Source organism: Danio rerio, chromosome 9 (genome assembly GCF_052040795.2).
Source record: "Danio rerio strain M-AB ecotype USA chromosome 9, GRCz13ab, whole genome shotgun sequence".
Lineage (NCBI taxonomy): Eukaryota > Metazoa > Chordata > Actinopteri > Cypriniformes > Danionidae > Danio > Danio rerio.
The window spans coordinates 36,962,061-37,450,000 of NC_141029.1; the positions used below are offsets into that span (position 1 = coordinate 36,962,061).

At 35.5% G+C, this 487,940-nt stretch overlaps 3 protein-coding genes and 3 long non-coding RNA genes across 11 annotated transcripts; 2 read left to right on the plus strand and 4 right to left on the minus strand.

Moving 5' to 3' along the window:
- Nucleotides 1-76,014: 76,014 nt before the first annotated feature.
- LOC141376167 (uncharacterized) lies at nucleotides 76,015-82,959 on the minus strand. Its single transcript, XR_015499700.1, has 3 exons — nucleotides 82,889-82,959; nucleotides 77,310-77,430; nucleotides 76,015-77,045 (listed from the first exon to the last, which is right to left on the minus strand). It is a non-coding gene; the product is annotated as an uncharacterized LOC141376167 (long non-coding RNA).
- On the plus strand, nucleotides 82,692-92,810 carry LOC141376169 (uncharacterized). The gene is made up of 3 exons (XR_015499701.1): nucleotides 82,692-82,864; nucleotides 85,240-85,421; nucleotides 90,313-92,810. It is a non-coding gene; the product is annotated as an uncharacterized LOC141376169 (long non-coding RNA).
- ncam2b (neural cell adhesion molecule 2b) lies at nucleotides 92,184-485,063 on the minus strand. 6 transcript variants are annotated; one of them, XM_087265877.1, is made up of 17 exons: nucleotides 484,891-485,063; nucleotides 230,428-230,502; nucleotides 221,832-222,038; nucleotides 209,804-209,947; nucleotides 209,256-209,390; nucleotides 192,936-193,053; nucleotides 184,302-184,462; nucleotides 172,738-172,883; nucleotides 157,559-157,709; nucleotides 154,946-155,133; nucleotides 152,346-152,442; nucleotides 145,218-145,391; nucleotides 141,026-141,145; nucleotides 140,794-140,915; nucleotides 132,840-133,014; nucleotides 97,937-98,141; nucleotides 92,184-93,831 (listed from the first exon to the last, which is right to left on the minus strand). In XM_087265877.1, exons 1-17 carry the CDS (start codon nucleotides 484,940-484,942, stop codon nucleotides 93,717-93,719), a joined length of 2,385 nt encoding a protein of 794 aa, XP_087122003.1. In that variant the 5' UTR covers nucleotides 484,943-485,063; the 3' UTR covers nucleotides 92,184-93,716.
- On the minus strand, nucleotides 118,355-122,921 carry LOC141376165 (uncharacterized). Its single transcript, XM_087268158.1, has 2 exons — nucleotides 119,025-122,921; nucleotides 118,355-118,702 (listed from the first exon to the last, which is right to left on the minus strand). The coding sequence occupies exon 1, from the start codon at nucleotides 122,546-122,548 to the stop codon at nucleotides 122,096-122,098; it is 453 nt and encodes a 150-aa protein (XP_087124284.1). The 5' UTR covers nucleotides 122,549-122,921; the 3' UTR covers nucleotides 118,355-118,702; nucleotides 119,025-122,095.
- Nucleotides 259,662-263,386, plus strand: LOC147842405 (uncharacterized). The gene is made up of 8 exons (XM_087267182.1): nucleotides 259,662-259,687; nucleotides 260,577-260,741; nucleotides 261,133-261,283; nucleotides 261,381-261,518; nucleotides 261,637-261,730; nucleotides 262,127-262,295; nucleotides 262,425-262,542; nucleotides 262,912-263,386. Exons 2-8 carry the CDS (start codon nucleotides 260,669-260,671, stop codon nucleotides 262,970-262,972), a joined length of 804 nt encoding a protein of 267 aa, XP_087123308.1. The 5' UTR covers nucleotides 259,662-259,687; nucleotides 260,577-260,668; the 3' UTR covers nucleotides 262,973-263,386.
- On the minus strand, nucleotides 303,092-308,107 carry LOC147835349 (uncharacterized). The gene is made up of 2 exons (XR_015499702.1): nucleotides 305,090-308,107; nucleotides 303,092-304,849 (listed from the first exon to the last, which is right to left on the minus strand). It is a non-coding gene; the product is annotated as an uncharacterized LOC147835349 (long non-coding RNA).
- Nucleotides 485,064-487,940: the final 2,877 nt, after the last annotated feature.

The window sequence follows — 487,940 nt, forward strand, 5'->3', positions numbered from 1 at the left end:
TAGTACTGGGAAACACCCACACCCACACATACACTACAGCCAATTTAGTTTATTTAATTCACATACACGTCAATAAACCTATATAACTATATGTCTTTACACTGTGGAGGAAATCAGAGCACCCAGAGGAAACCCACGTGATCACGGGGAGAACATGCAAACTCCGCACAGAAATGCCAATTGACTCAGCCAGGACTAGAACCAGCAACCTTCTTGCTGTGAGGCGACAGTGCTAACCACTGAGCCACCGTGTCACCTATATATGAGGATGTCCAACACTAGAGGCTTTATGTCAGGAGTGTCCAAGTGTCAGCTTTCCTCCATACACCTGTCTGGAATTTCTAATATGTGTATAAGAGCTTGATTATCTGGTTCAGGTGTGTTTAATTACAGGAGGAGATAACAATGCAGGACGGCGGCCCTCCAGGAACAGATATGGACAATCCTTACTTTCTGTAAATTGGTTGCCTGCTGTGTCCAATCAATGACACTGATAATGAAAATATGCAAACAAGGATGTCTGCTCAGAGCTCAGGCATGTAATGTGAGAAACGGCAGTTTATGAGTAACTTGGATTACATGTTAAGCTGCAGTCACACTAGAGTTTGAGCTTGCAAAATTCTGTCATACGGCACTGCAAAAAGAGACGGGATTTGATCCTCTATTAGTCTCATGCAATCACGTGATTCACGTGTTCACCAGGTTTGTAATGCAGCAACATGCAAAACTTGGTGCACAAGCTTGCATTTCTGGTCTGTTGCATTCGCATGTGTATGATTGAAAGTCTATGGGGCGAAATGTGCAGTGTAACCATGAGCAAGTATTTTTGGAATTTCCTCCTAAAACCCCCTTAAAAAAAATAAAAAAATAAAAAAATAAATAAATATAACAACTACATGGTTTGTTCAAGTAGTGTTACAATATAGATACATTTAAAAGAGAGAGTTTTTAGCATCTTTAAACTTACTTACAAATAAATAGGAGGCAGGTTTAGATGAACCAATTTAGATTAAGATTGGCACAAAACAATACAAGGAATTTTCTCATCCATATGCCTCAGTCATGCTGTAATACAATTTGAAATTGTTAATCGTTTGCACTGGTCTAAAGTCAGACTTTCTAAGATCAATGCTGACATATGCAATCGGTGAAGGCAGGCTCCAGCTACTCTGCTGCACATGTTCTGGTCATGTCCAAAGTTTTGCAGTTGTACTGGACTAGTATATTTGAGACCTTTCTGAGGCATTTAGGGTGGTAGTAGATCAGTCACCATTTCTCGCATTGTTCGGGGCGGCCCCTAAGAACGCTACTCTCAACATGAGATAAATTAAAATGTTAGCCCTTGGTTCTCCTCTGGCTAGAAGACTGATATTGTTGAAATGGAAAGACCCTATTCTACCAACACATAATCCCTGCGCAAGAGACGTGATGTTTCATCTTAAGTTGAAGAAAACAAGGAATACTATCAAACCTTAGTCTGTTGAGACATTTTAAAAGGTTTGGCAACCTTTTTTTTAACCCGATAGAGTTAAATGGACACACAACATGACAATATGAGAAAAAGGAACTTTTTAATGCCATGTTTTCATCTTTTACTTTTTCCCATGGACATTTGATCATATATTGTTCCTAAATGTAGTGTGGAAAGGGGTGTTTTGTTTTTGTTTGTTTTTTTTGCTCTGTATAACATGAAAAACAAATAAAAAACCTTTAACAACAAGTTAAGAGCACTGAACTTTAAGATTTCGTTAAGAGCATTGAACTTTTCGGTCAGACCCCTTGATTGTCATTTATTAGCGAGCTGTCTATTAGTAATGAAACCAACTATTTTGATTACTGTAAATGTTATTTTAACAAACTTACACTGATAAGATTCATTCCAATCAGAGATGCGGGAATTAATTCGGCATTCCCACACAAAGAACCTTTGTTACAGTGGTGCCGAAATCCGAAAAAGAAGACAGGGTCGGCGTTGAGGTAAGTAACAGATTTTTTATTTTAAGTAACAACTGTAAAGGACAGCTCCCACTATGTGGCCGTCGTTCAGCTCTCTCTCCCGACTGTTCCTCCCGTTCTCCTTAAGACGGGTGTCTCTCCGGTCCAATCACTAGAATAAACAGGTGTTGCTTATTTCGGATTGGCCTGCTGATTAGCCGCCGGACTCTGAGCATGCTCTCCCCCTTTATTGGGTATTCAATCATGCTTACCTCTCCACAATCTGTTCCCTTAGACTGAACCATTTCTGCACAAATATAAACAAATATAATAGAATATAATGATCTTCCAATTGAGCAACATTATTAAATAATTGCATACCTGTGCTCAAAGGAGTAGGAAAGAAGTCAACAATAACTGCCAAAGAACTGAACAAATGAAGGGATTTAAATGTATGACTAGCTCAAATCTTAACAGTCAAAGGTTAATTGATGAACTGTCATAGCAACTAACAAGTGACGGGAAACTAAGAACAAAGAGGTCAACTAAGAACTAGGTCAAACTACAGATGATAACACAAAGACTCTTTGTCTTCCCTTCTTTTTGAGCCTTTTAAACAACATAGTTTAAAACTGTATAACATTTTTACATTTGACAATTTAATATTGTTATGTTAATGTTATATTGTCTATCTAAAAGTGCTAGATCTTTTATTTATCAGTGTTGCTGTTGCTATTATGAATAAAAATTGCAACATAATTGTAATCTGATGATACAATTTTACATTAAAGTCAACTCTTTAACAGCTTAAATAAGCTGACTGAAATAACTGTTCATTTACAGCATTAAGAAAGCACTATATATAGAATGGTACGTTTGGTTCAGCACTGTCGTCATGATTGAGTCAACTGAATACATATTGCTTCTGCATATCGGTGATTAAGCACTTACACACATGCAAATAATTTGTATCCATATCCGTTCTGTAAAGAGTGTATCAGTAGTAAAAAAGTCCTTTATAGGATTTTACGACCTTTTGTGATCAATTCAAAACATTCAGATATCTTCCTCAGTCATAAAATTTGGATTGTTCAAAGCAATCTTTTATTACTAACATGCAGGAAGGCCTTGCATCCTGTTGGTTACTACGCATGTTATGCAGGATTGTTTTTGCTCCAGTTCACTGGACATCATTGGCCTCTTTCTGCTTATAATGAGGTCAGGAATTTACTCTGTTTTGACTGTATCATTAACGTAGATTAGTACTTCCTTAATGTTTCCAGCAAAATATGATGATGCCTTCTCTCATTAATTAATTATCACATTATGGTCATACAGCCAGAAGCCTAGCCTACACATTAAAGTAACGGCTGTTTTTTGAATCAAAGGCAGCAAATGCAGGTGTTTGAAGATTTGTGCCAAACTTGTAAAGCTCAGGTAACATATTGCAGTCTCAAGTTTCTCATTAAAAAGCATGTCCTCCCATGTTGGTGAAAGGAAGATTGAGGTGATAGTTCAACTGAATTCTTTTATTTACTTGTCTACATGCCAATTCAAGCCTGTGTAATTGTCTTTTATATTCAGTTACTGCAGAATGGTGGCTAAAAGGTTACTCAAAACACCATAAAATATTGTAGCAATAGTACAAATGACTTGTGGGCTTATTTAGATGTTTCAAAATCATTACATGTACACTCACCGGCCACTTTATTAGGTACATCTTACTAGTACCAGGTTGAACCCTCTTTTGCCTTCAAAAACTGCCTTAATCCTTCGTGGCATAGATTCAACAAGGTACTGGAAATATTCCTTCAATATTTTGGTCCATATTGACATGATAGCATTAGGCAGTTGCAGAAGATTTGTTGGCTGCACATCCATGATGCAGATTTCTCGTTCCACCACATTCCAAAGGAGCTCTATTGGATTGAGATCTGGTAACTGTGGGGGTCATTTGAGTACAATGAACTTGAACAATGTCATATTCAAGAAACCAGTCTGAGATGATTCACGCTTTATGACATGGCACGTTATTCTTCTGGCCATATCCCCCACACCATTACACCACCACCACCAGCCTGAACCGTTGATACAAGGAAGGATGGCTCCTTGCTTTCATGTTGTCGATACCAAATTCTGACCCTATAGCATCCAAATGTTGCAGCAGGAATTGAGACTCCTCAGACCAAGCAACGTTTTTCCAATCTTCTATCGTCCAATTTTGATGAGCCTCTGCGAATTGTTGCCTCAGTTTCCTGTTCTTAGCTGACAGAAGTGACACCCGGTGTGGTCTCCTGCTGCTGTAGCCCATCTGCCTCAAGGTTTGACATGTTGTGCATTTAGACATGCTCTTTTACATTGGTTGTAACGAGTGGGTATTCAAGTTACTGTTGCCTTTCTATTAATTTAGGCATTTGCGCCCACAGAATTGCTGCTCACTGGGTTTTTTCTTTTTTTCAGACCATTCTCTGTAAATCCTAGAGATAGTTGTTTCTGCAAGACTCAGACCAGCTTGTCTGGCATCCACAACCATGCCACGTTCAAAGTCACTTAAATTACCTTTTTTAATGCTAATGCTCAGTTTGAACTGCAGCAAACTGTCTTGACCATGTCTACATGCCTAAATGCATTTAGATGCTGCCATGTGAATGGCTGTTTAGAAATTTGCGTTAACAAGCATTTGGACAAGTGTATCTAATAAAGTGGCCGGTAAGTGTAAATAGCATAATATATAGAATATTATGTGAGAAACAGATTGAACTGCATTTTGAAATGCCACAAAGGTGAGTAAATGAAGTAAGTGAGGCTTTTATATACTGTAGATTTACTGGTTACACATAAGGAAACAGCTTTTATGCGTGTGTAATTTTTAGGAATGACAAACTGAAATGGGATGAAATGTGGAAACAATAAAAAGCTACAAACATGATAATAATAAAAATTAAACAAAAAACAAGCCATTAGTAGCCTCCAATCTTATACTTTCTCATAAGCCATATAAAAACAAAGGCATTGACCTTTTGGATCACTTTTATGAAACTATAGTTAATATTTGACAACAGTAAACCTGAGTGTGTACAATGATTGTACTATTAAATATTAACACTCAATCTCTGTCTGGGAAATATCTGGCAGCAATATCTTTTCTTTATATGAGGAAAAAAACAGGGATTATCGTCTAATAAGATCAATATTTGCACAGTTCTTTTAGTTTCACTTTTGTGAAATTAAACTTTCCGTCAAGCTATTTGAACACCCTTCCCTAGTAAAGTTTGTAAATACTCTTTCTCAAGATAACAGTAATAGACTTAACACATGTTCACCCGGCAAATGAAAGCACACAACTTTGCAGCTGCACTGAGGTCAGACAGTCCTCAAGGAAAAGGAAATGCACACTCTCTCTCCACTGTGTTGTCATGGAAAGTCCCATCCTGATGTCAGCAGAGTGGAACATTGTCATGTGATGATGTAATTACAAGTGAAATGCAGTTTTAAATGTGCGTAAATCAGTTTTGAATTATTTATATTTGTTTTTAAATTTGTTATATTGAATTTTTGGTGAATTTAGTTAAACTCTGGAAAGCAAAGATTTCATTTACATGGTTTGTTGTATTGTACTGTAGTGTTGCATTAGGAATATCCTATTGTTTGATTGTTTGATCAGTCTTTGTTATTTGCTACCACAATTTGAAAGTTATTGGCCATTCAGAAATTCTACTGGCCAAAACACTAATGTATGTAATTACCAAATTGCCAATGTCACCACTTTAATTATATATAAATAATTATTATTAACTATGTTTGCATGGGTTCGCGTGGGTGCTCCGGTTTCCCCCACAAGTCCAATGACATGCGCTATAGGTGAATTGGGTAAGCTAAATATGTCCTTAGTGTATGTGTGTGTGTAAATGAGTGTGTATGGGTGTTTCCCAGTGATGGGTTGCAGCTGGAAGGGCATCCACTGCGTGAAACATATGCTGGATAAGCTGGTGATTCATTCCGCTGTGGCGACCCCAGATTAATAAAGGGACTAATTCAGATTCTCAACCTCTGAATTATTCTTAGATTTATAAACAATCAATAAATGTTTGCAGACACAATCCACATTTGCGACTGCTCTTAAAGGGGTATATATATATGTGTGTGTGTGTGTGTGTGTGTGTGTATTAAATCACATTATTGTTTAATATATCTTACTTTAATTACATACAGCTCCACAGCTAACATGAAAACTTAATTATTATTATTATTATTATTATTATTATTATTATTATTATTGGTATTAGCTGTTTGCTCACTGAACTCTTTTTTTTCTCCACTTACATTCATTCATTCAACACTGCTTGATTCCAACTCCTTCAAGATGTTCCAACACAAGTCTATTAAGTTAACTAAATAGTTAAAAAAATCAAGTGGATTGAACAAAAAACAAGTAGTCCCCCCCAAAACTCAAGAATTGTATTGTTTCAGCTCATTTTAAATAAGTAGTTTAAACAAGCAGTGAGAATCTTTTTTGAACACGTCCAAATATTGACAACAACCACTCAAAGAATAAACAGTGGTGTCACTGAGTTTAGATTAAGGTATTTGAAATATGTGCAAAAGGAAAGGGCTATTTATATGTTTGGGTTGGAAAGTTGTGACATTTCAACCCATTTTACATGTTGTTTTGCCAATGTTTAATGCTCCCTTTAGAGGAAAGGCTCTAATAGTGATTACATGCAAACATCATTTATGAATCATAACCTGCCAAATCGGCTGGCGTGTGGAATTGTGTTACCCACCATCACACAGTCCATTTTCACCAGCATTTGGCAGGTGTTCATTTCAAACCCTGGAGATGAACAATGAGTCTCAGCTTACACAAACTTACATAAGACTCAAGTATCCAGGAAGTTAGCCGAACAAGAAAATGCGCCTGGCAGGAAAGGCAAAAAGGCACGCTCTTGAAATACCCACAACCTGTTTTATATTTGGTAAACCTTTGTGTGTGTGTGGGAGAGTGATTGAGATCTCGGAAGTTTCTGTAAAACAAGCTGCGTAACATTTTATAACTGCAATGCTTATTGGTACCAAGTAATTGCTGTGCATTTTACTTTAAGTAATCTCAGATAAAGTAGTTTCGTGTACTGGTCAAATATACAAAAGTCAAAAACTTCCTTCTCTGTTTAAAGTCAAAATCCACTGAAACGGAACTGCAGAAACTAATCTTTAACCCATTCTACCCCCCCCCCCCCCCCCCCAAAAAAAATAGTTGCAGGCATGTATCCTATGTATCCTTGTTAATAGTGCTTTGCATTTATTTTCTCCAGGTTTTTTATTATTTTCAAGAAAATTGACAGGATGTGCATTATTTGAATATGCATATTTTCAGTAAATCTCACTAAAGACGTTTGTAGACATCTGACACAAATAGTCAAACAGCTTAGTAAAAAGTAAAGCTGCTGATTCTGTTTGTGAAGTTGTTTAATGACTCTGATTAGCTAAAATTTTGAGAAATTTATTGAGTTCCTAAGGCCATGTCCACACGTACACAGGTATTTTTGTAAACCTTTGTGACCTGAGACAGTGAAACTTTTTTGTAGAAAAAAGGCTGCAATTTAGACAATACCTGTGTACAGCAGGGCGTAAGGTTGTAACTGGATTTGGTTGTAGTTTTGTGTTTTTTTTAGTGATTCTGCTTTTTACCAGCAGGAGTTCATTATTTTCTGTTCAATCAGCACTTTAATTCTGCTCCAGTATTGTTTCAGTTCTACCAGTGGAAGATGTTCATTTTACTCTAAGAAGTTTGCTGGGCATCAAATTGTGTATCAAAAAATAAATCTACTTTAAATAAATTGCCTTTACTTAGAAGAGTTTGCCCCCATTTTGCTTCCTGAAATAAGGGGTATGAAGTTGAAAGTCTCATGTGACAGGAAGTAAATCAATTCCTTTTTTTTCATTCTTGAAATCTTTCATTTGGTTGTTTGCTTGCATTTCATCGATAAATTAAACATGGATAACGTAGAAAATTACTTATAAAAGGAAAACAGTAAACTTCAGCAACTAGAGATGCTGGTGGGCTTAAATGGGTTACAGTTCACCTAAAAATAATAAGTGTTGTTAAATTGCTCACCCACAGCCCACCCAAGATCTAAATGACTTTTGTTGTGCAGTCAAATGTTAAATAATACTTTTAGCTGCCAAAGCCTAAAAAAACATCATTATAAAGCCTGAAAAAATGCAAACACTTCATTTCAAAGCCAAAAACTGAAGGCATTCAATTTTATGTCCAAAGTTTCAGCTAAAAAATATATTATATAATGTTCTTCTAAAGAAAACAGTCATCACCATCTTGGGTGGCCTAAGGGTGAGCAGATTAAAAGCAAATCATTTTGACAAACTGTGAACTGCCCCTTTAAGAACTGTGTGATGTTAGATCTACATTTATTCATTTGCCTCATAATGTAATTAAAAGAAAGAACTTGATCATCCACATTTCATGGTAGGCACTTGCATTAATTACATTTTAAAGAAGATATGAAACAGATTCTACTATTTTTCAACTACTTGTTAACGCTCAGCAACCAAATATTCAGAATGAAACCAATAAGCAACATTTTAGGAACTGCTGATTTAGAAGTGTGAGGAAACAAAATGACACCTTCAGCATCTTTCTGTTTTTAAACTGTGGACATTATCCAGCTTAAAAAACACTGTATATTGTGGTTAGTGTACACTGAAAGGCCAGATTATACAAATTTAACAAAGTTTTTGTAAAGCCTTGTTGGAAAAAAAATAAACAGCAAATTCTGGTTAGTTATCTTTTTAAACATGCAGCGAGCGGGTCCTGAGCAGGAGTCGCTTGCTCAGTACCAGCTGAACGCTAGCTCAACCCAGCCATGTTTAAAAATAAGTAACCAGTATGGGATTTTTTTGTAAAAACAAGGAATATGTTCATTCAACAAAAAAAAAAAATCTAAATATCAATAAGCACCTTTCATTTTTTTTTTAACAAAAACTAAACATTATATCTTGTAATGCATTGCAGAAATGAACTAGTCCGCATGTTTGTCAGGTCCTGCTAATAAAGTAGTATATCAGTATATCATACTGTTAAATCAACACTAATAAAAAGCATATTTCTGTTTCTACACTGTCAACATTATCCAGCTTTAAAAACACTGTATATTGTGGTCAGGGTACCCTAAAGGCCAGATTTACACATATTTATACTCATTTAACCAATGGTTATGGCTTGCTGTGAACATAGGCCCTGTTTAAATATTCATCAGAAAGATAAAAATGTTCCCACTTCATAATTTGTGCCCTGCATACATATATTTTCTGTATCTAAAGTTCAGTAGCACACTATTGATAGGTGTGTGAGGCGAGCTGTTCATCCTCCTCTTCCTCAATCCGCCTCTAAGGGTCTCTCTAAGACCTTGAAATCCTCCACCTGAACCCACCACTCAAAGAACGATCAGTGGGAAATCAAGTTACTCTTTTTGGATTTAAAAAATACATAATAGTAATGATGTTTTTTTTAATATGCTGACACATACATTCAAAGAAAGCATATGTGATTGAACATGTGATAAGAGCATGTGTGATTGAAAAGTAAAAATAGTTTGAAAATCAAAGGTTCATCAAAAATATTGCCCTTTTTTTCAACTGATCTTCACACTCATCCATCTGTAACCCATTGTGCTAGACCCATTTTAATTTAACTACCTCATACATCATTTTTGACAAGCTAGGGTGAAGTACAATTTTTGAATATGACTCATATTTCTTCAACAGACACTTGTGGAAAGCGCATGATGAAATGCAGGACTGTTGAAGCATTTAAAACACCAATCAACTCATTTTCTTGCAGTGACATTCTAAGTCATGTGATTTCAATTATGTCTATATAATATTTATCAATTATATATATTGATATCTGCATTTGTATATTTTAAATAAAACAAATAAAAAACAGAAAATGAATATGCATTTAAGACTGCGAAACACATGTGATTTATTACTTCTGTAATCGTTCAGTGTGTGTTTATGTCATATCCATGAATAAGGAAAGTACAGTGGAAGGTGTTGTAGTAGCATGAAGCCACAACAAAAGAACCTCAAACCAAAAGTAGTTTGCAAGCACAGAGGGAAAGTACCAGTAATAAATCATGGATCAACATAGTTTACATAATGTCTTTTTTGCTGTGCATATATGCTAAACATAACGTGAACAAACAGGAAAACTGCTCTTCTTGCATCCGCTTGTCAGAGGATGTGTTTACAGCAGTGTGAATTAGTGTGGTAATAGCTACAGTGCTCAGTATATTTGAGTACACCCCATTTGGAAAATGAATATTTTTATGAATATAGGCAATGTATTTTATAGGCAATGTGTGTGTGTATATATATATATATATATATATATATATATATATATATATATATATATATATATATATATATATATAGAAATTGAAAGATAGTATAATTAAATTCAAACAAAACATTGCTATTTTTTTTTTTAAATACAACCTACAAAATTTCAACAAAATTTTTGCTTCTCTTGATTTTTCCCCTTTTTAAAAAAGGTATTAATATTTTTCTATAACATATCAATTTCGGTGTACTAGTTTTTGGCCCATATCGTAATTTATTTTGTTAGATAAGCTCCAGATTTGGCTTCTGTATTGACTAATTTAATGTATATGCACAAATATAATATCGTATAGCTTCCTATTTAAAATAGGAATTTAAAAGATAGCTTTGTGAGGGCTGTCCTTATATATGCTGGGTTCTGTATAAGATTTCACAGTAGCCACTTAAACTAAAGCCAGTTCTTTGTGTGTTGCTTTTTTATTTTATTTTATTATCCATGTTTTAGTGAGAAGAAGATAAATAAACATTTTTGATACACTGAAAAAAGTGAAAGTATTGTACCTTTCATTCAAAATACATTTTTATATTTACTGTAAAAATGCTGGGTTCCACACAATCGATTAGTGTTGGGACAACATGAAAGAATTAAGTTACGTTATTAGTTTTTAGAAATTTAAGTGGACTCAACATAAAACAATCAAGTTGTCCAATGAAATCTCAATAATTGTCTTGTTTCAGCTCATTTTAAATAAGTAATTTAAACAAGCAACAAAAAAACATTTTTTAAGTGTTGGATTAAGTGAAATAATATGATTTCTGATTTTATCAAATTTTTCAATTCATTTCAATTCAATTCAATTATTCAGTTTTATTCTATTAGCCTTAAAGTAAAAAACTAATTCTCCAGGTAAAAGTAAAAGCATTGGTTATTTCCAAAGTAAATTTTTTTCTATAATACAGAAGTTTTCATGGCATGTGACCACATGAAAAAAGGTATTGTTTATGCGTTTACAGTTTTTATGTATTTCTAATGTGAGCTTTATAACCGTCTTGCATGGAATGTATATCCATACTGAAAGCACCAGCAGATTGACCTCATTACTGTTGTGAAAATAAATAAACTAGCTCTGGCATAGACTAACATAACATGTAATTATTATAGTTTAGTCCAAAGTACAATTTTACTTGGAATTAGATTTTAAGTCAAACCAAAGTAATTAAATTAACTCATTTTCTACAAAAACAATATTTTACCTCTGAGTCAAAAGTGTTTTTATTTTTTTTCTTGGGCAAAATAAATAATTTAATTGACTTTAAAATTAATGTTTTAACCTAATTAATCCTATAATGTGAAGGTAATTTATAAATTTAGCTGTAACAAATTACAGTAATTATTTAGGTTGATCCAAAGCAAGATTATACTTTGAACTAAGGTTTAAAAAGATAGTTTCTACTTTAAAGTGGAAAAAAGTAATATAAAGAAAAATATTTAGTGTCTCTTTATTAATAATATTGAACTTTTTTATAATTATTTTTAGGGGTTTTCACTTTTATCATGATATACTGTAGGACAGTGGAGATTGCAGACAGGAAAGCATTGGGAGCAGAGAGAGGAGAAGGATTGGCAAAGGACCTCAAGCAGGAAATCGAACTCGGGTCGACTTTTGTGCTATATACAGAGTTCATATTCATTTTATTCCAGGACTTTTCCAGGACTTTCAAGTCAATTTTCATGACCTAATGTTTAATGTAATGTTTACATATACATGGTAAATCATAAGAAAATCAATGTTTAAATTTATTACAGCATATCATAAAACATGCAACAATCTCTTAAGTTTTCATTTCTTTTTATACTTATGTAGAACAGATGATGCTATAAAGGAAGTAAAAACATCTATCCTCTATTCCAGCATACAGATATTTGTTAAACTAATTTTAGAAAATCTTAATAGTTTGTTAAACTACTATAAGTAGGTAAAACTACTTCTATTGTAAGGCCGTGATCACACTGCTCTGTAGACTTTTATTCAAAGGCATATAAATGCGGCAGACCTGAAATGCAAGCACATGCACAAGTTTCACATTTCACTGCATTCGAAAGTTCAAATTTTTACTTGCGACATTGCATCATGTGATTGCATGAGACCAATAAAAGATAATTTAAGATAAGAAATGTCAAATATGGAGCAATCGCTCACTTTTATTAACGTCTAATCATATTGTTACACTTCTTTTCACAGCACCATACAACAGAATTTCGCAAGTTTAAGCTCTAGTGTGATCACAGCTTAAGTCGCTTAGGACAAAAATATCTGCTAAATTACTAAATGTAATTCCAATTACTTTTTTCATAACCTTGTCAGGGTTCAACACTAAGGATTTTTTCTAATGGCCCAATTGGACCAGTGGTTCAGATTTTTACTTGCCCTGCCAATATTTTCACTGGCCCCACCAAAAAAAAGTTAATAGCTATTTCTGAGCCACAAATAAAAAAAAAACTAAACAAAAAACGTGTCAAAATTTTTGTAAAGTTTTTTTCAAAAGTTTTTTCAAAAGTTTGTAAATATAGAATTTAAATATTTAAAAAGTTTTAATAAATGTGCAATGAGCAAAATTCAAAGTGTTTTGAAACAAAAGAGGGCTAAAGACCTGTCAAACTGACAGCAAACTGTACAAAAGATGACTTGTACCCTCGTATATGTCTGCTTCCAAGACGTTAGAAACAAATGTTTTCCTTTAGCATCATCATTTGATGTTACCGCCATGTTGCTGTCTCTACGCTGTACTAATAATGTGCTCACAACATCCAATCAGATAAGAAGAACCGAGAAGGTAGCATTTGAAGGCTTGAAAATAAAAACTGTTTCTCAATTCTAAAACTGTATTTGCACGCAATTGACAAATAGTCACAGGCAAATTAAACGTTAGTAACAAGGCAGCAGTGGCCCGATCGGGCCAGTAAGGATCCTGTCTACTGTCCCGAGCATCTCACACGCTGGCCCCTGGCCATCGGGCAGTCCTTATTGTTGAGCCCTGCTTGTGGGTTTTTCTGTTTTTCCAAAACTTTTCCAGGTCTGGAACGTGCTATATTAAAATTCCATTACTTTTCCAGGTTTTCCATGACCGTATGATATACCCTGTATATACTGTATGTTGGCACACAGTGGGCTATTGGCACCGACACATGATATTTTACTTTGTGTGAATGTCATTTCTTTTTTTGACCACAGTAAAAATTTTAATTTAGATTGAATAAAATTGTATAGTCTAAACTAAACTTACATTTTATACTTAACAACCCCCTCCACACACACACACACACACACACACACACACACACACACACACACACACACACACACACACACACACACACACACACACACACACACACACACACACACTAACAAGGAAACAATAGCAGTAACAAATTACTTGATTGACTATTTAAATATATAAGTGTTTCTATAAGTGTTTAAGTATATGGGCTCTATCATACACCCGGCGCAATGTGGCGCAAGGCGCGGCGCAAATGTTATTTGCTAGTTTCAGCTTGACGCGAGTGTCGTTTTGCTCTTTTGCTCCACGTTATTTAAAGAGCAAATGCATTTGCGCTCATATGTGCGCCCATAGGCGTTCTGGTCTAAAAAGGAAGGCGTTCTGAGGCGTTCTGAGGCGCACTGCTGGCGCGTTGCTATTTTGAGAAACAATAATAGATTTTTCATTAGACCAAAACAAACCCGGTCTAAACTCTAGTGCAGAGTTGCGCCTCACTTACACACTGCTTAAAAGCCTACATACAAGATGTAGAGCAATACGCAAATATCTTTACATATGAAAAAATTTCAATATTAAGGATAGGCCTATACATAGGATATAATAAGAATATAGGATATAAATATAAAGGAATAAAAGATTACAAAACATTATTTTCTAGCCTACATAAATGTCAAAAAATCACTGTTTTTATGCCTTCTTCATCTCGGCAGGCTTTTTCAGTTCATTCATAACAATTTGCTTTTGTATAATGTTATCATTATTAGCAGTATTATTTATTATATCTGTTACAACCCCTGGGCAGTCTAGGGAAGTGGGGTTGCACACTTGATCAAGGATTTTGTTCAAACAAACACTCAAAGAAAATTGAACTCAAAGTAATGACCACATAAAAGAATTGCTGTGCAAATAAAGTGATTTATTACAAGTGGTGATAAGTGAAGCAGTAAGTGAGCTATTTACAATATTTACAATTCACAACCAAAACAAAAACCTAAATTAGAAAGACTGGCTATGGGTGGCGCTAAAGCAAAGAAACAATCAAAACCAAACAGTCTTACTAATATCAACTCCCCGCTAATCTAGTCTAATAAACAATAATGTGAAAAATAAATCTTCAACGTCCAAGACGTCTTACCTAAACTACACTAACTATCCACTTAACCAAAAATACACGGGTTGGCGCTCACCCCCTTCCCTAGTGTATCTCTAGACAGTTGAACTCCTATGTGTTGAAATGTATGTCACGTGACCTACTTACCTACCAGTCTTTCTACCAAACCTCTGTAGGGAAACATGAGGAAAGGGAATGAATGATTACACAGGTAAGATTAGACAGTGACTAAACCAAAATAACAACACAGTGTAAATAAAGGATAAGACGGACAATATATCACAACAATACTTAACAAAATGGGGATATAAACACAGTTTCAATCAAGCGAGCAAACAAGCACAAAAACCAGTGACAAGGTGAGCCAACAAAGACTGTCAAACTGCTGGCAGACAAAAAAATATATAGTGAGCTGGAGTAATCTGATTGGCTGAAACTGGAACCGAGTTGTCACAGAGGAACTAATCAGCATAAAGCAGTGTCAGGATTGGTTGCATCAAGTGGATGTGAACCAGCCAATCAGGAACAGCAGTAGGCAAAAACAAGGAAGTGAACTAGAGTGATAAAAAGAAAAACGCAATAAGACACATAATACAAACATAAATAACCAATACGTGCTGGCACGTAACACCTCCCCACTAAAGAACAAACATATAATGTTTGTAAAAGAAATATTTTTAACAACGAACATTCAAACATAAAAAAATAAATCCACAATAACTGAATTGTCAAATTTAAAACTTACGTGTCAGGTCGAGACAGGGTATCAGCCACAATATTCTCTTTCCCCTTCTTGTGTCAGACCTCAAGGTTATAGCTTTGTATAATCAGTGACCAGCGCATCAGTCTCTGGTTTTGATTATACATGCGTGACAGAAAGACAAGTGGGTTATGGTCTGTGTAAATCACTACTGGAGTTGAGCTGGAAGCCACATACACTTCAAAATACTGTAGAGCCAACAATAGAGCAAGAGCTTCCTTCTCAATCGTTGAATAATTCAACTGGTGTTTGTTGAACTTACGGGAGAAGTAGCAAATCGGATGGTCAATTCCTTCCTTATCTTCCTGCAGCAGGACAGCGCCAGCTCCTACAGCACTTGCATCTACCTCCATTTTAAAAGGCTTTTCGAAATTTGGAGCCATTAACACTGGAGCTTCACACAGAAGTGCTTTAATACTTTCAAAGGCATGCTGGCATTCTGATGACCACTTAAATTGCCTAGAAGGGCTCAGTAAATTTGTAAGAGGCGTTACCACACTTGAAAAGTTCTTGCAGAAGCCACGGTAGTATCCCGCCATTCCTAAAAACCTCCGCAATTGACGACGAGTATTTGGGATAGGAAATTCTGCAATGGCTGTTACTTTTGCTTCTAATGGGCGGACCTGTCCTTGACCAACCTGTTTACCAAGATAGGTGATGGTTGCCTGAGCAAACTCACATTTTGCCAAATTCAGGGTTAGATTAGCATTGGCTAGTCGTTGGAACACAGTTTTCAACTGAGACATGTGCTCTGGCCATTCAGAATAATAGATCACTACGTCATCCAAATATGCATTACATCCTGCAACTCCTGCCAGTACAGTAGTTATCAAACGTTGAAACGTAGCAGGTGCATTGCGAAGTCCGAAAGCCATAACCTTGTACTGCATAAAGTGATCAGGGGTAACAAAGGCCGATATGTCAGATGCACGAGGTGTTAATGGCACTTGCCAGTAACCCTTTAACAAGTCTAGTTTAGTCACAAAACGAGCAGAACCCAAGTTATCAACACAGTCCTCCATGCGCGGCAATGGATAGCAATCAGGAACTGTCACTGCATTGACCTTGCGGTAATCAGTGCAAAAACGATTTGACCCATCAGATTTGGGAACGAGAATGCAAGGGGAGCTCCATGGACTACAACTTGGAGCTGCTAGTCCATTTTCACATAGATATTCCACTTCCTGCTTCATAATTTGTCTCTTTCGGGGATTAACACGGTAAGGATGCTGTTTGATTGGATTGGAGTTATGAATAACAATATCGTGTTGTATAACAGAGGTTTGCGTCGGGGTGTCATGAAACAGTTCTGGGAATTGCTCAATCAGATTTTTAACATCCTTCTTTTGGGTTTCTGTCAAATGAGTCAAGTGTGAGGACAAGTTTTTCAGAATCTTAGAGTTCTGTAACAAAGCACATTGCTGTGGAGCATTGCGCAGCACTAATCCATCCTCATCTACCTCTGTGGAAATGTCAAAATCCATGTTCAGTAGTGCAATGGGTTTTGTCACTTCCTTTTTCTCAATTTGATTTTGTCGTACCGAATACGCTTTGAGCATGTTAACATGACAAACACGGGTTTTTCGTCTCCGGTCAGGTGTGCGCAGGACATAATCAGTATTACTGATTTTGTGGTCAATCACATATGGCCCTGAAAATCGTGCAGACAATGCAGAACCAACAATTGGCAAAAGGACCATTACTTGGTCTCCTGGTTTAAATTCACGAGCCACAGTTTTAACGTCAAATCTTTTTTTCATTTGACCTTGCACAGATTTGAGCGTCTGTTGTGCCATGGAACAAGCATTACGTAATCGCTCCCCAAATCTACTCACGTATTGGGTCACATTCGTTTTGCTACTAGATTCCGAATCTAAAAGTTGTTCTTTCAACACTTTAAGTGGTCCACGGACAGTGTGTCCAAACACAAGTTCAGCTGGGCTGAATCCGAGGGACTCCTGTACTGTTTCACGTACCGCAAACAGCATCAGGGCCACTCCTTCATCCCAGTCATTGCCAGTGTCTAGACAGTACGTTCGCAACATGGATTTCAGTGTCTGGTGGAACCGCTCTAGTGCTCCTTGACTCTCTGGATGGTAAGCACTGGAAACACAATGTTGAATAGAAAGTGACCTTAACACCTCGTTAAACACATTTGACATAAAATTTGTCCCTTGATCACTCTGTACGACTTTGGGTAGGCCAAATGTAGCAAAGAATTTGGTGAGAGCTTTAATGATTACGGGTGCAGTGATTTTACGTAATGGTATGGCTTCAGGAAAACGTGTAGCAGCACACATTATTGTCAACAAAAATTGGTTACCGGCTTTCGTCTTTGGCAACGGACCTACACAATCAACAATTACCCTTTCAAAAGATTCCATCAGGATTGGTATAGGATTAAGAGGAGCAGGTGGGATTACCTGATTAGGTTTACCACTGAACTGGCAGGACTGACAGGTGCGGCAGTATCTGGCGACATCTTGCTTCAACCCTGGCCAGAAGAAATGCTTCAGGATCCTGTGATAGGTTTTCGTGATTCCTAGATGACCAGACAAAACATGATCATGGGCAAGAACTAATACTTGCTGTCGGAAAACAGAAGGAACAACCACCTGATATACAGTACTCCATTCATCATCTTGCTCCATTGCAGAACTCCACTTACGCATCAGTAGTGCATTCTCAACAAAATAACCCACCTGTTTCTGTTTCAACTGTTCTCGAGGAACGACTAATTTGAAACATTTGGATAAAGTTTGATCTTTTTGTTGGGCAAGGATGATTTGCTCGCGAGTCAAATTTAAGTTAAGATTGACCTGATTATCAAATGCACACTTTTCAGTCAGAGGTTGTTTTTCAACATTTGTCACTTTGTTATTCACAGTTGCATCATCTACAGTCATAAATGAATCAGATAAAGTAATCTCATTGTCCGTTTGCTTCTGCTGAGCTCGGGTCACGACGCATGCGAGAAAAGTCTCAGGGAATGCATCTGACAACTTGTCACAAAATGAAGGCATGGGAGATTTATCAAGAACCTCGCAAACAGGCATTACCTTACCCCCAGCTATATCGTTTCCAAGGATAAGTGATATGCCTTTTACGGGTAATGCAGGTCGAACTGCCACATGCACAAAATCATTGACCAGTTCGCACTGTAAGTGGATTTTGTGCACAGGTGCTCTCACAATTCCCATCTGGATACCTTGCATAAGGATGCTGGATCCAGCTGAGGCTTGTTCGTCAAACGGTAGCGCATCAGCAGCTATAATGGAATGACTGGCACCAGTATCACGAAGAATGTTTATTATGTGCTGGTCTTCAGGTTTACCAGTTATCGAAATTGATCCTTTAGTTACGAATGGCTTGTAACTTTCATCAAATGTATTCTCAAGTTGTTCCTTATTCTCAGGTGCAGATTGGACAAAACCAACACTTTTAGGTTTTTGATTTTTGTTTTTCAAAGCACGACAATCGTTTATCAAATGTCCAATTTTTCGGCAATAGAAACAGACTCTAGTCTCTTTTGGAATTTCGGACTTTGCCAGTGTACGAGAACTAGAGGAACAAGCAGGCGGAGTGACAGTCACAGACTCAGGACGAGCAGAGGGAAACACGGGTTTGTGTATAAGAACAAATTCGTCAGCATGAACAGCAGCTTCGGACAGAGACGTTACTTTCTGTTCATTTAAGTAGAGAACCACACGCTCAGGGAGACAATTTTTAAATTCTTCAAGCAGAATTAACTCTCGTAAAGTACTATAATCGGCTGTTTTAGAAGCACTACACCATTTGTCAAATAAAATGCTTTTTTCCCGCGCAAATTCTACATATGTTTGCTGTGGAGTTTTCTTGTGTTTGCGGAATCTTTGTCGATATGCTTCTGGTACTAGCTCGTAAGCGCGTAAAATTGATGAATTTACAATATCATATTTCAAACTCTCTTCTACAGAAAGTGTTGCACAGACTTCTTGGGCTTTGCCACTCAGCTTACACTGCAGAAGCACAGTCCAGATGTCTTTAGGCAAATTAAGTGTAGTTGCAATACGTTCGAACGCAGTAAAGTAAGAGTCAACCTCATCTTCACGGAAATTAGGAACAAGTGAAATTTGTTTACTTACGTCAATTTGGTTGAAAGAACATTTAACATCTGGCTTGATCACCTGACCAGGCATGAGTACATCAGTACTGACCATAGGAGAAGTCATAGCAGCCTTAGCAGCAGCGTCCAGCTCCAACTGGCGCAACCTAACTTGCTTGTCAGCTTCAATCTCGAGACGCCATATCTCAAGCTTAAGATCCAGTTCAGCCTTATGTGTCCGTGCTTTCTCCTGAGTCTCATACTGGAGTTTGGCCAGACGTAGCCTAAGTCTGCCATCTGTCTTTGAATCAGTAGAGACAGGGGTTGATGGATCAAAGGGCGGCAACGCAACTTTAGCCTCAACCTTCGCTTCAACGTCACTTACATTACTACCATGCCCTGCACTTTCAGGACTGCACGGCCTTTCAGCTGAATAGTTAGGATCAAGTTCAGTGACATTCTCACTAGTGGTCTGAAATACTCCTATTTCAACCAAATGATCGTAAAGTATTTTCTTAATAGTTTTTTTTCAGAAATTGGCGACTGATCGAAATTTGAAAATGCTCTGCAATTTTGAAAAGTTCGTCCTTGCGGCATTTATCAAACTGCTCGAGTGAAGGATTATTAAGAAAAGCTTCCACATTAGACAATGCCATTTTTTAATCACAAGCTAGTCAGAAGCAAATAGACAAATTCAGTAACTCACTCCTCTAATACTACCTCTAGTATAATCCACAAAATTACTTTGGGTACAAAAAGAATTGAGTATCTGTAGAACCAAAATCCTCAGAAATAAATGTTGGGACGTTAATTATCCCGGACGAGCCCCCAAAAATGTTACAACCCCTGGGCAGTCTAGGGAAGTGGGGTTGCACACTTGATCAAGGATTTTGTTCAAACAAACACTCAAAGAAAATTTAACTCAAAGTAATGACCACATACAAGAATTGCTGTGCAAATAAAGTGATTTATTACAAGTGGTGATAAGTGAAGCAGTAAGTGAGCTATTTACAATATTTACAATTCACAACCAAAACAAAAACCTAAATTAGAAAGACTGGCTATGGGTGGCGCTAAAGCAAAGAAACAATCAAAACCAAACAGTCTTACTAATATCAACTCCCCGCTAATCTAGTCTAATAAACAATAATGTGAAAAATAAATCTTCAACGTCCAAGACGTCTTACCTAAACTACACTAACTATCCACTTAACCAAAAATACACGGGTTGGCGCTCACCCCCTTCCCTAGTGTATCTCTAGACAGTTGAACTCCTATGTGTTGAAATGTATGTCACGTGACCTACTCACCTACCAGTCTTTCTACCAAACCTCTGTAGGGAAACATGAGGAAAGGGAATGAATGATTACACAGGTAAGATTAGACAGTGACTAAACCAAAATAACAACACAGTGTAAATAAAGGATAAGACGGACAATATATCACAACAATACTTAACAAAATGGGGATATAAACACAGTTTCAATCAAGCGAGCAAACAAGCACAAAAACCAGTGACAAGGTGAGCCAACAAAGACTGTCAAACTGCTGGCAGACAAAAAAATATATAGTGAACTGGAGTAATCTGATTGGCTGAAACTGGAACCGAGTTGTCACAGAGGAACTAATCAGCATAAAGCAGTGTCAGGATTGGTTGCATCAAGTGGATGTGAACCAGCCAATCAGGAACAGCAGTAGGCAAAAACAAGGAAGTGAACTAGAGTGATAAAAAGAAAAACGCAATAAGACACATAATACAAACATAAATAACCAATACGTGCTGGCATGTAACAATATCCATATTTATATTTGTTTTATTAAAAACAAGCTTAGATTTGCCCACCTGTAGGTTTTAGACCATATATGGAGCACAGCATGTGTTTTAGGATATAACTCAGGTTTTTGAACACGCTTCGTTATTATTGTTCATTTATTCGTTTGCAGGAAATTAGAACTGAATTTAGACATAGTTTTAAAACAAATGTTTGCACTTAACAAACAAAATTAATTATTTATAGGCTAATTGATGTCTGTGCAAAAAAGGTTTCCCTATCCACGAGAGCGAAAGTGAAAGTAGATAATTTCTCTCTCATTATTGCGCGGTAGATGCTCTGTTTAACTGTTTTCTGTTAAAAAACTGTTAACTGTTTGCTTGTGAAATGCTCAGTTTTTCCACTTACACTTACTTTACATCATGTAAATAGCAAATGCGCTTATGGCGCGACGTAGCTGGCTCTGAAAGGGAATAGTAGATGAGACTCTTATTGATTTATTCTCAAAACACAGCTATAACTCATTATAAAAAAAAAACTCAACCGTTTTAGACCATGCGCCACAGCGCAAAGCGGATTTTCCCGTCCTTAAATTAGCAAAAATGAATTCTGACACGCCCTGAAAGCGTTTGCACCCTGCGCATGGACCGTCAAAATAGAGCCCTATAAGTGTGTTTTTTTCAGTGTATGTGATGGACTACTTGTCCTCTGAAGCTCCTCTACATGAATTTTTAACAGAACACAAAAAAGACTAGAACTTGATGCAGGATGTTTGCAGGATGTTTGTTGCACATATTGACTAAAGGTTTTCAAAACAATCTTTTTGTTTTGGAAATGAAATTAAAACCAGTTTTTGCTGGTTTGACAATAAATAGCATACTTTCACAAACAATAATTTTACTTCAGGAACATTTTACGAAGTATAACTAAGTAGTTGCACTTTAGCATACAGTACAGATACTTAATGTGTACTTACAATGTGCTAAGAAAGTACTGGGATATAAAGCAGAATGAAGGTAGGTTCAGGGGCATGTTTATGGATTGTATCTAGTTATTACCCAGTTTATGTAATAGTATTTACATGCAAAACAGAACTGTAAAATAAAGCGCTCCCTACTTGGTGCTTATCAGTAGCACATTAAGTAGTTTAATGAGTTACTAATTTAATGATCTTTTAGATATATCCATAAATAATCCATTTTAAAGCACATAAACTAAAAACTGATTATGAAAGAACTTTTTAAACGTACTCTCAGTTTTGGTTGGAGTAGTTACTTTGGTAAGATTTAACTAACTTTGCTTTTCATTTGACCTTATCTTGATTAATAAAATGTTTGACAGTTCAATTTACAAAAATACAACTCTCTAAAAATTGAAAGTGCTTTGTGCTTAGCTTTGTTTATTTTTTTAAAGAAATACTCATTCTGTCTAGTCCCCTAGAGCAAAACAGTTGAGTTTATTGAAGTATGTATGTGTGACCGGAACAAGAGTATAGTCCTTAGCTATATCCCCATAGCAACTTTTAATTTTCCATTGGTCATAGTCAGAGATGGCAAAAGTACACACATGCTTTACTCAAGTAGAAGTACAGATTATCATGTTTAAAAGGACTCTGGTAGAAGTTGAAGTACTGACTATACTTTTCTACTCAAGTAAAAAAAAAAAAAAAAAAAAGATTGCCAGTTTTTTTTATTGTTAAAAAAATGGCAAAACCCGTAAAAGCAATTTCTCATTTTTACAGTAAACTACTGTATTTCATTAATTTATAGATGTAATATGTCTGTATTTTGAAATACTAACATTTACACTTATTTGTTACACAGATAGTCACGTTAACACAGCCACATGCAGGTGGTGATGGGAAAGTTACATAATGAACCAATGCTCATCTCAAGCAACTTAACCCACAATTAGAAAAGGGAATCAGTGTAAAGAAGGCGCTTAGTCTTATTCAAACAGCTTCTAAACACCAGTATGGTAACACGCATAAAATTAAAATAACAGAAATAGACATTGTTTATCAACATTAGATGTAACATAAATCTCTAATGTACATAACTGATGGGGAAACAACTTAAAAGATCCATAGTGATGTCAAAAAAAGTTTAAAAAATGATATGCCATGCATGGAACTCTGGGAAAGTCAATTTACGGTTATTTGCCGTGAATACTTAGGAAACATACTGTTAACCAGGTTACAGATTTTTACTGTAGCATTTTTTCAGTTTTTTACCGTTGAAATCACCAACATATTTTTACATAAAATATAATAAAAAAGCAAAAAAAAAAAAAAAAAGATTGATGGTAGCAGAAGAGGACAAAAAAAGCTAAAGACACACAGTACAAATAAGTGACAAGAATACAGTACTAATGTTGACAATGCTGATTTGTCAATAACCAATATTAAACATGAAACTGAAAAGAATGAAAAGTAAGTGATCTTCTAATTGTTGGTGGGATGGAGTTCCATTCCCTGGCAGCTTTCAGTGAAAATACTGACTGACTGAACGTTCTTTTTTTGAGAGAAATAATACAATCCCCTCTTTCACCACCTCTAGTAGTTCGGTGAGCAGTTGTTTTCTTTCACATACTGATTTAGTGCTGAAGTTGGGCTATTTAGAACAACAGTGAAATTGAACTGATTTCTTATCAAGGGTTTTTAAGGATTGTTTGTACAATGATTCAAGTGGCTTCAGAGTAGTAATGCTATTGGGACCAAGTGGTTAAACAATAAGTGATATGAGAAATAATCATGGAGCGATAATAGATTTAAAACTGAATACAATTCATGGGAATGCAGAAATTATCAAAACACCATCAGATTAATCTGTAACTTGTACTGTTTTGCTTCAGTTGATATAGAAATGACATTGTGTGTCTTTAAAAGTTAAATATTTTTAAATATTTAACTAGACATTGTCTCTTAGAAATGTGCACTCATTCGCAAGACAAAGTGCAAAACCAGACACACAAATCGCTCTCTTTAGTGTCTCGTACTTGAAGCAAATGAAATGAACCGATTAGCAGAACTGGCAGATAGATGTACGAACGTGCCATCATTTGGCACAGAGGGCACCCACTTGCCCTTGTGTCGCACTCAACACATCAGGCTCTGTACTGTGTGTGCCCTGTGCCACGCTACTCAAGTGCTTAACTTACACATCAAGCACCTGTATTATCTTTCTCATTCTCAATTGCTTTGTCATCCTGATGGGAATTTTACTAATGTAAACTAGTTCAGTCAGTGGGGAGTACACAGAATTTTCATGTCACCAATCACTTTCACCTGTGCATGCTCTCAGCTAATACTTGTGATAAGTGCACGATATACACAGTGAAGATAAAGATATTTCAAACAGTGGGATTCAACAAAGATTGGCATTTGCTTCAAAGACAAATCTGCAAATCGCCTAAGTCTAAATGGATTTAAGTAGGGTGTAAGATTTATAGTTGATATACCAAAAATTATTTCATCTTCTAAGGCCTGTTTAGAACAAGAAACATTAAAATATTCTATTCAAGGATCACAGTACAGACTCAAAATTCATTTTTTAAAAAACTTTTTATTTTGCCACTATTCTTAAAACTAAAACAAATGCTGCTTCTTTAAACTACTTATTTAAAATGAGCTGAATCAACACAAATATTGAGGTTTTCGGCACAGTGGCTCAGTGGGTAGCACTGTTGCCTCACAGCAAGAAGGTTGCTGGTTCGAGTCCCGGCTGGGTCAGTTGGCATTTCTGTGTAGAGTTTGCATGTTCTCCCCATGTTTGCATGGGTTTTCCACCAGGTACTCTGCTTTCCCCCACAATCCAAAGACATACAGTATAGGTAGATTGGGTAAACTAAATTGGCAGTAGGGCATGAGTGTGAATGTGAGTGTGTATGGGTGTTTCCCAGTACTGGATGAGGCTGGAAGGGCGTTCATTGATTAAAACACAATATTTGGTGGTTTATTCCTCTGTGGCGACCCGTGATAAATAAGGGACTAAGCCGAAAAGAAAATGAATGAATGATTTGTGTTGGGACAACACGAAGGAAGAGTGTAGAATCCAACAATATTTACAGTGTAGATTCAACCTATTTATCAGTTGTAACGTTTTTAACAATTTAAATATAATATAATTCACTGTAATGACTAATTTAAAAAAAATGTATTAGTTTTACATAAATCTATCTGTTACACTAAATGATGATGAAAGATTATCAGTAATATTTAGGGATTTCCAGATCCGATCACGTGATCGGAAATTGGGCCCAATCACGCAGTTTCAGATTCGATTGGAATCGCACAGTAATCTTGTGGTCTTTTAACTACAGCGGGTAAAACTGTAGTTTATATATATATATATATATATATATATATATATATATATATATATACATACACACACACACACACACACATATATATACAGTATATATATATATATATATATATATATATATATATATATATATATATATATATATATATATATATATATAAACTACAGTTTGACCCGCTGTAGTTAAAAGACCACTTTTACAATTGCAATGTCAAAATTCTCAAAATACTTACATAAAAGCTTACAAAGTTCATAGACAATGCATTAGAGCTGGGAATAACTTGGCATCTTTCTTGAGAAATACTTTTTTCAACCGTAAAATGTTTTTTTTGAAATTGATAACATCATAAAGATAACAAAGCTGATAACAATCGGAAAGCCCACTCTATTTGTGAAAGGCTTTGAGAAATGCAGCTTCACTTTACTTCACTTGTGTATACTGGGACAGATTGTACAGAATTTGTCAGTTGGAATGGCTTGGAATCACACAGATTTCTCTAGGTGTTGGCAAGCAGCTGTGATTTACATGGAAGGCATTAATAGTAAGGTATGACTTCAGGATCATGAATTTGGCAAACACCACGTTGAAGGCATTAGGTTTCATTTAGTTTTGGGGGTGAAACTAAATATCTGTTAAACAACCTGTTTTTGGATCCTCATTGAAACACTGAGACATTGTCTGAGTAAGGAGAAATCCAAAGCAGTTTGGTTTAGGTAAGAAAACAATTGATCAACAAAGCAACAAAATAAAGAATGGTAAATATGTTACATTAAGAGCATCATGGTATGATTTTGTCAGAGAGGGCATTATTTAATAGTTAAAACGTTATCCTTAAATGTGTATTTTGCAAGAATGCTGTTACAATGAAGCATGGAATTTATTTAAAATAAAATAAACCAATTAAAAATACGAAAACACTATGAAATTAACAAGCTATATTCTATATTTTGGAAATTTGTTGTTTCGATTGTGCAAGTAATTAATTTGAAATAAAATTTAAATAACAAATTTAAAAACGCCCTTTAACAACAAAATACACACAACGGCCAATTTATAAGGTACACCTGTCTAACTGCTTGTTAATGCACTTTTCTAATCAGCCAATCACATGGCAGGAAATCAGTGCATTTATGCATGTAGACATGGTCAAGACGATCTGCTGCAGTTCAAATTAAGGATCAGAATAGGAAAGAAAAGTGACTTTGAACATGGCATGGTTGTTGGTGCCAAACAGACTGGTCTGAGAATTTCAGACACTTTTGATCGACTTGGATTTTCACGCACAACCATCTCTAGGGTTTACAGAGAATGGTCCGAAAGGGAAAATATCCAGTGAGTGGCAGTTCTGTGGGTGTAAATGCCTTATTGATGTCAGAGGTCAGAGGAGAATGGCTGGTTTGAGCTGATAGAAAGTAAACTGTAACTCAAATAACCACTCATTACAACCAAGGTATGCAGAAGAGCATCTCTAAACATACAACACGTCCAACCTTGTCAATCACCAATCATCTGCGACTGGTTTCTTGTACACCACAATGAGTTCACTGTACTCAAATGGCCTCCAGTCACCAGATCTCAATCCAACAGAGTACCTTTGGGATGTGGTAAAACTGTTATCATGTCAACATGGACCAAAATCTCTGAGGAATATTTCCAGTACCTTGTTGATTCTATGCCATGAAGGATTAAGGCAGTTCTGAGGGCAAAAGGGCGTCCAACCCGGTAGGTGTACCTAATAAAGTGACCGGTGAGTGAATATGTAGAATAGAGTTATATAAAGGTATAAATACACGCACAAACATACTTTTGAGCTTATATATATGGGTCAAAAGTATTGTAATAACTATCAGCAACTCTCAAACACTATATACCATATCAAGGGTTAAAATAGTGACCCGTTTATGATTTTGAGAGATATGTGATGCCCCCATGGTCTATTATTACAAATGTACTTAAGATTTTTATCAGAGGTTACAGTTGCCCTTATTTTTTAATCAGTATATCAGTATTGTGTAACTACAGTATGTTGATTCTGGGTGCAATATTTTGCTCTGTTCCTATGTATGCATTGTAATAAAACAATTTTTTATGCTACATTATCTTTGTCCCTTTATTACAACGTAATTGTGTTGATTCTGGGTCATTACATTTTACAAAAATACTGATTTCTGTATAATATACTGTTAGCATTTCAATGTTTATATTGTAATAAATCGGTTTAGTAAATTCAGTTTATTTTCTGATCTTATTTGATGTTTATAACAAAGAAAATTGCACAACATGCAGTTAGTGTGTGTAGGTGTATTTTTGGTATCGGTTCTAATTGAAACGTTAAATCGGAGAGGATTTGATACCTGCCGTTTAGTTGTTCCTCATATATGTTTGTTGTGTAATCCTGATATCTTGTAAACACTTGAAACTTTGTTAACTAGTCCATTAGTTTATAAAGCAGAAGCCAATTCAGAAAGCAACTGCCAATGCTTGGACCGAGTCTGCCAGTTCTGTGTGCATTAGAGAGCCTGTGGCCTGCCATCTGAAGCTGAGACATAAAACTGGACAAAATGCAAGGCTAGCGAGGCTTCATATTAAATTTATTTCGTATTTTATTAGGTTAGGCCTCTGCTATTTCATCCCTAGGACATAAAAGTCTAGGTTTGACATAAACTCCACTGAAAAAGTGGAAAAAGAACGACTTTTCTCATTAAGAAAACAAATAAAACTTAATTGAAAGGGAATTAATTCCCCTTTAAAAGTTAATTTCTCTTTCACAGCTCACTCTAGCAGGTTTTATATGAATGCAAAAGACTATGTATGAGGGTAACACATCTCTTTTTGTTGAGCCGTCTCGTTCTGTCTAGATCTGGAGAGATTTATATTCTGCTCCTCTGGAAGTTATTTGCATGAAAATGCAGGAGCCCGCTTTTGTAGATGTAGATGAAGAACAAGTCTTAAATTATGTCCGTTTCTATTAACAGAACATCATGTCACCATTCCACATAATTTCGATATGTCCTATCAGGTTTTGATTGTATCTCTCAATCCTGCATGATTTATTTCTTGTTATTTTCATGCAAATCTACAATTATTATTATTACTATAATTAGCTGAGGGGTAAAATTGGGGCTTCATGGTGTTTCAGCTTCTCCTTTTTACATTACTGACTGATTTTAAACCCAGAGGTGCAAAGAATACCACATCTCCAAATACACAGTGACCTCAGGATGATCTGTTTAACCAGATACTATTTCCATTGATGTCAGCCCTTTTGTTAAATGAACACTCCACTTTTTTTCAGAAAACATGCTCATTTTACAACTCCCCTATAGTAAAAAATTTGAGTGTTATCATCTTTTAATCCATTCAGAACATATTGACTTTGATGCAGATCCTGAACCATATCTATTTGAACCAGAATACACGAAAGTCAGTTGATTTTCAGATGTTGCATAGTATCATTGTGCCTGCTGCAGCCATGGTACAGCAGCAAAATTAATTGAATATTACATCAAAATTAAAATATAGTTCCTAGCCATATGAGCCTACACTGTTAACCCTAATAAGTTGAGACTACTCAATCGATTTGAATAAAGTGATTCCCTCAGTTTGTTTGAGTAATGTGAAATCAACAACTCAATTAAATGAGTTGACAAAATGTGGTCTCTTCATTCAATTAACTTAAATGTTTAAGTACAGATAACTTCAAATGGCTAATAGACAAAACTTCCAGTTTTTTAGCTTTTATATTCTTTACTTACACTGTAAAAAGTGATTACTTAAAGAGAGTAAAACAATTCCCTTAAAAGCAACTTTACAAAAAATCATGTAAGTAAACCCATTGTAACTTGGAACTGTTAAGTTGACTTCATTTGTATAATTATGCTTGTTGTACTACACACACTTTTCAAACCTGGATTGAATTCTCTCTGGATCTGGAATTTGAGAACCCCTGGTGGATATGCAAGAAGGTCACTGGTTCGAGCCTCAACTTGGTTAGTTGGCATTTCTTTGTGGAGTTTGCATGTTCTCCCCATGATCGTGTGGGTTTCCTCCGGGTGCTCTGGTTTCCTCTACAGTCCAAAGACATGCGGTACAGGTAAATTTGGGTAGGCTAAATTGTCCATAGTGTATGTGTGTGAATGAGTGTGTATGGATGTCTCCCAGTGATGGGTTGCAGCTGGAAGGACATCCGCTGCTTAAAACATATGCTGGATAGGTTGGTGGTTAATTCTGCTGTGGTGATCTCAGATTATTATAAAGACTAACTTGAAAAGAAAATGAATGAATGAATGAACATGTCTTTAGACTGTGGGGGAAACCGGCGCACCGGTAACCCACACGAACACGGGGAGAACATGCAAACTCTACAAACTCCATATATTGGTGCCAATTGGCCCAGTCTAGATTCAAACTAGTGACCTTCTTGTTGTGAGGTCACAGTGCTAACCACTGGGCCACTGTGTTGCCCATGGTAAAACTCATAGGTTTAAAAAAGTGGTGTGTTCCTTTAAGACATCAAAAAGCAACTTGGGAGACTTGATTTATATGACTTTTCTTTTTTATGCATTGATGAAACCAGAGCATCCCTTTCAGCCTTTTGTTTTGTTTGATTATTTTAGCTTAAGTCATCTGTTTGGCCTTATGACAACCTTATGTAACTTTCATATTCGTTTACAGAAACTAAAACAACTTCAGTCAGATTGTCAGAGGTTTAGCGTCAAATTTCTCAGACATTTCCCTAAAGACACCATTCTATTATGTTAACCACTGTGTATTGTTAAAACTCAGGATGGAAAATCAGCTGAAATGCACATGGTTTGGCCTCTAATTGTCTGCGTTAGAGTTGCTCACAAGACCTATACTGCAGTGAAAATCAAATTAGGAAGTGCGACTAGGTTTAGGAACTACACACATGGTCTGGTCGCTTCACAGGAAAGTCCTGGTTGTAAATGAAACATAGAGAAAATATGCGATTAAAAAAGCAACAAACTTAATTTGTTTACTGCAAATGGACAGCATGACATATTGTTACAGTTTATTGCTGTATTACAGGTTATGCCATTACTTGCCTTTCACATCAGCCTTCTCATGTTTCATCTTGTTTTGTGAGAATGTCAGTAGGTCTAGCAATGAATGTGGAGGCGTGTCTGGAGAATCTATCAATGGGAAATGATGCAAACCTTCATAGAAATTGGCTTTAATTACATGTTGCTTTTAAAAATAAATTCAGGACTTTGGATTATGTAACATTTATTTCAAAAGGTTTTTGCCAGAGGATACAGCAGTATAAAAGCTCCAACCAAGGAACTGCAGGCAACTGATTTAATTAAAATTGGGTAATGCAATGCAATTCTTGTACATTTTATCACAATTTTAAATGGCACACAATCCATTCACAATTGTGATAGATGTTCACTTAATCCATTTGTACTGGTTCCAAATGAATCATTCCTGCTAGCATTAGTATTGCACTGGTAAAACCGGGCATGCAATTGCTAGTCCCACGAAAAGCATGAGAAAGGAAAAGAGAGAAACTCTTTGGTGTTTTGATAAGATTTAAAAAAGATTTGTTGGTGACTTTTGTGAAACCACTATGAAGTTAATAGTAAATGGAGGTATTAGTAAAAAATGTTGATTGTACTTTAAGAAGAAAAGAAAATAAGTGGGGAAACAAAAAAAGACGTTAGTCAAAACCTGTACTAACAAATTGTATGGTCACACTTTACAATAAGGTTCATTAGTTAATGTTAATTAATGCATTTACTAACATGAACAAACCATGAACAATACATTTAGTACTGTATTTGTTCATGTTAGTTAATGTTAGTTATTGTAAATACAGTTGTTTATAGTTAGTTCATGTTAACTCATGGTGCATTAACTAATGTTAACAAGCATGGACTTGGATGTTAATAATGCATTAGTAAATGTTTAATTATGATTAATAAATGCTGTACATGTGTTGTTCATGATTAGTTCATGTTAGTAAATGCATTAACTAATGGACCTTATTGGAAAGTGTTACCTAATATAATATAATATAATGTAATATAATATAATATAATATAATATAATATAATATAATATAATATAATATAATATAATATAATATAATATAATATAACATAATATAATATAAGGTAGGTGATGCAGTGGCGCAATAGGAAGTGCTGTCGCCTCACTGCAAGAAGGTCGCTGGGTTGCTGGTTCGAGCCTCGGCTGGCTCAGTCGGCATTTCTGTCTGGAGTTTCCATGTTCTCCCTGCGTTCGTGTGGGTTTCCTCCTCGTTCTCCTGTTTCCCTCACAGTCCAAAGACATGCGGTACATATGAATTGGGTAGGCTAAATTGTCCATAGTGTATGAGTGTGTGTGAATGACTGTGGGTGGATGTTTCCCAGAGACGGGTTGCGGCTGGAAGGTAAAACGTACTGGATAAGTTTGCAGTTCATTCCGCTGCGGCGACCATAGATTAATAAAGGGACTAAGCCGACAAGAAAATTAATGAATAATATAATACAGGGTTTTTCAAAGTCTAAGACAGTGGGCCTCTCTTTTGACACAACTTATCCATTGGCGCACCCCTCCTCCCAAACACGCACGCACACACACACAAAAAAATTCTGGAGGTTTTTCTGCTACCTCATCATGCTTGGTTTCAAGGTGTCGCCGAAGTTTAGCGGGTCTCATGCTGTCATTAGCCAAAATATCTTGACAAACCACACATAAAGGTTGTGGTTCATCAGCTGGTCCTGTCCACGTAAATCCTAAACTCAAATACTGACCATCATATCGTCGTCTTTTGGGTTTAAGCCCTGAACTTGAAGGCTTTGAATCGGGGGGTCTCAGAAACCGATCCATTGTATTAGCAGCATGATTAGCAGGCATATACCTGTATTGGCGGGCTTGCCAAACAGAAGCGAATTCACAGCTATGGCCTTCTGGGTAAAAAAGTTTTTCTTATTTTTGACGTATTATTTTTTTTAGCTTTGTTTAATCAAAACATTTAAAAATAATAAAAAATACATATAATAATTAAACTTAATAATGATATTTTTATTATATAATATTTTTTCCCGCGCCTCCCCTGACATGCTCTGGCGCCCCCCTTGGAAGGCGTGCCTCACACTTTGAAAACCCCTGATATAATATAATATAATATAATATAATATAATATAATATAATATAATATAATATAATATAATATAATATAATATAATATAATAATTTCCAAATTTTTTTATATTGAACAACTATCTGATAGTTAGCAACCCATCACTGGGAATTATGTCTGATATCCTTATTATATTAAATATTAAACAATATTCTAAGAGCGAGATAAACATTTGAACAATTTTAACAGAAAATCATATTACAGAATGTAGAGTCACTGCCCACAAGCTTGTCATAAATTAATTACTCTTCTTGGTGTAGTTGCAACCCCCTAAGACTTCTTAATTGAATGAAGTTACGAAAAATAACAATAACTCTGTTTTCAACAGTTTTTTCTCTTCAGTGTCAGATCAAAGTGTGCGTTCTTGTACAGTTGAGGTCTGAATTATTTGCCCGCTTGTTTACTTTTCTCTCAATTTCTGTTTTACGGAGAGAAGATTTTTTTTCAACACATTACAAAACATAATAGTTTTAATAACTCATTTCGAATATAATAATTTCTAAATTCTAGGTGGATTTATTTTATCTTTGCCATGATGACAGTAAATAATTTTACAAGATATTTTTCAAGACACTCTTGTATAGCTTAAAGTGACATTTAAATGCTTAACTAGGTTAATTAGGTTAACTAGGCAGGTTAGGCTAATTAGGCAGTGTCCTAATGATGGTTTGTTCTGTAGACTTTTGAAAAAAAAATAAAAAAAAAACCTTAAAAAGGTTAATAAAAATTAAAAACTGCTTTTATTCTAGTCGTTGCTGTTTCTGTGTGAAGTCAAGGAAGTGGTCTAACTCTGTGCCACAGCATAACTATAGAAGTGTTAAAAATAATGAGAACGTAATACACATATATTTTCGAGTCCTGATGGGGAGGTAACATCTAATTCTGATTCAGTCTAAAACTGCGTGATCGGCCCCAATTTCTGATCATGTGATCGGATCTGGACATCCCTATTTAGAAGTACAGCTCACCCAAAAATGAAAACGCATTTACTCTCCCACAAGTTTCTACAAACCTTTCTGAACAAAAACATTTTTGCTAACCATCATTATTGACAACAGAAGACAATGTCAACCATTTTTCTCAGTTAATGGCCTCTATTTTCACCAGAATACAATAAAAAAAATGGCCGTTTACTCTAGTGCCATCCACAGCACAATGTGACTTTGACAACATTTTCAGCCACAGAGTGAAATTTAGCACAGCATGGACTGCTTTGAACTGTCAATGCATTGACTTTACAAATTACAATCACTCAGGTTTTTCAAATGACAGCCATTGTTCAGATCAAAACTATCAGCAGGGAGTCATTGTCTTTGTCCATATAGCTCTCGCTTGAGTTTGGCAAAACACAAGGTAATTACAGGCCTTCTGACGGTTGCTCAGCAGGGGCATTGGCCTCATAGTCGGCTCATATCCCTGATGCAAGCAAGGATCATCCTTTCACTGAAGATAAGAAGCTCCATTTCCTGATGACCAACCCCTTGAGTAGGAAAAAAAAATCACCAGTAGTGATTCCAGTCCAACAGGACAAAGAGGAAAAAAACAGCAAGTTTTGAGAGATTAACCCTGTCAAACACAGTTAGAGAGCGGGGCTGCTCACATCTCTCTCCTTCTGTCCAATTACACAAGCATGCTCGTAATGCAGTGGGAACTAATGAAATTGTTGCGATGATGATGAATGGTGGATGGCGAGGAAGGACAGATGGGAATGTAATTACTAGTGTTTGGGGATCAACCAAAAAGGCAGGTTCAAGGAACCATGGCAACATCATCCGTCATACGCCAGACAACCAATAGAAATCACATCGCTTTTCATTTCAATCCGTGGCCTGGTGTTCTCTCATTTTACAGTTAAACATATGAATTATGATCGCCCCAGAAATCGCATGATAGCGTTTCATTTAAAACTTTCAGATCTCTTTGAATCTAAACTTGGCTATATAAAAAAAATTAAAATAAAAAAAATATAAAAAAATACATAAATACAAATAAATAAATAAAATAAAAGAAAGAAGGAAATGAATGAGTGAATGACTGAATAAATAAAAATAAATAATTAAAAATAAAAATAAATAAATCAATAATAAATAATATAAGTAAAAATAAATAAATAAAATTTATATATATATATATATATATATATATATATATATATATATATATATATATATATATATATATATATATATATATATATATATATATATATATCAACTGCATTTTAGACACAGTAATTAAAGTATGCAAATATGTTTATTGGGGGTTTTTACATAAAATATCATATACAGAGTGGCTTTTTCATGACAAATTTATTTGAATATATATGTTGACTATGGCATCACTTAAACATTATAAATATAATGAATATACAGTGTAATATATAGTGCAAATATTCAGAGAACAGGTCTTGTCTGCAATTTATTTCTCAGGTGAAGTAGATTCCTGTAGACACCAAATAGCTTGCCTGAGGTAAAATGTTATATGACTTACTGGTTATATGCTTTTTTATTGATGTTTTTTTTAGTTGAAACACTGAATGAGCAATTACATTAGATGTGAGATGTTCATGCATGTTCATAGCTAGTAGTTATAGTTGTAAAAGAAAGTAATAAAAAAGTGCTTTTTGAAATGCAGCACAGAAATGCACCATCACACTGTAAAAAACGAAATCCGTTATTTATATAGATATATTGCAATATATTTATGCCATTAAATTTAGTAGCAACATTGTGGTTTTTATGGCTTTAAGGTAAATTTAAAATAAAAATGTTTTCATGAACTCATGCAATGTTTCACAATCTACACAGCAAATACTAATAAATACTTATATATCACTGCAAAAAATGACTCAAAGATGATTTATTGGATTTAACAAATTTTCTAAGGTTAAATGGTTGTAAACAACTTTGAGGTTGAATTTGAACAAACAAATTCTGTTATATTACTACATTTTTATTAGTTTGTTTAAATTCAGCTCATATAAATTGTTTGCAAAAAATTTGCAGAAATATCTTTTTTCAGTGTAGATAGTGCACAGCATCATGCACGTAACTACTAAACATCACGTAACCCGTAACACTTTTTAAAGGACTAACTTCTCAATATTACCACTGTGGCTTTTTATCTGCTTATACATAAGCAGGTAAGCCTGCAATAAACATTATTTTAAATTTCCCCTATATGGGTTTTCGTAAATGACCTTCCATGCATTATGTGACATACTGTAGCTCTAGGTGTATGAAAACAGCTGAGGTTTAAATCTGAAAGTGCTGAAATCTATAGTCATTTTGTGTTGATATCGTGATGAAACATGTATGAGGCACCGGACCTCTGAAAACCCGCCCCTTTTCTTCAAACATTAGTGGAGTGTAGTTTAGTCTTTTGCTGACTAGTGTTCAAAACACTGAGTTTGCTTACATAGACACCAATAATCTGATTTTATAAGGCAATACTCTGATTGAGCGTCTACCATGTAAAAAGCAATTTTTGATTATCTTAATTTGACTAAAGTCATAATCAAACAGAAATGGAATTAAGACATGTGTAGTATGGCGATTTTAGTCGCATTATTGAAGTGCAGTACAGACATGTAAACACAGCAAACAAACTATTACCATCATGTAATGTTTTCGCCGCATTTTGCAACAGGATAGTCTATATACACAAAGCTGTTTTACACTTTTCTCTGCACCTACTAAGTCAGTGAAGGACCACAGACACTTGCATCGCGAAATGTGGATTTTTTTTTTCCTACACGTCATGTGGTATCAAATTCCAACAAAACAACCCTTCTCCCGCAGTTCATACTCGCACCCAATATCTCGTTTGTCACGGGGCAATGCATTAAAATGTTCATGAATAAAAATGAAAGTGCCAAACTGCAGTTAAAGTCAACAAATTGAAAATGAAACACCCAAAATTAAATGAAACTCTAGGAAAATTAGATAGCGTGGTGAAGTAATGACGTTAATCGAACTATGTGCTATTTAAAACAAGATCATGAAAGGAACATTCAAAAAGTAACTTATGTAAACACCTTAATTATATTATTTTCTTATTCAGATTAAGTGAGAAAAAAAGAGAGAAATGAGAGTAATTCCCCTTTAAAGTATTCAGAAAATACTATGTTTCTAAATTAAACAAATTCAATTCTTCTTGCCATTATTGATAGCGAGGTGCAGCACAAAAATATTAGTTACATATCGCAGAGTTAGTAACACATATCTAAAAGAAACCTTTCTTATTTAATATTATCAGAATATTTACAAAACTTGGCTAATTTAAATGCTTGTTTCATGTTTTCTTCATTTTAACCACTTATTTGACATTAGAGTAAATTTTCAATGCTGAATTTTAATCTAAACATCTTGTGTCAGCAATAAAATAATTGCAGGAACTTTAATGATTCACTATTAACTACAACTTTAGGAGTCAACGTGAGCGTTATAAAATTGTTACCAAGCATTAATGTTATACAAAATAAAAAATACAAAATAAAAAAACACAAATGTTAAGTTTAATTTGTGCATTAGGTTTTGAAAGTAAACTGTCTAAGAATTCAGTGATCAGCAGGCATCGTGTTTTCAATAGACTAGACAGTAAGAACTGATTTAATGGCTTTAAAAGTGAGCTCAAGGTTTTGGAAGAGAGCTAATATGTGCGATATTTCTTCAAAGCGTGATAAGGCTTGAACCTTGCTTTAGAAATACAACGAAATTACTGAGATGACCTCTTGATAATCTCTTGAGACTAGATTTATGATTTTGAGACTATTTTCTCTCTGGCTGGTATTTGCACCCAGACACTTTTCTTCTTATTTAACTGAAATTCAGTGATGGTCAACTTTCAAAGTATACAACGATAAATCAGTTGGTAATTATTTAAAAAAAAACTGCTCTGTTTTTGCCATAGGGTGCCGACGTTATAAATGCTGACTGGATATTATTAAAGAAAATTATTTATGCCTTAGGGTTGACAGATGGGTTTAAAACTCACAAAGATGTGCTTTTTGGGGCTTAAATACACATTTGTTTGTAAATTAGACACTATGTGCTCAAGTGCTGACAGGATAATTAGTCAGAATGACAAACAGGTTGAAGGATGAGAAGTGTGCTACACCTATCATTGATAATAAGCCTTTTTTAAAGTGAAATTGTAATAAACAGACCCCATAGTTTTTCATTTTTTTTTAAAATTGGTAAAGTGGTAATTCCCAGAAATCTGTGGATCTTATTAGGCAGCTTGTTAGGTGTGCAATCTGACACAATGACACGAATCATAAAAATAATGCTTCTTTATTTTGGTCTCTTGTCAAGACAAGAACGCAAACATAAATATATGATAGGGATTAGGCCAAAGGGTAAGGATTAGGCCAAAGGAAGGTTGTGTGATTCTTATTCCACAATCTTATATTTTCTCTCTCATATTTCACTGACCCGATGATCTGATATCATGTACCTCACTCAGGACATGCATTAGGGCTTCCTCTACAGTAATTAACCGTAAAACTCGTCAATGGCAGGGAAGCGTTTTCTCTCGCCAACAGCAGTGAAAGATTTAAGCGAAATCATTTATCAATTTGATGAGCATCATAATACCAATCATACATGTAAGCAAAATTAATGTCAAATAAACATCAAGGTTTTGACATCAAATCAGTTGACATATTTTTTGGATGTCGTTTTGACATCAATGTGCTAATCAGCTGAAGCGTTTGCAAAAATGTGAGCCAAATGCATCAGATGTTCAACCACAGGTATGTGAGCAGTGCTTAGCACGACATCTGAGGCTTAAACTAGGCTGGCCTTGACTACTCTCTATCTACTCTCTCTACTCTCAGTTTACTCTCTGTTCCACGTATGAGGTTTTCTTACAAGTCCAATCCCTTGATGTTAATGTACAAACTGAATGGTTTGTTTGTCAGCCAAAATAGTGGATAATGCAAATGGGAGCATTTAATATCAGCACTATGATTGGCAGTCAATTGAACTCCTTAATAAGTAATATCTCATTCTATATGAAAGTTTACATGTTTATCAAAAGATGCTCTCTTTAGTTTTATATTGTTGTCCAATAGCTTCATTTACATGCACAATTAATGACACTGGAGGTTGCGCTTTAATATAAGTAAAGTTTATTTATAAACTAATTTCGAGAGGATCGCGTGCTTATGATTGCTAGCAGCCGGTCCCATAATAAGTTCCATATAACAGCCATCTTCCTTTTGAAGAATCCCCCCTTCCACCCCTACTCCTCCTCCTTTTTTAGATTGGTGGCATGGTGGCCCAGTTTTTAGCACTGTTGCCTCACAGCAAGAACTTCACTGGTTCTAGTCCTTACCAAGACAGTCGACATTTCTTTGCAGAGTTAACAAGTTCTCTCTTTGCTCACGTGGGTTTCCCCGGATTCCCCGGTTCAAAAACTTGTAACTTAAGTTAATTCACTAATCCAAATCAGCACCACAGAAATGCTCCTAGTAAGTAGTTATTTCTTAAGAGCAATCACTATCTGTTCATTAGACAGCAGGGGAGCTCTCCAGATCTACCTGAGCTCAAACTCCCCTCTCGCCTTACAAATGGGAGGGAGCCCTGGGCTTGAGGATCTTATGAGCTCGGGGCTCTCTCCCAGGACAGCATGACAAACAAGCTTTATAATCAATCATCAGCTAAGTGTGAACTCTTAAAATGCCCATACATGTTTTTCACATATTCATAACCAGTCACCTATCACATATTTCAGATTTTATATGATACAAAGCTGCAGTGTGATACCTTGACATGTAGCAACATGATTATGACTTTTTTCACAGCGTGATTAGGGAATATTCTTTTACATCAAGAATAGTTTCAGGGTTTTTTAGGGATTTTTCCATCTCATGTAAGACATAACTGACAAAATTAGAATGACCAGGTCTCTTAAAATGCTTACACCAGAGTGACTATTGATAAAAATGTACTTCCTTTAATGCATACTGTTCTAAAAACTCTGCTTAGAACTAATTTAATCTATGTTTATATTATCAATGCATAACTAGATCCAGTCTACCATCATCACACAATGCATTATAATAAACTAATAAAGTATACAGGTGCAGCATGCTATAAAGGGGTTACCTGAAATTCTCCACAACAATCCTGCTGATAACATGGTGCATGGCACATTTTAGATTTAACAGCATCTTGAATCCACAATGACGCGTATACCAGATAAGAAAGCAATTTAGCCTGTTGTGAGCCCAAAGTGGGAAGCCAGCAAGATAACTACAGTTGCATATAACAGAAGGATGCAATGTGGCTGCATACTGCTTTATAATGTTGCTTTAATGGGAAAGGAAACACACCGACAATCTTTGATCTTTCTTCCTGAATTGCCTTTATCTTGAGCACTTTCCAGTATAGGAGTTAGATTTAGAAAATTTCCTGCCACAAGCACCGGGAAAGACAGTTAAAGTCAGTTTAAGGCGTATCTATTACATTGTCTTGTTCAAAATGTGTTACACTTATATTTGCTTAAACAATATCTACAAAATAACATTAACAATTTAACAGGCATCGATACTGCCTTGTTTATTTTTTATTAATAGATAGTCATTCAAAACAAAACAAAACAAAACAAAACAAAAAACAAAACAAAACAAAACAAAACAAAACAAAACAAAACAAAACAAAACAAAACAAAACAAAACAGTAATGTTCATTTGAAATAAAAAGGTACAATGTTTGTTTTGGTAACCTTCAATCGATGTGAAATAAAAATATTTAATGTTTGATAGTGCACATTGTTATTCCTTAGTTTAACAATTAATCCATGAAAATTAATCCACTGGAAAAAAATATGTTTGTTTTTAATAAGTTTTATTCAGTCTGTCCATTTGCTTCCGGGTTTCGAGTGGTGGAGCTTCTAATCAATTTGACAGCTTTGGCCACAATATTCATAAACATGCCCCTTTTACCATAAGTTTTGCTAATAGGGAATGATGTGCAAAATTACTCAATTACCCAACTCAATTTTGCGTGAAAACTGAATTAAAAGTCTACTTTCAATTTATGCAGATTCAGGCCCAATACAATTCTGTTTTCTTTTTTTTTTACTTCTACCCTATCCCCTAGCCCTTTCCCCCTGAAACAGAATGTGAAGAGAAAGGGCTTCAAATTTACCCCTAAGAAATGGGACACCACTACAACACCTGCATGCATCATCATATGTACAGTTGAAGTCAGAAATATTAGACTCCCTGAATTATTAGCTGTCCTGTTTATTTTTTTCTCTAATTTCTGTTTAACGGAGAGAAGATTTTTTTTAAACCCATATCTAAACATAATAGTTTTAATAATTCATTTCTAATAACTGATTTCATTTATCTTGCTATGATGATAGTAAATAATATTTTACTAGATATTTTTCAATACAATTCTATACAGCTTAAAGTGACATTTATAGGCCTAACTAGGTTAATTAAGTTAAATAGTCAGGTTAGGGTAATTAGACAAGTTATTGTAATGATAGTTTGTTAGACTATCGAAAAAAATATATAGCTTAAAAGGGCTAATAATTTTGACCTTATAATGTTTTTTTTATTTTTTTTTATAAAAACTGCTTTTATTCTAGCCGAAATAAAACAAATAAGACTTTCTCCAGAATAAAAAATATTATCAGACATACTGTGAAGTTTCATGCTCTGTTAAACATCATTTGGGAAATATTTAAAAAAGAAAGAATAATTAAATGCGGGGCTAATAATTCTGACTTCAACTGTTGTTAGCTGTTATGTCATATGAGATCGATGATGGTGCCTACTGTAGTTTTTCCAGTTGCATGGCTTACAGTTATTTTTTGGTATTTATCTTCAGGAAATTGGCAAAGGCAACAAGATCGTTTTATCATAATGATATAATGTGGCAATAAGCATGTAACTGTATTGTGTATTCACACAGTGGCCATAATCATGTTGTCACAAGAAAGCAACATTAACATAATACCAGACACTGTAAAAAGGTCATTTTCAGTTCCTAGACTTTTCTGACAGGGTATTCAAGTGTCATTAAGTGACAGATTTGAAAATATGTTGTGGGACTATTATTGGGTAGTTATTATTATGGATTATAGAATGTTGAATGTTTTAAGCATGACCGTAAAACACAAAGACTGTTATGAATGTATTAAAACACATTCTTTTTGTTGTACAAATTCATAATAATGAAAAAATTTGGGCATCTCCTTACTTGCGTGTGCAGCCATGCTGTTGTTGAATTTTTGTCTCCCTTGGTTTCAAGTGTTGTCCAGGGAAATCTCAGTTTGAAGGTCTATCTAGCCCTTCCCCTTAGCCCTATGCCTTTAAGCTAAAGAGAATTGGGACAGCCCTGCTTCAAATGAACGCACAAAACAAGGGGTAGGGGTTAGGTGAAGGACTATGGGGTGGAATTGGAATTGGGCCTTAGAGTTAATAAAGAATTAGCTGTGTAATGTCAGGAACTTAATTTAACCAAATAAATTTGTAATTTTGGTCAATTCTTCAATCAATATATAACATATATAAACAGCAATACACATAAAATGTATAATACAGAAATATTCATAAGTAAACAACAAAATAGGGCAACTCTACACTACCTGACCAAAGTCTTGTGGTCAGTCCTAGTTGTAAATTATAACAACATATAATAACTTGACTTCTAGTTGATCATTTGAAAAAGTGGCAGATCACAGATTTTTTTGCTGAATCATCTGTTGAACTGCATCCCAATCTTTACAAATACTGCAGAAGGCCTATTGGAAACCTCATGGAGCTAAGATTTTCACAGAAATCAGTCAAGTTTGGAGAAGGAAAAATCATGGTTTGGGGTAACATTCAGTATGGGGGCGTGCGCGAGATCTGTAGAGCGGATTGCAACATCAACAGCCTGAGGTATCAGACATTTGTGCTGCCCATTACATTAAAAACCACAAAAGAGGGCAAATTCTTCAGCAGGATAGCGCTCCTTCTCATACTTCAGCCTCCACATCAAAGTTCCTGAACGCAAAGAAGGTCAAGGTGCTCCAGGATTGGCCATCCTAGTCACCAGACATGAACTTTATTGAGCATGTCTGGAGTAAGGTGATGGAGGAGGTATTGAAGATGAATCCAAATAATTTTGATGAACTCTGGGAGTCCTGCAAGAACGCTTTCTTTGCCATTCCAGATGACTTTATTAATAAGTTATTTGAGTCATTGGAGAGATGTATGGATGCAGTGCTCCAAGCTGACCAGAGTCATACATGATATTAATTCATTTTCTACTGCACCATGACTTTATATTCTATACTGTACATTATTTCTGTTAAGTGACAAGACTTTTGTCTAAGTAAAGTCAGACCTTACTGTCCTAATTAAATAATTAAAAATCAAGGCATGATCATATTTATTTTTGGTAAAATAATCAAAATCTAGAGGCCTTTGCCTTTCATATAAGCCAATTCGAATACCAAATGATCCACTAGAAGTCAAGTTATTATTTGTTGTTTCTAAAACTTGGATAGGCGACAATACTTTAGTCAGGTAGTGTAGTTGTAGAAAACATACACAAAACTAAAAAAATATGTTAAGAAAAAAAATAAGTGTTTAAACACATCAACTATTAAAACAAAGCACTTTAGTCAATTCCGTGTTTGCTTTTAGCTGCAATGACAATTTCATCAGTATTTCAGCCGATACTGGCAACCTTTATAAATGACACATTAGGTTTTGTTTGCCTGTTATCTTTTTTTCCTAAACATATTTCCAAACCCATAACTTGCATCAGACAGCAGAGACAAAAAGACAGATTTATCCACAGAATGCACCAGCACAAATCCCTTTTTTTGGCATTTAAAAAACTGTCAGGGTTTACTAAAGAAATACAGTGAAACACTGGTGAAACTGTGAAGTGAAACTCAACCCAAACAAACCTAAATACATTTTATCCCTCAAAACATGTGGAGAGAAAATGCGTGCAAATGTGTTGGGCATATGTGTCTACTATGAAAGCCTGGAATTCAACTGTAGACATAGTCTGGCTCTTGGCTTCAGATATGCCAGTCAGTTTAGGGGTGCTTTTCCTGAAGCAGAGGTTGATGGGATTGTTCCCCTGCTTTGCACTGACCCTGAGGCTGAGGACGTTAGCACTGCAGTGCAGCCACATCCATCTCTGTCACTCCACTACTGAGCGCGCTCAGGGCACGAGGACTCACCGCTGTCAGGTTATAACTCCATACCTCAATCCTTAAATACGTCTCTATCTCATACAACCTCTCCCCATCTAAATAACTCTCACCTCTCCTAACCTAGAAAGCCTCCTGGAATGCTGATGCTGATTTCGAGCAAGAACACTTTCTAACACGTCTTTCTCAAATCAGTCATCTTTAGGGGAAACCAGTTGTCCAATTAATTGCTCAAGAGAATTGTTGAAAATGTATGCATAAACACTGAAAAGTGAAGAGTTGTTTATGTTTATTATTACAGCTTTTTTATTAGAAGAGCAAGTGGAAATATTTAAAGGCAACACTTGAAAGTTTTTTTTTTTGCATGGAAGAAAGGAGAACTTTCTAGATTGTTTATAAAAAATAAAATTTTAAGGGAAAATTCCAAAATGATCACAACAACAAGATATGTATCGTCTGTAACTAACTAAAATCCAGTGGAGTTAACTGACGCAAAAATATTTCATACATGCTGTACTGTTGTACAAAGTTTTGAAAACAATGTCTTAAACATCATATATATATATATATATATATATATATACGAGACGATCTGCTAGAGTTCAAACTGAGCATCAGAATGGTAAAGAAAGGTGATTTAAATGACTTCGAATGTGGCATGGTTGTTGGTGCCAGACGGGCTGGTCTGAGTATTTTAAAAACTGCTGATCTACTGGGATTTTCACGCACAATTGTCTCTAGGGTTTACAGAGAATGGTCTGAAAAAGAGGAAATATCCAGTGAATAGCAGTTATAGCAGTTTTGTGGATGCAAATGCCCTATTGATGCCAGAGGTCAGAGGAGAATGACCAGACTGGTTCGAGTTGATAGAAAGGCAACAGTAACTCAAATAACCACTCGTTACAACTGAGGTATGCAGAGGAGCATCTCTGAATGCACAACATGTCCAACCTTGAGGCGGATGAGCTATAGCAGCAGAAGACCACACCTGGTACCACTCCTGTCAGCTAAGAGCAGGAAATTGAGGCTATAATTTGCACAGGCTCACCAAAATTGGACAATAGAAGATTGGAAAAGCATTGCCTGGTCTGATGAGTCTCAGGGGTCCCTGATGGGATGGTAGGGACATATTTTGGCATCAACAACATGAAAGTATAGATCCATCCTGCCTTGTATTAATGGTACAGGCTGACGATAGTGGTATAATGGTGTGGGGGATATTTTATTAGCACACTTTGGGCCCATTAGTACCAATTGAGCATCGTGTAAATGCCACAGCCTACCCGAGTATTGTTGCTGACCATGTCTATCCTTTTATGACCACAGTGTATCCATCTTCCTTCTTTCAGCAGGATTACACTCCATGTTATAAAGCTCAAATCATCTCAGACTGGTTTTTTGAACATGGCAATGAGTTCACTGTACTCAAATGGCCTCCACAGTCACCAGATCTCAATCCAATAGAGCACCTTTGGGATGTGGTGAAATGGGAGATTTGCATCATGGATGTGCAGCTGACAAATCTGCAGCAACTGTGTAATGCTATCATGTCAATATGTACCAAAATCTTTGAGGAATATTTTCAGTACCTTGTTGAATCTATGCCACAAAGGATGAAGGCAGTTCTGAAGGCAACAGGGTGTGCAACTTAGTACTAGTAAGGTGTACCTAATAAAGTGGCCGGTAAGTGTATACTTGTTTGTTTACGTATTATATAATTTTTGCCCCTTATTCAATAGACAATGCTTGGCTTTTCGGCAAGTTATGCTAATAAAGAATATATATATATATGGGTCAGTGACAAAACAGGTTTGGCAAGATGGGAAATTTAAAAATCTTTTACAAAGTTGATTTAAAAGCATCCGTCAGATATTTTAAAATGTACAGATTGTATTCATGTTGATTTTATGTAATTAAAAATAACATTTACACCATTTTTTACAGACATTAAGACTGAATGCAACTGAAAATGTCAAATGGTGTAACTGCCAAAAATTGTGAAATATTAAATAATTTACTCCTCCTAGATGATATGCAAGTGTACACACTGAAATAAATACTTCATTTTAAAATACCACAATAACATTTATTGTATTTGCATTATCTCTAAATGTACATTTTAATGAGTTTTTGCAATATTCGGCCAGACACATGCTAAAAACACTTCTGGTTTCTAAATAATCTTTGACAAATTATGTAAAAAATGTTAAAAACTATTTTATTACACTAAACTAAGTGTTTTAATTTTAATTTCACATTATTTCCATGTACATAATTATATTTTTATGTAAAATACTGGTTACACCAATTGACAAAAACCAGTTACACCACCTGACAGTGTTGCTTCTACAACCAAAGATTTTGAAATTGACAATTAAAATCAATTCAAATTAAGAATGAAAGTCAACAATTTCAGTGGGATTGTCATTGACAAATGTGTTTAGAACAATGAAACCAGGTTGCTGAACTTTAATACACCAAGTAATAACATCCTTTACATTAAATGTGTGGCCCTCATCAATAGAATATTAACAAACTAAAGAAACATGTTTAACATTTAACACCTTTTCCATCACTGTTTCTTTTCAGTTGGCTTAATTAAAATAAAAATAAGTAGATGATATTAGAAAAAAATCCACTATTTTACTTTTAAGCTATTTAGAAACAATTTGCCAAACACTGTACGTAAATCACTAGTACGTAAGAACTGCTGCTTACTCGTTGTTGCCTTGGTGCTGGGATTAAAGGCCAATTTTTGTAAGCATACACGACTGACTGACAACAAATAATTTCATGAGTGTATCCACAACTTATCCACAAACTATTTATTTTATACAGTTAACTTCAGAATTATGCAGAATTATTATTAGTCCCCCTGAGCTATTAGCTCCCCTGTTATTTTTCCCCAATTTCGGTATAACAGAGAGAAGGTTTTTTCAACACATTTTCAACACATAATAGTTTTAATAACTCATCTCTAATAACTGATTTATTTTCTCTTTGCCATGATGACAGTAAATAATATTAGACTAGATATTCTTCAAGACACTTCTATACAGCTTAAAGTAGCATTTAAAGGCTTAATTAGGTTAACTAGGCAGGTTAGAGTAATTAGATAAGTTATTGTATATCCATGGTTTGTTCTGTAGACTATCGCGGGGAAAAAGCTTAAAAGGGCCAATAATTTTTACCTCAAAATGGCTTTTAAATATTGCTTTTATTCTAGCCTAAATAAAACAAATAAGACTTTCTCCAGAAGAAAATTTTTTATCAGACATGCTGTAAAAAAACCCAAACAAAACTGATTTCAACTGCAATTCATTTGTTTAGCAACTTCTGACTTGTTCTTCACAACTTTTCATCATTAAAGTTCCTCCGAGTCACCTCCAGTTGTTAATAATATAAGTACAACAGCAAGCGCATCAAGTATGAAAACCTCCAAAACTTAAGGCTGTGTGCACTCAGTCTATAGAGGCTTGTCAACCTTGTTTCATTTCCCATGTTAATTTTTTCTTTTATTTAAAAAAGAAATTCCCAAGTGCTCTTTAACAGAGAGAATATTATTGTCAACACATTTCTAAACAAAATAGTTTAAATGACTAAATTCTAATAACTGATTTCTTCCGTAATCTTTGCCATGATGACAGCACATAATATTTGACTAGATAATTTGTAAGACATTAGTATTCAGCCTAAAGTGACATTTAAAAATGTAATTAGGTTAATTAGGCAAGTAAGATCTATTGGCCAAGTCATTGGGTAACTGTGGTTTGTTCTGTATTTAAGAAGGCTAACAATATTGACCTTAAAAACTGCTTAAACATTTTAAAAACTGCTTTTATTCTATCCAAACTAAAAGAAATAAGACTTTCTCAAAAAGAAAAAATACTTACAACATTTCAAAGGAGGGTGATACAGTGGCTAATGTGGTTAGCACAGTTGTCTCACAGCAAGAAAGTTGCTGGTTTGAGTCCAAGATGGACCAGGATGGCTTACTGTGTGGAGTTGACATGGGTTTCCTCTGGGAGCTCCAGTTTCCCCCACAGTCCAAAGACTTGCGGTATAGGTGAATTAGAAAAACTAAATTGACTGTAGTGTATGAATGTGTGTGTGAATGAGAGAGTGTATACATTATATTGTGTGAATATAAACATGGATTAACATAAACAAAAAAAAAAAAACATTCATGTTGTGCAGTAAAATAATTTTATCCTATGTTTACAGAGCTTTAATAGTAAGGTTGTGGATTAAGCACCTATTTCTCAAACAAAAATAAATAAATAATCTACACTATGAACACAAATAGTAGTTTAATTTATGTCGCATTTTTGATCAGCATCATGAACTAATGATATTTGACTAAATTGACCCCTGACAGAAAGACTCCTGCTATATGAGTCAAATGGTGTAACCAGTTACACCCCTTGACATTTTAACTTAAAATGAAATTTGACAGGCATTATCAATAACATCTATGTAAGCACATGGGCTTGGTGGGAATATTTCAAATTTAACTTTTAAATATAATACTTATTTTTATAATTATGAACAATTATCAGTGCATTTCTGGGGTCTTACCATTTGACATGCATATCTAAGAATAGCTGACCATACCTTAAAAAGGTCAAAGTATCTCACATTTTAAAAAGAGTTACTAACCTTTGCATGCAGCAATTAGTCTTATCAAGAGTTCTTCTCTGTGATTCAATTTCCTGTCTAACTGTCTTGTGCACAATATTAAAAAAATGGCTCAATAAATGGTGGTTACACCATCTTGACATTTCAGAAATTTGAGAAGACAGAAAAAATTCCCCAAATGAATTATAATATTTAAAACAATTGTGCTATATTTACCTTTATTTACTATTAAATATGTCTAATGTAAAATTATGCCAGACTAGCCGATACAATGTTTCATTGAGGCTTTCACATTTTTTAAACAAGGTAAACTATTTGGTACCAATTTTTTTTGGTTACACCACATTGACATTCTTGCAATAATCCCCTAAAAATTTTCTTAAAATGGATTAAAACCAAAAAATTAAACTTGGTCCTCAAAATAGAGAATGTATGCAAGTAATTTGCTTATTTATTTTGAAACTGTAACCTACTTGAATTTATTTAAAAGACATGGACACAAAAAAATGAGCGTCACGTCATTGACCCATATATATATATTTATTATTGAAATATGGCATTTATTATTGATTTAATCAAATTGTAAACGTTTTGGCGCATGTGTACAAACAGTAAGTTCAAATGTCTGTAGTTTGTACAAAAACTAATTGCATGCAGCTTGTTGATCAAAAAAGATGAGTCAAGTCTCATTTAAACTGTCAAACTCTTCACAACTTCTAAATCCTTTTTCAACTTGTAAGCCATCACACAAAACAATCTATTCAATTATCAAACATTTTATAAATAAAATATCTGATATTGACATTGTTTGTCTAAAAAAATAATAAATGATTGCAATACAATTTGCATCAATAAAAAAACAATCAAGTCTGGAGGCATATGTTGATTGCCCACAGCACAATTTCTTCTTATTATTATTTTTTTGAGAATGGAGAACTTCCACAACCGTAAACTTCAGCAACATGCTTGTGGAGGATCAAATGTAAGACTTGTAATCTCTGGCAAAGCAACAAGAGTGACAGGAAAACTAACAAGCATATTTTTTTTCATGGATCCTATTTTGAAGTGTTTTTTGTTTATTTGGTAACACAAGAAATATAAAATATACAATACAGTAATTGGACTTTACATGTAATATTTTAGTACAAAAATGAATGTACGGTACAAAATACAAATGTACATATATCTATTTTTTCTATGTACTATTTACATTTCTCAACAACTCTTTTAATACTTAATTTCCATAGTTGACTATCATGGTGAAAAAACAACTAATCATTTTGAACATTGTGGCTCACACGATGACAAATACACTTTGTTTTGGCCTTGGCCAATTACTGACATGATAACTAGATTTTGAAGCATAAATTAAATGTTTTGGGTGAGTCACTACATTATGCAGACATGCAATAAAGTTCTAAAATTCCGGCAAACCATTTTGACATTTGCACTCAGAGTTCAGAGAATATTGAAATGTGTCAAAGCAATTAAGAAAAACTGTAATAAAACACAATGAATGCCAAGTTTTTATAGTTACTTAAGACTAACCACTCTCCAAAACTGAAAGATGAGACTAAAATGTCAAATACAGTATGAATCAAAATTAAAATCTATCTGTTTGTTGAAGAAAAGAAAATATTATATAACAAGACATTCCCTTTAAGAGTCAGTTGCGTCGCAAAGTGCATTTGCTGTTTACATGGTGGACGTTGTGAGTGGAAAAACCGAACACTTTACTAGCGAGGAAACAGTTGTTGAGAATGAGCCTCCTCCAATCGGCCTCTTTTTTTACTTTCATGGATAAAGAAAACAGTGTTGCACACACTCTGCTAAAGACATCCATTAGCCTGCATATTTAATTTCATTTGTTAAACGCAAAGATTTGTTTAAAAACTATTTCTAAATTCAGTTTTAATTTCCAGCAAATAAATAAATAAACAATAATAACGATGTGTAGTGAAAAAACACAGAGGTATATCCAAACACATGACTTATTCTTATGCCCCATATGGTGATGCATACGTCTCCAAAACTAGAAAGGTGGACAAATCGAAACTTGTTTTTATTAAAACAAATATGAATATGCATGTAATAAATAATACTGCTGATAATATTATTATAAAAATTGTTATTATTATGTCTGTCATGTCATGACAGTCATGACTGTCATGAATAAACTGAAACAAGCCCCCTGACACGAAGAAGGCATGGAGAATAATCTTAAATCTTAAATTCATATGTAAAGATATTTTGTATTGCTGTACATGTATTAAGCAATGTGTAAGTGTTTGTACCCTCATAGGTGACAAAATTAAAAATGGTCACAAAACTACCACTAATGACCAAACATGATCATAATGGTACACTATTCTTTTATTACAAGTTGTGCTGGAGTTTCCTACTTTTACTATATTTGTATTTGGTCCGAGCACCTTGTGTGGTGATTGAGTGCTCCAGAATTTCCTTACCAGGTGGAAAAACAGGCTAAGGATTAATAAATATGATTAACAATTTACAAAATTACCACAAAATTACGACTAATGACCAGACATGATTGTTATGGTACATTCTGTAAAAAAGTGCAACAAAAAATATACATTTATTTTGTCCAAAAAATATTTTACAGGTATCTGTTAAAACACACTATCTACAACATTGCAATATTGAAATATGTGTTATATATATATATATATATATATATATATATATATATATATATATATATATATATATATATATATATATATATATATATATATATATATATGAAGGAGACTATGCATTAACTATGAAAAAGTGAAATATTGTGACATATCCACTGTCATCACACTTTCTTGTATACAATTTACCTGAAACGGTTCTACTAAAACAAGGGTCATTCCTAACAAAAAATGGGCAGGGACCTGAGGATGTGTCTTGTCAGCTGGTGTGGAGGTAAACTGTTAAAGTAGATTCATCCATCCCGCATACTCCCAATGAAAGGGAGGACCACTATAGCTAAAGTGGTCTCATCCATCTCCCATGCCACTACTGGATAAAAGCAGCACATATGATGAATGGGAAAGGCGCCCTTGTTGAAAATAAGCAGCAGACAGTGCAAAGAGTGATGGGAAAGGAGGTTACGTGCCACCGCTTAGGTGATGCATCAGAAAAAAGAACGTACAGTAAGGGTGTAGCTTCCAGATCTTTGTGCAATCTGACACTTTTAGGACGATGTAGTCAAAGTGTGTGGCAGGTGTTAAACATCATCACAACCTAATTGACTAGAGGGGCTGAATGTTAACTTTCAAAGCTGATATTTTGACATGAACTAACTACACCTTCATGGCTGAGTGCAAAGGGAAATACCCATTTATGTCTAAATATGACTTAGACTTCACACGTGGCTGTTATCAGCTTTCACACTTCTCATTTCAGTTTCTGAAGGGAAACTTCAATGTCATGACATGTAAACAAGTCTGCCCTTTAAGCTGTTTTTCCCCCAGTTTAAACATCTTTTCAAAACAGTGCACATTAAAATATAACCTTTCTCAATGTATCTCTTTACTCGGAAGTAAATTGAAGTTGACGTTTACTGTACGATGTAGTTTAGAAAATTTAAATACATTTCAATGTCGTTTTTTTTTCTATAGCTGCTTAATAATGTCTGCTAACTTCATTATCCTAACTTTTTAGCAAAAGCAGCCTTTTTCTCCGCTTCTGGATTCACTACAGAAGAAGCGGACTCAAGTTTCACATTTCTCACCTTTCTCACATTTCACAGGGGGATTACCTTCTCCCTAACTGGGATGAGATGGGGTGGGATGGGGGGCTGGGAACACAAGTAGGCATGGGCCGGTATAAGATTCTGAGGGAATGATGACCTTGGATAAAAATATCACAGTTTCACGGTATTGTGATTACTGCTGTGAAATATATTCTTTTTAAATGTTTGAGTAAAAAACAACACATTTTTTTCCCCTTTGAGCAAAACATATTTAATTTTGAGAAATATTTAAAATATATTGGAGCAGTAAACATGTCAGACTAAATAATTCGAAACTCAATAATTGACTTCAGCTGTCAATTTAAAACGGCATCTTTCGATATATTTTCTGCCTTAGAGACAGTAATACACAAAATTTTGGCGGTTTTAAAACCTTAATAACCAATAAGCGTATACCTTTAAAACAATTATCGTCCCATGCTAATTCACGAGTACATCACCATTTTACACATAAAATATTGCTCAGCCATCCATATTACTTAAATGCATTTTTTAAACATCCCTGTCTATTTCAAAGCTTCCATCTACATATTGTTATTATTAATTGTTGGAATTCATTGCCTTTTGCTCTCCCTTTTTTTGTCATAATTCTGAACACATAGGGCTCTATTTTAACAATCTAGGCGCAGAGTCTAAAGTGCATTGCGCAAAAGCATTAAAAGCATGTCCAAATCCACTTTTGCTATCTTAAGAATGAAAAAATATGTCTTGCACCTCGGCGCATGGTCTAACAAGGTTGTGCTTATTCTCTTAATAAGTTATGGCTGTGATTTGAACATAATGTGCATTAAACCAATCAAGAGTCTCATTTCCCATTCCCTTTTAAAATGAGTTGCATCGCGCCATGGGAAATTGCTATTTACATGGCGGACTTTGTAAGTGGAAAAACTGAACACTACACTAGCGAGAAAAACAGTTAAACAGAGCATCTGCAGCACGAGGATAAAGAACGAGCCTCCTCCACTCTAGCTCTTTACTTTCTCTTTCTCTTTACTTTTACTCCTTTACTTTGTGGATAAGGAAACAGTGTTGTATGCACTCTACTGAAGACATCCATTAGCTGGAATATTTAATTTAGTTGGTGAACACACAGATTTGTATCAAACTACTTCTAAATTCAGTTCTAATTTCCAGCAAATGAATAAATGAACAATAATAACAAAGTGTGGTTGAAGTGTCTGCATTTTTCTCCAAAACCCATCAGGGGGTCAAATTCATTCATTTATTAATTTTCTTTACGGCTTAGTCCCTTTTTTATTCAGGGGTCATCACAGCGGAATGAACCGCAAACTTATCAAGCATATGTTTTACGCACATTTTAATCCGTTAAGTGTTTTCATATGTAAAGATATTTGTGTATTGCTGTACATCCTGTGTGTATGTGTAAGTGTTTGGACCCGCATAGGCACATAAATAACGCGATCTGCGTTAAACTTAAGACCAGCTTTTAGTTGGTCAGTGGCGCAGTCTATGCATAATAGAAACACGCCTTAACACACCTCCTTTTTAGACCAGCACAGAATCAGGGGTTGCGCTGGTCTGAATATAACAAAAAATCATGTCAAAAATGTCTTGCGCCTTACTGTGCTGGGTGTATGATAGGGGCCATAGAGTGAGAAATATTTGATTCAGAAAGTTTTGATTGGTTAGGTGTTTCTTAATCATTTAATTGTTCATGTAATATGACAATCTCGGAAAAGTATTTTGCTTTGCAGCAAGGTGTGACTAGAAAATGTCTAATCTAATTAATTATAGTACGACATCAAAGAGCTTTACGAGAATGCCAAAGATGTTTCCAAGATTGTTTTTTAAGATCAGGCAACTGGTTCACCAACACCACAATATATAGTTCTAGACTAGAGTGTTTAAAAAGAATAGCATTTAGCAATTAGATGTGATAGAGTATTATCGACGTTTTATGAGTCTGAGAAAAACAAAACGGAATTGTTTGTGGTGCTTGAACATGTTTGGGCTTCAGATGGATGTCAGATGTCTCAGGCATGAATCATCTTCTGTTGATGATTTCATATTAACAGTTAAAAAAGATAAGGGGGAAGAAAAATCTAGAGTAATCTTGTAGTTTCCATTACAAGCATGAGTGTTTGCTAAAACAGGAATTCTGGAGTAACTATCAAAGTCTAAACTGCTCAAATCTGAATCAAATCTAAAATTGCTTTATGCTCCGCTGCTAGAGTTTTGTCCCACTTACATCAAGACCAAAAATCAATGCAACAAACACAATTATCTAACCAAATCTAAAAACAAAACAAGTTGACAACACACAAGTCAAGAGGTCTAAATAAAAGTGAAAGTAGATGAAATGCTTACTCTTGTCAAATTTCTAGCCAAGTGTTCAGTGTAATAAAACATCCTTTAGGCAGATGTGCAAAAGATCTCACAGAGCAGAGGACTCAAGGTCTGTCAGGACATACGACCACACATACTGATAACAGAGCAACAGATGCATGGTGAACGTTAAGCACTTGGCCATGACTTAGCTGTAACTAATCCCTATGAATATTTGTCACAGCACTGATGGCAAAGAGCCACTGATCACTCAAACAGTGTGTTCCTGTCCCAAGATACGCATCTCAATAATACAGTGTTTATTAATGCATTTAACAAATGAATGTGCTACACTGCCAAAGAAATCAGTGGGATTTTGTAACCTTGGCTGCATGAAGATTAGACAAGAACAAACAACGGCAGGAAGTCTAGTCTTTCCTGTTAGAGAAGAAACAAAGTTTTATGAAAAAAAGTCATCGTGTTTGACTATTTTGGGAGAATTTTCTTTCATTTTCCTTTTTTGGTAAAGTTTGATGGTGGCAAGTATTTTCGTTTCATCCCAACCAACACTACAAATCCCTGTGACCAAATATGATTAGATATATACTATATTAAGAAAAAAGCTGTGAGCTGAGTGGTATGTCATTGTATTCATAAAACAGTAAGTGAAATGTACTGTACATACCATCAACCGTTTTCTTAGAGGATGACAAGCTGACAAAACTTTGCTGTAACTCTGATTTAAGTTTTATTTATGGAGAAATTTATAAAGCACTGCAGTGTTTGGGTGTTTTGTGTTTGTCTGGGATAATTAGTCTTACCAAAATGTACATACAAGCTGAAGCTGATCGCTTAATTATTGTCACATGACTCACGGTGTGCTCACGGGATTCATTCAACTATGTACGTCTGGAAGGCAGGAACGCATCACCTCGCTTGTGCACACAAGCTGCGCACCTCCACTGAATACAACGAACTGGTGCAAACTCTAGAAAAGACGCAATATGCAAACAGCGCCTAAAAAGCTGCCGTCATTTGCGATCTTCATCAGTTGATCTACTTGCATAGCTATGATGGATACACCTGATTTGTTGACAAATGGTTTGCGGATCCATTTCTTGGCAGTTAGCGTGTCCTTTACTGGGCCTTTTCCCCTTAGCAAAGAAACTTACCAAAGACGTCTGTTTCTTACTCCTTTTGCTGCTTGTGGGTTAAATTTGGGCGCTTAAGTGATCGAGATGTAACAGAGAGAATACGGTTATTTTTCAAAATAAAAGACTTTCCAAAATAAACGATCATTTAGACTCAAATAATAAACAAAACAGAAATAATTAATGATTTCTTGTGCGGCTCAGTACCATTGATCCACAGACCAGTACGGGTCCCCGGCCCGGTGGTTGAGAACAACTGCTTTAGATGATTGATTACTTCTGGATAATAAATAAAGTGCACATACTATGCAATGAGGCTACAGGAGAGGATTTGTGTGACTATAAAGTGATGCAACTATGTAAATTATAGTCCCAGACACAGGGTGGCATGGTGGCTCAGTGTTAGCACGGTCGCAAGAAGGTTGCTGGTTCAAGTCGCAGCAGGGCCAGTTTACGTTTCTGTGTGGAGTATGCATGTCCCCCCCATGTTCTTGTGGGTTTCCTCCGGGTGCTCTAGTTTTCCCCACAGTCCAAAGACATGCTAAAGATGAATTGGATGAACTAATTGGCCTTAATGGATGAGTAAGCTGGAAGTGCATCCACTGCATAAAACATATGCTGGCTTAGTTGACGGTTCATTCCGCTGTGGCGACCTCTAAAATAAAGACTAAGCAGAAGAAAGATGAATGAATGAATTAATGAATGAGTTCCAGACACAGTCAGCTTGTTCATGAGCATTCATAGACTAGATTTTGCCAATACTTGGTTTTACAGCAAGACCTGGCAACCTAAAACTTGTGAATTTTAGAATAATCTCACAAAGCCACACTGATGACAGAAGGTTTAGACACCTATGTAGCTTCCAAAGTCCACCCAGAGACTGCCTGACTGACAGGTAAAGCTACCAATCACTGTTTCTTTTGTTTGTGTGTTTGGGTTATAAAGCGGATGCCTTACAATTACAGACTAGTGTGTAAAATTGTTGTATGTATCATGCTGTTAACTGAATATATGTTTAACACTAAAGTGCACATTTAATCTATGCTTTACTATCCCATGAGTCTACAGAAAGGTATTTGTGAATCAACCCAACTGATACCTTAGGTCACTTGACAGTTGCATTACAGTGGATGCGTTACACACATCTAAGATTCATTCACTCTACAAACATTCACATGACACAAAATCTACTTCTTAATGGTCACAAAATAAGTTTAAAATCAAATGTAGTAGCTACTGTACAATTTGCATGTTGGTGATTTCAGAACAATGCTGATAAAACAGAAGGGACTGTGGGTAAACTTATTTAAATTAACCCATCTGCCATAAAATAAACAAATTACGAATAAAAAAAATGAACTAAGCCTTGGAAAAAGAGAGTGAACATCAAAATGCTGATATCAAAGTTCAGAATCTATTTTACAAATGCAACGGTTCACCCTCTCAGGTCCTCATCAGGTATTCATCATTTTTCCAGATGATGATCTGAGAGGTCAAAACGTTGCATTTGTAACATAAAAACTGAAAGCCATTATAATAGTGTGCCGACACTGACTTTTTTCCTTATGAATGTTCAATCCATTTCTACAAACGATGCACAAACTTTGCATCTGTAACTGGGATATTGTTACAATAAATCACCATCATAAGATATTTAACAAATGTCTTTTCCAAACCAAAGTGTCCTGGGTGGATATATGCATAATTGTATATAAAAATAATAAAACTAAATTAGTTTTAAAACCCCCCTAAAATAACATTTTAACATCACAAACCAATTAAACTACTTGAATTACAGCAATTGCATGATATTCATGATGTTATATTTTTAATGAGGCAGACTATTCAACAGGACATTTACGGTGCCTTCCCACTTGTGAATCAATTTTTTTTTGTGGATCACGTGCTTATGATTTATCACGGCCTCATATGATTCCAATCATACGAGCCCTAAGCTACAATAAATAACCACAGTTTTCAGTCCATTTTATCTTCGTTTGGAAGAAACCACCCTTCCTTTCCTATTCTCCTCCTTTACGTCTGATTGGGTGGCACGGCGGCCCAGTGGTTAGAACTGTGAGCCCCACAGCCAGAACACTTGCGGCCCTGGTCCTGCCAGGCCGGTGGGAGTTTCTGTTAGGAGTTTGTATGTTCTCCCCGTGTCCGCGTAGGTTTCCTTGAGTTCTCCCGTTTCCTTCCACCATCCAAAGACATACAACATGCATAACGATTAAGCATTTGTCCAACCCCTACTGGTCAGAATGCTGTTATCATCCATCCACATGGTTTATCAGCATTACTAATAGAGAAGACATTTACATTACTGTGACAGTTGGGTTTAGGGTTGGGGTAGGGGTAGACGTTAATAAAATACAACTTATGAGAAATTTAATAAGTAATATAAATAATTCTTGTTAAATTCTGGCCACAGCTGTATGTGATCTTTAGGTGTTTATTCATGTGGATGCATGATAACAGCCTCCAAGCCAACCTAAACCTTCTTAGCCCCTACCTGCCCATATCCATCAGCTGATAACCACTGATAATGCCTATTCAATCGATTGACAACATTAGAATTGGCTGGTTTATTACATATATTAATTTTTAAAAGCAAAATCACAGATTAAACAATAATTGGCACAATGCAGTGCAAATGGTTTCATACTCTCAGGATTTAAAAACTATATATGCACACACCCGTAATTCTCACAAAGGCCCCCAGTGAATCACGTGGCCTAGAATAAAATATCTGCATGTCTGACCAAATATTAGAACATGATGCATTATCTAAGTGAAAGTGACCACCTGGTCTAACAAATCCTGAGTTCTGTAACATGCAGATGGTTGGGTCAGAATTTGGCATAAACAGTTTGAGTCCTTGAATTCATGCTGCTTTTATAAACAGTGCAGTCTGGTGGCGGCGATGAATAACTGTTACCGGGTGTCTTTTCTTGGCCAGCAGACCCCTCGATACTGTTTGAATCATTAATGGACCATACAGAAGCAATTCTTGCTTTATGTTTGGCACAATTATGAACCACAGTTGTTGGAATGGGCTTGATGTGGTATTCTTTGGGCACAGATTCTTTGCCAACTTATCCATGTGCATTCCTTTTCTGCCACATTCTGTTCAGACCCAATGCAACTGAACACCTTGGTGACAAGATGAAATAAAACGTGCGTCAAAAAATCAATAACTGGGTAATTCTACTGGAACAATGCCTTGTTTAATCATTGCAACCAAGAATGATATGGCTGATATGAAGAACAAGTGAGTGAAATGGTCTTCAAACCCAAATGTATTTTTTTTTAATGTTCTGGAATGGATTTTGATATCTATTTTATGGGTAACTTCACACAGACACACACAGCTATATTTACGGGCACTTTATTATACCGACTATACCAGGACTTTAAGAGATAATGCCAACCCCAAGGACTTCGAAGACAACTCAAAATCTTAAGCAATACACAAATGCACTTCATCGAAAACTAATTATACACAGACATCACCTTTTTGGAAAGGACATTATACACTGTATAAGAGCAGGTTAACTGTGTTCATATGCTGTCCACCCTATAACTTAACTTTTCTGATTTTGGCATTGTCTGATGTAATATTGTGAACCTTTTGTTTGCTGCTTTGAATTGTAAGTAAACATAAATTGCATTGACTTCCTACAGATGTAATTGTTATACAGTGTGTACTGTACATTCTATCCCAACCCTACCTCTAAACATAATCCTCACAAAAAACAATATGTATTTATTCTGGAAGATTTATGAGATATTTTCTTCATAGGCATTAAATAATTGTCCACAAGGTCAAAATTTACTGTTATTGCCATAACTGCTATGATATCTGGTTCTCACAATGTTAGATATACAAGGCATGCACACACACAATAAGGCCACATAGACCGTTTCAATGTGGTGATGTAATTGGCCCATGAATCCTGCTTGTTTTCAAACTATTTCATAACTGTAACAAGAGGCAATTCAATCACAACTTAATGTTAAAACAGCTATCATAACATTACTTATCAATATTTTGTTCTTTTTGGATTCTCAGAAGCTATAGAAAAAATGTAAAACAGGAAATACGTTGGAACCATTGTTTTTGTTTACATCCCTCAAAATGGTCTAAGAATATAGTGACTTATAATATCAAGGTGAGTCTATTGACCATCAATTGACTATGTCTCAATTGATAAGACTTTTGGATTGCTCCTGGTCAGCAGTATTGAGAATTTACCAACAGTGGTCCAAAGAGGAACAAAGTAAATTGCAGACCGGGTGTTACGTGCCCTAGGTTTATTGATGCACAAGGGCAACAAAGGCTATTCTGTGTGGTCCAAGTCAACAATAGATCTACAGTGACAAAAGTCACGCAAAATTGTAATGCTGGTAATTGGAGGAATGCGTCCTTTGTTGAATGTGGCTTCAATGGGCACAAAAGCATCATAACTGCATCACAGTTCTTGATGACACTTGACACCGGCCACATGACACTAAATAGAAATAATTTCATGTTTTTCAGTGCAAGTATTTGGACTAAACTTATTTAAAATTTAAACATGCAATAAAATGTTCTTTTACACTTCATGTTGTTGACAAAAATAACATAATGGAATGTATTCTCATTCTCATTGAATTTTTAATCTTAACATTAACATTTATAGATAATATGAAATACATATTAGCTCATGTAACCTGGCTATGTTATAACAAAGACATGTCACTCATATAGTTTTCAATTGGAAAAAGTGTAATGTTCAATATGGTGAATAAAGCCGCTATAGACTGACGATTTTCTAGGGGAGAAGCTCAGACCAGACATGTGTTTTATTCACAGACATAAGAAGTATATCCACATAAAGCCTGAAATCTGTCCTTTTAAATGAACCGACTACACTTGAGAACAAAAGTTTCAGGTTTTGTAATCAGTATGAAATAAAAGTGAAATACAGTCCATCCTGTCAAACACACATCACATGACAGAAACAACTCCTCAAATGCCCACAAACAAGTAAACAAGTCGCTGTCATATATGGAGGAGATTCGCCGTCACGACCAAGTTGTGAATTACTAAGACCAGCGAGATCAGACAATCGTAATCCAGAGGATGATAATGTGTAGAACAGCCATAAATGAGGTTAGTGTCCTTATCTTGTTCCTTTTGAGTGCACACACACATTAGCTTGGGCAACCTAAAAAAATGCCAATTTTGATCAATTAGAACGTTTAGAAACAAAATGTATGAGATTGTTGTTGTTTAATTTTATTTCCAAATAGGTAAAGCAATTGTAAGCTTGGCAAACAGTTTTGGATAATTTGATGTTTACCCATTCAGACAGCACTCCTGAGCATACTGCCCGACAGGCATATCAAAGATGGCAACTGAGTGAGGGGACTTTCATTATAATGTGCATAAATGTGCAATTTAGATTTACACTAACCATCTTTCTTTTTACATACACTGGGTTCCACACAATCGATTTGTGTTGGGATAACATGAAATGAAGCTAACTTATTAGTTTTTACAAATTTAAGTGGATTGAACATAAAACAATTAAGATTACCCCCCCAAAAAAACTCAAGAATTGTGTTATTGCCACTCATTTCAAGTAAGTAGTCTGAACTAACAGCATGTAATTTGTAATGACCTAGAATTTTTAAGTAATTTACTCATTACTATATGAAGTATAATTCCAGGCGAATGATCATTTTAGACTTTACCTATAGTAACCAGCTGTCACTCTTATACCATGTCATCACCGAAACCAAGCTCATCCATAAACCTGGTCACTGTGGTAACAGTGGTTGACAGTGGTAGATTGTGCTTAAGCACAAACCTCTTATAGAAACACTTATAGAAACACAGAAGCAAGATATCAGAGGGGTTTGTCCTTTAAAGAGTTCATCAGACTCCTGCAGAGAACAAAGCTGATTTATTTGTGACACCCGAGTGAAGAATCTCAAGTCACACACATTTACAAGACTCATAATTATTTCCCCAAGAAAACCAATTTTGGATTGTTGGATTAAAAGCTTAAACGTCTTTTGCTGTTACGCCTCTCAAATTTATTGCTAACATTCTTATTAAAGGTGAAACAGGTGAAACTGCTGTGCTACAACTTAATTCACCTTTGTCGGTTTCTTACCAATTTGCGAGGGTTAAACTAAACACACTGGATCTTTTACAGGTCAAGCCAACAACCGACACGGTGGGGAAAAAAAGGGAAAGATTTTTTTTTTATTTTATAGCATTGGTTTGGCACTCCATTGAAACAGTCATGACGGGGGAAAAAAGGGAACTTTCCAGAGAGTGGTGAGAGACATGACATTTTACTGTGTTCCTTTTAATATGACTCCCTTCCTTTTTCTTAAGCACTACCTAAATAACCTAAATAATCCAAAATAAATGTTCCTTAGATTTCCCTAGATTTTCAAGGCCATCTCCCCCCAAAAAAGCATGTACAGAAAGTGTCCAGTTTGATTAAACACAATGCACATGCAGCACAAGATGGTCATTAGCTTAAACCAACAGCCTCTGTTTGCTTGTGAAAAATGTGCAGCAAGGTTATTCATCACTACAGGAGAACAAATCGATGTCATGAATCAAAATTCTTCAAAGTCACCCCAGACTTCAAGTCCCAACAAATGTCTACAGCCAACTCAGGTTGTTTAAAATAAAAAAGACAATCCTCCATGACAAAAAAGCTGACTTTTCTGACAAGTACACATGTTTCATTCAGCTTCAGACCTGCCACAACTTACAAAAACTAAAATTAGAGCATATAGTCATGCATACAGCACTGTTATACCTGGTGTTAAGATTTATGAGAATCAGATGACCACAGGAAGATGCAAAATACACGTGTGAAATGTTTGATTGTTTACTTTCTCCAACTTACAGTATGTATAACTCAATGGAAAAAAAGAGTGTGAAACCCTAGTGGTCATAAGAAACACATCTAAACAATAATTTCCAAGTGGAAATGCTTATCCGTCTTGGATGCATGGATGGAGGGATGGATGGATGGCTAGATAGATAGATAGATAGATAGATAGATAGATAGATAGATAGATAGATAATAAGCATGTTAAGATGTAGTTTTGCTCTTCAAGGTTTTAAGATAATAAGGTATAACTAAGTGGTAACAGCTTCATACTACCTGATGATCTACTGCACAGTTGCCATTTATGTTGTGGTTATTGCCAGTTTAGACATGATCTAAAAATTGCCTCCAGTTAGAATAAATTTAAACAGCGAGAGCAACACTGTTCTCCTTTTCTTTCTCATAGCTCTGTGTAAATGAGGATTTCGACATCAAACTCCTTTGTGAATACTTGTATGAACCCACTCCAGGACAGGAAATCATTTATGAGTATAAAGGGCAGCATATTAGTTAGCTTCTTACAGCACGCCCAGTCTTTTAAAGGAGAACTGAACCAAATCACATTCGTCCATGTGTATATCAGATGAATAGGCCTATCCCAGCTGCTGAAATTGTAGTTGTGCCAATTTACAGCCTCATTCTAGACATTAAAATACATTTGAGTGGAGCCATAGGGAAATATGCTATGATTTAAATGTAAATGGAAAAGATAAAAAAATCTATTAAGCTAAAAGGCCTTAATAACAATTAGCACTCAGATAAGATTTGTTTTAAAGATTGGATTTGTTTTAAAGATTGGATGCTAATATCAGCAAGCAGCAGTCTGTCCCAGTATTGATTGACTGTTTCAGATTTCAGCAAGAGAGAGAGAAGAGAGAAGTAAATGTTGTTTCAAGTCCTTAGATTTGAGGGAAAACTCATTTCCTGTTGGTATGAAATAAAAGCTGCTTCCAAAATGAAAATACAGAGTTCCTTACCCCTGTTTCACACATACTCTGTCGGCAGTGTGTTTAAGGTTTAGATGCATGTGTGCAGAGGCAGGAATTGGCTATTGTGCTTTAACACGGCAAGTGTTTGCAGTGTGTTTACTGTCACCTAATTAATTCACATGGTTCACACGGAGTTTACATCTTTATAGACAATCTTCAGGCCATAAGGAAATCTGGGGTTTTTTTTCCTAACATAAGTATCATCCATACTGTATCATCTAGTTTTTGAGGAAGTTAGTTTTCTGTCATGTGAATGCTTGCTGAGATGCGAGGGTCTCTCAACTAAAATGTGTATAAAGGGGTGGTTCAGACTGTATTTTTAAGTCTTGTTTGTGTTTATAAGATGCAAAGCAATGCAAAAATTCTGTTATTTTTAAATATATCTTACTTTGTATATATATAGTACAGCTACTCAGCTAACATGAAAATGACTACCTTGATTCCAAGTTTCTTCAAAGGCCCACCCTCAAGAGGCTTTGATTGGTCAGCTAATACAATGTGCTGTGATTTGCGGATTAGCTCCACGTCACCAGGAAAAGCATCACGCCCCTACAAACACATGCTTTCGTGCTGTGTAAACACTCTAAGTCAAAGAAGCTGTAAGCTGTATCAGTTTGAGCCTGACAAAAAAAGACACAGAGGACACAGCCGAACCTCATGCCTATATCATGCCAGCAATACTCTGACCATGTCCAGGCTGTGGTGTTGACCAAATTAATACTAATGGGTCCAAGTGTGCCAAGAAAATATCCCACACATAGCCATCACCACCAGCCTGAACCATTGATACAAGTCAGGATGGATCCATGTCTTCATGTCATTGATGCCAAATTTAGAGCCTACCATCCGAATGTCGCAGCAGAAATTAAGACTCATCAGACCAGACAATGCAATCTTCTATTGTCCAATTTTGGTGAGCCTGTGTGAATTGTAGCCTCAGTTTCCTGTTCTTAGCTGACAGGAGTGGCACCCGGTGTGGTCTTCTGCTGCTGTGGCCCATCTGCCTCAAGGTTTGACATGTTGTGTGTTCAGAAATGCTCTTCTGCATACCTCTGTTGTAACAGTTATTTGAGTTACTATTACATTTCTATCAGCTCGAACAAGTCTGGCCATTCTCCTCTGATCTCTGGCATCAACAAGTCATTTGCACCCACAAAACTGCAGCTCATTGGATATTTTCTCTTTTTGGACCATTCTCTGTAAACCCTAGAGATGGTTGTGTGTGAAAATCCCAGTAGATTAGTAATTTCTGATACCCAGACCAGCCAGTCTGGCACCAACGACCAATCATCTTTCTTCCCCATTCTGAAGCTCGGTGTGAACTGCAGCAAATCCTCTTAACCATGTCTACATGCCTTGAGTTGCTGCCATGTGATAAGCTGATTAATAATTTGCGTTAACAAGCAGTTGGACAGGTGTACCTAATACAGTGGCGGTGAGTGTATAAATCTAATTATTAAAATCATCATATAATACTATGAATAGTGATACACAATTTCTGGCCATAAAAGGCAATGTTTGTGAAAAAAAGAGAAACTAGGTTAGATTTGATTATGCAATTATGACTCTTAACATTTTTTAATGATCCAGGTCAGGGTGACCACAAGTGAAGCACAGCCCTTTGTTTCTCCCTACCTCATATGCAACCCCTTGTTTCCTCTTCTCCTCTCTTTTAGTAGGTGTGTGTAATTGCAGAATGTCAATGTGAACGGCTGGAGCTGTGCTCTGGGTTTTCATTGAGGCAGCTGCCCAGACTTGCTACATTCAGAAACAGCTGGTGCTGTCCATCCAGCCCAGGCAAGAGCAGGTGGGCCTGTCACAACTGACCGCCCCATCCCTGACCCGGCCTCCACCATACGGCCCACAGCAGCCAGAGTGGAGGCTGTGCCAAAACTGTGTCACTCACAAAGACGGAAATAAAATGGAAGATTTGGTACCCGAAGGCATCTCTGCCCACTGTGGAGGTAGAGCAGATGTTTCTTGTTGCATTTGATGAGCAGGACGGTGTCTAAACCTGTGACATCTAAAAAGGTTGGCAACTGGTATACATGATGCACTTTAGAATGCAAAGAGGTAATGGTATTAATTTTCGCTGCAGAATACAAAAAAACCTGTAAAATGTATTGTGAAGCTGTATTCTTATTTGTACTATACTTACTTTTATCAGAAAATGTACTAGTAAATTACTGCCAGGATAACATTTGTAGGTTTTTTTGTGGGGGAAAATACTGTGCATTGGGAAATTCAGAAAACATTTTTTGGAATGACGTTCTGCTACTATTTTATTGTTTTTAAAACTAGGGAAAAAAAAAACATTTTCTATTCCCAAAATACTTCTGTATTGTCAAAAAAATTTTTTTTTGTCTTAAAGACACTTAGAACCCTATAAACTTAATAACTAAATAGGAAATCAACTTTTTGAAATTAATATAAAAAACTAATAAAAGAGTAATGATAACCTTCAACTTGGAAATCACCAAACTGTAATGCTTACAAAATATATAGATTCATTTTTGCCCCTCCATGTCCTCCCCACTCCATTTTCTTCGGTTTAGTCCCTGGAATGAACCGCCAATTACTCTGGCATATGTTTTGTCTAGCATAACCCAACACCCACACATACTCCCATTCACTCACTCGCACGCACACACACACTACAGCCAATTTACTTTATCCATACTGCATGTCTTTAGACTATGGGGGAAACCGGAGCACCCAGTGGAAATCCATGCAGACACCGGGAAATCATGCAAACTCCACACAGTATTGCCTCCTGGCTTAGCCAGGCTCCTCCATTTATAGTTAACCAAATAGTTTCCAGCAAGAAATAGTGAAAGTTATTAACAAACACATCTTTGATTACTTTAATCACAAAAGTAAAGTTTATTAAAAAATTGGAGAAGAAATGCTCATTCATTTTCTCAGTTTCTTTAGAATTTGTTAACTTATGTTAACTTTTTAACTACTTTTTAAGAAGGTTTCTCTGAATCAGGCCATGCTCAAGCCATTTGAGATCTAATCTAACAATGACTGAATTAGTAGAGTTCAAATGCTGTCATCACAGATCATACATTCAGACTTGAAAGCAAAGACTAAGGGTTTTTAAATGAAAATGAAAAATGAAGCTAAAATTCCTTTGAACTCTTTAATCAAATTTTAAAGAGAGGTGTACTCCAGCAAGTTTTTTTTTATGTGATAGTAATTTAGATGAGATAATCTGAGTGCTTCATTACTGCACAAAAAGAAAGATTATAAAATGCATGCTGCATCTTGTCCAATAAAATGTTATTTTAAGTAGGCTTAAAAAAAGAAAATAAAACAAGCCTTACAACTGTCCATTATATTCTCAGCAAGGTCCTTGAGAAAGTATCAGTAATATTCTCTAAATCTGTACACCATCCCTTAAGAGTGTCCCAGATTTCTATTTGAAATTCTCACAAGTGTCCCTGAACACATTGCCTAAGGTGAGTGTCCACTTCTGGAGAGCGCATTTCACAAATGGAGTAGAAGCTATGATTACCACGTGTGTTGAGAGATCAAGGAATGTCCATGAACTTTCAGGCTAGCCATGGGAAGACATTCAAAGCAATGATTTGGATTGAGAGTATATGATTGCGCTTGAAAGCATAATTGATGGAGGCGGACAGAGAAAGTCTGAAATAGTCCAGTGCACCATCATGTGAAGGGACCTCTGTTATTGCACTGGAATAACAGTGATAACCTCTGACAGGATCATAAGCACCTTTCAGATGTCAGTAGTGACCTGTGTGCGGTTAGGCTTGTTCTAATGCAACATACTGTGACTGTTGACAAAAACACCCACAGGGAGAGAAGGAAAAAAAAGAAAAAGCAATTTAGCAAATGTACTAAAGGTGTCTGATTCTCAAAAAATCAGTGTCTCTTTTGATGAACAAAGCTTTGCTATTTAATAAACCTGCCAGTCAAGGAACTTTAACAGTTCTAATCTGAATCCTGTGGGATATCATATGTGATTCATCTGAACAATCTACACTGTCAACACTTCAATACGGTTTATTAATCAATAAGCAGTTTTCAGGCAAAGTGCCAAGGACCCAAATCAGTTTTTCATTAGCATTTTGCTGAGCAAACAGCATAATAATTTTATAAAGACACAAAATAAAAAAAGTTTATCTTTATATACCTTATATACATTATATGTAGTTTTCAGTTTGAGAATGAGTTTGTATTAGGGTTGGGCCGATAGACGACGCCATCATCCATCGCCGATGGCCAATAGACTACACGATGCTGAGCCGGCATCGCGATCCATCGCCCCGCCCCCGTCGCAAACCCGCTAGTGAAAAATACACACTCAGGCCCTGTTTACACTAATACATCTTGATGTTAAAATGGCATTTTGGAACGAAAATGATCCACATCCACACCGTTTTACCTAGCATCTCTGAACAGCCCTCCGTCCGCTGAAAGCGCACATCATGTGACCACACACACAAAGACACAGCCACACACACACACAGCCACACGCCATCATGCGCTCTTCTGAGCTCCAGGCAGAGAGCAGTGCACGTCGGAGAGTTTTTGAAGGATGATTCGCTGGATCTCGACTCACTATAGTTGGTAAACGTAATATTCAGACATCCTAGGTCTCCCGGAAGTTCCTGGAGTTGCAGAACTCATAATGCCCCGAAACGAGTGATAATCACCCAGAAATCGTGTGTCTCCCTCCCGGTCTTTAAATAAGTCGCGCACCCTTCAGACCCCTAGACCTCCCCCTCCCCTGCTTTTCACATTACACATCGTACGATGCCAAATTGGTCGTCATCGCCCAACCCAAGTTTGTAAAATACTTGAAATTACTTTACTTGCTTTATTCAATATGCTGTACACCTGTCTTAAAATGTGGACTACAGAATATTAAGCTAAAGTACACCTAAAAAACACATATGATTATAGCTGAACACACACTTTTAATGTGTAAAAATTAATTTAGAAAATTTGTTGACAATATTACCATCCATTGTGCCTTTTTGACCATTTGAATTTGTTGGTAGTATAAGTTGCTTTTCTTCAACAGTTAAGATTAAATATATGACAATGAAACTGAAATACTGGCCAATTAATTCAGAGTAATAGCACAGATTTGCTTAAAATATTGCAATGCACACAATATTGGTGACATATCAGAGCTCAAAAGAGGACAAATTGTTGGTGCACATCTCACTTGTGCATCTGTGACTAAGACAGCAAGTCTTTGTGATATATTAAGAGCCACAGTGTTCAGGGTAATGTCAGCATACCACCAAGAAGGACAAACCACATCCAACAGGAGTAACTGTGGACGCAAGAGGAAGCCGAGGAACATAAAACCACAGCTGCTTAACTCACTGCAGAATTAAATGTGCCTCAACTGTTTCCACCAAAAACTGTTTTTAGGGAGCTCCACAGGGTCAATATACTTGGCCAGGCTGTAATAGCCAAACCTTTGGTCAATCGTGCCAATGCCAAATAATGGTTTCAATGGTGCTAGTAGCGAAAATCTTGGGCTGTGGACAACGTGAAACATGCATATTTCTCTGATGAGTTACCTTCACTATTTTTCTTACATCTGGGAGAGTTACGATGTGGAGAAGCCCCAAAAAAGCACACCACCCAGACTGAAGCATGGGGGTGGATCAGCAATTCATGGCATCCCCTAGGCCCAATAGTTGTGCTGGATGAGCGCTTCTGCTACCAAAGAACTACCGAACCATTTTGGAGGACCATGTGCACCCAATGGTTCAACCATTGTATCCTGAAGGCGATGCCGTGTATTAGGATGATAATGCACAAATACAAACAGCAATACAGGTGACAGAGTGGTTTGATGAACATGAAAGTAAAGTTGAACATCTCCCATGGCCTGTACACCCCCTAGATCTAAATATTATTAAGCCACTTTGAGGTGTTTTGGAGGAGCTAGTCAGGAAACGTTTTACTCCACCAGCATCACATACTGACCTGGCCACTATTTTGCAGGAAGAATGGCTCAAAATTCCTCTGGCCACTGTGCAGGACTTCTAACTGTCGTTCCCAAGATAAATTGATACTGTATTGGCTGCAAAAGGAGGCCCTACACCATACTAATGAATTATTGGGGTCTAAAACCAGATGTTTCAGTTTCATAGTCCAACCCCTGTATGTCTCAGTTATCTTTAATCAAGCTCTTAAAACTTGATTCTGCTCTGGAAAGGCATTAGGCTGATCACCAGCTTTTGGAATGGAGCCATAATGAAGTACATGCCACTTCTACAAATTTCCGCCAATTATCTGCCAGTGGTCTTGTAACACAGTTTGACCAATTAAACTGGTCTACCGCCAAAATTCTTGTGAAATAAATGTAGTAAAAAAAAAAGTAGTCAAACTAATAATAATTCTGAGTCACTGAGAAAGAAAATGATGTATAAAATAGTTCATTAGCTCTAGTTTTCAAGATATGTTATCCAACAGTTGACTCAACTGTTGTATAACAGCTTTTATCCATTTATTAATAATAATTTTGCCATCATTTTCAACAATTTAACAGCAAATTCTGCATATTCATAAGATCATTTCCACAGAGAGCATTTCTAAACTCCAAGTTAAGATCTGATATTTTATATTGAACACATGTGATCATGCTTTCATAATGTTCATCCTTACAGTATGTTAATGTTTTTTTTTTTTTTAATGGACTTTTATAGACTACAAAAGTAAGAACATAATAGAATATTCTTGTCTTATCTTCAATTATTATTACTGTTCAACTTCTTTCAAAGCCCAAATTGACAGTACATTCACACAGTACAATGTGTACTGTTTCCCTGATTGTCTAAAGCCTCACAATACAAACACATAAAATGTTAAACCAAAATATCTTGGAAACAGCAGCCAGGCAGTTGTTTTAATTGTCACATTTAAATTCAGCGCAAAGTACATAATCTCTCAAGCATCAAATGCTGACGCAGATCTCATATTTGATTCATAATCACATACACAATAAAGCAAAATGCATCCTCATAGAATAGGAAACAAAGATCTGATTTTCTCTCTGTCATGATTGGCACTTTACAGAGATTAGACTGTGCTGGTGAATGGCAGATCAGAGTAATGAAGCAGCAATCAGACTGTCCTGAGGCTGAGGGCTTCAGGGATGGAAATCATGGAAATTGCTGCAGACACTTGGCAGCAATAATTACACATCTTATGTATATATGTAATTTACTTAATCTGAAAAACTCTAAACGGTCCCGATCTAATGCCTCTGATATAACATTAATATGTTTATTAATATTTCATTATATCATCTTAAATCACTAATTCACTAAGATATTTGTATTGGTTGAGTCAGCATTATTATATTGACTTAATATTTAAATTGATAAAAAATAAAATTATAAAAAAGATTTAATATTAAATATAAAAAATGACAACAACAACAAAACATAAAAGTAAAATAATCTTTGTAAAGAGAAACAAAATTAAACATGGGTTTGGAAACAAAAAACAAACTCTATAAACAAATATCTATAATTTTCAGTTTGATGGACATTGCAGTAAAATAACAAAAGAGAAATAATGCATTGGCAACTCAACAAAGTTTAGTGTATTATTTCATTCATTCATTCATTTTCTTTTGGGCTCAGTCTCTTTACTAATCCGGGGTCGCCACAGCGGAATGAACCACCAACTTATCCTACATATGTTTTAGGTAGCGGATGCCCTTCCAGCTGCAACCCATCTCTGGGAAACATCCATTCACACTCATACAATTCAGCCTACCCAATTCCCATGTACTGGATGTCTTTGACATATGGGGGAAACCGGAGCACCCGGAGGAAACCCACACGAAAGTAGGAAGAACATGCAAACTCCACACAGAAACGCCAACTGACCCAGCTCGAACCTGCAACTTTCTTGCTGCTAGGCAACAGCACTACCTACTGCGCCACTGCGTTGCCCGTGTATTACTTCAATTTGATGTAAAATCGAGATCTTCTCAAATGTTTTTTGCAACTTTTACATCAAACTAACTTGTCATCTTATCATTTTCCATGCCTCATAAATGTCCATTTTGATGTAATGTAGTGGAATAAATGGACAAAACTCTTCTTAAACTCAGAACTCTCTTTTAATCAGCTGGATCTTTTCCTAGAATAGCTTTATCTCACTTGTGTGCTGTAACCAACCATCAGAAAATGCATCAACTCTCCCAAAACAACTTTTAGTCGCAGTGCACTTACTGTAAAGAAACAAAGGAAAATGATTTTTCTTATACTTTTCTGCACAGTATGAACACAACTACTACTCCCCCCTTTCTCAGTTATTGATGTACTGTGAAAAGATCAATGGCGGGGTGTTTGTTAGAAATCTTAGACAATAGAAAAGGCTGAACTCTGCACTGTGCAACACATCTAACCCAGCCAAAGGCCTCATTTATTTGATTTATCGACTGTGTCGCTTTGAAAAAGGAAATGACAGAGTCGGCCAAGCAATTACCAGTCGCAGGAGAGGCCCGTCTCCCACACTCATAAACTGAACCAGCAACCCCTTACGCCAGGTTACCATTCCAATGCAGATCCAACTTTATCTCATACATGTATCTCATAGACATTTGATGCGCAAGAGCGAAAGTAATAACTTGCATATGGCAGTCATGAGCAAATGCAATTTCATCAGACCTTATGGATATTAAAATGCAATCGGTGTAGTCGCCAACACTGACCGGAATAAGAATCACCTGCCAGCGAATTACAAACCGACGCGACCACAGTTACAATGCACTGCTGGTATCTGGCCTTGTGGAGGAGACGACATGTGTTTCATAATCATAAACATGATTGCGAGTCAGACAGCCTATATTACAGGCAATTTCCCCGTACCATCAGTCAGCCTGCGACTGCACCACATAGAGACAATCAGATCTAATTAACGTATGCAGATTTCTTCATTAAAAGCAGGCAGACGCTAATGAGCTGTTGTATTCCTGATAGCGGGGGGTGACTGGATGCCCGTGAATGAGGACAACCTCTGGAAAAACCTGAGGGAAATGGCTGAATGCTTCCATTAGCCTCTGTATGGACCCTGGACCTGAAGGACTGACTGTCCAGAGCGGCTGGACATGCTGAGATTGAGAGCCTCCTGCAACTAATGACCCAGTGAATTATTATTGCCGTGTGATAGAAGCCTTGGGTCTAGAATGTGAAACGACCATTTAACACTTCAATAAGGAGAAATCAAATGGTAAATGTCATTTTAAAATGGGTTGAAATACACTAAAACTGCACTGAAAATGTCTTGCATATTCTTCTTGTTATATCTCGTTCTTTTTTCTTGTTATATCTCGTTTTAACACTTGGATTCCAACCAAAAAAAAAATGTAAAACACTAACTAGTGTTAGATTTCATTCATTCATTCATTTTCTTGTCGGCTTATTAATGCGGGCTGATTAATCCGGGGTCGCCACAGCAGAATGAACTGCCAACTTATCCAGCAAGTTTTTTACTCAGCGATTGCCCTTCCAGCCACAACCAATCTCTGGGAAAACACACACATTCACACACACACACTCATACGCTACGGACAATTTAACCTACCCAATTCACCTGTACCGCATGTCTTTGGACTGTGGGGGAAACCAGAGCACCCGGAGGAAATCCACGCAAACGCAGGGAGAACATGCAAACTCCACACAGAAACACCAACTGAGGCGAGCCTCGAACCAGCAACCCAGCGACCTTCTTGCTGTGAGGCGACAGCACTACCTACTGCACCACTGAGTTAGATTTTTGAATTGAAATGAATGTAAATGCCAGTTGGGTAAAAAATGTAACTCTACGTTAAATTCACAAAAAATAAGTCAAAATGAAAGTCAGTTTAGGATATTTGCAGTCACTGGTTTTATATTCCCACAGAACATGCCTTTGCATTATATTGCCAATGTTTTACTGTGGAAACATGCATCTTTTTTAAAGGGGTGGTCCAGAGTATTTTAAAGGCTTGGTTGTGTTTATGGGGTGCAAAGCAATGTGTGCTCATGCTTTATTAGTAAAAGAAATGACATAATTTTTAATATATCTTACTTTGATCATATGAGCTACTCAGCTAACGTGAAAATGACTGTCGAATTTCCCAGTTCCTCTGAAAGCTCGCCCTCAAGGAGCTCTGATTGGTCTGCTAACATAATGTGCTGTGATTTGCAGATAGACTCAACATGACAGAAAGCGTCATGTCCAGTCACTAGCACAAGCTGTGGCTCAACTGTGTAAATACTGTCAGTCGTGTAGCAGCCATGTCAGTGTGATCCTGAATTAGACAGAAAATGAAGTGGACACAGCTGAAACCTCACGCCTGCTCTCTAAACTAAAGTCTGAAATTGGCGTAGCGGACGGGCCCGCAGGGCACGCACCGTGGGGGGGCCCCGCGTGATTAGGGGGCCCCACGTCGTAGCGATTTTCAATAATTGAAAATCTAGGAACCACAATAATCAAACTCTTGGGAACAACTGTGGTCGGAACCAAAGTTCACAGGTCTGTGTTCTCTGAACTCCTCTCAAGCGGTGGACTACTTCATTCTGATTGCTTGCCGCCGAACCGCGTCATAGCCAATGAAGCCGGGCTGCTGTTTCTCGCCGCCGGTTCTTGTTAAAAAATGAATGACTTCTGGCTACTTTGACGCTCTCGCCGCTTTCGGTTTGTGATCGCTCCTTAGTTTGTGAAGGATTCCCCGCGTTGTCGCTCCACCCCGCCTACTTTCCCCACTCCTCAATTTGTGACATGGATATATACACTAGATATCGCATGGGGACCCTGAGCATGCGTCAATAGCGCCGCCACATTGGTACAGTGCTCCCAGGACATATGTCATTCAACCGCACTAGTCAAGACAGTGTTATTACGTGAAGATGCGGGACTTTAGCGCAAAGCACAAAGGCAGAACATTTCATAGGTAAGATTAAGTTTTTTACGTTTTTGTATGTTCTGAAATTTGTGCTAAACAGGTAACGTTATTGATGATAATACAGTCTCTTACTGCATTCATCATTAGGCAAAGTAGCTCCAACTCGCACTAAATCAGCAAACAATGCAAAAGAAATATGACAACGAGATGCTGCGCTGCCAAAAACTTGTAGCCTATTATTGTCGGCTAGTGAACGAGTCGTTCATAACAAGATTCATTCACAAACAAATAGCTCACTCTGTCAGTATGAGCAGTGAAAGCAGGAGAGGTGTGTTTCAGGACACGGATTAGATCAAATTTAACAGGTAGGGTGAATGGTACATTTCTGTACACACTAACATAAGCTTTTTGTCAGCAATGCCCATACAATCACTGATCCATCAATGTCGAAGAGTGATGTATAATTATACATTTCATAATTAAAAAAAAAAAAATTGCATACTAACATCCAGAAAAACTCCCGATCTTAGATATATGTGTGTATGTGTATATCTCTGGCTCTGCCCCCGTCGGTGATCCCTGCAGGGGGGTCTCCGCATTTTGCGCTACGCCACTGAAGTCTGATCAGTGTCTTTCATAGATATTTGGGTTATAAGCATGTGTAAGTAATATGACATGTTCACATATCTTTTGCGAACTGGTTATTTGAGATGTAGAAAGCAGGGAAAGCGGCCACATAGAGACACATTGCAGTGCTGGTGAAGATTTTGGGTGTTTACGGTGCCAAACAGCATTTCCCATTGTTTACATCCTTGTTTACCCCCCTTCTTTGAGGAGTATTTAGCCGAATCCAGTATTGAACTGGAAGAGATTCTGAAAGCTGTCCTTTATCATATGCAAGCTATACGTTATTTATAATTCTCTGGAACATAATTAAAATTAAATTGTAAGCTATTTTCTATTGTGTCATGTCCTTTGGAAGCCCAAATACAGAAACAGAAGAAGCTCTGTGGAAAAGCAGCATTTGGACAGCATTTTAGCTTACTTTGCTATAACATTACAGCGCCTCTGGCCACGCCCATTCGCTGTGCAGAGTGTATGCACGTGATGAATGCACATAACTTGAAGCGTTTGTGATCTCACTAGCCCGTATGTATTTTTATAGCCCCCAAACTTTGTTGGCTGTAAAAACCAATGTCTCCCTTTGCATTGAACTTTGAGCACACTGAGCATTCAGATAAGTTTTTTTTGTGTTCTCACAGCTACATTACAAATGATTTAAAGTTTGAAATATGATATCGTAGCGGACCACCCCTTTAAAAGTGCAAAAATCACTTTATAAAGGATTTAAGCATAGTTATGTGGCAACAGTGTGTGAATATAGGCAGCCTCTAATGGTAAAAATGAATTAATTATATTTTTATAATCACACTTCATAAAAACAGTCTGGAGAAACGCTTTAACTGATATTCTCCCAACATGTCATCGAAGGGGGAAAGTCCCACCCATTAGTGACAATCACACTGAGACAAAGGCGTTTGTAGCTCTGCCCTCCTGGATGGGAGCATAATCTCATTTGTATTAAAAGCAACTGTCACCAATATGGCATAATTTGGATGAAAACCTAAAAGGGTCAGTACAGGTATAGAGGTATAAAAATTATCTGTGGGGTATTTCGAGCTGAAACCTTACATACACATTCTAAGTACATCAGAGACTTCTTTGACCTAAACTTTAAAATGTTTTGAAGCACTGAAGTAAAAAAAAAAAAACCTTTTAAACACTTTACTCTTTTAGGTTCCTTGTGCTACCAAATAAACAAATTTACAAACAAATAAGAACTACTTACTATATAACCTTATCTTAATCTACTACAATGTGCAGTTGGCCTAAACAAGATGAATGGCCTGATTTTGTGTAAAATTAATAGCAAATATTTGCTTCATTAAACTACCCTTTAAAAGTTTTTCCTTTTCATATCCTTTATCCCTTAAACAGACATTCTACTTATAAGTGACTTTACAGTAAGTACTGTACAGGCAAACTTATTCTACAAATCCTAAACTAAAGGTCTACTCTACTAATACTGCAATGAGAGTAAGTTCAGATGTACTGTAGGTGCAAAGTTACTTATGTTTAAAAAAATGTCAACAGGATGTACAAAATAATGTACAGTAATTTACAATAAAACTAATAATAGCAGTAATACAGCCATTTTTACCTATCGATAGCTGAGATGTTGTAAATGTCCGAAAGCAAGAAAATACTACCTTTGAAGGATGCATTCCAAGGTACATAAACAGACATGTTTAAATCTTAATCCAGCTTCACTTCTGTCTGCTGACAGACCTTTATCGGATTGATTTTTGAAGGATTGATGCATCCTTTGCTGTCTTTGATGTTCCACAATCCTGTGTCCAAATCCTGACAGTTCAACTAAAAAATAAAGATGGTGTGTGAAACCTACGCTTAGTGTAAATGTATATTTCTGACCAACTTCTAATATCATTTGTTGCTATTGTTGCTAATAATTTTACTCTTAGTTATCACCAAAGCCCTCTCTATTTTGTTGTAGAAAGTAAGTTTTTGAAAGTAGCAATTATTTTATGGGAGATGGCAGCTATTTTGTTTGTATAAAATAAACAAAAAGTGAGCGGCACAAAACCCATGACATTGTTGGACAATGTTGGATTTAATTACCTGATAGGACAGCTGTTGCCAAGGAAGCCAGCAAAACCTCCACCCACTGAATGACTCTGTTGACAGGTAAGAATCGTGCATTCTAGAGTGCATTTTAATAGCTGCTGTTTAGATACTTTCCCTGTAAAGCAAGAACAAAAACACTCAATAATTAGCAAAAGGATGTTTTGCAGCGCAATCTGGTCTTGGTTCAGTGTGAAGAGCTAATTTGTGTTGCACACTTGACACTGCTCATAGTGCCCAGCAGGTTATTAAGCTGATGTATATATTTGTGTTCTTTCATTTGATCTAGCAGTCTGGCGGTGCTCTTCATGTACATGCACCCATGTATATTCATAAAGTCTGATATGCACCATAAGGTTATTATCCATAAATGTCAGCAGATAATTAATTAGTTCTGTCTTCTGGCTGCTCCCTGTGTCTCATTAGCAAAGCATGGACGACTAACTCCATTCATATTCATACCAAAAATATACAGACCTACTCCTTCTCTGTCAGAGTACAACCATACTTCTGTGTTGACATTGATACAAGGTCTAACCTTTCGTGTGCTTGTGTTTTTTCTTAATTTATTTCGTAAAAAAAAAATACATTTCTACATTCATGACCCAAAAAGTGTTACTATTTGCAAGTCAAATGGTGTTTAGAGGTTTCAATGTGTGAAGCGCTCTCAATAACTGAACATTTACTTTAATAATCTACAGTTCTGAAAGAAATTAGAGAAACCATCACCAAATTTTTCAAAATGTTCATGTTCAGCTAGATCAAGCGCAAACTACAATACTCATTGTCAATGTTTTTGAAGCTGCTACAAAATCTTAAAGGGTTGCCCCTTTTTGTGTGTATGTCTCTTTAAATGCAAATAAGCTGATGCTTCCCACATTGTTTTGAGAAGAGGTATTTACAGCTTGAGTTTCAGATACTCTGCTAATCCAAGACAACTTTTTGTCTGATTAAAATCTCTACTGCAGTCATATGAAACTTGTGAATAGTTATGTAGTCATAATGGAGGTTTATTGCATGCATTTTAATCCCATATTAGTTTTAACTTGTGAATAGGGCTGTGCAATTAATCGAAAATCCGTTTTCGGCTTCAAACGATTATGAAAAAGCATTAATCGAGATAAACGATTATTGCATCATATACCGCCTCTTTTCCAGCGGTGCACATGTGTTGCTCTATAAAACGTGAAAGACCGCGTGCTTATGCGTGTGTGTATACGGCACGCAGACACAGTCAGAATCATGCAGCCGGTCAGCATTCGGTCTCATTCGCACACTCAGACGAGCAGAGAAGCGCAGACATCTAAAGTCATCTTAACGTGAGCGCTTTAATGGTCAAATAGATGTCAAAACGCGGTGTTTAGTGATTATTCAAATTAACCTTCATTTGTGTAATAAACAAACGAGTTGAGGATCAAAATACATGTGAAAGAGAAACCATTAAAGAGACAGCGCGCAATTCATACTGCAGCCTGTTTTTATCATTGATCAAACAACACGAGAAATCCCTCTCTGCTCTTGACTGAAGGACTTTTGTAGCAAAAGTGTTTTTCTTACAGTAAAGATGCTTAAAGCACAGCTTGTTTCATATTTTAATTCTATTTATTTCTCTTTCCTTTACAGGGTGGAAAATAACTGCACATATACAGTTCAAGTCAGAATTATTAGCCCTCCTGAATATTATCAACCTTTTTCCTGCCCAATTTCTGTTTATTGGAAAGAAGTTTTTTTTTACTTATTTCTGAACATAATAGTTTTGATATCTCATGTCTAATTACTGATTTCTTTTATCTTTGCTATGATGACAGTACATACTATTTTTCTAGATATTTTTCAAAATACAAGCATTCAGATTAAAGTGCAATTCAAAGGCTTAATTAGAGTAATTAGGCAAGTCATTGTATAACAGTAGTTTCTTCTGCAGTCAATCAAAAAATATATTGCTTAAGGGGGCTAATAATCTTGACCTTAAAATGTGTTTCAAAATATTTAATGTTGCTTTTATTCTAGCTAAAATAAAACAAATAAACCTAGAAGAAAAAAATATTATAGGACATACTGTTAAAATTAATTTGGGAAATATTTATTTTAAAAAAATTCTCAGGAGCGCTAATAATTTTGACTTCAACTGACAATTGTTTTAAATAATTGTGATTACAATTATGACCAAAATAATCATGATTATGATTTTTCCCAAAATCGAGCAGCCCTACTTCTGAAATACGTAAAATGGTCTAATGAGGAATTAAACATGTTGGACAGGTTTTATTGTATTTAGCGGAGGCACTGGAGTAATGTCTATCTGCAAACTGCAAGCCAAGGGCATAACATGAAGGGGCGTAACTTGTAGTAGAGGCATAACTTGAAGTTATGTAGACCCACATGTCAAAACTGTTGTCGGCAAGACGGCACTGTACCAATAAGTTATTAAGAGCTACATCTACTTCACATCTAAAACCAACCATCACAATTGTTAACATCTAGACCTTCCCCAACCCTAAACCCAACCATCACCATTATTAATGTCTACACCTTCCCCAACGCTAAACCCAGCCATCATTGTTATTAAAGTATACAACGTGAGTCTCAAACTGGAGGGCCGCAGCTCTGCATAGTTTTGCACCAACCATAATCAAACAAAGCATTTTTAAAACAATAGAGCGATTGTGTTCACACTTTAGCTGAGTATTGCATAATAGGTTCCCAATAATAAGACATTATTATGTGTCTCATTTCCTTTTGTGCTTGCATCGTGCAAATAAAAACAAGATGTTAGAAATTGCTTTGTAAGATGCTTCAATTGTTCAATAAAATAAATTGTAAAATGATAATTGTTAAGGTATAGTATTATTATTGCTATAAAATGTATATTTAACTCTTGTGCACTGTTCAAATATTGTTATGTTAGGGATGAAATCATCCACTTAATTAAACTGCTGGTTAAATGCATAAATCTCTTAAAACTACTAAATTCTTTAGAAAATTACAGGATTAACCCTTTAATTGTCATATTCATAAATTATGTGACTGATTTATAAAAAAACACAAAAAATGTATTTTTAGTGTAAAATGTAATTGTGGACTGGATTTGTTTAACTTTTATCACAGTCATGAACAGGTGAACAATTAGTAACAATATCGATTTTGATGCATTCTTAGATTTTCTCCCTAATTTACTGTTGGTGGCTCTTTTTGCCTCATTTACTTCTATTACAACCACATAAGATGGAGCATAAACAAATAGTCTTTGTTTTTATTTACTCCATGCAGCTCTGAGATGCTTATTTTGATTTTCTCAGACACATCAAGATAAGTGTGCAAAGGTCACACTCTCACACTCACAGACACACATACACACATTCAATTTGCTGTTAGACTCCATATAAAATCCAAAAATTAAACTTTTTTTTTTTTTTGCACAGGCCTATCTAAAATTACAAATTTAACCTCTTTCCAACATGGAAAAACACCAACAATCAAAAATGCATGATTATGGTGTCATGATTTTGTGGTAAAAAAGTGGTTATAATAAAAGTCAATGGGGCAAAAACAGCCATCAACTGTAAATTAGGAACAAAAAAATTTAAATCAACCGAACAAAATGCATCAAAGGCAATGTTGTTGCAAATCTTTCACATGTCCAAGAATAAAAAAAAAAAGGTTTAAAAAATATGTCATTTTGTCTGTTTTTTTCACCAAATTAGTGGCATCATTTATGATTTTGGCAATTAAAATCCTGTAAGAAATTTAGTTTTGATCAGGACTGAGGTTGGTTAACAGATTTATGCAAAAGAAATTGAAAAAAATATTTATTTGATGCATTTTTACAGCACTTTAATTCTGTGGATTTTTTTTACCCTAAAATAACAAAAGGTTAGTAAATATGGCCAGAGTTTATCGTTAAGTTTTTAAAAAAAAATAAATCAAAGCATTTTATCAAAATAAGATTTGTCACCAAAAATCATTCTGCTAGCTGAAACAGAAAAAGTTACGGCCAAATTAAGACTCAAAATCACCCCAGAGTGGATGAAAACATTCCCAAAAGCACATAGGGGATAATTCTATAAGAGAGTTTGACTTGTCTGAATGTATTCTGGGAGTCTGTGATTGGCTCTGTAACAGTAGCATCAACAAAAAAAAGTGAGTTTGGTACCCAGGACATCAATCTTGAGGCTATTATATAGTGCCTGTGGCTTAAATTGATTGATTTAAGCAACCCTTGAGGCTTTTTCCGCCAGGCCCTCTTTTGTCTTCATTTCCTTAAATGCCATTATTAAAAATCCATTCATTATTTTTTGCATATTAGACCTTCTCATTCAACCAAAGCAGTCCTGGTGCAAGTAAATTTGGCCAATAATTGCATAAATAAACAGGTGGACATGTGTTGACATAAATCTGATTGCCTGTTCTGATTAAGCGGCAGAGGTTTTCATTATGGCTTCATTATTCCCTGCCCTTCATGTTGATGACATCACACTGAGCTTCTGAATGCATTAGCTCCTGACGGACAGCTAACTTCAATCATACACTCCATTACTGATAACCCCAGGGCTTATGATTAACCGACACTTACTGACATTTAGAGGGTACCTACAGGTCTCAGTGAAAGGATAATAGTGATTTAGGTTATTTTAGATGAAATACATTCTCTTTGAGGTTTAACCTTTAGCATAAGGAGAACGTAACTGTGCTGTAAAGGCCACCGGGCTCACTTCTCTCATGCCAATAGACCTGAATGATTCCTTTCTTTAATACAATTTATGGAATACTTTTTAAAATAAGGATACATTAAATTGATCAAAACAGAGTTAAGACATTTATAATAAGACATATATATATATATATATATATATATATATATATATATATATATATATATATATATATATATATAGTTGCAAAAAACCTACTTACGAATGCTACTACATTGCTACCTTCTACACACAAACACACACAAAAATTAAACAGCACAACTGGTTTCATTTGTGTGTGTTAATAATTGTGATTATGTGTGTTAATAGTGTGATTTATTTCATTACAGAATCCTAAATCAGCATATTAGAATAATCTACTGTCTTTAATTTAACCTAAAGTTAATGAAAAACACAAAAATTACTTTTATCTTAAAAACTGAAACCATAAAAATCTACTATAATTATATAACAATTTGTTAGTAATTGTCCTATTAAAATATAATTAGTATGTTGAACTTGATCACTTGTTCAGCTCAATTTCTTGCAGTAACAGGTGTTAAACGAGTATAAACAGGTTAACGTTGTTCTCCACCTACTTTTAATCCCGGGTAAAGAAATGTTTGAAAGTTAAGCCAGGTTAGTTCTTTCTCTCCGGGTTATGAATCCAAGCTAATATGGCGTTATAGCGCCTCACTGCGATGCCATATGTCACTGTGTAGAATAGTATGAAGCTGCAGCCAACAATAAACGCGTGGTTCATATTTACGTGCTTTAGACAATATAACTTTTGAAAAGACCACGTAGAAACATTGTTTCAGCGTTCAAGATGAAAAATATCAAATGGTGAGGTAAAATAAAGTGAGTACACCGTTTAATTCTTACCTTTATATTTGTGACAACTTTCACAGGATGTTGTAATTCACGTGCAAACGGGTCACGTGTTGCGTTAGTCCAAGTGACTGGTAGGCCTGCAAAAAACATTCTGTTTAAAATATGGCAGCAAGAACTTTTAAATAATTGAAAAAAAGTACAATTGTTTTTTTTTTATTCTTGATAGTTCACCTTAGTAATCTTTTATTAACGTATTTCAGGACACTATTAAGAGGCTTTCAATGGCCCATGAAAATTTCCTGCTCGTTTCTATTACTTGATTAAGACCATCATGCCCCCCTTTTTATTTTATTTATTATGTATTTATTTATTTATTTGTTTGTTTGTTTGTTTATTTATTTTTTTATTTTTTGTTTTGTTGCTGTGTACTTTATATATTATATGTATTGGATTGTTAAATATGCCGTAATGGTTTGTACTTGAACTTATGGTTAATAATAATATATATATATAAACATTCATTCATTCATTCATTCATTCATTCATTCATTCATTCATTCATTTTCTTTATGGCTTAGTCCCTTTGTTTATCTGGGATTGCCACTGCATAATGAACCGCCAACTTATCCAGCATATGTTTTACTTCCAGCTGCAGCCCATCACTGGGAAACACCCATACACTTACATTTACACACACACACTACTGCCAATTTAGCTTACCCTGTTCACTTACTGTATACCGCATGTCTTTGGACTTGTGGGGAAATTTCCTGCTTGTTTTCAAACTATTTCTAATTTAAATATTTTTAAAATGTGTCTATAAAACATATATTTCTGTATTTTTCTGATAATGAACATGCTCTCGATGTTATTGTTAGTTTTTTGTTACACTGTAATTTTTTTTCCTCACAAAAATAAGTTCCTAAAGCTGCAATACCTAGATTTAATACTTTTCTTCCTGAAATTTTGTTTAATATTGAATCTCTTAAGCTTATTAATAATAATAGTTTCTTAAAGCTTATGATAATCTATTTTCTTAATGATTGAGGAAGATTTTTCTTTCTTTATCTTTTGTTATTGTATTTTCTCTTCAGTGCAGTGGTGTTGTTTGTATTTTTGTATTTTGTATTCAAAAAGAAAGAATTTTGTCAAAACTATTTGCAACAAGAGGCAATTTAATCATATCTTAACGTTAAAACAGCGGTCATAACAATATTTACCAATATGTGGACCTTTCTGGATTCTTGGAAGCTATGGAAATTAAAAATGTCATCCGGTAAATAAATTAGGACCATTGCTATTGTTTACATCCCTCAAAATGGTCTATAATAAATTTATTACATCACTCGAGACAACTTAGTCATTCCATTATGTTAAACATTAGGGTGTCACGGTGGTGCAGTGGGTTGCACAATTGCCTCACAGCAAGAAGGTTGCTGGTTCGAGCCTCGGCTGTGTCAGTTGGCATTTCTGTGTGGAGTTCGCATGTTCTCCCCATGTTCATGTAGGTTTCCTCTGGGTGCACTGATTTCTAAAGACATGCGGTATAGTGAATTGAATAAACTAAATTAGCCCTACATGTGTGTGTATGGGTGTTTCCCAGTGTTGGGTTGCAGCTGGAAGGGCTTCCGCTGCATAACAAACATATGCTGGATAGGTTGGCCATTCATTCCGCTGTGGTGACCCCTGATTAATAAGACGAAATGAAAATGAATGAATGAATGAATAAATGAATGAAGGTTAAAAATTACTGTATGGAATCCAAATAGCTCACATCTTGTGTGCTAAAATACCATATTTTGAAATGAATAAAATTTAAAAGGAAATTACCTATCTTTTCCACTATATTTTATTTGTCACTATCTCATCATTTTAGTTCTTTTGAGTGGAAGTTCTCCAAACTGGAAGTGCAAACGAGCACATAATCAAAACAGCCACGTTTGTAAAAACGTGTTCAAAGCAGGGTAAACCCAACGTTTATGGTTGTACAGTACATTGTAAAATGTCAGTGTATCCTACCCAGGGTGAACTGTTAACTCATAGAAGGCAGAGTCGTAAATAACATGAACTAAGATCACCCATGGATTCTGTTTACCTGTGGTTTAGATACTGTAGGACAACCCCCAGCTATAACTAACCTGTAAAAAGCCTAGTTTGTTGATGTATTCAAATTAGTTTTAATGATGAGACGATGAGAATGAGACCTACAAAGACAGAGAAACTGATGAATACATAACGAGACAGAGAGGGAATGAGAGGTGCCTGTCCCATCTGTTTGAGAGAGCGCTGGCTCCAGCTAAGACCCTCATCCTCACAGTCTGTGAGGCATTAACCGCACAGAGCCCTTGACACGCCTCTCCATCTCTTTAATTATTAAGCATTTATCTCACTATGTCCCTCAGGCGCGCCTTATCGCAGGTGAGGAGGTGCACCAAGCAAACCATGGCATCATGGGAGATTCTGAGAGCGGGCAGATTAGGAAGGAGGAGCACCTGCCAACAGGCTTACCGCAGGATTTGCTCACTGAAGTCTGCAAGGAATCCTGCAACGCTTCACATTTTCACCGCTTAAAGAGTAAAATCAGGTGTGTGAGAGCATGCACGTTTCCTGGAGTTTATGCACACATGCATGCATTTATAGATTGCTAAAGAATGACTTGCAGTCTTTTGGCACTTGCACACACTTGCTTCATTATGATAAGTGGGATGCCCCAAAATGGTGGCTGACTTCACAGGATGATTCTGGTTGTGTGCAGATTACAGGAGGCTTTCTGCAGCCCTCAGGCTTAGCCAGGGATTTGTTCGCCAAGCATGGCACTTCAGTCTAGCATTGTACGTCAAAAGTTTCTATTAATATGAGTATATGCGAGCTTGTGTTTGTGGGTGTTTCTAAAAAAAAAAAAGACTGAGGAAAATAAATCTTGCATGCTTTTTTCTTTTCTTTTGAAAATGTACCCTTTCAATTCTGAGTGACAAATTAAGTTGAATATCCCATAAATCTTTTCAAATGGATCAATTTCAAACCGAACAAACGCTATGCCATAAACTGATCAAATCTGGCCTTATAAACATGATTTATGCAGTCAGTAGACGAGGAATGCATTTAGTAAAAGCTGGGTCAAGAAAGGTTATAGTTAAATCATATCATTCATATATTTGAATCACTTCTAATACATAATAAAAATACCAATATACGTGATGTAGTATCTTCCACACCGTAAACCCTCAGGGGTTTTATCATTATTGCTATCATCTGTCATTATGTTTAGTCATTCACACTGAGCTCTGCTTGATAGCAATAAGTCCTTTTATCAATGCGCTCTAAAAACAGGACAAACAACTTAGATGTTTCTTACAAAAACATAATTGTGCTTTCAGTTATGGTCTGCTTTGTCATTTAAATGCTAAAACATGGCTTAAAATAAAAAACTAAATATTCAAAAGGACAATTTTCTTAAATAGCTGTAAAAATCAATTATAAATGTAATTAGATGCAGGTATCCGTTTGCTTCTTTTTTAGCTAATTACATCAGGCAAGAATGTAATTAGAGCAAAAGCAAACCCATTTAAAACAGCAGTAAAAGCAGAACGAAAGCTTGTAGCCGTATGGTATTTACTCAGCACCATGTCCAGGCTGTTATCGAGAACTCCCTTAAGGCATGTCTGTGGTTGAAAGGCATTAACAACAGAAGCAATAACGACAGTTTCAGCTAAAGAGAAACACAATACAAATAAACATCGTAATCTAGCTCTAATTCCCCCAGCTGCTGCTGAGAGTAGAGGGAATAGGCAGCAGATATCTTGATGCTTGTCTTGAAATTAACAGAAACAATTGGAGGGAATAGTTTCTATTTCATTGTTTAAAAAAACTACAGGATCATGTTAAACAGAAGGTGTTTGTTTTAAACACTCCAAATGATGCCATTTTGAGTCTGCTGACCACTGTCTGAAACTTTGAAAGACGTTATATAGGGGAAAAAGTTACATTTGAACAATGCTGGATGGTTTTACAAGAAAGCCTGAGAACAAAGTGAATGAGAAAAAATTAACACCTTTTCACAGCAATAGGTACATTTTACTATTAAAATAATGGATCTTGATGGTTCCACAAAGAACCTTTAATATACATGAAACAAAAGGTTTTTAATAATATGCCCTTCACAGTATTAAGAATGTTTCTTTAAGGAACTATTCACTTAAAGGTTTTTGTGGAACCTAAACCTTCCTAATGGCATCTTTACAACCTTCGACCCCCTTTTGGAAGCTCTATTTTTGTTTTCTCTAAACATTTGCCAAAAAATAGCATTTGAAACTCCAGCACAAAGAGGATCTGTTTCGCAGGCTTTGGCTGTTGTTATATTGGTATGTTTCTAAAGATATAGTCACAATATTAATAAGTGATGCCTGAAGTACTAAGTACAACTAAGGGTGCTTTCACACCTACACCTTTGTTTCAGAACACATCTCGTTTGCCCAGTTAGCGCGGTTCGATTGGCATATGTGAACAGGGCAATCGCACTCTGTTCCGCGCCAAAGTAATCGCTCCGAGATTGCTTGAATGAGGTGGTCTCGGCTCGATTGAAACGAACCCTGGAGCGGTTCGATTGCAGTGAGAAAGCGAGCCGATCCGAGCGCCGTTATATCACAGTGTTTTATGGATATGTAATAGGCTTACGGCTATATGAAGAGAGAATTATGAGTAGGGCGGGAAGTTTCGCGAGTCTCCGGATGCCCGCAAATGATTGATGATCTCCCGGTAATCTTGTATCTCCCTCCCGGTCCTCAAATAGGCATCGTCGCGCACCCTTCTCACCCCTCCCCACTGCGTCTCTCCTCAGACACGTCGCGCGCGCGCACCCTGTCAATCACCACCAAACCACTACCTCTCCTGACAGCTTAGCCGGACGCTGCAAAATAAACCCTGACACTGACCAATGTGAGGAGAGTTTACTCGCACGTGACTTGTTTTAGCTCTTTTGGTCCGATTAGAAACTTTGCAGTGTGAAAGCGAACCGCTCCAAGAGCAAAGTGCAACAATGTAACTATTGTAATCTCTGTTTTGGAACAACTGAATCGATTCACAGGTGTGAAAGCACCCTTAAGACTTCCCTTTCAAACTAAACAGTTTTTTGGTAAATGTTTAAGACAATTATCTAAAAGTGGCAAAATCTCTGTGCACTCAAAAAAATAAAATAAAATAAAACTCATTGAATGAACTCAATTTAATTGAGAGCAGGATTCCCATCCAATAAATTTGTTTAGCACCAACTAAAAACAACATTTGCACAATTAAATGCAATTGAGTTGGTCCAACATTATTTTATCACAAAAAAGGTCAAATACATTTGCATTTTTTTTAACCTAAACTCAAAGGTCTGATAATATTTAGTATGTCTATTATGTGTTGTATATTTCAAAGTCTCTTTGTTTTATTTGAAGTTATACTAAATGGACTAAAAGAGCCATTTTTAAGCATATTTCAAAAGTTACATAAAGGGCGAGGCATTGGCGCAGTAGGTTGTGCTGTAGCCTCACAGCAAGAAGGTCGCTGGGTCGAACCTCTGCTCAGATGGTGTTTCTGTGTGGAGTTTGCATGTTCTCCCTGCCTTCGCGTGGGTTTCCTCCGGGTGCTCCGGTTTCCCCCACAGTCCAAAGACATGCTGTACAGGTGAATTGGGTAGGCTAAATTGTCCGTAGTGTATGAAGATGTGTGTGGAATATCTCCCAGAGATGGGTTGCGGCTGGAAGGGCATCCGCTGCATAAAAACTTGCTGGATAAGTTGGCGGTTCATTCTGCTGTGGCGACCCCGAATTAATAAAGGGACTAAGTTGACAAGAAAATTAATGAGTGAAAAGTTACATATACAGTTGATTGAGACTGATCTCAGAGCTAATTTAAGGACAGTTATTGCTCACTGAGCAAAGGGACAAACTGCATTTTTGCTAATTGAGCGGCAAACGCCTAAAGCATGGGTGCTTCTGCAAGGTGGTAATCTTTAAATGATTACATAAAAATCTCCTAAATCTTTAAAATAAAGTATAAATCAATTCTAACAAGTCTTTCGATTAACTTTAAACACCTAAGATTACTTTTATTGTCAACATTTCCCTCTCTTAATTCAATCCCATGCAAAGCATGCTGTGAACTAAAAATCCCCTAACTAGGTAGTTGGACCAACACAACTCCTTCCTGGTGTCCCAAAACAAAACACTTAAGTTAACTTAATGGTTTACAAATTATTACATGGTACAAATTACTGAACATAACACAAAAAAAATGGCCAAAGAAATTAAAGGAATTCAGCCCATAGTTTGAACAAGCAGCAGTAATCATTTTTTGTAGTGTGCAGAAATCTGTCTTTTAAGAGATAATCTAGTATATGTGGATTCCTATTGAAAACACTTGTAGATTGTGCCTAGGGAGTTGGACTTGTAATCTAAAGGTTGCAGGTTTGATTCCCAGTGTTAGCAGGAATTTAAAGTGTGGGGAAGCGAATGAACTCAACTTTTCCACCTCCAATACCCTCAACTGAGATCCTCTTGAGGAAAGCACTGAACCCCTAATTTCCCCTCACTTCTCCAGGTGTGTGCTCACAGTGTGTGTATGTGTGTGTGCTCTCCCTCCTTACTACTCCTAATGTGTCTGTGTACTTAGATTGCTTACATGCAGAGAACCAGTTTTGAGTATGGGTTAAAAAACGTAACTTTCTTTTATTGTATACACAATGCTATCTCTCATTAGTTAAGGTAATTCTAAGACTCTATTTATTGCCTGTGCACTTAAATTGATTACATGATGGGTTTGCTTGATAAAAACCTAATTTTATTTTATTGTACACAATGCTAGCTACCATTTGCTAAGCTAATACTACACCTGTATTAAGAGTTTCAGTTTGGTCGTCTGCTTTCTCTTCTCAGCCTACTAATCTATTCCTCAATCCCCATGTTAATAAAGCACATTAGTCTGTAATGGCTTGATTTGAAGTAAAATAATAACTAAAAAATGGTCTGTTTCTTGCAAATATGCAGTGTTAGAGCAGAAACGAACACGCTTGCTGTATCTTTTTCAGTTTTCTTCACATTTAATCTTATTTTGCATCATTAAATAAAATGAAAGATCAGAAAAATCCCATAAATCAAGGTGCCCATAGATCCATCCCTCAGAGAAATCTAAATTCCAAAATGCATCTTAATACCAAACAAAGACAGGGCTTATGTTCGGAACACCTTGCCAAATGCCACACACAGATTTTGTCTGTGGGGAACCTGTAATCTACCAAGTCTCCCAATAGAGCATTTGACGTGATGTGAGTTGAACTAGCTTTTGAATTGACTATCAGATCCTTGGGGCTAGTGAAAAAAGGTAAGCCCTTGTCCCCTGTTAACCATAAATGTCAAATGCGTGTGCATAAAGTTGACTGAATTTAAAAATGCTCAGGGCTGAACTTTATTTTATCTGCTCATTTATCATTTCAGACCCATTTAGGAAAACCTGAGAGGGTTGAGTGAATTGTTTAGGCAAGCGCAGTTGGGCAGTCATAATCTACTGCGTTTACCCTGATTACAGCCCAAGTGTGTTCAGCGTATAGTTGAGGCCAAGGACACTAATGCCCAGGTGAGTGTGAACTACAGCTCCAGTACTTACACTTGAAGGTGCAGGACACAGCAGGACCCCCGAAAGAAACATGGATGGTTTCTTTCCAACGAGCGCAGGCAACAGATTTTCACAGGTCACCGGCTCCAGGACAAGGACAAGAACCTTTAAGGACCATTGAATCTCAACTACAGTACAGTGATTCCCCACATATTCATTGGCTGTGTTTCAAAACCTAGTGAGGTTTTTTTGCTGTCTACCCCCCACATAGAAAGTTTAAATTCTGCTAACCAAACTGAATACTTCTATAATGACTGATTTAGACTCACAATGAATTAAGTGTGTCATGCAAGACAATGATATGCCCTTATTGGTCAGAAATTGAAATATAATTTTTAGAAGAAAACTATACACTTTAAAAATATTTTTAAATAATAAAAAAAATCTGGCTATGGCAACTATTTGAAATAATTTAAAGTGTTAAATTTGATAAAACTAAAAGGGAAATGAAACAAATCTAAAAATAAATGAATGCTATAACTAAAATATTCAAATAAATAAAAATAATACAACTTTGTATTGAAAATGTAAAATGAAAAAAAAAATACTACAATATTACAGCTCTGTAAAAAAATAAGAGATCACATTAAGATTATCATTTCCCTGAATTTGCCATTAATATATCTTTTGAGTAAAAATTTCAGTTTTATTTACTGATGAAAACTGATTTTACTGATGAAGTGTCTTCAAAATTTTCTAATAAGAACATTATTTCTTAGTTAAGCTTTCAGACTTAATCAAAGATTTTTAAACCTGGACAAAATTTGTTTTTATGTTAATTTAACCTATAAAATACATTCATCATGTTCCACAGACGCAACTTTAATATCTAAATATTATATATTAAATGGATTCAATTTAAAACATTTAAAAGAACAACAACATTTTACAAGGATTTTTGAAAAGCATTTTGGACTAAGTTTGCAATAATGAACTGTTTATTGCCTGCATATTCTATAAAAGATTCATAGATTTTTTTAAGTCTGCTTTCTGCTGCCAAATTTTGAAATAGCCTTTTTATTTATGATGCATCTGTAGGCTCCCAGCAGGCATCAGATTGACAATGTACCTCAAGATTGTGGGGACGTAGCATTTTGTCAATCAATTTGACGAATTTTGTCGTCAATGTCAACATCCAACCTAAAATCATACATATGTAGACGTCTAATGAGTAGTCAGTATTTGACATCAATATGACGTTGGTATAAGATGTTGGCTCAATGCTGGATTGTGGTGACTTTCCAACACAACCTAAAATCAACCAAATATCAAAATGTAATAATGTCACAGCTTGACATTGTCTGGACATTACCACTATGACTTTGGATTTTAATCGCCATACCTGATGAATAAATGTCAGTATTTGATGTCAGTGTGACTTTGACTTAAGATGTTGGCTCAAAGTTGGATTTTGGTCACTTTCCAATCCAACCTAAAATTAACCAAATATCAACGTCATTTGACATCATTATTGGACATCAAAATAACATTGTCCTTAGACACTGGCTAGACACTAAATTTTGGTCCCCTAACGTCACAACCTAAATCTAACCTAATATTAACGCCTTATAATGTTGTGCACCTGCTGGGCAGCTTGCTAGGTTTTGGAACACAGCCTGGCTTGTTGCTGTCACAGACGAGTGATGAGTAATAAAAATATGTGCTATGGTTTAAAAAACAGACTCCAAATGGCTTACAGGTTTAAATTGGGACACTTTTATTTACAGAAGAAAAATTACACTGGTTTACAAGAATTTCACAAGTACAGTTGGGCTTATGGTGTGCTCCCTTTTGACTGCTGGAAATAAATGGGCAACATTCCACAAAGTTCTATTGCGCTGAACGTGGAGGAGAGCATGGTGTTTATGAACTATAATGCAAAAAAATATATATTTATGGAAATTTGTTGGCCCAAACCAAAGTCATTATGTTGAACATAGAGATGGATATCAAGACTCCTTTATTTCAAACTCTGATTGGTAAAATGAGCATGCAGCTAAGTATGCCATTACCATCCTTTTTTTATTGCAACACTAAGATCCTGATCACGTATAGACCTCTGATCTCTTTTAACCAAACCCCATCCGAAAATAGCATGGACTTCATAACCAAAACAGCTAATACATCTGTGATGCATATAAACCCACATTCCTGGGCACATGCCCTTCTTTAGCTCTTGATGAGTTCTTTAAATGAATCTTTTAAAGATTGCCAATATTAATAACTTATCAGTAATATGACAGAATTTGTAGTGAATCATATTTATTTTTTTCTTTTGTGAAATGCTCCAAAGAAATAACAATTATATTTACATCTGTGCACTGGAAAATCTTTTTTTTTTTCTTCTTTATATTTTCCTAATCTTTATTTTAATGCAAGACTTGGCAACCTCTACTTTCCTCGGACGCTTTGAAAAGAAAAGCACTTTTTTTTTTGTTCTCTTTTGTTTCCGAAATATCTTAACAATGAATCCATGACACAATTGGGGCTCCTTTGATTGATGAAACAAAAGTGTTGAAAACGAGGACATATTTTCATCCACAAAAACACTTGTAATCTATTCATTGTTCAATCCGAAGAGTTACCGGGACCACCACATACTCAGTCTGGGGTCAAGCGTGGTTGATCCTCGCTTTGCTATTGAGCATTCGAAAAATTCTTCACATTTGGGTGAGACACACAGTGGCAAAAAGGCTTTAAAAAAAAACAAAAAACCCAAACACATTACTCAAACAGTCACCCAAAACACAACACGGACTGCAAACAGAGGTGGGGAGTTTCCACGCGTTTAATCTCGAGTGAAATGATGTATTAAAAAGCGACGTGTTTGCGCAACCACACTGGAAAAAAGTGCAACGGCCGGATTCCAGAGAAAGACTGAATGAGAGCGAGAGAAAAATTGTGACGCTTGTCTGCGTAGATCAAACCTCTTCAAATAACAAAGACTCAAAGCAACAGCAAAGCCTTAAAGGAAGAAACTAAAGACTGAAAACAAGCGAGAACAAGCACAAATAAACAGGAGCCTGTCTGTTGAGCGGCAACCTTCGAAAAATGTTTCACAAAAGCAGTTTTCGCATGGCCTCTTCTGACACCCCGACAAGGAGTCTCTAACAAAGGATCTTACAATTGATTGGCGTGTTCTTGCTTGTATTCTCGTTTGTTTGCTTGCTATTGGTCTCCGGGTGGCTCACTTTGCATGTTCTTTTAGAGGGTCGCAGGGCCTCCATTACGCTTTGCTGTCCTCCTGTGTCATGTGTAGGCTGTTGTCACCATGAAGTTTGATCTCGATCGTGTCCGGTTTCAAAGTCTCCTTGCCGTTTTCCTCTTTTAGAGGTAATTTCCTGTGGGAAGAGCAGAAATGGCAGGCGCACAGTGGTCAGTTTGACAGGGTGCTCAAAAATACATTTTCAATTAACAGCTGGACATTGTAGTTCCACTGAGGCTGAAGTTGACATTAAAGAACTTTGCAGACCAGAGTCTTAGTTTGCTTCAATGGTTGATATTAGAAATCTAATGTAAAGTTAAGAAGCTAGATGAAGCGGCTTTGGTTGACATTCAGAATGTTGAGGTTGGTAAAGTGTTTTAAAAAGAAAAATCATGTTCACTATTGTTGCATTTATTTGATTACATTTACATTAATTTGACACATCTGGCAGAAACTGTTTCACTTTGTATTTATTTTTTTGCCAAATATATATGGAATCAGTTTAGTCTCAAAACAAATTCATGCAAAAGACACGATGTACACATGCGTAGCTAAATTCACGTGCATAAAATCAAATTCACGTGCGTAAAATATTTATTTATATTCACAAAAAATTTTCACGTGCTCAAAATAAAAATACATTTTTATAAAATACCTTTCACAAATGCAAAACACCATTTGCAATGTATAGGAGTTCACAAAAAGTTTTGAATGTTTAAAACTTGCGAGTTTATGAGAATGTGCAAATCCTCTTTCACGTACGACTCCCCCTGGATACGTGTGTGAGTATTTTTAAGACTTTCCTGCCAGAGGCAGGGTAACTCGTACCTTTCAGCCAATCAGAGGAGAGCTGTAGTCAATGACACCAACTCTGCGCTTCATTTGCGCAGACTGTTTCGCTCCAGCATGGCGAACGGAGAAAGCAGCAGTCGCACTTTTTTTCATTTATTTAACTATTTGACCATAGCCTCACTCTTTTTATTTTCATTCAAAACTTTTTCAATTTATAGTGAACTAACCATTTAACAAACCAATGATCAGTGTTTGCAACAGTGTTTGTCACAAATTTTTCACATTCCTTATTCAAAAAACTTATTTAACTTGTAGAAATAAAAATGTATACAACCCAGTTCCAATTCCAAATGAACACTAGTATATATATAACTGAAAAGTTACTGTATATTCTTTGGTTTTTATTTATATAATTTAATTCAAAACTCCCAGGCGTGAGGGACATTCAACTTTTTGCTTCCTGAGCAGGCTGAGCCAAAGTGATGCAAATGCTAATGGCAAGATCCCAATGACTGTTCTCTTGTCTGTGGGTGATACTTTTATACTGGCCAGGGCAGATAAAACCTCAGGATTTATTCAGGACCAAATCAGACTCATTTTAGACTTGTTTTAAACTTGTCTTAGATTTGCAGACTCATTTACTTCTTGAAGACACTGTTTGACTGCGGAACAACCACCACATGTTAAAAGAGAATTCTGCTTGCAACAATCCAAACCAAACAGTTCCCAAAGGATAAAATCAAGCTCTATTCAGTTTCACACAAATTACATCATTATAAATACACACATTTTTTTTGTGCTGTATTTAATGTCACTCTAGATTTATAAATCTATATTTTTCAGTTTATATTTATGTGACTCTTTGGTCACGTAGTGAACATCAGGCTCAGTCACATCTCTGCATTATTCTAAAGACCCCTGTGTGGCTCTACATCATATGGGATGACATTAAATATGAACCAGCCTCTGTTCATCATCATCTCCATTATAACAATATAAAACTCTAGACAAGGGCTTTGAAAAGTTATGGACCAAATGTCAGATCAACACCATAGCTCATGTGCCAGAATATCAAAAGCCATGCTGCGTGTTATCAGAGCTGAAGATAAACACAGCCCCTTAATCTCTTTGTACTTTTAGCCAAGTAAACCTGAGAGGACCTGACAGTTTTTCAGCACTATCAAATGCATAACTTTAGATCAGTCACACTGCAAATCAGAGGACAAAGTCTACATAAGAACTATGTCAGGAACCGAGAGGTCACGGATCAGAGACAAAACACGTACTTGACAATTCATCAAAGGAAAAAAACACAGATTGCATAAGTCAAATGAGTTTTCATCACGGTAAACCAACCTGATAAGCCTGTACACTAACTGTACTCCATTGATGTACATCCTCCATAAATAATAATAGTAATAATAAAAGAAAAACATTTACTGCTGTTTCTGTTGCTGGATAACTTGAGGACTTTGTGTTGCTGGATGTTTTACTCTAGACTGATAACAAATTGCCTGAATGGGAGTAATGTAATACAATGTAGAGTAAGTAGTGTATTATAGCATTACTAATCCAAAAAAAAAAAAAAATAAATAAAATAAAAAATAATATTAAATAACAGTGCCGTGTCTTATGAAAATTAGTTTTGTATTCTGACTACAATTTACTTCAGTGGAAATTTGTTATAATATATATATATATATATATATATATATATATATATATATATATATATATATATATATATATATATATATATAATGCTCAGCATATCCACTATCTGACAAAAGTCTTGTCGTTGGTCCCAGTTGTAAGAGCAACAAATAATAACTTGACTTGACATTTAGAAAAGTGGCAAAAGGTAGATTTTTCCAATGAATCGAACTGCATCTCAATCATCACAAATGCTGCAGAATACCTATTGGAACCCGCAGGGACCCAAGATTCTGACAGAAATCAGTCAAGTTTGATGAAGGAAAAATCATGGTTTGGAGTTACATTCAGTATGGGGTGTGCGAGAGATCTGCAGAGTGGATGGCAACATCAACAGCCTGAGGTATCAAGACATTTGTGCTGCCCATCTCATTACAAACCACAGGAGAGGGCAAATTCTTGAGCAGGATAGCGCTCCTTCTCATACTTCAGCCTCCAAATCAAAGATCCTGAAAGCAAAGAAGGTCAATGTGCTCCAGGATTGGCCAGCCCAGTCACCAGACATGAACATTATTGAGCATGTCTGGAGTAAGGTAATTGAGGAGGCATTGAAGATGAATCTAAAGAATCTTGATGAACTCTGAGAACGATTTCTTTGCCATTCCAGATGACTTTATTAATAAGTTATTTGAGTCATTGCAGAAATGTATGGATGCAGTCCTCCAAGCTCATGGGAGTCATACACAATATTAATTATTTTTCCACTGCTCCATGACATTATATTCTATACTGTACAATATTTTTGTTAAGTGACAAGACTTTTGTCTAAACAAAGTCAGGCCTTTATGTCTTAATTAAATAATAAAAAAACAAGGCATGATCATATTTTATTTTGGTAAATTAAATGTAATCTAGAGGCCTTTGCCTTATATATAAGCCACTTCTGATGGCAAATGACCAACTCTAAGTCAAGTGATTATTTGTTGTTCCTAAAACTTGAATAGGCAAAATACTTTTGTCTGGTGGTGTATGAGTACACCCCACATCATGTTAAATACATATTTTTAATAGGATGCTTTACAATATATATTTGAGCATATACATTAGTTTAGTCAGTACTAGACCAAATCAGGAGCTAATCTAACAACACACTTACAACAAAATTCCAAAAATGAGTACACACAAATTAAAATGGTAGGGAAAAATATTAACTACAATTTGTAAAAAGAGAAAAAAGAAATGAAAGAGAAACATTTTTTTAAATATAAAATTCAATTGTAATATGTTATTTTTTTCAATATGTAGCTTTAATTTAAATGTATTATTTTTCTGTTTCTAAAGATGTAAAAATATTTTGATAAATATATATTTTTAATAAATCTGTTTTGTTCAAATGCACCAAAATATATGACCTATATTCACGGAGAAATCATACAATATATGCAACACTGGAGAAAGCAGAACGCCAATCATTTTATTCTTTTCTAATGCAAACTGTGATTATGGGACAGATTATCATCAGTTAATGAAGTCTCTCCTCTGCTTTTTCCCTGCTGTTAAAACTAACAATGATGCAACAAAAGAGCTCTAAGCACAGGCTGTAAAATATTAGAATAACATTAATTATTAGATATATATTTTTTTCTCACAATAGCATTAAACTTTTAGACCCACTCATTACGCATTTGACTTATGAACTTCCACAGTACGTGCATGAAACAGCACTGAACACATTTTTAATACCATTAAGTAGACATTTCTCTGGATTGAAAAGCAGAAAATGAAGGGATACTCACAGGTAGGCAGCTTTGCCCTCCTCAAGCTCTTTGCTCTTGCCGCTTGTGGCAGTCTTTTTGCTGCAGAGCTTGCGGGTGATGCACATGAGCAGTCCGCACTGGCGCAGGAAGAAGCAGCTGACATCCACCAGCACGAGCAGCAGCAGCAGGCCAGCTAAACCCAGCCCGACCACTGCTCCCAGACCCAGGCCGCTGAACAGCGAATCTGCTGAGACACCATGCACACATAACTGTCAATGATGGGCCTCCACAAGCAAAACAATACACAATTTTATTATTCTTTTATGAGATCAATAAATCACGACAGAGTATGATTTAACATTGATTTAACATCATAAATTAACCAAGATTGGCGTTATTTTTTTTAAAGTTATTTGTGATGCTATATTTTAAAGACCTTGTAGGAGTCATTTGATTTGTACTATTTACAGTTGATAGAACAAATTAAGGAACATATACTGTAGGTATATACACACTGCATTAAAATATACTATAAAAAATAATAAAATTTACTATAAAGTTCACTATAAAAACAATATGCAACAATGATTTTCTTCAAACAGTCTGTTAACTGTAAGTCACTTAAGTCACAGTAAGTCACAGTCATTAGAAAATTAGTACAAATTTTACTTATACAGATATGTAAATTACATTGCAAACTGTTCTACAAGCATTCAAAAATAGATTTTAAAATTCCTAAATGGTTTGTAGTGTTGACTAAACAAGTCAGGAACATAGCATGCCGTACTTGTGCTGTAAGTTCACAATAAAATACAAAACAAACAAACAAACAAACAAACAAACAAACAAACAAACAAACAAACAAAAACTGTCCAACAGCTTGTTAACTCAAATTTCTGATCAGCTAATCACATGGCAGCAACTCAATGCATTTAGGCATGTAGACATGGTCAAGACGATCTGCTGCAGTTCAAACCGAGCATCAGAACAGGGAAGAAAGGTGATTTTAAATTACTTTGAATGTGGCATGGTTGTTGGTGCCAGGCAGGCTGGTCTGAGTATTTCAGAAACTGCTGATCTGGGTTTTTCACACACAACCATTTCTAAGCTTAACAGAGAGGGTTCCAAAAAAAATAAAAAATCTAGTGAGCGGCAGTCACTTATTAAAACCAAGGTATGCAGAAGAGCATCTCTGAACACAACACGTCCAACCTTGAGGTGGATGAGCTACAGCAGCAGAAGACCACACCGGGTGCCACTTCTGTCAGCTAAGAATAAGAAACTGAGGCTACAATTCACACAGGCTCACCAAAATTAGACAATAGAAGATTGAAAAATGTTGCCTGGTTTAATGAGTCTCGATTTCTGCTACGACATTCAGATGGTAGGGTCATTCGCATGATGATTCGCATGATGTGCAGTCGACAAATCTGCAGCAACAGTGTGATGCTATCATGCCAATATGGACCTTAATCCATAAAAAGTAATATTTCCAGTACCTGGTTGAATTTATGCTACGAAGGATTAAGGCAGTTCTGAATGCAAAAAGGGGTCCAACTCGGTGCTTGTGTGTGTGTGTGTGTATATACATATATATATATATATATATATATATATATATATATATATATATATATATATATATATATATATATATAAACAAATAAATGATAAAATTAAACACGGCTCTAAATATAGATGTCTCTTGTAGTTTAAGTTTGCATTGACAACTTTAGGGTGAAGCACGTTTTGGTGACACATTTTAAACGGAAATGGTCAAGACTATGCATGAGGAAATGAGGCTGTCTGAGAAGCTATTCAGAGGAAAATATCCATTTTAAAAGAACATTCAGTGAGATGCCGTTGCCCTAAACACATCAATCACACATGTTGTTGAAACTAGCATTGCCATTAGTGGAAGCGACCGAGAAGTCTTGGGTTTGATCTGAACACAGTGACAGGGCATCAGAATGAGAAAAGGGACATGTGTTGGATGGGATGAGGGCAAGCATACTAAACTGAAGAGACAATTGAACAATTCAGTGAGGGGAAATAAATAAATCACACCCAACTCTACCCGCAATGGATATTTGATTCTGCTATTTGGAAAAACATTTAAACATAACTTTTTAGTGCCCCTATTATGTTCTCAAGGTCTCCAATAATAGATTTAATTCAAGTCAAGAACTAAATTTAGTTTATAATTTTTGTATTTAACTTCTTATTAATGATATTACATAATCGGCCAGTCGCTTGGCAGCAACACAAAGGATTTAGGCATGGTCAGAACAATCTGCTGAAATTCACCTGAGCATCTGAATGAGGAAGAACATTGATTTAATCAACTCTGAATCTGGCATGGATGCTGCTAGATGGGCTTGTCTGAGTATTTCAGTAACTACCCTTCTACTAGGATTTTTATGCACAACCATCAGAGAACTGTCCAGATAAGATAAAATACCTTGTGACCAGTAAGCGGTTCTATGTGTGAAAAGATCTTATCGAGGCCAGTGGTCAGAGTAGAATGGCCAGACGGGTTACAGCTGATAAAAAGTAGTAATTCAATAATTACAGCATTTTAAACCTTGAAGCAGATGAGTTACAGCAGCAGAAAACCACACCAGTGTCACTCATGTCAGATAAGAACAGTAAACTGAGGCTACAATTGACAGAGGCTCAACAAATTTGGAGAGTAGGATTAGAAAGTGTGTTTCTAATGCAGCATCTATGGTGGGGCAGTAAATTTGACATTGTTCTCTTATCTGACTACTGTTAGTAGTCTCACAATTTTTTTGCATGTTTCTGATCTTAATAACGTCTTGATAACATTTTATCAAGTGTTTTTCTCTTAATATTTTACCAAATAGGATTGTAAAACTTGTTTTGTTGTACTCCTCTGCACTCTAAGTTTGCCCAACTTTGACAGCTTCCACTGGTGAGAAATCCTGAAATGTGAAACGGTTTGGTAGAACATCATTTAAATGCCAAAGGACCAATTTGAGGGCCAAAAGCAGCATTGTTTGACATGTTGACAAGGACAATATTATTACAATAAATTAAACTTTACTCTGTAGGGCATGGATCACCAATCTCCATCCTGGAGGGCCCGTGTCCCTACAGAGTTTAGCTCCAACTTGCCTCAACAGACCTGCCTGGGTGTTTCAAGTATACCTAGTAAGGCCTTGTTTAGCTTGTTTAGGTGTGTTTGATTAGGGTTGGAGCTAAAATCAGCAGGACACCGGCCCCTCAGGAACAGGTTTGGTGACCCCTGATGTAGGGTGTTGATTCATGCCATTTTTATAAGACATCTACAGTTGAAGTCAGAATTATTAGCCCCCCTTTGAATTTTTTTTTTCTTTTTGAAATATTTCCTAAATGATGTTTAACAGAGCAAGGAAATCTTAACAGTATGTCTGATAATATTTTTTCTTCTGGAGTATTATTTGTTTTATTTCGGCTGAAATAAAAGCAGTTTTAATTTTTAAAACCCATTTTAAGATCAACATTATTAGCCCCCTTTAGCTGCATATTTTTTCGATAGTCTACAGAACAAATCACTGTTATACAAAAACTTGCCTAATTATCCTAACCTGCCTAGTTAACCTAATTAAGCCTTTAAATGTCACTTTAGGCTGTAAGTGTCTTGAAAAATATCTAGTCAAATATTTTTTACTGTCATCATGCCAAAGATAAAATAAATCAGTTATTAGAAATGAGTTATTAAAATTATTATGTTTATAAATGTGTTTAAAAAATCTCTCTGTTAAATATTTATTGAGGATAAAAATAAACAGGGGGGCTAATAATTCAGGGGAGCAAACATTTCTGACTTCAACTGTATATAATTAAAACAAATAAAAGCAGCTAATGGTCAATATACTGGCCTATTTAGATCAGACTCCCCTAATAACAAGCCCTGAATGTAAATTATGCAGAAATTTAAAACTTAAAGTCTGAGTAAAACAGAAGTTGCTTCAAACTGTTATTTCAGAAAGAAACAGAATACTAGGTAGTGGATGTGGTTTTATTTTTGTGCTCCTCCTCTCATCTTTCTCTGGTAGCAAACTAATGGTTGGAGTGGCATGGCTACAGTATATATTTCACCCAAACCGTCAAACTGACGTCATCAGAGAAGGACTGCCATTAAAGAGATTGGTTAAATTTGGTTAAATCTTTTTTTAAACAATTTGGGTTCATACAATTATGCAAGGTACATTACTATATACTGTAGCTAGATCCTTTAGTCATTTAGTACTTTTAATCATTTTGACTTGGTCACTTTATAAGTAGCTTGCTTGCTGAAAAAGTGTGGGCACCCCTGCTCCAGTTAAATAAACATGGTACATTATTTATTTAATTTAGAACGTATTGGCATTAAATGATGAGCCAATTGCAGTTACAAGATTACAATATTTGCAATGGGTTTGTAAAAACAGTTTGGCTTGAGTTTTTGTTGCATTTACATAGTTTCGACCAGCAGGTGTCATCAGCCTGTGAAGTTTCCAAAACTTTCATTCATTTTCTATTCGGCTTAGTACCTTTTTTTTATCAGGAGTTGCCACAGAGGTATGAACCGCCAACTTATTCACTTTTGCTCCAATGTTTTCTGCAGCGGATGCCCTTTCAGCTGCAACCCAGCACTGGAAACACCCATACACACTTGCATTCACACATATACACTACGGCCAATTTAGCTTATTCAATTTACCTATACTGCATGTCTTTGACAGGCGGCGCAGTGGTGCAGTAGCTAGTGCTGTCACCACACAGCAAGAAGGTCGCTGGTTCGAGCCTCGGCTGGGTCAGTTGGCATTTCTGTGTGGAGTTTGCATGTTCTCCCTGTGTTCGAGTGGGTTTCCCGGGGTGCTCCGGTTTCCCCCACAGTCCAAAGACATGCGGTACAGGTGAATTGGGTAGGCTAAATTGTCCGTAGTGTATGAGTGTGAATGAGTGTGTATGGATGTTTCCCTGAGATGGCATCTGCTGTGTAAAACGTGCTGGATAAGTTGGCGGGTCATTCATTAATAAATGGATTGAGCTAAAAAGAAGATGAATGAATGAATGCATGTCTTTGAACTGGGGAAACCGGAGCACCCAAAGAAAACCCACACCAATTCGGGGAGAATATGCAAACTCCAAACAGAATAGCCAACTGACCCAGCCAGGGGTCAAACCAGTAACCTTCTTTAACCCATTTCAAAAACAGTGAATCATTTTTAGGAAGCAATTCAATTGATTCAAAGCTTCAAAAAACTTAATTTCTCCCATTACTAGGATAAACTAGTTGCTGTTTGTGGGTACCCAAATTATCGCAAAAAAAAAACAAAATACAGATCTGTGTAGGAAGTAAATCCGGGATAACTTTAGCTGCGTCCCAAATGGCACACTATACACTATGCACTCATGCACTATGTACTTATGCACTTACACACTCAACAGGATAGTACATGTATGTAGTGTTGTCCCAAATGGCACACTAATGTTTTTTTACTAAACGGAAATTCAAACCGTTTCCCTGATGACGTTTGACGGTTGCCAAATCAGTGAAATAAACGACCGAATTATCAAATAATACCTGCCGTGAGTATTGCCGCATTCACCATCGGGAGGCGATATAATCACTCTCGTAGGAGAATTTTGCTTTCTCCATCCAAAATAAATAAAGTTATCCAACATGTGCGTCCGATAGCTCCGCCCCTTCCGCTACGTAAGCAAACCTGCGGTCGTTGAGTGCGTGAAGTGTCCATCATTACACACTTCACTTTAGCGGCTGAATGAGTGCATCATCCGGGTAATTAAAGTGCACTTATTATTTTAAGAGTTTTCAGTGTGAACACACTACTTACACTATTTATACTACAAAATGGCGTAGAATAGTGCATAAGTATGCGATTTGGGACGCAGCTAATGTTGTGCACTTTGATCTATGAACCTCTTGCATTCATGAAAAACAAGCTCATTTAACTTCAATAAATTCCACATCCATGACCTCAAAACTTCAGATTTGGAAGATCGCTGGAGCATCATGATCTTTAAACCATTTTCAAATGTCACCACACAACTGGATATCAGTTTCTACATGAGTGAACGAGCTCCTCTCAAAGAGCTCAGATTTACTGACCCCAGTGTGGTTTTACTTTTGATGCATGGAGCGCATGACCACCTCCACTGTGACTTATCGGCCGACGCATCTGTTTTTCACCATCTTGCGCCTTGCTCTCCCTGAGAAATGTGTCCCCGGCTCCTATAGCTGATTTGTTGTTGATTTATAGCATCATTAGAAGCTCAATTTAGCATCTCGTTAATATCACTTATCCTGAAGTTCCACAAATGGGCGTGATCCATCCGCATCTGAGTTCAACGCACTCAATTAATTAAGTAGGAACGGTGATTGAGACTCAGCAATGAGAAGCAATAACTCAAGCTCGATTGATTGTGTCTGGACGGACTGAAGGGAGGTCTGTGGGTGGGCTCTCTGCAGATGATTGACAGGCTAATGAAGCTTGTAATCATGTGTGGGGCTTAATGGCCGTGTCACGCTGATACATGACTAAGCAGGGCTTAAAAAGATCTACGGTTTATGGTTTGGGTACACTTTTACGTGGGAAAAACTTCCATCCAGCGTGAAGTTCAGGCAGCAGGAATGTTTGAGACCCCGGTAATGTGCTCTCTTCAAGGTTGAAGTACTGTACATACCTCAGCTTAATCATTCAAATACTTACCTCTGCACTTACGACGCCTATAAATGCTGAAAGCTTGGAGACAGGAAGGGGACTAAAATAGCATTCGGCTAAACCAGAGTAAACCTTTTATTGGGAGGTTTCGGATTAAAGTAATATAGCATGACATGACACCCTTACATAATTAACAGCCCAGGAAATGTTTGGCAAATGGATCCGCTGCAGAGTGACAAGGTTGTACCAGTTTATCCACAAGACACTTTTCATCATTTAAATTGAGCATATTTTATGCTGATTTGCTTGTTGTTCAAGGCAGCATTTAAACATTTATATTCCTTATCATTTTTTAAAATTTATTACTAATTATTTTTGAAAATGCGATTTGTTTTGTATTTTCCCCCAATATATGTACATATGATACTTCACAGCCTCAAAAAGCAGCATTTTAATATAATGTTAGAATAAATTAATATACACTCACCGGCCACTTTATTAGGTACACTGTACTAGACCCCCTTTTGCCTTCAGAACTGCCTTATTCCTTCGTGGCACAGATTCAACAAGGTACTGGAAATATTCCTCAGAGATTTTGGTCCATATTGACATGATAGCATCACGCAGTTGCTGCAGATTTGTTGGCTGCACATCCATGATGCAAATCTCCCTTTCCAACACATCCCAAAGGCGCTCTATTGGATTGAGATGTAGTGACTGTGGAGGCCATTTGAGTACAGTGAACTCGTCATGTTCAAGAAACAAGTCTGAGATGATTTGGCTTTATAATATGGTGCATTATCCTGCTGGAAGTAGCCATCAGAAGATGGGTACACTGTGGTCATAAAGGGATGGACATGGTCTGTAACAATACTCAGGTAGGCGGTGGCATTGACACAATCCTAAATTGGGACTAATGGGCCCAAAGTATGTCAAGAAAATATCCCTCACACCGTTACACACACAACCACCAGCCTGAACTGTTGATACAAGGCAGAATGGATCCATGTTTTCATGTTGTTGATGCCAAATTCTGATCATGAATGTCACAGCAGAAATCGAGACTCATCAGACCAGGCAACATTTTTCAATCTGATGTGGCCACACTGTTCCACATGTTGTGCATTCAGAGATGCTCTTCTGCATACCTTGGTTGTAACAAGTGGCTATTTGAGTTACTGTTGCCTTTCTGTCGGCTCAAACCAATTCTGACACCAACAAGGCATTTTTGCCCACAGAACTTCAACTCAATGGATATTTCTCTTTTTTGGACCATTTTCTGTAAACCCTAAAGATGGTTGTGAGTGAAATTAGCAGTTTCTGAAATACTCAACCAACAACCATGTCATATTCTAAGTCACTTAAATCACCTTTCCTACCCATTCTGATACTCGGTTTGAACTGCAGCAGTTCACCTTGACCATGTCTACATGCCTAAATGCATTGAGTTGCTGCCCTGTGATTGGCTGATTAGAAATTTGCATTAACAAGCTGATGTACAGGTAAAATAAAGTGGCCAGACATAATAAAGTAGCCGATCAGTGTAAGTCTATATTCTTAAAATTGATTCACTTTTGATTCACTACACATTTTCTTTAAATTACTTTTAATTTTAGAGATAATATTAATAATAAAATCTATGTCTTATATAAAAGCTTTTTATCTTTTAGTTTTCAAAATATTACATTATGTAATTGCAACATATACATCTCATAAATCTCATAACTTGGTTTAAGGTTTAACAAATAAAACCCTAAATAAAAATAGACCTGCAGTCAAACGGGCTTGTTTATATTTATGAAACCTGCTGCTGGTCTTACTGCAAATTATTTAATAGCATGTTGTATTATTCCAACAACAACAAAGTTTTGTAATTTTTAGAAGAACTTGATGTTCCTTCTTGATAAAAAGGCATGAAGCAATTTTCATGATTTTCATTTTTTAAATAGAAAATATGTTTGACATATTGTGTCAAACATATTTTCTATTCAAAAAATGAAAATGCATCAATTTGCAAAGTATAAAAAGGAGCCTGAATGCATTCAATTTTAACCAAGAAGTCACACACAAACAGGAAGAACTGTGCAAACTATAATTCAATTCAATAATAAAAAATATGCTCTTAATATTAAAGCAAATCTCAGTGAAATGATGCACTTAAGCCACGAACATCCAAGCAAACGTTTTGCCAAATGCTTTTGATGTGCTGTAAAAGCACATCAGTTTTTGTGTTACCTGTGACTCCTAAATGGCCAAAGTATCCACCTAACCCATCAGAAAATGCCACTTTTATAGCTTTCTAACTTGTATTAAGTGGATACATTGAGCTGACCGGTGACAGTTTGGTCCTTTTTACTAATCAACCCATAAAACTGAAAGAGCACTCCATAAAACGAGACAGTTTTCTTATCTGCAGACTGAATGGCTTCCTTCTGGAGTCCTAAGGTAATTTAAAGCTTTGGCCATTATGGAAAAGGTCTTGAGTTCTAAGGCTCCTCCTCCCTGCACTACCTACACAGAGGACACAAGCCAAGCATGACTCCATAATGATGGTTTAAAGACTCTGATGCTCATTAAGACGGTATGCTTGACGAGCAGAAGGGACCCTCTAGCCGTTAAACGATTAATAGACCGACCGCCATCAGGATGGTCATTATCAGTTGCAAAGATGTCTTTGCGCTGCATGAGGTTGGACTGATGGGTCAGAACGAATGAAATGGGTGTCAAGTGACGCCAATTAGATGTCATTTTTCCATACTTTTAATAGAATCCTCTATGACACTTGTAGTGTACATGGGAGAATTAAAATGATCCTAATCGTTTTATTGGTTGGTTATGATCTTTCAATGTTAATGTGGCATCAAATTGAGAATCTGAAAAAATATTGCTGCTTGTTTTGTTTAATTCCCCTTTTTAGTTTCAGCTTATTAAAAAGTACATTCACTCATTTCTCTAACAGAAAAGATGTCATTACAGGGATAGTTGACTCAAATCTGTAACATTTTAGACAAACTGCTATGACTTACTGAAGAATAAAAAACCCGACAAATAAATACCAAATGTTTTAGCTGTTTTAAATAAAAAAATAAAATAAATAAAAGGTGCATTTCTCATTTCTCTAACATTTAAACAAGCCATTACAAGGGGTGGTTGACTAAAATCTGTAACCTTTTAGACAAACTACTATGACTTTCGTACAACCCTGGCTCATTATGGATACGAACCCCTGTTTACATTTCTGGAGAGCTCGAAATATGTCCCAGTAGGTATGTTTTTTTTTTTGCAGTTGTTGTTTCCTGAATCCACCCGAGGCCTCTGTGTACGCTTTTTCAGATCTCAAATTTCTCTTGCTAATGGTATTTGCACCTGCTGTTCTCATGTAAATCCACCAGATACCAATGTTGACCGACTGAGTGACATACCACCCGACCAATCCCCCCATCCAGCCCCTTCTCCAAACTCAACTGACAGTGTTTACAAAAGCTCTTACTGACCCACCTAAAGCCTTCCCTAAACCCAACCGACAGTGTTTTCAAAAGCAATCCAGAAAATCCAGAATGTTCTCACCCTGTTATTTACTTGTTTATTTTATTTTTTGATTTTCTTTACCAAACTCAAATCCCATTGTCACAGTCAACTTCTCTCTGCATCTCAAGTCTGCTGACGTACACCGTGAACCACTGGGCAACTGGTAACAGAGGAAAAGCCGTCCAAATGGAGGTAAGCAGTATAGTGGTATAGCGGGAAAAGAAACAGAAGCCATCCGCAGCGTCATACACCCCCGTAGCACTCATTTTAAAGATGAAATGCAGCCATACATAGCTCTGGCTACATAATTTGCGCTCTCCAGAAATGTATACAGGAATGTGTTCACTGTGAGCCTATGTTGCTTTTAAAATACTGAAAAAACAAAACAAAACAAAATAAAAAAAACTAATAAAAAAAATAGCTTCAGCAGTGTTTAATAAACAAAAAATAAACAATCAAATAAGTAAAAAAAAATATATATAAATAAAATAAATAAAAAGTGCATTCACTTATTTTTATAACATAGCATAAGTGATAAATTATGTAATTTAATGTCTGTAACATTTTAGAAAAACTGCTATGACTTTCGAAATACTAAATAATAATAATAAAAAACTTGCTTTCGAATTACTGAAAAAACAACAAAAAACTAACAAATAAATAGGAACGATGTTTCAGCTGTTTTAGTAAACAAACAAACAATTAATTAAAAATTTAAATTAAAAAGTGCATTCACTCATTTTTGTAAGAACAAAAAAGCCATTAGTTACATTTCAGACAAACTGCTATGACTTTCGAAATATTAATGATAATAAAAAACAATAACTAACAAATAAATATGAAGAAAAATAAAAAAAATAATGAAAATAAAATAAATAAAAAGTGCATTCAGTCATTTCTCCATCATAAAATATGTCATTATAAGCATAGTGACTAAGATCTGTGATATTTTAGCAACACTAACTATGTTCTAAACTTCTATGTCTTTTGAAATACTGAAATAATAATAAAAAAGCCTAACAAATAAATAAAAAAAGAGATGTTTTAAATGTTTTGTCCATGGACTGTTAGTCAGGTCAGGGACATTAACACAACAGACATTGTAAAACACACACTGCAAAAATATTAAGTTAATTAACAGTAATGAGCAATATTTTGTGATTCACAAGTTTTTTCCATTTATTTACACTCTAAAAAAAAATTTATTGACTTTTTTTCTATAGAAGTTTAAAACAATATATAACTTCAATGAAGTAAAAGAGCAAATAAACAGAAAAGACAAAACATACTTCACAAAAAATTACAATTCTCCCACAATTTCCTCACCCTTCACTTGTTTTAAACCTTTTACGTTTCTTTTTTCTATTGAACACTAATATAATATATTTTAATGACTTTCATGGTATTTATTTCTGTAGAAAGTCAATGACTAGTGTCCTAAGTGAAACCACTTGAGAGTGGATATGATGTTCTAAGTAAGCTATACCTTAAATGGATATTTGTACAGTGTGCTAAACTATTGCTGGATTGTGAAATGACCTCCACCTCTGCAATGTCTTTACTTGTCTTGTACTTTGAATTGACTGTCACTTATTATGCTTATTATATTGATAGCTTCTGATTTATGACTTTATACACCTGGCTTTTGAACTACTAGCTAGCAGAAAGGACTTCACTTGTTTCTCTTGCTGAAGAAAAAAAAAAATCTTATTTATGGTGCGGGTGATCTGCTGTAATGGACAGCAGTAAAACAACAGGTCCATTTTCATTTGCCAGAATCTTTTCCAGCTGGAACCGTCAACAAAGAGCCATTCTAATCTTATAAGAAGTCAAGCCACATTAGGAAATAAAGGCCTTAATGGACTGGATTTTCAGATCCTTTCTTTTAACGAGAACAATATTGAGGTTTTTGACATGCCCATAAATGAAACGCAATGTTCTATTGCCGTGTAATGAGAGAATGGAGAGGGCAGCACGTAGAGATGATCGAGATTAATGGCCTCCATTGACCTGACTTCCATTGATTCGAGATCGTCTTAATTAGGTCAGGTATGCCGTGAGGGTTTTAAAACCTCTCATCCTTTTCACAATGATAAAAATCTACAGATTCCAACTGCAAAACATTATGAGATCCTAATTGTGATTCTGTGCTGTGAACTTCAGAACTTATTGACCGACAATGGCTAAATGCAGAACACAAGGGAAACTTTTTGTTTCACCTTTTTAAAGAAAGAAAAGGAAAAGTTGATGCTTTGTAAAAATATTCATACCTCTTACCTTCTATAAATGTATGTTTCCATTGCATTTGGTAAAAGTTGCCACTGTAAATCTGCTAAATTGTTTTTCTGACATGTGATTATTCAAAATACTTATTTTTTCCTTGACTGTTTTACTCACATTTGTTCTATTCAACATGCAGTACATGGATTTATATAATCAAAGTTCTTGTTAACACTTTATTTGGATGGTTTCAAATCAAATGTGTAACATCTGGTATGCATGATACCTCCAACATTTTAAAAAAGTAAAAAAAAAATAGTCCGTAATTTTTGCACATTAGAAAATCAATTCAACCTCACGTTGTGTGAACTGTATTGACACACTGCCTCCAAAACTTTCGAACATCATAAAAAAATTTGAACTGGGTTCAGCACTTCGGACTCAGTGTGCAAGGTTTGAATATATGACGCTTTTTTGGACACGAATATGAAAAAAACGCATGCAAAAATTTCAGACTTCAGTGTGCAAAGACCTTAAGAGTAAACTAGTTGGCTAAAAAACCCATTCCTATACATAAGAATAAATTTTTTTGCAAAAGTACATGCATAAAAATAAAGTTTTATACTCTTTGCAGGTCTACAGTTTTAAATTGAAATTCAACATGTCGGCAGCTAGCTCTTTGCAACTTTCAGATGGTCACCCACTGAAGGTAAGCAGGGCTGTGCCTGGTCAGTACCTGAATTGGCCTCCTAACTGGTCTGGTGCAGTATGGCTGTCAGCGCGTCATACAGGTGGATGCTGCACACAGATGGTGGTTGAGGAGATTCCCCCAAAAATGTGTAAAGTGCTTTGAGTGTCCAGAAAAGTGCTACATAAATGTAATTTATTATTTGTTTTATTACTATTTTGACAGATAGTTGTTGGAAATGTTTCTTTGTGCATTTAGTATGTCAATGAATTTCCCCCAGATAAACTGGCAAAGTGCTTGTGATTAGAGCTGAAGATCTTTGCCCGAACCCGACGGGACCCAGCGGAACCAGACGGGTTTGGGTGGGTTCGGGTTTGATTTCTATCATTTTAGACGGGGTCAGGTCGGGCCAGGCTTGGCTTTGCTTGTGCAATAGGTAAATGAATAGTCATGTGATGCATTTCGATTAGCGCGAGAAAGTAATCAAAACGTTTGCTTCAACATTAAAATCCATCCAACCAGAAGTTAAAAAGAGCACATTTAGATGGTGGTCAAGCCAGTCACTAGTTCAGAAGCAACGACCATTCTAGCTGCCAAGGTATTTTGGCAGTCGCTCACACACTGCGTAAAAAATCATAATGTAGACAGAGTATACAGGCTAATGTTGGCATTAGGTTATTTTTTTAATATTCAGCTTCACCGTCGCCTTAAGGCCAGATTGTGAAGAGAAGTGGCGAAACAATTCTTGCACAGCCTTTATCTTAATTTTGTTATTGCCAAAATACCCGTCATAATTAAGAATTTATTTTAATTTTAATTGTTAAGACTTCTTTTTATTGTTGTGTAGGCCAATTTAAAGGGTAAGTGTGTTTACCTAGGCCTATTTAGAATGCTGAAATGTTACGATGTTACAGAGGACTAATTTTATTTCTTTGTTCCAACTTCCAAGTGTCATATAGCCTACGTTTGTTATGTTTATTGTTTACCTAATCTCGGATAAGCTTTACTAGTTTGTTGCCATTTTAGTGAGGCATTTATAAAATGGAACAAACAATATATAAGACTTGAAAATTTATAAAGGAATTTGTATTATGCAAACATTTAACAGTTAATATTATAAGCCAAGTCCATTATAGGATATACGTTTATTTTAAATTCGAAATATATATATATATATATATATATATATACACACACACACACACACACACACACACACACACACACACATATACACACACACACACACACACACCACACACACACACACACACACACACACACACACACACACACACACACATATATATATATATATATATATATATATATATATATATATATATATATATATATATATATATATATATATACACACACACACACATACTGTACAATTCAAATGCAGGTTTTTGTTTCATTTAAGGCTAATTTATACTTCTGCGTTGAGTCATCGCTGTGGCCCACGGCGCCTGCCTTGCACATAGTCGTGCATTTATACTTCTGCATGTTGTTTGTGTTGCTCTGCTGTAACTCCAAAATTGCAGCTCTGCTGTTATTCCAAAATGCTAGCTGGCAGCGGGTTTTTATGTTCGGATTTCTTAATGGGTGTTTTGATTTTTCTGAATGCTGCACTTAATGTACAAGTTGCTTAAACTTACTCATTCAGATTCTGGAACCTTTTAACATGCAACATTAATCATAAGATAAACACAAAACAACAGTTTCCATCTAGTCACTGCTACCAATCCAACCAATCACAGTGCTTGTACTATGCATTGTTGCAACGTGTAGTCACATTTTGTAAAACGTGCACGTTAACATCAGCATCAGCCATGGCAGGGGTCCACAACAGCGCGAAGGCTGTGCCAGAGCATACGCCTGTCCTTGAAATATAAATGAGCCTTTACACTGTTTTGACCACCAGGGGTCTGTTCTTCGTAGGTGGATTACTCAATTGGCTGGATTTGGATATTGACGATTTGACACGATCAGGACAGTTTAGTTCTTTAAAACTCATCTAAGAGTTGTTGTCATAGCAACAGTTCTGGTAGCTCAAACCTGGTCGGGAGCAGGTTCATTTCATATAAACAGAATAAGATCGGGTCATTTCAAGCGAAGATAATACTAAAAGTATGTACCAAATGCTGTTTTCTTATAGTAGTTACATACACTTGGCAAAATAGTTAATATATATATATATATATATATATATATATATATATATATATATATATATATATATATATATATATATATATATATAAAGTTAAAAATATATATATTAATAAAACTTATGCAATCTGCACTCCGAAATAAAGTACAAAGACTACCACCTGGTGGTTCAAAAAGAACATTTATTGATATGAACTTTTTACTTACAAACGCATACATGCACAATATTTATATAATTTGATTTTATTTATAATATTTTAATATTACATTATAATATTATTACTATAATATTATATTTTAATAACTTTTTTAAAATGATAATAATTCATGCAGTCTTGCGCATGGTTTGACCGCAAATATACCAGTGATTTAAACCATTTTAAATCATTAATTGATGCTTCCCAAAGGTTGCAGACACCTTTACTAATATAAAACTGCTTTTTTGATGCAAAATTTATTTTTACAGTTATTATTAACGCTGCTTAAAAAAACTTGAGTAGGTCTAGACTACTATAATAAAGAAAATCTTCTCTAAATGTAAAACTAAATACATTGATATGCAATGAAATACATGATGAATACTCTTGACACATGTAAGTGTAAAGCCTGCAGCTTATGTGGAAAGTAATTTGCGCATCATATTTAACAAACCGTTTACTGCTAATTTGATGTAATTTTGCTCACATGGATAATTGAATATCAATTAGATGATGTCGTTGCGCTGCTGTGCCGTCAGCCAATCGTTGCATTAATGATCATAAATTCGGGAATCGATAGATCTCTTCTTCACAATGAATGCAGCGATCTCAGATCCGTTCAACCAGACATTTTAATCTGATTCGCAAACTGGTTTGAAGAACCAAATTAGCCAGTAATCAGTTATTAGGATGAACAGATTCAGGAACTGCCAAATCATCTTAGATCATTTAAGTGAGGTACGAAGAACGGACCCCAGGTGTGCCTATTTGTTTTGAAATATTTTAATCATGTTGTAAAGAGATTAGTTTAGCTGTTTTGTAGCTTTGAAAAGCTTCTATTCTTCCATTACCAATCATGACATGGCGAAACAATAAACAATCTTACCAACAAGGGTGATACATCTTTTACAAATTCGTACAAATTAGCCACTAAACTGACAAAACGTAAAATAGTTTCACTTTCTCATGAGATCAGGCTGACAAAAGCATGACACAAGCACAAAGATACACATGACAGGAAGCAAAACAGGAACAGGAAGAGAAGACTAAAATCCAAAATAAAAGTTACAAGTTAAATAAATCAGTTATGGAGATGTTTTCAGGTTTTCATATAGAGAGACAGTGGGAAAACAAATCTGTGCCATTCATTCACACATATGATGAACATGCTGACTTCAAATACTATAATAAATTCACATACACTGCATTATGTGGTGATTTGATTAAATGTACAGAACTCCAATTTAAACTGGACAAATTTTGTGCACTCTTTAATCATTTTAGTCACTTAGTTATAATATCAGTAACTAACAATTACAGTTTTGCAATTTGTAAATGAGTGCAAACCATTGTGAAGTTGAAGATGTTATATATAAGTAAATAATCAATTCGTTAGAATATTTGTGGGGACCCCCAAAATAAAGCAAACCTAATAAATATGATTATTATGATTATATGAATCCTTTATTTGATCACCTAAAAAAAGTATATGAACACAAACCAGTTTATATGGCAGTGTTCTACATCAACACTTCATTGGCACAATGACGAATCACGATTATTGTTAGGAATCAGAGTTCAGAGATTGTAGTTATTGCATCAGTGCAAGCTAGTTTATTTGATAAGACTTCTACACGATTCTTGACATGAATTCTACTAGATTCTTCAAACATGTTGCATCAGAATAGCACAATCTATAGTTATGCACTTCACATTTCATGGACTTCAAAACGCACTCCTCAGATAGCAGAAAATAAATAATCTTCTGACAACAGAAAATCACTTCATTCAATCAAAATTGCAGGATGGCATCCAGACAGTCAAGAAAATGAAGCAAGGCATGCCGGAAAAAAATATTAGCTTTGATTCAGCAATAAAACAAGATATCATAAAAAAGTGACAATACAAGATGTTTTGTAAAACAATGTATTCAAAATGAATCTTTTGAAAAAAAATCTTATGAATATATTAACTTGAACAAATATTTCATACAATACAACAACAACAACAACAACAGCAATAATAATAATAATACATAATAATAATAATAATACATTATAATAATAAATAATAAGGCTCATAATAATTATATTGTTGTAGTTGTAGTTACTATCATACATGTCTCTTAGGCATGTTAATAATAATAATAACAATAATAATAATAAAAAAGATAATAATAATAATAATTATTATTAATATTATTGTTGTAGTTGTTATTGTTACTATCATACATGTTGCAAGCATGTTAAAATAATATATATATATATATATATATATATATATATATATATATATATACATACACACACACACACACATACACACACAGATATATATATATACCGAAAATCCCATACGTGGATTTAGAACATCAAATCCACTTATAGCACTTCCGTTCCCCTCCTCGGGGAACGAAGGGTTACTTCTGTAACCTCGAACGTACTCATAAACATCTGGCAAACATTTTACATGTCATCGGTCACGGCAATTATTGCAATTATTGCAATAAAATTGCAATACAATTGCAATAATATTTTAATATTGCTGATTTACTGTATTATTGATCAAATAAATGTAATTGTAGAATAAAAGTCTTTAAGAAATGGCCCCAATATTTTGAACACCAGTGTAGCTGATATTAGTGCCGTGACCGATGACATGTAAAATGTTTGCCAGATGTTTATGAGTACGTTCGAGGTTACAGAAGTAACCCTTCGTTCCCCGAGGAGGGGAACGGAAGTGCTATAAGTGGATTTGATGTTCTAAATCTACGTATGGGATTTACGGTTCAGAAGCCGCTTGTCTGAAAGAGTATTGAACGGGCCAATGAAAGCAATGAATTGGCAGCGTAAGCTTGCGCAGGTGTGCTGCATTGCCAATTAACTGAGCATATAAGCACACCTGGCGCCAGCAAACGCCATCCTTTTTAAATTGAAGAGACTTTTAAACAGTTAAGGAACAGTCATTATGGCGACGGAGTATAGCACTTCCATTCCTCTCCTCGGGAACGAAGGGTTACTTCTGTAACCTCGAACGTTCCCCTTCGGTTGGGGAACTCCAGTACTATAAGTGGATTTGATGTTCTAAATGCACGTATGGGAGCCATTGAAATCGCCATAATGACTGCACCTTACCAAGCGTGACGTACCCAAATCATGGAATGCGCGGTCCTCCAACGTGCCCTTGGCCCTAACTTATCCCCACTTCAAAAGAAGCTTTACGGAATAGGTATATTTTTTTGGGAGTCGCTAGCATCTAGATAATTCTAGGAAATAAGACAGTACGTTGGGAAGCGTGCAATATATATAATTATTATTGTTAATATTACAATTATTATTATTATTATTATTATTATTATTATTAAAATATAATTAAAATAATAATATTGTTGTTGTTGTTATCATACATGTGTCTTAGGCATGTTAACATAATATTATTAGTAATAATAATAAAAATAGTAATTATTATTATTATTATTAGTAGTATAATAGTACTAGTAGTAACAATAGTTGTTGTTGTTGTTGTTGTTAGGTGTTTTAGGCCACAAATTATCATACTAAAAGGATTTTTTATAATAAAAAAAGATTTTTTTTTATAATATATACATAATTAGCTTTGCACAATAATATAAATTCATTTATTCATTCATTCATTCATTCATTCATTTTCTTTTCAGCTTAGTCCCCCTATCAATCCGGGGTCGCCACAGCAGAATGAACCGCCCAATAAAATAAAATTGCAATAATATTTTAGTATTGCTGATTTACTGTATTATTGATCAAATAAATGTAATTGTAGAATAAAAGTCTTTAAGAAATGGCCCCAATATTTTGAACACCAGTGTAGCTGATATTAGTGCCGTGACCGATGACATGTAAAAATGACTGTTTTAGCTTAATTCACTGCATTCGCGAGCTACAACCCCTTCATGGCAGCAACATTTCACACAAATATTCATATTCACAGACTGTGCACGATTCCTGTAATGTTGTTTCTCATCACTACTGAGAATATACAATAAAAAGGCACGGCAACATCTCTGCCAGAGGTGTACTCAGGGAATGAAAATTAATGTGCATTATATTTGGACTCACTAGGAGAGAGACTCACGTTGTTTTATGTTTCTCGTATTATCTGTAACACAAAGTCAGCCTGTTTGATTTATGATACCAGTGTTTAAAAGTCATATCAATTTGAAATCCTACTTGACTCCATTTAATGAGTGCTGCGTAGTATATCTCTGTGTGCGCGTATCAGCAACATCATTAAATGCATTCTCTCAAGCGATGCAACTGCTGACATTTCCCATAGTCATAATAAAGCAAAACAAAAGAGCCTGTGGATGCACAGAAGATGGAAAAGCCCTCACGCTGGTGGCTTATACTGTGTGTTTGTAAACACCAGCAAAAAGGAGGTCATTAAACATAAAGCCAAGGGTCTGATTGCGACTGTTACAGGTAGCAAACAAATTAGCCACTCAGTTTTTTCTCCTTCTTTGTTGTCAATAATGTGCAAGACCTTTACGGACAAAAAAGCTGGTCGATTTTTGGCTTGAAGAATGGCCAGGACAGTGAGGCGGGACAGATGGTCTCACAAGCATATATAATAAAGCCACTGTTAAGGAGCAATGGCGAAAACCCAAAGTATACTTTGTTTTTTAAGAGCATAGTCAAACACTCAGCTTTTCAAAATATACCCCATTTCAGACTGATCTTTTTAATGTCTGCCCTTTTTCTGTCCAGAAGTTATGAGGAATAAAAATGTTTTTGTTCTTGTTTACCCTTCATTGTGTGAAGAACCATATATAGGAACTTAATTGACAGTCATTACAATATAATTAATATTTTTAGTCCATCAAAGTTAAAAAATTCTTGCAATAATCCTCAGTAATGGCCCAGGTATACTTAAAATGAAACTGAAGAACGAATTGAAATGATGTCATTTTGAACAAAACCCAGCCAACATTTCCAGATTTTTAAGGCAGGAGACCACATCCAAATCAACAACATAAGCAACATGAATACATTAAAGAGTTGAGAAGAGGAGCTGGTATAGAAGTGTCCGCACTTTTATGATCGGTCGTGGACAGATTTTTACACTCAGTTGGGGTCTTACAATGGACAAGAAGCCCACATCATCTCTCCACAGCTTTTCTATGAATTTGCAAACATTCAGTGCCAGTATGTGGCAAATGGACAACAATGTAAAGATGTGACCTGCCATGTTGATGCTTCTCATGGAGAAGGTTGTTTGCCAGATGTTTATGAGTACGTTCGAGGTTACAGAAGTAACCCTTCGTTCCCCGAGGAGGGGAACGGAAGTGCTATAAGTGGATTTGATGTTCTAAATCCACGTATGGGATTTTCGGTTCAGAAGCCGCTTGTCTGAAAGAGTATTGAACGGGCCAATGAAAGCAATGAATTGGCAGCGTAAGCTTGCGCAGGTGTGCTGCATTGCCAATTAACTGAGCATATAAGCACACCTGGCGCCAGCAAACGCCATCCTTTTTAAATTGAAGAGACTTTTAAACAGCTAAGGAACAGTCATTATGGCGACGGAGTATAGCACTTCCGTTCCTCTCCTCGGGAACGAAGGGTTACTTCTGTAACCTCGAACGTTCCCCTTCGGTTGGGGAACTTCAGTACTATAAGTGGATTTGATGTTCTAAATGCACGTATGGGAGCCATTGAAATCGCCATAATGACTGCACCTTACCAAGCGTGACGTACCCAAATCATGGAAGGCGCGGTCCTCCAACGTGCCCTTGGCCCTAACTTATCCCCACTTCAAAAGAAGCTTTACGGAATAGGTATATTTTTTTGGGAGTCGCTAGCATCTAGATAATTCTAGGAAATACGACAGTACGTTGGGAAGCGTGCAATCCCGATAGGGAGGACGCTGCGGAGACCATCCGCACCCAATAGGGAGACAAAATGGAATTACATATGGACTAACCCTAAGGAGGGGGAGTGCGCATAAGAAGTGTTTAGCGGATAGGGAAGGCACGGGTCGACCCAGGGGGGGGACTTTAACCGTGATGGAAATAAGCATATGGGATCGCCAGAGGGGATCGTACATAGCCGGCACCTATACCCAAAAACGCGGGCTGAACAGCGGGCAGACCTATCGTAGTGGGCCAGCAAGTGACTCCTCCGCTGAGTCAGTGCTGGGGGCCTCGGAGGAATCTGCAGGGCTCACCGAACGGGGAACTTTACTGACAGACAGGAAGGTGCACATCTCTCCGTGTTAGGAAAAAAAAGGCACCGCAGTCGTGCTACAACACCCCACCGAGTTGTTTCCTCAATCACCAAGGGTTACCTAACACCCTTGGGGAAACCGGCTCCACTCGCAGATTGTAAAACCTTGCAAATGTGTTGGGTGTCGCCCAGCCCGCAGCTCTACAAATGTCTGTTAAAGAGGCGCCGCGTGCACACGCCCAAGAGGATGCAACGCTCCGAGTGGAGTGCGCACGCACTACCGGGGGACGCGGCTGGCCTCTGCTCAAATAACCACATGAAATGGCCTCCACAATCCAGTGGGATAATCTTTGTTTGGACACGGCACTTCCCTGCTGCCGTCCGCCATAACAGACAAAGAGCTGCTCAGAAGATCTAAAGTACTGAGTACGGTCCACGTAAATGCGCAGGGCGCAAACTGGACAGAGTAAGGAAAGGGCTGGGTCTGCCTCCTCCGGGGGCAGCACTTGCAGGGTTACTACCTGATCTCTAAAGGGAGTGGTAGGAACTTTGGGCACATAACCCAGGCGGGGTCTCAGGATAGCGTGAGAAAAATCCGGCCCAAATTCCAGGCACGAGTCACTGACCGAAAATGCCTCCAGGTCCCCGACCCTCTTAATGGAGGCCAACGCGACCAGCAGAGCTGTCTTCAGGGACAGAAATCTTAAGGATACTGAATTGAGTGGCTCGAAGGGATCTGATTGCAGGCTCGTGAGGACGAGGGCGAGATCCCAAGAGGGCATGAGAGGGGGGTGAGTTGGATTAATACGCCTAGCACCTCTGAGGAACCGGATGATGAGGTTATGCTTTTCCACGGTGCCGCCAGCCACCGCGTCATGGTGAGCGGAGGTGGCGGCAATGTAAACCTTGAGAGTGGAGGGTGACAGCCTGCTATCCAGCTTCTCTTGAAGGAAAGAGAGCACAACACTGATCTGGCAAGATCGGGGGTCTTCTCTGCGAGAGACACACTATTCAGTAAATAGACTCCACTTCAGGGCGTATGCGCGCCTCGTGAAGGGGGCTCTAGCCTAAGTGATGGTATCAACCACCGCGGACGGCAGGTTACCTAAGTCTTCCTCGCGTCTAGGGACCACACGTGGAGGTTCCAGAGATCGGGGCGAGGGTGCCAGATGGTGCCTTGTCCCTGAGAAAGTAGGTTCTCTCTCAAAGGGATCTGCCAGGGGAGGGCCGTCGCGAGGAGGGAGAGCTCTGATATCCAGGTCCGGTTGGGCCAGAGGGGCGCAACTAACAGAACCTGCTCCTCGTCCTCCCTGACCTTGCACAGTAACTGCGCGATCAGGCTCACTGGGGGAAACGCATACTTGCGTATGCCCCGAGGCCAGCTGTGGGCCAGTGCGTCCGTGCCGAGAGTGCCCTCGGTCAGGGAATAAAACAACTGGCAATGAGCGTTCTCGGGGGAGGAAAACAGATCGATCTGGGCCTCCCCGAAATGCGCCCATATCAGCTGAACAGACTCGGGGTGGAGTCTCCATTCTCCAGAGTGGATCTGCTGCCGTGAGAGCGCATCGGCTGCATGGTTGAGCATACCTGGGATGTGAATGGCGCGCAGCGATTTCAGCCGTGGGTGACTCCAGAGGAGCAGACGGTGGGCGAGCTGAGACATGCATGAGCGCATACCCCCCATGCGGTTGATTTACGCTGCTGCCGCCGTACTGTCCGTCCTGACCAGCACGTGTTGCTGCTCCAACACTGGAGAAAAACGGTGGGGAGCAAGGAACACTGCCAACAGCTCTAGGCGATTGATATGCCAATGCAGCTGGGCACCTTCCCACAGGCCCGCAGCTGCATGCCCGCGACACACGGCTCCCCAGCCCTCTGTTGAGACAACAACATAACTGGACACCTGTCCCAGAGGCACACCGGCCTGCAGGAATGAGGGGTCGTTCCAGGGGCTGAGGGTGCAGCGACACAGCGCAGTAACAGAGACTCGGTGTGCGCCCGCATGCCATGCGCGTCTTGGAACTCGATCTTGAAGCCAGTGCAGAAGTGGTCTCATATGGAGCAGTCCGAGCGGCGTGACAGCAGCAGCGGATGCCATATGCCCCAGGAGCCTTTGAAAGTATTTCAGTGGGACCACTATTTCGCTGTCGAGCTCCCTCAGACAGTTCAGCAACAGGCGAGTGCGCTCTCCGGAGAGGCACACTACCATGGTGACCGAGTCCAGCTCCATCCCGAGAAAAGAGATCCTCTGCACCGGGGCGAGTTTGCTCTTTTCCCAGTTGACCTGCAACCCCAATAGGCGGATGCCGGAGCACCTCGTCTCTGTGCGCAGTCAATTGCTCTTGCGAGTGGGCTAAAATCAGCCAAACGTCGAGATAATTGAGTATGCGGATGCCCACAAGCCGAAGGGGCGCTAGGGCACCCTCCGCGAGTTTCGTGAACACCCGCGGAGACAGAGAGAGCCCAAAGGGGAGGACCTTGTATTGCCATGCTCGACCCTCGAACGCGAACCGCAGAAACTAACGGTGGCGCGGAAGAATGGAGACATGAAAATATGCGTCCTTCAGGTCTAGGGCTGCAAACCAATCCTGAGGACGAACGCATCGGAGGATGCGCTTCTGCGTAAGCATTCTGAAGCGGTTCAAAACGCGCAGATCTAGGATTGGCCGTGACCCACCGCTCTTTTTGGGTACGATGAAGTACGGGCTGTAAAACCCGCTCTCCATCTCGGCTGGAGGTACCGGCTCGATTGCACCCTTCTCCAGGAGGGCAGCAATCTCCTCACGCAAGACAGGGGCGGACAGGGGATTGACCCTGGTGAAATACACGCCCGTGAACTTGGGAGGCCGTTTGGAGAACTGAAGCTCGTAGCCGAGTCTGATCGTGCGTATGAGCCACCGCGAAGGGCTGGCCCGCGCTAACCAGGCAGGCAGAGCCCTCGCTAATGACGTCATCGCAGCAATCGCTGACATACCCGCAGATAGGTAGCACGAAGCGGGTGTGCTGATCTGGGGAGCGCGAGGGTTCCACAGAAGAGCTGGAAGAGAGCGATTCGCTCTGGCTCCGCACCCTGACTCCAGAGAGGGGGCTTGGGGGCTGGGAGAAGGAGACCGTCCCCGCAGCGCCCGAGAGCCGCTGGCGGAGCATGCAAACCCTGCGAGCTGAGAGGCAGCGCGTCCCAGACTGGCAGGGCTTGAGCTGTCACATCCGGGGAAGGGAGAAAATGCTCTTTGATTGAAACTTTGGTGGCACTGAAAAGTACCGTTGGAATATGGGCCTTCCCTCCAGCGGGGAAAGAGCAAGTCTCCTCTTCTCCGGATGGCCTGTCTCAGGGACGCTTCGCGGTCCGTTTACCGGACTTAGCGGTGCCCTGGGCAGGAGGGGCTACCGGCTTTTGGCGTGCTCGACGCCATGACGCACCCTCGGCGAGGAGCAGCGGAGGTGGATGGCTTGGCCGGGGATGGAGCGGGCTTACGGCCCCGCCGATAGATCAGTTTGCCCATCGCATCCGACTGCTCCTTCAAGGTCCTTGAACTCCTGGGTGAATTCACGGTGTCGCCAAACAGGCCAGCCTGGGATATGGGCGAGTCAAGAAAGCGAACTTTGTCAACATGGCGCATATCAGCCAGGTTTAGCCAGAGGTGGTGTTCCTGGACCACAAGTGTGGACATCATCTTCCCCAGCACACACGCGGCGGACTAAGTAGTCCGGATAGCATAGTCGGTCGCAGTGCGCAGCTCGTGTGACAAGCCTGGGTTAGATCCACCCTTGTGCAGCTTGGCCAGCGCCTGCGCTTGGTAGCGCTGGTAGATGGCCATCGCGTGCAAGGCGGAAGCTGCCTGGACCGCAGCCTTGTAAGCTCTAGCTCCGAGGGAGGCAGATAACCTACAGGCTTTGGACGGGAGACGGGCCGGACCGCGCCAAGTAGGGGCGCCACGCGCACAGAGATTGACCGCAATGGTGTGCTTTACCGGCGGGATCTGGCAGCTCCACCATCCAGGGTGGTGAGGGCGGAGGCGGACGCAGCGTGAGCCTACTGTGCACTTCCGGGAAGAAGGGGACGAGAGGCTTCAAAGGCTTCGCCTTCTGGTCCTCTACTTAACACCCATCTAGTCGGTCCGGCCGCGGGGCTGGGGGATGAACCATCTCTAACCCGACGGCCGAAGCAGCCCGAGAAAGCAGGGCCAATATGTTTGCTTCAGGATCCGTTTTGACGGTGCTCGCTTGCCCAGAGGGGGCGAGCGGGTCCGGACAATGAAAGCCCACCCTCCGATGCTGCAGAGGACATCTGATCTCCGGTGTCAGCGAGCATGAGAGTCACCATCTGGTTAGACGGATCACTCCCAGTACCTGAAGCTTGGATGGAGCGCTTGGAGGAGCGAGAGGTCCGCGAGCCCTTAGGCGGTGGATTATCTCTCGCTGGAACCCTCAGATCTGCCAGAGCGCGCGCTGCAGAGCAGGAGGCGACTGGGGTGGCACGATCTCTTACGAAAGTTAGTCGCAATATCAACTGCGTAATGGTCATGGCATCGCAGTGACGACATGAACCGCCCTCGAGCACCACATTGACATGCTGGACCACCAAACATGTAATGCAGTGATCGTGCCCATCATCTGGAGCCAGGAAACCCCCGCAACCAGAAACGCACAGTTGGAGCGCCATCCTGAAAAGGACGTGCTGCACGACTGTGTTGCTCTTTTAGGAAGTTTTGCAACAATACGCACCGATCTGGAGGACCAGACCCAAAGGGACGCCAGGCAAGGGAGAAAACCCAGCTCGACCGTCTGCCGCTGCGTGGACTCGCTCTGGACCGGGAGACACTTGTTCGCTCGATGTGGCTGAAGTCAGCAAGAGGAACCCTCATGAAGCTCGATCAGAAAAGTCTCTGAAGCGAAAAGGATGGCGTTTGCTGGCGCCAGGTGTGCTTATATGCTCAGGTAATTGGCAATGCAGCACACCTGCGCAAGTTTACGCTGCCAATTCATTGCTTTCATTGGCCCATTCAATACTCTTTTAGACAAGCGGCTTCTGAACCGAATCCTCCCATACGTGGATTTAAAACATCAAATCAACTTATAGCACTGGAGTTCCCCAACCAAAGGGGAACTAATGTTCTTCTCTCTCAGCCACCATTGTTGTTTAAGAGTACATGCGAGTAGGGTGACACATTTACAACCCTGCCTACTGCAGCACGGACATGTTGGAGAGTTAAAAAACAGTATGGCTCAGCCTCAGCCTTTTTAAGCTTGTTTTTGCACTCAAATGAAGAATGAATAAAAATTTAGTTTGAACATTACCAGGGCCCTTACGCTCTAGGCTTTTTCCTATGAGTATTTCAATGAATGCCCTGTAATAGGTTAATCCCGGGGTGTTGCTTGACCCTTATTGAGATTAATTTTTGCTAATTTTTTCTCAGTAATCTAGTTGTGTGTATTTTATCAGTTGTTTAGACTCAGTGAAGTACTTAGAAGTGGTCCACAAGACTTAGAAGTGATCCACAAATAACTATTTTATTGATCTACACAAGTCTGCGAAATGGTCTGAAATTGTTTACTCAGCTTGATTAATTCGGTTTCTCGCACGAAAACAGTAACTGGAAATGTTACAAGACAGGAAAAGAAAAAGAGCCTTGGATGAGGTATCTACAATCCATTTTAGCGAACAAATCCTAAAACTGTTTATTGTGCACAAGAACTTTGAATAAGTCTGTGCTGCATGCAAAGACAATGTTTATCAGTTTATAACCAAAACTGCAATAAAACATTATCAAATGCTAATTAAGAGCTAAAAATGTCACAGTTTTGAATTGTGATCAACTTTTCATCCATTCACACATCCATTCGCATATGACAACACAGACGTCTGTCTATTTATCTTCATTAGTTTGTTGTTCTGTCTCTTCCAGGGTTGCCAGTTCTTTATAACAAAGCCTGCACTAATCAAAACTCAAATGTTCCCAAAAGTGCCAAGAGGGTAATACCATTCATTGAAATTGTGTCTGCTTCCCATGGGTTGAACCCCAAGACAACTTAGAATTAGCAAAATTCCACAGAACAAAAAAGACTTGGCAACTGCTTTCTTCTGTTTCTTTTCTGACCATGAAGCAATGCCCAGGTCATTGTTCCCACACTGTGGCAGACTAATTAGTGCAGAAGTAATTCAAAGCTTATGCAAAAGCTGTGGTTCCCAACCTTTTTTTCTGCTCCAGGAGAATAATTTTTTATCATTCACCCTATTTTATGCAATCACCCCATAAAAATCAGAGCAGAGAATCAGCTGTTAAGTTTTTAATAATAACAACTACATAAAGATTCGTTGACTTAGGCCCAATCCCATTTCTATTTTTGTACCCCTTTCCCCCCAAAAAATGTACCCTTAAGAAATGATATCATGTTATCATAAAGATATCTTATCAATGTTATCAAACAATTTAATGACAAATTAAATTTGCTCTCCTGAAAAACTGATCAGAAAAAAAAAATCATAACACAATTAAAATGGCCTCATGACAATCATAAAATAAAATCTCCTGTCATGGCAATCATATAAACATCTCTTCATGTAAATTGTAACAGAATGTACAGTATAAGGATAAATTATTATTTTAAAAATTATTTTTATATTTACTATTATTATTATTATTATTTATTATTATTATTATTGGCAACGCGGTGGCACAGTGGGTAGCGCTATTGCTTCACAGCAAGAAGGTCACTGATTCGACCCTCGACTGGTTCAGTTGGCATTTCTGTGTGGAGTTTTGCATGTTCTCCCCGTGTTCGTGTGGGTTTTCTCTGGGTGCTCTAGTTTCCCCAAGTCCAAAGACATGTGCTATAGGTGAATTTGTAGGCTAAATTGTCCGTAGTGTATGTATATGAATGAGAGTGTATGGGTGTTTCCCAGTGATGAGTTGCAGCTAGAAGGGTAAGCGCTGCGCAAAACATATGTTGGATAAGTTGGCGGTTCATTGCGCTGTGGTGACCCCAGATCAATAATGGGACTAAGCCGAAAAGAAAAGAAATGAATTACTATTATCATTATTATTACAAACATTATTAGAATGTTAAATTTTGTATTTGCAGTGGTGAATAATAGCTCACTATTACTTTTTTTTTTTGCCTGATTCAGTCTATGGTCAACAAAAACTGCAGACAATCTAAATGAAAATGTAAATCCACTTTCTGACAGTAGGTGGCGCCTATAGAACCTCAGAAATATATCTGTTTCTGCATAACTGCTTTACATTAAACACAATTTTATTAGTCTGCAAATGGAAACGTTTTCTGACGATTAGTTTTCTTCAGATATACATTAATACATATTTCCGTTGCATCACAGTTAAAAACCTCTCACTGCCGTCTGCCATTTTTTTCACAATAAAACAAAACATATGACTTGATGCTGTGCCTTGCTAAATTTGCTAAATAATTAAATTCTTGACAGTTTGTCAAATTGCTGTAATGAATATGCTTTTAATGATTAATTATTAACCACCAAGAATTTAGTTTGTCCTCAAACTGCTTTCCGACAGTATCAGTATGAGTTGGGTGACCCCTCATAAATCTTTGTTGGGAACCTAGGGTTGGGAACCATTTTTCTAGCTTAGACATAAAAACCGAAGTATACTTTGGGTTTAAGGGTCAGTGATCCACTGTTTGGGGCTTAAAAAAAGCCCCTGACTCTGTCTTTTGGGCTCAGTCCAGGCAAGGTAGCAATGTCAACACAGACACAAGCACAGCAACAGTGACAGAGCAGCTCCGAAGACGGTCACCGTATGGATGGGCTGCATGGAGGGACGTCCACGTCCAGCTGGAGGAGGCTCACAACACTGATCTGCAATGAGATGAAGGGGAGGAAGAGGGAAAGACATACAGTAGGTGTGTGGAGCCAGCAAAGGACACAGGATGGTTACACATGGACAGAATGAAAGCAGTGTATTCATAACACCAGAGCGTTGGGTTAATGGAAAACGATGATTAGAAGAGAGCAAATGAGATCATTTTACCGCAGGTCAGTAAATAAACAGGGGATAATTGTGACATGAATATGAGCAGTCCAAACCAATGTCCGTTGAAAGGGTTTGTTTGATTGAAAGGATCGCGGGGTGTTTAGAGAGACACAGAAAAGCAAGTTTAGTGGCAGTTCATTGCAAAACAAAAAGCCCAGCGATTTGCGATGTGGCCCAGAATGCGTTGCATAATTCATTAGGTGGGAATTGGAGAGCAGGATTGTTTAGAGTGAAACAACGAGACGAAGCACAATAGAATTATAAATAAGAGCGTGGGCCAGTAGGGATGAAGGGGTGCAGGCGGAGAGGGAGAGAGGAAAGGGAGAGGATGAGGAGGAGTTGGGAGAGAATATACAAATGACATCGAATTAACAAGGTAAATTCAAGCTGCTGAGGAGCAGTGCTGTCAACACACACACACATATGCGCACACACACAAATGTAAAGCTATGTATACACTGGCATTGCTTCTAGGAATATTTCACATATAATTGGACATGTGCAGACAAAATTTAAATATCATCTGTCAATATCATGGCATTATTTGAGATAGTCCTTTTTCAGACATTTTGTTTATCCTTTACTAGACGGACAAAAAAAATAAATAAATAAAATAATGATCGACTTGTTTTTGTTGCAAACATCAGGGCTTCCCATAGATTTAAAATATACTTGTGGTGGTAGCCGGATTGAAACACCATTTACCCACAACACATATACATCACAATAGTTAACTATATGCAACAAACTAAACTTAATTTAATTTTAACAATAGTTTAATTTATTTTACAGAATCAGAATTAGAATGAGCTTTATTGCCAGGTATGTTGTCATATGTTGTGAGCTTCTACAGTGCAACAGCATTGCAGAGACAGGACAAAAAACAGATATTAAATATATTTAAAAAATGGTAGTTAAAGGAAATATCCAAATTGACAGGTGTATGTATATTACTATATACAACATTATATGTGCAGCTGTTTTGTGCAAATTGGTATGTAAAGTGTGTTGTTAAATATGTGTATATGTGTATAAAAAAGTTTATAGCAAGTTGTGATGTTGGTTCCACAGTTATTATTATTATCATCATGTGTGGGAAGCCCTGAACATGTAGTCATTGCATTACAAAATCAATCCATCCACTGTCTACGCAGTGGACACCTTAATGTCAAAATGACATTAAACATGTCAAAAATGCAAATCAGATTACAGATTTTAAATTTTAGATGTCAATTAGATGTCATTTTGACATCAGGTAGTTTACATGCATTGTAGAAAAACAAAATCTAGTATAATCTGTAACTGAAGCTATCAGAAGAATAAAACATTTCTTCTAATATAATACTTTGTTTGGTTAATGAAAGGCAACATTTTTACAACAAATTTTTTTTCCATCCATCCATCCATCCATCCATCCATCCATCCATCCATCCATCCATCCATCCATCCATCCAATCTGTTTGTCTGTCTGTCTGTCTGTCTGTCTATTTAACAATTGATCGATCAAACGGTCTGTCTGTCTGTCTGTCTATTTAACAATTGAGCGATCAATCGATCGGTCGGTCGGTCGGTTGGTCTGTCTGTCCGTCTGTCTATCTTTCACCCATCTATGCTAGCAGCATTTACATTATGTTTTTAGGAGGTCACTTTATGAAACAGCTTGCAGCTACACTTTTGTGTTTATTGTGTTCATTTGCATGCCCTAATTTAAATCCACTCACGTACAGGTGCAATTTAGCTTGGTTCATTAAAACAAACCTTGTTATTAGAGCAGTTATGAACCTGGGACCCCACACGCTCAGAACAAAACAGCTACATCGATACCATTACATATTTATCCTGTTCTCCAAACATCTGTCAACAAAATAACAAAATCCCAGGATCGACAGTAATCGAAAAAATGGAAACAATAACTGGTTTCTTATACCGTTCCTATGTGTCTGTTGATTTTTAGTCTACAGCAATAAAACCTCTAAATCAAAAGCTTCTGGTCAGTCCACGATTCAAAAATTGTTTGAAAAACAAGTCACTTATACACCAACATACCATAGATATGTACACTAGATATCGCATTGGGACCCTGAGCATGCGTCAATAGCGCCGCCACATTGGTACAGTGCTCTTAGGACAAATGTGATTCAACCGCACTAGTCAAGACAGTGTTTTTACGTGAAGATGCGGGACTTTAGCGTTGTCTATGGGTGTAGTAACGAGCAAACAAAGAAAACAAAGCACAAAGGCAAAACATTTCATAGGTAAGATTAAGTTTTTTACGTTTTTGTATGTTCTGAACTTTTGCGCTAAACAGGTAACGTTATTGATGATATTACAGTCACTTATTGCATTCACCATAAGGCAAAGTAGCTGCAACTCGCACTAAACACTCTACTTATGCTAGTTTTGTTAAATAAAATCAGCAAACAATGCAAGAGAAATATGATAACGAGATGCTGAGGTTGTGAGGTTGTAGGCTAGTGAACGAGTCATTCATAACGGAGATTCATTTACAAACGAACCGTTCCCCCCGTCAGTATGAGAAGTGAAAGCAGTGGAGGAGGTGTGTTTCTGGGCACGGATTAGATCAAATTTAACAGGGAGGGTGGATAGTACATTTCTGTACAGACAAACACAAGCTTTTTGTCAGGAATGCCAGTGCGATCACTGATCCATCAATGTAGAAAAGTGATGTAAAATTTTAATTTTCGTAATTGAAAAAAAAAATTGCATACTAACATCCAGAAAAACTCCCGATCATAGATATATGTGTACATGGATATCTCTGGCTTTGAATGGTCACAGTCCTCCACTGTAACTTGGTCCCGCATTCATTTCAAAGGAGCGCTACCCTGTTTCAAAATGGCGGCTCTATTGACGCATTCCTTCCAATAGACAACAACAGGGTAGGCGACATCTAATGTATATATCTATGCCAACATACAAGCATGCTATAGACCTGAAAAGTGCAGTGGCTTTACTTTACATACAAAGAAAATAAATATATCCATGTTTTTGAAACTAATGAAGAGAGTCAGTGATTTATTTAAATTGTTTATCCTGGCATGTTTAAAATAACAAAAGCCAAAATATTCTTAAACTAAAATATAATATGTTCAATGGAGAAAAAGAACTTATTTTAAAGCAATAATCATAATACCATAAAACAGTAAAACTGTGATATTTTTATCCAATGTTATCATACCATCAAAATCTTATACCGAGGCATACCTACATATAATGTAAAAAAGAAAATATCGAAAGATTTCAAAACAGAAAGATTTAAGTTGCAACATATGATTTTAGCAGAAGATTCTTTCTGTTTATGGATATGACTAGTCTAGCATGGATTGAGCTGACAAACACAATCCTAATACAAACACTTGCAGGCTCAGCGTTGAGATTTAGGATCAGAGAACAACACAGGTTGGACCATATATTCAATATTAATATATTTAAAAATGTATACACTTGTGTTTTTCATGAATTAATTATGTTTTGATTGATAAATAGTTAAAAAAAATAGAATTTTCAGAAAAGAAGAAAAAAAAAAACAGATTTTTTTTTATGTTGCAATAATTCACTGTTCATATAAGAATTTAATTTAGAGCTGTAAGATCTCAATTCCCCCAGGCGATCTTAAGTCTAAACTATCATGATTTACCCTCACTTCAAACCTTTAAAAATCATAAAATTACATAATAGTTTAAGATAAAAATATAGATAAAAACAACAAATTTAGTTTTAATAAACATGTAATAAGATACTTAAACTTCTAATAAAATATTTGTTATTTTTTAAGCGATTTATTCAGAATCATGGGAGAACTGTGAACACTCTTTATACATATAAATGAACGAACAAACAAATGAACGAACGAAGGAACGAACAAACAAACAAACAAACAAACAAACAAACAAACAAACAAACAAACAAACAAACAAACAAACAAACAAACAATTAAATTTTCTGCTTGTTCAAACTACTTATTTAAAAAGAGCATAAACAACACAATTCTTTAGGTTTTTAGGGACAACTTAATTGTTTTATGTTTGATTCACTTAACTTACAAGTTAATTCAATTCCTTCATGTTGTCCCAACACAAATCCGTTGTGAGGAACCAAGTAGTTTTTACAGTGCAGACAAACAAACAAACAAACAAACAAACAAACAAACAAACAAACAAACAAACAAACAAACGAACGAACGAACGAACGAACGAACGAACGAACGAACGAACGAACGAACAAACAAACAAACAAACAAACAAACAAACAAAACCAGCCATCATGATTCTTTGTTTATTCAGAAGTGTGCAGCTCTAATTAAATATAATGTTTAATGTATATTAAGGTAGGCATAACTAGAAAGAAGGGTTTTTAGTTAAAACCCACGTTGATACAAAACTTTGATATATCAACTGTCTAAAAACACATCATAATATCATGTACTGTAAGCACAATATATTCCAATTGGAATCCTTTGCCAGAGAAAAAAACACCGTTGCACTTGTCTGTTAAATGTGTTTTTGAAATCCATCTCCCAATCAGGTGTAAAATCTTGTGCTTTTCTGTTTACAGTGTATTAAATGACAATACCTTGAGTTTTATTTGAAACCGACAACAGAGAAAAGCATACAAAGCAGAGATTTTAAAGCAATCAAACGTCATCTTTAATATGTGTTTACCCCGACATTGCTCTCCGTTTAAATAGCATTAGAAAAAGCAGCGTTGTGTTACTGATGGGAACACAAATCTCTTCTGTCAATCTGCGCTTCCTGTGTTTTTCTGTCTGTTTGATCACCTGCCTCAGCTATCAACTTCACTATCCAGCAGAGCTTGGGGGATTGGGAAAAGTATATTTTCTATCGGGAACTAGTAACTCAAATATTAAAAGGCTTCTTATAAAAGTATTATTCACAACCAATCACAAGCATACGCAAGAATTAACGACTGGACATTTATGTAGCGATAAATTCTTTCTCATTCTTTTTTTTCCTAGAGGAGACAATGCTTCAGACAACTCGCACTTGATTAGGATACAGAAATGGTTACAGTGGGTTACCCCGCATGTTTGATTGGGAATCTGAGTTTTCAAGCGTGGGCGGCTTGGCAAGTGTGCTGAACTGTGGCAGAGCGTGTAATTATAATAGGAGACATATAATTTCAGCTATAGATATTGTGAGTGGGTGATGAAGTGCTGCAGGTAATCGGACTTAATCTGTCATGTGAAGTGCATGTGTTGTGGAAGTGCGTGTACCTGTGATATCAGGTTTCTGAGGCATGGAGAACTTCACAACGGTGGGTTCAGAAAGGCCTTTGACGTTGCGTGCAGTGATTTCCACCTCATACTGTGTATTCCACTGGAGTGGCTGAAGCAGAACGAAATCATTCACACCTGGAACAAGTTTTGTCATCCATTGCTCCTCCTTATCCTGGAAAAAAAACAAACACAAATCTTTTTTAAAACACGCACGTGGATATACACATGATGGTGCAATTGGCTTTAGGGCAAATATGACTAGTTTGAACAATTAGTTTTCATTGATCTTGGATACATAAATGTTACAACTTGTTGCCACAACACAGGTGTGTGAATGTTGATTTTTACTCTGACTTTGATGATAAGACATTTCATTTTGGTGTCAGCATGAAATTTAATTTACAAAGACAATTTTATGGCTATGGAAAGCATATGTCATAGTTATAGAGTGATATAATGTTGTAGTGTCATTCAGCATAATGGATCTATATGATCTTTACTTCAGGCTAGTAAGCATATATAAAATTGCTGTCAAATGGTTAAAAAATCCTGCTGGTTGAAAAACAAAGTTTCGATTATTATTATTATTATTATTATCATGTTGTTTTTTGAAAGTATTTTTATTGAACATATTAGATATGAAACATACAGTACAAATAGCGTTTCACTTTTTCTATTTTTTACACAACAAACAAAACCTGTCACACATACATTTAGGTTCTATAAAAATATATAAATAATATTAAGATAAAATACAAATAAATAATAATATTAAGCAAAACATATGTTACTCTTGTATATATGGGAAGAAAAAATAGAAAAAAAGACATAAATAAATGATAATAAAAAAAATAAATAAAGAAATAAATAAAAAACATGAAAACGTTTTACTCTTCTGAAATAGCTGAGGGGTCCAATTTCTTTATGTGATTTAAAGCAGGTCGCCTGATGAGAAAAACATATCAGTACGGCCTCCCACAGTATTTCGTATTTTTTCTAAGGTCAGGTGGTATTATTTATTTATTTATTTATTTATTCATCCATTCATTCATTCATTCATTGAATGATTGTTTTTAGGGTGTCACGGTAGCGCAGTAGGTAACACGATCTGCTCACAGGTAGCTGGTTTGAGCTCCGGCTGAGTCGGTTGACATTTCTGTGAGGATTTCTGTGCATTTCATGTTTTCCTCATGTTGGCGGTTTTCCCCACAGTCCAAAGACATGGGGTAGAGGTGAACTGAATCAGCTAAATTAGCTGTAATGTATGTGTGTGAATGCAAACTATGGCGACCCCTGGCTAATTTAGGGACTATTGACTTCTTAAAAAGTATTTATTTTTTAACTATGAAGTCAATGGTTACAATTTTCCTCTTTTGTGTTCAACAGAAAAAGGAAACTATATAAATGAAGAATAAGAGGTCATCTGACCCTTCCTTCTCAGCAACAGAAGACATTTTTTTTTCTGTAATTCTCAAACTTTTCCACATACAGACAGCAGAAACACTCAGACGCATCCATTAATCTCTTTGTGTTCCTGCCTGCAGAGCATTTGAGCACGAGTGTAAGTGTAATATTATGCGTGTGTTCTGCCGGCTAAAATTCTGAAACCAAGCCCACACATGCTGCCTTCAAAAACTCAATGCTTTTGTATTTTGACATTTTCAAAACGCCTCAGCTCTTTAAAGGCTAAATGGTTGAATGTGCCTTTCACATGTTGACAGTCCTCAGGCTTGCTGTCTCCCCTGGCTGTGACATCTCCATTTCCCCTGTTCTCACCTCCACATGCACAGGCGATCAGAGACACAGCAAATGAGAAAGAGAGAGATAAAAAAGGAAAGAGCGCAAATAAAAGGGAAGGAAAAGATGCCAGCGGACCCTATTAAGGTCGAGGAGGAAGCGAGGCATCACCAAACAGACCCAGACAGACAGAGATGAAGCAAATGAGGAAATGCTGAGGCCCATGAGGGGAAAAACAAACAGAGGGAATGTAGGAAAGTGAGATAGAGAAAGAGGGAAAGAAAGCAGAGGTGAATGTGTGGACATACTTTGATAACCTTTCACAACCTGCAGAAACTACTGCTTGTTGACATACACAGAACAAAAGTGCAGTATACAAGGCTTTTTTAGTTTTTGACTCACACATATTCATAATTTTCTCCCCCCACATTGTCTGTGATTGACTGGATGGAAATCTGTTAAATATATGATGAAAAGAAATCAAGATAAAGCAACAAGTTAGGTGATGCTAAGTCAAATTCATACTTCTAATAATATGTCAGTTCAAAGAGTTTTTGTGCAATATCAGTTCAAACTTATATAGGCTTATGATAATGTTGGTTGTAGTAAATGATCTATTTTTTCTGGTATGGTATAATAATAATTACTAACATTTATATACTAAAAGTTATAATTGTGTGTGTGTGTGCATATATATATATATATATATATATATATATATATATATATATATATATATATATATATATATATATATATATACATACATAAATACATACATACATACATACATACATACATCCATACAAACATACAGTATTACAGTATATTATTAGCCCCTTATTTTTTCTACAATTTCTGTTTAACGGAGATTTAAAAAAAAAAATTCTAAACATAATAGTTTGCCCTGTAGACTGTCCGAAAAAAAAAGCTTAAAGGGCTAATAATTTACCTTAAAATGTTGTTTCAAAAATAAAAACTGCTTTTATTCTAGCTGAACTAAAACAGACATACTGTGAAAAATTCCCTTGTTTTGTTAAACATCATTTGGAAAATATTTAAAAAAGAAAAAATCTAAATCAAAGGGGGGCTAATAATTCTGACTTCAACTGTAAATATATATATATATATATATATATATATATATATATATATATATATATATATATATATATATTTATATATATATATATATATATATATATATATATATATATATATATATATATATATATATATATATATATATATATATATATATATATATATATAACCAGACTTGTGTATGTAGGTGATGTAAAAGACTGAACCAGGTTAGGTCGAAACCAGTGTGGGCAAATACATTTTTTTGTCTTGTAATAATTTACTACTCACACAGTTATTGTTAGTATACACTCACCGGCCACTTTATTAGTACACTTACTAATATCGGGTTGGACCCCTTTTGCCTTCAGAACTGCCTTAATCCTTCATGGCATAGATTCAACATGGTACTGGAAATATTCCTCAGAGATTTTGGTCCATATTGACATGATAGCATCACACAGTTGCTGCAGATTTATTGGCCTCATTTTCTTGTTCTTAGCTGACAGCAGTGGCCCTCAATGTAGTCTTCTGCTGCTGTAGCCCATTCGCCTCAAAGTTGTGTTGTGCATTTAGAGATGCTCTTCTTCATACCTCGGTTGTAACGAGTGGGTTTTTGAGTTACTGTTGCCTTTCTATCACCTCGAACCAGTCTGGCCATTGTCGTCTGACCTCTGGCATCAACAAGGCATTTGCCCAAACAAAACTGGAGCTCACTGGATATTTTTTCAATCCATTCTCTGTAAATCCTAGAGATGGTTGTGCATGAAAATCCCAGTAGATCAGCAGTTTCTGAAATACTCCATCCAACTATGCCACATTCAAAGTTACTTAAATCATCTTTCTCCCCATTTTGATGCTCGGTTTGAACTGCAGCGGATCGTTTTGACCATGACTACAAGTCTAAATGCAATGAGTTGCGGACATGATCATTGCTGCTCAACTCCTAGAATGAGATAAGATTTTCTGTATTTTTTAATGGTAATGTTTTTTTTAATGTTAATTCTTATACTTATCCAGTATGTCTGTGTAATTTGAATTTTGACGAGTGTAATTGGGATTATGATTAATTATGTTTAAAAGTATAACTTATTTATTAATGATTAGCCCTAGTACAATGACTATATTGACAAATAATGACAAATTGCAGTATTCGTAACGTATTTGATGACCGTTTGCCTTACATATTTTTTTCCTATGCACTTAGTCAAAACACTTTGTGTATATACTGCATATATACAATTATTAATCATACAGTTTGAGATTAGAATAGAATGACTGCTGCTTTATGCAACTGCCACATGAGGGCAAAATGAAAAATGTTAAAAACACATTGGGCCTCAAACCCCATTGACATGGTCAAAACAAGCAAAATAATAAGTAAACTCTGTTTTCCATATACCTTTGAATACAAACATTTAACTCTAACATTGAACAGTCAACATTAACATGTATCTCTTAAAGTAATAACATTTAAATTTTCAGAACTAAGTTAAAATGCACATAATAAGATGAAAATAAAATAAAACAAATAAATGTACTACAAAAATGCACCAAAATGGTTGAATTAATAATAAATGGCAACCTAATATATACTCATACCTAATATTTACACTATTAGCAAGAAGATTTCATCCTTTTTAGGGAGTAAAAGAAAAACTGAATAAATTTCATCTATGAATAATTGTTTCATCTATGAATAATCAATTTTTTAAAAAGATGTATAACAATTTATTATTAAATCCTAATAATAAACTACTAAACATCTTTTTAAAAGTCATTATTAGCCTTATGTCCTAAAAAACAACAACAAAAAAGTGAATCTGTGAAAACAATTTACCAAATTTAGCTTCACGCCATTTTTCCAACATAGTCTGGGCTTACTTTGACTTCTATTTTCTTTAGAATCATATTTTTGTTCCTCAAAGGAAAGTTGACTGATTCCCACAGTGTTATTTCAGGTCATTCTATATGAACATTACAAATCTAGTCCCCCTCACCGAGATTTATCTCTTCAACCCAACATCTCCACACAACACTTTAATATGGTCACACCTGATGCACCATTATAATTTAGTGCCTGAGAGTAGAGAGCCTAAAAACAGCAGAATATCTTGTGCAAGAATTAGTTCCGCATGTTTTTAAAGCATGCTGCAGTTCGTGCTGGTGCATAAACAAGAGGAATGAGCTCAAACAAAGAGATGTATTTCCACTGCTCATTACTGAAACCATCGCCCACTCGACTCTACGTGTTTACTGGAATAACGCTCTCTATATTCCAGCTCAATATCACAATTTACACTTACAAACAACAAAACCACAGGACCTCGTTCTCCGCTGCTATTCTCCAGCTAGTTAATGACAGAGTAAATTACAATTCCTAAAAAAAAGTTGGTCTGCTGGACACAACCTAACAAGAATCTTGAGAAAAAACAACAGCAGCCCATTAATGAATAAACTGGTATATTTGCAAAGAGATAATGTTCATTTATTATGTTCTCACAACAAAATTAGTTTGTCCATGTTTCACAAAACATCACGCTGGATTTGGTTTGTATAGGGGGGCAGTGTAATGCCTTGGTTATCTGCGGATCAATTTAACAGCTGGTTCTTTCTATAATAGTGGTGACATTTTGGTTTTCAGTTATTTAACTGTTACAATCAGGGCCGAAGTGGGACTTCTTTTTAGCCCTGGAGTTTCAAGCCTCAGACCGGCCCACCTTAGTTCAAGACTGACTATATTAAAATAAGGACATTTACAATTCAGTTTCTAATTACACGATCACGTCTTTTTTTGAGAAAACAGCTGCTTTAGAACTTCAAATGTTCAACAACCCTAACAGTATTATGTCTTAACAATAAAAATGAAGAAAAAAAAAAAAAACTACTCAAACGAAGATCAAACCCGAGTCCGCAGTGTCATAACCTAACGTGCTAATCACTGGACCACAACAGCTATGCATTAAAAGGTGGCTCGTCTGAGTTATATCATCATTAACCAGGCTGCGAGAAAATAGATAAAAAGAGCAGAGCTGCGGTAAATATAATCAATAAGAAGACTGTGGTCAAGTAAAAATAAATAATAAATTAAAAAGTGTGACTGCTGAGAGCAACAGATTTTGGAGCTAGGGACACCGGCCCTCCCGGCCAAAAAACGGACCGGCCCACCGGGAATTCTCCCGGTCCTCCCGATTAGACAATCCGGGCCTGGTTACAATGCTGCATAATTAATACTGTCACGATCATCAGCGATCTGCAACCAGAGATCGCTAATAAACAAACTCACATTCACATGAACTACAAAGCCGCCATGTTGGACTACAACACCCAGTCATGCAACACACACACTCTCCTGCTCCAAGTCACCATTGATTAGAAACTCACAGCTGAAGCTGCTTTTAGACTGATTAATGCACTATAAATACAGCACACTAACACACAGTTGTTGTTGAGTCTTCTGTAATGGGGATGTGACACTTACAACAGGGGTGTGGATCCAAATAAAGTTTTTTAGCGAGGTCAGGTAAGCAAAGGTCAACACAGGTAAACAGATGCATGCAGGCAATCCAGAAACATTGTCAAAGAAACAAGCGAGTGCAGGTCCCCTATTTTCCCAGTTACATTCAGGATAGATTTTAAAGTAATATTACTTGTCCATAAATCACTAAATGGCCTAAGACCACAATACATTTCAGATATACTCACTGAACACAAACAGACCACATTGATCATTAGGATCAAATAAACTAAAAAATCCAAGAGTTCAGTCAAAGCAGGGTGAATACGACCTCAGCAACTACGCTCCCCACTTCTGGAATCAGCTCGCAGAAATGATCGGATGTGCTCCAACATTAGGCACGTTCAAATCAAGACTGAAAACACATCTGTTTAGTTGTGCTTTTACTGAAAGAGAACTGTGCTATGTCCAACAGATCACACTATTATGTCTTACTTTTCTTTTTCATTCTTTTTCATAATTTCAAAATTTCATATTGTTACACATTTTAATAGTTTTTTTTTATATCTTTAAAAAAATATTTTGTTGTTTTTATTCTCTTATACTTGTCTCTTTTATTTATGTTGATATAAAACATTTAGAATTACCATTGTGAATGAAATGTGCTATATAAATTATAAACTTGCCTTGTTTAAAAAAATAGACAACAATATTTTTAGAGGGATTTTTCAGAAGTTCAGAAAAATTGTTTGGATTTTTGCCTCACATCCCCTCATTAACGAGAAACTGCTGATCAGTTACAGCAAGGTTTTAGTTAAAAGCAATCTAATTAAAACATAGGACTTCCAAATGGAACCAATTAAACTAAAATTCAATAAAATAAAATCAAGACAATTAAAAAAATTAGTGTTACTGTTTGTAAATGTCACTAGCTACGTTTCCATCCACCTCTTTTTATGCAACTTTTTAATATGCGCATAAAAACAGTTGATGGAAACGTCAAGATGCGCACAAACTTTGAAAATGCACATATAAAATGTATGTGCATATCTAAGACAAACTTTTTATTCAATGAGAAAATATATGCATAAACTGCAATGGAAACATTTTTACTGAACAAATTCCAGTATGTGCATTAAAAAAGTTATAAGAGATCGTGTGATGATAAAATTGTGTGTGAATGAATAAACCAGCAGGCTGAGCACACTGCAAAACATCTGAAATATTGTTTTGGTCATTCTAAAAAACATGAACCATTTCAGTATTAGTGTTATTCTATTATTAATTACCTCTAGAATCAAGAGCGTCTGTGCTCCGTGTCTCATGCCTTCATACGCTACCACATGTTCACTGCGTGTCAGGATTGCCTTTCTTAGGCACAAGTCATTTATAAAATGAAGAAAAGATTCGTGCAGCTTCTCCTACTGCAGCAAATTCAGTTTTTACAGTTGAAATTTGGTGCCAGTTAATCAGGAAGTGACGATTTTGTTTGCTTTGACTCGTTGGATTGAAACACTGCTTTACATCTAGTACTGTATGCGATAATCCAGATTTGCGCATCAAGTAATTTGCATTTTTGTATGGAAAAATAGCTATAGAGACTTGATGAAGCCTCAACATTTCCTTTACAAAACTCCTCTACATCAAAAGTGACTTTAACAGAAGCTCTCTTACTGTTTTATATTTGACGATGTACTCCAGTATGGGCATTCCTCCGTCATCCTGCTTGACCAGACCCAACCGATATGCCTTTCCAACCCCTCTCTGACCCTGAACCGATGGGGGACTTGGCTCTCCTGAACAAAAAAATGACCAAACAACATTTATATTCATATTTATCCATTATCTCAACATACTTGTTTTCCGAAGCCTACGCTATTTACGGGTCAAAGTGGAAAGCACTCACGTATGGGCAGGGTTTGAAAGCTCTCTGTGTGGCTGAACTCTCCTTGACCTTTCCCATTCACCGCGGATACTCTCACCTCGTAGGTCGTGTTGGGCTCAAGGTTGGTAAGCAACACAATAGCTGCAGAACAGAAGGAGGAAAAGAGAGAGAAAGAAATTGAGTCCTGAAGTGATCTCTTAAATCATGTAATAATTTCAAATGAATGCTTTATCCAATCATGCTCCTGGCCTTTTCAGGATTATGTTGATTGGCTCAAAGTCCTTGAAGTTGCTTATCTGATTATTTTCTGAATCCATTTTTAGCTATTTGGATGTTTTGGATAAAGAACAATCAATTTAAGCTCGGTAAGTTCAGGTTGGACTGGAGTTTTATCTCCCATAGCTTTTCTCACTCTTCTGTTTTGCTCCCTGATGTCAGTATGGAGTAAAAGTTTTGGCTGTTCTATTAGTTTTAATATATTTAGTGTGTGTGTGTGTGTGTGTGTGTGTGTGTGTGTGTGTGTGTGTGTGTGTGTGTGTGTTTGTGTGTGTTTGTGTTTGTGTGTGTGTGTGTGTGTGTGTGTAAGTGTAGAGAGACTGATGCCTGAAGGTTTATGCTGAAGTCAAGCTGATAAAAATCAATATAAACTTACATTTTTCTGCTACAGTATACCTGCTGGAGCTCTGAAATTGACTACAAATATGTACAGTGAGGGCTGCTGTGAAATGTTTGACTTCATTACTGTACTTTTTTCCAACATCAGTGCAAAATATTTGTTTTTAAGGGAAAATTACGTAAATTCTGGCTTATTCAAGTGGTCTGGTCAGAGCGAGTCTTTAGTTAACTATTCTCTAAGTCAAATGATGAATGAACTAAAAGAACTGATTGTAATGAACATGCTCAAGTCCCAATATATGGTCTGCTAAATCATGTACATGACTTCAGAAATGCTCTTGGAAAACAGGCCTTTTCAGGATTTTACCTAAATATTAGCTCAGAGTTTAAATATAACTGTCCGAGTCTTGTGGGTGAAAAAAAAATCAGTTTAAGATCTGTAAGTTTGGACTAGAGTTATATGTCCCATAGCTTTTCTCACATTTCTGTTTTGCTCCTTGAAGTCGGACTCTGAGTTAAAGTTTGGCCTGTTCTTTTGTGTTTGTGAACGTAGTGAGACTGATACCTGAAGGTTCAAGTTGAAGTCAAGATGAAAAAATAAAAATTGTGAGTAAAATTATGAGCTGTACCACCCCCTACGAATGTTATGACTCAATTAAATGGGGGTTATCATTAGTTATCAGCTGATAGATTTGGGCCAGTAGGGGCCTTCTGTACCTACTAGTAGGTTCAGAAGGCTGTTATCATCCATCCACAAGGTTAATTGGCTATACTAATAAAGAAGGCTCCAGATCCAGCTTTGTTTTTACATTACTGTGACAGTTGGGTTCAGGGTTGGGGTAGCGGTAGACGTTAATAAAATACAATTAATGGGACATTTAATGAATAATATAAATAATTCTTGTTAACTTCCGCCTGCAGCCGTATGTGATCTATAGTTGATTATTCATGCAAATGGATGATAGCAACCTGCTGGTAGGCTCAAAAGGCCTCTATTGGCCCATATATCAGCCGATAACCACTGATAACGGCCATTCATTCAGTTTATTTTGTTTTATTATATCACTAATGTTCTTAACCACATGTACTGTACTTGGTGGAGTCATTTAATTTGCAAAAACTTTACATTCCAAAGCATAATATCTTGTTTTCTACTACATTGTGTGTGGTTCTGTTATTTTAAACTAGAGAAATCTAGCAGTTTCAGATTTATAATTTAGATGATTGTTCACATTAACCTGTTAAATCTGTTGATCTAATTATATCGGTTTTTAATAATTCAAATTATCCAGTCAGATAGAATATCCAGTAATGGGTCACTGGTTTAAATGATTCAGTAAAATTTAATCTTCAGTTAAAGATTCACTGATTCAAGTAATCCATTCAGAGCAAGCCTCCATCCAGTGAGCTGCTGGTTCAAAACATCCAGTCAGAGAGAGTCTCTAGGTAGTAATTCACTGATTTAAATTATCCAGTCAGAGAAAGTCTCCTGTAATGATTTGCTTGTTGAAATTATTTAGTAAAAATTAATCTTCAGATAAAGATTAACTGATTCAAGTAATCCATTTTGAGAAAGTGCCCATGCAATGATTCACCGATTCAAATGATCCATTCAGAAAGAATCTTAAGGTAGTAATTCAATGATTGAAACGATCCAGTCAGAGAGAGTCTTCAGGTAGTGATTTGCTGATTCAAATAATCCAGTCAGAGAGAATCTTTAGGTAATTATTCACTGATTCACATAATCCAGTCAGAGAGAATCTTCAGGTAGTGATTCAGTGATTCAAATAATCCAGCCAGAGAGAATCTTCAGGTAGTGATTCAGTGATTCAAATGATCTAGCCAGAGAGTCTCCAGGTTGTGATTTACTGGTTCAAATGATCCAGTCAGAAAGAGTCTCCAGGTAGTGATACACTAATTCAAATGATCCAGTCAGAAAGATTCTCCAGGTAGTGATTCACTGATTCAAACGATCCAGCCCGAGAGAGGCTGTTTCTCAATTCAAAGAATCCAGGGAACGGACTTGTGTTTTTGTGAAGACCGGTTTTGCCAGTGTTCATGGAAGAATGACTCGGGAGACCACAAGAACAGAGAACGCATCCAGTAAGAAATGAGATGCTGCGGTCTTCCTGATGGTCGCATGACCTTCACGCATTTTTTATAAAAAAATGATTTAAACATTAAAGCATTCATACAATGATTTATTGTTTTCCCCTTTTCAAAATATATACTATGCATATAAACATTATACATATATGTTGCACAATATAAATAAAACTGATTTTAATATGAATTTCGGCAAACAAACACCCTTAATGTGTTTATTCCTTTATTAGGATGTTCATTGTAATGTTTATATTCACCATTTCATTTAGGGAAAGTCCTGAGGTATATAAGTTATATCTTTGAAGTTGAATAATAAACCTATATAAAATGCTGTGTTGAGAGCAGTGCTCAAGTCTGCATCGTTGCATCCTCGATATCAAAAACACATCCAGGAAGTTTCACGCGTCCTCCGTACATGCGGTCTTGAGTATTGGAACTGAACTTTGGCAGCTGATGACATTACACGAGAACACAAGGACGCAAGACCACTGAAGAACACATATCGAGAAACAGCCAGAGTCTCCAGGAAGTGACTCACTGATTGAAACGACCCAGGCAGAGAGAGTCTTCAGGTAATCATTCACTGATTTGAATGAAATTGGTAAATCTTAAAATCAACACTCAATTCAGCTTAACATAAGTATGGCCTTTGTAAGATATTTTGACTCTTTTATACTCACTGAAGATTCATTTATTTGATCATAAATAAAGTGCTAAAGCTGAATTTAATCTAATGGCAAAAACTGTAAAGCATCATTACTCCAATCTCAAGGAAAGGATTATAATTGTTGATGTTAGTTGCTGCAGGATCATTTTACATATAGGAAACTAAAAGAACAGCATGTATGCGAAATAACATTTCATTATGTGTTTAATGTAAGTTTTGATAACGAAAAAAACAACAACAACTCTTTGCTGAATAAATGCTTTTCTTTCAAACAGAAAGATAGTAAAGTGTAAGTGTTTGGTATAGTTTTAGATATAATTTGTTTGATAGTTTAAACGTAGACATTAGCCCCTTTCACACAGTTGGCATTAATAATGAACATAGAAACGTTATCTAGTAGCTAAATGTGTCTGGAAAAGTATATTTTCATAAACAGATTGGCTGGAGCAGACGTTTACATTGCTCTTTTCAACAATTTTCTTTCTGCGTTCACACAGTTATTTTCAAAAATGGCCTGTTCACACATGATCCCTTTATCATTGATTGATTACCAGCAATTTTCCAGAAAAGTCTGTATGAGTGAATAATAAAACTGTATGAGTGAATATTGATAAAACCTTCACTGAAATTAGTTTTAAAGGTAGTTGTAAACAATTTAGATAGGCAGAATTTAAATACAAATAAGGCAGAGCATTATTAAATTTAATTTGTTTGCTTAAATTCAGCTCATATAAATTGTTTGCAACTACTTACCTTTAAATAATGTATTAAATTCAATTAATATTTTTTTATTTCAGTGTAGCAGCAGATAACCTTTGTACTTACTCTGCGTCCCCAGCGATTTGACATCCTTCCAGTCCTGTGAGCTGATGTCTTTGTATTTGACCAGGTAGTGACTGATGGGGACGCCGCCATGAGAGTCTGGCTTGGTGAAGGTAACTGTGGCCACGCGCTGAGCCACAGAGCTCAGCCGAACAGAGTAAGGGTTTGAGGGAACATCTGTGACAGAGAAATTATGGGTCAGGGGAAGAGAGACTAACAAACAACTCCATTTATGTGCCGAGGCCACACTTTCTGAGACTATCAAAGGAACTGGTTGTGTGTCTTTCTGTGGGCTAGAAAACAGAGTTATAGAGCTGCTTTTCAGGGTCTTACAAGCCAGGATCTCCCAGTGCAAGTCTTTTATAGACACAAAAACACTCAGATAAAAAATGACTAGACTTTACTCCATCGTTAATGATTAGAAAATGCTTGGTTATTAATCCTGACCTTGCTTAATGTGGTTAAAGCCAACAATTACTTAAATACGATTTAAGCAATTAATCTGAAAAGATTTTGGGTTTGTCCATATTTGGGATAAAATACAGTAGTGTGGATTCAGGTCAATTTTTCTTGCTAATCTTAGTGGTAAAAAGTGTCCCAATTGACCTGAATTCACCCCTAAATGAAGCCCTGTGTATCTTATTATTTTATGAAGGCTGAGAAATCCAAATTAAAACATACAAACAGGATTAGGCCAAAACAAAACAAGTTACTGTGATTAACCTATTCTTTAAACAGGGATCAACATTAAGTATTAGCATGTGTTTGTCAGCCATTCACATGTCCAATTAAAAAGTGTCTTCATCCAGAAAGAAAAGAAGTATAGAAAACATGTACGAAACAAAATACGGTGCTGATAAAACAGAGAATTTACAGATGAACTGACTTGTATTAAGAGTAAGATGACTCTTTAAAGCAATTTAATGTAATTATGAATGAATCACTGAACTGCATCTTTGTTTGGAAATATTTTCAGCAGTCATTAGTCACTAAAACCTTACCACAGCTGGCTCCATTTTGGTATATGTTAACTCTGGAATGAAATACAATTTGGATAATTTTCATTTTGGTGATTCTCAGAATTTTTATTTTATTTTATTTTATTTTATTTTATTTTATTTTTGAATAGTAATAATTTAATTGTATAATCATAAGTATAAGTATTTGCATACAATTATTCACTTGACTGAAGTGCTTGATTTCTGTTTGATTTTCTAACAGACAAAATGAGTGCTTATGATTTTAGATAACTATTTTTATATAAGTCTGTTTTTCAGTGACTTTTGTCAGTTTTGTTTAGTTTTTATTATTTATTAACTGTAAATTACATATTAAATATTTATTTTAGTTCTGGTGATTCCCATTTTATTTTTTTCTGATTTTTTTTTTTCTGATCTGATTTTCTTTTCTTTTCTTTTCTTTTTACACAGCCGAGGCTCGAACCAGTGACCTTCATGCTGTGCGGCGACAACGCTACCCACTGCGCCACCCTTTATTTTTATTTATTTTATTTTATTTAAAATTTTATAATAAAAAATATAATTCTCTTAAATTTTGCCTCTTCAAAATAATATACTAATTTCTTTTTTTTGCGGATTTTAATACAAGCAGTAGTGTCAAACTCTATTAATTAAAAAAAAGTCTGGCTAAAAGTCATGGTAAAATCATGATAACATGCTTTTAAACAGTCATCTTAAAAGACGCTAGTGGATAACATGATTCCATTCAGTAATCATAATATTATTAATAATTACAGATTATTAAGATTAATCGCATCCAAAATAAAAGTTTTTGACAATATATATGTGCATGATACAAACACATACATAAATACAAAACTAAACAAAACTTTGCCACATACTGTAGATATTTAAATTTCTATAAAATGTGTATCATACACTTATTTAATATCTAAATATGCATGCATGTGTGTATTTATGTATAAAGAATGAACTTTTAAAAACTTTTACTTTAGATGCAATTAATAGTAATTAATCTTTGGGCAGCATCAATAAAAACAAACCCACCAATCAAGTCCTGTATAATAATTTTTTTTAAAAAATAAATCAAGCACTATTTCTCAGAGCTCCAGAGCTTATTCACTCAGTTGTGTTCCTCTGTTTTGTGGAGTTAAATCAAAACTGTTGATACAGCGATATTCAAACTTACGTTTAATCGGTTGAACAGCTTGATACAATGCAAAGTGCTGAGTGCTCCTCAAAGTTATATATTTAAATCTTTTTCTCATATTTTCAGATGACTGTCGGGGACAAGCTTGAATCCTTGAACACAGTGGGTTTAATTATGATCATATGTGTGAAACAGAGCGCTGCATTCCTACTGGTAAAATGTATCATATGCTATAAGCATTGACACCACACTGTGCATCAGCAAGTCGCATTGCAGAAAGTACAATGTCAAGTAGCGATAACAGCAGAAAAGGCACCACAGTTCAGAATGCATGTGGATTAATTGCAATGCTGAACCATTATATTCTAAAGATAATGTTTATCATTTGCACATGTATTTAAGCTTGTAAACATTAAACATTCCTAGAAAGTTTAAAGCTTTGACTACATTTGTGGCTTTTTAACAGAGAGGAATTGTTTTAAATTCATACAGTGAAGACCGTGCAGTTTTTCCCAGAGATGGGTTGCGGCTGGAAGGGCATCCGCTGCGTAAAAACGTGCTGGATAAGTTGGCAGTTCATTCCGCTGTGATGACCCCAGATTATTAAAGGGATTAAGCCAAAAAGAAAATAAATGAATGAATGAAAGCACTGTTTATTTAATGCAGAGATGTCCAAACTTGGGCCTGTAGGCCAAAGTTGTCCCGTAGTAACCTTTAATTTGGCCCAAAATCCCATCTGAGAAAGGAGTACAAATGATGGGCAGCATTAGGGCGAATGATTTTAACAGAGTCATTTCTATCTTAAAATAATCTTTTTTTGTTTTATTGCTGAGCTACAAAAAAAGCCAACTGAAATTAAATGTTTCATTTAAATGTTAATTGTCAATACGTGAATAAATACTTTGTGAAAATGTTAAAACTCACTCGACAGACGAACAATGCAGAAGACATTTGCGAGCAAATCAAAGCAAAATCAGGTGCAGGTTAACTAGTCATTGTGTTATAAATAAGATCGCTTTTACTGTATTAAGTTCATTATAAATACATACAAAATATGTATACTGCATTAGTTAATACAAAGATTTTTTTTCTAGTTATTATTAAATATAAATAAAAAATATCAGCGCCAATGGCGTAGTATTTAGTGGGTCGACACATTCGATTCCCACCTCGAAGTCCTATGCTGACCCTTTCTCTCTTTCCTCTCCCCACGCATTCCTGTCAATACTCTCTACTCCGCTAAACTCCCCTAGAACACACACATTATACTAAAATAATAAATAATTTCTAAACAGGGCTACTCATCCTCTCATCTATTGTATTTGTTTTCATTATGGCTATATAAGTGTCAGAAAAACTATTGCAATGTCAGTGTTTTTTTTGTTGTTGTTGTTTTTGTGCAGCTCTGTATCTTTTGGTCGATGAAAACTTGAAAACTTTTTGGAAATTACTTGATAAATGAAGTTTACACCAAGGTAATTATAGTTTTGCATTTGGTAACACTTTTCTTTTGATGGTCCATTTGCATATTAGTAGACTGTCTGCTTAATATCAGTTGATAATGCTCCTTCAACAGACATTTAAGAAACTTTGCAAGTTCATGTTAACTTACACTAACCCTAACCCCAACCTGACAGCCTACTTATAATCTAATAAGAATAAGTTGGCATGTAGATGCAATGTAACTTAAATTCAACAAATGGACCATCAAAATAAAGTGGGACCTTGCATTTTTTTTTAAATGTTTTGTTCATTTCAATTTAGTTTAATTTTGTTTCATAAACAGTTTTCTTAGCTTTAGTTTCATATTTATTTTGTGAACACATTTCTATTTATTTTATATATATTTAGATTTAGATTTATTAATTGTAGTTTAGCAAAGTTAACACATCCAGTGTCAACCAGAGAAAAGTTTAGTGTTAGCAAAACTTGCATTAACTCTGGTGCAAACCAGACCTGTGATGCGAGACTTTTTATGGATTGATATGGGTCTGGGTGGTAAGATCCTTAGTGACGGTTGCTGTAGAATACAATTATTTACGAAACTCCCTCAAAATGGATATATCTTAATATGTATTATATTGTATGCAATATATCTGTTATTGACCTACTGCAAAAAAGCAACATGCATGACTAAAATAAAATAAAAACAATTTACAGGCGCAAAGTCTAAACCTAATCCTAATTTCAGATATCAGTTATAATGAGCTATAATTCAGATATTATACAATGAGTGCTAACAAATTATGAAAACTATTATTCATTTTAGGGGGTTCATTCCGCTGTGGCGACACCAGATTAATAAAGGGACCAAGCCAAAAAGAAAATGAATTAATAAAGTATTAGTTTTAGATAATTATTATTTTATTTCGGTTTGTTTTTCATTGAATTTTGCCAGTTTAGTTTAAATCATTTATTAATTATAAATAACTTATTTTATATCATAGTTTTATTCCTAGTTTACCAAAATAATCTTTGCTCACACATCATATATTTACTAAATAACGGCTTTGTGACCTGCGTTTAGTCATGTTCAGATTACATGCAGGCTTAAACAAAACAGAAGCACTTATTATATCTCATATTCCCCAGATAACACAAACAATGTTATAGACAAACTGGCATGAAAACATGTTGTACTCTGCTTAAATCTTTCATGCATGCATTGTCAGTGGCACGGCAGAGTTCAGATCTCCTTTGCCATCCCTCATGCTTTTTTTTGCCCTGCCAAACCAGAAAACACAAAACACTGCTCTGAATAACAACCATCTGATAATGGGAGATCCGTGACTGCTGATGGAGAGAGAAATAGTACCGAAAACAAGGAGAGGTAGCAGTAAGACAGAGAAAAACAAATAAGATGTGCGTGTGTGTGTGTGTGTGTGTGTGTGTTATAGTGAATCATGGAGAGGATGTGCCAGTGAAGGAGACAGTGGGATAGAAAGAAACACTTGAGAGAAAAAGGCAAAATGGACAGAAAAAAAGTGGTGACAGAATCCACTTTTGCCTGTCAGCTAGAAAGAGAGATGACAACAAGCTCATACTCATATATACTGCACATGTTTTCATTTGGTTACACATTCATGACACAAACAGTTTAACAGTGAACACAACGCTTTGTCAGAGTGATCTGCAGTATATTTGAAAAAGCTTCTGGCATAAGCCTTTCAAAGCACTGGAAACAGGTTGTTTCTGAAAGCAAACATGTTTATTTGCGGCGCTGTCATGGCATTTTGCCTTGTAGAAAAATTATTATTATGTTCTGAGGTGATTACATGAACATGGACAGGCTTTGACAAGAGCAAGACTGGTAGGAACTTTTTAATGCACCTTAAATTCATTCAAGCCTTAAAGGTGAGGTGTGTCATTTCAGCGACATCTGGAGGAATTGAAATAATCAAAAGCTCATGTGCCTTTATTTGGCCAAACAGATTGTCCTGCCCATCAATTAATGCCATTGGTTGAGCTAAAAATTGACATCAGAATAAAAGAGGTCAAGCTTTGACTGGTAAGCATATGAATGACAACATCGGGGTACAAACAACTGTGTTTCTTGAACAACGGCTATTCAAAACTAGTTTTGCCATTTCTTTTTAAAGGGTTCAAAATATAAGCTATTTGTCACTTCAGATGGTCAAACAACTGCACTTAACATGAATGGGAATGCTAATGAATATCTTTTTTCCACTATTAATATGATACAATACTTTATTGTCAGATTTGCATCTGATTTTTTTTTTTGCATAACAGCATGATAAAATTTCATTACAAAGAAACAAAGACATTCAATAAAACAATTCATCAAAAAAAAAAAAAATAATAAATAAAAAATTCATTTTACACAGGCCTTATTCAGCTCCAAGACAGCCTGATGTACAAATGACTTTTTAAATGTCATTTTATTAAAACTTGGGATTCTAAATCAACACTTAGACTTCAATGGTATAAATTCATGATGAACAAATAACTTGGGTTCGAAATGATGTTTCTTGCCAGCCTTGTGAGGTTCTTATTACACGAATGATCATATAATTTCCTGCTATCTTTGAACTGATTTTAATTTGGTTCATTAACTTTAGTTTTAGACTCACAGACAGACTTATATACATATATCTTGTCCTAAAAACACACAAAAACACACAAAAAAAGTAGTGCTGAGTATGTTCTGGTACACAAGATTTAGTTCTGATTCTTGATTTGATTCAATTATTGATATAGATTTCATCCATTGTTATTGCTGAACAATAAACATCAGGTTCACATTGGTGCATTAACACCAACTCTCTATATCAAATGCAAAACATATTTGACTTTTTTGAGAATATACACACATTAAACTCATTTAGCAATAACACATACAATACCTAATTACCATTATCATAGTTTTTTCATGTCGTTGCACATGCTTTAATGTTTCAGAAATACAACACGTACCTTTTATCATGTGTCGCAGTATCACGTTTCATTAGGACATGCTGTTAGGTGTTAGATATATTAATTTCAGTTTCATATTATGCAGTGTTAACAATGCTCAGGTTTTTTTTCAGATTACCTTTACAGGGTTGGAGAAAAGTACGAATAGGCACTTAAGAAAAGTAACTAGGCAATTTTTTTGCTATCCATGTTAAGTTGCTTTTGGCATGTTTTACATTGTATAAAAACTACAGAAATTGGGCCAAACTACAGAAACTTTAGTACTTGTGGTATTAAAAGCGTCATAATTAAAACAGTCTAGTACATATAGTATATAGGATTTCATATTCATTGTGTCAATAGTACAGGCATTGACCACAAAAAGCAGAATTTAAAATACGGGCTTTTGACCTATTTTTTATACCTAGTTATTTCCCTCCATTTGGTATATGACTGTTTCTAAAACTGGAACTGTAATAACACACTTCACCTCTACAACACACCTACATTCATTATTGTCACACAGCAATTGTACCAACAGACACGCATCAGCGAGATGGATGAGCTGAACCCATGGTGAACACGCACCTGCCTGTGCTAGGATGAACTCCTGGAAGCGCATCCCGATGTTGTTTCTGGCTGTGCAGTTGTAACGGCCAAAATCTCTGTCTGACATCGGAGTAACCTGAGAACCATGAGCATTCATACAATAATTTTTTCACATGTGTGTCATTTTAAATATTTGTTGACATATATTAATGTTGTTTTGATGTTCTGTACTCATATGACACAGATAATATGTGGTAAACTTTTTGTTTCCAGAGAAGTGAAACGTCATTGAGTCTTGTCAGAGTTCTCTCTATCAATGAGGCTACCTAAGAAAGACAACTCTGCTTGTACAAATAATCTGCAATAATATTCTATCGCTCTGAATGTATTAGAAACTGCTCATCATACAAAATAATACAATTTTAAAAAGACTCAAAAGAAATGTATACTATCATAAACTGCATGATCAGCAGTAATTAATACACTGAATATTTTTTGTTGTTGTTGTTGCACAAAAAAATATTTTACTAGTTGGCATTTTTATACATTTCTATTGCTAACACTTAGAAATAATGTTGTTTAGTTAACACTACTTAATGCATTAACTTTCAAAGAGCAAAACAGTTTTACAACATTTATTCATTTAGCTAATGTTGGTTACTAAACAGTTTATCTCAGCTCATTTCCATTAAAATGTATATACTAATGCATTCATTGTTGAAATTATAAACCTAACTAATGAACACTATAGAAGTATCAGGTTAGCTGCAATAATCGAGGGTAACTATGTTAGCAAATGGAAGTTGAAACCATATTGTAAAGTGATACCATTTAGTAGTATATTGTTTCTGTATATTTGATATTAAACAAAGTTGGCATTATAATTTATTAAAATTAATTAATATTTATTAAAATTAATTAATAAAATTAATTATTATTTTTTTTTTTTTACACGTAAGTGTGAACAGTGAGATGAATTTCATCACAATACTGTACTGTATGTGCAAAGCCAGATTATTTGCATATGTATTTTTTGCAACACTTTGATTGTCCATCAGGTGTCACTACCAAACAGGGGCACTTTCACAGTTCACAGTTCTCACAAAAAGAACAACAAACTTCTGAATAAAGCAGAAACAACAGATACATACATGCTCAAGGAAACTAAAAAATACCCACAACCAGTATTAAGGAAAGTTACTTTAGAATGTAATGCATTACAATTTTGAGTTACTCCCCCAAAAAAGTAACTAGTTACAATACTTGTGTTACTTTTTAGGTTAAGTAATGCATTACGTTATTTTTGAGATATTTTTGAGTTACTTTTTCTTACTTGGCTGTGGCTTGATCTCTTTCAGAACTTTCAGGGTTGGAGGAGCTCTGCAAATACCAATGCACTGTTTAACCTACACAAACTCGATCCTGGAGGGCCGGTATCCTGCAGAGTTTAGCTACAACTTTCTTCAACACACCTTCCTGGAAGTTTCTTGTGAACTTAGAAAGAGCTTGATTAGCTGGTTCAGGTGTGTTAAATTGGGGTGGAACTAAAATATGTACATCTTTGTTTCTGTCTGTTTCCGTGGGGAGCAAATTCTCCCATTGAGGGGAGGATTCAATGTGACTGCATTCATTTTACTTCAGCTATTTATTTTGGAAAAATTGAGCAATCAAACTAGAAAGTAACTTACATAACATTTAAAAAAAAGTAACTTTTTAGGTTTTTAAAAGTAATACGTTACCTTACTCTTTACTTAGCAAAGTAATATTATTGTGTAACTCGCATTACTTGTAAAGCATTACCTCAACACTGCCCACAACTATATTTTAAAAAATATAAATTACACAATTTATAATGATAACATTTGGAGAGAAAAAGCACAGACATTGGACATGTGTGTGTCAACCACTCACTCATCATATAAAATTATGGCTCAGTAATGAATCAAAAAGGAAGCAAAACTAAAATTCATAGCCTATCACTGATGCAATTTCACTATGTGGGTTATTACATTTTTTTTTTTAACCCTGCAAACTAAAACATGTGGACAGACTGAGAATTATATATAAAATTAATTGACTGTTGTTTTGCTAAAAAAACTACCTTTGACATGGAAAAAGGAATTATTTAAAAAAAATAATAATAAAGTCACTTAAAGTATGATAAACCTTTCACACTAAAACTGACATGCGACCTTATGTCCTTATGTTATTGTCTTTATTTCAAGCAATGTTTGCTTTAATCTCAGTTTGAATAATAATCATTAGTTTACTTCAATTATTTTAATATCATAAATAATATAAATCTGCTCTTTAAATAGAAAAAGATGTTCCAGCTTTAATAATTAATTATATATTTACAGTACAAATAATTACATGAATAATAAGTAAATACAAGTAAAATACAATAATTGTTGAAATCAATCAATAAAGTGTTCAATTAATCAATGTTTTAATTTTAGGTCATATCCATCTGGCCTTACTTTAAAATACTGCGCGCTCATGAATAAAAAATGAAGTGTACTTTAGGCTTAACTCCCCTGGTCCTCATTATCTGCATCAGATCTTATTGAGGAGATTAGAAGAGCAAAAACAGCAGATAGTGTAAAGAGCAGTGTGCGTGTCTGTGTGTGATACTGTACCTCGAGGAGAGATCTGCCAGGAGCAGTGTACACACGCATGTTTCCAGCACCTTCGCTGGGAATGGTCAACTTTTCTCTTCTCCACAGCATTGTAGCCGGAGGGTTAGACATCACATCACAGCTGATGTTGACCGGATTGCCTTCCCAAGAGAAAAATATTGTGTGGTTGGCCTGGAATTTCGGTGCATCTGTGAAAGAACGGTAAAGAAGCACTCAATAATGGCAAGCGCCGAGGTCTTCAAACAGTCATCCATCAAAAACTCATTTAAGATTAGCTGCCCCAAGTCTAAATTAAATCCTACCATGTACCATGCAGGTTTAGACGCTTCCACACACGCGTTAACTGAACACTTTATCATGGAGTTTGCGTTCACTCGGGTAAAATGGACTTCTAATCAAACCGAATCTGAAGCATAGCCACTTCTTGCAGGTTGCTTCAAATTTTTCTAAACAACACCCATCGACTACCAAAAAGGCGGTGGATGGTGGAGGATTTCATTTGGCGGTATGTAAGAGAGAAGCAATGAGGCAGAGGGTGTGTGAGGCACAGAGTATTGTGGGATTGGGAAATGCTGCATTATATGTGATTTCTCAGTCTCGCACCCACACACACCGACAGGCACACACATACCGAGACACAGAGACCCGGCACACACACAATCACACCCATTTTTTCCATTAAAGAGATTGATGCTGCCCACAGTGTCACATCGGTGACGGATTGAGACTGAATGAATGGGTATATTAGCAACCCTGCAAGATGGTCCATTCCAGTGCACCTCATAATGAGATATATATCTACCCTGCTGCTGCTGTGTCTGACGATACAGAAGCATGCAGGATACAGAACTGTACTTTGACGTTCCAATTAATTTAATATTTTTAAATAATAAAAATGAGAAATAATAATAAAACAGCAGTAAGTACACACAACTGTAAAAATGCATTAATGGAATTCATCCAATTTCAGAATATAAAAAATAATAATAAAAGACAATAACTAAAAAACAAATCCTATTTTAATCATGTCAAAATTAATATTTGTTGCATTTTATGATATCATAACATCTTAAAGCATTTAAAATATGCCAATGTCGCAAAATCAAAAATGTAGCTCATAGGGACATATGAATAATAATTCATCCAAGCTAGTTATAATGAATTATTGTTATTTAATAATTTATAATTATTATTAAGTTTATAAAAATGTTTAAACCTACAGTTGAAGTCAGTAATAATTAGCTCCTTTGTCTATTTTCTCCCTCCAATTTCTGTGTAAGGGTGTAGCGGAAGGGGATGCTGGACAACAGAGTTAAGGATGAATGTGTAGTTTATTAGGAGTAGTCATGCTAGGGCAAATAGGGGCAAACAGAAGCATTAAGCTAATTGAAGAGCATAGTCAAAAATAGGCGAATGGTCAGTACAGGCAGCAAAGACTCAATATCAATGGTAAAACAAGGCAAGGATCAACACATAGAAAAACTAGACAAAAAACTATCAAATTCATAATGATGTCACTTTGGTGAAAAAACACACAAACTTATATTGATATGATGTATTTTTGACATAAAAGTGATTCTGTACTGGATTTTTTTTTAACCTTTAAACCTTTTTTAACCTTTTTTTAACCTTTTATCACAGTCTTGGACAGGTAAATGATTAGTAACAACATTGCTTTGATGCATTCTTAGATTTTCATTTTTTCTCCATAATTTAATGCTGTTTTTGCCCTATTGACTTCCATTATAACCACATTTGATGGCGCATAAATTAACAGACTTTACTTACTTATTATTACAGTACTTTTTACTTACTCCATGTAATTCTGAGAGTTGAGATGTCTGTTTTGATTTAAAGGTGTGTAATTGTTACTCTCACACACTCGCAGACACACATACAGTATACACACTGTACTTTGCTGTTACACTCCATATAAAATCCACAAACTAACCTTATTCAAAGGGTTAATGGTGCCAACTGATGATCGACAGTAAAAATGACACATTTTCCTCTTCCCAAAAGGGAAAACCACCAACAATCAAAACTGCATGATTATATGGTGCTATGTTGTTATAATGGAAGTCAATGGGGCAAAAAACAGCCACCAAAAGTAAAGTAGGGGAAAAAATAAATAAACTTATGCATCAAATACAATGTCATTTCACATGTCTAAGACTTTGGTAAAAAAAAAATCCAGTCCACAGTCATTTTGTATATTGAAAATACGTCATTTTGTGTGTGTTTTTTCACCAAATCAGATCATTTATGAATTTGACAATTAACAAGTTCTGTAATTAAATCCTGAAATTTTCTAGGTAATTTAGTAGTTTTGATCAGGACTACTACAAAATAAAATTTGTCACCAAAAATCATTCCATATGCCGAAATACAGAAAAAGTTATGGCCAAATTAAGACTCATAATCACCCCAGAGTGGATGAAAACATCCCTAACAGTACAGGGGTAACAACAGTAACAAGGGTTAAATTCAGCCCATGTAAACTGTTTGCAACCATTAATCAAATGAATCATTTTTTTCAGTGTAAATTAGTTCATTGCAAGTTGTGACAAATTCAATTCAACTTCAGAACTTTGCAACAATTCAACCACTCACACTCTATATCCAGAAACATGCTCTTCTGATGGCCACCGATTCTGCTGAGAGCCTCGCAGTCAAAACGCCCCCAGTCTGATAGCTTGACTACAACAATAGTCAGCATAGATTCCCCATAACGTCCTCGCACCTCTACACGGCCGTCTGGACTCTGAAAAAAAAAAAACATCACACGCTTCAGTTATTTGCAAACCCGATAATCAGAAAGTCAAGGTTGCAGGATTAAATATAAAATCTTGTCATAGCAAGAAGTGGGGATTAAACTTTTAAGACATGACTCACATGGACAAATCCAAAGCAGAGATTTTTTTAAAGATTCATAGAAGGAAAGGGTGCAGAGTGGCTTTGCTTTTCCCTGATCACAAAGAACATGGATTTGGAAGTACAAATATTCAATGGTATTTTCAATCAGATTAAATGCACATGCACCATATTTTCACTGCATATTAGGATTAGGATTGCATCATGTCTTGATCGCATTACTCACTCTAGATAGGACATAGGACACTGTTGAGGGATGCTATAAGAAAAACTGTTATGCAAGATGCTTTTATGAATTATTGACTACAGTATCATTATACAAGTTGCCAGTGTTCAATGAATACGAGTTGTGATGTGGTTCATTAGCATATCTGTAGGTGATATTATGCATACAAGCTCTGTGCCAAAGTGAGCTGCCTACGTAGACAGGATTTTGAAGCATGATAAGCATGCTAGCAACATAAAAGACTGTTCCAGAATGTAATTACGCCACCTTCTGTGATACCTTCTTGTAGACTTATTTCTAAAACAGCATGAGATAAGTGGAAATAAAATCAATCCAAGATGATTATCGTTCAAAAAGTTTGAGATCAGTGAGATTGATTTGAGAAAAAATACCTTTATTCCAGCACAGGCTCATTGGAAATATGTGCTTAAGCCTACATTTTTGCAAAGCTGCAAAAGCATACTTTAATTATAGTTTCTAGGTAAAACTAACACTATGTGGAAGTATGATGCCAACAGCTTTTGTTCCTTTTCACATTAATGATATTTACATGGACATAATTGATGATGGATTATTTTGTGCAGTTATCTGCCCAACACCAAATTATTACCACAAAGGTGCAACAGTGTATATGATTTGTAATCAAATAAATTTGCCTCACTTATCTATCTCTACATGCAACTTTTTTTGGGCTTGGTCAGTCCTGCACAGTTCCACAAAACTGATAAAAGCAATGTAAACTCAAGTTAAATCTATGTGGATGTGATGGATTTCAGTTACATTTGCTTTTGAAAACATTATTGGTTGGGTTAGGGAAGGGTTTAAGCAGTGATCAATTTGTAAATTAATAATTTCCAGAACACAACCAGAAAATAAAAGTTACCATGACCGATGTCCACCACACAATTTCTGTTTTCCCAGAACATAAAGTTAGTAAGCGGATATAGTGGAAAAAAGCATCAAATTTCTGAACTTTCTGTCTTTAGGTAATGTACAATATAAAGTTATGGGTCAACCATGGATAAAAAATAAAAATAAAAATAAATAAATAAATAAAAATATCTAGCTAGAACATAAATTGTATAAAAATATCATTATCCAGTTTACTAACACCATTGACATTTAGTTCATTTCACTATTATGTGCCAGGCGAAAATGACTCACTCTGTCTAATCTTCAAGAAGAGCTCACAGTTACCTCTTCTGTCATGTTTTCTGGCTGATCTGACTCACTTTGCTTCTGTCTCCCGCTATCCTGATCCAGGGGCAAAGGATTTTCCCGAGATCAAATTTATTTGTGGTTTTAAAAAAATAATAAAATATGCTTGACTGCCTCTGGCATGCTGAGAATACAAAATATTATTTAGGTAGGCCACTATGCCATTATTTATTTTTCACTACTTATTGCGTAAAAAAAAAAAAATCACCAACCAATGAGAGTGATTGTAAACGTAAGAAAGCTGATTGGCCAAAAGTGACTACCTTTCCACAATCCACAGAGATTTGCTTGCTGTTTTTCATTTGGACTCAATCACATTTTCTCTCTCTCTCTCAAACACACACATGCAGGTATTAACCAGGTAAAAAATTAATGCTGGATGAGCTAAAATAAATATTATTTATTAGATTAGATGACATTTCCTGAAACAGGATCCAGCAAGATCCAGCTCAAATTAGACACTGGGTTTAGGTCTAAATGTACTCTATGTAACACATGTCAGACTCCAAAACATGTATACAGCACCCTCAAGCATCAGTAACAGGCAACAAAACGTGACCAGTGCAACGCATTTTACATTTTTTAAAAAATGCAGGCTTGAGACACATATTTTCAATGAGCGTGAGTTCCTTTATTCAGCAACATTGATTTAATTTGGTCAAAAACAACAGTTTTGTTGTTTGTTTTCTACAATTGTCTATCAGCAATCAAAATACTTTCTTTTGGGCTCAACTGAAAAAAGAAACACATAAAAGCTAAAACCTCTTGAGGGTGAGTAAATGTGAGTACATTTTTATTAATGAGTAAAGATCTATTTTATAACAGCTTCACACATACTAAGTCATCAACAAGGCCACTTGCAAACAAACAAACAAACAAACAAACAAACAAACAAACAAACAAACAAACAAACAAACAAACAAACAAACAAACAAACAAACAAACAAAAATAGATAAAAATAAATGCAATAGATGATATGTTTCCATGTTCAGTATATGGAAAACATTGCGCAGTTCAAGTGAGTGGGCTCGACAATCCTGCTGTAGGTGACTCACTCTTTCTCACTCCATATGTACCAGACATGTTCTTATAAACACTCTTTGCTTTTTGGAAAACTTTGTTAAATTCTGTGTGTGCTCCACAAAGGTGAGAGGGCTTGACAAACCAACCATAGGACACACTCTCTCCTTTCTGTTTGCTCGGAGAAAAGGAAAAAATAAAGAAACTAGCTTAGATTTTCAACCTAGACTCATTATTGATACATACTCCTATAAACATTTCTGGAGATCATAAAAAATATCCCAGGACCTACTTTTTTGTTATCGCGAATCCACTAGAGGCTGCTTTGTACATTTTTTTTGGATCTCAAATTTCTCTTGCGAGTGCCTGCTGTTCTCGATTAAATCCACCAGAGGGTGCTGTTGACTGACTAAATGACCAACCGACCAACTGATACCACCAACCATCCCCTTCCCCAAACCCAACCGACAGTGTTTTTATAAAAGTTCTCATCTGATTATTACCACATATTCAGATCTTAGCATATTCTCACCCTGTTATTTACTTGTTTAGTTTACATTTTGCCTTTTGTTTTTTCTAGGCTTTCTTGAACTATTCTTTGCTTGACTTGAACCCCATCATTATGGCCAACTTCTCTCTGCATCTCAGGTCCATCGAAATATGTGGTGAGCTACTGGGCAAACTGGTAACAGTAGAAAATCATCCACATGGAGGTAAGCAGTAAACTGGTAGCGCGAAAAGAAACAACGTTCATTTTAAAGATGAAATATAACCGTATGAAGCTACATAATTCGCGCTCTCCAGAAATGTATTCAGGGGTACGTTTTCACAATAAGCTGTGTTGTAGATATTTATGATTCATATAATGCTACTCTCTGATGATTCAAAGTGTTTATTTTATCCTCATTTGTAAGTGGCTTTGGCAAAAACGGTCTGCTAAGTTAACAAAACGATATGGAAGCCACAGGATGGCATAGTTATCACTGTCTGTCCCTAAATGATGCAAATAGTCTGAGATCCTTATAAACATGGATCTCTTTTACCATCTTAAAAGCAAACAAAGTTGAGCAGACATCACACAAACCTGTGTTTCGCCAGCCACAGGAGCGCTCTGATGTAAATGAACTCTTCAGCTTTTCTCACTGCCCTCTGAAGCGTCCGCTGCATAATAAGCAGCAGAGGGATGTGTGGCAGTGTCAGTTTAGATTAGCGAGAGTGAGCAGTAGTGTGGTTAACGAGAGGCAGTGCGTGATGACAGTTTTGAGGCCTGTCTTCCTGTCTCAACACCCCGCTCATCATCTGCTGACCAAAATTGCCCTCAGTCAGTCACTAATCTACATACTCACGCTGACACATGCATCGCAGCAGCCAGACCCATTTCCCGGCCGCTCCCCGTTGAAGGAAACAGGTCACACCAGCTTAAAGGCATAATTCACCCCAAAATGAAAATTTTGTCATCATTTGCTAGCCCTCACGTCGCTCCAGACATGTAGAACTTTCTTTTATTCTATCGAGCACAAAAGATGGAATTCTGAACACTTGCAGCACTTTCTATGAAATTACAATGAAAGGCTTTCAAGCTTGAGAAAAAGATGGAAAAGCATCATAAAAGTGGCACATATGATTTGTGCATTGTATTTCAAGTCTTTTGAAGACGTACAATGGCCTTGTGTGAAAAACAGAAAAAAAATGCTTGTATTCACCAGATCAGTAGAGTCACTGAGGCAGTGGAATGAAACAATGCAATCTCACGGCAATTTGTACTTGTTGATTAAGTTGCTAATTTGCATTAAACCTCTGAGGTCTGAGGTCGTTTTGGGGCTCCTACGATGTTTTGACATGGCCTGACATTTGTGCTTACTTCAACTACTTATTGCATAGTATTGGCCAATATCTATTTTTTTATTCAGCACAAACTATGCTATAATCAGGGATGGGCAAAAATACATTGAAATGTGTTTTAATAAAAAATACAAAACATCACAATTTTAAGTGTATCAAAATAAACTACAAAATACAGCAGCCACAAATGTATCAAAATAAAATACTGTGTTTTGTATTTTGAAAATACTACAGAATACTTTTACAAGGGAGCATTACAGTTTTTTTTTACAATCCTCCTATCAATGGGCATATTCGATCAATACCTTCATCATTACACTGATTAAGTGAAGTAAATAATGACTAACAACAGTGTTTCTCTGAACAAGTTTAAGTCAGCGTCTCTGCCAACTCATTCACCGCTACTGTACATGAGGAGGTATTCATAAAACTTGTGTTTCTCTTTGATTTTGTCATAGATTTTGTACAAATTTCATACAGAAAGTCCTGTCTTGAAAATGATCTCTTTCATCACTTTAAAAACTATTTAATGCAGATAATGAGTTGGAATATAGTACAATATCTCTTGATTGTGAAAAATGCCACCATCTCTTAAAAGTTTTATTTGAATAGTTCACACTTAACTGATGATTGATTATAAAGCTTGTTTGGCATGCTGTCCTTGGAGAGAGCTCTGAGCTCAAAAGAGCCTCGAGCCCAGGGCTCCTTCCTGTTTGCAAGGCGAGAGGGGAGTTTGAGCTTAGGTAGATCTCGAGAACTCCCCTGCAGTAGTAGCTAATGAACAGATAGTGATTGCTCTTAAGAGATAAGTACTCACTAGGAGCATGTCTGTGGTGCTGATTGAAATTAGTCAATTAACTTAAGTTGCATATTTTTGCATGGTGGGAGGAAACCGGGGAAGAGGGGAAATCCACTTGAGCACAGGGAGAGTGTGTAAACTCTACACAGAAATGTCGGCTGGCTTGGTAAGGACTAGAACCAGTGACGTTCTTGCTGTGAGGCAACAGTGCTAACCACTGGGCCACCGTGCCACCCATCGAGAAGAGCTTGCATGATGTACGCTCTGCTGGGAGAATTCTATGGATTATGGATCAAACCAATTCGGAATTCATACCAATTAGATAATATTTTGACAATATGTGATCAGGTTAAATGAACTCAAGGACTGGATAAGTTCAGATGTTGTGGTGAACATCAATTTAATTTAAAAGGCCTTAATCAGGGGTTTCCAAACAACTCGGTCATGGAGGGTGGGTGTCCAGCATATATTAGTTCCAACCCCAAATAAACACACCCGAACCAGCTAATCAAGCACTAATCAAGCACTGTCCTCTATATGTCAAGTGACAGTATTTACATTTTAAAAGCCTGATTCATATGAAACATTTAATTATAGTAGGCTTTTTTTGTAGCTCCTCAATTAAACAAAGACACAAATGGTAAACATTAAATTTGAAATGACGGTCTCTGTCAAAGGTATTCACTCCAACCAACTCCCTATCATTCTCTCTCTCTTTTTTCAGATGGGATGGCAGGCCAAACTAAAGGTTACCATGAGCCAACTTTGGCCTGGGGGTCCTACTTTGGGCACCTCTGGTCTAGGTATACTAGAAACTTCCAGGGAGATGTGTTAAACCTGAACTCAGGCTCTGTTTTTTAAACATTTCAGTGTTTACGAAAAGATTACATCAAAAGGAACACGGGTAATCTCGACAAACTATACATCAGTATAAAGCAACTACCCTCAAGCAGCCAGTTGATTTTCAATGCGAAGCTTATAAAGAATGTATTTGTTAAATTTGTCTAAGCTGTTTAGAGCACGCTTAGTAGATATGGAGTAAATACCATTGTAATAAAAACACACACACGCATTGATTGCTGTACATCACAGTTTATTTTGAAAGGAAAGAGTCCTCAGAACAACACCCAATAGAGCACATTTAGTCCAACGAAACAATAGTGTTAAATTATGAATGGTTAGTAATTTGTTTATTTTACCATTTTTGCAGAAAACCTAGGATGAATTTGGAGCTAAATTTTGCAGGACACTGGCCCTCCAGGACAGATTTTGAACACCCCTGGCCTGAATGATTCATTGATGATCTGGACTTTTCTCACAAACTACATCATACACCATGGAGAAGTAGGCTGGATGTCAAGATTTTCAATGAATAAATTACATTTGAGTCTGTTCGTCACACTATAATCTATCAAACAGTTTCTTTAGACTAGGAACAATAAGATACCAGTCATTTGGTGCTTTTTTGTCATTTGACAACCTCTTTTCTCAGTCACTATTATTATACACAAAAGAGTGCTCCAGGATGTTCTACAGAAACACAACTCTGTGTTTCATAGAGTAAAGTGCTTTTAAAATAATTATTCCTCCAAGACAGAAACCTGCTTTTTCTGTGTTTTCCTCCCACTGGATCAAATTAGTCATAAATACATAAATATTAATATAATGTAGAGCTTCACAATTTTTCTAGCCTCTCTTGTTAAAAAATGAATTGATTTGAAATGGATGACAATAATAGGCAAAATAGTATTAAAAATAATTTCAATATGGTCCGCTTATGGTGCATCAAACCTTTTTATTGCTCATTTTTTGTTTTAAGAATAAGGTCCAGGATTTAAAATAAAAGTTACTTGTAAAAGGTTTTCTCTATTTAAAAACAATACAGTAGCGAAAGACTTTATTTTAGCAAGTCACACCAAAGTGACAGCCAACAGAAGATTCTGCTTGGTCTTAAAGCAGATGAATTTTGAGATGGGTTATTTTCACTTTTTATGAAAATGCATAGTAGCCAAATAAGGGGACAAATAATCCAGCCTGATCTCACGAGAAAACGTAAGTATTTTACGTTTTGCCAGTTTAGTGGCTAATTCGTACGAATTCGTACGCGTTCAGTCGTACGAAATGGTACGATTTTAAAAAGGAGGCGTGGCACCTGACCCCACCCCTAACCCCAACCGTCATTGGGGAATAAGCAAATCGTATTAAATTGTACGAATTAGATCGTACGAATTCATACGAATTAGCCACTAAATGAAAAAGTTACGAATTGCCGTGAGATTGTGTTGAATAATCACATGCATGGGACAAAATTAACCCAAACTTCTTTCCGGTCAGCCAGAAACATTGTATTTGTCAGTTTAATTTGTAATTTGTAGTTACACATCACAAATCATTGTTAGAACTCAGAACCCCCCAGTCTTTCAGTTTTGATTTATACAAAAACTGAAAGATTAATCCCTGGGTGACACCCTGGTTATTATTTTATTGCAGAATAGCATGTGTAATTTTGCAAGATAATGTAGGATAAGTGGGGAAGAGATACTTTTACTGATATTAAACTACGTAATATTGATATACATGGAATTCTATAAATCACAAATAAGATTGTTATTTTTCACTGGTATTAAACCTAATTGGGTTTGAGTCATGCAATGATATCGCATTCAGTCTACTCATGAAAAGAGTATAACAGACTAGTTTTTGCATTTTATTAGATTGAGTGTATCACAATCCTCTATTCTTTTGTAGAATCAAACAGCTTTAAGCAAGATGCTTTTGTGCAGAATATACAGAATTAAGGCCCTTCAAGGAAGAAATTCAAGGACTTTTACTTCTACTGTTACCTATTGATGGAATGACTTGACTATTGCAAAATGAGTTGCAGTTTTTGGCTATTTTGAAGAAATGGTTAATTTTTTTCCCCATCAACATCTGAACTATTACAACTTGCAATAAATTTTTATTAAGTTACTATTAATTTAATATCAAATAGTTACTTTCACGTACCTGCAGATCATCAATAGGTATATAAGATAAGCAAAATCAAAAGCTTGTCTTGGACACTATCAGTACTTGTAAAAATATAACATATTTTATTAAGCAATGTTGTGGTCACATGATGTATGTATATAATCCTGATGAAAGTTGGTTGACGGAAACAATGCTTGATGATGTGCTTTTAGATTGAGGCTGTGTTTATGTGACAATAAGTTTTTCCCTTGATTTTTAAAAAGTTTCACATTTACTTGACAACTTTTTCACAATAATTTATTTTTTACACATCTATGAAAACAGCCAAAAACCCTATATGTAAATATTATATTTGCCAGGACAGTATTTGTCGATGTCACTTACTGTTGAGAATAATGTTTGTAAACAGTAATGTAAAGTAAATCCACACTTTGCTGATGAAGCAAAACACTCGAGCAACAACAGCACATCCTCTGCTATTGTGTTTGCGCTTGCCTCTAATCTACACTTCCCTATCATGCACATGCATGAAATCATAATTTTTTCGTAGACTCTCACTTATTTGGGTGTTTCTGTGAGATCAACAATAAGAAAGTCGTTTTCTAATTGCCATTCTGTCATTCAGGGGTGCGTTTCCAAAAACCATCGTTAGCTAACTAAGGTCGCAAGTTAGTCATTACAAACAACGAACAACGAACATTCGTCGCAAAACGCTTGCTCTACCTCTACAACTACCTCTAGTGTATATCAGAAGTGATTTTATATGAAATATTAAAAATAATATTTGTTAAAGAAACATATATAGGTCTTATTTGTGGCGTTTACATAAATTTTAATTAATATGGAAACATGTTTTTACCAAAACTAATATTGAATATTTTTAAATGTGTGTGTGTGTAAAACAAAATAATTTGCACAAAAATTATGTTTCTTTCTAAAGTAGTTACTCCACCCTGTTTAGAGCATCATTATGGACATTTTACGTCATAACAAACATGGTTCAAATGATGGATCAGTGACAAAGCAACTACAGTTTTGGAAAACCCTCCTCACTACATCATTCCTTTCTCAAATAATGCATCATACTATGATAGTTCAGCCGTGAGTTATGTCATTGTTTAGGAAACATACCCCTGATTGATTCCATTGTTCTCATTTCACTCTGGAAAGAACCTTGCATACTTCATAAACTAAAAACATAAAAAAAACATAGATAAAGCAGCTCAAACTATTGCAAACCAGACAATAAATTAACTTAAAAAAAACACATAAAACACTCTAACATTGATTTAGCTGTATTATTTCAGACAGACACAATTTTTCATGTGGTTTTTCTGCATCTAGACACCTCTAAAGTGAGACATATCGTTCCAGCCATTTAATTGGCCCCCACAGACCCTCCTAAAACAGCAAATGTCAAGCCTCTCCCCGAACAGCTCTGCCATTCAGCCCATTCCTAGTGGTGAATTTGTGGCCATTTTGAACTCTTACTTTAACTGTTCAGAGTAAACGGAAAGGGAGGGAAGAGGCTCCTAGATCAATGGTCTCCAGCTTCTGCATTCAAAGCACAGGTTCTTTCCCGGCCCCTGTGTAATTGTACCAGACGAACTCCTCTCTGCCTTACCTCCACATCCCCACTCCTCGGAAAGAGCAGCTTAAATCAAACTCATTTTGTTCATATTGAGTGGCGGCAAGCGTCACTGCTCTCCTACACCTCTTTGTATGAATCCTCTTTCATTTCCCAACCACGCAGGCTATTCTAATCGCTACCTGAGCAGCTCTCGCTAGATTAACTGTGATGGGGAGTCTTTTCACAGTTCCTCCCTGGAGTCAGGCTCCGTTTGCCTCTATTGTTGATGCCAACAACCCACCTTTCACAGAATTCTAATGATCTTTGACAGTTTCTGTTCCCATCATCTTTCCCGCCTGGCCACTGCGAACGCATTCGCATTCAGCACAGACACAGAGCATGCCAGTAGGAAATACAGAGCATTATTGGAGTGCAGAAAGCCTCCCTTAGCCTTCAACTGGTACACAGGCTGAGCCTGCCTCAGGGCTGTGCCTCTGCATGCTAGTCTATTATATCCTCTAACGTCCATGACTATAACAGTGGGTGTGAGCAAAGACCGAACGTTACACATATCAGGCAGTTAATGTGCTGGTAAAATGGTGCATTATTTTCTGACAGAGGACAACCTGCAAATAACGGTTGGAAACCAGCCAATACACTACATATATGTTGGACTTATTCCACACTATAAAAAAAAATTGAGATGTGTTCATAGTTTGCACGGTTTATTTCAACTATTTTAAATAAATGTATTCAAAAGTTGAATGAAATTACTGTAAAAATTAATTAACTAACACATGATTATGGGTTATACTTAGATTATACATGATGATGGTTGACTCAGAATTCGTGACAATAGTCAAGGCTGTTGGAAAATGTTTATTTGGTCTTCACCCATTGGATGTCAAAAAGGAAACAGGTGAAAATATAAAGGAGGATAGTTGTAGTTAAAGTCGGCAGTGTCAGAGAGAGAGAGCAACGTGATGTGAGTGAAGCGGCGTAAGGCCAGATGTGGAAGAAAGAGGAGAGCTGAAGAGGTGGGATGGTATGGCGTAACGCCATAGATATTTACATTACAGTAGATGTCACCTACCTTGTTGTCTAATGGAAGGAATGCATCAATAGAGCCGCCATTTTATTACAGGGTGGCACTCCTTTGAAATTAATCCAGGACCAAAGTGTTGTGGGGGACTGGCCATCCAGAGCCAAAGATATATACACATATATACATAAATCTATGATCGGGAGTTTTCCCGGTGGTCAGTATACAAATTTTTTTTTAAATTACGGAAGTTATAATTTTACATCACTTTTCTACAATGGATAAGTGACCGCACAGGCATTGCCAACAAAGAGTGTGTTTGTGTGCATGGAAATGTACAATACTATCCTCCCTCCTTGTTAAATTGGATCTAATCTGTGTCCTGAAACACACCCTCTCCTGCTTTCACTTCTTATTCTAACAGAGGGTGCAATTCGTTTGTGAATAAATCCCTGTTATGAATGACTCATTCACTTAGATGACAATAATAGAAGTTTTTAATACATATTTAATACACATTGTTTCCTTATTTTATTCAAAAAAACTAGCATAAGGTGCTACTTTGCTTCATGGTCAGTGCAGTAAATGACTGTAATATCTTCAATAACGTTACTTGTTGAGCACAACATACAAAAAAATTTTTAAAAAAATTGAATCTTACTGTACGAAATGCTTTGCTTCTGTGCTTTGTTTTCTTTGTTTGCTCGTTACTACACCCATACACATCGCTAAAGTCCAGCATCTTCAGATTGGCTTTAGTCTTGACTAGTGCGGTTGAATGACTTTATTCCAGGGAGCACTATACAAATGTGGCGGCGCTATTGACGCATGCTCAGGGGCCATATGGGATATCTAGTGTATATATCTTTGGTGTAAGGCAATGTGGTGAATAAAAGCAGAGTCCAGAACTGTTGTAGTGCGGGTACGAGTACAAACCACTGAGTATAAAGCCGCCTATCCACTGCACATGAAATTTGGGTATGGTGGGTATGAGATTTCAAAGTGAGTAAACTGACTGTAATTGAGGGCTCTAGCAGGCTGTGGGAAGGAGCTGTTGAGTAGTCAAGCAGGTTCTAAAACTTTGAAACCTTCTTCCTGATGGCAGCATCTTCCTGTGGCAGGGATGTAGAATCTTTCACAATACTGCTAGCTTTGCTCGAGCACCGCAAGAGGAAAATGCCCTAAATGGAGGACAGAGGGGCATCGTTGAACTTTTTTAAACTGACTGGGTGTAGGTTTCTATATGTCACTAAAGTATGCTTGAATTAATTTGTGATTGAACTATAGTGTGCCTTTCTGTCTGAACTTCCCTTATACAATTGAACATAAAATATGAACAAGTTAACACAAAAATAAACAAGTCTTATTTGTTAGGTGCAACCATAATGAAACTACTATAATACTAAAAGTAAACAAAGGCTGACCAATTGACCCTGTGATCTGACAGATCATAGCAACAAAATCATGTGTACCTGTTGCTATCCACTAGTAAGTACATTAAAATGTATTCCTTCATTTTCCTTCAGTTTACTTCCTGTATATTAATTAAGGGCACCACACCGGAGTGAACCGCCAGCATATCCAGCAAATGTTTTACACAGCAGATGGCTTTCCAGCTGCAACCCTGTACTGGTAAACATCCTCTTATATGCACACAAACATACACTACGGCCAATTTAGTTTATCCAATTCACCTATAGCACATGTGTTTGGACAGTGGGGGAAACTGGAGCACCCAGAAGAAAACCACACAAACATGGGGAGAATATTCAAACTCCACACAGAAATGCCAACTGACCCAGCCGGGACTCAAAGCAGCAACCTTTTTGCTGTGAGGTGACAGTGCTGAGCCACCGTGTTGCCTTGTACATTAAAGTGATAAAAAAACTGAAATCATTTGGTGGCCAAAAAATGAATAAATAAAATAAAATAAAAAAATTATAAAAATGTTGAAAATCTGTAGTTATTTTTCCTAATCTGTATCGTCATTACTGCTAATGACAGCTTTTTCTTCTTTTTCCGCGGTTATGCGACATTATATTTCACACGCATATGCAAGGTGACTGAAATTGAAATTAAAATACAAAACATACTGAGCCATTAATTTAAAAACAAAACAACAGTTATAGCTTCTTTAAAGGAGAACATTGACGTTTTGAAAAAAAAAAACTGAACTGAAACTAAATTATTAAAAATAAACCTGCGAGACTTAATTTATGTTATGTCCTGCGGCAAAATTAGTTTTACTATACTTTCAGTGATCTCTTTAAGGTAGGTCAATTTATTTATTTTTTTGCTTTTGATGAAGCAGCATTCAACTTAAGCTCTTTAGACCATGCACCTGACCGTTTCTCAGTGTTTCGCCGCAATATCTTTAAATAAATTATTTATTTAGGCCTATTTTCATTATTAATTTATTTTCATTATTCATTTATTATTATGTACAATTGTTGAGACATAAAATAAGATAGTAAAATATAATCAACAATGAAAATTAAAATAAAAACAGAAATAAAAACATAAATGAAAAAGTCTTGTCTTAGTCCTATCAAAATAGCAAACACTGAACATCTCTCTATGTTTAGGCTAAAAGACCGCTTTATTTATTTATTTATTTATTTATTTAAGACTACTTATTTGTACTGAATGTTTGTGCTTTCATGTTAGTTGTCTTTTATTTCTTCAATTCTATTTTCCAAAACTAGTCCTCTTTGCACTTAAAAAGTTTATAATAAAGTATGTTAACAAATTTTAAATGATTAATGAAGGAATTGTAATGCTTTGACTTATTGTTTAATCTCATTTACAAGCACAGTAGCATATTTAAAGCTGCTGTGAAGGCTATTTCTGTCCGTTCGCATCCCGTCCCTTTGCGCCCCCTGGCAGCTTATTCAAAAGCTGCGGTCATATACTAAAAAACAGAGCGGCAGTTATTTCAAACAGCGGCGGTATAAGGCCCGGCGGTAATAGTCACTTTGAACTCTCACCTACTGTATATCCCAAATTCTTCAAATAATCTTATTTTGCGCTCAGCAGGAAAATAAATAAATATAAAGGTATTTATAATGGTATTTGAAATGGTAAATGGTGAGTAAAGTGTTCATTTTGTTCAACTATCCCTTCAAAAATTGGTCTTAAACTTTAAAAGTTGTGAAAGTGTGCTTTTATGTGACTTGCTGGAGAATATACAAAATTTGTGTCTGCTCTTGTCATAAAAAATCCATTTCAGAAAGACGTTCGCACAGACAGAGATGACAGAAAGCGAGCAAGGATGCACTGAAGGACGAAAACTCAGCAAGGATGCACTCAATAGATCAAAAGTGACAGTAAAAACATTAAAAATGTTACAACAGAAATGCAGACTTGACGAACATAAGTGACTTCTTTTCAGAACATTAAAAATACCATATTATGTTTTTACACATTCAGCTTGTGCCTTCAGTGTGTACTGTTGCTTTTTGATAATGAAAAAAAAAGATCTGGAAAGTTTCAAAGCAAAAAGTACACGTCTCTATCGGCAAACACTGTTTACAAGCACTCTTAAAATACCTCAACTTTAATCTTGAGTGTTTGTACAGGAATGTACACATCACAATGTCTTAATATATAAAATAATAACTGCCCAAGAAATACAAGACAAGCCTGTGCTGTTGCCATGTAAAAGAGATGCTGCTTTTCAGATATTTGATGATACACAGATTGATGAATTACAAAAATAGCCAACATTATGTGAGCTCTTTTTACATCACCTTGTAAGCAAAAAAAAAAAAAAAAAACTTCAGATAACTCTCACGTAACACGCCATCTGAAAGTCAGCTTTCTGAGTACACGCTTTATGTACTTGTGTTCAGAAAACCATATTTCAGGAGTTTAAACTGACAAGACTTCAAAACATATTTTGTTTGTGGTTGTTTGAGTAACAGCGGTACAAGCTGTAAAGGCACAGATTTAAAGACACAGATGGAAATTCTGAAAATTCACATTAAAAGAGCGAAGAAATGAAAAGAGAACATTTTTTCTTCCCCTCATTATGTGGCATTTACAGCATGTTATAATAAAAGATCAGTGAGCTATTTTGAGCTTAACTTTCACAGATTCACTCTGGTAACCTCTGGGTATTAAACTTATAAAAGTATTACACATCTTGTAAAATAAAACACATTTTAATGCTTTATACCTACCTCAATTTTATAAATGTATTATTTACTAAAACTAAAAATCATATTGTACCTTATCTCCATCTGAGAAGCTGTGTCCATCGCTTGCTCTCCTCCAGGAGATTTCAGGTAAAGGTTCCCCCTCAGCTTTGCAGGAGATCATAGCAGCGCTGCCCTCCACAGCTGTCACATTCCTTAGCTTAGTAATGTGTGGCTGGACTGCAAAAGACGAAAAACAGACTTTTGTGAAAATGATGAAAAGGAAAAATACAGAACTAAAGAGTGGGCATAATTAGAGTACAAGTACAGTATAAGTATAAGTGTTATGTACGCAATACAAGCTTAGTGGAGACAAAAATTAGAAAACAATCTACAATTTCCTATATTTCAATGTCCTTTCTTAGTCCTTTTTGAAGTATTCCTACCTGGCGGAAAAAGAGTCTTTTTTAATCATTATTTTATATATTACACATATATATTAAATGATTTACACAGATTAAATGAGAAATTTGAAAAATGAAAAGAACACTGATCAAAAAAAAAAAAAAAAAAAAAAAAAAAAAAAAAAATATATATATATATATATATATATATATATATATATATATATATATATATATATATATATATATATATATATATATATATATATATATATATAAACAACTTTCAGATACCTCTAGAAATTTTTTTGTAGTACTCTGGCACTTGATGATCCCAAATTATGGTGGAAACATATATACACTGCAAAAAAAAAAAAAAAAAAATCTGTTGTTTTACTTTTTTTTTTGGCAGCTGGGGTGCCAGAAAAGTTTTTTTTTTTTAAATAACGGCTGTTAAATTACATATATTTATCGTAAAATAACAGACGTTAAATTACAGATCGTTAAATTAAGAATTTTCTGTAATTTGTGTAATTTACCGGAAATTTAAATTTAAGGACATTTCTGTAATTTAACATCTGTTATTTTACGGTAAATATATGTAATATATGGTAATACGGTAATATATATATATAAATATAATTTAACGGCCATTATTTTATGTTCCAGCACCCCAGCTGTCAGAAAAAAAAGAGGTAAAATAACATACTTTTTTAACAGTGTATATATCAAAAAAAATCCCACGCAAAACTAATTTGTAATTTATAAACAAATAAATTTGTAATTTATTTTTTACTTAACCATACCATTTTAAATCATCATATAAGCCTAAATTATCAATAAATAAATGAAAAATCTAACAAATTTAAGAGAACACCACTCAAAGATATTTTTAAGGTATGCAAATGCCAAAAAGGTGTTGGAAAGATTAACATGGTGCTTTAAAATTGATATATTGCAACTGACGTTATTGTTGTGTCAAGAATCCAACGTAATCACCCCAGGGTCACAATCCAATAGAAAAAAAAAAAAAGATGGTGATATTTTATTTGCATGTTGTTGATTTTTACAATAAGTAATTATTAATTATGTGTTCACTACTTTTTAGTTATGGACAAGATCTGGTAACTCTAATAAAGTTTATTTGATTTTTGAAAATCAACAAGTCACCCATTGTTTTGTGACCCTCACTTTGAGAACCACTGGTCTATGGGCTCTACTCCTTTTGGAGCAAGTCTCAGGTGGCCATTTGATGTATTGCAGTTTTAGTCATTTCTGTTTTGTCTTCACAAGGGAGACTAGGAGGTTGCTGCTTTGTTTATTGAACATTATTTCTGAACAAAATCAAGTATATAAATCTATAAAAAACGTTGATGCTAGAATGTGCACAGCTGTAAGTAAACTTTTAGTAAGCATATTTAACTTAAACATTTACTTAACTGAACCATTTTAAATGAGCCATAATGATTAACAAATACATTAAAAATATTTCTGCTTTTAGGAAGGTTTCCTTGCAAAGTTTAATAAATGAGACCCCTGGTCCTTTATTATTTTCACAAACCATGTTTAAATAGTAGCCTAACTTTGCTGGTTTCACTAAGTTTACAAACAGTTCTACAGTGACTTTAAACCCTCAGACAGATGAAAGTTATAGAGATAAACTTTTCGGCAATAGCAAGAGAAGTTGGTCATCCCAAACTCATTCAAGCCCCTCAGAAAGGCTGGTCGAAAGACAAATGTAGAAGAGGACACAATAACATAAAGAATCTTTGAAGGCAAACAGTTCAACACTGCAGGTGAAATTGCCTGCCAGTTCAGCTTTGAACAGTGTAAAGATCTGTTTCAGCATACAGTGACTCTAAATTTAAGAGCATTCGTTGTCAGAATTTTTCATCAGCAGAAAGAATCAAAAGGCCAGACTGACCTTTGCTGAGGAGAATGTTGTGTGGATGTTGAACTTGTCAAAAGCTCACTTTAGGAAAAACTATTTTAATTTATTTGGGTCTGATGGGATACATCATGTTTATTGTCAAACTTACAAAGCCTGAAACTAAAGTGTATAATAAAGTCAGTGAAAGTTGGAGGTGAAGTGTCATGGTTTGAGTGATGTTTTCTGCAGAAGGAGTTTGGCCTCTTACACAGATACACAGCAAAGTGAATGCAAATATTTACCAGAAGCTTCTTCTGGGAGCCGCCTTCCAGTCCCTGCATTTATTGATCAGGCTGTAAACTGCATCTATTGTTTTTATTTTGGGTGAAACTATTGCAACATCAATAAACATGACTTGTTCAAGTTCTGGCCATGTGATTGGTTGAATGCTTTATTAATAGTTAGTTGTTTAAGTTTGGTTACTTTAAAAAACACTGTATTAAATCATGTTACACTTATGTTTTTTCACACGCTAATTATTTTCAAATACTTAATGCTATAGGCTAATAATGAATAGCAGGCAATTTTTGGATGACATGTTCAGATGTTTTATAATCTAAAGCTAATCAATCAGTCAGATTTTGGAGTGCATTAAAGTTTTATTTCAAACTAATTAATTCCATATAAATAAAATTACTGTATATTTTTCACTGGAAAATGAAGGACAGACTCGATTGATTTGTGAGCACAATTAACTGCAAAACATGCCATATTATTTGATAATTGTAAGAAGTAATCCACAAAAAAGCTATAGACTAAAGCCATATGAGCAAAATACATGACATACAGAAAATATATGTCAAATTCAGCACCTGGAATTAGCTGAGGCAATGTGATAGCCAGATACCTGTCACTCAAGTGGCCACTCCCTTAACTATGCAGAATGTTAAAGCTTAATATATATTTAGAAGCTTAATACATTAAATAATATATTATAATTTGTTAAACCAATATATTAAAATAATATATTAAACCAATGAGTCATAAAAAATCAACCCCTCACAGTTGTACTGAAGGGTAAAACTTTTCGTACGAAGCATTACACATATGTACACATTTTAACATGGTCTATGGAAGAAGATCTCAAACTTTTTAGTCCATGATCTCCAGATTAACAATGCTAGCAATTGTGTGCAATGGCGTACACAAACCAATAAACCTATATGAACATACGTATATATATATATATATATATATATATATATATATATATATATATATATATATATATATATATATATATATATATATAATTTTTTAAAGTCATTTATTCATTTGTTTAATTTCAAAATGTATTTTACTTACACTGTAAAAAATACGGGGTTCCACACAATTCATTCATGTTGTCCCTAAACAAATTAATTAAAGTAAACTGAACACTTTTAACAAGTTTATGTGGATTGAACCTAAAAAAAAATATGTTGTCCCAAAGAAATCTTAAGAATTGTGTTGTTTCAGCTCATTTTAAATAAGTAGTTTGAATGAACCAAAAAAAAATAAAAATTGAGTGTGGAGCACATTAAGTCCTTTCTTGCTTTAATTTTAGAGACCATCACTTGGAGGTCATCCTCCACATTCATGCTCCACAGTCGTAAAATGTATTTATTTTGAATTTATGCAAACACCAAAAAGTTGTTGGAAAATTTAACATGATGCCATAAAATGTATCTACTGCAGCTCACGTCATTGTTGTGTCATGAATCCAATGTAAAATATGAAAAATAATGGCTGGTGGTATTTTATTTGCATGTTGTTGATTTGTTTTAATGTAATTATTAACTATATTTTTATTTTTTGTTATAGCCAAAATATTTTAATTCTAGTAAGTTTATTTGATTTATACAAATCCCCAAGTCACCCCTCTTCGTGCGACCCTCACTTTCAGAACCACTGGTATATGGGCTTTACTCCTTTTTGGAGCAAGTCTCAAGTGGCCATTCAATGTATTGCAGTTTTAGTCACTTCTGTATTGGCTGACTGGGAGGTTGCCGCTTTGTTTATTGCACATTATGTCTGCAAGTTCTCGAGTTCTCTAATATGAACTTCACTGTAGGATTCCAATACCCATGGAGCATGTAAACATCTTTTCATTTTCAGAATAAAAACTTTAGGCATGACCTTACACTCAGAATCAAGACATACGATGTAAAAGATGCATTCAGATTTGTAACCTACAGCTCAATAAAGAATTCTTTTTTAGATTGCGCTTGGGTAATGATTCTGTAAATATCAGACTGAACAACATCATTCTAGTCTGACGATCAAACAAAAACTCTTCATGGGCACCCAGCTGGAAGAGGAAACAACAGAATATTGCAGAAAGGTCAGCCTTTTGCTGTCGGTCTGGCATTCAGTAAGAGAACCAGCACATTGACAAGCCCAACGCATCTGTTGCTATCTGAGAATCTAACAGGCTCCCACTGGTAAATAAACATTAGTAAACTGCAGGGGTTGTGTGGCATAGGAATATACTTAAGATTCCCATCATAAATCTATGATAAGGCTTGTCTTGTGTAGCGCTGCTCATTAGCTGGGTAACTGATGTACAACAGCGGCAGCCTTCAAGCAAAGAGGTGACACCATCACAGTGTTTAACCTGATAAATATACATCAGAAAATGCTTTCCCGCAGGGTGCACAATAATAGCAGATAAATAAAAGAGAACAGCAGAAGACTCGGAAAATAAATCTTATCAGCATAATCTCTTTCTCTTGCTTTACCATTATGAACTGACTCAGTTATTCTGTGAAATTTGCATAATTCTAATGACAATAAATGCTTCACATGTAGACATATTTCATCCAAGCAAACAGATGCCTAAAAAGTCAATAATATATCTTAATAATATACATGTGAATAATTATCAAAAAAAAAAAAAAAAAAAAACAATTTTACTTTAAATTATATCTTCAACAATTAATCTTGATTTTCATTAAACTTATCAAAGGACATTTAAAACTCTAAACTATATTTCTATTGCATACAAAATTTTTTGGTTTTGTTTTCAAAACCTTTTATAGAAGAAAGATAAAACTTTCTAGAAAGAAAAACATATCATAGCAACATTTTGAGTGCAAAATCACCATATTAAAACAATATATGATGGATTATTATTTAAATAAATTCTATTACAGAGATCTGAAATATGGCCACAAAGAATAAGTACTCAATTCTAATGAACAATTAATATTCTAGTTAAATTCTGAGAAGCAAGTTATTTTAATTGTGAGACTTGTTGTTACCCAATTTATTAAACCTATTATAGAAGAAATATAAAATGTTTCCATATAGAAAAACAGTTTTTTAAATATATAACAATACTTTTTTGAGTGTAAAACCCCCATATTAAAACAATTCATGCTGAATCATCACTGGAATAAATTACATTACAGAGATCTGATATATGGTCACAATGGAAAAGGCATTAATCAATACTAATAAACAACTAATATTCTAGTAAAAATCTGAGACACAAGTTGTTTTAATTGTGAGAATTTATCACCAAACTAGGAGTTACCCAATTTGTTATTTATTTGTTCATTCATTCATTCGAACGTTTGTTCTTTTGTTCGTTCATTCCTTTATTGTTACAGTTTTGGCCTGTATGCGTTTCATTTCACAGCTTTCAAAAAGTGAAAAAATCTGTAAATTTGAAATGTATTTTGTTGACACCAGGGATTGGTTCAACTAAAATTTTATCTAAAGAATTTGCATAATCCTAACAACAACTGGTTTGCATTAGGATATTTTCATCCATACAAACAGATGCCTAAAACGTATATCATTAATTGTTAAAAGACGTGATTGCACACGGTGTCAAAGAATTTCATTACACACTTTAAACAACAATCATTATTTAAGAAGGATTACCAAAATACACCTGTGGGGAAAACCCATAAACATTTTAGCAAAAGGCAAAACATCATTCAGATAAAAGCATGATGGGATCCAACTCTTGAACCTTGGGATGCCATTCATTAAAGCCAACAAAAAAAGTGTTATGAGTGTGCCGGAAATGCAGAAAAAGCGTGTCTAGCTGAGTGGAAACCCTTGCCTCCCCGTCTCTGTTAACTGTCAGAGGTCATAAAGGAAAGTTACAACTCAGATTCCCTCTATACGCTTTGCAAAACAAAACTCTCATCCAATAACGGAACCTCATTTAAATGAGTAGCTTTGAAGAAAACCCTCTGCTTGCACATGGAAAGGATTCTGATGACTACAGAATAAATCTCCATACATTTACATGAGCAGACAAGGCGCTATCTGAATAATCGGTGAGAATGTTGGCAGCTTCATGAAAATCGAAATCAAAATTCCTTGCCACAATAGATATGTCACCCATTCTCATGCAATTCAGGCCATCTGTTTATGAAAGGTAAGCATGTTGCATGGCTGGACTTAAAGCAGCCTGTACCTTTAGCTGTCAATCACCTTAGGTCTGTTGCATTATCTATAAGTAAGAGCTTATTTTTCTGTCTAGCTTATTATTAGAATGTGAATACAAAGGTCAAAATAACCTTTATTTGAATTAAAGTTATTAGAAATACTATAGATATATTTACTGTTGTTCAAATACTTGATGACTTAAAGTATTTCATAACATAATTTTTAACAGCAAAAAAAAAAAAATAAAAAATAAATTTTAAAGCCACTTTAAAATCTGGAATCAATTCCATCTACATTATATTTGTTTATGTATGTATGTTTTTTTTTTTTCATTCATTAATTTTCCTTTGGCTTGGTCTCTTATTTATCAGGGCTCGCCACAGCGGAACGAACTGCCAACTATTACAGCATATGTTTTATACAGCGGATGCCCTTCCAGCCATGACCCAGTACTGGAAAATCCCATATATTCTTGTATTCCCACTCGTACACTACAGCCAAGTTAGTTCAGACAATTCACTAATGTAAGTCTTTGACTTTAAGCAACTGTTTGGTTGACTAAATATAAATTTACCTTTGTTTACCTTGTGTGGCCGAACAACATAAGCTTTTTTATATAAACTGAAATAATATCAGGAAGAATATCTTAAAATCAGAGTAAATCAACAAAGTTCTTCTTGACACACTGAATGATTCATTTAATTGAGTTGTTTGAACAACTGATTCATTTACAAAGGTCTTTCTGATTGGACAACTAAATCATTGTCTTATATGTTTGAGATTCATTCATAAACATTGTATGGAGATGTACAGTGATTGAGATTTTTGGAAGCATTTTCGAGAACATGGTGCAACATCTGGACAACAGTGATTCTAAAAACGCATTACATAATTTGTGTTCTAATTTTAGGGATAATAATAGTTCATTTTAAAAACAGGGAAACCTAGAATCTGCTGTAATTTAAATATCAATGACGAAACTTGCTTAAGTAAAAGTTAGCAAGCCCTGTTAACTGTGTTTTACAGTGAATATCGAACAGCTTAAGTTACACTCACGTCAAGCCTTAACTGTCCTGAAATGCAGTTATGCATGGCTGGTACAGTATAAATGTATGATAATAAACAACTAAATACATACCTTCTATTCTCTTCTTTTTAAAGAATGCAAAAGTTGCTTCTGAACTGCTCTTATAGACATTTTGAAAATAGTGCAAAATTACACATTAAACTGTATTGCACTTGTGCGTGGCACCTTATTACAATTCTTCTGATTGGTCATTTGTTGTTGTTTATAAGTCATAAATTACCATAAATAGAGAATTTTTATATTTAATTTGCATAATGAATTTTACATTACACATAATGTTGTTAATCTAAAAGGGATGCTTTTTGTGATTTTTTTCCTTAAGGTGGTTGCCACCCCCCCACCTTCACCCTCAATTCAAGTACTGCTTAAAGCATATGTCTTTGGACTATGGGAGAAACCAGAGCACCAGGAGGAAACCCATGCGAACATGGGAAGAACATAAAAATTGGTCCAGCCAGGACTCAAACCAGCGACCTTCTTGCTGTCCTATTTTGTTTTTGAATAAAGAAATGTATCTTTGGTAAAATCTTAATCTTAATTAAACGTTTGATCAATGGTGTAAATAAATATTTATTTTACTGTATGTCATGTAAATCATTTTAATTAAGTAAATTATGTAAATGATACTTTAAACTGATCAAAAGTAGCAGTGAAGATACATGTTGTACTTTATTTAAAGAACAACTGTTCCTATTTTCCAATATAATGTTTCTAAAGTACAGTACGACTATATCTCTAAAATATTCAGTCACATACATGTGAAACAGAAGTGAAACATTGTTGTAGAACATTTCAATGTAAAACTTGTGATCAATGTGAGCAAATGTGGACATGTAAAAAATGTGATCAGAGGTGCTTCAATTAGAAATGCTTCACATTTGTATTTCAAATGATTTTAAGATGTGAAGCTCAGGTGCTTTTTCTGTAATTTTTCATTTAGCAGCTCTCAGCATGTCTGTACATTTTTACAAAAAATAAATAAACAAAAAGCTAGCAATTTAAAATGTAAACATAGCTTTCTTCAGTTTTTTTATAATGAGTTGATTTTTCACACTAAGTACTTTTCAGCACAAGCAAACATACTCAATGACCCACAACTACAATTATCACCACATGGCACAAAACTCAAAGGGAACAACAGACACAACAACACCAGAGTGAAATATGCAGTAAAACAGAAAACAATGAGTCTCCAATTAGCATGATTTATTCATGCTGCTGTGCTAACTGGTCACACGTGACATCTCGACAACTCCTGGGTGATGTGGTGCGGTGATATAACAAAATTAAAAAGCCACCTTGTGTGAAAATGTTGCCTGGCCTTAACATAAAATAAACACTTGTACTGTAATAATCAAGTAAGCTAGGTTTATCACTCTCATTACACTCACTTTCTCTTTCTTAGATGTCACTCCCCAGAGTGTCTTTTGGATGAGGTTGTAAACCGAGGTCCTGACTACCTGTGGTCATTAAAAATCACATGGCACTTCTCGAAAAGTAGGGGTGTAACCCTGGAGTCCTGGCCAAATTCCCTCCATTGGACCCTTAACCATCATGGCCTCCCAATCATCCTTATCCACCAAATTGACTCTATCACTGTCTGTCCACTCCACCAATAGCTTGTGTATGTTGAGCAGTAGTGGAAAGAGTAGTAAAAAATCATACTCAATTAAAACTACTGTTACTTACCCAAAAATTTAGTGAGAGTAAAAGTATCTGTTGTAAATATTACTTAAAATATGAGTAAATCGTAACCCTTTTAAAAATACTTAAGTGTACTAAGTACTGTTGCTGTATAGTATTACACTGTATAGTACTACGCTGTGAACTGCTGATGCTTTTACATGCAATTTGTGCAGGCATGTGTAAACGTAACATTCTGTAATGGATTAAGTTATTGTTTAAGGCCATTTAGCCATGTTTTTTAGTCATCATACAATAAACATCATCTTCTTACCAGTGTCCAAACAGGCAACAGTCATTTGGACAATTTCTTGGACAATTTTAATGCTTCCAAATATTTTGCTGCATTTATAAAGCGCCCATGTCTTGAGGTTGTTCAAATGCTATTTACTTTCTGTTTGATTGTATGGGAATCACAGGACTGACTTTTTTTTAACTTAGCCAATCCCCAAAGACAAGAAAGAAATAGACTGCAGATTGAAGGAAAATAATGGAGTAAAATTACTGATACAGCACTAAAATGTACTCAAAGGAAAGTAAAAGTGCACATTTATAAAACTATTCAGTAAATTACAATTCCTGAGGAAAAAACCTCTCAATTACAGTAATTTGAGTATTTGTAATTTGTTACTTTACACCACTAGTGGTGAGCACACTTGCGCCATTGCCCTGTGGCTGCCGTCGCATCATCCAAGTGGGTGCTGTATACTGGTGGTGGTGGAGAGACCCCCCCCCCCTTCCACATATTTGTGAAGTAATTTGAGTGTATGGCCATACACAATAATTGCACTATATAAATACACACTGACATGTGATGTCATGTACCTCACTCAGACATTTGTTATGACTTCGTTGGCTGTAATATACCCAAAACATGGCTTGGTGTAAAAACTTGTCAATGGCAGGGAAGCAATTTTTTAATCTCATCAATGTCATCTTATTTATCTTATCAATGTCAAGGAAAGAGTTAAAGAAAATTGCACTGATGTAAGCTACATTTTGAATTTGCAGGGTACAAAGTAGAATAGTTTTCACAGGATAATATTCACTACTCTTGAAGATTACTAGAAATACCTTTATTTGCACTACTTTGATGGCAAGTAATGGTTCTTTTACACAGTGTGATTTTTCCACACTGATGTATTAATCAAGGTAAAGTTACCATTTTAGGTGTTAACATTTAAAGATTTTTGGAGTATGGTCCAATTTTGCTTCTTGTTCAAACTACTTATTTATGTATACATTTGTGGTGACCAAGGCAGGGCTGAGAGTCAAGAGGGCATGGCGTGAGTGAGATAATCAGGGGCACCTGGGTGCGTCACCTGCCACGAGTCTCACGAGGAGAAAAGACGCCAGGAGAAAAGGAGAAAGGAGAAAAGACGCCAGAGCTGGGACACAGAGGACCAGGCCCGGACATATTGTTTTACTTTTGCTTTCAGTTTTCCATCAGTTTGTTTTATTTTCTTCATTTAAACTTGTTAAAAGTTTGTTGACTATCTGCCACCTTCTTTTCTGGCAGTCAGGTGGCCATAAACTTCATTACAAAAATTATTTTTATTATATTTTAATTATTAATTATATAAATATTATATAAATTATTATTTAAATCAGCTAAACAACACAATTCTTAAGAATTTTTGGGGACAACTTAATTGTTTTATGTTCAATCCACTTAAATTTCTAAAAACGGTTTACTTAACCTTATTGATTTGAGTTGGAGGAGTGGCACGATGGCTCAGGGGTTAGCACTGTCGCCTAACAGCAAGAAGGTTTCTGGATCGAGTCCCAACTGGTCAAGCTGGCATTTTTATGTGGAGTTTGCATGAACAGTTCTCCCATTGTGTTTCCCAGAAATGGGTTGCAGCTAGAAGGGCATCTTCTGTGTAAAAACATATGCTGGACAAATTGGCGGTTCATTCCGCTGTGGCGACCCCGGATTAATAAATGCAAATATTGATTAAATGACAGTACTATACGTGTAATTACAAAGTAATTGAATCACTATATTGTATCGCACATGGTAGCTAAGCCTACCTACAGAAATATTAAATGTGTCCCAAAATTTGAACACTAACATGACAGAACGGCAAGCAACTGAATTTGACAGGCAACATCCTACTTAACGGCTGAAGACTTGCATAACCAAAATAAAAAAAAGAAGCTCTTACCGAAAACCTTGAGAAACAGTTCATGCTCGACTTCTCCTGCCTTGTTAGAGGCCCTGCAGGTGTAGGATCCCCCGTCGTCCTGCTGAATGTTTCGAACCGTAAGCGTTGTACCTCGAGCTCTCATTACATACCGCTCCGATTCCTGAAGCTGCACTCCCTTCCTGACAAAGCACACAAACACAACACATGTCAGGTAAACAAAGCCTAAATTCACTGAGCTGTTATTCATGATGCAAGTAAAAAAATAAAAAATAAACTCTCTCAGGCCAGCCAATCAAAAAATATTATGCATTATGCAGAAGTACGATACAAAGGAAAGCCAGGTGATTCATGGGTTATTCATCACAGATGGAGATTTGAGAATATTCTGTTATATTCAATATATGAAGCGTATAGGTATGCTGTCGCGGTGGAGAGCGAATAATGAAATATTTTTTGGGGGAAAGATTACAGCACAGCTTCAGACTGCCATAATGTTAGAGAGGAATGTGCGGAAATGAAATCTATTTAAAGGAGAGAGACCTGTGTGGCTACAGGAAATGGGGAGAAGGGAATCAAATCACGCTCTCTCTGGCTCAGTCAATATAGAGACACAAACAGACGGAGGCTGGATTCCGCTAGTTGCTGACAACAGGATTCTTGAAACTGAGCAGATGTTTTTTCAGCTAGAGGACATTACAAAACACTAATTGTAGTAACACTAATTTGCACATCCATCCATCTTTCTATCCATCCATCCATCCATCCATCCATCCATCCATCCATCCATCCATTCGTCTGTCTGTCTGTCTGTCTGTCTGTCTATACTGTGAAAAAATAATAATAATTAACAGTTTCTGTATTTTGTGATTTAAAGGTGTTTTCTGTTTAGGATTTAGTGAAGTATGTGTAATCTAAATTTACTAATTTTGAGACAGATTTTTCCAAAAATTAAGGATTAAAGTTTTTGTGTGTTTGTCGTGAAAATACAAAAATTCTATTCTAATAAAATATATTCTTACATGTTGCATTGTATAAATTAAACCCTTAATTTAAGCAAAAACAATAACAACAACAACAACATTTCAACCGGAAAACTACATTTTTTGGGTAAGTGAATGCTTTATTGTTCACAAAACTTAGCATATATATGCATCATATTTTAAGATATTTAGATCATTGACTCTATAAGGCCCTTATGGACTTTCACCTGATTCTAATCTTCAAATTCTGTGCTGTATGTAGATTTATCAAAGTTACAACCAGTATTGGTGAAAGCTACTTTAGAAAGTAATGCATTGTAATAATGAGTTACTCCCCCAAAAAATAACTAGTTGCATTACTTAGTTACGTTTTTATGGTAAGTAATGCATTGCGTTACTTTTGAGTTGCTTTGGTTACTTTTTCTGACTTGGATGATTCTTAATCTCTTTCAGAATTTTTTTTTCTTTTTTAATAGAGGAGCTCTGCAATTAACAACACACTGTATGACCTTTATTTACCACACATAAAACACTCATAGCACACAAACAAAATTAATGTAGGACAATGTTCTCTTCTGAGAACTTCCTGACCCAAGAGCTATACATGCCAAATATACAAACTAATGAAAGTTTAAAGCAATGCTTTTGCTACTTTTGTACTTTTTGTCTTATTAAAAAGTAAATCACTGTCCATTTAGATAATCCTCTTTTCCTTTTCTTCCATGTGTTCAAATTAATGAGAACATTTCCATGGCAGAAATGTAAGGCTCTGCCATCTTCCTTTCTGTCCGTTTCTGCATTCTCTTATTGCATGTGGTATTCAATGTGAGTACATTCATTTTATTTCAGCAATGTTTTTAAGCGAATTAACTAAACCAAAAAGTAACTCACATTACATCTTTTAAAAAGTAACTCAAATGTTATTACTTTATTTTGAAAAGCAATGTGTGACTTTACTCGTAAGAAAAGTAAAATTATTACGTAACTCGTGTAACTTGAGCTAACCCACCAAAAGCAGTTACATCAACAAAAGTGTCAGATACACCACATTATATTTATTTACAGACATTAATTTTACAGAAGTGTAGATGTTATTTGTCATTCAAAGGATTTTATATGAAGGCTACAGGAGGCTTTATATTTCATTTGTTTTCCAGTAAAACATCAGCACAAGCGCACAAGACAGGCTCTGCAATTAGTCATTACAGCCTAAATCAAACATCTAATTTTGTCAGACAGACAACATTCAAAACTGTGAAGAGCTTACATTAATTTGTGCATAACATATGCTCCCATAAAATAAAACAACGTGCCATTAAAAAAAAAAAAAAAAAAACGCTACAGTCTTCTATTATTTTCCCTCAATCATAGCTATTACAGGAACAAGATTGTTAATGCTGGCATTTAAAATTAAAGGGCACCTATGATGAAAATCAACTTTTGGAAGCTATTTGGACAGAACTGTGTGTATGTATAGTGTGTCCACTGTCATACTGAAGTGATATAAATACAACAAGTCTATTTTAATTTATTATTATTATTTTTTTTACTAACATTTAAATAGGATCCATATCCCAGTGATTTTGAGGCCCACCGCAATGTGTCGTACCGTAGGAGTGCAGTTTTTCCCACTCACCGAATTGACTGACAGACACCATGTCTCCATAATAACATGTAGACATGTGTCCACAGAACATTTTGTTTTTGCAAAGAAACCGAGATTAAAATATGTGTTACCACTCTCTGTGATTTATGTAAGTTTTATAAGTTTAAAATGTTTTTAAAACAGAACATGTTTGTACTAAAGACAGTAAAATTGACATAAAAGTGTCAGTAAACACGAATATATGTGTGAGTGTGTTTATGTTTGTGTGTACTGCAAACAGCATTTGTGTTTGACTCATCATTTCACAAAGGCTTGAATAAATTAGACCACAAATACATGAAATAAACTTACTTGGTATTTTTGAATCTCAGCTTCATCCGTGTCTGTTTCTATCACTGACTGCTGTTTATCTGATATAACGAAGCAGACACGCACGTGGGAACGGTGGGAGGGGAGAAGCAGCTCATCTGTATTTAAAGCCACCGGCTACAAAAACAGCCACAATGTACTCAGACATCAAAAATAGGTGGATTCTGAGGGCTATAATACATTATCTGATGGGTATTTTGAGCTGAAACATTACAGACACATACTGGAGACATCAAAGGCTTATTTTACATTGTGTAAAAGGGGAAAAATAGGTGCCCTTTAAAGCTTATTGACTAGTCAAAAATAGAATGGAACAAAAATAATATGAAACCAAACATCCCAAGCTCTCATCAGTGGCATTAAGTTGAATGTTGCATTTGTTACATCTGACTTTCATATAACCTATGACACGCTCAATATAACATGTATATTGTTTTCATATTTTAGGAGAAGTCAAATTTACATACAAAATTTCAACACTCTTTTGCATTTAAACATGACCAATTTTGTCTGAATGTGTTCCAGAACACCTCCTGAAGTTTTTTGATTGATCCATTTTAAAGCACATTTACTTTTTACAAGCTATCACATATACTGTATTATATAGCTACCCGATAAAATAAAAAAATAAATAAAAATAAAATGCATAAAGTGACCAGGTGTGAACAGCCCCAAAGCACATACATTTATGTATAGCATCTTAACAGAATGAACTCATCTAATTCTGCAGTCCTTTTATGGCGCTAGCACACACACACAGATATACACACAAAAATTAAATAAAATGATCAGGTTTTACAATGCATAATGTAATTGGTGGTGCTTTTGCCATGTCCCAGCGTATCAGTGAGTGGTTTGGTTAGGCTCGTTCATTAAAGGTCAATGTGTGAGAATGCTCGGCAGGGATCACTTTCATTCTCATCCGAGTCGGAGGTAATTACAGTGATTGAGAACCTGTAATCAACGCATTGGGCTGCTGTCACTCAAAGCCCGCACATTAAGAGTGGAATAAATGTGTCTATTCTCTGTCATCACAGCTCATTCATGGCTGAGCTGCCCATGACTCCTGTTCTGCAGCTCCAGCTCCTGATTTTTATGTTGCATCTTAACTTATCAAATCTCCTCATTTATAAAAGAAATAAAGAGCATTTTTTAAGAAATGCAAAAAGTTTGGTCATGCTGTCTTTATAGAACATACCAAAAGACGGAGACTTGAGAAAATCCACCGTACTTTGCTCTAAATACGCATTGTTACTTAAAACATTACACACACATATTTATGTAAGTGTAAGTCATAATAATGTATTCATCATTATACTGGAAATATCATAATTTATTAAATTATATATAAAAGAAAAAACTAAGACATAAAGAAATTTCTATAACACTGCTTCTGTCAGGGTTCTGTGTTTGTGTCATGTGATTTCCCCATGTGCTGTGCTCCTGTTTATGCCATGTGATTCCTTTGTTCTGTTTTCTGGCTGTTTGTTAGTGCATAGCGTTTTCACCTGTGTCTCACCCCTGTATTTTATCAATTTAAACATGTCCTATGTATTAAAGTCTTGTGTTTTGTTCAGTCCAGCTTTATGTCTTCTGTATTACCAACCTAGATGTGATTCTTGTGTTCCATGTTCCAGTTGTGAGTGTTCAGTTTGTAAATAAATACGTGTTTTAATAATTCCTGCAATCCTGTGCCTTTGTGAGAGAGCCAGTCATGACAGTTTTATATACTTGTCAACAGGGATTCCACTATAGTTTTAGGACTGCATGGACATTATCTTGGTGCCCTTGGTAGAACTTGCATAGTTAAAAATCCATTATACTTAATTAAATAATATATAAAACATATATTCAAACAATTCTGTGAATTCAAATTTAATTTATACGTTCATCATTCATTTTAATAAGTTTAATGTTATATTAAAGAAATAATTCACTTATATTTAAAGCTTTTCTCAGTCGCTTTTCTCTCAGGTGCATTTCTCGGATCAGAATTGAAATTTAAAACAGTAAGTGCATTTCTCAAAACAACACACACATAGCAAAACACCACCTGCAAAAGCCAGTCTCTGGCTCAAAACCTTTAGTCTATCTCTCCAAATTAACATGTCAGGGCCATCAGAATGACAAGCCTTTGTATACGGACACGACAAGTCAAATTACTTAGTCATGCTGTCAATATAACAGTGCACTCTGGAGGGGTCTTCTGATGCAAACTATGGCTAAACTATTCAAATAAACATTTATATATTTGATTATTCAGGCATATACTAATATAGTTAATTTGAATGTTAATAAATGCTTTATTAACTTAACTTCATGCAGTGTTGTGACCTAATCTAAAGTTAGGCCTATTTATGCTTTGTAAATCCTTAATAAATGAAAGTTTTAAGCTTAGTATCAAATGATTAAATGTTTGCAATCTTATCTAAAAAAATGACTGTGAACTTCAAACATTGGTGAATAACAGGAGTGTCAAAATACAATTAAAATAAATACAATGGAATAAAATTGGATAAAACAACAATGTAATAATTTAACAATATATTAGGATGCAACATTTCAAGTTGTTTAGCGAAGTTTAAACTGTACAGTAAATTTATTTAGTTAAGTATAGTTAAGATTGAAAATATTTATTTTTCATTTGATACAGTTTCATTTGTGCATCTTCAAATTAATAGAAATTAATAAAGTCATTTGTTTTCTTTTTTTAGAATATAACTGAGCCTTAAATTGTCATTCATAGGGGATTTATAAAGCATAAATTGTACTCACTTTAGATTAGGTCACAGAACTGGATGAAGTTGAGTTAATAAAGCATTTATCAACATACCTGAATAATAATAATAATAATAATAATAATAATAATATATATATATATATATATATATATATATATATATATATATATATATATATATATATATATATATATATATATATATATAAATGCTACTTTGAATAGTTTATTGATCATTTACTTACATATATAATATAATATAACTTATAAATCCTCCTGAATATAGCATCAACTATTCTTAAATAACTAGTTTGTTATTAATGCAATACTTAAATAGTGAAAAAATAGTCATTAACAAAGAATGGAAATACAATTACTAAGCACTTTGTAAATGTGCTTAGAAGTCAATAATACAGCATTTGTATTTCTATTTTTTAAACTGCTTAATAACGTCTATTAATGTAGAGTTAATACAGATAATAAATTAACTATTTGCTAATGCTTAATAAATGATTCATAGTGTGTACTTATTATAAAGGGTTAATAAATTGTTTAATGGAAATGCATAGAAAAATGCATTATGACAAAATATTGCCACAGCTTGTTCAGTCATTTTGCAAGAAAAGACATTTTTGCATATAAATGCCATGATCAAACGATTGTGGGGGCTGAGACTCTTGAACAGACCAAAATGATGATAAACATGCAGGTGTAAAGTGACTAATTTCAAATACTCAGACTACTGTAATTGAGTAGTTTTTCTCAGGAATTGTAATTTACTAAGTAATTTTAAAAATATGTACTTTTACTTTCCCTTGAGTAAATTTTTAGTGCAGTATCGGTATGTTTACTACAGTTTCCTTCCACCTGCAGTCACTACTTAATTTTTTTTTTGTCTAAAAGGATTAGAAAAACCAGTCCTGTGATTCCTGTGCAATGAAATCGCACATAGAAGGTAAATTGCATCATAATGAACTATCTCAAGACATGGGCGATTTCTAATTGCCGCAAACTGTTTAGAAGCATTAAGAGTGTCCAAGAAAAGTCCTAAATCTTTACAAGGATTGACCCAGAGACTGTTTAGATCAGGAATGTCCAAACCTGGTCCTGGAGGGCCAGTGTCTTGCAAAGTATAGTTCCAACCCCAATCAGACACGCCTGGGCTAGCAAATCAAGCTCTTACTAGCCTTGGATCTAAAATCTGCAGAACACCGACCCTCCAGGACCGAGTTTGGACACTCCTGGTTTAGATGGATGTCACTGATGAGAGGATGATAGATGTTTACTGTATGATGACCAAAATGGTCTTAAACACCCAACAGGCACAAGATGTCAAAATGACATCAGATTGACGTTGTTACCAAACGTTGTAGGGACTTTGCATCTTGTTTGGAAATAAAAATCAGGTTGATGTCAGAACTCAACATCAATGTCCAACATCCAACTTAAAATTAACCAAAAATCAAAGTATAATGATGTTACAGCTTGAAGTTGTGTGGACGTTACCACTATAACATCTATTAGATATTGGATTTTGGTTGCCATACCTGGTGGATAAATGTTAAAATTTGACGTCAATATGACATTGATTTTAAGATGTTGGCTCGACATTAGATTTTTGTCACTTTCTAAAAACCTAAAATCAACAAAATATCAACATCATTTGATGTCGTTATTGAACATCAAAATAAGATTGTCCTTAGACGCTGTCTAGACATTGAATTTTGGTCACCAAATATAAACATCCTATGATGTTTTGTGCCTGCTGGGCAATAACTCAATGCACTACAGAATGATACGTTTACACACATGTTCAAATTACATGTAAATATATCAGCTTTTTACAGTGTAATACTCACTACTCACTGCTTTTGAGTACTTTTGAAATGTCTACTTTTTACTCCTACTTTGAGTAATATTTATAACACATACTTTTACTCTACTTGCACTACATCTTTAGGCAAGTAAAAGTACTTGAGTATGATTTTTCAGTTCTCTTCCCAGCACTGTCAACATGACATAAGCAATTAATAATGTTGGAAACAGCAGAGATTTGCACATAATCATTTGCATGTATGTTCAAAAGCATTTGCAACGTGTTCAAAACATTGATAAACGGCTTGTGCTGATGTGTACAAGTGACACAATGATGTGAAGATTGAACAGGTTGTTTTGAGAATTTCTAATCTGATCTGAGAAATGTTCCAAAGCTACTGAGAAAAACTGAAGATAGCAGATAAATACTATTTTCAAATAACATAAAGCTTCATAACATTAATAAAACAATTACAATTAATTTCCAAAGGTCCTCCTATGATGACTGAAAAGTCCATAACTGCAGTACATAAAAGCACTTTGCAGACAAAATATGTGGTATTATATAGAAATGTGGAATATACAGTATGTAGACTGTTTTTTTTTTCATCCAGTATACAGTTGAAGTCAGAATTATTAGCCCCCCTGACTTTTTACCCCCCTTTAGAGAGAAGGTTTTTAACACATTTCTAATAACTCATTGATTATAACTGATTTATTTCATCTTTGCCATGATGAAAGTAAAAAAATGTTTTACTAGATTTTTTGTGACATTTAAAAGCTTACCTAGGTTAATTAGTTTAACTAGGCAGGTTAGGGTAAATAGGCAAGTTATTGTATAACAATGGTTTGTTCTGTAGACTATCGAAAAAATATAGCTTAAAGGGCTAATAATTTTGACCTTAAAATGGCTTTAAAAAAAATTAAAACTGCTTTTATTAGCTGACATAAAACAAATAAGACTTTCTCCAGGAGAAAAATATTAGATTTAGAAGAATAAAAATTCCTTGTTTTGTTAAACATCATGTGGAAAATATTTTAAAAAGTTTTAAAAAATTAAAAAGGGGGCTAATAGTTCTGACTTCAACTGTAACTAAACCATAATCATCCATATGCCCTGTGTTAATATTGATTTGTCATACCTGTGCCAGGTAACATCAGGTTCAGGTGAGCCGTACGCCCGGCAAGTGAAGGTCACAGATTCTCCATAGTCTGCAGTGGCGTTGAAGGACTGCTGTGGCACAGAGACGACAGGCGGAACTGTTGTGACAGAGAAAAATACCATATATCATTTCTGCACCGTTTTAATTATGCAAATATCCAACCTTAACTTGTCATTTCTAATTTTCAGTGTGAAATCTCTTGGCGGATTTCGCATAATTCCACAAATGTTCCAGTCTCAACAAATTCTTGCTCAAATGACATATTCATTCACAAGCCATCAATATGTTCTCATGTTTACTTCCTAGTACATAGTTGTTGACAGCATGTGGCATCCATTGAGCTAAATAAATGCTCAAACACCACAAATTCCTTCACAAAGAGACCGGTCATGCTCAAAAAAAGCCTGTTTCTGAGTGTACGACAACAGAAATGCCGTGTTGTCTTGTAATGTAGTGAGTTTTCATTTAAATTCCAACACACACACAGCAGTTGATAGAACTAACTCCTTATTCACCCACCTTCATCTCCAGTGCATACAGATCAACAACAACAACGTGATCACACTCAAAATGCCTCCCCTCAAGTCAGAAAGCGAATGAATAAACACATCAGCCACGCTCTGTGTCTGAATCAATATGTACTGAGCAGTCTACTTAATTATACAGTCAAAGGTCAACAGAGAAAGACCTCGAGGTCAAACAAGAGGTCAATCTGAATAACCTTAGCAAATTTCCATTAACAATATCACAAAAAGTAGTTTTTTAGTTCAAATGAATCTACCTTTCTTCATAAAGTGACTGATTACAACTGAAAGATTAACATTTGGTGAACCTGATGAATGGGGCTGAATTTTAGTAGTGTTGTGTAACTAGGCATGGGCCGGTATAAGAGTCTGACACTATGATAACTTTGGATATAAATATCACTGTTTCACTGTATTGTGATGACTGCACTATATTAAGAATTCATTTTAAGCTATCTTGTGGCCCACCTGCAGGATCGCTGAGGCCTACTAGTGGGTTGTGGCCAACCAGTTGAGAATCCTTGAACTAAAACATTGAGAAAAGGAAGTGACAATATTTCTGCAAGATGTAAAACCTCTTTTGGCCAATCGTCTTTATCTTATAAAGTCACACACTTATGGAATACTCTTCCAACAGAATTAATCACTTGTCGATTTTCAATACAAAATTGTACACACTGTACACAAATTGAGGGCTGTGTTGGATTTGTGTGTTTAGTCTGTGTGTGATTGAGTCTGTATGCTTTAAATTGGAAATTTCATTCATTCATTTATTTTCATTTGGCTTAGTCCTTTATTCATGTGGCGTTGCCACAGCGGAATGAACCAACCAACTTATCCAGCATAAGTTTTACACAGCGGATGCCCTTCCAGCTGCAACCCAGTACTGGGAAACACATACACATTCAATTATTTATTATTCAATTCACCTAAACGCATGTCTTTGGACTATGGGGGAAACCAGAGCACCCGGACCAGCGACTTTCTTGCTGTAAGGCGACAGTGCTAATCAATTTCATTTTATTCTTTAATTTATTTATTTTTTGTCCTTGATTGTTGTAAGATTTACTTCTGTAGGGACTGCAGGTGGAAAATAGCAACCTTGCCAAAAACTGGCACAACACATCTTTCCCTTTCAAGGTTAATGTATTGTTGTGCATGTTCCTGATAAAAAAATTAATTTGATTTAATTCAATTTAGATTTTTAGTCGAGGCTCACACAGTTGTCTGAGTGGGAAAGGATCCCATGAGGGGAGGAAAAAAAGAGCACAACTACATACACAATCTCCAAAAAGAAAACATTTTTTTTTTAAATTAGTGGCTAATTTGTATACATTTGTATAATCTCTTTTGAACAGTTTAGTACAATTTTCTCATCCCCAATAAGGTTTGGGGGGCATTTTTTTCACAATAAATACAATAGTTAAGTTTCCTCATGAGAATGGACTGCTTTTTTATTTCCACATTTCTAAAATGTATTCTCTGTTTGTTAACTTACTGTTCACTTAGAACAAGCTTCATCTCATCTCATCCATTCCCACTAAATTAAAACCTCATTTTCACAATCTTAGATCCAATTTTTCCCTAACCGCTACTGGAAGAGAGGAATAACATTTAAGAACATACAGTAGGTTCTACAAAAATAGTATTATTTGTATTTGTGATCGAGATACATTGAATATACTGTATCTTTGCCAACACAATAAGAAAAAGTGTGACATCTGCAAAATATTCCATGTTTTTTAAAGACAGCACATCCACACTTTGCTCTGTCATACTTTTTCTGCTCTGTAACTCATTGACAACCTGCATATTTTATCTAAGGGTTGTTACTGTATGTACATGCCCCGCAATAGAATTCATGAAGCAGTAAGCTCTGGTTCATCGGTGCAGCATGTGTATACAGTTCTGAGAGCAGACTGTAATTACAGTAGATATGAGTCATAGGAAAATATTGCCTATTTTGAAACCTAAACTTTTTAGGCAGCTTTTAAGAGTTCATTTTAAAGAGTGTAATGTATACAGTCATACATACTTTTAAAACATAAACGATGCTTTGTTAGCATAATTTCGTGACGAACAATAATAGTGAGCAGATGGTTCAGAAGAATTCTCAAATAAACAACGCATAATATAACAATATTTCATAAATGAAACAATTTTAAGCACAAAAAGTGACAGTGGATGTTGTTTAAAGGAGGCAAATAGCATAAAATTAGTAGTGTCATTGCCTTTGTATAATGAAGGTATGATATCTGGATTTGATTTTGTATGTTTACATCTGTAGCTCCAATACAATTTACCTATACTTTTGCTAAAACATTTCTATCACAAAACATAGATTAGACATAACAAATCTTGTCCTTAATCTCTTAGACGATGCATTTTTTAATATTAGTAACATTTTGTACATTTGTTCATGAAACTTTCAACAGTCGGTGTAAAAACAAACATCGAAATGCTACTTCAGCTCCATTTATTAATTTATTTTATTTTTGGCTTAGTCCCTTTATTAACCGGGGGTCGCCACAGCAGAATAAACTGTAAACTTATCCAGCATATGTTTTATGCAGCGGATGCCCTTCCAGCTGTAACCCATCACTGGAAAACATCCATACACACTCATTCACACACATACAGTACACTATGGTTAATTTAGACTACCCAATTCACCTATAGCGCATGTCTTTGGACTGTGGGGGAAACCGGAGCACCCAGAGGAAACCCACGCGAACACAGGGAGAACATGCAAACTCCAGAAATGCCACTTGACCCAGCCGAGGCTCGAACCAGTGACCTTCTTGCTGTAAGACGATTGTGCTACCCACTGCGCCACCGTGACGCCTCTACTTTTTTATCTTATATTTTTATTTTAGCTTTTTTATCTATAATGATGTATTTTATTTGATGGTAAAATAGAATATAAACATACAATAATAGCTTTCAGAATCAGAAATAAAAGATTACACATCATTTTTGTTACAACCCCCAATATTTAAATATTTATTATTATTTAATAAATGTTTAAATCATTTAAAATATTTTTGCATGCAATAGTAAACTTTACTGATGTAAAACAAAATTTTTAGCAACATAATTGTGGCTAGTGATAATGCTGGGTATCTAGTAAACAACAAGCCATAGCTTATGAAAGGTAGCACTGCTGAAAGTATGTGCGTGTCTATTAACACTCTATATGTGCACTCCAAGGTCAGGCAGCTAGCGATTTTTATTGCCGCAGTCTATTACAGGTATGTGCTTTGATTTGAGTGAAAATTTTTATATTTCCATCTCTGCAGAGAACTGAAAGGTGATAAAGTAATTTCAGACTGAACCTAACCCAATTTTGGCTCATTCAGAAATTACTCTGCCATGCCCTTCAGAATGAGGTAATTCACCTGAGAGAGAGCAGCGTTCAAATAGTTTCAATAATAGGTAGCGACGCTCTTCTGCAAACTTCCTATACACGGATTTTAAATACGGCACATTCTTGTTCTCCTATCCAATTTTCTGGTTTAGGGAATGGATGGAACCATCCTGTCTAGGAAACGGCATCATTTTGAGTTGTGACTGGTTTAAAGACATAACACAATTTAATGGAGTGTGCGCCAGGGTAAAAAGATTAGATTAAATGGATGTTTTATTCATGGTCACTTTCAGCCTGACTTGGCAGTATATTAACACATCGCTCTCATCCTCTATTAGAAATCATAAACGCACACACTATTTGCTTTTCCCCTTGCACATTATGGGTCATTCATTAGGTAAACCCAAACTGCTGACAGCCCAGTTCAAATTAATGCCACGATTGTTTCCCCATTTGCCATTTGTCTTCAGTGCATCGCTGGCACGCATTAGTCCTGCAAGGGCACTCTGAAGCAGAAATAAGTGTATTTTTGTTGATGAGATGACAGCCGTTGAGGTCCTGATGGGGATCATCATCATTACAGCTGGGGTTCAATCTCAAACCCCTATTCAAACCAGAAAGCTTTGACCGTTCTCCAGGGTTAAATAGTTCCAACCTTGGAGGCAGTCCTACAATTGAGCTGCTGGTAATGAGGGTGTCTGTATGAGTGGGCAGCTCAAAGATCACACACGGGGGACTGCAGACTTGTCGGTTTTTATCTTTCCTCTGAATTTGGTCCTATTTTTTTCACAGTTTAAGCGACAGTTAACTAATCATGCTGTTTCACACTTGACTTTCTGTCTTCTGCGAAACAAGAACCAGAATGAAAGTAGCGTGTAATTGACCCTTATAACTTACACACCATATTACAAGTCTTTTAAAGTCAAACGAAGGCTTTATTTGAGGAGGAAGCTGAAGTTAAAATTAAACATTGCTATTTTTCATGATTTTGTAGATGAGCCAAAGAAACCAAAGGAGGAGGTCAGGATAGATTCAGCAACAAAGCAGAATGGTTTCTGAATAAATTCTTTAGTCTCTTTCTGTCATTCATCCACATATAGAATGAATGTCAGCTCATTCACTCTATAAGTTACTTTGCAGCTGCATGCCAACAAGTATTCAGAGTATTCATTGACACTTTATATTGATGGTCAACAAACACTTTCCACTGAATAGTCTATTTAGTAATGTATGCATTGTAACAAACACTTATTGTACCAATGCTAAATAAACCAGCTTATAAAGAAACTTGCACTGATGTATGGTTTGTTAGATATAGGACAATATTTGCCTGAGATACAATAATTTGAAACCTGGAGGGTAAAATAATCAAGTTGTACGAATTAACTTCCCAGCAATGTATTTTACTAATATTAAAAAAATATATATGCTTACGAATACTGTACACTACCTGACAAAAGTCTTGTCACCTATCCAAGTTTTAGGAACAACAAATAATAAGTTGACTTCTAGTTAATCAGTTAGGATCAGAAGAAAAATAATTAATATTGTGAATGACTCTCATGAGCTTGGACAACTGCTTACATCTCTACAATAACTCAAATAACTTATTAATAAAGTCTTCTGGAATGGCAAAGAAAGCGTTCTTGCAAGTCTCCCAGAGTTCATCAAGATTCTTTAGATTCATCTTTAATGCCTCCTCCTTCATCTTACCCCAAACATGCTCAATAGCGTTCATGTCTGGTGGCTGGGCTGGCCAATCCTGGAGCACCTTAACCTTCTTTGCTTTTAGGATCTTTGATGTGGAGGCTGAAGTATGAGAAGGAGCACTATCCAGCTGAAGAATTTGCCCTTTCCTGTGGTTTGTAATGTAATGGGCAGCACAAATGTCTTGATACCTCAGGCTGTTGATGTTGCCATCTACTCTGCAAATCTCACGCACATCCCCATACTAAATGCAATTCCAAACCATGATTTTTCCTTCAACAAACTTGACTGATTTTTGTGTGTTAATCTTGGGTCCACGCAGGTTCCAATAGGTCTTCTGCAGTATTTGTGATGATTGGAATGTAGTTCAACAGATGATTCATCTGAAAACTCTGTATTTTGCCACTTTTCCAAATGTTCAACTAGAAGTCAAGTTATTATTTGTTGCACTTACAACTGGGATCGACGACAAGACTTTTGTCAGATAGTGTAAAATTTATTTATGGAACATGATCTTTACCTACTAATGATTTTGAGTATTTAAAAACATAATTTTAATTGACAGTTATAATTTTTTTCTATAAATATACCCATGCAATTTAACAATCATGTTGTGGTGACATTTAACATATAAATACTAGGTGTGTAATGACACACTCAAGTTGCTATACGATACCATATCATCTCAATATTGTATGCTACAAAAAAAAAAAACACATTAAACATATTATAACTAAACATATGGTAAAAACAATAATAATATAATAATAAGTATGTCTACTGTTGGTTAAAATGCTTTAATATAGTCTTGGGGTGGTGGACTTAAATGTACTATAAAATTGGTACTGGCAATTGATGACACCATAATACAACCGTTCGTTTTTCTGAACATTAAATAATCATACTAGACCCATATGCTTGCACTCTGTCGTGGACTGCATATTAATAGATTATTTTCACTGGTATAATTAGTGATTATCAGATTTCCGCGTCAATTTTATTCATCAGTATATAGGCTAGAGTAGTTCTACTGCCACTGCCACTCTGTAAACAATCTCAAGCAGAGCACTCACTTTGTAAATACAAGCATTCATTGGAACTGCAGAAAAGCAGCACACACAACTTTCTGTGTTCGCCATTAAGAATACAACAAATAAATAGCTTGTGTGTGACATCATTTTGGAATAAAACAAAAAGCAAAAAACGTATGTATGCAAATCATTATTACTAACTCCAGCTCCTGATGATGAACTGAGATCTTATCAAGCAAAATGATCACTCTGTGCAACGAACTGAACCTCATTTACAACTTTATTACCTGATCTTCACAGCGTCCTCTCTCTGTGGTAAACAAACCCCCAAGTACATCAGCTTTAGTGTGATTTTGCGGCCACGAATTTTCATTATGCACTGTAGTACACGAAAACAGAACTGACATTATTGGGTGAATAATGAGGGTGAACGAGTAAATACAGTGAGCTGACTCTTTGAAAAAAAACAATTGCAAATTATATCATTTACATAAGCATATTCCTGTTCTCTAATTTATGAAAGTGAAAATTGCAGGTAGTGGCAACAGATCTAATTTCCACTCATGGTGTATAGAACAAAACTGAACAACTACAGTTTTTAATGACATATCTAAATGCAGAGTGTCTCTCTTCTGTACGCACATCGATGCAAGAAATCACAAGCACATCTTGACTCATTGGTGTTGCAAGATCTTGCTAAACAAGCACACACAGTTTATCACACAGCCCAGGTTCATTTGAAATCCACCAACTTTATTTATCTGTAATATGTATCATTCATTGTATCTAAAAGTTGCAGTTAGAGGTACAGTTTTGTGGTTTCACTAAAATGTAAGCTGAAGCAAGTATTTTCAATGAGTCTGCACTAGAAAAAAGCTTTCATCCAATTAAAATAATTAGGGCAATAGTTCAAATCCAAATGATACACTTGACCCAATGAAAAATAAATAATTTGACTTAAACAATATTTTCTATCTCCATAAGAACAATTTTATATAACCTGGAACAAAGCGTATTTGTCTTGTCGAAGAAAGTCAATTAATTTAAAATCTATTTTTGTTCCAAGCAAACAGATATACCTTTAATCGAAACAACAATTCCCATGAAATATTCATTTGTCAAATAAAAAAAAAAAAAAATACAGTAATGATTTGACCTCTGAATTTGATCACTTGAGCCAATAAAAAATAAAAAATTTCCCTAAAATAAAATTTTTTAAGTCCCTGAAAGTACAAAGCAAATTGAGCTTGTGTTTAACATGCATGCACTGACTTGAGGAATAACCTTAAAATTTTACATTGGTCATAACCATAGACTGTAAAAGATATGAACGTTGTATCCGTGACATCACCCATAGGTTTCTGAAAAACGCAAAAGAAGCTACAAGTAAGTGTAGCCAACCGTCGCCATTTTGTTCACACGTCATCACACCGACTGATGGATACCAAACAATAGCAAAGAGGTAGAGCTACAGACATCTGCTACAATTTTGCTTAGACAGGTTTTCTTTGGGAGAAATGCTTAATACTTCATTGTGACTCGGTGGTGTTCTGGCAACATGTGCTTGATTGTGTATTACAGCATATCAATAAAGTGTTTAGTCTTTTAAAAACACTGTCATAATACATTGAGCCACTAAATTGTTGTTCTTATGACGTTTTTCTACAGGAAGAAAATACTAATTACTTCCAAACACTTAAAATATAGTCCCGTTTAGTAAATGCAAGACTATTGATGAAATCCAGGATTACAGTGTATGACATTGTTTAAGATTACTGTTTTATAGCCTACATCTAATCAATCTGTCAGATTCTGGAGTGTATTCAAGTTTTAAAGACAAATATTTATGATAAATGATCTTAAATAAAACAAATACATTTATAGAGATGGTATAAGTGTATAATTTCACTCACCTGGGAAATGGAGGTCACATGAATGGTTTGTGAGTATAATTAAGTGCACACAGCATACCATATTATCTGATATTTGTAAGAAATAATTCCAAAAGGCATATGACAAACAAAAATACGATGTATATGTCAAGTTCAGCCACTAATCAGCGGGAATCAGCTGAGGTGAAGTGACGGCGACCAGCGAGACCTAGCTGTCACTGAAGTAGCCACGCCCTTAATTATGCAGACTTAATATAACTTAATACAAACGAAAGAGAAAAAAAAAAAAAAATCCACCCCTCTCACAGTTGTCATGAAGAGTAATATTAGCTGTACAAACCAAAATCGTTCTTTGTACCAGACTGTAAACACTTGTTTTCTGCTGTAAAGTTGGTCATTTTAACAGTGGGGTCAATTGAAATTTGCTCTATTATGAAATGTCGTTGAATTGCAGTTTCAGTTACTAGTGTATTAGCTTCATGAGGGACAGCGGGAGGTTGCCGCTTGGTAAAAACGAATATTTCTTAGTTGAGCTCTTAATCAAAAACAATTATGTTTAACTATGTTTTGAACTTATATATAAATTACTTAAAATAACAAAAGCAAATAAATATTAAACTGAAATGAAAGATAATTTTTTTTTATTTGAATAAAGTACTGCTTGATTTTTTTTTTCAGTGTGTGTTGAATGTATCTTAAGCATAAATAAACTACATTCCAAGCAACCTGCACTTGCTTACTTTATTATCTCCATAAACTCGATAGATTTAAACCCCAAAATGCTTAATAATTGTCACTTTAAATAAGTGAACAAGGCAACACTCCAAGTGTGTTTGGCGCTAAGCAGCCTTTCAAATATAAAGCACACCATTTCTGTGGAAGGCAGTTTTGTTAAAATTGACAACAGCAATGAATTTGGTTGATGTAATGTTACATTAGTTACAATTGTGAATACCAGACATGCAAGCCACCATGTTTCTATGGCTTCCAAGGTGCCAATAATTGAAAGTTTTGTCAGTATTTTAACTTAACTAAATAGTTTTTATTCTGTTTAAAAAAGTGTGAGAGGTGCTGCAGTGAGCAATTCATATAAATGGCTAAACGCCATGTAAAAGTGGTAAAAATACAAGCCTAAAGAACAAGAACAGTATTAATAATTTCTCTTTTTGAGGTTTAAAATAGGAAAGCCATGATTTGGACTGACTTGAAGGTAAGTAAATGATCAAAGAGTAATTTGTGAATGAACTCTGCCTTTACGATTGGCATGTGGCACATACATTCACTGTGGAACTGTGCAGGAAACACACACACAAAGCACAGCACTAGGCTGTCATGCATCGAAACGGTTCCAACAAGATTATCATTGACTTTCTTGCCAATCGATGCCTATTTTCCAAAGGCAGTAATCTAATTTAACCTATTCCCAGATACGCATGCTCAACTGAAACAGCTCTGCTAATGTGAGACACAATTGGGCATTAAGACATCAAATCAGGCCAGCAAACCATCTAACAGACTCAATTGACCTTTAGCATTAACAGCTACACACATTCTAAGGCTAATCATTCAGCTACGAAAAAGATGGCAATATAGCAGGTATTCTAAAGAAAATCAAGTCAAAAAACATACAGGAAATAACTTAAATGTATCATTCCCCTGAAAAATCTGATTAAATAAAATGAATACAGCTTAAATTTCTAGCTTATTACAATAATCTCACTGCGTAATGTCACTCAATACTGTCTTAACTTTTACATGGATGAATCAAGACAGAGAAGACCATTAAAAAACTTTAATAATATTCAAAATTTTCATAAATATACAAATATTATCTCAACATTTGCTACTGTTACGTTTCTTTATTCACTAAAGGCATAATGGATCAGAACAGACTGCACAGATATTTAATCTATTTTATTATACATTAAGTGTTTTGTAACTTTATATTCATCAATAGAATAAATTACATTTTAAATTATGTCAAAAGAGCAAAAATATGTTCACGTAGAGTTTATATTATTTCACAATACACCATTTTACTGTATGTTGGACCCCTTTTTGCATTAGGAAAATGCATTAATCTATCATAGCATAGATTCAACGAGATACTGGAAATATTTCTCAGAGATTTTGGTCCGAATTGACATGATAGCATCATGCAGTTGCTGCAGATTTAACGGCTGCACATCCATGATGTGAATCTCGCATTCCACCACATCCCGATGCTGCTTCATTGGATTGAGATGTAGTGACTGTGGAGGCCATGTAAGTACAGTAAACTTATTGTCATGTTCAAAAAACTAGTCTGAGATGACTCGCGCTTTATGACATGGCACATTATTCTGCTACAAGTAACCATCAAAAAATGGGTACACTGTGGTCATAAAGCGATAAAAATGGTCAGCAACGGTACTCAGGTAGGCTGTGGGCTTGACACGATGCTCAATTGGTACTAATGGGCCTAAAGTGTTCCAAGAATATATCTCACACACCATTACAACACCACCACAAGCCAGAACTGTTGATACAAGGCTGGATGGATCCATGCTTTCATGTTGCTGATGCCAAATTCTGACCCTACCATCTGAACGCTGCAGTAGAAATCAAGACTCATCAGACCAGGCAACACTTTTCCAATCTTCTATTGTCCAATTTTGGTGAGCCTGTGCAAACTGTAGTCTCAATTTCCTTGACAGGAGAGGCACCTGGTGTGGTCTTCTGCTGCTGTAACCCATCTGCCTTAAGGTTTGTGGTTATTTGAGTTACTGCTGCCTTTCTAGTGTATTAGCTCGAACTGGTCTGGCCATTCTCCTCTGACCTCTGGCATCAGCAAGGCATGTGTGCCCACAGAACTGCTGCTCACTAGATAGTTTCTCTTTGTTGGACCATTCTCTGTAAACCTTAGAGATAATTGTGTGTGATAATCCTAGTAGATTAGCAGTTTCTGAAATACTCAGACCAGCCCATCTGGCACCAACAACAACCAAGCCACGTCCAAGTCACTTAGATCATCTTTATTTCCCCAATCTGATGTTCGTTTAAACTGCAACAGATCATCCTGACCATGTCTACATGCCTACAAGCATTGAAGTATGTAATTGGCTGATTAGAAATTTGCATTTACAAGCAGTTGCACAGTTGCACCCAATAAAGTGGCCGGTGAGTGTGTGTCAACAATGCTCTTTTTTGCTTTTTTACTCACTATTTTTTGAGCTGAAAAAGTAACATTTGATCATTGCAATGTTTTATAATATGCCTTCCAGTACAATAATAGGGAACACTTCTTTCTCTAGAATATGACAACATCCCCTATAGAAAATTCAAGACTTGTATGTTGTTAATAACAGTGTTAAAAAACTTAACATGAAAAATAGAAAAAAAAAAAAAAAAGAATCTGTTGGAGCTAACATTGAGCGAAAAAAAACAAAAAACAAAAAACTACTGCTTAAGAAATCATCTCCATTTCTTGAGCATTTTTCTTTTTTTATTTCTATTAATATCTTCATATACACACACATCACGCAGAGGCCAGGGAAAAGCTAAGCTCTCTGAAGCCTTACTCACGCATTAAAACACAACATTACAGATATTACAAAGACGCTGTTTAGTATGTATGGCCTGGACATTTCAAAGTCATCTCAAAGTGTCCAGACTTCCAACCAGCAGCACGCGTCCAGCAAAAGCGGCTAACTTTGAAAAGATCAAAACATTTCCTAGAGGACAAAGACATATTAATTTTGTATTGCCTATCTAACACTTATCTGACCGGAGGCTACTGAACAGTCCCGCAGAGTGGCATTTATTTTATGTCAGCCTCTGATATGTGTTGTCATGTCGGCTGGATTATCGGTCATGCCTCATTGAGCACCATGATTGGATCAGCAAGGAAAATATCAGAAGTAAACTAAACAGACACCCGTTCGTGTTCGCTATCATTGCATTAGACAAGGACACGCAGATGGGGTGATGTCACAGTGCTGTTTCCTTCCCATCAGACCGAGCAGGGCTAATGTCAATGAGATAACAGGATACAAACGCCTTTCGTCTGAGAGATAGCGCTGAAATGACTTTATCTTCAAAAGGAATAGTTCAACCAAAATGAAAATTACAAATATAGGGCTGGATTTTTAATAAACGTGCAAATTAGAGTGAAACTGCAATCGCATGAATGTGGAAATGAAGCTAAGTGGATGATTTCTACCAACAGAGCATCAACATTGCACAAATTAAAGAACACTGGGGGAAAAAAAATGCTAATTTTGTTTTAGAGTAGGTTAGCATGCATTCATTACATGCACTCAATTCTTAACAAGAGATATGTTCTTTCCAAATCCCTCCTTTCTGTATGTCTGCTCTGATTGGTCAGATGACCTAGTAGCATGTCATTATTGGTCTACAGCACAGGTGTCAAACCCAGTTCCTGGAGGGACGCAGCTCTGCACAGTTTAGTTCCAACCCTAATTAAACACAACTGGGGTGCATTTCCAAAAAACACCGTAAGCCAACTAAGGTCGCAAGTTCTGTTGTTACAAACATAGTTCATTAATTTGGCATTTCCCAAATCCATTGTTCTAACGAACATCCGCAAACTGCATTTCAAACTTGTATGATTGCAACTACACCTCTGGAGCTGTAGTTAGAAACATAATTCCTTGTGGTGTTCTATTCCTAGTTATCCCCCATGCCCAATTCCTTTAGAACGTTCCAACATTTAAACTTGAAATGCTAAAAAAAAAAAAAAAAAACATTAAAGTCATCACTCTTACTTGTAATTCGCTTTCAAAGTATTTTTACAGTTCAGTTTTAGCAATCTTCATGTTTACAATTGCGTTCCCTTCGTAGTGCACTTAAAAAACATTGATGTCATTTTGAACACAGCCGTGGCTCATGGCGAAAGCTGACCGATTATTTAAAATCGGAATTTATGTTATGTCTTCAAAGCTTGTGAAAACAAACAACATTGCATATGTTAATGCTTTTAATTTATAGTAAATGATTTATTAATCTGTACTGTATATGACGTGGGCCTCTTAGTTAGAACATTACTGCAGTTTTTTGTGAGTGTCAAATAGACTTTAAAAAAAAAATTAAATAAATAAACAATATCCTACTTAATACTACTACTACTACTATTAATAATAATAATAATAATCATTATCATCATCATCATCATCATCACAATCTTCATTTTATTATCATTACTAATTTTATTATTAAAATAGTCTTTTTTTCTTTTCCTAATAAATACTAAATTTCATTTTCTAATAAATAGCCTCATTATTTATTTATTTATATGATTTATATGTGAGATTAGAATATGTGTTAGCTTTTGTAAGTGGTTTTATGTTTTAGAACAGAATATGTAATCTTCTCAATAATATTTGTAAAAGAAGCATTGGCTCTATGTGTGCCATTTACATATATTTCAATTAATATGGAAAATGAGTGTATGTTTTTACCAAAACAAAAAAATTTTTTTTTAATTGCGTGTGTAAACAATATAATTTGTACAAAGAAATGATGGGGTTCTTTTCTAAAGAAGTTGTTACTCCAGCCCATTTAGAGCATCATTATGGCCGTTTTATAGTTTAGAACTAACGTGGTTCAAATGATGGATTTGCGACAGAATAACTACGGGTTTTGGGAAACACTAATCACTACATTGTTCTTTTCCCTAACAATGCATTGTACTATGATATGTCAGCCGTGAGTTACGTCATTGTTTGGGAAACGCACACCTGATCAGTAGAGGTGTATTTGAAACTACACTCTAACTATCTGGTTTAGTTATATTTATCATGCCATCATTTCGGTTCAATTCGATATCTCGGAGCATGATGGTGCATTGGCAATGCTTTCCATATAAATTTTATATTTTACTTCGCAGCATAATAATTCTTGTATTAAAATGAATAATTTTTAAAAACATTTTATATGTATTTGTTATACAATCTTGTCCTTCAATACAAGCAGTCAGATATATGTACTTTACCTTTAATTTGACCTGTTCAAAGAAAACACTATTTCTGAATCCATCAAACAAAACTAAAGTACAGGCACAGGACAACATCAGCATTTAAAGCAAATAAACAACTGTAAATATTATCCCGCTTGCTTTTTGAGCATCGTCAAGTTAGTCGTTAAATGCCTATGATTGGTCACATGCTCAACAGAAAGGGCTGCGATTGACTCTATCGTGCTGACTTTAAACGGATGCTACGATCACAGCTAATCCATGATAAAAACAGTGGAGAAAACTTGCTCTGCAGACACGCTTGTGTCTGGATCCACAAGAACTGCAATGAGAGTAGAGAAAACGTCACGCCAGCAGGTCAAAGGGGCCACAGTGAGAGAGAAATGGCGTTTATTTTCGTTTTCTCTACAGCAGTGATTAGGCTTCTGCCGTAACTTCAGTGTCAATGAAAGACTGTCCAGCAAACACGCAGTGACTTGGGCAGAGACACTGCATTTTAATTACTAGCGCACACCTCCTAAGCCATAGTATTCTACCACAACATAGCACATAGATAAAAGATGTCAGTACGTAATAACCGTTTAGAATCTATAACTGAACTGATATTAAATTGTCTCCATCTGCATCGCGGTTCACAGAAAAAAACAATTAATTTTGACACCTCTACTGATCAGACTAATTAAGTCCTTTAGGCTTGTTGAAATGTACAGGTAAATGTGTTGAAGCAGACTTGGAACTAAACTGTGCAGAGCTGCGGCCCTCCAGGATCTGAGTTTGACACCTCTGGTCTACAGCATGTCAGACACATATAGCTCTAGAGACTTCCTCAATATACAGAATCTGTTCACACTCGATGACAGCAATGATGGTGTTGATTGAACTTGAGTCTAAGATTGATGAAAGAAATACAATCAACCTATCAACATCACCATTAACATGTGTTTCAATTAAGAGTAAGAATGTGGAGAGGGCATGTTTCAAAAATGCCGCCAACATGATCAAAAATACCCAATATTTGAAGATATTGCGGCAAAAACAGCATTTCCACAAACAAATGTATCACGACTGCTGTGATTAAAGTGAAAAAAGTCCATGAAATTGGAGTATTAGATTTAGATTTTTAGACATTTAGACATTGAGATTAATAACCAATCACATATCTCTCTTTTGAGCTTATGGTCAATCAGATGTAATTAAACTAGTCACTGTCGAAGATTTTTGTTGACTGTAACACCCGATACACATGGGGCTTCAATGTCGACGCTTGGCAGAGGACATGTCTGAAATTAGGGCTGAAAGATCATCATAGCAGAATCAGCCAATAAAATCAGTCAGTAAGCGGCTACTGTTTGAGCTGGGGTATTTGTATTAAGCAATCTAATTGGCTGACGCTTCAATTGGTGCTTGAAAAGTTGAGTAATTCCTAACTTCTATAGCAAGCAACAGCACTAAAGCGGTGCCAACAGATCCACTATTCAGTCAGAAAACGCTTGACGTCACCCATTCAAAGTGAATGGGAAACATTGACGTTGATGCCCTGTGTAAATGGGGTGTCAGAAAGTCTTTTAACAGATTCATTGATTATAAAATAAATTAACACACACCGTTATTACACAATTATTGTTGTGTAGTGTAATTTGATCTTTAAGGCACAGTTTGTTACCCAGCACACGGAAGTTAATAATTCAAAAAAAGCATTATAGTGTCACTTTAAAACTGGCTCATAATGCATCCATTAAACTAACAGATCTCAAAAAGACTACTGGACGCTGCTGCATTTTTGAGGTTAAAACTCTCAACTCACCGTTAACTACCAGGATAATGTTCCGGAAGTCAATTTCTCCCCTGGCTTCGACTCTGGCCTCGCAGCGATACACTCCTTCATCTGCTTTAGTCACTTTCTGTACTTGCAGATTGTTGTTTTGTAGGAGCTCAAACTCTGGAGAACAAAATATTTGATGGCGTTAATGACGGGCTAATTTTGCATTCAATAGGGCTATATTTAAAACTGGCTGAAATCACATTTACATGAAGCACATGCATTTTTTAATCAACACGCTTGTTAGCGCTTGTCAACACTGAGTTGGAAAAAGGGAATAACATTTTGAAAGTCTTACAGTGAAATGAGGCCATACATTATTCATAATGTGACAATGATTTTATCATGCATTCCCTTTTTTGTGTTTTTGCTGGTCATTTTCTCTCTCTGCAGTCCTCTACAGAGAAGCTTGAAGTCTACATTAATTTTCAAGCATTTATGTATTAATTGACAATGATATCTCACTTATTTAGCAATGCCGCAAAGGTCTTTTTTTAGCCAGAGAAAATAGGTCAATATGGCAGATTACTTACTCTCAGTGTCTTCAATGATCTCAATGTTGTTGTAAAACCAGGAGACCACAGGCACAGGGGAACTGGTGACATCACAGACCACTTCAGCCACCTCACCCTGCCGAAACTCCTGTGGAGACCTCACATCTCTGAACGTCAGCTTCTCTGAGGGGGAGAGAGAAGAAATAGTAAAAATGATTACATTGTTGGAAAATAACATTTATTTATTTGACATGTACATCACAATTACACTGGACAAGCAATTGAACTTGTTTAAGTGTTTTAGCAGACGAAGCAGTGGTGCAGTAGGTAGTGCTGTTGTGTCACAGCAAGAAGGTCCCTGGGTCACTGGTTCGAGCCTCGGCTCAGTTGGCGTTTCTGTGTGGAGTTTGAATGTTCTCCCTGTGTTCACATGGGTTTCCTCCGGTTTCTCCGGTTTCCCCCACAGTCCAAAGACGTGCGGTACAGTTGAATTGGGTAGGCTAAATTGTCCGTAGTGTGTGAGTGTGTGTGTGAATGTGTTTGTGGATGTTTTCCAGAGATGGGTTGCGGCTGGAAGGGCATCCGCTGCATAAAAACTTGCTGGATAAGTTGGTTCATTCCGCTGTGGCGACCCCGGATTAATAAGGGGACTAAGCCGACAAGAAAATGAATGAATGAATGAAGTGTTTTAGCAGACTTGCTAATTCTCAACTCCTGCCCACAGGAAACTTGACAAAATTAAAATAAAATACATACATATACACAACAGTATAATTATTTACATAAAATTGCTGTAAGGCCAAAGCAAAGGCAGCATGATCCAACAAACTAATAGTGGACTATTTGTGCAAACACTGCTGTTTTGTTTTTAACCACTTTTTATGTACACTACTAAAACATTTATATTACTTTCTGATTTTAGGCTAACAGGTAAATAATTCCACAGTTTGGTTCCCTTAACAGAAATAAAAACAAATTGACTAAAAGAGGTCTTACACTTTGGCGCTAGACAGTCACAGTTGCCTGTGTGGTTTTGTGAAAGGTTTCATGCCTACTGACTAGATCAGAAAACAACATTGGAACATGATTATTTTAACATTCATTCATTAGTTTTTTAGCTTAGCTTTAGCTTTAGCTTCTCTTTTTTAATCAGGCGTTGACACAGCGGAATGAATCGCCAACTTATCCAGCATATGTTTTACGCAGCGGATGTCCTTTTAGCCTAAACCCATCGCTGGGAAACCACCCATACAGTACACACTCATTACACACATACACTACAGTCAATTTTGCTTGTTCATTTCACCTATAGTGCATGTGTTTGGACTGTGGGGAAAACCGGAGCACCCAGAGGAAACCTACGTGAACATGGTGAGAATATGCAAACTCCACACAGATACGCCAACTGACCCAGCCGTGACTCGAACCAGTAACCTTCTTGCTGTGAGGCGACAGCACTACCTACTGTGCCACTCCGTCACCATTTTACTCATATTTTAAATTATATTATATGTGTTATTGTATTTAATGTAATTTCTTTTTTTTTTACTTCTTTTTAGTAATATTATCTGTTAGGCACCTATAGGGTGTGAGAATAAAACAATTTCGATTCTCTGTACATGTGGTTGAATGAAAAATAATGCTGACTTTGACTTTGAAACATATAAGAAAATTATTTTAAATTGAATTAACATTTCAAACATTGTTATTATTATTTTTAAGCTTTGAGTTATCTTTCAATAAATAATAAAAATATATATACACATCTCACTATACCCATCTGACATGGTGTCCTAGCATGTTGTTGTCAAATGCAAGCCTTAAAATGTCCCTGAAAAACTGTATTGTTAAATAATTACACAAATTCTTGTAAGGCAAAGAGGTGGCGCAGTAGCTAGTGCTGTTGCCTCACAGTAACAAGGTTGCTGGTTCGAGCCTTGGCTGGGTCAGATGGCATGGTCCTAACTAATATGTACTTACACAGGAATTAATAGTTTGTTACAATATACTTATTGTGTAAATGCATGTATTTACTCTGTACTTATGCTTGATTGAATACCTGTATGTAATTACATCTTTAATTAACTTTTGTAATAACATTTGTAAAAACACTGTTGACCATCCCTTACACCTTAACCCACCCTTAAACCTACCCATACCACCAAACCTGTCCATAACAAATTGGGACTGTTCGCATTTCTGTGTGGAGTTTGCATATTCTCCCCACATTCACGTAGGTTTCCTTCAGGTGCTCCGGATTCCTCCACAGTCCAAAGACAGGCGGTACAGGTGAATTGGGTAGGCTAAATTGTCCATAGTGTATAAACGTGAATGATTGTCTATGGATGTTTACCAGTGATGGGTTGCAGCTGGAGGGGCATCCGCTGCGTAAAACATATGTTGGATAAGTTGGTGGTTAATTCCACTGTGGCGACTCTAAATTAATAAAGGGACTAAGCTGAAAAGAAAATGAATGAATTCTTGTATTTGTTTATAAATATTTATATGTACACTGCATTATGTTTTATCGTAGAGGTTGTAAGTTTGACTTTTTTAATCTAAATTTATCCAAACTCTAATTTTTATCAAAGATGACAAATGTTGATTTGTGTAAAAAACTAAAAAGTGATGCAATGTGATATATAAGTGATTTTAAATCTACTTTGTGACATTTGCTTTTTTAATTAAATTTACATATCTCCTCGATAAGAAAAATGTAAAAGAAATCATACAAGCCTAACCTATATATTTAAGCTGCTAATTAGGATTAATCTCTATGACACATGGAAGCTGTACAGATTTCATTTGCAACATTTGAGCAGCAGGAAGATGAAAGGAACGGCATGAAGGCTTTGGATTTCTAGATCAGCCCCTCAGTGAGGAAAACCAAAAGAAAAATCAACGGAAAACAAGTTAGGTGTCAACATCTATATCTGCTTGTCATATATCAGGTGTGCTTCAGCGTCGTCTCTTATTATTCACTATTCGCAGCTACTTTCTGCTGCACCAAAACCACATTGTATTTGTGTGGGAAGCCGGTGTAAACAGCTGCTACACCGCAGTATAAGAAAATGCGTCTTCAGAGAGCTGAAAGAAGCCGCACATCCTCATCAGCACAGCAGCTCTGCGTATTGATCTGTGAGTCATGTCTGTTTACACACGGCTCCCACTGCTCTAAATACAACTTCTAATGGAACATAGGCAAATGCCAAACCTGCTACAAAGTTAGAGATGCAAGCTTGTGAAACAGCTCCTAGAAGTTTAGCAAAATCCACTAATTATACACACTGAGGATTAAAATTTCATTCCCATACATTAAAAAAGAAAGAAAATTGGGTGAACATTTCATGCAGCATTTTTTTACCCCAGTGCATCAAGACTTTGAAGCCGCTTGCTTTAAAGAGAGACATTTCCACACCTTTCCCTTTCTTCTTCACTTTGTCAGTGTCTGTCATGTCTCTTTTCCGCGTTTTGTTCTTTATTTCGTTTCATCTGCTATATATCATATCATCAAGATCTTAATAATGCAGGGCTGATTTTAAACATAAAATTCATTCTGTGATAATGTTTTTATCCTCATGATTCCTTTTTTATTTTAATTTTAACACTTTCTTGGGAACATACAGTATACAGTAAGAACAGATTTTGAACTACTGTAGATGAGCAAGTTGCTCTTTTTTTGTGCTTTTACAGTGAATGAGAATCAACTTAAAGCATCAAAAGGAATAACAAAACATCATAAAAATATGAAACGATTCTCCGTCCTGACCCTGATTTGTGCATTATATTCAGAGTCTTTTGAAGTCATATCATATCTCTATGTGATGAAAAAAACGAAACCGAAGTTGTTGCTCAGTTAAATCACAGCTTGCCGAAATGCATTCTCTGAATTTGTGACTGAGTCCGTTTTTTAAGTTTATAAGATTCCTTCAACACCAGCAGTCAAAATTGTACCTATAATATGCATGATTCAGTTGAGTTGAGTTAAAGTAATTGATAAATAAGAATTAAAATCAAAGAGCATATTCATACTTATGCAGCCTTAATGAATTTAAAAAGTAATACCATTGTCATATCTATAACACTACTTGTGTTGGGTAGGTTACTTTAAAAAAAAAGTAATCAATTGACTACTACTCAAAAGATGTAATCTGATTACATTTCTGATTACTTAATGTAAAAATTAATCAGATTACTAATTACTTTACTGTAAAGTTACTTTTAAAACATATAAAATATACTTATACATATAAATATATTAAATAAATTGCAGCTCTTTCAGTAATTCAATATTCAATGAAGAAACATTACAATGAGTTGGCCACAGTAGATTGACATATTCAAAAAACTTAAAAGGTTTGCCCAAAACTTATAATTTTCTCATTAATCACTTGTTCCAAATATGTATCTTTTTTGTTTATTGAATAAAAGACATGGAGAAAGCTGGATACCTGTAACCATTGACATCCATAGTAGGAAAAAGTGCTGCAGTGTTTGGGTGTTCTGTGTTAGTCTGAGGTAATTAGTCCACCTAAATGTGTATATTCCAATGTATAAAGCTGATCAGTCAGTTCTTGTCAAGTGACTAGCAGTTTTCAACTACTGTAGGTGCACCTGGAAATTGCATGTGCGTGCAATATGCGCTCCCAATGCTCAATGAAATCAACGTTTTGTCTGTATTTTCTTATGAAGAAGCAAGCACTTGCATCAGCACTATCAAACCACTTAAGTTCACGTTCTCCAGCAATTTAAAAGTGTATACTTATTAACTGACTTTGCAGCAGAAAATGTAATTTAAAAAAAGTATTTTGTCTTCTAAAAACTATAATTGTCAGGTAAGTAATGCAATTACATAGACTTTAGTAACTGTAATCAAATTACACAAATTTAAAATGTAATTCGTTGCGTTTTAAATTTGTTGCAATCCTAAAAAATGTAATTAGAATACAGTAACGTGTCACACCTAACTCCAAACACTACAAAAAAAAAACAATAATTTATATATATATATATATATATATATATATATATATATATATATATATATATATATTTACTCGTGTCTAATTCAATTACTCATTCTCATTATCTTCCAATCCCCTGACATCTTCACCCTCAAATTAAGGTATTTCAGATGAAATCGGAGAGCTCTCTCATCCTCCATTGTAAGCAATGGTCCTGAGATGTTCAACTTTAATAATTCAAAACTTCAGGAACAATTTTGTGTGCCTAAATAGAAGTAAAATGACTTTGTTTGTCAATATCTCCAATCTTTGTCAGGTCAAGGTGGGCATTTACTACAGGCATTTACTATTGCCATTATAGTCAGCAGTGCAGCATGCAAGCATCATGTTGCCCTTGCACCCTTAAGGCTGATTTATACTTCTGCATGCATTTACATGTATACTACTGCATGCTGTCAATGATGATCAGGGAGGGTGAGGGGCAGTGAATCAGCTACTTCAGTGTCACCAATCAATCCACAATAATTTAGTGGCTGCATTTTATTTATTTATTTATTGAAATATTGTAAATTTATGTAAGTACATTTAAATTAATAATATCAACAGCAAAATAATAGTGGGGTGGCTACAGGGAACCCAGAGTTTACACAGGGGCACCCGCTACTTAGCGTGGCTAACATCAAAGCGCACTTCTCAAGAAATGTAACTACAGGTCATAATGAGTAGCGCAAGCTCAGTGATTAGTCAGCTTGGTAGCTGTGACCAATGTGGGCGGGACCGAAAGCCTTGCGATCAAATTAGAGCGAGTGTTAACAAGTGTCAAGTCCCCTGCAGTAGCACTAGATGGAAACTGTTGTTTTGTGTTTATATTATGATTAATGTTGTTTGGCATCTGCCAATTCCTGCCTCTGAATGAGTGAGTTTTAGATACTTAAGGTAGTGTTCTGAAAAAAAAACTAAACATAAAAACCTACTGCCAGCTAGTGCTTCGGAAATATTACTGCAAAACAACACAAACAGCATGCAGAATTATAAATGCACGACTACATGCAAGGCAGGCACCTTGGGTCAAGCCAATCACTTGAAGCAGAAGTATAAATCAGCCTTTATCTCATGCAGAACCTTAAGGTGACATTATTCTTGTATTATTACAGTAAAACCCCTAAAGTCACAAAGAAACATTTGGTTTCCTATCTAAACTTCTGGATAATTGCTGTACTGTACTGTACTGTATGGACAATGAGAGAGCTCAAGGATTTCAACTAAAATATCTAAAATATCTATTTGTGTTTCAAAGATGAATGAAAGTCTTGAGGTCTTGAAGATGAGTAATTCATCACATAATTTTCCCTTTTGGGTGAACTGACCCTCATTCTCCTTCTTGAATATAGAATCAAATAGTAGGACTTCAAAAGAATTGGTATATATTGCACAAGTCAAACGAACAAGTCTTTCAACATTTTTTCAAACAGCTTTTTGTTGACTTGAAAAGCTTTGTATCCCAATTGATTAGAAGTGCACAGTGTCATGATTTGTGAGCTGCAAAACCAGTCCTTTTAACAATAAATCAACAAAGAAGCCCACAAGAGATCACTGAAACAGTGCAGCACAAAACACACTGTAGTGAACCACCAAAGAAGTGAACAAACAGACTAACAAAACAGAACAAAACCAACAAGCAACACATGGAATCTACAATCTGTAAAACTTCTCCTTTTCATTCCAGAGAAGAAAGTTCTGAACTATTCCTTTAATGCAACAATGTAAGACGCATTCAATTTAGCTGTGACCACAACACAGCTATTCTCCCTTCCTTAGTGAAATGCTTTTTCTATCCCTGTTGCTTTTTCCCCCTCATTGAAGCTGCTTTGCTCCGTGTCGTCTGCCGGCAGCTGTCTCGTTGTTGGGGAATTACATTTAGCTTTACATCAACAGATTTGTCAAACATCTTCAGATGGAACACGTCCATTTTCCCCCGCATTGTGAGGCTCTCTCTTTGAAAGCTTTTGGATGTCCTCTATTCAGAGGGAAAATCAAAACAGCTATTTCAATGGCAGCATTTCCAACGGTGGAGGTTTTTTTTGTGCTAACACACATAATGTCCTTTGCAATGTAATGGATTCCTAAATAGTTGTGCCAAGATGTTGTTCCATTGTAATTTGCATCAATATACAGTTCTCTCAAATTGCTTTTATAGCGAGGACATGTAAGAGCATGCATCCTTGTAATATGCTGAATACATTTTAATGTAAATGTATGATAATTCGAGCCTTAAAGTTTGCATCAGGTCTAATCTCCAAAGAGGACAGATGGAGGGGAACATCTTGAGGTGCATTTTCTTTGTATTGATTTCAACCATGAGTGAAACTGAAATGATTTCTGTCATTTCAGACAAAACAAACTTCTGAGGAAACACTTGAGTGTACCATAGATGACAGCTCATTTCAAGACATTTCAACACCTTCAGAGATCATACAGATATGGGGGGAGGAGAGACAGATTTAATATTTTTTCTGTTGTTAATGTCATGAGAAGGAATGCGGTCAAGAACCATAAAAATGGAGCACCATACTGGTCTTGAGTCTCACAAAGGAGTGTGGAAGGATAAACAGATGAGTGATGACAGAGGAAGAGAAGAGGGCAGAGTCTAGGAGACTTCATGTATGTTTTTGGATTCCGTTTAGGCAGTAGCTGTCCCTGAGGGGCTACCCCCACCCATTTTGTTTTGTGTTTATTTTAATCTGAAAAAGTGTCCTAGACCAGGTCCTTTCTTATCTTCCTCTGTTGTCAGTCTTCCGATTATGGTTCCGGAGCTCCTCTTTAAAGTCTGCTAATGGCAAGTCTGAAATTAAATGAAGTTCCTAACGTAAGTTTGGGAGGAGCCTGATCGGTCAGGTGGGTCAGGTGGGTCAGGTGGGTAAGTAACACAGATATTTTTATCTCCCCATAGTAAGAAAATCTCTAGCCTCACATGGGACTCAAGACCTGTGTGGCATACAGGTGACAATCATTAGCATTCAAGCCACTGACCTAACTCCAATTTCATGGCTTTCAACCTGTCCCCACTGCATTTCCTCAAAATTCTACACACAATAGCCTATAATGAAAATTTATTTTATTTAATTTTTTTATTGTTGCAAATGTATTAAATAAAAAAAACCCCTGAAAAATCATATGTACATAGGTATTCACAGTCTTTGCTTAATATTTTATTTGATGCACCTTTGGCAGCAATTACAGCCTCAAGTCTTTTTGAATATAATGTCACAAGTTTGGCACACCTACCTTTGGGCTTTTTTGCAAGCTCTATCAGGTTGGATAGGAAGTGACGGTGTACAGCCATTTTCAGATCTCTCTAGAGATGTTCAATAGGATTTAGGTTTGGGCTCTGGCTGGGCCACTAAAGGACATTCACCGAGTTGTTGTGAAGCCACTCCATTGATATTATGGCAGTGTGCTTTGGGTCATTGTCCTGCTAAACCGTCACCCCAATCTGAGGTCAAGAGCACTCTGAAGCAAATTTTTATTCAGGATGTCTTTGTACATTGCTGCATTCATCTTTCCCTCTATCCTGACTAATTCTCCAGTTCATGCTGCCACCACCATGCTTTCACATGCTTCACTGTAGGGATGGTATTAGCCTGGTGATGAGCGGTGCCTGGTTTTCCCCTAACGTAATGCCTGGCATTGACTCGAAATAATTAAAATTTAGTTTTATTAGACAAGAGAATTTTGTTTCTTATGGTCTGAAAGTCCTTCAGATGCTTTTTGGCAAATTCCAGGCAGGGAGTAGCTTCTGTCTGGCCACTCTACCATACAGGCCTGATTGGTGGATTGCTGTACAGATGGCTGTCCTTTTTTAAGGTTCTCCTCTCTCCACAAAAGAGCGATGGAGCTCAGACAAAGTGACCATCGGGTTATTGATCACCTCCCTAAAGCACTTCTCCTCCGATCACTCAGCTTAGATAGTCGGCCTCTAGGAAGTGTCCTGGTGGTTCCATACATCTTCTACTTGCGGATGATGGAGGCCACTGTGCTCATTAGAACTTTCAGAGCAGCAGAATTTTTTCTGTAGCCTTCTGTAACCTTTGTCTTCATGCTTGGTTTGTGCTTTGACATGCACTGTCAACCCTGAGACCTTATATAGACAGGTGTATACCTTTTCAAATCATGTCCAATCAACAGAATTTACCACAGGTGAACTCCAATTAAGCTGCTGAAACATCTCAAGCATGATCAGTGGAAACAAAATGTACCTGAGCTCAATTTAGAGCTTCACGGCACAGGCTGTGAATACTTCTCTACATGCGAAATTTCAGTTTTTATAAATTCATAACAATTAAAAAAAAAAACTTTTTTCACATTGTCATTATGGGGTATTGTGTGTAATTTTAAAGGAAATTAATGAATTTAATCCATTTTGGCATAAGACTGTAATATAAAAAAAATTGGAAAAAGTGAAGCGCTTTGAATACTTTCCGGATGCACTGTATAGGTATGGGTTAAAATAACAATCTTTAAATAGCTTTATTCCATTCTATGATTACATTTCTTCTAAATATCTAATAAAATATTTAACTTTTTTTTGCTAGTAAAATTGTCAGAATAACAATTGTTCTCATTTGTTAGGATTAAAATATCTGGGTAAAATCTGCAAATAATGCTTTTTTAAAACTCAACCGAAGATAAAACATTGGTATTATGTTGTCTAAAAATTAATACAGACACGTCGGAAACCCTAGCAATTATTTTTTAGATATTTTATGTCTCCTATAAGTTTGAAGAGTAAAACTGAAATTACATTTTACTCAAACACATTACTATAAATCATAAATCCAGATAAACTAAGAATTTTCAGGTGCTGTAGGTTATCTGAAACGCAAATCAAACTGTCATAACTGTATTTGCCCTCATAAAAAACTATTCTCTGCTGATTTATAAACCAGAGCGAAAGAGACAATTATCTCTGCATCTCCCAGCACAGATGTGAGTGTGTGGGTTCTGACAGTGATAGGACTTTGAGAGGGACAGCATCCCCACTGCTCAGAGACCACCATCGTGCCAGGAAGCCTTGAATCCCCTGGGTGGATTTTGTGTCTCGAGTGCCATGAACAGGAGGGAGAAAAGCTGCTTGCCTTTCAAGCAGAAGAGCCCCACAGTGCCAAATCTCAGGTGATTTGCAATCCATATTTCGAAAGTACTATAACTGGTTGTGTCACCAAACGCAAGCAGTATGGATCTAAACACTGGAAGGTTCATGTGAAAAGATATATTGTGCTCTGGTGCTCACAGAGGCAATGCTGAGTGCTATTTGCTGACCTCAATTTTGTCCTGACTCTGTTTATGTATAGCACCCAAATACAGTTCAAAACTGTGAGGTCAGTAAGCATTTTTAGTAACAATTAACAATATGAGTATTAAACATTATACAGTATGTATCATTACTGCAGTATGTATAACAATGTGTCAAGATGATAAGATGTGTTACTGTTTGGATCATGAAGAACTAAACCATTCGTTATGTAATGTATTGTAATGTGTATTTATATAGCGCATTTATCGTGTATGGCCATAAACCCAAAATACTTCACAATCATGAAGGGGGTCTCTCCACACCACCACTAGTGTGCAGCATCCACTTGGATGATGCGACGGCAGCCACAGGACAACACACCAGTGCGCTCACCACACACCAGTGGAGTGGAAAGACAGTGATACGGCCAATTCGGTGGATGGGGATGATTGAGAGGGCATTATGGGTAAGAGCCGATAGAGCTAGGCTGCGTCTGAAACAGCCTACTACTCAGTAGGTACTGGATTTGAATTTAAACATACTACTCGGCTGTTAGAAAAGTACGTTCTATACAGTATGAATGTGAAAAGTACGAATGGATTTCGGTCGTACTACAGCCACCATTTTGTCATGGTCACGTGACCTACTTTCGTCAGTTGCTTCGTTTTACTCCTGTTCATGAATTTGCTTGCGGGGTATCATGGGATAGCGCAGCATGCATGGGATGCACACTCCAGAATCTTGCCGGAAGTAGTAAGTCATCTGGGTACTTCTCCCATACTGATTTTCGAATTCTATGAATTCAGACATACTGTACTACTCGGCTCACATACTGATTTTAGCGTACTATATGGTGTGGAAGTATGCGGTTTCGGACGCAGCCATAGTTTGGTCAAGACACCGGGCTACACCCCTGCTCTTTACAAGAAGTGCCATGGGATTTCTAATGACCACAGAGAGTCAGTGACTTCAGTTTAACATCTCATCCAAAAGACAGCGCCCACCGACAGTATAGTGTCCCCTTTACTTTACTGGGGCATTAGGACCTGCAGGCTGACCAGGCTCGGCACTGTTTAGCTTTAATGAGTAGGGTTGGGCGGCAGGATGATCAGGCTGTGGAGATTAATGATTAATACATTAGCAACTGATAATGACTCTATCTGACTAACAGATTAAGTTATATTCTTTATTAACTATTTTCAGTATTAGGATAGTATTAAAACTGCAAATTAATGGGCTAACAGCCACAGTTGGTCAAAGACATTTTTTTTAAACTTCCGGGCTCTTTTAATCAATCATTTGGTGATGATTTGCAAATATATCATGTTATGAGCTCATTTGTTTTTAAAATTACAACATTTATTTTTATGATCTAACAATTTAGCAGAATTGAAGTCTAGTATTTATTTAAATATATTGATTGCATATATGCTACCATTTCTATGTGTATATATTATAAGCAGTTTGAGGTTAATATATATATATATATATATATATATATATATATATATATATATATATATATATATATATATATATATATATATATTTTTTTTTTTTTTTTTTTTTGTTACAAATAAAGTATGTAAATAAAACACAAAATAATTCTATAAATTAGGATAACACAAATTTTGGTTGTGATTTTATTGCACTGCATTTAGATTGCTCATTGCAACCTAGTTATTTATTATTTTGGTAACACGTAAGTTTAAGTAACAATTTACACCATTTAGGCTACTGCTGACTTATTACCTGAAAAAAAAAGCAACTTGAATAATAACAGATTTGTCTGTGTGTTTTGGATACTCACGATAGATCTCGAGCACCACAGTGGCCTCCTGTGTCTCTCCCTGTGCATCGGTGGCCTGGCACCGGTAGATGCCAGCGTCTTCTATTTTGGCATTGTAAAGGGTGAGTCTGGAACGAATACCTTCATTGTGCAAGGCCACCCGTGGAGACGCGACCATCCGCTCCCCCTGCGGGTTAAACCACTCCAATTTCACAGGCTCCCCGATCACTACAAACACAAATACAAAAGCATTGACATAGTGAGACATACAAAATGTAGTTCAGATGACTTTAATAAGACCAGGCTTAATGTTTTCTTTCACTAAATCATGAGCAAAGTAAGACTTTGAAGGTTACAGTTATTAAAAAGGGCAAATCAGTGCAAGATCACTATACAATAAATGCACAGATAGGAGTGAAACGTTTTAGTAGTGATCTACTGACAATGTGTAAATTCAAATGTCCAATGCAGTGAATAAACCAGAACAAATGAAAAAAGTGATGATGAAAAGGTGCATGAAATGTTCAACACAAGTGCAAAATTGGCTAAGAAATGCATTAAAAATGGTGTGAAATACAAATAAAAACTGTCTGCCAAAAAAACTTTAAGTTAAATAGTATCATCCCATAACTTTTGCATATTAAAGGGAAACTCCCACTAATGTAAATGCATTATGATCAGTAACATAAATCCCTGTGTCCATGGATATTTGTCACTAATATTTGATTTTGTGGATTTAGTGATTTATCAGAGATCACACTAAACCTGTCCCTACATTATAATAATAAATACATTCAAATTTTTAAGCTTACAGAGCACAGTGCAATTTTTTCTCTGAGCTGCATTTAGGGGCATGCATAAAATAAATCACTTATTTCTTAAATCACAGTCATTTTCTATTGTATTCACAATGGCAGCTTGAACGAGGCATTAGAAACCTCCAGAGCGTACTTTTGCCATTTATTCAGAATAAACAGTTTCCCTACACAGTCTACAGACAACTTTCCAGAAAATATGTGAACATATTCTTTGCAATATACTGATCCAGTAGTCTGATTTCTCTACTGTGTGCTGTTTGGCTGCTTGATCAGTTTCCTATTGATAAAATATTCCTGTATGCTGATATCTTTCCAGTAAATCTATGTAATCGCTGCTTTGATTTTTAATCATTATTCTGAGAAAAAAATGTTTCTTTATTGACATAATGTACTGTAGACATAATAATATCCACAGAATCTTTCCATTCCACAAAAGGTTCTTTGTTGTTTAACAGTGTGCTTCAGAGTTTTAAAAGTATCTTTACACAATGTTTGTCCTTTTAAGAACTGTTTAATTAACGGTTCTTTGAGGAATAAAAACATGTTCTTCAATGGCATTAGCGGCTTTCACAGCAGACAGTCATAGGAGCTATAGTAGCAGAACTAAATCTTAGTCAGCAGCTAACTCTCTGCAACTCTCACATGGTCGCCCACTGAAGCTAATCAGGGCTGAGACCACATGGGAAAGCTGCCAGAAGTGGTGTTAGTGAGGCCAGCAGGGGGCACTCAACCTGTGGGTCCTAACACCCCAGTTTAGTGAAGGGTACTCTATGCTGCCAGTGAGTGCCGTCTTTCGGATGAGATGATAAACAAGGTCCTGACTCTCTGTGGTCATTAAAAATCCCAGGATGTCAAAAAAAAAAAAAAAAAAGAGTAAGGGTGTAACCCTAGCATCCTGGCCAAATTTGCCCTCTGGCCTCTGTCCATCATAGCCTCCTAACCATCCCCATTTCATAATTGGCTTCATCACTCCACTCCTGTGTGTGGTGTGCAGTCTGGTGCAATATGACTGCCTTCGCATCATCCAGGTGAATGCTGCACACTGGTGGTGGATGAGGAGATTCCCCCAAATGTGTAAAGTGTCCAGAAAAGGGCTATATAAATGTAAGGAATTAATAATTACTTAATTTTTTTTCAACAGGGTCAATTTCTTGGTTTTGCAGCATTGGGAACTGGCTAACATCAACAATGTGATCAATTTTATTTATATCGCTATTATTTCCCAAGACTTGTACTCTAAAACAAGGGTTCACAAACTTTTGAGCCTGTGATCTCAAAATAACAATTCCAGTGACTCACGACCTCCGCTATCCTTGGAGGGGATTATAAACATAAACGTTGCACAGCATGGTGCACACACACCAACAGGTTTATATAAACACAAGCTGACAACGCAAAAAAGTGCAACAGTCTAACAATCCCATTCTTTTTTCGTTATTTATTCATCTGAAGAGAGACTGGTGGACACAATGTTTACTGCACAAGATTATTCTTGGTTTAATTTTTTAGACTTGAAGATATGTTCAGTCATGTTTGATTTTTTAACCTTTTTAAAATATGTTTATTTTTAATGTATGTGAGTGCCGTAAAGATGTCAAAGTTTACCATGGTGCTGTAAAATCAGTCTGCAGCATCTGACTATTTTAATATTAATATTGATATAATGTAAACATCCCAGGGGTCACAATCCAAAGAAAAAAAATCAAAAGGCTGATGGATTTTTATTTGCATGTTTTTTTTTTTTATGTAACTAGTAAATAACTTTTTTTTCTATTCTGTAGGTTATGAATAAGGCCAGACAGAATCTGCAGACATATTTTTTACAAAAATCTATTTTTGTGGATTTATGTGGAATGATTTTAGGAGTTTCACTATATTAACTAAAAACTTAATATATGCAATAAAGAAAATATTACTTTACTAACTGTATTGTAAATAAATCATATGAATATATATATATATATATATATATATATATATATATATATATATATATATATATATATATATATATATATATTTTTTTTTTTTTTTTTTTTTAATTAGTCAAAAATATTACTGAAATGAATAAAAAATTGAATAAATATTTACACACATTTACACAAGTAAAATAAATAGACTCAGTAATGAGCTAAAAATCTGTGGAAACATGCGGATTTCTGTGCGTGCAGATTCTGTGTGGGCCTATTTATGAATAAATCTAAGTTTAACCAAGTTTATTAGATTTTTTTTAAATTGCCAAGCAACCCCCCCCTCCCCACATTGTTCCTCGATCACACAGCAGGTCCCGACCCCCACTTTGGGAACCACTGCTCTAAAACACATTTATGAAATTTCATATTTTCATGAATGTCCCAAAACCTGATAAAAGTTACTCAGTTCAGATGAAATTGTTATCATCAATATAGTGAATATTATTGACAAATTAACGTATCAATTGGTCTGCTTTTTTGAGTCCACATTCCTGTCGGGGAATTTAAACATTCCATGTTTAAATTTTTCTAAAACATAAGACATTCTGCCTCATGCACACTTGTATATAACATGTGCCTGCAATGCCTGAAAATGTTGCATAGTCTTTTCACACAGGATGTTCCCATCCAAAGGGAAACAAATGGACACGTTCCACTGCCATTCCATTCGGTGCTGCTAGTGGTGCAGAACTTTGCCTTTAAGGATATCTCTTAAGCCTCTGGTAGTGGCAAACACTCTCTCTTGTCTCTCAACACACACACATGCACACACAATGCGATAAACAAAAGCCGTCATGTGCTTTGCCCTGCAGAGAACGGCTGGCCGGACCCACATTTGGTACCAAGGTGCTTGGCGCAGTAAATCCTGCTTTTCTGGAAGGTCATAAAAAGCATCAGCATGGTGCAGCACTTCTCCGCTCAAAGCATCAATCAGCTGCACAACGGGGGCCCTTCGGCTGCGCTATGGGGGAGCGTGAGACTGCGGCTCCAGGCAGACGGGCAGACCTGAGGACGCAACCGGGCCCGTGATGCAGCTCTGCCAGGGGAGAGATGCTGAGAGCGGGCAGGGGGTTATCAGTGAAGGAGCAGAGGCTGATCTGAGAGACACAATGGGTTCAAGGAGAGGACAAGGAGGCGTAATCTCAACCCGCTCTGTGGATGTTGGACCACAGAGGAGCTAGGATGGGATATTAGGGGTTTAAGTGCTCAGGACATCACTGGTCATTAAAACAATCATCCTTTTTTATTTTAAGATTCAGTTGTCTTCACTTGTTAATTAAGACTTATGGTAAGGCGTAGTGGTAAAAAAAAATCGGATGGCAGCCAAAAGGTTTGGGCTTTTGGATCAGTGAGCTATCAAGACTGCGCCCTTGAACAAGACACTTAACTCACTTTCACCAGTAATGAGAATACTGTCAGTCACGTTAAGGGATGTGCGAAGTTGGAAAAAAGTTGACTCTTTTTTTTGTGATCTAAAAAACCCTCAGAAAATTTCACCAAAGAACTTGATATTTTGAATAGACTGAATTTTTCTAGAACCATTGGGGTGATCAAGTCCAACAACATATGAAAATAAACGTTGAAGAATTTAAATAAGGATTAAACATTGATTGATGTTTTATATTTAGAGACATGAAAAAAAAAGATACAGGAAACTTTAAACCTAAACATTAACATTTAACATTAAATTTGATATTTTGAAAGACTGAATGTTTCTAGAACCATTAGGACGATCAAGTCAAACTGTGTATAATAAAAATAATTATATATTATTGAATAATTCAAATGGCGTCAAAAAAAAAATGTAGATGTTTGCCTGTCATTCTCTGTCTTGTCAACTGTGTCTGTAAACGCACCAATGACTTAATCCTATCGGTGCAAACAGGGTGCACAGAGGTATGCAAATACATATTTTGACAGGCAGGTATAGGACAGCTTATTGTAATGTTCAAACTGAAAGTTTTGATTGGACTAACTTGGTCCTACACCTTTCACAACATATTAAAATGCATATAAATACAGCTGAAACACTTTATTTAATGATTATAGCAGTGTATGGACATTAAAAGACTTACAACCACAGCAAAACAATTGTTTTTAGAAAGCATTTAATCTACATTGAAAAAAAAATATTTTCTCTTTGTTCAAACTGCTTATTTAAAATGACACAATTCTTGAGGCTTTTTTTAGGACAACATAATCATTTTGTGTTCAAACCACTTACATTTGAAAAAACTAGTAAATCAACTCAACACTGGAATCACCAGACTTCTTTTACTTCCAGAATTACCATAGTGGTCATTCATATAAGACACTATATTGTTGCATCAATTTTACAATGAAGCAAGTTTCTATTAAGATGTTAATATTAAGATTTAAATGTCTGTCATAAATATTTAATTTAGTCATCAGCCTTAAAATATGATGTTTTTGGTAATACAGCCTATAAATGTATAGTTAGCTACTAATATAGACTAACTGCCAATGTTCGTGCCTCACTTTTTTTATTTCACTTTAACAAGTAGGGAAGAATGCTTTTTTTGTGGCACTGAATATGCTGTTTTCAAAGAAATATCTGCAAGTTATGTTTTTGTTAGCAGGAAGTTGCTAGGCAACAGAGGCACATTTATTTAAAGTCACAGGGAAAGTAGCAAACACTGAAATGCATACTCATTTTGACAGCTATGGTGGTTCTGGTTAAAAATAATTAGAACTCTTTTATGTTCTGTAATTTAATCAAATAACAATGTTAGGAGGACATATACACATGTTTACTAAAAGTCAGGAAAGTGTCCACATATGTGTGTTTTGATTCCAACAAACTTAAATGGCCATTTCCTTTTACAGGCTGACTGTCAATTGTTTACCGATCCTGTAGAAAAACCGTGAAAAGTAGACAGATACTGTAATATTCATTTATCCTTTTTTTCGTTACAGCCTGAATGACTAACCAATTTATCTTGATCTAAATATCGAATAACTGCATAAATATATATATATATATATATATATATATATATATATATATATATATATATATATATATATAGTAGCAGTGTGATATGGCTGTATATCGGCACTGGTGGGAGGCGTGCGTTACCACTGGGTGCGTGCGAGTGCCTTAGTCCCCCACCAGTGCCGATATACAGCCATATCGCACTGCTACGAGTGTGATATTGCATTTATACAACAGTTTGACGGCATAATTGTGTATATAAAAACAAATTCAAACATGGAGAGTCTCAAAAACCCTTTTGTATGAGGAACTACTTTCTTCCGCATTGGATTCAAATCAAAAGCTGACAGTTGAGCAAGCACCTTTTAAACTTTAGATCAGTTGTGTCTGCTTTATGCTGGCTGTATGTGGGCGGAGTAATACACAAAGGGTAAAGAGGCTGTACGGGTGCTGATATTACTTAAATATATCACGGCTATCAGCCAATCAGATTCGAGAACCAGACAGAACTATATATATATATGTATATGTGTGTGTATGTATTTAATTCCGCATAGCTTAGAGAGGCCTCATGATGTCAAACAGCTTGTTTACAAACCGGCTTGTTTACGAATAAATTTAAAGAAACACTATGTTATGCTACTTGGCTTTTCTCCTTTATTATCAACAAGTGGATTTATTGCTGCCATATCAGCAGCACAGCACATACATAATTATCCACTTTGTGAAAGAATTTAAAAGCATCAAAGTATATTTTTTCTTCCCCTGGCCCCTAAGGCTACATCCATATACTATTAAATTCAGCATTATTTACAGTGTGCTGTGCCTTTAAGTGCAATAAACTTTTAAAATATTTGAGTGAATTTAACTCATTTAACTTAATTTAACTTCACTATTCAGTTTTTAGTGTGTGGTTTGCCTCAGCTACCTGACCTGCAGGTCTGAAGGGCATGCGTTTGCCCTCCTCACCACCAATTTCTCAGCAGGTGTGCAAATGAGCTGCCGCAGTCTGGCAGGCGTCCAGCAGGGGTCAGCATGCATCACCCTGTTTAAAGCCTGCTGTCAGGTCGAGCCTGGAGCTCAACGCAGCAAAGCCCTGCAACCTGACTACAGCGACTCAACCATGTGGAAAAGAAAAACAACAGCCAACTTCACCGCAAAACCTGCCCGATATAATCTACCCCCGCGCACATGGATATCCATACTCATTTCTGCAGCTTGCTGTCCAAGCTCAACCTTGCCTGCAGTGTGCAAGGATAGACAGGCTTATAGGTGCTGTGCTTTACAGACAACACTTGACTGGTTTTGAATGATAAGTAACTTCGAGTAAGAGAATGCTGACGATTTAGTGGTTAGACTACAAACAAAGCTAGTGATCTGTAGGAGGGGGGTCAGATGTTTTGTGGCAAGGACATCTGAACAAGACAATCCTATTTATACTTTTTATTTATATTTATTTAGGCTATGAAGAAAAAGAACCATATATATATATATATATATATATATATATATATATATATATATATATATTTTTTTTTTTTTTTTTTTGGTGATCAAGAAAAGAAAATTTTTATACTATTGCTACAGAAACACTTTTTTTATGCTTATTTATGAACAGAAAGTCTAAAAATAACTTTTAATTAAACAAAAAATACAAGCCTTAAATAAAGAAATAAAATATTATCTTACACACATTACAATACACACCCAGACACATGCACACGCACACACACACTGACACAAGGTAAAGAAAGTAAGTCAAATGAAATAACTATCTGTTAATTAACAATATTTCATGCTTCGTAGGTGTTTTTTGTTTATTTACGGTTGTGAATTGCATTACAGGACCTTGATCTCTGCTCTGTCAAATTTTGCTGTCAAAACGCTTTTATCCAAAGCGACTTACAAATGAGGACAAGGAAGCAATTTACACAACTATAAGAGCAACAATGAATAAGTGCTGTAGGCAAGTTTCAGGTAAGTGTAAGAAGCAAAATATTGTTTTTTTTTTTTTTTTGTAATACAGTTAGCGGTAGAACCAGAGAGGCAAATGCAGACTAGGAAGGGAAGTGTAGACTAAATAGTTACGTTTTTAGTTGTTTCTTGAAGACAGCGAGTGACTCTGCTGTTCTGATGCAGTTAGGGAGTTCATTCCACCAACTGGGCAGATTGAATGCGAGAGTTCGGGATTTTCTATTTTTCTATTTTACAACGTGTTCACAAAATGTGAAAATTAGAGTTGCACTGGTCTGAAAAATAGCAACAAATCACGCCTATAGCACATCGTGCGCCTTATTGAGCTAGGTGTGTGATAGGGCCCAAAAATGTTTTTGAAAGAAAGATCAAGGTCACATAACGCAATTCAAATGCATAAATAAACAGTGAAGAAATATAAACAGGAATCCTAAAAAACACACACACACAAAAAATGCTAATTTACTGATATTTTTTTACAGTGCAGATGGTTATAAATATATATAAATTTACTCTATCATTCTTTGTTAATGATATTTAATCAAATAATTATGATCATTGATTTTCCTTGCTTAATATTCAATATTTTAGGCTAGCGTGGTAAATCTGAAAGCCATTAATAACACATCTGGAAAAAAAATTACAGGCAACCCTGAAGATCCCTAGATGCCAATCTGAAAAACAATCGATATTAAAAAACCAGCAGCCAGTCAAAGAAAAAAAAAAATTCAAACATGCGCACACACACGCACACTGTCCAGGTCATAAAGAAAGCCTTTAGTCTTCGCACTCAATATTGCTTACGACAGTTCAACCTAAATAAATGACTCCTCGACTCAGCACTACTTAAATTGTGTGCGTTCATGCATCTCTCTCATATTCATCAGAGATCTGACCTGTGCATGTGAAAAACTTGGACTCCCCGACACTCAGCTCCACCTTTTTCAGCGAGATTGACACCTGGAGGGCACCTGGAAAACAAAGGAAACAGAAACAGGCAAAGATGAGAGAGCGCTGGCAATCGGAAATTCAGCACACGAACTGCAGGTACAACAAGAGTGCTTCACATGTTCCTGCCACAGAAATCACACCAAACCACAGGCGGCACAAAAAACTGTCTTTGCAAGCGGGAGAGATGAGAGGGTACAGGGAGACTTCTATAAGCCCCCTCCCAATCACTTCAATCAGGCTATAGCCAGACTGGAACATCCAGCACCTGGTAGAAAAAAACGGAGGAAGAGAAAAGGACACAAGACAGACAAAGCTTTGATCTGGCTTTTCTTTTCTTTTCATATTTCTTTTTTTTAATACATACGTGGACTGTTCTTGCATTGCATTTCACTCTCAGTGAGGAATCCACTATGAACTGCACCCAGTGGTAATGTAGTTTATTTGTATGCATCCCCTGTGGTGCTTTTGTATGTGGTTCACCAATCTAATAGTGTGGAATAGGAATTCTTGAGAAATTTACAAACTATTGCTCTTATCAACATAATGAAAGTGAATGGTGAAGAGCAACTGCATTTATTTGCAAATGTCATGTCAACACATTATTTGTAATCACATTGACCTTTTTGTGGATCAACAATATACTGTATTAAAAAAAAAAAACAGTGGCAAGGAGGCGTGGCCGAGAGCCGTGGGAACGGCCTCACCGCGAGTTAGGCCACCGCGTAAGTGGATACACCTGCGGTGCGCACCTGCCTCGAATCCCACAGAAGGAGCTCTGGACTATAAAAGGAGGAAAGATAGCAGAGGAAGCTGAGAGAGGACCGGGCCCGGACATATTTTACTTTTGCTTTCAGTTTGACGGCAGTCTCCATGAGGAGCTGCCGTTCGTTTGTTTTCGTTTGTTTTAGTTCATGTTATAAGTAAATATTTCAAAACTGCGTCGGTTCTCTGTCTCCTTCTTCCCGGCGGCCAAAGGGCCGTAAACTTTATTACAAAAACATTTTAGTAACTCTGCCCTATTTAGATTTGTACACAGAGTTAATGCAGAAAATACTGATCAAACAATAAAACAAGTTAAAAAAGCAAAGAAATTTACATTTACATATTCATACAATAGTTTTATCTGGTTCTCAAATTTGAAAAAGTATTTGCAACAACAAGAGGGTGAGTTTTTCTTTTTAAATCTGCTCAGAATCAAATGAAATCACCATATTCTTCCACCCACAGAGTCATTCACATGGAACAGACAGCAGGAGGTCCAGATTCCTCGTTAAAAGTGGACAGTGAATTTGTGACTCCATAAAAAAAGGTGAGTCCAGCATACTGCATGAATGGAAAAGCTGGAGCCCAATGTGCAAGAAACAGGACAAATTCATTTTCATTTTAGGGGGTGCAGTCTCCAAGTCCCCAATGAAGGTACCTTGCCATAGCTCAATGTGCAAAAAACACATTGTCAAAAAACTGTTTCTCGCAACAGCACCTCATCCCGTTAGAGGTGGCATGTACTTTAAAATATTTTCTATTGACCTTATTCTGTGATGCAGAAGTGCGCTCGTCTTTTTTTTCAATTGTTCTAGAACCTCCGATTTAGTCGCCGATGGGAAAAATGACTAGAAATAAATGGCAGAAAACAGTCAAACTATTTGCTCTACAAATAAGTGTGTACATGACTATACATAAAAAGTAGATTCATATTATTAGAAAAAATCAGTTTGCTACATAAAGCAGTGTAACAAGCTATTTATAACCTCTAAAAAGCAATGGAAAAAGACAAAAATATTCCAATGGATGCATCCATTCGTAGCGTGAGACTAAGGGTACACTCACACTATGCTATCTGAACTGTGCCCTGGAGCATATTCCAGTTTGTTTGACAAGTGTAAGTGCTCCAAATCAGGGCCAGGCACGGTTCAGTTGGCCGGCCTTAAGGTGTGCCAAAGCACGGTTTGGTTGGGCTTTGGTAGTGCAAAGTACACCTGAGCCCTAAACTGAAGATGTGAAGACACTTTTAAGGGACTGTTTCATATGAATTTATTAATCATTCGTACTTGAACACAAACTGTAAAAGTTTATTAAAGACGCAAACCCCTAGCTGCACATCTGCTGCACCTTCAGCAAACCTCCTAAAACCTGCAGCGCAATGACTTTTATGATAATTTATGAGCGTTAAAAGTTGTGAATCTGTTCGACAAAATATTTGACTGTGTCACTGCAAATCAAATAACTTAAAATAATACAAAACGATATAATTAAAGGGATGTCCACTGTGCTGAGTAAGATTGCTTCTCTACTGTTAAACAGAACATACACATCATCAATGACATAAGCGTTCTCCAGCTCAAAAGGTAAAGATGCAGTGTGAGTACAGGCCATTGGGGGAAAGGGGGGGAAATCGTGCTTCGACATGGTTCAAGGCAACTGTACCTAATGTGAGTATGTCCTAAGATCAATAGAGGGCACATACTCAAAAAAAAAAAAAAAAAATCACAGCCAAATCAGTTTTAAATGCAAAAATGAATACAAAAACATGACTCCAACACTGTGATGCTGACTTTCCAGATACTTTTTTTTTTATTCTGCAGTAGGGATTCTTGTAGCACTCACTGTATCAATTCTAAGTGAAGCAGTCTCAAATGCAAAACAACATGTTTAAAGAATAGTCATGTGACTTTTACATACACCATCTGACGCCATGATAAAAACATTTCATTGCAGTTTTGTGAAATATTCCTTTTTTGAACTCTGTGAAAATCTACCTCATGTGAGCTTTTTATTTAATTTTGTTTCCAATATAGGCAATTTTTTGGCAAAAATTAATATAAATTCTCTATTCACAACTTCAATTTGCGCAATGTGAAGCATAATAAAAACGCACCTGCTGCATTAAAATAATTATCTGCATGACTGTACAGTATATATGCCACGTGTTTTAAAAGTGTGTGTTTATGGCCTAATTATTTGCAGTATATATCAGCTGTGAAGTGATGAAGGGTGAATGCAGCGTACATCTTACAATAAAAAGATTGCTTACCCATGACATTTTACAAACTGTATTTTTCACAAAGAGTGCATATATGAAAAGTTAAGATGTAAAAAACTTTTAGTGCCATCAGAAATGTTCATTTTCATCTAAGAATATTAATGGTCAAACTTTATTTTGATGGTCAGTTTATTGAATTTAAGTTACATTGCAACTAATTCTCATTAGATTCTAAGAAGACTGTTAGGTTGGGGTTGGGGTTAGGGTTAGTGTTTGTTGACATGTACTTGCAAAGTTTCTTATAGTCAGTTAAATGTCTGTTGAAGGAGCTGTATCAACATAATAAGCAAAGAGTCTACTAATACTCCAATAAATGGACCATCAAAATAAAGTGTTACCTTAGTATTTTGAGTAATTTTACTCTTATTGCAAATAATGTCATTTTTATTGCCTTTTAGGTGACATAACTGTGCACAAACATAGGCTGAGAAAAAACAAATTTTTAGAGGAGAATTTCAGATGGCATTTAGAGGTTGTTACATCTGAACTCTTCATATTGTAGTAATATATTGATAAACATATAAAAATATCGATCACACCTTCTCCTTTGTTTCTTTTTCCAAAAGTATGCCAACATTTATACAATTTAAAGGAGGACAAAGGTGATCACAATCACATGTACAATTTATGGAGCTATTCACAAAACTGGAATGGGTTGAAGTAAATTAGCAGCAAAAGCTCATCTAAAAATGGCCTAGTGACTCCCATGCTTCCTAGAATGACCAATTCAAGTTCTTTTTATGATTTTGTTTTATGTTGGCATGCAAGAGTCAAGAGCAAACCGGACACACGTACACACCGGCGAGCACACAGCGAAACACACACTGACGGAGCTCATGGGGGAAGCACAGGCATCTGGCGTAATGATTAATTACAGCACAGTGGGGCTGGAGCTAGTCATCTGGATGGAGACAAGTCTGAATGTATGAGAGCCGCTGCCCACAGCAACAGGAATATAATTACTCCCCAAGACTACTCTGGACAAAAAACAAGCTTTCTCATTAACTTTTTTCACTTATCAGACTGTTCAAACAATATTATATATTTGATGTCGCAAGCTAATGAATGGAATGACACTTAATGTTGTGTAAAAATGATTTAAAAGTGTTATTACAGCGAGCGCTTTACCAGCTGTAATCAAAGCGTTCGTATTCCACATTCATGGAAGATTGTGTAGAGAGGATGTTTTCTGCAGTATTTCAGGAGACTTGCAATTCTGGAACACATTTCCATGCGTTTGATTTTATCCTGAAGCAAAAAATATTCACCTCAAGAAAATTTCACTGTGGCAAAATACATAATTCATGACTATAAACATTGATCTTGTAAATTTTACTCACAGACATGTAGCATTGATAGGCAAGTACAAACAAGCCCTAAAAAGAGAAACCGGCCCATAAATGGCAGCAGTAAATAGGTGATGTCAGACACTACTAATATTCTTTTAATTGAGAGCAAATAGCTTCTTCTGCAAATGTTGTTGCTGAATAGATGTTTATGTGCACACAATAATGAAAGGTTTAAAGTAATATGAAAGTTTAGGTTAAGTAATATTATCTTTATTTGTTTTTTAAATAAATATTTTTATTCTGAAATATTCTTGTAAATATAAATAAAAATTTATTAAATGTTGTTGTTTTGACGCATTAAATTATGTAAAAAAAAAATGAGGATAAAACAGGATGTGATAGCTTAAATTATTTTTTATTTAGTATTTATTTTAGAATACAAAACTGCAATAATTTTGATTTAACTTTATCAAGAATAAGGTACACAGCACCTTATAGCCTGTATATTTATAACAAATCTGTACATTTAACTCAACATTCAGATCTTTTTGACTAACTGCTTGTCTGTTTAATGTTTATCGTCTTTTTTCATAATTATTTTGTGTTGTCACTTTATGTACACTGGAAGCTTCTTTACCCAAAACAAATCTCTGTGTGTGTAAAGCACACTTGGTAATAAAACTAATTCTAATTCTGATTCTGAAAAAATCATTCATTCATTTTAATATGTAAACCTTTTTCACAAAATTACATTTTATATTTAGTGCACTTGTAAAAAAATTATATGATCACGGAGTCATGACAACATATGTTGTTTTTTGTTCATTGTAACTTATTAAACTATGTAAATTATGTTTTAACTTAATATTATAAGTTATACAAGCTGTAGGTAAGTCAGTTTAATATAATGTAAGTTCACATGGCTAAGGAATTAAGCTAATAAGGTTAATTTGATTCACTTTAAAAGTTTAAGGCAACCAATATTGTTTGATAGTGTGATATCAAAGAAATGCAGTCTTAATGAAGCAGGAAATCTTAAACCTGTTTCGAATGGTGAATTAACTAACTACAGTTACATTAAGTGAGTGAGTAGGTAAGTAATTAAGTAAGTAGGTAAGTAGGTAGGTAGGTAAGTAAGTAATTAAGTAACCAACCAACCAACCAACCAACCAACCAACCAACCAACCAACCAACCAACCAACCAACCAACCAACTAACTAACTAACTAACTAACTAACTAACTAACTAACTAACTAACTAACAGTTCATATAAAGAGAGGTTAAATGCACCCAAGATATTTACAGTGAATTTGCTTTTCGCTCTCACACACGCACACACGCATGTTATTATCATCACTATTATTATTATTATTATCATTATTTTTTTTTATTATCATTATTATTATTATTATTATTATTTGTTTTGCATTGAAAGTTTCAGTTAGCTATATAAGCATTTATAAATCTTAGTTGTTCATTTAGTCATTCATTTATTTGATTCCTATTTTTAATTGATTTATGTTGATAATTTATTACATTAATCGTTTATTGATTTGATTGCTTTATTTTATACACTTCTTATTTCTTGTTTTGCTTTTAGTGCTTTTTCCATTTATTCTTATAGTGATGGTGTTTTATGAAATGTTCCTCTCCAGTGATATGAGATATGAGGGTATGTCTCTAATTGAAGGTCTTGTGGCCTGATGTATAATAACATTTGTTATTTTTGTGCTGTTCAGATAAAGAGAGCGCACCGGAACACATGCAACTAAGATTATTCAATAAACGCTGCTCATTTATCATCACCACTTCGTCTCCTGCTTCTGCTCTTCTCTGGCTTCCTTCCACAGTCAACTTCTATATTGATAGTAGACTGCTAATTCAGTTGAAAACTGGTTAACAGGTGTGTGTGTTGGAAACTCTGCTGACTTGTCGTCCAGATACCTGGAGAATCTGACATTTCCTCATAAGATCTGACGTCTGGGGCTCGATCTTATTTATCTGGTGTGGAGGGTGTGATCTAACACTACCCTTTTAATAAAAAACATGTCCCGTATTCATGATGCTATTTTAATCATTGGTGAGTAATTATTTGCTCAACCTTCAAAGAAATGTGCTTTATCTTTTATTATTCCAGCTTAATATCTTGTTTTTGATTTCCACAATCTTTTTTTTTCTTCATTTCTAACGCACAGAAAATAAACAAACACCACCACAGTGCTCAGGGCAGCATTTAGATGAAAATGTAAATACACGCTTCACATTTTCCTCTAAATAACATAATAAATACACTATAAATGACAGCAGTAAGAAAACAGCAGTGAATATCACTATGCTCTACCCAGGGAAGAGTTTTTAATGTGTGGACATTTGTAGGGGTAGAAAACACGTGTTGTCCTGAATGTTTAGAGCACAGTGGGGGTAAAGGGAGCAAAGAAAGACAACATAATTTCCAGATTGTCTTTACCTTGGAGGTTACCATGACAACAATATGCAGCAATGACCAAAATATCTTGTTGTTATTTCTGTTAATTATCATTAAAACCAAATATACAGTGCATTTCATAATTAGGATTTTAATTAAGAAAATATACAGCATGCGTGTTTACTTTTTAAACTTTATCTCTTTTCTTGAACCCTGCAGGTAAAGTTACATTTACATAGTTAAGTGATCTAATATTAAAAACATATTTTTATGGAAGTTATTTAAACTTGCATAAAATGCAAAACAGGCAACACAGTGGCGCAGTAGGTAGTGCTGTCGCCTCACAGCAAGAAGGTTGCTGGGTCGCCAGTTCGAGCCTCGGCTGGGTCAGTTGGCGTTTCTGTGTGGAGTTTGGTTGTTCTCCCTGCATTTGCGTGGGTTTCCTCTGGGTGCTCAAGTTTCCCCCACAGTCCAAAGAGATGCGGTACAGGTGAATTGGGTTGGCTAAATTGTCCGTAGTGTATAAGTGTGTGTGTGCGAATGTTTCCCAGAGATGGGTTGCGACTGGAAGGGCATCCGCTGTATAAAAATGCGCTGGATAAGTTGGCAGTTTATTCCGCTGTGGCGACCCCGGATTTAATAAAGGGACTAAGCTGACAAGAAAATGAATGAATGAATGAATGAATGGAATGAAAACCAAAAAATAATGTTAACTTAAAGGTTAAAAATGTAAACGAGAGTTAACTTGAACTTGAATTCAGCTTGGGTGATATTACAAACTTTTTTCTTTTAAAAGATGTTTACTAATGGACTTCTGGAATGTTCACTTTTATTTGAAACTCTCCAAAAAATGGCATCTCCTTCTAAAGTGCCCTTCAAGGGTTTAAATAGAGCGCTTGGAATCCACCCAAAAACATCACAAAATCTAAAAATGACAAACACACTGCAGGTCATAACAACACTGAAAGATCAGTTAAGATGGAGGAGCAGCTGATCATATCTGTGGTTAATCGGAGCTGCATAATTTGTCAAGTCCTTGTTATATTGACACCAACAGGATGGAGACGCATAAGGAGCCATGATGACATACTGTAGGGTTAATCATGAACATGACTGTGCATTAGCTCAGGGTTCCTTAATCTCTATGTCATTAAAACCCCAAATGATCACCCTCGTGTGGGGGACACCCAAAAATTTACAAGGCATCTGATTACTTTCTTGTATACAGGCTACTGATTAATACTAATGTATGACTAACATAATATTTACAAACTATTTTGATTCTACTCGCTTGTTAACTCATTATAGTACAATTGTATTCATTTTTTACACATTTACTTAATAAAAAAAAATTAAATTATTAGTCTTAAACAAATCAAATGTATGTTTATTGGTTTGTTTTGCTTAAAACTCATTTATATACGTTTTCAGACGATTTTTGTGAAACTGCAAAAACATACATAGCAGTTTCTAGATAAAATGAATGCTACAAGCTGTATGATGGCAACTTTTGCTCTTTTTAGCATTTGCTCTTTGCACAACACCAAATAAATACGACAAAGCCAGTTAACATTGTCTATGATTTGTAATTGAATAAACACGGATCCATAAAAACAAAGTAAATAAAAACAATGTAAAATCAAGGCAAAACTTCATAGTCACAGTATAATTTATCCTTGTGTTTGGTTTTGAAAACACTATTGTTTGGTTTAAGAGAAAGATTCAGTTCAGTTATTCCCTAAAGGCGATCTGTATGGCAAGCCCTGCCTACTTCTGGACATGTACAAGAATGACACATATCTGAAACTTCAAGTTCACACTTAGCTCACGATTTATACATAGCTTGTTTGATAGCTTAAGGGATCCTTGAGCCCAGGGCTCCCCCCTTTCGCAGGGCGAGGGGATATTGAGCTCAGGTCGATCTCAAACTCCCCTGCTGCTGAGGCCAAGGCGAACTTCCTGAGAATAAGACATTAGAAAAAAGATTTAGGATTATTTTTCTATAATATAGAGCACATTTGGATGGTGGGAGGAAACCCTGGAACCCGGTGGAAACCCACGCGGACACGGGGAGAACATTCAAACTCCACACAGAAATACCAGATGGCCCAGCAAGGACCCAACGCCATTGGTATTCTTGCTGTGAGGCAACAGTGCTAGTCACTGGGCCACCGTGTCGCCCATTCTGGATAAAGGTGGAAGAAGGGTTTCTTCCAGACGAAGATAGTTGTATAAAGGATATATATGATGATTTAGGATCCTTTGATCGGAGGATCATGATAAGCTAATGTGCACCATCTGGGGAAATCACGAGCACATGCCCCTGTCAAAATTTGTTTAAAATTAAACTTCACATAGAGCAAAATGTAAAAAGATAAAAAATAAATAAATAATTGAACCTTAGTAACATATTACAAATTCGCAAAAATTTGGACATCGCCCTCTAGAGGATTTGTCATGTGAGACATGCAATGAAATGTACCTGGAGCAATGTATTTTACATTTTGCAAAAATGTAGGCTGAGGCACATATTTCCAATGTGCCTGGGTGTTTAAAAAACATTTTCAATAAAAATGTAATTATATGATTAAATTTATGATGGAATATAATTAAATGTTATTTCAGTTATATTCTTTGCATTAATTTGCAGTCAAAGCAGAGTGAATCGGCTTTCAGCAACTCTGCTTCCCACTGCTGGAATCAGCTTTCAGAAATGATCAGCTTCCGTTCAAATCAAGACTGAAAACACATCTGTTTAGCTGTGCCTTTAATAAATGAGCATTGTGCTGCGTCCGACAAATCGCACTATTATGTTTTTGTCTTTTTCATTCTTTTATAATTTTTTAACACATTTTGTCTGTTTTGATCTGTTTTTTATCCTTTTTATTATTTTATTTTTATTTTTTTATACTTGTCTCTTTTTTCCTGTTTATGTAAAGCACTTTGAATTGCCACTGTGTATAAAATGTGCTCTATAAATAAACTTGCCTTGTCTTAATTAAATAACACATTTTTATTGTGAATGCCTTCTTAAAGTATTAAACATCAAAAAAATATAAACATTGTCAGTGGTCCTTTCGTATTGAATTTATAAAAACTACCCTTTAGTTTCAATTTAAAGCAGCTCTTCGCTGCTTTTTACTTAAAGACGTATAAAAAAAGTTGAGCTCAAGCGCACGCCATTTTCACCGGTTGTTTGAAGGTGTTTATTAGCGAAGTTAACATTTTTGAAGCATTCACTTTCTTTGAACTTGTGAAACAAACTCCAGATTAACTTTGTTTTTCACCCCATTTTGTTCAAAATGACAAAAACAAACAAACAAACAAAAAAAACTGTTTGTTCTTTGATATCTCTTAAAGTGTTCAGTGGCCTTATTTTTCTCTCTTTGGCCATTCAGATGCGCTTTCACCGGTGTGCTTTATCTCTTGCCGAGATCTCCTAGTTTGGGTCGTGATAGGATGCAGGTTATCTCTGACACTTCCCTCAGAGCCAAGACTGGAACTAAATGTAATTAAAGCAATTAATTACTTCACACTCACACGAGAGTCAGTTCTCTGATTAAACCTAACTGTCTGTCAGCCAAATAATCTAATTAAACCGATATGAATCAACAGTCATTGAAGCAAAACTAGAGAACACCATTTTTTTCACCAATTTACGAGCAGAGATAATGAAACGAAAACAAACAAAGACACTATTGACACGTCAAACCACCGATTTAAGGCAAATACTGACTTTCTGGCATGAAACATATCTGTTTGAAGAAGTGAAAACACAATAAGTGCTCTGCAATGGCAGCGTGCAGAAATGGAAGAGCGTGGAAAGGAATTGTAGAGACGAGCTGCCAAAGCAATTAGATGTGCAAATAGAGAGAGCCAGCCACACATGTGCGGCCTGTGCCAAAGTAAATAAGTAATGCCCTAAAATATCAATATGTGCCAAAAACAAAAAATAATGACCCGGACATAGCGGTAAGAAATTTTGTTAATGATAACGAAAAGCCATAATGCAAAGTGCATGGGGTGCACCTCATAATATGTGCTCATGCAGGACCTCAGACCAATGAAAAAACTGTCTGAAATCAATGAAGGCCTGAGGTGCCGACATACATCTCTGCTTTACTGTAATTCTGTGGAGTGTTCGCCATTCTGAACATAATGCCAGTGTGGAAGAAATGAGTTAGCGGTAATTAAGCAGGCAGCAGTGCAGAGCCCTCAGGCTGAGTGGCTCCACACCAGTCATTTAACGCTTCACTATGAGGCTCTACACACTTCTTCACTGCCAATGGGGTGATTCTCATGTTTGGAAGAGGTTACTCTTAATGATCCAGTCAAACTCAATCAGCTTGAAGTAACTGTACTGTACAAAAGAAACAAACAATGAGTACCCTATAAAGGGTTTAAAGCAAAAAAAAAAAAACAAAAAAAAAAACAGGTGTACACAAGTAAACATTAGGAATGCTAGCTAGTTTACTCCACTGTAAAATCTTGCTGCCATAAAGGGCACCTATTTTACCCCTTTTTCAAGATTTAAGATAGTTCTTTTGTGTCTCCAGAATATGTCTGTAAAGTTTCAGCTCGAAACACCCATCAGATTATTTAGTCTACCTTTCAGAACTTTGGAATTTTCTGCTCTGACACAATGTAGCTGTTTTTGTTGCATGTGCCTTTAATGCTAGTTCTCCCCGCCTACCGTTCCCAAGTGCGTAACAGAGTGTACCTCAATCTCCGGCTGCATCAGATAAACAGCACAGTGACACATGAAGGAAGCAGAATTCACGTAACGTTTGTGAGAAATACTTAAGTAAGAACTTTTCCAATGATTATTGGATGTATTTGTTGTGGAGTTTATTCAAGCCTTTCTGTAACGATGAGTTAAACACAATGTCATTATAAAGTTCATGAACACACACACACACACACACACAGAGCGCATGTTTAACTTAGCACTGTTTTTGCATAGCAAATGTGACAGGATAATAAAAATTGTTGTATGAACATTCGTTATGTTAATGTACAAAATAAACCCGATTTAACGTCCACAAACTGGGATTGAAACATCTTCTTTTAGAATTGTACTGACAAGCGGCTTTGGTGATAAAGATGGTAAAATCGCTGTAATTCATTACAAACATGCACTGTTTTAAAAACGTTTTAAACTTGTAAAACCTATTCTTGATCACATTTGATGATGACTAATGATCACAGAGAGCTAAGAAGATATTTTAATCCAAGTCGCTTTGCGCACGTCCTGTCTTTTTGATATGATAGTATGTGTTTATACGGAGACATGTTAATACACGGCTGTCAATTAATACAGTGGGCGGGGAAACCGCACTACTACATCACATTGTAATGGTCTTCAAAATGGGAGGGATTTGGATCCTATTTTACCTTCAGGAAATTTAAACAAAGAGACTTATTGTCTTTATATCACTCCAATATGGCTGTGAACACACTATACATACACACAGTTCTGTCCAAACAGCTTACAAAAGATAATAATCTTCAAAGGTTCCCTTTAATTTTTTTTTGTTGTTGAATCAAATGTATTTTTCTAGTCATCTTAACTAACATCAAACAAATGAACAAAATATTTAGTTTACTATGAAATAAAAATGGTAATTGAAACCTGGTTAAATTGTATAAACAATTTACAGCAAGATAAAAACATTTGTTGTCCTGAGTTTTTGGTCATTAGATTTTTTACAGTGTAGTACTAGCAGCATCATAATTATCACTGAACACAGACTGGATCCATTTGGCATCTATTAACCATTAACAAGCTCAGCATTATTATTGCTGCCTAATTGGTTGCTTAGTAAAACCTTTATTATGCATTCTCTTCAGAGTAGGTTGGTTATCATCAGTTTATAATGACCGGTTGATAAAATATCAGAGGTCAGTCTGAAATTTATATACTCATATACTCATCTGATTGCCTACTTTTTTTTAAACAGTGGAGGATGGCAAATGTCTCCAACTATAAAGTTTTCATTCCCAGTTTCCTTTTCTTTACCCATTCAGACTTGTCTCAGCACAGTTTTATAAACGTGTATAATTGCATCGACATACTTGCTGCATTCACAGGTGTTAGCAGAGGAGATTCTGAGAAGATATGTCACTCAAAAATAACATTTTTAATCACTATTTGCTCACCCTCGTTTGGTTCCCAACCTTTATGAGTTTCTTCATTATGTTGAACATTAAAGAAGATACTTTGAAACATGCTATAACCATTGACTTTTATAGTAGAAAAAAGAACTTTAGAACTTTTTTCAAAATATATTCTTTATTGTTCAACAGAGTAAAGAAAGTCAAACAGGTTTGGAACAAGTGAGGTTTGAGTATTTGCTGACAGAACTCTCAGTTTTGGGTTAACTTTCCCTTTAATATTGTGCTAATTTATGGTGTTACAGTGCTGCAAATTCAAATAAGGAATACACATTCTGAGAATGAATTAGCAGGAATAAATTTAGCATTAAATTGTTGGGTATACTTTTGTTTCCATTGCATATTTTAGTAAAATTCACTTTTAGCAAATCATTAAATGAGATCTTTCTTTGACATAATATAACCGTTTTGTAAAATCAGTTGGAGTACAAGCCAGACAAAACTAATTTACACACCAAATAAACAACAACATAAATTTTCCTAATAACAACATTCTTATACTTTATACATTCATATAAAAAGATGTCTTTCCATATCACAGCATACCTGTCAACATTGAAATGTGAAAATAAGGGATACACGATACATAAACTCACTGTTTTGAGGATTGCATTTGAGGGGCAACGGAAAGGAAAGGAAGGGAATCTTACCATTTTATACTTATTTCAAAGTGTTTTCATGCCTAAATAAAAAAAAGCACAGAACAGATTCACATTTAACCCTTAGTGGTTTGGATACATGGGTTGTGTATAGGGAGGATATTTAATGTTTATTGCCACCCTTCATAGAAAGATTAAAAATACGATATAAATACAGGACAATAATTTATGGAATAATAATAGGACGCAATTGTAAAACTCGTGAGAATCTTGGGAAAAAGGGAGGGTTGACAGGTATGCATCACAGCCTTTCCTAATTAAAGTTCACCCAAAAATGAAAATTTTGTCCCAATTTAATTACAATTTACTTGTTTCTGTTGAACACAAAATAATTTAGAAAAATGTTAGAAAAAACCTGTATCCATCGATTTCCATACTATTTGTTTTTCCAATATGAAAGTTAATGGTTACAGTTTTCCAAGCTTTCTTCGAAATATCTTGTGCTCAGCGGAAGAAAAAAGTTTGAATGCACTTTCAAAATTTGTGTAATTATTATATTTTTGTGAACTACCCCTCTTTAAGTGGTTCCTCTAGAAATGTGGTTCCACTTAAACATCTTCTTTCACAGTCTGAGCCTGTCCACCTTGTCTGAGGAACTCCTGGATGCTATTGGGCATTTGCACTGCTCTCTCTCCCCTGAGATAAGACTGGATCAGACCACAGTCCTAAATGAAGTGCTAGAGAGAGGACGGCTACATCTCTCTCTCTCTCTCTTTCTCCCCCGTCTCTTCCTCTGCATTCCCCAGCACCCGAAATGTCAGAGTAAATGACTACTGAAAGATCTCTTTCTGTCCTCCCTGCCTGCTTACATCTCTCAGAGGAAATAGAAATGACCAAGGTGTAAGATACCGATAACCGAGACACTTTGCTACACATGAAAGTTAGTGGAAACTAGATGTAGTTTGAACCTTTGGGAATCCGTTCAAATCAAATTCTTCGGAGCAAACCGAACCCACCAAAAAAATCATCTGGGGACGAGCGTTTTCCCAAAAGCTCTATCTAATTAGGTTTCAAGCAAGTCGGCAAAATAGATTCGAGCGGCAAAGGAAAAGGGTCAGGCTCTTGTGAAACTCTCATAAATAGAGCCAAAGGAGAATTGAGCATGAACTTCTTCTCATCGAGGAACCTGCTGGGGTTTGTAGGTTAAGATTTCATTGTGCGGAAATTGAATCAGACTCTCCGTCGAGTCCGTGAGAATTTATTATCATGGTGGAATTGACTTGACACTGGCTGACCTGCTTAAATAAGGAAGATGTGAATGAGTTGAATTCAACTCTTCAGGATGACAATGGCGGCCAGTACGAAAAGGGACGAGTCTTATCTGCTTTAACTCAGCGCCTGAATGTAAAACGACTGCTCATACTGAAGCCAATCAAGTCCTGAATGCAGAGAAAATTTGTCTCTTATATGGGTTGACCTGAAGCTGCAAAAGCATGCTAACCATCCACAATGCGGATATAGCTGTGACCAAATGTGCTTATTCAGGCTAGCTAACTTTAAATCCATCAACTTTTCATTCGTCATGACATATTTTTTTTTAATGGTTCAGCTTTTAATATAAACAATTCCGGAGAGATGTCTGACAACAGGCTGTTTACTTTCCTTCTGGAGTGAATTCAGATTCAAATGAGATTAAACGTGAAATGCAGAGGGAGAGACGTGTTGGAAATGTTAATTGTTTTCTTTTTCCCTGCTGTCTGGGTCCTGCTGTGTTAATTAAATGCAGACTTCACTTTTTTTAATGTTTGATGAGAGCTGCTTTTCCTCCCCGTGTGATATTAATCTGACAGAAGGGCAAACATTAGCGGAGAAAACGACGACAACAAACTTAGAGTGACTTAAAGAGACCATTCATAGCCTTCCCAAAGGATAACTTCTGACTGGACTGAAGACTTCTTTTAAGTTTCCTTTTTTACTGGAGTCTGAGCTTACAGTTTGTTTGGCCTATTTGAGAGTAAACTGTTTTGTGAACTTGACACAATGTCGTGCTGGTTTTACAAAATGGCTGTGTATAGAGAATTACAAAAGCAAGAATTGTTAGTCATTTCACTTCTGAAGAGGTTAAGCAGTCACAAAAGATAATCTTAGTTCTTTTAGTTTTGGAATTCACTGTTAGGATAATTAATAGTAGGGCTGCACGATATTGGAAAAAAATTGACATTGCGATACTTTATTTTTCTGCGATAAATATTGCGATACAGTATGTATCAGAAGATGGTTGGAATATGCCTACTTGAGAGTTTTCAGGGGAGTCTAAGACTCCGTTGACATGAATAGGTTTTAGTTTTAAAATAGCATTTTAGAATGAAAACGATCCACGTCCACACCTGGGTTTCACCTAACGTTTCTGTACAGCTCTCCGTCCACACTAAACCCCTGAAAACACACATCATGTGACCGTACACACACTCTGGCATGCTCTGCTGTGTATGTGCATATCTGAGTTTCAGGCCGTCATCTATTTAATCTATTTCAAATCTATCACAGTGTTTTAAATCTGTCACTTGTTCTCAGGTAATGCATTTTGACTGAGTGCAAAGATAAATTAATATATTGATTTGTGTAACCATGTACATTGATTCTGCACATTTGACTGATTGCTTGCCTTTATTTCCATACTGTATAAACATATTGTGCGTTATACTTTTATAATGGCCATTATTGATTATTAAACTGATATTCATCGAAAGAGAGGGTTTGTTTTGTATTTTTTCGGAGAAAATGAAAGGAGAAAGTTATGTTAGGCTCTGTTTTATTATAAATATGCATACAGTGAATGTGATGGTCATATAAATATGTAGATAAACCACACCTCAACATTTTTAGTGTCTTTTAAGTTGTTAATCTTAAAATAAAAATAATCATTTCCTTACATCATAATTCCAATTTACTGTTAAGATACATAGCCAGGGTGATGTGAATGACGTCATAAAGTTCACTGTTCCTTTTTAAAATTTACCTGACGTGTCCTCGGGAGTTTGTTTTCCATATCAAACTTACAAATTCTAAACTGAAGGAAAGGATGCAAGACTGAACTTTGGTTACTTAATGTTGAAGAAAAAGCCCCAATCAGATAGACAAATGTCTCTGTTTTCAAAAACCTCAGTTTTCAGCACTCCAAAACTCTGAGGAAGTGTGGACGAAAGGCGTAACCATAGCAAAACGTATGCATTTTAAAACTAAAACGTATTAGACAGGGCCTAACAAATGTATTAAACGGGGTCTTACAGTATTCAGATCGAAAAAATGGAATAATTACAATGCAAAAAAAAAAAAAAAAAAGAAGTTTTTTCTCAGTTTTGTCTTGTTTCTTGTCCAAATATATAAAAAAAAGTCTATGGCCAAGTAAAAATATTTTTTTTGTTTTCACCGTCAAAAGAAATAAGTAAAAATTAGGATATTTTGCTCGTTTAAATTTTAGGAAATTATTTGCCTGTGGGGCAAATGAAATACTCTTGTTTTCACTATGAAATGTAGATATTTAGATAAGAAAAAAGACAAAAATTCTAAGTAAGATTTATTTTATTTTTTTGCATAAATCTTATAAAGTCCATATAAATACAGTGATTAAATACAATTCTGTAGCTACTGGTCAACAATAATTCAGACTGGATATTTCATATCTTTGCCATGTATTGCAAATGCACACATTGCGATATCGATGCTAAAGTGATATATTGTGCTCCCCTTAAAGGGACATTATTAAATGTCCAATATATATATTCAATATATAATATCCCAAAGTATTTGGTCTCTTAGTAGTAAAAAAAATAAAAAAATAGCATACATACGCAAATAAAAAAAATTATAAAATAAAAAATTAATGAAAAAAATAAATAAATAAAAATAAGTTAATGAATGAATGAATGGATGGATGGATGGATAGATGGATGGATGGATGGATGATTAAGCAAATAGGTTCAGTTTTGGTATTATTAACTAAAACTGCATTGACTTATTGATATGAATAAAATTTACTTGTAAAAAAAAATGTGTTTACTATTGTTGAAATAAACATTATCTAAGATCATTAAATACTAAAATATCATTAATTCATTAAACATCAATGTTAACAAATGAAACTTTACTATTATACATTACCATTTGCTTAACAATTAGGAATAAATTGTGAAGTGTCACCAATATATGAATACATACCATGATAAATAACTACATATATTTTGGAAAGATAATAAATCTAAGTAAGCGAAAGTAAATATGTTCTGACCCTTTAACACCCACAGAACACATTCTTGTGTCGCATTTCCTTCTTCTAGTGTTGAAGACAGATTGACTTAAGCTGTCTCCTCTGTAGACACACTGCTGATGTCTCACACAGTCTTCAACACTGTCAATCAGTCTGTGCCAGGAGGACTGTGCTATTTGTCAGCCCCAAACAAACAGTGAGGCAAGCTCACCACGCTTGTGTAGCGCCGACACAAATAAATACATTTCTCTCTTCGCTCTTCAATCTTCTTCCTCACACCCCACTGGCGGTCTATCGCTTCAGCCCTCCTCAAAAATGAAACCTGTCACGCCGATACATTCCTTTATCCCCTTCAACTCACTTCCACGTCTGTGCAGCAAAGACCCCTCAAAGCTTTTGCCTGCCATCCTCAATCACAAACACATACATGTCCAGTCTAAAGTGTGGAATGACTACGATTTTAATGCATTTTAGAAAAGGCACTTTTTGAGGAAAAATACAGTACAAAAGTGTTTTGTTGTGGAATATTGGAACACAGAACTTAGAATAATTTATTGCTGTAAATAAAGTTGAATTTACAGCATGATTACTTCAGTTTTCAGTGTCACATGATCCATTCGATATTATGTTTGTTTTATTGAATTCCTTGTTGAATCCACTGTTCTCAGCAGAAATTGTTTTTCAGACCCAAGACACTTGCTTGAATTTCAATCCATTTTATTCTTTCTTTCAAAAAATTTCTCTAGCCACTGTATGCTTCTTGCTGATTAGGTTCAGCTGATATTGACTCTCTTACAGTATGCAGTACAGTGCAGTGACCAGTATGCCCCATAGGTGGCAGCACAACAGCTGGCTAAAAACACAAATCAAAAATAAATAAATTAAAATATAAAAAAAATAAATAAAACAGAAAATACATAGGGAAGAGCAGGGCACAAAGTAACACTTTTTTTGTTTGGCTTAATAATAAACAAAGTAATGGGGTTAGACAAAGCATATTTAATTTATTTTTTTTACCAACAACAACAAAAGCCTCTCACTGTGGTGAAAACCTTGAAAGCATGTCATGGTTAACCCTTAGCAAATACCTTAAAACTCTGTTTACATTTGTTACATTTTACCCTGTTACTTTGTGCCCGGCGCTTCCCTACATTCTTAAATTCAAGCATCTGACAATTCTAATATCATGATTTGATGTGCAACAATTTTAAATAATTATCAAATTTAAAGTATGAAACACTAGCATTCAATGTTTGTGGTAAACATACAAAAACAACAACAACAACAACAACATAAAAATTATGTTTAAACTATCTTAAAACAAAGTTTACTTGAAATGTTTATTTTATTTTATTTTATTTTATTTTATTTTATTTTATTTATTTATTTTTTATTTTATTTTATTTTATTTTATTTGGACAGTATATTGCATTTCTATTTATCCAGAGGCAGTGTATCACAGTTTCCACACAAATATTAAACAGACTATGTTATTTATAAAAACTATTATTAATAATTGAATATTCTTGTTGCTAACTAAAATTTAATGATTTAAATTTATTTAAATATTTCAAATTAATATTGTTTACAAATACTTAAAGTATATAAATGTTGTCATGGCGTCTAAGAAAAAACAAGATCCTAGTAATAAAAGTAAAGTTGAAAAAAAAATGGAAACTGCTTATGACAAAACAAAAAAGTACAAATAAATACTCTAATGTACACAGATAAAAATAAAATGAAATCCAATCCAGAATATTGCAAACACTTAAATAAACAAATCACATTTTCAATAGCATAGAGAAATTAGCAACTAAGAACAAACATCAATACTCTATCCATCAAAATGCTTAAAAATTGTATTAGTTTCCACATAAATATCTAGCAGCAAAAGCTTCACATTTTAAACAATGCCAATGACATGAACAATTGTGAATAATTAAAACCTAAAATCCAAAGTTGAAAAGATCTGCTCTATTTTCACATAAATAAATCACATCTTCAAATATGTTTAAAATAGAATCCACAAACTTTTAACAATTCTACTATTTTATGTCAAACTAATCAAACGAATGCTTTCAACAACATTGCAACAGTAGCTGTTATTGAACAGCTTGTATTTCTGTTCTTTCAAAAAAGCCATGTATCACATTTTCCACACAAATGTTAAAGAAATTATTGTTTTAATGAAAACCATTATCAATAATTAAATGTTAGTTCTAACTTAAATAAACTTATTTAAATTTATTTAAATCTTTCAAATTACTATTGTGTAGAAATGCTCAATGAATATAAATGTTGATATGGCAGCGAAGAGAGAACTAAGAGTAAAAGTACTCATGTACTTTTAGCCACATGAGTACTAAAAGCAAAAAATGACACTTGCTCATAACAAAAGAATAATAAAAAAACTAACAAATTTATACGTAAATGTACAAAAAAAAAATGAAATAAAACCTAATTACAAATATAATGAACACTTTCCAATAATTAAATCACATATTCAATATCAGCAACTAACAACAAATACCTGTATTGTATCCATCAAAATGCTAAAACGTCAACCAGTTCCCACATAAATATCTAGCAGCAAAAGCTCCTCATTTTGAAGTATGCCAATAACATGAACAATTATGAATAATCAAACCCAAAAAAACTGATCTGCTCTATCTTCACATAAATAAATCACATCTTAAAATACATATTTAAAATATCCACAATCCACAAACTCCAAATCCACAAACCTATAACAATTCTACTATTTTATGTCAAACAAACCAAACCAATGCTTTCAACAACATTACAACAGTCTAAACGCACAACTGTTGTCATCTTTGTAGCTGTAATTGAACAGTTTGTAGAACATCAGAAAGGACGGGATGTAAACACAAGTGTGGCAGTGTGTCGACACTCCCAGCAGATCCAGCGCTATGTCACACTCTCCCCCGTGCCGGGACGCTGTCAGTAAATATTAATAAGCCACTACATCAACCGAGGGTGGTCCCCTGTCACCAGATTAGCATAATCAGTGCAGTTAAAATGGCCGCCCTCCTTCCAGCGAGGGGAGGATAATGACGCTGATTGAGCGCGCCCTTCTAAGAGCTGTGATATACGGCAAAGTCACCGGATACTCGCTGTCCTGCGCATGATTTGTGGAGCAGGGACTTGTGGGGGATAAAGGAGGCCTCTTGGGGATTGAATGTTATGCCAATCATCCTGGGTACTGATTGGATGAAGCGCAGACTGGCCCTGTGGCGCACGATCAGGTTATAGGAAATGTTTGTTTTTGTTGCCGCTGATGGCCGGTTTGATTTCGGAGGGAACGGCTGGCCAATCAGAAGGGTGTGTAAGGCTAAGTGTAAAGAGATGAGATCATCATCATGGAGAGGAGTGACACAGATTAAGCATGCGAAACCTGATTAGTTTGTTATTCCTAAAGCAATTAGGACTTTAATGAAATTTGAAAGTTCAGTGGATGCCTTTTTCCACTTACCAAACGGATAGCAGTCAGTAGCTATATTTTCATCCACCCATTGTATGCACATTTTGGATATGTGCACAAACAAAATGGTTGATGGAAACGCCAAGATGTGCATCAGTTTTGATGTTTATAAGTAGGATAAACTTTTTATTCAATATAAAAAGATGCACATAAACTACGACATAAACACTTTTACCACACAAAGTTTGGTATGCTCATTAAAAGAGTCATGTGCTTTTGTTATAAGAGATCATGTGATGATGATAAATGTGTGTTAATGGACAAACCAGCAGGCTGAGCACACTGTAAAACATCTGAACTGTTGTTTTGGTCATTCTAAAACACCTTAACCATTTCAAGAGTTCCTACTTAGATATGCTTGGCACTTATAGCAGGTTTGGCATGCTGTCCCGGGAGAGAACCCTGAGCTCGGAGATATTTGAGCCCAGGGCTCCCGCCCGGTCTAGAAGCATATCAGGAGAACCGAGATCAGGTAGGTCTCGATTGCTCCCCCTTTAGAAGGGGAGAAAAAGGAGGAGATGGGGTGGAAGGGGGGATTCTTCCAAAACGAAGATAGTGCAATGAGGAGAAAGTGATCCATTTATATTAAGCTAGGATCATTCTGATTGTATTAGTGTTATTGTATTATTTCACGAGTTTACACTTGCAGTAGTAAAGAATAAGGCGTATTTGGCGTGCTGTCTGGGGAGAGGACTCTGAGCTCGGGGAGACACTCCAACTCCGTGTCTGCACTGTCTTTTGAGGCGCAAGTCAATTATTAAATAAAGAAAAGATTCATCCACATTTTCCTACGCTCATTTTGTTCTCTTTGACTCTTTGGATGGAAACACTTCTTTATTCGTTTGTCATTTATGCAAAATTTCAGTTTTGCACATAAATTTAATTAGTATCTTTAGATGGAAACATAGCTAGTTACACTACACTAAACTACACTCTCAGTCCTTATTAATACCACATATTAGTATCTAAAAAGTACAAATATGTACCTCATGATTTTTATTTGGGGAAATAATATAAACCTTTGAACTACTAATATGGACCCTTTAAGTACAAATGTGTATCTTTTAAAAAGGTACTACCCCAGTGACAGTTCTTGCATCTTTATTTCTGAGAGTGTATGTAAAATAGCTAAAGACTATATGGCTTACAGGATATGATGTCACACTTTGCAGGTTTTGTTTGTATTTAGTTATAAATATAACACTAAAAATGCTGGCTTTCACACAATCAATATATGTTGGGACAGCATAGTTTTTACCAATTGGATTGAGCATAAAACAATTAAGTTGTCACAAAAAAAATCAAGGTTTGTGTTTGTGTTTCAGCTTATTTTAAACAACAAACAACATTCATCATTTTTTTGAGTGTAACATTATGGTTTAGATTTGAAACATTTTGATTGTTTAGAAATTATTTCAAGCCTTCACACTTAAATGATGCTTGATACTAATTGCAGGTTTGGCATCCCGTGAGAGAACGCTAAGCTCAAAGATAATTGAGCCCAGGGCTCCCGCCTGGACATATAGCATGAAAGGGGGGTCCGAGATCAGGTAGGTCTTGAAAGCTCCCCCTAGTAAAGGAGGAAAAAGAGGAAAACCAAAAAAATCTACAGAAAATACTTATCCAAATAAATATTGATGACAAAGAAAAATGACTATAAATGCTTGACTTTTATTTATATACTTACTTAGTAGTCCATTAGATTGAAGAATAGTAATAATGTAATAATATAACATGGATAGTTTGCACAAAGTGAAAGTTTACTAACAAGTTACACACCATCAAACAATTCCGAATTTTATGATTTTATGTATTTTTTTCTGCTGAAAATTGAAGAAGATACAGTGCAGTATGATGAGGAAGATTGGTAACTACTAACCATGCACTTTCATAGTAGGAAGAAAATATGCAAATAGGCCAAATGTCTGCAGTTTTCCTGTTTTCCTTTTGTATTGACAATAAAGACTTAAATGGGTGTCAAACAAGCAGTGGGTAGGCAAAAGATCACTGAATTTTAACTTTAACTATCCTTTTGTTAAAAAAAATCATTTGCAGTACACCTTTGTGATTAACAGCAGAAATTAAAAAGGCCTTTCAGACTGCGAGAAACTGGGCATTTTCTCTGTTATTTATGCAGCGACAACCAATGAAAATAGGACCATAAAGAGGAATGAAACTGAAACAAGAAAACATGTTTACTTTTATTTCTGATTATCTAACCCTGCTGAATATCCGCCATACTGGCAGAAGTTCAACTGCACACCACACAGAGCTTCACAAGCCCATTTAGATGCAGAGTATAACAGAAGAAAGCCTCGTATTACTAGTCTGAAGCAGCAGGGGGGTGTTAAGATCTGATTACAGCATTCACATGCAGGGCTCTCTTACTGGAAAACAGGTCAAATGCTGAGAGCAGGATTTTGTGCTTGCTTTTCTGGTATTTGCACCAGGATTAGGAATCACAGTATGACTAGTCAAAACAGATGATAATTTGGAAAACATATTAGTAAGAATGACTCAAGAAATATTCAATGTTATTCAATATATTCTATTAAAGTAGCTCATGTTTAACTACATTTTATGAAGCTATAATAATAAAAATAAAAATCCCTAAATGTTGTTCTTGTTATCCAAAGCACAAGAACACCAAACTGTGAGTAATGTACTGTGGCACAATTATGCTTGCTAGCTAAAGCTGTTATTTGATATTTTGACTTGATCTTTTAACCCTAAAATAATTTGAATGCTACAGCACTGCCACAAAACATGTTTTGAAAGCAAGATGTCATGGGTTACTGATGTTTTTTTAACAGTGGGATAATGTGTGATTTTCAGTAAATGGGACACAGTGGGTCTTACTAACAGATTTTACTCATTATCTACTCTCACAGAAAGACAGCCATGAAGCTAATATTTTAAAAATGATAGAGCAGACAAAAAAAAAAAATTAAATAAAAAAAACAACAACAGCAGAATGACATGTACAATAAAACAACAGAACAATATAGATAGATAGATAGATAGAAAAATAGAATGATAGACAAACAAACAAACAAACAAACATATAGAGACAGACAGATGTATGTATTGATGGACGGATAGATGAATGAATAGAAAGAAAATAGATATAGCTATAAATAGCATGGAGATAGATAGATAGATAGATAGATAGATAGATAGATATATAGATAGATAGATAGATAGATAGATAGATAGATAGATAGATAGATAGATAGATAGATAGATAGATAGATAGATAGATAGATAGATAGATAGATAGATAGATAGATAGATAGATAGATAGATAGATAGATAGATAACAATAGAAAATATAGCTATATAGAACGATAGACAGAACAGTAGAGTGATGGATGGACAGATCATTCTAATTAAATATAATTGTAGAACAATAAATAGAATAATAGAAAAATAGAATGATAGACAAACAAACAAACAAACAAACATATAGAGACAGACAGATGTATGTATTGATGGACGGATAGATGAATGAATAGAAAGAAAATAGATATAGCTATAAATAGTATGGAAATAGATAGATAGATAGATAGATAGATAGATAGATAGATAGATAGATAGATAGATAGATAGATAGATAGATAGATAGATAGATAGATAGATAGATAGATAACGATGGACGGACGGACGGATAGATGGATGGGTGATTGAAAAACCTTTGTATCATTTTTCATGGCATCCCAGAGCTGATCTCAGGAGAATCATGTCAATCTGAGCGTGATATGAAATAAAATATACTCCGTTATCTTAGAGGCATAATTACCCTCTCTGAGCACTCGAGATAGCAGTGACCCCCGCCATATGGAAAACACAAACTCATCTTCGACACTTTATTGTCTGTGCTCCGGGGGCTGCATGCCTTTCCATAAAGGAAGAACGCAATTTCTCCAGCTGAAAACACCTGCCCAGCAACAGCAGCACAGAACACGGACATGCACGTCTTCTGCTTATTATAGAACGCTGAAATATCCTGGTATTTATAGTTGATGGAGCTTCCTCTTTAATTTTTTCCCTCTCCATTTTTTTTTTTACTTTAAGGGGACCAACCAGTGAGACTGTTGAAGTAGATGTTGCTCACTCTTTCCTCATAATCTTGAGGATTTCATATAATCCGCAGCTCATCACCGCCGACAGCTGAGTGGCTGTGTGCATAAAATACCGTCTCTGTCCTGATTCTGCTTTTACTGGTTCCATCAAAATCTTTACAGCGCTGTTTTCCGAGCTGCGAGTTAACTAGGCAGAAAATAGGAAAGACCAAACAAACAAAGCGCGGTATGCCGCCAATCAAACCGCATGATCAAACAGGATGCGTGTATGGCTGCATCTCTGCGAGAAACGCAGGGATTTGGTGTCCCAGAAAATCGTAATGAAGTGCCGAGGTTGTCAAGAGACTACACTCAACAGCTGCCGCTTTTGTTATGATCCAGCAAATCGGAGAGGCATAAGCATATTCAATTATATCATTCTTAATACAAGATGCAATTAAGTGGCATTACATTTGCACGATGTGCCGAAATGATTGAGAAAACAAACCTTTATGAGTATAAAGTCAAGTTACAATTAAACCACATACAGGTCATTTAAGTACAATATTGCTACTGTATATTAAGAACAAACTTCAAGGGAAGTTTTAGTGATAAAATAAGCAAATTTCCTTAGTTGTGATTTAATTTAACATACATTAGATTTATTGTATAGTATGGTTGATGTATATTAGTAACAGAGGTACATTTTGGTTTGATTGCTCAGACTGACAGATCATGTGCTATCGCACAAATGGAAGATCAAAGCTCACCCACAATGATCTCATTGCTTTACCCACAAAGATCATATCTCTTATTCTTATCATGTTTACTATGCAAGATTTTTCTTCTTTCCCACGATAAATAAATAAAACCAAATAAATAAAAATAAATAATAATATAAATAAATAAATTAAAAAATAGATAGATCAACAATAAATAAATAAATAAATAAATAAATAAATAAATAATATAGATAGATAGATAGATAGATAGATAGATAGATAGATAGATAGATAGATAGATAGATAGATAGATAGATAGATAGATAGATAGATAGATAGATAGATAGATAGATAGATAGATAGATAGATATGTGTATATATGTATAAGAGAGAGAGAGAGCGAGAGCGAGAGCGAGAGAGAGAGAGAGAGAGAGAGAGAGAGAGAGAGAGAGAGACAGAACCAAAGGAATAAAAACAAATATTAATATAAATTAATAAATAAATAATCACTAAAAATTAAATGTGTTGAACATAAAAATGACCATCAGTGATTAAAATTAAATATTTCTATTGTTTTTATAGACATTTTTTATTTTCACTTGGAAAAAGGTTGAAAAAAGATTTAATAGCAAATGAGATCAAATACAATAGAACAACGAAACAAACAATAAATGGATAGCAAAACTTAAAACAGAAATAATGGGACTTTTCTAAGCACTCACAAACTTCTGAAGTGATAAAATAAACATTAAAGGACTCTGTCTTTGTATAGTTTTGCTTAAAAGTTTGCATACCCCTTGGAGAATCTGTTATATAAATAAACAGTAAAATAAGATAATAAAATAAGAGAGATCATACAAACTGCATGTTATGTTTTTAATGATCCTATCCTTACTAAGATATAAAAAATGTGTTTATATTCACAGGAAAAAAAAAACAATTAAACAGTTAAAATAACCAATTGCAAAAATTAGCATGACCTTGTTTTTTATACTGTGTGGTTGTCTGATGATATACGATTGTTTTATTTTTTTGTGATGGTTGTTCATGAGTCTCTTGTTTGTTTTGAACTGTTAAACCTACTGTTCTTCTTCTTCAAAATAAATAAATACATAAATAAAATAAATAAATTAATTAAATTAAAAATCCATGCTGCAGATTCCTCAGTTTTCCAGTATCTACTGCAAATTTCAACCCTTTCCAGCAGTGACTGTATAATTGTAAGATCTTTCTTTTAAAAATATGAATTTAAAAGATAGATTTGTGACGGTTTACTTATATATGCTGAGCACTGTATATACATTAATTTAGTACTTTTACCATAACCATATTTAACATTTGTTAGAGGTTGATATTTCAGAAATTATGTTATGTGTCAAAAAACAAACAAACAAACAAACAAACAAACAAAAAAAAAAACGCATTGAGTGTGTTAACTAACGACATTAGTTGATAAATGCAATCCATTTTTTTTTCTTGGTGGGGCAGTTAAAGAATAAAAAAATTTAAAACTACTTTTAAGACCTTTTCCAGAAGAAAAAAATAATAAAGAAAATACTGTGAAAATGTCCTTAATCCCTTAAATATCACTTGAGAAATATTTGAAAAAGTATAAATATTTCACAAAAGGGCTAATAATTTTGCCCTCAACTCTATATAAATCTGCCTTACATAATGTAAAAACTGTGAGTGCCTTAAAATCTGTGTTTACCATGTAAACTGTGTAATGTGAAATGACAAAGAAAACAAAAAGTATAAAATCACACAGAAAGGTCAAAACCAAGGGGTGACAAATGTTTTCATGCTATTGCATCAATACACACGTTACCTCCATTGCAATAAAACAGCCTCTGGAATGGCACTCAGTTGAAGACTCGATAGACGTTATTACTGTCACCCCTGCGTAAGTGTCTCTTACTGTGCTAAAGAACTACTTGACAAAGTTATATGCCATACTGTTCCTGTCCTCCTGACATTCACCCATCAGTGTAACAGAATGTCTGTTTAACCCATAGGTAACCCGATGTGGTGCTGAATAACTGAAGAGCTCCGCCACCCTAAATGGACTTTGAAGCCGTAAATGGATGCTTGGCTTGCTGGTAGCGCGTGCGGTTTTTTGGGCCAGTGTTCAGGACAAATGGTCAATCCATCAGGCTAATAGAGAGACACAGCAAAATTTCCAGTGTTGTTTGGAGTTGTTTTTACAGTGTAAATTTTTTTGAGTTAAAAAGTGTTATTTGTGGTGTTAATTTACGTGACATAAACACCTGCAGTGTACCCTTGTGGTCAGAGTAAGGGTTAATACTGCGAGTTAACATAGTTAACACTATAAACAAGTTGTTTCCATTTCCGGTCGCTTCACCTTACTTCCTCTTTGATTAATGGCGGATGGCACATGGAGAACATTCAAACAGGTAACTGTCATATTACTTATTTAACCACAAATATTCAATAGATTTTACATGCTTTATGTTTCTCAATGTTAAATTAATATTTGTAAATATTCTAACCGAGATTTCAAGTTCTAACCACTTGTCAATTTATACACGACAGACATGGAGCCACGAGACAAGCTGCTTTAGCGGGAAAACAAAGGTAACTTTAAACATTTTACAGTTAACAGTTTTAAGGAGTTCCTATATTTGAATCGGGTTCAGTTCGAGCCTATTATGAGAAATAGGCAGTAATGACTCATGCAACCGTTTGAATTGTTTAAACTGTTTATTTGTTTTAAATATCTGCAAAGCAGCAGCTGTCAGTACTTAACGTTAGCTGAACCGTAACCTAGCTTTGTGTGTAATCTAACGTTATCTATAATGTTCAGTGCGATTGATTTGTGGCGCGAGCAGCGAGGAGTCGCGGGCTGCCTGTTCACGCTTTCGTCAGTGCTTTTAAACGGTGAATAACGTTATACGATTCAAGTGTACAGGTACAGACCTGCAGACCATAATACGTTAAAAACAGACGCAAAATACATTCGCTGTAAAAGTTAGCCGTGCTTGTTGACATGAAGGGATAACGTTAGCCAGTTAAGAAATGATTCTTCTTTAAACGGTTCTTTTCAGTGAATCAATCGAACCAGTTCACTATATTGAACTGAATCATTTGAAATTGTTCGCTTCTCCGGTAAGCACCAATCCTTAAAATGGCTTACTTTATAACCTGTCTGACACTCAGTTCCACTCAAAAATACCGTATGTTGAGTTTCGACTTATTCAGTAACTGTAACAGACGGAACTGCTGTGAAAAGAACTGATGATGAGCGCGAATCGAGTAACGTGTTCCCTATGACAACGACCGAAAAATGCTAAGCTCAGAAGAGACGAACCCAAGCAGACTGTTATTGCCATTGTTTACCTAGCAAATTTCATTGTTGACTCTAAGGTAGTAGTCGAATAGTAACTTTATTTATTTAATATTGAAGTGCTGTTCAATTGCATTGCATGAAGAGCTGGCTTAGATAGAACTGTACGTACTCTTAACTTTTGAAGATCTTTCATTAATGTGTAATGTGAAAAAAAAAAGTTTTTTTTAATCTGTAATGTGCATTTATACAAGTATAATTTTCCTATAGCCTACGTCTTGCTAACAATACTAGTTAGAAATTGGTATGTAGAATCCTTCATAATAAAAAAACAAAAAGAACGTAAATATAGTTATTTTTAGAAAAAGAAAAACATAATGTGCTTTTTTATTTATATGTACTATTCATAATAACATCGGCTTCTGTATCACCTTAACATGAAAATGAATAAATTAACTTGATTTAATTTTACTATGTCAAGTTTGTGATAGATTCTTGTTAATAATAAAGTGATATATTGTGTATTTTTCAACAGCTTCCATCATGTTGGTGAAAGTTCTATATTAAGGAGTGAAAAAATATGTAAAATTGCCTACTGATTTTACATTTCAATGTTTTCGCAGTGAAGGTAAGTTAAGATTGTGCTGGTCAGAGTTGTGCTCACTAAAGTCATAACCATTTTCTGAGTCTGTTTTTTTTTTTTTTTTTCAGTGAAAAGCAAATTTGGATTATCAACAACTGCAGATCCTCAAGTTTTCAATGACACGGACCCTAATGTAGAAGAGGAGATCTTCCACGAGTTAATGGACAGCAGTCCACATTTATGCTTGACTGTTAGATGTTTGGAAGAAAATATTTCTGCTGGCCTGCCTGAGGGTAATTATTCAATAAATATTTGGACAGTTTTAAAATGCCTCTGTTTTACAGTAGTACAAGTCAAAACAGTTAGAATTAAGTAAAAAGAAGAAATTCATAGAAGAGCTTACTGAACAGTGGAGTGTGTATAGAAATAAAGAGTTTTTATATGTTTCTTGACCATTGCCAGGTGTTCGTTTAGCTTAAGTTCATGTGATGCCCAGTGATGAAAGGTTGATCAAAATAGTCTGTCAAAACCACAGTGTAGAAAAACATTGAGGATGATGGTGTATAGTAAAAGCTATTAGTACAGCATTGTTTTAAATTAAGTTGAAATATAAGATAAATTTATTGTAAACTAAAGAAAATATTACGTAAAGGTTAATAATAATGTTTTCCATTTCTCCATCAGTGATTTCACCCACAAGATCATCAACAGCCAGCACATCTACTGATACAGTTTCACTCTCTTCAATGGATCATGAAGACCCAGAGCGAAATATGCAGAATCAATTGACAAGGACTAACAGCTGCTTGATAGTAGATGGTAAAGGGCAAAACAGGTATATGCATATGTTGTTTGTTATGGTTAATTCAATCATATACTAATTCAGTTTTATTATTTTACAAGTATAACCATTTTTCTGGTCACTTTATCAGATTGTTCAAGATGCATTGGGAAAGCAATCTGGTGGTGATGAAGTACTTGACGAATACAAGGTCACAAAAACTTAAGGGCCACAGCACTAGATGGCAGCTGGTTAATATTGTCGTCAGTCACATGAAAGAGATTCATGGGTAAGATTTCATTAAATATATGCAAGAAAAGCATGGATTTTTTTTTTTAAACCAAAAAAAAATAATAAAATGTAAAAAGTAAGTACTGTCCTTAATCAAATATTTTACTGATTGTTAGGAGAATCCCCACGTGCAAGCAACGGGAGACTTATGCTTTGGGCATTATTTCTCTTTTTCCCAGCCTGAGAGACCCGTTTTCCGCAAAAGGCTATGTAAGAAATTGTCTTATTGTACTTAACACAAACTTGTTCATCCGTTTTAATTATTTAACGCAGAGGTGCCCAAACCTTGGTCCTGGAGAGCCAGTTTTCTGCAGAGTTTAGCTCCAACTGTAATTAAACACAAGCTCTTAACTAGCAAACTAGAAACTTTCAGGCAGTTGTGTTGAAGCAAGTTGGAGCTAAACTCTGCAAGACACTGGCCCTCCAGGAATGAGTTTCGACACCCCTGGTTTAAAGGTTTGTGTTTTTTATTTTTATTTGTATCATACAGTCAGTCTTTTTAATGTAACTGGCATTTTTAAAATATTTCTATCTATATAACAGGAACATTTTTACGATCCAGAAAAGGGAACCGTTTGTAATTAATCTAATATGCTTCTTTCTTAGATTATTCAAGATTTTAGTCTCCTGTTCAATGCTGAAACATCCAACAAGTTGCTTGAGAGGTGGGAGACCGCATTTAAGCACAGGATCATCAATGAGGCGAAATCTCTGACTTCAACTGCCAGACTTCATTGTCTTATTAATTCAGCAGAAGGACAAGAATCTGAAAATGGTACGATTTCTAAGGATTTTGTAGTTTGAAATTTGCTTTGGTTTCTTTTGTATTTGTGAGCTATAAGTGTGAATGTGGGCTTGCTTCATTTTAATATTAATACGTATAACTTTATCATCATTCATTCAGACTGGGATAATGATGTCATCTGTCCTACTCCTTCTGCATCTCCTACCTCCTTCAGAGAGAAAGAAGACTTAAGATCAGTTCAACAGAGGCCTTTGAAAGACTTGTGCATTTCCATAAGGTAAAACTCACAATATTTTCAAAAGTCTTTTCATTGTTATTATTAAGGTTGTTAAGACCATTATGCGATGCTGTAAAATATACCTTTTGAAACTTTATTTTAAAAGCCAATACATTCAGTTGAATGCTGTTGAAGAATGTATGTTACATCTTGGACGAAATGAGGGTTTATCAAAAAATATATAAACATATTTTTGTGGTAATTCTTTTCCCTGTCACACTACACAGTGAATGACATGAACATTTTATTTTTGCACTTTGGGTAAAGGTGAATTTGTTTTATCTTTTGTGTTGTTTTCATTAACAAAATTGTAAGTTTCCTAATTGGTTTCCTGCATTTAATGACATATTTTTGGCTGTTTTTTTGCAGTCTTGCACCAGCATTGAAGACCATCTCAGTGAGAGGAAGGGCCACCAGCCATGTCGCCTAAGATCAGGAAGGATCAAGGGGAGGATTGACCATTTCTATGTGGTTATGGACAAACATCTCATCTCTTGTGCAGCAACCAGGTCCTTGAGTGCTGTTGATGAACTCTTTAAAGACTATGTGTTCAACTTGACGTACGAGGAAGCCCTTGTCTACATCTTTACCTTTCTGCAGACTACAGTCTACAACATCGATGTTGGACCTACCAGTGAGTCACCCAGGGTAAAGAAACTGCGTGCAAAGCTTTTACACTAAATGTTTCTTTTACAATAATGTGTTGGTGTTGTCAAAGCTTGCAAGCAAACAGCACCTCTTTAAGACTCTCACAGTTTTTGATACTGAAAATGCTGTACATTTTATGTTGGTTTAACTGTGCGTTTAAGATGCATTGTTAAAAATAAAAGTTTAAACTGGTAAACTGTTCTGATTTTTTTTTAACTGATTAATGTCCTGTAATGCAGTAAACAATCTATATAACTAAAAATACATTTAAATATCAACCTAGGTATGTATGAGCACTATATTATTAGTGTTAAGATGAACACTCTTAGTGTTAAGCTATTAACACTGCGAGTGTAGTTTTAACATATTTATTTTATGCAAATAGGGAAAGTGAGTGGAAAACAGAGAGTTAAAGTCAACACTAGCAGTGCTTTTTTTTAACACTATGCAAGTGTAAAATAATTTACTCTTTTTCAAGTGTAAATTTAACTCGATTTAGTGTGGACCTATATAAACACTAAGGAAGTGTTAATTTTCACACTTTGAGAGTGAAATTAACACTTCAAAATTTGCTGTGGAGAGGAGAGTGAAGGAGAGCGGCTGTGAGTCTCTGACGGCCATCCGAAACGCTGATGCACAGCGAGGAGTGACGCGCGAGGCCACATTCATCCATCTTACTTCCTCACAGGCCATGAAAAAAACTCTCTACATAATTTTCTGTCATGAGGATTCAGAGCCCCAGTATGAGGCACTAAATTAAAGTGATGCATACAGAAATCATAATAAAAGAGGAGAAAAAACTACTAGCGTCGAGGATAACCCATTACAAGTGACCCATATCACATTTAATAATTGAATTATTTTTTTAAAGTTTACTTTAGTCATTAACATTGTCAATTAACAGCATCAATCAATTTCTTTGAAACACCAACTTTGCTTTGTCTGCTGCCCTCTGCTGGATTATTCGTGCCTTTTTATGTCACTGTGAATAGACATTCTTTGATTATTATGATAAATCAATGAAAAAATTTATGTATGCTTAATATTTAATACAATGATAATACATTCATTTAAAACTTTGCTGAAATGTATTAACATGTTACCCAGTACTCCCTTATAGGGTTTTCTGTCTACATTTAAATCATAAACTACAAACAAAAAGTAGATATCATTGAAAAGTAGACACTTTGGGCCCTATCATACAACCGGCACAGTAAGGTGCAAGACGTGTTTGGCACAATTTTTGCTATTTTCAGACCACACGCTTACACATTCTTAAATTATTATTGTTCATTTATTCGTTTGCTGGAATTTAGAACTGAATTTAGAAATTTTGAAACAAAGCTTTGGGCTTAACAAACCAAATAAAAAATTTAGGCTAATGAATATCATCAACAATAATAATAATAATTCCTTATATATATATAGCGCTTTTCTGGGCACTCAAAGTGCTTTACACAATGGGTGGGGGGATGGGGGGGTCTCCTCATCCACCACCAGTGTGCAGCATCCACCTGGATGACGCGACAGCAGCCATTTTGCTCCAGACCGCACACCACACACCAGCTGATTGGTGGAGAGGAGACAGAGATGAAGCCAATTGGAATATGGGGATGGTTAGGAGGCCATGATGGACAGAGGATTGACAGATTTGGCCAGGATGCCGGGGTTAAACCCTTACTCTTTTTTGAAGGACATCCTGGGATTTTTAACGACCACAGAGAGTCGGGACCTCGGTTAAACTTCTCATTCGAAAGACGCTTACTGACCAGTATAGCGTCCCCATCACTATACTGGGGCATTAGGACCCACACAGACCGCTGGTTGGGCGCCCTCTGCTGGCCTCACTAACACCACTTCCGGCAGCAACGAAGCTTTCCCATGTGGTCTCCCATCCAGGTATGGACCGGGCGCAGCCCTGCTTAGCTTCAGTGGGCGACCATGTGAGAGTTGCAGAGAGCTAGCTGCCAGCTAATGGAGTGCGTACAACACTGTTTTCTTATCCAAGAAAGTAAAGGAGTTAAGAGTAAAAGTAAAGAGAAAGAGAAAGTAAAGAGGTCGAGTGGAGGAGGCTTGTTTTTTATTCCCAAACTGCAGGTGGTTTACAGTAACTGTTTTCTCGCAAGTGAAGCATTTAGTTTTTCCCCTTACAAAGTCCACCATGTAAATAGCAAATGTGCCATGGCAGGATGCATATGACTCTTAAAGAGAATGGGAGATGAGTCTCTGATTGGTTTAATGAAATGCTCAAAACACACACATAGCTTATTAAGAGAATAGGAAAAACCCAGTTAGACCATGCGCTGCAGCACAGAGTGAATACTACCATTTTTAAAATAACAAAAGTGACTCAGACATGCCCTTAATGCTTTTCAACCATGCACCATAGCCCTTTAAGCTTTATTATGGTCAATCTAGAAAGTTTTATGCAAAAAAGCAAATAAAAAGTTATACACTAGAAAGTAAATAAATAAATAAAAAAGTACTGTGTTTAATATTTGTTTTACATAAACAAACACATGAAATCAGTCATGTAATAATAACCTAGAAAAAAATATGCTTTGAAAGCCAAGAGTCTTGTGAGTTTATATTGATGAAAACTGTGTGCAAAATGAGATTTCTGTAAAAAAAAAAGTTTTCTGAGACCATATCAGTGTCCTTCTCTCCATCACCGCCAGGGGCACTTTTTTTTTCAAAAATGACCTTGCCAAACTAAAACAGTAACAGTTGCTGAATAATTTGGTCAAATTTGTACAATTTATGTATCTTTGGAAAGAAGACACTTTGGGATTTACTATCCATAATCTAAAGTTTCTAATGCTCAAAAAAAAAAAATAAAAAAATAAATAAATGAATAAATAAAATAAATAAATAAATAAATAAATATATATATATATATATATATATATATATATATATATATATATATATATATATATATATATATATATATATATATATGTATATATACTTAAGTAATGCAAAAAATAAATAAATAAACTGCACCGCACTGAGCATTTTAAAATGAGGAAAAAGGGTCATATATAATCACAATATTTATTTATAAGTTATTACATAAATAAATGTATTTTTAAATATTTAGAACAGTTGCAATAAATAAATAAATAAGTAAATAATATTTTAATAAGACAATATTTATTTTTACTATTGTTCTAAATATTGTTTTCCCTTTTTATTGATTTTTACTCAAACATATTATGTATACAAATGAGTATATTATCAAAATATTTTAATATTTATAAAAATAACACTAAGAGCTCATGCCACATACAATTATATACAATAAAATAACAAGAATAACAACAAATAGCAACTATTATTATAAATGTATTATAATATTATTATAATAATATAATAATATTATTATTAATATTATTATTATTATTATTATTATTATTATTATTATTGCTTTTGTAAATTCATGAGTTACTTTTAACATTATTATAATATTTTAGAAGTAGCAGGGTGGCACGATGGCTATACCTATACTATAGTTACATGTGCATATGCAGTTTATGTCAAGTACCCTTCCAAATTCTGCCTACATTTTTGATCTCATGTCCTTTCATGTTATGTATAATTATTTTGGTTATTAAATGTTTAAATTTATGAAATATTATTATTATTATTATTATTATTATTATTATTATTATTAGCAGTAGTAGCAGAAGTAAAATTAGTAGTAATTTATTAATATATTCCAACTCAATTTCATGATTTTTTCATGTTGACTTTAGTGCATATAATAAGCTCATACCACAAACACACAAGAGAAATTGTCCTTTGGCTGTTCTGCAGATCACCAATAACAAATGAGTATCAGAACTGGAAGAGAGAGAGAGGGAGAGAAAGCACCAGAGCCACCAGCAGCACTGAGATACCGTGACAGTTTCATTTCTCTGTTTTATTAACCGCTCCAGCCTCCCTCCGTCAGACGGATATTAGCAGTAAAAACCTACGTTATCTCCGGCACGACACCTCCTCTTTTATTTACCATCTCTCAGTCCGCTGTGTCTCAGGGGAGCGAGGCTGAGCGGAGGGCCAAGTCCGCTGTGAATCATGAGGCAGACAGGCAGATCTCACTTCTGACACCCGTATCAGCCCATCAGTCGCACAGAAGCTGAGAAAGATGCACTGAAACAAAGCACGAGTGAGTCACCTGGAGCTTCTGTAGCTCCTCACACCATCAGGTATGGCATTCTGCGAGAAAATCTATTTATAAAATGACCCATGGGACTTCGAATCGCTCTCTGATGCTCTCTGGAACAGGTGTGGTGCTTTAATAAAGGGAGTAGGTGCAGCCTTGGATTAAATGGATCTGAATTACTGATGCATGAACGTGTCCGGCGGTGGGAACAGACTATGTGTCAGATGAAGAGATGAGTGTGAGAGAAACATGTTGATCAATGGTTAAAATGGCAAGTCGAAGGGAGGTTGATCAATATGATGGTTTAATGGATTAATTGGTGCAGAGAAGTGCCAGAGAAAACAAAAAGAGAAAGGACCATTATGTAGGCTTTGTTCAGTGCATGTTCTCATTATAAAGGGTCATTGTTCAACAAAAACTGCTAATACGTTCAAAGCTGAGGTTCTGATTCTGTTTTTGCTATTAATTATCACATTGATATGTGTTAAAGGTCCCGTGAAGGGCTTTATAATTCACATTTTTATTCGATGTTTGATGTAATCAACAAGATGATGAAGAGAGGGTGGAGTATACAGTAGAATAGCTCCTCCTCTTTAACGAAAACAGCCAATAGTGTTGTTGTTTTTTATCACAGCTCTGCTATTCAGAGTTGTTGAAATCAATTCCATCAAATGAAAAGCAAATGAGAAGCGTCTTGAAGGGGGCGGGACACGTCAGATGCTAGAGCGTATTTGATTAGTTAAGATTTGATTAAAAAAATGAATTGTCGAGATAAAAAATTATAGATCGATTCAGGAAGACATGATGAACTGCAAGCTTTAGAATTTTTTTATCAGTTTAATACTTTCGAAACAATAATTTTGTCACTGTTTTGGATATTCTAGCTTATAGATACCTTAAAACTAAGAGGCTCAAACTGTTTGAAACTAAGGGCTCTATCATACACTTGGCGCAATAAGGTGTAAGACGTATATGGCAAAGCTGTTTAAGTTGTTTGCTGGAAATTGGGAATTTAGGAATAGTTTCTAAACAAATCTTTGTACTTAATAAATGAAATTATACAGTATATGAAGGCTAATGAATATCTTCAGTGGATTGCGTACACCATTTCCATATCCTTGAAAATAAAGGAGTAAAGAGAAAGTAAAGAGGCCGACTCATTCTCATGGAGGAGACTCATTCTTTATCCTCACGGTGCAAATAGCAAATGCGCCATGGTGCAATGCAACTGCTGTTGAAAGGAATGGGAGATGAGTCTCTGTTTGGTTTAATGCACGTTTTGCTCAAAACACACTCATAACTATATAAACAAATCCCTGTTAGAACAAAAGTGCATTCAGACACGCCCTTAATTCTTTTTTGCCACACACTTAAGATTCATGGGATCTTTAACAAAGTGTGATATTGTTATTTTAGTTCATTGTTTTTCATAATAACAGTACCATTTTAATTAAGTTTGGATGTAATATACAGTATATGCATATATAAATATGTGGAAAGAAATCTTTTTTTCTTACTCTCAAGTGGTTCCAAAGCATTATGAGTTTCTCTCTAAAGAGTGTAAGAGTAAAACACTAAAGAAGGTATTTTTAAAAAAAGCTGAAAGCTTGTAACCACTGACATCTATAGTAGAAAAAACAAATACTATGAAAGTCTGTGGTTATACGTTTTCTGCTTTCTTCAAAATATCTTGTTTTGTGTTCAACAGAAAAAACTCATACAGTTCTGAAACAAAAAGGGGGAGATAATTACCAGTGACAGTCAGTAATACTTATATCAAGTTCAGCACTATTCTCAATTAAGATTGAAGCTGTTACTCCAAATGTGGAAAGAAATCTTATTCAATGGTTTTGTAAATTACGAGAATTTGTTTTGAGTAAATTGATATAAATGTATATTTTATATTAATATTATTAAACTGAATCCACAGTAAATGCACAGTTTATCACAGTTAAATAAACAACTTTCAGAAATCATAAGCTAATTTAGGGCTCAAGACAGATTTGATATTAGTTTATGGTAATTGATTAATTTTTAAAGATTTTTTGTTGAGTAGCTCTAAAGAAGTGTATTTATTTGGATATAAAACTTAAAGGGACAATTCATCATAAAATGAAACTTTACACACTATTTACTCACAAGTGGTTCCAAACCTTTAAGAGTTTCTTCATTTTGTTGATCACTAAAGAATGTATTTTGAAGAAAGCTGAGAACCTCTGATTTTCATAGTAGGAAAAAACTAATACTATGACAGTCAAAGGTTATAGCTCCCTTTAACATATATTGTGTTTAACTAAAAAATAAAAAATAAAATAAAAGCATAAAGGTTTGAAACAAGTTTTTGGGTAAACTTAATCCTGTTCAAGCCTACTACTACAGAACAAACTGACAATCTGCTCATCTTTACACCACTGGAAATGTTTACATCTTGCAACTATATCGCTCAGTCTAACACAGTCCCACTAATGTAAAAATACACCCCCTGTGGTTCTGCCACAACATTCCCCAAACGTTCAGCAAACATGTAGGTAAAGCTGTAGAAATAAGCCAGCTGTGACAGAACATTAATACAATGCCTGGCAGGGGGATATAAAGCGCTGTGAGAGAGTAATGTTGATAAGACCTCATGTTTATGGCATAATTACACCCCATAGTGTCCCTGGTTAATAATTATGAGCTGTGAAACCAACTATTCTCACCAATGTGTAATTAATAATGACAACAGACTCATTCCCTGTGGCAACCCATGTCCCTCTTCATCACTCTGAATTATGTGCCACGGCCTGTGGGAGATTGTTTATGGAAAGCAAAAATCTAAAACATACATGAATCAAACAGGCGGGACAGCGAGAGGAAATGAGGGAACTGTGAATGAGCAATAAGGGTGACTAAAGGAAAGAAGTTTTTGAAAAAAAGAAAACAAAAAAAGAAGTCCTAAAAACTTGCTTTCTCCAAGGTTTCTATAGAAGATCTCTGACATATCATATCTTCTAAAAGAGTTTTTGTCAGCAGTGCCATAAAAGAGTCATTTTGGTTTCCCAAAGAACTTAAAAGAGCTACTCATTTCTTTGTGTGAACATCTTTTTTTTTTACCATGTTAAAGATTTCTTTATGGAATAATTGATATCAATATATACAGTAGTTTCTTTTTAAAAGTGTAGACAGTAAAAATATCCCTAAATGGACAGTTTTTCGCATTTTGTGTTTTTCGCATTTTGTTTAATGCTTTTAAATTAATTGCATTATGGGACCTTGATTTTTCCTCCAAAGATGTTTGATTTTAAAAAGTTAGAAAAGTGAACTTTTCTTGACTTTTTTATATAGTATTAAAACGATATACTGCATGTGTTCGAGTGATTATGGTATAAAGACCTGGTAATAAACTGCAAGTACTTGCAAGGACTTATATTATACAATAAATTGAATTCAAAATACTGAAATGTCTATAAAAGTAACTTTGTTAAACTGCAGAGATGGATTTTCTACATAAAAAGTTGTCAAAGCAGAAGCCAAGGTTCCACAATGCAATTCATATCTGTAAAAAACAACAACAACAACCTGTAAATCATGAAATATGGAACCTGTTAATTAACAGATATTTTTACCGTGCACGTACAGTTGAAATCATAATTATTGTATTATATAAAATATTTCCCAAATGATGTTTAACAGAGCAAGGAAATTTTCACAGTATATGTCTGATAATATTTTTTCTTTTGGAAAAAGTCTTATTTGTTTTATTTTGGCTAGAATAAAAGCAGCTTTTATTTTTTTTAAAACATTTTAAGGTCAAAATTATTAGCCACTTTATGTTTTTTCAATAATCTACAGAACAAACCATCATTATACAATTACTTGTCTAATTACCCTAACCTGCTTTGTTAACCTAATTAACCTAGTTAAGCTTTTAAATGTCACTTTAAGCTTTATAGAAGTACCTTGGAAAATATCTAGTAAAATATTATTTACTAGATATTTTCCAAGATATTATTGTCATCATGGCAAGTATAAAATAAATCAGTTATTAAATGAGTTATTAAAACTATTATGTTTAGAAATGTTGAAAAAATCTGCTCTCCGTTAAACAGAAATTTATTTAAAAAATTAAACAAGGGATTAATAATTCAGGGGATTTAATAATTCTGACTTCAACTGTTTATTCTCTAGAGTAAACCCACAGTCATGAAAAATATGCCTTAACAATTTTGCAAACAAAAATATATTAGTGATGTCCCAGCCTATGTGTTGTGAGTGCATGAGTGTGGTGTCCCAGCCTATCGGCAGTAAGTGCGTGTGTTTCAGTTAGAGATTGGAGGTGACGTGACTGGTACACAGGTGTCGCTCATTGGGAGATGGATATATACAGTGTTATTTGCCAAGGCGTTAGATCAGATCAGAACATTTATCAAGAAAGTGATCAATGCTTAGATTACGAATGTAAGAAAAAAAACAGACAAATGACATTGGTATATTTAAACAAGTCAACAATCATTGAAAATAGTATACTGCACAATGCTCAGACCAGTCATATACAATGACCGTATAGTGTACAATTCAACATAAACATCTTTGCTTAAGAAATGAGGTGGAATAAAATATATATCATTAAGAAGAGAAGTCTCAGTCTCATTCTTAGTCTCAGTGCTGCAGGTGCAGCAGAGGAAGTTTAGAATTATAAAACACCTAAAGATGCTGTATTGGTCTTCACTAAGGGGTAAACTGAGACTCTTCCAGTTAAAGAACTGAAAAAATATTAGGAGAATGAGTAAACTGCACAAAAAATAGTAGTATTGGATGGAGTGCTGTTGTAGATGTTGAAAAACAAGACAAACAACATAAAAATAATGTAAGTCCTACAGTGGCGATTTCTACAATACTTCATTAACTGTTTCAAATGCAACACAGGCTAGTTGATCTGCAGGTTCACTGTAAAGTTAATGAAAAGGAAAGATGTCTGCCAAAAGATGTCAAAGTACCACAATACAGTAATTAACATGATTTATGGACATTATTAAAACTGGAGATTTTAGTAGTTTTCAGAAATCATGTTTTTACATTAAATATTGAAGAATTTAATTGCAAAAACTAGATTTATTAAAATCATGTGAACAAAAAAATAAATAAATAAAAATAACCTCTTCGTATATCACCCTTTAAAGTATAAGACTGTTAAGTGATGGTTTGATTATTAGCCCCCTTTTGATTTTTATTTATTTTTAAAAAATATTTCCCAAATGATTTTTAACAGAGCAATGAAACTTTCACAGTATGTCTGATAATATTTTTCTTCTGGACAAGGTCTTATTTGTTTTATTTCGTCTAGAATAAAAGCAGTTATACATTTAAAAAAAAAAAACATTTTTGTGACAAAATCATTAGCCCCTTTAAGCTATTTTTTTTCGATAATCTACAGAACAAACCATCGTTATACAATAACTTGCCTAATTACCCTAACCTGCCTAGTTCACCTTATTAACCTAGTTAAGCCTTTTAATGTCACTTTAAGCTGTATAGAAGTGTCTTGAAAAATATCAAGTAAAATGTTAATTACTGTCATCATGGAAAATATAAAATAAATCAGTTATTAGAAATTAGTTATTAAAACTACTATGTTTATAAACGTGCTGAAACAATCTTCCCAGAACAGTAAAATAAAAAATAAACAGGGGCGCTAATAATTCAGGGGGGCTAATAATCGCACACACACACACACACACACACACACACACACACACACACACACACACACACACACACACACACACACACACACACACACACACACACACACACACACACACACACACACACACACACACGCGCGCGCGCACACTGAAAAAGCTTAAAGAGATAAAAACAAACTTAACAAATAAATAAACAAAACAACATTATCTTTTCCTGTAAAATGTAAGTCAAAGACATATATCTACATAATTCTAAACAAATATCTATATACATAGAGAAATGTGCACAAATCATCCATACAGCCAGCAATCTGAATGAGTACTGTTTTATTCATTTGGCATTTAATGCATTTGGCATTTGATGTTTCTCAAATGCAATAAAATGTCCTAACTCAGGGAAGCTGGTAGTGGCATCATTACAATCTCTTGCAAAACTAAAGCTAAAAGTCAAAAATGGATGAATGAAATAGAATAAAACACCAGATGTAAACAGATATCTGTCTCCACCTGCAGTACTAGTAATCTGATTGATCAAAACATAAATGACCAAACAAACAAACATAAAAAATGGTCACAAAATCCAAACATGAAATTAACCCTGAAAATGTTTATACTGCCTTTATCAAAATATGAGTAAAAATGGCTAAAAGTTTATGGTATTTCACTGCCTCTAGTGTTAATTTCCACTGAAAAACTGCAACAAATGTTTTGTATATTTTTGGATTACTGCCAAAAAACATTGGTATAGAGGCATGTTTTTCCCAATGAGAATGGGTAGTCAATAATACATAGAGTAGGAGAAGTTCACCTCACCGAAAGAATTGTACCCAGTTTGCAAAAGCACATGTATTTTTAATACAACCCAAATACAAGCCTCTTGTGATATCCCACAACACATCATGTTTAATAAGTGCCGCTTCCCAAGGCATTTAACAGCAAAGGCGTCAATTATTCATGCTAACCCCCTGCTTTGAGATTTCCATGAGCGTCTCTGAATCAATGCCATTCTCTGCAAGACTTCTGCATACTTCCCAACAAATACCATCACCTTATTGCAACCCAGACACTTAAAACGAATAAGCAATTGGCAACTCAAACTACAGTCTCTTTAAAGGCCAGCATTTACTTGGTGAAATTCATGCCGTTAACCTGTGCTGGCCTTCTGAGACTATACACTCTACCCAAAACACATTGATCTGTGCTAGGATGGGATGTGCACTGCAGCTACAGAGAAATAGGAGAGAATAAATGAAAAGAGGTTTAATAATAACTGAATCGATTCCGAATTTAATGAAAATGTGTCTTATCAGCAGCGCCGTGCCAAGTCTGTGCTGCTACAATAAGGCCAGAGTTCCCTGTGTCTGAACTATACGGCATGCTAAAGAATGGCTGCACCAGTGCTGGTCATCTTAAAGGTGCACTCAGTCAGTTTTGCTAATTAAAAAGTTTTACGCACAAAGGAATTAATAGAACTTAGCTGCTGAGTAGCAAACAGAAATATGATTAAAATGAAATCTCATGAGATTTCTGCATCCGTCATCAGAAGCTGCATCAGTCTTGTAAAAAGATTTTTGGGTAACACATTATAATATGTGTGTATTATAACTGCACACTATGAAATATTTATTAAGCATTAGCAAATACTTAATTTATTTCAAGCATCAACTCTACATTAATAAAGTTAGTAAGCAGTTTATAACTGCAGCTACAAATACTGTTTTCTTGACTTTTAAGCATGTGTGATGTACTTAATAACTGTGTTATCATTCTTAGTTAATGATTCATATTTTATTTCTAAATTAAGTATTGCATAATTTACATACCACTGATTTAAGCATAGTTGGTGGTTTTTAAGATAATTCAGAATGCATAAGTAAATGACTATTAAACTATTTAAATTAACACTTATATCGTATTATTCAGAAATATACTAATAGTTAATTTGTATGTTAATAAATGCTTTATTAACTCATCCAGTTTTGTGACTTAATATAAAGTGAGGACTATTGATGCTTTATAAATCCCTTATAAATGGCAATTAAACACTCAGTTAAACAGGAAAAAAGAACATAATCGACTTTATTTATTTCTATTCTTTTGAAGATGCACAAATGAAACGGTATGAAATGAAAAACACATTTTTTCAATATTATGTAAAATAAAATTACTGTACAGTTTATATATCGCCAAATAACTTTAAAATGTTGCATCATATCATATAGTTAATCATATAGTTATCATATAGTTATAATATAGTTGAATTATTTGTTAATAGATTATTGTTTTTTTATTCAATTTGATGTTGTATTTTTATACTCCTGTTATTCAGCAATGTTTAAACTTTAAAGTCATTTGATTTTTTCGATAAGATTGCAAATATTATTGTTCATTTAAAAGTAAGCCTTTAATTGTCATCTATAAGGCATTTATAAAGCATAAATATTCCTAACTGTAGATTAGATCACAAAACTGCATGTAGTTGTGTTATTAAAGCATGTATTCACATACATAGTAACCATTATTATATGCCTGATTTCAAGAGTTTATTAATCATATACTAACTAATTTTGAATTATCTTAAAAACCACCAACTACTATAATAATAATAATAATAATAATAATAATAGCAATAATAATAATAATAATAATAATAATAATAATAATAATAATAATAATAATAATAATAATAATAATAATAGTAATAATAATAATAACAATAATAATAATGATAATAGCAATAATAATAATAATAATAATAATAATAATAATAATAATAATAATAATAATAATAATAATAATAATAATAATAATTTATAAGTAAAGCTATATTTAATTTAGTAACAAAAATCAGTCAGTCACACATTATGAAAATACAATTATCAAGCAGATTATAGATGGGCTTATGAGTCAAAAATAGAGCATTTGAAGCTGCATTTATAAAGTAGAGTTAATGCTCAACAAATAATGAATTCACTATATGCTAATGCTTAATAAGTGATTCATAGTGTGTACTTATCATAAAGTGTTACCAAATAAAAATAATTATACCATCACCAAATTTAATTAAATACATTTTATAGTCATATTTAAATAAATAAATAAATAAATAAATAAATAAACTAAATAAATAAATAAATAAATAAATAAATAAATAAATAAATAAATAAAGTATACAAATTGTGATATATTGTAAATATTTCTTGCACAATTCTTCCATAAAATATTTTATTTAAACCATTAATAAAGTGAATAAAGTATAAAAATTTTGATATATTGTAAACATACAATTAAAATACTATAAAATAAAAATTTTATTGCATTATTTTATTCATTCATTCAAAAGATTAACAAGCAAAGTATATAATAAGTAATAATAATAAAAAAGAAAAACAGAATAAGTAAATGATACAAATCATACCAAATCATTAATCATACCAAGAAAACACGCCACAGCCGAGTCACTCTGCAGCCCAAGACCAATTACTCACTGAAGCTAAGCAGAGCTGAGCCTGGTCAGTACCTGGATGGGAGACCACATGGGAACACTAGGTTACTGTTGGAAGTGGTATTAGTCAGGTTAGCATGTGGGCGCTCAACCTGTAGTCTGTGTGAGTAATGCCCCAGTAAAGTGAAGGGGACACTATACTTTCAGTGAGTGCTATCTTTCGGATGAAGCGTTAAACCTAGGTCCTGACTCTCTGTCAGGATGGGCTTTCTAGTAAAGAGTAGGGGTGTAGCCTCAGTGTCCTGGCCAATTCCCTCCATGGGCCCTTACCAATCATAGCCTCCCAATCATCCTCATCCACTAAATTGGCTCTATTTTTGCCTCTCCACTCCACCCATAGCTGGTGTGTGGTGAGATCACTGGATCTGATGTCCTGAGGCTGCCATCGCATCATTCAAGTGAATGCTGCACACTGTTGGTGGTGTGGAGAGACACCCTGCATGAATGTGAAGCGCTTTGGGCATATTGCCATACACGATAAATGCACTATATAGATACATTTCATTACACATAAATACATCCAGGCCAATAAGTGTAAGCAAACCAAAACCACTGGAACTACCGGTCCACTTTTTTATGCAACAGTGCAGCAAAAAAACACATACACAACTTTTGTAAGTTAGATGAGTTGAATTTGCAGGTGAGCTAAAGTGTGACTCTGCTCATTTTTTTGTGTTAGCTGTGGGGATGTGATTTATGGTTTGCAGCTAAACAACAAACAGTGATAGTTTTGGTATGAGTCACAGTTGCTGTGAGGCGCAGGAGTCACACTGTCTCTGTAATGCACTGCAGTGGAACAGCTGCTGCTTCAGGGTACAAAATGAGAGTCAGAGTAAACTGGGGGGGAAAAACCTGAAGTGTAAAACTTCATCTAAAAACGCCTGTCAAAAGGGCTGTCAGTTTTGAAAATTGTGAGAACTGAGTTTGCAAAGTTGTATTTTTAACTGCTTTGTGCAAGTAGCAGCTAAATCCAATACTACTGAGGTAAAACTTTATAAAATATCAAAAAGAAACTATGAAATGCAGTGTACATTTCTGCTACCTTACAATATTACAAAAGTGACCTGCGTAATCAAGGCCCTAGGAAATATGACTAAATCTTCCATAGCCTCACTCCAAACATGTTTGTGACTTTCTAATGAAAACTTGTCAGATAAACAAACTAAAGCTTAAAATATGTTTATTTTTTATGCATTAGTACTTGTTTATAGTCAGCATGATCAAAATTTTGTCACCGGAAAAGATTGTACAACACTTACTATATCAACATTTTTGGAGAGTTTTTTTTTTCACTTGACCCTTACTCTGATGACTAGAGACACGCACAGATTTCCAGATTGATGACACAAACAGAAGGAATCATATAAGCTGGATTTACAACATGTTAATTTATCAACGTCTCTCAATTATATGAAAGTGGCCATTTAACTGGGAAAATTATAGAGTAGTATTACAAATCTAGAACAAATCTGCATCTCATGTGAATAAAGAACATTATCAGAACATCATCACATGAATAAAGAACATCATCAGATTGTGTAAACTTATTATAATAGCCATCTTTATAGACATCAGCATGTATTTTACAAACCATAATATATTAATATCTTAAGCCTAAAATAAACTTTATTTGCTTAAAAGCACCAATATATATATATATATATATATATATATATATATATATATATATATATATATATATATATATATATATATATATATATATATATATATATATAAATATAAATCAAGCACCATGCACCTCTTTATCTGGCACAGCACGAGCCACCACAGGAAGTAGATTTGAATATAGTAACTAATGAAGTGATACACTTAACTTTTTAATCACACCCATGTGATTGTACATTTCAGGAACTAGCCAAGGCTGATCACACCAGCGTGATCGTATGCATCAAAGGATTAAAAACCATCTCATGTGGCATCTCATTTTAGAGACTGCAACTGTTTTCATGCCATGACTGCATACATTTAGGCAGCTTTCATTACAAAATGAAATACTGGCTGTAATTAAAATCGCCATACCCTCAAATAGCGCACTATTTGAGGAAGCAGCCATTATTAGTGGTGCACGAAACCATAGTGAATGTTATGAAGTTCGCTCAATCAATCCCACAACACACAGCAAGAATGAGTCTACAACCCATGTACACTCATCAGCTAGAAAATCCCCGTAATGCAACATGAGATTTAAATGCGCCAGATGAATTTCCACATCTGACCACAAGATAAAATTTAAAGCACAATCCTTTTGGTGTATAGTTTTGAAATAAAATATTATTTAATTAAAGTAACATTTGTATATATGACAGAAATCAAAAGTCTTTGTTTCATTACTAGACCGCTTGCAAAGTGTTAAATCAGGATGTGGACCGGTACCGATCAGTGGATCAGTTGGTACCAGGCCAAGAAATCATTAATTATTTTTGTTTCATTTATTATCTGAATCTAAACAATGTTTTATTTTAAAAAATCTTTCATTTTAGAAAAATAACCGTATTCTCTCACAATCTAGCTAAATGAGTAAGAAACAGACATCTTTGGAACGTTTCTTTGCAAAGGGGAAAAGGCTCAGTGAAGGACTCACAAACTGCTAAGGAATGGATCCGCAACCCATTTGTCAACAAATCAGGTGAATCCAGCATGTCTGTACAAGAAGAAGATTTCTGGCTGGAGATCGCAAATGGTGGCAGTCGTTCACATATTGCATCTTTTCAACGCACAAGTTTGTTATTTCCAATAAAGACATGTGACTTGTGCACTCTAAATATTCAGTCACAACCAGTTAAAAACATTTTTAGAATGCTGAAAGTCTCCGGACTCCGGAAGTCACATGACAAGAACTAGCCAATTAGCTTCATATTTTGTATAAAATATACACATTTTGGTAGCACATGAGTTCTTTTCAGATTTCTCTATAAATAAAACTTGTATTAGAGTGGTAGCAATGTTTTGCTAGCTTGTCATCTGAGAAAAGGGTTGATGGTCGCCTAGCAATATACGTACACCCCCCAACCCTGTGTTAAAATTGCCAATCGTTGACCGGTCCGCAGTAACAAAAAGGTGGGGGACCACTGAGTTGAATAACTTTCACAGAAGCTAAAAATCTAACATGCCTGAGGGATTTATCAAACAGCAAAGCACAAACAAAATGGCATTCCTGCCGGTGTACTGACTGCTCCAATTCACTCACTCCTTCAAGTAGACTATATTAGTGGACTAATGTAGGGAATAGTGAAAAGGGTATATGGTGTGATTTCATCAAGGCAACCCAGGGTGCCAAAATATAATTTGTCAAACTGCCAATGGGTGCAGACCAAAAACGAAGAAGAAATTCCAACACAAAGTGCACATTTTCAAAGAAGAACGACTGACTTCAGCATTGATTTTCAGATAAACATATCCACTTAGCATGTTCCTTTAACATCTCCCAACATATTATGGTATTTTCATGCTTTAGAAGAGCCTTTTCAAAAACTTATATAGCACCTTTATAAATAACATTTGTCTGAATACATTCGGCATTAAGACTAAAAAACCTGCATGGGTCATACAGTAGCTAGGTAGTCATTAGTCAGTTGTCCTTGTCCTCTAAACAGAGACAAATGCCAGCTAAACGTAACTGTTTAATTTACAGATGCTCGCATTACTGACGTTAATGGTGTTTCTCTTTATCTACAAAGCACTCTCTGTCTAAGCATTTCCCACAATCTCTTGGAGATCTTTACACCCCGCAGGAGCTTATGCTAACGAAGGGTGTTGATTACAAAACACAAAGCATTGCAAATTAACCTCCTGCACTTTCTATGGATTAAAGGAATAATTTCACCAAAGGAATGTGAAATTTCACAGGACAAAATAAAAAGGATTTCTTTGAGCTCTCTATGGAAAATCTTGCCACGGTGATCTCTCCAAATCAAAAACTCTTTTATATCAAAAGTGCTTTTGAAGGCAACAGTGTCAGATTTACTCTGCAATTTTAACATGCCTTTGATTCCTCCCTTGGATAGTGTTTCTGTTTTCTATTTCTCAACATCGAGCCTTGGTTTATTGGTTGAATAGTAGGTCTCACTGCATAGTTAAGGGGTAAGAAGGTGAACGCAACCCTTGCACTGACCCGTCCACATCTTAATCTGGCCGCTTGCACTCTTGTAACCTCATCACTGCGCTCTTCTTTCCTTCACGCTCACAATTGCAGGTTTACTTGCACTGTTATCGAGCAGTAATTGAAGGCTTTGACCCTGCGGTGAAGGAGACTGTGTAACATTGCAGTGACAGTTTCTGGGCACTTGTTTATTAAGGTTTGATTCAAACTGGGATTTTCAGGCAGTGAGCTTTGGATGGCCAAGGAATTAACATTTACAGCATTGAAAAAAAAAATACAGTATTAGTTGTAGTGTTCATTTGCTTAAAGGATTATGTTGGGTTCAATATAAGTTAAGCTCCGTAGACATGACTGGTGACAAAAAGTCAATAACCCCAGAAAATCATTTACACAGGATGTTTTGGAAAGGTTTACATGTTTATACTTTGCTTGTATTAATTACAGTTAATAACTGTTTATTTTATTGATATTGCTGTTAATTTGATAATTTTGAAATGGTAACGGTGCCAAAATTGTTCTTGAACCAATACATTTGAGCAATTATGGTGGAAAATCTGACAAAAAATTATTTTAATCATTTTAATTAAACAATATAAGTTTAAAGTATACATCAATTCATATTTTATATATTTTAATTGCATTAATATATTCCTTTTGATCATTAATTTGTTAGCAAGAATGCAAAATTTGTCATCATTAAGTACGTTTACATGGGCACTAATACTCAGGTTTTAATACGATTAAGACAATACTCTAATTAAGAGTCTACCATGTAAACAGCAATTTTTTTTTTTATTAGTTCAATCTGATTAGGGTCATAATCGAACTAAACAGAAATTGGATTAAGACATGTGGAGTATGCTGATTTTAGTGGCATTATTGAAGTGCAGTACAGACGTGTAAACACCTTAATCAAACTATAATCGCCATGTAGAACAACTGGCGACAGGATATTTGATGCACTGATGACTGTTTGACACTATTCTGTGCACCTACCGAGTCAGTAAAGCACCGGCGCAGACACCCACATTGCGAAATGTGGGTGATTTCTGATTTTTTCATTCAGCATCTGGTATCAAATTCCATTAAAAAACACTGTTTTATCAGTCTTTACTTCATATTTGAATCCAATACCTCAGTTTTGTCACAGGGGCAATGAAATGTTCCTGAATGAAAGTGAAAGTGCCAAACTGCAGTTAAAGTTGAAAATGAAACACTCGAAATTACATGTAACTCGGGGGAAAACATTAATAGCGTGGTGACACAGTGCTGTTAATGGATCTATGTGCTATTCACCTCATTCTCCGCCGACGAGTGGGCGCTGCCATTTGAATCTTTTTGGCTTGAGATTACCGGTCTCATTCACTTCCATTAATTTTTTGATGTTAAAAACTGCTCGTTACGCTGCTTGATGTTGCAATTTGATATTTTCTTATTATATCATTCTACTTGAACTGTATATTCATGCAAACATTTGTTTGTAGAGCAAGTAGTTTGACCGTTTTCTGCCGTTTATTATTCCTAGTCATTTCTCCCATAGGCGACTGAATCGGAAGTTCTAAGACAATCGCGAAAACAGGCACACTTCCACATTTTAGAATAAGGTCAATAACATGCAAAATGAGATCATGAAAGGAACATTCAAAAAGTCAACATTCAAAACTCATATCATACTATTGTCTCATTCAGATTAGGGCAAATGATTAGATTACTGATGTCCATAACATAGTCAATAAAAGTGCTAGATGATGTTACAAGCTCACTCAAATGTTTCATTAAGTTTGACGTTGTTTGACGTGTTTTGACATGATTTGTAAAGCAGCTACTTCAAGTTGCTAAGTTGGAAATCTTGCTTTTAAAACAAAGCCATACTTTAGAAGTATACTCCCCAGATGCACTGTACTGCGTGCTTTGCCTTCCATAAATTCCTAGGGAACAAAAACAAATGTCTAACATCAACGACAGTGTCCATAACCTTCAAAGTTGTTTAGGATGAAATGTTTAGAGATTGTGCGACACAATGCGTACCTATGTGTGCCTTAGATGTACCCCTTGATGCTTCTTACGTCCTTGTCGCAGCAAAAATCATAAGGAAATTCATAAGCTGATTCGGTCCGGTGCATACCGGTTATGTATGGTACTAGTGTCACAAAACTAGACAGAGAGGATCCAATTTGCAAGTACTTTAATGAAAACAGAAAGAATGTATTAAAGGATACAACTGGATGTTTCGGAGACAAAGAAATTTTCAAAACAAAAGAGAGCCCACAGGCCACAATGAAGACGTAACCAACGAAACAGACTGCGAAGAATTCTGAGGAAAAACAAACAGGAACTAGGGCAAACAACTGACTGATAAGCACCAATAACCACAGACTGAAATATATAATCAATAAACAAGGATCACCTGGAAGATGATAAAGTCAGCTGATAAGTTAGCTGATTCGAAAGCACGCCGTCAACACAAAAGGTAAACAAGCACACACCCTCGCACACAACAACACACAAGGCATGACGCATAACATACAAAAAGAATACACAAACCCATCAACCCTGACAACTAGTGCGTATTGGCACCAGGTTTCAGTAACCAAAAGTAGGTAAGACAAAGCAGATTTTTTTTTTAAAGTGTATTAAAATTAATGCCACAAATTCTTCAAATAGAATTTAATATCTTGATTGTAACTCTTATCGCATAATAATAATACTAAAAAAGAAAAACAACAACAAAAAGCTCTCTCCCTTTATTTAGGTATCTAAGTATTACACTCAAACTTACTTTTGCTGCTTGTTACTACTTGTTTACTACTTACTTAAAATTAGTTGAAACAACACAATTCTTCAATTTTTTTTCCCGACAACTTGATTCTTTTATGTTCACTCAACTTATGATTGTAAAAACAATTTAATAAATCTTTGTTGAGACAACAGAATTGTATGGAACTTTTTTACAATGCAATCAGATGTTTAATATGCAAATTAATTAATAAATTAATGAAATTTATTACCTATTGTATTGATGTACTATTATTGTAAAATACTTTTACTGAAGGTTAGGATGAGATAAACATATTTTAAAGTGACAGACATTTTAAAGTAAAATATTAAATATAAAAGTAAAAATCTATGTAAAAAGAGAAAAATAATAATATATAATATATAATTTAAATCTGCCATAGTAGCAGTATTGGAAGAGATTGCATTACATTCGCCAGTTCATCATTTTCCCCTGAATTATTCATCTACCCAAGCAATCCTGAAATTTCATATCATTTATCCCCGATGAAATAAAATGACAGTAATGGACTTGTTCCTGCACTAATAACGTTCTTCACTTCTTCAGCTCAAACCAAGTCTGAGAATTTCAGAAATGTGGAGGTCTCTGAGAGCAGCCATGGCCAGTAGATGCCAGAGCATCTGTCAATATCTCTGAAGGGTCTGTGCCAGTGCCAGTGTCAGGCTCGGCTGCTTCGGAGGACACTAAGAGCTTTAGTTGTGTGTGTGCTTGAGTGGGTCTTCTGTGAAGTTTGAGTATAAAGAAGGATAAACTTGTTATCTGTCCAGCAGTGTGGCAGTGCACTGAGAGTAGAGCACACAGAAAAATATACGGGTATGGCAGCATATCCAAGGGAATTGTTGACGAGAATTTAAAAAATGTGATGGCAGACTTGGTGTGTGACATGTCTTGAAATTTTAGAAAACGTAAAGCCTGGCTTATCCTTTTGACTGCTAACTTCTTTACACATGATGCTCAAGTCAGGACAGCATAAAAAAGATTTATCTTGTCTTTAAGCTTTTTCCTTTAAGTCATCTGAGGTTGTTGTAAGTAATGTAAGTTAAAAAAAAAAAAAGTAAAAGGTTGTTTAAAATATTTGAACAAATATTTAAACAAAGGAAAATAAAACAAAAAGATCGTCTGCACCGTTAAAACAAAAGTAGAAAACTAAAATCACATCTCTCTGGTGTTTAAAATACCTGTACACTGTATGTTAAAATACACATACTATTAGCTCTCATGGGAATTTTCAATTCTTTTTCAAATATCTCCCAAGGGCTGTTTATAATTAGGGAAAATATTATTTTCAACACAATTTTAATCAATAACTATGTATTTAGCATGATACTAATATTAATGTTAAAGTGCAATGTAAAGGTAAATAAGTCTGGACCACAAAACCAGCCATAAGTGTCAATTTTGAGAAATTGATATTTTTGCATTATATGAAAGTTTGCTTGTTAGGTTAATTAGGCAAGCCATTGAACAACATGGTTTGTTCAGTAGCCATTCAGGAAAAAAAAAAGTTTCTTTATGGTGCTAATAATATTGTAATTAGGATTATTTATTTAACACATGCATCATATTTCTAAATATTTTATTTATTTAAATATTTTTAAGAAATAGGAGTTTATCCAAAGAGATATATAATACAAAATACAGTGAAAAAAAAATTCTCTATAAAACATCATTTGGAAAACAACTGAAAAAAAAAAACATTTCACAGGAAATTTCAGAAAATATTTTGTCTTTAACAGTATCACATGGAGAAATCTAAATGAACTAAAAAATTTCTCATTGCAACCAAATTATTTGGCCTGGTATACACTACCAAAAGTCTTGTCGCTCATCCACGTTTTAGAAACAATAAATAATAACTTGACTTGGAATCAGAAGTGGCTTATATGAAAACTACGCTTATTTTACCAAAATAAAATAAGATCATACATTGATTTATTAAATTAGGACAGTGAGGTCTGACTTTGCTTAGCCAGAAGTCTTGTCACTAAACAACTTTTTAATACAGTCATCTGGAATGGTAAAGAAATAGTTCTTGCAGGACTCCCAGAGTTCATAAAGATTTTTTGGATTCATCTTCAATGCCTCCTACTTCATCTTACCCAAGACATGATCAATAATGTTTACATTTGGTGGCTGCTTCTTTGCTTTCAGGAACTTAGATGTGGAGGCTAAAGAGGTCTTCTGCAGTATTTGTGATGATTGGGATGCAGTTCAACAGATCAATCATTAGAAAAATGTACCTCCAACCACTTCCAAATGATCAACTAGATGTCATGATATTATTTGTTGCTCTTACAATTGGGATCGATGACAAGCCTTTTGTCAGGTAGTCTTCCTCTTCTTCGTATTATTATTATTATTGTTAGTGTCAACAAATGTCTCATTAGTTTATATTTCTTAATATAAATGCTACATTTGAAACCGACAGCTGAATTCGATACCTTAATAAAGCACAAAGCAGAAGTCCACCGAACTCTCCTCAGCTACAATCCCAATAAAACTACTTTATTCTGCACAAAATGTCAGTAAAATCAATGAGAAAGTAATTTGATCCAGAGCTACAGGAAACCAGGCCACTTTTTCCTCCTTCCTTCTTGATAAAAACAGTGTACAGCAATTCAACTCACAGCACATGCTTCATGAATTGTATAGCAACACATTGAAAATCTGATAGATGTAGCAGTGAAGGACAGATGGACTTCCGCTGAGCTTTATTAATCAGACAGAGACTGGAGAGCGAGGTTTACTAGCAGATGGGTGATCTGCATACTCATCATCACAGCAGCCAAAGCTCAAGAAACTGCTCCCTTTGCTCATAGACACGTTAATAAGTGTGTGTGTTTTCAAATTTGTTGATGAGTGTGAGAAATGGAGAAACTGACATTCATTATGTTTACATGTTATGGACCACAGAAGATGAATTATATACTTTATTCTGAAAGAGACTATATAATGATTAAAGTGTTTACACGAGTTGCTTTTAGAATGTTCCTTTGTTGTTCCCATTTTACATGTTATAGTATTTAGGTCGATTAATGTCATTAGTCCCCTTGTGGCACCATTTGGCATTCCCTCCAGAATTTCAGTTTAAAGTCAAGTCACATGTGTGGACATAAAGTGGAACGGAATGTTGCGTCTCGCAGGAGCGCTGTGCTACATAAATAAACATAATCATAAGTATGAACAACACTGGATGTAGCTATTTTTAACCTTTAGACCAGCAGGAAATGTTCATGAGCCAATGACATCACCACATTGAAATGGTCAAAAGCACAGGTGTCAAACTCAATTCCTGGAGGGCTGAAGCCCTGCACAGTTTAGTTCCAACCCTGCTCCAACACACTTACCTGTAGGTTTCAAACAAGCCAGAAGGACTCAATTAATTTGATCAGGTGTGTTTAATTAGGGTTGCAACTAAACTGTGCAGAGCTGCGGGCCTTTTGAATCTGAGTTTGACACCTGTGCTTTAGACCATTTCAATGTGGTGATGACATTGGCTCATGAACATTTCCTGCTTGTTATCAAACTATTTCATAAATGTAACAAGAGTCAGTTCAATCATAACTTAATGTTAAAACAGCTAGTATAACATTATTTATCAATATGTGGCTCTTTTTGAGTTCTCAGAAGCTATAGAAATTAAAAATGGAAAACAGGAAATACGTTAGGATTTCAAAATGGTCTATACTGAACTACTAACTATACTTAACTTTAGACATAACACAAGCATTTTTACATAAGTAAGAACAATATTTAACAAGATATTGTTCAAAGGAGATATTTAAGGTTGAAAATGCAAGTGGTGCAACACGATTTGTGGTACATTCACAATTAAACATTGTTTTCCATTTGAGTCCTTGTAAGATAGGGTTTCAAAAGTATTAACATACAGTTTGTCCTACACTATAGTGTGATAAATGTGTGTACAAATCAAAGATCTCTGTTTACAGAAATCTCTTAATCAAAGTATTGTCTTAATCTGATTTCAGATTAAGAAATTACTGCATTAGACTTTCTCGATATAAAAAAAAAAAACTGTCATGATCTAGTATTACTGTCATTTTATTTATGTATTCATTTAAAAACGATAAGGCATTTATTAGCTTTTGTTTTAATTCAAATAGCCATTATAAATTATAAGATTACAAGTCGGCTATAAAAGATCATAAAATTTAAACTAAAGACATTAAAGATGCTCATTTGGACACATTTTCCTGGTGAATATACTGCATTTAAAGTAGCTTATTAATTTTTATCAACAATATTAAAATGTTAACTTGGAATTAACAACAGAGCACCATACATTTAACTGCAGCACTTCATAAAACGCTTCATGAAACAATAAATTACTCATATAAAATGATCACCTACAGCAAAACACACATATCACATAACAAAACAAAGACATAAAAGCATTAAGTACAGTTTATACATTAGTTCTGTAACAAGCTTTAAACTACAAGAACAACAAGACTGAGATATGGCAAAAAGCATCTATGTTTCAGATGCAGACACACAATGTGGTGTTGTTCCTGTGAGAATAAATAAAATTAAAGTAACCCCATACACAGGGCTTGACATTATCTCTTTTGATCACCAGCCATTGTTGCTAGTAGTTTTCCAACATTACTAGCCACCATGGGCGTGGTAGTGGGGGGAAAAGTGGAGCTGACTACCCAGGGCCCCGTTTAGGGAGAGGGCCCTTTGAAATCCCACCAATTTTTTATTATTATTATTTTTTGTAGCCTACTTCGAATTAATTGGCCCGTCCAATTGATGTCAATGTCATTATTTATTTCAAAATATATTGATAACTGCCCTCCCCCCGAAATGGTTTAGTCCGCCCATAGATGGCAGCTGGCGGCAAAGTAACGCAGTGAGTCTAGAGCCTGATCATGCTGCGCAAAAAGCCCAAATCGGGCTTTCAAAAAAAAGAAAGACAGGAAGGAAAAAGAAAGGAAGCAGAATGAGGGGAAGCAGCTGATGACTGCTTTCTTTTCAAAAGGTGAACTGAGTTTGCTTGTTATGAAACTACATCTGATTAAAGTTAACATAGTCAACTCCAGACAGCTGCTGATAATGCAGGGCTCGAAATTGCGACCATTTTGGTCGCATATAATGCTGATTTGTGTACAGTCATTACTAGGGAAAGCGTAATATTTCAGCGCTCCTAAAGCGCCCCCTTGTGACAGAGAATGAATTTTTATTTCCAATAATTTTTTTCAGCTGTTTATGGTCAAATTATTGCAATTAGATATTTTGTGTCTGTATACGTCTGCAAGATGTCTGTTAAAGATCTCTTGATCTGGAAAGCCTGCTGTATACAAACGTCTGGCAGACGTCTGTATGATGTCAGTTTTACACACATTCTGAATCGCAAACATCATAAAGATGTCTAATAGAAGTCTATTTCACATCTGATAGGAAACGTCTTGTAGATGTCTTGCAGATGTGAATGCAGACGTCAAATAGACATCTCCGAGATGTACGTGTGCTAATCAAAATCGGCCATTAAGATTAATTAATCAAGATCGGCGCATAACTAAAAATAAAATGGGTGCTCCTAAATTTTTTGGGATGCTCCTAACTTTTTGAAGTTGGGAGCACCAGTGCTACCAAGTAAAAAAGTTAATTAAGAGCCCTGTAATGTATGTATGCTAATGTTAAATCTTTAGCTTAGTTTGTCAACCAGGCTGCTTGTTGCTGTAAGTAAATTATGGGCCAGGCCAGCTAACGTCAGGTTGCCAACATTAACTAGTTTCAGAAACAACCAGTGGTTCCGACACACCAGCAGTAGCAGCACTCAATGGTGGTGAATGAAAGAACCAGTCATTATTATAATCTGATTTAATTATAGATTAAAACACTATTTGTGCATGTTTATATTCAAATAATTAAAAAAAAATGTGTAGGGGGCCCACTGACATTGAGAGGGTACAGGGCCCAGAATTTGGTCCTACACCCCTGCTGGCCACTTAGCATTTTTTCACTAGCCACAACTTTATTGTCGGGAAAATATATTTAATGCACAAAATTATGACTTTGACATGCTAAAATTACTTGATTTAGATTTTGTGTTACCTCCACATGACTCCTCATTCATTTTACTTTTTGTGTGTGGAGTACAATAGTCAATAATCAGTTAGTACCAGTTATGTAATATGTAATCTAATACTGTATGTAATTATGTAATCAGTTAGTACCAATAATGCAATAATCATGAGCAAATGGGTCATGGTTTCATAGTATTACAATTATTTTTTATTTCACATAATTTTCAGAGCTCAAAATGAAGGATTTCCCTAATTTATTTCTGACCACACCAAACATAAACAATTAATTATTTCTTAGCCACAAATTTTAAATGTGTCAAAACAAGCAAAATACAGCTGTATACTTAAGGTTTATTTAACAAAACATATGCACAGCAATCTGTCCTGGCTAAAGGTCCCAGATCACCAGTTAACTACACATAGATGTGGAGTTAATCTACCATTAAAGCAATGTTAATGTAAAAACTGATAATAAAACCATAATAAACCATATTAATGCAATAGAAAGCAGGTAAAAACATACCGTGTGTGATAATGAAAGGATGATCACACAACACACAGAGTTAACGTTAGACCCATTAATATTCTGTTCAAAGAATGGTTAAAGCGAAAGCAAAGCTCTTGAAAGCAGCAAGACTGTGGGTGCATGTTCATCACTTTTTGTCCAGTCTATTTGAAAGAGAACCGATCACATCAGTTGTGTTTCTAGACACAGTTGCTTCACGCAAGGAAACAGAAGTGCACACGCATTTTAAACAGTAGCGCGCATCACCTCAGCTGTTAGAGCGAGTGATTATCCTCTCATTCGGTATTCACCTGCTTTCTATTGCTCTCGCGAACACAATTATTTTTGTCAGTCATGTTGCTTCTCAATTCTAAGATCGCCTTTGCATGCTTGTTGGACCATCCTTAATGGCAAACCATGCTTTTAAGGATAATTATCTGGGAAAATTATTTTCAAACAGCCAAAGTGGCTAGTGGATGTGTCTGTCTTAACTGCCTTAGCTAAAATCTACCCGCATTTGACGGGCTGGCGGGTGTTAATGTCAAGCCCTGCCTATATAGTTTTAAATTATTATTATTTACTCATAACTGTATATGACAAATGGGGTATTAAGACATTTAAAGATAAATTTTGTGACCTTGTGAACTTGATGCTGAAGTTTGATTGTCTACAAAAATAAATGGAAATATTTAAACAGTGTCCCAAACTGAGACTGTTGCAAAGCAGGATGTCTTGGGTTGTCAATTTTCACACCAGAAAAAATGAAATTGATAGCAAATTTGAAAGTGAATGCAAATCATTGAAAATAGTTCATAGTTGTGTCATTTTTACCATTGTGCCTGACTGACAAAGGTGTTTAGCATTGCATCTAAGTTAACTCTTTTTAACAAATAACTTTAAGAATCTGAATAAAACACAACCACTGTAGGCAAACAATTGATAGAATCTGTCAAACTGATGGACAGGCTTTAGATTTTTCCATTACTGCTAAGAAAAATCTGTCATTGATGGAAATTTTTCAGGTAATGTGATCGCTAATATAGCTGTGCATTGAGAGAAAATGGCAAGTATTTGCTTCAAACTGAGGCTGAGAACCTCTGACATGGATCTATATATGATGGCGCTTGTGTGTATTGTGCGTCGCTGTAATGAATGCACAGTTGTATTGCACTCAACTGCTTGCATTTGTTATTCAGACAGCTACTGTAGTTATAGAACAATAAGCTGGATAAACAGAGGCATGCATTACTTTCTCATTCTATTAAAGGTAATTTCAAGCATCTGAACGCACGCACACACAAACACACTGTGCTCGAGGGCCAGTGCATTGCCTTCCATGTTTAAACTGAAGGTAAGACTTTGTGTTTATTAGGAAACAGATTTCAGTTTGAGTTCTTTGAAGCCTCTATGTATAATGCTTTATAACGGTGTTTTTAATACATCATCACGCATAAACTACCTTATAATATGCTGTTTATCATCTAAAAAGCATTCATAAAAACAGATAAACAAGTATTTTTAAGTATTAAGTAATTAAAGAACAAAAACAAGCTAAGACTCACTTAAAAACAGATGCACATACTTGTTATAAAGCACAATATTGTTTTAATGCAGTCTTGCTTTTTCCACTATTTGATTTTATCTCAAGAATTGTCTTAGAAGTCTGTCATGATATATTATGGTTGTTTAAACAACAATAACTTTTGCTACTTTATCAGACAGAGACATCTTATACATATTATGCAAAACATTTTTGAGCAGGCAACACATATTCACTTTTGATTATGAGTTTTCCCTCACATTACTAATGCACTGCTTATTAATATAGGGCAATGTAGTTGTAGCAGTTCAATTAAGGGAAGCAGAATAAGGTAATGCCAAAATATTGCCTTAATGTGTGCCTATAATAAGGCATGACAAAAGCTAATAAGCCATTAGCTTGGGTAAGAAAGAACAGGTACTAACTGGTTCAACCTAAAGTGTTACAATTTTATGAGCACATCATAATACTTTTAATATGCTTACAAGCATATTTGTATTTTTGTCATCTTAAGCAGTAAAAAAGCAAAAACAACAACAATATAATATATGAAACTTAAGATGCCATAAGCATTATTTTTATGTGTTCAGCAATATTAATGTTTTTACAATTTTTGAAAAGTGTCTGGTTCAGTCCTATAAATCAGTGCGCCCTAACCTGATTCCCATGTTGACTTGTTAAAATCAGATTATGTGTTCACTTTGAATCTAGTTTGCATCATGCTGTGATGTCAGTTTCCCATCAATTGCTCATCGTTTATTGATGTCTCTCTAGTTTGTCGACCAGTAAAAAGGCAAAAATCTAAGTATTACACCAGTGGTTACATCAACAGGCTTGCTGTGACGGAAAGGAAAGAGTCTGAGCAGAACTAAGTTCTGGGAATAAATCATATCCAGTGGCATCCTGAAACTCACGCAATTTAAAAAGTGACAGAAATCTGGAAAAATGAGCAGGGAATATTACAGAGGTAAACAGAAATTGCAAAATGTTACAATACTACGGACTACGCACAAATTTACTGTATGCCATATCAAAAAACTAATTAAATACCACAAAAAAGAGAAAACAAAACAAGATTAAGTAACATGAAATAAGATGAAATGAGACCAACCCAAACAACACAAGCTGAAAAAAAAGTGATTATCTTACTGCTACATCACAAAAATATAGTTACCATTGCATTCTATTGTATTAAAATTATACTGATAAAAGTAACAATGGATAACATGGAATCAATACAAAACCAAGGGGGAAAAAAGACTAAACAAACCAAAATTAGATGAACTTCAGAAAAAGCTGAAAAACAAAACACATTTTTTATTGCACATCTCTGCAGTGTTTGGTAAGCTACTAGAAATTTGTAGTGAGCTAAGCTATTAGCTACACTACTTAAAATTGAGCTTAACTACACTAAATAAAGCTACCCTCTGGGAAATGTAGCAAGCTAAGGAATCTTGCTTCATAAATAACCCCACTCAATCATTCATCTTTCCATGTAGCAAATTTCTTATGTTAGCCAATATGGTTTGTGACAGCACCGACCAGGGGTGCGTTTCCGAAAATCATCTTTAGCGAAACTAAGGTAGCAAGTTCTGTTGTTACAAATATAGTTCGTTGATTTGGCTTTTCCTAGACCCATAATTTCTATGAACACTCGCAAACTGCGTCGCAAACTTGTATGTTTGCAACTACACCTCTAGAGCTGTAGTTAAAAACATAGTTCCTGGCTGCGTTCTATTCCCAGTTTTCCCACCTATGCCCTATTCATTTAGAACATTTAAACTTGGAATGAATAAAAAAAAAGCATTTAAGTCATCACTCTTAGATGTAATTTGCTATCAAAGTATTTTACAGTTCAGTTTTAGTGATCTACATGTTTACAATTGCGCTTTATATTAATATAAAACATTAATGTCATTTGGAACACAGCCATGGCTCATGACGAAAGCTATTGGTGACCTATTATTTAAAAGCGGAATTTATGTTATGTCTCCAAAGCTTGTGAAAACAAACAACATTGCATATGTTAATGCTTTTAATTTATAATAGGTTCAAATGATGAATCTGCGACAGAGAAACTAGAGTTTTTGGGAAAAACTCGTCACTACATCGTTTTTTCCCAAACGATACATTGTACTATGATCGTTCAGATGCGAGTTACTTCGTTGTTTGGGAAACGCACTGCAGAGCGAGTGGTGACCTTACTGTAAAACGGGAAGAATAAGAAATCGTCATTCATGCTATCATATAGATTTATTTTCATCTGTGAAAATACGTGAATGTCAGTGCCGTCACTTATTGATCCGTGATCAATAAATGCAGCTTGTGTGGATGCTACTATGCTACTTGACTAAAAAAATACCTTCGATGCTAAAAAGCTATTTGATTTAGAAAGTAGCTACACTACTGCCACGCTACTGATCAATGTAATAAAGCTAGTAGCATCACAACTTGTAGCAACGCTATTGCACAACACTGCAGCTCTGTGAATCTATTCTACATGATCAATTACTGACTTTTAAAATCTCAACAAATAAGTAAATATAAAATATTGTGCTGAATTACTTCTGAACAATTACTGTTCGTCCTGCTAAATCTGCAAAACTGACCTGGAAGCCCTTTTCCCAAACTATTTTTACGTGTTTCTTTCCCGTTATATAAATGCATGTTAAAATAGTAATTGGCCCCATTTTGCTTCGAAAAATGAGCATAGTGACTAAAAATGGCCTTGGTAGACTTCAGTATTACAATACACCTTTTGAGTGAGCGGTTAGAGGTAAGGAGCCTCAAGTTACATTCAGAACATTAAAACATCGGTCAGAAGAACAAGAAACCGCAAGAGACACAATGGGCAGGATCAAAGAGAACATAATAGTTTTTTTTTTTTTGTGGTAATGACAGGCTAACTGCCCTTCATATGTCCTTTATCCTTTACATATTTCGCCAGACTATTTTTAAACAGTTTTATCAGGGTAATTGTCTGTGTCATGAAACATTCATTCAGCCAACAAACCACCCCAGTGACATAAACAAGCAAGCTAATGGGCTAACGCTAGGTCTCACAGAAAAGGCGGGACTGCAATCATTTCATTAGCTTGTTCAATTGTTCCCTTCACACTGAGATTGGGCTATTATGGGCTTCCTTTTAGCATGCCGACTATTCAATGTCAAGAACAGATTCAGATGCAAATATCAATATGGCATATTCTACCTACTGCCTCTCCTCCATTATCTCCTTCGCATTCATTTCTGTCCAAAAAGAGGGATTATTAATATACAGCTAATCTGAGGCTCACAGTGTGAAATGGGCCCGGTAGTGCCTTTGCCAAGTTTACATGCTGATTGTGCTCCCCCGCCCTAGTGTCAAAATGCATTTGCATAAAATCCCATTTTTTTTTCCTGATGCGGCCTAAACGTGCCAAATCCATTCACTGTCACTATTGCGATATCACAGCTTGTCGGAAGGACGTGAAAGGAGGGAGGGGAAAGGAGGAGAATAGAAACAACTCGTCTTTTTCACCCATTTCACACCTCTAATGCTTCGACCTGTTCTGTAAACACAAACAACACTCTGAGGGAAAAAATTAGAATATGGTATGTGGAACCAACTTGAGTTCATGCTCGTCTTTTAAACGGCAGAGATATTATGAAATGCATAGTACAGTTTGTTCTGGTTGTCAAATCTGATTGGCTGAGAGGTCTGTCTAGCTAAGTGATATTCTATCAGTATTACCAAAGGAACCACTTTAAAGTTTGTATCAGTCCACTTGCAGCATTTCTTACCACAGATGTCATGATTGAGACCAAACTTGCACTATACTGTAGCTTTACAAGAAGAGAATTGGTTAGACTTCAACCTACAGTATTCCTGAGGCAATATAAACTGCATTTACATACCCTGTTGAGAACAGCATTAAGATAAATAAGGGACAAAGCTGAAGGAAAATAAATGAATGAATGAAAATCCTTATGCCTCAGCTAGACATCAGCTTCAATATATGGTCAAAGATTAAATGCGTGTAAGACTTTTTAGTGCTTCCAAGAAGAATTTGGTTACTTGTTAGAATTTACTTAAATTTGTTTCCAGCTCAGAGGTCAATCTGACTACAACTTTGGTTATTCCAATTTTACCTTTTATGTTTTTTGCTGATCACATTATTAGTTGTGATACAATTTAGATTTTAGAATTTTATTGGGTCTGGTATTATTAGTTATATGTTCATTGGGGACCAAACACAGCTTAGAGTTTCACGCCCTGGGTTTGCGTTTCTTCTCACGAAAATAGTTTCCACACTATGAAGTTAGTCAGAGGATGTTAGGTTAACTAATATCCAATTAGTCCGGTTGCCTCCTGCTCACTTGTACTAAAAGAGTGGTTAATTTATTCATTTTCATACAACTTGCTAATATCAGTGATTAAATGATTAAAATGTCTTCCTTTTGCCGTGCCACATTGCTCCGTAAAGTCAAATGCACCTTAAAAATCAGCACATCATGTCACAATTTATTGGTAGCGCAGACTCCAATTAATCTAGCGGATACAATTAATTCGGAAGACTCCAGAATTAATCAAAAAGGTTAACATTTAATTTCCAGATGAAAGTGTATCATGCTAATTACAGAATCAAACAATAAAAGCCAATCAAAAAACACCTAATATTAAACCTAAAATCAAAAAACACGTCATCACACATACAAAAACAGTAAAGTTACATATGACAAAGGGATAAAACATGTAAAAAGATTTTCTTAAAATGTTAGATAAAAGAATTACACGATTACAAACTTGATTTGCTTTTATTCATTTCCTTAACTTGTATTTAAAAGTTTAATAATTTGTAACACCCCTTAAATCAATAGGAAGTGTGTTCCAAAAATGACTAGCTCGTCCTAAGAAGACTAATTGTGCAAAAGTTGTAGGTCTAAACAGCACAGCACAGTCTCCCCTGGTAACAGATCATGTTGCTTGACCATTATTGTTCTTGTGTGTCACAAACTCACATAATGGAGGTGGAGCATATCCATTTAAATATCTAAAAATCATACAAGCATCAGCCAAATATTTTATATTATCAAAGCTCAATAAATAATGTTTTTGTATTATATTGCAGTGATGATCAAATACTTTAAGTGCCTGTTTATAAAATGATTCAACTGATTTTAAAACTGTTTTACTAGCGTACGATTAACTTGTAAGACAATATGTAATATGAGAAAAAAATCATGGAGTGCATAAAAAGTTTTGCTGCTTCACTAGTCATGTAAAGTCGTATATGCATGAAGTTGGCCAGATTGAAATTAACTAATAATTTAATTAAATGTAAAAAAAAAAATAATTGAGAGCAAAAAAACTTGACTGAGATCAAAATTGTGTTTTATTTAAAATCCAAATATAGAATCAACTACAGGAACCGAACTGTGAAAAAAGATCATTAAAACTTGCCAATAAGGAAGCACTAATGAAAATAGCTTCATTTGTTTTACCGAATCATAATTTCAGTATTGGTTCGATTAGGGTCAGTAATGGTGAAGTTCATTGATGTGAAACAAAGCAGTTCTACTAAACAGCATTTTAATTATTCAGCTTGAGTCAGTTCAGTGTTCTTCAGCCCAGGGGAACAAAGATGGTGTGACATCGATCAAACTGTCTATACGACTTGGGCACTATATATTTCAAATCAATTGAGGTCATAAAATAGTTGTGTGTGAAACAAAGCTAAGCTGTTGTCACATTGGTCAGTGGTTCATGGTCACTATCATCATTTGGCAAAAATTTATGTAAAGCTTCTTTAAGATTTCCTATTTGCATTGCACAGAAATATACCAACGAGAAATAGAAGAAACTGAAAGAGAGTAATTCTCACTTCTGCATGAACTATTCCTGTGTGTGTTTGTGTGCAGTCTGTGAGACTCAGATATGTGTGTGTGTGTATGTGTGTCAAGTTTGGAGGCTTCGATCATGGGCTCCGGCGTATCTCTGATCACCAATCAGAAATCTCTGCCACCAGTCTCACTAAGCAAAAGCCTGAGAAGAATACGCAATCATTCTGCTCAGCGCATTTGATATTCTACTCCATGCAAGAGTGTCTCCTGGTCTCTAGCCATCTTTCTCGCCATGTCTATCTCTATCTTTCTTTCTTGCTTTCATTCTCTGCTTCATAAATAACACAAATAGAAAACTGACCCTGTCTAAATCTGTCATTACAGAAAATAGATATCAGCCATTTTTTATTTTCTCTCGTTCTTGTGTGGCCTGTGTTTGTAGACAAAGCAAAGCACTAAGCACAAGGGTGGAAAGCTATGACATTAGATTATTTGTGACACTCTTTTTTGATTTATCATCTGATGCATATTTGATTCAGTAGCACATTAAACAAGTGGTTCCCAAAAGTGGAGGTCAGGACCTACTCTGGAGTCGCGGGACAATCAGTTTCTTTAGGTGAGGTTAATATAAAATTAAACAAACGATTAAATGACTATATAAAGTATAGACTATTATATACTATTATTATACTATTACTATTATTATAGTAGACTGTTGCACTGCAACACTTTGTGTTTTCAATATACTTGTGAGGATACGCTTTCCTCGACGAGGAAACACACATGGACAGTGCTTCTACATAATTAATTCATAAAAAAACAGTCAGAAAGAGGATTATATTAATATAAATCCGAGACCAAATATAAAAGCAGACTATAACCTTCTAATCTATAACATCATCACCAAATACTAAATCTCCAAAAGACCACCAAAACAACGGTGAATTGTAGCTCTGACATGGACATGAGTGTTATAAATTGCTGAAAAACAGCTGTGGGTGAAGTATGTTGATCTCAAGTGCTCAGATTGTGATCACATCTCATTTTTGTTCTGTTGATATGTAATTTCAAATATTTGTAGCTTGAAACAGATAGAAATCTGACTAGATTGTGCTCACTCTTAAAGCTATTGCGAGGGCTTAAACAAAGCAGTGCTCATAACATCAAGCGAAAGAAAAAGATAGCTGGGAAACATATTCTACTTTGTATTTTTGTTGGGAACACAGTGTAGATCTTTTTTTAGGGTAAGAGGTTTTTAAGTTATTGCCGTCTATCATTGAATGTGTCAGGAATATCCAAAACAAAACCAACTTAACCCTGCTCTTTTAGCGCCCCTCACAGAGCTTGATCCAAGCTGGCATTTCTCTCCTTGGGTTTTAGGTTTTGGAAAGGGAAAAAAAATTCCACCCCTCCGTCCAAACTTTTAGGACACCGGTTATCAGATTTGCAAAATCCATATGCACAACGCTTTGGCTTGTTTCCATGGCTGGAAAGCTTGACAGACCTCCTGTGCGTAGCTTCCATTGTTAAGCAATGATTGGTGTGTAGCGGTTTTTGGGTGTGGCTTAGCGAAGGGTTAATTGCACAGCTTGTATTAAAAGGAATGAACCAGAGAAAAATTTAATCATTTTTCAATAAGGATCATAAGTTAAGATTTCTATTTAAACTGTTTGTTTTGTAAATGTCCCATTATCACCCACAAATACAATGCAAAACCAAAGTTTAATAGAGGATGTGATTAACTGTGTTATGTTTTTGCATTTAACTGTACAACCCGTTGAACCCTGTTTGAAAAAAAAAAAAAAAAATTATATATATATATATATATATATATATATATATATATATATATATATATATATATATATATATATGAATGCATTTTTGAAAAAACTATTCAATTAAATATCAATTTAATTTCAAGCTGACAACCCTTGTGTAACTCGAAATCCATTATTGAACACCAGGAAACTTATTTATTTCAAATCCGCAAGGAACTCAGTTAATTTCCTATCTATTGTGTATATAATTAAGTTATAATTAATAAAGTGCCTCAACGATGGCATATTTCTCAAGACTTTTTACTGGAATTAAAACCCATTCAAACTATAAAGGTTGCCTCTGTGCAGACAGCGACTATCCAAACACCAAACAAGACATAAATATGACCTCAAACGACATGATAAATTAAACACTGATAAACAGACTTACCTCAAAGTGACAAAAACGAATGTATCTATGTTTCGTCATGTGTGGCTAGTTTCTACTTTTTATAACTGCCCTATTTCTCTGCTGATAGAGATTTGTTGAGTGCGCATGTAGATTAATCACATTGAAGGAAAGCTCTCATTTGTCCTTCTGGCAGTGGCCTCATTGCATTTCTCTCTCTGGAGCACTTCTGTAAGCCTATTCGTCAGATAAATCACTGTAAATGTACAGAGATGTGCCGTTACAGCTGTTTCGTTATCTCTCTAAACAACAATTATTGCTTAAATCCCTGAACAAACCTCTATCCGGAGGAAACAGCTTAATAAAGTTTGTTCCATTCTTCAGGAAATCATTGTCTGTTCCTGTTGTAAATCCGCTTGATATATCGAATACAATTTCAGGTAATCTATCAGCGAGAGATGCGTGTCAGCATTCTTCAGCGCTACGTTTGTCTTGGTAATGGCACTATTGTTTTGTTAACAGTGTTTACTGTCCTAGGGGAAGCCTTTATTTCGCTTCAGCTGCTCTCGGTTAAAAATATACAGATATGTGTACTTTACAATTAAAGTAATACATTGTTATTTGCTTCCTCATTAACGTACAGTTGGGGGTCTTAGAAATTAGTTTAATTTACTTTCCATTTAATCTCAGCTTGTGTTTAAATAATTTAATTAAGAACATGTTTTTTGTTATTGTTGTTTGTAATTATATCTGTATTGCAAGAAATGTGAACTTTTCACAAAATAATAATTGGAGTAACACTTTATTTTGAAGGTCCATTTGAGTATTAGTAGACTGTCAGCTCAATATCTGCTGATACAGCACCTTCAACTGACAATAAGAAACTTTGCAGGTACATACGGTATCAACTTACACTAACTCTAAACCCAACCCTAACCCCAACCTTTCCGTCTACTAATAATCTAACGTTACGTTTCATGTATGTGTTGTGGTGTTTTTGTGTTTTCTGTTTTACGTTCTCTTCTCTCCTCTGTGTGTCTTGTCCTAGGTGTGCAACCATTGTTCGAGAAGGCTGTCAATCACCATTATGACACACTCGACGCACCAATCTGGAGCTGGTCCGCCATGTAAAAAAGGCGTTTATCTTCACTCTTCAGGAGGAGCGCTTGGCTCACCACTAAACTCTTCACTTGTGTCGGCCAGCTTGTTTGTTTGTGTTTGTATTATTTTGTTGTTGTTGTTGTGTAGTTTGTCTCGTTTAAGTGATCTATTTATTAGATAGGTGTGTGCAGCTTAATTTAGTATTTATAATTGGGAAGTCAAACTTTATGAGAATAGGATTATCAGATAAGCTCTTGTTTTGCAAATGGCTAACAGTGTGTACTTTACGAGAACTCTAGTCATTTTGAGCAGCATATAGTTTTTTTTTTTGTGTCAGTGAGTTTATGGAGGAGTTGCCACATTTGTAATTATGTTTTGGAATAGGTAAGTAGTTTAGTTAAGCTTTGCATATGCTGAAGATTATGGTTTTGTTTCTGCATTTTTCTTGATTAATAAGTTTAGTGGGTGGGGCTTTAGTTAGATTGTTTAATTATATTTATCTCTTTGTTTTAGCAACACTCCTGTTTTTCGTTTAATTCAATTATTTAAAATTACATTCTAAATTCTTATATTCATTTTTTGATATTCTCTGTTTAATAAATTGTTAACTTTTTTTCCACTTATCCATCGGTTGTGTGTTCTCATTTTCACCCGGCACCATTAGAGACTCATTGAAAGTTATGTCTCATCCAACTTAACAACTTAAACAAATAACACTAATGAGAAATAGTTGGCATGTAGATCCAATGTAACTTAAAAACAACAAACAGACCATCAAAATAAAGTGTGTAATTTAGTGTGTAAAAGTAATAATTTACTATGAACAGATGGATAAAATTTAACTCTTTCTACAGCATGTAACTTAACCAGAAACACAAACATTTCCCACCCTTTTAACCCTGGGTTTCAGAGAGCAGAAAAGATGGAGTGTTATCAATTCCTCTGCTACTAATACAGTTCTTAACAAGACTGTGGTTCAAGCTTCACAAATAATAAATGATGGTTATCACACTTTATGCATTATATATCACTGAAACCAGTCACGATGTGTTTTCATTAAATCTGTGAAGTCCATCATGTGCTTTCAATGTAGTTCCTAGTGAGAGAATGTGTTTCCTTACAAGCTTCTTGGTCTACAGTATATCAGAGATGCCCAAACTAGGGCTCGCAGGCCCATGGTAATCTTTGATTTGGCCTACCATCCCATCTAAGAATGATGGAGATAGTTTCGAGATTGTCAATTCAAATTTAATGTCACCCTTTGTTTGTTCGTTTTATTGATAATGCTTTATTGTTTCAATCAAATGGTGTAAATCAGATTTTGTTAGTACTTGCATATCTGTCACCCGACAATGCAGAGACTTTGGTGAACAAATCATGTCAAAGGCAGACTCTGCTTGACTGGTGTATTCAGCACTGAACTCCACTGTGTTGTAAATGTTAGTGTTTATGCTTTTATTGCAAAAAGTTATCAGTGTATTTGGTTTTTGGCCCTTCATACAAAAAAAGTTTGAGCATCCCTGGTCTATTTAACACCAAATTAGACCAAAAGAAAAAGAAATGAAAGTACAGTTTAAAAATATTATGCAAATATGAAAGTGTGGGGATTTGATGTAAAATGAAGTTGTCAGTTTTTTAAATAAGTCTTTGATGATTGCATAGGTAACCTAAATAAAAGTTTATTACTTCAAATGTAGTTGTTCTAAAAGTGCAAAGTGGCTTAGTGGTTACCACTCTCACCTCACAGCAAGAAGGTCACTGGTTCGAGTCCCAGCTGGACCAGTTAGCATTTCTGTGTGGAGTTTGCATGTTCTCCCCATGTTCGAGTGGGTGCTTTGGTTTCTCCCACAGTCGAAAGACATGCGCTATAGGTGAATTGGATGAACTAAACTGGCCGTAGTGTATGACTGTGTGAATGTTAGCGTGTATGGGTATTTCCCAGTACTAGGTTGCAGCTGGAAGGGCATCCGCTGCGTAAAACACATGCTGGATAAGTTGGTGGCTCATTCCACTGTGGCGACCCCTGATAAATAAGGGACAAAGCCAAAGGAAAATGAATGAATGAATGTGCTGCAAGTGCGCACAAATTAAAGGAAGGATCAGTCCATCTTTCTAAATTTTTAGAGCGACATGTGAATGGCTCCGAAAACAACAATAGAGGACATACATCAGATCCTGTTTTTCTTTTTTGGCATGTGGCTATTTGTCACAAGAAGATGACAAGCTTTGTTTGAGCATGGTTCTTTGCTGCATGCCATCATTATATTATTATGGTGTCTTGTCTTGGATATGTATTTGTTCTGTTATTCCTTTGCCTTGTTGCACACGCTGGTGATGATTATCTGTAAACAAATAGCATCTAGCAACAAGTCTATAACTCCATCATTTTAGAACCATCTGTTTGTGATTGGTACAAAAAGGACACCAAAAAAGTAGGGTAAGGAACTTTATTTTGTTTCCTTTAAAAGTTGAAAGGGGAAAAAACCATACAATACTTTGCTGTAGCTCTGTAGTGCTCAATGAAAACTTGCTTTTAGATACATTGCATAGTGTTTATGAACTCTAGCATGATTTATATTTTGTATGAAGGCAATTTGGAATCAATTTTTGATAATTTGAAAGTGACCTTGTTGATGCTGGGCTTTATTTTTTCCCAATGCTGCTTACCTCTGCTCAAATTACTATCCTTTTAAGATATAAATGGAACAGAGCAATAGCCTTTTTACCAGGGACTGACTGTATTTTTCTTTGGACTTTAGCAGGAGGTTTTCTGTGTTCCTCTTTCCCGCAAATTACTAACAGGAACAGGCAGATTCTTTAAAAATGTTTCACCTTCCATTTCACCTAAAATACTGAGAAATGTAGACTTCAAACCCAGATGTCCATTATGGTGTTATCTTCATATTTGCTATTCTTTGCAGCTTTTAGGCAGGCTACAACACAGGAATCCACAGAAACTTCACTCCAGTAAACTTTCAGTCTTTGAATTATTACATCCAGAAACAATACTAAAGAAAAAGCAACAAGGTGGTATTTGACTCTCCAATTGGTGCAGACTTGGAGTGGCCTTGGATGGACACAAGCTCAGTTATGGGTATTGAAGTTTTCCTACCTAGCTATTTGAAAAATGCAAAGAAAACAGTCTCCAATTTCTCCTGTCTGGTTGCACCAGTTTTAAAATCGTTTCTCCTGAAGCGGCTCCAAATAACTGTGGCAAATGACAAGGTAAAATAAGACCAGCGGGGGCAGAGGAAAGGTGTTGGAATCAAACTCGGGTTCCAACCAAGCAATTGAGTGAAAATACCAAAGAGATTTTGCATCCTCTGAAGAACCTGCAATACTTTTGGATCATGTTCATTAACTCCTGCTCTTCCAGCAAAGTTCAACAAAGTAATCTGGCTCACTCTGGATAAGGTTACATGTTTAACACTCTAAGGATTTGGAGAAAGCAGAGGACACTGGGAGTTCTGACTGCAAAATCCTCTCCAGAAATCTCCCTGATTAAACAGCAAATCAGTGACCCTGCCAGTCTTCTCAGAAATATGATTATTAGCGCACACCGTTCTTGCTTCATGACCTTCCTGCAATCTCTTTCGATCCCAGGGCTACGGTGAGACACAGAGCACAGGGACATTCTGATGGGAAACATGACCTCTGTGATGCAGCAGCCAGGGTGAATCGACACAACATGTGTATGATGAGAGCTCCCATTGTGCACTGCTCAAGTGTAAAATGGCCCAGGTTCTTTCAGGGCTCAGGGAAGTGGCACTTATTCTGGAATTTAGATGGAACTATTCAGACAGTAAGTGGAACCAGCAGTTACTTATAGAAAGTGAACTTTATTTGCATCAAAAGATTTCTGATTTGTGTTTTGTAGATGTAAAATGCATAAACTAAACTTATTTGCTGAAAAATGAGCATAACTTCGGGCATACTCACACTAGGTACAGCTGCCTTAAACCCTGCCGAAGCTTTCAGATTTTCTTTTAAGCCAAACTCTGACTGAAGACTACAAAATACATAGAACAAAACGACAAAACTTCTGGCACACAAACAACCTGCATGGCCAACAATGCTCCATGAACATTCCATATTGAAACGTCATTAAAGAACAAGGAATTGGTTTACAGCAGGGGTGCCCAAACTTTTTCGGTAACACTTTACAATAAGGTTCATTAGTTAATGCATTTACTAACATGGACTAATTATGAACAACACATGTACAGCATTTAATAATCATAATTGAACATTTACATTATTAACAACCAAGTCCATGTTTGTTAACATTAGTTATTGCACCATGAGTTAACATGAACTAACAATGAACTACTGTATTTTCATTAACTAACGTTAACTAACATAAACAAGTACAGTAGTAAATGTATTGTTCATTGTTTGTTCATGTTAGTAAATGCATTATTTAACATTAACTAATGAACCTTATTGTAAAGTGTGACCACTTTTTCTTATAAAGGGGCCAAAAACCAAACGTGATTGAGGGCTGTGGGCCTAAGTTAAATATACCAAACCATATTACATTAAATTTGCTCATTAGTTTGCTTATTATTAAAAAAAAATAACTAGACCATTTGTTTTAAAACATATTGAATTATGATGCGGAATAATGTTTGACGTTTTATAATCAACTTATTATAATTAAAACATAAACAATCCCCTTTATAACACTATGGCTCAATACTGAATAAGCAAGTTGAGCTGCTTATTTTAGTTGGCTTTTTTGTAGCTCCTCGGTTAAGCAAAATGACAAAAGTGTACAATAAACTTGGAAATTTGCCTCAAACAACTCCCCATCATTCTCCCTATCTTTTCACATGGGATGGTGGGCCAAAACAAAGGTTACCATGGACCAACAGCGGGCCCTACTCTGGGCACCTCTGGTTTATTTTGTAACCACGGGGAGTGACACATACAACTGGAGTTTGGATCCAAAAGCAGGTTTATTCTTAATCAGGCAAGCAATGGTCAATACAGGTGCAAACAGGTCTATGGAGACAGTACAGAATCGTAGTCGAATAACAGGCAAGAGGTCAAAAGGCAGGCGGCAGACGGAGACAAAAGGTAAACAAGGCTGAGGTCAAAACACGGAGAAACAAGACAAGGAAAACACGTTGTAGTGTTACTTTACAGTTAACAAGACTCGGCAAACTGAATGGGTGAGTGTGTGGCTTAAACAGTGTGTGCAATCAGTCTCTGACAATCCTCAGGTTATGTGAATGTAATCAGTTTAGATGAGGAAGCATGTGTATCTGGGCCAAGTGCATGTATGATTATGTAGTCCAGAAATGGCGGAATTGTAGTCCATGAGTTATTGTGAGAGAGATCCAGCAATCTATGGAGTAGTGATCGCTGGTGATTGTGACGTATTTTCTACAGTTTACTATATGCATTACTGTATGTACACTCTCAGAAATAAAGGTATGCGAGCTGTCACTGGGGTGGTACCTTTTCAAAAGGTACACATTTGTACTTGAAGGGTCCATATTGGTACCTCAAAAGTATATATTAGTATCTAATAATTTTAAGAGGAACACTTTTGTACTTTTTAGGTACTAATATGTGCCCTTTTTTGCTTTGCATGCCGTAAGAATCCTTGAAATAACTCAAATTGTTTAGTGAAATGGAAGCATAATGCTGACAAAACCTGCCTAAAATTTCCTTATCTGTGCATTCAAAATCAAACAGTTATTCATAAATTGTTTCAAAAGAATCCTAGACCCTTGTATCATATCCTGTTACATACGTTCAAAGTAATTTATGACTGCTGCTTAATCCAGCAAGTGAAGTGTAGCGGCCTGGCAATACAATGAATATTAACCAATGAATGTCTTTGCATGCGATATAGGGTTTGGCTAAGACTCTGACGGGTCATTAAACACTTGATTGGTTGTAGCTGAAGTTTATTTAATTTTCTGGCTTCAGCAAAATTAATTTAAAAAATCAGGCCGGAATCAGTGAAGCAATAGGCAAGATAAATGTTAACATCTTTGAATTAAGAAAAGAAAGAGAAGAGAGAAAATTCAGTTAGCTTACATCCGATTTAGATGCAAATAAAAATTATAGTGCATCACTGTATGAGGTGATAAATAAATTATCTCATTAGAATTGCAATATTGGGAAATGTTTAAGTAAATAGATATTAATTTGTGCATATATAATTGTCCTGTTGGCTCCAATTCCTGCCCTCCATGTTGGTTATTTATTGTTCCAGAATGCAGTCTATTTATCACTGTGAAAAAGAGCGATAAGGGCACATGCATGCATGTTATTCACGTACACTAATGTGTGGCAAGATGCGACTATAAAAGGAGAGTTGGTTTGTAATTTCGCAGGTGGTTATGCTGATATAAATCCTTTGTCCAACTTGAAAGCCATAATTTGAACCATAAAACATCAGCAATTCTGAACTACCTCTTTGTCACCAGGGGACAAATGAAATGTTTTGGAAAAGTCAGCACTTTTTACACAAACACTGGAAGCTTGAGAGAAAGGCTGGGAGAAAATTGTTTAATGTTTTCTAAAATAATAATACTGAAGTGTTTCAAGTCCATAATGTTAGGGACCAAAATGCAGAACAACATTTTTCTCATTAAATGGTGCCTCGTCTTTGGCTAGCTTTTCCAAAGATTGTGTGTACTTGGACAAATTAGAGCCTCTAGATATGAATTAAAGCGTTTCAGTTCCCCCTCATTGAAGCCACTGCTTTAAAGCGAGAAAATAAATTAAAAAACCGATTGAAACTTATCCTAAATAGCATAAAGGTTGTCCTTCATGCACCGTTCAAATGTATTGTGTATAAACAAAGGTCTCTATCATCATCAGTTCTGGATTATTCCTCTTTGACTAGTTTATATATACAATTCAATTCATGTCTGCTAAGGCACAGTATGATACACAAATTGTTTGTACCTTGAAAATCAATATTTAATATCAAGTTCAGCGGTAGACAGAACTCCTCACTGTGATAGGGGAATCTATCCGAAAATATCCTATCCAAAGTGATATTTGTTTATTTAGTCTTGAGATTGGGAAAAGAAAAACTGTACATCAGCAGTTTTTATTCCCCCCAAACTCAAACTTATTATTAGGTGGGTACTAAAGAGTACACTAAGCAAGAAAATAAACAGTGTGCTGAAGTGGGAATTGTGGGGAAAAGGCAGAGCGACGATAGGAAAGGCGAATGTGAGAGAAAAAGAGAGAGAGAGAAAGCTCTAGTGGAGGTGTGACAGCAGACAGGCAGGTTGATGGAGATTAGACTGTCAGAAAGGCAGTCCGTCAGTGTAGCGTCACACACACCTCGCTGCTTCCTGACAGATACACGTCTGTTCCTGTGGGCCGCAATAACGGAACACTGTCATTTCCCTCTGCTTTCCCTTTTCCTCCGGGCAATTAGGCACTGAGGGTTTCCATTTAAGCTGGGTTTCCTAGTTCTTGCTCTTTGTGTTTGCAGTCAGACCATTTTCTTTCACACTGGTCTGCTTTGATGACATGAGCACTGGGTTTGCAAATGAAATAATTACCTTTCGGGGAAACTTTTCTTATGATGGCAAACAAACTTTCATTTGTTTGCCGTCATGTGGGATGGATGCTTTAGTATTTGATTAATGCCATACAGGATTGTGGCATTATAATATGTATGTATATCCATTGTGGAGATGAGGGTTGCTACATAAGAATGCAAGCACATTTCCCTTATAAATGATATGCGACCAAAAACAGTCTAGTTTTAAACTTGCATTTTCAATCTCATGTTCAAATGAAGATGCCATCACTGGCATTATATGCAATACAATACAATACAATATTTATTTATAAAGCACATTTATAAACAACCAAAGACAACTAAAGTGCTATGCATCAGAGTTCTAAAAACAGAAATGAAAGTAGAATATAAAAGAAGAATTTAACCAATAAAAACAATAAAAGAATGATCAAGGCATATTAAAAGCGAGGAAAAATAGATATGTCTTTTAATCAGACGTAAACACAAAAATGGAGGGGGAAATTCTAATGTCAATTGGTAAAGTGTTACAGAGATTAGGACCAGCTTTTGCAAACGCTCGATTACCTCATTTTGTAAGGCGTGTTTTAGGCACGTTGATTAAATTGAGATCATAATATCTCAGTAATCAAGAGGGAGTATACAGAGAGCAAGTCAGTAAGATACATAGGAGCAAGACTATTAACGGCTTTGAAGAAAAGTAATAAAATAAAAAAATCAATTCTGTATTTAATGGGTAACCAATAAAGTGCAGCTAAAATCAGAGTTACCGACTCCCGATACTTGCAGGAACCAGTGAGTAGTCTAGCAGTTGCATTTTGCACTAGCTGCAGACGAGAGAGAGAAGACTGAGAAACATCAATTTTATTTGTGCACAAAGAAAATTTTATGGCCCCACATATTACCCAGTGTGCAAGAAATCTTGATATGTTTGATAAAAAATTTTACAAATTTGACAAAGAGATTAGTACTGTCGTAAAATCCTGCTCTTACCACCTCAGACAACTGTCTAAAGTCAAGTCCTTTTCATCCCAGAGAAACAGTGATTCATGCTTTCATTACAACACATCTGGATTACTTTAACTCTCTCTATTTTTAGATTTCTCAGTCTTTTGGTTTCAGTTTAATTTTTGCTTAAATTAAAAAAATAAATAAAATAAAAATTGCTTAGGAGCCAAAGTTTAAGCTCCTCTGAACAAGTTTAAATTAAAGCTCTTTAAATTCTATAAAGATTTAAAGGTACGATTCATCCAACAATGAACATTTACTCATTGTTTGCACTCTCAAATGGTTTATAACCCTATATTTAAACCTTAAATCTTTAAATGAGTTGCTTTTTCTGTTGAATGCAAAAAAGAGTGCTGAAAACCTTTAACCTCTGACTTCCATGAGAAATGTAAATACTATAGAAGTCAATGGTTAAAGGTTTCTTTAAAATATCATATTTTGTGTTTAACAAAGAAAATTATAAAGGTTTGAAGAAAAAGGGTGAGCAAATGCTGTCAGAATTTTACATGTTTTTGTGAAATATATCTATAAAGTAAATTATATGTGACATTATGACAAATATTCAGATAGTCACACATACCTTGTGAGCCATTACAAAAAGTTCACAGGTCATTAGAGGACGTTTTTTTGTGTGTTTTTTTTAATCACACATTATTATTTTCCTTTTAATCACACATTAATATTTTCACATTAATCAGTCCTAATAACTACTGTACCAATATATATATATATATATATATATATCTTTTTATTTATTGTTTTCAATAAAAGCCCCTGAACATGTTTGAGTAATTACCCAATCAAATTATGGACCTGATACAAATAACAATTCCAACATAACATTCTTAAAATAAAAGCAAACCAATATAGTCTTGACAACATCCTTCATTAAAAGACATATCATACAATCAAAATATGGACATGAAGATTTTCATTACATCCTCATTAAGTGATACTATACATGTTTAACCATTCTTTTATTTTTATCATGGATCTGAAAAACAGCTATTTTAATTCCAAATGCAGTGTTGATTGTTTTAGGTATTGGACGATATTGATCTATGAGATTGATCACTCGCTGGCGTTGGCGCTGTTCAGTATTTTATGTTGTGTATATGGCCGCGTGGGTGTTTGTATGTGCAGTACTGCTGTAGTATTGATCCAACAGTGCTTGATATACGGTAGTTATCACATCCTATCAGAACACAAGCTCTCCTCTCATCCCTCAGGCCCACAGAAACCTGCCTGCAGGACTCTTTATATCCCTCGCCACACGCAGAGTTATGCCCAACCTGTCGTCCGACATTCTTTCTCCACTCATTCTCCCACGCCATAGATGTTTCTCTCTGTCATCCTGTCTCCTAATCCTCCTATTTCTTCTCTCCTTCTGGTCCGTCAGACTACTGTATGGCCACTAGATCTTCCAATGTTCAGGAGTCCAATTCAGTAGAAAGCTATTTCACACATGGCCGGTGTGATGGAGGAACTTTACACCCTCTAGTCAGCACATGAATACCAATTTGCATACGTCTGCTATGCACTAAAAGTTAGTATTTTGCCAGCAAGGGACATGTGCATACTTTTATTTTATTTTCTTGGTAGAAATATGAAAGTATGAGGCAAATTTATTGAAGACAACACATTAGTAATTGCTTATTGTTAAATTGGTACCATAAATGTTCTGATCCATGTTGTGCTTTTAGGGCAAAACAACATTGTTATTTTCATGCATTGGTCAATTTTGGGCTATTTGGCCTTTTTTATAACATGTTGTTTTAGTCTAGTCAAAGTAAAGCATACAAAAATACACTTTTAAGCACTGCAAAACATTTCAAGCAGCTTACAAATACATTTTTCTCTTTTCAAAACATTATTGGAATTGATTGTTGTTTTTTCATGTGACCTATGTTGACTCCATTTAAAAAGATATATAACATTGTTTCTTAGCACAGTCAACATTAGTCATTCTGAATGTTGTCTGGATTTGAAAATAACCCTTTCTTGAACATGTTGAAAGCATATTTCATGCAGATGTATTAATAAATACCCTCCAAAGTCCAACCAAAAATATTTGTTCAACACTTAGCAATATATTTACATTTTTATAGTCAAATATGCTTTTATAATGGGTGTTTATTGCACCTTCACAGTCAATATAAGTCATTATGAATGTTGCCTGGATTTGAAAATAACACTTCCTTTGACGTTTTAAAAGTATATATATATATATATATATATATATATATATATATATATATATATATATATATATATATATATATATATATATATATATATATATATATATATATATATATATATATATATATATATATATATATTTGTGGATGTATTAATACATACCCTCCAAAGTTCAACCAAAAATATTTGTTCAACATTTAGCAATATGTTTACATTTTTATAGTTACATATGCTTTTATAATGAATGTTTATTGCACCTTTATACTCAACATTAGTCATTCTGAATGTTGTCTGGATTTGAAAATAACTTCTTCTTTAACATTTATATTTCATGCAGATGTATTAATAATTAGCGTCCAAAGTCCAACCAAAAATATTTGCTCAAGCAATTAAAAAATCAAAATATTTAGCAATATTTATTTACAATCATTATAGTTATAAGCTTTTATAATGCATATAACGCATATAATGCTTATAATGCATATAAATATATTTTGAAAAATAATATTTCTTGTAGATGTATTAATAATTACCCCCCAAAGACCAACCAAAAATATTTGTTCAACATTATATGTTATATCTGGTTGTATAATGAGTGCTTATTGCACCTTCTATCTTTTTCCCTTTTCCCCAAAAAGCTTAATATTGAAAATGTAACTCTAAAACTGTATGTGTAAAAAAAATGGTTTTGAAATTCCAAGTAATCTGAACTAGTTCCCTGCAGGAAGGGATGGGAAGGGATATCTATTAAATTATATATATTTATTTAGTCAAGTCAAGTCAAGTCATCTTTATTGTCAATCAAACCATGCAACAGTACATTACACAGCAGACTGAAATTGCGTTTCTCCCATACTCCAATGTGCAATTTAAAAAAACAAAAATATGACACACACTAGACATAAACTAAACATTTAACTAATATAGTGCAAGATGAATTAAATAATAGACACTAATAAACTGTGAACAGTTACCATATATCCTATTGTTCCAGAATATGACCAAGTTGAGGTATTTATTGTAGTGCAATTAGGTGCAGTATGGCAAAAGTGCAAAGTGCAAAGTAGCAGCTTAGAGGTAAGTGTATTTTGTAAACATGTTACACGTGCAAGGAATATTAATATAAAAACATTTGAGTTTGCTTTTCTCACAGTTCCACAGATTTTTGTGTGTGTGGGCTGTGGATTGTGATTTTATAGTCCAGTTTTCATGAGTGAGTTGAGCAGTCTAATAGCTTGAGGAAAAAAGCTATTTATGAGTCTAGTAGACTTGCAACGCATACTGCTGTAGCGTTTCCCAGATGGTAGGAGAGTGAACAGTTTATGTGTGGGATGGGTGAAGTCTTTGATGATGTTTGTAGCTCTTTTGTAGCAACGGAGCGGGTATATGTCCTGAATGGATGGTAGGGCTGATCCGATTATCTTCTCAGCTGACCTCACCACCCTCTGTAGAGCTGTCCGGTCAGCAGCAGAGCAGCTACCATACCAGACTGAGAGACTGCTGGTGAGAATACTCTCAATGGCACCTTTGTAGAAGGTAGTGAGTGCCGGTGGAGGGAGGTTAGCTCTTTTCATCCTGCGCAGGAAGTGGAGGCGTTGGTGAGCTTTCTTGACCAGAGAGGTGGTGTTGGTAGACCAAGACAGGTCATTGGTAATATGCACCCCCAGGAACTTGGTGCTTTTCACTGACTCTACCACACTGCCATAGATGGTGAGGGGGGGGTGTGACCTGTGATTCCTCCTGAAGTCCACAGTTATTTCCTTTGTTTTATTTACATTGAGATGTAGATTATTAGTGTCACACCAGTTGATGAGTTGATGTACCTCATCTCTGTAGGCCGAGTCGTCGTCGTTGCTGATGAGGCCCACAACTGTCGTGTCATCTGCAAATTTGATGATGTGATTTGAGTTGTATCTGGCACCACAGTCATGAGTCATCAGTGTGAACAGCAGAGGACTTAACACACATCCTTGAGGGACCCCAGTGTTCATGATGATGGTCTGTGAGGAGTTTTCACCGACTCTTACTGTCTGTGGTCTGTTGGTGAGAAAATCTAATAACCAGTTGCACAGTGGGGTGCTGATGCCTACAACTCTGAGTTTTCCCACCAGGTGTTGTGGTATGACTGTGTTAAAGGCAGAGCTGAAGTCAATGAACAGCATCCGCACACAGCTGTTTTTGTTTTCCAGATGAGCCAGGCTGAGGTGAAGTGCTGTTGCTATGGCATCATCAGTGGAACGCTTGGAACGATAAGCAAACTGGAAAGGGTCAAATGTGGCAGGTAGGCTAGATGTTATGTGAGCCTTAACCAGCCTTTCAAAGCACTTCATTATGATGGACGTAAGTGCTATAGGCCGGTAGTCGTTCAGTGTTGTGACTGGTGATTTCTTAGGTAGCGGGATGATAGTAGTAGCTTTGAAGCTTTCTGGTATAATGGCTTTACTCAGAGAAATGTTAAAAATATCTGTGAGAACATCTGTAAGTGAGTTTGCACAGTCTCTAAGCACACGCCCAGGTATATTATCAGGACCAGCAGCCTTCCAGGGGTTGACCTTTTGAAGGGTCCTCCGCACATCAGCAGGGTCAAGTTGAAGTATTACATCGTCCACACAGTGTGGAGCTTTTGTTGGAATGATGTTGTTGTTTTCCTCAAAACGGCTGAAGAATGAATTGAGTGAGTTTAAGAAGACTGTGCTGTCCTCACACGGTGGAGGTATAGGCCTGTAGTCTGTTACTGACTGGATGCCTTGCCAGAGGCGTCTGGGGTCATTTATGTCAGTAAAGTGTGACTGGATTTTTCGTCCATAGGCACGCTTTGCTACTCTCAGGCCCCGGTTCAAGTTGGCCCTGGCAATTCTGAGGGCCTCTTTGTCTCCGGACTTGAAAGCTACATTCCGTGCTTTTAGAAGCTCACAAACCTCCCTGGTGAACCATGGTTTATTGTTTTCCCTTGTGGTAATGTGTTTTATGACGGTCACATCTTCTATGCATTTGGATATATATCCTGTCACAGATTCAGTGTATTCCGTTATATTAACAAGCTGGTTGGAAGTGGCAGCCTCCCTGAAAACAGCCCAATCTGTGCAGTCAAAACAGTCTTGGAGGGCTGAAGTGGCCCCCTCTGGCCAGGTTCGGATCTGCTTCACAGAAGCTTTGTTTCTCACTAACAGTGGCCTGTAAGATGGCATAAGTATAACAGAAAGATGGTCCGAGTTACCCAGATGGGGGTGGGGAACAGCTCTGTATGCCTGTTTGATGTTTGAGTAGACCTGGTCCAGAATGTTCTCTCCCCTGGTTGCAAAGTCCACATATTTATAAAAGTGTGGGAGTACTGTCTTTAGTTTGGCCTGATTAAAATCGCCAGCGATTATACAGGCAGAGTCCGGGTTTGAGTCCTGCATCGAGCTCACAGATTGATACAATGTAGTAAGTGCGTCTTTTGTATTCGCACTGGGCGGTATATACACGGCTGTAATAGTCACGGCTGAGAATTCTCTTGGCAAGTATACTGGACGACATTTAACTGTTAAAAATTCTATGTCTTCAGAACAGTGACTTCGGAGAACTTTAGCATTTGTGCACCAGTTGTTTTTGATGTAGATTGCCACTCCACCACCTCGTAGCTTACCAGTGAGTGCGTGACTCCTGTCCGCTCTGAATGTTGTTAGTCCGTCCACCTGAATAGCGTTATCTGGAACGCTGTGGTTAAGCCATGTCTCGGTGAGGACGATGGCGCTGCAATCTTTCACCTTCTTTTGTGTATTTAGATCCAATCTGAGATAGTCCATTTTGTTTTCCAGCGAGCGAACGTTGGAAAGCAGAATCGCAGGAAGTGCAGGTCTGTATGGTTTAGCTTTTAGCCTTGCGCTAATACCCGCTCGACTCCCTCGCTTGCTAGGTCTAGCACACCGCTTGCGACGAGTGCTACGTCCCTCCCACCGCTTACGTCGCCTCGAGCATCGGCCAGTATCGGGAGGGGAGACCGCTGCTTTGCAGGCCTCTGGGTCTTGCAGTCGTAGGATACCTAGCTCGTCGAGAATTTTGTGATCCAAAGCAAACATAATTCCAGAGAAATCGTTTGAAAAGTTCGTGTTTCGTAGACCAAGCAGTAGGTCTCTGTTGTAGACTTTTCTCGTACATGACTGAGACGATTCAGACGACACATTTAACATAAAACGCACATCGTTACACGGAGCCGGAGTAGCCGCTGCCGTACCGGGCGCCGCCATCTTAACTCAATTTAATTTAATTTAATATTTACTCTTATTTAATCAACATTAAATATTACTTTTTATTTGGCCTAAACTATGTAAAGCCTAAACCAAATACAGGTATGTATGACAGATAATATGATTTGATTCATACAGTAGTAGCATACTACAGCTACTGAATGAATGTTAAAGATGCCCTAAAATTCAAATCTGAAACACTATTATTTACTTGTTCACACATGTATAAAATCTCAGCAAAAACAGGCCAAACAGAACTAAAACTCTTTAGTTACACAGATGATTCTTATTATGGACACCCCACGTTGCATTTGATTTTCATTTGATTGGCCACAATGCTTTTTAGTGAGATTACAACAATACTGTGTGTGGTATGCTTATTTTGGAAACAGGAGAGACAGGAAGAATGAATGAGTTTTCTGTGAAACAAGCAGCCATGTGTCTCATCTGTTCAGCTTGTCAGAATGCAAAATGCAGGATATACAGAAAGTTATTCAGTGCCACCCTAAAGAAATAACAGTCCATTTTAATGTATCTTTCAATTTGCAGAGTATTTAACGAGGCTACAAACACATGCAATCTGTTGATATGTTTATGGATCGGGTCATATCACTCAGCTCTTACTGTAATTGTTCTTGAGTGAAACAATGCCTTTAAATGCCATAAAACTCATCTGCTTTTGCAAAGGTTGTTGTTATTATTGCTTTCCTTTGTTGTCATTTACATTAAGCCCCAAAAAAAATTGTTTTTATAATTTAAAAATAATTATTTTGGTGAAATGTAATTTGACAAGGCATCCACTCTGGTCAAATATTTATTGACAATTGAAGCATGATGCAAACGGCACAAGCTGCAGAGCTCATTAATATTCATGACAATTCTAAAAATGGTCAAAATGGTGCTTTTCATTCTAGGATAATTCTCCTCTGGAATTATCTATGAATTATCATATAAAAAGTTTCTAAAGAACTGTTTGAGCTGTCTAAGACTGTAGAGAACAATTTTACATATTGAATCACTCTATGATCCTTTGGAAACAGAACTGTCCTCTTGTAATTAGATCACTGAAAGCACCTTAAAACAGGTAGCAACTAGGCCTTATTCTGTACTATATAGGGGGTTGTATGCAAACTGGCAGCCATACTATTACTTCTATCACTGGCCCACATTCAGCTTCACAACAGCAATGAGTGCCTGAGAGGATGGAAGCGAAAATGCAGTATCACTGGCACTGCTGATGATGAGCTGCACCTGCTGCATTACTGTGCCACCACTGTCATGAATCCATTACTCTGTCCCTCATTCAGGACACCTGGTCCAGCACTTTTGGACCTTCTCCACCTACTGTATGAGAACCAGAGCAAGTGCATACCTGATAATACAACAGACCTGAAAAAAATCTTAACTCTTTTACTGAATATTTCTAGAATCCTATTTACATTATAAAAACTATTAAAAATATTTAATTATATAATTTTATTTTAATTTTATGCATAGAGATTTACTGATATGAACATTTTAGCTAATACAGATAACTGAAAACATTTTATATTTGGAAGCTGATAGCCAATATATAGTTATTCCAACTAATTATTAGCTCTGCTGTGTAGTTTTATTACCTTTTAAAATATTACAGATGTGATGTGGTGTTTAACAAAGGACATTTTACAGTATTTCTCATTAGGTTTTTCTTGTGAGTCTTGTTTCTTTTAGTTTGGCTTGAATTAAACAAAAATAATATTAAATAAATGTAAAAAAATAAAATAAAATAAAACAGCTAAGGTCAATATTATTAGCATTCTTCATAAATATGTTTTGTTTAGTTGGCTACAGAACAAACCACTGTTGTCCAATGACAATGGCTGTGTCTGAAATCGCATATTTCCATACTACAGTATATGAATTGAGTAGTTTGTCCAAATTCATAGACTTCTCAAAACAGTGTGCGTAAAGTGCTCGGATGACCTACTCCTTCCATACTTCAAAATCTCACCGAAAATTCATGAATGGGAGTGAAGCAATGCAACTAATGCGATTAGGTCATGTGATCATGACAAAATGGCAGATGTAGTAAATCGGAGTTACATTCATACTACTCGCATTCAACTTTATAAAACGTACCTTTCTCATGTTTGTGTAGTAAATTCTAATTCAAATGCAGTATCTGCTGAGTAGTAGGCAATTTCGGACGCAGCTAATGAGTAACGTGCAAAATGACTAGAAAAATGAGTACTGGTCATGGCAAAGGCTTAGTTAATAAAATTAATTAGCTATTAAAACTAATATGATTAAATTGTGTTGAAAAAAATTGTCTATATTCGAAAAAGAATAGCTGATGAATGCAAATCGGGATATAGATTTTTTTTTTGCACCTGATAAAAAAGGTTCAAATAAAGCACAGTGCACAACTGATTTCAGTTGTAAACATTATCTGCACAAAACAAGCAACTCTATTAAAACCTTTTTCCTTTTCACAAAATAATTTATTTGTTATGTAGTAATTTATGTATTATTAATAAATTTATCCATGTATAAAGTAGCTCTCCAATGTTTAAACTTGCAGAATTCTGACCCTAACAGTCTGAATAGAAAAAGTGAACTGTTGGCCTGATTTAGCTTGAAATGACATCACAAAAGTTTGCGCTTTAATTTCACTTCAGTACACTGGGGCTTTAAGACAGATAAGATGCATTTAAAGAACAGATAGCACAAGTCAGCATGAAATGGAAGTTAACTCCTCATATAATCGTTATCCCACACTTTGTGAACTACAGGTAGAGGCAAATTATAAAAACTGCAAGAATTCCACAGAAATCTGCTTTTCGTAGAAACCTCATTCATTTTTACAGCTTCGTCCGAGCTGCAAATGATTTTCATGAGAATCATTAACGGGCTATGAGTCTGATCAGCAGGGTGTAATCCTATTGTCTTGCATGCTTGATAAATTAGGGGAATTGAGATGGTGCGATGCATGTGGAGAATCGGGCCTGGTTTAAAAGGGCAGAGCCACAGGTGTAATTGTATTTCTGAGAACAGGAAATGAGCGTGATTATGGAGCCCCAATTAAACAAGCAGGTCAGCGAGGGAGGGGATTCTTGTCTACGTGAAGCTTTAATTGCCTTCCGAGCTGATTCGGCGGCATGGCCATTCAGCGGTAAATAATACAAGAGGTAAGTCAGCTATTAGACACTTTCATGTGGCAAGGTCAAAAAGCTGGATACCGCAGGGCAGCTGTCTGAAAAACAAATCTCACACACCCACAAAGCCACCCGAACACCACCATCACCTGATCCATTATTTACTTCCTTCTCTGCTGGTGCCGAAGAAAGCTGTAAACCCTGCTTGTGTCCTGTAACGTAACTAATGAGCTTGAACGAAAAGACCCCGTTGTCCTTTAAATGGAACTTGAGCAGCTCCAGAGTGTTTAATCATTCATTTGCGCAGTGGCGGCATTTTAATCTGCATCACTTTGACTAATGATACACAAAACTAAATGAGACCGGCTACGTGGTACAAAGATGCATCTCTATAATATGCAGATACATCTCTATAATGTGCATTCATCTAAACATGTAGATGGCGACGCATTTGCCCACCTGCTATAATCAGTCAGCTTGAAAATACAACAGGGGGGAATTCTGGGATTTCTGCATATAGTCAGTAACATGCTGGGAGAGAGAGGGAGAGATAGAGAGAAATTTGCCTGCTCAGCAACTGCTTAGTGTGTATGTGTGAGAGAGATAGATAGATAAAGAGAGAGATAGATAGAAAAACATACAAAATCAGATTCATCCTAAAGATGAAGAGCAGTCAAGTAATAGAAAGAGCATCGGATACTTCTAAATTGCTTTGGCAAGAAACATTTGAACGAAAATTTAAACGCAATGTGGAACAGAATTCATGACCCATTTTATATTGGAAGTATTACATTAATATGGAAGCCCATCTCCGCCACTAACTAACTAACTGAACAAACTAACTGAATGAACAAACCCACTGAACGAAGGAACTAACTGACGACCGAACTAATTGAACGAACAAACTCATTGAAGGAACAAACTAACTGAACAAATAAAAAAATGAATAAACAAACAAACAAACAAACAACAATCAGTGAAATTTCTGCCAAGAAATTCTATGCACGTGTAGACCAATAGGTCATCTAATTTGCACTTGCGCCATAAACTGGTGCAGGGGATTGGTTGCTATCACCTCGGCAGCCAATGAATTTGCTTCTCATCAGTTTGAATGCTCTGCATCATTTTAATTTGTTAACCTGCATCGCGTTTTCAGAGGCCCTCCTCCACCCCAGCTCCACTTGTGTTTAGATCTGCTATGGGGGTTACATATATTATGTTTGAAGCAGCAGCGTGTTATATTCTCAGACGGCATGCCTGTATATACTGGCAGTAACAGGTCTATGTTATAATATTTAAAGCAGCAGGAGCAGTGTAGCAGATCTATCCTGCCAAGACCAAATACATCAACATTGCCATATACATATTCATTACCATACTAAATCAAGAGAGTGTTCATGACAGAAATACATTTATTGTTTATTTACGATTCAGATTTTGTTTGTCACACAATTGTGTTTCAATTCTGACTTGAGACTTAAAATTCAATCTATCTTGATTTAAATTTTAATGCACTTGTCAAGACTTTTGTCTTGTTTCTAGTCTAAATATCTACATATCCTAAGTATTCCATAAACCAGGAAAAATATTGTCTTGTTTTCAGAAATATGCCAAAATGAAGTGAGCAAAATAATCTGGCAATAGGATAGGCAAAACAATCTTGTTTTTGCTTTGACATAAAACCCATCCTATTGGCTCACCCTATTGAAAGTCTATTTAGCTTTTTTTAAGAGAAACCTCAGTTAATTCTGGCATATTTTTTGTAAAATCAAGACAATAGTTTTTGCTTGTGTAGAAAAAGCTTGCTTTAAGACTTTTTAGATATTTGGACAAGAAACAAAACTATGTAAGAGTTTTTTTTCTTTTTTCTTTCTTTTTTTTGCAGTGTTTAAGTATATGAATGAGAATAGTAATTTCATTGCTAATCTTGACAGCACATTTTTATTTAGTTCTTATTGTACACTTTTGAACAAAATGTTGTTTAGTTGTTACATATTCGCTTCTGAACTAGGGCTGCACAATAGATCGTTTGAGCATCAATATCGCAATGTGTGCATCCGCAATAGGAACATCGTAAGATTTGCGATGTTAAGTTGAGATTATAAAGACCAGAAACCACAGGTCAAAACACACAAAATTTGTTTAGACACTGCAGAATTGAACCATAATAGAGTAAAAGTTTATCATGTGCATGTGTTTGTATGGCCTGTGACTATGCGAGTATTTTATTTGTGCATATAGAAGTTTAATAAAGATTATTTTTAATGAATTATTCATATGATGAAGACTATGCAGTGTTGTTTTACATTTGATTGTTCAATTTAAGGAAAAAAAAAACATAAAACAGTTTATTTTACTTTAATATTTGCTTTATTGTGTTTATTTATGACTGGAGTTTGTTTATAATATGTATATAATAAATTACAGAAAAATATATATTTATACTCCCCTACTCCCCTACCCCTATTTATATCGCAATATATGGCAGAGAAAAAAATATTGCAATGTAAAATATTTTCCAAATATTGTGCAGCCCTAATCTGAACCATTTAAGTTGTAGTTTGCAAAATTGATAATTTTACAGAACTAAAAAATGTAATTTTAGTTCAAATATAATGCATTAATCAAGCATTAAGAAGCTCATTACTCTTGGAGGAAACACATGAATAAGAATTCCATGGAACAGATTTTAATTTTGCTAATATGCTTCTCATGATGAAGTAAAATGCATTATTTACAGCATCCTATACATAGCATTTATTTTTGCAAGCATACATATTTGTTTGCATATGTTAAATATGATTAATTTGTTATAAAATACTAAAGCGAATCAGTCAAAACATAATGGTTTTCTCTTATTCTTTTGTTGATTGACTTTCACTGAGAACACATTCAAAAGGCTGCTGTCAGTTAATGGTCAAATCTATTGAACATGTACAATTCTGATAATCCTCCAACTTTCTACATTGACTTAAGATATAACCGGTTGAGTGTTTCGCTTTTTTGAAGTGGCATCAAATCGTCAGCACTGAAAGAAGCTCTACTAATGCCATTATATTCGTTAAACACTCATGTTGGACTGCTTTTGTTTTTCATTTAGCTGCACATTCCTGTCACAATCTGCACACAGTGTAAACACTGGGCTTTGTATATGAAATACAGTTACATAAGAATGCCTTTATCATCCACAATACTGCTTTTTGATGTTGGCACATATTCATAACTAAAACATACTTACTAAAGGGCAGAATCCTACATGAATACACGTTTGAAGTCCATGGCTAATACAAGAGAAAGGCTTTTTACTGACATCTTTCAACTCTGAAAGCCCACCAGATGTAGAAATCCTTTTCTTGATTCAAGCATTATTGTTACTGAAAATGTTCTGCAAGCATTTCCATTGAAGAAAATACAATTAACCTCACAATCGCAGTCATCAAGGTCTTTATTTTAAGAACTTGGCACTTAAATCCAAAGTCCATTTGAAAGTTTACTCAACATGCATCTAGAAAACATCTCTCAAAAGAGTATAATCAATATGAAGACAATGTTGAGCTGAGATATTGAGCGTACTTTATGCACTCCTACATCAGTCACTGGTTGAAGGTTGCTGTTGAAATGTTTGTTATATTGGACCAAAGTGAGTAAATGGTGATAATTTCACCATTTAAAAATGAAAACATAGATGAAGTTAAACCCAAAGGAATTCAATTGCTGTAAACTTACAGCAGTTATTTTACAAGCGCAAGGAAAATGTCCGCTTTAATATTTCATACAACTTGTAAGTCAAATTATGAGTAAAGCATTTTAATCAGTGTAACAGCTGTTACAGCTATAGCTGTAAAAATGGAAAAACATAGTCATTCTTAATGTAATTGTGTAAGATTAATGATCCAATGAAACAATCCAATCGGTGAAACTTATATGTGCTTGAAATTTAAAAGGAAAAAGTGTAAATATGGCTGAGACAATATATACACTGTAGAAAAGGCTGGGTTTCACACAATTCCTTCATGTTGGCATAAACAGATATACACTCACCAGCCACTTTGTTAGGTACAACTGTCAAATTGCTTGTTAACGCAAATTTTTATTCGGCAAATCACAAGACAACAACTCAATGCATTTAGGCATGTAGACATGGTCTAGACGATCTGCTGCACTTCAAACAGAGCATCAGAATGGGGAATAAAGATGATTTAAGTGACTCTGAACTTGACATGATTGTTGGTGTCAGATGGTCTGGTCTGAGTATTTAAGAAATTGTTAATCTACTGGGATTTTCAAGCACAACTATCTTGGGTTTACAGAGAATGAGCTTAAAAATAGAAAATATCCAGCGAGCAGATTGGTTCGAGCTGACAGAAAGGCAACATTAACACAAATAGTCAATCGTTACAACCGAGGTATGCAGAAGAGCATCTCTGAATGCACAACACGTCGAAACTTGAGGCGGATGGGCTACAGCAGCAGAAGACCACACCGGGTGCCACTCCTGTCAGCTAAGAACAAGAAACTGAGGCTACAATTCACACAGGCTCACCAAAATTAGACAATAGAAGATTGGAAAAACGTTGCCTGGTCTGATGAGTCTCGATTTCTGCTGCGACATTCAGATGGTAGGGTTCAGAATTTAGCGTCAGCAACACATGGATCCATCCTGCCTTGTAACAGTGGTTCAGGTTGGTGGTGGTGGTTTAATGGTGTAGGGGATATTTTCTTGGCACAATTTGGGCTCATTAGTAACAATTGAGCATTGTGTCAATGCCACAGCATACCAGCTGACCATGCTGACCTTGCCCATCCCTATTACCACAGTTTACCCATCTTCTGAAGGCTACTTTCAGCAAGATAACGCACCATGTCATAAAGCGCGAATCATCTCAGACTGGTTTCTTGAACATGACAATGAGTGCACTGTACTCAAATGGCCTCAACAATCACCAGATCTCAATCCAATAGAGCACCTTTGGGATGTGGTGAAACGGGAGATTTGCATCTTGGATGTGCAGCTGACAAATCTGCAGGCACTGCGTGATGCTATCAAGTCAATATGGACCAAAAATCTGAGGAATATTTCCAGTATCTTGTTCAATCTATGCCACAAAGGATTAAGGCAGTTCTAAATGCAAAAGGGGGTCCAACCTGGTACTAGCAAGGTATGCCTAATAAAGGTGTGGTGTATGGATATACTCTACCTGATACAAATGCAGAAAGTCTGTATCTTGTCAGAAAAACAAACAAACAAAAAAAAAAAACAGTGCATCGGAGAGTGCATTAGAAACTCTCTTGTGCCTGATTAGCGTTTCAGCATTCAAAGAAAATATTGGTTTTTGAAACTCGAGCCAGTTTATTCGCTGTGCGTGTAAACAGAGTTTTTGTTGCGAACTTGAGGCTGAAGTTTCCATCTCTGCCCCATGCAAACAACACTGTTTAGTGTCATGTCTTAGTAGTACCAGTGTGGGGATTTTGTATCTTCAGATGGCTCCAAATACTTAACAAAACCACAAGCCAAATAGATCAATATTGTTGCTTTCAGCTGCTGTTTAGATCAGTTCCCTTCACTGAGCCAGAACGAGAGAATATCGTCATCTGCAACTGAACGTCAGTCTCTCAGTCAGACTTCAGAGAATAGAATGCAACACTGCACCAAACAGATTAAAGCAGAAAAGAAGAAGAAGAAAAAGAACAACAAACAACAGTAAGTACAGAGAGATGGGCAAGAGTAAAAGTAAAATCAGGATGCATAGGCAGTTGTTTTTTGTTAAGAGTAAATAAAAGAAATCAATAAAGTAATATAAAGATAAAGTAACATAAAAACATTTTATAATGTTATTTTACAGTGTATACACATTACTTGACTACCTGGAATATTCAGATTAAGTTTTAAAATTACTGTTAGCAGAATATGAGCATTTTTTTGTTATTTTAAATACACTCAGTACAGGTAAAATACTTTACTTAATAAACTATTATAAGTAAACATATTACTATATTAGTATAAAGTAAAATAATTTACTTTATTTAACCAGTAGAACATTAAATAAAATGTGTAGCTTTTTCATAATGTTCTATTGAGGACAAAAGACACTTACAGTGTATCTTTGATAGCAATTAAAAGTCTGATTTAAATGAACAGCATATTTTCATTTTGGTGTGAACTGCCCCTTTAAGAGTGGTTTCGGTTGATCTCTGTTGTATGTTCAAGAACCGCCGTGGACAATAAAAATGTCAACAACTGTCACGTGCGAAACAAGTGTGCACTTCAGTGGTTTTCAGGGTCAGTCTCTAATGTTAAGGCTGTCAGTTTTTCTCAGGCGACGAAAAATGGCAGAAAACTGGAGCAAGACAAAACTGTCAAAAGGTTGGACTTTGTACTCGTTTATCAAAATATAATAACTTTCTTTACCTCTGAAATGACTTTTCTGACATCACCAAAGCCTCTGATTTTTCAAGACCACCCCAAACTGTCAAAGAGCTGGTTCTATTCAAAAATGACCATTGTCAAGAGCACTTCAAGGGTGTTTTGAAGGATTTTATGTCTCATGTTTGGTGCAAACAATTTGGTTTCTTAATGAAACAATTTATTTACTTTTTATTATTTTATAAACTTTACTTTTATATATAGATTATATAAAAAAGTTTATTTGAAATATAAATAACTTGTTTATCAAATACCACGTTTTATGTCATGTATGAAAGAATGCAATTACAAAATACTGGAATTTGTTCGATAAAAGTGTTTCCATCGCAGTTTATTTCTTATCGAATAAAATGTTTATCCTACTCAGTTAAAAAAATGAATGCACATTATCAAAACTTAGGGCCATCTTGGCGTTTTCATCAACTGATTTGTTATGAGCATCTTCGAAATGTGCAAAAAAAAGGTGGATGGAAACGTATCTAATGTAATACATGCTGTTTTTTTATCTGGATGTTATGATACTACTGTATAGTCAAAAACAGGTGTAACTTCTTTGAAATTGTCCACAGAACAGAAAGCCTGCCATAATATATACAAACCTTCACTTTGTTGCAGAATAAGCTGCAAAATGCCAATACCGTAATAATGATATTGTAATTTATGCCAATAGTCAAAAGTCTGGCCTGTTTTAATTATAGGACATAATTGCAGCACTGAATCGATTTGATAGTGACATTAAATTACCAGGCATGAAAACTTAGTTGTAAAAGCAGGCTGATGACTTTACAGAAGGCCACCTCTAGCAGAGCCGGCCTAAAATTAAGTGCACTTAGAGATTATTTTAAGTGTTATAATGCTCGCGACGCCCTTAGCATTGACCTCGGTTACAGTACGGATGATATTCGATCCACACCTGTCTGCAAGTCAATTGGAGAGCTGTATCTGTATAGTGTTCCCGATAAATATGATGACCTACACAGTACTGCAGCTCTATGGTTTATTCATTAACAAAAATAAAGCCTTGGACGGTCTTTAAGAAAGATGCTGTCTGAGTGTGTGTGGGCGTGCACGGCTTTATACTTAAGCTATTAAATCCCCCTTTTTTTCAGTTCAGGGTCAATCAAAGGTCCTTTCAACGATAATGCACTAATGTACCTCAATCAAAGCCTCTTTAAATGAGTAATAATACCAAAGTACAAATAGTTTTGGGCAAATAATGCTCAGACACATCATCTTTTCTATACTAAGACTACAGGGAGAATCAAAACAAAAACTTTAAATGCATTTAACTTGAAGATGGCCGCTGCTGCTTTATAAGAGAATTTAAGCGCATCTATTAGCTGATATGTTCAAGACCGACACTGTTAGGTTTTGGAAACAAAAACTTCTATTCTGTAGAGAAATTCATTTTTAATCACAAGTGATAACTTATTAAAAACCGAGCTTCAAGGTAGTTAATGATTGTAGATGCATCTGTTGAACTCATCTATTGACGTTATTCAACACATTTTTTAATCAGTCACGTTTAATACACTTAAAAATTCCAAAGGACTTTTGAAACTTTAGAATTTCATAGATGAAACATTCAGTCAGCAGTTCTTAAATGAACCATTTATTCGAAACCTCGAATAAACCCTGTTAAGTAAGATTTTTAAGCACATTGGATTATTAGCAATTGGATAAAAGGCATGTTCAAATAAACCACCTCAGTATACAAACATGTAATTTACATATACATTTCTTTCCTTGCAAACCACCAAAATCATTACACACACGCATACACACAAAAATGAAATAAAATAAAATAAAAGTGTCACTGTGGTGCAGAGGGTAGCATGATCACCTCACCGCAAGAAAGTTGCTGGTTCGAGCTCCGGCTGGGTTAGTTGGCATTTCTGTGTAGAGTTTGCATGTTCTCCCCAGTTTTCCCCACAGTCCAAAGACATGCGCTGTAGGTGAATTGGGTAAGCTAAATTGTCCATAGTGTGTGTGAATGAGTGTTTATGAATGTTTCCCAGTGATAGGTTGCAGCTGGAAGATCATCCGCTGCATAAAACATATGCTGGATAAGTTGGTGATTAATTCCATTTATCCCATTGTGGCGACCACAGATAAAACTCAAATAAAAGATTAATAAGATTAAATAAAAAAAAAAAAAAAAATAGAAAAATAATAAAAATAAAATAAATAAATAAATGAAATGAAATAGAAACGTATATATGGAAAAACACTTCTGTACCCTGCTCTATGCACAGACACCATTGCACTTGATTGTTTTCTTTTGTGCTGCTTATGGCAGAATGGAACTCAACTGAAATTGCATTACTTTCAGCCCCGTGAACCCTTGCAAATAACACTAAACACTACAGGAGGAATGTAAAAGAAACAAATAAATACAATTTAAGTCTGAAATAGGAAAACACAAAGCACTATATAAAGTACGAATCAGCAGGTAAAGTGAAACAGATTATTAGTCTGTTAAAGTGTCACAGTGCTGAGGGAGCAGATCTTTTTTGTAAACTAGAAGAACAGGTAGCTTGAATAGTCAAATTATCAGAGATAATGGTGGATGTGTGTGTGCTTGGACAGAGCCTGGAGGGAATTGAGCTTCCTGAGAGCCTGACGGATGAAGCTGTCCTTCAGTCTGGTGGTCCTGGCCTGGAGACTCCTCAGTCTCGTCCCTGATGGCAACAGACTGAAGAATCGGTGTGACGAATGTAATGCAGAGGGCTTTGTGTGTGAGACAAGAGCTGCAGATGTCTTGGAGGAATGGGAAAATTTAGAAGAACCTATGTTCTTCACAGCTGCTGTCACTACGAATGATACACCAATGCCACAGTTTGATAAGTTTCATGGTATTGGGCCCACGGTTCAGTTAAATTTGATTCAGCTTGCTAAGGAGGCAGGGCTAGAGCTAAGGCACCAGTAATGGTATAAACACTAAATGTGTAGCTTTTAGTGTAGTTCTACCAGGAAGACCTAGGGCTCTATTTTAACAATCTAGACACAGAGTCTAAATCGCATGGTGCAAAAGCATTAAGGGCATATCTAAATCCACTTTTGCTATTTTAAGGATGGAAAAATATGGTGTGCGCCACAGCGCATGGTCTAACAGGGTTGTTCTTATTCTCTTAATGAGTTATGGGTGTGTTTTGAGCATAACATGCATCAAAACCATCAAAGTCTCATCTCACATTCCCTCTAAGAGTCAGTTGCGTCGCTCCTTAATGCATTTGCTATTTACATGACGACTTTGTAAGTGGAAAAACTAAATGGAAAAATGAAATGCATCACTGGCAAAACAACAGTTTAACAGACCATCTGCAACAAGAAAAAAAGAATGAATCTCCATTCTGCCTCTTTTCTTTCCCTTTACTTCTTTACTTTCGTGGATAAGGAGACGGTGTTGTAGGCCCTCCACTGAAAACATTCATTAGCCTACATATTTAATTTCATTTTTAAGCACAAAGATTTGTTTAATAGCTATTTCAAAAATTCAGTTATAATTTCTAGCAAACAAATAAATGAACAATAATAACAAAGTGTGGTTTTATTAAAACACACTTCCTATTCTTATGCCACATATGGTGATGTATACGTCTCCAAAAGCTGACAGGTGGACAAATCTAAACTTGTTTTTATTAAACCAAATTTAAATATAATAAACAGTACTGATAATAATAATAAAATTATACAAATGCAAATTGTCAAGAATAAACTGAAAAAGCCCCCCCACCCCCCACCCCCACCCCTCCTTGCTCTACATCCTGTGTGTCTTAAGCATTGAGCATGCGTTTAAGGTGCATAATTAACAAGATATGTGCTGGACTTAAGACCTGCTTCCAGCTGGTCAATTGCACAATCTATTTTAGCTCCTCAAAAGAGCAATGCAATAATGCGCCTTAACACATCTCCTTTCTAGACCAGAACACCCATGAGTCCACAAAGCGGAGCAAATGAATTTACTATTTAAACAACGTAGCACAAAACTTAATGTTGCGTTGGTCTGAAAAAGCCACAAATCGAATAAAACATGTCTTGCGCCTTATTGGTCAGGTGTATGATAGGGCCCCTTATGTTAGATCACTTATCACAATCAGTTCCAACTAATACCCACGAAACACAAGGAATACCTAAAGTCACGTCACTCATCAGAATCAGTTCCAACCAAGAGACACAAGACACAAGGAATATATAACCAGATAAATTATTTGGTTGCAGATACTGACGCAGAGATTCACCCACCATCCTCCCCACTACCACCTACTCGGCCCTGTCCAGGGCGCTAGACTCTGCCCCAGTCTTTGTCCTTGATAGTCATAGCAGGATCTTCAAGCTATGGATAGGGCCTCTGCCAAATAAATGCTATGTTTTGTTAAACGATAGTTTTGTAAAATATTATTAATCAAATAAACTTAGTTCAATCTCATATTTATCCCCCTGGTCTTTCTGGTAGAATTGCTTTTTAAAATCAGCAATAATTAAACTTAAAAACGTTTTGAACTCATGCAGTGACTTTGCATGTTTCAGTTTAGTGTGGTCAGCTGATGTGAAATAAAAAGCACGTTTTCTAAAAATACATATAAAACTTTTGTCTGTGTATGTGTGTGCTATTTGAGTTATTGAGGCAAAGCTGCTGTCCCTCGGTTTGCTATGAGAGTATTTCGCTTTGTATAGTAGGAGGTAAATTATGTTTTTTATACTTTAGTTCCCGTTTAAATATTGTTATGCTTCCTACTGTAATGGCATCATAGTCTTGCATCAAGACAAGTTGCAGGCACCATACTACACAGTGATGCTGCCTACACAGTGATGCTGCCAGTCAAAATGCTCTTGATTGTGCCTCTGTAAAAGGTGCACATGATGAGAATTAGTTATTGAACGGACTTGAACTAATCTATTTAATTAAGTTTGCATCATTGATTCTGTAATTTTATTGTTTATAAGCTGCTTTCAAACAAGCCAGACTACAGAAATAAATTTGATTTCACTAGAAAAAAATATTGTATGGCCTGTTATTTTTGAATAACCGAAATTGTCTTTAGAGATCACAAATTAAAGACAATCATATATCAGCCATTGTAAATCTATAATACCTAGAAGCAGTAGCATGACGAACTGAAATAAATAATAACCAAAAACATGCCTTTCAGAACAAACACTGAATTTTGCTTTGAGTCAACACATTTCGCTTTGAATACAAATTATTGCTTCTATACAGATCCTCTGTGGATTCATCACCCAGTGGTAACATAGCTGTGTGGTTTCACACCTCAGTAATGCTATGCTAATCCTCATACTGGCCTCCTAAAGCACTGCAGTGTTTGGGTGCATGGGAAATGGAACAGAAGAAATGGAGAGGAATAAAACTTGTAATCCAGTAACAGGATTAGGGACTGCGGAGAATCCAAACACACAGGAAGATGGAAGGGTGGGAGGCCTGACATTTGGCGCTATTAATGTTTAAAGAGCATTGCAGAAAATCCAGCGAGAAGCGTGAAGCAGGCATAACCGATAGCATTTTTAGTGTGTTCCCAGCAAATATCCAAGGTCTATTTAAAGTGTTCGGGCCAGCGATGCATTTGGGATGTTTAAAAATATGCTTTCATTTGTCCTTTGTGGTGTACATAGCAGGGTTTTCATCTGCTTCAACACAGTGCTGTTTAAGGTTCAGACCTCTGCACGCTAGAGAATGAGGACTGATCAATACAGAGATTTGTGGTTTGTGAAAGAGGTCTGTCTCTTTCTCTGGTCTCTTCAGAGTTAAAGATGGATAGCTGTCAAGCACCAACTGATAGATTTTTGGAAAGAAAATAAATGGTTACTTGGCTGTTAAATGTATAAGGAACTAAATTATAAATTCAGATGTTCAGATGTTTGAGGTCTGCACTTTTTTATTTGTTATCTTATTAAGAAATGAAGACTAAACCCACTTCGGTCGGCCCTTGAAGGTGTAAAAGGTCAGGGATGAAAATATTCCCCTAAGAAATTAGATACGGCTAATACACACCCATTTGCATCATCATATGTCATCACTAGCTCCTCCATCATATCATCTGCTGTAGTCATTACAGAAGGCACAAACACAGTAACATTTAACAGAATACTCACTCACTACAACACTATTAATTTTCAGCTCAAAAATGTATAATCATGGATTATGTTGCAATAAGCACAAAACTGCACTGTTTACATACAAAGTGCTCATTCACAGATGCAACATTAACGTTCATATAAGTTATTCGGTTAAAAGCATATCCACTACCACTAGACCTTTCTAATGGTTTTCTGTCAAGTCATTGAGGAACAGAATTGGAAATGTTGGTAACTAACATGCAGTGGTTATTAAGGAATTATCAATAGTGAAGTTTTGCAAATATGAAATGTAAATGTTTGTTTGAGAAGCATGACACAAACATTATTATAAATGTAAGAAGACATGTTGGGTTGTACTAAAAATCTCTCATACTTTAATTTCTAGTGTGGTCAACAATTTTCCTTTGAAGGCAACTTAGATAATTAAAATAGTAATAAAATAATTAATAGTAAAATAGTATATAAAATAAAAATAGATAAAATAGTAATAAATAAAATTAAATAATAAAATTAGTACACCCCTACCGATAACTCTTCACTTGTAAGCACAAAATGGAGGGTTAGGGGGAAGTGAAAGATCTATGAGGTAGAATTGGTCATTGGTCTTATTTTGATTCAAAATCAAGGTTATTCCACCAAATGTTGATTTCTTAACTCTTCTGAACAAAGTGCTCATATTCACAGATATAACAAAAAACAAAACAACAACATTAACGTTCATTTAAGTTATTTTGTTAAAAGCAAATCCACTACCAATAGACTTTTCTGATGGTATTCTGTCAAGTCATTGAGGATCAGAATTGGAAATGTTGGAAATTAACATGCAGTGGTTGCATGCACAGATACAACCACAAGAAAACAACATTAACTTTCATGGAAGTTAATCTGTTAAAAGCAAATTCACTACCACTTTTCTGTGACTTTTCTGATGGTATTCTGTCAAGTCATCGGGTATCAGAATTGACAATGTGTTGCGGGACTGTCATGCAGTGGTTATTAAGGCACTTTCAATAGCGAAATTCAAATAGGAAATTAAAACGTTTGTTTGAAAAGCAGATTGTAAAACACAAATATCATTATGAATGTAAGAAAACATGCTTGGTTCTATTAAAAATCCAGGGAAATCTCTCATAGTTTAATTTCTAGTGTGGTCCCCAAAAAATCTTAATTTGAAGGCCATTTTTCCTTACCTCAATACCTCCAACTAATGCAAAATCGGTACATTCCTACCACTACCTTTTCACTTGAACACACAACATAGAGGGGTAGGGGGAAGTGGAAGATCTAAGAGGTAGAATTGGGCATTGGCCTTATTGTGATTTTAAATCAGGGTTATTACACCAAATATTGATTTCTTATTTTTTCTGAAGATATCGTTTTCATGATGCAGAAAAATAATGTTGAAAATAATTATGTTTTTAAAATGTCATTGCATAGTAGCAATAATAGTCAAATTCACACCTTGTTTTTTCCTCTTCAGAAAACACCTGGCAAAAACCAAATTCAGGTCAGAATCAATATTTGGATTCAATCATCACACTTCTCACTCTGGCTCCAACAGGGATCCAAACACCCTCTTAGTACACAAACCAAACAGAATGCCACTGAATAACTATAATAAATAATCAATGCTCTGCCAAACTAGATCAAAATTAGCTTTTCAAAAATCGACATCCACCACAAATGGCACATTTGTGATCCTCAAAAGACAGAGGGCCAATTGAATTACTCGTTGCAAAAGCCCAAAGCATGTTATTACCATGAAACCACAGCAGGAAAACATGTCAGTGAGCAGAAGTGCTGATATTATAGCTGTCATATAAGGTATAGTTTAACAGATCATTTTGTCAAACTGTTGCAGGATGTCAATAAATGCTGTCAAGAGAATTGCACATCAATAAAACCCATCAGAAAATGGAAACTCTCAAAATGGTGTGCAACTCTCTATATATTTTGTACTTCACATTGATTGCTTGACACCAACCAGAGCATTAAAGACTTTCAAATGCAACTATGTTGAGCTTTATGTGACATTTCCTGGCTCTCAGATACTGTACTGTATGCCGGATTTGCAGCCTTTATTTTTGCTTAATAGGAGCACTTTAATACTTATGAAGTCAAAAAATTGGCAACGTGTTGTCTAAAAAACGTATTTTGGTTACCTTTATGTTTTACAGCTCATTGATTTCTTGACACATACCTGTGTGTTAAACACTTTCAAATGCAACATCATTGAGCTTTATTTGACATTTGGAGTTTCTCATATACCCATAAGTGATTTGCAGCCTTGAACGGCGAAGAAATGCAACGGCCATTGCCTTGTCTTAGTGCTTACGTGTCCAGAATGCACTTGCTGTGCTAGATTGGCAAATGATGAAGTGGATGGATATATGATCACACCCAAATCCATCCATCCACACTCACACACACACACACACTCCAAACAACATAGCGTTGGCATTTCAGCTGCACACAGCCTTGAGGATCTATTGATTTATACTAGTATATCTGCTTCCTTAGCTCTTTAGGATTAAACTGTGCTCACAACATTGGCTTTAGAGAACCGTGTCGACCAGCAAGTGTGCATCGAAGTGTTAGACCGAACAAGACAAGCGCCACACACACACTCTCTCTGCACATGGCATTTGAAGCTTGTGTGCCCGCTGCGTGGAGGGTAGCGAGGATAACAGAACCAGAGATGGATCTGGTGACAAGGACAAAAAAGTATATCCATTTACTACTTCTATTTATCACCCAGTGAGCCATGGAAACCCGCTGAGATTACAGACAGAGACACCGGCACGCAGCACAGATCAACACACATACACAGACAGCACAGTTGGACCGCCGCGGGTCCTTCTGGTGAATGAAGCAAGCAACAGGAAGACAAAAAAAAAAAAAACACCATGCAGAAAGTGCGTCAATGCTGGCTGGATGAACGGATGGATGGATGGGTGGGTGTATGCGCTTGTTAACAAATGAAGAGGTTCTTGGTAGAAACAGTGGGGGTTAATTAGCCGTCTCAGCCGATTGCTGATAAATTGATTTAGGGCATGAGTGAGTTTTAATCTGTTTCTCGTGAAAAGCTTGAATTGCTTCATGGAGTGTTTAAAGGGTTATTTAGATAAAGGGTGCAACTCAGGCAGTCAGGCACTGCCTGTCTAGGAATATATTCTCAGAGAAGAGAATAAATAACATGAGTAATTTTCTGACAGATGCAGAGACAGGCTGTGAATATATATATGTAGAGAGAAAGAGGTACACACACAGATACCTTCATTCACACTCTGGTGTTTCCCAGGACTACAGGCTGAGGTTGTTCAGTCAAGTCTCTGATAAACTGTGTATGCATCTGATGTGTGGTGAGGAATTGTAATATGTCTGAAAAAAAAAAAAAAGCCCGGATGGCATTTTCTCTGATGCTACTGTAGTGTTGAAAATATATACTTTTAAGTCAAGCTGTAAATTAAAGGAGCATTACACATCAGATACACCATGCAAAGACGAACATTGTCAGTGTTTAAAGGTTCATGAAACCCCCCTCTTTAAGTTCAAGTCTACCTCAGAATTATATATATAATGTTGTTTTAACTAATGCTCAGCACACACAAATCTGTTAAAATCTAAAAACAAACAAACCAAAAAAAGTAACCATGTATTCTATACTACATTACAATTTATAGGCTGTTATAACCATAGTGAAATGCACAAAATGCCATTAAATGCCTTGTTTCAATGGCTGAATGCTCGTCACAATCAAATGGCTTGTTTAACAGTGGATAATGTGTGCTAATGGTGGCAGCTCATTAATCAAATCTTACCTTGTTTGATGGTAATAAATCTGTGTGTTTGGCTTGAAAGTGTTGTATTAGAATTCAAAACCAAAGAAATACAAAGCATTATATTGTATAAGGCATATTTGCATTTATATCACCTGCAATTAACCCTTATGTACTGTTGGGGATGTTTTCATCCCCTGTGGGATGATTTTAAGTCTTAATTTGGCCATAACTTTTCTGTTTCAGCTAGCATGCTTTCATTTTTTTAAAGAACTCATCACACTGGGCAAACTGACTACCCTTTTGTTAGGGATTAAACCGCCCACTGAATTAAACATCTGTAAAAATGCGTCAGATCATTTTTTTTATTTGTTTTGCATAAATCTGTTAATCACCTCACTCCTCATCAAAATGACTAAATTATTCATAAAATTACAAGATTTGACCTCTTTAACTGCCAAATTCATAAATGAACAGACAAAATTATGTATTTTTAATACAAAAAGTAATTGTGAACTGCATTTGAACATGTGAAAGTTTAGCAACAACATTGTCTTTGATGCATTGTTATTGATTGATTAAAATTTTTATCCCCTATTTTACAGTTTTCGCCCAATTGACTTCCATTATTACCACATTTTTTGATTGCAAAACCATGACACCATATGACCATGCATTTTTGATTGTTGGTGGTTTTCACTGTTAGGAAGAGGTTACAATTTATAATTTTTACTGTTGATCATCAGTTGGCACCATTAACCCTTTAGATAGGCCTGTGCAAAATAAGCTTAGTTTCTGAATTTTATATGGAGTTTAACAGCGAATGAAAGTGTGTGTATGTGCGTGACAGTGTAAGAGTGTGTGAGCTTATCTTGATGTGTCTGAGAAAATCAAAATAAGCATCTCAGCTCTCAGAACAACATGGAGTAAACAAAAACAAGGACTGTATTTATGCACCATCAAATTTGCTTATAATGGATATCTATGGGGCAAAAACAGCCACCAATAGTACATTAGAGAGAAAAAAAAATAAAATGTTGTTACTAATCATTCACATGTCCAAGACTGTGATAAAATGTTTAAAAAAATCCAGTCCACAATAATGTTTTACTTTAAATATGTCATTAAATATGCTTTTTTTTTTCAAACCAAATCAGTGACATCATATGTGACCTTGGCAATTAAAGAGTTAAAAATCTGTACATTTTTAAAAACATTAAGTAGACCAGGACTAAGGGTGATTAACAGATTTATGCAAAAAAATGTATCTGATGCAGTTTTACAGCAGTTTAATTTAATGGATAATTTCATCCCAAACATAACAAAAGGGTAGTACATTTGAACAGTGCACATGGGTTAAAGTAACATTTTGAAAAATATTTACATACGCAAACGGCTTAGAATTTAATGAAGATGACTGTCATCATTATATACACAGAGAACTGAATACTAAAATAAAACTACATGTATGCTGGATGTATTATATTATAAATGTCTGTAGTAGTGGTAAAAATGCTATCATCTAATCATCATCATCTAAATCACTTAAATTTAAATTTTTGGAGTAGTTAATTTTTTAGTAGGTGTCTTCAGTAAACCATGATAAAAATGTATGAAAAATCATTATTTTTTGTTCAGAAAAAGTAAACAAACCACATTTTGATGTGTGCAAAAATTAAAGCTGCATTACACATTTATTGTTTCATGCTTGAAAACCGCTTTTCATCTGCGACCCATATTTATTTGTGTGTGTATGTATATGTGTATATAAACAGTTGAAGGATTTGCTGCTGTGCTCGACTATACCCCCATACATCTTATGCATTATGCAAATTGACAATTCGCTACAGCACCTCTCCTTCCAGCAGCTTCATATACTTAAAACCAAGCACCCAGCACAACTCCAGCTGTTGATTTACAGTACAATTACTGTTTCAGCTCTGTTTCCTAATGCTTCAAGTCACTCCCCCGCTGTCAATCTTCCAGCCGCTTTCCTGGCCCACCTCCAGTCCCCAAAGCCAGATACCTCTTTTTTATTCATCCTTTTCATTCATCCCTTTTCTAACCCACATGCTTGTTTATTCTGATATTCACAAGAGAGTCACAAATAAGCTGCGGGATCAACACGCCACACTAAGAGCATTTTAATTAACCTCCAAATTGTACTAATTGAATATATAGATAAAGGGAAACAGGTTAATTTCACAGTAATGCCCATATATCAAAATTAACTAACTAACTAACTAACTAACTAACTAACTAACTAACTAACTAACTAACTAACTAACTAACTAACTAACTAAATAAATAAATAAATAAATAAATAAATAAATAAATAAATAAATAAAATTACTCTAACATTTGTGTTTTATTAGGCAGAAAAATTATAATTATATAAAAAAACAGTAATGGAAATGGAATTGGTAATGGAGTTATTTTTCTTCTGCATGTCATTATTATAAGTCAAATGATCTTTCTTTCAGACATGGCTATACATTTTCAAGTAGAGACTGGCTTGATTGGCCTTGATGCTGCAGGTATGACAACTGACTCCATTACACTGCACAAATGCAAACAAAGCTGCTCCGTTTATCCAGAAATTCTGAATCCATGGCTCCTCTGTAAAACGACACAATTTAACTTCAGAAAAAAAGCATCCATAGCCGCTTCCAGCTTCCAAGTATAGTGTTCTTGCCTTGCCATTTAAGAGATTATAGTTTATAAAATTAAGAGTTTATAACATGATAATTCTACCATCATTTACTTATCCGTGATTTGTTCCAAACCAGTTTTACTTTGTCTTTAATCTGTTGAACACATAATAAGATATACTGAAGAATGTTTGATGTTCTAGTTCAAACGGCAGCCTAGGCGAATATATACAACCACACACCCCCCTCTCAATCTGGGGGCATTCTAAGACATAATGGCCATACACCCACTACTCTAAAACAATTATTTTAATATAATAATAAATAAATAAATAGAATTATTATTATTATACAATTATATTCTAAATAAATACCAAATCAATACTAAATGTAACTGGTAAACAATGTTAATAAACTACTGGAGTGATATGCTAAGATCATTTAAAAAATCTTTAGCATGACTTTTGATGACAATTTTATAGAATACAAAAACATATACAGTATTTGTTTTATGAAATTATTATTTGTTGTCTTATCTCATGGCTGAGAATTAATTATTAAGTCTTACCTCCCAGACTAATTATCCCTCCTTTCTGCTTGATAGCAATGCTTAGTCAAAATAAGATCCTCATCCTAATATAACTTTTTGTTGACTTGCAAGCTGGCTGCTTGCCGACACCTCTGCATAAAAGTTACTCCGGTTTCATAGCCCATAAGAAGTGCATATTTTATTGGCATGCATGTAAACACACCAGGAGCAGAGCAGCACTTGAACCAGGCTTGAGGTGCAGTAGGAACGGTTTTCTGTGCGCATGTGTCAGTTTGCTTTTACCAGCATTGTTTCGGTTGCACCTAAAAAATAACAAACTTGCGCATGCTAAAGACAGCAAAGGTGAATGGCTTTATTCTGGGATTACCACTCTAAATTAATACACTTTCATAAAGTAAATTGTATCTCAAAACTTTTACTGGGCCCCGAGTTTTTTATTTATTTTTTATTTTTTTGTACCGAGTCCCCGTGCTGCCCCTCAGAAAGATGCCACCCTGGGCAATCGCCCATATTGTCCATGTCTAAATACGCCATTGCCTATATCGATTGGCTTCTATGGTATTTTTTCCTAATAAGGATGTCATTGGTTATCAATTTCCAGTATTCTGCAAAATATCTCATTTTGTCTTGGAAAGGAAAAAAACAAACAAATAAACGAAAAAAAAAAAAAACTTAAACTGATCTGGAACAAGTCAATGGTGAGTAAATGTTAAAAGAATTGTCATTTTGTCGTGAACTATTCCTTTGATACTTGTCTGATATGCATATGCCCCCTGTTAAAGACAATGGCTATTTTGTTAGCTACAATACATCACAACCTCTTTATCTATAACATGACTTCTGAAAAATTGGAAGGGTGGCACGGTGGCTTAGTGGTTATTACTGTCACCTCGCAGCAAGAAGATCGCTGGTTCGAGTCCGTTTTAACCAGTTAGCAATTCTGTGTGGAGTTTGCATGTTCTCCCCGTGTTGGTGTGTTTTTCTTTGGGTGCTCCGGTTTCTCCAACTGTCCAAAGACATGCACTACAGGTGAATTTTATAAACTAAATTGGCTGTAGTGTTTAAGTTTGTGTAAATGATTATATGGGTGTTTTCCATTGCAGGAGTGTGGCGAAAAGGGCATACGCTGTGTGAAACATATGCTGGAATTATTGGTGGTTCATTCCGCTCTGGTGACCCCTGATAAATAAGGGACTAAGACAAAGGAAAATGGATGAATGAATTAATAATTTGTGGAATTAATTGTGAGAGGATGAGTTTTAGTTATTTAACAATCGGTTATTGGAAACTCTGTCACATTTCAATTGCTTTTTATTAATATTGAGAAAAAATAAATATATAAATTCACAAATTTGTGATGAAAATGTGCCTATACTGGCCTTCAGAAAGGCACAGATAGAGATGAAGTCAACGATGCACTTCCCTTCACTAGCATCATGCAGCGGCAGCAATTCCCCCTTTTCAGAATATCTTGGGATTGAGAGACTCGCACACGGAGCTCATGCCTCCCTCCAGCTTTAAGCATCTTAACAGCACAAGAGTGGAGAGGATTAGATGTACGGAGCCTGATGGATGAACGACTTTGCATGCGGATGTGTGGCCCACGGAGGTCCATCTGCTTGGAGAGGACAGGAATACACACACCAACACGTACACCTGTCAAGTAGTCTGAGAGTCCTAGGGAGTTATCATTGGTGGCGGTGCAGCGGCAAACATGACCTTGACGTAATGGCTTCGGGGAATTGATACATTAGAGCGAAGGAAAGTGATGTGGGTTCTTCTATTTTCTAATCTGCAGTAATGCAGCCTTGCGGGGGAAAAAGAAGAGTATACTGGAAAACCGAATGCATAAAGTCATAAATCAAAGAGATCGGGTCTCAAATACAAATGAGGGGGAGCATTGAGGCCATGTGTGAAAAAGAGGAGGTAGACAGCTAGTGATAAATGAGAAAAAGGCTGGTGGGGAGATACAATGAGCTCGCTGTAAAATGTATGAATGATGGAGTTAACAGAGTGAAACAGTTCAATGGGTTGTGAAAAAAGAGCAGGTGCGCCAAGAAGAACAGAAACAGAGGTCAGAGAATCTGGGATAAAATGATGCAGAAAGTCAGGGTAGACTTGGTCTGGGTGACAATTCCAATTCAAACAGGTTGGGTTTGAGTTTATAGCTAAAAAGATGTCAAAAAGTTATATTCATGCCAAGTCTTTCTAAAGTGTGAAACTGAATAAACGATTCACAAAAAAAAAAAAAAATGCTATTCAGTTTCATAATAGTTTGGTTTCAAATTGCATAGTTCTTCTCTTAAATGTGAGTTTAAGTTTCTCCAACTATATAGGAGTTTGGGGGATGTGTACCAACATCAAGCAGGAAGTATTAATAAAATAAGAATGCAAGAATTAAATAAACAATACTTAATACTATCTAAATATATTTATTTTTCACAGTGTTATTCCTATAATTTAATATATAATTTCATTTGATAATAAATAATTTAGGATTGGCACAGTAGCTCAGTGGTTAGCACTGTTGCCTTACAGCAAGAAGGTTGCTGCTTCAAATCCTGGCTGGGCCAATTAGCATTTCTGTGTAGAGTATTAATTTTCTCCTCATGCATGCGTAGGTTTCCTCTAGTTTCCCCTACAGTCCAAAGACATGCGTTATAAGTGAATTAAATAAACTAAATTAGGTAACACTTTATTTTGATGATCCATTTGAGTATAAGTAGACTGTCTGCATAATATATGTTAAGACTGCTGCTAAACAGACATTTAACTGACTATAAGAAACTTTACAGGTACATGTCAACTTACACTAACCCTAACCCCAACCTAACAGTCTAATTATAATCTAATGAGAATTAGTTGGCATGTAGATGCAGTGTAACTTAATTCATCAAACGGACCATCAAAATAGAGTATGACCGTAAATTTTCCATACTGTATGAGTGTATGTGTGAATGAGAGTGTATGGGTGTTTCCAAGTACTGGGTTGCAAGTGGAAGGTCATCTGTAGTAATTGGCGATTCATTCTGCTGTGGTAACCTCTGAAATAGAGACTAAGCTAAAAAAAATTATTAAATGAATAAATAATTTGTGGCATTTGCACCCTTGAATAATTTATTATCAAATGAAAATGAATGCAAATACTGTTTTCATTACTAAAACTGTACAGAGTAAATAATAAAACAATGACAGAATGTTCACTTTGAAAAAGCTACACTGTTTTAAATATTTGCCCATTAATTAATTTATTTTGTTTTTGGCTTAGTCCCTTTGTTGATCAAGGGTCGCCACAGCGAACATGGTGAGAACATGCAACCTAACCTAACCTAACCAGGGCTTGAACCAGCAACCTTCTTGACGAGAAGCGACATTACTTCTCACTGTGCCACCGTGTCACCAATATTAAACACTGAAAATATTTCATTTTTCTATTTTAATTTGAGAAACTTGCTAGAAATCTTTGTTCCAGCGTTTACAAATACCTTCAAAATTGCTGTTTGAATGGAGTCTCTACAGTGTGTTAAGTGGTTCAGCATGAATAAATTCCAGAAGGTTAAGGCCTAATCTAAAAGTTTGAAGATTATTAATCCATTTCTGCCTCCCCAACCACAGTAAACCACTACAGCAAAAATCATTAAATGTGCTTCCAATTCATTCATTTGCATTTGGACTTCTAAACGTTCACTACATGCAGTATATTTCACCATCACACTTTGTTTCTCATTTCCTCAACGCCTCCCTGTAACCCTCAAGGGCACACTTAGCAGCTGGGGCTTGGTAGCCCTTCACTCACCCACACATGGACCCCACAACACCGCTGCCTACGCCAAGCTCACCCCCACCTGAGAGTGTCAAAAGCCAGAGCTCATCTCTCTCAACCTCTCTCCTCCAGGTCAGCAGTGCCACAGATGCACTTAAAAATCATCATCTGCTCTCTAACACAGTTAGATGCTCTCCGGACCACTCTCAGCACCAGCTGCACCAAACACGGCGCTCTCCTATAAACAGTTCAGAGCTGCAAATATATTGTCTGTTTTCCGAAATAAGCCTGTCTCTTTGCATTGGCTCAGCCACCCCCTTTGAGGGCAGAGGGCTGACTGAACGTTTTTTTGGATGACTTTGGCCTTTCATAATAACGTAACCACCCACACTAAGCTATAGACTAAACACCTGCACAGGAGGAATAGTAAAGGCAAGGTTACTGATAAGTATTTCAGCTCGCCTTTGAGGGCCACTCGAAAAGCAGCACTTAACAATACAAAATCCGCTGATGCTTTGGGAAAAAAAACAACCAAAAATAAATAAAAAAAATCAGATATGTCCTCAAAACATTGGCTGAGGGCCGTCCTCTCCGAAGCAGGCACTACAAACTTGAACAAGATCCAAAAGCATTCAGCCCACTTCACACCAACGTGCTGACCCTGTTACCGGCCCTCACGCAGGCATTCAGAAGCTGGCAGAGTCGGAGTGGAACAGGCCTGCCCTGTCACTCACCTACACACTGACCTCTCACACGGGTCGTCCCTCGCAGCCAGACTCTCACTTAATCGTTTCCAATCTTTGCGTGAGGTCTCCCATCCTGCTTGGCCTCCCCTGAGGATCAAGTTCTCCCACAGGGCAATTATGCTAAAGCTGAACCGGTCTGCTGTGAAAGTCCTTAGCAGAAAAGATATCGAGAGGAAACCTGCCAAAGGATGGCATAGAGCAGGGCAACTCAACATCCAAAAGCTCTGGGGCCAAAAACAAGGATCACTTCAGCCTAAAGGGTTCTAGAGTCAGTTTATATACATCAAACACAAACTATTTAAAATCAGAAACTGCTACTAAACTTGATAAGAATGTAAATATGGAACTTTAGCCTCTCTATAAACATCTCTGTTTGAAACATTGAAAGTCCTTAGCAGTAAAGAAATCGAGAGAAAGCTAGCCAGTGGATGGCATAGAGCAAAGCAACCTAATTTATGAAAGCTATAGGGCCAAAAACAAAGAGTACTACAGCCTTAAGTGTTCTGCAGTCAGTTTATATACATTGAAACAATGAGTTGAAACATTTTCACTCTGCTACAAACTTTTATTCCCAATTTAAGTATGGAACTTTGCCTCTCCATTGCCAACTTTGCTTGAAACATTGAAAGTCCTTATCAGGAAAGAAATCAAGAGGAAGCCAGCCAGAGGATGGCAAAGTGCAGATAAACTTAACTTCTGAAAGCTCTGATGCCAAAAACAAGAAGCACTTTAGCTTCAAGGGTTTCAGCGTCGATTTATAAACACAGAAACAGTGTGTTGAAACCACTTTTACTCAGAAACTGCAACTAAATTAGATACAAATTGTGAGCATGGAACTTTTGCCTCTCTATCGCCATCTCTGTTTGAAATCAATAAATTGCTGAGTTATTTCACAACATTCAAAATATTGTTGACTGTAGCATCAGTGCAGACAACATTTAACACCTAAACTAAATCATTAAAGACACAAAGAAATCATTATTAGTATAGTACTGCTGGATTAAGCACATTTTCCATATCCTGGACAAGGCCGTTTCCTGAGCAGCTGCTGTGGTGGTCATGGAGGAGTGGAGAGCATGAGACTGATTCCTGTGACGCACTACGAACAGACATGTCATCGCTGAGGCCCAGCTTCCAGCCTCCGGTGCTTAAACTGCAGCTCTGCACAAGACGTTTCGCCAGAAATGGTCATACCCATCTGAGCCTGGTTCTCTCTGGGTTTTTTTTCTTCACTTTCACCAATTGGTAAAGTTTTTTCCTCGCCACTGGATTCCATGGTTCAGGATCTGTAAAGCTGCGCATCAATGGATTTGCTCTTAAGTGTTTGGACTTTCAGTAGTGATTATTACACCACACTGAGCTAAACTGAACTGAACTTAAACTTTATTTATTACACTATTTCAATTTACTATGATATTTTATGTAAAGCTGCTTTGACACAATCTACATTGTAAAAGCGCTATACAAAAAAAGGTGAATTGATTTTAAAAGCCTATGTAAGCATATCAATTACTGAACAGCATTATTTTATGTGGCAAAATGAAATCTTTCTTGACATCTTGACTGGGAACACATTCGTAGAATCATAAGGTAAAAGTGAATCTGGTTTCTGTTTAAGTTGAGTGCATTAACAAAAATTGCAACTTACCACATTCAGAATGCAATCTTCGGTAGGTAAGGATTGCTCTTACCACCTGATCTAATGGATTCACCTCTGCAAGTGTGAATTGAAAGTGAGAAGGACACTGATGAAAACATAGTAATCGGAGTAAAATCATCTTGCAGCCTTAAAATTGCCCCCTGAGCCACCATAACCTATCCTTATCATCCACATTCACACCTGCCAGACGAGTATCAACAAATCCAATGGACTGCACAAAGATTATCTGCCTGGTAACAGAAAAGCAGTAGCCAAAATAACAGACTGATGGTAGCAAATATAATACAATACAATACAATACAATACAATACAATACAATACAATACAATATAATATAATATAGGGATGTAACGGTATTGTAAATACCGTCATACCGCAATATTAAATTTTTTCGATATTACCGAAGTCGCATGACTCGGTAAAACTATAGGTCTTCTGAGAAAATTTGCTCAGGCGAATGAAGCGAACGGGGGGTAGCTGAAACTTCATTTCCCATCAGCCCCGGCGTGGCCATAATCCTTTGCGGTCTGTTGTCGCTACAGATCCAGTAATGCGGAAATGGAGTGTGCTGCTAGTAGCGGAGATGAAAAAAAGATGGAAATGATCGAACCTAAAGCGGGTGTTGTCGCCGCGCGCGTGCTGAATAGCGGTGCTGTCGCGCGCGTTCTGATCAGCTGTGTTGTGGCGCGCGTATTGTAAAGCGCCGAGGGGGGGTTGAGCGCGCATACTCAAGAGAGGTGTTATCGCGCGCCTACTGAAGGGCTGGACTGGACGGAGGTTGTGTCGCGTCGCGGGGGCACTTTTGATCGTTTTGGAAGGGCATTTTCTATCCAAGACTAAAAAGGGCATGTACACTGCACAGGTTGAGCCCTATGTGTGCACGTGCCTGCAAGTTGGGGAATACGACTAATAACAGTCATGGGGACTGCAGAAACACAGCACACTGTTCAGATTGATGCAGACATTGACTTGTACCGCAAAGAGATCTCTATCTCACTCATGGTTTGTCCTCTCAAGTGGGGGAAAGACAATGCACAACGTTACCCCACTGCTGTCAACATGGGCCAAGTCATATCTCTATGTCCCAGAATCCTCAGTCCCAAATGTGAGGGGTTTTTTCTGTTGCAGGGGACATTGTAAATACCCAGAGATACCAGCTTTTACCAGATTATAGTTATATGATAATTTTCCTTTAAACCCATCTCTATCTAAGTGAGTGATTAAATGTTAAATGTGATGAGTTTTTAACAATACTAAATTGAAACTTTATTTTTTTTTTACATGGTTTAATAATTTTTTGTTATTAAAATTGAAGTTCCTGTTTCAAAGCTAACAGATAGATGGCTAATTTGTATGTCATTGACACTTTTGGCACTTTTTTGGAGTATTTTCAAAAGTTTTTTTTTTTCCTGTAAATGATTCAATAAATACCGTACCGTGACATTCATACCGAGGTATTACCGTACCGTGAAATTCTGATACCGTTACATCCCTAATATAATATGATATAATATAATATAATATAATATAATATAATATAATACAATACAATACAATACAATATAATATAATATAATATAATATAATACAATACAATACAATACAATACAATACAATATAATATAATATACACTCACCGACCACTTGATTAGGTATACCTGTCCAACTGCTCGTTAACACAAATTTCTGATCAGCCAATTACATGGCAGCAGCTCAATGCATTTAGCCATGTAGACATGGTCAAGACGATCTTCTGCAGTTCAAATCGAGCATCACAATGGGGAGGAAAGGTGATTTAAGTGACTTTGAACGTGGTATGGTTGCTGGTGTTAGACAGGCTGGTCTGAGTATTTCATAAACACGCCGTGTCATAAACCGCGAATCATCTCATGCTATTTCTTAAACATGTCAATGAGTTCACTGTACTCAAATAACCTCCACAATCACATCACTTTTGGGATGTGGTGGAGCGGGAGATTCACACCATGGATGTGCAGCTGACAAATCTGCAGTAACTATATGATGCTATCATGTCAATATGGACATCTCAGGAATTTTATAATACCTTGTTAAATCTATGGCACGAATGTTTAAGGCAGTTCTGAAGGCAAAAGGGGGTTCAACCCAGTACTAGTAAGTTGTACCTAATAAAGTGGCCGGTGAGTGTAATATAATATAATATAATATAATATAATATAATATAATATAATATAATATAATATAATATAATATAATATAATATAATATAATACATGTTGATTGCAGATTTTGTAATTTTTTCTAGCATATGTAGCTACAGTATACTTTTGAAAAATCACTAATGGGACTGCATGTCACAACATGTAAACAGGACCATGCTAACCTGAAAAACATTAGCCTTTTGGGCTCGAACATGATATGATATGCTTCTATATGTGTTTTTTCACTTTACCCATCATCCACTGCTTATTATGTAATGTAATGAATTCATAGTGTAACATCGTTCATAGCGTTTCACCAACCCTGTAATAATCACCATTGTTTTTAGTCTGCCTTTACATGGACCCACATGGAGAGTTTTATATCAAAATACGCAAATGGATTTCTAATGCAGTCAGAGCTTTGCTCAAGTCACCCAAGTAATTCATCCAACACTCCAGTTTTTCCCTCCGGAGTCTGTAATACGACTTTAATCACTTTAACTGCCATTTTATCGTAGGAAATCAAATTCGCTCGCCTTGTAGAAGAATCCCTCCTCTGTCTCTGTGAAATTAGGGAACAATCAAATCAAGCTCAAATGAATACTCAAGTAAGCCTTTTCCTCCTCCTCTAATGTCTTCATTAATTTACCATGAATGGCTCACTCTCTTCCAAAAGACAATGAAGACAAACTAGGGAAAGACTTCAAGTGAAGAGGGGATTGAAACAAGGACATAATGAGAGACGGAGTGATATGTATCAAATAGTGAAACATCTTTCTCTCAAAGCCTCTTTAATGGAAAACGTCTCGCACAATGTATTCACACTTAGTTAGAATGCTGAATCAGAATTTCATTTTGGATCAGAACCACAGTACTTTGCGTCTTCAAAACAACGACCATGAGTGCTTGCACCAGCTGCTTAGAACTGTAGCTAGGTAACGACTCAGGAGGAGAAGATGCCTGTTTCACTGTCTTACGGAAGTATTTATAACTCTCCGTCTGCCACAGATACCTGAAGATGCTCTCCAAAGGCAATTTATTCAGAGATGTAGCTGCAGCTATGAGAAATGCACTACACTAGAAAGCCTGCAAAGATGCAATTTATATCGTCAATACTGGTCCACTTTCACAATATAAGAAGAATTGCTTTTAGACCGACTCTATCAGCATACACATATCTTCGAAATCTCCCTATATTCACACATTCAAAAATGACATTCCTGAAAAGGGTCAAAATCTTCATGTTTTTTCTTTAAAAACGGCAAAAAGGAATGCTTCTACAGTGAAAAAATATTTAAAGATGATTCCTTGAATTTACTTTTTTTAAGGTAAGTGGTTGTAAACAATTTATTAAGGCTGAATTTAAACAAAAAATTAAGTTACTTAATTAGGTTATGTAACATTACTATATTTAATAAGTTTGTTTAAACTCAACCCATATAAATTGTAGAGCCATGAACAATTACATGAAACATTCTGAGATTTTATTTGAAGTGTTTGCGTTGCACATCGCAGAGTACAACATTAACATAAATTACAGAATAAAACTGTACCACTATCTTTACCTGGCAGCTAGCTCTCTGCAACTCTCACATGGTTGCCCACTGAAGCTAAGCTGGGCTGCGCAAAGCCAGTAACTGGATGGGTGACCACTTGGGAAAGCTAGGTTGATGCCGGAAGCGATGTTAGTGAGGCCAGCATGGGGTGGTCTGTTTGCGATCTGTGTGGGACCTAATGCTTCAGTATATTGATGGGGATTCTATACTGCTCAGTGAGCCCCGTCTTTCAGATGAGACATCGAGGACAGAAGTACTGACTCTCTGTGGACGTTAAAAATCCCAGGATGTCCTTAAAAAACAGAGTAGGGGGTTAACTTTGGCATCATAACCATCCCCATATCATAATTGGCTTTGTCACAATGTCTCCTCTCCACCAATTAGCTGGTGTGCGGTGTGCGGTATGGCGCAATATAGCTGCCGTTGCGTCATCCAGGTGGATACTGCACACTGGTAGATGAGGAGATTCCCCCCAATGTGTAAAGCACTTTTGACCTGAAAAGTGCTATATAAATGTTAATAATAATAATAATAATAATAATAATAATAATAATAATAAATATTAATAACAACAATATAATATTAATAATAATAATAATAAATATTAATAACAACAATATAATAATAATAATAATAATAATAATAATAATAATAATAATAATAATAATAATATTTTTTTTACTCTCTATTTAGATCTTTTGGGTTTGAAACCAACATTGGGTAGACATCACAGGTTGTGACATAGCAATCAATAACATATCCTTGTCTCATAAATATTCATGCATGCCATTATGATCAAATTTCTGTATCACTTCACACCGAAAGTCCTTTGCATTCAAATCAGGGGGTCTCCGTTTACTTGCCAGAGTCTACCTGGATGATGCAACTGCAGCCACAGAGCAGTGGCACCACTGCACTCTCCACACACCAGCTTAAAGCTGGAGAGAGGAAAGAGATGGAAAGCCAACTGCCAGGGATCAGGATTATTAGAAGACTATGAACAGGGAGACCAGATGAATAGATTTTGGCCAAGACGCACCTTTTCATTATATCCCTAATATTCACAAAAAGTGCGATGCCATTTTTAGTGACCCTTAACATTTCATCCCTTGACACTTTCATTTATATACTATCCATCATTAAACTGAAGCTTTAGGACCCACACAGATCACAGGGCTACTTTTCCCAGAAAATCTGCCATCCAGACAAGATTCAAACCTGCTTAGCTGCATCCATGTCAACATGACAACAACAATTATTATTATTATTATTTTTAGATTCAAAAGGTTTTACATCTATATACACGTATGGCCTCAAGAAATGTCTGTGTCCGGATTGAAATGGGAAAACTGGTTAAAATGGTATAATACTACTGTATTATTCAGATATCCCATATTCAAACACAACAACAAACTGTTTAACCATCAAAAGACAAAACAGCACATTGTAGAGCTGTGGTATGCAAAATGTGTAGTCTTTTATTGTTTTTATTTATGTACTCATTTTAAAATAGTTCTTTATGTGATTTATTCATTCCTTTCCACCTTTTTATTTTCTCCTTAATGTTTCAATGTTTAACATTAAGTTTATGTTTTATGTCTATATTTCTGAAGTCCAAAATCCAATGAATATATTTAAGAAAAAAATGTATAATATGTATGCCACATCTATATTTGGCAATGTAAACATACACAGAGAAAGCCACAGGATAGACTAAAATCATAAAACAACACATTGAGCATGTGCATGATCTCCTTCAAACACAAGCAGATGATGGCGAATGAAAATCCAAACACAAAGTTGATACATCATTACCAAGTTTGATTGTGATAATGCTAATACACTTATCAACACCTGCAGCACATTCCATTATGTCTGGAATTGGGATGTTATTTTTTCCAAAAAGTAGCATTTTGCCAATTCACACGATAATGCAGGAGTCAGCTTTTTTATTGTTTGTTTTCACTCTGTAACCCATTATCCAAAAGGTTTGTTTCATGGCACTGGCAACACCTGTGTCGTGTGGATTAAAGGTCAAAACAATATTAAACTTTTGCAGATTGACCTAAATCTGTTCCCATATTGACACTTGGCAAGCAGTCTTGGGCTGCAGGGTGAAGTGGCTGTGACCTTTGAGAAGACGTTTAATTTATTTAAACACAACACACTGGTTTCCTTCAAACTGCGAGATCACATGCGGTAACACAGAGATGCAACAAAGATGTGGGTATGGTTTAAATCTTAGCAATGCTATGTGGATGATTACATCTCTCCATGATAACAGACAACAAATGCTGTTGCTATAAAATTCAGGCCAGGAAATTGAGGCCAGACCAATTCTGATTTTTCATTCTGCTTATAAATTCAATTCTTATTCTTATCAATTCCTAGTTTAAAGGAGCATAGTTTTAAGGTATTTGCTCAAGGCCAAAACATGCTTTCGAAGTTTTCCCCACAGTGTCGGCAGACATCGTTCTGCCAATTATTAAAAAAGTTTGACAGAGGAGAAACCATTTTTGCAGCATAAAAATATTTTTTAGTAAACTCAATACTTTTTATTTTTAAAAAATCTGTGAAAGTATGTACATAACAAATAACAAATAACCCACACACTCTTAAACACCAATTAAACTAACAAAATAATTTCAGAATTTGAGTGCAATGTTGAGAACTTATTCAATAATTTTTTTTTTAATAGAAAATATATTTTTACAGAAAAAATAATTTTATTGCTAATAATTCAAACAAATGCATTGTATGATTATGGATAAAAATAAAAATCAATCCGAATGTGTTTATCCAAAAGATAAATGAATCAACATGTTGTGCTATAGACCATTTTGAGAGATGTAAACAAAAACAATGATCCCAATGTATTTCCTGTTTTACATTTGACATTTCTATAGCTTCTGAGAATCCAGAAAGTTCCACATATTAATAAATAATGTTACGACAGCGGTTATAACATGAAGTTATGATTGAATGACCTCTTGGTATTTATATGAAATAGTTGGACAAATCCAGGAAATGTTCATGGGCCAATAACATCACCACATTGAAATGCTCTATATAGATTAAAACTGATTTAAGTACTGAGGAAATACACTATTTAAAGTAAACTGAATTTAAAAAAATGTGTGAAATCTGCCTTATTAAGCATGTGTTACAACTAACCCTTTGTCCATTACACATTGTCCCACATGTGGGGTAAATAGTAAAATTTTTACTCCTGGCACTTTTGGCAATACTGCACAGAAAGCATAGGTCCAGCAATAATACTTTCAGTGCTCATTTGGCTTGTGTGTTGTTAGTTTAAAAATGGTTTGTCTATGTCTAACCCCATTACTTTGTTCTTTATTTGGCCAAAACCAAAAAAAAAAAAATGTCTTTGCCCCACTCTTCCCTAATTTAAAATGTGAAAAAAGCTTTTCCATTACAGTAGCAGATCAATGTCATAAACAATAATCAGTACTTGCCTACATAATCTGAGGCAGGATTTCTCAATCCCAGCCCTAGCACCCTGTAGTGCTGCACATTTCATATGTTTCTCTTTTTATGTTAGACGATTGTTATAATTCTCCAATAAGTGCCTGCAAAGTGAACTCCACAGGATACTCAATTTTAAAGGATCATATATGTTTCATTAAAATGCCATTTTAGTTAATGGTATGTAAATTTACTTTGTATATTTACAGTGTATTATGTCATACTTCACACTTCTCTAGTACGACGCAGCAGGTAATGCCACTGTGTAAATCTATGAATGAAGAGAAATAAAGGTTTCTCGTGCTCAGGTAGCAATAACGGAGAAGCGAGTATGGGGAGCAATGCACACTGCATAGGGATCTGTCAGTCAGAACACAGTTAATGCATGGAGCTCTTCTAACGAGCTGGTTATGTAAATCAGGTGTGTTTAAATAAGAGAGAGATGCAAAATTCACAGATTGGTGATGCACGAGGAATGGAATTGAGAAACAAGAGAAGATCTCAGAGAAGGATTCCTCAGTTGCAACTGCATAATTAAATGTTATGTGAGTAAGAACTCTGTAAACCCAACTATTTAACATTTTAATAAGTCTTTTTTTAAAGCTATAAAAGCAACAAATGCAAAATAATATGTAAGTTGTCATTTACTCAATCAAAACAGTGCTTCCCGCAGGTTTGAAATATACTTGCGGTGGTTGAAATGCACTTTTTACTCATCAATTACATGGTCAACTACATGTGACAATCAAAAAATAAAAGTGTGATTTTTAACTATACTTTTATTAATTATGACAATGTTATACACTCTTTCTTTTCAATGGGTTATTTTTTTTAAAAGGCTGTTGGAAAAAAAAAAAGTTATCCGCTATTTCTCTTATTTTTGTGCTATTAAGGAGCCATGTGCATCCATTGACAGTTAATACCTGATCTCTCTTTTCAAGTGAAAATAGGCGTAAATAAAAAGGTAATGCAAAACGTATAGGACCAACAACAACTTTAAAAATAGAAAGCAAAATCACAGACATTGTAGGATATTTAGAAGCTTAGAATGGACATATTTTAATAAGATTGCATGTGGGAGTGTTGATGTCTGGGGATCTGTATGAAACTCTGTACTTTATCAGTATCGATGCTAAATATTCAGGAATTGTTAAGCGCCATTGACATTTTAATTTCACAATACATAAGAATACTTTGCATAAATATCCAACTCCATGAATCAATTCTTGGATTTGCAAAGATCAGTGATTTCAAAATGAATATTCAATATAAAGCTACAACTTTTTCAGAGACAAAATGATTCATGCATTAATTTTCCTGCGAAACAGTACATTCTGAGCAATAACATATCCCTTTAGGCTGACAGCTTCTTTAGGTTAGATAATATGAGATGATTTTAGTGGAGAGAAGATGTTCTGTTCCTTTTAATAGAACGGAAAGCACTGTAATGAAAGCAGAGGGCTCACATTCGTCATGGATTTCCTTCCCATTTTTCATCTTAAGAGTGAGTGCACTTGCGCTGTATCAACAAGACATCCATCAGCATGTTTAAAAAGTGAAAAGAATCCCCATATAATGCCTATCACTGGAATGCAGTCCTCTGATTTTCCATATGACTGAGTCTGCCTCTCTGTTGCCAGGCAGGTGACATGTTTGATTTGACCATAAAGTGTGAAATGACGGGAAAGAAAGCCATATTCAGGAGCCTGGAAACTTAGAAATAGAACATGTGCACACTCTGTCTAGTCGTAGGGTTTGTTTCTTAATAGTGAAAATATGATATGTGCATACTTGAAATAAATGGCATGTGGCATTACTTCAAATTCAATTGCTTCAAATATTTCAACAACAAAAGAAAATAAATACTGTATACAAATGTAATAAAATACTTTTTACTGCTCTATTGACTAGTGTAATGAAATGTGAATAATGGAAAAAAAATCTATAGGAAAACCTCTGGTAATCTACAGTATAACACTATTTAAAAAAACTGTTCAAAAATGATATTGTATTGTATTGTATTTTTATTGTATATTGAATGCTGTAAATTTTGGTTAGGTAATATCTACAAGAGTATTAATCCCAAATTTTCTTTGGTGAATCAAATACTTTTATTTAACAAGTATGCAATGAATAGTTTACAAGTAAAAAATGGGGTGGTGTATGGGGATGTGATTCAGGCCATGTCCACATGTACACTGGGTTCACACTAAATGCAGAATTAAGCATTTGCACAAGTAAAATGCATAAAAATCAACGCAAACGTGAAAACAGAGGCGAATTACCAGTCCACGGGCGAATGACACAAAATATGTGATGCGTTTACGCGATTGTGCAACATTTTGCTGCGTTTGGTGTAAATACAGCAATGTGGGCCAGTCAGTAAGAAGAAAACAGTGTGCACATTGACTACGTTTACATGGTCATCAGTAACTGAATTATTTGCCTTAATCTGAAAAAGACAATAATATGATTAAGGTGTTTACATGAGTTGCTTTATAAACGTTCCTTTCATGATCCCATTTAACATGTTATAGCACATAAATTGATTAACATCATTGCGCCATCACGCTATCCGCATTTCCTTGAAAGTTTCATGCAAATTTGGGTGATTCATTTCTAATTTCTTGACTTTAACTGAAGTTTGGCACTTCACTTTCATTCAGGAACATTTCATGCATGCCCCTTGTGACAAACAAGATATTGGATGTGAGTGTGAACTGCTGGAAGAGTGTAGTATTAATGGAATTTAATACCGAATGCAATATGGGGAAAAAAAAAAACTGCATTTCGCGAAGCAGATGTCTGTGGTCCTTCTCTTGTAGTGTTGCCACATAATTGAGTTTAGGCTTGCTGTAAAATTCATCCAGTATGTGGAAAGGCCATGCAGTTAAGCATACTCAGGCTTAGTTATTGTATCCTTTAATAGATCAGTAAGTTATGGGCTTTTATTTTATATTCATTATTTTGAAGTGATGAGGTGAACGTATCTTGGTTGTATTTCCTGTCTTAACTGTTGCCGTTTATGTATATGTGTATATATATATATATATATATATATATATATATATATATATATATATATTTATTATCATATTTTTTTTTCATTATTTTTCTTTTCGGCTTAGTCCCTTTATGTATCTAGGGTCACCACAGCGAAATGAACCGCCAATTAATCCAGCACATTTTTATATAGCGGATCCCCTTTCAACTGCAGCCCATCACTTGGGAAAGATCGATTCACAATCATTCACATACACTTTGGACACACATACACTATCTCTTTGAACACATTAGCTCTGCAGAACTGCTTGAAAGACTATCCATAGAGGACAATTGATGTGCAGAAACTATTTATGGTTCCTGTAAACCATTCGCATAAAATTAGCATATTACACTGATTTCTGAATTATCATGTGAGACTGAAAACTAATGTTTGGCGAAAATTCTAATTTTGACATCAGCAATAAATGTAAAATGAAAGCAGTTACTTTAATGTGTATCAATAGATCATAATATTACAGAAGAAGAAAAATAAGCAAAAGCTAGTCTTATAGCTAGTTTGAAATCAGTTTTAAAGTTTAAGTTTTAAAAAGTGCGTTAATGATGACATCATTTTAAAAATTGGGTGAACCAAATTAACAGATTCATTAATTTTTCTTTGGTTTATTCACTTTATTTATCAGGGGTCGACATGGGAGAATGAACCACCAACTTATCCAACATATGTTTTACGCAGCGAATGCCCTTTCAGCTGCAACCCAGTATTAAGGAGCACCCATACACTCTCACATTCACTCGCATACAGTAAAGTCAATTTAGTTTATTCAAATCACCTATAGCATGTCTTTGGACTGTGGAAGAAATCAGAGCACCTGGTGGAAACTTATGCCAACATGGGGAGACCCAGCCAACTGGCCCAGCCATGACTTAAACCAGTGACCTTCTTGCTATGAGGCAACAGTGCCAACAACTGGGCCACCGTGTTGCCCAAACTAACACATTCTACATCATATTTGTCAAGTTATTTTTATCACAGCCTGGTACCCAAAATATCAGCACATTTTAAAATCTCCAGCTACTCTAAAGCAGAAGACGCTGATTCAGAACTGTTTGTCCCCAAGTGCATGCAGCTGGGAGACATTTCCAACTCTCTTATTGCATCTCCAGAAAAGCCAGACAGCCTACAAGGCCTTCATGATCTCTACACACACACACAAAAAGACCAACAAAATAGACCGCACTTCCACAGAACAACTGCCGAATGAACTCTAAAACCTGCTCGTAAATCTTCCATTTATTTCAGCCTTCTCCAATCCAACCCTCTCTAATCAAACGCAAAGAATGCTTCACCACTACTAAAGCTCCATGCAGCCGTTCTGCCGCATCTCTATTTTCTGCTCCCTCTCTTCAGCAAATTTACAGGCTGCACTCACAAAGCGTTCATTGCTGGCCGAGGTCCTTGGACGTGCGGCGTCTAGTGCGGTCTGTGAGCCTGATACGGGAGCACATGAGAGTGTGTGACTGTGGCAGGTCGGGCAGGAATGGTAATGACTGCATTATTCTCAGAGCTCTTCACACATGGAGGCCGCGTTTCCCATTTCGGCAGCCTGATGGGTAGTCAAAGGAGATGGCCACTTGGGCAGGGAGCATCTGCTCTGTGCCTGATCATCAACTCAACCACTGATGGAGAGAGAGAGAGAGAGAGAGAGAGAGAGAGAGAGAGAGAGAGAGAGAGAGAGAGAGAGAGAGAGAGAGAGAAAGAGAAACCTAAGGAGACAAACAACAAGGAAGAAGCCCAGAGGAGAGCTGCAAAGGACCAGATCAAATGCACCAAGAGGAAGAAACCCATCACAATCTTGCATCTGGCAAAAGTTCAACGTTCCGTCAGGTAGAGCAGAGAACGAACAATGGCGCAAGATTGCTATCATACCGAGACACAGTTTAAGATAAATGGTCTGTCAGATTAAGGCAAATCTCAATTGCGTCCCTGACAAAATTGTACATCCCTAGGCAGGTCTGAATAGAGAATGTGTAAAGACGTGTGAATCATACCTATGAGTTTCAATTGAAACCCTCTCAGATGGGCTCTCTGTTGCTGCATGGCCTCTTTGTTGTTTACTGTTTTCAGAATTTTCAGCTGTGACAAATCCAAATGCATCTGATTGGCTATAGCATTCATTTGAAGAATGAGAAATAGGTACGAAGAGAAGCTGAAAAGAGTCAAATGTGGCTCAAACTGATGAAATGATAGAATGATTTTACATTTGACTGTAATAGTTCAGTGCAAAGGGATAGTTCAAAAAATAAAATGTATTCATTATTTGCTCACCCCCAAGTAGTTAAAAAACATTACAAGCTTCTTTATCCTGATGAACACAAAAGAAGATGTTCTGAAGAAAGCTGAAAAACTGTAAACTTTGAAAAACATCTAAAAACTGCTTTTATTATATATATATATATATATATATATATATATATATATATATATATATATATATATATATATATATATATATATATACACACACACACACATATACATACATATATGTATATATATATATATATATATATACATACAGTTGAAGTCAAAATTATTAGCCCCCCTAAATCATTAGACCCCCTGTTTATTTTTTTCCCACAATTTCTGTTTAACGTAGAGAGGATTTTTTCTAACAAATTTCTAAACATAATAGTTTTAATAATTCATTTCTAATAACTGATTTATTTTATCTTTGCCATGATGACAGTAAATAATATTTGACTAGATATTTTCAAGACACTTTTATACAGCTTAAAGTGACATTTAGGTTAACTAGGCAGGCTAGATATATTGCATAACTATGGTTTGCTCTGTAGACTATTGAAAAAAATAGCTTAAAGGGGCTAATAATTTTGTCCTTAAAATGGTGTTTAAAAATTAGTAACTGATTTTATTCTAGCCAAAATGAAACAAATAAAACTTTCTCCAGAAGAAAAAAATATTATCAGACAGACTGTGAAAATGCCCTTGCCCTGTTAAACATCATTTGGGAAATATTTAAAAAAGAAAAAAAAAATCAAAGGGGAGCTAATAATTCTGACTTCAACTGTATATTTTTTTATTTATTTAATTGATTTAATTTGTTTTATTTTACAGGCGCTAACAAAAACACACACATGTTGGAAGATGAGTACAGTATTCCCTCTTTTTAACGCAGTTCACCTTTAGCAGCTTCGCAGTTTCACTGATTTTTTTAGAGCAATTTGACATGCTTTTTTCTGTCTGCACCTTGATTGGTTATACAACATTGTCAATCAATCTCCTCTGTGTCTCCTCAACAGTACAGAATGCATTCAGCACGCCAAATTAACATACATATGCGATCACTAGCAGTGTGAGTTCCAACAAGGATGCAAAAAGGGTTGCAACTGTCCACAGCAAGACCATAAAAAAGGGAGTCGCACACCGGATGTGACCTGCCATGCCACGACATGCCATGCAGCGCCATGCGTTTTAGAATTGTAAACATAGGTTTATATCAGGGTATGCACACTGACACCGCGAGTTGCCGGCTGTCTGCGGTTCCCAGCTACAACTCAGGACACATTGTTCATATTTCTGCTGCTGAGCACCATCTAAATAATTTCACTTTAAACAACATGCAAATGTGCGCATTCAGTGTGTGCTACTTCCAACTGTCATGCGTTGCACATCCAGTTTGCGACCCCTTTACGGATGGAGTCTGCATTTGCTTTGTGGATAAGTGACTGCAGGAGAAAGACTTTACACTGGATACCAACATTATCTGCACAAAAGCTAAAAAGCTATATGAACCTTTTGCAGACATCAATGAATGTTTGTGCCTGACAGGTTCGATCTTTGGTTTCATTCTATAATACTGGACTTGTTTTTCTATGAAGGTTTGAACTTTGTTTGAACAAAGTATGAAAATGGTAATGCCTGTCTGAGAAAAGTGTATAAAGTGTGTAGTGATGGGTTTTACAGCGTTACAAAATCTATATTAATTGTAAAAAATAAAGCTGACTACTTCGCAGATTTAGTCTATTCCTGGTGATTTTTAGAACGTAACTGCCGTGATTAATGAGTTACCACTGTACCTCAGGTATTTAAATAAGTTGCTATTAAAACAATGACTATTCAAATTGTAAAACTATCTCTAAACGATTTCTTTATTATCAAAATGGAATCCATTTCATTTGACTTGTCCTTGTATTGGTGATCTATCCATAGATCAGAAATCACTGCCTTAAAACAACTCAAAAGAGTTTGTTGTTGAAAGTGAACTTTTGTAAACTTTCAGTAGTACTCTAGCATATTGATGAACTAACAACCCCCCACCCCAAAAAATAAAAAAATAAATAAAAATAATCTCTTGCTTTTTAGTCTGCTGATCTACAAAAGCACAACTTCAGAGCAATAACATTTACCTCTGGGACACTATTTAGATTCATATACTGTGTTACTAATATAGCCTGAGATATTTTAGATATGTCAAAATTCACAACTTCAAAAGAAGCCAATGCTTCACGCTTAGAGGTCTAATCATTACACTAGGCAACAGCTACAGCATGTTGTATATGTGTGAAAGCATTGTAATAGTGCGAGGTTACCCTTGAGTGTGCTCTCTTCCAGATGTAATCTAATGGTCAGACTGGCACCCTTGTGTCGTTTACTGGCCTCAGTTCACTTTAATGAAACATGAGAGAGACGGCGCTGCTCTGGCTCAGGCGGCTAATTAAACCAGGCTTTTATTTTAGCCCGTCATTTGATCTGATCCAATTAAACCTGTGCTCAGTGTAGCCAACATCAGCAGCACCTGGTCACACTCACTCTCCTCTTCATTAAAAAAATGGTCACCGTGGCTAAAATGGGTCTAATATATACAGTAAGCAGTGTTCAAAGAAAGTTGCTCATAAATCAATTCAGGAACATTCCTGAAATTATTATTATTTTTTTAATTATATAATGTTATTAAAATAAATTTTATCATCAAATTGAAAGCATAATATTATTACTTTCGACTGACAGATCCCTTCGTAAGATAAAGGATGGTCCATGATCCACATCCATGATGCGAATCTCCACCACATCTCAAAGGTGCTCTATTGGACTGAGATCTGGTGACTGTGGTGGCCATTTGAGTACAGTGTCATGTCATGAAACTCATTGTCATGTTCAAGAAACCAGCCTGAGATGATTCCGGCTTTATAACATGGTGCGTTATCCTGCTGGAAGTGGCCATCAGAAGATGGGTACATTATGGTCAAAAAGGGATGGACATGGTCAGCAACAATACTCAGGTAGACTGTGGCAATGACACAATGTTCAATTGGTACTAATAGGCCCAAAGTGTGCAAACAAAATATCCCCCACACCATTACACCACCAGCAGCAGCTTGAACTGTTGATACAAGGCAGGATGGAGCCATGCTTTCATGTTGTTAATGCCAAATTCTCACCCAATAATCTAAATGTTGCAGCAGAAGTTGAGACTCCTCAGACCAGGAAATGTTTTTCCAACAACGTTTTTTTCCAACACCAACGACCATGCCTCATTCAAAGCCATTTAAATCATCTTTCTTCCCCATTCTGATGCTCAATTTAAACTGTAGGAGATTGTCTTAACCATGTCTACATGCCTAAATGCATTGGGTTGCTGCTATGTGATTGGCTGATTAGAAATTTGCGGTAACAAGCAGTTAGACAGGATAGGATAGTACGTATATATATATATACGTACTATAAATGTTTTTTTTTTTTTTTTTTACAGTCAGTTGTAATTTTGATGATGTCCTTGTGCTCTGATGCCCTTGGGTTTGGTTTCTTGCAGGTCAGTGAATTTTGAGGAAGAGTCAATATTGCGGATTCTGAGTTTTTCCCCTTGGTTACACATCTATCTTTGCATGGATTTCCTGGAATATAATAGCAGTGTGATCATCTCCCTAGGACCAACAGTGAGTCTGAATAAAAACAAGTTTGTTTCTGGAATAATTTAATTCTCCAAAACAAATTCAGCCTGTACAGAGCCAGATGGTTTGGCACTATTGATTCAAGCGTTCAATTTTGTGCTGATGAACTTTCCTAATCAAATATTACAAGCTGGTATGAATAATAATCAGGTAAAGAGCTACAAATCCATTAGAGTGGTGGAAATCAATGTATTATGAGTAGTTTTCTCAAATCTTATTTTTGGACCTTTTATTTTTTTTATCGATAATCATCCTTTATCATATAAAGCAATCAGTCGGTCAAAAGTAATAAAAATGTGTCTTTCCCCATGCTGCCCGGCTGAAATTGAACGATGGAAGGAGAGTGATGTGTACAGTCTTTCCCCACTAGGCAAACTCATTTGGAAATTTCTATTTCACTGACAGCACGGCTTCCTGACATTTCTCTTCTCAAAACAAATCAATGTTGACATTTTCCGCACGCCTCCTGACCGTTAGCCTTAAGTCTGGGAAGCCTTTGAGTGAAAGAAGATATTTGTATTTCCATACTTCGCTCCCACTTTCTTAATCCATACTTTAACATTCTCTCTCTTGACTTGTGAAGTCTGCTGTTCGCAAAGCTGAGGAAGAAAACCCCCCGTTTGCTATGCCGCTTCGAATCTATTGCTTTTTTAGCTTTGAATATTGAATCTGTATAAAAAGCTAAATCACATTACAAATGACTGATAGCAGGGAGAGAAAAACAAGAATGAACAACACCGTCAACGGCAGATGAGGTGATTTAGGTGTAGCAGCAGAAAGAGTTGAAGATGAATGCTAATACAAATCTTTCCTGCTGTGAATATAATGCAAGATGATGGGTGATAAAATTTGATATCTTTCAGAGGGATACAAAGTATTATTGATTTACAATGCAGCATTATTATCAATATTGCTATTAATGGGACACTCCTGTACTGCCCATTACATTACAAACCACAGGAGAGGGCAAATTCTTCATACTTCACCCTCCACATCAAAAATCCTGAAAGCAAAGAAGATCAAGGTGCTCAAGGATTGGCCAGCCCAGTCACCAGACATGAACATTATTGAGCATGTCTGGGGTAAGATGATGGAGGAGGCATTGAAGATAAATCCAAAGAATCTTGATGAACTCTGGGAGTCCTACAAGAATGCTTTCTTTGCCATTCCAGATGACTTTATTAATAAGGTATTTGAGTCATTCATGTATGAATGCATTCCTCAAGCTCATGGGAGTCGTACACAACATTTTTTTCCCACTGCATCATGACTTTATATTCTGTCCAATACAATATTTCTGTTATGTGACAAGACTTTTGTCTAAGTCAGACTTTATTGTCCTAATAAAAAAAATTTAAATCAAGGCATGATCAAATTTTATTTTGGTGAAATAAGCGTAACCTAGAGGCATTTGCCTTTCATATAAGCCACATCAATTAGAAGTCAAGTTATTATTTGTTGTTCCCAAAACGTGGATAGCCGCCAAGACTTTTGTCAGGTGGTATATGTGCATATATCATTAGACCTCAGGAAACCTATCATTCTTAGATGAACTATCTCTGAATGTAATTTCTTAAACAATACTCTAAATCACAACACTATTTATGGGATAAAAAAAAATCTTTGTAAATTAAATATTTAACTTACATGTGAATATAACATATTATGTGAGGATATATACACTATAGAATGTATAGCATACCATCCATATATCTGTTTCCACAATGGTTCAAATCAATATAGAAATGTTATATATCATTTAGAGTTGTCCACTAAAAAGAGACTTTTTCAGTGAGCAAAATCATCATTTATTTACCTTTGACTTCCAAATTAGTTTTATTTTTATTTTTCTGCTCGGTTGAACACAAAAGAAGATATACTTAAGAGTGTTGGAAACCTGTAACCATTGACTTCTATATTACAGTGATCCCTCATTATTTGTGGGAGGTGGTTCTAAAAATAGGCAATATTCGTGAAGTAGTCAGCTTTTTTATTAATAATTATTATAGATGTTTTAGGGCTATAAAACCACTCACTACACACTTTATACACATTTCTCAGGCAGGCATTAACATTTTTACACTTTTCACTTTTGTTTAAACACTCTCAAAGTTTAAACCTTCGTAGAAAAATAAGTCCAGTATTATAAAATGAAACCGAATATCAAAACCATTTGATCTTTATTTATTTACTCAGTAATGACTCTTTACAGCCTATCTTCCTTTAGCATGTCCAGAAATCTCTTCCTTTTGGGTGCTAACGCAGGTGCCTTTAACAGTGCAGAACGTTTCGTTGACATTGTGGGGAGAAAACTTGCAAGTATACAGTCCAGCACTTCAGAGTCACACTGCTAGCGATCAAAGATTTGTGTAAATTTGGCAATCGGAATGCATTCTGCCGTGTACAGGAGACATGACACGGAGGAGATTGATTGACAATGGTCTACAGCTATTTAGGACGCAACCTAATGCACTAATCAGAACTCTGTACACAATGCACTGTAGAAATAAATCTGCGAAACTGAGAGGCTGCGAAAAGTGAACGGTGTTATTGTGAGGGATCACTGTAAATACTACATATATTTCGTTTCTACCGTGGAAGTCAATGATTACAGGTTTCCAACATTCTGCTCAACAAAAGATCTAACTAGTTTAGAACAAGTGAAGTATGAGTAAACAATGACACATTTTTAAATGTTGGGTGTATAAACCTTTTAATACATTTCTGAGCAAACTCAACTGCAGAAAGTCTCAATGGCTCATGTGGAAGCCATGCACAGCTGAACCACATTGGTTTTCACACATGATGCATGCTTCAGTTTGATCAAATTTGAATGCTGTAAATATGTCCATATGCAAATAACAACCTGAATCAAATCTGTTTACCTTATAAAGTGACCCTGATCAAAAGACTTGTATCTTGTTGTAGATACGGATTTATTTATTTATTTTTATGTCTTGTGAATTATTTGAAGCGTGGGTAAACAGACATTCGATAAAAAGACTGTTATATCTCATAGTTGGTTAAAAATATCAATCTGTATTTTAAAGATGATCACATTTCTTATGGCACTAGGAAGGTAAAAGGTGAGTAAACGATGACAGACTTTCATTGTGGTGTGAACTAACCCTTTAATCACCTTCTGCCTATGAGAAACGCTTGAGGTATTAAAGATCTCATTGTCATTTTTCTTTCCTATGGGGACATTTGTCAAACTCGATTACCTGGATTAGCTGGAATGGCTTGATTAGCAGGTATAATGGTTTTAAAGTCCTCACAGCAAGACGGATAATGAGGAAGATGTTTTTTCTGGTTCCCTGGCTTTCAGTCCACAGCGGGTGGTGATGATGCCTGACTTTACCTGCAGAAGCCAGACGAACAAACTCACACCAGGGAAAAACGGCCTGAGGACCCTTATCAAACCCAGCAAAGCTTCCTCATAAACCTGGCCCGAGAGTCACGCAGATAACACGGCGGCACAATTTCTCTGGATTGTGAAAATGTAGCGGATGATAAAAACTCGGAAAAGTCCTCTCTCGCCCTCAGTACAATACACTCTTAAAAGCATTCTTTGAACATTTATTTATAGGAAAACGGATTCAGTATGGGTGCACCACACACCGAGACGAGACGATGAACTGCGTTTATCATTTTCAAAACACCTGTGAGTACATCTGACACACTAAAAACCCAACGTAAACTGAGAAATATCAAGTCACACAACACTGCATATATACACACTGCATATGGGATGAAAATGTAACAGCCTGAAGTGCGTGACAGGCATCAGTGTAAATACACCAAGCTATGAAATTGCATTAAGCGTCGTAGTAAAATATGCTGATGACACGATCATAGTCCCATCTGGGTTTTTTTAAATGCATGTCGAATTAGCAGTGATGTAAAGAACACACTGCTATTTTTCCTTCCCGTAAAAAAATAGCATCAGCACAGTTTGCTTTTTCATACACACACATATATATATATATATATATATATATATATATATATATATATATATATATATATATATATATATATATATTTTTTTTTTTTTTTTAAATCGAGATGATGGAGGTTTTTGTAAATGGCAGTTATTTGCAGGTCTTTTAAGCAGCATCTACTGTGAACATCAAAGACAATTACTCTACGGGCTTTTGTCATTCGTTCTGCTTCCACACATCAGGATAGAGTTAAAACGAGTCGAAAAAGCAGCAGGGATCCATTTATAGAAGCAATTTCTCATTGAGTTACACTTTAAGTGGGAAATGATTGTTCAACAGTGGTGCTGAAAGGACTGTCTTTAAACAGGCTGTGAGTGCTCTTACGGCTTTATGTTTTAACAATGCACAATTCACACAATAACTCATAAATTCAGGACTGAGGGGGGTTATTTACACTTTTTTTAAAGTCATACTGGATTGTATAACATAGACAATTGCTTATGGTTTTTGATCTGGCATATTTACTGTGGTAAAAATGACATATTGGGTGACTATAAATGCAGTCTGCTCCTTCAGTTGCATTGAATTAAGTTCCTAGGTCAAATGTAATTGTTTAGTACACTTTTCAAGACTTTAGTTACTGAACTGTTCTCAAGATTAAGCTATTCTTACCAACGCGCCATTCAAAAAGTTGCAGTGAGATACAGTAATTCATCAAAAGTTAAATCAAAGGATCATGGAGAATGTTTGACTGCTTTTCCTCTAAATTATTAAGAGGTGGTTAAATATTTAACAGTTTCCAGCATGTTTTAAATGCTTCTTGAGCATAAAATCTGTGTATTTGAATGGTTTTGAGGGAAAGCTGGACTAATGATGCTGAAAATCCAAACTGAATACATTAGAAATTACATTTTAAAATGTATTATACTAGATTTAGAAAGATAAATTGAGCCTTGGTTATGATAGTAGACTTTATTATGGTAATCATTATTTTATTGCTTTTTACTTTCACATAACCCTTAAAAATAACAGAGTTTTAGCAAGTCCTTTAGCTAAATGGCCTTCTAAAAATACAATTAATTCTGATTAGGAATATATTAAATGATGGGATATAATTTCCAAAGAAATTTCACAGGTTTTAACTTTTTAAAACACTTTTGAACTACATCTGAAGTCGCTGCAACTTAATGATGGATTTAGACTTTTTAACTTCCAACTTTCTGGGTAAAACAGCATACAGAAAACCATCTGTCGTAATATAATTAATAAAATAAACACCCTTAGAATGGCCACTTTGGCAGCAGCATTAAATACAATCCTCATCTTAATTAATTATCCCACAAATCCTGATTACTGATACATTTTGAGCCACACACATCCACAGCATGTAATCTTACGAAACACCCACATTCAGACAACAAATGCCATGGTTTTAGCCAAACCACTGATAACCTAATCCTGCTCAAATCACCACATGGAATCACAGACTAATCTTGTCTCAATGGTGATAATGATACAATTTGAATGCTTCATTGACTGAAATAAATGCCTGAATGTTTTTTTTTTTTTATGTCAGTCCAAAACATTTCAATGCTACAACAATTTTTCAAAGTATCTTTGGTCTCGTCTGACAAGTGCTAATGACACATTTTTTCTTCGGTCTTTCATTGACCAAAATAAGCAACGTAACATTAAAATCTTTCTTATTATCAATATTATCTAATTTTAATGATATTTTTATCCTTTATCATAATCAATTTTTAATTATTCCATGTCTTATTAAAATAAATTACTGAATATTTAACTTTTGTCAATAGAACATTTTCAAAGTATATATATTTTTAAATATTATCTGAACAGCGCTAATTACTTTTTTTTTTGTATATTATTAACAGCAGTCATTGACTGAAACTAAGGCCCAATCCCAACTTTATTAACGCGTCTGCTGTAGTTATTCCAGTTAAGTTTTTTTTTTTTTTTTGGTATTATCTTCAGGAAATCACTAAAGGCAACAATATCATGTTATCATAACCATAATGTGGCAGTAAGTTGGTAACTGTACTGTGCATTTACACCGTGGTCATATTCATCTATATAAACACACAAAAACAACATTAACATTATACCAGACACTGTAAAAAGCTCATTCCCAGCCACTAGAGTTTTCTGACATGGTATTGGAGTCTCATTGAGTGACAAATGTGAAAGTATGTTGTGGGACTGCTCTACAATAGTTATTATAGATACGTTATTAGAGATAGTCAAATTTTGCATTTTTTATTTTGGAAACGTGCTTATGCATGTATTAAAATGTGTTTGTTTGTTGTAAAAATTCATAATAATGACAAAAAATACTAATTTGTGCATCTCCTGATTTCCATGTGCAGCCATAATGCCATTGTAGCTGGTGTATTCTGGGAGATTTTCGTACCCCTTGGTTTCGAGCATGGTCCTGAAAGATATCTATTTTGAGGGCTTTCTAGCATTTCCCCTTATCCCTAAGCCTTCAAGCTAAAGAAAATTGGGATCCCCCATTCCCCTTCACGTGAACACACAAAACGTGGATTAGGGGTAAGAGGAAGAGCTAAAAGGTAGATTTGGGATTGGACCTAACTTTTTTGTACGTATAACACAAGTCAGACTCTAAAACAAAGTGTCTTATCTGAATAGTGCCAAAGACTATAGAATACACAAGACAGTTCACTCGTATAGTTTTGAATAGGAAAAAGTGTAACAAGTTGGCAAATTAAGCCCCGCCTACCATATCGACTGACAAAGCTTGGACCAGCCGTGTTTTAATGAGATTTTGTGGTCAACAAACACTCTGGGATCTCAGCAAATGCTTGCTTCACAAACATTAATTTTATGTCCACATAAAGCTTGAAATCTGTACTTTAAAATTAATCAACAACTCTTAAAAATAAAGGTTTCCTGGTTTTGTAATTTGTATGAAATGAACGTGAGGTACAGTCCATCCTGTCAAATGCACATCACATGACAGCAACTACTCAAACACCCACAAATTTGTAAACAAAGAGTCGCTGTCATGTCTTGAGAAGATTCGCCATAACAACCAAGTTGTGAATTACTCTGTTTTACTTTGTTTGGGGATGATAATGTGTAGAATGGCTTGGGCAATCTGGAACAAAAATGAGATTTTGTTTGATTCAAACGTTTAGACAAATGAAGGAAACTTATAAGACAGTTGTTGTTTAATTTTATTGGTGTTTCCAAATATGTAATGAAAGCTTCGCAAATAGTTTTGGAGAACTTATTGTTTCCCTGGTCAGCTCACTGCCCGAGAGGCGTTTCAAGAATGGCCGCCGAGTTATATGTCTTGCCTGAAAGGGACTTTGATAGTGATGACAATTTTTTATGTTTTATTAACTGAAACGAAAGTGTATTTTAAAATCGGAGTCATGAAAAGAAAAAAAAAGAATTTTTATGTGGTTCAAGCAGTGGTTTAAAGTAACTAATTACAAATACTCAAATCACTGAAACTGAGTAGTTTTTTTCAGGAATTGTAATTTACTAAGTAGTTTTAAAAATGTGTAATTTTACTTTCCCTTGAGTACATTTTTAGTGCTGTATCGGTACTTTCACTCAACTACTTTCCTTCAACCTGCAGCAACTACTTTATTATTTCTTGTCTATGGGAATTAGAAAAATCCATCCTGTAAATTCTGTCCAATCAAATTGCACATAGATGGTAAATTGCATCATAATGAATTACCTCAACACATGCACAATTTATAATTGCAGCAAACTGTTTGGAAGCATTAAAAGTATCCAAGAAGATGTTTAAAATCTTTACATGCATTGACCCAGAGACTGTTTAGATGCATGTCACTGATGAGAAGATAAAGGATGTTTACTGTATAATAATCAAAATGGCCTTAAAAACCCAGCAGGCACAAGACGTCAACATGACGTCACATTGACGTTGTCCTAATGTCATGGGGACGCTGCATTTTGTTTGGAAATAAAAATCAGGTTGACATCAGAACTCAACGTCAATGTCCAACGTCAATGTCCAAATATTAACATCTAATAATGTTATAGCCTGACATTGTGTGGATGTTACCACTATGCATCTATCAGACGTTAGATTGTGGTTACCATACCTGACAAATAGATATCAGTATTTGACGTCAATATGACGTTGGTTTAAGATGTTGGCTTGACGTTGGATTTTGGTCACTTTTTAACACAACCTAAAATCAACCAAATATCAACATCATTTAACCTTGTTATTGGACATTAAAAAAATTTTGTCCTTAGACGCTGCAGGCTAGACATTGAATTTTGGTCACTTGACATCGCAACATAAATCTAACCTAAGATTAAAATCTAATGATGGGCAATAACTAGATGCACTACACACACATCCACAAATTAGATGTAAATGCATCAGCTTTTTACAGCATAATACTCACTGCTCTTGAGTACTTTTGAAATGTTCACTTTTTACTCCTACTTTGAGTAATATTCATAACAGATACTTTTACTCTACTTGCACTACATTTTTTAGGAAGTGATGGTACTTTTACTAAAGTATGATTTTTCAGTACTCTTTCCACCACTGGATTCAAGTAATTCTATCAATTCAGAATGTTTAGATATTTAACCTGTACCATAAAACCAAACAATATGAAGTGTGAAGGGTTGAAAATATATATTTTGGAAGTAAATTTGAATTATTGGTGAACGACCATTTAAGCAAAACCACCACCAGGATGCATTCACCTGACTGTACCTCATCTATCAAAAGCTCATTTATAGTGTTTTGAACACAGAACCATGAACCTAAAGCTAAATCTTAAAAGGTAAATCCTGCAGGACGGATAAGGTCTGAAACAGCCCTTTATGCACTTCCACCTCTCCTTCCCTTCATTCCTTTCTGTACGCTTCTCCCTCTCTCTTTCATTACAGCTCCAGAGCTGTCTTTCTGTCGGCATGGCTGTCATCCAGCCAAACTTATCTGTGCCCTCCTGTCTTGCCTGTCTCAGTGTATTCCCATTAGAGAGCCGCTTGAAGGGAGCATGGCAGGTATGAGTGCATCCAGCCTGCTTGTCTCCTTTCTGTCTGTCTGTACGTCTGTAGGTCTGTCAGTCTGTCTGGGGACAAACTTGAACCCCTCTTCCCAACAACACATCAACGGAAACCTGCTTATCCGGGGGAGATTAGCGCCATAATGCAGGCAGAGCAAAAGCAAACAGCATAACAGTGAGTGAGCCAATTATTTTCTGACATGGGGTGAAACTTTATTAAAGGAAAGCCAATCGGGAGTAGAAGTGCTAATTATCTGCTGCTCCCCCAGACCAAACCGTTCCCCAGTTTGCATGTTTGTTTACCAAAATACTCCACCTGAGAAGATTTGTGTCTCTGTGAGGGACACGATAATGGAACGGCGATGACAATTACAGACTTTCTGTGTCAGTCAAAGAGGATGTTAACAGAGATTTGACATTATTTGTAATATTCCTCACAAAGAAATTACCTAAAGCTGGATTTTCTTTACCAGCAAATCTGGATAAAGCGTTAACATTTCGTCACCAAATTATAAGGTTTAATCATGAACATTTTTGTCAAAACTGAGTTGTTGATATATTCTTATTAAATGACAACTTATTTATATTATTGGATGTTTTTTAAAAGTTGTTTTAAAGACTTTTATATATATATAAATATATATATATATATATATATATATATATATATATATATATATATATATATATATATATATATATATATATATATATATATAAACAATGTTACACATGCTGTTTGTTTTGGAATGCAAAAACTTGGAAGCTTAATATCTCAAAATCATTGAGAATGCAAATAGAAACTTATAATTCCAAGGTGACGACTTTACAATCCAGTAAATTATTCTTATGCACCAATGATTTGAGTTAAACATGCAATCCAACATATGTAGCACATTTTTACATCTAAGTATATAGTCTTTGACCACTTTATTAGAGGAAATGCATTTATCAAACTAGCCAATTCCATGACAAACATGATATACTGTTTTTTTTATTTTTACTTTTACACAGTCATCTTTAATGTATATCCTCTTAGATAAAAATAAATAAATAAATAAATAAAAACTTACGGAGTTGATTAAAACAGAAATCAATAAATTATTATTGCCTATTGACTATTATTTGACAAAAACAAATTGTCATTAAATGTAAGTAAAACAAAGGTTCCGTTATTTGGGAAATTAAAAATCTGATTTAAAATTGATAATAAGTTATAGAAAGAGTCAGCCATTAAGTTTCTTGGTGTTGTATTGGATCATAACATTAGTTGGAAACCACAAATAAATTATGTGATATCAAATTAGTAAAACCTGTAGTAATAGTGAATAAAGCAACATTTATTCTAGACAATTAATCAATGTATGTATTATATAATACACTTATGCTGCCCTATGTGAGTTATTGTGTTGAAATTTGTGGGGAATACATATAAATCTAACTTTGAATCCGTATGTACAATGCAGAATAAAGCAATTAGACTGATAGAATGTGGGGTATTTGGAGCATACAAATCCTTTATTTTTATAATTGAAGATACTTACGTTTAATGAGTTGGTTCAATTTAAAACAGCACAATTTGTGTTTTTAGCTAAGAATAAAGACTTCTAAAATGCATATATAATTTTTTTTGAATAAAGACAAGAGGGATATCATCTGAGATAGGAACTAAATTTAGGAGGTTGAAAACAAGGCCACCTTTAAAAAGTTTGTGTATGTTTGTATGTGGTATGAAATTATGGAACAGTCTAGAACAGATTCTCAAACAATGTCAGGATATTAAATAATTTAAAAAGTTGTATAAATATCAATTATTAATATCAAAGGATTATGAAAAGAGAAAGATATTATGAAATTTAAATTAATGGCTGTTTAGAATACTATGCATTTTTTAGTTCTATGTTATAAAACATAAATGTACAAATGAAATTAAACATAATATATCAAAGATGCCAAAATGATAAAATATGTTTCATATATTGTAAATTCATATACACTCATATGCCTCATGTAAAAAGAAGAGATAAGTAAAAGAAAAAATAAGTTGAAATGATGTGTGTGGTAATGGGGTGGGGAAATAATAAGCTTGTGCTTCATCCCGCTCTATTTCAAGCATGTTGAAATGTATTTTGCTTAAAGAATTGTTTTGTTTATGAGTTTTCTTGGTTTGAAATAAATCAAATCAAATCAAATAATTCACCCAAAAATGAAAATTAAGTCATCATTTACTCTCCCTTCATTTGTTCCAAACCTGATTTTTTTTTTCCATCTTTTGAACAAAAAAGAAGATATTTTGAAGAAAGTGTGTGATTTTTCTTTTTATTAAATTTGTGTATTGCTTAGGGGATATATTAACCAAACTTTTTTTCTGAGTGTGATACGTTTGCAGACTAATAAAGCATTTTTGCAGAAGTAGAAGCTTCCTGCTGCTGGCTAGGAAGAAGTCAATTTCCTATTTAGCTTGTGAATAAGGTGTGAATAACGTGTGAAGACAGAATGATGCAGAGCATGCCTTCTCTTATAATAATGTCAGCTTATGTGTACAGAGAAGTTTGCCGAAGGAGGAAGTATGTTTGGGTGCAGGCGCCAGAGGACTGCAGAATGATTGACAAGTGCTGAACTCCACCAAACCTCTCCCTTTTAATATCAGTTGTGTATATATACTGGAGTCAGGAAAATGTAGAATAGTTGCGAACCTTTTCAATTTAATTCTTGTATTGCATGGGTGTAACCTGACTATTTATTTGTATCTAATAAATTACTAATATTTTGACATTGAAGAAAATCCTTTAATGACCTTTTTATTAAACATGCGTGAAATTGGCTAGGTATTCCAATAAAAACTTTAACCATTGACTTCCACAGTATTTGTTTATCCTACTATGAATGATTACAGGTTTTCAGCTTTTGTCCAAAAGAAGAACGATACTCAAAAAGGTTTAATACCACACACGGGTGAATAAATGGTGAGATAAACAGTTTTTTTTATGTGAACTATCCCTTTAGGATGAGAAATATATCTAGTTTTATACATAAAGTTTACATGAGAATGCATGGACAGATCAAGCTCATAAAACGGCAACAGTAACTCAAACAGCCACATACTGCAACCTGCTAAAGACAATCTCTGAATGCACAAAATGTCAAAGCTTGACTCAGATGAGCTATAGCAGCAAAAGAAGAACATCGACTCAGCAAAATTGGATAATAAAGCATTGGAAACAGATTGGATGAGTCCCATCCTCTGCTCATTCAGTGTCATTTTAGATGGGGTCACAATTTGTTGTAGACAACATGAAAGTATGGATCTATCCTGCCTTCTTTTAATGGTTTAAGATGCTCCTGGAGATATAATGGCATTGTGGATATTTTCTTGGAATGCTTTGGGCACCTTGGTCCACCTTAAATGCCACAGACAACCCGGATATTGTTGACTATGCCTTTACCTTTATGACCAGTGTACACATCTTCTGTAAATTCCAGCAGGATAATGCACTGTGTGGCCTCAAATGGTCTCCAGCTCTGCCAAGTGCATTCACCTGACAGTTTAGTTCAAGAGCTCCCAGGCGAAATCTTGCATACTGTGAAGGTCATTCATGACACAGACAGCAAAAAAAAAGAAAAAAAAAAGAAAAAAAAAAGATTTTTTTGGGTCTGCTTCAAAACCTTAACTTTAGTTTAGTAAATGAGGGGGAAAATCTAATACATATTGGATGGATTTTGGTGACTAAACAATCTGGGATTTTTCAATCCCAGGCCATGCAAGTTGCACAGTATAATATTTTCCTCTGAGTTGTTTCATTCTGAGAATAGGACCAATTTACAGTGGCAATCAAAATTAGAGAACAATTTACAAACAATTGAACAATTCTCAAATAATGTCAAGTTCACTGCTCAACAGTTGGAGCTTTTGTCCCGTCTATACCATGCTCCCAAAACACCTTTTCCACAAAAATAACTAAGACATTTCAACAAAAAACATTATTTTGCAGAAAACACACTGTTCAAAATTAGAGAACAACAATGACTGTAGCATGGAAAAAGGTTACAACAAATTTTTCTGAAGGTTACAACAGTCAGCAATTAGTAGGAAGTGTAGATAGAAACAAATGCAGAGAGCTTCAAAATAATCCACAAAGCCAGTTGGCAAATAAGAATAATTAAATATACATCTATTATAATTCTATAAATTATTACTTTAGTCCAACTTTGCAACAGGTGTTCAAGTGACATTTACTGTAATCACAATGTCTCACATGACATATGCACACTGTGAAAGCCATGTGTGGCAAAAGTGTTTCAAAGAGGCACCTTTCAATGCAAAACAGAGAGTCACTCTAGCATTAAGAGTGATCAAGCAAAACATTTTTATCGTATTGCCAACCATAACAAAAAATGAAAATAATTTAAAAAAACAACTATAAAGCTAGCAATGCTTTATTGTAAAACATCCCAAGTGGATTTAAAATAAATAAGTAAATGAATAAATAAATACAAAATTAATGAAACATTTCTCTAAACAAAAAAAGCTCAATATATATATATATATATATATATATATATATATATATATATATATATATATATATATATATATATATATATATATTTGTTTAAAAATTCTGTTTTTAATAAAAAACACTTACAATTCTGTAAATAAGTGCTTAAAATGCATATGCAATTTTATAAAAGCAAAATCATAAGTTCCTATACAGTATATTCTATATAGCGGTTTAAATATTCAATTATTGCAATAACTGTAGGGTACTAATTTTGTTGTCATGTAAACGAAAATGTAAAAGGGATATAGTGTGTAGTGTGTATTTAATCCTGTCAGTTGACCTGAACTTGTACTGGACTGTATTTATATTAATATTTAAAGCATACTGGGAACTAGTCCACAGAAACGGGATTGATGTTAACCTTTTCCTAAAGCTCTTCTAGAAAAGAAATATTCCATTCTTGCCATATGGAACATCGAGTATTCAGTACACCAAGCAAAACCAGACCAGCTTCACGAAGTGCCCTTCAGCACACGGTCATATTTGTCTACATAAAACCCAAATACACCAAAGCTCCTTGTCTCCCTATGATCCGCCGAGACAGAGAAGCGCATGAGAATAAGAACTCGTCTGGCAGCAACTTTCAGACTGACTTCCACATCACATCGTGTTACAGTAAACAGGTTACGTGCTGTGATATTCATTCCTTTCCGATCAGAGACGGAGCTTGTTTTGAATGCCGCACACTTCCTCGCCTGTGTTGTGGGTACAGATATTGCGAGCGTGTTTCTGGGAGATGGCGAAGGGCAAAGCTAACAGCCTGTTCTGTTCGAGTCGCAGCAGCAGCAAACAGAGCTCCAGTGACATGTGCACTGCGGGACCCGACACCCCCTGTGACCCGAGCCTGAGCTCCACATTACAGCTCACAGCCAACAGACTGTCACGCCACTGAAACAACAACTTCTAACACAGGCGCTAAAATGTGCTAACTGACACAGATGATGGTGAACAGTTGTGCTGTTAAAGATTTCAGGAATGATGCACGTGCACATGCTGTTATGCATAAACTCATAAGCATACACAGAGGCAGAGCTCAAAAGTCGGAGACCATGCTCAGATTTTTTTGTCTAATTTAAATGTTATATATTGCCTAAAAGGTGAATCAATACGTTTTTCATAGATACATTGATAATGGTAATATTTGGTCGAAATACTACAATGTGAAAATCTGGAATCTAAGAGTTCAAAAAAGTCAAAATACAGAACAAAATCACATTTAAAGTTGCTCAAATGATATTCTTAGCAAGGCATAATATTAAAAAAAATATTTTGGATAGATTTATGGAAAGACATTTACAAAATGTCTTCATGAAACATGATCTTAATTTAAATTCTAACAATTTTTGCATTAAAATAAAAATAATTTTGACTCATACAGCTAATACCAAAAATATGCAACATAAGAGAGGTTCTGGGATGCAGGGTCACATATACAGTTGAAACCAGAACTTTTTTTAGGTCCTACTTTATATTAAGTGTCCTTAATACATACTTAACGCAAGTTAATAATTCGTTACAATGTATTAATTGTGTAAATACATGTATTTACTGTGTGCTTATGCTTGATTAAATACCTGTATGTAACTACATCTGTAACTACCTTCTGTAATTACATTTGTAAATACACTGTTGACCATCCCTTACACCTTAACATACCCTTAAACCTATCCATAGCACAAAATCAGTCCATAACCATACCCCTATCCCAACTCACGAGCACAACAAGTGTTCTCAAATACATTATGAACACAGTAAGTATGATGTATTTTATTTTTTGATGCGTATAGTAGTTAAGGACACTTATTATAACATGGGACCCTTATTTGTTTTATTTAGGCTGGAATAAAAGCAGTTTTTATTTTTTATACACATTTTTAAGGTCAAAATTATTAGCCCCTTTAAGCTATATATATTTTTTTTTGATAGTCTACAGGACAAACCATTTTTATACAACTTGCCTAACTACTTAACTTAACTTGCTTGCTTAACTTAACTTGCCTAATTACCCTAACCTGCCTAGTTAACCCAATTAACCTAGTTAAGCCTTTAAAAGTCACTTTAAGCTGTATAGAGGTGTCTTGAAAAATATCTAGTCAAATATTATTTACTGTCATCATGGCAAAGTAAAAAAAAGTAAAAAAATTCAGTTAATAGAAATGAGTATTATGTTTAGAAATGTGCTGAAAAACAAAAATTGTAAAGAATGGGCTAATAATTCAGGGGGTTAATAATTCTGACTTTAACTGTAAATCTGAGAGATAATATGAATAAAAAATAAACAGAATTGATAATAAATTCACTATGCACATACACACATTGACTGTGGATCAAAATAACAACTGTTTTAATTTGTTGTAGTTGAAAGATTTGGTTTAGATTGGTTAAGATGTGGTTAAGATTTAATTATATATATATATATATATATATATATATATATATATATATATATATATATATATATATATATATATATATATATTCTATGTTAAAACGGTGGTATTATCAATACAAATTAATCTTAATTGTGTTATCTATTGTGTTATCTAAATGAATATACAAATGTTTGGGAAAAAGTGCATATTTTTGCAATTCTGACCAACTGTCATTGTGCATTCAAACAACCCAAAGAAGAAAAGACATCCATCCACTCATCTATAAACAGGGATGCCCAAACTAGGCCCAGCGGGCCAAAGTTGGCCCAAAGTAAACTTTGATTTGGCCTGCCATCCCATCTGATAAGAGAGGAGGATTGATGGACATGGTTTAGAAGCTGTCCTTTTTAATCTAATGTAACCTTTTGTTTGTTTATTTCATTGTTAAAAGCTAACTGAAATAAAATGTTTCAAATAGATAGTGTAGATAATTCAGATTTAGTTTAAATGTGCATACTGTAACTCGACAGAGGGAATAACCAAGGCAAAGGCAGATTCTGCCTGAATAGTGTATTCATCCACTGTGTTAAAAAATGTGATTGTTTATGTTATTATTGGCATAAGTCATCATTTTAAATGTTATACTGCATTAGTTAATATAATTTCAAGTAATGTTTTTCATTTACTTTTAAATCTTATGAAATAAATTAGGAAGTAACCCACGGCAACTTTAATGTAATATACAGTATAGCTTGGAATATTGACCTTCGGCCCACGGCTCTTAATGATATTTGGCTTTTGACCCTTTATATGAAAAAGTTTGGGCACCCCTGATTTACAGTATAGCAAACATATATCAAATATTGTACATTTTTAATTCACCTTTCCTCTCAAATTGTTGCGCTGATAATGTATTTTGGTCATTTCCACAGTTGGTCTCAGAATTTTAGGCTTCACATCTTCAACATGGTTAGTAATAAACATCAGGTTAGTATTAACATGCACTGCAATGTTCCCTGGCATGCTAACAGGGCAGCGGTCGTCATTTGTACAGGGCTGTTTAAAGCACAGAACTGATTAACAATTTGTGTGTGTGTTGCTCTGATCACGTTCTGTAATGCACACATTTAATGCTTTGCTCCGAATCCTTATTAAATGTGCACAATTACAAAGGCATTAAATAGAATGAAATAAAGCAAGGAAGAGCTCATTAGTTTAAGAGCGTGTGATTGAAGAGAGCATAAAATAGAAATTATTCCTGAGTTTAAATCAGAAAGCTAATTAAAAACTCTAATGAGTGTTTTTGTAATTATGGAAGAATCTCTCTCGCTCATTTTCTAGCACTCAGACCTCACACCTCTCTTTCTCTTCCGCCATCATTAGACAGAAGCACTTAAAACTACAAGGTCGAGAATTCATCCTCGTCTTTATCACAATCGTATCGCTTGATATGAAAACTAATTAGCATTCTACTATAGATATACCATTGGAGACATATTGCACGCCAGTTACATAGACCTACTGTATGTCCACCTTTGTGTTCAAAGGTCATTTATAAAAATGATTTCTATTTATCCAAGTCAGTGCCTTAAACGGATGAGTTTTTTGTAATAAAAAAATGCAATGAGCTCTAATACACAGAATGCATACCCCTGTGGCATCTTCTGAATATTTTTGGTTGTTAATGTTAAAATGTGGGCAGTTCTGACTTTGTGGATATTAAAATAAAGATTTTTTGTTGTTGTATCTTATGAAAATGTGTGTAGGAAAGAGCATGGGCAAAAGTAATGTGAGACAAAAAAGTAACAAAGCGATTTCCTCAAAGCCTTGACAACATTTGATTTCCAGGCTATAACGCCACATTCAGCATGCAACCCTTGATAGAGCTGCCAAATATCATGTGATTTCAGGACCGTGTCCCACAGTTAGCTCCAAATTTCAGTTTTGAAGTGTAATAAGTAAATATTGTAGTATCTCTTTTTTCCTAATTGCAAGTTGTGTCTCTTTGTGTGACACTAATGATCAATTTAGTGCAATAACATGCCCTTGAATTTGAAATGTCAGATTTTTTCAGTTTAAATCAGGTTTAAATGGCAAGAGATTCTGTCGGGACGAAAGTAACGCTGTTATTTATGTCACACTGCTTATAGCCATGCCTTGGTTTTCACTTCCACATTAGTTTTCAGTGTTTTCACTTATATGTTTTATAAGATTAGTGCATACTGCCAATAATAATTTAAAAAATTAAATGAAAAATTAGAAAATTTTAACATTTCACATTGTTGGATTGCTTTTGAAACATGGAGCTCAAATTTAAATGAAAATGCTATTATTTATTATAGATTTTTTTTAAATAGAGGACAAAATACATTTATATTATTTTAAAGTGTTACTATATATTTTTATAACATTATATTCAAATATTGCACAATTACACACAGATAAAAACATGGAAGTTAAATGATTTAAAAATGATTTTAAACTATCAAAAATATTTTATGTAGGGCTGCAAAATATATTGTATTGCATCGATATGGCAATGTGCACATCCGCAATAGCCACACCGTAAGATCTCCAATGTTGAATCTGAATTATAGTTGAAAGAGAGCTACAGAACACATCTGATTCAATATAGTTCACGTTTATCATTGGCATGTGTTTCTACGGCCCCTGACTGGGCATTTCAAGAGTTTCGAACATTTGGCCACAAAAAAAGTATGATGTTTGGGGGTGTAACAACGATAAATTGTATTTAAATATTTATCCAGTATATAATCAATGCAAACAAAGCTTTTTCTTAATTAAACTTGTTGTCTTCTTTCTAATCCAAATGTCTACATTTCAAAGTGAAAATAATATGACCTTAAATACTCCATTGGCAAATCATTTTTCTGCCTTAAAAATATATTTTGACTTATGTCGCCTGAAGGTGAAAATAAAACAGTATTATTACTTGATCAAAAAAAAAAAAAAAAAAGTTTACATTTCAACTAGAAATGAGACAAAGCATATTTTTTTTGCATTTTGATTAATCAATTTCTGTACCTGAATACTGTTATAATCCTCAGAAAAGAGAGATAGAGCTATTTAAATGATCTTTTGGAACTCTATTCATTTCGCAATATTTATCGCAGAAAAAATAACATATCGCAATATCACAATTTTCAGCCCTAATACTAACATAGCAAAATAATCATCTATTGGGCATACAATCACTTGCTTAAGACAAATAAATAGAAAAATAATTGAAAAAACACCCCAAAAAATGAAAGATGACAAACATAAAACAAATGGATTCACTAGGCCCCATTCTTTATATAAGTGAATAACCTAAAATGCAATATATATTTGGCTGCAGAGAGAGAAAGAGAGCACAATGGTGGAGAGAGAATTTCTATGAGACTCCATCTCCAGATAAATGAAACATGGCATAATGTAATAATATTTTCATTTAAATAAGAAGCAGAGTAGCCAGATCATTCGCTCGTGTTCGTGGGCAGGGAGAGAACGAAGGCAAGCGAGAGGAGATTGGAGCTGTCAGGGCCGAACGCCATGATTTGGAAGAACTATCAGCCCGGCTGTGGCTGTCATATTTCTGCCTGACTGCTGAAGGACACACATACACACATACACACACTAAAAAGAGATAGATTGTCTATCTAGACACACAAATGGTACAGTGTTACAAAAAAAAAAGAAAGAAAAGAAAAAGAAAAATGATGAAAAAGAAAAGTGTCACACTGTATTGTGAAAGAAAGATTTTTTTTTTTGAAAGGGAAAGTTCACCCAAAAACGAAAATGTCCACACACTAAAAACCTGTATGAGTTTCTTTTAAGTCATTATTTTGAACATTTGAATCACTGAATCATTAACTAAAACCTTATAGTAAGTGAGTCATTTACATTAGTGAATTTTTAACTGAATTATCACTCTGAGTGGGTCATTTGAATCAGTAAGTTAACTATAGAATCACCCTGGATAATTTAAATTAGTAATTTATTAACTAAAGACTCGCTTTAACCAGATTTGAATAAGTGAATTCTGAACTCCAGATTTGCTCTAACCAGATCATTTGAATCAGTGAATTATTGAATGGATAGTCACTGAGAGTGGATCATTTGAATCAGTTGATTGTTAACTGGAGACTCAATTTAACTGTATCATTTGAATCAATTAAAAACCTATTGACTTACTTACTGTCTGTTCAGTTACCAACATTCCTTAGGTTCTTATATGGTCAACAGAAAAGATGATATAAAAAAATAAGTGTAAGGGAAACAGATTTGGAAATGGAGGGAAGTAAACAATGGCAAATCCACAGTTCACACACAACAGAATTCCAGTAATTTCTCCTTTCAGTAATTGTCTGTTATTATTTAAAAGGCCTGTTCACACAATCACTTCATGGCAATTTATCTGTAATTTTCCAGAAAACTCTGTACTGTATGTGTAAAATAGGTCTACTTAATACTGTGACAGATTTAGAATCTCTGTGTCATTTAATTAGTCCTTTAGTGACCACAGTAACTATAGTGATGAGGGAATTACACAAGAAACTATGGATACTAAATAGCAAAGCAGTTATACAGTTACATGATTAATACAATCATTTGAATAAAGTTATAAAAGGTGTAAAGTAAAAGTGAAGTGTTAAAATACTCAAATGAATACTCTTCCACCACCAGTATTACCTTTTATAATAATGCTCAGAGGTGGATGAAGTCCATATATCAAAGAGAAAAAAAGAAGAATGCTAGTTTTATATCTAATCATGCTTTTGATTTGACTACATAATGCATTATGCCTTTTTAAAGCTCACTTTTCTATTTGTGACTTATTTTGAATCAGTCTGTCAATTCAAGGCAAGGCAAAGCAAGTTTATTTATAAAGCAAATTTCATACAAAAAGGTAATTCAAAGTGCTTTACATAGACAAGAATAAAAGAAGCAAGAAAATAAAATGATAAAAATAATTAAACATGATTAAAACAGATAAAAACAGATTAAATTGTTTTAAAACAGATTATAAACAAATGAAAAAGGAAAGACATAATAGTGTGATCTGTCGGACGTAGCACAGTGTTTATTCAGTATAGACGCTGCTAAATGTGTTTTAAGTTTTGATTCGAATGTGCCTAATGTTGGAGCACATCTGATCATTTCTGAAAGCTGATTCCATCAGCGGGGCCATAGTAGCTGAAAACCGATTCACCCTACTTTGAATAAACTCTTGGCATTTCTAATTTACTTAATCCTAATGATCTAAGTGATCTGTTAGGTTTGTATTCAGTGAGCATATCTGTAATTTATTGAGGTCCTAGGCCATTTAGTGATTTATAGACAAGTAATAATACTTTAAAATCTATTCTGAAGGTAACTGGGAGCCAGTGTAAAGACCTGAGGACAGGTGTGATGTGCTCTGATTTTCTGGTTCTGATCAGAATCCTGGCAGCAGCGTTCTGGATGAGCTGCAACTGTGGGACTGTCTTTTAAATTTTTTTTTACAAGAAACTCAGTACAACCAGATCATTAGTAAGTCATTTGGTGCGTTTGACTTCATGCAGCGCAGCGAAAATCGATCGAAATCTGTCTTAAAGCAGTGCATGCTGGTTAGAAATTTTGTCTGGATTGATGCTGCGCAGACGCCACGTGACATATCACATGTGGCATCAAAGTACCGCAACAGCACTTCGAGATCAGACGACAGAGCTGGTGCAGCATCTGAAGAGCGGCTGCAGGAGCTGCGATGAAGACATCAATATTACACAATTGGCTGAGTCCGGGTGTTTTGGGTTTATTATTGGACTTCTATCTCACAAATTTCAAAACAATAAACTTTTTATACCATCTCTATCTTGTACACATCATGCTTATTTTAAAAAAAACTACAAATATTTAACTGCAGTATCAACTTTTGTTAAATAATTTGTTTATAATGACTAGATTGTTTGCATAGGTTTATTCAGCCTTTTGTATACCGACTACTGTATTCAGCTCCATAAAAGATTTAAATGATATATTTTAGTAAATAACCAAAATATTAACTCAAAAAAGTCTTACTGACTTGTAATAAAAAAATAATCATCATTGATCCTGAAACCCCTATAAAGCTTTTTTTTTTTTTTTACAAATTAAGTTAAAAAATATTTTATTAAATATAAAAAATATATGACATCCCATACAACATCTAGTAGTCTAAAGACTGATGTTTCAAACTCCTAGAATTTGTGCTTCTAGCGTTGTGTTTAATGGGCCTATTTGTTTATTTTCTTTTTTATGTGCCTTCTCTTTTTCCCCTTATTTCTCTTGCATTTTTTTATATGGGCTACTTCAATTTAATTCATAATGCCCTTATTGTTTAAAAATGAACTATAGTTTGTAGAGTCTTTATTCTGTTTTATTTGTACTGTAAATCTTTTGTTGTTGTTGGAATAAATAAATAAATGATCACGCCATGTGATCGGTCATCATGACTGTCACAACTCTGAGCCCCGAAGTGTCTAGCTTGATGGCTCTGTTTTCAACTCTGCCCCCACCTGCTCTCAGCTAATCTCGTTGATCGCTGGCTGCAGCCGTGCTTCATGTAGAACACTATTAACTGTAGAGAACAGAAAATTTTAAAGTCATTAACTATAGATTTACTCTGATTGGATCATTTGAATCAGTGAATTGGTAACTGTAGATTGACTCTTAATGAATTATTCGTAAGTCATTAAGTGTAGAATCACTTGGACCAGATCATTTGAATCAGTGAGTTATTTATTTTAAACTCACTCTTATCAGATCATTTAAATCAGTGAGTTATTCATTTCAAACTTACTCTTATCAGATCATTTGAATCAGTGAATTGATAACTGGAGACTCACTCTAAAAGAATTATTCGCAAGTCATAAAGTGTAGAATCACTCAGACTGAATCATTTGATTCTGTGAGCTATTCAATTTAGACTCACCTTTATCGGATCATTTGAATCCATGAGTCATTAACTATAAACTTATTTGAATGAATGAATTGTTGATTTGAGAAAACAAGCACTCAATCTGTCCAGTTCAAAAAATTCAATTGCTCGGTGCGATTTGTGGACCAGTTCAAATGAATAACTGACTGTGTTCATCCCACTAGCTAGCGGAAAATAGTTTGAAAGCAACCAATATTTTTGCAATCTTATTTGGTGATGCCAGAGAAACAGAAATTACACACTTTCTGTCAGAAAAACAGACAACCTGAGTGAAAGCATTATTTGACATTGAACAGACTTGACACGTCTCTTAAGCAATGGACCACAGGCATCCAGACGATGACCTCCTGTTCACCTCCGCCAGCACCGACCCAGCGCTGAACCGCACACACATAACAGTCACTTTGTATAAGCCAGTTAGAGCAGATGACAAAGCACGATTTTCGTGGCTTTCATCTCAATGCCAGGCATGGCTGAACAATAAAAATGACTGATGTGTGCGGCTGATGGAAGATAATGCGCTGTAATGACAAGCGCACGGACAACACCTGCCACCACATTTGAGAGTTTCTGACTATGCATGGAATCTTCTAGAAAGATGAAGGGCATTGTGCTGCTCTAGACAGACTGTAGACAAATGATGAGGTTTAGCTGTGACAATATTGCATTTACATGGGCTATAATGAGACCTTCTAGAAGCTGGTTTAAAATTAGCACAATCAATCAATCAATCAATCAATCAATCAATCAATCAATCAATCAATCAATCAATCAATCAATCAATCAATCAATCAATCAATCAATCAATCAATCAATCAATCAATCAATCAATCAATACAAAAAGCAATTAATCAATCAATCAATCAATACACAAATTAATCAATCTATCATCAATTCTTTAATACATTTTTGTGACTAAAATTTGAGGTAAGTTAGAGCTAATCCCTGCAGGGTTATTTTTTATTTTATTTAGTTAATTTAGTTAGAAGCCGGTTTCCAATAAGCAAAGCCAGTCAGTCAATCAAAAAAATCAATCAATCAATCAATCAATCAATCAATCAATCATTCAACAGTAATTACGAGACTAAACATAGTTTTTTTAATATGATTTCTTTTTTAGTTCGAGTTGTGGAGATGTAAAGCTAAAGTTGTGACTTTAAAAATGCAATAATGAGCAGTAAAGTAACATTATGACACAAAATTTCTATTAAATTAAATTAAATTAAATTAAATTAAATTAAATTAAATTAAATTAAATTAAATTAAATTAAATTAAATTAAATTAAATTAAATTAAGAATGAGAAATACAAATGAATGAGCTCTAAAATTACAATTATGAATAATGAAGTTTCAAATGCCAGGCGAAGTAACGTGATGTTATAAAACATGTTAAAAACATACAAAAATAAATAAATAAAAGATATTAAGTTGAAATTGTGTGAATGTAAGAAATGAAGTTGCACAAGTGAGGTATAAAATAGTAATTAATTAAAGTAATGTAGCTATTGTGAGATACAAAATCTAAATTATAAACAATAACATTAAAAATATTAATAAAGTCCCATTTGTGATGTATTATATTGTTGCAATTGAGAGAAATACAGTGTTACAAGACACGATTGTTGAGAAATAATGAACACAATCAGACGGTAATTTGTAAACGTTTGATTTAATTGCTAGTTCATAATAATAATAATAATAATAATAATAATAATAATAATAATAATAACAATAATAATAATGATGATGATGATGATGATGATGATGATGATGGTGTTTGTAAAAAAGAACAAAATGAGAAGGCTATAATAAAATTTGGCTGTTTGCAATACTTTCTGGGTCTATGTTACAAAAAGAAAATGTACAAATGCTAAATTAACCATATAATATGTAAAAGATGCCAAAAAAATTAAATATGTCTCATGTAAAGAGAAGAGATAAGTAAAAAAAGAAAAAAGTTGAAGTAATAGATGAATGATGCGTGTTAATAGGGTGGGAAAAATAATAAGCTTCTTTTTCCCGCTCCATTTCGACGATAATGAAATGTATTTTGTTTCTAGAATGCTTTAAGTATATGATTTTTTTTTTTAATAAAATAAAATAAATCAAATCAAATTTGTACAATGTCATTCACATATTCTAGTACGATTTTTGAATTTAAACTTTTTGTATTATGATTAAATTGCATAAATTAGCCACTTTTCTGAAAATACCAAAAATATGTATATTTGCTTGTGAGATTTGGCTGGAATTTTTATTTTTTATTTTTGCAAATATTAGCTATAAAGTTGCAATTGTGAAAAATAACGTTAAAATACATTGCAAATGCAAATTGTAAAATTGCAAACTTTCAAGTGTATAATTTAAATGATTAAAAGTAGTCAGCTACAAAACTATTATTGTGAGAAATAAAGATGTGCAAGACAGAGACCTTACCTTAATTTGTAACTTTTTGATTTAGTGGCTAATTCGTATGAATTTGTACGATCTCGTTTGTTTAATTTAGTACAATTTGCTTATACCCCAATGATAGTTCTGTTTAGGTGCGGGGTTGGGTACCACGTCTCCTTTTTAAAATCATACTTTTTTGTACAACTGAACAACACAATTCATACAAATTAGCCAGTATACTGACAATACAAAAAACACTTATGTTTTCTCAGAAGATTAGGCTGTACATAAACACAATTATAAACATAAAAATATTAAAACAGTATATTGTAAAACTTATTTGACAGTTATTTTCTTCTAGCTGGAAAGGAAGGAGGCTGAAAATCAAGCTCTAGAACGATGAAGTTCCTCAATTAACCTCAATTAATGGTTGATGGGAGTTTGTTTGAAGCGTAAATCCATCTGAATATCCCAGCCAATTTCATCAGGGATATCAAACACAAACTGAATTGCTGAGAAAAAACAGAAAGCGTCACATTCGTTTAGCATTTCAGATGTTTTGACAGACACTGGCTTGCTCATCTCGGGGCAAAATACGTTTATCAAAAAGTGTGTGATGTTAAAGCCAGGTGTGGAACAGCGGCTCTGGGGGGCCTGAGCACCACAAGAAACAAACAGATATTATAATTCATCAGCACACACTTGAAAAACAGTCTGCTTCTCTGGTGAATATGGATTGACAGCAGTCGAACACAAGAGAAAATTACCGTTTACCACCTGCTGCAGCTCAGGCAAAACACCAAGACATGACAAACACATGTATGAGAGTAAATTGTATTAGTAAGCAGGAGGTTTATAATTGATTCACTGATATACTGTGTACTTTGCTCGGCATATATAAGTCCAACGCTCACAAAAAAAGTTTAACTCTTTAATGCTCAAGCTATAAAATAGATATAGAAAAAATAAGCTTAGACGGGCCCCTTTAGACCAGGGGTCACCAATCCCAGTCCTGGAGAGCCGGTGTCCCTGCAAGGTTTAGCTCTAACCTAAAAACTAGTACACCCAAATTTATATGTTATAGAAAAATATAGCTTACATTTTGTAGGTTGTAATTTTTTTGCAAGATATTACTTGAGTTTAGTTGTATTATCTTTCAATTTCTACACTGTAAAACCCAACAGTCAATTTTATCAAATGAAATGAGTGTAGTTAACTCAAAATTGACTGAAAGTTAATTCTACTCATTTGAAAAGAGTTTTCAACTCAGTGTTGAAGGTAATTAGTTAATTAATTATCTCATGACCTCAACTTACATGGAGTAAGTTCACAGTACTCAAATAGAATAGTTTTAACTCAAATGGTTTGTAGCAATCGGTTTCCATAAACGGTTTGAGTTGCCTTAACTTATTCCTCAGTTGGTTTGAGTTTTTTTTATTTATTTATTGGATTTTACTGTGCTCAAATTGCTTTGTGTCCAATGGATTAAGTTCACAGTACTTATTAGAATTAGTTTTTGAATTTAAATGTTTTTTTGCAATCAGTCTCCTCAACTGGTTTAAATTACCTTAACTTTTTGGGTTTTACAGTGTAAATATGTTTTTAAATGAATATATTTCTGTTTAATAAATCTGTTTTGTTTAATTGTACCAAAATACACTGCCTACATTCACTGAGAAATGAACAAATATATATTTATTTTCAAAATTGATTGTACTCTATTGTGAGCACTGTATTATCTTTTGCTTGCTTTAATAGAACTGGGGAGCAAAATGCAATGGTCGTTCAGTTGTGGTCTTTAAGACACACTGCTGTTCAGAAGTCTTAATATATTGTTCATTCCTTTTTGATTGATATATTGTTCATTCCTTTTTTTTAAGAAAATTAAGAAGTTTAAGAAGAAGAATCTTTTTTTGCTACAGACTGCATTTGTTTAATCAAATATATCAAAATAATAATCAAATATTATTTGTAAAATAAATTGCCAAAGTTTCTGTCAAAGAGTTTTAAAATGTATTAAAGTATTGTGTGAATTTTAGTGTTGTGGAGTGGTGGTCGATGACGGTACAGCCCTATGACACGTGGGTGTCGTGGTAGAAAGTTAAGAGCATGGAAGGGTAGGTTCTGGTGGGCCCCTAATAGTATCTCTGGGGGCCCTAAAACGGGGTGGGCCCTGACAATTGTCCTAGCTTTCCATCCCCCCTAGCAGCGCCTCTGACTTTACAAACCTAATTCCAGATAAATGCTGTTATTTCAAACTATCTAATAATCAAAGTACAAGTTATCATGGTTTCCACAAAAATATGAAAGGAAAATGTTTTCAGCATCGATATTGACAAGAACCAATAATAATTATTACCAATCAATAATAATAATGGTGGTTCATTCCGCTGTGGTGACCCCAGATTAATAAAGAGACTAAGCCGAAAATAAAATAAATGAATAATTAACATTGATTGATTTCTGAAAGATCACGGTGGCTCAGTGTTTAGCACTGTTGCCACACAGCAAAAAGGTCACTGGATCGAGTACCAGATCGGCCTTTTGTCATTTCTGTGTGGAGTTTGCATGTTCTCCCCATGAGTCTTGCATGTTTGTGTGGGTTTCCTATAGGTGCTCCAGTTTCCCCCACAATCCAAAGAATATAGATGAAATAATAAACTAAGTTGGCCATAGTGTGTGTGTGAATGAGTGTGTATGGCTGTTTTCCAGTATTGGGTTGCAACTGGAAGGGCATCTGCTGCTTAAAACATATGCTGAATAGTTGGTGGTTCATTCCACTGTGGCAACCTCTGAAATAGAGACTAAGATGAAGGAATATGAATAAATGAAAGATCATGTGACACTCAGGATTAGAATAATGATACTAAAAATTAAGCTTTGGATCACCAGAATACAATAAAATTGTATTTTATTATATATGCTCACTTAGAAAACAGCTACTTTAAATTATAGTTACTCTTATAGTTACACTTTTTGATAGAATGAAACTGCTGTCTTGCTGAGCAGAAGATATTTTATGAAAATATAAAACTAAAATAAAAAATAATTACCACTCACAAACTTCTGAATGCTAAGAAAACACTAACAAGCAAGCTAATAAATAGGGCTTTGTGTCTGCACTAAAGCATAACAGGTTTCATTACCCCATACTGCTTATCTGCCATATAAAAAAAATCCATATAAAAATAAAGTATGTGATACATGCATTGAGTCGGCTCTCCCAAATCTGCCATATTAAGGGAAGTTTAATGGCGTTCCCTGCTGTGGATGTAGAGCAGACTCTCTACAGTTTGCACTTATAACTAAATGCCTGCTTTCACCAAGGTCAAGTCCACAATTATCAGAAAATGGACTGTACTTTGGAATTATAAAAGAAGGTTTTGGTTTGTCACTTGCATAATTGCACTTGCATAACGCATATTATAGGCAATTAGGCACAATAGCACATTTATGCTCCCTTCTTACATTTCTAACCCTCTCTGGGCAAAAAACACCCTTATCCGAGTGTATAATGAGAAGTCATTGAACAGAACTAACGATACCTAGAAATTATGAAATCCAAGCATATATGGAACATTCACAGACTGAGGTCAACTTTATTTCACATTTAGAGTTTATATCTACCAATTTTTCAAAATTTTCAGAAAAGTGGTTTGATTTGCAAATCAAATCATTGTGATTTGACCTCAGAACAGTGAATTGCACGTTTTTAGGCTTTGAGAGTTGGACTTTTTCTTACAATTCTCTGCTTATCTCCCAAAACTTTGACTTGACTTTTTTGCAGTTCTTTATTTCTCACAAATCTTTTCTCTGATTTCTTCTCTTAAAGTTCAAAGAAGAGTCACTATTGTACGTTAATCACAATTCTGACTTTGTGCTTTTAAATTCTGGATTTCTGAGTATGAATTTAAGTTCTAAATTGTTTGCTCCTTAATGTGACATACTGTAGATTCATAACTTAGAGTTTACAAGAAATAACAAGACAGACTTTTTGATAATTTTATACTGTAAATGTCAGAATTGTGAAATGTCACACATAAGTTTATAAATGTCCTTTATATGACCCTAATATGAGTTGGGAGGATGAATGTTCACTCAAATGTTCACTGCTGCTTGTTCAAACTACTCATTTAAAATGAGCTGAAACAAAATTCTCAAGATGTTTTAGGACAACTTAATTGTTTTATGTTCAATCCACTTAAATTTGAAAAAAAAGGTTAAATTATTCTATTTGTTTTGGGACAATATGAACGAATTTTGTGGAACATGTAAAAAAAATAAATAAATAAATAAAAATGCAGGGTTCTACACAATCAATTATTGCTTTCCCAAAACAAATCCATTAAGTTAATTTAAATTTATGAGGATTGAACCTGAAACAGTTAAGTTTCCCCAAAAAATCTAAACAATTGTGTTGTTTCAGCTCATTTTAAATAAGTAGTTTGAACAAGCATGAAAAATATTTTTTCTGAGTGCAGCATTTTTTTATTACAGTGTTTGAATCACATTCCTTGTTTTTCAATTTAATTACTTTTACATTTTTAATATCTTTTTTTTTCACTTACTTAGTAATAAACATTAATTTAATGTAACTTTTTAATTGGTATCATTGGTATCATGTTAGGCCAAACTGAGAGATAAAAAGTAAACGTTCCTTTATGTATGCATATACACTATATAATTTGGTGATAAAAACAAGCTTCCACACTTCCAATCTGACTGATCAAACAGAATTTGTAAGATGTTCAGACTTATACACAGTGGCGAATTAAGGCATGGGCAATATGGGCGATCGCTAGGCACACACGGAGTCTACGCACGCAAAAATCCGCCCATTATTACGTCTATTTATTTACTTGAGTAAATGTGTGCAAATTTATATTTATTCAGTTTTTTAATTATTTTCAGTAATCATATTGACTAATATGAAAGTGTTTTTTACAATACAGTCAGTTTGTAAAGTAATCTTTTTTGTCTTTTAGTAGATATATTATATGAGACACTTGCTTTGTTTATCAAATTAGTGGATCTAGATAGATATGCATTGTAAACATTAAATAAAAGTTAAACATGTTTTTTTTTTTTTTCATATACACTATTAAGATTTTAGTAACATTACTCCGCAAAAAAAATCAACATAAATTGGCAGACTTTAAAAAAAATCTCCTCAGAAATAGCAAAAAAATGTCCACAGATTCTGTCTGGCCCTAGAGATCGCCCAGGATGGCATCTTGCTGGGGGTGTCACGGTGAGACATGAAAAAAATAAAAATATATATATTTTTTTAAACGTTCCCTAGAAAAAGCAAGATTATTAATTTAGAGTGGCAATGCAAGAATAAAGACTTTGGGGGCCATTTACATTTGGCATCTTTTGCAAGCACAAGTTTGTTATTCTCTAAGTGCAACCGAAACAATGCTAGTGAAAGCAAACTGACACATGCATGCAGAAAACCATAAGCATGGCTATAAAGCAGAAAGGAAAGATAAAGAGCTAGGAAGTTAAGACTTTATAACATTATTTCTCAGCCATGAGTCGAGTCTAAGACAACAGGTAGTTCTATAAAACATATTGATCATTTTTGTGTTCTACAGCATTGTCATAATAGTCATGCAAAAGTTTTCTTAAGTGATCTTGGCATATCATTCCAGTTGTTACATTGTTTTTCAGTAACATTTATGATTGATTTCTGTTATTTATTTAGAATAATAATAGTATAATTTTAATAATGAAAATATAAATAAATTGTTATATTTATTGAAAAATCCACATAATCCATATAATCTTCTATATTTAGTTCAAAAATCTGCATAATTTCACACATTTTTCAAATGTATTTTGCAGATGTTTTATTAGCACGCATTAAATATAATATTATCTAAAGAAAACATGTAAAATCTGACACAATACACAATTCTGTGCATCTGAAAGACAAAATCCTATAACAAGCTAGCTCAAATATACAGAGCATAACACATAAACCATTACATTTCATTATTTTTATTTAGTCCAAGAACAAATATATCATTAATTGTTATAATTACAGCATTACCAAAAGAAAAGAAAATCTTCCAATAAACTATGGTGGATAATATTGGCCTTCAAGTCAAACAGACTGAGAACCAATGCTCTAAACTTTACTTTTTATGTCACCCAGATGCTCCTTTCCTTTCTGAAGTCACACTGTGAATTATACCACCTTAATTACAAAACAAAGTAGCAAATGTAAAACCTACACCGGAAGATATAAAGTTGCAATCACAACAAATAAAACCTCAGCTGCAAGATATAAAGCTGCAATTACACCCTGAAAACAGGCTTCCATTAGATTAGTACCACAAGGCTGAGACTGAGCCCAGGCAGCATTGTGCTTTGTTAACAGTGATGAACAGAGGCAGCACTAGCCAAACTCACCAGACAGACCGAAAATCACACCGCAACCACCCACAGAGACTCATCCACAGGTTTATTCTCCACATCATCCACCCATCAACACACAGCTTATAGCAAATGAAGTCACACCGTTGCCTGCTTCAGTTCTTCATAACACCCGATCTTGATTTATGCTGCCGCCCCAGTTACCTTATGAAGAAATATGAGAGGCAGTTTAAGCCTCTCATGTCATTATCATATCAGTCTGTTGTCGGAAAAATAATTTGTTACCTCACGTCCCCTACGTGACTGGGAAAACACAGACTCCCTCAGGCTGAGCTCCATACTTTGTCTTTATTGGCTAAGAGCGGGATACTTGTCCGGGCAATTTAAAAAAGCAATTTGTTCTTTTTCTCCCTGCTTGCATTTACACGGTTCTGGAGTGTGCTCAGGCACAAGACTAACCGTACATAAATTGCAGGCGACACAGATGAAAATGTCAACAAGGCCCTGGTGCGCAGAGTACGGCAGGTAGGAGGGCGACCCAGAAGAGGATGGATGTCGACACGCTCGCGCTATTTCAGCACGTCGTGGAGCATCTCCTCGCACACACATACACACACACACCCTTGCACCTCGTCTCTGAGGGCAGACTTGGCCTAGTTCAAGAGCCATTTTCAAGATGCTGTACAGAATTGATGGTGTGCAGCAGGATTGCGCAAAATTTGAACTGCAGGTTTGGCTTGCTTTAAGTTTTTGAGTGAGAATTTGAATTGAATTGTCCACATCTTCAGTGCTCAGCATTATTGAGTACACCTCATTTTGAAAATGTATATTTTCATCCATTTCTCAGTAAATATAGGCAATGTATTTTAGTGCATTTAAACAAAACAGATCTATTAAACAGATGTATGTATTAAAATCATATTTTAGTCACCAAACATATTTAGAAATTGAAAGATAATACAATTAACTGTCCCATTTCTTAGGTGTAAAATATGAAACGCTCCTTCTTCATAATCATTTTCAAGGGCCAGGGGAATTTGGGATTTGGGCTTTTATTTCTAGTTAGATTAAAGACGATTCGGTTCAGTTTAATACAGAAACTCAAATTGTCTTTAAGTAGTTGTAACCAGGGCTTAATTTGTGCTAGAACATGGCAGATTCGGGATCTCTGAAATCGGATTCGGCACCTCATTTTACCAATCCCCCTCCTTAACCGTCCTCCTCCCCCATCCACTGTTCACTTTTACTTTTGTCCGCAACTCCCCAACCCTCTTCACTTTCGTGCAACGCTCTTCACTATCATGCGGGATACCTGTACATCCTCGGGTAACATGCCGGATCCGTTACCCCGATCTGGTTGTATCTGTTACTACAAGAACTTTGACTTTTCAAAGATTTATTTAGATGTAAACATCAACTTTGAATCATGTATGCAACCCCAGATTTGGTTCAGGTCATAAAAGTAAAACAATCCATCGTTTATTAACTGTTGTATATTAAACAATAACAGATACTTTATAAGGCAATTTTGAAATAAACATCAACTGAGTGTTTTGTGGTTTAATTGGGTTATTTACACAGGGCCAGGAGGGTTTGCACAGCTTTTTCCCTTTAACAAATGTCCACATTGAACACTGCTATATTCCATGAAGAATAAGAATTGTCCATTTTCATTTCATGGCGACTTTTAATTCTGAACCACACCAGTCTCCTGGCATGCGGCGTGACTGATAATGCTGGAATCTTCTGTCCTGACAGATGCTATATAGACCCATCCTGACATTGAGGGCCTTATTTAGGGAATTTAGACGGCGAGGATCCATTTTCTCATCAGAAAGGTTGGGGTTAGCGAGGTGGCCTCACACATTTAAAACCATCTGCTCAGTTGGCTTCAATAGTGGCTACCACCACAAAGTCTTTTCTGCTCCCCCAGCACATCTTTTTATTAATAGTGACCCTACACTCACAGAAAGTGTTCGGCTGGATACAGAGTGTTAAGCACTCCCTTAGGAGACCTTAGAAAGCTATTAGCAGACAGGCAAAAGAGAGCAAGCCCATATGAGACTACAGCAATCCTGGATAAGGGAATCTGGGGGAGGTGATCAACTGCTAAACTTGTGACAGGCAGCCAACAAAGAGAAGGAAATGACAAGCTTGTCTTCCTGCCCTTGAGCTAACTGGAAATAGCAATTACCCACACCATGATATGATTACCATTCCAGCAAACTGTGGAGACACAAACTTTATTCTCAAGCGGCGAGGGAGATTGCCTGGATTGTTTCCTGTCTGTGGTGTTCAGCTAGGATTAGGATTTAGCGAGGGATGGACGACAGTAAAGCATAGCAGGTGGAAATTGATCACCAAAGCTGTCAATGAGGAAAGAGTCAAAAGGTGAAAAAATAATGATCATAATGATTGAGAGAATGAAGGCACTCACTGATATGTCATTGGATGCAATAGTAGTTTATGAGTCAAAAATAGTGTCGGGCATATATCTAGGAATGTTAAAAAAACGTATATATCACCAAGATTGAAGTCAGCATCGTGGCTCAGTGGTTAGCACAATTGTCTCACAGCAAAAAGATCACTGGTTTGAGTCCCGGCTTGGCTAGTTGGCATTTATGAGAGGAGTTTGCATATTCTCCCTGTGTTCCTGTGGGTTTTCTCTGGGTGCTTCATTTTCTCTCATATGGGTGAATTGGGTAAACTAAATTGGCCATAGTGTATAAGTATGTGCGAATGTGAGATTGCAGGTGTTTCCCAGTACTGGGTTGCGGCTGGAAGTGCACCCGCTGTTTAAAACATTTGCTGGAATAGTTATAGGTTCATGCCATTGTGGCAACCCCTGATATATAAGGGACTGAGCCAAAGAAAAATGAATGAATGAATAAATGAATGAATGAATGAAGTCAGCATAAATCTAAATGTACTCTTCTTATTTTTATATGTAAATAGTAGTGATTGTTGTAAAATATGTATCTGTGCACTTCATTGTTTTGTAAAAATTAATTTTGCCTGTAATCTTTAATCAAACACCAACCTTCCCTTGCCTAAAATTGAATTTCCTTCACTTTTGGTCACATGGAAGGCTTTTAGGGAGGGGCTATCAGTGCATGTCTTATTGCTCTGCTTTCATCCATTCATTAATCTTCGTCCATTTATTAGCAGAGGCCATTTCAATCAATCCAACTGGTTCACAAAGGACAAAATCATGCACTGCTCTACATTTTGTTTCTAATTTCAGGACCATTTCAAGTGGACGTGGGTCACAATAAGTGTTGTGCTAGTTACTGAAAAATAGTAACTAGTTACAGTTCGTTCAAAAAGTTAATTCAATAGCTTTATGGATTACATACACCAACAAGTAATGTGTTACTGCTAAAAGTAACTTTTGAGCTATTTTTACAAAGAACATTTTTAATGCTCCCATTAATGTCCTTACACTTGCACTTCAGTGTTGCATGGAAAATACACTGATCACTTCACAGTTTAAAGTTATTGCATTCTCACACAAGACAGACTTAAACAAAAAGTCATTTTTAAACACTAATTTAATAAAGCCAGACCAGCAGCACAAACATGGAAAAATCTTTTTTCATAATAACCAGCTGAAAAACCAGCTAAATAATATATTCAGAAACAAAGAAACAAAAGATAAGGTTGCGTCAGCATCATAAAAGTAGTTGTATTTAACCCTTAAACACGTTCTTTCACAGCTTGAGTATGTAAACTAGCAACAATATACAACAAACAAAACTTGTATGAAATAAATAAATGAAAGAAATCATTCAGAATCAATTTGGTGAAACTCAGCATCAAAAAAAAAGCTATTATTGAAAACCATGAACTTGATGCACCAAAAAAAAAAACGAAAAAATTTTAAAAAATGACAGCAGCTCAAAAATTAAATGTATGAGCAATTTTTCAAACTAACCACAAATTAATCGTGGGATGTCAACAACTTATGGAAAGTGTATATTGAATATGTATATTGAAAGAGCAAAATCTGCTGTTATATAACATCTATAAAACTAAGTAAAACAATTACAAAATAAAATAAAATCACAGCATTTTTCTGAGGAATAGAACACTATATATTTTAAATAACATGTGTTTTGAAATATAACAGAAATGTGTGTCTACTAAACTAAACAATTGTGTTATACAGATAATAAATATGTGTTTACTTATTTGAAATAACAAACATAGTAATATTAATAATAATAGTTAATAATAGTAACGTTAATACTCTCTCAGTCTCACGCGCACAGTCAGTGTACCTGGCGTGCATTCAGTCTCTCTCTCTCAAGAGTACACTTGGCCTCCCTTGCGCAAATTTTGTCTCTTTACTTTCGCTTGACTTTTGTCCAGTCTGGTGCCTCATACATGACGTGTCTACTTTATGGCGGTTGGTTGGCATCCACTAATCCCACAATGCATCGCCTCTGTAAATAGGAGGATGTAGACTAGACTGCAGCCAAAATTAATTAACTTACCAAGTAATGGACAAACGCGTCATATTGTAATGATACCAGTTACTATATTTAAAAAGTAATGCATTACAGTATTAGTTACTGTCAAAAATAATGCTGTTACAGTAACACATCACTAGTAAAGTTATTGGTCACAATATGGGAAAAAAGTCAGTATTAACTTCCATTTCATGCTGACTTTAACTGTCATTTAAAATTTTTGTTTATTCAAACCTTTACCCCCAAAAAGATGCTTTAAACATTCCAAATATAATCAAATTTATTTATGACCACTAATTATTTTCTATATTGTAAGTTGAATTAAAAGAATCATTTTGTTTAATTTTTACATAGTAATGTAAGACTGAATCACAGTGCAATATTATTTCACCCTAATTTTTATCATTTTACTTGAAACATTGTATTAGACACTTATATAAAAATTTGCATTGGCACCAATACGTACTGGACTAATCTGCGATGTGCATACCTTTTGGTTAACATTAATGGTTGCAATTTTAACATCAGAATTTTGCCATGAATATTTACAATTTGGTGCATGCCTTTAAGCAAAAAATAAATAAATAATAATAAAAAATGTGGACAGAGCTTTAAAATACAGCTCATTTAAGCCAACAGTCAAAAATAAATATTTATTAAAATATGATTGGCCCTTTAAAATATAGTTCGAGGCAAATAAACCTGCATAATCTGCATTACTGTCCATGAAGTGAAACAGTTAAACCCACAATGTGTATTACTCCAGCCTTTTTTAATGAAACCTCACACAAGCACAAAATACACACGTGCAAAGCATATCCCTTATGTTCACACATGTTGAAATAACAGTAAAAGTGCCAAAAAACTATTATCCCTAATGCACTTGGTTGTGATTAATTAATATCTAGGCTGTAATCCAATCACAACAAACTAATGTAGATGGACACACACTTGAGTTCTGCTCAAACAGACATACTGCTGTACAAACACACACACATACAAAGACGTTAAGTCGGTGTTAAGGTAAAACAGATGGATCGTTGTTTAAACAGGTGCAGTGTGATTCCACTTGCAATTGGAAGATCTCGCACACACCAACGCATACAGAAAGAAGATCATGCATACACATACACAAGCACACACATAGAGGAAAGGCTGATCTGTGACTGCGCATACTTCTGCAGCATTAACACACATTTACAGTTAATTCACAACCAGATTGTAGCTTGTTTTAGGAGTCAGAGAGGTGAAGAAAATCTCTGTTTTCCTGTAGAGTCAGTGAGTCCACGGAGTGAATTATACTTAAAAACACTTAAAAAGAAGTGCCAGGGATGATCAGATGATACATTTGTACGGCACGCACTTCCATATAAAATGTACACACAGTATGTTCATGAAAAACTAACAAGCAATTAACATGGACTCATATCCAACAATAAAAGTGGAATCAAATAATTAAAAAGGAATCCAATTAAGCACAACATTTATCCGAAAAGGCTTTTTTGTTTATAATGACTGCATGATTGTAATAGAACCCATTTCAAATTGTGCTAGAAAGCCATTAGGTTGTTTCCGGGTTAAACAGATTAACCTAGGGATGCTTAATAGTGCCTGATTTGGCCAGCCATCCCATCTGAGAAGAGAGAAAGATGATGGGCATGGTTTAGGTTGTCATTTCAAATCAAATGTAACCTTTTGTTTGTTTATTTCATTGTTAAAATTAACTGAAATAAAATGTCTCACTTAAATGATGTAAATGAATCAGATTTAGTTTTAGGGCGTACTCACACTATGGTCTCCAAACCATGCCCAGGCCCGTTTCCCAGATCGATTGAGAAGTGTGAGTGCTCTGAATTGGGCTCAGGCACGGTTCACTTGGCCGGCTCTAGCCCGGTTGGAAGAGGTGTGCCTGAGCACGGTTCACTTGGGCTTTGGCGCAGTACGCTTGTGTGTAAATGCGAAACGCGCCTAAGCCCGAAACTGAAAGAGTGACAGCACTTATAAGGGACCATTTAATTTGGATTAATTAATCGTTCTTTCTGTTTAGTGAGTGCAAATTGTCGTAGTTTATTAAAGATGCAAACTCCTCACCGCAAGACAGCTGTATATATTAAAATATTAAATATATTAAAATATATGCCATTTTAAAAACAACAATAGCGTCAGATGCAGCACATTGATTTTATGGCACCAAGTTAAACTTTCTGACACCTTTACTGCACTCATCTATGTTAAAAATAAATACAGGCCACAACTGAACATGGTCTCCGAGTGACGTTCTCCAAAATTAAATGATGAATAGATTTGGGCCTATTGGTTTGTATGCGCTGTTGTGTGCAAGGTTTATATAATTATAACCACCTCCGAGAAATATGGGTGTCGCGAATCATTAACATTGTAATTTTGGGGCTTGTGGCTGAAAAGTTTATGAACCCCTGGTCTACAGAACTAACCACTGTTATGCAATGACTTGCCTAATTACATTAACTTGCCTTTTTAACATAATTAACCTAGATAATAATTTAAATGTCACTTTAAGCTAAATACTAATATCTTAAAATATAGTATCTTAAAATAATATAGTAAAATATTATGTACTGTCATCATGGCAAATATGAAAGAAATCAGTTATTAGAAACTATCATGTTTAGAAATTTGTGAAAATATATTCTCTGTTTGTTGGACAAAAAAAAAAAAATAATAATTCCAATTTAACTGAACAGCTAACAATTCAGACTTCAAGTGTATATAATACAAAATCTAAAAGTTCTCCAATAACCAGTGACCAAATAGCTGATGTAGCCATAAATCATGACATTAGGTCAAAAAAAGTAATTTTCTCTCAGGCATAAATGTCAGACAGGCCCATGCAATTTGTGTCAGCACATAAGGTACATGTTTATAGGAAGATCATCCTGCAGAGGCTAATTTAGCCAAGGCTAGAAGAAATAGCCATTTGCCTTGCCAATATAAAAATCACTGCAGACTAACCGAGGTTTTCTGTGAAATTCAGTTGAGTGCCTGGCTGTAACGTCTGCCAACAGAGACATTTTTTTTTACAGTAACTTGTCTGTTCGCCTGGCTGCTGCAGTGGCTGTCGCTGGCAAAATGTTTCACCACGAGAGGCATAAGGAAGCTTTTACTGGCAGCAAGAGAAGGCTGGTATGAAAATACTGCTGGCAGTCTGAAGTAGCTGAGGCAAGTCTCACTGCATTCGTGATTTAGCCTCTAAACTCTGGCTTTCTCAAAATATGCAGCATTTTGGAAATGAAGCAATGGAGACTGAGGCCAATTTGAACTATTCCTACATATTTTCTTTAGAAATCACACATTATTACAGATCTACCAAATCAAATCAAATCACTTTTATTGTCACATCATCAGCAGCACGTGTGCTATGATGAGTGAAAATACCAGCCATATTTTGATGTAAGAATATTCATATGCACTGTTTACAAATCTAATTAAATCCTAATTAAATTAAGTTTTGGAGACAATATGACTGACTGAGGGATATCGTATACTATTAATTCACTGTATACCAAATAAACTCTTTCAAGCAAAACTATCATTGCGACAGTATGTATAATACACTTGTGTTGTATGTTTTCCTTTTCTCAGTCAAGAATGTGTTCAAAGATGCCAACATATGAATGTGCTGAAATCAATTCAACACTAATATATATATATATATATATATATATATATATATATATATATATATATATATATATATATATATATATATATATATATATATATATATATGCACAACGATCTGTCCAGGTCAGTGTCCTCATGCTCAGCAATAAATACATGGAGCACTTTAAAACAAATTATTGTAATGAAAATAATGAAACCATTATGGTAAAGAGAGTTAAAAATGTCCTATTTAAATAAAAAGTGTTACATTTTATTGAGATGGATTGTCTGTGATTTTATGGACATATTGGGTAGCAATACATGAACAAAGGAAAATTGGTCACACTTTACAATAAGGTTTATTAGTTAATGTTAATTAATGCATTTACTAACATGAACAAACAATGAACAATACATCTACTACTGTATTTATTCATGTTAGTTAACGTTAGTTAATGAAAATACAGTTGTTCATTGTTAGTTCATGTTAACTCATGGTGCATTAACTAATGTTAACAAGCATAGACTTGGATGTTAGAAATGCATTAGTAAATGTTCAATTATGATTAATAAATGCTCTACATGTGTTGTTCATGATGAGTTCATGTTAGTAAATGCATTAACTAATGAACCTTATTGTAAAGTGTTACCGGAAAATTAATACCTGAAGAGTTCAGATGCAAAAAAACTCTAAATCCATCAGACCTCTTTTCTTGTAAATGAGCATTTTCTATCAGGCTCCTCTAATAAGGTTCGGATAATAGTTTCATTTTATATGTAATGATAAAGGGTATTAGCTAGTAAATAAAATACCTTTTAAAAACTGTCACTTCAGACACTTTCTTCAAGGTATGCGTCAAAACCCTCTAAATCCACCTATTGGAACAATACAATGTAATTAGTTGAAAATGAAGATGCCATTAGAAATTATTTTATCAAACATAAAAAACATACACAAACCACCTGAAATTTTAAATACATAAATCTGTCAAGTAAATGGTGGTTCATTCCACTGTGAAAAACCAGGGAAAAAGCTGAAGGAAAATGAATGCATGAAATCTGTAAAGTAAGTGTATTAATCAATAACATTAAAACTGACACAAAATAAATCTTAACAATTTGTTGGCATTTCATTTCTTATATTTGGGATTTAGATTTAATGTAATTAGAGCAATGTAAACATTGCAAGCATTGCAAGCTAAGCTAGGTATATTCAAATAATGTAGTGTAAAAATATTGTGAAACATCAATATCTGTGCATTGTCCATTAATATAAAAAGCTTATCAGATCTATATGTATTATGAAGTAATACAAATAATGTATAGTTTTAAATATTATATTTATCTTTAAAAAATTGCTTAAATTAGCAAATAAAACACAATGTAGGCCTACTGTGCAAAAAAAGATGTCTCGTAGATCATTTTAGAAGCTGTCATTCATTCATTCATTCATTCATTTTCACCATAAGATCTTGTTCTCATGTTTATCCTCATAGCATTGATGTGGGATAAAAGCATCTTAACTCTGTCTTTCATGAAATGGAGCGGCTGTTTAATGTTTAGTAAAGCGGACTTATATAAAGTAGCGTCACTGTGCAAAAACACATTATGAATGCATGTTACACCTCCGACTGCACATTGTGTAAGGGAGATTTTCATTTGGCATTCACTGACAGTTAAACAGGCTCATCCAATTCATCAAACTCTTTTAAAATCTAAATCAAAAGCGGAATATGTCTCCTCATAAAAGCTGGGGTATCAGCGCGCTGCTACATTAAAAACATATGATTCAATTCATGCTTCTGATTGGTTCTTGTGATATTGCGGCATTTGCTGTCAAAGGCAAGTGGCGTTTATCGGTTTTTGCCAACAAACTCTTATTTCTGAATGGGCTGACGCTGGGATTTAGATGATTTGAAGCTAATCAATTTGTTGATGGTGTGGTACATGCCTAAAGCATTCACTCAATGCCAATATCTCATTTTTGGCGGAAGTGGCGTTTAGTGGCTTTTGTATCTGAACTCTTCACCTGTTTGAAAAAGATTTAAGACCTACAACACAATATTTCAGTAAATTTAAGACTTTTAAGGCCTACAATTTTGATTTTGAGATTTAAGACATTGTAAGACCCCACGGAAACCCTAGAATTGTAACCACATCTATCCATTTTGACCACGGTGTACACATTTGGTTACAGGTACAACCCGCATTAGAACATAATGTCACAATGCTAAAAACCAAACAAACATGACAATGAATACACCATACTCAAACAGTCTCCGCATAATCACCAGATCTCAAACCAATAGAGCACCTTTGTGCTATGACAGAACGAAAGACCTTCAGCTGACAAATCTATCATGTCTATCAGGATTCCAGCATGTCAAATTGACAACAACAAATCTATATGCTTGAATGACCATGCTGTAGAGCCGGCTAATCTGTGATTTAAAAAAATGTCTCTTTCCCCTTGCTGTCCTATATTGATCACCAAATACCTGTATAGTAATATCTGTGGTGCCAGACAAAAGAAAAAAAATCTATACAGCCAGAATAGCCAAAAAAAAAAAAAAAAAGCATTGCTATTCTGTAGGTGTGTAGCTGTAACCACATCCGCTTGTATTCAGTTTCTATGCAAGTATAATTTTGTTGATCAAACATCTCATCCATTACATTATCCGTTCTCTCCCTCTATTAAGCTAAAAAGCTTTTAGAGAAACCCTTAATGTTCAAAAGTTTGATTATTAACTTAGGAACCTGCTTTATCAAGTAAAGTCCTTAATGAAGGTTATAGCTGACTCCATATCATCCAAACAACATGAGAAGGGGAAAAAATGAGTCAATCCAATCTCCACTCAGACAAAGAGTACAAGCTTGCCAGGAAGACTTTAATATCTTCTTTCACCTCCTAATGTGGACATCACAGATCCAATCGGGCCTCCTCTTATGGTAGCACCGGTGTTTTATCTCCACACAAAGCCGGGATAAAGAGACGCTAAAAGGTGAGCGACTCATCAGATATGGGGGGCTGATAGTGTTGACGGAGTGCCGCAAGAGAGCCATCATTCCCTTGATCCTCTTTAAACAACACCCCCGGACCATAAGAAGTCCTTTAAGTCCTCCATCCAGTTTCGACCTGGGCAACAGTGTAGAGGAGGCCATAAAAAAGCCACTTAGCCCCTGTAATGGGCAATCTTTGGGGATAAAAGGTAACCTCTCCGACTCCCATCATGCAGACTACTGCTCAGAGCCAGTAAATTCTGCCCCACCAATACACCACGGCCAATTCAATTATGGGCCCCAGCCGTTCAAATAAAGTATTAAAGTGTCGAGTTGAATGAGGATGTTTTGTTTTATGGGGTGATTAGTCGTTGTCCTTTATGTCTGAGGATGTCCCTGTTTTCTTCTAATCTATGTTGGCTGGGTTAGGTGTCTACAGTCCCACCATGGGGTCATTTTATATCTCAGGATGTGTTGGCCTTCAAATGGAAGTCTGTTGCATGTGTAGGTTATTTGGAACATTCATTTCAAACCAAAACCCTTGATGACTTGAAGGAAGATAAGCTGCAACAGTCTTTTCATCTCTTTTGTATCCTATGGAATTGACCTATTGTAACCTGGACTTCTGTCTAATGGGAATTGATTGAACCATTGGGAATTGACTAGATCATGGACACATGCTTTGTTAGGTTTTATCCCTATTTTAACATGAAGTAACCTACTGTGATCTTCTCTATTGTAACCTGGACTTTAGTCCAATGAGAATTGATTGAATTGTTGTTTGTACTGTATGTTGCATTGTGGTAACATCCCGCAGCACAAAATCAATTGCAAGGACTTTCACCTTTAATGTTCCATCCTGGTAGAATGACTTTCCTGTCTCTGGTCATTTTTACACATTTGTTACATCAATGCTTAATTGTTTAATTGTCCAATATAGCAGCCCCTATTTCAGGCATAAATACTTGACACTTTCTTATAAACAAACGTTCGAGGTTACTAAAGTAACCCTTCGTTCCCCGAGGAGGGGAACGGAAGCACTATAAGTGGATTTGATTTGTAAAATCCACGCATTGGGAGGTTCGGTTCAGAAGCTACTCGTCTGAAAGAGTATTGAACGGGCCAATTAAGAATGAATTGGCAGCGCAAGCCTGCGCAGGTGAGCGGCATAAGCAATCAACTGAGTATATAAGCTCACCTGGCGCCAGCAGACGCTATCCTTTTTAAGCTGAAGAGACTTTCAACAGCTAAGGGACAGTCATTATGGCGACGGAGTATAGTGCTTCCGTTCCCCTCCTCGGGGAACGAAGGGTTACTTTAGTAACCTCGAACGTTCCCCTTCGGGGGGAACTTCAGCACTATAAGTGGATTTGATTTGTAAAATCCACGCATTGGGAGCCCATTGAAAGCGCCATAATGACTGCACCTTACCAACACCCCCGATGAGGAGATAGTCAAGCAAGCGTGACGCACCCGCATCATGGGGGGCGCGGTCCTCCAACGTGTCCCTGGCCCTAATTTATCCTACTTCAACAGAAGTTTTACGGATTTAGATATATTTTTTGGGAAGTCGTGAGCATCTAGATAATTCTAGGAAAATACGACAGTACGTTGGGAAGCGTGCAATCCCGATAGGGAGGACGCTGCGGAGGCCATCCGTTACCCAAGGGGGGATAGATGGCAGAATTTACATATGGACTAGCCCTAAAAAGGGGGAGTACGCATAGCAAAAGAGTGGTTAGCGGGGAGGGAAGACACGGGTCCGCCCAGGGGGGGGACTTAACCGTGGCGGAATAAGCATATGGGATCGCCTAGTGGGGACCACGCATAGCAGGCACCTTTACCCAAAACGCGGGCTGACCAGCGGGCAGACCTACAACGTAGTGGGCCAGCAAGTGACTCCTCCGCTGAGTCAGTGCTGGGGGCCACGGAGGAATCTGCAGGGCTCACCTGACGGGGAACTTTACTGACAGATAAAAAGGCGCACGTATCTCCGTGTTAGGGAAAATGGCGCAGCAAGCGTGTTTCAACACCCTACCGAATTGTTTCCTCAATCACCAAGGGTTACCTAATACCCTTGAGGAAACCGGCTCCACTCGCAGATTGTAAAACCTTGCAAATGTGTTGGGTGTCACCCAGCCCGCAGCTCTACAGAAGTCTGTTAGAGGGGCGCCGCGTGCGCGCGCTCGAGAGGATGCGAAACTCCGAGTGGAGTGCGCACGCGCTCTCGGGGGACGCGGCTTATCTCGGCTCTGATAGTGAAAGAAAGGCATCCACAATCTAGTGGGAACTTATTTCGGTACGGCACTTCCCTGCTGCCGACCGTTATAACAGACGAAGAGCTGCTCAGATGATCTAAACTCTGAGTGTGGTCCGGATAATACGCAAAACGCGAACTGGACAATAAAAAAGGCTGGGTCTGCCTCCTCCGAGGGCAGCGCTTGCAGGCTCACTACCTCGTATTAAAACGGAGTGGTAGGAACCTTGGGCACATATCGCGGGCGGGGTCTCAGGACGTGAGAGAAGCCAGCCCAATTACAGGCACGAGTCACTGACCGAAAAATGCCTCCGGGTCCCCGACCCTCTAATCGATATCAACGCGACCAGCAGAGCTGTCTTCAGGGACAGAAAGATACTGAGTCGAGGATCGAAGGGATCTGCGCGGCTTGTGTAGCGAGGGCGAGATCCTAAGAGGGCATGAGAGGGGGCGGGATGGATTAATTCGCTTAACGCCCCTGAGGAACCGGATGATGAGGTTATGCGTTCCCACGGTGCTGCCAGCCACCGCGTTATGAGAGCGGAGATGGCAGCCACGTAACCTTGAGTGAGGAGGGCGACAGCCTGCTCTCCAGCTTCTCTCGGCGTAAAGAAAGCACAACGCTGATCTGGCAAATTACGGGGGTCTTCTCAGCGAGAGACACACCATTCAGTGAATAGACTCCACGTCAGGGCATAGGCGCGCTCGGGGAGGGGGCTCTAGCCCGAGTGACGGTATTAGCCACCGCAATCGGAGGTTACCTAAGTCTTCCTCGCGTCTAAAATCTCTTCAAAGATCGGCGAGGGTGCCAGGTGGTGCCCTGTCCCTGAGAGAGTAGGTGCTCTCTCGAAGGGACTGCCAGGGGAGGGCTATCGCGAGGGAGAGCTCTGACATCCAGGTCCGGTTGAGCCAGAGGGGCGCAACCAGCAACCTGTTCCTCGTCCTCTTCCTGACCTTGCACAGTAACTGCGCGAGCAGGCTGACTGGGGGAAACGCGTATTTGCGCGTGCCCCGAGACCAGCTGTAAGCCAGTGCATCCGTGCCGAGAGCACTCGGTCAGGGAAAGAACAACTAGCAATGAGCGATCTCGGGGGAAGCAACAGATCGATCTGGGCTTCCCCGAATCGCGCCCATATCAGCTGAACAGACTCGGGGTGGAGTCTCCATTCTCCAGGACGCAAGGCTGCCGTGAGAGCGCATCGGCTGCACGGTTGAGCTTGCCTTAATATGAATGGTGTGCAGCGATTTCAGCCGCGGATGACTCCAGAGGAGCAGACGGCGGGCGAGCTGAGACATGCGGCGAGAGCGCATACCCCCTATACGGCTGATATACGCCACCGCCGCCGTACTGTCCGTCCTGACCAGCACGTGTTGCCGCTCCAGCACCGGAAAAAAACGGTGGAGAGCGAGGAACACTGCCAACAGCTCCAGGCGATATGCCAATGCAACTGGGTACCTTTCCACAGGTCCGCAGCCGCATGCCCGCAACGCACAGCCCCCCAGCCCGTGTTGGAAGTGTCTGCTGAAACGACAACAAGACTGGACGCCTGTTCTAGAGACACCCAGGCCTGTAGGAACGAGGGGTCGCTCCAAGGGCTGAGGGCGCGGCCACACAGCGCAGTAACAGAGACTCGGTGTGCGCGCGCGTGCCATGCGCGTCTGGGGACTCGATCGTGAAGCCAGTGCTAAAGTGGTCTCATATAGAATAATCCGAGCGGCATGAAGCGGCTGCGGATGCCATATGCCCCAGGAGCCTCTGAAATAGTTTCAGTGGGACCACTATTTTACTGTCGAGCTCTCTCAGACAGTACAGCATCAGCTGAGCGCGCTCTCCGGAGAGGCGCGCTGCCATGGTGACCGAGTCCAGCTCCAGCCCGAGAGAAGAGATCCTCTGCACGGGGGCGAGTTTGCTCTTTTCTCGGTTGACCTGAAACCCCCACAGGTGGAAGTGCCAGAGCACTTTGTCTCTGTGCATAATCAACTGCTCCGAGAGAGGGCAAAAATCAGCCAGTCGTAAAGAAATCGAGTATGCAGATGCCCGCGAGCCGAAGGGGCGCTGAGGCACCCTCCGCGGGCTTGGTGAGGACCCGCGGAGACAGAGAGAGCCCGAAGGGGAGGGCTTTGTATTGCCAAACTCGACCTTCAAACGCAAACCGCAGAAACTGTCGGTGGCGAGGAAGAGTGGAGACATGGAAATACGCGTCCATCAGGTCTAATGCTGCAGACCAACCCAGAGGACGAACGCACCGGAGGATGCGCTTCTGCGTGAGCATTCTGAACGGCAGCTTGTGCAGGCAGCGGTTCAAAACGCGCAGATCTAGGATTGGCCGTGACCCACCGCTCTTTTTGGGCACGATGAAGCGTGGGCTGTAAAACCCACTCTCCATCTCGGCTGGAGGGAGCGGCTCGGTTGCATCCTTCGCCAGGAGGACAGCAATCTCCTCTCGCAAGACAGGGGCGGACAGGGGGCTGACCCTGGTGAATACACACCCGTGACTTGGGGGGCCGTTTCGCGAACTGAATCGCATAGCCGAGTCTGATTGTGCGTATGAGCCACCGCGAAGAGCTGGCCCGCGCTAACCAGGCAGGCAGAGCTCTCGCTAATGGACTCATCGCTACAATCGCTGACGTACCAGCAGTGGGGCAGCGCGGAGTGGGTGTGCTGATCCGGGAAGCTCGCGGGTCCCACGGAAAAGCTGGAGGTGAGATATTTGCTCTCACTCCAAACCCGAGCTCCGGAGGGGAGGCTCGAGGGGTGGGAGAAAGGAGACCGTCCTCCCAGCGCTCGTGAGCCACTGGCGAAACGCACCGAATCTGCAAGCTAGAAAGCATAGCGTCCCAGACTGGCAGATTTCGGGCTGTCACATCTGGGGAAGTGAAAAGTGCCCTTTCATAATGTTTTCATGGCAGTAAAAAGTGCCGTTGGAAATGGGGCCCCGCCCTCCAGCGGGGAAAGAGCAAGTTCCCTCTTCTCCAGATGGCCTGTCCCAGGGGCGCTTCGCGGTCCGTTGCCGGACTTAGCGGCGTTCTGGGCAGGGGGGCTGCCTGCTTCCGAGGTGCCCGACGCGCTCGCTTCGCCTGAGGCGTGTGCGGGGGCGGAGCAGCTCTCGTAGGCGGGCGCCTTCGGCGAGGAGCAGGTATGAATGGCACGGCGGGCGGAGCGGGCTACGGACCGCCGATAAGACATCACCCACCAACTGCTCTCTCACCGCCTTGAATTCCTGGGTGAATTCACAGACAGTGTCGCCGAACCTGGCTGGGGATATGGGGAAGTCAAGAAAGCGGACTTTGTCGACTTTGCGCATATCAGCCAGGGGTGGCGCTCCTGGATCACTAATGTGGACATCGTCCTCCCCAACGCACACGCAGCGGACTCAGTAGTCCGAAGAGCTAAGTCGGCGGCGGTGCGAAGCTCGTAAGCCTGGGTTGGACCCACCCTCGTGCAGCTCGGCCAGCGCCTGCGCTTGGTAGCGCTGGTAGGTGGCTATCGCATGCAAGGCGGAAGCAGCCTGGCCCGCAGCTATGTAAGCTCTAGCTCCGAGGGAGGTAGATAACTTACAGGCTTTGGATGGGAGACGAGGCGGACCCCGCCAAGAAGAGGCGCCGCGCGGATTTACCGCCATCGCGCACTCAACCTGAGGAATCGCCACATACCCCCTGGCTGTTTCACCGTCAAGAGTGGTTAGGGTGGAGGAACACGCAGCACGAGCAGAAAAAAAGTGCTTTACAAGACCGCGTGAGCCTACTGTGCACCTCCGGGAAGAAGGGAACGCCCCTCTAGTCGGTCCGGCCGCGGAGCTGGGGGATAAACCATCTCCAACCCACGGCCGAAGCAGCCCGGGAAAGCACGGCTAACATGTCCGTTTCAGGATCCGTAGTGACAGCGCTCACCAGCCCGAAGGGGGCGAGCGGGTCTGGATCATCATCGGACAATGAAAGCCCACCCTCCGATGCCGCGGTGGACATCTGGTCTCCGGTGTCATCGGGCGTAAGGGCTACCATCTGTTAGACGGATCGCTTCCCCCGCCCGAAGCTTGGATGGAGCGCTTAGAGGAGCGGGAGGTCCGCGGGCCCGTGGGCGACGGATTATCTCTCGCTGAAACCCTCAGATCTGCCCGAGTGCCCGCTGCAGAGCAGGGGACAACTGGGGTGGTTCACCCTTTTGCAAAGGCTAACCGCGATCTTGCGCAACAGCCATGGCATCGCAATGACGACATGAACTGCCCGCGAGCAGCGCATTAACATGCTGGACCCCCAGACATGTAACGCAGTGCCCGCGCCCATCATCCGAGGACAGGAAACCACCGCATCCAGAAACGCACAGTCGGAGCGCCGTCCTGATAAGGACGTGCTGCACGACTGTGTTGCTCTTTCTGTGAAGTTTGCAACTTTATACGCACCGCTCTGGAGGACCGGACCCAAAGAACGCCAGGCAAGGGAGAAACCCAGCTCGACCGTCTGCCACTGCGTGTACACACTCTGGACCGGGAGAATGCTCTCGTTCGCTCAGAATCGCTGGTCACAGCAGGAGGAACCCTCATCGACTCGATCAGAAAGTCTCTGAAGCGAAAAGGATAGCGTCTGCTGGCGCCAGGTGAGCTTATATACTCAGTTGATTGCTTATGCCGCTCACCTGCGCAGGCTTGCGCTGCCAATTCATTCTTAATTGGCCCGTTCAATACTCTTTCAGACGAGTAGCTTCTGAACCGAACCTCCCAATGCGTGGATTTTACAAATCAAATCCACTTATAGTGCTGAAGTTCCCCCCGAAGGGGAACCATATTTCTGGGAAATCATTGTACAACTCTGAGTGTGCTTCACACAGGTGAGTGGGCTTGATAAACCACCTGCAGGAGACACACTACATATACACCAGCCAATTTTCTACAAACACTCTGTTAAAAGGAATCTAATAATAATAACATTAATAATTATCATTATTATTATAATAATAATAATTGTGGAAGTTAATGTTGTTGTTGTTGATGATGATGATTGTTGTTGTTAATTATTATTATTATTATTATTATTATTATTATTATTATTATTAATAATAATAATAATATTATTATGTTTTTCATTACCGGATTGCAGCTGATAGGGTATCTGCTGTGTAAAACATATGCCAATAAAGTTGTAGTTTCATTACGCTGTGGCAACCTCTGATTAATAAAGAGACTAAGCCAAAAAGAAAAAAAAATTAATTATTGTTGTTATTATTATTATTATTATTATTATTAGATAAAAAGAAATTTGATTTGCCATGTTATCTATATATTGCTGCTCTCTGCGGATTTGAGGTGCTTTGTTTATCCTCACTTGTAAGTCACTAGGAAAAAGGTGTCTGCTAAATAATACATGTAAATGTAATGTAAATGTATATACATTAATTTAGTTTAAATCATAGTATGGCACTATCAACACCGAGGTTGTGGGTTTTCCATGAAAGGTTCACATGTATGGAATGCCATGCCGGTTGATTTTAAATTACAATCACATTTCCCTTTTTTTTTTCTTTTTTTTTTCTGTAAAGCTGAAATAATTGTTGAAATCTTTACAGCAATGCCAACATTAAGCATTATCCTTTCAGGTTGGGCAGATTTACATTTCTCTTTAGTATGTAGATTGATTTACGTTTTATGTTTGTGGCTCTGTTTATGTTAGTAGCTCTGTATATATTATACATGTTTGTTGTATTGTGTTTTTTATTTTATTTTATTTTTTTATGTGAAACCTAACCAGGGATGAGGGCTGCAAATTAGCTTTATGCTATATACCCTATATACGTGACATTGGTTGTCTTTGTATGACAATGTCAAGCGCATTGTCCCAGGTAAATAAACTAGCAAAAAAAAAAAAAAAAAAAAAAAAAAAAGAAAGAAAAAAAAGGAAAAGAAAATGCCCAGGTAAAGCAAGAGCTGATAAAATGCGTACTTAAAAAGGGAATGAAGTTGCTTTAGATAAAAGCCCAAAGCATAAATGTAAATATTTGCTATTGCTGTGATCTCCAAGATTCCAATGCTCAAACTGACCAATTGACCTTAACCCCAGTACACATCTTTGGGATTAGCTGGAGTGCAGCTTAAGTGCTTCACCTCAGGGTCAGATAAATAGCATCTTTAAAATCATCTTTAGCTTTGATTGCAGTGTGAATTCATTAGCATATTGTTTCTACAAATACAGGAAATGTCAAAAAGTTTATTTCCATTCATTTTTTAGCTGAGATCATATACAACAGGACCATTGCAACAAACTGACCCTAAGGTGAACCACTTAGTCAAGTCAGCTCTAGCACATCTCAAAGATCATCTCAAAAAAGGTTAACTGATGGACAAATCATGTGAAAATGAAGCATTTTTGAGTCCAGTGAATCTTGGCATAATCATCCTAGTATATGACCATGGGGTCTGTACAAAATAAAAAGTTATACACTGCATGAAAGAATTGATGGCAATAATAAAGCTTGCCAGCAACATTACTGCTTTAATTTGCTTGCCTAAATCAAAACAGCAACATTTTTGGTCAGGTTATATGCACAACATTATATTTGATGCTGAGTATAAATGAAAATGACTGTGAATTATATGTGCATGAAATTATACAGTATCTAATTACATTATATGTGTGTATTTGTGTAATGTATGGTGAGCCTACAAACCCGTGTAAAATATATTTGTTCATTTCATTTGTAGAACCATTGATGCTTTTACCCCAAAGGTAGCAAAATAAGACATTATGTTATCCACTAAGCATGTGGCGAAAAGCAAGTGGTGTTGAAATATGGTTTTTATTACCCTTTAAATTGTGTGCAACTGACAAATTGCTCCCAGAATGATAGCAATCAAACAAATTATCCCGTGAAAAGCTGTACAGGGTGCTAAAATGCAGGCTACAGCAAAGAGTCTGCAGCATTTTCAATAGATTCGTTTTACAAGCACTAAAGATATAAACAATCCAATTAATAGTATTAAGGGTCAAGTAGTTTTGGTCGGTTAGAATGACTCACACTCAAATGTTTGCTGTTTGTTCAAACTACTTATTTAAAATGAACTGAAATAACACAATTATTGATTTTTTTTGGGGGGGGAACTTAATTGTTTTATCTTCAATCCACTTAAATTTGTAAAAGCTAATAAAGTAATTTAAAGGGTCATGAAACATTGTGTCACCACCCTATCCACATTTCCTCTGGAGTTTCGTGTAATTTCAGGTGTTTCATTCTTAATTTGTTGTCTTTAACTGCAGTGTGGCAATTTCACTTTCATTCAGCAACACTTCATGCATGCCCCCCGAGACAACTGAGATATTGGATGCGAGGAACTGGAGGAATAGTGTTGTTTTAATATAATTTGATACCGCATGCCAAATGGGAGAAAAAAAAAACTGCATTTCTCGGTAGATGCAGAGACTAGGTAGGTGCAGAGAATAATATCAAACAGCCCTGTGTGTATATATCCTGTCACAAAATACAGTGAAAATCAAATGTGGGAAAAATCCTACATGACGGTAATAGTTTGATTAAGATGTTTACATGTTTACATTCGAAGAGCAGCAATAACAGCAAATCTTTCAGTCCATAATATTGTAGTAATATTAACGTACTGTAAACTTAGTAACTAAATCATTTTGACTAAGGTATGCCTTTAAAAATTGAAAAAGTACTGCTTACGATACTAACTTTACCATCTGAATAAAAAAAAAAAAAGAACCTTAATCACACACTTATCCAATCCGTAGAGACCGGACAAACAATATGAACTGGAACCACATCTTTTTAAAAAGGAGAGGAATGGCAAATCTGGATTTCCTTTCAAACATATTTTTGTTGCAAATTAACAGACCATTTTAATCCACACATGTGGGTCCACATACCAGCTGCGCTCTCATCAATGAAATCGGGGAAATGGAAACAAAACCTTTGTTGCGGCACATTTATAAATGCAACACTGATGACCCATGTCTCCAAAAAATTTTTCTTCTTCTACTTGTTTTAACTATGGTTGGCAACACAACGTGGTGTCTCTCTGCCGTCTGAACACTGTTACAGGTAAAAACAGTTTTCAAAGCTCATGCAAATTAATGAAGTTGCATCTCATTTGCAATTGAGCGCGCTGATTGGATCGAATAAAGTCTTCTCATGAATCAATGCTGAATACTCAAAGGAATCACATTGTACTGGCCGGTACAGACATCCAGTCTGGAATTTACACTGGAATTTACACAATGATTGCATGGCCTTGACATAGCTTCAAATGTTCTTTTTAAACCGAAGAATGAATTTGCTCTAGACAACACAAAAATTACCAATTTTCCCTTTTTTTTTGTTATATATATAATTATTATTATTATTATTATTTTTTTTATTTTTTTTTGCAAGATATATGTGACCTAATAGTGGTTTTAGCAAAGTGTGACACATATATGACTGTCAACATCTCAAAAAATGTGTTTTGGTGTTTCGTGATTCTTTAATTACTTCATGTTGTTCCAAAACAAAGCAACTGTGTTTTACAGTTTTGAGGCAGATCTCATAGAAACATAAAACACACACATACACATGCACACACATACAGACGAAAATGTCCTTAAAACCCATTTAAAGTTTGTGTGGATAAGTTTTTTTTTTTTTACAAGAAAATGTGTATGTATACTTATTGAAGTATAGTAGACGTTTCACCCGTGACAGATTATTTTTTGCAGGGCTCTTAAAAGCATGAAATGGATTTCTATTTTCCTTGCTTGTGGCCTTTCACATTACACCTCTGGATATCCACAGTAAAAAGGCCCGTCAGCCTGTTAACAATGTCACAATGCCATTGTATTATGGCTACAGTGTGATTAGTAACATGGCATTTATGTTTCAGGTGGTTAGCCTAAAAAAAAAAAAAAACCTGAGGACAGAAATGAGCCAAGATGTTAGCATTCAGGTCACATACCACCAGGGGTCCTGGACCAGCAGAGCAGCTGCAATTGAGATGAATGGGGATGCAAACATATAGCTTTCTGCAGGTATTTCAGACCTTTTTTGATTAATATCTTCTACTATTATTATTACTGCTAATTAGATGTCAAAACTCCCCCAGGAGGTCTGGAGAAAAACTGCAATTGATAATCACTGAACACCACTAGTGGCTCGAGGGGCTGGTAACAGCTTGCAGACCATTCAAGCTTATCTCAGTGAATAAGAATAAACATACACCGGAAAGGAAAAAAAAAAAGAAAAAAAAAACTGATAGGAATAATTAAGGAAGCAGTAGAGGAAGACTTTTATCTCAGATTGTGCAAAATTAGAACAGTTTATCACCCTAGACTGGTATAATTAACCACATCCATAACACTAGTGAGCACTTCTTCTGTGAAAGTGTTTACTGCAGGCAACTATGAAATTATATTAACTCAAAATTTACATTGTAGATTCATATTTGAAAATTTCAGCATATTTTAAGGAAAGAAGATGAAGGGAAAGTTCACAGAAAAAAGAACTCACCTTTGAGGGTGTTTTTACACTCTGCTTTAATGCTTTGATTAAAATAACCTCTGCAGTGGACTGTCTTTTTTCTGCACTTTTATCAATTAGATAAAAATAACGCTAACACTTTACAATAAAGTTCATTAGTTAATGCATTTACTAACATTAACTAATCGAACAACACATGTAAAGCATTTATAAATCATAATTGGACATTTACTAATGCATTATTAACATCCTAGTCCATGCTTTTTAACATTAGTTAATGCACCATGAGTTAACATGAACTAACAATGAACTACTGCATTTTTATTAACTAACGTTAAGTAGCATGAACAAATACAGTGGTAAATGTATTGTTCATTGTTTTTTCATGTTAGTAAATACACTAATTAAAATTAACTAATGAACCTTATTGTAAAGTGTGACCAAAATAACATTCTTTATTTCACTCCATCCTGCAAAGTACCCAAATCTTTTCAGGATTAGGGTTATATACAATAATGTATATTACAATTGACCCATATAACATTGTTGGCCATATTGCACAGTCTTACTTGAGCATACCTTCTTGTTTTCCATCATAGTTGCAATGCTGCCCATTGCAGTTCAATATAGGTATCAAAAAATGCTGTAATCTTGAATCCAGTAATTTTTATTTGGAGAATTCCCCAAGCTTTTTTGAACCCTTTCATATTCTATACATGTAATATAAGCACTTCGCATATTCACAGCAAATTTCATTATATGTGTACATACATTAAACGTATTACATGTAAATGTAGGTTTTTGACTCTTCTAAAGCATACAAATACTATAATATACAGTATTTGCAGATATTTAAGAAACATGCCAAGTAAACATTCTTGTTTATCTGAAAAACAATGCTAAAGTCAGATATTCTTGAAAATGTGAGTTATGTTCCGGAATTGCTGTCTTTGTTTTTGGTCATTTATTCAGCCCACTGCCCCTTTAGCCAATTACATTTCGGCACTCATTGTTGCCTTGGTGGAAAACCGCATATTTGATTCATTCAGTCAGGAAGGCTCTCAAAGTATGTGTCCGTGACTGAAATGAGACCTCCGGTGGACAGAAGATTCCAAAATGAGATGCAGAGTCAGAATTCCACACAAGGTGGTTAATAATTAGCAAATAATGTAAATATTATGAGTGTAAACATTAGGTGAGCAGGTTACATTGTAACCCTGTGTCCTAACAACATGTTATGTGACAAAATTCACAGAGATAAGCAATTTGACTGTTGATTTGCACAAGATGAAATACGATAGCAACGTAAATACAGCCATTCAGATGCACAGTATTGTGCACTTACTGCACTCCAACGAAACGGTAAGGTTTCTTATCTAAATAAAAATATTATTAAATGTACATGCTGAATCACTGATATGTGTTGGTTTGCACTGACTCACAGTTCTAAAGTTCATTTTTAAATGGTTTATTTAATTTTTAAAATCTGAGGTAAACTGTCTGCTGCTGCATTCAGTGGTATGGCAGTAAATTTCATTAAATCTTACGTTATTAGCACTGAAAAATTTAACACTGAAAAAGCTCATGAGGTGTACATGAGGTAAACATTGTCAGTTTATCCTGTTCTTCAGCAGCAAGAAATAGATGCCATTTCTAAACTATACATTTTAGATGTTGGTTAGAACTAAAACTCCTTTTAATAAGGAAAATATTAAAAACCTGCGTGGGTTTTGAACCAGGTATGCAATGCCTAGTTCAACCACTGTGTGTCAAATTTACAAACTGCACCTTTAAAACTGCATTCATCCCAGCACACAGCCTTGTTTTGCATATTATGTAAGCCCACATGTATTATACAGTATATTTGGGTTCAGTCTCAGAACATATATGTGAATGCAATCACTGGACTAAATGCATAATTCTTTTTTTTAGTGCAGACTAATAAAACTAACAGAGTAATTCCAAAGTTCTTTCAAATGTACACTTTCTGATACTTCCAGTTCTTCAAACGGTTCTTCTATATAATTAAAGTCATGCAGGTCAGAAGGCTGAATAAAATGGCAGACTTGAGTTCAGTTTTGAGTGAATAATATCTCCAGTAACCTTTAAAGACTATACATGACACATGAAACAGAACATTTAGACGATTCGACAGCTCAAAATAACGATTTCCAAATGTCATTTCAATAGCAGTGTGTACACAGAACTGTGAGAGACTTCTGGAGTGCTGGAGAATCAACAAAGCATGAGCCCTTGAAAATATTTTAATCCTGCACCAAACATTATCATAATATACCTTAATTCCATTATGGCTTCATATAATGATATTCCGCTGTACATTTTGATAAAAATACATTTAGGCACATTTAGTCACAGCTGCACTGAACTGAACAAAGAATATGCTTTAAAAAATAAGAAAGCTATTAGCTCTCCCAACATTTTCTGCTCCGCTTGCTAATGCAAGTTTAATAATAACATTTTCTCTTTACATTTCCTGGTTAAGCACTCCAGCCAAGCTCTTCAGTCTTGCATTGTGGGTTAGCCCATAAATTAGCAGCATGCGGTTGCACACTTGATTAGTTATAAGCTAATCGAGAGGGAACTGCTGCGCTAATATTTAAGCCCTAAAATGAAAATGGAAAAAATGAAAATGGAGTTTTCTTTGCCCACTTGGGCCAGAGTCCAGGAAGCAGTTAGGGGCCATTATCGGTGTTTCACCTGAGTGGGAGCCTTTTTGAGTGCCACTCATTTAGCTGAAGCGGACTTTCAATTACTGAATTAAAGGGGCCATAAAACAGCTGCATATGACCATTTCCTCTGTGATCAATGCTGAGTTTTTGTGCCTAAAATCAGGATACAGGGACAAGCTTTATATGTTTTGGAGGTCATTGCAGATGAAAAAGAAAACATAGTAAGCTACACTCTGAAAACTTAATATGTTTATTTTAAACAGTTGTATTATTCAAATTCAAAGGTTTCTAGTTTTGTTTCACAACTTTATTATTATAGGTTTACCTCCATCCAAGGTCGAGCTACATCTTCTCGGCATGTTGGCATGAACAGTTTTTTTGCTGGATGTACTGATGACTTGCTTCATACAGTTCATTCAAACACTGTAAAAAACGAGTAGTTGACCCAAAAAAAAATTGGTAAACCCTTTGCCTTAAATTTATGTATAAGTATTAAAAGTAATTTAAGTCAACAGTTTCAAGTTACAATAAGTTTACCCACTTAAAGTCACTGATCATATGATGATGAGCTATGTGTGAACTTTGTATACAGAAACAGTTTGGAGATATATTCACGTGACCAAGTGTCTGCATTTTAAACATTAAAATAGTATCACCCTAAAAAAAAGTTTATGTCCACTAAGAAAAATGGAAATTCTGCTTGCTGTCATGTTTGCTTCGGACATTAAAGGCTAATCCTTTGTAAAAAGGAGAGCTGCCATAAACAAATGGAAGGACAGAGTAATGAAGGCTTTGAGGGGTGCTGGAAAACCATTTTTGAATCAAAGAGGAAAGCAAAAACCAGTAAAAAAAAACCACTGAAAGACGTAAGTGGAATAGCCATATATTTGATTTCATCTCTCTCTCTCTCTCTCTCTCTCTCTCTCTCTCTTTCTGAACGTGCTGAGGAGCGCTAAACAGTACAAAATCAGCTAACCTATCAAAAAAAAAAAAAAAAAAACACATACTTGATAAAGCTGTATCAATGCATATTTCCTGCCAGTCCTGCAGCTGTATTCAACTACAGCTTTTCTAAATAAACAACAATATTAAGTTATGATGTACAGTTGAAGTAGGAATTATTAGCCCCCCTGAACTATTAGCCCCCTGTGTATAAAAACAACTAACTAGGCAGGTTAGGGTACTTAGGCAAGTTATTGCATAATGAGGGTTTGCTCCGTAGACTATTGAAAAAAAAAAAAATTGCTTAAAGACTCAAGAGGCTAATAATTTTGACCTTAAAATGGTTAAAAAAACAAAACAAAACAAAAAACTGTTTTTTTTCCTAGCCGAAATAAAACACATAACACTTTCTCCAGAAGAAAAAATATTATCAGACATACTGTGAAAATTTCCTTGCTCTGTTAAACATTATTTGGGAAATATATAAAAAAAGAAAAATCCAAAGGGGGGCTAATCTGACTTCAACTGTAAATCTCCATTCTGTGTATTTATTGTTGTATTTATTTATTGTTTATTGTAAATAATTGGTTATTATTGCCTGTACTGTAAAAGGTCTATGTATTGTACATTGTTTATAATGTATTTTCTGTTTTTAAATACTACTACTACTACTACTACTACTACTACTACTAATAATAATAATAATAATAATAATAATAATAATAATAATAATAATAATAATAAATAATATTTAATAATAATAAATAAAATTATTAACCTGAAGTTTTTGTGACTGTATTAGAACCAAGATAAAGGAATCAGATCTTTAGTGGTTTTAAGTGACACGATGAATTGGAGCTAAACTGTTATTCCACACGAACTGGACATATACCATTCTTCCACATTGAGAAATAAAAACCACAATAACTTTTGATTTTCAATACTAACACAGAAAAAGGTCATCTTCTTAGAATTGAGAAGCTTTTATTGTCTATCATCAACTAAAACAAAAATATATATATAATATAATGTTTACAATCCAACTGAAAAAAAATCTCATTACTCAAAATTTGTACTTGTCAAACTGGATCTTTCATTAGCAAGACACTGAATCGGGCACAAACTGAGAAATCCTCGAAAACTTAGAAATCCTTTAAGTCTTTTGTCAGGCCAGGTTGTGGAATGAGCCACGTTATTATGTAATTTTGTGGCTAATCTCCGCCTCCACTAAATAAAACACATGCTTTTACATAGTAACCTGATTCAAATATGCAGTGGGTAAATAACAAGCGAGACAGATCTACACAGAAACCAAACAATAAAGGTGTTGTATAATATTAAGGGGAGAAAAGCAATCTTAGTTTTGACATCTGATCACAACATTAATCCTAAAGAAAACTATGAGCTGCTTTGTTATGTAATAGGATGGCTAATCTCTGCTTCCACTAAACAGAAACACCTGCTTCTACATCATTACCTGATTCAATTATTTAGTATTATTATACCAAATCCTAAAGAAAACTGTCTAAAACCTAAACCAAAAAACTGTTCATGAACTTATGCAATTTAAATACATTTTACATTCACAAGTCACTTCACAAAGACTAGACTGTGTAAAATAATAATAAAAAACAAAACAGTGGCTTCTTAAGATAAATAAAAGCCTTTAAAACGAATACACCTCACTTTAGAAACAATGTCATGCCAAGATGACACGAGACAAAGGAGATAATAATGCCATTTGTTTGTTAATTGACAAGTTCAATTAGCTGCAGGAATAAAACATCAACATAGTCTTAACGACACCTTTTAACAAACTTATTCACACTAACGCTTTGACACCAAAGTTTCACGGATATTTTAGAAGTGCTACATCTGCACTGCCAGGTCTCACCGTATGCTCAATTTGTGATACTCATCCCATGGCACTTCAGTGTCAAAATGTCTCCCTTTTCGCTGTTCAGCAAATTTACTGTACAGTACTCAGCTAAAAGAACTGTTGTCAGTATTACTGATTTAAGTTCAGAGATGCGTAAACACTGAAAAAATATGCGCATTACAAAAACAAAAAATAATAAAAAAATCACAGCTAAAAACTAAACCCAGCTGTGGCCCATTACTAAGATTTGAGCAAAATATAATTTAAGAAATAGAACTCTAGGTGTTATAAGTCTACAATAAGTCTATAATTGGTCTTATAGTAAATCAGATTGGTTAAAAAATCATATACACATACACACTGTCAAGTTTATATTCAATTTTATTGGGTTTTGCTTTAGTTTTTTCTTGCATGCCTGAGTTCCCTAGTTATTGTTTTCGAGAGCTAATTAGTGCACACCTGTTCTATTTCTTCGTGGTTACATTTCCTCCTGTTTATAAGTCCTGTGTTTCCACAGTTCTGTGTCTGTTATTGTTTGTTTCAGCATTTAAGTGGTTGTAGTATTTGTTGTTGTTCTCCAGAGATTTCTTCTGCATTTAAATAAAGACTGTACTTGTCTACTTCTTGAACACATACATCCACCATATGGTTATTCGTTTCTTGGGATTAGAGCTGCACAATATATGGCAAAATTAGCATTATCACAATAAAAGTATATGCAAAATAGGTATAGCAGAGGTGTGATAAATTAGATGTATGTTATGCATTAGTTATTCATCTAAATTTGATCAATCAGATGGGGACTTAGGGTGGCATAGGGTGGCATGGTGGCTCAGTGGTTAGCACAGTTGCCTGAATTGTATATGCTAAATTGACCGTAGTGTATGAGTGTGTGTGAATGTGAGAGTGTATGGATGTTTCCCAATACTGGTTTGCGGATGGAAGGGCATCTGCTGTGTAAAATATATGCTGGAATAGTTGTCGGTTCATTCTGCTGTGGCGACCACTGATAAATAAGGGACTAACTGAAGGGAAATAAAAGAATGAATTAATGAATGAATGAATAAATGAATGAGATAGGAACTTCTTATTTTTATCCCCTGTAGTTGCTGTTCTGCCATTGGATGGAGCAGCCTATGTAAATCCAGAGCTTAATGTACCCCTGCTTCGAATGTTATCACTAGATTAAATGGCTGGTTATCAGCTGATATGGGCCAGAATGGGCCTTCTGCGCCTAGTAGTATGCTTAGAAGGCTGGTTAATCAGCTATACTAATAGAGAAGACTCCAGATCCAGAACTGTTTTTACATGTGATGGTTGGGTTGAGGTAGGGGTAGATGTTAATAAAATACAATTAATGGAAGATTTAATAAATTATATTATTCTTGTCAACTTCCGACCGCAGCCATATGTGATCTATTACTGATTAACTATGTGGATGGATGATAACAGCCTTCTGAGCCTACCAGTAGGCACATAAGGCCTCTACTGGCTCAAATCTCTCAGCAGATAACCACTGATAATGCCCATTCAATCGAGTGATAACATTCTAATTGGCTGGAAAATAATTACTGGTAACAGTCGAGACGAGAGGAAAATGACAACAGCCAATCAGAGCCAGAATACCTGCTGAGGTTTTCACTCATTCACAGTATTTTAAAGACTAAATATTTGCACCATGACACCGTTTTTTTGTCTGAATTACAATTAATTATATGTGGAAATATCTTGAAAGGTTTATGTTTTCAATGTTTATTTCGATATCAGTACATAAATAAACAATTTAAAAACAGAGCTAACACAAAATATAATTTGTCTATGGAAAGTTATATAATAAGAAATATTGTTATTGCAATACATAACAAAATCACATATTTTCTTAGGACTTTTTTTTAAATAAAGAATAGTTTTTTGTTTTATTTTTCAAGTAATATATTTTAAGTTCAAAACATAGTTAAATAAAAATGTTTTTGATAAAGAGATCAACTAAGAAATATTTGTTCTGACCAATGTAAAAAATGTGTTACTCACACAGTAATGACCTAGCATACTGCACTGGGAAATGGTTTAGAGTTTTTGAGTATTTGTTATATTACTTAAAATACATGGGTTGTTTTGTTATAAACGTTATTTGTGTTTATGTTGGAGTTGGCTTCTGTGATTTAAGCCTAATATTTAATTTATTTATAAAATATTGGCCATCAACGAGGGTAGTGTGTAAAGGAAGCACCCCTGTGGTATTGTCCTGTTGGCTGCTCATGTTCTGAGCTCAGAATGAAAATGTAACTGACAGTGATGCCTTCTACCTGCTTATTTTGCCAGATTGCTGACAACAGAGACACTTAGGGTTGTGCGATATATGGGACATGAGTGTTCTCCATGTTAATGAGCTGTTAAGCACAAAACGATGTGCCATAAATGCTGGAAATCGTTGTTTAGATTAAAGCTATATCTTTTTGGTTTAAAAAAAAAAAAGATTTAAATCCTTTAAATATGCTTTGTCCCAGGTTATATAAAATTGTTCAAATGGAGATAGAAAATATTAAGGCAAATTATTTAGTTTTCATTGGGTCAAGTGATACCATTTAGATGTGAACCATTAACTTGATTTATTATTATTATTATTGGATTATGAGTTTCTTTTTTTACCTCAGAAGAATTAAAAATTTTGAATAATCAAAACAAATGAAAAAAATGGTATTCAAACCAACTGTCATTTTCTGTATAAGAAAAATGCTGTAAATTCTAATATTTTGTTTTTAAATTAGAAGAAAATTTGTAAAGCAAAACAAATATTTAGATCTGACTCAAACATATACATTGATGCTATACTCACATATATTGTTATTATTACTATACTATTACTATATTATTACTATTATTATTACTATATTATTACTATTAAATGCTATTAAATTCAAATAACAATATTAATAGTTATAATTGTAATTAACATTTAAGTAAATAATAAAAAACAAACATTCAAACAAACCAACAAACCCTGCTAATATCAAAGAGCAAAATATCAAAGTGAAATCTACAGCTGCTCAGCAAAGCTATATTCTCAAACTGATTCATTAAAAGTATATTTTTAAACTTAAACACCCGGGACAAGCAGCATCTATATTCCTTGAGGCTCAAAACAGACCTGCTTCAAACAGCTGTGGTATGTGAAGCAGCACACTGATGCCTTCAGCTAGAAAAACGTATGGTCACATGGCAGAGAGCAGAATCACGCCTGTAAAACAGCTAATTACAGTAATGAGCTCTTTTCCTCCTGAACGCCACGGAAAGAGCAACAATTTAAACTCTGACGCATCTCTAATTACATAGCTGTAATGCAGATTCCCCGCGCTCTCCAATGACCTTGAACAAGCTCTTTTCCACTGAATATGGATAAGTCTCTCATTAGCATTTTAAAATAAAGCCCTTTAATTTAATATTCATTGTCAATCCTGACGGGTGCTTTTAACACTCGAATCCGTTCACTTTTCATTGGCTGAGCTGCGACAGAAACACTTCTTCCAATGTGCTCCATTGTACCTGGACCGCATTATTGATTTACTCTATTGGATGATTAATCTTTATTACTGCTCATGCTCCTCTGATCCAGTCTCTTGCGTCAGGATTAAAGGGAGGATGATAAGTGTCCCGCTAAGCTCGGATAGATCTCCCAACCGCATCCTTACGAGCCCAGATAAGTTCCAACCAGATTGGATCCCATATCTGGAGCTTTGCGATCAAACACGGGTCCCTGTCAGAATTACGTTTTTTGTTTGCTTACTCGCTGCCGCTAAGGTTCACACAAAGTTCATCCCTGTCGGCGAAGCAAGTGAACTTCACACTGTGCTTGACCTGTCAAACTTTGCCTCTCCAAGTGACGTGGATGAGAAAAGAGGATCCTATACAGTAGATATCAGTTAGCAACAGCATCCTAAAAGCCCTCACACCTGTCATGTAGCATCAGCACAGCAGAAAGGGAACTACAAGGGGAAAACCACTACAGAAAGGCAAACAGACAACATCCAGACTGGCTTGAAAACCACCATTGTGAAGACCATGAGAAAGGTGTTCTGGGATGAGATGAAACGAGCAAAACACACAAAGCATGCACTTAAGTTTATTACAGATACTAAGTTGATTTACTAACTATTATTAATTCAATAACTGTAAACTAGGGTTGTCACAATACCATACATTTAGCACACAATACTTTACCAGCTGAAGTATTACGATACCAAGTAGTATCCCGATACTGTATTTATTTATAACTCAAATGTATAAAATAAAGCAAATTGTCAGGAACACTATAATACTTATAATGCTTAACTTTAATTCATATTAATTCACTATTTTTTTTTGTTTTTCTGTACAGGCATTCTCTGTTTTACATGTATATACAGTGACTGTTTTGTTGTTTTTGCAATATTAAATAAACTAATAAATAAATAAATAAATAAATCATTGACCACACCATATGAACTGTCATGACTGCAGGAAACTTTGAATAGACGGCTCTGTTTTGAACTCCGCCCCATCTATCTGCTCCCCCCAAAAAAACATTAAAAACGTTCAGAACATCACGCAATGTCTGCAGAAGTCAATTTTGGTGGAGACAAGCAGACAATATCACTGTTTGCACTGGGTCAGTCCCACTTGTCACCAAGGTAGGCGATACACTAATGAACGTTATTAAAACTAAAGTGTGTTGTATAGTTGACAGTTCACTTTCGTTATTTGGTACGGTTGCATTCATATCAGAAGTGATCAGCAGGGCCAGACGGACTCTGCGGACGTTTCTTGCTATTTCTGCTGAGAATTTTGGTAAAAATCTGTGGATTTCTGTGGAATTATTTTGGGAGTATCCAGCAGAGTATCCTAACTAAAACCTTAATATATTAAATAAATTGCAATAAATTACTGAATAAAAACTGAATAAATTCAGATTTACACATTTAGTCAAGTTAATAAACATAATTAATAGTGGGCAAAAAATCTGCAAAAATCTGCGGAATTCTGCTGAAAATCTGCGGAATTCTGCGCGCACAGATTCCGTGTGGGCCTAGTGATCAGTACCAAAGTTAGCACAAACCGTACCATAGACCACCTCGTTCAAGCAGACTTTGGTATGGTTTACGGGTGCGCATCCAAGTTCAGATGACACGTTTCACACTAGCCAAACATACCGTACTTTCATGTTAAATTAACCCAGGTGCGGACCAAAAGTGCTAGTGTGAAACTACCCAAAAAGTATACAAATATTTTATACAAGACCACTGAAGAAAAATGTATTAGCCGCCCTCTGTATCCTTTTTTAAAAAAGTGTTGTTTTACAGAAAGACTTTTTTTATTTTTCAATTCAATTCAGCTTTATTTGTATAGTGCTTTTACAATGTAGATTGTGTCAAAGCAGCTTCACATAAATGGTCATAGTAACTGGAACAGTGTAGTTCAGTTTTTAGTGTTTAAGTTCAGTACAGTTCAGTTTAGCTCAGTTCAGTGTGATTTAATCATTACTGAGAGTTCAAACACTGAAGAGCAAATTCATCGATGCGTAGCTCAACCAATCCTGAACCATGCGAGCCAGTGGCGACAGCGGAGAGGGAAAAAAAAACTTCACCTGATGGGAGTGAAGAAAAAAAACCTAGAGAGAACCAGACTCAGTTGGGCATGACCATTTTAATTTCTCCGCTGGCCAAAAGTCTTGTGCAGAGCTTCAGTCACCGCGGTTTGTTCTGTATTCAATTAAAAACAATATTTCTTACGGTGGCTAATAATAATAACCTGAAAAATAACAACAAAAAAAGAAAAATTTTAAGAAATAAGGCTTTCTACGAAAGAAGAACAGTTATTATAAGAAATACTGTTAAAAAAAAACATATCTTGCTTTGTTAAAAATCCTTTGAGAAATATTTGAAAAAGATTTTAAATACACAGATGGACTAATAATTTTTTAAGACTAAGCCAAAATGAAAATGGACGGATGGATGGAGTTGAAAACATCTCACCAAAACAAAGCCTTGGTGGAACAGTGAAACTAGTATAACTGCATTCTTCACCACTTTATCAAATTAACACTTATATTTTCTTACTGACCTCATTTTGAACTGTAAAATTGAAATATCTTCCCCTTGTGCACTTTAATAAGCTAAATTTATCTATGATACAATGTTGCGATTTATGTTCAAGCCACAGCTCCGTACAAGCCCTTGAACCATTGCGCCTGGTCATGGAAGTGCCATTTCACAGGCCTGTCAGGTTCACCGACACCTTCTCGACAGCACAAGCTCTGATGATTCACAGTCTAGTCTTTTTTACCTATAAGTCGTCCTGGCCTTTATCCTCTTCTGCTGGCGATTATGATGAAGGGCTTCAGCGGGAATTGTCGATTTGGTCTTTCATCAGGGTCAGTTTGACCATCCGTCACACCCTCCATTCTCCGCTCATAGAGGGTCTGGCAGCGGTCGAGTTGAGCGCAGAAAAGCACAAGAGCTGGAGTGCTGTAAATCTGCTACAGATGGGAATGAGAGGCTTGAGTAGAGCTTGCATGTCCCTAATGCTCCTGAGGGCAAAAGTGATCATGGACAATTCTATGAGCAACAATAAGGCTGTGTTCAAAAGCCTGAAAACCCTACCTTTAAAGGATGCATTACAAGCTAGCAAGGCAACATCCAACTCTTAATATACAGTAGCTTCTCCACCTGTCTGCTGAGCAAGACCTTCATCTGATTGATTTTTGAAAGCAGCACAGATGTATACTTCACTGTCTTTGATCTCCTACACTTCCTGCATTTCTATAAGTTATAGCTAGGCCCACACAGAATCTGCTCGTGCAGAGATCCACATATCTTTAGCCCATCACTGAGTCTATTTATTTACCTGTATTAACGTGTGTAAATTTATTTATTTTTTCAGTTTTTAAATTAATTTCAGTAAAAATGTTGACTAATTGTCGAGTGCACTGAAGGAGTCAGTCTGCGTGTGTAAGGAGAGGGAGTATGGAGTGTGTGCAATGCTCTTGCCCTCAAATGCTATAATTTTACATATTGTTTACTTTTTTGTGTTTTGTCTTGTAATTGTTGTGACGCTGAAGGAGGCGGACTATAAAGATTTGAGTCTGAAATGCTATTTTTGTCTTGAAGCTCTTTTTTTCCATTGGCTATCCAGCACAAAGCATCAAATGGAGCACCCGGAGGAAACCCACCCGAACACAGTTGTAGTGAGATTTCAAAGAGATGGAAAGTAAATAAATGCCATGTGGATATAACACAGATAAAAATATCTTACGTCATCAACGAAAGCGTTTTTAGTCATTTTGGTGTGTATGACTATTTCTATGAAAGAACTGAGAATGATAGTGTGGACATGAGTTTTTTTTAGATGAAAATGGCATTTTCAAATTTATGTGGATTAGTGTAGACGTAGCCTATTTAAGTTATAAAGTTAACTTGAACAAAAATTTAACTTAAAACAAAAAATCTATAACATCTTACAGTAAAAAAAAGATCTCTGGTGACCAGAATTTGACTGTACAGAAGAAACTGACATTACTACATTTTACAGTAAACTATATTGTATTTCATCAATTTGTACTGTTAATACACCAATGATTTAAAAAAAAAGTACCAACATCTACACTGTACTTTTGCTTCTCTGAAAACTAAAAAGGTTAAACCAAAAGCAGGTGGTGATAAAAAGACATACAGTATGATGAACAAAAACACAAACAACCTTTTCACAAGCAGAGAAATGTATTAATATATAGAAGGTGCTCAGTGTCATTCATACACTACTGTATAGAGATCACGGTAGCACATGTGCCACTAAAATTAAATAACATAAAATTTAGAAATTAGGTAACATTATTAGGTAACATAAAATTCTAATGTACATCACTTATGAGGAAAAAAAAAAGAAAACCATAAAAAAGAACGGTAGTCATTAAAAAAATAAATATATAAATAAAAAACTTAAATTGAAGTGCCAATTCAAATGTACGGTTATTTCATTTCATGGATATTCACCATAGATACTGTACACTCAAATAATAATGTTTGCTGTTTGTTCGAACTATTTACTGTATTTAAAATATGCTGAATTAACCCAATTACTGAGGTTTTTTTGGGGGAAAAAAACTTCATTGTTTTATGTTCTATCCACTTAAATTTGTAAAAATAAACACGTTAACAAGTTCCTTTATGTTGTCTCAACACAAATTGATTGTGTGGAACTCAGCCTTTTTACAGCATATTAAGGATGTTAACTGGATAAAAAAAAAAATTATTATAGCATTTTAACTGTTTTTTTTTTCTTTTTTTTACAAGTTCGTATTTGTGATTCATTTCAATGGCATGGTCATTTCCAGCATTATAAATGATTCACGGATTAAATAAATTATTCACCAATTAATTTTAACAAAGCGGCTTCCATGTTGAAGAAAAATTATTAGTTGAATGCTTCACCACTATTTCCAACTCAAATTATATAAATTACTATTTTATTTATTACAAAATTAGGTTCTTAATTTACCACTGTCATTTTAATTTAAAAATTGTGTGCCAGACACACTAAATTGCAGTTTGATCAGATAATTGCACACTTAAACCTCTAAAAATGTGCACGTGGTTATAAAAGAATCTGTTAGCAGCTTGCAGCACAGATAATTACTTCTTAAAAACTGAATTAAGAGTAATCAAATTAAGTAGCCTGCCAAGCTAGCCTTTTAAAGTAGCTTCGCCAGCATTGCATCTCACTATTTCAGCTCCTCCGTTAATCCATCAGAGAGAAGATCTGTGGGTTTTACGCTCACTCTGCTCAGGACATGATACCTGCTCTGTTTTCTGCAATAAATTCAGCCTCTCTCAGGCTCAACAACAACTCTGAGCTGTAAATACAGGGACAAGGAGAAGAGTCACGTCACTGAGAGTCTGTGCTTTACAAACAATTGAATCCTTATGATGATTGACAGGAATGTATTAAACATTAAGAATTTCATTGACTGCAATGTTCATATAAGTTGATAAAACCCATATAACTGTATTTCACTATTTATTTATTTTTTTTGCATTGCTATTTTATTAAAAATGCAAAACGATTCTGAGTACAAACATGAACGGTCACGATGTCAAAGTGACTGTATGCATTATAATTTCAGTGAAGGCTACTTTTTGCATACATGTCCTTTCAAGTTTTACAGTGAATTGAAAAACATAAGCTTACAGGTATGTGTCAAAAATTTTGAAGATTGAGGAAGTTCATTTATTTTATTAATGTGTTTTAAAAAGTTTACTACACTCTAAACAAACTATTTCAAGCCTTTAATTGATTTAATTTGAATGATTATGGATCAAATAGTTTAAAAAAAATAAACCAAATCCAGTATTTCACAAATATTTTATGTGACCAATTAAAAAAAAGGATCTTAAACACATGGTTTGTTTATTAAAAGTTTATATCAAATTATTGAAATAAATGTACTTTGCCTCAATATTCTAATTTTATGGCATATACCTATAAATCAAACAGATTAACTTAAAAAGAGAATTCTTTTAACATTTACTCAACCTTAATTAATTAATTTATTTTATTTTTAATGTTGTAAACCAGTATACTGTATCAATTGACTTACATAGTATTTGTTTTTCCTAGAATGGATGCCCTTAACTTATCATAAACTTGCTTAAAATGCTGCAATAAACAATTTCATTCATTCATTCATTCATTCATTCATTCATTCATTCATTCATTCATTCATTCATAATGTTTTACCCAGATATAGCAAATGACTTAGTATTTGTTTTGCCAACAATGGATGCCCTTAACTTATCACAAACTTGCTTAAAATTCTGCAATAAACAATTTCATTCATTCATTCATTCATTCATTCATTCATTCATTCATTCATTCATTCATTCATTCATTCATTCATTCATTCATTCAGGTATTCAGGTATTCAGGTATTCAGTAAACAGGTATAGCAAATGACTTCCAAAGTATTTGTTTTGCCTACAATGGATGCCCTTAATTTCTTCAATCAACAATTTTATTTATTTATTTATTTATTTTAATGTTATTGCCCTTAAATTATCACAAACTTGCTTAAAATTCTTCAAAAGACAACTTTTTTGTAAACCGATATAGCAATTTACTTCCATAGTATTTGTTCTGCCTACTATGGATGCTCTTAACTTATCACAAACCTGCTTAAATTTCTTCAATAGAAAGTTGTATTTATTTATTTATTTATTTTAACGTTGTAAACTGGTGTAGCAATTGACTTCCAAAGTATATATTTTGCCTACAATGAATGCCCTTAAAGTATCACAAACTTGTATAAGATTCTTTAATAGACAATTTAATTAATTTAATTAAATAATTTATTTGTTTATTCATTCATTCATTCATTTATTTTTTATTTATTTTTTTATTTTTTTATTATTTTATTTTAATGTTGTAAGCCGGTATAGCAATTGACTTTCATAGTACTTGTGTTGCCTACTATGGATGTCAAAGTCTACCAGTTCTTCAAAATATGTTCATTTATTTTTTATCAACAACAAAAAAGAAGATCATAAAGGTCTGGAACAGCTTTTTAAATCTCACTTAAATAGAGTACTGATCAATTGAGATATTGTACAATGCAGGCACTGTCGAACTATCAAAATTGCACATTTATTCGAATTACAATTTTGTGATAATTAATAATACAACAGGTCCATTTCCACACAGATTTTGATTCCAGTGGTGACAGCATAGAGCTGTGAATACAGGAATGGAATAAAGACTCATGCACTGTGAGGCTGAGCTTTACAACCAACCTGTAAATACTTTGCTGAATCCTTCTGATGAATGAGATGTATAAACTGAACATGCATTAAAGCAAGTGTGTCATAAAGCATTGCATGTGGATTATGTAAAGGTACATCCTTATCAAATTTACAGTATCAGAAACAGTTCTGTTATTATACATGTACTGACAACCAGGAAAAGGCAAGACGATAAACAATAAATAGACGATAAAAAGTTTTCTGTAACCCATATCTATATTTCAGAAACTGGCCATATACTATGTACTAAAATTACCTATAATACAATTTTTTATATGCTGTTTAGGTGTAGTAATGATAGAGATAGTGTCAGGGGTTAAATATACATTTTTGTGATAACATCTGACATTCTGTTGGGTTAAAGTTAACTGTACAACTACAAATGTTAATTAAATGCCAGTACTTTAAGTAACTACAATGTATCAATGTGTAGGTGCATAATTACTACACAGTATCAAATGATTTAGTACACAGTAGTCAAGATACTCTATTATAAAGTGACCTTTTTATTTGCATTTATGTGCATTTACAAATGACCACAAAAACCTCGTCAGCTTCACATTCATATAATTTTCTGTCCTGTGGTTATAAAGACCACAAAGGAAAAATGCATACATTGCAAATTCATCTGTGTTGCTTTAAAAAAAAAAAAAATAATAATAAAGAATATGTATTTTGGGTACATTACATTACTGTGTAAATTATTATATTTAAATAATATTTCACTTCAATTTTACTTTTGCTAAATTAGCTAAAAAACACAAAACAAAATTACTAAAACTTTATTACATGATTATAAAATATGAAAATAAAATAGTACTCAAATGCACTCAATAGTACTAATACATAAGTGTAATATCTGCAATAGATACATGTTGTCAGATTGCAATGCTTTCAAAAAATGTCATACTGTACATTTAAAATAATAAGCATAACATTTTTAAGAGCTGTAATATTTTGAATTTTACCATGCATAAACATTTCCACAAAGCAAATGTCAGATGGAAAACAGGGACCTTAAGAAGATTCAAACACAAAGCCAGCACTAGTAAGCACATCACTTCAGAGACCAACAAACAGCATGAAGGCGTCTGCAAACCTCCTGAGGCATTTTTCCCCATTTCCCAACACTGTGTAATACAGAGCAAAGTTACTATGTTAGCTTTCACATTTCTCAAGTGTAATGCACTATTATTCCCACAGGGCACATGCTTTACTTTCCCTTTTTTTATATTTTTCTTCTTCAACTTCTTACCTCGACCAGACACAAACACACAACTCACTGAAATCAGATAAATGAATACATTAACCCATCAAAAAATGATGAACATACATCAGAAAGACTAAGAAGTGTTACAGAAACAACATGTTTCAAAACCAAAACCCCTTCAAATAAACAGTGAAAGTAAATATTTACAATAAAATAACAACATAAACTAAAATAAACCCCATAGCTATTATTGCAATATATACACCTGTTCAACTGCTTATTAGCACAAATTTATTATCACTTTGAACTAGGCTTGGGCGGTATCCAAATTTTGAGACCGTCAAACCGCCTCCATATTTTACCCCGGTATTCGGTATTACCGGCGTAATAAAAAAAATTATGACGTAAGGCTCAGACAGCGTCACCAAACTGTTGGCTTGAGCCTAAACCATTCAGAAAATGAATACATTCTATGCGACCTTAGGCTCGCAGAGAGAGAGAGAGAGAGAGAGAGAGCCGCACAGCACCCCTCTCTCTCTCTCTCTCTCTTACACAAACACACACACATCTCTCCCGCGATTTATTCAGAAATTTACTCCAACACCGTAAGAAATCTGGCCGGCTTCCGCGGAACAGCAGCGGGAATGCAGAGCTGTAATCGGGCCATAAAAATTAGGCACGATAGGTCCCGAGTCCGACAGGTACATTTTGATTGACAGCTTTATAAAGCCCTAACCCGTTTACAGCCCGACATTACTCAAATGTGCTCATGCACACAGCTCTATTACATTTTTTCAAGAATGAGTCATTTATATGTTTTAACATCATTTATTCGTAACAAACGTAGACTATAGGCCACTTGAAAGTTGGAGCAAAGAAATAAAATAAGTCCTCTGTAACATCGTAACATCTCAGCACTCTATAGGTCTAGGTATATACACTTAGCTTTTAAATTGGCCAACACACCAATGAAAAGAAATCTTGCTTAACAAATCAAATTAAAATAAACTCTAAATGATGATGGGTATTTTGGCAGTAACGAAATTGAAGCTGAATATTAAAAGAATAATGCCACCATTAGTCTGTATACTCTGTCTACATTATGATTATATGGTTTAATTAATATTTATTTATAATTTAAAACCCTTTACTCACCAAGATTAGGCTACGTGTGTTTGTGGAGGAACATTATTAAATCCACTGGCTTTAGCGCAGTCTTGCGCTCATGTGCGTCCAGCAGCGCTGAACACCGTTTCACTGCTACTGCTACAGGTCGAGATGCAGAGTTCTGATCTGGCTGATTTTGCAAGTTTTGGGTAGCATTGTTTGTTCATCTTCTACCAGTCAGGAACATCCATTTAATTTTCCATGACAGTAGTTTCAGCGAGTGGCCTCGTCATTACCTGTCAGCTTGCTGTTTAAGGCTCTACCGTAATACGCAGTGTATGAGCGACCGCGAAATACCTGCGGCTGGAATAACCGCTCCTGCTGAGCAAGTGACTGGCTTGACTGCCGTCAAAATTCTCTTTTTTTACTACTTCATCATCATTTGTTTCACCTTTGCAGGGATTTATTTTAATGCAGGGATTTTGATTTTTTCGGGTCTCGCCGGGTTCGGGCAAAGATCTTCAGCTCTAATGCAGACCTCTCGTTCATATTAACCACGTTTCCCTTCTGTCTAAACTGCCAAACTGCAGGACACTTTGAAGCGCGACTCGTCACGTCACCTCTCCCTGTCCCTCTCTCCCTCTCACCCTCTCCCCCTCTCCCCCTCCCTCTTCCTCTATCTCTCTCCTCCACACTGTCCCGTGATGACAACCACACACACGTTTTTGTAGGCATTAAATAAAGGATATTTAATATTTTATGACGGTATAACGGTATTGAAACTGACACCGTTGCTATTTTTAGATCCTGCGGTATACCATAATACCGTAATATCGCCCAAGCCTACTTTGAACGTGGCAAGACTGTTGGTGCCAGATGGGCTGGTCTAAGTATGTCAGAAACTGTTGATCTACTGGGATTTTCACGCACAACCATCTCTAGGGTTTACAGAGAATGGTCTGAAAAAAGAGAAATATCCAGTGAGTGGCAGTTCTGTGGGCGCAAATGCCTTGTTGATGACAGAGGTCAGAGGAGAATGGCCAGACTGGTTTGAGCTGATAGAAAGGCAACTTAAATAACCACTGATTACACCTGAGATATGAGTATCTCTAAAAGCAAAACATGTCAAACCCTGAGGCAGATGGGTTACAGTAGCAGAAGACCACACCAGGTGGCACTCCTGTCAGCTAAGAACAGGAAACGGAGGCTACAGTTCACACAGGCACACTAAAATTGGACTATGGAAGATTGGAAAAACATTGCTTGGTCTGATGAGTCGCGATTTCTGCTGCTACATTCGGATTGTATGATGAACATAACAATGAGTTTACTGTACTCAAATGGCCTCCGCAGTCACTAGATCACAATCCAATAGAGCACCTTTGGAATGTGGTGAACAGGGAGATATGCATCATGGATGTGCAACCGACAAATCTGCAACATCTGCATGATGCTATCATGTCAATATGAGCCAAAATCTCTGAGGAATGTTTCTAGCACCTTATTGAATCTATGCCACGAAGGATTAAGGCAATTCTGAAGGCAAAAAGGGGTGCAACTGGGTACAAGTAAGGTGTACTTAATAAAGTGGCCAGTGAGTATATATACATTCATGTTCCTATTTTTGAATTTCTTAGTTTGTATTTACGTATGTATGTATGTATGTATGTATGTATGTATGTATGTATGTATGTATGTATGTATGTTGAAATGAACACGATGTGCTTTAACTGGCGACTATCGGCTTTAATTTGAGGGTATTTACATACAAATCAGATGAAGAGTGTAGGAATTACAACAGTTTGCATATCTGCCTCCCACTTGTTAAGGGTCCAAAAGTAATTGGACAATTGGCTTCTGAGCTGTTTCATGGTCAGGTGTGCTTGTTTAGTTTCAAATCCATTGTATTGGTGTATAGAACCAAAAATGTTAAAATTGTGTTTTTGTCTAAATATTTATTGGCATATATATACAGGGCTTTACATTAACTTTTTTAATCACCGGACACTGTGGCTAGTAGTTTTCCAATGTTACTAGCCACTCTGCATTTTCACTAGCAACAATTTTGTTATTGGGAAAATATATTTTATATGCATAAATTTGACATTGACATGATAAAATTACTTGATTTAAATTTTGTTTTATTTCCACATGCGTCCTCATTCATTTCAATTTTTGTGTGTCGAGTATGAGCTTGCTCAATGAGCATGAGCAAATGAGTCATGGTTTCATAGTGTTATATTGCAATTAGTTTTTATTTCACATTACTTTTTTTTTAGAGCTCAATATTAGGGGTTACACAAATTTACATTTTTGGAAATCTACTTTTATGTTATCGAAATCTACTTTTATGTTATCGAATCGACTAGTTGCTGGTGATATCATGCATGTGACTTGCCTACTTACCCTAACTTGCCTAATTAACCTTATTTACCAAGTGAAGCCTTTTTATTGCACTTTAAGCTGAATACTAGCATCATGAAAAATATCTAGTGACATAGTATGTGCTGTCATCATGGCAAAAATACAAATAATCAGTTATTAGAAATGAGTTATTAAAACTATTATGTTTAGAAATGTGTTAAAAATATCTTCACTCCGATAAACAAAAATTTGGGGAAAAAAACAGTAGGGCTAATACCTCTGACTTCAACTGTATACAGTATATTACTGACCCAAACTTTATACAAGCCTTCCTATTGACTTACACCTGGTCCCTAACTTGAAGATCTCTGCTACCGAAAATCTTTCTATTTTTTGTCCTTCATATACATTATAAATCAATGCCATCACTTTCTGTGTCAATGTCAATGTCGCACAGCTCCTTTTTGAATAGGGTCCAGTCGACCATAATGTTCCTTTAGGAAGCCTCCATCAGTAAACGAGTAAAACCTCAAGGGCAAAGCCATTATTAAAGTGTGCCAGCGAGTCAACTGCCCTCTGGCCCACGTCATCGCTTAAACTTAGAAGTATCTTTCCAGCCCCGTGGACATATGTTACAATATTTCCTTTCTGTCAGGTTACAAGCCATCAAGACAGGGTCATAATCCCTTTGCCGCTTGCAAACGGGGGGAAAGCGACACAATGGGGAACATAAAGAGAGGAAGAAAAAAAATAAAACGACAAAGACAGATGAATACAGAGGAACAAAAGTGAGAAGGCTCATCAAATGCCAAAGAGGAAGTTATCAGGACAAAGCAGACAGAGAGAGAGAAAAAAAAGTGGCGTTTGACATCGCTCATCACTCTACCAGTGATTGGGCATAATTACGGTTGGCAGAGCGAGCTTCCACCGCAAAGGCTGTCAACCGCCAGACAAATGATGGCAGAAGTTAAAAAACAATGAAAGCCATTCACGGCCATTACCAGCCAAGAAGATGGCTCCTCAATAGCCCCATGTACTGCTCTATCAAACGCGGCACTGGACTTCAGTCGAAAACACATCAGTCAGGGCGGAAAAATAAGGTAATTGGAATGAGAAATATATTCAATCGCCGTCTCAAAATAAAGACATTTCGCTGTTGTATTTTAATGAGCTCGATATATTGAGATGTGGGTTCTGGCAAGGACTGAAACGTTCTGGGATTGTCTGATCTTGTCTTCCTTCCCAAACAGTTTGAGGCAGCGAGTTGAATACAGATCCCTCTGCGTCTGCGCTCGCCATTATTCCTTGGAGTGTGTGACGGGTGAGAAGTGGAAGAAGAGTTGTGCGATTTCACCTGAAGTGAGAGGTGGATTTGTGAATGTCAGATCGGCGTGTTTATTATCACTTCAAGATGGCTTTGATGTCACAAGAATAGCACATTAAATGCACAAGATTCATCAGGAATTTTAAGTGTTAATTACAGAATGGAAACTTGGTTGGGCCAGTCACAATCACAAACAATAACAGCTGTGGTGTAGAAAGCAGGGATGTAACGGATAACAACCCACAGTTCAGAATCCATGTGACCTGCAAATGAATAATTAATTAGTTTTGAATTAATTAATTATTCATAAAAAATGAATTCACCGCCACCTACGACCTATGATGCCATCGTCTATCGCAATGTTTCACATTAGATGATGACAAATTGGTCAACATCGCCCAACCTTAAAATGCACATAATGATTTCATTCCAACTGAAACAAAAGTTGTCTGTCAGAATAACTATTTATAATAAATGTTTCTTGAGCATAAAATAAGCAGTTATGAATATGTGACAATGAAAACCACACTGTACAAAAAATATCAGCAAATTATCAGTTTTCCATATTTTAGTCATGTTTTTGTGTATTTATGCTTTTTTATTTTGAATTATGGGACATTGATCTTTCTTTCAACAACTTTTAACCTTGTAAAGTTTTAAAAAAAGTGGCTTTTATTAACATCTTTAATGTTTTAAAGTGATATATTGTCTGGCTAGGTGTTGTATTTTACGGTAAAAAAACTGTTGTAATAAACTGCCTGTACATTTTCTGTTATTCTACAGACTTATATCTCTCTATATTATTTCAAATGACTAAAATATTGATAAAAGTAACTTTGTTGAATTTTCAACATCAAATGCCGACAGAGCAGAGATCAAGGTCCCATAATGCAATTCACAACTGTAAATAAACGGAAAACACTTGTGAATCACATAACCCAGACACCATTAATTATTAGAATTTATTCATTTATGTATTTATTTTACAGTGTACAGGAATGGCTGATTTGCCAACACAATAAAATAAATAAATTTTTTGCATTACATTCTTAAAAAAAAAACTGTAAATACATAGTAATAAATTATAAAGAATATGTAAATTATAACAATATACCAACTTATAAAGCCCACATTTTCAATCATGTAGCTCCAGTAATTGTAATAATAATTCTGTTATTCACTCAGTAAAAAGATAAATACAAAATCAGTTTTTTTATCCCTTTGTTTCCTATTATGATTCAACCCTACACACTCTTGTTTTCGAAAGCCAAGCAATTTACCCGCTTTAGTCCTGAGCTAACAAAGAAACACATGCATACACTAGGGGTGAAATCACTGTAATGTGTCTATTTACAGTCAATGAAGCGCCATAGATGGAGAGGAAAACAGTTGCAAATGCATGTAAAATGATTTCGAAAACAAACAAAATCCCAATATAAATCTGAGCATCCGGTACCAATGAGACTTCATAATAGGTCAGTGTTCTACAATGCCAATAGCCTCAGAGAAATTCAATGCTGATGACTCCAAAGACGCACGCACATACACAGTCACTAGTTAGCCACAGTCTGCCCCATAGAGAAGGTCTCATTAAACTCCCAGCAGCACACGATGAACTGACCAGACAGTAAAACACCACTGGCCTTGTGCAAAGCTGCTATTAAGATCCATCTCAGGTGATCTGATTAGAAGTGGTCAGCAGAGACATGTTGCACCTCTTGTAATGTGCAATTTCTGACCACATGTAATCGAATACCAAAGGGAAATTCTCCAATTAGATTAGGGTTAGCAGAATAAGATTGCAAAGTTATTTACTGGTCCTCTTTCCACCTTATACCAACATGTTTTTTTTTTTGGTGATGGAATCACAAGTGGTCAACAGGGATGCAATACCATTTCCATCTGGTTTTATCGTTTTCAGATGGGTCTCTTGTGACCACTTGTGCTTGGATTTCTTCAAGAACCTTCCCTCATATTTTGCCATCCTCTACAACAATTTGGTGAGAGCTCTCAATGGGATGAAGGAGTATAACTGAATTAACAAACCCATGTTATGCAGTTTTCAAGCATTCAGGAAAGGTAGCAAATTGAATTGATGTGGTTAGCAGCTACATTTATGATTCTGATTGTAATTTGTGCAATTTTGGTACAATGCAGTAAAGTATAAATACTTTGTTGTATTACACCTACTCATAAAATGTCCATAACAACAACCAATCATAATTACACTCAGTATGGCAGAGAGTATGTCTATTGCCTATTGCATTTGACCACTTAATTGCATGTTAAAAGCAATCTAGACAAATGCCTTTTAAAGTTGACAAGCGCAAAATCTAAATTAGAACCATCTAAAAATGAAAATAGCCCCATGATAACATCAAACTACAGTAGATATGACTTTTTTCCTTCATACAAATACAAAAGAGTTATAAAACTCTAGCTTTTAGAGCCATAAAGTGCATAGATATGTTGTAACAGTGCTTCGTGTAGTCCAAGTGGTTAAAAAAGGATTATGTGCATGTCCTTGAGTGGCCCACCCAGAGCCCAGACCTAAATCATATTGAACATCTCTGGAGAGATTTAAAAATGGCTGTACACCATTGCTTTCAATCCAACCTGATAGAGCTTGAGAGGTACTGCAAAGAGGAATGGGCAAAAAATGAAGACTTGAGGCTGTAATTGCTGCCAAAGGTGCATCAACAAAGTACTGAGCAAAGGCTGTGATCGTGATTTGTTCAAGTTTTTTATTATAAAAAATGTGCAACAATAAAAAAAATTATATTTTTTTCACATTGTCATTATGGGGTGTGTATAATTTTGAGGAAATAAATGAATTTAATCCATTTTGGAATAAGGCTGTAACATAAAAAATGTGGAAAGAGTGAAGCACTATGAATATTTTCCAGATGCACTGTATATATTCCATAGAAGACATGGCTATATCAAATTGTACATACAGTATACAGTTTGTTTATACATGGTTTTGAAGATGGTTGGCAGCTACACTTATGACTTTGATTGTACTTTGTGCAGTTTTGGTACAATGTAGTGAAATAGGAATACTTTGTTTTTGTAACACTTTCTCACAAAATGTCCAACAACAACAAACCACTAATAATTTCAGTCAGTATGGCAGAGAGTAAATAATGTCTATTGCATTTGACCACTTGAAAAATTACACTATAAAAGGAATCCAGTCAAATGTATTGTAAAGTTGACATGCATAAAACCAATTTAGAACCCTTTTACATCTATATTTATCAGAATAGTTCATCCTAAAATGAAAATAGCCCCATGATAACCCCCTAACTACAGTAGATGTGACTTTCTCTCATACAAACACAAATGAGTTATAAAATTCTACCGTTTAGAGCCATAAAGCACATTGACATGTTGTAACAGTACTTCACATGGTCCAAGTGGTTAATAAAGGCCTTCTCAAAGAGAAGCAATGCATTTTTGTAAGAAAAAATATCCATTTAAATTGTATAAACCACAATCTCTAGCTTAAGCTACACTATAATTACATTGTAGGTGCCTAAAAATGCGTTCTCGGTGTAAGCTACAAAAAAAGAAAAGGCTTTTTTTCTTTACAAAGTGACATTGCCAGTACTAGCCTGGCATAAAAACACAACATATTTAATAGTTTTCACAGTTCCATGACAATGAGAATAATTAGGAATGATGCTGGAAAAATTACTACATTGTTGTCGTAAACATACCTTTGGTGTAAAAAGGGACATAACCAGCACAATGTCTATTAACTTTTTGTTTGCCTTTAAAACATTTTTTTAATATAATGTTTAATGACATACAGTATATTTCCATTAAAGCATATTTTACCAGAATATGTACAAACTGTAATGAGACGGGTCACAACAGAGGTGAAGACCAAAATGCAGTTTATTAAGATAATCAACAGATAGGCAAAGGTCAAGACAGGGACAGAAAGGAGCATGCAAATAAACCTAAAGCATGGTCAGAATATAGGTGAATGGTCAGGACATGCAGCAGAACAACATAAACAGTAAAACAAAGCAGAGGCTATATTTATAGTCTATAGGTAATCAGTTCTCACAAGCTTCAGCTATGTGTTTGTAATCATGGTGAACCAAAAACTGGTGTGTGTGGGATGCATGACAGGAGTTGTAGTTCATTAAATTGGCAGACGTGTAGTTCTCCAGTGATCTGCAGAGGCTAGATTGTTGATGATCGTGACACAAAAATTGTGTTGTAACATAAAAGAAAACAAAAGAGTAGATGAGCAAAAAGATGAGTACAATTCCACCAAATCCCAGAGAAGAGAGTGGCTATATGAAATTGTCCTTATACTGTACGTTTATATATGGTTTTCAAAACAATTCTTAAATATAAGGACACCATGTGGTAGTGAAGTTTGACACAGAGGACACAGAGGCTTACAATTTTTTTTCTGCTTAGCACATCAGTCTATTCATTTTCTTTTAAATAAATGTCCTTCATGGGCTTTAGTGGTTCCATATAGAACCTTTAACATCTACTGTATACCATTTCATTGCACAACAATGAATCATTGGATATTCTTCAGCATTGTTTTGTAGTTCTTGAAGTAACTATTTTGTGCTGATGAAAACAAATCAATTGTTATCAGATATGAAACAAAGAGCATACTAATACTTTAAAGACATTAATGACCCAATATGTTGAAAGAAAGAAAAAAAAGAATAAAGAAAGAAAGAAAGAAAGAAAGCACTCCATTGTCATCTGTTCATGTTTCCTTTATCCTCCATCTGCTATCCTCAGTTTGACCTTTCTACTGTGGTAAAACATGCAACGAATATCCAATCATCCCTGCTATGTTTGTTTCCATTCATTAAAGTGTTTTGATCACTCATCTGTTTAAAGGGGCTATTTTGTGTGTGTTGAGCACTTTATTTCCAACATGCATAGTTTTATAACGGCATGTAATCTCCCTCAAACCAGAAAAGCAGGTATAGGGCAGTAAACAATTAGCTCTTCACACTGAGAATGAAAATGATGGTGGATTTTAGACTGAACTGATGGTTAGAAGTGTTCCGTTTGCAATACTCATCACGAAGGAAACAACACGCAAGAGCACACATCTGGCTTTGTAAGCGAGGTCAGGATTCTCATTAGTGCTAAATGAAGTCCAACTAATCTGCTGCTCGTCTCTCTAATGGAAAGCTAACAGCCGAAACAAAACGTGAATTTATTTATCCACTACTTTTGCTTGTTATTTAAAAGAGCCATAATATAAATTTATCAGTAATGTTTTTTTATCTTTTTTTCCTCTACATGAAGTGCGATTATAGTGTTAGTCAAGTTTTTTTTTTTTTTTTTTTTCTTCACCAAAAACAATATAACCTTTATACTTCAATAGGCTTTTCAGCTTCTTTGCACATAAAATGAGTAACAATAATTATTTGTTGGTTATATGAAATTGCTGTCAGCTCTAATACAGATGTCACTGCCCTGTTCTTCTATAACAGGCTTTCTGCAAAGTCGGCATTACTGAAAGAGAAAGGTTTACAAAACAGTCCATGCTGAAATGTGCTGCACAAACTGCGAAGGTCATAATGAAATGCAACAAAATGCAAGAAAGAAAAAAACTAATAAAATAAGATACAAATTTTATTAATAAAAAAAATATGTATATAAACTACTATATTTAAATTTATTGTAATAGTAAATAAAATGTTCAGAGGGAAGAAACAGAGGAATAAAGCCAATTATAATATAGAGATGGTTAGGATAGATAGAGGCCAGAGGGCAGGATGCCAGGGTTAAACCCCTATTTATTTATTTTATTTTTTTCAAAGGACATCCTTTGATTTTTAAAAACCTTGGTTTAACGTCACATCTGAAAGTGATCACAGACAGCAATCACTGAACAGTATGGAGTCCTCATCAATATACTGGGGCGTTAGGACTCACACACACTGTGTGTTGAGCACCCCCTGCTGGTCTCAATAACACCACTTCTAGCAGCAACCAATCTTTCCCATGTGGTCTCCTATACAGGTATTGACTAAGTGCAGCCCAGCTTAGCTTCAGTTTGCGACCATGTGAGAGTAGCAGGTTGCAAATAACCGTGCTCAATATACAGTACAGTAGTCAATCTACATATAATTTACATAATTAGTTGACAGATTACTATTTATTCATATATAAATTAAAAAATATTATTAATTTAGAGCTAAAACAACACAATTATTAATTTTTTTTGATAACCTAATTGTTTTATTTTTAATCAGTTTAAATTGTAAAAACCATTAAGTTAACTAAATGGATTTGTGCTAGGATGACTTGAAGGAAAGCATTTTTACAGTGTTTGAAAAAAAGCATAATTTATTTAGTGTTATTGGATTGTGGGGGGTGACACAGTGGTGCAGTAGGTAGTGCTGTCACCTCACAGCAAGAAGGTCGCGGGTTCAAGCCTCAGCTGGGTCAGTTGGCGTTTCTGTGTGGAGTTTGCATGTTCACCCTCCATTTGCGTGGGTTTTCTCTGGGTGCTCCGGTTTCCCCCACAGTCCAAAGACATGCGGTACACGTGAATTGGGTAGGCTAAATTGTCCGTAGTGTGTGAGTGTGAATGAGTGTGAATGAATGTTTCCCAGAGATGGGTTGCGGCTGGAAGGGCATCCAGCAAAAACATGCAGGATAGTTTGGTTGTTCATTCTGCTGTGGCGACCCTGGATTAATAAAGGGACTAAGCCGAAAAGAAAATGAATGAATGAATAGATTGTGGGGCGCAAATGTTTACATTTAGTTAGTTATAATATCTTAATATATTACATGAATCTATTATTAGTCACACTTTATTTTAATGGTCTGTTTGTTAAATTTAAGTTACATTGCATCTACATGCCAACTAATTCCTATTAGATTATCAGTAGACTGTTAAGTTGGGTTAGGGTAATTTGACTCGTACATGCAAAGTTTCTTAGTCAGTAAAATGTCTGTTGAAAGAGCAGTATCAACAGACATTAAGCAGACAGTCTACTAATACTCAAATGGACCATCAAAATAAAGCGTTATCCTAATATTTCATGTAGAAACTTTTTTTTATTTCATCTTAATATCTAAAATGCAGCAAATTATAAAAAACTGTTTTGGTAAGTGACAAATTAAATGGATTAATGGCAGATAAACAGTGACATTTGTGTATACGTGCACTTCGCTTTAATGCCTGCTAAGTGCAATATTAACGATTCAAGCTCTGCCTTCCTCGGGAGTGACATCCAAGCATATGCTTCCTGACAACATTCACAGGAACATTCTTTCATACCGGGAGGCATGATCACAGCCTTTCATCCTTCATTTTCACCAGTCCCCGGAAAACAGAGCGGCATTTAATTCCTCCGCAGTGAAATAGGAACCTGGCTCCTATTAACGGAGTCCAAAAAGCATTATGGTTTTTACTGCATGCTGCCTTTGAGATGAAAAAGAAGAGGCCGGGTCTGTTGGGTTTAAAATACGAATTGGAGTTCTCGCTGGCATTTATTGCGCTTTATAATTCTCTGATGGCAGTAAAACTCATCTTTCGCCGGGTGCGCTGCGGTTTGACGGAGCAGGGCTTTAAATTAACAGGTACGGGCCGCTTCTAAGAATCACTGAGCCCAGTAATTAAACAGACCGCTGCATCCCTCTGTCCTAATGAGAATGACAGAATTGGAGAAGGCCTCAGCAATCACAGGCAATCCCAAAACCAATACCTAACAAATTATTGTGCTGGGAAATTCACCTGCTGGAAAGAACTCAAGTTCCTCATATCAATAAACAACTCTCAGGACAGTTCGTTTGTGTTCAACAACATGAATATCTGGGAAGTCTCTGCACACTGAATCTCAACAATGTTACTGCTTTCTTCTTATTAGTTAAGACGATGAATGCGGGTAATAAAAAATACAAGTTCACCCAAAAATTTAAATTCTGTCACCATTTACTCGTGTTTTTTTTACTTGTTCCAATACAGTTACAGTTTAGCTTTTTCTGTTGAGCACAAAAGAATATATATCGGATTATAGGTTATTTTTGCTGTATTTGGTTACTTGGTTCTGTTTTTCTGTAGGGGTGGGGTGTAGTGCCACGCCTCCTTTTTAAAATTGTACTTTTGTAGAATGAATTTATTAGAATTTGTACACTGTAAAACCCAACAGTCAACTTTATTAAATGCAATGAATGCAGTTAATGCCAAATTTACTAAAAGATAATTATACTCATTTGAAAAGAGTTTTAAACTCAGTGCTGAAAGTAATGAGTAAATTAAATAGCTCAATACTTCAACTTAAATGGAATATGTTCCCAGTACTCATATAGATTTATTTATTTATTTATTTATTTTTTCAAATGGTTTTTAGCAATCGGTTTGAGTTGCCTTAACTTATGGGGTTGGTCTGAGTTCTCGTCATTTATTGGGTTTTACTGTGCTCAAATTGCTCCATTTAAATAAATGAATTAAGTTCACAGTACTCATTAGGATTAGTTTTTAAACTTAAATGGTTGGTTGCAATCAGTTTCCTCAAATAGTTTGAGTTGTCTTAACTTTTTGGGTTATGTAGTGTATGAACTAGCCACTAAACAAAAAAATAAAAACAAAATTTAAATACGATTCCCTGTGAGATCAGGCTGTTCCAGACTTACATTTCACCGCCGTACAAGTGATTATTTTGTTTGTTTTTAAAGAAACTTCTTTATGACTTTTTTTGGTGATCATTTGCTAGAGATTTGCTTAAAAGCTTTTGTTCATTTTATTTCATTTCTTAAAGATTCTCTTGTAGTTATAGATTTCCTGTATGTTTCTTCTTAATTATAATAATTTATTGTATTTTGTAGATCTGTTTTGTTATTTTAAGATGTCTCTATTGTGTACTGTAATTCCTTTATGTAATATTGACTTAATTATTTATATTAAAAAACTATTACAAATAGTACAAATATTACAAATAGTTATTTCTTAGTCCAATGGCTCAACAGAAGTCTTGAATATTTAATTTGTTTTAATTGCTTTAATTGTTTCTTAATCTCTCCTAGCGAGATACAGTATAGAATCTTGGAAATCTGTAATCATTCACTTTCAAAGATAAAAAAAAACAAATACCATGGAAGTGCTAATTTTATTATATTTTCCTATATACCTTCTTTGTGTTTGACAACAACTAAAACAACAGCAAAAAATTTGTAATGGTTTGGAACAAATAATGGGTGAATAAATTATGAAAGAACTCGAGATTATGAAGCAATGATAATCCTTAATTATTTTCAAATCCAAAGAATCAGCAAGGCTAAAGGCATAAACACATAAAATATGATTAATAACACATATGCATAATGCACTCTTGACACAAAACAACAGATTTTTGTGGAGATAAGTGTGTGAAAAAGCTTTTGTGTTGATTTACTGATTTGCCTGATCATTGAGGTTGAGCTTTGGTCGTGTGGCTGGAACGGTTGCTGTTACACAAAAAGATGGGACTGATGGCTCTTTGACATAGTTTTGAAGATAAAAGTAGATATCAAAGAAAAAGAAGCAGTCACTAAGTAAAATGCACTTTGCCACTGAAATCTGTTATTGTTTTAAAGGACTTAATAAGAAATACAAATGACAAAGCTGCTCCTTTAAATACAACTGAGAAATGCTCAAAGGTTTGGGGCAAAAAAGTACTTTTGTGCATTCAATATACTGCATTAATTCAGACACTTCGGAAGGTTTTCTAATGCACTTATTTAATGCTCAAAAATATTTTTTGGACAGGGGAAAGTTTAAGTACACTTTTAAAGCAGATGCAAATTTTATTCTAAAGCATCAAGTAAAATGTAAATTGTCATGAAATAAAATGTAATTTATTTAATTGCTCTTATTTAACATCAAAACACTGCCAAGTAAAAGCAGTTTTGGTAAGTGACAAATTATGGGTAATGCAGGTTAAGCAACAACACACTCTTTGCTTTAATGCCTACTAAGTGCAATATAAAAAAAATGGTCTCTTTTCTTAAAAACCAAGACACATTTCTCACATACTAATCTGATGCTTAAAAAATCAGTTTGACGCATAAGCCACACATATTTATTCAAGGTAAGGTGCTGTATGTAAGTTTTTGACTCTTCTAAAGCATAAAAATACCATAATATGTTTGCAGATATTTAAGAAACATGCCAAGTGAACATTCTTGTTTATCTGAAAAACGATGTTAAAGTCAGATATTCTGCTTAAAAAATGTGTTTTCAATGCCGGAACGCTGTTTTTGTTTTGGTTCTTTTAATCATCCAAATGCCAGTTAAGCCAATTATATTTCAGCACCCTGGGTTGCCTCAATAGAAAACAGCATATTTCTTTCTTTCTTTCTTTCTTTCTTTCTTTCTTTCTTTCTTTCTTTCTTTCTTTCTTTCTTTCTTTCTTTCTTTCTTTCTTTCTTTCTTTCTTTCTTTCTTTCATCCATCCATCCATCATTCTTTCACTCATTCATTCATTCATTCATTCATTCATTCAGTCAGTCAGTCAGTTAGTCAGTCAGTCAGTCAGTCAGTCAGTCATCCATCCAGAAAGGCTCTCAAGGCATAGGTCTGTGCTTGAAATGCGACCTCCGGTGGACAGTAGCAGACTCCGAAATGAGACACAGATTCAGATTTCCACATGAGGTGGCTATTAATTGGCAAATAATATAAATATCAACTATAAAACATATATAAACATTAGGTTAGCAGGTTACATTGTAGCCCTGTATCTTAACAACATGATATGTGAAGAGATTTGCAGTGATGAGCAATTTGGCTGACACCAGACAAAACACAACAGAAATTTTAAATACAGCCATTCAGAAGCACATAATATGCACTCACTTATAAAATGGTAAGGTTTATTAACATTATTTTATGTAAATGCTAAATCACTGTGTGTTGGGTTTGAGTCACAGTTCTAAAGTTTAATTTCAAAAGGTTTACTTTATTTTCAAGATCTGAGGTGAACTATCTGCTGCTGCTTTCAGTAGTATGGCAATAAATGTAATTTAAAATGGCATTCAAACTCACATTTTAAGCATTTAGCACTGAATAAAAAAACACATGAGGTGTACTATACCTGATGTTTGTCAGTTTTTTGTTTTTCAGCTGCAAGAAATAGACGCTGCTCCTAATATATTTATTCGAGGAGTCGGTTAGAACAAAAACTATTTTAATATGGAGCATGTTCCTTCTATCACATGCTGTTTCTTTTATTTAGAAAAATTAAATCAGCCTTCTTGGTTCTTTCATGTGTTTTGATCCAGGAATGCAATATCTAGTTCAACAACTGGGTGTCAAACTTACATACTGCACCTTCAATATGTACCATTAGACATATCTTCAATGTCGCTTCGGCTTAACACATATATGCTTTGTAAAATAGATATCCAAAGATTAAAAAAAAAAAAAAAACTGTTATAAAACAGTTGCATCACTGCCAGTTCAGGTCAGAATAACAACACATGCCAAAATGAGTGCCGTGGCTAGCAGCAGTGAGGAGATTGTAAATAAAAAAGGATGTAAGGATGTTACCAGAGTGGCTTTTTGGTTTCTTTTCTAGTGCATCCCAGCCACTAGCACCCCATCTGAAAGATTCTTTAGCATGGGGGTAATGTAGTCATTCATCTTCACAGTTTGTAATGTTGCAATATGTATTTGAATAATGATGGGGAGTTCCTTTACTTGAAATCTGCTGCTTGCTCAAACTACTTATTCAAAATGGGTTGAAACAACACAATTCTATTTTTTTTTTTTTTTGGGGGGGGGGGGGGGACTTAATTATGTTATGTTCAATCCACTTAATATGGTAAAATGATTAAGTTAACTTAATCAATTTGTGTTGGGACAACATAAAGGAATTGTGTGGGACCCAGCATTTTTACATTGCAATATGTGCATGACCCATTTTGCATTTCATCTGTGACCAATACAACAAGCTTGAGAAACTAGTTTAAGAAGTGTAATTAGTGCATTTATGAACTGCTTATTGTGCTCTGTAAAATAAATTTCGATCCATTCCCCTTGCATTGCTTTAATGTACGTTTCACTGCAGCAAAAAAATAATAATAATAATACAGCACCAGAGTGACATGACGGAGAGCAAATGATGACAAACTGCTCATTTAGAGGTGAAGTATTAAGCGGCATACTGTGAATCGTTCCCTCCACTCTTCTATAATGGCTTTTAGCTGCCAGCTCACCTTGTGTCGCGCCTGCTCTTAACTTGCACCTATGAAGTGGTTCTCCTCGGTACTGTCCTCTAAATCAGATTTGTAAAGGGTGTTAGCAGGCCTGCTGTGGCAAACAGACAGAGGTAAAGAAGCCATGCCACCTTACATTATTAATCCTGTTTGCTCATGTAGCTTTTCCTCTCGCTAAGTAGCTCTCCAAAATGAGTGAACAAGGTGAGGAGGCCGCTGTGCTTTCCTTCCTCGATGTCCCTCCATCCCGTTGGCTGTCTAATTAAGCAGCGGTACAGATAGCACCTGTCTGAGCGGTGCAGATGAGGGCATGGGTTTATGAGTGCAGGTTATGGACATATGGAGGGTTGGAGAGCTGATGAGGTGAACACAGGGAGAACATCTGTGCAAGCAGGACCAGTCAGTAAATGTATGTAAGTGTATGCGAGTGAATGAGTGCTCAAATTTACAATTGATGAATTCATTAGCTGAGCTGATAAATTCATTACCGGCAACTTCAAAGTAACCATGAGCGTTAACCATGGGTTAGCTGCAGAATGGTGGATTGAGCGGAAAAATTGTTGTATTATTTCAACCATATGAGTATGAGTACTTTTCAGACCCTATAGTTTTTCATGATTTTTTAATAATTTTTTTTTGTGATTAAAATGATAGATTTTGTGGTATGAGTTTGAGGTCGAGGTAGTACTATAAAATCTAATTTATTTGAATTTTTTAAAGTGTTTTTTGATGTTGTTTTGATATAAAGGTGCCTGCTTGGATGTCGCAGATAGATAATAGTTACTTTCCTTGGTAATTAATTACTTTCATAATAATATAATTCAATTACAATTTTTAAAAAAGAATGTGCCCAACAAAGCTCAGTAGTAGAACAGGGCAGTATATATATATATATATATATATATATATATATATATATATATATATATATATATATATATATATATATATATATATATATATATATATATATATATACACATACACACACATATATATCATGTATACATATGCCTATCATTAAAGCTTCTATGTTTGAACACAGTGTGTAAATGCACACACAAGCCTCAATTGAAGATTCCTCATGAGACTGATTAAACAAGGTGCTAAAAAAATTCCTCTGAGATTTTGGTTCATATTGATGTTCATATGAGAATGTCCCTGCTTGCACCATCTCTAAAAAGTGCCTAATTTGACTGAGATCTGGTAACTGTGAAGGTTATACGAGTATATCGAAATTATTGTAATTGTCAACCGTTTGAGATGATTTGCATTTAAGCTGTCCTGAATATTAGCTCTTTTTGGTTTCATTCTCTTTAATTCCTAGATTTGATTGAACAAGACAATCCCAGTCGGTCAGAAGTTTGTAAAACACCTATAAAATACAGCCCTTCTGGCACAAACACCCATGCAATGCTCAAAGTCTTAAATTGACGTTCTGAAAATGTAAATTTTTATTGATTTTTCCAATAAAAACTAAATCACAGGAAAGCCCTGTGAAAAAGAAAGTTAAGTTTCCTTGTGACTATTGGGGAATAAGAAGAAGTGAAGGGAAATGTGCACTGTGATTATGAATGTGAACTTTTGAGACTGACAGTAAGCTGACTATGGTGAATTTGAGTGTCCTTTAGCAGAGTTTCTTTGAGTTTGCTGGCCCAGATGACAGTAAGGCCTTGTGACAGTTTGGTCCTTGGCTGTTAGTGATACTTTGAGATCTCTTTAGGAAAAAAGCAAAAGAGGTTTGCACCTAGATCTTTCTTTTGTTCCATAAAAATATGTAAAAGATTTTGTTGTGGGACATCAAAGGTAGGAATCTAGTGTGTGATTGATGTGGCTGATGAGTGTGAAATTGTTCTGTTCCGTTAACACCAATGATCAGCACACATGTCAGTGCGATTACCGTCAACATGTCATCCCACCATGTTACCATGACAATCTGATCAAACGATTAAATCAGCTTCAAAGGCTCTCCCCTATTAGACTAAGACAAATCTGTGGGTCATGGAAGATTCCAAAGGTAACAGTGAGAACGCTAAGAGGAGTAATAACGCAGTGTTCAAAATCTTTTATGTTCTGCACCCAAACAAAAGTTAAAAATACTTTTGTGTGTCAAGCTATTGATGTCTGTAAGAAACAGTTTGCCAGTGCAGCACAGTTATATAACTGCAATATCGAAATATTTTTAACCTTTCTGTTGTGCAAATGTGCCCCAAAATAATCAAATCATTTGAATCAGAATCTTTAAAAATACCAAGTGCGTCATAGAATTATAAACTCGCTGGATTCATAGATCAAAACTGTCAGGCAATATACTGTAGGCTCAAACATGTTTATTGGTTTTAAAAGCACACTATATGTTTATTCACAGTGGTTTTGGAAATAAATGTAATCATAATCTAAATGTAAATATGAATGAATGTATAGTTAAATTTCTAATATTATCATGCAATCAAAACATGCTACTGCAGACTTTATTAAAGCAATGTACTTAGGCATGAAGATCGGTAATGAACAGCTCTCTTTTGCATTTATAAAACTGCAGTTGCAGCAATATAAAAGACACCACGGTTCAATAAATAATTAAGTACATTAATAATAATAATTGGGAAGCACAATTCTTCCAAAAGCAAAATACAGTTCATTATTCTAATAGACTTTACTCAGTTGCCAAGCAACTTGGAACAATATACTTATTTATTGAATTTAGATGCTCAGAAATATCTCTTATTTTAAATTTGAGGTCTAGTAAAAACAAACCTAGAACTCTAGTCTCATGGATGGGGATGCAATGAATTTAGATTTTGGTTGTACGATTACAGTCTGAGGAATAATCGTGGTTTCACGGTTATTATGCATTCATTCATTTCAAAGCACTTCTACTTTAGAAAAACATGAAAATTCCCTATATTTTAAAGTATTATTTACTGCTGCTCAGTAACCAATTAATACAGCACAAAATAATCATAAAAACAAACAATAGTTCATTTCACTTTGGACTGGAAATAAGTGAAAAATGTTTTTTGGCATTTAAACATAAGTAATAATTTTACACTGGAAAAAAATGAATATATATATATATATATATATATATATATATATATATATATATATATATATATATATATATATATATATATATATAATTTTTAAATACAATGGTCAGCATATATTAGTACACCCCCCACAAATCTTTTATTTAAATGATTATTTTCTATAGGATGCTTTACAATATTATATTTGTGCTTATACATTAGATTAGTCCTGAAGCCAAACCTGGACCTAATCTAACAAAATAACTTATAATAATGGTTCAAAAACTAGTAGCACAAATTTATAGCAAAAGTTAGGAAAAAATATTAAAAACAATTTCAAAAATAGCAAAAATCTAAAGAAACAAAGAATATATAGGTGTAGTTGATTTTGTAGGTTATAATTGTTCTTGCTAAATTTTGCATGAATTAAAATGTATTATCTTTTCATTTCTAAATACGCTCTGTGACTAAAATATAATTTTAATAAATATATATGTTTAATAAATCTGTTTTGTTTAAATGCACCAATATATATTACCCATATTCAATGAGAAATGGATAAAAATATTAATTTTCAAAATGGGGAGTCCTCAATTATGCTGAGCAGTGTCAAAAAAAAACTCAACTTGTCTAATGTAAATCTAAGCTATTTATTACCAAAGTATTTCTCTTTTAAAGAGAACAAATGTAATTAAAGGCTGCTGAACCTCTGCCTGAAAGGCACTTTTGTTTAACTACATAATAAAATTGTTTGGTATTTTTCATTTTGTATTTTTTTTCTTTTTGGAGCAGAAATGTGCACAGTATATTCCATACAAAATATGAAGCTGATCAGTAGTTTGTCACGTGACTCATGGTGCACTCGCAGCATTCCTTCAACTAGGTGCCCTTGAAAAACATGAGTGCTTCGCAAGCTGCTCTTGTGCCACATGCGTGTCTCTCACAACACGAAGATGCAAGCTGCACGCCTGTATTGGAAATAAACTTGAGCACACAAAATACGCAACATGTAAACGGCCCTTACTTAACAGCCTCAGCCATAGTTAATGCAGTGTGCATGGATATTACCTTCGATGTACAAGCTCGGAACTTCAAACCAGTGCATAGTTGGCATAACTTTGTTTAGTTGCAGCAGTTTGTTCTGTTCAAAAACGCAGTGTTGAGAATTGATGAATTAAAGTGTGGTTAATAGTGAAATTGGTTAATCGTTGCATCCCTACTTATGGATTTATATTTTGTCCTTCCTGTCATTTTCTCAGAAAATTATCACTATCTACACAGTAAAATTTACTCAGTTTAGATAGTATTTGGTCTCCAAATGGAGTTAAAGTTACTTAAGTACATGAGACGATGAAATGACTTATTACACTGTAAAAATGCAGGGTTCCACACAGTTAATAATGTTGTCCCAACACTAATTAAGTTAACATAACAAAATTATGTTGATTGAACATAAAAAACAAGTTGTCCCAATGAAATATCAAGAATTGTGTTGTTTCAGCTCATTTTAATTAAGTAGTTTGAACAAGTAAAAATCAAATATTTTTTAGGTGATGATTGAGCACTAATGATGAACACCTGTTGTTAATAAACAAAAACACGGAAGAGAAACACAAAACTACAACTGACTTCAGTCAGAGCCTTAAATGAAATCAGCTGAGATATAATACATTGAATCTCTCAAAATCTCAGCATCATTAAGCAACTCCACAAACAGCAGCTTATTACCAAATACTCTCTCAACTGAGTATATTGTACTCTTAATGAATTTTACTGTGTATAACCCCCTCACAACCACCACAACCTTTCCACCAAATGATCCCAACCATGCAAACCCACAACTGCTAAAAATCATTTAACAATTGTAACTGAAGCATGTGATTCTCTTTGATGGTTGAGACGGTATCTAAATGATTTTCATCTGAACACTGTTAAGCTGGAGACAAAGAGTGCAAAAAACAGACAGAGAGCATGCACAAATGGGACACATTTTCTGTGTACAAGCAGCAGGCAAGAAAATCTGAATGTACTGTAACCAAATCAGTTTCTGATAATGACCCGCTGTGTACAGTGAACTTTAACAGCGGAATTCAACTAGCGGAAAGAGATGAGATTGCACACACAAATCGGATAGATGGAGCACCTCATTTACAGCCGTGTCCCCTGCAGCGAAACTTGAGAAGCCCCCCTACAGCGAGAACATGACGACGAGCACTTGGAGAATAGCAGTGTTTGAAAATGTGCTCTCATTTGTAGGCCTTTAGCATTAATACACACACCTGGGAGCTAAAGCCTGGCTGGGCGCAGTGTGTATAATTCATTACAAATCGGAAGAATGCCTAATAACCCTTTTATTTCAGCTACCGGAGAGCAATCATGTCTTCCCGCCGGCTGACGGTCTCTTATCTCGGTATCCCATGGTCATTCTGAAGACCAGCCAGTTAATCCAATACATTACAGATGCGGAAACCACCAGAGACGAGGCTGTTTACACTTGGATTCACCGGAACAAGTTGAAGCGGAGTTGTTTTTGTTAAAATACACAAAGTGTTTAATTTCAAATGTATTTAATATTTTAAGAAAGCGTCAGAGGAGCTATTCCCTCGCATCTTAAAATGTGCAAATGAAGCAGGAGATGACATGCATGGCTTATTGCATTTTTCTTGAATTCAAAACTTGCATGCATTATTCACAAAAAAAAAAAAAAAAAAAAAAACATGCCTTGCTTTGTTTAGATTTTAGATGCAATAAGTTAGGTTGAATATCGATGACATAATGAGTTCTGGTCTTTGCACATTAAAGTCCACATTTTTCATTTGCATATATATATATATATATATATATATATATATATATATATATATATATATATATATATATATATATATATATATATATATATTGTTTTTTTTTTATAAAAAAAAATAAATAAAAATTTTTTAACACACACACAGCAACTAGAGAAAGGTGTCATATCCTCCAAGTGACACAATGTGAGGTTGGATTTAATTTTTTTGAACATGCAAAAAATTTGGGATGAGATTTTCAAACTCAGGGTGCAATGACCTTTAGAATTAGAATATAAATGTATGCAATCATTTGTTCATTAATATTTAGCAAAATATATTATATGGTATAATATATTACCAAATATAACACAATAAAGCTTTTTATTACCTGTTTTTATTACTATTACTTTCTGAATAATTAATGCAAATAAAATATTCAAATACTAAACTATTCATGCTCATTTGACTAAGATCATAAGTGAAATCCAATTTCATTTGGATTTGCTCATCATAAATGAAAAACAAATGATGATGTGTGATAACGGTGATAACGGTAAAAACGGTGATAATTAAAGATGAAAAGTACAACTTCACAAAGTTAACGTGATACCGTTGCTTCTTTCTTTAAATTCTGGGACAATTCTTGCAAAAACTGTACATAGTAAGGATGAAACAATTCACCTGACTCACCATTCGATACGCTTCACTAACTTCACTGTTGTCATTTAACTCTGCCACCCCACCTCCTCCTCGCTGCTGATGTGCTGGTAATATGAGTTTGTGCCTGTAAACACAGCGCCCCCTCTGTTCAAAACATGAGTCGCGATTCGTTTAACATTTCTGCTGGTTTGAGTCATCACATTTTTTTTTTTTACAGATTTTCAACCGGCTCACGGTAAATTGTTAGATCCACACATGCTAGATTTATGTATAATCTGTATTTGTTTAAAATGGTTGGTTGGTTAAAGTGGTTGACTACAATTAAAAAGGCTACAGTTCAGCCTTTAATAGAGCATCTTTATAAACTTCATTCTCTTGCTTAAAAAAGAACAATCAGTATAAAAATGGGCAATCAGAATCATTTTGCTATTGCTATATAATAGTTAAATACTAATCCGGGGCTACCAAAAATGCCAAGTAAAAGCAAAATCATATACTATTTTTTGTTAAACTATTCATTTATGATTTATATGTATTGCAATTTAACCAATAATTAGAGTCAAAGACAATTTTAAACTTGTATTTCAATGGGCCCTACAGTTCAAATAAGTGGTCTATTAGACATGCATTGTATTTTTAAAGGTTTAATAAGAATACCAGTTAGCGAATGATTTGCATTAACTTAAGGAAACTGTCAAGCAGTCCAGCCACCATCTTCCACAGCTGCCACAGTTTGACCTGGCATTATGCATGAAATAAAAATACTCCTGTGACTCACACAAACATGTGCTTTTGATTGACAGGAAGCCGCCCACATTTAACCCACTTCCACAGATTGTGCAACCCTAACCAGGATGATAAGCGCATCAATAAATAAACAAATAAATACCACGCGCAATGTGTTGACAGGCAGGTGAAGTCTCAGTCATAACAAATCTGTGCAATGATCACCGGCCTTTCCACAGTAGAGCCATCTGATCTTGTGATCAGGTGTTTACCGCAAACTGTTATTGCCTCTGGTGAACATTCAGACTACGTCTCTGATCTGCAGGTCTTAAATAGAGTCTTATGATGTTTGCCTTTGATGCATGGATTGATTATGTCATCAAAGTGTGAAGCACATATAGCCTAGATTAGAAAATAATTACCAGCGAGAAAGAAATAGACCCAAGAGATGCAATCTAAGAAGCATCAATCTCTTTGGATATAGATATTCATAAACCACGAAGAGATAAAGGGCTCTGGCATAGTAGCATGAAATAAGTGGACCAGGGGCTAAAAAAATATTTTAAAATCCAATGTTTGGTTAACACTCATCTTGAAAACTAAAATCACATTTTAGTTGGTTTGTTTATTTGTTGTTATTCATCTTAAAAATGGTTGAATATTTGGAAATAAATCTAGAAGTAAATTATAATATATTCTAGGGCAGCACAACATATCATTTCAGCATTAATATTATAATGTGATCATTCGCAATAGTCACATCGCAGCATTTACAACGACGAAATTGTACCGTTTGTAGCTTTAATAATTAATTTTATTATATTTTCAATAACGAGTAATGTTTACCTGAATACTGTTAAGCTCCTCGGAAAACAATAAAATATTGTGTATTTATTTTTTATCTTTGTCTTTATTGTGTTTATTCATGCTTGTAGATTGTTTATTGTAATTAATTCATTCATTCATTTTCAACCACATCCCAAGTCTCAAAACAAATTAAGATAACTTTGTCCTCAAAAAATCTCAAAAATTGCATTGATTCTACTCATTTTAAATTTGTAGTCTGAACAAGCAACAAAAATAAGTGTAAATTTGATTCACTTAGAATTATTTTAGAAGTCTTTTCTAAAGTTATCTTTGAAAATTTAATACCTGACGGTTTGAATTCATGTTTATATACAGTTGAAGTCAGAATTATTATTCACCTTGGATTTTTTTTCTTTTTCAAATATTTACCAAATGATGCATAGCAGAGCAAGGACATTTCCACAGTATGTCTAATTTTTTATTTTTTTTTTCTGCTGGAGAAAGCAAGAATAAAAGCAGTTTTTATTTTTTTATGAACCATTTTAAGGTCAAAATTATTAGCCCTTTTAAGCTATATTTTTTTCGATAGTCTACAGAACAAAACATTGTAATACAAAAACTTGCCTAATTATCCTAACCTGCCTAGTTAACCTAATTAACCAAGTAAAGCCTTTAAATGTGACTTTTAGCTTCATAGAAGTATCTTGAAAAATATCTAGTAAAAAATAACAAATATTATTTACTATCATCACGGTAAAAAAATAAAACAAATCAGTTAGATGAGTTATTAAAACTTTTATGTATAGAAATGGGTTGAAAAAAATCTGCTCTCCATTAAACAGAAATAGGGGAAAAAATAAACAGAGGGGGCTAATAAATCAGGGGGGCTAACAATTCTGATCTCAACTGTGTGTAAAATAAATTAAACAAATTGTTAGAGTTTAGGTGTATGCTAGCATTTGTATGAACTAATAATGATATTGTTTATCCGTCACCACACTGGGAATCAATGTCATGAGAAATGAATATGGATGCCTTTGCACATATCTGCCAAAAAGATGTTTATAGACAGGTGTGAGTATCTCTGATGTTCAGATGCAATCCCACCGGTCTTCGCTGTTTCACGCTCCGCAGCAGCACAAACCTATTTGCACGCACAGTGCCAAATAACGACCCAACTGAGCAGCGATGGCAGCCGGTGACACTATCACAGACACCGAATGGAAAGTATGCTGATGAAATCACAGATGCATCACTTTTGCCTCCACGCTGGCAATAATGAAAGAAACCTTACCAACATCTCCTCGTGCACACAATTCTGTCTAATCCTACTATACAGATTTCAAACACATTTCACTTTTTTAGAAACAACAACGTTAACTCTTATTGTTGTCTGAACTCTTGACACTGAGTTTTAATATTTAAATCTGGACATCTGGTTATTGTATATTATTTATTAATAATTTCGATATAACATGATCAGTGGTGTAAAGTAACAACTCAAATGACTGTAATTGAGTAGCTTTTCCCAGAAATTGTAATTCACTAAGTAGTTTTAAAATGTGAACTTTTACTTTCCCTTGAGTGCATTTTTAGTGCAGTATTGGTACTTTTACTCCATTACTTTCCTTTCAACCTGCACTACACTTTTTTTTTTTTTTTGTCTATGGGGAATAGAAAAATCAGTCCTGTGATTCCTGTCCAATCAAATAGGAAAGGTAAATTGCATCATGCCGTACTACCTCAAGACATGGGCGATTTATAATTGCAATAAACTGGAAGCATTAAAAGTGTTCAAGAAGATGTTTAAAATCTTTATACGCATTGACCCAGAGACTGTTTAGATGCATGTCACTGATGAGAATACAATGGATGTTTACTGTATGATGACTGAATTGGCCTTATACACCCGGCAGGCACAAGACGTCAACATGACCTCGGATTGATGTTGTACTCATGGGGACATTACATTTTGTTTGACAATGAATATCGGTTTGACATCAGAACCCATCGTCAGGCTGACGTCAATGTCCAACCTAAAATCAACCAAATATCAATGTCTAATGATGTTACAGCTTGACGTTACCTCTATGACGTCTATCAGATTTTGATTGCCATACCTGTTGAACATGGGCGTTGCTAGGCCTATTTTAGGGGGGGCTGTAGCCCCCATATATTTCTACTCAGCCCCCCCTAAAACTTTTGTGATTAGCTCATAAACTGCACACTTAATTATCGCCTCAGTTTCCTTTAAAGTTAATATGAAAACGGTGGCAGAATTCGACTCCTCCCTGTCTTTTGTTTTTCATTTGATCAACAAACCACAGCTGTGGACAGCGAGACAATGAGGTGTGTGTTTATTTATAAATTGATATGATTTGCAGTTCTTTGATATAGATAACATTGTATCACGTCTATCCCAATGTCACGGAGGAGCAGTCGTCTTTTCTCAGCCTTCACCTCATCAGCACAGTTTTCTCTTAGAGAACATTTTGCTATTTTTATTTAAAATTAACTACCAATATTAAACACAGAATTATATACAGTGACAGAAGCATTTAGAGCATGTACTTGTTTAAACTGTCTTTGAGTCACTAACAGAGATAGAAGCATCAAGTGTTGTCTAGTATAAAAAAATACTTGTTATTTATTATTATCATTTAGATCATGAAATATGTGAATTAGCCTAATTTTAAAATACATGTTTATATGTGTGCCATTTAATTAGAAAAGTGGCAGTTTATTTATTTAATACATGGAAACAAAAAATGCACTTGAATATAGAAAGTGTTTTTTACTGCAGTAAACAGGTGGGTTGAGCTTACTCAGAATTCAAATGGCTGTGCCTGTCTATGTAATACAGTGGAATATATATATATATATCCAAAGGCGGAAGAAAGTAGTTCCTCATACAAAAAGGGTTTTGAGGCTCTCCATGTTTGATTTTGTTTTTATATACACAATGATGCTGTCAAACTGTTGTATAAACGCAATATCACACGAGTAGCAGTGCGATATGGCTGTATATCGGCACTCGTGGGAGGCGTGCCTGCCCCCACCAGTGCCCAAAAATACACTGCAAACAAATAAACAGTCATAGTTACATACATAATAATAACAACAATATACTATTCAAAAGTATTCCTATCAATCTGAGAATCAAGGAACACTGCTTTGTCCAAAAGAAATCCAGACTTTAAACAGGACTTGGCTATGCTGAAGTGCTTTTAAACAACTAGAGATCTTACCGCATTTCAGTTTTAACAAACAAGGCCCGAATTCTCATTTGGGTGGTAATTAATTACATTAAGGCTTTAATTAATGAACAGAAATCTCAGTTGGAGGCCAGAGCCCTGAGATTTTGAGTGAATGCTTTAATCAGAGGCAAAGTGGATCATAGGGAGAGAGAGCAATGTTTACTAATGGGGACTGAAAAACAGCTTTCGCTTCCCAGACATTCTGCACCAAACACTCTACGACAAACACTTTCATATACACCGTCATGAGTAGAACAATACTGCCTCCAATATGCTTCAAAAATAACACAAAACAAGTAGCTTCAACTAATAGTTAGCCCCTGTGCTCTGACATTCAAGTAATGTGCAACTTCCTTCTTCTCCTAGTAATTTTGTGAAAGAAAAAAAAAACGAAAAAAAAAACCTGTCTGAGCACAAAAGGAGAAACTGTTATTTTCCATTTGGCTAATGGAAAAGAACATACCGTTCCATTCAATGGTTTACTTTTCATTTCAAGTAATTATTTCTTTGATTTAGCAACATTGCATTAAAAAGATCGAAAGTAACTACTAGCATTATAGCTGCTTACTAAAAATATTAGGTGTGCAAGCAGAAAATTTAGAGGAACTCGAGTTGAAATGTAGTTACATACAGTATATACATTTTCCCCTTGTTTGACTATATTCCTAAGAAATGTTTTGCTAACTGATCAGAATTGCGTATTAAACAAACTTAATATTTGCATGGATAAACAGTACAGAGCTCCAGACTAACATTTGAGAGCAGTGTAATCAAGGTTTAGAAATGGCAGTACATGTTTTGTCTCTGACAAATGCACATTTTACGGTACCTTGAGCTTAACGAGAGCTTAAATAAATAGTTCATTTGTAAATTCTGTCATCATTTACTTAAGTTTTACTTGTTTCTAGGCCTGTTTTGATATCTATTTTGTATTGTATGATATATTACACCAAAATGTATTGAGATTAACTATTTATTATTGCCATTTTAAAACCATTTTATGCCAGTCATTATATAATGCCTGAATGACAATTTAATATTATCATAATTCAAAAACATTCTTCCAAAGAACACATGAAGTGTTTAATTAAAAAGTGCTGTCTGACATTTTCATCTAAGATGAGCATTTGTATCAGGCTATTCTGTGTAGTTTCAGTAATAATTACTCTTAATGCAAAGAATAGGTTATTTCCATTGTCTTTAAAGTGAAATAACTAAACATAAACATAGGAGGCTGAGAAAAATGCTAATTTTTAAGGAAATGTCAGACAGCATTTAGAGGTTTTTGCATCTGAACTGTTTACATAATATTTTATTCTTAAGAATATTTAATGTATTTATAGTAATTTTACCAATTTAATATTTAGGCACTGGAATCAGAATGTGAAAAATGCATAATGCAGGGTAAAAAAGTATCAGAGGATGCGATATCTGGTTCCAGATTTATTTTCAGTTTTAGTTGTCAGACACCCACCTGAAAATATACTCAAACAATTTATGATAATAATATTATTGTTGTTGTGTTTTTTTTTAACCATACTGACACTGAAACCTCCAATAGAGATAGAGATGTTGCACAACCTGCTAAACTGTTGCTAGGTTTTTATGTACACTATCTGACAAAAGTCTTGTCATCGATCCCAGTTGTAAGAGCAACAATTAACAACTTGACTTCTAGTTGATCATTTGTAAAAGGGGCAGAAGGTAGATTTTTCCAATGAATCATCTGTTGAACTGCATCCTAATCATCACAAATACTGCAGAAGACCTATTGGAACTCACATGGACCCAAGATTCTCACAGAAAAAAACACAGGAGAGCACAAATTTTTCAGCAGTATAGCGCTCCTTCTCATACTTTAGCCTCCACATCAAAGTTCCTGAAAGCAAAAAAGGTCAAGGTGCTCCAGGATTGGCCATCCCAGTTACGTCTGGGTTAAGATGAAGGAGGAGGCATTGAAGATGAATCTAAAGAATCTTGATCAACTCAAGAATGCTTTCTTTGCTGTTCTAGATGAAGGCATTTAAGTCATTGCAGAGATGTATGGATGCATTCCTCCAAGCTCATGGGAGTCATACACAATATTAATTCTTTTCCATAACTTTATATTCTTTACTGAACATTATTTCTGTTAAGTGACAAGACATTCATCTAAGCAAAGCCAGACCTTACTGTCCTAATTAAATAATAAAAAATTAAGACATAATCATATATTATTTTGGTAAAATAAGCGTAATTTAGAGGCCTTTGCATTATATGTAGGCCACTTCTGATACCAAATGATCAACTAGAAGTTAATATTTGTTGTACCTAAAACTTGGACAGGCGACAAGACTTTTGTCAGGTAATGTATGGGCGATATAGAGTGCATCACCAAAAATGATTGAGGTCATGGCCATGTTTTGTGCGATATGTCAATATATCGATTATTGTCACAGGACTACATGTTTCAAATATTTATTTGTCTTTCAAACCTTAGATTCTTTCTTCTGTTGAACACAAAAGAACTTAGAAGAAAGTTGGAAAGCTGTAACCAGTGACTTTCGTAAAGTTTGTTTTTTCTACTATGAAAGCCAGAGGTTTTAGGTTTGTAGCTTTCTTCAATATATATATATATATATATATATATATATATAAATAGTATATATATATAAATAGTATATATATATATATATATATATATATATATATATATATATATATATATACATATATATATATATATATATATATATATATATATACATATATATATATATATATATATATATATATATATATATATATATATATATATATATATATATATATATATATATATATATATATATATATATATATATATATATATATATATATATATAATTAGTTTTCATCTGAAGAAAAGAAAAACTTGGAACCATTTGAGTAAATGGTAAAACCTGTTTTCATTTATGGGAGAACTGTCTCTCTAAGTTGGGGATGCAATCTTAATTATAATCATTAACAAAACCAGTGTCATCAATAAAAACGAGAAAGGGGCTGGCGGTCAAAAGCAATTTCAGTTTGGATGAAGTATTCCTTTTAAAAAACACTAAGCTTTATTTAGTAAATATATTTGCAATATGAGCATAACCTCTAATGGCCCGTAACAGGCAACCCCATACAGCTGAATTCTAATGGGTAAATGTGTGAAGCGGTGCTATTACAGTCTCATCACGTTTCATACAAACGAGAAGCCATGAAGAATGCCGAGAAAATAAATTAGGAAGAGTGGTACTTGAGATTCCGAGGCGTGTTCTGCATTGTCTCCGACACAAAAAAAGCATGAGTCAGGTACACGCTTCTGATAAGAAATAACCACAGCTAAACTAGCCTCTCACACTACTGTAAGAAACGACTCACTCATCTGTTTCAGGAGTGGAGAGACTGCACCTCTGAAAACAAGCACACAAGGGGAGGCAGGGGAAGGCAAGAAAAATCCATCAGCTATTCCAACAGCAGGGGAGATTCATCTCCGTTGTGCAGTAAAGAAACACACAGGCGTACGCAAACACACACTCACAGAGGAATAGCATATGGGAGCAGGCTCAGGGAGTTGCGACCGAGCAGATGTGGATTTGATGGCGTTCGGATGCTCAGTCTGGTGTAACCCAGAGGCTGTGTGGTGGTGTTGTGTCGAAGTCAGCAAGATGAGCTGCTGCAATACGCCTCAAGTCAAACACAAACTCCGGACATATTGAGTGACAACAAGCTCACTTCTTCATGCCTCTGCACCATTTGATTACAGTCATTCTCAAGCCTAGCTCTTAATAGTGCTGATGGTGAACTGTAAGCATTCTGCTGGACTAGATCTATAGATACTAACTAACTAACTAACTAACTAACTAACTATCAGTTCTAAAGTGTCAACCTACACTAAAGTGTCAACCTATAATAAAGTATACTTGTCCTAGACATCATCCTTCCATTCATCTAAACTAAAGAGTCAATATGCTAAAGTATCTACTTGTATCACCCATCTCATATCATCCATCACATCATCCATGTCTGTCCCTCCGTCCATCCATCCATCCATCCATCCATCCATCCATCCATCCATCCATCCATCCATCCATCCATCCATCCACCCACTAATTTACCCATTCATACTGTATATCTATACATACATCTTGTTAATCCCTTCAGTCACCCTTTTACTTATTTGTCATTCCATCCTCAACCATTTATCCATCTATCAATCCATCCATCCATCCATCCATCCACAATAATCTAAAACTTATCGAACTTATCTATTTATCAATTATTTATTAATCTATTTATCTATCCATATCTTTACTCATTTATCTGTACATTAATAATTTACATCTATTATCCGTCATTAACTTAACCTACTCATTTATTAATCCATGCATCCTGTTACATTGTATAAAAATCCGGAATTTTAAGGTTTATTTCCAGCAGCTGAGGTGCTGGAAAAAAGTAAAATAAAGCCCGTTAAATTATAGAAATTTACTGTAAAATAACAGACAATAATCACAGAAATTTTCTTAAATTTAAATTTCTGGTAAATTTCTGTAAATCAACCTCTGTTAATTTACATTCAATTTCTGTAATTTAAGGCCCGTTATTTCATAGATTTTTTTTTCAGTCACTCCAGCTGCTGGAAATAAACCGTAAAATTACAGATTTTTTTTTACAATGTACTTGACCTCACATCTCTCTGATAATCCATCCTTCCATCCAACAATCTTCTCATTTAAACATCCATCCATCCAACTATTTACTATTTTACCCTTCCATATATCTATACACCCATCTTCGTTTATCTATTCATTCACCCTTTTAGTTATTTGTCGTTCCATCCACTAATTCATCCATCCATCCATCCATCCATCCATATATTCACTTTTTTATCCACACATCCTTCCACTAGTTTGTCCATCCATTTATTCATCCATCCATATATATACACTTTTTTATCCTACCATCCTTCCACTAGTTTGTCCATCCATCCATCCATCCATCCATCCATCCATCAACAATTATCTAAAACTTATCAACTTATATCTATTTCTCTACCCATTTCTTTACTTATCTATATGCACATTGCGATGAATATCCATTCCCTATTCATCTATCCATGCATCAAGCTATAGCCCTTTTACCTAACCACACATCCATTCATTTATGTGTTGACCTATTCCTCTATTTGTTTACCCTATCCATCCTTCTAATCTTTTCATCTATTTATACATTCACTCATCCTTTCATTTGTTCATCCATTCACTCATTTTTCATATGCTTGGATGCTACAATCTATTCATAGACCCTTCTACCTGTTTGTTCATAAATCCTCTATCCATGGATCCAACATGAGTAAGATCATCTCATAGGATACAATGTTGGTAACACAGGTACTACATTTTTTATTTTTACTTTTATTCAAAATTGCTAGAAACATATGCTAGATACAAAGTTCAATGGCTGGCATTTTAAACATCTATCTATCTAGACCAGTTATCCCACATCGTGACCTCAGTGTTCAGGTCAGCTCATTACAGGACTCCCATTAGTACCTCCTGAATTTTTAATGTCAGGCCCACTTTAACTAGAGGCAAAGGCTTGGAGAGCCGTAATCTAACGAAGTGGTTCCATCTCCCAGTAAGATCCTATAACACAAAAATGAATTAGTGATCTAACCCTTTCTTGTCACACACTGACAAGCATGACCACCTGTGTGCTGCTCTGGTATTTCAATTTCTGTCTTTCTGTCTTGATCTTCCTCTCCCCTATCATGAGAAAAACGACTGTTGAAAAGCTAGATAATGTCAATGTGGGAAATATATATATATATATATATATATATGTGTGCTCAGTTACATGCGCTGGTAATTGACTGTCTCAATAGACAGAGCTCACAAAGAAAGATATGCCTGAACCCGCAAGGCAAACACAGAGCACAGCATTCTCCTCTTTAATTTATTTATTCAGCTAAAAGGAAAAAGAACAAAGGGATATATGTCGAGTTCAACAAGTGATGAGAAGAAAAATTCACATATACAAAAACTGTCTTTAACTGCAGAAAGAGTAAAAAAATAATGCTTGTGCATTTGTATTAGAAAAATTCACATGATTACGAACTTTAAGATGGTTTAACACATCTAACACTACCTTAGATAAGCTGTGAGTAATTTAAACATCAAATGTTAAAAATTGCAAATATTAAAAAGAAGGTCGATTTAACCTAAAATCTAAATCTTAATTAAACATTTCTACTCGATTACTATTAATGAATGATTATTTTATTTATCTATTTTATTTCTTTTATCCTCATGATTCACTGACAGGTTTTGTAGAGTAAATATGCTCACATATTACAAATGAAAGATTTCTGAGTGAAGGGTGCATTACTTAAAATAATTGAAGAAAACACACACATCTATCTATGATTAGTTATTGAACATAAACATTGAACAGCTAAAATTAAAACACACATTGACTAAACTTTATATATATATAAATATATAAATAAATAAATAAATAAATAAATAAATAAATTGCACATTAGGAAACAAAATATTTTCAATGCTTTTCATATTAAAAGTAGAAAATAATCAGTATCTCTTCTATATAAAATAATTCATCTATATCCTGTAAATAGGCATGGAACGATAACCGTTTTCAAGGTATATTGTAGTTTGGAAAAGTCAAGGTTTTAAAACCACTAAGATTTTATGCTATAACGTTCCTACAGTATAAGTAAGATTTTTGTTTTAATGTTTTTTAGGGTTTTTTTTAGCATCAAAAGATTCATTTTAATCCATTTATTCATTCATTTATCCAGAGACCGTTTATTGTTCAAAAATATTTTAAATGTTTCTCAAAATAAAATATAGTGTTTGAAAAGTGGAAAAGTTTTTTTTCCAGACATTTAAACAGACAATATTTTAGAGCATTAATCGCAATACTGTGATACCGTAAAACCGCGATATATTTATCCAAGGTTATCATAGCGTCAGAAACTTATACTGACCCATGCCTACCTGTAAATAATATTTTAAACAGTGCCCTTCTTGCACCTTCCTAAAACAAATATTTTAATGCAAATAATAATTTTAACGTAATGGAAATATGCTATCTCAAGGCATCTCAGCACAGCTTCTAATCATCTTCAATGTAGAAAAGGTCCATCGCCCTACTTTACCAGACATCAGATGTGGCTGCAAAGTGGCCTCACAAATATATATCCGCCTCAGCCTTTAAAAGAAAGGGGTCATGTGACTCTGCGTGCGGTAGGGGAAGTAATTTAAAAAATTGTCCTGGAAATATTATGTCAATTATAGGTTATGAATGTCGATTTCGATTACTTTTTGATTAATCACCCAGCCCTATTAAAAAGAATATCCATGATAGTCATTTATACATTTTAATGGGTATAAATCACATTTAAAATTGAAATGTTTAATGTAAGTGGGTTAAATTCCATTGTGCTATCTGAATGATATTATCCTTCTAACCAATGATTTTATATACATACAAACAATTGGAAATGCTAGTAAAATGCTAGTAAAATGTCAAAATTAAAATGAATTTAATTCTTTAAATATCGCCTCTGAAAATAAGCATAATATATTCACAACAAATGAAAACTTATTCTATCCAGCACATATTGATGTCTATAAATATATAAGTGGTCATACTTCATGTCATTTATTCTGGATAAATTGAAATACTGCACTGAACATGTGAAAGGACAAAGAAAAAAATGAAGCTGTATTAAAACATTATTGATTTTTGGTTCTTGAAAACACCATTTTTTCTCTGACTCAAGTGCATCCCAACTTGACGTCCAAATCCAAAAGCAGCTTCCAAAGAAAAGCCAGTTAATAAACTGCCTCACTTCTACCTTGATAACAATTTCCTGGCTCAGTCAGACACCATGCACATCTCATTCACACTTCCTCCTCCTAACTAACTCTTATTCACCTTACCGTCGTCAGCCTTCCAATTTCCAGCAGACTTTCTCTCGCACATTTGACACCTGCTAATCTCACCATACCACCGCTCCCGCCCTGTCTGAGCTGTTTTGATCCGTTCTAACAGCAAAGCCTCCTGTGGCTCACTAACAAGCACCCTCCTGCTCTTAAAGATCACGAGTGCTCCAATTTATTTCTGCCATCACACATCCTCCATCACTGATATCTCAAGCAATGATCCTACCGGTGTCCTTTTTCTACACCTCGACCACTTTATTCCAGAGCTGTCGTCATCCTTCTTGGTTCAGTCTAGTTCACTAACAAGTGCCCTTACCCTTGTGCCACCCTCAGGTAACTATTACTTTCTATTCCCTGAGTCCCTGTGTCAATTTTACAGTTCACTTATCAATTATTTACATGCAAAAGACATTAAAACCCATTAAGTAAAAACAACTAAAAAGCTATTTATTATTGTAAGGTTTAATTCTTGCTATTAACAAACCATTAACTATGACTTTTGCTTCAATAAACCCCCAATTTGCTGCATATTAATATTAAGTGATTTGTTGACTTTAGTTTAAAAAAGTGAGCAAACATGTCACTTTAAAATTAGTAAGTAAACAATAACGGTTACAAGTGGAAAGGTTTTACTCTATTTTTTTCAACTTGTTGCTTTTAAGGCAAGGGATTTACTCACTTACTTTAAAGGGCAAGTATTTTACCCCTTTTTCAAGATTTAAGATAATTCTTTTGAGTCTCCAGAATGTGTCTAAGGTTTCAGCTTAAAACAGAGTGTGCCTCAATCTCCGCCTCGGCTGCGTCAGATAAACAGCACAATGACAGACATGAAGTAAGCATATCTCAAGTAATGTTTGTAAGAAATACAGTAAGAACTTTTCCAATGATTATTTGATGTATTTGTCTTTACAAAGTTCACCCACACACACACACACACAGTGTGCGCAGTTAACTTTGCCCCTACATACAAATATGAAAACTATAAACATAACAAAAGATTTCTAAAACTCATTCTCAATGTAAAAGAACAGCATTTAACGGCTATAATGATAAGGATGTAGACAAACGATGTCATTGGGGTTTCTTCCAGAAAGCTTTTTTCTCTGCTAATAAACCATAGTAAGTGTCAGTCTGAGTACACTGCAATATAAAGGACTAATGCAATTTAAAGCTTAATTTGTGGAAAGGCACTGCTAGATGTTAAGCTCTCTTTTCAAAGATCATTTAAAGATAATGGCTATTTAAAGAATTAGGGCTGCACAATATATTGTTTCAATATTGATATCGCAATGTGTGTGTCTGCAATAGTCACATCGCAGGATATGGAAAGTTCAGTTGGGGATATAATTGATCAACAATTGATAATACATGACATTTCAAAAGTCATTGAGTCATTGCAAAAGGATAACCATAACAAGGTGAAACTGTATAAATTGCATGCATTTTAAAGGCATTTCAAGAGAGTGTGAAGCATTAAGTCACAACTAATAATTATTAATACAATAAAGAATATTCAATTTATGTACCTTGATACTGTTTGACTCTCTGGAAAACCATTAAGCACTGTTTGTTTGATTTTTTTCTTTGCTCTATTGTAATTATACTTGCTTGCAAGTATATTTTAATTATTTTAATTTAACTTGTTTTGTACATGATTCACATTAGGCTTGTGCGATTAATAAAATTGAATCGCAATCACGATTTGAAACATGAAAGGCTGTGATATGTAATAATATTATTATATTTATGTTTGTATAATAAGCTACTCTATGTTTTCTAATATAGAAATATTAGTTTAATTTATGAATAAATAAAGACAAATCTGAATAAATGTTAAAGTTAATATTTTTTCAGTTTCTTTTTTTAACTAGCACTCTAGCATTTTAGCAGTTAGAAGCTACGATCCAGATTATTAAGAATCGTCAATACAAAATTCAATCGCAAATCACAATATCTGTCAAAAAGCATTACAATTAGACATTTTCCCCATATCGCACAACTCTAATTCACATGCTTACAAAATCACCTCAATCAATCTAAACGATTGATTTTCCCCTAAATAGAGATATGCAAGACATCTGGTCAGATTGTGTTCATTACACAATATAAATCGCAGAAAAACAAAATATCACAATGTCTGATTTTTCCAATATTGTACAGCCCAAGAAAGAATGATAAAAATATGGAAGTTGTCTCTCAGGTAGTCTTCTGGGATATTCAAAGCTAGTTTCAGCATCTTGTGTTAGCTTCCTTGAAAATGTTGGTAAAATAATGTGTTGGTTTTATTCCACTACAGGCTACAATTGCTAAATTCTTTTGAATAGATGAATACATTTTTAAATAAAGATTCACTGGTCAGATGTGTTAGTAGCACAGTAAGGACAGCTGATGGTTACAATTGGGTAATGCCAAAAGAAAAGCATAATTTAAAATAAACAGATTTTCTATCGTTAATTAGTGTGGACGTAAATATATTTATTGTTATATTTATATATCTGGTTATCATGCTTGGAGTAAATGGACCTTTCGAAAAGTGATTTATATAAATAAAAAAGTTTTTTTTTTTTCCTCATGACTTCATAATGTATAACTTTTTATATTTTTTAACGTGTAACTTCTCCTTTTACCACAGTAAAGCTCAAAGTGTCTTCTTTCCAATGATACATAATAATTGTAGCTTACTGGAGTCAGGAACTGTTACTATTTAAAGTTATGTAGGTTTAAATCCCCAAAATTGAGTGCTGGCTAACAGGTTAAATTTTTTAATGTCTACTTTAATGCTTCAAAACTCTTCTCTGAAAGTAAAATGACAAAATATGAGTTAATGTATTCTTCATTCAGCATGACATATTTATGGACTTATACTAACCAGCACTTAACATTTGCAATATAAAATATTAGTGAGAAAATTCATCATACTAAATTTGATCACTAACAAGTGCCATACCCTTGTGCCAGACTCCCGCACCCTCGGGTAAAGTGCTTTCCCATTCCCTGTATCCATTTGACCCTTTTCTTTCTCTCATTGCTGGCCAGTTCAGAGCGCTAACAGGTGCCCTACCCAGCTAATTAACAGCGTGCGTCCCCGAGTGGCTTTGGGACGGCTCATTTGCACACGGTGGGAACCCTTTCTAATTGCATTTTCAGCAGGCTGATTAAAACCAAGCCATAAATCACTTAGTGCAGCTGACTTTGAATTGAGCCATCAGGCTTGGCAAAGTGAAAACAACACTAGTTTTCCACCCAGTATGGCGTCTGTCACAGGCACACAGACACAAAGCCAGTGCTAGAGCTCTGTTGTAGAGTTTTGTAAGGACTGGGTCTTTGTGATACCGACACATCATAGAAAGCAAAAATCATCTCTTGTTGCCCACTTTGTAGATTTAATTAAAGAGGGATCTAATGGCATTGATTCAGTTGAGGCTTTTGCACTCGTGGAGATAAAGAGAAGGGAAAAGCGAGGGAGAGTGGACAGGGGGGCCATCAGATACCTCTTACTCTTTACACAGTCTGTGTAATGAAGCGGTCTGTCCAGATCCATTGTTAATGAGCAGAAATCCCTGGTGCCAAACTTTCAGTCTGTGTGGACCCATGCTGTATATAAAGGTTCTCCAGCTTTATTTATGTATTCATGCGTGTTGCATCCTGAAAGTCATTACTCACTGGTATTACAATTAGGGTTGGGTCGATAGACGATGCCATCGTCCACTGCCGAGCATTGCGATACCCTACTGCTAGGATCCTACCGCTATCTACTCATTGGTCTCTTGAATCTATCAGGTAACGTGACACAGCATTAGTAAACTGCTTCTATCTTTTGCTTTCATGTGTGTACTTAGTAATTTTTGTGAAAACCTCAGAAACTGTTGGTTGCTTACTGTTGGTTGTACCTTTTTACCAACCAAGTTTATTGACGCCATTATAACAACACAGATCACTCTGCCTATTCATGCGAGAGTCCAACGGAAAAAGTGACTGACAGGTGTAATCTGTGTGTAACTTATCTTTATTTATTTATGATTTGGTTATGAGTAAAACAAAGACCATGCGAGTCAGGTAGTTGAATTTGTTATGAAGTAATTAATTATTCATAAATGATTAATTCACCACCGTCTACAACCATGATGCCATCATCCATAGCAATGTTTCACATTAGACATTGTATGATGCCAAATTGGTCACCATCGCCCAAACCTAATTACAATATCAGAAGGATAAGTCTTGCTTTTGTGCAAATATTCTACTATAAAACGACAGTACAGTTCTACAGTAATTTTTGTGCAATTCTTATTTTTTTTTTAGCATGGCAAAACAGCTACAACTGGAATGTCAACATTTAATAATGCAAATATGATTAGACCAAAAAAATTTAATTACTAGAGAAATAAAACTGACATTTAGGGTCCTATCTTACAACTGGCACAATAAGGTGCAAAACGTGTTTGGCGTGATTTGTAGCTATTTTCAAACCAGAACAACGTTAATAATCATGTTTTGTGCCACGTTGTTTAAATAGCAAATCCATTTGTGCCACTTTGTGGACTCTTGGGTGTGCTGGTCTAAAAAGGAGGTGTGTTAAGGTGCATTGTTGGCACATTGCTATTTTGAGAAACTGAAATATATTGCACCACTGACCAACTGAAATCTGGTCTAAATTTTAGCACAAAGTACGTTAGTTGTGCGACTTAAACGCGTACAAATTGCTTAATACACACAGGATGTACAGCAATACATAAATATCTTAATTCATTCGTTCATTTTCTTTTCGGCTTAGTCGCGTTATTAATCCGGGGTAGCCACAGCAGAATGAACCGCCAACTTCTCCAGCACGTTTTTACGCAGCGGATGCCCTTCCAGCCGCAAACCATCTCTGAAAAAAACAAATATCTTTACATGTGAAAAAAAAAGAATTAAAATGTTACAAAAAATATTATTTTCAACATAAATAAAAACAAACAACTACCTCCATGCATTCTTCATGTCGGGGGGCTGTTTCCAGTTTATTTATGATTATTTGCATTTGTAAAATTTAATTATTTTTAGTATTCTTAATTATATGCATATGTACATTTGTTTTTTTTTTACAAAAACTAGCTTAGATTTGTCCTCCTGTCGAAATTTGGACACGTATGCATCACTATATGGGGCATTAGAATAGGATGTGTTTAATTATAACTTTGTTTTTTGACCACACTTCGTTTTTATTGTTCATTTATTCGTTTGCTGGAAATTATAACTGAATTTAGATATAGTTTTGAAACAAATCTTTGCACTTAACAAAGGAAATTAAATATGTAGGCTAATCGATGTCTTTAGTGGAGTGAGTTTTCATAATTTCCTTTCTCCACGAAAATAAAGGAGTAAACAGTAAAAGTAAACTAAAGAGAAAGTAAAGAGGCCGCAGGGGCTAGATCGTTAAAAAAAGTGCCCTTTAAAACAGAAGTGGCCAAAACTGGAGAACTTATCTGTAATAATCTTTGCATAATAAGTAATAGCAGATGATTATTTACCATTGGCAATCAAATAGTTTAATAAACAATTATTTCAATATGCATTAATCTAACCATTATTCAAAAAAATAAATCACTGCATCATTGATTGTTCCACTGACTTGTGCCGTTTATTCAGCTTTTGCTTTCAGTTATACATATTCTAAGTAATAAAAACAAGGTAATCAGTGTGTTTATTTGATAATCAGTGAGAAAATCAGTGTGTTTATTTTGTAATTAAGAGGCAAGTGCAAACACATTTTTACATATTCATCTAAACTTTGCTCTCTGCGGTGATGGCACTGAAAGTAGACCCCAAAGAAAAAAACAACAACAAAAGAAGTATGTGTAGTGAGTTGAGACATTTACACATAACAGCAATTTTTATTTGTGTAAAACATTAGCTAACAAAAAAGCTACAGTGCCTTACTGGTCAAACAATGCTGTTGCAGACCGTTACATTGGGTCATATATGACATAAGAGTCTATTTAGCTAAATTTGTGTGGGTAATCAAGTATTTGAGTTGAATACAGATCAAAACAGAAATTACTTACGTTTTTGAACTGAATTCAAATTTCATAAACAAAAATGCTCTTATCAATCAAACAAATTTAGACAGGTTACTTGTTGAGTAACTTATGTAAGCTTTCAGCATAAATTTGAAGATTCCAGATTTTAAATCCTGCCCTATATGAAATTCTATAACCAAAAACAGCAGCTGTGCATCTGGGGAAATTGTATTGAATTTTCTTTTGATTTCACTGGAACTCAGGGTTGGCCATGGATGAGATAAAATTCCACTCTTTACATATTAAATCAAAATAGTGAGACATAAAATAGCAGCTTGAACAATGACAATTTTTAAACACACACGCACATACAATCGAAATGACCATGTTTGAATCCAAACCAATAACAGATGGCATAACAAATATAAGAGAAGCTTGAGTTTCTGTAAAGTTGCTTTGAAACAACGTGCATCATGAAAAACACTATATAAGTAAATATGACTTGACACTAATGGAATAAACAGTCTCTCTGACTTGGCATCAATGAAGCAATGGGAACAAAATCAACCATAGAAAATGACATGCTTAGTGCCAATAGAGATGCACTGCCAGGTAACTGTCTGTATCCTGAACAAAGATGCTGTAGGCAAAAATTTCATTAATATAATGAGTCCATATCACAAGTTTAGCATTTCTGTACATCACTTTGCAAAAACTGTTAAAGTTGTTGTAACTGACAACTGTTAAAGTAGTACCACCATATTACAATGCTGAGAAGACATTAAGAATAAAAGAAACATCCATCAGATAAACACAGTCAAGCTCTCCATAACGCATTCAGAAACACAGCCAACATTACTAAAAGCAGCCCTATTCCCATAGACAAACTGATTCGTAGCTACATTAATCATTAAAGCAACAACTGTCACATGATATGACTTATCTGTGCTTTAAATAATGATCCTCTGTGTGCGGCACCGCACAGACAGTGGCTGGCCATGAAAGCTTTCATCACAGTGATGAAATGTTCTTCGGTTGTACTGTGGCAGCAGGGCCAAACAGAGCTTTAATCATTCATTTACTTCTCTACGGAAATACATATCATATTTACTCCTTAAAAGCAGCTATCGATGTTTGTCTCGAATGTCACTGCAGAAGTTCTTAAATTCAGGGCCACGCAAATATGTTTAGAGGTCACTTTGCAATGTCAAACTGCATTAACACTGAAGGCGCACAGAGACCTGACTCTGGTTATAATTATATAGAGTTTAAGAATGAACATAGACTCGATAATGTCTTCTGCATATCTATGTCAGAAGCTAAAAATATTCCATATCACAATGGCTTCAGGCAAAATATATATCTATACACATATACATATTATATCAAGTATCAGAGCTTCTTTAACAACACATACTCATGCCTCACAGAAACTTGGGCTGTATTACGTTTAGCAGTGATGGTCGGTTGCAGGTTGATATGGGAACGGTTCAAAATCCTCCCAACGGTCCTCATTATTGCCATTGTTTGGAGCTATAAGCCATAGCAGCCCAGAAAAAGAGTCCCAAGCTGGCTGCAGCTCATTTTACAACATTTCAGGAGACATATTTTCATAACTCACACGTTCTTTTCATTCAGTTCTCCTGGTCTTTCTCTCTTTATCACTCACACGCTGTTCCAGGAGATAGACTGGCACCTCTTAAAAAGGTTAAGCAGCGCTTTCGAGTTTCAGGAGGATAATGCAAGCTGATTGCTGAACACACTTACCACAATGCAATTCTATTGCAGAAAATGAATCCTAATGCTGCAGGTTCAAAGTAGACATGTGGTTAGAGGTTGCGTGCTTAAATGTCTGCATAAAATGCTACATAAGAATACAGCACACAGATTTGCACCATCTTCCGCAGTCACAAGTTAATTTTAAACGTCCCTGTGGTGAGACAAATTAAATTTTAAAAAGTACTAAATGTTCCTCGTCAGCTTTCAAATAATATGAACTCACAAAATCCTAAAAATGAGCATTAGCAATGAAATAGAACAGCAATTAACATTTAACTACCCAAAAGCCTTTTTTTAGTGCCTACATATTTGCATTTATTTGACTTAAATTTGTCACAGAAATTGTGGCATTTGTTTAAACACCCACCAAAAATTTAAAAAAGGTGTTGTCTGTAAGTTTTGCCTATTCCAAAGCAAAAAATAAATAAATAAATAATAAATAAATAAATGAAAAAAAATTTAAAAAAACATATTATGCTTGCAGATATTCAAGAATGCTAGGTAAGCATTCTTGTTTATCTACAAAGAATGCTAAAGTCAGTTATTCTATTTTGATAATGTGTTATGTGTCGGAGTGTCTGTCTTTGTTTTGGTTTAATACCAGTTTAGCCAATTATATTTCAGCACTCCAGGTTGCCTTGATGGAAAACATTATATTTCATTTATTCAGTCATGAAGGCCTCCAAATGATGCGTCCATGTCCAAAATGTGTCCTCAGGTGAATAGTAGCAGCCCCGTAATGAGATGCAAATTCAGATTTCCACATAGGTGGTTATTAGCAAATAATATAAACGTTACGAATGTAAACATTAGGTGAGCAGGTTACATTGTAACATTGTAACCTAACAACACGTGACAAGATTTGCAGTGCACTCCAACAAAATGGTAAGCTTCATACTCTATTTAATACATATTAAACCTCTTTAACATTATTAAATGTACATGTCTAATCACCAATATTTGTTGGCTTGCATTGAGTCACAGTTCTAAAGTTCCATTTCAAACTATTTATTTTATTTTGAATATCTGAGGTGAACTATCTGCTGCTGCTTTTAGTAGTATGTCAATAAATGTTATGTAAAATGGCATTCAAACTCACATTATTAGCATTTAACACTGAATAAAGCACATGAGGTGTACCTAAGGTGATCATTGTCAGTTTTCTGTTGTTCAGCTGCAAGAAATAGAAGCAGTTTCTAAAATATACATTCTTGGTAATATACATTGGTTTGGACAAAAACTCCTTTTAATAGGGAAAATATTTCTTCTATAACGTGCCATTGCTTTTATTTACACTACGTAATATGCTTTACATTAACACTGTTTAAATCAGCCTTTGGCTCGATAGTCAGGCTTGCTCCTGTTGGTGTCAATCTGGCAACCTACGCTTGCATGCGTTTTGAACCAGACATGCAATACCTTATTCAACTACTTGATGTCAAACTTACATACTTGCATACCTTTAATGAAGTTGGAGGGTCAAACATGCAAAAGCCTCTAAATCAGGGGTGTCCAAACTCTATCCTAGAGGCCTGGTGTCCTGTATAGTTTTGCTTCAACTTCCTCCAACACACCTACCTGAAAGTTTTTAGCATACCTAGAAAGAGCTTGATTAGCTGGCTCAGGTGTGTCTAATTGAGGTTGGAACTAAAATGTGCAGGCCAATGGCCTTCCAGGGCTGCTGTCGCAACATTCAGGTGGATGCTGCACACTGGTGGTGAATGAGGAGAATCCCACCCTTGTGTAAAGTGCTTTGAGTGCCCAGAAAAGCGTTATATAAATGTAAGGAATTATTATTATTGTTATTGCTGGACTGAGTTTGAACACCCCTGATCTGAACAAACAAATAAACAGCTTTTTACATAGATATCTGAGTGGAACAAACTATAAAAAAAAGAAAATTAAGGTTTGGACTTAACCTATCCTTTGGTAATTGGGTGGAGGCAGATCTGAATACTGTACAAGCTTCTTGATGATGACAACACTTTGTCTTTGACCCGTAAGCGTTTTCCATTATCTCCCAAGAAGACTGTAGACATGAAAGATGTTTTCTTATACGGTCACAATGTAATTGTAGAGTGGATAAAAGGAGCTCCAAATGTAAGTTTGCAGCTGATTGTAAGAAAGAATGATTGGAGAATTCCAGCAGGTCACCAAAGAAGTGTCTTTCACAGAAAATTTGGGTAATTAAATTGGAATTAAAAATGACAAAAAAAGAAGCACGCAGATCACTCCTTCACAAAAACACCAATAAATGCATTTAGAAAATCGGCTAATTTCAATGTCTTGCGTTAAAAAGATCAGCTCCACATTTCAAAGGAAACATTTTCTCCCTGTCTCTAGTCATAATCCTTTCTAAATGTTTAACGCAGGCAGTGGGTGGTTTGATTTGGTATAACTGTCACATAGTGTAACACTCTCGTAGTGGTAAAGGATATGAATATACGAGACCCTAAGCCTTATAGCCTTGCTCGGCCTATGCTCATTTTTTATTCTCTAACTTTTTATGGTCTCAATTCATCACTGTCCTCTAATCTAAATGTGGTGTACACTTGTGAAGAGGGTGTTTGCTGCCAACACTGTGCTGTTGGGGGGAAAAAAGCAGTGGACTGCTCTCCAGAGTCTCTTTCCTCTCGTATCTGACCACTAGAACCAATTATCTCCAAAATGTCCCAGCCTGAGAAACAAGCTATTGCTTGAATGCATTGGTGGTCTCAGATTCAAACGCACTTAATGTTACAGCTGTAGAAAGCATTGAGCAAAGTAAAATACAAGGCTATTGTACCACATGTGCATACTGTAAAGCCCTTGCAAGATCATTCAAGAATCACTGGTCTACCAAATCAATATCATTCAGAGACTCTATTGAAATCTTGATCCTTCATAAATGCTAACTGATGAGTTCACTCTGCCTGAATATTCAATATGTACTGCACATACATACATTAAACAATAATATGGCTATATAAATACTACAAGGACAAAAAGATCAACCATGTTGACTGTCAATATTTTCACTGAAGGTTGAATGAAATAAAAAAGGCAGGTTTTAATAGGATGGTAGGCATCTATAGAACAAAAGAGAGAGAACTGCTATTAAAATGAACATCATTTCACTAACAGTGAAATTGCGCTCTATTCTATGGAGCAGCATGCTGACTCTTAATACTTTTTAAATTGATTTTCATATAGAACTCCCGCGGGGGGCAATTCCATTTCCATACGAGCTTGTGTGGCACTCTATTCACTCAATTAATCGCATAATACGATCAATTTCTGCACCAACAGAAGTCACACACCAGCGTTTTCTCATAAGAACAGCTTAGTGTTTTAGGCTTTTTATAGCATGCTCGAAGCTCTGTTACGTAGTGTAAAAATCACCGAAAACATGACTGTGAAAATATAAAAAGAAATGGCAGCATTTCTGATATCTCATCCCTGGAGCCACAGGAGGGCTAAAGCGAAACCCGAGGATTTTACAAGTTTGCCCAGAGCTGGTGATACTGCAAACTGCAGAACCCTGTAATTGTCTTTGAGAGTAAATGCAAGTAGACGAGAACTCCTATAATTGGAATTAACAGCAGGCATATATCTTTAAAAATTCATGCTGTTTTTGACAGTGTACAAATTAAGATGTGTTAAAAAGTATATTCAGACATTCCTTTTGGATCTTCAGATGTTTAAATACAGTAAAACTAATATGATTCACTGTGTTTTAAGACAAATACGATTGCATCAATCAACAAATCCATAAATCAATTGAAAACATGAATAAAAAAGTAGAAGTTTTAAACTGTCGATGCAAACTTATCACTGCTTAATGGTTAAAATTGGTTGGTGCAACTAACTTTAGAACATCTATTTTCTGTTTTTGCCATTTTAATTGTATTTCATACTTGTGATAATACAGAACATTTTTCAGCAACCAGTCTTTAATCCAGTCTTGAGGGTCTTATAAATCTTCAGAAAGCCTCATAAATTGCTGATTTGGTTGTCGAAAACACTTGTCAACAAAAATATTGGAACCATTTGAACTGCTTAATGTGTTTGTTGAAACCATGATACTTTCTTCAGCATTCTTTGATAAATAAATATTCTCAAAACACAAACGGAAATCTTCATAAAACATTATCGATGCCTTACACTTAGATGACAAAGCAACTGTTATTAATATTCTGAAGTGAACGCTGTGACACTTACATTAGAAAATCTCAAAAGCACCATGATTCATTGCTCCTTCCCTTCTTCTAGTGACTTTAATTCTGTTTATACTTGTCTAAACATATTTCAATCCCTTAACTCTCACAGAATGTTTTCTGCTATATAATCAAGATATTATTTACCATGTTAACCAAACAGTTTTCCTCATGAATGCCTGGTGACTTTTATTATCTTTGCGAGAACATTTAGTCCCTACAATGATAAGCAAATCCTTCATTCAACTCATCTACAACCACCACATCCAACAGAAATACCCTCAGTGAGGATGTAACAATGTTCTAATCACCACTACACATTCACACACACACACATTTCCAAGGCATAAATCTATTAATGCTCCACTGTTCGCATTCATTTGGAGATTTGGAAGAATCCGTTCATTATAGCACTTAACACCTCAAAGGACTGTGTCCACTGAGAGCAGAACTGCACACAATTTATCATCAGGAGCTTCAATGAAGCCACACACACACACACTGCTATGAGCCAACCTACAATAACAAAGACCTGAGAGCCAAGAGTAGAAGTACTAATGGATATCAGCACAGCAAATTGCTCACACTCTCTGAAGACAACCCAAAAAAACCTGTGAACAAAAAAAAAAAACAAGACAGAAGACATGTGTTTTTAAGCCTAAGAAACATATACCTATTAAAATACCTATTTAAAAAAATACATAACAAATAAAAATCCCAGATTACTTAGCAACAGACCTTTAGCTTTGCACCTTCGAACCAACAGGTGTTGTGCAGCACTGAACTTCATGAAAACGTAAGTTAAATTAGCTTAACTGACATCATGTTCATTCCAATGAGCCTATATAATCAAGGGATTTTACTAATGATAAACTAATGAGCATGCCAAGAATCAGTGCAACTGTCAGTCATAAAAAAACTTCCTATGACAACAAGAGAAGCATTAATTAAGGGATGAAAATGTACTCAATATTTACTCGCCCACACATGGTTTCAAACCATTATGAGTTTCTTTATTCGGTAGAAAACTAGAGAATGTATTTTGAAGAAAGCTGAAAACCTGTAACCTCTGACTTCCATAGTAGGAAAAATAAATATGGATGTCAATGGTTACAGGTTTTCATTTTAGCGAGAATTATCCCTGTAAGGCTTTGAAATGCTTTGCTTATGCTTAAAGAGTGATCATGCTTGCAAAACATGTGGCTCTTATTAAAAGCAGTTGGTGTACAGTTTATTGATGTATTCTTAATAAAATTCTTAATAAATAAAAGTGTTAATACCCAACACAGCATTGCTGGAGGCAAAACATAGTTCATTACTTAAAAAGTAGCAGTGAGGGTTTTAATTAACATCTGTGTTTTGAGTCTTCCGAACTAGTTCACCAAAAGATTAATAGAGGCACTCTTTTAAGCATCTTATTGCGGCATTGACTGAGTCATTGAGTCATTCAAGGACTGTTTACATTTACAACAATTTGTAGAAAAAAATAGTAACCAAAGGTTATTAATTTTCAAAGAGAGTTTCATAAGTGGCTAAAGTCAATTAACTGTATGCATAAGAGCGGCAACACATTGTGACTACTGGTGGGAGTCCAGCAAGTGATTCAGCACATTTGATTGAGCTAAATACATGGCAAATTAAGACCAACTAATGCCAACATACATTTGTTGGCATACCAACAATACAATATGGTTGCATTTAATTGCTGCTACAAGATACAGTAGTCTACATTTTCAAATATGTGTTATCAGTTCATTTCTTTACATCGATATTTCATTAAAAAATAGTCCCTTTGAGCCTTTCAGCAAAACACAAACTTCAGAAAATGGGTTTTCAAAGATTTGGAATGCAATAATGTTATTCTGTCAATGTAAACAATATGTGATTTCATAAAAGCAGTGACATTATACACATGCATATTACATATTCAGTCTACCAGAATGCACTTGACAAACGAAACAACAGTTGCAAAAGCAATAGAGGTTAAAGTTGGCTTTATATTCACACATTTCTCCTAAATAATATCATTTCAGAAAATAATTATTAGCAAGTTCCAAATAATCAAATCATATTATATCAGCCAATGACTATCAAAGTACAAACATTGTTTACTGTAAAATAAATAGTGATAATATTGTTTTGATGTCTTACACGTGATTACAGACTGAATATTTAAAGTGTTAAACAATATAGGGAGCATAACACAATTTGTCCCTAGTCAAATGTGTGAATGTAAACCAACTTTACCTCAATGCAAAAACAACAAGGCCACGTGTGCTCAGGTCTATGTTGCTTCTATAAAAAGCTCCTGGCCTGTGCATAAATACAGTGTTTTCATGTATTTCACAAATTTGAGTGAACAAGAATTCAAAAAAAGTTCAGTAAAATTGTTCCATTTTTTGAACATAGTCGCCACATAAATATTTCGCTATTTGCTTTTCCATAAATAATTCTTTTGATGAGAGAAATAGGTCAATAGCTTCAGTTGGGACTAAATATGAACAGTCAACAACTGTTATACACACACACACACACACACACACACACACACACACACTCACAAAATATGCAGAGTAAAGACTGGTTAATGAAATGCAACATTTAACAAAATACAAATGGAATGGTAGTCTATAAATTAATGCTGCAAATCATCATTTACAACTGTCTTGTTTGCCATGCCAATACATTTCCACATTACAGCACAGTGACTCCAATTTAAAATCTAATTTAAAAAAAAATAATGAAAGAGTAAGTGAACTTGGCCATGCATTTTTGTGGAACTCAACACCCTTGTGTTTTGTGTTTCAACACCCTTGTGCCCTTGCTCTAAAAATAACCCCAAATTAAAACTAAAATCAATCAAGCCACAGTCAACAGCATTAAGGAGATCTCCAACAAATAATGGCATTTCTGTCAAGAAGTCTAGAGCCTAGTATAAAAACTGTGACAAGTGGTTAATAAGATGATCCCAAATGAAATGTACACATTAACTGTCAGCTTGTTGGAATTCACACAATCGTTTGTTTATCTGTTGACTAGCATGCCAACTGTGTTAACTGACTCAAACCTGCACCGTGTAAACAAAGTTGAGTGAAGAAGACTAACCATCATTCAGATGCGAAGAATGCTCTTCCATTCGACAATATCCCACTAGATTAATTCAATTTCTGTCCTGGCACACACTGCCAATGCTTGTTAATGGTGGTCGCGCTTCTAAATGGGTTAATATGTAGCGCTCTACCCCCACCTGCCGTCGCGTGAGATGCACCAGCCACTAAAACACATATTGCACTCCTCACAAGACTTTGGCAGCTGATGTTCAAGTTCAAAGATGCGGTTGAGTCATTTGAGCTGTGTTTTGAACTATATGCAATAAGTGACATTTATGATTGGCTCTTAAAATACAAAAGCGGCACCACAAATTCTTTATTTTGGTTAGGTCAAGCACATATAAAATGTCAAATCGGCCAATTAAAATGACAACATAATAAAATTAAAACTGCAAAGTTAAAGTACGTAATTTATTAGGCTATATTCATAAAAATCAAATATATAAAAACAATATACACTCAGAAACGCACTTACATTATAGGAATGCATATAAAACAGCATTTTCTCATAGGTAAATTGCGATGCAAAGCATGCCACACACGTACATTTAGAAAAGTTACTTTTAGTCATATTTTTGCGATCAAATGCAATCTTCCACTAAACCAAGCAAACGCTAGATCTCCTCCAGCCCACCTCGTCCACAAGAATCCTCAAGCCCCACATGACTCTGTGATAACAAGTGCAAACACCGAGGCTTTGCACTGTTAATAAAAGGTAAGCTTAATCTATCAAAAGAAATGTTTTCTCCAAAGGGACGTGCCCAAACTGCAAAGCAGCACACAACAAATCCGCCCCGCTCCTCGTACGTCCCCCTCATTCAGATAGACCCCTTCAGCGCAATACTGCCTGAGAGCAAGTCCATTTTCTCACACTTCTCATTTTCATGCTCACGATCTCGCATAAATACCTTGACTGCCACCGACGAGCAATCCGAGGAAACAGAGGACGGTCCGAATCATTTTGAGCGGGTCCTGGTGGACAGCGGCCAGTGCGCGAAGTGAGTTGAATGGACGCTGGACGCTGGTTGTCTGTGCTCTCCGCGCGTGTCAGTCGCAGGCGCGCGCTCGCTCACTGTCTGCTCAGACGGGATCTGTTGAGGAGCTGATGTGAGCAGAGCTTCAATGCAGCAGCACTCTTTCAAATGCGCCCAACCAGCCCAACCTACCAGCAGCAGTGCATCGCGCCAGGTAGAAACCAATGCCCATCATCTGTTCAGTCATAGGTATTGATTCTTCAGCCGCCTCACAGAAACAGTCTAAAGACAAGACAGATATAGCTAGCCTATATTTTTCCTTTCACACTTATAACCTGCAGTTAATACATTTCTAAATTTTTTATCAAATTGAGAAACAAAACTAAAATATTTTCTGATTTCTTGGTCAGTATGCAACATTCAGATTTTTTTTTGTTTGTTTTGAATTTGTTTAAGGAGAATCTCAAATAAATATAACTATCCATCCATCCATCCATCCATCCATCCATCCATCCATCCATCCATCCATCCATCCATCCATCCATCCATCCATCCATCGATCTATCTATCTATCTATCTATCTATCTATCTATCTATCTATCTATCTATCTATCTATCTATCTATCTATCTATCTATCTATCTATCTATCTATCTATCTATCTATCTATCTATCTATCTATCTATCTGTATATATGTCTGTCTGTCTGTCTGTCTGTCTGTCTGTCTATCTGTCATTTGAAGGCTGAGTAAATAAGCTTTTCATTGATTTGTGTTTTTTTAGGATAGAACCTCAATCTTTCGCATAGATTACTAAATCTGCAACTGAAGATAAAAAAAAAATAATCTATGTAAATACTGAGAAAATCAATGTTAACAATGCACAGATTACAGTTTTTTTCAGTCACTTTGCTGTATTTCTCACAACACTATTTACATTTGCACAACAATTAATGCATTTCCCATAAAAATTAGTACAAACTGCAAAACCAGCTGATAACCTGCAAAAGCGCATCACATACTCAAAATGGATAGTTCATTCCTCAAAAGCAAGTATTCATGTCAATCAAAGTATCAGCATCATTAAAATTAAAAGTCCTGACACCATTGTTTATGAACAAGATAGTCAAATATCTTTGTCATGTGTTCATTATGACAATTTACTCTCTACATTTTTTCAATGCAAAAAAAGTCAGATTTTGGTGACACTTCCTGAAAATGCACTAGACATCACTATATACTATTTGCACAGCCAATTGAAAACTACAGTAAAGTTGGACATCACTGCATTTAGTGAGGTATCTGAGTACAAGACACTGAATATGCATGTTTCACATTTTTACTGCATTTGCTCTTTACAATCCTAATTTATTCACAGCATTGTGGAAAAGAATAAATACACCCTTATTAACAACAAACATAAACTCCCTTTAGGTTGAACTGTGCACAACTGTAAACAATATTGCAGTACATATCGGAACTGAACCTGCAACATAAACAGGTCTGTAAATCATTCATCAAATTGTTCAATTTTAAAGCCATTTTTAGGAAAATACAGTTTGAATTTTTTTTTTTTTTATAAAGTTTGCTTGACGTTCAACATTTGTGTATGTAATGACTCAGGTAATGAAATGAGGCCTGCTAGTTTTATCTGGAATGACTATTCAGCATTTACAAGTTTAGTTAATTTTGACTGACATGACATAAGCAGATGATAATGTTATAAATAGACGAGAGTTGAATGAAAGCAAAAGATGCATGTTCGAAAGCATTTGCAATTTTCTGAAAGGAATGAGAAACTGCTACTAGGATGTGCACCAATGACTAATTGATTTGAGAAATGCATGACCTGTTGTGCAAATGTAAATAGTGTTGTGAGAAATGTACCAAAGCGACTGCGAAAAACTGTAAGTTCATAGCAATGCATATTACAAATTAAAAGTTCAGTTTATATATATTTGTGGATGGAAATTGACTAAATGTTTTCATAAATGACAAGCATTACCAAATATTCTAATGATCATTGGCATAAAAGAATAAAAAAACATTTATACTCAAGACTCATAAAGTGTATTTCTACGAGCTTGGTATTTCCAAAAGTATACCCATGTAACATAAGACTGCTTGTGGTCCAGGGTCACATGTATTGTCAGAAAAGTTTCTACAGTAAGTACAATACAATACATGTGATTTCATTCATATAAAAACATATTATTATTATTATTATTATTATTATTATTATTTAAAGATACGTTGAGATTTAATAATTCTTTTACAAGAGCGTCCTGGCCAAGATAAGGCAGTATACATGTCACATGGCTCTAACAGACAACAACAACAACAAAAAAACAATTAGTTAACAAGAATCACACATTGACAAACAAACTATTCAAAACACCTACAAGCCTGTTTAAATTTATAACTCCTTTAAACTCTTTTTTTTAAAGCATGTAGTGAAATCAATTCTTTAAATTGCAATTTTGTTTGTAGATTATTCTATGCAAAAGGTGCTGCCTATTTAAAAACCATATTTTCCCATCTCAGTCCTCACTTTAGAAGACAGCAATGAATAAATATCCTGTGACTGAAGGCCATAGCTAAGGACAGGGTTTTTTTTAACAAATGTAATTCAGGATATATGATGGAAGTAGGGGAGTGCGGGGTACAAATTAAGGTAAAATTAGGGTAAAATGTAACATGAAATTTTAAGGTATTTGCTCAGGGTTAACCATGGCATGCTTCTGAGATTTTCAGCATAGTGTTAGCAGACGTCTTCCTGTCAATTATTAAAACTGATCGGCAAAATTTGGGGGAGAAACACATCACAAACCATTTTGCAGCAGAAAAGTTTTTTTTATTATAGTCTATATATATATATATATTTTTTTTTTATCTGTGAAAGTGTGTTGTTAAAGTCTTATATTGTTGTGATTAGAGTCTTAAATGGTGGAACCATTTTGAAAGATGTAAAATGTACAGTACACAG

Coding starts and splice junctions, on each gene's coding strand:
- LOC147842405 (XM_087267182.1), top strand. CDS start 260,669: ATGGACAGCAGTCCACATTTATGCTTGACTGTTAGATGTTTGGAAGAA. Junction 260,742..261,132: donor TTCTGCTGGCCTGCCTGAGG/GTAATTATTCAA, acceptor TTTCTCCATCAG/TGATTTCACCCACAAGATCA. Junction 261,519..261,636: donor CACATGAAAGAGATTCATGG/GTAAGATTTCAT, acceptor ACTGATTGTTAG/GAGAATCCCCACGTGCAAGC.
- ncam2b (XM_087265877.1), bottom strand. CDS start 484,942: ATGATTCGGACCGTCCTCTGTTTCCTCGGATTGCTCGTCGGTGGCAGT. Junction 157,710..172,737: donor GCTTCTCAGATGGAGATAAG/GTACAATATGAT, acceptor TTTTTTTTTCAG/AGTCCAGACGGCCGTGTAGA. Junction 133,015..140,793: donor ACATCGTCAAATATAAAACA/GTAAGAGAGCTT, acceptor TTTTTTTTCCAG/GATAAGGAGGAGCAATGGAT.
- LOC141376165 (XM_087268158.1), bottom strand. CDS start 122,548: ATGTCAGCGATTGCTGCGATGACGTCATTAGCGAGGGCTCTGCCTGCC.